The sequence below is a fragment of the Sturnira hondurensis genome, unplaced genomic scaffold (assembly GCF_014824575.4).
Source record: "Sturnira hondurensis isolate 20B ecotype Veracruz unplaced genomic scaffold, ASM1482457v3 Scaffold0001221, whole genome shotgun sequence".
In the NCBI taxonomy this organism is placed as follows: Eukaryota; Metazoa; Chordata; class Mammalia; order Chiroptera; family Phyllostomidae; genus Sturnira; species Sturnira hondurensis.
The window spans coordinates 33263-536592 of NW_028073852.1; the positions used below are offsets into that span (position 1 = coordinate 33263).

General features: G+C 56.6%; 18 protein-coding genes, 2 long non-coding RNA genes, 1 other non-coding gene and 1 pseudogene across 39 annotated transcripts; 9 read left to right on the forward strand and 13 right to left on the reverse strand.

Moving 5' to 3' along the window:
• Positions 1-559: 559 nt before the first annotated feature.
• Positions 560-18103, reverse strand: LOC118999182 (uncharacterized). The gene is made up of 3 exons (XR_005069064.1): positions 18015-18103; positions 6782-6786; positions 560-571 (listed from the first exon to the last, which is right to left on the reverse strand). It is a non-coding gene; the product is annotated as an uncharacterized LOC118999182 (long non-coding RNA).
• On the forward strand, positions 14655-27092 carry LOC118999156 (histone-lysine N-methyltransferase PRDM9-like). Of its 4 annotated transcripts, none has more exons than XM_037063557.1 (10): positions 14655-14749; positions 15439-15535; positions 15807-15930; positions 16543-16592; positions 18612-18768; positions 19373-19474; positions 19673-19944; positions 20355-20422; positions 21557-21750; positions 23675-27092. In XM_037063557.1, the coding sequence occupies exons 3-10, from the start codon at positions 15864-15866 to the stop codon at positions 25294-25296; spliced, it is 2532 nt and encodes an 843-aa protein (XP_036919452.1). In that variant the 5' UTR covers positions 14655-14749; positions 15439-15535; positions 15807-15863; the 3' UTR covers positions 25297-27092. The 4 variants fall into 4 exon arrangements, with proteins under 4 accessions (XP_036919452.1, XP_036919443.1, XP_036919468.1 ...); XM_037063548.1 differs by lacking the exon at positions 14655-14749 and adding an exon at positions 15066-15185; XM_037063573.1 differs by lacking the exon at positions 14655-14749 and adding an exon at positions 15074-15185 and having other exon boundaries at positions 16543-16649; positions 21557-21673; positions 23675-23912.
• A 14686-nt stretch (positions 27093-41778) lies between these two features.
• Positions 41779-51445, reverse strand: LOC119003110 (tryptase gamma-like). Its single transcript, XM_037069295.1, is given in 7 exon segments — positions 41779-42029; positions 48445-48772; positions 48774-48937; positions 49149-49178; positions 49181-49286; positions 49288-49371; positions 51416-51445. Coding segments are annotated over 7 exon segments (993 nt in total).
• Positions 51446-52160: 715 nt separating this feature from the next.
• On the reverse strand, positions 52161-55017 carry LOC119003115 (28S ribosomal protein S24, mitochondrial-like). The gene is made up of 4 exons (XM_037069307.1): positions 54996-55017; positions 54627-54772; positions 54411-54513; positions 52161-52746 (listed from the first exon to the last, which is right to left on the reverse strand). Exons 1-4 carry the CDS (start codon positions 55015-55017, stop codon positions 52463-52465), a joined length of 555 nt encoding a protein of 184 aa, XP_036925202.1. The 3' UTR covers positions 52161-52462.
• Positions 55018-56352: 1335 nt separating this feature from the next.
• On the forward strand, positions 56353-91794 carry LOC119003121 (tubulin-folding cofactor B-like; annotated as a pseudogene).
• Positions 91795-115192: 23398 nt separating this feature from the next.
• METRNL (meteorin like, glial cell differentiation regulator) lies at positions 115193-128287 on the reverse strand. Its single transcript, XM_037063580.1, has 4 exons — positions 127904-128287; positions 122929-123314; positions 116530-116589; positions 115193-115664 (listed from the first exon to the last, which is right to left on the reverse strand). The coding sequence occupies exons 1-4, from the start codon at positions 128074-128076 to the stop codon at positions 115351-115353; spliced, it is 933 nt and encodes a 310-aa protein (XP_036919475.1). The 5' UTR covers positions 128077-128287; the 3' UTR covers positions 115193-115350.
• Positions 128288-143375: 15088 nt separating this feature from the next.
• Positions 143376-177204, forward strand: QTGAL (queuosine-tRNA galactosyltransferase). 7 transcript variants are annotated; one of them, XM_037063627.1, is made up of 13 exons: positions 143376-143452; positions 144433-144549; positions 144633-144732; positions 148525-148589; positions 151054-151119; positions 157747-157842; positions 166535-166630; positions 167573-167697; positions 170900-171035; positions 171122-171190; positions 171557-171631; positions 172387-172497; positions 172651-177204. In XM_037063627.1, exons 1-12 carry the CDS (start codon positions 143438-143440, stop codon positions 172465-172467), a joined length of 1041 nt encoding a protein of 346 aa, XP_036919522.1. In that variant the 5' UTR covers positions 143376-143437; the 3' UTR covers positions 172468-172497; positions 172651-177204. The 7 variants fall into 7 exon arrangements, with proteins under 7 accessions (XP_036919522.1, XP_036919532.1, XP_036919541.1 ...); XM_037063637.1 differs by having other exon boundaries at positions 173570-177204; XM_037063664.1 differs by lacking the exon at positions 143376-143452 and adding an exon at positions 143517-143759.
• On the reverse strand, positions 174236-294973 carry TBCD (tubulin folding cofactor D). 2 transcript variants are annotated; one of them, XM_037063601.1, is made up of 39 exons: positions 294677-294972; positions 293182-293232; positions 291115-291212; positions 290098-290199; positions 287501-287644; positions 285486-285541; positions 279809-279941; positions 265647-265692; positions 263946-264078; positions 258177-258313; positions 256996-257056; positions 255798-255872; positions 253373-253467; positions 225345-225501; positions 215710-215767; positions 212300-212329; positions 211038-211123; positions 206585-206665; positions 204832-204905; positions 203462-203579; positions 201916-201976; positions 200739-200761; positions 195522-195553; positions 194770-194832; positions 193815-193891; positions 192357-192438; positions 190309-190427; positions 188833-188924; positions 188028-188168; positions 186523-186606; positions 185884-186051; positions 185663-185801; positions 183919-184040; positions 182257-182334; positions 180336-180425; positions 179980-180067; positions 179108-179217; positions 176861-176945; positions 174236-174465 (listed from the first exon to the last, which is right to left on the reverse strand). In XM_037063601.1, the coding sequence occupies exons 1-39, from the start codon at positions 294870-294872 to the stop codon at positions 174451-174453; spliced, it is 3600 nt and encodes a 1199-aa protein (XP_036919496.1). In that variant the 5' UTR covers positions 294873-294972; the 3' UTR covers positions 174236-174450. The 2 variants fall into 2 exon arrangements, with proteins under 2 accessions (XP_036919496.1, XP_036919486.1); XM_037063591.1 differs by lacking the exon at positions 174236-174465 and adding an exon at positions 174477-174628 and having other exon boundaries at positions 294677-294973.
• On the reverse strand, positions 238682-238788 carry LOC119003410 (U6 spliceosomal RNA). The gene has a single exon (XR_005069959.1). It is a non-coding gene; the product is annotated as a U6 spliceosomal RNA (small nuclear RNA).
• Positions 243397-251420, forward strand: ZNF750 (zinc finger protein 750). The gene is made up of 3 exons (XM_037063615.1): positions 243397-243647; positions 248473-250088; positions 250225-251420. The coding sequence occupies exons 2-3, from the start codon at positions 248647-248649 to the stop codon at positions 250919-250921; spliced, it is 2139 nt and encodes a 712-aa protein (XP_036919510.1). The 5' UTR covers positions 243397-243647; positions 248473-248646; the 3' UTR covers positions 250922-251420.
• Positions 294974-296490: 1517 nt separating the features above from the next.
• Positions 296491-308472, reverse strand: FN3K (fructosamine 3 kinase). The gene is made up of 6 exons (XM_037063695.1): positions 308183-308472; positions 305703-305854; positions 301920-302011; positions 301467-301549; positions 297992-298114; positions 296491-296966 (listed from the first exon to the last, which is right to left on the reverse strand). The coding sequence occupies exons 1-6, from the start codon at positions 308321-308323 to the stop codon at positions 296628-296630; spliced, it is 930 nt and encodes a 309-aa protein (XP_036919590.1). The 5' UTR covers positions 308324-308472; the 3' UTR covers positions 296491-296627.
• Positions 308473-312103: 3631 nt separating this feature from the next.
• On the reverse strand, positions 312104-320734 carry FN3KRP (fructosamine 3 kinase related protein). 3 transcript variants are annotated; one of them, XM_037063709.1, is made up of 6 exons: positions 320494-320734; positions 316320-316471; positions 315836-315927; positions 314802-314884; positions 313547-313669; positions 312104-313305 (listed from the first exon to the last, which is right to left on the reverse strand). In XM_037063709.1, exons 1-6 carry the CDS (start codon positions 320632-320634, stop codon positions 312967-312969), a joined length of 930 nt encoding a protein of 309 aa, XP_036919604.1. In that variant the 5' UTR covers positions 320635-320734; the 3' UTR covers positions 312104-312966. The 3 variants fall into 3 exon arrangements, with proteins under 3 accessions (XP_036919604.1, XP_036919625.1, XP_036919615.1); XM_037063730.1 differs by lacking the exon at positions 320494-320734 and adding an exon at positions 320171-320344; XM_037063720.1 differs by lacking the exon at positions 320494-320734 and adding an exon at positions 317438-318566.
• A 6729-nt stretch (positions 320735-327463) lies between these two features.
• RAB40B (RAB40B, member RAS oncogene family) lies at positions 327464-347458 on the forward strand. Its single transcript, XM_037063744.1, has 6 exons — positions 327464-327714; positions 342686-342746; positions 343992-344052; positions 344710-344787; positions 345546-345768; positions 347102-347458. The coding sequence occupies exons 1-6, from the start codon at positions 327552-327554 to the stop codon at positions 347371-347373; spliced, it is 858 nt and encodes a 285-aa protein (XP_036919639.1). The 5' UTR covers positions 327464-327551; the 3' UTR covers positions 347374-347458.
• A 4625-nt stretch (positions 347459-352083) lies between these two features.
• WDR45B (WD repeat domain 45B) lies at positions 352084-373957 on the forward strand. The gene is made up of 10 exons (XM_037063751.1): positions 352084-352292; positions 358187-358261; positions 363595-363696; positions 365687-365774; positions 366732-366826; positions 370238-370428; positions 370681-370766; positions 371638-371739; positions 372112-372233; positions 372638-373957. The coding sequence occupies exons 1-10, from the start codon at positions 352226-352228 to the stop codon at positions 372742-372744; spliced, it is 1035 nt and encodes a 344-aa protein (XP_036919646.1). The 5' UTR covers positions 352084-352225; the 3' UTR covers positions 372745-373957.
• A 10176-nt stretch (positions 373958-384133) lies between these two features.
• FOXK2 (forkhead box K2) lies at positions 384134-415172 on the reverse strand (the record flags this gene model as incomplete). Its single annotated transcript, XM_037069331.1, has 9 exons — positions 384134-385852; positions 387227-387409; positions 387519-387782; positions 388788-388963; positions 389811-390004; positions 391486-391632; positions 391952-392099; positions 394073-394267; positions 414772-415172. Coding segments are annotated over 9 exons (1905 nt in total), but the record flags the coding sequence as incomplete, so codon positions are not given.
• A 10025-nt stretch (positions 415173-425197) lies between these two features.
• Positions 425198-439903, reverse strand: NARF (nuclear prelamin A recognition factor). Its single transcript, XM_037063767.1, has 11 exons — positions 439545-439903; positions 438619-438699; positions 436763-436906; positions 434595-434727; positions 432568-432702; positions 430950-431068; positions 430578-430707; positions 429493-429556; positions 428505-428642; positions 428103-428260; positions 425198-426604 (listed from the first exon to the last, which is right to left on the reverse strand). Exons 1-11 carry the CDS (start codon positions 439569-439571, stop codon positions 426363-426365), a joined length of 1371 nt encoding a protein of 456 aa, XP_036919662.1. The 5' UTR covers positions 439572-439903; the 3' UTR covers positions 425198-426362.
• Positions 439904-445123: 5220 nt separating this feature from the next.
• Positions 445124-450606, forward strand: CYBC1 (cytochrome b-245 chaperone 1). Of its 4 annotated transcripts, none has more exons than XM_037063787.1 (7): positions 445124-445195; positions 445924-446048; positions 446831-446872; positions 447395-447468; positions 448087-448183; positions 449066-449210; positions 449530-450606. In XM_037063787.1, exons 2-7 carry the CDS (start codon positions 445964-445966, stop codon positions 449648-449650), a joined length of 564 nt encoding a protein of 187 aa, XP_036919682.1. In that variant the 5' UTR covers positions 445124-445195; positions 445924-445963; the 3' UTR covers positions 449651-450606. The 4 variants fall into 4 exon arrangements, with proteins under 4 accessions (XP_036919682.1, XP_036919690.1, XP_036919698.1 ...); XM_037063795.1 differs by lacking the exon at positions 445124-445195 and adding an exon at positions 445286-445637; XM_037063803.1 differs by lacking the exon at positions 445124-445195 and adding an exon at positions 445286-445577.
• A 121-nt stretch (positions 450607-450727) lies between these two features.
• HEXD (hexosaminidase D) lies at positions 450728-463536 on the reverse strand. Of its 4 annotated transcripts, XM_037063755.1 has the most exons (14): positions 463190-463536; positions 462849-462969; positions 462187-462328; positions 461431-461540; positions 459801-459888; positions 458802-458966; positions 455295-455478; positions 454514-454585; positions 453956-454151; positions 453236-453318; positions 452150-452228; positions 451946-452047; positions 451664-451753; positions 450728-451097 (listed from the first exon to the last, which is right to left on the reverse strand). In XM_037063755.1, the coding sequence occupies exons 3-14, from the start codon at positions 462268-462270 to the stop codon at positions 450890-450892; spliced, it is 1461 nt and encodes a 486-aa protein (XP_036919650.1). In that variant the 5' UTR covers positions 462271-462328; positions 462849-462969; positions 463190-463536; the 3' UTR covers positions 450728-450889. The 4 variants fall into 4 exon arrangements, with proteins under 4 accessions (XP_036919650.1, XP_036919651.1, XP_036919658.1 ...); XM_037063756.1 differs by lacking the exon at positions 454514-454585; XM_037063763.1 differs by lacking the exons at positions 461431-461540; positions 462849-462969; positions 463190-463536 and having other exon boundaries at positions 462187-462251.
• A 142-nt stretch (positions 463537-463678) lies between these two features.
• On the forward strand, positions 463679-473177 carry OGFOD3 (2-oxoglutarate and iron dependent oxygenase domain containing 3). The gene is made up of 9 exons (XM_037063775.1): positions 463679-463772; positions 465836-466053; positions 467295-467370; positions 467677-467719; positions 469591-469655; positions 469832-469888; positions 470989-471142; positions 471293-471416; positions 472903-473177. The coding sequence occupies exons 1-9, from the start codon at positions 463699-463701 to the stop codon at positions 473037-473039; spliced, it is 948 nt and encodes a 315-aa protein (XP_036919670.1). The 5' UTR covers positions 463679-463698; the 3' UTR covers positions 473040-473177.
• Positions 473178-478241: 5064 nt separating this feature from the next.
• UTS2R (urotensin 2 receptor) lies at positions 478242-479414 on the reverse strand. Its single transcript, XM_037069344.1, has one exon. It carries the CDS (start codon positions 479412-479414, stop codon positions 478242-478244), a length of 1173 nt encoding a protein of 390 aa, XP_036925239.1.
• A 2749-nt stretch (positions 479415-482163) lies between these two features.
• LOC118999372 (uncharacterized) lies at positions 482164-484278 on the forward strand. The gene is made up of 3 exons (XR_005069096.1): positions 482164-482408; positions 483312-483410; positions 484062-484278. It is a non-coding gene; the product is annotated as an uncharacterized LOC118999372 (long non-coding RNA).
• A 1657-nt stretch (positions 484279-485935) lies between these two features.
• TEX19 (testis expressed 19) lies at positions 485936-486987 on the reverse strand. Its single transcript, XM_037069355.1, has one exon. The coding sequence runs from the start codon at positions 486932-486934 to the stop codon at positions 485936-485938; it is 999 nt and encodes a 332-aa protein (XP_036925250.1). The 5' UTR covers positions 486935-486987.
• Positions 486988-503330: the final 16343 nt, after the last annotated feature.

Genomic DNA, 503330 nt, shown 5'->3' on the forward strand with positions numbered 1-503330 from the left:
TGGTCTGTCCTCAGTGAACATCTGGACTCGGCTCTGAACTGCAAATGCTCTGCCAGACCCATGGGGCACCTTTGTGGGAGAAGTCCTGGGGAAGACACTTCAAAAACCACTTCTGACACATTTCATTACCTACAGCGCCTTCTCCATCCACACTACCAATCTTTATGTTTGCATTCTAGTTGTGTTTTCACCTTTCTTGAAATGACAAAGCCTAATGTGCCAAAAGTGTTCCTTATGTTCATCCATCTTCAGTGTGAAAATGGCCCCCAAACCACAGTGGTTTCGATGAGTTTTTTCTTTCAATGCACGTTTGTATGACATCTGTCATGGTACAGTCTCACCCAACGCTTCTCAGTAAAGTTAGACGAGTTAGCGAACCAAAGTCACAGAATGGGAGGGGGCAGTGAGGGTGTTGGGAGCTAAACTGACTTTTGGGCCAACCTGGTATAAACGAAACTTCAACCAGAATCGCATCATTTACAGTATGTTTTTTGCTCAAGCAGCACTTAAGCTAGAATTCACTGGAAATGGGTGACTGGAAAGTTCTCTCACTTGGTACTTCTGAAATAGACTCCTACAGACCTTCCAAAATGAACCACCATGTGAGTTAAAAAATAATTTGATCTGAATGATGCTAAAGACACTACATACCAAAACTTGAGAACAAAACCTGTACATTTAAACACACAGGTTAGTCACAAAACCTCAAATTATACAAGAGTTGCACCCATTTTAGGAACAAAAAGAGTCAATGAAGCCAAGACACACTGGAGGGAACTTGTGTCTAGATGTGTCCAGAAGAGCACACACATGAAATGATAGTGATGTAATTTTATTTTATTCTGTTTTATTTTATTCTATTTCTGGATGGAGGATTTTGAATAAATTTTACTTTACCCTTGTTTAAGGAAGCTGCAACAGACAAAGCAAATTACAAACAATTTTCAAACACACTTAGAATTTGTGAAAACCTGACTCTATTATGCTACAAAGCCAGTACCAAAAAATGTGGCATAACACACGTTCATTGCTCCCTTTGCCCTTAATCTGCACACCACCCACAAGGTAACTGGACAGTGCAGACGCTTTGGAATGCACTTGTAAATACCACTACCGTCAAAAGCCATTCATATTCCACTACAATTAACCACTTTTCCTGCTCAACTGCACTAAGGTGTCATTCCCAAAAATGACCATAGGATGGCAGCAGAGACCGACATTTGGAACGCAGGTCCCACAAATGGCTTGGCTAAAAGGTTCTTTCACTTTTTACTCTGAGATTCGATGACAGGCACACTTTCCATTTTCCCTCAAGCACGGTGACCGCACAAGGTCATCATCATTTTGTTCCACTGCCTTCTGCCACCTTTCAGGTAATTTCACCATTCCATGGTCCCACAACTTTGTCATCTTTTGGAGTAGAGAGCTCTTCCAGGTGGCTTCTGCAATCTTCCAGGGAATGGAAATTTCTCTCCACTAAGGGAAATTCAGACAGACTGAAGTAATTGGCCATGCAAAGGTGCAAGGTCTGGTGAGCACTATGGGTGAATCAGGACCAGCCAGGCTGGACCTTTTTTCACTGGTCACAATAGAGAAACATGAATTCTCACCTTACCACGAAGCTTACGTGTGTTCTGCTGACAAATTCCACACTCGTTCCCTCAGGCGGTGCTTTCAGTTGGTCTGATGGGGAGCAGTGCTTGTTCCAAGTAACCTGCCGGCTTTCTACAAGGAACCCCTTCTGCAGGACCCCCTCAAGAACCACCACAAGGGCAACATCACCTCTCTCGGATGAAGACCACTCTTTGGAGGGGTCTTGTGTTGGTTCCTTTGCTGACCCTCAATCTCTCCCATTCCACATTATCTCACATACCAATGATTCATCACCCCTCACAATTTATTCTGGAAACAAAATGTTTTCCTTACATTTCGGTAGAGAACCTCATGTGGACATGCAGTCAAAATGGGTCCCCTCCTTGTACCCACCTAACTTCTGTGGAACCCAAATGTCAGGGTGACTAACCCAACTGTGCTGGTGCAAATGATTTTCAATGCTTGATTAGGATACTTTGAGTATGTTGCCTGTCTCCAGCGAGCCATACCACGGTCTGTGTTCAGTAAGCATCTGCCCTGGATGGCTCTCCACTGCAACTGGTCTGTCAGACCCGTGGGGCAACTACACACCAGAAATCTCCGGAATGAAACTTGAAAATACATTTGTGACACGTTCCATCACTCACAGCAATGTCTCCAAGCACACCACAAATCTTTCTTTGCCTTACAGTTGCTCTTGTACCTTTCTTGAAATGACAAAGCCTAAGGGACTGAAAATGTTGCTTCTGTTCTTCCATCTTCAGTGTGAGAATGGCCACACACACATTCTCCAGTTGTGATGAGATTTCATTAATGCAAGCTCGTATGACAGCTGTCACAATGGATTCTAACAAAATGGTTTAGAATGATGTAAAGGCAAGTATGTGAGACCAGAGCCAGGTGATGGGGTGGGGTATGGCGATGGGAGAGGGGGGCGCTGAACTGACATTTTTACCAGCCCCATTTAAGACAAGTTTCAACCAACATCACAGCTTCTAAATCTTATACAATATGTTTTTGCCCTCATAGCACTTAAGTAGCACTCACTGAGAATGGATGACTAGAAAGTCTGTTGTTTGGGACTTCTGAAATAAGCTGCCATTGGAATTACAAAGTAACTGGACTCGAGTGATGATAAAGATGCTCCGTAACCAAACTTGAGAAAGAAATCTTCACCCTTGAATGCACAGCTTAGAAACAGAAGCTGAAAATTCACATGTTTTGCACCCGTACCAGGAACCTAAAATAGTAGATGAAGTCCAGGGAAAGGGAAGGAAGGAACCTGCAGATATCTCTCAAAGGGTACATGCATACAACAATGGTGCTGGTAGTTTACTTTGCTCCTCTTGTATCTCCTGTAGTAGCATTATATATAAAACTTACCTCCACATTGTTTTAGGAAGCTGCAACAGACAAAGTAAATTACAAACGACTTTCAAGCACACTTGGCACTTGGAAAAACCTGCCTCTATTATGCTACAAAGCCACTTCCAAGAAACGTTCCATAAAGCATGCTTATTCCTCCCTTGGCATTACTCTGGAGACTAGTCACAAGGTAACTGTATAGTCCTGACATATAGATGTGTTCCACATGCACTTGTGAATACCACTACCACCAAAAGTCATTGATATCTCACTGGAATCAACCACTTTTCCTGCTGACCTAAACTAACATGTCATTCCCCAAAATGGCCACGAGATAGCAGCAAAGACCGCCACTTGGAACACATACTGTACTATGGGCTTGGCCACAAGGTTCCTTCAGGTTTTCCAGTAAGTTGCAAGGACAGGCACATTTTTTTTCATTGTCCTCAACAATATGAGTGGTCCACGGTCTCATCATTTACTTCCATTGTCCTCTGCTATCATTCAGCCCACTTCCCCATTCCATCTGCCCACAGCATGGTTATCTTTCTGAGCACAGAACTCTTCCAGGTGCCTTTTGCAGTCTTCCACGGACCGAAAATTTTTCTCCACTAAGAGAATTTAGGAAAGGATGCTGAAATACCTGGAAGTCGAAGGATACAACGTCCTATGAGTACTGTGGATGTATCAGGACTGCCTGGCCAGGCTGGAACTGTTTTCCCCTGTTCACCAAAGAGTAACGTGTTCTCTTGCCTTCTCCTAATGGACAATTGATTACACATCTTGTGCTGACAAATTCAGGACTCTTTCCCTGGGGCAGTGAGTTCCACTGGTCCAATGGGGAGCAGGACTTTGGAGGTAACCACCTGGTTTCCAGGGAGGAGCTCCTAGTACAGGACTCCCTAGTGATCCCACCATATCTACACCATCACCTTCTTTGGATGCAGACCTCACTTCAGAGTGGCTGCTGGTGGTTCCCTTCGTGTGCCCATCATCTCTCCGGTTCCACATCAGTGTCAAATATCAACAACTCATCCCCTGTCCACAATGTCTTGGAAATGCGTTTTACTCACATATCAGCAGACAATCTGATGTGGAAATGTGGTCAGGCAGGGATCCTTCCTCCTCCCCCCTTTACTTCTGTGAACCCAAACATCAAAACAATTAATGTAACCATACTGGTGGAAATGATTTACAATGCTTGCTTAGGGTTTTCTTAGTATGTCGTCTGTCTCCCACATGGCATAATGTGGTCTCTCCTCGATGAACATCTGGACTGGATGGGCATCGACTGTGTCTGGTCCATCTGATGTGTGGGGAACCCTCACACAAGAAATCTCCAATGAGAAACTTCGCAAACCACTTCTGACACGTTCAAGCCATCATACCACCTTCTCCTATGTGCCAGAAATCTGGTATTCCATTGAACTGGCATTTAACCCTCTTGATATGCCACAGTGTAATATACTGAAAATATTACTTCTATTCATCCATCTTCAATATGAAAATGGCCACACACCCAACACTTCTGATGAGTTTTTTTTAATGCATGCCGATAGGACATCTGTCATGATACAGTGTAACCAAAGGGTTTCAGATAAAGTTAACGACAAATACATAAACCAGAGTTCTCATGATGGGAGACTGAAGGCAGGGGTGGTAAGGGACTGAACTGACTTTTTGGCCATCCTGGGATAAAGCAGGCTTCAACCAGCATTGCACCATTGAAATCATATATAGTGTGTTTTTGCTGTCATAGCACTTAAGCTAGAATTCACTAAAAGTGGGTGACCAGAAAGTTCTGTTGTTTGGTATTCATGAAACAGACAACTAAATAATCTCCAAAATGAGCCACCATTTGAGATACAAAATAACTTCAACTGAAATATGCTGAACACACTACATGCCAAAACTTGAGAAAGAAATTTTCACCCAGAAATACATACACGTTAGAAACAGAAACTAGAAATGTACCAGTTTTTGCACCTATATGAAGAAACTGAAATAGTTGAAGACATCCAGACAGAAAAGAGAAAAAGAGCCCCAAGACATGTTCCTAGGGCCACATACACAAAACAATGACATTTCTATTTTATTTATGTATTTTAGTTTTCAAGCACGCCTGGAACTTGTCAAAGCCTGCTGCTGGTACACCACAAAGTCAGTTCCAAGAAATGTCACATAAAACACATTCACTGCTCCCTTTGCCTTTAATCTGAAAACCAGTCACAAGGTAATTGGACAGTGTTCATATTTAGGCGTTTTCTAATGGATTTGTAAATACCACTGCCATCAAAAGCCATTGATATTCCACTGGAATCAACCACTTTTCCTGCTGACCTGAACTGAGGTGTCATTCCTAAAAATCACCACGAGATGGCAGCAGAGACCGACATCGAACTACTGGGTTGGCAGAAAGGTTAGTTCACTTTTTACCATCAGGTGCCATGGCAGGCCTGCTTTTCATTTTCCCCCAGCAACGTGACTGAACAACGACTGGCCAACACAGTCACCACTTAGTTCCACTGCCCTCTGCCACTTTTCAGGCAACTTCACCATTCCATCTTCCCACAACATTGTTCTCTTTCAGAGCAGAGAACTCTTCCAGGTGCCTTCTGCAGTCTTCCAGGGAATGGAAATTTCTCTCCATTAAGACAAGGTTGGAAAGACTGAACTCAATGGCCTTGCACCTTCTGCGTCTTCTGCTGACAAATTCTGAACGCTTTCCCGTGGGTGGCTTTCAGTGGCTCTGATGGTAGTAAGCCGCTGGGTTTCTGCAAGGAGCTCCCACTGCAGAAACACCCTCGGACATCCACCACATACACAACATCACCTCCTTTGGATGAAGACCACCCTGTGGAGGGTCTGCTGGTGGTCCTTCCTTTCTTTCCCTCAACTCTCCCATTCCACATTATTCTACCATATCAACAGTTCATCCCCCTCATACTTGTCTTAGAAGCAGAATGTTTTCCTTAAGTTTTGGTGGAGAACCACTTCTGGAAATGCAGTCAAAAGGGGTCCCCCAGCACCCCATTTAACTGCTGTGGAACCCAACATGAATGCAATTAACATCACTGTGCTGGTGCAAATAATTCCTGATACTCAATTTTGATCCTTTGAGTATATAGCCTGTCTCCTGCATGCCATAACGTGGTCTGTCCTCAGTGAACATCTCCCCTCCGTGGCTCTCCACTGCACCTGGTCTAGTGACTCATGAGCCAACTGCACACAAGAAATCTCCAGCATGAAACTTCACAACCACTTCTGACACATTCCACCACTTACAGCAATGTCTCCACATACACCACAAACCTTTTGTTGCCCTGCAGTTGCGCTTGTACCTTTCTTGAGGTGACAAAGCCAAAGGGGCGAAAAAGGTTGCTTATATTCATGCATCTTCAGTAGGAAAAGGGCCACACACACATTTGCCACTTGTGATGAGGTTCTTTATCTTCCAAAAACTTTAAGGCACAAGAAGTAAGGTAAGAGGGTCAACAAGCTCTTGCTAGGAGTATTACTGTCTGAAGCTGTGCTGAAGCTCTTCCTAAACCCAGTTTGGCAACTACATCTCTCAGGAATAAATGAGAGGACAATCCTCAGTAATTTCCCAGTCTTCCTTTTCCTAACAGCCAGTTTAAAGTCAACGTGCCAAGTGCAAAATGTTGGTCCTCTTCATTACTGCCCATGAAACTTTACATAGAAGTTCTATATCAGCAAGCTACATTAGTACATTGCTCCACATTTCATTCAGATGATCATTCAGTTTTGAGAATAGTTGCTTCAGTTAAATTATTAAATCTTACTTAAGTAAATGGTTACAAACATGTACTTCCCACATTCACCTCCTATTAAATATCTGACTGTTTGCTTATGTGGTAGAGAAACAATCCTTCCTCCAACCTCAAGAATTTTGGGGCTGGTCTGATAATCCAAAAGGTATGACACAGATTACCAAATGGAAACGACTAAATTTGAGACATGCATAGGCATGAGAACCTCACTCATATGAAAGAGTCAGGAACCCCACATGCAGAAGAGCATCAGGGATAGAATGGAAACGTGTACACACAAAATGTACTGAGGCCATGATGGTGTGGGTGCCCTGGGGCTTCAAAGTGACCTTGCAAAAGGATAGGAGCAGATGCTGTGAAAAGGGTGCTATTCCCAAGATGTCCACAAGGTGGCGACAAAAGAACCTTTCCTGCTGGCCTCAACTCAGATGCGCACTAAATGGCTGTGTACAGCACAGTGTGAAAAAGGGTTCCACCCCCAGAGACCAGGGGTCCTGCCAAGTCAGCCCTGGGTCCTCTGACTGCTGGGACTATTATTACCTAAGAGAGGATGGAGCCTCATGACATGAGCTCTGGGTCCTCACCAGAGAATATAAGAGGTCCTGTCAGGTCACCCCTGGGTTTTATAAGCAAAGGGAAGGACCCCACCTGAGACCTGGGGGTGTAAGAGTCCTGTGACCTCAGGCCTGGGCCACTTGAGTGTGGAGAGGACCACACAAGAGACAGGAGTGTCCTGTTACTGCCCGCTTGTGTCCTGTGAGGGTTGAGAAAGGTCCCTCTCTGTGAAATGTAAGTGTCCTGACCCTTCACCTTTGAGCCTGGTGCCTGTGGGGAGGGGGTCTGATCTGAGAGAGCAGGGGGTCCTGTCAATTCAGCTCTGAGTCCTGGAAGCCTGAAGACAGCCCCCCTCCAAGAGTACAGGCTCTGCCACACCGGCCCTGTGATCGAGAGGTGCACAGAGGCCGTGGGTCCATGACTGCGGGAAACATCTCTGCCTGTGAGTGTGATGGGTCCAGTCCCATCGCCTGTGTGCTGTGGGTGTGACAACAGGGGCTTCTCAGAGAAAGCTGTGGGTCCTGTCACTTCAGTCCTGGGTCCGGGAATTGCAAGAAGAAGCCCCACCAGGGGGAGGAAGCTGTGGCTTCGAGTCAGCACTGGGACTGGGTGCTGACCTCTCCACCCCGACCCCCCTCCCATCCCTCACCAGGCAGCGTTCTGGTCACTCCTCCTCTTAAAGTTCTCGACTCTCTGGGACTCACATCACCCGCGGCCCCTCTGCTCTCCTTCCCGAGACCTTCGCTCCCGCTGACACCCCTCTGCCCAGGCTCCTCACCTGTCCTGCGGCCTCTGGGAGGGAAGAGAGGGGACGTGCAGGCGAGGGTGGACAGGCTGGGTCTGAGAAGGGCTCTGAGACCGGCCGGACCATCGGAACGATCAGGACCGCAGGGAGGCCGAGCCGTTCACTCGCTAAGTGCCTGTGAAGACGCATTTGCTGGTGTGAGGCCCAGGGACGGGCGTCTCGTGCATAATACGGGACACACACTGGTGAGAGGGACACCTGTGCCTTCGTGGAGCTCACTGTCCAGGCATGTGGTCGAGACACGGTGGAAGCGTCCAGGTTGAGCGGGTACCTGCCCAAGTACAGCAGGCAGAAGGGACCACACACCTGGGGAGACTGAGTCACGGTGGTGATGCGCTGCAGGCGTGCGAGGCTGACAGCTTTCTTGTCATCGCTCACACGTCACTCCTTAATAACTGTTCTGCCAGGTCACTAACAGTAAATATTTGCTTTGTACATTCCAAAGTTCACCATCTACAATCTCCCTTATCGAAAATGTGCAATTTGCCATATCCTGAGTTCCTCAGATAACCTTGAGGGGGCGACATTTCACTTCTGCTTTCCACAAGAACAGGGCTCCAAACCCTGAACTCACTTAAAAATAAAAATCTTGTTCCTCTTTTATTTCATCATTAATAAACATCAAAAAAATTTTTCTAACTTCTTACATTACCTCATTTCTTCATATTTTCTTTCAAACGTCCACTTTTATATAACTAAAGTAATACAATTGTATTATTGTGCTATAGCTTATTTACCTTGATGAATCATGAAAAGCAATGTAATGATTACAAATAATAGAATTTATTACAGTGAGGGAATAACAGAGAAATAAATACATTTATATATATATCAATAGCAACAAAACAGATACAATTCCTAACATTAACCTCAGCAAGAATATGCATGATCTGTGTGAAAAAATGTTAAAATGATGCCCAATGAAAGACACTTGAACAACCAGAAAGTAACATTGTGTTCTTTGATAAAAAACATAAGGATGTCAATTTCCCAAAGTTGCTTATAAATTTATTGTGATACAGTTTAAAATATCAAAAAGTTTTAAAAGTTTTAAAACTAAAACTCATGTTAAAATGAGGAGTGAAAAGAGATTTCTGAAAAAGCAAATTAATAAATACAACCTAGCCCAACCAAATATAACTATGTATTGTGTTATAAATCTACACTAATCTAAACAGTGGGATAATGGCCTTTGAATAGACAAATTAATTGGACAGAACACAAAGTTCAATAATAAATGGAAACTCAGAGGAAAATTTTCTATGACAAAGATCTCTCCTTAGATCTGTAGGAAAATATTTGTAATATAATAAAAGGTTTGGGAACAACTGAATAAGAAAAATATTGGCCCCCCCTACATTACATCGTCTGCCAAAATCAATTCTTTGACTGGTTTTAATAGCCACTCATAACTAACATAAAACACTGAGAGCTATCTAAAATATGCAAAAAGATCTAAAGTGAAAGAATGCGGAAAATGTAGGGAACTGTTTCTCATGTGTGGAAATGTAGCTCAGCACTCACGTGGAAAACCCCTGGGGAGCAAGTGGCATGCAGGACCATGCCCACAGAGGGGTTTTCCTGTGGGGAGTCAGGCCTGCATTGCACCTACACTGCTATGAGACTTTCTTTTGCTAAAACTCCCTCACCCTGAATTGAGGCAGCAAGTGCTTACTGCAACTTCCTAAAATCTGTGCTAAACTTCCCAAGTATGGAGTGTGACAGGTTCAACCACTTTTCCCCTTGGTCTGCAACATGCTTCTCTTTGAAGTAATTAGCAGCATTCTTTCCTTTGTTATCTGTAAAAGGTAGTTCCCTGCAGTGAACCTGCGCATAGTAAATGAGGACTACCCTCCATGTAATGTACCCAGAGAAGCAATAAAAGCTTCTCCAGACACAGACAGGCCTCTGGCCCTTTCACCCTCTCTCTCTCTCTCTCTCTCTCTCTCTCTCTCTCAGAGAGTGGCCATGCCACCCCTTCTTTTCCACAGGACTTCTGTTATCCGTGTGTATTTGTTCACTAGCAGCCACAACACACACAGATGCTGCTGGCCAGGATCCACATCAGGAAAATATGCTGTAAGAACATTAACCAAATGAAAATTATATAATGACCTAGTAGACTTAAAGATAAAAAAACACTACTACACATAAAAAGGAGTACTTCATTTCAGAAAGTTCAATGTACCAGTTAGTTCCAAATTTTGACTCACTTAATAACATAAACTCAAAATTATATAAAACAGAGCTATATGAAAAAATATACATAATAATAATCTTAATAGGTGATTCAACAAACCTCCCTCCATCATGCAGGTTCTGTTTCAGAAACAATGAAGCCAACAAAAAATAGTAAAAATATTTTTAAAATAACATGAGAAGCAAATTGCATTCAGTGTGCGTAAGTACTTCACTGCACCCCAGAACTGCAAACTACAGATGGTCTCCAAGCACCCTCAAAACTTTTTTAAACACTGACCATATAGTGATATAAAGCAAGGTCCATCCAATTGCAAAGGACTAAAATTTGTGCGTGTGTGTGTATTTCTTGCTCTCACTGCCATTAATCAAGAAATCAGTAACAACAGATAACTAGAAAATACTTATATTTACAAATTATGAAATATACTTCTAAATAACCACCCCAAATAAATCACAATTGGAATTAGAAAATAATTTGCATGGAATAATAGTAAAAATACTGCATATCAAGGCCAGATCACTCAGGTTCCAAAGATAATCAAAGCTTCAAGATCAGTGGCTTTTGCCCTAACTGGTGTACCTCAGTGGATTGAGCACAGGCTGGGAACCCAAGGGTTACCAGTTGATTTCCAGTCAGGGCCAGTTCCCCAGTGGGGTCCATGTGAGAGGCAACCACACATTCATGTTTCTTTCCCTCTCTTTCTCCCTCCCTTCCCCTCTCTCTAAAAATAAATAAATAAAATTTTCAAAAAAAATCAGTGGTTTTCAACCTAAGGTTGCCTTTGCCCTCAAGGGGACATTTGGCACATTGTATGTAGGCCTTTTAGGTTGTCATTAGGGGGGTTAAGGTGGAAGTTACTGTCATGCACTAAATAAAGATAATAATTGCTAATAAGCACTTATGATGTGAAGAAAAATCCCCCAGTCTCATAGCAATGAGAAACCCTACTCTCTATGGAGCAGGATGGAGAGTCCATTAGAATACGAACAGCATGTGACTTTGCACCCTAGATCTGAAATCACCCCTCTCTCTGGACAGGCAGCCTGGAGGCTGAGAGCTAAAGAACAACAACAAAAAATAAGTTAAAATGCCAGACACCTTGCAAAGACTGGGGAGGAATGTCCTTGGCTAAGAAGGCACCTGTGAAAGTTCAGAAGCCAAGGAAGATCTGACACCTTAAGAGACTGCACCACACTGTGATAAACCACAGCACTGAGGGTCACTGTCTCCTTGCATTGCCCATAAATCACTCTTCAATAATTATTTCTTAAAATTACTTTGAATCTGTAATCTTACTCTTTTACATTCTAGAATTCACCATCTAACATTCTCTACTTTGAAAATGTGGACCTTTGCCATATCGTGAGTTCCTCAGATAACCTATAAGGGGCACAATTTTACTTACAAAGTACTTCTGATTTCTAGAACACCATTGCTCTGGGTGCTGAACTTACCATTTACAATGCTAAGAATCATGTTACTATTTTATTTCATTATTAATGAACTTATAACTAACACATTTTTAACTCTTCATATCTTCATCTTTTATTCCAAGTTTTAACTATTCTTTTATAATTTATACAGCTAAACTAATGTAATTTTATTATTGTATGATATCTTATTTACCTTGACAACTCATAATATTGAGTTGTCAAAGTTATTATAAATAATACGTGTGGTAAATAACATGCAGAAATAAATTACTCTTTTGTATACACAAAAGATGATGTGCTCATAGAAAGTGATGATGTCCAGAAAGTCCAGATGATGTGCTCATAGAAAGTGATCCTAAGGAGCTGATCACTGACATTGGGACTTGTACCTTGAAACAGTCTTTTTGAAAAATCGACATTCACTGATATTCCACTAGAATCAATCACTTTTCCTTCAGACCTGCACTAAGATGTTATTCCCCAAAATTCCCACAAGATGGCAGCAGAGGTGCATGCTTGGGACACGTATTAGTGGTTTGGCCTTGGATTCAATACATAAATATAAAATTCATTGTTTTCATAATAAATGGTTTTCATCTCTCAAACAGTAACTGTGTAACACAGTATACTTTGTACTATGGAAATATTCCTGCTGGAATAGGGCTTTGGATGCATATCAGACACTTTGGGTGGTCAAGGTGCTATTCACATAAGGAAGGCAGCACGGGCCACTGGATGTAATGAGGGTGTGCAGAATTTTTGTTGAGTCACTTTTAAATGCATACACACAGAACCAACTACTTCTCATCCATTCTTTTATATACAAAAAATAATCATAGATAGATTTAAGTAAAGGAGAAAACAAATGACACAACATTCCAAATGATATGAAGGAAAAGCAAGTTTTCCCCTCCATGTTGCCCAGGCCCTGATCCGGTGAATAGTCCCTGTGTCTCCTCTCATCACGTCCTCTGCCTGGGTTTTTTTTAAACATAATTTGTTTTGCAGGATACTTTTCTCCCATAATAACATTATTTAGAAACTATTCTCTGTTAAAATCCATTAGAACCACATTAGGTTTTATTTCTTTAATGAAATATCATATATTCTCACCCATTTTTAATGTTCTATAATATTTCATAATGTGAGCAAACCATAATTTAACAAATGCTCTTCTACTGAAAACTTTAAAATTATATCTGTATTATATATGTTAGATAAAATATATTAAACATACTTCATTTCATATACAGGGAACCATAACTGGGGAAAATTTTAATGCTTTTCTTTCCATTGCATTTATTAATTTGAAAGAGAGTTAGTTGTTCAGCTTATGCATTCATTCATTGGTTGCTTTTTGTATGTACCCTGATTGGAGAATGAACTGACCACTTTGGCATATGGGCAGGACACTCTAACCATCAGAACTACCAGGTCAGGGCTACTAGGAGAAATTTTTGAAAAGTGAAATTTCTGGGTCAGAGGGTATGAGGATGTTGTTTCTGGATGGCTATTCTCAAAATGATCACTGGGAAGACTACACCAAAAGACCCTTCCCAGAGTTTTTCAGATCAAGGGCACTGCACCCGCTTGCTCATCAGCCTCAGAGATGTCAGGAGTCCTCTGGATCCTCATATGGGCCCCCCATTATGTACACCTTAAAAATATAGCAGTCAGTTATTCTACCAGCAGATAAGGGGTTTATTCAGAAACAGTAAAAAAAAAATGCAGTTTAGGACAAGCAACCTGTAGCAAAAGTCATTGGCAAGATTTATAAGTAAAAGAGAGGAATGTTATGTTACATAGAGAAAGGAGGAAGTTGGGAGGGATCATTTCAACAGAAAGTGCACTGGAGGAAATCATCAGGGTGACGATGGTTTCTCTCTGACTGAGTTGCTGGGGAGTCGGTCTCTCCTGGGAGCATACGATACATCTTCACATTGGGGCCTGTGACAATTTTTCCTGTAATTGACCCTGGGTGATGTTCTCTATCAGCTCCCCTACTGACCCCAACTCCACTTTAGTGAGGTTTCCCTGTGTGCAATTTCACAGTAATAATTAGTTGGCTTATTTGCAATCCATGGAAATCAAGTTATATTTACGTGCTCAAAACGAGGTAAGGACCAGAAACACTCTTCCTACTTTATCCCGTGAAAGCCAGTAGCAATGAAACAGACCCGGCTCTGCGGACCCCTGTACTCAAATTTGATGTTATTTTTATGCAAAATACTTGTAGGTTTTTCAGTATTTCTAAATGTATTTAGTTTTCCTTGGTTTTATCTCGTCTTCCTATTTCTGAAATGTTTTTACACCTGAGTTAAACACATCTATTGTTCATAACGCCACTTCTTTGAGAAATTCTCCCAGTGTTTTCCAGTATACACCTTATGTCGTTTGTTGTGTTTAAATATTTGAGCCCTCTGGGACTTATTTTGTGGCTATGAATTGCGTGGTCAGATTTTACTGACTTAAGTTTCCACGGAATGCAATACAGTCTCGACCGCGTCCTCACTGCTTATGCAGCTCTAGCTGACAGAGGGTTTGAAAAGGGGAGGCGGGGCACGGACGGGCCTAGAGGTACATTGGGGATCCCGACCACAGTCTGGTGGAACAAAGACACTTTGTCAGGCGGCGGAGGCCCACGTCCACCCTAAGGTCTGGCCCCGGTTCGGAGATCCCAGGGATGGACTCCCCGCCAGCTTCGGGACAACCAGCCTTGCAGCTGCAGGCTGCGAGATTGGCGCTCGGGAGACCCCGGGTAGCCAATCCCCGCGGGGTGGGGCGGGTCTTCCGCTGGCCAGTGCGGAACCAGGGGGCTCTGTCCCTCTGCCCCGCCCTTTCAGCGTCTTCTGATCGCCCATTGGCGGGTAGGGCCCCGAGATCCCAGCACTGATTGGCCGCTATCCAGGATGGAACCTCCCCACCAGGGCGGGGGAAACCCCGGAGCTCACAGAGGAGCTCCGCCGAGGTGGGGGGTGTCTCAGGGTCCCCAGGAGACTAATCGGTAAGCGGGGAGCCTTGCCGCGTGGAGCCCTTAGCCCGAGACCTTCAAGGGCCAGCCTGAGAGACCCCAATGCCCTCATCCCGAGGGGCCCCGAATCCCTTCAGCATCGAGGGGTCCGCGTGCGCCAACCCGGAGGACCCCCAGTGCTTAGACCCCAAAGAGCCTGAAGACCCCCGTTCCCCTCAGCTCGGGGCACCCTACGTGCAGCTCGCCCGGAAAGACCGAGTCTCCCCAAACTCAGAGACGCTAAATGCCGTCGTCCTGGAAACGGACTCCGTGTGGGGACCCGGAAGCCCCTCGACGAGAGGCCCCTCAGCGTCCTCAGCCCGGAAGCCGCGGGATCGAGTCCTCAGGGACCCCGAGCCTGTCGGCCCGAGAGACGGCGGTCGGCCGGGGACCGCGCCTGCGTCCCGTGCGGGCCTCCCCGGATCCCCGGGTGCGCCTCCGCGCCCTTCCCGGGACAAGCGTGTTTCCGATCGCCGCCGCCTCGGGCCGCCCGGACGATAGGGCCCCTCAGACGCCCGGGCCGAGGCTTGCGGAGCCTGCGCTGAAGCGGCCACCCAGGGAAGGGCGGGAACTAGGGCGCCCCCTGGGCGCGTTCTCAGGCCGGCGGCCCCTCCTCCCGGCGGCCTGGCGCCCCGCCAGCCCGGAGAAAGGCGTTCGGCCCTCAGCGCCTTCTCCTCCCACAGGCGCCTCGGACTCGGGGCCGGGACGCCATGAGCCCCGACGGGGGCGCCGCAGCCCAGCCCTGAGGGAGAAGCGGGGCGGGCGGGGCGGACGCGTCAGGTGAGCTGAGGGGCGGCGGGGAGCGTGGGGACAGACGCCCGGAGCGCTGGTGGGAGAGACGGACTCCGCGGGGCGGGGCCGGCCAGGGAAGTGCGACCCAGGGTGCGAGCGGGCCCCCGGACGGACGCCGCTCGGGGACCGAGACTCGACCGAGACGGGCTCGTGCTCGCGGCACGGGGACCCCCGAGGCCCCGCCCGCTCCCTGCACCCCGGGCCGGGCGCCGTCTCACTCGCATCACCGAGTCACCGGTGTCCCCACTCTCCTCTCCAGGCCGAAGACGCTTCGGAAGGCGCTTCCCGCTGCTTCTCCGGGGAGGAGTGGGCGGCGATGGGGGACCGGGGAAAGCGCCGGTCCCGGAACGCGCAGAGGAACCTCGAGGTGCGCCCCAGCCCAGGTAGCGTGGCGCAGGCGCTGGGCGGGAGCGGCCTGCCGAGCAGACAGGCTGCCTGGCTGTCCCTCCGCCTGCGGACCCCTCCTGCGTGGACACCCGTCAGGAGGCATCTGCCCCTTCGCTCAGAGCAGCGCTGGCGCGGAGGCGCTCCCATCCCATCACGGGGGCTTCCTGGAGCGCGTTCCTCCTCCAGGCTCCGTGCTTTCAGGACAGAGGTTGTGTCTCTCCCCAGGTCTCAGGGCTCCTCAGCCAGCTTTCCTGTGTCGCCGCAGGCAGGCCACTGAGCTCCAGGAGGAGCAGAGTCCTGAGGACTCTGACAAAGAATGGGCTCAGTAATTGTACAAGAACAAAGAAGTGAATAAGAAGTAACCAATTCAGCCCTGGTGGGTGTAGCTCAGTGGATTGAGTGCGGGCATGTGAACCAGAGGATCACAGTTCGATTCCCAGTCAGGGCACATGCCTGGGTTGCAGGCTGGTTCCCTGCAGGGGACACACAAGAGGCAACCATACATTGATATTTCTTTCCTTCTCTCCTTCCCTTCCCCTCTAAAGATAAATAAGTAAAATTTAAATAAAACAAAAAAACAACAACACTGATTTCTCATCGTCTTTCAGTGAAACCTTCTTGGGTGGCCTTCAGAAGGGAACAGAGTAAACATAAGAAGGTGAGTATTTCCCAAATCCTGTCGACAAGAAAATTTTCCTCATGGATAGAAATGCAGGTAAGAGTAGGAAAATGCAGAAAGGATCCTAGGAACTGCTGCCTTCCTTTCCTGGTCTCTTCAACACATTGTCTGATATTACCATCTTTTTTTAAAGGTTTTATTTATTGATGTTTTAGAGAGAGGGGAAAGGAGGGAGAAAGGGAGAGAAACATGTGCGAGACACACCTGTATGGGTTGCCACTCAGCCGCCCCCAAGAAGGGAACCTGAACCGCAATCCAGGCATGTGCCCTGACCGGGAATGGAACTGGTGACCTTTCACTCTGTAGGCCAGCACTCAATCCACTGAGCCCACCAGCCAGGGCTCATCATCATCTTAATAGTTAACAACTACAGCAACAACAGTAACTACCATTTGCTTCATTCTCACAATGTTTCAGACTTTAAGAATTCTATGTGAATAAACTCACTCAAACATTACAACAACCCGATGAGGTATGTACTATATAACTGTCTCCATTTACGATGAGGAAAGTGATCTTTCAGAGATATAGAAATGTTTGACTCTTTCAGAGATATAGAAATGTCTTAGATCACAGAATCAGTGGTAGTGCAATGTAACCCATATTTGCTTCTCTAAAACACTTACAAACTCATTAAAACTTTCAGAGTTTTGCCCTCACCACCATGACCAGTTGGTTGTCATGCTGCAAAGTGAAAGATCCCCGGTTTGACTCCTGGTCAGGGCGCGTGCCTGGGTGGTGGTCCAGTTTCCAGGTTGGGGGTCTGTGTGAAAGGTGAGTGGTCACTGTTTCTCTCTCTCTGTCTTTTTCCCTCCCTTCCCCCCTCTCAAGAAAATGAACAAAATCTTTTTTAAAAATTAGAAAAATAAACTTTCACAGCTTCTAAATTTTACATTGTCTTATCCATATGTCATTCCATGAATCATCTGACTGACTGTTTCAACCAAAGTTCTTCTCTGCTATGCTGAAGTGAGAAATGCACTAAGACCCTCTGAACGAGGAAAGTGTACGATGTATAGGCAGTTGGTACAGTGGGTGGTCCCAGATGAAGAAGAATGTAAAATGTCCAGGATCACAGCCTCCCACTCTAATCAAAAAAAGCATCTCCCACTCCTGAGGAGCTTCAGGTTCGATGATTGAGAAACAGCAAATAATAAAATGACTTAAGGACTTCATGTAGGTTACACACTCTTCTATCTGGAACTGATTTCAAATACTGTTTCTTGTAAGGTGAAGTAACAGCTTCTTTCTCTGAGTTCCAATGAGTTCACTCTTATCCTATTTAGAGTCATTTGTTCAACCCACCTCCCTCTGCATTGTGAGCTCTTTAAGAGGCTGGTCCATGCCTGAGACAGGCCCAGATAAGGGCCCCTGAGGGCCCCCAAATGTTTGCTGAATGACTTCACAATTACAAATTAAATTAGAAGATGATCAATGAATGCTGAAGGCAATTTCTGTGAGATGTGAAATATGGAGAGAGTTGAGGGGTAAATTGATAGCAGGACTGTAATCTTACATTCATACTGTATTACACAATTCACAGAACACTTTGGTGAGCATTATTTACTTGCACGTTCACTGTAACATTGAAAATTACCATGGTAGAAGTCATGAAACTGAAGACAACTATCTACTGATACAGCTTTATTCAAACAGAATTGGTGGGAACCAGCTAATCTAAGTACAAAATTCTTTCTAAGGTATTGCAAATTTGATCATCATTTTATTTATTGTCTAGATATGTTTCTGCCAACTATTTCTTTATTCTTTTCCCAATATCCTTCACTCAATGTTATAGAAACAGTTGAAAGAACAGAGCCGTAAGACACGGGTTCTAATCTTGGGTTCATTATCCACATCGGCTCTATCCCCTCTAGTATTCATACCCCCTATGTGTTTCCAAGGGTTGAAGTATCAAAGACATGCATGTAAAATGTATCATAAGCCTTAAAAAATTAAATACATGTTATCTTTTAATATGTGACTCTTCTATTGAAGGCAACATCCACGGTGCCATTAAGCAATGAAGACAGTTTGAAGGAATTATCAGGAATAGCAAATTTGATGACTGCAAGTGACTCAGAGCATGGACAGAAACCAGTGTCCCCTCCTGGAGAAGCATGTTCCTTTGGAAAGCACACTAGACAAAAATCAGGTAAGAAAAAATAATTTGGAAACTTTAGTTCTAAGTCATATAGAAGGCTGATATGTATGACCTAGGTATGTGAGATGGACTATGGATGGGCCTGGATTTAGGCTGGGCTAAGCTGAGAGTAAAGTTACCACTGGACCTTTGGGCAAATCCTACAAATTCTCTGAGCTCACGAATGCTAATGTATAAAGTGAAGATAAGGAAACATCACTCTTGTTGTTTGAAAACATTAAATCGATTTTAAAATAGGTGATACATGCAACTTGTCCAATACATCCATCTGTGATAATAGCAACCACGCTTTATTGGTGTTATGTGCCCAGGCCTTTACTCAATGTCTAGCTCATAATGTGCACTCCATAAATATTTTATGATTACAGGTTGGCAAATTAAACCTGGTAATGGGAAGGTCTAGAAACTAAAATTGAATCAGTCATTAGTTAGTGTGGAGTCTTCATCTTCTGAACCAATAGTTAACAGTAAAATACCAGAGTGTGCAAAAGAACAGGTGATCATTTGATGGGAGGAGATTGTGTGTTATCTGACAAAATGGGAACTAAAGCTCTAGAACCCACCAACCTCGCTCACCTGCTCTTCTCCAACTCAGAACTCAGGAGAAAGGAGATGGATGTGAAGATGTACAAACTACAAGGAAGAGAGGTTTGTGGGTACCAAGAGATCAATGAGCCCCAGGATGATGACTACCTTTGTAAGTGACCCACACTAAGAAGTATATTATGATACAATAGTTTCATCTAGTCCTTTGATCCCCAAATCGTTCCCTTCCTCTAGTGACCTAGAGTACAGGATTGAGTCTCAATGATGTCAGTGCCAGACTCCCTCTGAAGCTGTTTGTGTCCAGGAACATGCACTATACCTTTCCTAACCCTGTTGTTCTTGCCTCCAGATTGTGAGAAGTGTCAGAACTTCTTCATCGAAAGCTGTGCTGTGCATGGGTCCCCTACTTTTGTAAAGGACAGTGCAATGGACAAGGGGCATCCCCACCACTCAGCCCTCACCCTGCCCCCTGGGTTGAGAATCGGGCCATCTGGCATCCCTGAGGCTGGGCTTGGAGTGTGGAATGAAGCAGCTGATTTGCCCATGGGTCTGCACTTTGGCCCTTATGAAGGACACATCACAGAAGATGAAGAGGCAGCCAAGAGCAGATACTCCTGGCTGGTGAGAACTATTTACCTCTTCCCCTGTCCTCTGGCTTCCCACATTCCTTCTGAGGCCTGGAAGGACCTCACCTCTTATGTGCTAGACATGGAGGGGATGATGTGGTTAGCTCTGTGTACTGACTGGACTTCACATGAACACAGAGCTCCTGTTTAAGGATCAGAAGGTAAGGGGGAGCAAAGTGGTGCAGACCCGAAGGAGTGGCTTCTCCTTTGTGAGGCTCCTACTGTGATTGGACAGGTAGACTCGGATGTGTAGGTGATGAATAAAAAAGTATCATGTGGTCACAGCTGGCAGTTGAATCCCCATGTAGTTTGAATGAGCTTTGATGACTGTGGAGTAAAATAATTCTGAGTATTACCTTCTCACCAAAAAAATAAAAGGTCTTTAACGTCTTTTGTGAAACACAGATCGCCAAAGGGAGAAACTGCTATGAGTATGTGGATGGAAAGGACAGATCCTGGGCGAATTGGATGAGGTGAGGTCAGCAGGTCTCTGGGTGCCAGAGGGGACTCTCATCCCCCACAAGCCCATATATCTGTCCCTCTCATCATGCCTCCCTCAGTGGTCTCCCTTAATCCTTTTTTCCTTCTTTTTCTCCATACAGTGTTCTTTCATTTCAGGGGACTTTGAGGAAAAAAATATAGCATGTGTCCTCAAAATATAAAACTCTGCTAGACACCATCTGGGCACTGAAAAGGACCTTGAAGAGCCTAAATTCACCAGGGACACTGGATTACTTTAATTTATCAAATGAATATTAGTTAAGCACTTACTATATTCTAGTTACGGTGAAGGAATACATTATTTCAGATCACAAAACCCAGGTCCTTATGGAGGACCTCTCACAGACAGACATAAAAACAACTGCTTTTAGAAACTATAATTTTCAAGAAGTGCACAGTGTCAAGATAGCACAGACCAATGGTGGCCTAAACCTGTGAGGGCAGCAAACCATCCCATCCTCCCTTCTAATTAGAGCTGGGCTCTGACACCTGCAGAGGAACAGTCATGGGCCCCTTTCCTGAGAGGGACTGTCTTTTATCAGGGATAACAGTATGTGAATCAACTACTCTTGTTCTGTTTTATTCTAACAAGACAAAAAGACATTCAATTTAATTTTCTATAGTAACCTTGGGCAGGCAAGTGAATGGTACTCTAAGTACAGTGTAGGGGGGTTGGAGAAAGGCCTCTCAAGGGAAAACAGACGTGGGCTGAGTACTGGATAACTAGTGAGCTAATTCAGAAGCAGAGCCCTAGATCAAGCACCAGGTTCTGTGGTGTGAGACAACTTGATTTAGAGTTTGGAGAATCCGGAGATCACTGGATATTATGGCCAGTCAGGGTGGAGGTTAAGTCTAGAACTGGGTTTGAGAAAATGGTATTAGGCAGGATGAACACTGCAAGCAGGACTTGGAGGTAGGAATTCACACGACACGCTGGCAGACTCTCAGACACTTTACAGAAGGTTCCCCAACACCATTAAGGGCAGTGGGCAACACCAGAGCCTGAGGGCCTTAAGAATCAGTGAGGAAGGAGCTGGACATGTATGTAACAGGTACTGGGAACTCATCACCATGGTTTTCTTTCCCTCCATCTGCCTCAATCCCAGGTATGTGAACTGTGCCCGGGATGATGAAGAGCAGAACCTGGTGGCCTTTCAATATCACAGGCAGATTTTCTACCGAACCTGCCGGGTTGTCAGACCAGGCTGTGAGCTGCTGGTCTGGTGCGGGAACGAGTATGGCCAGGAGCTGGGCAGCAAGTGGGGCAGCAAGTGGAAGAGAGAGCTCGCAGCTGGGAGAGGTGGGCACCACTGTTCTTCAAACCAGAAAGAAAGAGAATTCTCCATAGAAATATTCATGACCCAACTCTTAAGTGGAGTAAAATCCACTCTAAAGTCAATAAAGTTTCAACTCAGATGCTTCAGAAATTTACACTGCATTCATATATGCCTTTGACTTTTAGACAAAATTTTATATTTTTCATTTTTAAAAAAATTCATGAACAAAATACATAACCGCATATAGTGCTGAAAGCCTTAAGGGCAAAACAAAAATTTTCAAGCACTAACCAGTTCTCTCACCAAGGCAGTTTTTCTGACACTTTTATAGCTGTTTCTTCTTAATTTTCCTCCATACTTCTAATAAAACATTTTTGTTTGTAGGCATTCATTATTTTTTAAAGATTTCGTCCTGGCTGGTGTAGCTCAGAGAATGGAGCGCCGGCCTGTGAGGGTCACCAGTTTGATACCCAGTTAGGGCATATGCCTGGATTTTGGGCCAGGTACCCAGCAGGGGGCATGTGAGAGGCAACCACTCATTAATGTTTCTTTGTCTCTCCTTTCCTCCCTTCCCCCTTTTCTGAAAATAAATACATAAATCAAATCTTTTAAAGCAAGATTTTATTTATTTTTACAGAGTAGAAAGGAGGGAGAAAGAAAAATCAATCTGCAAGGGAAACATTAATCGGTTGTCTGTGGCATCCCCCCAGGTGGCCCACAACCCTGTCATGTTCCCTGACTGGAATCAAACTTGAAACCTTTCAGTTTCCAGACCACACCCAACCCACCGAGCCACACCATTCAGGCAGGGCACATCCGTTCATCATTTCAAAGAATTATCATGTGAGATCCTATTCTGTGGCACACAGGATCCTGAGACCTGGAAATACAGACTAATGTGAGGATCAGAATCACTGCCCCTGAGGAGCTGACAGGTGAAGGAGGAAACCCAGGCACACGTGCTTGCATGTGCATAACACTCCACAGCAGTTAGTGCTTTGGAGAAAACTAATCCAGGACAAGTGCCTAGGGATCAGTGTGAGGGGAGGTGGGCTGTGCCAGGTGGTCCTGGAAGCGTTCTCTCAGGAGACAACATTTACAAAAATGCCTGCAGGCGGAGGGAGCAGCTAGTACAGGGAAGAAAAGAGGTGCAGAGTTGGATTGGCTGAGGGTCACTCGGGTCACATCAGCACAAAGGGTAAGAACAGAGATCAGACAGATGCTTAGCAGCCCAGAAATGCAGTGCCCATGACCCGAGCTGAGACACTGGGGACTTTCCTGAGTGAAAGTGTGCAGTTGTCACCTGTAGAGTTGTGTGTTCTCTGTTCTCATTATGCTTCATTAATTTTTAGAGAATAAACTCCAGTGGGGAATCCCCTCATATGACTTCATCTCCAAGTGAGAGCATGCTGGCCTGGCAAGAGAGGGACAGGAGTCAGGCGTGTAAGAAATGTGGATGAAATATTTTGAAACAGGTCTTCTTAGTGTATTTGAAATGGGCTAAAACTAAGTAAGATGAAGTATAAATATTTGGTGCGAGGCTTGAGGAAAGACATTTTATTTTACTATTCTGGAAAACTGAGAGGAGCAATTCCTAGTTGGGGCCTGTGGTTTTCCTCTTTAACATGACTTACAAGATACCTAAAGATGGGAAAGGTCACTGCAGCTCCATCCACACAGGGAGTGAAATGGCCTCTCGTGATCCTCAGAAGTTCCTAGTCTGGGCAATATTAGGAAAGACCCTTGATGTGCGCTTTCTGGATTTCTGAGGAAGATGCACTGTGTAAAAATAAACAGGAAATAGACAGCAAGTGGACACTGTGGGAGACAGAGCTTGCGTTGTCACCAGAGTGAGAAGGATTCATGGGACAGGTCTTACCAGGAGACAAGTTGTACGGCCCAGGCATTCTCATCAACATCTGCCCTGACCAAACCTTTCTCTTTCAGCGGAACCAAAGCCAGAGGTGCACCCATGTCCCTCCTGCTCTCTGGCCTTCTCCAGTCAGAAATTCCTCAGCCAACACGTGAAACTCAATCATCCCTCTCAGATTCTCCAGGGAACATCTGCAAGAAAACACCTCCAAGCAGAGGAACCCTGTCCAGAGGATCAGAATCAGCAGCAGCAACATACTAGTACGCACAGCTGGAATGATAAAGCTGAAGGTCAAGAGGTCAAAGAAAGGTCCAAACCTTTGCTTAAAAGGATCAGTCAGAGGAGAATCTCAAGACACTTTTTCCAACCTTCCAAAGAACAAATGAGGAGCTCTAATGAGCATGAGCAAATGATGGAGGAAGAGCCCCACAGAGGCCAGAGAGAGTGTCCAGGGGACACAGGCAAGTTCTTTGTGAAAGTAGGAATGTCAAGAATTGTAACGGTTGAGCATGGAGGGTGTTGGCAAGGCTTCACTGATAGGTCACATCTCATCAGACAGCAGAGGACACACTCACAGGAGAAGCCCTATGTTTGCAGGGAGTGCGGGAGAGGCTTTATACAGAAGTCGGTTCTCATCACACACCAGAGGACACACTCACAGGAGAAGCCCTATGTTTGCAGAGAGTGCGGGCGAGGCTTTACCTGGAAGTCAGTTCTCATCACACACCAGAGGACACACTCTGGTGAGAAACCCTATGTTTGCAGGGAGTGCGGGCGAGGCTTTACCTGGAAGTCAGTTCTCATCACACACCAGAAGACACACTCAGGGGAGAAGCCCTATGTTTGCAGGGAATGCGGGAGAGGCTTTACACGCAAGTCAGATCTCATCACACACCAGAGGACACATTCTGGGGAGAAGCCCTATGTTTGCAGAGAGTGCGGACGAGGCTTTACACAGAAGTCAGTTCTCATCACACACCAGAGGACACATTCTGGGGAGAAGCCCTATGTTTGCAGGGAGTGCGGGCGAGGCTTTACACAGAAGTCAGTTCTCATCACACACCAGAGGACACACTCAGGGGAGAAGCCCTATGTTTGCAGGGAGTGCGGGCGAAGCTTCACACACAAGTCATATCTCATCACACATCAGAGGACACACTCAGGGGAGAAGCCCTATGTCTGCAGGGAGTGCGGGCAAGGTTTTACCTGGAAGTCAGTTCTCATCACACACCAGAGGACGCACTCAGGGGAGAAGCCCTATGTTTGCAGGGAGTGTGGGCAAGGCTTTACATGCAGGTCAGGTCTTATCCGACATCAGAGGACACACTCTGGGGAGAAGCCCTATGTCTGCAGGGAGTGTAGGCGAGGCTTTACATGCAAGTCAGTTCTTATCACACACCAGAGGACACACTCTGGGGAGAAGCCCTATGTTTGCAAGGAATGTGGGCGAGGTTTTACACAGAAGGCAGTTCTCATCACACACCAGAGGACACATTCTGGGGAGAAGCCCTATGTCTGCAGGGAGTGCGGGCGAGGCTTTACCTGGAAGTCAGTTCTCATCAGACACCATAGGACACACTCTGGAGAGAAGCCCTATGATTGCAGGGAGTGTGGGCGAGGCTTTACACAGCAGTCAAATCTCATCAGACACCAGAGGACACACTCTGGGGAGAAGCCCTGTTTGCAGGTGGAGTGAGCGAGTCATTAGCATTAAGTCACCTATCAATAGCCATAGGATGTCCACAGCCCCTTACTCTCCCCAAGATTGTAATTAGTAGAGAAGTAACTGGTTAAACAAACCCTCCAGTTTCATGACAAGACATGAAATGGACAGTTACATGGTGATATGGGGATGTCAGCACCATGTTTATTTTTACCTATTCTAAAACATTTTGTCTCCATACGCATCCCTCATTTTCCCCATCACTGAAAGCAGAGGGTTCCTGAAGAGCCACAAAGAACTCATACTCTCAGCCACAGAAATTCAACTCCTGCAAATGTGTAAATATGAAATCAGTCTACTTTGGTTACTGCCCAGAAAGAGGGATTTGAGACAAACTCACCCGGAAAAGGAATACCCCAGACTCCTGGACAGGGGGCCTTTTCTCCTAATCAGCTCCCTACCCCTCCTTCCCTGGCTTCTCTTGGCTCTTCTAGTTTCCTACAACCTCTGGAGCCTCAGAGGTGTGAACAGCAGGGGGGAATGTATGCTTGGGCACAGACGTGAGCCACTCAGTCTGGGCACTTGATCTTCCTCACTCCTTGCTGCCTTTTCAGGGTTAGCATTTCCTGGTGTACAGCGTACAGATTTTCCACATCAGTCCATAGTGGGTGTGAGTCTCAGCTCTGTCTCCTCCAGCTGTGTGACCTAAGGCAAGATTCTCAACTTCTCTCTGCCTGCTTCCTAGTCTGTGCAATGGAAATGGGAACTCCAGCTTTTTGGTTTGACATTCAAAATTGAGTCAGCACACAGAATCTAGCAAGAGGATCCCTGAGATTACAAGCCCTACTGAACAACCTTCAGTGCCCATGTCTTCCCAGTCTTTAGTGCTGGACAAAGGAAGATTAGGACAGGGTAGGGGTCTGTAGCCAAATTCAGAATTTGAGCAGACACCACTGCTTTCTCCACATAGACTCAGCTGCCCTGAGAAGGAAGCATTAGGTTGGGGATGTGCCTCCCTCCAGATTACCACCCTCTCACTGAGCCTGGGCATCCTCAGAGCCTCCTCAGCACAGGCAGGTGCTACTGAGAGTGACCTGTGACACAAGACCCTCACCCACCCCTTGCTGAGAACTGACACTGAAACAGCATCTGCCTGCACTGGGGTGTTAGGCAGGATAGACGGTGAGCCAAGGCAGGGAAGACGAAGACCTGTGTCACCCACTAACTCAGCAGTCCTGAGCCTGGTCCAGTTCTATTGCCAGGTGTTCTAACATCACAAGAAACACCATGCCAACACGTTGAAATTCTAGGTATTGTTTCCGCCATCTGGGAAAGAAAGGGTTTCAAACTGTATTCATCCCAAGGCCTAGAAGATGGGAGAGTGTCCTCAGCACTCAAGGAAAGGACCCATAAAACAAATTTGGTTAATTGCTTTCCTCTGGCCACTATCTGTTTTATGAGAGGGTCCCTAGTGCTTACAGAAAGAGACCATTGGTGACTTTGGGTAACTGCCTCAACTTTAACTGTTTCCTGTCATGGATCTATTTTACAAGATGACCAACTCGGGTCTGAAGCAAGATAAGAATTCAGGCTAACGACCCCCACACATACCTGTGTTTGAGTAGTCTATCCCCTTGGAAGCTGGCACCACATTTACCCACCAATCAATATGTAAATTCTCTCCCCCGCCACCCCACCAACTATATAAGTCCTCAGGACAAAGGGCCTGGTGCTCTTGCCACCCAAGTTCTTGCCTTTCACCCCCATCTCAGCAAGACCTGTTCTCTTCCATGAGAGTGTATCACTAATAAACCCTGCTTGCACGCTAATACACTTGCTGATCTGTAATCCTTTACTGCGTCAGCAAGAACTGGGTTTCTCCTGTGACAAGTGCACCCAATCTGCATATGGCATTCATGAAGCCCACAACACAGCAGCTTCTGTCATGCACTCTCCTTGTACCTGGACCCCACAGAGTTTAATACACCGCTGACACCATCTCAAAATTATTACTTACTGTATCTTTGAACTTGTTTGTGAAGTCTGATGGAATAATAGACATGCACAATGTTGGTCACTCCTGGCCACCCATTCCCAGATAATGTCCACAATGGCCCAGGAGCACAAAATTCCTGTGGACCCAATGGGTAGGAGTCCAGCAAGACTCAAGGTGAGAACAGGGTTAACATCTACATCTGCATAAGCATAAGGAAGGGTGCCAACAGCTCCCAGAGGCCACACTTTTCTTAGAACCAGAGCCGAGTTCAATACACAGAGATATCAAACATTTAGTGACATCTAAATGTCATGCCCCATCATACCCTCTCCTGCATGAGGGAGACCTAAGCATGACCCACCCCATTCCTGCTGGAGTGGGTTCACCAAAGGGGGACACCCACCCCCATGACCTGGAAGGGTGATCCCCATGCTGCAGATCTAAAGGTCACCAGCTCAATTACTGACCCAGGCATGTGCCTGAGTTGAGGGCTCAGTCCCCAGTTGGGGGTGTATGAGATGCAACTAAAAGATGTTTCTCTGTCTCTTTCACATCCCCTCTCTAAAATCTTTTTTTCAAAAAGACACTTGAACAACAGGAAAGTAATAGTATGTTCTTGGAGAGAAAAATACATAATGATCTCAATTTCCCACAGTTACCTATAAATGTAATATAATCTAGATTAAAATATCAGCAAAAAAATTTTTATTCCTGCCCTGGCTGGTGTAGCTCAGTGGATTGAGCACAGGCCTGTGAAGCAAAGGGTTGCCGGTTCGATTCCCAGTCAGGGCACATGCCTGGGTTGCAGGCCAGGTCCCAGTATGGGACACATGAGAGGCAACCACACATTGATGTTTCTCTCCCACTCTTTCTCCTTCCTGTCCCCTCTCTCTAAAAATAAATAATAAATAAAAATTAAAGAAAAATTCATTCCTCACCTGAGGATGTGCTTATTGATTTCAGAGAGAAGGGAAGGGAAAGAGAGAAACATCAATGTGAAAGAGAAACATCAAAGGGTTGTCTCCCCACTGGGAACCAAATCTGCAACCTAGGCCTGTGCCCTGACTAGAGCTTGAACTACAACCTTTTGGTTTATGGAATTGTTATGGGAGAAACTCAGTTCTCTTTGCTGATGCAGTAAAGAATTACAGATCAAGCCCTGGCTGGTGTAGCTCAGTGGATTGAGCCTGGGCCTGCAAACCAGAGAATCGCTGTTCGATTCCCAGTCAGGGCACATGCCTGGGTTGCAGGGCAGTTCCCAGCAGGGGACACACAAGAGGCAACCATACATTGATATTTCTCTCCCTCTCTCCTCTTGCCCTCTAAAGATAAATAAATTTTAAAAATCTTTTAAAAAAAGAATTACAGATCAGCCACTCTATTAATGAGCAAGCAGGGTTGACTAGTGATAGGTTCTCATGGAATAGAATGGGCCTTGCCAAGATGGGGGTGAGAGGCATAGATTCCTGGCAGGGCAAGGTAAGGGTGGCAACAGGCAAGGACAAATGTGGCAGGAGCCTCAGGTCCTTGGTCTTGAGGAGTTAGGTAGTTGGCAAGATGGGGGTGAAGAAGTTACATATCAAATGGTGGGTAAAGGTGGTGCCAGCTTCCATAGGGGATGTGACTACCCAAACTTAGGTATGTGTGAGAGTCTGTTAGCCTGAATCCTTATCTCACCCCAGACCCCATTTGTTCCTCTTGTAAAAAAAATACGTGACAGAAGCCAGTTGAAGCTGGGGCAGTTACCCAAAATTATTTATGGGCTTTCTGTAAACATTAGGTACTCCCTTGTAAAACAGACGGTGACCAGAGGTAGGCAAGTAACCCAAGTTGTTTCGTGGGCTTCTTCTTTGGGCACTGTGGACACTCTCCCACCTACCAACCAGACTTTGGAATTTAAACATGGTTTAATTCAAGGCTTTCTTTCCCAGACAGTGGGAACAATTCATAGAATTACAATACATAGAATTCCCTCCTCCTGTGCTACCATGGTGTTTCTTGTGATGTTCCGAACACCTGGCACTATTATCAGATCATGCTCAGGATGGCCGAGTCAGTGGGAGAGACATGTCTCCATCCTCCTCCTTTCCCTGGTTTCCTATTTATCCTACCTAACAGGACAATGCTCCAGCAAACTGAGCCACATAGACCAGGGCTCAGCAAAAAATTTTAAAGTAAAACAAGCTCAATTTAAGTTTACCTGTTAAAATAAGGGAAAATTAAAAGGTGTATTGTATTATGAAACTACAGTAAGTAAAAGAGTGGAGTAATGCCCTGTGAATAGACAGATTGATGGAAAAGAATAGAAGGTCCATTAATACATGCAGATCCACATGGAAATTGTGTTTTGTTTACTTTAGTTTTTTAAGTGTATTGATTTATTTTTTTATTTGGAACATCTATCCTTTCCCTTTCACATGCTCCCAACTGGGGACCTGGCCCACAACCTGTCACAGGTGGGCACAGGTAAACAGGTTCTTGGTGATCACAGACAAAGAATTGAACTGAACACAGAGAGTTTATAGCAGGAAGAGAGAAAGCAGATTTATTAAGCGATAGTACACTCCACAGAACATGGGAGCGGGCTGACTCTGAACAGAGATTGATCTCAGGGGCTGGAGGGATTCTATTCTTAAAGGATTGATCTCAGGGGCTGGAGGGATTCTATTCTTAAAGGGTGATATTTCCTGGTGAGTTTTGGCAGGGTTTTGTTGCCCATGTACAAGTAGTTTTATTAATTTAAAGCTACTGCACATGTGGTCGCCCATGATTTTCCTTGTTGACCACCAGGGAAGGGGGTCCCACAATGCTATTTATTATAATGCTATTATAATGAAGCAGGGGTCATGTAGCATCTTCTGCACAGGTGCATTCATGATTCACCATGATTTCAGTGCTTTCCCAGAAAGCAGGAACAACTGGTCTTAGAACAGGGTCTCTGTCCTGTACCAATGTCCTTTATCCCTGGAGTCCCTCCAGAGTTTGTCTTCTGCCTCAAACCCAGGCATGTGCTCTGACTGGGAATGGAACTGGTGACCTTTTGGTTTGCAGGCAGACACCCAGCCCACGGGCCACACCAGTCAGAGAGCCATTGCCTGAGTCTTGAATGTGGCTTGATCATGCAAGTTTTGTCCCCCACTCTGGGGGGGGAAAAAAACCCTGTAGAGATATAAAAAACTCCACATGAGCCCTGGCTGGTGTAGATCAGTAGACTGAGCACAGACTTGTGAACTGAACAGTCATGGTTGGATTCCCACTCAGGGCTCATGGCTTGGTTGAGGGCCAGATTCTCAGTTTAGGGAATGTGAGAGGCAACAGATCGATGTATCTCTAACACACATCAACACATCGATGTTTCTGTCCCTCTCTTTCTCCCTCCCCTCCCCTCTCTTTAATAATAAATAAATAAAATCTTTTTAAAAATAAACTGAACATGAGCAGCAAAATTGGATCCAACATTTAGGGATGACCCACTGTACCCAACGTTTCCTTCTGATCTGCACCAAGGTGTTTTCCCAACGTGAACACCAGATGGCAGCAGAGAAGCACACTGGTACTATGAAGGAAGTTTCAACAAACTTCAAAGGATTGAAATTACATAGAGTAACATTTCTTGCTCTCATTACAGTTAATCTAGAATTCAGTAACAAAAGGTAACTGGAAAGTCCTTATATTTAGAAGTTATGGAACTCACTTCTAATTAACTTCTAATAAGTCGCTACTGCAGTGGGAAAATCATTTGAACTGAAAGGCACGACATACCAAAAGCTACAGGGAAATGGGCCACCTACAGTGCACACAGTAGGAAAGGACAGGAGCTGGCACTCCAACGGCTCTGAACACATACAAAGGGCCCCACATAGTGAGTCCAATTCAGAGAAAGTAGCAGGAAGGAAATGGGAGGGATAGACTTAAAGTGATAGCAGTTAATGTTCCTTGGGGTAGGATTTTCTATTAACTTCACTTTTCTGTGTAGTTTCAGTAAGATGCAACAAACAAAGCCATGTTCACTTTAGAGAAAAAGTACCAGAGAAAAACATGGAGTAGTTTTAGGGAATTATAAATAATGCTACATAGAATATATGTAAGGATTGAGTTATAATAATCTAGACTGTTGAGGGGACACCAGAAGCCCTTTTTTTACTCATCCAACTGGATCTCTTGAGAATCAGGGAAAAATTTCTAACTGCTTAGACCAAAATGGCTCCTTTCCTTACTTCTTCGTGTGCATTGCAGCAGTTCTGACAGAGGAAACTCCTAACCTTCTGGTCTCTAACAGTGATGTAAGCCTGGGCCTGCCATTTACAAGCTACATTTTGGACATGGAAGAAGCCTCCCAGGGTCTTTACTTTGTCGCATGTAACGTTTCTCATTTTTGGAGCTCACAACACTTACCCCTGAAGTACCTAGATTTCAGACTTGGCTTTGCCTCCTGAGAGCCTGTGAGGCTGGCCCTGGCAATGCTCACTGAACTGGGACCAAAAGTCGTGTGCTCCCAAAACCTGGAACATGGTCTATGTATTGTGCTCACAAGAAGTGGTCCCACAGCAATGGCTCACTTATGTGGAGACCTCACACTCATACCCCACAAAGAGTCTGAGAACCCTTTGCAGCTCCTCACAGAACCGGCTGCAGCTGCTCCATGCCCTCACTCACTTCAAACACCCCCAGCCCCCCCGCATCCACCCACCACTCACCTAATTTTCCATGGGCTGTCCTTACCCTGGACATTTCACTTCAACCTGACAGTTGGTTTGACACTAAGGGCAGGGTGAGTGTGGGCCCATACACAGGGTCCCTAACCCTAAACCTGACCCTGACCCTGCCCTTAACCCTAACCTACCATTTACACAATACTTTGGATGAAGACTGCCCTTTTGAGTGGCAGGTGGTGGTTCCATTCTTTTGCATCCCACCCCCATCTCTCCAGTTCCATGTTACTGTAAAGTATCAACTGTTCCTCCACCCTCACAATTTGTCTTGGAAATGTGTTCCTTATGTTTCCATAGAGAATCCCACATGGAAATGCTGTCAGGAATGGTGGTTGGTTTTTCCCCCCACATCACTGGTGTGGAACCCAAACACCAAAACGATGACCGTAACCATCCTGGTGCAAATGATTTTCAACAACTAATTTGGGTACTTTAAGTATGTGGCCTGTCTCCCACGTGGCCTCACATGGTCTGTCCTCAGGGAACATCTGGACTTGATGGTTCTGCACTGCACCTGATCTGTTCGCCCTGGGGCATCTCTGCGTGAGAAACCTCCCGCACAAAACGCTGCAAACCACTCCCTACACATTCGCTCTCTCACACCTTCTCGTACACACCCAAAATCTTTTCTTCTGTTTACTGGCATTTTCACCCTTCTTGAAACACCAAAGCCTAATGTACTAAAAATATTACTTATGCTCATCCACTTTCAATATGAAAATGGCCACACACAACAATTTTGATGAATTTTTCTTAACTCACACTGATATGACATTTGTCATGATACAGTCTAACAAAATGGTTTCGAATGAAGTTAGAGACAAGTATGTGAACCAGAGCCATGTGATGGAGGTGGGAAGATGGGGGATGAGGCGGAAGTGGTGGGGGCCAAACTAACTTTTTGGCCAACAGGGTATAAAGCAGGCTTCACCCAGCACTGCAGCATTGAGATCATGTAGAGTGTGTGTTTTGCTCTCATAGCACTTAAGCTGGAATTCACTGCATGTGGGTGACTGGAAAGTTCTGTTTTTTGGAACTTATGAAATAGACTCATAAATAACCTCCAAAATGAACCACCTGCCATTTGAGTTACAAAATAATTTGAGCTGAATGATTCTAAAAACACTACATACCAAAACTTCAGAAAGAAATCTGCACCCTTAAATGCACTTGTTAGAAACAGAAGTGGAAATGCACAAGTGTTTTTTACCCGCATGAGGAACCTAAAACAGTAAATGAAGTCCAGGCACAGTGGAGGACATGAGCCTGAAGACACGTCTGGAGGGGCACGTACATGAAATGACAGTGCTTTGTTTTTTTACCTCCAGGTGAAATTTTTTGAATAAATTTTACTTTTCTAATTGTTTAAGAAGCCTGCAACAGACAAAGCCAATTACAAACAATTTTCAAGCATACTTGGAACTATTAAAAACCTGACTTTATTATGCTACAAAGCCAGTTCCAACAAATGTCACATGAGACACACTTATTCCTCCCTTTGCCCTTAATCTGGAAAGCAATCACAAGGTACCCAGACAGTCCTTTCATTAAGATGTTTTCAAATGCAGTTGAAAATACCACTGCCATCAAAACTCACTGATATTCTACTGGAATCAACCACTTTCCCTGCTGACCTGCACTAAGGTGTCGTTCCCCAAAATGACCACTAGATAGCAGCAGAGAGGCACACTCAGAACACATATTGTACTATGGGCCTGGCCACCAGGTTCCTTTGTTTTTTTCTGTGAGATGCAATGGCGGGCTCATTTTTTATTTTCCCCAACAATGTGACTAAACAGCATATTCACCACTTTGTTCCACTGCCCTCTGCCATCTTTCAGGCTACTTCGCCATTCCATCTTCCCACAACATTTTATATTTTGGAGCAGAGAAACCTCCCAGGTGCCATTCCACAGAATGGAAATTTTTCTCCATTAAGATAATTGTGCAAAGGCTGAAATAAATGGCAATCCAAAGGGGCAGGGTGGGTGAGTGCTGTGGATGAACCAGCACAGCCAGGCTGCAACCATTTTCTCCTGGTCATCCCAGAGAAACGTGATTTCTCACCTTATCTTGTCTGAAGATTACGTGTCTTCTGCGGACACATTCAGGACTCTTTCCCTCAGGTGGTGCTTTCTTTTGCTCTGAGGCGGAGCACTACTTGCTGGAAGGAACCGCCTGGTTTCTGGTGAGGAGCTCCTACTGCAGAACTCCCTAATGACCCCACCATACACACAGCATCGCCTCCTGGGGATGCAGACCGCCCTTTGGAGTGGATGGTGGTGGTTCCCTCCGTGTTCCCACAATCTCTCCTGTTCCACATTAGTGTCAACTATAAACACTTCATTCTTCCTCCCCAGTTTGTCTTGGAATTGGTTTTCCTTACGTTTCAGTGGAGAATTGCAGTTGGAAATCTGTTCAAGAAGGTTTCCCCCTCCTCCCTGCTTAACTTCTGTAGAACCCAAACATCAAAGCAGTTAACATAACCATGCTAGTGCAAATGATTCTCAGTCCTATTGATTACAATACTTTGAGTATGTCACCTGCTCCTGCGTGCCACAATGTGGTCTGTTCTCAGTTAACGTCTAGACTGGATGGCTCTCCACTGCAACTTGGTCTGTGTGACCCAGGGGGCAGCTGCACAGGAGAAGTCGGCAGCATGAAACTTCGCAATCTGCTTCTGACATGTTCAGTCAGTCACAGCACCTTCTCCATACACACCACAAACCTTTTTTTGAATTTCAGTTGTGTTTTCACTTTTCTCAAAAATGACAAAACTTAATGTGCCAATAATGTTGCTATGCTCATCCACCTTCAATACAAAAATGGCCCCACAAATATTTACCAGTTCTGGTCAGTGTTTTTAATGAATGCTGATACAACAACTGCCACAATAAAGTAAAAAAAGGGGGGGGGGTTCAAATGCGGTTAAAGATAAGTCATGGGCCCTGGCTGGTGTAGCTCAGTGGACTGAGCACCAGACTGTGAAGCAAAAGGTCACTGGTTCAATTCCCAGTCAGGGCACATGCCTGGGTTGCAGGCCTGGTTCCCTAGTGCAGGGCACATGAAAGGCAATCACACACAGATGTTCCTCTTCGACTTTCTGCCTTCCCCTCTGTCAAAAAATAAATAAGATCTTTAAAGAAAAAGACAAGTCATGGTATCAACTGCAACCTCAACCCCTAATCCTAACCCTGAACCATGCCACGCACCAGACACTGGATTGGGTGTCCTGTCCCTGACTCCAGATGCCTGGCTCTGGACATCATAGCACAGAGAACAGTGTGTCCTCCTATTTAAACCTGTAAACCCTTGAAACATAAACATCGAATGTCTAAAAATATAAATCAGGTTTCTGTAAAATAAAACAACTTATATTAAATCAAGCAAATTAAATGATGCAATGATGATGCACATTAGACATGAAATGCCTGAGGCTGCTGCTGGCATGTCATGGCACACTCTTCCGAAGCAAAATTGATTGCAGTAAATGAGTAAATGTGGTGTCCTCCTGATTAAAAAGTTCTGGGTAGCAGGAGAACCTACTCGAACAGTGAGAAGACCACCCATGGAATTGAATAGTTGCACATTATACTTTCTATAAGGCTCTTGTTACCACAACAAAGAACTTTATAACTCATCAATGGAGACATATCTATATTTTTAAAGAACTTGAACAGTCCCTTGTAGAGACAGAAGATGTTTGTACAAGTGGAAAAAAATCTGAGGAGATGTTCAATGCCTGTATCACTGCACGATACCCTTCCTGGTCACTACAAATGCTATAATTGAGAAAGCAAAACTGAGAAATGTTTGTAATCACAAACAAAAATTAAAATGATTGATCATTTCTTTTCTAAATATAACATATTGCAGACCTTGTATACAATACTTTGGCATTTCCTCAAAAAATTACCCTACTGTGTTCAATAACTCCACTTAGAAACACATACCTGAGACATTGAAGAGAGATATTATAACAAACTTATACATGTTTACTCATAACAGCACCGTTAACAACAACCGAAAGGTAGAGAGTGTTCAAATGTGTACCCACAGGTAAATGAATACACAAAATTTCTTTTTTCTGTCACCGAAAAGGTACCGGACCCAAAGCAGTATTCCTCTGGCAAGGTCTCAGATGGGGAGATCCTTGACTTCGTGCAGTAAAAGTTTCACAACACTAAGCTAGGGCACTTTGCAAGTTTGTATATTACATGTAAGGACAGTGAGACAAAGAAAGGGCTTCAGAGAGAAGAGGGGAAATCACAGCAACAAGAGTGAGCACAGGCAGAGCTGCTTCTAGGGAAACAGAAAAGTTAGACACAAAGAAGGTCCTTGGAGACAGGATCAGGGGTTACCCCGGGACGAGCTGCCCACTGCTGCCCTGGCTGCAAGTCTCCTGGGACCTTTGGAGATAAGGAGAAACAAAGCAAAGATACAGAGCGAAGAAGAGAAGGAAAGGTGCATGTGTGCTCAACGAACAGTGTATGATGGGTCATTTTTTAAGGTTTTGCCTGTTTTCTAACATTGAGGACTTTAGAGAAAGTCTTAGAAGAGTCATTTTGCACAGAACACTCAGCTTTCCAGGGGTGCCCTTTGAGGTGCTGATGCAAAAAGCAAGCACACAGAGTGATCAGGGTCCTTCTCTGGTGAATTTCTCCTTCAGAAAAGTCACCAGAGAAGGGCTTCCCCTGTGTGGACTGAAACATGTAAAACATTTGCTCTCAAATGTCCTTGGTCAGGGAGGATAAGATCCTCAGATTTATTATTACCTGGCTGTAAATTGCTAGGCCTTATTTAGCTATGAAGCTCAGTTTTCCCATTTCACTACCAAGGAATTTTCATAGCTTTTTAACTAGCCTGCCTCAACTCCATAAACCTGGGGACTCACACTGGCACTGAATTTGTCAAAATGATCATCTATTGACAGACACCAGACAACAGAGCCAAACTCAGGATCCTGGACACAGACCTTTGACTCCAAAAACTAAACCCTGGAGTGAACCCAAACCAAAACCTGGACTCCAGGCCCAAAGCCCCAAGCCCAAAGCCGTGGGCTGTCACTTGAGCCAGACCATGAGGTTCAAAGGCCAAACACCAGATGCCAGGGACTGACATCGGACCCTTAATACCAGATCCCATACACCAAAACCTTCATCTGTACGTGGACCTCGCATGTGAACCCAGGACACTAAGCCACATCCTAAGAGGTGCAGGACTGCACACACACAAACGAATACATTTTGACTCTGAAGCACAGGCCCCAGACAGAGGACGCAGATCTCTAACCGGGATGTCATGGCCAGAATTTGGAGCTGGAGCCAGACACCAAGGACCTGTTGCCAGAGGCCACAGGCAGGAGCTGAACCGGATCCTCCCATTGTAAACAGCCCAGTGATTCAATAAGATAAAACTCATGTCTCTCCAAATGCAAACTTCAAAATTTTACCAAACCCAGCAGGAATAGGCCAAAACACAGAGTGAACAAAAATGACGCTAACCTTGGAGAACATACATCCATGATCTCTCAGCTGCAACAGGTTCAGGAGTTAGCACTGTCTCACCATTCATTCCACACTGCTGGCTTTTCCAAACTGTGAGGGATTTAAGATGGATTATTTTCCACAAACCTTGTCAGCTCTAACACCTGTGGGATAATAATCAAAATAACATAATCAGATCAATATAAGACATTCAGCATTTAATACGTGCATGAGCACAGATGAATACCAGAAAGGACAGGACACCGACACGGCCAGGACATGGACACAGGAAGGACACAGGGGCAGCTCACGTACTGACTCGGCTGAGGCATCAATGCAGACGGTGCAGAAATGTGGCTGGGACACGGGGGGAACCTGGACTTTGACAAAGATGGGACAGTGGCGCAGCGGGGACCTCAAGGCAGAGGGGACCTAGACACAATCACGATGTCGGTGAGGCTGGGACATGGATGCGGGAGGCACATGGATGCTGCCAGGATGTCGACACACACTGGGCGTTGGACCACAAAGATGTGGACACTGCTGAAACATGGACACAGGTCAAGCCCACAGGAGGCGCCCACTTACCTGGTGTAAAGACACTGCTGTTGCATGTGGGGGAGAGAAGGAAAAATGAACTACAGTTTGTTTATGTGAAAGTAATAACATCCACGAGTAAGTGCCATTCCATTCAACCTTCGCAGATCACTCACCACAGCTGGCAACCTCTCCTGCTGCCCTGAACAAAGGTGTCCTTCCCAAGGTGTCCTTGAGACGAGAAGACAGCCACACTCGGACGTTTTCCTGAGTGACCACAATGAGCCATAAGGCAAAATTAAACAAATTACAAAGAACTAAAATCACATAGAGTATAATTCTTACTCTCATTGTTGTGAGTGTATACATCAGGAACAAATGGTAATTAATAGGTCCTTACATTTTAAAGTTATGAAAAATGCTTCTAAACATACCATTGCAGTGCACACTCGTTGGTATTCCACTGGAATCAACCACTTTTCCTGTGGACCCTGCACTAACATGTCATTCCCCCAAGTTTCCACAAGATGGCAGCAAAGATGCACACTTGGAACATTTTTAAACCTGACCATATTTAACTACAGAGCAAGTTTCAATAAACTTTAACAGCTCGAAACTGTATACAGTATGTTTCTTTCTCTCATTGCAGTTGATCTGGAAACTAGTAACAAAAGGTAATTAGAAAGTTCTCATATGTGGAAGTCATGAAATACACTTCTAAATAATCCCCCAAATAAATCACCTTTAGAAAATACTTTGAACTGAATGATAATAAAAATGCTACATACCAAAACCGACAGCAGCAAACTGCACAGCCTTAAGTAGCGCATGCAGTAGGAAAAGAGAAACCCTGGAGATTCACAAGGCTTGCACCCATCTGAAGGGCCCGCTGTGCTAGAATCCAGAGAAAGCACATTAGAATAAAGGCAATGTTCACTCACCCATGCCTGAAGGGGTAGATACTTAGGACTAGAACAGTTTTTGCTGCTAGGAGTAGGATTTCACACCAATTTTATTTCTCAGTGTTGTCCCACCCAGGCTGCTCAAGGGCGCTGCTCTGGTCCACCCTCACCCAGCCCCTCTTTGATGAGAGCTGTGGAACTTCCTAGAACCTTCTAGAAGGCAGTGCCAGGCTACCCCTGCTTGTGAGCACATCCAGGCTGCAGGGGCGATGTCGACCAGTTGTCCTCTGACTTTCCGACTGAGAGAAAAGGGACAGAAAAGCTTTCCCGCTGGCGCAGCTCACGCCGGGCGGCCTCCCAGTGCCCACTAGGGGCCCGAGCAGGGGCACCTGGTACCTGCAGGACACTGGCCACAATGCGGTGTGTGTGTCATAAGTGAGGACGAGGTCACCCCTGCCCTGGGGCCTCCTTGAAGTCCACCCTGGAGACAGGCAGGGCCGGGCCAGGAAGGTCAGGGCGAGCCCTCAGCTGAAGGGCAGAACGGTGAAGCTGCCCCCATCTGCCACACCCACTCACCCCGGCGCAAGAAAGTGGGTTCTCTGCCCTTCGCTAGAAAGTTCACCCAAAATCAGGAATCTGCTCATGTTTCAGTCCCCTCAGCTTTGGCTGAACCAACAGCAGCTGCATCTAAAACATGTCTGCCTTCAGTCCTCTCTGAGACCTTTTAGACGTTCAGTGTCGCTATTACCACTCTGGTTTCCGGAAGTAGTTGTTACCAGGTTGCATTTAGTTAGGTCCAGCCTGACCATTCAGGCTACACAGGGGTTCGATAGTGGCTCAGCTGTGGGCTCAGCTGTGGGCTCAGGTGGGGGGTCAGGTGTGGACTCTGGTGCAGGCCATGCAGTGAGTCCCAGGCATGCCCCCCCCTTTACATCAGCAACATCGCCGGGCTTACGAATGATGTTAGCACGCTCCCCAGGGAAGGCAGCACGGGGGGGGGGGGGGGCAGGTCTGACCAGGAGCCTCTGAGCCTCGTCCCCATCCTGTGCAGAGTTACCCAACCCTGAGATTTGGGGACACAGAGGGTGGAACCTCCTTTTCTATGACCTGGATCCCCAGCCCCTCCCACCTGGAGAATCAAGCTCCTCTGCAGGAGAAACAAGAAAGAACTAGAGGAGCAAGTGCCACCAGGCAGCAGCCCCAGTGGCTGCATGGGACATTTGCCTTGGTGTCCCTCTGAGACCCTCGGGGACAGGTGCAGGTGCAGTGTCTGCAGACAGGAACCTGGGGTCATGCACACAGGGCTGTCCAAGGCCCCAGTGACAGTCCAGGGGGCCAGGCTCAGGAAGGTCATGTGTGTCATCTGTGGTCCCAGCTCTTCAGAGATGGGGGAGGGCCCCACAGCCAGGGTCTCTGGTTGACCAGATGTCTCATCTAGGGAGTCACTCTTTCTACAGGGACATGAGCTCCCAGAGACCACCAGACCTATAAGTGAACATAGGGCCGCAGGGTGGGGGGCAGGAGCACTGAGCTTATTGCCCACAAGTGGGGCAGCGGAGGCGCCGGTGCCATCTGTGTTCCCCAGCCCAATGGAGCTCCCAGCAGAAGCCACATGTGCTGACCCAGTGAAAGAAACTCGGTGGCATGTCCCTGCATTGAAACCTGGGGGGCGGGGTCTGCCTGCCGATGCACTCTGACCTGTGGCTGCATGTGGGCCACGGGCAACAACACAGCAGCTGGAGGCCAGGGACCGGAGGCTGATGGGCCCCAGGGCCGGGGCAGCTCTGAGGGGAACAGCGGTGTGTCCTGCCCCACCCCTCCCCACCGCAGGTGTCCCACCGGTTAAGGCTCATGGGAGGTACCCCCTCCCATGCCGGGTGCCTCAGCACAGTGGGCTAACTCTGGAAGGAAGGACTTGCCGTTTTGCTGTCGCCAAAGCCAGCTGTGACTCCTGGAGGGACTGTGTGCAGGGACAACTGCTGTCCCCAAGAAGGGAAGGGTGCAGTGAGCCCCAGGGAGGTTCAGGATGGGAGGAAGGTGCCCTGCTCCCAGCGCATTCCCGCCTCCCTACACGCTGGTCCGGAGCTTTCGGTTCGAGAGTTCAAGTCCAAAGGGAGGAAGCCGAGGGCTCTGCCAGCCACTGTGCAGCTGGCGTCTGTGTGTCCCAAGAGCCTGCCTTGCTGCCTCCCAGGAGCATAACCGATGCACTGTTTGCAGACCGTTGCTGCAGAAAACCCTCACAAAGCCACTGAAGTCAAGGTGGGTAGGTGCGCACTCGTTTTTTACAAAACCCCAACCTCGGAGGTTTCTTGGGATGAACCACAGAGAGAAGGCGTTCCTGCCTCTCAGGGAGCCAGCCGCGCACAGGAGACCCGCCGGGCTGCCCTCCCCTTTTAGGGATGCAGAGCGGAAGGACGCGCGTCCGCGGGGACCCAGCTGATGCCGAGCGCCAGGCACCAAACCCATAGAAAAGGGAGCGGCAGGAGCCACCTGGGCGCGCGCCCCGAGTCGCACCGCAGGACGCCACCCCCAGATTTGCTGAGAAGCGACTGAAAAGTAAGCTCTGTCCGAGTGGAATGTGGCTTTGCCGATGACTCCTCCCACGCAGACTCGTGATGAAAAGGCCCCGAGGTCGCCAGTCCACTTCGCACCTGCCTGCAGGTGTCTTCTCGCTGGGCCCCGCGGGCTCCCGGCCCCCCTTACCTGCTCTTTCTCGCCGCGGGGAGTCGGGGGCTGCGCCAGGAGCCGCTGGTCTCGGCTTTGTCTCCACTCGGTTTCAGTGAACCCGCTTCTCTCGGGAGGTTCCCGCCGAGACCCCGGCCACCGGCCCGGCCACCTCCGCCCGCGGCGTCCGCGCCCCTCTCACCCGGGTCTGCTTCCCTTTAACTCGCCGGCAGCGCCCACGCAGCACAGACAACGACGTGCGCGGACCTCAGTGCCTCGTGGGAAAGGGCGCGCCTGGGAGGGTCTGGCAGGAAGACAGAGGGGCCCACGAGCAGGTTCTCCTCGACCCTCTGAGGACCCCACTCCTCGCCGTCGTCCCGGCCCCCGGGCCCGCGCACCTGCTTCCGCAGCCGCACCGACTGGGCGTCCCGCAGCGCGCGGGGAACAGGCTCCGGGTCCCGGTTCGGTGCTGCCGGAGCGGGTTCCGGAACCTTCCTGTGCCTCCGGGCTGAGATTTCTCTCCCTACCCGGGAACCGCTAGCGCGCTCTTCCCGACCCGGGACCAGCAGGAACCGCGCCCTGCGCGCGCGCGCCCCGAAGGGCAGAGTGCCCGCACAGCACGGGGCTCAGGCCGCGGCAGACGGTGGGCACCGCCTTCATTCGGAGAACTCGGGGCCTCACGCTCCGGACAGTGGCCCGGGGTCCTCCGGTCGCCTCTTGCGAGAGCGCAGAGCGTGCGTCCCCACAGGCCTGGGGCCGGGCAGGTGGGCGCACTCGCGGGACCGCAGGGGTGGGGACCACTGCCCCAGGGCGCCCAACACGGTGTCACAGGGACAAGTTCTCGGCAAAGGGGCGGTGGCAGCGGCCCCTTTGTCACAGCCCGCTTTGGCCCCAGGTCCGTGCCCGGAGACCGCAGTGTCCCTATCCCGGAGCCCTTTCAGTGCCAGAGAGCGGACCAGACGTGAACTTCCCTCCACCTCACTTCACCACATTCTACCCAACGTGCCGCTGAGGGTCCGGCCAGGCCAGGCCACCGCCGAGCGCCCGGACTCCGGCAGTGACGCTCACATTTGCCCCCGAGCTCCACAGCCCACGTTCTCACTGACAGGCGCCCAGCTGTGGCCACTGAGCCCGCCCTGGGGTTGCGAAGCATGCGGTTTGGGGCTGGAGATCAGCTGCGGCTCCTCCGGGGTCTCCCCTCCTCTCCAGGTTTAGCTGCTCATTGGTTTGGGTTCTGCTTTGTAGATTCGGCAAAGCGGAGGAAGGCACATGGCTTTGCCCATGTCCGGGCCTCTCCAGAGAGTTCCCCGGAGACAAGGCTCTGTGCAGCAGCCAGGGACCGCTGTGCCCGACAGGTTCCACGGACAGCATTTCCAGGGCTGACCGCCCGGCCTGGATGGGTGCGCAGAAAGCCCAGGAGAACGAGCCGGGAGGGCACCGCACGCACAGCTCCTCCGGCACCACCCGGACTCCCGTCACTGTTCCTGACTCAGGGGATTCCGCTGACGAACACCCTGGGGAACCTGGAGGTTAATAGCCCCCAAAGCAGCTTGAGAATAGCAGTCGCTCATGAATACTTGCAAAGCCCTAGGCTGCTGGAGGTCACTTTGCCTGAGGACACAGAGCACACTGCTGTCAGCACCACAGATGGAGACGTCAGACCAGCCCTTGGCTGGGAGGGCACAGTCCTGCCTTCAGGGGACCGTGCAGAACCCCCGTGACAGCCACACCCTCCCTGCTCTGTCACGATCCCGGTGACACAAACACCCTGCACTGATGGCAGGAGCCAGCATGGCAGGAACACAGGCGCCCACCAGCCTGGTCCTCACTCTGTGTCACTGACCCTGTCCCCCTGGCAAAGCGGAGCCAGACTCAGACTCCAAGGCTGCGAGGCGCTTGGTGAGGAGGGGCAGGGAGAAGGCTGCGATGGGAGGCTGGCGGTCAGGGAGAGGTGAGCAGGACCCAGCCCCCAGGCTCCTCGTGGGGGTCGGCTCAGGGCGCCTGGAGGGCAGTGTGCAAAGTGCGATGAGCCGGAGGAAGACACAGGCTGCTCAGCCTCAGTCTCACTCATGTGCAGGAGCTGAGAACACAGGCCCACAGGGACAGAGAGGAGACAGGGGGTGGGGGGGGATGATCACAGGGACAGATGTGCAGTCACAGGTGGGTGACTTCTGCGTGGTGACTGTGGTTAACCACCCGGGGGCTCCCTGGAAGGTCACCAAGGGAGCAGATCTCACAAGCTGTCACCACAGAAACACTCAGGGCCCCCTGTGGCATCGTGTTTGCAGAACCTCTGCCCGTCAGATCGTCGTGTGGCCCACGGTGGCCCACACAGTGCAGCCTGTCAGTCCTGTCACTGCAAAGCTGGGACAGGAGAGGCAGGAGGGTCAGGGTCAGGGAAGGGGTGAGGGGAACAGAGTCTGGGGCCACGCCAGCCTGGGAGACCCTGTCCACCCTCCTACTCAGAGCTGCAGGCACTCGATTTCTGTTGTTTGCGTCTCCTGGTTGGTGGTGAATTGTGACAGTGGCCCCAGACACTGATACCCACACCACTGGTGCACTTGCCCGGACCCCCACGGGGAAGCCAGTTAAGTTCCCCGCGGTAGAAAGATGAGGAGAGAATTCAAATAATGTGGCTGCATAGGCTGAACAGAGACGTGACCTGGAGAGCGATGGAGGTGGCAGCGTCCCCTGTCCACCCAGAGAAGATGAGCAGGGCCAGAGCTGCTGGTGCAGGGTGTGCCAGCAGGTGGCCGAGCGGTCTGGACACTGAGATCAGCGCCCAGGTGGCCATGGTCCTGGGTCCTGATGCCCCTTGCCCGCTGGACTGTGCTCTGTGCCCAGGAAAGCCCGCCTGTCACACGTGAGCTGGCACGGCCCACAGTCCAGGGGCCGTGGGTCAGAGCGCATTTCAGGACGTCCACTAGCAGGGTGTCGTCCCTGGGCGCAGAGGGAAGGAGGGGCCAAAGATCAGAAGGACTTGGAGACACACAGCACCATCAACCCACTGGGCCAATAACATTTACGGGATGATTCACCCAAAATGGCAGAACACACACACTTTTGAAGACACAAGGAACATTTCCCAAGACTAAAAACATTTCAAAAAGACAGTGGGGATTGACTGTGGGAGTGGGGGTGGGGGGTCAGGGGACAGCAGCGGGGAGGGGGATTGGAACACCTGTAATAGAACAACAATTTTCTATAAAGATTTTATTTATTTTTAGACAGAGGGGAAGGGAAGGAGAAAGAGAGGGAGAGAAACATCAATGTGTGGTTGCCTCTCCCATGTGCCCTCTACTGGGGACCTGGCCAGCAACCCCAGGCATGTGCCCTGACTGGGAATCAAACTGGTGACCCTTTGGTTCACAAGCCAGTGCTCAATCCACTGAGCCGCACCAGCCAGGGCAGAACAACAATCTTTAAAAAAAGAGGGAAAGGTATTCAAATGGCCAATAAGCCCATGAAAGCATTCTGCCGTCAGGAGTCCCTGAGGAGATGCAGATTACGAGGTCACAGGCACGGTGACAAGGCCCGAGCAGCGCTGACGTGCAGGAGGGGTCAGGGACAAGAGCCCCTGAGGTCAGGGGCAGTGGCCCCGTGCAGTGTCTGACACAGAGTAACATCCGTGTGCTTATTCAATGGTGGTTTCAACTGCAGCCCAAGAAGAAACGAAACAGCTCGTTTGCTCCGTCTACGGTGGTGTCGCGGCTGCACAGGCCCCTTTCAACACTGAACAGCATTCGCAGAAGCAGAGCCTCACCCCACCAGGGCCGAGGAGGGAGGGACTGTGAACAGGAGGGACTAGGGTCACGTTAAAGCCCGAGAGGCCCAGTCTCAGCCTCAGGGATGAGCAGCGCTCCGGTGGGTTGAACCCCAGCCGTCTGAACAGTCGAAGGGGTTTCTGCTCCTTCCATCTGACCCCACGCCTCCGAAGACTGAGAGGAACGAACCACCGAGTCATCCTGTTCATGTAACATAACACAATATAATACAACGCAATATAACATAATACAACGTACCATAACAACTGCACAACATCAGTGTGAGAAGGTGCCGCACGTCGAGTGTGCAGACCCCACTTCGAAGTCTGTGCGGCACCGACAGGCTTCTCAGGGTCACGCTCTGTCTGTCCTGAGTTGTGTTAATGCAGCACTGCAGAACGTGAGGACACACACACCCTGAGTGACGACACCACGTTAACTGTGATCATCCGTGTTACATTTAAAGCTGTTCAGTAGCCCCAGCTGGTGTGGCTCGGTGGACTGAGCACCTGCCTGCGAACCAAAGGGTTGCTGGTTTAATTCCCAGTGAGGGCACATGCCTGGGTTGTGAGCCAAGTCCCCAGTAGGGGGCGCATGAGAGACAACCACACATGGATGTTTCTCTCCCTTTCTTCCTCCCTCCCTTCCCCTATGTCTAAAAATAAATAAATAAAATCTTTAAAAAGTAAAAATAAAATTTCTTCCCTTTAAAAAAAAAAGCTGTTAAGTAATAGCTCTGCTCCCGGCTTCATCCATTTTCATTCACCGATTGCCCAGAACAGCACATTGGACCCCTGGTCAGCACAAAAGTGACATCCTCAGGCAGCGAGGCAGCTGGAAGGACAGTGGGAATCCGCAGCCACCCATCGGCTGCAGAAAAGAAGTTCTGTCTTGCTTCCCGCCTTGTTTCAGAGGGACCCTTCCGGCCTCCCGCTGTGTTGCAGAAACACTCAGAGGAGCTCTGGAGCAGCTTCCGCCTGTGGTCGTCAGTCCCGGCACCACCGCGGGCAAAGGCCACTGATGGCGTTGGGCGCAGGGCCACCTCCGGTGACAGCGGCAGCAGGAAGGAAGGGTGCTCGGATGCCTCAGAAGACAAACAAACCAAACTTACACTCACCTCACACACACAAGTCTTCACGGATGCACAGAAATGACTGTCCCCATCTTTGACTCTTCATGTCATCACGTCTTTATTTTAGTCACATCAGCGAGATTCCACCAAAGAAGCAAACAAGATTGCCAGAGCTAGGACTTCCCATCAGGGTGGAGGCGTAAGTAAACACGCTTCGTCTCCTCGCACAATTACAGAAAAAAATTACAACCAGACCTCAAAATGAATAACACACAGAGCTGTCAGAAAATCGAGATGTATGGAAATCCAACAACCAAGGATCTGAAGAAGCTACATCCACCCGGGTCAGTAGGCGGGGCGGAGACACGGTGAGGTGAGGCGGAGGGGTGGTGGAATGGGAGGTCCCACATTCAAGTGTGGTGGATAAAAATTGGGAGGGACACAGCAGGATCGAAGGGTCCCAGCCCCAGGCCAGACCACACAGACCAGGGTTCCAGCGCCAGAAAGATAAATCCCTGTAACTTCTAGCTGTAAAACCCAGTGGGCGTTCAGGCAGCAGAAGAAACTGCCAATTTTTCAGAAGACTCCACTTAAAGGGACCTCACGGGCTTAGGACTCACACACACCCCCCCCCTCTGGCATTCAGCATCAGGGCTGGAAGACCTGACCACAAGTCACACACGGGAAGTGGGTGACGTGACTGCAAACAGGGCCAGTGCTGGGCAAACCTCCAGAATCCAAAGCGGCATTGTCTCCTCTCCAAGCCCTCCCCTCACGGAAGCCAGGAAGCAGCGAAGTGGGTTGCCCTGCCCTGGCGATAACCTAAGGCTCTTCCCCACACAAGTTACAGGTGCCTTTTCTACCCTGGTCCACACTAAGACAGGGAGTCAAAGCCGCTCCACCTAGTACTCAGATGCAAACACAGGGAGGCTGCCAAACAGAGAAGACAAAGAAATATGGCCCGAATGAAAGAATGGAACCAGATCCCAGAAAAATAATCAAATGAAACAGAGACAGCCGACCTATCAGATGCAGAGTTCAAAACCCTGGTGATCGAGATGCCCACAGAAGTCACCGAGTGCGGAAACAGCGTAAAGGAAGAAATGAAGGCCACATACAGCGAAATAGAGAAACATCTACAGGGAACCATCAGTGGAGGGGAGGAAGCCAGGATTCAAACCAATGATTTAGAACATCAGGAAGGAAAGAGCACTCAGCCAGAACACAGACCAGTGAATGGGTTTGGACCCCATCTGCCAGGCAGGAGGGGAGCAGATCAGTCAGGCCTGGTGGAAGGGCAGGACCAGAACACAGGTACACCCGGGGCAGAACCTTGGACAGCAGCAGCCAGCCATAGACGGACACCGGCCAGGAGGCAGGTCGCGTGGGTCAGCCAAAGCCAGAGAGAGCCAGGGCGCCAGCAGAGCCACCCTTCTGGGGGATCAGGTGGCGGCCCTGCCAGAAACTGGGTGCTGGTGTCAGAGAGGGGAGGACAAGTCAGGGAGGAACCCTGAAACGGCTGGTTTGGGGAGTCACCAAAACAGGTGGCATCTAAAACCCCACGTGGCTGAACTGCCTTTGATTCGAAAGCCTAAATTTTCTGCTGTTGAAGCAACAGGAGTCGCTGCGAACTAAGTCAGTGTCACTCACACCCTCATTTTCCTGATGTGACCAGGTGACAACTCAGGGGACCGCCTGTGCATGCAGAGGCCACCTCGGTGTGGTCCTGCCCCGCTGCCAGACCCTGCTGCCTCTGTGACGCCCCTGCCGGTCCAGACACACCCTGGAGCGACAGCAATGAGGGGGGTGCATGTGGGGGCTAGGACTGCCAGTGGTGGGGACAGAAGTGCTGGGCTCTGGCCCTTCCTCTCACTGGAGGGGAAACTGAGGCCCAGAGAGAGAAAGCACTGGCTTCCAGCTGTGAAATGCTGCCTGAGCTTTTCTCCCAATTCCGGATGCAGCTCCTGGGCCCCGGGCCCCAGGACAGATGGCCTTGACCCCACTCTCAGAATGCCAGGTCACCCCAATGCCTGCCCCGCCGCCCTCACCAGGTGTGGCTGTGGCCTGGCCCTCGACTCCCACCTGCAGCTTCTCCAGCTGGAAACGGGCCGTGATGGGAGCTGCCCGGGCCGTGATGGGAGCTGCCCGGGCACCGTGTGAGGACAGCTGCTCCGCGGGGCCTCCACCACTCCATTCCACCTCAACATCCACCCCGGGCACGACCCACAGTGGCCCCTGGGAGTGGCCCCTGTGCTCACTGTTCTCCCTCAGGAATCCGCAGCCAGTCACCCCGTGGGACTGAGACACTGGGGGTGGGCCTGCCATGAACTGGGGCAGGCAGCCAGGCCAGAGGAGGGAGCTGCAGACGATGGGAGGATGTCTGCAGCTTCATGAGAGCGATGCCGTTGGCCTCGGAGATGGGCGAGTAGCTCTCGTGAAGGATGATTTTCTCAACAAATCTCTCCTGGAGAGGCAGCTTCACTGGCTGGTTGCTGCCATACTGGATTTCCCTTGCCCCAAAAACCAATCTCTGGGCACGGGCTTTTCTGTGGGCACAGGGGGAGTCAGGCATTTCTCCCTGTGCACCAGCTGCAGATATGACCCTCAGAGCCTCCCCCGGGCAGGGGGCAGGGTCTGCACCCTCACAGTCTCGTCACTGCCAGGCCCAGAGCCCCAGGGACATTTGGCAGAGACCCCAGGAGAATGCCCTTGACCGGAGGCCTTCAGAAGAGCCCCCTCCACACACTCCCACACATACTTTTGAGCCCAAAGCAGTGAGCAGCGTGAGCACCCACTGGACGTTCAGCAAGGAGCCCCCACAGGCGTGGTACCACCAGCTGTCGTGGTTGGTGAAGACCTGCAGGATGACCACCCAGGGCCAGGCCCTGGTGTGCGGCAACTTGGCCTCTGATGACACACGGGCTACCTTGCAGGGCCTCCCTGAACGGCAGCCTCCAGGGGCCACTGAGGAGAGACTGAGGGCATGGACCAGACGGAGAGCAGGCACAGCCTGTCCTTGCTCCTCTGCTGACGGCAGGGATGTGGGGTTGGTAACGTGAGGGAGATCTGGGAATGTGAGCTGTGCATTGGGGCTGGGACAAAGCCACAGCCTCCAGGATGTGGGAAGGGTATGATGTCCACAGTCCTGTGGGTGTCATTACAGGTGGGGAAAGAGGGGCCACAGGCAGCTGAGGAGATGGTGTGGGCCTGAGAGGTGTGGGGACCCCTGGGCTGGGTGAGGCTAATGTGGAGTACAGGGTGTCCTGGTCTGAGGTCTTCAGAAACAGTCTTGAGGTGCAGGGTTGGCCCACACAGTGACAAAGAGAGAAAGACTACAGGCAGGTACAGGAGCCCTAGGTATAGGGAGGCAGTAGGGACGCAAAGGGAAGTCTAGGAAGAGGGGATGCGGACCCCTGAGGGTTGGCTCCCAGGAAGCCTGTGGGGGGAGGGGGACCGCAGCCCTGTAACTTTCCAGCAGACGGGAGTAGAACCCGGCAGTAGAACCCGTTGCTATTTCCTGGTGGCAGCTGAGAAACTTTCTGTTGTGAGCTACTCATGTTATTCCAAAGGTAAGCACTAGATGGCAGCAGTGAGTGACTTTCTGTGACGATGTCCTCACACCCTCGGGCAGTGTTCCCTGGCTACACACCATGCATGGGAGAGCTTCTACCAGTGGCGCAGCTTAGATGGCAGCAGGAGTGTATTTCCTGATGAACTTCACTGTGGTGTTACTTATAATATGCACACTAGATGGGAACAAAAAAGGGCTTTTCTCCATGACCTGCACTTGAGTGTTATTCCCAAGGTGAACACGAGATGGCAGCAGAGAAGCATTTTGGTGAGAACCAGCCAGGTGTTCCTTGCAAGGTGCACACTAGGTAAGAATCATTTTTCATGACTGGCACTCGGGTGTTATTCACTGGCTGCACACTAGGTGGCAGAACAGGGCTGACTCCTGGCTCCACCGCCCACCAGCGGTGCGGTTTCCAGCAAATTCATGGAAACTGAGTCTCCTCCTCAGCCAGAGGAGTAATTGCATCTCTCAGGGAGGATTCAGCGAGGTGGGGCGTTCAGCTTCTGCCCAACGTGTGGTCAGCCTCACTCTCCCTCCCTCTTCCCTTCTGTGTCCCTTCTTACCTTCTAAGGGCTGAATAAATCAAGAATTTAGCAAATAGTGTTGTTTCAGCAGAATGCCCTCTCCCACTGGTGTCCACACAGCCAAGCTCCCCGTGGGCACTCACTCCTGCACCGGCCTGGCTTCCTCCTCAGGGCAGCACTGACCACAGCCTCTCTCTGGTCCTCACACCCCTGCTCCTCTGCAAACTCAGGGTCCTGCCTCAGCTCAGGCCAGCACCACCCCCACCAGTCCTCTCAGGGCTCCCTCTGCTTCCTGTTCCCGGCTCGTCCAATCCAATCTCCAGACCGTGACCAGCTGATCTTTCAAAATTAGGGACCTGATCCCACCCCTTCCCACGTGTGAGACCTGCCAACAGCTTCCCCCACCCCAGCCTGGAGAGCTGTCTCCCTCCTCAGCACAGTGTTGAGACCCTCTCTCAGGCCCCACTTCCTTCCCCTGGTTTTGTTTCAGACCCCCCACCCCACTCCGTCCCCAGGAACCCCAGAGGTCAGCACCAGCCTCCCTGGTTGGGAGACCAGTCAGAGCTCTAACACACAGAGGCGCCCGCACTGTGACTGAGCTCCCGATGTGGGAAACTGAATAGAACACAGACTTTAGTCAATACTGATGCACCAATATTTTTATTAATTACAATTCTTTTCCAATAATAGAGAAGAGTCAAATAAGAAAAACCTACTGCCTCAAGCTGAAAAACTAGAGAAAATGGGTGATGCGCTATTAAAAATACACATTAATATGGTGCTCGTTCTCTCCATTTTCCGTGTTTTCTCCATTCTGTTCGCATTGTTTCTGTTTTCTGTGTTCTCTGTCCTCTCCTTGTTTCTCCTTTCTCTCTGTTTTCTCCAACTACATGAGTACTGGGACCTTGGCACACCACTTACCAGGATGGGACTACGCTTTTGTAATAGCATGTGCCGAAATAAGAATGCAAAAACTGTAGAATAGATATGACTCGGTGTGATTATAACAGGCAGGACAAGTGACCTGACAATTGTGGGACAAGTCAGGACTGGCCCAGAATCCCATGACATCACTCAGGGGCCAGGTCTCTGTGACAACTGCTACCTCCCCCAACCCTGGGTGTGCTTCCTTCAGAGAAAAGGGACTCACATGCTGTCGGTGGGACTGTGACTTAGAGCGAGTGGCCTGTGGCAAACAGGCTGGAGGTTCCTCAGAAACCACAACTACGTCCACCATGTGACCCAGCATGTCCTCCTCTTGGGGTTTCCCCTGGAAGAAGTGGAACCAGCACCGCAGACACACGTGCACACCCACAAGTTCGTGTCAGCATCATTCACAGTGGCCAGGACACGGGAGCAGCCCACCTGCCCATCAGTGGGTGGACTCACATGTGGTACCCGCACACAACAGAATGTCACTCAGCCACGATAAGGACGTCCCTCCACTCGGGGTATGAATAAACCGGAAGACATCATGGTAAAAGAAATGAGCCCAGCCCAGAACAACAGACACTGCACGATCCCACTTCCATGTGGCGCCAACAGCAGCTGACAGAGAAGCAGAGCAGAGTGCTGGTCACCAGGGCCAGGAGGAGGGGGAATGGGAGATGCTGGTCCAGGGTTCAAGCTTCGGTTATGCAAGACAATCGAGTACCTGAGACCCGGGTGAAAACCGTGTGACTATAGTTAACAACACTTTCCACAGCCTGAAAGCTGCTACGGCAGCGCATCGTAAGCGGCCCCTTCCTGGGACCCTGAGCACCCTCAGAGAAACCCTGTCTGAGTTCTTCTTCCTGAAGGGTAAATGCAGACGAGGGGCCAGACGACAGGGGCCGTCGAAGACTCAACAGCAGCTCTGAAAGTGAAGTCTGTGGACTCAGGGTTGTGCTTCCCCATTTCCACTCCCCCCCTCCCCCCCACGTTTCTGTGCTTTGCAGGCTGGAGCCTGATGCAAGAAAGATGAGTGTCCTAGATGTGCTTATACACAACCTTTGAGGGCACCGTCTGGAGGTGCACACGCACAGGACACTTGTAGAAGTGGGACAGCAGGGTCTCGCTGTAGCCCACGAGGAAGTAGAACTTGTGCGCAGGCAGCTGCCTCAGGACCAGAGCGCAGATCTCCACCTGGTTAGCCTGGCGCTTCAGGACGAGCTGGTCGGCCAGGCAGCCAGGGAAGGTGCCCAGCATACACTTTCGAAGGAAAACATCCTCCACTGTGCGCTCTGCAGCGTGGTCCTGCCCATCCAGGTTACCTGAACACAGAAAGGCACCACAGAATCGGCCAAAGCTGCAGAGGTAACACCCGACAACAGCACAGGGCACCCAATTACACCCTGACTCCGCCTCTTCCTTCTGTAAGTGGAATAAGCACAACTCTTTAAAGTTCAAAGAACGTCATTTCATCCGACTCCCCAAGTAGGTACTGTTGCTTTCTCCTTGTTTTACAAAGGGAAAGCATGAGGCCTTGGCCAGGACACAGAACTCAGATGACCACTCCTTCGCTCCCTTTCCCACTACTTTGCCTTGTCTGCCTTAGCACACTGGGCACCCTGCAGGCCGGAGACGTGGCTGCCGGCTCCTTTGAGGTTTGGGACGTGAGCTCTCTCACCAGGGCTGTGGCCTCACCCAGTGAATTCCCCGTGGGGACCCTGCACCCGCTGCACCTCTCATAGAGTTTCTGCTGGGCCTCCACACCCACCTCCAACCTCAGAACCAGACCCAGGGAAGGGCGAAGGGACAAGAACCTTTAAATAATCTCTCTACATAGGGGCACAGCAAACATCCAAGCTGCAAACCCCCATACTGAACAACTGTCAAACACCACTGATGATTAATTTACAGTAGTTCTGTTCCATAAATTCACTGTGAACAACGAGTGCGCAAACACTCAGCCACCGCGCCTGGGGAAACACAGGGTTGTCAGCCTTTGGTCACATTATTTTTGTCAACAGATCAATATGTAGCCTCGCCATACATGTTTTCACTTAAAGACCCCTTGTTCATTGCATAGGCGGGTTACCACTGCAGTCTCCCAACCGAACTACAACTCCTGCCTGGGGGCAGCCAACCCAACCTTCGAGTTTTCTCTGGAAAGCACGTCAGAGCCTCCTCGAGCTCAGGACCCTAGACGAGCAGGTCAGCATCCCTGGCCATTTTAAGGTAGTGGAGTCACCAACCAAACTGCAAAAACATGGCACTAAGAAACCTCGAGGACACACATTGATCATGGGAGACCCGAAACAAGAGAGCAGAGCCCAGCAAGAGACCTGACTTGGGGTGCTGAGCAGACAGTACAACAAACGGGTGATGTTTTACAGAACTGTGCACCAAGACCTATGTGATTTTGTTAACCAACGTCACCCCAGTAAACTCAAATTTTTTTTAAAGAATAAGTATTTTTAAAAAATAAGAGCACAGAGCCCTATTCAACCTCAGCTGGGAAGGTGCCTGTGTCTGAGAATGACCAAGAAAATATCAAGAGTAGGCACATTCACACACACAGATACAGAAAATTCTCTGCTTCCGCGGGAATCGCAGTGTTCACAGCGCACTGTCGCGTGTTTCCAAGACGATTTTGTGGGCTCTGGGCAACTTGGCCTCTCTGTCAATCAGAGGGGATGACAGCAAAGCACAAGCAACTTCCAAAGCACAAGCAACTTCCGTCTCGAATCACGCACGTAACTTCCAAGGAGGCTGAACGGGGTCCTTGCTCCCCGCGGAAAGAGCCAGCTCTGGATCCTCCAAACCCAGGCCAACACACCTGACCTGTCTGCCTGGTCACTTCTCTGCACCTGTGGAACTGAATTCGGACTCGGGCACCAACTACTGATGGGAATGAACCTCGGACACCAGATCCTGTAGTGTTCGGGTTGAACAGTCACAGCGGAAAACCTCCGGTGCAGCCTGGTCCCCTCACCTGTGCGCAGGGACAGCCAGCTCTTGCAATGGGCAATGTGGTGAGGCTCGTCGTAGGTCACCGGCTTTTCCCCTTTTCCCACTCGGACCCGGGCCGCCCGATTCTAGGAGCAAAGAGCGGCCATCGCGGGCCATCGCGCGTGCGGTCCGATCTAGGCGGCAAGATGTGCTCTCATCCGCATTCCCGGCCCCTCGTCCTTCGCCCCGGACAGCTCACCTTGGCGCACACAGCGGAGATGTGCTGGGCGCGCCAGGCACAGGGCAGCACACGGCTCCAGGAAAGCACCTGTGTGCGGACGGGAGAGCGTGACACAGAAACTGGGGCACCCACCCCCAACCCGCTGGGCCAGCGCTCGCCGCCCACTCACTCGTGGCCGGAGCCCCGGGCTGCACCAGGGCGCTGCCATCTTGGGCAGGGCGCAGCCCGTGACGTACCAGTGCGCTGCAGGGCAAAGGTCAGTGATAGGACGCAGCATCTGAAGAGCCCAACTCGAAGCCGGATTGGGGAAGGGCCTCGGGGCGGAGCCTCACGGCTGAGAGTGGGGCCGCGTAACCCGGGCAGCACCCGGGACCCTCGTTTCTGCACCTCTCGCTCCCCGCCCTGTCATCGTTGGCTTCGTAGTTCTGACCCGGAGATTGGAGGGTGCGGAGCATCCGTAGGGTGAAGTTTCTCCCTAAAACTCACACCGGTGTCCTGAGGACAACCTCAGCCTCCCCTAATCAGGGTGCTTGAGTTTCTTCAAGTTATTATTATTATTATTACAATGTGGATTATATTTATTGAAGCCCTCACAACACACAAACAAGGCCACAAAAACCCAACCAGGTGCCATTTTTGTAAAAAAAAATGTTTATGTACACACAATACAAAATATAGTATTTCAAAAATTAGTGGTTTATCTTTGGAAAGTATGATCATGTGTAATTTCTTTTGGTTTATCTGTATTTTCTATAATAAATGTGTATTTCTGAAAACTCGTTTGGCTTTTAAAACAATTTTTAATTTTTCAATTAGTTTACTTTCAGTAGTATTTCAAATAAGATTATTTACTTATTTTTTAAAGATTTTCTTTACTTTTAGAGACCGGGGAAGAAAGAGGAAACATCAATGTGTGGCTGCCTCTGGAGCGCCCCCAACTGGGGACCTGGCCCTCAACCTTGGCATGTGCCCTGACAGAATCACACTGGTAACCTTCTGGTTTGCAGGCAGGCACTCAAACTGAGCCACACCAGCCACAGATCCCTTTGCTTTTCTACCTTGGCCTTGTATTCACAGGCTTCTTCAAAAAAAGAAAAAGAAATCCATGGGACACATCCCCTCTAAGTCGTTCCATAATGGCAGTGATGAAGGTGCCCACTCAAAAGTACATTTTAATGGTGTTCTCTTTGGTATACACTCTGGTTTTCAAATCTGAAAAGAATAGAAAATACAGAAATATCCTTTTTGTGTAGGGATAAGGAAACTGCACTGAGGAAAAATAAACTTAATAAAATTAATGTGTATCAGAATAAACAGTCTTGTAATACAGGAAAGAGTCAGTGGGCTATAGATAAGCAAAGGCCAAAGTGGTAGGGCAGAGGATGGTCCAACAGGCAGTCACAAAGACACTGAGGGCAGGGAAAAATATGCTTTAACAATGTCAAAGTGGGCCCTGGCTGCTGTGGCTCAGTCGATTGAGCACCAGCCCCTGAACCGAAAGATCGCGGTTTGATTCCCAGTCAGGGCACATGCCTGGGTTGCAGGCCAGGTACCCCAGTAGGGGGCGTGTGGGAGGCAGCTGATTGATGTTTCACGCATTGATGGTTCTCTCCCTTTTTCTCCCTCCCTTCCTCTCTTTCTAAAAATTAATTAAATAAAATCTTTTTAAAGATGATGTAAAAATGTGACATTCAAGGACATTATATGATTAACCTAAAGATACAACAGTTATTAATGGGAGAGAATGGACAGGTAACTAGTCAAATACCAATAATGAAGGGGATGCACATCAATACCAGAAAATGTGCAACGGGAAATGGCAGTGACATCACATGAGAGAAGCTGCAACGGAAAGTAAAACCAGCGCCTGGAAAAGCACTGTAGAAATGAGTAGTATTTGAATAGGACCCATTCCGAACGCAGAATAGAACTTAAGGCGTTAAGGAGAACTCCCTGGCCATTTTAGAGGTTCCACTTCTACTAAACAGTTACCCCTAAATCGCACGTAGACTTATCCTTAATCTGGATGAGGCCTCTTGAGAGGCCTGAATGTAGTACTGTGAAAATCTTAAAGCACTAGCACTATCAGTTTATGAGGCATATAATCGGAGTCTCTCAACTCCCTGACCGGGTCCTCAAACAACAGAAAAGATAAGATGCAACACCGGGGAACGGGGTCGCGGGCTGCAAGCACAGCCCGCAACCCCGGCTCAGCTCGCACTCCCCCGAAACAGGGCCCCTCCACTTCGGCCCGGCCCCTCCCCGCGCCGGAGCCCGCTCCCCTCCAGGCTGCAGCTCGCGCCGCCTTTCCGCCCCGCACTGATCTCACGCGACCCCGGGTTACAGCCAGACCCTCCCCGCCCCGCGGTCCCCGGCGGTGAAATGGGAACGGTGCGTTCAGAGTTCAGGACCACAAACTGCGACTCCCAGGAAGCCTCGGGCCACTTCCGCTTCCGTCCTTAGCCACTTTTTTCCCCCAGAAGTCCCCGGGAAATCTCCGCAGCTGAGTACCCCTCCCCTTCCAGCGCCTTGCTGGACTCAGGGGGCGGGGTTGGAGGCGTCTTAGCCAATCGCGGCTACGCCCCGGAATCTCCACGGAAACCGCCGCCACCGCCTCCAGGGCATGCATCCCGCGGTCTGCGTGAAGCGTGCCTGAGCCCAGCGGTGCGCGGGAAAGAAAGGCATTGTAAGAGATTTACAGACGGCAGAGGTCTCTGTGGTCCTTTTTTAGATACTCCTACCGCAGTGAGGCCCTGACCGATGAGGGACTTCACTGCTGCGAGATGCAAGTCCCTCCCCAGCAGGTGCGCAGAGCCAGGGGCAGCAGGAAAGACCCACTTCCCTGTGGAAAAGGGTGTCGGTGTGTGGATCTCTACCTTGCACCGGTGTGGTGCGGGTCTGACACTCAGCCCCTTTGCAGAGCTGCTTCCGGCCCCCAGACACAGCAGTGCTGCAGCGCCGAAGTCCTTGTTAGTGAATGCATGGACCATTCATTAAGTGAACTTCAAGAGGAGATAGAAAAGGAGTTTGAATGGAGGAAAAGAGTGTCTTCCCAGAGGGCAGGCAGGGTTTCGTGTACAAAGATCTGATTCCTGAGGAAGCAGTTGGATGGCCTATGTGGCTGGGCAGGGGCAGGGGCCAAGAGCAGATTTGTCCAGTGCAGAGGGCTGAGTTCAGGACTTGGGAGTGGGACACAGACTCCCAAGGTTGAAGCTGGCCAGGTCTCCAGTCCCAGGTCCTGGCCGTCAACTCGTTTATTCATAGGTCGTGTAACTGAATACCGACCACATCCTAGTCATCAGCCCGTGTGCTGGGGATGCAGGAGGAAAGTGAGGCCCAGAGTCCGCGGACCTTTGCTTACTGCAGGAAGACAGATCATAGACAAGAAAATAAGATGTGGGCAAAGATGAGGGTGAAATGGGGGCCAGCCAAGCACATAACTGAGCAAAGAGCTTTCTAGCGGACCCCGTGTGCAGAGGCCCTGAGACTAGGGTGCACAGGGGGGGCCAGAGCTGGTGTATCAGGTGGACAATGAGGAGGGAAGGGCCAACAGGGGCCGTAGCATGCAGGCTTCTGAAGGACAGTGAATCCTCCGGATCTTATTACGAATAAGGTGAGCCAAGAGTGCAATCCTTTTGCCTGCTGGGTGGAGAACAAGCCTGGGCAGGTGGGAGGGTGTCAAGGGTGGCTGGAAGGCTTGGTGAAGTGGCTTCGACCAGTGGCAGACAGGGGTATGTGGCCAAGGTGTGGTGGGCTTAAATATTTTGTAAAAGTGGGCAGAGGATGGGGGTGGTGTTTTTGATGCTGAAGTTTTGGGCTGAGTGTCTCAGAGAACAAAGGAGCTGCTTACTGAGATGGGAAGTTTTCAGGAGAGGATGGAGGGCTGTGCCTGGAACATGACGTGTGAACGTTGCCTACGGACATCCTGGTGCTGAGTCTGCTGTGGGAGCAGCTGGAAGAGGAGCTCTGTGTGGGTTCAGCCCCAAGTGTGTGGGGGGGAGGACCCAAGGAGGTGAGCCTGGGGCACCCCCACATCCATAGGTGGGGCAGTAGGTGCCTCCAGCATAGACATCTGAGGAGGAGGCAGGAGAAGGCGGCCCTGGGACCACAGGAGGAAGTGTTGAAGGGCTTAGTGCTGGGACATTCAGCTCAAGGCACAGAGCTCCACCAGTCCTCCCTCCTCAGGTCTGCCCCTGCCCATACCCAGGTCCCTGCCGCCCACAGCTTCCCCAGCAGCACAGCCTGGGATCTCCTGTTTCCTTTCCCCTCCCTCTGCTCTCCCTGTCTGGCATTTTGGGTTTCTGCCTGCCTCCTGAGGTGTGCACACAGGACAAGCAGAAGAAAACTGGCCTGGTCCTAGGGACAGCCTTTCGTCTTTGCTTCTGGGTTTTGAGGCAGCTTATTGTTGGTGGGGTTTTTTGTTGTTGTTGTTTTTATTTTTGTTTTAGCTTTTATTTACTTTTAGAGAGAAGGGAAGGGAGGGGAGAGAAACATCATGGTGTGGTTGCCTCTCACACAGCCCCTACTAAGGATCTGGCCCGCAACCCAGGCATGTGCCCTGACTGGGAATCAAACCAGAAACCCTTTGGTTCATTGGCTGGTGCTCAATCCACTGATCCACACCAGCCAGGGCTGAGGCAGGGCTTTAAAGGCCATCCTCTGGGGGACTTTTCTCTGGAGAGGTGGAAAAGTTTCAGCTGTGGCCTCCAGGAAACCCCCCGACACACACCTCCCATCACCTGGCAGTTTCTGTCTGCAGGGACAGAGACAGCCAGGTGGGACTCATCCTCCTCCTGGAGCACTTCATCTCAGGCCTCCTGTGGAAAGATTCAAACATGGACAAATTATTTGTGTTGTTTGGATTTTTAAAATAAAGAATATAGATAAAGCAGAGTAAGCATCACCTTTAGAAACAGGCATATGAGAAGTAATGTGCACCACAATGCCACAAACCTAACCCACAGCTCTGCTCAGGGCCCCGGGCAGAGTGGGGCTCAGGCTGGAGTCTGCAGTGGGAGAGGAAGGGGAGGCCGATGGAGAACGCAATGAGACAGGTCCGAAGACAGCAGCTCACACCTCCCAAAACAGCAGAGCAGGGGCCAGTGACAGGGAGACAGAGAGAGTGAGAGACAGCAGCTGGGGAGCGGGGAAGATCAGAGCTGAGGCACAGGTGCGAGGACACACAGACCTTCCTGAGTCTTGGGGTTTCAGACGCAGGTCGGCCCCTGGCTTTGGATGCGTCCTTGACCTGCAGTTCATTACCTATGGGCCTCGTGAGGGCTGCCAAGACTCTGTCCCAGACTAAAGCTAGTTGGGCTCCTTGGAGCCCTCTTCTCAACTGGGCCTCTTCCTTGGTCTTCTGAGCCCTGTTTTGCAAAGAATTTCCCATTCTTCATACCTAACCAAGTTCCTCTTAGCAATTTTCCACTCCCAAACCAGTCTGTAGTCCCCACTCCTCCCCTCTGCAGTGGGAGTTGAATTCAGCCTCTCCCCACTATCGCCAGAGTCTTGAGCAATGCCTTTCCTGCACTTTCTAACCAGTGTCCTTAAGGTGAATTATTTCCTCTCAACGAGGGTTGTGAGGGACAGTGCCCACGAGTGCCCAGCCGTGCCTGGTGACGGCAGGGCTCAGGCCCCGCTGCGCTGCCGCTGTCACTGTGCTCCTCCCAGAGCCGGTGCCGCTTCACTCAGCGACACTGGGCTCCAGCCGTGAGCCTGGCCTACAGAGGACCACAGACACGAAAGAAAGGGCCGTCACCCGTGGACAGACACCCCTGGGCTCACAGTGGGCACAAGTCCGGGGCTGCAGCCAAGAGGCCTTTGCACAGCAGGCGTGTTTCTGATCCTCAGCAAGTGTGGACGTGATGCCTCTCAGGCCCGGTCTTGAGGGCCATGAAAAATTAAGTGGAGGGTCAGGTCTTCCAACTCTGGGATAGAAATCAGGAGTGCTAAGGCAGAACGCTGCTCTCCTACTGAGGCCTGCTCAGCACAGGCATCGTTAGGTCTTATTCAGAATGTCCCACATTGGTAATCCCAGGCACTGGCAGCCTGCACCACCACAGGCCACCCAAATCCATCTTGGGTCTGGGGAGCCCCTCAGGCCTGGCGTGGGTGCGTCCTGGGGCTCCACTAGGCCAGCAGGCGGTGCTGCAGGAATGTGGGAGACGGGGCCAGAGCTTTCCCTCGGGGAGACCCTGCTCTCCGCAGTCTCGCTGGCTGCCAAGTATGGGCTCAGAGCCAGGGCTCAGGCTACGCTGTGGGCCGCGTGTCTACGAGCGGAGCCCTGCACCTCCTCCCAGGGCCCTCTTTCTCAGCCCGAGGTTCCACTTAGGCAACTGGGTCGGCTGTGGATGTCTGTTTCTCGGAGGAGAGAGGTTGGGGCAGGGCAGGGCAGGGCAGGCATCAGGGTACGGGCAGTGCCACAGACAACCTGAGGGACCCTGTATCCCTGAGGGAACTGGGGGTTCCCTCCATTTCCTCCCCCTCCTGCATCTCAGGTTGGCCTGGGGCCCTTGATTCCCAGTCTATCCACCAGGCTGAGGGTGTATGCCCTACAAGGGGATGTGAATGTGTGTGTGCAACGTGAGTGTGTCTGTGAGTGTGTGCAACGTGGGCGAGAGTATATGGAAGGTTCTCTGTGCGTGAGCACAAGTGTGAGTGTGCCCGCGTGTGTTTGGGCTGTGGTGTGCCAGAGCAGAGCGTGCCTGTGTGACATCTGAGTGTGTACGTGCTTCCTGTGCCTGTCGGAGCCTGTGAGCTTCATGTCTTCCTCGATCTGTTTATGCAACTCCTATCAGATGTGTCTACCAGGTGATTCTCAGCCACCTCCCCTCCCTATAGGGAGCACCAGCATCGGCACAAAGATGTCCCAGCTGCTCGCATGACTTCTCACTCTAAGGCCCTTGGAGCCATCCCAGCTGACCCTGGAGGTGCCCCAGAGATGGGGGACCGATCTTTAAGGGGAGGTGCAGTGAAACCTGTCAACTCCCCTTTGATTCGGAAGCACCAGGAACTTTGCTCACATTCAGCAAGTTGCCTCCGTGTGGCGGTCACGAGGCTTCCTGGAGCCAGAGGGTGACTCAGCTCCAGAAAGCTCTGGGGTGCACCCCACCCATTTGTGGCCCCCAGAAGCCAACCACATTACGCCTCTGCCCACGCTGCAGGCATGCCTAGCCCAGCGCACAGGTTCTGTTCCCTGGCTGCCTCACCCAACCTCCTCAGGACCCCCACCACCCCTGCCATGGGGCCCCCAGCACCACAGCCACGGTGGACATGCATCCCATAAAGCAAGCCTTTGGAGAGAGCTCTCGTCACACCCCGAATGTTCTTCCCTTTGTGCATTAGCAAGTCAGCACAGAAACAGCCAGTGCCGTGAGGACTTCCCTGATGAAGATTCTGAACCTTCGATTACAAACTTTGGGGCAGCGATGGAGCTGCTCCCCGAGATTCACCCGTAGACTCGGCACACAGCAAGGGCTCAGCTTGGCATGGGCAGTCATGGGGAGATGGCAAGGGAAGGGAGGCATGTGGACAGGCTGGGTGCACAGCTAGGACCAGGCCCAGCTCTCTCTCATCTGATGCTCTCAGTCAGATTGTGAGGCTCCAAGCCCATCTGGCAGCACCAGGGCCAGGGGCCCGAGCTTCCAAGACCCAGCCACATGGGGTTGAAACTCAGGCCCCCTGAGTCCCCCTGAGCAGTGTGCTGGCCTCAGGGCAAGCCAGGAGCTGGGAGCTAAAAACCTGGGGGAGGATTTTACTGCTGATACCTGTGCTTAGTTGATGACCTTTGCCACTTAAATTTTCTAAGAAGAAAGCTGGACTTCCAGGTATTTGCCACATGGCGAAGTCGATGGCCAGACGGCAGCAGGGACAGGCAGAGCCGTGAGGAGTCGAGGCAGGATCTCACGATGTGCACACAGTTCCGTCTGTGAAGCTCCACGTGTGCTGACCTGGTATTCAGACCTGAGAAGAGCGAGGCCTTTGTTAATAAGCTCAAAATGCCCTGCAGAGCGGCTTGTGGCCAAGACAAGAGGCAAAGGAGGTCTGTGCGGGGGGGGGGGGGGGGGTGGGCNGGGGGGGGAGGGCTGGCCAGGAGCAGGTTCCAGCACCTGCACTGCCCTGCACCACCTAGCAGGGGTGGGGTGGGGGGTAGGCAATGTCTCTGCAGCTACCACCGATGCCCAGGGACCCCAGCACTGTCCAGACACCAACCAACCAAGGGACTGCCCCCCTTGGCCAAATCCTGTGTGGGCATCTCAAAGCTCTTCCTCACCCAGGGTCTCTGGCCTGGATCTGAGTGCATGGGCTGGGAGTGCCGCTGAAGATGACCTGTGCTCAGCAGTCAAGCCCAGAGCTCAGGTCATTCGAGATGTTTGGATTCAGAAACCCCAGGGAGGAGAGAAGGGGTCCAGGTGAGAAACTGAGCCCTCACATCCCCACTGGTGGAGGCGTCAGCAGCCTTGGTATGGGGAGAGCACTTCAAGGCACAAGGGGTGAGAGGCCAGGAACTTGGTCCTCATCTGGAGACAGGTCAGGGAGGGTCTGGTTTACTCAGGAGCAGCTGCTTGCTGAGGGTGCACTCAGCTTGCCCCCTCGCCCCGAGAACAGCCAGCCTGCAAGTGACCCTGGACTGCACAGAGTACAGGAAGTGGCCAGAGGTGGGAAGAGCCCCAGCATCGTCCCTCCCAGAGAGGCACAGCTGAGCCTCTGCATCCTGGGAGGTCTCTGAACCTTACTGCCCACTGGGTTCATGGCTGCCTGGCCCAGGGGAGGCAGCCAGACCCCCTAAGCCCAGCCGTGCAGCCCCTGGCACACAGAGCTTGTGGCTGCATGCACCCACTCATCCATGTGGCCAATAGCCTGCGAGTGCTGGGTGCCAGGCAAGGTGAGGGGGCTGGGGATGCAGAGGAGAACAGGAACCTTCCCTAGCCTCCTCACACGACACAGGTGCATGTGTGTCCATGTGCCTACCCATGGGTGTGTACAAGAGTGTGCGTGTATGAGAAAGGTGTGTGCTCATGGGTGCGTGAGCTCATGGGTGCGGGCATGTGTGTGCACATGTGCATGGGCATCTGTGGGCTCATCTGCAACTGTGATCTCTCGTGCTCGTGGCAAGGGAAGGGGCTGCCTCTTCTGCTGCTCCAGCTGCAGGCTGGCCTGGTGAACCAGGGCAGGCTCTTCTCCCTCCAGAGGCCTCTCCACAGCAGGGCAGGGCTGGGACCTCCTGGTCCCTTCAGCCATCACACCCTGCAGGTTGGGCACAGTGTCTGCAAGCTTTAAAAAAAATTGTTTATTTTTAGAAAAGGGAAGGGAGAAAGAGAGGGAGAGACACATCAGTGTCTGGGGACCTGGCCCGCAACCCAGGCATGTGCCCTGACTGGGAATGGAACCAGTGACCCTTTGGTTCTCAGGCTGGCACTCAATCCACTGAGGCACACCCAGGGCATGCATAGTCTGCAAGCTTTTAAGAACCTGTGGAAATGTAGGAACTGGAAGAAATCACTTTCATTGGCTACAAAATATGAAAACTGCTTTTGAGCTTCCGAGCTACTCTCTCCAGCAAACCCACAGATGTCTGTTTCAGAGATTTTGTGGGAAAACATGTTCCCAAATGTTCCTCCTCCCCAGCCAAGGTTTCCCTGGCCCCCTACCCCAGGAGGACACCACCATCCAGGAGGTGGAGCCCCGACTTGGGCAGGGCCAGGGCTGGCCCAGAAGTGTGAGGGACAAGCTGGGGCCCCACCCACCTCCAGGGCCAAGCCCTAAAGCCAAGGCCCCTCATGGAGGCCAAGCCCCACAGGGGATGCTCCAACCCCAGGAGCAGCGGTTGCTGCCCTGGGTTATGTGTCACCTTGGGGACCTTTGGTCAACTCCGAGCCTCACAGCAGCACTGACTCAGACTCACGAGGTGACGATCTGCCCCTGGGTGTGTGGCTCACTGGCTGGTGTTGGCAGCCCTTCCCTCCCCGCTATTGGTGAGAACCCGTGGCCAGTGACTACCACATGTCCTCAGGCTCATGGTGTGAAAACACTCAGCAAACCTCAGCCTCCAGAGTGACTTGAGGCCCCCGGTCCCCCCCTGCAGCCTGCACCAGAGCCAGAGCCTTTCTCTATGAAGCCAGCATGACCGCCCAAGGCCACGGTCATGGCTCTGAGGTCAGGAGAGGCACAGCTTCCTGACAGAGAACCGCAGCCGCTGCTGCCGATGTTGCAGAGGCTTTGAGGGCGGCACTGTCAGCCAGCGGGTGCCCTGGGCCTCCGGGGACAGTGCAGGACTGTTCAGTGCCTGTGTGAACCGCAGTGCCTGCTGTCTTGTTTGTCACCAGAAGCCTTGCTGTACCCAGGCCTTCGGGGCAATGCCCACTGCCTCCCTGCCATGTTGAAGGGCCGGGTGACCCACCAGGTTGACCAGCTGAAACCCCCCCAGCTGTGCTCTGTCCCAGAGAAAAAGTCCCTGGGCCAGGCAGACCAGGAACACACTTTCCCGGGCACGTGGGCCAGCCCCTGCTTTGGGGGAAAAGGTCTGAGCCAGCAAACGCACACCCAGCGAGCAGCTCCAGAGGCAGAGGGTTCGGCTGTGAGCACCGAGGCCCGAGGGCCCAGCCTGGCCTGAGCCCCGAGGAGGAGCCCGAGGACGCTGCCCCCACTTTCCTGTTGGTGGGATGAGCCTGGTCCCTGCGTTTCCTGTGGCAGCCACGACGTCATCACATCCGCTCGGAGAACTATTTTTAACTGATTTATGTATTTCTTATATGAGGAAGACATCAACTTCTGTTTTAGGTCGCCTTACAGGAAAGTGTTGTAACCATGCTCAGCTCAGCAACATTAATCTTGGCTCCAAAGTCCTGTAAAAATTAATGAAGTTGACAACGTGACTTTGGGCGCCACTAGTGCTGAAGAGGAGGAAACCCAGCAGTCAGCTCCTTCTGCGGAACCCCACACGCCCACTCCCAGGAAGCGCACACCGTTTCTTTACCTTCTTGCCGCAGGTTCCTGGGATCACGGTGGCTGCTGCCACCACCAAACACCAACCACATCAGGTGGTTCCTACTCCAGTCCTTCCCCATTTGGGACCGCAGGGTGGCCAGGGGACGGAGGGGCCAGCTGCTGCACCTATCCTTAAGGGGAGAGCCTCTTGAGGACAGTGTAGGTGGCCAGCACATCCCCTCCTCTCCAGGAAGGGGCCATGGCTCCTGCCCCTTGACTGAGCTCCAGACCCTTGATGTCTGACCCGGTCACACTCTGGGCACGGGTGGCCTCGGAGGGTCCTGATTCAGTCCCCACAGCTCACCAGTCCTGGCTGCCATTTGCCAGGCCTTGGCTTCTCCCATGTTTCTGAGCCTCCCCCCATGCCCGCTGACCCCAGTGAGCAGCTAGGATCCCAACAGTCGTCCTCAAGTAAGTGCCAGGCTAAGAGGAGCTGTTAAATGACAGCCCTGGCTGGTGTGGCTCAGTGGGTTGAGTGCCAGCCTGCAACCAAGGGGTCACCGGTTTGATTCTCAGTCAGGGCGCATGCCTGGGTTGTGGGCAGGGTGCCTCGTGCAGGGCATGCCAGAGGCAACCACACATTCATGTTTCTCTCCTTCTCTTTCTCTCTCCTGTCCCCTCTCCCTGGAAATGAATAAATAAAATCTTTTAAAAAAAGAAGACATGACCAAGGACGCAGCAGGAAAAAGAGGGGCTGTAAAGCCAGGAGCAGGGTCAGGGTCAGGGTTACGGGGGACAGCCCTGACACAGTACCAACAGACCCAGGCAAGGTGTGGGGCAGAAGGAAGGGGTCAGGCCAGACAGAGGGGACTTGTCAGGAGATGGAGCCTCCAGCTCCCAGAGCCCAGCCCCCAGGGGTGCTCGGCCAGCCTGTGGGGAAGATTCCTCTTTTTAGCATAGACGGGTATGACCTGCTGGCCTCTCGTGGGGGCAAGCTCCCTGGGCAGTCCCATCTCTGCCCCCGATCGGAGCTCCCTCCTCCACAGAGGTGCAGCTGGACCCCCACTGCCAACTTGGAGGGTGTCTCTGGGTTTGTCCCACCCAGCTGGGCACGACCTCCTGTGGCTGTTTCCTCCCCAAAAGCCCCAGAAGCCCCAGAAGCCTGGCAGGCCACTTCTGTCCTGAGGTCCCCGGGGTGGGGGTCGGTCTCACCCCAGCCCAGCCATCGGGAGGCGGTGGGGTTCCTTCCCCCTCCCAGCCCCAGCCCCAGCCCCATGCTCTCTTCTAAAGGAAGCAAGAGGACATGAGGGTCTCAGGGTCTGGGAATTGCTTGGAGGCTGGAGACTCCCAGGGCCTGACATGGGGTCCGTCAGACCCCCAGGCCCAGTGGAGCTCAGTTAGTCTGCACGAGAAGACGAGGAAACCGAGTCTCCGATCAGCTGAGCAATCGGCCAGCACCCAGCCCCTCAGGGCAGGGCCCGGACGCAGCCCAGGGAGCTCGGCTCCAGAGCCAATGCTCTGAGCTGGACACTGTAATTTGTGTGTCCTCTGGGGCCTTGGGAACTAGGGTTTGATGTGGAAAAACGGTTCCACTCCGTCTCACCCCATGCCCCAAACTAAACTCAGAGCGATTACAGGCAGAGGCATGATTATAAAAGCACAGAAGGAGGGACAAGAGCGGGTGTGTGCGCCTTGAGGCACGAGGGCCAGAGGCAGATCCGGAGCCTTAAAGGGAACCACCGACACCTTCGGCTGCGCCAACTTGGGGGGGCTTCTGTGTGCCGCCATCAGAAAGGGAAGGCGTTTGTCCCCACTCTGGACACAGGCTCTTCCAAGGTGGCCACGAGCACTGATATTCATGACGTGGAGAGCACCCCGCAAGTCAGTAAGAATAAAACCAGCGACCCCAGAGGAAGCGGCAAAGGAGACCAGAAAAACGTCACAGCACCTTACCGAGCCCAGCACAACATTCAGTCCCCATACTGATCACAGACTCGATGTTGATCACAGTCTCCATATTGATCGCAGCGCCTCTGCGGGAGGACCGTCCTGAAGCCCAGACTTTGGAAGGAGTGTGTGCCGGGGACAGCACAGCCCTGGAAACAGCCCCTTAGGCACCCAGCCCCGAGCTTTCACTTCTCAGGGGAGACTATGCCAGGGAGAGCTCAGACCCCTAAGGGTCACCCTGGCCAGGCCCCTGCAGGGGAGGCCAGTGGGTGGGCCTGGACTGGCATGCAGACCCAGTGTCTGTCTGTCCTGGCTCCCCACTGTGTTCTCCCTCCAGACTTCCCATGGCTGCCTGTCAGGCCACCGTGTCCCCCGGCCCCAGTGTCCTAGGCCTTCCTGGAAGGCTGCCCTCCACCCAGAAGCCCTGGCCAGGGCCTCTGCAGTGTCTGCTGTGTTCTCAGAAGGACCTGGAGGGGAAACAGAGGCCTGGAGACAATGACTCACTCAGGTCACACAGCTATGCCTGCCTGGCCATGGGGCCAGCGGACACTTGGGGGCCGGCTCAGGCCATTGGCTCAGCTGTGCTCTGCAGGAGGTCCCCGTCCCCTCGTACCCTGGTCTCTGAGGGGTCTCCACCACATGTCCCTGCAGGGCAGGGTGTCTCGTGGACAGCTCCGGTCCTTTTCTTGGGGACAACTCCAAGTCTTGGGGAGCCACAGGCCCTGCTGTGTGTGTCTCGTCAGAATGAATTGCGGTGACTGCCTTCCAGAGAGTTCCATCTCTAATTCATACTCGCTATCAGCCTGGGAAACGGTCTGTGCAGCAGAGCGCCCTGATGAGTGAGGGTGGCAGCTGGGCAGAGCTCCCGGCTCACGCGCCAGGAGTGGGGTCTGAGGAGGGACACGCTCCCTTCCCCAGGAAACGGGAATCGTTCCAGGTGCTTTCCCACCCCCTTGCAATGCAGGGCCCAGGGAGGGAGCAAGGCAGGCAGGGGCAGGGGGCTGCCGTGGGGGCTGAGGGTGCAGGGAGAGCACCCCCATCCTCCCTTTTTTACCTGAGAACCAGAAGCGTTGACCAACCAGAGAAGGACCCTCTGCCAGCAAAGGGTGGCGAGGATGAGTGCTCACTGGTGGCCGGATGGGGGGTGGCCCTGGGGGCACCCAGAACTGCCTCCGCTCCTGCTCTCTCTCCTCCCTCCAACTCCAACCTGGACCTCAGGACATTTCTGGAAGCCACCCCCTCCCACAGCCCTAGCCTGTCATCTGTCTCCTGGCTGCCCCCCCAGGGGGCAGCCACAGGGACACAGGGGACAGCTGGTCAGGTGGCATCTCTTCTGCTGTTTGCCTCCTTGGGCTCAGGGACCCGCCAACCCCCACACCTCATCCCCTGTGGCGCTGGGCCCGCGCGACCCCATCCCACTGCTCTGATGGGGACTGGCCTCCACTGCCCAGCTGGGTTCGAAAAGAACACACTGCAGGCTCTTTATCCACTTGTCTCAGAAGCTGACCCTGACCACCATGGGGCACCCCCAGTTAGTGGGCTGGGGACCTTCCCCTTGCACTCCCTCACCTGCCTGGGGCTGGGAAGTCAGGAGGGGACACCTTGGCTCATCCAGAGGAAGGCCCCCTCCTCCCCTGGGTGACTCGGGGTCCTGAGCCTCTGCTAAATGGCCGGGGGCGGGGCATCCCCATTCAGGCCACCTCACTCAGGTGTTCTCAGATGAGCCCCGGGGCTCCCCAAGTCTTTGGCCTGGCCTCAAACATGACTCTGGAATTTCAAGAACAAAATAATAATGTTTAGATTAACACGGGCCATAGCCCATTTCCCACCCCAAACCAAGATCTAGGGAGACCTCTCATGCTCACTAGGGCTGTGTCCGCAGAGTGACCACTACCTGCAGTCACGTCCAAAAGACACAGGCCCAGTTTCCTCCTGGGGCAGAGACTGCAGGGCCTGGGGTGAGTGAAGGGCCCACCTCCATCCAGGGAGTGAGGGGTAGGGTGCAGCAGGGGCCTCTGAGGACCCCAGGGCCCAGGTTCTACCCTGATGTTGTGTGGGCCCTCAGCCACGGGCACCTTCCTCCCTCAGGGCTCCAGGTGCACGGCCAGGCTCAGGCTGACCCTGCCCTTCCCTGCCCTATGAGGAGCCCTACCTGCAGCCTGGCCTAGCCCAGCCCAACCCAGCCAGGCCAGGGTGTGGCCTTCACTGGCCCAGGGGCCCATCAAAGTAGAACACACAGACATTCCAGCTGTGTCCAAAGCAGCTTGATCCCCTCCCCCAGCCCCAGCTCCCTGTCTCTGGAGAAATGTGCCCAGGCTGCAGCGGCTTGTCCAGGCCGGAGGAGCCTGGGGGCCTGAGCGTGTCATGGGAATGTCCTCCTTCAGGGGCTCTGCCCATGAGGCAGGGCTGACAGGGCGAGGGGGCCAGTCCTGGGCTGGTGGACACATCCCTGTGCAGGGACTGCGGGGCCAGGACAGGGCCCTAGGGCCAGGGAAGCACCCACGACTCCAAGACAGGCAGGAGGGGCAGGGTTTCAATCCCAGCAAACCTGCTCGTTCTCACAGGGAGTTCACAGTGTTAAGGTCAGTGATATCTCAGGATATTCGCACGTGTTGAAACAGGAAATGAAGTGTGTGAGAAAGAGCGTCCCCCACACAATCCTGGGGCAGCGGGCTCTTCCTGTGGCCTCAGCCCCACCTGCCCCCACACAGCCCAGGGAGGTCCCCTCCAACCCGTGTCCCGGGCTTTTCCTCTGAAGCGTTTGATTACATGCACTCCCCCACACATGCACACACATGCACACAGACAGGAGGCCTCAGCGCCTGGTGCCACTAGGTCCCTCCACAGGACAGGGGTTTAAGGAGAGTGGGCGGGAGGGCCATGCCCAGAAAGGCGGTATTCTGCGGCTGCTGGCTCACTGCCCACCCTGTGACCTCGCTCCTGAGGGCCCTGCAGAGAGATGTGCTTTGTGGGTGCCTTGCCAGGATAGGCTGGAGTCTGAGGAGGGGACGGGGAGCTCCCCCGGGCCAGAAACTCACCTACGGGCCATAACATCGGACATACAAAGTGACTTTGCTTTTGCTTTCCACAAAGGCAGATTCTGCACCAGAGATGCGGAGATACCTCCTTTCAGGCACAAGGCTGACTTCAGATGTTTATTGTAACCTAACGATGTGATTAAAGCCGCATGTCAATGTTTTCATACATCGGAGGGGCCACACACCCCCTCCCGCCCACCACAGCTGTTCTCAGGACCCTGGCCCAGTGAGGCCTCATTGCTTGGCGTGGGTGTGAAATAGGAAGTGAAGGGTCTCCTCGCTTCAGTTGCTGTGACTTCACTTCCCTGCCAGTGAACGGCCCCCTCCAGTGGAGGAGGGGCAGCAGGGCCCTTCTGGTGGTGCATTCTACATGGCTTGAGGGTCACGACCTCTGCGATGTTGACACATGGGAAACAGGCACCCATGTGAAGTGCTTGGACAGGGAGACCCTGATTCTGTGGGCAGACAATGGGGCCAGCAAAGAGGGAAGACAGCCCTGGGCAGCTGGTGGGGAGCTGGCCCGGGGGCAGCAACACAGGGTGCCTGGCAGCCCAGATGGGGGCTCAAGCAGATATAGGGTGAAGTGGACACGGGGGTGGGTGAGGCTCGAGGCCAGGCAGGTGCAGTACATCCTAGGACTAACGGTGTGTGTGTGTGTTTATGTCTCCTGTGCTGGACGGACGGGTGGATGGATGGAGAGATGGTAGATAAATACATGGACAGAGGTATAGAAATTGTGGGTGGCTAAGACAAATGGACAGACCGAAGGACAGATGGGTGGGTAGCAATGGCTGTGTGTGTGGTGTGTTAGCACTGCACAGGCTTGAAGAAGGCGGTGTCCACACTGGTGGAAACATGGGCTTTGAAACCCAGCCGAGCAGACGTCCAGTGTCAGGCCTCCCAGTCACCGACTCTGTGACTATGGACCCTCCTCCAGGCTCTGTTTTCCCCCTTCTAAAGTGAGCCACCCACGGGATGCACGTGTGTCTTCCTGTGAGGCTGTGGCCACGTGCTAAGGGTGTCTGTGAGCGTGCAAGGACCTGCCTGTGGCACAGTGAGGGGCCACGGCCTGCTCTCTGGCTTCTCGTCCTTGTCTGACTGCGGCCCAGGCACTATTCTGGGCCCTGGGACCCAACCATGGGAAACGAGCCTCTGCCCAGAGCAGTGCCTTCCAGCAAGAAGACAAACAGCAGTTGGACCAAAGAGCCACTTACAAGTGTAGGTGGGGAACCCGGGCCAGGGCAGGCACCGTCAGCAGGAGCCTGTGGCCTCAGTGAGAAGGGACTGACCTGAGAGGGAGGGTAGGGTGGGGGATCCAGGGGCCAGGCATCCCTCAAGCCCAGGCAGGGGCATCTCCCCAAGTGATCTGCACAACCAGCCTCAGGGCAGGACAGGTGGAGTGGAGCCCCTGGGGGAGCCCCCTGAATGCGTGTCTCCTCAGTTCCAGGGACTGGTCTCTGAGGAGCTGAGCCACACACCCCAATAGCAGGCAGGTGCAGACCTCAGTCAGGGCCAGCGTGGCGCCCCTGAGGCACAGTGTGAAATGTCCGTCACCAGGACTTTAAAAGCCAGTCGATGGCAATCTTCATGGGCTGTGACCACAGCCACTCCAACCTTATTTTCTGCGGGCACCAGCAGATGTTTAAAATTGGGGCAGAGCTTTCCCAAGTCGGGCCCCTGGAGTGGGTCCAGGGAGCTCTCACCCCGGCCTGCAGCTGCTCTGGGCGCATCTGGCCCAGCAGGAAGGTCTGAGCCACCCTCAGTGCCGTGGATGCGCTGCAGACAGCCCTCAGCCTCTCCAGTTTGTCTCACTTCAAACCATCCAGTGGGGTGGAAGAGTAGCTCTCCAACCAAGCTGTTGTGCAATGTGGTCCTGTTTGGGGCTCTGGGGGATGGGGGATGGCGCCCGGTCCTCCTCCACCTGCCCAGCACATTCAGCAAGTGACAAACAGACTCTTGTTTCCTATTGGCCTGAGAAGGCCAAGGCAAGAACTGGCTTGTTCCCTCGGCCCTGTCAGCGCTCTACCTGCCAAGGTCACGGCCCTGGGACTCCCCCCGACCTGGCTTCACCACCTGCTCCCTCAGCTAGGTCACTAGGAAGACAGTCCAGCCACCCTCACTTCCTTCTCGTCCCTCCTGGATCCTCTCCACACCGGCTACTGTTTCCCTGATGCCACCAAAAATGCTTCTGAGCTCTGCTTGCTCGCCCCAGGGGACAATGCTCAGCCCTCACCGTGAGGGCCAGCACCCCGCACCCCACCCCCATCCAGAGCTCTACCCCTCCTCAGGAAACGCCTTCTTCCTCTGGCAGCCCCGGGACACCCCCCCTCCCAGCCTGTCCTGCTTCGCTGACGGCTGTCCCTCCACATCACTGTCTCTTCGCTAGTTCTCTGTGTTGCCACATGGGTGTCTGTTTTCTGTTACTATGGCAACAAAGTCCCCCAATTTTATTACCTCTCAGTCTGAAGGTCACAAATCCCCGCCAAAGTGTCAACAAAGCTGCTGTCCTCTGGAGATTCTGGGGACGACTCGTGTCCAGTCAGTGACATTATCCCTTCCCTTCTGTCCATCTCCTGTAACTGACTGCACGGCCACCCCTCGAGATGTGCGGTTGTGCTGCAGCTACCTGGGCAATCGGGGCCACCTCCTGTTTGAAAGTTCTTAACCCACTCACATCGGCAAAGTGCCCTTTAGCCCATAAGGTGGCACATTTACAGCTTTGGGGGTGAAGATGTGGACCCCTTTATGAGCCATTAGTCTGTCGACTGCAGGCTGATCTCTGGCCTCCAAAGAAGCAAAACCCCCATATGTCAAATACAGTCACGCCACCCAGCATCTCCAGGAGCCTCAAACAGCATCAAGTGAAAAACAATCGCATCGAAATCTAGTCAATTCACAAGGCACTGACTTCCAGTCAAGATGGCGGCTTAGGTGACACAGCTCGCCTCCCTGCACAACCATGTCAAAATTCCCCTTACACGTCACTCTGAACCAGCAGAAACCAAGCTGAATGGAAGTCTGACGACTACGGATTTAAAGAAGTCACATCCATCCAGTCTGGTAGGAGCAGCACAGACGCAGAACGGGCTGGTCCCACGCGCATGTGTGGTGGCTAAAAATCCAAGAGGGATCTCTCGGGAGCAAAGAGTCCCAGTCCCACACTGGGCCCCCCAGCCCAGGGTACCAGGGTCAGGAAGCTAAGTCCCCATAACTTATAGCTGCAAAAACCCAGCAGGGATTGAGTCAGTGGAAGAAACTTCTGGAGTCCCATGCAGTTCCTCTTCAAGGACCCACACATGAACTTACTCAGATTCACGCCCTCTGAGCTGCAGCACTGGGGTTGCAGCTTGAAAGGCACCGGTGGCCTACAGGGAGGAACTGAAATGTCTGGCATCAGGGTGAGAGCTTGGGGACAGTTCTCTCCCAGACAGAGAGGCAGCAGAGGTGATTATCCCTCTTTGGAGCCCTCCCCCCACAGAGCCACAGTGCTGGCAGGTGGCGCCATATCTGAGACTCCATCAGCCTGGCTCACACTGTTCCCCCACCACCTTCCCCCACCACCTTCCCCCGCCCTGGAGACCAGCTGAGCCCGGCCGAGTCCCACTCAACTTAAGCTGCTGACAGTAGCTTCACAACTTCCTAAATCCTCTCAAATACGCAACAACTGACCTCAGTGAGCCCCCAGCTGCCCGACCTCTTGCTCAGTGGCCCTAGTCCCAGCACCAGGAGCAGCCGGCTTAGATTCACAGCTTGGCTTCACCTGAGCCTCTCCAAGCCCAGCACGAGTAGCAGCCGTCTCAGACTGCTTCACCACTCAGGCAGGGTGGCCCTGGGCAGAACACAGCTCGGGGCTGACCTTGGCCTGCGCCACCCGGGAACCCCAGAGTATGTGCACCCAGTGGACAGCTACAGACCAGGTCAGAGCACCACCACCCTCTCCCTGCACAGCTGATCTGTCATGGAGGGCAGAGGGTGGCGGTCAGTGGTCACAGTCAGTCCTTGCAGGTGATTGGCCTAGGTAAGTCCCTTCCATTGACCTGTCAACAGCAACCAAGTCTCAAGTACAAGAGGAAGGTGTAGTGTCAACTACAAAAGGGCACACCTTGAGTACCAACCTTGGGGGATAGAGGACGCTGTGTCACTGGACCCTACGGGACACCTACTACATTAAGCCACACAACCAAGACACTGAGTCAAAGCAGCTCTACTTAATACATAGGAAAAACACAGGGAGGCTGCCAAAATGAGGAAACAAAGACACATGTCCCAAATGAAAGAATAGATGAAAACTCCAGAACAAGAACTAAACAAAACGGAGATAAACGATCTATCAGTTGCAGAGCTCAAAACACTGGTTAGAAGGATGCTCATGAACTCAGTGAGGACCTCGACAGCATAAAAAAGGTCAGTAAGAAATGAAGGATGCACCAACTGAAATAAAGAACAATTTACAGGGAAACAACAGGAGAGTGGATGGAGCTGAGAACCAGATCCATGATTTGGAACATAAAGAAGCAAAAAACAATCAGTCACAGCAATAAAAAGAGAAAAGAAAAATGAGGGTAGTATAAGCAGCCTCTGGGACAACTTCAAGAGGTTCAAAATTCATATCATAGAGGTGACAGAAGAAGAGAAAGAGCAAGAAACGGGAAATCTACTTGAAAAAATTACGAAATCAAAGTTCCCTAATTTGAAGGAAATAGACATGCAAGTCCAGGAAGTACAGAGAGTCCCAAACAAGTTGGACTCAAAGAGGCCCACTCAAAGACACATTGTAATTAGAATGCCAAAGGTGAAAGATAAAGAGAGAATCTTAAACACAGCAAGAGAAAAGCAGATAGTTACTTACAGGGGAGTTCACATAAGACTGTCAGCTGATTTCTCAAAGGGACTTAGCAGGATAGAAGGGATTGGCAAGAAATATTCAAAGTCATGAAAAGCAGGGACCTACAGCCCAGATGGCTCTACCCAGCAAAGCTATCACTTAGAATCAAAGGGCAGATAAAGAGCTTCCCAGACAAGAAAAACCTAAAGGAATTCATCACCAACCCATTATTATATGAAATGGTAAAAGAATTTACTTGAGAGATGATCAAGACTATGAACAATAAAATGGCAATAAGTACATACCTGCCAACAATCAAATCTAAAAAGCAAACAAAGCAATCAAGAACAGAGACAGAATTGTGGATGTGAAGAACATTCTGATGGTTGCCAGATGGGAGGGGGTGTGGAGGAGAAAGGGTGAGGAGGTGAGGGGAGTAAGGAGTACAAATGGGTAGTTGCAGAATGGCCCTGGGCATGTCAAGTACAGCACAGGACATGGACCAGCCAAAGAACTCATGCACACGACCCATGGACATGAACAATGGTGGGGGGATGGCCCGAGGGAGTGGGGGGTGCTGGGTGGAGATGGGGCAAAGGGGGGAAAATCAGGACAACTGTGATAGAATAATCAATAAAATGTGTATAAAAATAAATCCAATCAATCCAAAGCCCCAAGTCTTGTCCTCTAAATAACCTAAATCACTAGGGTTGGGGGGAGCTCTGGGTCAGCCCTCCCTGGAGCACAACCACTGTCCACCTGTCAACATGGGGAACTCAAAAAGCAAGTTGTCTGCTTCCGGAACACAGTGCTGGGCAGGAACACACCTAGGACAGTACACACCCCACTCAGAAAGGGAGAAGGCAAAGAGGAAAAGAGAGTGTCCGAAGTGATTTCAGGCCACAGCTGGGCAAACAACAAGGGGCTGGAAGGCCGGAGTACGGGCCCAGGGTCGGGGGGCCATGAAGCCCTCGGGCTCGCAGCTCCCCCCTGGGGTCGTCCTTCCTCTCCCATCGGCCTGTTTCCTGCCTGTAGAATTTGGGGACATCCAAAGGTCTCCTTAGGTCTTTCGTCGCATCCTCTCTGCCCTTCTCAGTTTGGGCTGAAATCACGGTATCTGCTGACGTCACCTTCTCAAGGACTTTGTGGGTCTCTTGTGTGCGTCCCTGGGGTTCCTTCTGCTTGACCAGAGGCACAGCTACGACCCTCTGCCAGACAAGCCTGTTTGATGGTCGCCTCTGCGGAGACAGTGGAGGGGACCCGTGAGCCACAGCCTCACGTTTCCCAGGAGCCCTCTGTGTACCTGGATGCTCTTGACCTTTCGACCCTTCCAAGGAACCCACGCAGGTTGTCCAGCCACACGCTTGGCTTTCCTTTCAGAGCGCATGTGATGCATGCAGACATACACACACACTGCACACACACAATACTTGCACAAACCTGACAGCCCAAGCACACAGGACACTGCAGCCACAGCCGACCACACAATAGTACACAAGCCCACTCAGCGTCCTGCACACACTCTAACAAAGCATGCATGCACACTGCCTGCACCTCGGGCCCCCTGTTACACACTCCATGTGTGCTAGCATGTACTGCACACATGTGCACAGTGCACCATGAGCACGCTGCACCCTCGAAGCACACCTGCCATGCCATGCCATGTCCACGCACCCATGGGAGGCCCTGACTGTGCTCTGGGGTACCCCCTGCTTCCCTGCTCAGCTCAGAGCAGCCCCCCCGAGCAGGGTCTGAGGAGCGGCAGCTGAGATGGGAGGCATGGGCTGGACAGAGGAGGAATCGAAACAACCAAAACCAAGACATGCCCAGCCCAGGTGCTCCCCAAGCAGCAGCTGGAGCACAGGAGGAGCGGAGTGCAGGCGGTGCGCCCCAGCGGCCCAGACAGGGCAGTGTGACCACCAGCGCCTGCCGGGCACAGGCCCCGCCTCCAAGCTGCTGTGAGGAGCAGCTGAGGGGCCAGGAGAAGGGAGTCGGCTACTGGTAAATGTTTCTCCTTTTCTCCACTTTCTCCCCAGACCACAGTCCTTCTTCTCTGTGGAGAAGAACCGCAACTGCCCTTTGCTGAGACCCGTCGTGTGCCAGGCAAGGGCTGTCTCTGGGGACCTCCGCCTGGCGATCTCTGGGCTCCCAGCAGGGCCCCGTGCACGTCTGCGGTGGTCCCTCAGTCACCTGACAGGGTGGAGGGTCTGGGTGTCCCTGGCCAGAGGCACAGCTGCAGTGGGGGCTGGGCCTCCTGGCAACTGAGTGTGGGAGGGAACTGGACACGGGCTTCTGGGCGTGGAGACCCAGAGCAACGCGCATGCGGGGCCTTCCTCTTGCAAGGACACTTGTCATCGGATTCAGGGCCACCAGGCGATCCAGGATGATCTCATCTCAACACCCTTACTGACATCGGCAAAGACCCATTTTCCAAATGAGGTGTCATTCACGGGTTCTGGGAATGAGGACACGACGTGTTGGGGGACAGGACCCGCCCACTGCAGACAACGCAGTAAGTGTCCCACAGGAAGAAAGGGTGGAGAAGGCAGCCTCGGGCGTCGGCCCAGCTGCTGTGGGGCTGTTTCCAGAGCCAGCCAACTCCGCCACAGGGATATTTCGCCCTGGGCGACCCGTGCTCCTCCGACTGAGGCGGGGATGCTTCGCTGTGCTAGGGGTTCAGTCCACTCCCTGGGGTTGGGGGCCCAGGCCACAGCCTCCACAGGCTCCTTTGCTGCCCACACCCAGCTTCTGCCTTCAGATGTGTATTGACCAGGGACAACACGGGACCAGGGCCCCTCCACCCATCCACACAGACTGAGGACCAAGCCCTGAGCAGTATGTCTGTCATGGTCTCTCACAAAGCAGGCACTTTGCAGACACTTAGCCCTGGGGCACAAGGAGGGAGTGGCCTTCTGGGTCCCTTCCTGAGGACACAGAGGTGGCAGAACCGAGCTGGCCTCACCCCGAGCTCGGGCCCTCGCACCTTAGCACGCTGGCCCTGGAGAACCGAGGAGCAGAAGGACGGAGGCCGCCTGGAGGCCGGGTCTCTGGAAAAGCTGGTCTCGTGTTCACTTTGCCTGGATCGTTTAGCCAGTCCTGTGGCCAATGGCACTGTCAGTTCCCAGTTCTTCCCTCCACCCCCATCCCCCACCCCGGTGTCACGGTTCAGCCCTGTGACCTGCTGTGACAGTGGGGCGGGCTGAAGGGACACTGGGCAGCTTGGAGCAGTGGTTTCAGACGCAGGACGGGACCCGACCCCCCCAGAACACCCCCTGCAGCCTGAAGTGGCTTCTGTGACTAACACCACAAACTCGCGGGTAAGAAACAAGCATCTCCCGGGAAGCACTGCAAGTGGTGGGGCCGCTTGTCGGGCAGGGTTGCAGCGAGAGCTGACGCACGGCGAATTTGGTGCCAGAAGTGGTGTGTTGCCATCACAAAACCTAAGACCCATGTCCCGGCTGAGAGGCTGGGGGTGAAGGAACTTGCCGGGAGCTGGGAAATGGGTGTGAAAACAGTCCCTCGAACAGATTCCTGCAAAAACCTACAAAACAGGAAACACACCTACTGCCGTCTGGCTTTGGGCAGAGAGCCTTCCAAGCAAAACATCACCAGAATGGATTAGTGGTCGACCCGGCGTTTGATAAAGCACCTCAAGAAAAAAGATAAGCTCCGAGAAGAATGGGCAACGTCGAGAGGGGAGATGGAGAGCCCAGAAGTTCTAGCACTTACAAGACTGAAAACTGAGACTGTTTGTTCAGCCAGTAGCAAGTAAAACCGAGGACCCTTGAGAGTCCGTCTGCTCCGGACGGTGTTTCTGGAGGACTGCTGGCACGGCCAGGGCGCCGGGAGGCGGGAGACAGCTCCCTGGGCTTCGAGTGCTCCCAGGGTGGGTGCCCTGTGCTGCCTCGGGGTCCTGCCGCCGTGCGCTGTGTTTCCAGAGACTAGAGCAGCCCTGAGCAGCTGCTGTGTCTGTCATCCTGTTATGAAGGAAACACGCAGAGGGGAGGGGAGTGTGAGTTCACGCAGAGACAATGAACAGCCGTGTGCCAGCAGGAAGCGTGCCACGCAGGGAGCCGCATGCCGCAGGCACTGGCCTCTGCCCTGGGCTCACCCCCGGTGCTGTATTCTCTGCCAGCAGGGTTTTCATTGCAAACCCACCGTAGAGATGGTGCAGGTGGGGCAGGCGGGGGTAAGGAGACCTTCTCGGCTTCAGTCCCAGGACCTGCACATCTGCCTCACCTGCCCCACGACCTGGGCCCACCTGGGGAGGGAGGACCTTTGGAAAGTGTGGTCCCGCCTTTCGTCTGAGTGGCCTGCCAAAGAAAGTCAGGGATTTGGAGCCAGATCCGGTTCAAACCCTGACTCTGTCATGTCCCAGCTGTGTGGCCTGAGCCAGTCACCCCACCTCCCCAGTGTCAGCGTCCTTGTGTGCGAACCAGAGCCCCCGCCACGGCCAGGCTCCAAGCGCTGTGGATGCGGAGCGAGGAAGAGGGTCTGGGTCCTCCAGCGCCGGCCTGAGCAACGGCAGCTCTTGAGCGGCTGCCCTGGAGGCCACCCTGCTGGCAGCGGAGGACACGGATGAGAAGACAGGACCGCTGCTCGGTCCTGTGCCTGTGACGCTGGCTGGGGGTGTGCAGCTGTCTCTCAGCCGACGTCCTGGGCAGTCTGGACACGCAACCTCGGCGTGTTTGCAGCGACACACTGTGCCAGACGAAGAGCAGGCAGCTCAGAAACTAGCCAGTCCCTGGCTGCACCCAAAGATAAGGTGTGGCGGGGCTGGAGGGGAGGGGAAGGGGCCAAGGTGAGCTGCACCACCTGTGGGAAGAAACAGGATGCGTCTTCTGAGACTCACCGGTCACCGCGGAGCCGGCTGTCTCTTCCCCGGAAAACAGAGTTTTAAATCAGTCTGAGTGTCTGCAACGCAAATTTTCTATCGTTCACACTTCTCACAGCAAATCTGCGCCTCTGCATCTCAGAGCCAAAGCGACAGAAACTTCTGTTCAACTCCTCACAAGTTCAAGTCGAAACAGAGAGGGTTTAGAGCAGGGGCTCCAGACTCATTGTCACCAGGGGCCACATCAGCCTCGCAGTGGCCTTCGAAGGGCCGAACGTGACTTCAGGGCTGTGTAAACTGACTTCTCCCTGACGAGGGGCAGGGAGCACGGTGCTGCTGCCGGGTGGAAACAAGGTGGGAGGCCAGGGAAAACCAGGTGGAGGGACGGGTTCAGCCCACGGGCCTCGTGTCTGCCACCTGTGGTTTAGATTGGTCAGACTTTTCTTTTCCCGTGTTCTCTTCTCTAAATGGTGGATAAATACTGCGCCTCCACAGCCCGGCGACTTCGTTCAGGCTCACACCCACGGAGGGGTGTCAGGGTGCGGCATACACCCCACTCCCTCACCCCATGTGAACCTCCGTGCACAGGCCAGGTCCTGGGGCTCCAGCATGTCTTCCGGGCACACTGCAGGGAGTGGCCTGTGTGCCCTGAATGGCTGGGAACCCCTGTCCAGGAGGTCAGCTTGTCCAGCAGGGAGGGAGCGGCTCCACTGGCCAGGAGGCACGAAGCTCAGCCCTGTGAGGTGGGCACTCGGCATCTGGGCTGGGGCGTCTGGGCAAAGCCCCCGGCCCAATCTTCGGTGAGACATGGGGAAGTGAGGGTGTGTGACCAGGTGGAGGCCTCACATCCGCCAAGACAGATCAGGGCTCCCCGAGCCCCAGGGTGTGCCCTGCCCCAGAGGGCTCCCCCAGCGCACACATACGTCTCAGTGGAGGCCCCACAGAAAGCACAGCCCCAGCTGGGTGGCTCCACTGGTCGGGGTGTCATCCTGCGCAGAGCAGGTCCGTGTCCGATTCCCCAGTGGGGCACGCGCCTGGGTTGCGGGTTCCCTCACCTGTCGGGGATGTTCGGTAGGCAACCAAGTGATGTGTCTGCCTCATGTCAATGTTTCTCTGTTCCTTCCTCTCTCTCTCAAAATTAATAAAAAGCATTTTCTCAAGTGGGGATTTAAAAACAAGCAAAAAGAACCTGTCAGACTCAAGATGGCACAAAACTGAACCCACCTCCGTCCCCTTCATCCTGCCCCTCTGTGCCAGAGACTGAAGGTGGCCCCCAGCCTCTCCTCATCCCGGTGGGCCAGCCCCAGCCAGTCCTGACCCCTCCTCGCCTTTCCAGCGGTCTGTGTCTGGCCATATCCCGGGAGCCCCAGACCACACTCGGGTAACTCGCCCGCTCACCAGGGCCTGTCACCACTCTCTCTGTGCCAACACACAGTGGGCACCTGACCACTGTCACCACCTGGGGCGAGGCCAGGCCCACCAACGTGCTTCCCACCACCGCCCTTAGCCTCGCCGCACGGCTTCCTCTGCGAAGTCCAGCTCTGCCCTGCCCTGCATCACCATCTAGGGCCCGACTCCCCCGCCCCAGTCAGGGGATAAGCAGGGCAGCTCCCCGCCCCAGCACCGGATGGCCCTCCTTCCCTCCTTGTCCGTGGGTCTGAGAGCACCCTGAAGCAGTTGGCTGGCCTCTCTTCCTCTGCAGCACACACTCCCTGCCCCCTGCCCCTTTTCCGGCCCAAAGGCACCTGCTGGGACATGAGTGATGTTGGAGGCACTTGGCGAAGTGGGGCCGGCCCTGGTGACAAGCGCTCTGACACAGAGGCAGTGATGTGCCCCGTGTCCTCAAAACCCTGAGCCGTACTTAGGGGACCCGCCTCAGTGGTCACCATGGAGTTGCTTCCTGGGGACAGTAAACCTGTCCCTGCTCCTCGTCTGGGGCAGAAACAGACGTGGCCCCTGGGCCCTGTGACCTAGCAGTGTGGTGGAGCCTCCGTTCTCCAGCCCCTCTCTCACGCCGTCGCCATCTCTCAGTGCTCACCTACCTGAAACCCCTGGGGCAGCCACTGTGTCTGAGGACAGCCATCTGGCTGGCCAGCCCTTCACATGTTACCTCTTTACACCGTTCGCCCATTTCACGTGGGGTCCCTGCCTTTTTCTTATAGACAGGAAGGAATTTTCTATATGTCCCAGATATTAGTCCCTAGGTGGTTTTACGTGGTAAATACCTTAACTCAATCTGTTTTGGTCAGGTAATTTTGAGTCAACACGTCCACAAGTGTCCCATTTGGTCCCCGTGAGTAAACGAAGGCGGCATTGCCTACTTCACAGTGAAGAGCAGAGGTTCGGAGAGGCCGGGCACCTGCCCCGATGCCCCGGTGTCAGGAAGGGAGACAGGGTTCAGACTCGGGCTGCCCGAGGGCCTCGGCTCCGCCCCTCGCTACTGGACTCAGCGACACATGTGCCTCCCAAACCCTCGGCGGCGCCTGAAGCCCCAGGCCACACCAGCCACTTGGCGTGAGGTGTCTGTAGACATCGGTGCTGCTTGAATTCAAGGTATGGCCTTATAAAGGGGGCTGTTGTTTCCATTAAAAAGCCCAGAGGCTGAAAAAATCAGTGAAACCACGTTAAAATGTCCTGCCTGGTGTCATGTGACCACCGGACCAAGCGTCTCACTTTTCATTCTGACGGAGCAGCCTCAGTGACCTGCCCACCAGGCTGAGGCGGCCCTGAGTCTGCACCGGAGCCGGTCCCCCACAGCCCCCGGGGAGTGAGGCACCCCTCCCGGGCAGAAGGCCAGTGAGCCCAGGGGCCCCGACCAGGCGCTATGGCAGGGGCTGCACGTGTAAGCCGCTGGGAGCACCGTCTCTGCTTTGAAATGTTGCCCCCCACCCCACCCTCTCGCCCACAGCCCAGCCATCAAACGGGGCCCTGACCCCACACCTGGGGAGCAAGCCCCACCACAAGGTGGCCAGCGGTGTACGTGGGGGCGGGGGCTATGGACAGCTTTCCCAGGAGAAAGGGACATTCTGGACGAACCCAAGCGCCTGGGGCACCTGAGCCAGATGGAGCTGAGGCTGTGAGTGTGGACAGGGGCCCGTCTGGGCCTCAAAGCCAAAACCAGCCTCCCTGTCCTGTTTTCTCCAAAGGCTGGCTCTTGAAATCAGGGTCACCTCCCGGAAAGCAAATGTTTTCCACCACGTCGACAAAATGAAATAATGAGTCTGGCACTGGGGCTCCGGCTCTGAGAACGGATGGAGGGATGAGGCTGGAGAGCTCGTACAGACGGCGGAGCTAAGCCAGCACTGGGCGCCAGGCACAGCCAGCCTGCTGTTGTTTAAAAAAAAATGTAATAATAAAAAATGAAACTCCTTCCAAGGAGGAGAAGAGGTGCACCAGGAGAAAGTGGGGAAAACTCAGCCCCGTTGACCCTCCTCCATTTGGAGAAAAGTGAGAGAGGAGGGAACTGGGAGAGGGGGGTTGGCAGCCACGTGGCCATGGGCACTGCTGGATGGGACACGGGGTGGGGGTGGACACACCTCAGCCTCCACGCAGCCTGGGTCCCAGCCCGCACCCCAGCCGTCCCCAGAGAGGCCGAAGCCAGCAACAGCCATGGCCCTGAGACGGCGGCCCCCTTGGCTTTCGCTTCCATTGTGGCCCAGGCCCAGAAGCAGCCAATGCAATTGATAGAGGCAGCTTGTTGTGCGCCCAGAAGCGTGAGCACGGCATACCTGTCTGCTCACAGAATCCCACCAAAAGCTCCCCAAGGCATGGCCAGGTAGAGTGGGAACCCAAGGCCTGTACCCAAACCAGCTTGGACCTGCAGGCAGACTTGCTGGTCGGGGCCACAGGCCTGTGGTTAGAGTCCCCACCTGTGCAGCGGGTTCTACGGTGTCTCTAACAGCCCCACCTGCAGCGGTCGGGGGGACCAGCTCCCACATCAGATCTTGATGGGCACCGAAGTAGACAGCATCTGGCTTTCAGGGTCTCAGGGGCTGAGGGGTCCCTGCAGCTGCTAGACAGACACCAGAGCACCTGTCTGAAGAGAGCCCATGAACGGCACGGTCAGGTCCCTGCATAAAACAGACCCAACATCACCCCTGGAGAGCACCCTTGAACCCCTGCACCCAGAGCACAGAGAGGAACACTGGGGAAGAGGCACGGAGAGGGGGCCTGGAAACCCGGCCCCCTGCTGCACCCAGGCTCCCAGGGACCTCGGGCAGCTCCACCTTGCAGAAGCTGAACCCAGAGCTGCCCTGGGCTGAAGGGGACTATGCTGAAAAGTCGGTTTGTGAGGCCGCCCACCGTGGTTTCCTGAAGAAGAGACACCCCTTCTTCACCCTCAAGGAGACCCCACGCTGGGCAGGCATGCATCAGCTGTGCACAAGCCCCAACTCTTGGGAAAACTTGTCCCCATGCCTCCCTCACATTCATGACTCGGGCCAAACCCAGATTTCCTTGGCCGAAACCCTCCTCACCTCCACCAGCCTCCATGACAACCCACACGCCTCCCAGAAATGAAACCCTCGTGTTTCTGAGTCATTTACACTCAGTCAGCCAGGCCTGCCCTGGGAGACGCCTGCTGAGGGCCCTGCCAGCCCTGTTCAGCCTCTCCTCTCCGCAGCAGGAAGTTCCTGTTGGCTGAGAGGCATTCGGCCCACTTCTAGAAACATTCCTGCCGGAGCTGAGGTGACAAAGGTCCTATGCTTGATGGCCATGGGACCTCAGCGTCCAGGACACACCGTGGGGGTGGCCCACCAGGCATCGTGACACAGCCACCCTGTGCTTCTCTGTGGTCAAGTGTGAAGCGAACCTGGCATCTTTCCAAACATGTGTTGAGCAGCTGGGACTTACGGAAGGTCGTAGCCATGACCCTGAGAGCCCAGCACCACGACCCAGCAGGCACAAGGAATTCTGGGCAAACCACAGCCTCCACCACACCCGGAACTATGGCAAGCAGCTGAAACCCCAAGTCCCAAAGGATTAGGGTTAGGGTTAGGGTTGGGGGGCAGGACCCGCCCTCTCAGGCCTCGGGGGAACAGGATGCAGCTCGGCCCAGCCAGGGCCCTGAGCACGGGGACCAGGCAGGAGGTCCCCTCCCTACAAGAGGGGCTGCCTGTGGTGGCTTGAGGCCTTCCCCAGGGAGTGTGCAGCCCGGCACAGCCTCAGCCTCCTGGACTGCCTTCTCGGCAGACCACTTCCTCTTTGACAAAGTCCGCTGTGTCTTTACTTTGCTCAGAGTCTACACACCGGGCACCACTTTCAGAAGTATGCAAACTGTTATTATAAATAAACACCATGCATTAAAAAAGTGACCAAGTGGAAAACTGGCCAAGTCACTCCTGTGCCCAGCCCTGCAGAGCTGAACTGTGTGTGCCCACTGTCCATCCTGGGAGTGGGTCCCCTCAGCACCTGGGACAGGCAGGCATGTGGGCAGCCTTTCTGCAGGGCCCTGCAGCACCGTCCCCTGTGCCCACATCCAGGGCCCAGGACTGGGTCCTGCTCTCGACCCCTGACCTAGTGACCTGGAGAAGCCCCAGCCTCCTCATCTGTGCCCCCAGCATGGTGCCGGACACAAGGTCTATCCCCCACAGATGCCCCAGCACTGGGGACCTGAGGTGTCCTATGTCCCAGGGCTCAATCACAGAGCCCCAAAGGGAACGGCTTCTGTTTCTACTACAGAGTGCCCCATGTGGTGCCAGAGGTCTGGGTCGTGCTCTGCCACACCACACAAGCCTTTGTTCTCAAGAGCGGGGCCCTGGAAGAGGGGCCACACCGGCCGAGAGGACCGGGGGCCATGGGCCCCTCCAAGCAAGGCCTCTGGGGGTTCTTGCAGGCCTCAGAGGCAAGCCGGGCCCCACCATGGCCTCCAGAGTGATTTAGGAAAACCTGGACCTGTGAGCTCCTGCACTAGTTAGAAGAAATGGGGAGGTTCCGACTGCTGCCCCAGTGAGGTGGCCAGGCTGCTCCACGCCCACTGAGACCTGTCCACGGGCCTCAGGCCTGCTGGACACGGCCAGGGGTGCTGGCTCACGTCATCGCATTGGCCTCCACCCACCTCACCGAGTCATGCTGCTGCATGTGGTCCAGTCCTGAGGGCAGACACCTGGTTCAGAAGCAGCCAGAGTGACAGCCAGGGGCGACAGCAGGATCCCCCTCAGACATGAGCACAGGTGAGGTCAGGAGGGGTCAGAGGACAAACACAAAGGACAGAGAGGCACCGAGGAGCCACCAACACCACAAGACCAGCCCCGAGCTGTGCCGTGGATAAATTCTCCCCAGGTGTGGACCCCAGCCCTGGCCCCATGCAGAATCTGGTGGCTTCTGCAGAAGGGTTTTCATTGAAAGCTCTCCCCTCTTACCACAGCGTGGTAAGAGACATCCCTAACATTTTCCTATGAAATGCATGTGTCTGGATGTGGAAGGCAAGCGTGTGATCAAGTACCAGCCCCTCAGTGCACCCCTCTGGCTGACACTGTGCCAGTGCAGAAATGAAAGGAGTAGATGGCAGGAAGCCCAGTGGTCAGCACAGCTGGGGCAGGACAGTGAGGGCAGCAGACACCTAGGAGGTTCATAGAGAGACCTGCTCCAGGCAGAGGTGGGAGAGCCCCATGCACCCCAGTCCTCAGCCTTCACCACAAGACATCTGCACAGCCTGAGGCTGCCAAGACTCCCCGGGGACCCTCGCTCGGCAGACAAGAGGTCACAGCCCACGTGGCGCGGCCACGGAGGCATCCAGCCACAGCTGTGTCTTTCAGCACCGTCTCCCCGAGCACATCTGTGGAGCCAGCAGGGAGGGCTTCCAATGACCGGAGGAGGGCTGGCCGTTTGCAGAGTGCTGAGGGTTTTGAGGCTGCCAAGACAAACCCACGTGCGCGGTTACACAACCCACCCAGCCGGCGTGAAGTACCCTACCGCCCAGCCCTGGGGTAGGAAGGGGGTGCGCCTGGCCTTCCGCTACCCCGCCTGGGGGCAGGGCACGGTGGTCAGTTGCTGCTCTGGACCCTCTGGGGTGGGCGGGTCCTGTCCTTCTCTGGGTTTGGTGCAAGGACCCCAGGGCAGCCCCCATCCCCCCCCTGGCTCTCACCCAGAAGGGAGAGGCCCACGCTGATCGAAGGGAGCAGGACCCCTCCCCACCCCCCGGGGCTCCGGCTCTGAGGGCTTGGCTTCTGGTGCCTCAGCGCCCACTGCATTCTTTCCTCTGTTCTCTCCGCCAGCATTTCCTGAGCCTCTGGCCCAGCAGCCTCTGGACCTGGAGCAGAAGGAGTGGGGCGGCCACCGGCTCCCTGCCCTTCCCACCGGCGCCTGACAGGGCACAGCGGAGTCCCACCCAGGAGCCATAGTTGGGGGCCCACACGCGCACCTCAGCAGGGGCCTCGTCTTCTCAAGCCCGTGGCCCCCCAGCCTGGCCTGCCCTCCACCCCAGACTCTCAGTCTCAGGAGAGGGGGACCCTCGGCACAGCCTCAAGGACCCTCGGACCTCCTCCTAGAGGACCTCGGAGGGGGACAGGGAGGGGATGCCCAGAATGGGCCCAGCCACCCCTCCCCTCCTGGTCCAGCCCACTTCCGACACTCCCTTTTGATGGTGGCAAACCCTGTCCCCCCTCAGGTCCTGCCAGCATTACAAAGAAACTGATGTCACTTCGTTCAAAGCCAAAGAGCAAACACGTATCTCACACACATTAAATACTCAGCGTGTGGCAAAACCAAACAAGGCAGTCACTCCCTGAGGGTGCTTAGCACCCTGGGTGGGGGACCTGAACTGGGGCACCTGCTCCCAATGGGGTTCCCTGCTGGGGTGCAGGGTGCAGCTCGGGGCCTGGACCCACAGGAGGGCTGGGCACAGCTGTCAGCAGGAACTCCCAGCCACTTCCTAGGACCCTAGGAGCCCAGAGCCATCGAGGCGGAACCTCGACAAGGGGCGTCCACAAGGCGGATGGCGCCAACTTTTCCTCTTTCTCAGGACACAGGAAATGTGGGAGTAGGCAGAGGAGGGGCCCATGTGCACCATGCTGTCGCCACGGCCCACAGATGGGGGGACCCTGGCGGGACAAGTGAGAGCGGACTTATCGATCAGGGCTGGAGCAGCCATGTCCCCAGGTCGCACTGTCCCCAAAGACCACGGAGCCATCTCAGCCCATTTCCTTTGCCTTCCCCTCTGCTGGAGAGCGAAGGGAGAGCTCCCAGCATAGCTTCGCGTCACACATTTTGAGTGGACGTTATTAACTCACGACTTGCACACAGTGCAATGTGCAGGTGGCAGGGGCAGTTCTGTGCGTTCTGACAGGTGTGGACGCGGCTGGCGAGCGCCCAACCACACGCAGGTGCTGCCCGGCCCCCAGCTGGCACGCCCCCAGGGCCTCCGACAGGCGTTCTCTCCAGACTGCCCCAGCGCCTCCCCACCAGGAGGGCTGGGGCTCAGGGCCACACCCCTTCAGTGCCGTGTCTGCGGCTGCCACGGCAGAAGAGGCGCGGAGGGGCCGTGGCCACTGTGGGGTGCCCTCTGCTCCTGGCGGCAGACAGCGGTGCGGGAATCTGTGGGCAATAAACCCCCGGGCTTCCGCTTTCTGGGGGAGGCTTATCAAGAGGCCAAAGCACTTTCTCATGGACTCTGCCCCATTTCTGCCCAGAAAGTGGCGCCGCGCCCACCAGTGCAAGAGATAACGGGCGAAGCCTCCTTTGATAACTGGTGAGATGATTTTCTTCCTCTATTAGTCATTTGGATTCTCACAGTTCTGAACTACCCATGGATGACCTTGCCCTTTACCTCCTGGGGAAACACCAGGCTCCAGGGGAAGGTTCCTGGGAAGGAGGCTCTCTCTCCGGTGCTCCCTCCACAGCAAAGCGAGGCCACTGGGGCCTGGCCTACTGGTCCCCTGCTGCAGCCAGCCCAGGCGGGCCACGGCTTCTGGCATCCCACCCAGGCCTCTGATGGGCTCCCCAGCTTGAGGCTGAGGTACCAGGCTACCTAGCTGGTGTCCCAGGGCCCACCCACGGAGAACATTCTCACGTCAGACTTGGGCACAAGGCAGAGGCGCAACTTTGCCGGCTGCTGCGCTGGGGACCTCGCTGAGCTTCCCTCCCCCCCCCCCCCCCCCCTCTGTGAGCTGCTCAGCACCCGGAGGGAACTGCTGGGCGGTGGGCTGTCGAGAGCCGGAGGGGCCAGGCCTGGGCCGTGCACAGAGCTGCCGCTCGATCACAGAGCCTGCACGTTTGACAAGCAGACCCTGAGTCAGGATGTGGACGGAGAGAGGGAACGGGGAAAGCGGCCCCTGACCCTCGGGGAGCTGGCGGAGGTGCCCTGGCAGGGGCGGCACTGTGCCTCCGCCCACCCTGAAACCACGTGGATCTGGGCCGCTCGGCGGAGGGTTTCGCCCTCCCTCGGTCTCCCTTCCCTGTCCCTGAGCAGCAGGGCAACCCTGGGGCGGAGGCAACGTGGGCCCTGCACGCAGTGGTGCTTAATAAATGTCGGCACACCAGGCGGGGGCAGAGGGCGCTGGAGCTGGAATGGGAACTGGAACTGGGGTGGTGCCGCCCTAGGACTCCTCCCCACCCCTGCTGGGTCCTCTGTCCCGGGCAACAGAAGGGCCCGTGGGAAAGGGAGAGGCCACAGGGAGGGTGACCGGAGCTGTGGGTCCTGGGCACCAGGGTGGGGGTGAGGAGTGGTCACCGATAAGAGGGATGGTGAGGGTACCCTTGTCACACCTGCGGGACTGACTGAGCGCTCAGGTGTGGGGGCCTCCACCGGGCGGGGCGGGGCGTGGGGGCCTCAAGCGGGGGGGGGAGGAAAGGGCCCCTCCCGTCCATTTTACTGCACCCCCTGCCCCAACTCCCCTCATCTCCACCCCACAAAACTCTGTCACCAGACCCACAATCCATCTGTGCCCCCCACACAACCCCACTGGAAGGCGGGTTTCTAGTGGATGAGAGGCCCTAGCCCCGGAGACTTCCTGCCGCATAGTAGGTGCTCAGTAAACTCGGAGTGAGTGAGTGTGGAACAGACGGGTGGGGTGGGCACTGTCGGTCACCCGTGGCGCCCAGGGCGAGATGGAAGCCTGAACAGGGCGGAGCGGAAGCGCGGAGCAGTGAGCGGTGCCAGGGGGTTGGTTACGCTTGTTAAGAAGGGACAGCGGACCCCTATCCTAAACCGCACGCGAGAAGATTGCTTCCAGATGGTGAGCGCCTGTGTGTGAAAACTTGTGAAAGGGACAGCAGAGCGTCTGCAGCCCTCGCGCCGGGAAGGGTTTGCCGGGACACAAACGGGGAAATCGGGAGGGAAAGGCGGACGGATCCGAGCGGACTTCCAGGTCCGAGTGGTGACCTCGCCGCCGAGAAAGCGCAGGGCCGTGCCCAGGGCCCGAAGGACGGCCCCCAGAGGGGGTCGAAGCACCACAGAGGGTGCTCCAGCAGCTGGCTTCACTGCAGACCCGGGTAATCGCCCCGTGACAGGCCGCTTCGCCCGCCCCAGGAGCAAGGCCAGTAGGGGCTGGGTGGCGTGGGGGGGAGGGGGCTGCCCCACGGCCCTGGTCCCGGGCCGCACCGCCTCCCTCAACACGCCGCAGGTTGTTGGAATATTCTGTCTCTGCATATTTGGCAACATTTTAGGTAAACAGACAATTCTGTCCTCCTGATCAGGGAAAGATGAAAACGGGGGTCAGGCCTCACTCTCCAGATTTCAAGGACTGTATGTTGCTTTGCTTTTCCTTGATGCTGAGGACTATGTCTCAGTCACACTTTCATTCTCACTGCTAAGCAAACACTCGGAGGCACTAGAAAGAATGAAGAGGAAGTTCCCAAGGCCCTGAAGCCCGTACCTGGTGACTCTCGAGGGCTGTGGGCGAGTGGCAGGGCCGGGGCCAGTGAGGACGGGAAGGAGCGCTAGCTGGGCAGTCAGCTCCGGGCAGGGGTGCTCTCTAAAAGGGTTTCCAGGACACCGCAGAAGCTGTGCGGCGCCTGACTGGGCTGCGGGCCCCAGCAGGGCATGGCGAGACGGAGGTGACCGGGCTGTCTGCACCCACAGTGACCGCTTCCATCAGCAGCTCTCCTAACAGGGTTTGCTCTGACGAGCGGCACCGTCACAGCCTCACAACAGCCGAATTAAGTGCAAGTTGGAGCTGGGGCTGGGCGGCTCTGCGTCCTGCATGGAACTGGAGCTGTAAGGAGCCGGCGGGAGGTTCTGCTGCAACTGGGTCGGGAGGATGCGCCCCGGGGCTGTGCCCCGCAGGTAACGGCTGCCGCATCCGTGTCTCGGACCACAGCGGTGCTCGCCTTGCGGAGTGTGAGGCTGCGTCCAAGGTGGAGAAACACAGGCTCTCACAAGAAGCCTACGTACGACCAGAGGCAACACTCGGTGTGCACTCCTTCCTGAAGCATTACCAAGTTGGGCCATTACAACGAAGAGAAGCAGGCACAGCTAGAGGCTAAGACCACCCAGCCCCTCAGGGAGGAGCGGGAACAGGCCAGTGCCATCCCTGTGGGCAGCTGCTGTGAGGTGTGGGCACCCCGTGGTCCCCTCTCTGGGGCAGCGTCATGTATGGAGGACTCACAGATTTCAAACCTTGCCACTGGATTGGCGTCCACTATGATGAGCCACTAGGGAAAAACAATGGCAGGAATTGATAAAGAGAGACTCTTAAAGAAAAAGGGAATCTTAAAAGCAGCAAGAGGAAAGGAAAGACTTACCCCCAAAGGAGTGTCCATCAGACTGTCAGCTGATTTCTCAAAGGAAACCTCACAGACAAGAAGGGGCTGGGAAGAAGTATTCCAAGTCATGGAAGGCAAGGGCCTACATCCAAGACGACTCCATCCAGCAAAGCTTTCATTTAGAATGGAAGGGCAGATACAGTGCTTCCCAGTTAAGGTCAGGTTAAAGGAGTTCATCATCACCAAGCTGTTATTATATGAAACATTAAAGCGACTTATCTAAGAAAAAGAAAGTTACAGAACAGACTGGGGTGGGGGTGCTGAACGATATAGAAACCCCCCCTTTTCTCCAGGGGTTCCTCACACGAACTAGGTTCGCTTTGCCTGCCGCCAGAGGAAAGATGTCTCTCAATGCCAGAGATTGGTGAAAAGAATTATTTAAATAATTTAAAACTTAAATTATTTATTTAAAAGTTATACAGACTAAAGTTCTCTAGAATACTCACAAACGCACACAGTCCTTCCTTCTCCCGCTGCCCAGTCTCGGGTACCGCATCTCAGGAAAGAAGTAGAAGCCTGTGATTCACGCTCCCGGCACCATCCACGTGGCAACACGGAGCACTCCCAAAGCCGTGTGGTCCTGACTCTCACCCAAGCTGAGTGGTCCCCGAAAAGAGCCCAAATGGCTGCCGCGCCTGCCCTTAAATCCCAGCGCCAATCTTCCTCTGCAGCCCCATTGCCGGCTCCTCCCACAACTGGCCACAGCTGCCAGCGTTCTGGGCAGGTGTGGCCCTCTGCTGTGGAGCCGATCACCCCCAAGCTCTTCTGGACCCCAAGACAAATCCCTACTTGGGGCCCCCTCTTGGCTGCACCCTGTTATAAGAAGATCAAAAATATGAACAGTAAAATGACAGCAAATGAACCTACAAGAAAAGACAAACAGTGAAAACAAAAACTAAGCGAACAACTAGAACAGGAACAGAATCAGAGAAATGGACAACACAGGGAGGGATTTCAGTGGGGAGGGGGGAGGGAGGAATAGGGGGAAAGGTGCAGGGGAGAAAAAGCTTAATTAGCAGGCATAAAATAGATGGGGAGAGATAAGAATGGTGTAGGAAACAGAGAACTCAAAGATCTTATATGTACAACCCACAGACATGAACTAATTGGAGGAAGCTGGAGGGTGGGGGGTGCAGGGCAGAGGGGGGAAACGGGGGGAAATTGGGAAAACTGTAATAGCATAATCAATAAAATATACTTTAAAAAAGGTTTTCCAATGCACATGGTCTTCTACTAGAAAGGTTTCTTTATCGAAAAGATTTTATTTATTTATTTTTAGAGAGGGGGGAAGGGAGGGAGAAAGAGAGAGAAAGAAACATCCGTGTGTGGTTGCCTCTCACGTGGCCCCCACTGGGGACCTGGCCCGCAACCCAGGCATGTGCCCTGACTGGGAATCAAACTGGGGACCCTCTGGTTCACAGGCCAGCGCTCAATCCACTGAGCCGCACCAGCCAGGGCAGGTTTCTTATTTACATACTTAGTATTTAAAGGAAGAGCTTACAGGAACAGTTCTTGCATCTGACAGGAGCACAGCTATCTGAATCTCAGGTGAGACCCCCCCAGGGCCCCCAAGGCTGGACTCAGGCCTTAGCTTGGGCAGTGCCCAGGAGTTAACAACAGGTCTGGGCTAAGACAGCCCCCCCCCAACTGAAGATGAGTCAGCCCTGCCCTGAGGGGCGCCGGGCCTGTGTGGACTGGGGGCAGGGACCCCACTGTGAGTCGGGGTCTGGGGGCCTCTAACACAGGGGTGGATCTGAGCACCTGGACGGGTCCCACGTGGGCGGCCCCTGGGAGTTGGGGGTGCAGGCAGTGGAAACGCTGTTTTCCTTGAAAGGGCTGGAGGGTTAACTGGGGAGACGGTGAACCAGAGGAGCCTGGATTCCTCTTTGTAGACGGGGAGGGGACATACCTACCCCGCGGCACTATGTCCCACCCAGACAGACAAAACCTAGGGCTTCAGTCAGTGACTCCTGGTGGCTTGGGCCCCTTCTGCCCCTTAAACTCTGGATTCTGGCAGGACAGGGAGGGGGCTGCGGGCCCACCGGCACCCCAGGGCCGAGACACCTCCTGCACCCCCTCCCTCACTTCGGGGAGGAAAGCCAGACACAGCCAGCAAAGGGCACCCTCTGCGGTACAGAAGTGGGGGACCCCTGGCAGCTGGTGTGGAGAGCTGCCCGAGAGCAGAGGTGGGGATCAGGTCCTGCCAGACGCACCACTGAGACAGTGCCAGGCTAGGACTGTGGGACCCATGGGCACCCCAGGCAGGGACCTGACGGCCGCCTTCCAGCCTCGCCCAGGCTCTTGCTCTCGCTGCAAGGAGGGCTGAGGGGGCCAAACAGGCCGCTCGCCCCCCACCAGTGCCACTGAGCTCTCACAAGCCACACCTGCTACAGGTGAAGGGCAGTGACTTCATGGCCCCTCGCTCCCCCTGACACGCGGGCTGACAGGTCCCCCCCATGGCAGGCCTTCGAGTTCCCCAGAGGCCACCCTGCAGACGTCCCCCAGGCACCAGGGCCAGCTGCTCGCACACATAGTTTTGAAATGAAGTATTTAGTAACAAAGCATGTGCCCAGCAGGACACGGCAAAATCAAGGGCGTGAGGAGGGGCGCAGGGAAGAAGCGAGCCCCGACTCACCAGGCAGCGGTGAGGAAAAGGGAAGCGAGAAAGCGGTGCGGGGGGAGGGCATCCCAGCTCGGTGTTTCCAATCAGCCTTGGGTGGCGCCTTGGGCGTATGGTGGTAACGGTGAGCCCGGGCTGGACCAGAGCTGGCAAAGTAAACAGCCACTCGCTCGAAACATCACAAGTCTCTCGTTTTAGGTGTCAAGTGGGAAAAAGTGTTTTTTTAATTTTTTTAACCTCACCAAGGACAGTTTTTTTTGCATTGCTTTTAGAGACAGAGGAACATGGATGTGAGAGTGAGAAGTGAGGCAGGCACCCTGACCGGGAAACGAACCCACAGCTCTTTGGTCAGGGGACGACACTCCAACCCACTGAGCCACACCCGCCAGGGCTGAGAAGAGTGTTTGATAGTGTCTCCCACAGGAAGGCACTGGGGGACCAGAGGGCACAGCTCGACCCCCCCCCCCAGGTCCTGGTGAGTGAAGGGGAGGGGTCCCCGGGTGCAGCCCCGGGCTCTGGCCTCACCTGCTGGGTGAGCACATTCGGTGCTGGCTCCCTGCACCCTGCCTCCTAGCACACGCTCCGTGGTAGGAAGTGGAGCTGCCTGAGTTGGGGCTTTCCTTTCCAGATGGGGGTGTTCTCCCATTCGGCCGCCAGCTCTCGCCTGCCTCCCTCCCCACCTGCAGCTCCAGAACATGCGGCTCCCTTCCTGAGATGGGGGCAAGCCTGGGGGAGAAGGAGTTTCCTTGCTCTGACCCCTCCCTGTCTGAGCCCTGTGTGCCCCCAGCAGCCCCTCCCTGCTGCATACAGGGGGGTCTCCTCTTCAGTGACCTGCGGGAGCCTCAGCACCCTACACATGCCATGCAGATGGTTAGGTCAGACCTGGGGGGGGGGGAACCCAGCACCACAGCCCGGCTCCTTCTGCCTGGACCACCTCCAGCTCCCAACACCTCTGCCCCGTGCTGCCCCGACGGGGGCCCCTTGACCCAGCTTGGGCAAAGGAAGCACTGAAGACAAGGACAGAGTGTGTCCCTGTCCCCAGATCAGGAGAGGGACATGGGACTGGCTGAGCACGCGGGGCCCTGAGCCTCCTGCATTCCACGTCTGCACCCAAGAGAAGGGGGACAGGAGGGGGTGTGCCAGGCGGTGTCAGCCCCCAGGTCAGCCCTGACCTCACCCCTCTAGGACTCAGATTCCCAGCCCGATGTCGGGGTGGGGCACCATCGCCTCCAAGGTCAAGATCAGTTGCAGGAAGTCCCCAGAGTGTCCCCACCAAACGCTGCTGGTGGCTGTGTCCACAGTGGGGTGGGTGTTTGAACTTCATGCTGGTCTCTGCTCCCAAGTTCCCGACAATTTAAGGAATGTCTGAGGTCTGGGGTCAGAACATAAATAAGGCATCTTGGAATCAGAGCACAGGGACCTCCCCCTGAACTGCATCCCTGCGCCTGGGACTACGCGCCCGCTTGGTCTCTGGTCTCCTGGTCACACAGCCTCCAGCTCTCCCAAACTGGGGCTCCGGTCTCCAGCCCATGGGCTGGAGAGTCCCAGGAAAATGGCCTCGTTATTTTTCTCGTACTTTTCCTCGTCTGAGGCGTGCAGCGTGGGTGAGCAGCCTGACAGGGACCATCCCCGCCCTGGGGCTCGTCAGCAAGCTCCTTCCCTGCTTGCAGGGCCAGCGTCCATCCGTCCGTCCTGGGGGAACTCGATGGGCAGCCTCAGGGCCCGAGGAAGAAAGAGCCTGGGGTGAGGGTGGCCCTGAGGAGCCAGTGTGGAAAAGGCATGCGGGTCGGGGCGGAGGGAAGCGGCAGGTTTGTAGGAAGAAGGCGGGAATTATTCGAGATCGGAAGGTTCTGCCCATGGAAACAGAAGCTCCGACAGGACAGTGTGTGCACAGGGAGGCCACAGAGGAGGGGGGCGGGGCTGCGCAGGACCACCACACGGTGGGCTCGCCCCTTGTCAGTCACAGGAGAGAGCAAAGTCCAGGGGGCTTGTGCGGGGCGGGGGGGCGGGGGGCGCGGAGCCACCTGGGATCAGAGGCCGGGCAGGGCCGCCTGCTGCCTCCGCAGACGGTGGTGCTGGGCGGACATGCAGCACGTCCAGGCTGTCTCCCCAGCCCTGGACACGGAGGCCTGTGGAGCAGCGGTGTCCGCGCGCCCTTCTTGGGGCAGGGGGCCGGCTGTGCCTGCCTGTGTCCCGGGGCCACAAGTAGTCACCCCAGGCTCGCTCACTGTCCCACTGTGCTGGTCCCAACTCCAGCCCCTGAGGGGACCCTCCCCTCCCCCAGGGATCTGGGGCTTCTTTCACGCCCAGCGCTCTGCTGGGCAGCAGCGTCAGTCGCTCTGAGTTGCCACGGCAGGCAGCCAGTGGCCTTGGGACACCCAGTTAGGAGGCAGTGAGGTTGTCCCATCACATCAAAGGAGGGAGAAGGCGATTCCGGGACAAGCTTCCTGGGACCGCCCAGCACAAGGCACTGGGAGCCTTGTCATCCCCAGACGAAGGCCTCCCATTTCTCTGAGTCTGACTCAGACGTTCTTAGGGGCCAGGCGCCCAGGAGAGTGCCCTTGTCCAAGCGTAACCACACCGGCCCTCCAGTTTCCCTTTAACTCCCTGACACGTCCACCGCACAAATAACAGAAGGGGAAGTGAAAGTGGGGGACAGGCGCAGGGTGGGGCTTCCTGCCTGCCATCCCAGGCGCTGGGCAGGCCCTCCCCGCCCCCACCCTGGACGAGGGCCCACCCTGTCGTGCCCGAAACCAAACCCGCACCGATGGAGTCTCTGGGTCTTAAGCTTGACGTCTGTTCTTTTGAAGGAAACCGTTATCACTTGCTACCCCACGCAGCGTGGCACTTTGAATATGGTGGACACATCGCTGCCTAATAAGACAAAAAATAAGACAAAGACCAGTTACCTTATTAAATAAAGCAAGTTCCACTGGAGCTCGTGCTGAGGCCTCAGGTCCCTGCTGCCTCGTGTTTGGGAGACGCTCAGCACCTGTGAAACCAGGGGCAGGGGGGCCGGCCTCTGACTGCGTTTGCTGGGTGTGCACGCCACGGGAGTGACCACGTTCCCGGAGAGAGCCCACCTCACGCCTCACTCCGAGTGGTAGTGTGGCTCCGTCCAAGTCTGTGGCCCACGGGCTCTACTCTCACCTCGTCTGGACCTTGGTCCGTGACCCACAGACCCTATGGTTTCCCGTGATGGCTTTGGGCGGGTGGATGAGGGTGGCCTCTGTGGCCTCCCAGGCCCACTCTCCCTGGCCCTGGGTGAGTCCGCCACCCCCCCTCCCCGCCCCGCACTCTGTGGACACTCCACAGCCCCAACAGAATGCCTCGGGCTGTCTGCAGGCAGCAGTGGGGGGTCTGCCTGGGGACACCTCGAGGACAGGGTGCTGGGGCCACTGGGGGACGCGGGAGTTTGCAGGAACGCAGCCTTGCTCCGCCCCGTCTGCACCTGGGGCTTCGTCACCGCAGGCTGGGGCGGATGGCGAGGGTGCAGACACCACCTACCCTGCAGCTCCCTCCACACATGAGGCTCAGGTCCTCAGGAGGCAGAGATGCCCTTGTCTCTACGTCACTGACACAGCGAGGAAGCCGCTGACCACGACGAGATGGGGAAGGGGGGTAAGGAGACGCGGGGGGAGGGGGGCGGGGAACAAGGGAGAGAAAGAGGCACTTTGGAGAAGACAACAACTTCACCCTGGCAGGCCCTGGTGAGCAGGGGTGCCGGAGAACGGGGCAAGGCAGGGAGGGCCTCCCGGAGAGCTCCCGGGCCAGAGTCCTCGGTCTGTGACCCGCACACCTGTGAAAGGCAGCGGCCGTCAGTTTGCTTCACCGAGCAGCAGGACCAGGTCCCGAGGGAACATGATGCCACAGCGACCTGATCTGGAAAGTAAGTGAAGCACGTGTGTGACTCGTCCTAAACCAAAACGGGCTTCGGCGACTCGCGAGCCAGTCCGACATCCACATGTCCCTCGGTTCCCTTGCCCGGCCCCGGGGACCCTCGCCGGCAGTGCCCCACTCTGCCTGCTGGGTGGCCAGAGCTCAGCCAGGCAGTTGCTTCGTGGTAGCTCAGAGACAGCCACTCTGGGAGGCAGAGTGGACGGGAAGGTCTGGGACACAGTGACACCGAGCAGGGAATAAGCTTTCCCGCACGAGCTCCCATTTGCACAGAGCCCTGGAGCTGAGAGGCGGAGGTTAGTGAGGAAGGAGATGGTCTCGACGTCACCCTCGGGTCCCAGAGCGACCTGTGTGAACTCCGGTGGACACTGGTCGTTCCCCTTCCACAGGATGGTGCTCGTGTGCACCCCAGACACCCCGGCAGCTCTTGAGCTTGGAGCCCACAGACAGGTCGCTCAGGCGGGCTGTCTTCTGGCCATTCGGCCTCTCTGTCTGGGAGCAGCAGCAGCGGATGTGGGAAGGCTGCCGCAGCGGTGGGGGCGGGGCGCCAAGCCCCCCAACCCTCGGACAGGTGCCGACGAGACACAGGGACGCTCCAGCCTGGGGACGGGGACATGGCACCACCTGTATCCGGGGATACGCCAAGCCAGGCTCACAGGACAGAGTCCAGCCCAGAAGACACCCAGGCACACGCGGGGCCCTGGCGTGTGGTCACAGTGCTGCCCTGACTCAAGGTGGAAGGACAGACTTCTAATCCGGGACACTCAGACAGCTGAGAGCCACCGCCAAGTACGTCTCTCATCGGACACGGGCACAATTCTGAAAGGGTCAGAGGGCGACTATCACGGAGCAAACCCTGACAGTCACGAGAAAACAATAGGCGGAAATCCTTTATAACCTACACAATCCAGAAGCCATAGAAAGAGATACATATTTTTTACCTAAATTTTCTGCATGCCCAGAACAACTGCAGCACCAAGTAAAAGACGGACACATGCAGGCCATTCCCACCACGGACGAAGGGCTGGTCATCACGCACAGAGGCCTCACAGCCCGGAGGGCACGCAGCACACCCAGAAAAGCGGCACAGCTGGCCCTCGACGTGCGAGACCTTCCGATTCATTCGCAACAAGAGACACAAATGTCAAAACTGCCCCAAGAAACCCTTCTTCATAGATCCGATGAGCAAAACCCAGGAGGTGGACACCATGCTGGGGGCAGGACCGGGCGCCCCCCACGTGCCGCTGGGCGTCCGACAGGTGGAAAACATGCCTGCAGAGTGTGTGTGTTCGACGGCACCTGCTTCCTGCACGCACGGCGAGGAGGAAGCGGGTCAGGCCGGTCACGACAGGCACACACAGTGCAGCTCTGTGCAGGTGGGAAGAGGACACAGAGCTCTCTTTGGGCTGGTAGGAAAAGACCTGCAAGAAACAAGAGCAACTCAAAGAGAAATGTGCTCCCCTGGGTGTGGGCTGTGCGTGGTGAGCTCCTTCCCAGGAGGACAGGACGGGCAGGGGTGTGAGGGTGGCTCTTCGAGGGAGACCCGGCTTCTGTGAGGTCAGGCACCTGCCACGCAGGCAGGGTTCCGTGGAGTCAGGCTCTGCCCGGGGGCTCCGGACAGCTGAGTGGTCATCTGAGGTGCTAGCCACCCCATGCTACGGCCCAATTCCTCGGCAGTGACCCAGGTGCCGGAGCCCAGTGCGGGTGGGGAGTGTGAGGGGCCAGGGTCAGGAAGCTAGATGTGACCAGCTGAGCAATGCGCCCAGCACACAGGCCCGGGGTGCACAGGTCCGGAGAAGCCGCAGCCAGCAGCACAGGGACCTGCGGCCGCGTCCCACCTGCGGGGAGTGCCCCACGGCGGCCCTCTGGCTTCGGTCCAGAGCCAGGAACACTTTTGTGAAAGGGCAATTTCACATCTAAGAGGCTGCAGCCGGATGACTTCCTGGCAGATGGGTCCCCTGGGCCCTTGGTGCGTCACCGTAAATGCCTTTCCTGCCGCACCTCTGGGCTCTGGCAAGGCCGGGCCCTCGGAGACGGAGATTCACGAGCGTCCTGGGTGCCTCCAGGGGCATTAGCTAGAAATGTGCTGAGAGGATAAATTGCAACACAGCGAGATAAATGGGCTGCGTGTGCATTTTTTCACCACGTGCTCGGTGCCAGGCAGGCATCAGATTAAAGCAGAAATGTGCTGGCGTCAGCAGGAAACATCTGCTGGGGTGGCTGCCCAGGCCACCAGGAGGGACACGCCCGCACCGCACCCACAGACAAGGCTGCACTGTCCCCAAACCTGCCGCAGGTGGAGCCTGGCCCGGGGACAGCGGTGGCCCGTGCAGGTCCCGTCCCTCGGGCTGAGGCTGCTGCGGAAAGCTGCGTGTCTCTGGGAGTTTCGGGGGGCGGACATCCTCCCCGTTTAGTTCCTGCCAGCTCTGGTCAGGGCACCTCGCAGTGTGGGTGAACGTTCGGAGGGGGTGCCTCCGCCGAGGGACGCGCCCTGGGTGCTCTGGTCGACACCCGGGCATCTGTTTCCATGGGAGTAGCCTGTTTCTGGTTTTCAAATATTTACACCAGGCGGTTCATACACGCGGTCTGGTCCACCGCTGCACAGGGGTAGCCACTCTTTCAGGGGACAGGTTCCAACCTGGAACCCAGAAACCCAGCTCTTCGCTCTGACTGTCATGGGGCCAGGTGAGTGTCCTCCCACCCTTAGGTCCAGCTGAAGCTTTTTCACATGCCCCCCCCCCCCAGTTAAAAATAAAACAAGCAACTGTAACCATCACCACTGTCACCAGTTCTGAGGAACGAGGAGTAGGAAGCTTCCGGACAAAGGGCGCTGCCCTCTGAGAGGGTGCTCGGCCCCCTTCCCTGGCCCGGCCCTAGGGCCGTCCAGACCTGTGACCTCAGGGGGCTGAGGGGCCGCAGGGGAGCACTCGGAGCACCTCATGGTGCCGCGTCCTGTAGGAGGCCGCACACAACGTGTCGAGCGTGCCCAGCCTCTCCCAGGCAGGAATGTGGGCCACTGTGTCAATGGTCAGACACAAAGACACATTTGGCTCATATTTTTGAGTTCGTACAGTGAAGACACATGAACAACAAGACTCTGGCCACCTGCTGACTGGACATGTGGACACAGGAGTGGACACCCCTCGTCTTTTAAAGCTCCATCCAGGTCACGACTGGTCTCGTTTGACTAACATCCCCACCAAGCGAGGGCACCCAGGGGATGCCTCTTCTGATTCCCCGAAACTCTGAGCTGCGCGGCTTCAGCTCCTGATGGTGGGAAGAGCCCGGGCCCATCCCCGGTGCCTCCCAGCCAGCAGCTGCGCCCGGTGGGGGCAGGTCGCCTGCACTGGCCTCGGCGCCATGCTGTTCTTGGCTGCCACCCACCTGGGCCCCACTCCCCAGATCCTCTTCCTCTCCTGCCCCTCCCCCCACTGGCCTCTGTCTGTCTTCCTTGTCAAACGGCTCTGCTGAGAGAGAACTCACACGGTGCAGAGCCGCCTGTCAAGGAGCACGCTCACAGGCTGTGCGACCCAGGAAGGGACCCGATGTCACCAGCCCTCACAACCTCCAACATGCTGTCCAGCTCTGAAGAGGTCCCTTGCCCGGCCATCTCATGTAAATGGCACCGCACGGTACATGGCCTTTCGTGACTTCGTTTTCACTGAGAATGGCACACCCCGGGCTCACGGCTTGGCAGCCGGTGTCGGTGCTGCGCTCCTGGAGGCTGGCGGCCTCGTTCGGAGGACACTAACCGTCCCACCGTTTGGCAGTTGTGACTAAGGCCGCACACACCCCCTCCTGGCCAGACGGAGGCTTCGGGCAGCAGGGCTCCTGCTCCCACCTGGCCTTGGTTCCGCCCACACGAGGCCTGCGGCTGCCCAGGTGGCCACCCAGAATCAGCCCCAGGGGTGGCTGTGAGGCAGAGAGAGTGGGACAGGCCCCGTCCTGCCTGCGGCATGATGCCCAGTAGGCTCACCCCGGTGGAAGGGGGCACAGGGCTCCGAGGAAGGCCAGCTGACACCCACGTGGGGCCTGTGTGGGACCATCATTTGGAGGATGAACTCAGGCTGCCTTCCTACCAGTTCCCTCCTCATCAGCGTGGGAAGCCCCCTTCCAGGGTCCACTGAGTGCTGGGTCAGGGCTCCTGTGGTGTTCACCCTTCTCCGGCTGCTCTCAGGCTCCGCGCCTCCTTCCTTCACGTTGGGTCAACACCCTGTGGCTCCCGTCAGACTTCTCTGTGTTTGCAAATGGGGGCTGCCCATCAGCTGCCCAGGGACCCACCCAACCACCAGACCCCAACCGGGCTAGGACCATTGGCTCAGCTGGCGCCCACACCACACATTCATTCTCACCCACCTAAATTCACTTCTGACACAGGGAGCCTGAAGTCTCCGCCTCCGTGCCCTGCAGGCTCAGCTCCATGGCAACCCCAAGAAGGTCTCTCAGAGTAATGAAAACCCTGGGGCAGCCTCAGGAGTGCCAGCACCCTGGAGACGGCCTATGTCGCCCGGTGACCGCAGTGCCTGCAGAGCTCTGGCAGTGACGGCGGGAGGCTTGCCTCCTCCGGGAGCGTCCTGCTTGCCACCTCCTTTGGCCCAGAAGCTCGGAGCTGAGCCTCTCGCCCGGGGCTGCAGCTGCACGGCTTCTGGAGCAGCACCCCAGCCTCGGTCCAGCCCCCTGCACCCCGAGCACCCACTGGAGCTGTGTCCAGCCTCCCCCAAGTTCATCATTAAGCACAGGAGCCACACCAGGGCCTTTTCACCCTTGAACTTCTAGCTGGTTCCTAACAAAGCTTGTGACCCGGCAGGCTGCCTGTGCCATTGGGAAGAACCAACGTTCCAAAGCTGACGAGGGCTCCTCCACCACACTCACCCACTTTACTGCTTTTCATGTCGCCGCACAAAAGCAGAAATTGTTCCCACTACGCTCTGAACCTGCAAGCTCAGGAACACGGCTCTGACGCCTCCCACAGCCAGGGCCTCCCTGCAAGGGAGCCCCGGCCCCTGCCTGACCCCCCAAAAGAAAAGGTTCCCTCTGGGGTGCAGGGCAGCTGGGGCTGTCATGCCCCAAACAGTCCCTGGGTGGGAGGGTCAGAGCCAGGGGGAAGGGGCACAGGCCACCGTCACACCTCAACCCGGGGCTCGCTCCAGTGTCCAGTCACAAAGGGGAGGTGTCCAGCCCTCAGAGGCCTTGCGACTGGCCTCAGGCAACTCCGTAATCCATACACAAAATGAACTACTGTGACCATTTTTAAAGGGTACCATTCAGTAACATTTAGTCCACTCATAATACTGTACAACCGTCACTTCTGTCTTGTTTCAAAATATTGCCCTCACCCCCGGAAAGAAAGTTCGTACCATCCCAGGCGCTTCCCATCCCATGCTCCAGCCCAGGCAGGTGCCAACCTGCGTCCGCCCCGAGTAGCCCACTCCTTGCGCTTCCTCCCGATGGCATCACACGCGTGTGGTCTCCACCTCTGGCATGAGCGGGCACCCCTTCCTTTCCAGGGCCCAGCAGAGGCCCCGTGTGCAGAAGCACCACACCTCACTCACGGGAGCCGCAGGAGTCACCCCCGGGACGTGGGTGCAGCCCCCTGGCTCAGCTCCGGCAGGTGACCAGCCCGAAGAGGAGCGTCTACAGGGGCCCGGGGCTCCACAGCCAGCACGAGGGTCTGACCACTTGCCCCTGGGCCTGGACATTTAACCGATTTCAGTGTGGCCACCTCCCCTCTGCAAAGGCGCCTGACCCACCTCAAGGAAGGAGAGCCGGGGTCGCTCTCACGACTGGTGTCCTGGGGAGCGGGGCACATGGGGGGACAGCGACCAGACTCCGTCCTGGCTCAGCTCCTGGTCTGCTGGTGGGTAAATTGGCAGCAATTGCATGTTCATTCGTCTCTGCAGGAAGAAATCGGGGTGAATCTCCCTACAGCAAGCCCAGAAACACTAGCACCTTCGAGGGAAAGTGAGGCCCTTCTGGACAGGCCCGTGGCTTCCGAGTATGACTGTGTCCAATAGGCACACAGGGAGACACAGGGGCCGGGGGCAGCACCGGCCTCCCGGGAGCATGACACTCACGGGGCCGCACCTCTTCCTGGTGCCCAGCCAGGCGGTCGTGCTGGGGCCCCCAGAGGCTCCGGGTCTTGTGGGGTGAACGCGTGGCCTGCACCGGCCCCTCGGAGAAACGGGGGGCCCCTCCTCAGAGAGAATGAATGTCTGTCTGTTCGGCCTCGGCCAGCCTCTCCATCCGAGCCAGCCTCGGGCCCAGCGGGCGGCCTTGGCGGGGGCTGTGCTGCCCTCATGGGGGGGCTGCATCTGAAGTCGCCCTGATCCACATGAATAAGCTTTTCATGGTCCCCCCACGCTGGGCTCAGCCAGAATGTCACATGGTAATTAGCAGTAGGCCTGCTCTGTCCCTGGCGATATTATCATCAGACTTCTTGAGTTTCAAAGTGAGCAGCCGACAAGAAACAGTGGGCAGCCCGGCCTCCGAGACAGGCCGGGTGGGGCCTGAGAACCCCCGCGTGGAGCGGGCTGGGCTGAGGGTCAGCGGGGATGAGATGGCCAGTGATTGTCACCGGGGGGAGGGGGGTGGGGGGGGCTGGGGGTGGGGGGGCAGGACCCCGGGCCCTCATGTCCTTTCCGCAGACCAGGCTATGCTCCTCGATGCTGCCGCTGGGCTGGCCGGGAGCTGCTGTGGCAGCACCCTGCTGCCGTGACCCCTCCGGGCGCCTGTGAGCCAAGCAACCTCACCAGGGCAGGGACTGCACACCCTGGCCGGGCTGTTCGGGCACCCGTGTGAAGGAAGAACAGCAAGGGGTCCACTGGGCTTTGCTTGGGATTCCAGGGGAGACACCCCCAACCCTGGCTGCGCCCCAGGCAGCCGTGAGGTCACTCCTGGGCATGAACTCAGCCTGCACAGTCTGAGCCTTATGTCGCCCAGAACATAGTGAGTGTGACAGGGTCCTGGCTTTGAAAAGCCCGAAAACATGCCATTTGTGTGTGTGTGTGTGTGTGTGTGTGTGTGTGTGTGAGAGAGGGGGCAGCGGTCTGCACGGGAGATCGGACAGACCCTTGGGTCCGGCACAGCGGGCACTTCTATTTTCACAAGCGGAACAACAGTCGTTTCGAGATTTTAAAACACAAGCCCCTCAAAATCTGTTCTCCAGGCAGGTGAAAGGGGTTGCCCCCTGGCCCCGGGCGGCCATGCCACACATCCTGGGGACACAGCACTGCCACTGGGGCAGAGGGACACACCTGTTCATGCCCGCACATGTGTGCTCACATGCATGTGCCCGAACACGCACACACACCCACAGTGCCAGAGCCAGGTGGCAGCATCACGTGGGCACGGAGAGCGGACACGCCCCAAGGCGCTGCACAGGCTCCTCCGGGTGCCGTGGGCTCTGGAGTTTTCGGGGACCTTGGCCCTGGGGCCCCCCAGCCCCACCACACATTGTCCCTGGGTCTCCCCTGAAGCCCCTCCTGCTGGCCTTCGGTCCAGCTCCGTGGCACCGGTCAGTTCTCCTGTGGGCCGGACTTCGGGGACTTCTGCTTCTGTCCGGCTGCCGCCACTTCGGGTTCTGCCGGGTCGCACTCTTTCAGTGAGAAGAGTCTCTGGACAAGCGAAAGGAAGCGTGTGGACAAGCCGCCAAGAGCCCCTCCTCTCAGGAGTCAGGTCGGGGACCCTGCTCCTCCTGTCCCCAAGGTCACAGCACAACTCCGTGCCTTCCGTCATCTTGCCCGTCGGGCTGTCAGACTGCCGAGCACACAACCGAGGAGGAGGGGACCCCGAGGGACCCCTCACTCCATCATGTGGGTCTCGGACCCAAAGTGGACAAAGTGCCGATGTGCTCACTTATTTGTTGTGGGAAACGGAAACCTGGACTCGGGTTGGGGAGGCTGGAGAGACCCAGGCGACCTGGGTCGGAAGCTCCAGCTCCAAGTCCCGAGTCCAGGCTCCTTGTGGAAGGAAGTGATGTTTTACAGCAGGAAGTTAGGCCGCAGCAGAGCAGAAACCACGCGCCAGGCGCAGAGGGGTCACCACTGGGCGGAGGGCCCCGGGCACCAGGCAAACCACCGTCCTGGCAGGACCGTGGTTTAAGCTCTGACCCCTGAGATGACGAGCCCTCCCTTGCCCCACCCTGTTCCCAGGGCTCCCTTGCCTCTGCCTCTCCCGCGGCAGCACCACCTGCTCCCATCCTCTGTTCCACCCCTCAAGGCGAGCACCCGTCTCCCTCCTTCTCCTCTGAAACTTTCTAAGTAAAATTTTCCTTAGAGCTTGAGTTCCTTGGCCCTGAATTCTTCCAAGCCGAACTCAGGGACCACGGCTCCGCTGGGGACAGTGAGGAAGTTCTGGAGCAGACGGTGGTGGCAGCTCCACAACCCTGTGAGTGTGCTCAGTGCCACCGAATTGTGCGCCCAAACATGCTCACGGTGGGGATTTTACGTTCCGTGTTTTGCCACAATACAAAAACTGTGGCACAGACGTACCCCCAGTTGTGTGTGCGCACATGCACACACACACAGGAAACACGCCCAGAAACACGTGTCTCAGAAACACGGTTTGAACCATTCTGAAAGAAATTCGCAGGAAGGTCCAAGCGCCCTCTCTGGGTGGTGAGCTCATGCCACTTTCTGTGCCTGGCGCTGGGCTGTGGCTTCCGAGTTTTCTGAAAGGGGCAGGCGGCCCTCGCATGAGGAGGAGGCGCTGTGAAATGCACGTCCCTCGGCACGTCCGGCCACTCTGCCGGCCTCTCCTCCACACAATGGGGTCATTCAGCCCCTCTGCCCACAGCCGGCACACCAGGCACGGGTTCCGCCTCCACAAACCACGGGCTTGGCGCCGCCTCCCGGGCTCCAGTGCCCCCCACCCGGCCACACTCACCCCATGCCCACAGTCCTCCCCGCGGCCACCCACACCCACTGTCCTGGAGGGTGGTGGTGGGCACCTGCCGGCATCTCCCATCTCCTGCAGGCAGAGAGCTTGCTGACTGTGGCCCCTTGCTGTCCCCTCAGGTCCCAGTAAACAGAACTGGTGGTGTCCACAGGGCTCATCACGCGTTTTCCCCAAACGCATAATTATCTTTCTACGAGGCACATTTTTGGTGCGTTGCCATGCCTCCGTGCCAAGACCCCAGACTGTCTTCCTGCATTCCTGGGCCGTGACACCACCGTGCGTGGCCTGCTGTGCCTGACCAGATGTGTGCAGAGCTGCCCTCGGCGCCTGGCCTGGCTGGGGGCAGGCCAGACTCTGCAGGCGGCAATGGAGGCCCAAGGGCAAGGGGGGCTGCCCAAGTGCAGCACCCGCTGGAGGTCCTAGTGCATGACCTTGACACCCCCGCTCATGGCAGGACCCAGTCTGTGATGGTCATCGTCCCTGCAGCCCTGCATGACCGTCCTCTTTCCTGCTCTGAGAGGAGAGGCCCCATGAGGTCCTAGGGCAGCCGGCAGGACTGCAGAGAACGCCTCCTCCTGGCCTGGGGACAGTGGCCACCCAGGGGCTGGGCAAGGCGAGGCCAGCAGGTGAAAACTTGCTCCTCAGTCCGCTCTGGCCCGGAGACCATGGGCCTCTGGGCCAAGAGGCTGTTGGGACCGGGGAGGGGGGGGAGGGGCAATGACTTGACTCAATGAGCACATGAGGGGCCTGCAGGCCAGGAGAGCCCACCCAGGCCGTGGACATCATTTCAGGAGCCCTCAGGACAGCCCATCCCTGGGGTCTGGTGGCCTGAGGCCATTGTCCTGACCAGCCGAAGACGCTGGGAGAGGGGAGGCCTCTCTCCTGAAACTCACCGAGGCGGTCATCGCTCAGGACCCACCCCACCAAATCTGCGTCGCTGCTCCAGGTGCCAGATGAGAAGCCTGAGCTACAGCCACTGCTGTGTGGCCTTGGGCAGGTGGCTCGCCCTCTCTGAGCCATGGCATTTTCACTTCTGAAACGAGGTGACGCCAGTGCCAGTCTCATTGGGTGGATGTGCCACCCACAAAATGTGGGCCCCCTGTGTGCTGGGCACCAGGCAGTCCAGTCCTCATGGTGGAAAATCGGCTGCAGGATGAAGCTCGAGGGGCGGGAGGGCCTGTTTCACCAGCTGAGGTGGGGGGCTGCAGCCCTCTGGCCCCCACTTCCTGGGCTCTGCAGCCCTGGCCGGCAGCAGCTCCCACCCACCCTCCTTCCAAACCTCCAGCAGGGCCACTCGGGTCCCTGACAAAGCGAAAGGCTCCTGCTGGCCGGGGTGCGGACAGGGTGTGTCAGGCACAGCTCAGCAGCCAGGGTTGGCCTCCCTGCCATGACAATGGCTCGCTTCTTTCTTCTCAGTCTACTTTTCTGGCCTTTCCGACTTGACTTTCACAGCCTGTTTTCTGTGTTTGCTCCAGATTTTGAAGCGGCGTTGTTAAAGCCCCATCCCTTCTCCCCAGCAACCCCTGCTCTGGTCAGCCAGCCTGGAACCCCCCGTGCAGGCTCAGGCCACCCCAGCTCTGTGCAAGAGAGGCCACCACCCTCCCCGCCCACCTCTCCCTCTGCCAGAGGGCGTCTCCTACCCAGCGGAGCCCACCTGGAGCATGCCTCATTCTCCACGGGGCGCCGGAGGGGCAACAGGTGACAGCAAAGGAAGGGAACCAGAGCTGCTGAGAGGTTTCAGCCCACACGCCCCAGCCTCCCTGCTCCATGATCTGGGTGTCCCGTGTCAGCAGTCACTGGGACCTGAGTCTTCTACCTGGACACTCCGGGGGGCAGCCCCAAGGTGGGGCTGGAGGTCAGGGCACCTCCGTGTCTCAGCAGACCCTCACGCCGTCCATATGGGGACCAAGGGGACCTGCTCCCAGCAGGGTGCCTTCGACCTCCTCCTTTTTTGTGGACCCCGGCCACAGTGTCCCCGTCCCCACAGACTCAGGGCCTGGAAGGGGCTGACCGGCCCAGGGGCACAGAGTGTGGGTTGTCTGGCCGACCTCTGGAGGTCACTCCAGCTCTCAGCGAACAGGTCTCAGATGTATGAGCTTGGTCCCCAGCCCCAAGTAACCCTCTGGTCCCTGACCCTCTCCAACCCGATGAGCATGTGTGAGCATGTGTGAGCACAGGCATGTGTGCCTCTGTGAGCAAGGACACACAAGGTCATGCACATGTGAGTGTGCATGTGAGAACACATCACACACGTGCCCGTGTGTGCACACATGTGTGTGGTGTCGTGTGCGATGGCACATGTGCGTGTATGCACTTCCATTTCTCCCTCCCACCACTGCCGTCTCATACCCTCTCCAGCGTCTCCGACGTGAGCAACCGGCTGCCTCCACTGCTGCCTCATCTGAGTGGCTCTGGGCACTGTTCGCACCAGCTGCCCGTGTCCTCCAGAGCGCCGAGGCCACTCAGAGGTACAGGCCCTGCTTCACGGCATGGGGACCCCCATGACCATTGGGAAGTCACTCACTTATCGACAGGCGGTAGGCTGAACATCTCCACTCCTGCCTTTCATGGCAAAACTTAGCTGCGCCCAGTGACCTCTGACTTCCTTTCTGAAGAGAGCAGTGACTGCTGGCTCCGCCTTGCACGCTGACCACCCCCCTACCCCACCCCCCTGCCTGCAGGGCTCTGGTGTGAAGTCACTCAGGTGCTGACACGTTCTGGGGTGAAAACCTGCTGACTGACCACAAGCGTGAGCCCGACATCCCCTGACCCCATGGGGAGGCCCACACCATGACACACAGCCACTGGGCCCCCAAGCCCTGGGGGAGCCAGCTCAGGACAAGGGGACAGAAGCAGGGGCAGCTTCCTTCTCCCTGAGGGGCTGAGACAGAGGACACGGAGGCTCAGGGACGCAGCGGTGCTGCCGTGGACACCACACTCCCCTGGACGTCCCGTCTCCACAAGCTTAGTCCCTGAGGGTGTGGTGTGCTGGGGGGGGGGTCCCAACAGGGGTCTGCCCTCCAAAGTACTGCGGGCCATGGGGCCAGGCTGCAGTGAGGGCCCTCGCCCCCTCCTGGGTCCTGAGCACAGCTGATGGGGTGGGGGAGGGGCGGCCTCAGGGCAGGGAGGTGCCTTCCTTCCCCGAATGGGGGACTGAGGGCCTGAGGGGCCACTAGCAGGGGCCTGTTCCTGGAAAAGCCTCAGCAGCACATGGAGCGTGTTGACAGGTTGCCCCCATGGAGGGTAAGAAAACGCCGTATTTGCTGAGGGAAGTCCCAGGCGGTGGCCCAGAGTCCTCACTTCCTCCCTGCTAGGTACCTATCAGAGTCCTCACTTCCTGGTGTGGGGCCACTCCAGGGGCAAAGCCAGCTGAGACCACCCCTTGTGAGTGGGACCCTCAGGGAGTGCGGGCCAGCCCGGCCCCTGCCTTCACCCTCGCCGGCTGGTCTGAGCCAGGAGTGCAGGTGAGCAGCCTCCCCAGCAGACTGGGCGTGGCTGAAACACAGGGCGAGCGGGGCGCCTCCAGGAGACAGGCCAGGCCCTGGTGTCCGACCTTAGAGGAAAGGAGCTGGGTGGTGGGGGCCTGCGGATCTGGAGAGTCTTGGGGACAAGAGAGTGACAGGGAGAAGGCTCAGGGGTGCCTCGGCACATGCAGGACCGATGGGGCTGCCCACGAGGAAAAGGGTGCAGGGCACTGGGCATAGGGGGACCCACAGGTGGGCCTATGGGGGTCGCTGAGGCCGTTGGGCGCCACCCAATGGGTGGACGCCACAGGAGGGCCACCCCTGGCTGTCGGGATCCAGACGTGGACTCAGGACAGGTGCGCCTGCAGCTCCAGGAACCACACCTGGAAGCGCGCAGCCGCAGTGAGCTCCAAGGCAGCAGGTTACAGTGTAGCATTAGTCAGCAAAGAGGAAAAAAATACCTGAGAGAGGGGGAGGGGCGCAAGGAGGGACAGGGAGAGACAGAGACAAAGAGAGGTGGGGGAAAGGGCTCAGTTTCTCGGGAATCAGTGAGGAAACCGCGCCTGCCCTGTAGTCCCCCCTGTACGGATGAAGTACTGTTCCTAACTTCGAGATGCTGATGAAAGTTGTGAGCCTGTTTCTAAAAGTGCACGTAGACATAAAGAGCAGTTTACACACCTTAGGGGAACTCACTAGCACCCAGTGCCACCCGGGGACCCCACTGAGCTCCCTTGGCCCCAGGTAAGCAGGTACGTCCGTGTGTTTGTCTCCTGCAAACTTCTCGTGGCTGAAAGCAGCAGGTTATTGTGCGCAGCTCTCGAGGTCAGAGGTCTGACCTGGGTGTCACTGGCCGGAACCACAGTGTCGCAGGCTAGTTCCCTCTGGAGGTTCTGGGGAGAATCGGCTTCCTGCTGTTTCATCTCCTGGAGGCCCTGCGACCCTGGGCCCGGACCTTCCCACTGCCGGCACGGCCGCAGCCTCGGGCCAGGGGCCTCTCTTTCTCCCTGTCCTGCCTCCTGCTTCCATCTCTGAGGACCCCTGTGATGACATTAGGCCCCCAGACGACCCAGAATGGTCCCCCCACCCGTGAGCAACTGCCGTTGCTCTTTGCCATGTTCCGGGGTCAGGACGAGGGCGTCTTGGGGGCCATTACCCCATCCCTCTCTGTGGACACAGGACAGTGACAGATGGCAGAAGCAGACCACGTGCACAGAAACGTGGAAATGTGGAAATGTGGCCCACGGAGCAGGGGTCGCAACACACAGGCTATCAGCAGGAGACACGTGGGCTCAGGGGGCCGGGACTTTTCTTGGTGCTGACAGGAGGCAGCAGGCCAGAAGGGGTCCCATCCCCTCTCCCCTGGGCCTCCAAGGTGAGTCTGCTCCTCCCAGAAACCAGCCCAGAGCTGGGTCCTCAAGGCTCGAATTGCACCTCACCCGCCTGCCCGCTCCACCCCAGACCCACCCCTCCCCGCTGTGAGTCACCTCTGCGGTCCCCTGATGGCAGTCTGGCGCCCCTGGGGTCCTGGTGCTGGAGCTGGAGGGCGGCCCATGGACTTGAGTCGAAGGCCCGACCAGGCCCGCCCCCACCCCAGCTGCAAGGGCACTTGCCAGCCTGGCCAGGGTGTGGATGAGGGCTCTCACCTGGGGGCCAGCTCACTGCCAGAGGCCAGAGTGGCGGCACCCACATGCAGGCTTGAGGTTCTCCGGGGTCCCTGCTGGCCACAAAGTGGGTGCAGGCCCAGCCAGACCCCACCTGGAGCACATGCACCCACACCTGGAGCTTGTCCCTCCCCCACTCCTCCAAGCAGGTGCCGATGCCGGAAACAAGGCCCAAGTGGGAGAAGATGTCCCCTGGCTGGAGGCCACAGGGTCAGCCTGACCCCTCAGGCGGTCAGGCTGGGATAAAGGGTGTTGGGGGGTGGCCCTGCACATCGGGGTGCAGAGGCCTGAGCCCATGTAGCATCCAGAGCAGCAGGAGAGGCCAGGGCCAGGGTCCCTCCCCGTTTCTCTGGGTGCAGAACAGGGGAGAGGAAGAGAGAGCTCCCAGGCCCTCCCTCCTCCAGCCCAGCCGGGCCATTAAACAGAGGAGGGGCTGCCCAGGGGCCACAGACTTCGGGAACTCAGAAAGCACGCCTTTCCTGGTTTTGGCAGCATCGGACAGGCCCAAACCGGGGCTCTTCCCTCCACCGTGAGGGGTCTCCAGTGTCCCTGAGGCCAAGAGAATAAGGGTCCCTTCAAACTTTCCAAGCAGAGGGGTTTTGGGCTGGTGCAGGAGCCACGGCCCACTGGTGCCGTGTCCCGGAGCTGTGGTGAGCCGGGAAATGCGGGGATGCAGGGAGAGAGACCCCTCCCCATAGGTGTAGCAGGGAAGGAAAAGGGGAGGCCTGGGCTGGCTGCTCCCAGCAGGAGGGACGCAGGAGGCAGAGCGAGGTGGGGCCAGCAGGGTGACAGCAGCGAGGGGACGGGGTTCAGCTGGGCAACGGGGATGTGGAGCTCGCCAGCCAGGCCTCGCTCGGGGCTCCCACACGCCTCCCCTTCCACCTCCGGATGGAGCCACCAAAGGGTCAGTCCCAAACGGTGACTGGGCTGACCAGAACCAGGTCCACAGGCAGAGCCGCCGGTCAGCAAATCGACACTCTGGAGGCCCAAGAGCCTCGCCAGGTCCCTCAAGGCTCCAGGGTGTGGGGGCTGGGGTGCGCAGCAGCCTCAGGTGCCCAGGAAGCTCTGGGCTGGCAGGAGGCCATGGGTGTGGGGGCTCTGTGTTCCCTCAGAAACAGTTGCCCTGCCAGCCCCACCCTGTGCCCAGCAGCCCTGCACTGTGGGGGATACTGTGCGTGAAGCCCACAGGCCGGTGGGGAGTGAGGCTCCTGTGTGCCCGGGGCCCACCCACAGGGCTGGACCCTCGGTGCCGGGCCCCAGCCTCCCTGGCCTCCCCGGCCCAGGCAAAGGCAACGTGTCCTTCCCTGCTCCCTGCAGACTGTCTCCTTCGGAGTGAAGGCTGCAGCTCACCCGACAGAGGCCCCCACTCCTCGGGGCAGAGTCCGGGATCCCTGCCCCGAAGTCAGCAGGAACACCAGCCGAAACCGAAACCCACCATTCTGGTTCTGCAGCCTGTGCTGCCCTGCAGGCCTCCGGTGGCATCGGCGGGGCGGGGCCCACACAGAAAAGGCCTGAAAGCTGGTCGGCCCCCCGGCTGCGGTGGGTGGGGCACACCTGCTGCTATCACGCATGTCCTCAGCTGTTAGCCACAGGAGGACCTGTTCCTGTCACCAACCAGCTGCTTCAGGTCATCGCCCTGCTCCTCATGACGCAGGTGTCGAGCACCTGCTTCAGGTTGGGACCTGCAGCTCACAGTCTCACGCCAACACACACCTGAGCAGACATACTCCTGAGCCAAGCACACCTGAGCTGACACACACCCCTGAGCCAGGGCACACCTGTTGGTATGCTGCGACCTGGCACAGAGCTGCGTCAGCACACACTGCCTGCCTGTGGCCAGGCGGTGTGCCTGGGTCTTCAGTGAGGGCAGCGCGAGGCTCACAGACCACTGTGGGCCTCTCCCACATGGCCCTTCGGTCTCAGCAGCTGCAGAGAAATCACCCAACTCAAAGTGGAGGATGCTCAGGTCTTATTACTTGACACCCCAGTGGCCCTGTATCTACCCAGGCACAGGAAGTGGGGCTTTGCAGATGTGATGACACTGAGGTCACCGGGGTGGGCCTTTACCCAGTGGCCGGTACCCTTGCGAGAGGAGGGAAATTTAGACGCAGGACACAGAGGAAGACAGGCAGGCTCCACCCTAGAGCCTCCAGAGGGGGTGAGGGCCGCCCAGGCCACAGACAGTGTCTTGTGAAGCCCTCGGGCTGTGGTCATCTGTTCCCGAAGCTACAGGACACTGACTCACCACTGAGGACATGAGGTCACTGACCCTTCCCAGACTAGCCCTTGGGTGTTCAGACTTGCTGTGGCATTTGGGGGAAGTTGGGGGCAAAGGGCAGGACCTGCATTAAAAGGAAGGAGAAGGAGGCATCTGGCTGAGTGTGGGGGTGACAGGGCAGGGCCGTGAGGCTCCCGGGAGAAGCCCTATGTGGCGCCCAGCTCGGCCCCAGCAGGCGCGGGCCTGTGCTCCCTGGGAGGGGCAGCTGGCAGCCCAAAGGGCATGGCTGCAGAGCACGTTCTTTAAGTGAAAACAAAGTGAAAAGGACAAGTGCTTGGCTTCGTAAGTCTCCACCCTGGCACGGCTGTGGCGGTGTGTGACGCACCCCGCCAGCCAGGTGAGAACCCACCTGGAGTGGTGCCCCAGCTCTGCCCAAAGCCCGGGACTGGGGGCTAATGGGGGGGGTGGCGCATGCCAGACCCCCCTGAAACATCAGCCAAATGCCAGGACATCAGGTACTTCCAGAGAAGCAGCATGAAGTAGCACACAGGCACAGGAGTTCGTTTGCCATGGACATTTCTTTTTTAAAAAAAATATAATAACTTAGTTTGTATCTTACAGCGTTTCCAATCAGTGGGTCGGGGCTCCTCACTGGGACCTTGAGCATCAGACTCCGTGTGAACGCCAGGTGTCCACCCCAGTCCGGTCACCCTGCGGTCACTCCACGCCCATCTCGCAGGGGTTCAGCCCCCTCTCCTCGGCCTCCCTGTACATCCGCTGAAAGTCCTCCAGGCGCGGGGCACAGCCCAGCCGAGCCTCCCCAAAGTGCATGTGTCCCGTGAAGAGGAACTCGCCGCGCCCAGGCCTCACCCCACACTCCAGCAGCGTGGTGATGCGCCCCCGCCAGCCGCCCCCGGGCGCCGGGTGGAAGACCCTGCTCTTCTGCCGGTAGATCCGGCTCACGTGCAGGTGGATGGCCGACTGCTGCCGCTCGGGTGCGTGGGTGACGTCCCGGATGGCGCCGCGGACCACTGCAGAGGGAGGGAGAGAAGTCGGCGAGGCTGCAGGGATGCCTCCTGGACCAGCAGCATCTGCATTGGCAGTGAGCGGTGGCAGAGCAGAGGCAGACCCTGACTGCTGCGTCCTAGAAAGTGTGGTCAAAAAGCGCAATCCCCCGAGCGTGAGGCTGCCCCGAGCGTGTGGTGGTCCCCGCCACAATGCGGGGGACCCGCTTGTCCGAGGCAGAAGGTTTCCTGCCCAGGGCCGGCCACACGGGTGGGGAACAGAAGAAATGAAACGCACTCTGTGCATCAGCCTCTCAAGTCAGACCGAGAAAAGCAGCCACAGTCAAACACCAGATTTGTATCAGGATCGCAGACTCGGTGAGGCTGGGGGGTGGGAGGAGGTGACGGGGAGGGTGGGGCAGAGGCGCTTCAGCAGGGTCCCACCCCCAGGGGCCCCAAAGGAGCTGCATCCGGGGCTCCGGGCTCAGCAGCTCCAGCTCTGACGGCCGCCATCCTGTGCCCAAGCTGGGTCCCTGCCCTCAGCCCCGGCCCCGCCAGGGCCTGGAACACCCACTGCAGCACCAGCAGGGCACCCAGCGGAGGGCGAGGTTCTGAGGTGAGGCCTCCAGAGTGAGGACCTCCTGTGCCCAGTGGGGAAGCGCTCAGTGGTCACCTAAACAAACAGGAGTGCCCAGCCCTCTCCTGGCCGAGCGTCCAGGTCCTCCCCAGGGCTGCCATCGTGTGGGTGCGGCCCTGTGGCCCACGGAGGGGACACCACGCCCAGCGTCTCCACAGCCCCCTCCCTGCAGAGGTCAGTGCCAGCAGCGAAAGGTTCTCTGGGCCCACGTGGGGTGTGGGGTGCCCTCCCCAGGGCGGACCCGTGCACACTCACCGAAGTCGCTGGTGCAGACTGCCAAGAGTACCTCGGTGTCGCTGCAGGGCCGGCATGGAGCTGCGAGGAGAGAGCGCGGCAGCGGCATCAGGCTTCGCACTCACACATCACCTGCTCCCCAGGGTCCCACCTGCCCCTCCATCCCACAGGGGTCAAGGCTCTGCCTGGAGGGACCCACGAGGCTGCAACGCAAGGCACAGCGAAGGACGAGGGGCGTTCACCTGCTGCGGCCCTGGTGCCCTCCTAAGGTCCCTCCCGCAGACCCTGCCTGGTCTCCAAACTCCTTCCAGAGCTGCGGGTCAGAGTCCCCTTGAGACCCCCCACCTCAGTGGGGCTGGCTTCCTCCAGCCAAACAGGCCTCCCCAAGCCCTTCACCCTCCCGCCGCCTGGGGCATCAGGAGGGTGCTGAGGGGAAGGGAGTGGGGGACAGAGACCTGGGGCTCTGACGTCTCCCCCACAGGCCACGCGCCCCTTCACTTGGTGGTGGACTTGGGGGAATACAATCTATCCGTTGACTCTTCTGTTGAACATTTCAAGGCCTCTCCCTCTCGTACTTCAAGTTCACATGTTTTGGCTGGAACCCTTAGGAAGCCACAGAAACTTCACCTATGAAATCTCACTGGGACCCTTTCACATTCCAAAGGCCCCGGGATACCCTGGCCTCGGCACTCACTGGGCCTGGACAAAGCTAACCCTGTCGGCATGCTTGGCGGGCTGCCCTCGCTGCCCTCAAGCTGGGCTGAGCCTGAGGTCACCTGCCCAGGGGCTGCCAGACGCCCAGGGAGCCGCAGTGACTCAGGGACCTCAGGGGACCGGGCTGGGCACAGACAGGCCTGCAGGCCCAAGTTCCTGTGGACCTGTGGGGCCCGGCATGCAGCATCTCTGGGAAGCCTGGGGGTGGACGTGCATGTCCAGACTGATGGTGCACTGTCCTGCCCCCAGGCAGGGTGGATACGGGTCACCGTCCGGCTGTGCAAGGGGTGTCTCACCGGCTCACCCACCCCAGGCTCCTGTCGAGTTATCAGGAGAAGCAGCAGTCACAGATCAGGCCCAGCTGCTGGGTGTGTGGGGAGCCCGTCCAGCCCCCCTGCAGAGCAGGCGCCTCCCCACCCAGGTCAGACTCCCAGGCCCTCTGCCCACCTGTGGCCTCTGTTCGCACAGGTGGACCTCCAGGCTCAAGGCCACTCCTTAAAAAGACGGTGGCCAACTGGGGGCCCCCAGCCCTCTCTCCTGCTGGGCCTGTGGAGATGCCACACAGTGGGCATGGTGGCCAAGGGGCACTCAGCACTGCCGGCTCTGAGGCCTCGTGTGCCACCAACTTCACTCTGGCCATGAGCGTGGAATAGAGCAGAGGGGACCCCCTCGTCCTGGCCAGTACCCCCCTTCCTCCACCCTGGGCTCCCTCTGTGGGTGGGGGTGGCCTCAGCAGCTGTCCCCAGAAGAAGGCAGGTTGTGACCACAGCCCGCCTTTGGGCTCCTCTTGGGCTGGGTGTGCCATTGCCACACGCAGGTTGGGGGCAGGTGAGGGCACATGCTCTCCAGAAGCGTCTCTGGTTCCAGGCCAACTGAGATAAGCCAGGAGGCGCCACTCCCAAAAGCAGCCATGGGGGCCCAACAGGCCCAGGCCACATGCTGTGGTCAGACCCCAAGCCTGGACTCATGTGACCCAGCCTAGAGCTATGCCGTGTCCAGCGGTTGTGGGCCCCAGGACCTCAGCTGATGGCCGAGGACAGAGGTGGAGACCAGCCATCCTGGGCTCCCCCCACCCAGCTCACTCCCAGCCCCACTGTACTGGGCACAGGGACCCGGGCAGCCCCGGGGGACGGCAGTCAGGGGCCTGCAGAGTCTCCCACCAGAAGCCTCAACGAGCCAATACCCCTGACAGCTGAGCTCACAAAGCACCACCCCAGAGACTTCCCTCTATGACTCTGAGCTCCACAAAGCGCAGGTCACCTTTGCGGAAAACGCAGTCTGTGGACGCCAAGAGAAGCAGTCTGGAAACAATTACGAATCGAGTCGGGCTCGTAAAGGCTGTGGAATGTGCTGGTTTCTGACGCATCCAATCTCGTCTCCATACGGGGGAGATGGGGAGGGGGAGGCCAGTGGGCTGGTTGGAATTCTGACCCATGTCTCATGGAGAGGGGAGGGCCGGGGCGTGGACATCCCAGGGGGATGACTCTGGAATGTGCATGAAATGAGCTGAGCAAAGAAGAAAAGAACAGGCTCAGGGAGGCGGGCCAGGGGCCACCCAGGGACCCAGGTGAGGCCAGCAGGTGCCAGGGGGAGGCCATGGAGAGGGTGCTTCTGTCAGGATCTCCCCACCGGAGGGGTTTGCAGACAGACAGATGGACGCCGGTCCCCACTGCCTGCACACGGGCTGGGGAAGGCGCACAACTTCCAAAGAGAACAGCGTGCAGGAAGACGCCCAGCGGGTCAGCTGGCGACCAGTGGCACACGCAGCGTTTCAGCAAAGAGCAGAGAGAAACCAGAAAGCTGTGAATGTGGCGGAACGTGGCCGTGTCAGCTGAGACCGAGCTGGAGCCGCCTTCAATGGTCACGACGCCCGACGCACTCACCCAGACCTCCCGTCCCCAGATGACCCCACTGGGCCCTGTCCTGCTGCCCTCCCAACCTCTTCCTCGCCAGGAAAGCCACGCCCTTCCACCCCAAAACGGGTAAGGCAGAAAATAATCATACAATAATTACAGAGGCCAGAGAAGCCACCGGGGCAGGGAGCAAACGATCCTCGCAAGAAGAAAATTAGTTCTCTCTTCTTTGAACTCACCCCCCTCGACTGTCGAGGACGTCCGTGGGGGCCTCCACACCCACTGGGCCCCCCGAGGGATCGCCTGCCCCCCAGCTCACCAAACAGCGGGTTTTGAACACAACGGGAGGTGCAGCCCACCAGTCCTGTGGGACCCAGGCCGCCCACCTCCTCAGGAGCCCCTGGAGCCTGTGATGGGGACACTTCCTGTGCCTTCGTCAGCCCCGGGGGCTGCGTCCTCCTGCCCCTCCCACCCCCCAGCTCCAGCTGTAGGTCTGACATTGGCTGTCTGTCCACCACGCCTGCTCAGATGGCTGGGGGGAGGGTACATGCAGGGACACCAGGGCAGGGATGTGTCTGGGTGGGCGAGCCCCTGCCACGTGGCCCTCAAAGAGCGAAACAGCAGATGGGACTGCGGGGCCCACACAGGCCGCCCCGTGCGAACTGTGGACATGGGGTCTGCCTCTGTACCCCAGTGCCAGACGGAGCGACCTCCTGCCCTCCCTTGTAGGTTATCCCCACGAGTGCACCAGCCCACTGGGAGATGGGGACCCTGGGAGGATTGCCCCCAAACAGCCCGGCCGTGTTCCGGGCGTGACTGGAGCCTCGTCCATCACTGAGCTGCATCTGGCCGCTCCCGCCTCCCCCGTCCTGCTGGACTCTTCCAGCGCCACGGAAGGAGCTCCCGTGTTACTCCGGGGCGCTGGTGAGGCCCACGGGCTGCGGGGGCGCAGGCGGAAGGTCCACCCCTCCTGCTGCGTGGCAGCCAAAACCCAGTGCCCCCGGGCTGGGTCAACCCCTGCCGCCGCTGACCCTGCCGCCTGTGCCTGTCAAGGAGCTGCCTGCCTCTCCATCCTTGGCTATTGGTGCGTCTCGGTTTACCAAGGAGGCCGATTACACAACCCAAGTGGACATGAGGCCAACACGCCTGCTGTAAACATTCCCAGCGGCCAGGACTCTGGCCCACAGGGCTCCTGCTCTCAGGTCGGCACAAAGGAGCACTGTGACCCGCGGGTGGGGCAAGGCAGGCGCTCCCCTCCTGGTCCCCTCTGTGGGCTCCCGTGTCACTGAGACCTCGGAGGCAACAGCCAGGCCAGAGCAGAGCCCGGAGCCGTGCCGCCTGCTGAGGGCCCACCTGGCCCGGGGACACCACGGCTGCCAGATGGCCTGCGCTGACATTCCACATTTTGCACCCATTCCTCGGGCATTAAAGGCTTAGGGGCCTAGGCCCCGATGAAAGGCGCACACCCCAGGGAGCTGGGAGGTTCCAGCCTCCCGGATCCCTGCTGCTTCTCATCCCCTAGGGAGGGGCCGGGGGTGCTGGGCCCGGTTCTGGTCCCAGCTCCCAGCTCCCAGAGGCCTGGGTGCCTCTGAGTCCTCAGCCCAGGATCTGACCGTCACTGTCCCAGATCCCAGCCACCTGCAAATGGAGCCCTGGGGGCCTAGGTTTCAGCAGGCACCCAGGGCTAAGCAGGTCTGTATCAGGGGTAACAAGGGAACCTGGACACACCCCTCACAGACCTGGCCCCCCAGGTGGCTCGACATCCGGCCTCGGCCCGGGCGGGGGGCCGGGGGGGCAGTGGGCAGAGGCGGGTACTGGGCGGCACACGCCCTTCTCTCGGGCGCCCCCTCCTCCCTGCACCCCCACAGGGCCCCGGGCAGCCCAGCTGGACGGCCCTCCCTGGTGCACCCAGCGGCCCCGCCCCCAGGGAGGGGGAGAGAGCCTGAGCTCTGGCCTGGGCTTGGGGGGTGCCAGGCTGTGACCAGGGGCTCCGGTCGGGGCCACGGCAGCGCTCAGGGCTGCCGCGGTGACCCCGGCACCCGTGAGTCACGGGGTGAAGGTGGGACAATCCCTTGAAAGCAGCCGAGAGCATCTTTAAGGCCCATCGACATCAGTGGGGTCAGCGAGAGAGGCTCTAACGGGTCTCAGACCCGGCTCGAGGCAGCAACCTCGGCGTGGGTGACCCAGCTTTTCCCGGTTTTGCTTTCATTTCAAGTGTACCTACCCCCGGGGCTCCAGAGCGAGGCTGGGGTCCCCTCGGCAAACTCCCCCCCCCACCTCCTCACTGCGACCCAGTCAAAGGCGGTTCAGGTTTGCCTCAGGTCCTAGGCTTCACCGCGCTTCCCTCCCACCTGGGCAGTCAACACGGGGGGAGGGGCCCCAGCCCGACAGGGAAGATGGGTTTGAGCGAGAACCAAAGTGTTGAAAACCGATCTGAGCTGAGAACACAGCACAGTGAAGCATGGACTCACGGGCTGCAGGAGGCCCCACCTTCCAACCCCAGCAGGTCCGGTGTCCCCTCGTCAAAGCTGAAACGTGGAGACGACATGATTCCTGGGGACGGCCCAGCCCTCAAACCAGCTGTTTCCATCGGGCCGGGCAGACCTGTGAGGCCAGGTCATTACCCTGCTGGGGCCACGTCCCACCCCCCTGGGTGCACCCTATCCCTGGGGGGCGTTAACAGGGTCCCTGCAGGACCCCCACCTGACCATCCTCCCAGCTGGTCCTTGAGGGAACAGCCTTCCTGGAGCCGCTCCCAGGACGACCCAAGCTCACACCTCCACGCCGCACCCCCACCCCGCCCAGGGCATCTTGGTCCAGGCCCGCTTGGGAACTGACACAGATGGCACCCCCAGAGCCCTGGCCGCCCCACCCCGCACAGACACTGAGCCTCAGAGCAAGAGTGAGGCCGGGCAGGCGGAGGGAAGCCCTGGGCTGCTCAGGGCAGGAGGGGCAGGACCTGTCCTGGGCGACCGAGGAGCTCCAGCCCGCTCTCCGCCTGCGCACTCTCCGAGGCCAGCCCCACCTCCACCCAGGGCCCCACAAGGCTGCCCGCTTCCCTCCAAAGGAAAAGGAATGGAAGTCTAAAGCCATCGCGCCATCCTCACCTGTGCACACACACCCTGGCCTCCGAGAGACCACCCCAGGCCGCTCCCCCACGCTCCCAGATCGCCACAGCCCCTCCCCTGAGGGTCCAGCAGTGGGGGCTCCAGCTCCACCTGGGTGCCCACCACAGCCTCACTCTGGCATGTGGCTATAGCCTCCACTCCGAGGGTCCCCACGCACACCCACCCACCCGCAAAATGCCTCCAAAACGCGGGATTCAGGACACAGTGGGTTTGCACCTGGGATGTGGACCAGCCTCCGGCCCCACCCACAAGTCGGCGTTTGAGAGGCTGCAGCCAGTTGTGCAGCAGAAGAAACGCCAGGACAGCGTGAACGGTGCCAGCGCCCACTCCAAATCCGCCACAGCTCGTCGCGGAAGGTGAGCATGTCGGGGAGTGGGGCTCTGTCACGGCTCCGGCCTGCAGTCATTCTCAGGGACACTTGTTACCCTCTACAAGTAACGTACTCCTGGGAGACACGGGTTTACAAAGTCCAAACTTTCCAGAATGCTAACAATACCCTCACATCTGACACCACCTTCACCACACAGCTCACTGCACCCCCCCCCCCAGGGCCGTCTGCTGGCACCCCGGCAGCCCCCTCAGCAGCCACCCTGGGGAGTTTCACGGAGGCTGTGCTGGGGAGGTGGGCAGGAGAAAATCGGAGAAGTCTGGCAAGTGAGAAGGACCAGGGCTGCGGGACAGCCGCGGCCAGGGAGCCCACCCCCACACCCCAGGGCCCCACTCACCGGCCAGAGCGTGCAGGTCCGACCCGGCGTGCCGGCCGCTCAGCTCGTACAGGAAGCCGGTGGTCCTCCTGCTGATGTCCTGCTGCGGCGTGGCTTCCACGAACAGGCCGCCCTGCTCGGAGCCAAAGCAGCGCACTTGGCCCGGCCCGTGGTCCCCGTCCCGGAACAGCAGCTTCAGCGCTCCAGTTTTTTCCAAATAAATATTGGCCCCCGAGGAGTCCCTGAGGGGCTTGATGCACAGAGTCAGGTGCCGGGAGGGCGAGAAGGTGTTGGGCCGCAGGTTGACGCTGAGAGCCCCGGTTGGGTACATCCACTCCACCGCGCCCGCGGAGCAGCGCAGGTACACCTGCTCCACCTCCTTCCTGTGGGCCTCGTGCGTCAGCCCGCTGCGGAGGGAGACAGCGTCAGCATCCGCTGGGCCCCGCAGCACCAGCCGCTCCCAGGGAGGCAGCCAGGGCTGGCATCGGGTGCCCAGACCCTCCCCGCACCTGGACGCACAGCCTCTGCGGCCCCCCAGGCACCAACCCGAGTTCCCGATGATGGAGCAAGGGCTGCGAAACAGTGGAGGTCCCCACTGAGCATGAAGGACAGGAGCAGTCTCAGGGGACAGGGGGCATCAGGGACCCGCACGCATAAGTAACTCAGTAGCTCCTGAATCAGCAAGGAATGTAAGCGGTCCGGGGACCGGGAGCTGCCATTGAGTTTTCTCTCGGGGCCTCGGGGCCTGTATTTCCCTTGCAAACTCTGAGACCCTCCTATGATGAACATATTTTTTAAGTGAACTCAAATGTCACTGAGGATATGAAAGGAAAAGAAAGGTCCTCCCCAGGGGCCAGACACGAGAGGGAAAGTGCGGAGAAGCCAGAGCTGAGCAGACGCCTGGTGCTCCCAGTGGGAATTTCCAGAGAACCCAGTTCATCCCACTCCTAATAAACGCTAGACAGGAAAAGACAAGTGCACTGTACTCTCAGCGAGACAGGTCCTGAGTAAAATCATTACGTTGTGTTGTCAAGAAATTGAAACCACCGAAAACGCTGAAGTTTCTTGCCCCTACTCCGAATGTCCGTGTCAGCATCTGCTTGTGTGAACGGCTGCGTCACGGCCACCAAGCAGCCCCGGAACCTCCTTCGGCTGAGTGTTCGGTTACACCACAGGACACGGGGCTCTGATCAGATCTCAGACAGGTTCACCCGCATTCTTGGGATTTTTACGTGGAATAAACAAAGCCACACTCAGAGCCCCGGCCTGAGTGTGTTACCAGAGCCCTTTCCACGGAGGAGGAAACACATATGGTTTGCATTCACTGCTGGTGACTCATGCACTGGGCCCCCGAAAAACCTCACTTTTCCTACGACAGCCAGCTGCAGGCTGGGGCTGCACAGTCATCCTGCAGACCACATCAGACGGCGGCATCGAGGAGGTGAACCCTCTTCACCCCGCTCCCCGCCTCACATGCCCTGGGTCACAAGCAGCCAGCCCGGCCTCAGACGCCTACCAGGCCTGCACACACAGAGCAGACTTACAAATTACAGTCACATAAAACCCATACATACTCATCTGACACGTATGCGGGGATGGGCATAATTATAGTGTTGTGTGAAAAATTAGACTAAATGGTGAGTGGCTGCCACCGATGATTATAATCAGCTCTGCTCTATGTGGCCAACACAAACTCCATCCCAGTGTCCCTCCACTTCGGTCTTCAGCCCCCAGGGGCAGTTGGACACTTGCCCCACACCCAAGCACCAATCCTCAACTCTCTCTCCCACAAAAACCATTTTGTCCCAGGCTCCACCTCCCTGTCAGTGGGGCAAGGGCGTGAAGAACCTACACCAGAGGCTTCGGATGTCTCACTAAGTCCCTTAATATCAACAGTGGAGGGAGAAACAGGGAGGCCTGCTCTCCACCTACATCTCAGGCGGGGGCAAGGGAACCATGGTGGGGACAGGTGGCCACCCCACAGCTGCCCGGGGCAGGCAGACCTGAGTCTGGATGCTGCTGGCCACCAGCCTGCACCCACACCCATGTGCATCTCACGGGTGCCCCTGGCTGTGGCTGTGAATAAGAAAACGGAAAGAGAACTAGGGACAAAACGAAGGCTCCCATCACTCCACCCTTAACTAACGTCCTCACTGGACCACAGAGTGGGGTCTGCACCCACGGCCCAGCATGCGGGGCCCAGCATGCGGGGCTCTGCCCATCTTCCCAAAGCATCGAGAACACCAGGAATCCCCAAGGCGGTCGGCGTAGGGTGTTCACACCAACCGCAGTCGCAGGTGGCAAGCCAGACACCCTGCAGACAAACACCCACTCAGCCCACAGACCTCTCAGCCCAGGACCCACTCGCTGGCTCTTCGAATGAGGTCAAGGGCTCCGGGTGTGTCCGGTTCCTGCCAGGAACTAGAGCCACACAGCCCACCTCGAAGCCTTCAGCGTCACAGCCCACCTGGAAAAAAACCCTTCTGTTTACACAAAATGGCTGGAGGCGCAAAAACGCACCACGTCTGACCAGTCACTGCTGGTGGCACATTACCACGGTCACATGCCATGCCAGTGACTTGCTAACCAGGCCGAGAAAAAAGCAGGCGACTCTTTTCCACACTGATCTTAGCCAAGCGACGGGGGGACTGTTTCCTAATGTGATGAAGCTGCAGGACACGGAGAAAACTTACTCGGCCTTAGGGAATGAGAAGGCTGGTTGGACTGTGCATTATTGAAACTGGGTTCATGCATTTTTCTTGAACAAAAGAGTGGACAGGTGTCACTGCCCAGGAGGGCGCACCTGGGCAGCACCTTTGTGGAAGAGATGGGGACTCTCTGATGCGGTCAGTATGGGGGTAGCACAGGCGGCGCCACTCACCCCGGAGGCCAGGCCCGAGCCCTGAGTCGCCGGAGGGAAAGTAGGTCTCTGGTTCACTGAGCCAGGAAGAGCTTCAGGTGGAGCCCCAGGCAGAGGACAGAGCCCAGGTGTGCCGTACCTGCAGAGCCCGGCCCAGAGCAATGGACTCCCACACCTTTCTGCTCAGCGGCCCGGAAACTCCCGGAAACACACTTCAGCCTGTCAGCCTGATGGCCAGAGTCGTAAAGAGCAACTCCCCCCACCAGGGGGTCAGAACCCACCTCCCATCAGGCCGCACCACACAGGCTGCAGCCGCAGGCACACCGCCCCCGCCGCCCAGCGCCCGCCCAGCGCCCGCACTGCCCCCGCACTGCCTCGGCAGCAAGCAGCGCACTGATGGGGGGGCTCACACTCCAGGAATGCCGCCTGGCCAGCGCCTCTCCGCCCCCCGCTCCCCGCCCCGTGGCTCTGCAGCGGCTCATTCGGTGCCTTTGCGCTCCGCGGAGGAACTGGGGGAGTCAGGAACCGGGTACATTGGCAATGACGGGAGGGCAGCGTCCCTGTTTCTCCCCGCAGGTGAAAGGATGCGCCGGGGCGAGAAGTGGAAGGACCCTCTCCCCAGCACCCAGCAGCCCTCACTGGCGCTGCCTCGGGACTCAGAGCCCTCTGGGCGGGCGCAGGGTGTCTGCTCCCCCTCTGGAAACTCGGGCTCAGCGGGTAGGGCTGGGTCACTGCTTCTGATCTGCCGAAGCAGGACACCCCACGCCTCAGTTTGGCGGCGCACGGACTCATCAGCAGAGGCCGCGCAGCAGGAGGTTTAGTTGCTGGCACCGGGCGGGGGCGGCCCCAGTGGAAGGTGCCGGCGTCAGGGGCTCCCGCGCCAGCCCAGCTCGCGGCTGCCACCAGCTCTCTTCAGGCCAACCCTCCGCTCCGGTCCGCGCGGCCCCTCCCTCCCCGCTCTGCCGTGAGGGAGGGCACCGGCGCCAACCTCAGGGCCCTGGGACCTTCGCTCGAGGAGGGGTGGGCAGGGCGAGAAGGGAGCAGGGTAATCGCCAGTGTCCACGGAGAACCGGCCCGTAAACACCACGATGGCCAGCGGCTGCCCTGCTGACCGGGCGTCCAGCACCGGCACCGCTCCAGCCTTCGCAGAAACCCGCCTCCCTCGGAACAATCCCGGACAACCCTGCCCCCATCACGAGGTGTCTGCAGCCGGGTCTCCCCATCAGACACGGTCGGGGCTTGCCCGGGGACCCGGCCCCGGGGACACCAGGACCCAGGGCGGCCCAGTCCACGGCGCGTCCGGAGGAGATGCGCGTCTCCCACCGCAAACTCCCGAATCCGCAACTTCCGCGGCGCAGGACCGGCTTCGCTGACCACGAGCTGCCAGGGCGGCCGAAGGCGCCTTGGGGACGGCGGTTTCTCATCCCGAGTGGCTGTTCCCTCGGGCGCCCCGCCCGCGCACACTCTCTGCTTGTCACACTTCAGTTTTTAAAAAGGTCCTCGGCTGCCACAGCGGAGGGGCGTGAAGGGGGGTCACCCAGCGCGGCGCGCGCGCTGCCAAGGGCGGCCTGACCTTCACCGGGCGGGGGCAGGGGGCTCGGCCAGGTCCGTACTCGGCCCCTCGCACAGGTCCCCGCCCGCACAGACGTGGTAGGCGCTGCTGTCCGCGCCAGGGCCCCGCTCCGTCCGCCCAAGCTGCTGCCCCCTCCGGCAGACTCGGCCGCCCCTTCTCGCTCGTCCCGGAGCGCAGGCCCCGCTCCTCCCGGCCCGGGGGCGCGCACCTCCTCGCCGCGGGTAGGCGGCGGGCAAGGGCCGGGAGGGGCCAAAGGACCGATCCCAGCCCCCGGGGTCGGCGGCCGAGACTCTCCGGGACCCAAGTCGGGACAAGAGCTTCCGAGTGCGGGGCAAGCGGGCTGCCCAGCCGGGAGGGACCCGCAGCGCCGCAGGCGCGCCTCCCGCAGGCGTCCTCCGGGCCGGGGAACCGGGACGCCGCGGGCTCTTTTGTTCTAGCACCGGGGTTGGAGGCGGCGGGGGCGGCGCTCCGCCTGGACAGGGTACCCCGCGCCCCCGCACGCTCTGCGAGCGGGAAGGGGAGCAACGCGGACACTGGGCCAGGCTCCCGCCGCGCGGACTCACCTCCCCTTCCAGCTGCACAGGTCACTCGAGTACTGCGCGCCCGCGCCGCCCAGCAGCGCGGCCAGCAGCACGGCCAGCGGCAGCAGCGGCGGCGGCGGGCCGGGGCCCGGGGAGGGGGGCCGTGGCCACAGCCGCCCCGCGCACCCCCCGGCCGCCCGCGCCGCGCCCCGCATGCTCTGGCTCCCGCTCGGCGCCGGCTCCGCGCGCGCTCACTGAGCAGACTCGCGACCCGCACGGCCGGGCTCAGAGTCCAGGCGAGTCACGTCGCTCGCCCCCCGCGCAGCCGGCGCGGCCGCCCGCCCATAGCGGCCGCTGAAGCCGCCGCAGCCTCTGGAGCAGCTCGGAGGTCTGCGCCCGCCGCCGCCGCCTGAGCTCTGAAGTCGGCGAGTCAGCAGCCCGTGTCCCGGCTCAGCTGGGGGGCGGTGCCCGCCCGGCCGCTCCGCCCCGCCCCGCCGGCCGCCCAGCGCCGGAACCCCGCCCCTAGAGCCGCCGGGAGCTCCCCGCCCTGCGCGCGGCCCCGCGCGCCCGAGCGGGACGCGGCGGAGACCCCGGCGTGATGCGCCTCCGGGGCGCCCTGCGCGGGGGCGAGTGGTCCGGGGAGAGGGACCGGCTGGGGCGCCGCGCCGAGGAGGGGTCGCCCGGGATGGAAGAAGGGTCCGAGAGAGAAGGGCCAAGCTAGAAAGCGGAGGGAGAGACCGGAGGGCCCGGCGGCAAGGCGTCGGCGGCCTGTGCAGCGCGGGGGCGGGGGAGAAACCCGAGACCCCCGGACTGCGCAGACGCCCACCCAGCGCCCGGCCCGCGGCGATCGCACAGCGGCAGCCCCGCGGCCCCTTCTCGGAGAACAGAAGGGGCCGTGGCTATTTTATGCGACTCGTCTGAGCCCATCGAGGGTGTCCGCGGCACAAAACCCTCCGCAAAACTTGAGTGTACTTTGTGGAGGTTCAGACTCCATCCCGTTCTGGGCCCCGAGGGGCGGGGAGGCCCCGCTTGGCTGGAGATGCGGCGGACCCGCGGGAGCGTGGACTGGGGCTCCCACTGCGCAGGACTGCTCTGCGTTTGCTGGCCCCCGAGGCCACCGCTCCTGGGCGTCGCTGCCTGCTGGCTGCCCGACGCCCAGACTCATTGATCTAGTAGGGGCCCCAATTCCCACGGGATTCTTGGGGCGGGGAGTATGTCCTGGCCCCATCCTCCAGATCCGAGATTTTCGACCTTTCATTTCATGGCACACATAGGCTAATGACTGAAACTGCAGCACACCAAAATATATATATATTTGCAGATCTGATTTTAAAAAATGGTATCATGTTCATTCATTCACAGCGCACGACTACTGTTGTGTTGGCTGTTGTCAGTTTTTATTTGATGAGTCAAGTCGGTGCCCCTGACTCAGTAGCCAGGCATCGCACGTCTCAGAAACTCGTGGCACAGTGGCCCGGCCTGCACTCCAGGCCAGAGAACTCAGACTGTCTGCGGACATCGCCGTGTGTCTGTTCTGGAAGGACCCAAATGCCGTGCAGTGAGAGCCGTGTCCTTCGCCCAGTGGTCTCTGGGGCCACCATGTGCCTGACATCTAGTAGGGGGCAGTGGGGACAAGTGCCCCAGTCCCTTCTGGGAGGGCTGAGGCCAGGAAGTTGGGCGATCTGGGTGGGGCCTCGCTGGCGGTGACCAGGGTCTCTCTGGCCTGCAGGCACCCTACTGTGATCACAAGATCAGGTTCCTCTGCATCCTCCCAGTCTAGTGTAGGTCTAGCCTCTTCGCATTTCTATTCCAGCCAAGAAACACTTCAGGAGGAATCTCAAGTGGCCTGGAGGGTGGAGGTGCCTTCCTGCCCCCGCTGATTTGCAAAGTGCACCCTTGTCCTGTGGTTAGAGGTCTGGAGTCCGGTGCGGTGGGAGAGGCCTGAGTCTGCAGGGCCCCACACAGGGGCGCTGTGGCCAGGGGAGGGGCAACCCTCCAAGGTGAAGGATCTGCCTGGGGCGGCCCTGGAGCTGAGCAGGTCAACCCTTGCAAGCCAAAGCCGGGGATGGCACTGCCCAGTCCCACACGGTGCTGCCACCCTGAGACGCACGGCCAGCGCAGAGGCTGGGGCCTGCCGTACCTTCCCCACACCCCAGGGCTGCCGGGGCCAGGGGCAGAAGGACTTCAAGAAATGGGCAAAAGGGGACCTCCACCCTGAGGCTGGAACCCACAACCACCTCTGCCCTCGGGGCTGCAGTGCAGCTCTGCCCCCACAGCCATCTGCGCTGCCAGCAGCCCTCAGGCCCCAACGTCCCTGAGGCCAGTGACTTCACCAAAGGAAGAGACCGAATGCTACCAGCAACCCCGATGGTTCTCGAGGGTGCTTTGCTAAATAAAACAAGCACAGAAAGCACGTGAGTATAAAACAAGAAAAGGTAACAAACAAACAAAATGCACTGCAGACACAGAAAACAGAAGGGTCAGCAGAGGGGAAGTGGGAAAATTGGGTGAAGGGTCAATGTAAGGGGGGCGCCCCCAAAAGGAATTTCGTAAAAATTGTGTGTGTATTTATTCTTACATGTTCAAACTTCAGTCACTTTCGAAGTCCTCTCCATTCGATGCAGTACACCCTTTGAGACCTTTTGTCCACGCTCAAAACAGTTTTGGAACTCATTTATTTTGGTGCTTCTGCATTTTTTTTCACTTCTCACACGTCAGCAAAACGTTTCCCTTTAAGGACTTTTTTCATCAGGGAAACAAAAGAAAGTCTCTTGGGGTGAGATCCAGTGAACAGCGAGGGGAGAACACTGGAGTCATGCTGTTTTTGGTCAAAAAACTGCTGAACACTCAGCACAGTATGGGCAGGTGTGCTCATAAATCACCCATCAGGAAACGGGCAAAATTCACTCACAACGACGCCAGCTGGCACACTGATGCAGATGGGCTCCTAGAACACACTCAGCTCCTCGGGGGAAGCCTGGACTACAAGGGGCCCACCCTCCAGAAGAGAATTCTGGTGTTTTGCCACCCCCCCATATGGCAACAGAAGGAAACCAGACTGTGGGTGGTGAGTGACCAATAGATAGATATCAAGTTACAATGTTGCACACCTAAAATGTATACAGTGTTATTTGCCAACCTTACCTCAATAAATTGAAAAAACACCCAGAGACCACTGAACTGAAGGGGAGAGATTGTCCCTGGCGTGACCCAGAACTGCTTCCCATCCCAAACCACCAGTGCCGAGGTCCCTAAAGCTAGGACAGCAGAACAGTGTGTCACAACCCACAGAACGTGCCACACGAGAGGGGCCCTACAGCCTTTGATTACTAATGTATCAATATTGGCTCTGTGACCTGTAACAATGGGGACTCTGGGAGGGGGGAGAGGGAGAGTATATGGGAACTCTTGTGAGCTGCCCAGTTTTTCTGTAAACCCCAAAAGTAAGTTCATAAATTAAAAAATACAAGCTATGTTCTTGGAAGAACCCAGGAGGATCTTGGGAAAGGGCCTGGCCTTTCTCGGTCTGCCCTCCTCGGTGACACCCTGAGGGTCCCTGAAGCAGGAATTTCCAGACTTCCCTCCTCCTGACAAGCTGCCAGGCACAGGTGTGGCCATGTGGCAGAACTGGTTCCCCCAGCGTCACTCAGCCCCTGAGGAGGCTTGTGCTCCAGTCACACTGTGGGCCACCTCCGCACCTGCAGGGTGGGTGGCTGCCAGTCCCCTCCCGGCCCTGCAAAACCACCTGCAGAATGAGGTGGGCCAGGGCCGTCTCGGGCTGCGTAGCAACTACCGGCCTCACTTCATCCCCTAGGGCCTGGCCAGGAATAAGGAGACCCAAAGGGCCTCTGCCAGTTGGAGCGGAGGGCCCTCCCAGGCGGTTAGAGAAGCCGGGTGTGTTCGTCCACAGATGGCTGGGGAGACTCCCAGTGAGGAGACAGTGGGCCACCCTCTCTCTCACCTCACCCAGCAGCCAGGGGCCCACGAGCTGGGCGTGGCATCGAGCCTGGTGAGCACGTGGGGTGGCAGGCAGCTCTGGGTGCAGCTCAGCTTGTGAGGTAAGTAGCACAGCCACTTCCACAGCGTCCTTGCGCTTGTGGGTAGCAGGTGCCGTGAACAGAGCACAGGCCCCAGGGTGGTGAGCTGTGAGGTCTGTGCCCTCGGTTCCCGGAGGCAGCGCCCCACAGGGAAGCAGGCCCCCCACCTTGACAGAGCGCCTGGCCGGGAAGCAGAGCGGGTCTCCCCAGTGTGCCCTGCAGGGACCTGGGTGAGGACATTGGTCTGATGCCTCCTGGCCCTGCCCTGAGGGAGGGTGCCTTCAGGGGCCCATCCCAAGGCCTGCTTGCACACTCCAGCCCAGCCCTCCACACCTCCTGCAACGGGTCTTCCCAGGCCTGAGCGGAGGCCTGACCCCACCTGCTTCCCCAGGATGCCGGCGCCCCCTCCTGGGTGAGCCTGAGCTGCGGCGGGAAGACCCGGTAGACCTGGACTCAGCCAGACGAGCACACCACAGAGAACCCACCACACTGAACCACAGTACAAAACCGTGTGAAAATAAAATAAAATAAAATCACCCCCAAACCCCACCACATGCCCAGGGAGTACATGTTGCCCACAGGTCAGCGCCCCTCCTCCTCACCAGGTCCCCCCTCCCCCCCAAGGGCCCCCCCGGCCCCCAGCGTGCACGCCTCTGCCTCCTGTGCTGCACACAGCCCCTCACCACGGCTCTCCGAGCTGGGCTGGGAGTTTCCGGGGGCTGACGATGGGAAACCAAAGGCCCCGCTGCCAGGGGCAAGCCCCAGGGGCCCCGCTCCTCACCCTCACCCTCCGCCAGGCGCACGGCTCCTGGGACGTGGACACCATCGTGGCCCTGTCCGCACAGCACAAAGCCTCCCGGAAAGGCCAGGCCCCTCACTACCGTGAGGTCCACCTGGCACTTTCTCAGCTTAGCTCCAAATCGCCCAGAGTAAGCAACACAGCCCCCACTGGGGCTGAGCCCTGCTCTCAGGGACCCACCAGTGGCACCACAGCCCAGCAACAGAGCCCACCAGCCCCGGGCCCGCAGCCCCGGGGGCGCTGAGCTGGCCACCCCATTCACACTGCAGTTACCAGCCAGACCTGCTGGCGGCTGAAGCGGGGATGAGGGGCACCTGTCCAGTCCTGCCACGCACAGACACAGCAGCTGGTCAACTTTGTTTAGTCCAGGACTCTGGGTGTCCAGAGCAGAAACAGGACAAGGTCAGGTCTGGGCCCTCAGCTGAACAAGGTGTGAAATCCCTTCCCCACCCAGCTGAAGGGGAAGGCAGGCCCACTGAGGCTCTGAGCGCTGAGGGGCCCAGGCAGAGGGGCCCCAGGCTGCCCCAGCTCTCGCCTCCCAGATGCCAGGGAAAGTTCACACACCGTGGACAGGGTGAGGACGGAGTGGACAGTGCAGTCACTGCCCAGGGACAGCCCCAGCCGGGAGCCCCAGAGACGGGCCCTCCCTGGGTCAGCACGGCTGCGCCTCGGTGACTCAGTGACTCCGTGACTCCGTGACTCCGTGACTCAGCCCAGGTCGCAGGCAGAGGCAGCTGTGAAACACCTGGTCCAGAGCCTGTCAGTGTGGCCTCATCCCCTCCCAGGCAGTGAGCCTCCTGTCCCGCTGGCCCAGCCCTAGGGAGAGGCCACATCTGGCGGGGATGGGGGCAGGGCTGCCCCCTGCTGGAGGGCCTGCGAACAGGCCTGCAAGCCCTGGAGTGTGTGTGAGGGGGACACCCAGAGGCAGGGGAGAAGGCCAGAGCCCAATGCTGTGGCCCCTGGCCATCGTCCCCTTGCCCTGAAGCTTCCATTGGATGGAGGAATGGGCTTTGGGGCCTGAATGGGGAGCACTGGGCATCAGCTGCCCCGTGGGAACCCCCTGCTTCTGGGACTGTAAACCAACCCAGGTCCCAGAAGCCCCTGCAGGTGACAGGGACGTGTGGCCCGTGAGGACCGGCTCCTCAATCCAAAACCATTGCTGGGGTTTCTGATCTGTTCAGGTGGAGTCGCAAGTGTGAGAGTGGATGTGGAGGAAGGGTGTGGCACAGCCGCAGAGGAGCCAGCAGCAGACGGGCTCCCTGAGCAGCGTCCTGGGGGGTCCCCCAGGGTCCGGATGGGGGGTGGGTTGGAGGGCTGAGCTGTGCCCCGCAGGGGGCCCACAGTGGGCGGGTTGGGGGGCCCCAACCGCCTGGTTGGACGCGGAGGAAGGGACCAGGGGCTGAGGAACAGGGGCTGTCACTTCTGGGGGTGTCGCTGAAGCCCCACCCTCCACACTTCGAGGGTCCAAAGGGCGGCTCACCGACCCCTGAGAAATACCTTTGGGGGGGCCCTGTTTCAGGCCCCCCACAATGGCTCTCCTCCACAGGGCAAACCTCACAGCGGGGAAGCTGAACCGCACGCGGGCAGCAGACTCCCCGTGTGGCTGGGCTCCCAGACCCGGCGTTCCTGGGTCACCGCCCCCGGGCAGCTCCCAGACCTGTGGCAGTGGGTAGACCAGGACCCCCTGAGTGAAGAGGGGCCGAGCGCCCTGCAGGAAGGACCTGCGCACGACTGGGAACTCACACTGCTCTTCTTGCTCCCAGAAAAGCCCAGGACCTGTGGCGTTGCCAGGGCAACTCCTTGGGGGAAAAGGGAATAATCAGAACTCTGGGTGCCACTGGACGCTCTGAACTGCTGACCCCCAGAGACCCAGACACCCCGTGGCCCCCTGTCGGAGCAGGGGCTCATGGGGCCGGGTGGTCCGCAGTGCTCAGTGGAGGTTTAGCTCAGGCCCACTTCACAGGGGTTCCTCCAAGCTCATCTGTAGTTTCCCCCCATTCTGCAATGCTTGACTGTAGCAGACATGCTCGCTGGCAGAACCCCTGCCCTGTGGGCCGAGGGCTGGTGTGTCGGGGAAGGCCAGGCGGAGGACCCTGGAGCCGCCTCAACCCAGAATGCTGTGACCAAAGGCAGTGCTGCCTTCCTAGAGGGTGGCAGGGGCTTGGGGGCCACCAAGGGCCAGCATTGCAGGGAGACCCCACACCCCCTGGCTCACTTTCCTAGTGGCCTCTGCAGAAGAGAGCTGGGTCTCGGACGGGGCAGTGGGTCCTCATTAACTGGGTGGCAACTCCAGCTACAGCTGCAGGTGTGGTTCCCTCACTTGAGTGGACGAACGCACCACAGGCACCCGGCACATGGCTCTCGATCTGGACACTGCCCTTTTCTCACCAGGAGCAGTCTGCTGGGGGCTGGTGAGGCCAGAGAGGTGCCTTCGCCGACCTGCCTTGGGGGACGCCAGCTCCCAGCTGGAGTCACCGTCTAGTCCTAAGAGACCCGGATCACCGTCCCTTCCCCAGGACATCAGTCACACGGGCCCCTCACCACATGGTACGTCATGCTGAATGGAACTGCTGAATAGCAGCGTGACTCTCGTGGGCTCCCTGGTGGCCTTCACACGTCAGAGAAATATGTGCAATTAACATCTAGGGGCTTCCTACCTACGTGAAATTCCCGGGGCCCTAGGTGTGGACAGGTGAAGGAAGGCCCCTTGTCCTGGGCCTGGCCACAACCAGAAAGAGGTCTGAAGACTGGTGGCCGCCCCCAGTTTGAGGGTGATTCCTTCCTCTTTGGGTGTGCTACTCTGGGCTCCATACTCGGTGACCTTCAGAGGTGCGGGTGCTGAGTGGGGCCTGGAACAACGGAGGCTGGGCCGCGGGTCCCAGGTGCTCTCTGCCTTGTGGCCAGTCCATCCCACAGGCTCAATGCCGCTCGAAGTTCAGTGGCAGAGAAAGACCCTGTGTCCGCCTGACCACGGGCACGTCCTGAATGTCACCTGGGAAGCCCACCCTGCTCCGATCCAGCCATTCCTCACCTGTAAATGGACTTGATGGCCCGGGTGGCTCACACACAGGTTCTCCTTTTCCTTCCCCCACTCAGTCCTCCCCCCTCCACGCCCGACCTGCCACCCCCCCAACAGCAGTGGCTGCCGCCAGAAACTGCTGGTGCCTGTTCTACCGCAGAGAGGTGGTCACGCTCTGGGGGCCCGAGTCTGCTGCGTGTGCTTGTTGGGGTACCATCTGCCCGCCAGCCTTGGCGTGTGGCAGGAAAAATGAGGCAGAGAAGATCATGACTGAGCCTAGGACCTAACGAAAATGCTTTATTTACACCACACTTTTTAATCATAAAAGTAAGTATGCCACTGAAAACTTGTCAGCTGTCCCAGAGGTCCTGAGAGAAAAAGCAGAGGTTTCTGTGTGTCCCCCCTGGACTGCCCACAGTGGCCGTGCTCCCCAGGCTTCCGCTGGTGCTGCAGGTGCATTTGTGCACACAAGTGTGTACACACGTGCATGCTGGCGGTGTGCGTGTGTGTGTGTGCAGGCGAAGAGTCTGTGTGGGGTTCAGTAAACTGAGTCCAGAGCCTCCACGGGGGCTGTTTCATGTTCTATCCCGAAACTCTGCAGTCGCCCACAGGGACCTCGAGGCCTGCGCCAGTGCCTGTGGGGCAGGACCTGGACTTCAAGCCCAATTTTTAAAGAGCAGATCGCGGAGCTGGGAGCCAGCACCACCGCTTTCTTTTCTCTGTCCGGCACTTCACCCTCGGGGATGCAGCGCCAGCCCCGGCGCCAGCACGGGGTGCGGAGGAGAAAGGAGTTAAAGTCTGGTCGTGTCAACAGGAAGCCCTTTTGTTGGCATCTTTGAGTTCTGTCTGTTCTCACTTCTTTCAAGTCCAGCCGAGGGCGGGTGGAGCGGCTGCCATCTCCCTGGGTGACCAGCCTCTGAATGTCCAGTCTCCTTTCCTGGCGACCGCCCAGCCTGCCCACACTGCAGCCCCTCCTGACCCCTTCTAGGCTGTCTGGGGCCCTGGACCCTGGAGCCACAGGCCGGGCACGGGCAGGGCCCACTGAGCCTGTACCCAGTCCCCACTGCACCCCCCCCAAAGGGGGAGTCCAGCCGTTGTGCTCAGGCTGGGCTGACGGCCGGGCTGGGTGGCAGTGCCGGCTGCAGCTCCCGGGGCAGGTGTGTCTGGCTGGGCCTCGGGCCCCTGTGCACCCCCCCAACAACTGCACCCGGTCAGTGCTCGACAGGCTCTGAGTCCTCGAGGGGCTCCACCTCCAGCAGATGTTCACCTGAGGCCCCACGGTGATCGAAAGTGTCCTCAGGGAGGATGTGTGCTCAGCATCCCCTTGGCCATGGCTGTCTGCTCCTCACAGGGCCATGTGCGGCTCCCTTGCCTTCTGTGCACCATCTGTCTCCCTGGAGCAAGAACCCAGCCCCCAGACCCATTAGGGGCCTGACTTCCGGACTTGGAGGAGAGGTGACGATCGAGGCTGTGAGGGAAGGCCAGGGGGCCAGAGGGAGGTGGGCCTCATCCCAGCCCGCTCCTGGTCAGCGCCCTGGGCCAGAGCCAGGGTAGCTTTGCGGGAGGAAAAGCTGCACAGCCCACACCGTGTCCAGATCCTTCCGAGAAGGGGCCTGCCCGGCTTTCGGAGCAGCGGTGGGCAGCGGGCCGGGCTGGCTCACATCGGGGTTCCTAGCCCCGCCCACGCCCCGGGCGTACAGGGCCGCCCCTCAGGGCGAGCTCAGGAGCCCCCGAGGTCGGTGCACAGAGAGCCGCTCTCTCGCTCTGTTTTCCATGTTCCTGCTCACACGTGTGATTCCGTGGGTCCTACACACCTCAGGCCATTTCTAGAAAAGTCCCCATTTTAGGGAACTGTGAGCACGCTTTCCTTCTGAGAAAGGTGGCCCGGGGAGGACTGGGGAGGACTGCTGAGCTGGCCGGCAAAGCAGCAGCCACAGCCCTCCGGGCCAGGCCTCAGCTCTGCACTGCAGGGGAGGGGGTGCGCCCTCACAGGGCACTTTCCCTGAGTTAAACCCACGCAAGTTTCCTGTACTTCCAAAAACGTCCGATCCGGAAGCACTAAACCTCAAAGAGCAAAAACACCCACAACTCACCCCAGATGGCCCGTCTCCCAGCCACAGAGTGGGCAGTGACACCCACGCCCCTGGGCCCTGGGTGACCCTGGAGCTGCCCTGACCTACCCCGACCCCGTTCCCAGAAGGATGAAAGCCACGATTTTCTTAGCTGAGAGGCCTTTACCTTTGGCCTGTCTCTCTGAGAAGGAGTTTGAAGGGTGGGTCGGCCAGACATCCTGGGCAGCCAGACCAAACACAGCTGAGACCCCTGTCAGTGTGCGGTGAGGTGGGAGCTGTGAGCGAGCCCTGGCCCGGTCCTCGTGGGCGTCCCTGTCAGGAGTCGTGGCCACCGCCCACCACCCCCACTCCAACCTTTCTGTCAGGTTTCTCCGTCTCGGCAGCTGACAAGAAGCAAAGGCAACATCCCATGAGAGGGAACAGGTGAACATCCCGAAACTCGGCCACCCCTTTCCGGCAGCCCACGGGCGGGTTTGTGTCCCCCAACCCCTGCCATCACCTCCCTTCACGGCCAGGGAGCAGGCTCTTCGAGTTTCCCTCACTCCTGGCCGGAGAGCAAAGGGCCTGCCGGGGAGGGCCACACATGCAAATGCTTCGTGGTTCTGCGGTTCCAGCCCCACCGGCTCCGTGAAGGTCTCGTGCTGCTCCCTCTACTCTGCAGCCGCCAACTCGCAGCCAGGAACCCGAAACTCCCCGAGCACCGGCGTGGGGCTCATCACCAACGCCTCTCGTCTCGATGGGCAGACCCACGGTTTACAGATCTCCGCACACTTGCAGATCTTCGCGGCTCATCTGTGGCACGCATGGAGCTGACGAAGTCTCAAGGCCGGTGGTGCGACCTTGGGCTTTGCTGAACGGCTGCTCGGGCACAGACACAGCTGGCAGTGAGCCCCGGAGCTGCGGGGCGGGGCCAGGCCCGCCTTCCTTCCGAAGCCTGGGGGTGCCCAGGGCGGTGGGTTCTTCGTTCTGCCCGCGTGGTCCGTCATCCATGCAGCTGAGTCCTGTCAGCAGGCATGATGGGCAGGTGCGTCCTCCAGACACATGTTCTAACATACTTTTGTCTCAGAGTGTTTATTTTTTAAAAATTAAATGTAATTCTACTTGCCCAGGGTCATGTTTCTTTTCAAAGTATATTCAAGCTTTGAAATGAGAACAGAACGATGCCAGCTTCTCCCAGAGACAGCTGCAGGGCAGAGGGGTACGGGGCTAGTGGTGGGCGAGAGGCCAGCAGGGGTCCCTCTGACCAGCAGAAGGCCAGCTGCAACCTGGACGGGGGACCCCAGGAGGGAATAGTGTGAGCCCTGAGTAACCATTCTGCCCCAGAGAAGCCGGAATCCACACGCTCCGAGGAATCGCCCGGTGTTACGGACGGTCTGCAGCCCTAACGGGCAGGTAAAGGCTGGACATGGCAGGGGCCCTGGTCTGCAGCCACCCCCACGGGCCGTGGGACTGGACAGTGTCTGACTTCACTGATCTGATCGCCAAAAGCAACACATGACCCAAACCAGCAGGTGATTTCAGACAGCGTACACCTGGTGACTGGCAGCTTCCATGCTCACCGGGTGAAACTGAGCTAAAACGCACTTTGAACATTTTGAGATATTTTTATATTCTAAGGTCTCTAACAAGATCTATGTGTAGACACTCTTATTTCCCAGATTTGGTTCCAGGGGAAATTACCCTGGTTCTCTTTCTGTCTCTTTCCTGTTCTTTCTTTTGTTCCGAGCCCCTGGCCAGTGTTGCCACAGCTCTGGGCCTGGAGGCTGCTGGGTGGGCGTAAGCTGGCGGCGTCTGCTGCTGCCTTTCCCCAGGTGAACGAACGGGCACTGGGGGTTTGAGGTGCCAGGGTGAGGGGAGGAGGGCCTGTGAGCTGGCTCAGGTCAGTGTCCGTGTCCAGGTGGCAGGTGGGCAGCCGTCAGGCATGTGGGCAGGGCCCTGCCCCGAGGGGGGCTGGGGTGCCCTCCCGGCTGTGCAGGTTGGAGACCCTGCTCTACTCCAAGCTGACAAGGTGGCCGCCCCGCCCTCCCTGTGCTGACAGGAGGCATGAGGCTCCTGGGCCAGAGAGAAAGGAGTATATGGCTCACAGCAGCAGACAGAGGGTAAATGTGTGTGAGTGGAGTGGGGGTCCCCAAAGCCCTTTTCCAGAGGGACACTGTACTCCAAGGCTGCATGGCACGAGAGAATATGAGCTTCACAGAAGCTGGAAAGCAAAACAGCAACTCCTCCAGGAGGGCAATGTCGCCTTCTACTCAAGGCTGCTCACCTGACTATACAGGTAACCAGAGGCCAGGCCTTTGTGTTCCTTGTCGCTGGGGAAAGGGGCGAGAGATTCATGCAGGGCTGTCTTCCCAACAAAAACCAGTGTTCAGGTAGGCAGCTGGAAGCCACGTCCCCCGTCAGCGGGCCAGAGTCCTGTGGGCCTTCTGGGCCCGGGTGCCCTGTGAGCGGCGTCGTCACTGTGTATGGCTGGCTCTGGAGGCAGGAAGCCAGGCTCTGAGCTGACGGCTCCAACGGCTCCTCGCAGGCAGGGACAGCTGGCTTTTCCCTTCCTGTGTCCCCAAAATGCTCACTCTGCCCCATAAGAGGGGACCCATTGGGCAGGGACCCACTGCTGGCCCCAGCCCCAGGGTACACCCTGCTTCTGAGGTGGCCTGAGGTGGGCTCTTCACTAACACCTGGCCGGACCCCTGGGGAGCCCCCGGCTTTGACGGCGACATCGCAGCACTAGGGCCCTCCATGAGGCCTCATGAGAAGTGCTGCAGTCACCCCTAACACCGCCGGCACCCACTCTTCCTCCCACAGCGGCCAGACATGGACCCAGCGAGCCCTTTCCTCCACAGGTGACAGGTCCCGTGAATATTTAGGAGGAAGACGCCTCGCTGGCCTGCACATGCAGCTCCCACAGGCACCTGTCACCTACCTGTAAGTCACCCAGAACTTGGAGAGCAGTTGGCTTCATCACTCCACAGCTAACATGCTCATTGTGCAACGTGCCACGGGAGGGGATGTGTCAGCTCTCTCGTCTCTTGTCACTCCGGCCTCACGCTCGGCCCGACCCACCCTCTGGGTCCTGGTGCCAAAGCCACACAGTTCTAGGCAGGCCTCCCCTGGCCTACAGTTGGCTGCACATCCTGGGTTTGGGGACACCTGTGGGCCCTGCAGTTGCCACCTGGAAGTGCAGGGAAGCAAATGCCCCAAAGGGCCACCCCCAGGACAGGCGCAAAAGTAAACGCTCTTCTCCTTTACCTTTGGCAGGCAAGGCAGAAAGGTCTCCAGGGCTCTGGGGAGGTTAGGGCCCCAGCTCCAGTTGACCATGATGGGGACCCCCCAACAGAGCACTCTGGTGCTGGATCCTGTCCCTCCCTTCCCCCAGCTTCCTGGGAACAAAAGCCCTGATTGCACAGGCCTAGACTCAGGCTCTGCTTTCTGGACTAAGGGAGTGACTCCCACCAATCCACACCAAACATTTTCTCAACTGTTAATTAAATGCTTCCTGTGATGGGAACCTCATTACTTCCTTCAGCTGGTAGGATCCAGCTCTGGCTTCTCAAATCAACCCTATGAGTCTCAAGCAGCCTTTAAAAAACCAGAGAGACCTCTGTGCCTGTCACACAGACAGCTGGCTGCTCCCTTGTGAACAGATTATTATCGGGATGCTCTGGCCACCATGGGCAGCTGGTCTCCTACAGCCTGAGGGTGCTCTCCTCTGCCACAGTAGGTGGCTCTGGACCTCCCAGCAGTCCCTGCTGCCCGGGGAGGTCCCGCCCAAGCTCTCAGGGGCCCATCCCACCAGGAACCTGAGAGGGACGCTTGCTTGGAGGGCCCACGTGGCAGCTGTCAGGTGCACATCAGGCGGCTGTTAAAGCTCAGACCCCCTCCTTCGCTGACGCACTCAAGGCAAACTCGTTCTGACTCGGCCTGGTGTTCTCCAGCCACACCTTCACCTCCTGCACCAGCATCATAAGAGGCCTATGGAGCAGTTTTAAAATCCGGAGGCCCTGGCTGGTGGTACCAAGCCTTCTGAATACAGCCAGTATTCATGGAACATTCTGCATTAAAAAAAAATCTTAAATAACGAGAAATGTGACTCGGTGAACCAAAAGCAAGCAGTGGGAGTTTTACATAGCATTCCCTCGGGTGTTCTTGACTTTGTTCACCTTTTCATCCAGTCATGTCCTCCCTGCCCCTCCCCAGGGGGGTGTCGCTCCCTGTGGCCTGGGCCCTGCTGAGAACCTTCCTATCATGAAGGGAATGGTCTCACCCACACCCAGACCCAGCACTGTGTTTCTGAAGGGCCCTTTGGCACTTGCCATGTTTGCAAAATGCACATTCTAACCAAATTTTTATTAAGGAGAACACAGTGAAAAGCAAATTTCTCGCAGCAGAAGTACAGCAAGCCAGACGCCAGCAGCCAGGCCCAACTGCGACACCCGATGTGGGGTACCAGACACCCCCACCCCAGTCTCTTCTTCCCACTGATTACTGGGGCCCCAGCTCTTAAGCCACCCCACCTGTGTCCTGGCAGCTACAATGTGACTTCACCAAGTCATTTAAAATGAAGCTATTCCTGATACACCACCCGCTGGAGAACATTAGTCCTTGGAAAAGAACTCTCAGATAGTTTATGTCCCACTGTAGATTAAGGTTACATTTTTACTCGTCTGACCTGAGTTTTAGCTGGAAACAGAGTTTGCAAATAGTGATGCAGTTTAAGATAAAATTACACTCGAAGGGTTGCGTAAAACAGAAGTTTGGCTTTGTTGTAATCGTTAGCTTGTAGAATGATTTGCATTTAATCTTAGTTGGGAGCAGTAAAGGATTTGTCCTGGCAGCGATGGCCATGAACTTGCTCATCAGTTCAGATGAGTTGGGACAAACCCTGAGTGTGTGCCGGCACCACAGTGCTTGTCACAGCAGGTCCCATTGTCTCGCTCCCGTGGGCCCTGGCACTGGACCACCTGGCTCCCGCCCCAGAGCCCTGTCCGCAGCGGGAGGAGGGGGAGAGAAAGTTCCTGGCATGACGCCTCTGGGACCAATGGCAACCCCGGGGTACAGGGCAGCGGATGGGTCAGGGGTTCGGGTGCTTGCTGAGCAGGGAGGGAAGGGGTTTCAGCCACAAGCACTGAAACGTGGCTCAGGGCGCCCTCCCGGGTCCCACCTCCCCAGAACCTTTCCTGGGACAGTCAGGTCAAACAGTGCAGATGACGTGTCACTTGCGTCCTTTACACATACGACCTACTACAAAGGGTTACACGCCCCCCGCCCACGAAGGTTTGGATACTAAGTTGGAACCATCCACAGAGCGAGGCGCCTTCCCCACCACCCTCGTGCTTTCGTGACATTTTACGGAGGACTTCAGGGTCGATGAACTCCCTCACGTGAGGAAGGGAGGACTTCCGGGGGGCGAGAGCCCAGGAGTAGACAACGAGACACCGCGGTCCACTGGGCCAAAAGCCCAGGCCGCGACCGCCCCCCCCTCCCCCGGGCGCGGGGTCCCTAGTCCTCCTGCCGCTCTAGGCCGCGCCCCTCCAAGTCCCGCTCGGCCGCCAGATCGACGTCTGTCTGCGCCAATCAGAGGTGGGCCGACCTCGGGGCCCGCCCCCCGCGCACGCGCACGCCGTGGGCGGGGGCGTCCGGAAGAGCGCGACCATGGAGACCCAAGTGGTAGGTGGCCGGGCCGCGGGCCTCCGCCCCCTGCCCTGTCCCCGCCCGTCCAGCCCGTCCCGCCCGTTCCTTCTGCGTCCTTCTCCGTCCTGCCTCCGCTCTCTCGGCCTGCGTTCCCACCACTTCTGGGCTGGCCTGGGAGGGTCTCCGCCCAAAGCCTCCAGCACCGGCCTATCTGACCGAAACTCACGTCACGCTCTGTATCGTAGATCTTGAGTAGACGTGTTATTTTTCTTTTTCTTGAAAAAATAGTTCCAAAGTGAAGTAAATATGTCAGTGGACGGGACCGCCTTGTGGCTGCCACGCGGTGGGTCAGCCTCGGCGGAAAACGAGACAGGATTGGGTTTTCGCAGTTGTGTCTCTGAGCTCCCGCACGGAGGGCTTTTCGCGTGGCACCCGGACCCCGCGCGCGTGCGTCGGTGGGTGTCCGCGCCTCGCGCACGTGCGCAGCCCCGGCGCGGGGCCCTGTAGTGCCGGGTGCCCGCGCGACGGTGCCGTTCCTGGAGCCGGCGTTTCGTGGGCTGTCTGCTCGGTTGCCCTTCGGCGATTCTTGTTTCACCTGGGCTCGCGCCGAAAAGGGCGCGCCGGAGCCAGGGAGAGGGGCTCTCCGCAGGCGGTTCTCAAAGGGCTTCTTGGTCGCAGGGTCGGGGAACATGCCTGTCCCACCCAGGAAAGGACCAATCGGTTACGTTCACGACCGGGTGGGAAGTGTACAGATGCTCGTGGGAACCACAGCGATGGTGTTCGGACCAGTGGCCTCGAACTGGAAACAGTTCCGGTGCCTTTCAGATTTTTGTTTCCTTCTCAAAAGCATCCCAAAGACCAGCTGAGGGGAGTGTAACACATCCTAAAGGCTGCAGGGCTTCGTGCCCGCAGCTCTCCTTCGCAGAGCCGAGTCCGGCTGGGCGAGGCCAGGGCGCGAGGCGGGCGGCTCCGTGCGCCCCACGCCCCCGGCGTTGACTGGGTTCCTTGATTTCCAGTCGGTGATCCTCCCGGTGCACGACGCCGAGCCCTGGCTGGACGAGTGCCTGCGGTCGGTGCTGCAGCAGGACTTTGAGGGCCCCATGGAGCTCTCGGTGTTTAACGACGCCAGTAAGGTACAGGGGACCTTCCCGCCACTGACGCGCCCCCTGGCCGCTGGGGTACAGCTGCCCTGACTGGAGGCCCCTCTCGCTTTCAGGACAAGTCTATGGCGATCGTTGAAAAGTGGAAAGTGACGCTGGAAGGCTCCGGGATCCGTGTGGTCATTGGAGGGCACGACTCTCCTTCGCCCCGTGGAGGTCAGTTACTGTTCCTCCGTCATGGGGGTTTCTCACCTGGTTCCGCGCGGGTCAGATCCTGCCGAGGAGCCTCCCGAGCGAGGCTGCGGGGACCTCCTCGCAGACGTGCGCTTCTCAGCCATTGGGGCGCATTCTTTACTCAGCCCAGCTGAAAGCGTTGGGTGTCTTTATCTCTGGTGTAACTGAGTATTACTGCTCGACTCTACTTAAAATTTTTTTCTTGCGACGTTAGAAAAAAATTTGTCCAATTTCTTTAAAGATTTTATTTATATTTAGAGCGAGGGAGAAAGAGTGAAACATTCATGTGTGGATGAATTGCGCACCCCCTACTGGGGTCCTGGCCCACAACCGAAGCTTGTGTCCTGACTGGGAATCGAACCCTTGACCCTTTGGTTCGCAGGCTGGTGCCCAGTCCACTGAGCCACACCAGCCAGGGTACAATTTTATATGAATTTTAGAATCAGTTTTTTTCTGTTACTGCAAGAAGACCATTGGGATTTTGATAAGGCTTACACTGAATCTCTGGATCAACTTGGGAGTGTTGTCATTTAGTAATAGTAAGTCTCAGTTCATGAACACAGAATGTCTTTCCATTGACTTAGGTCTTCTTTAATTTCTTTCATCCATTTTTTTATGATTTAAAATTTTCCTATATCAGTTATTGTAAAACATCTATATTAAGTTGTTTCTGAAATGTATGTAAACAAATTGTGGTTTTTTAAAAAATGAGTATGAGTATTTTCTTTTTTTTTGTCAGTCGTCACTGGAGGACATTTTTTTCCTTGTCTTTAGAGAGAGAGGAAGGGAGAAAGAGTGGGGGAGAAGCATCCGTGTATGAGAGAAACATTGATTGGTTGCCTTTCATATGTGCCCCAACCAGAAACAGAACCTGCAACCCAGGTGGGTGGCCTGACCGGGAATTGAACCCACTTTCTATTTGTGGGATGACACTCCATTCACTGAGCCACACCAGCCAGTACATAGTATGAGTATTTCAGTGTATTCTTTAAGATGTATTGCATCTTCCGTAGTTGAATGAGAATACACTGAAGGCATTTTGATAACTGTTATGATTGCTTGTCTAATCTCCAATTGAAAGACAAGGCCGGGTAGCTCAGTTGATTAGAGCATCATCCCAGTACTCCAGGGTTGTGGGTTCAATTCCTGGTCAGGGCACATACAGGAATCAACAAATCTGGCCTAGCTGGTGTAGCTCAGTGGATTGAGCACAGGCCTGCGAACCAGATGATCACGGTTCGATTCCCAGTCAGGGCACATGTCTGGGTTGCAGGCCAGTTCCCGGCAGGGGCCAGTTCCCAGCAGGGGACTCACAAGAAGCAACCATACATTGATATTTCTTTCCTTCTCTGCTTTCCTTCCTCTCTAAAGACAAATAAATAAAATCTTAAAAAAAAAAGGAATCAACAAATCTGTCTTTCTCTCTCTCTTCCCCTCCCCACTCTCTCTCTGAAAAAAAATGGCCAATAAATAAAAACATGTTTTGCCTTTCATATAATACTTTTTATGGGTTACCTATAACTTGGGCTATATCACATTTGTATGTATTCTATCAAGAACAAAAAAAAAACCTGTTGTAATATTGAAGAAGAGTCATCCTGCTGTCATTTTAAAGTTGCACAAGGTGGATTCTGTATCACACAGTAATAAAATGGAGTTAATTTGATTATATCTGAAAGGACTACTTACCTATAATAATATGTTCTCAAATAGAAAATATATAACATAAATCCAGTGTCAATTTTCAGGAATGCGGGATTATTTTAATTGGATTCAGATTCATTTATTATTATTTCCAGTCATAATAGAGGAAAACATTTCTCAGTAATGCGGTCACTTGCTAAAATCAAAATAAAACACAATCCCACCCTCTTCTCTCCAGGAGTAAGGAATGTCGCTGCCGCACTGGCCTGAGTTTTTCTTGCTGCGACCATGACAACCGGCTCCCCTCACAAAGGGTCCGGCCTCCCCAAACATCAGGCCCTGGCACAAACATTTGACTTTCTTCAAGGCAATAATATTAAAGCAAATTCCTGGTCTTTGCCAAACAAGAAGATTCATTGTGGGAAACTTCTAGCTTCCTCAGTGAGTGATGTTTTCCTTCGTGGCCCAAATTCTTGGGTTTGATTTTTTTCCCTTCTAAAACCCAACTCTAGTGAGCAACTCTAAACAGAACTCCTGCTAATTTACATGTGCTTGAGGAAAGCCTCCTGCTCGCTTTCATTTTCCACGTGCTGTTCTTCTGCTCAGTTCCCACGAAGCCTTTTCCGGGGCTCGCCCTGCTCTCCAGCCAGGACAGAGATTTAGCCACAGCTGCCGATCCAACCCCAGGGTGGGAAGCCAGGCACCCTGCCTGTCTCGGGGCACTTTCTCCTCTGCCTCACTAACCCTGCAGTTTTTGGAAACCAGGAGCGCTCCACTGACCCGCTGAAGTGGGCCGAGCTCAAGGATTCACGCTTGAGATTCCCCCATGTGAAAACAGTGCCCTTCTGGGTCCACCTTCAATGGCCCTCACTCTCCTGCTGCAGGGTGCTGGGCTTCGGTGGTTCAGGGAGGGGCCGGCCTCTCCCGCTTTGGACAGGTGCTCTCGAGGGAGAGCCAGAGCACCTTGGGTGCGGCCTGGAGCAAACACTTAGCTAGTGTCTCCTGGGGCCTACACCCTCTTCTGGGTTGTCTTGGTTTTGAGCACCCGAGGGATTTGCTGTGTTAACTTTGCATGCACCCGTTTTTGCTTTGAGTGGCTTTTCTTGGTGGCACCACATCTGGAACTGTCTGGTTAACACAGTTCCGGTGTCAGCAACCTCTTCTCCAGGGAGAGTGGTCACTGTGCCCCTAGAAGTCCCCTCAGCCCCTTCCTCTGGGGCTAAATACCTCCTCCAGCCCTCCCTGCCCTCAGCACCCAGGCTCAGCCCGCTCAGTGTTAGCGGCTGCGCCCTCGGCTGGCCCTGTCTCCTCCGCCAGCGGCAGCCCAGGCGGCCGGGGCTCCCACACACCCTTCCCTTGGCGCACCCCTCAGAGCGTGTGCTCTGCGCCGGTTTCTCTCTGTTCAAACTCCAGCGGCCTCCAGTCCCTCCCTCTTCCCGGAGTGTCTTCTCTCGAGAAGCCCCGGTAGGTCACTTTTCCTGGTGCTTCCATGTGGCATTTAACCACAGGTAATCATTGACCTCTTTTCTCCTGCTCAGTTGTAATCTCTTTGAAGGCAAGGGTTTTTAAAGACAGTTAGTAAAATAAAATATCCAGCACCGTCTGGTGTGGCTCAGTTGGTTGGGGCCTGTGTGTGGCAGTGCAGTTGCTGGGTCGCAGGGCGCGCGCACGTCCAGGCAGAGACACGCCTGCAGTGACCCCACCTGCGGCAGGAAATACGCTCAGACAACTGCCAACCAAGTCCCGCGAGCTGGTGCCAACCAGCCGTACGTGTGCTGCCCCTGCCACTAGACGAGCCCGTCGTGACTTCTGTCAGCCGAGGCCTGCAGGGAAGCCTTCCTGTCAGGACCCTCTCAGGCACTCCGTTCAGGGGCATTTCCATTTTGTTTTTCACAACGTGTCCCCCGGGTCCAGCGCGCATTTCCTGTTTTAACGCGCTGGTGCTGGCGGGCCCTTCGTGGGTCAGCACTGGGCGTGGTGGGCCGCTGCACAGGGGCGTGGTCTTCTTCCCTTCATCCTCCGCGGCCGACCTGCGAAGGGCTTTCCTGTGGCGTGCGTCACACTAAGCTCTGTGAAAGAGAATACGTGGGAGATGGAATTATAACGTAGCTTTTCTTTCTTTTTAAACAGTTGGATATTCTAAAAACCAAGCAATAGCGCAGAGCTCAGGGTCTTACCTTTGCTTTTTGGATGCGGTAAGTAACTTATTGCTTTATTTTAAAGATATACATATACCGATATGTGGGTTATATAATTAAATGTGAGCTCAAATGATCTTACATTTTAGTGTGGGTCTTGAGAAATCATTTTTCTAATATATTATGATCAGACTTAAAAGTTAAAGTTGATAGGTGTTTGCCATTTAATTACCATAGCCCTGAATGAGTTCATTAAGTTTTGATAAACAGGATTACATGAAAGAGCAAAATTACATAGTAGAGAACCATATAAACAGAAATGAGGATAAAATAGGAAGATATTCTCAAATACAATTCTTAAAAGATTAAGCATTGTGTTAATTAAAAGATGAATAAGCTCGCCCTGGCATGTGTGGCTCAGTGGCTGGAGCATCGTCCCGGAACCAAAGGGCTGTGGGTTCAGTTCCTGGTCGGGGCGCAGATCCCGGTCTGGGTGCGTGCAGAGGCGACCAATCTTTCACGTCGATGTTTTTCTCTCTCCCTTCTTCTCTATCTCTAAAAAAGCAAATGAAAATGTCCACAGGTAAGGATAACAAATTAAAGGTTAATAGCTTTAAGAATAAATAATTTATGTAAGTTGGTAGGCAAACACAAAGAAAAATGGGTGGTGATAAATGGGAAAGGAGTAGGACTTCCCCAAAAGCAGATGTGCAAATGACAAACTGCAAAAAAAGAAACAAGTTGGTGTCATACTACTTTTAAAAACGAGATTAACGGAGTTTTTTAAATTGTAGGTAGTGTTTGGAGAGTGTGAGCTGGTCCTGGTGATGGCATCGCTATGCAGTGTGTACGAGAACTCTAAAAGTGCTTGTGCCCTGGGCCCCTAGGTCTCCCTTCCAGGTAGTGCAGAGTTTCTGAAAGACACTGCAGTGCTCTCTGCTGGGACGGGAAGTGGGAAACGAGGCCGTGTGCGGTAGTGGAGTGACAGTGAAGTCAGTTCTGGCAGATCTGTGTGAGGGAATCACTGTACCTTTTATTACAGAGTTTTAACAACATGACCAGTGACCGTGAGTAGTGAATGAAAAATCCATGCCTGTGCATGCCCTGGGCACTCAGTGACGGGTTTTCTCTGTGAGGACTTTAAAGCACACCTGAAGAACACCCGCCCGCACTCAGTCTTGCACTCAGAACTTGCCCCCAGGTCTCCTTCCCTGGGCCTGGGGTGCAGGGCTCCCGTGCTTCTGTACAGTTCTTGGGGGCCACCGTTTTCCTTCTGGAGGTCAGGCTGGCCCAGAGGTTCTGCTTGTGCTGAACCGATCCACACAGGAACCTTCTCTCCATCTCCTGTTGACGGCCTTGTCTTTGACCTCCTGCAGCCTGTGCGCAGGGTCTCCTGCGTGGGGAGGCTGGGGGAGATGAGGTGGTGTGCGGGCCGGCACTGCCTGCACACGGCCCTGCTCTAGAAAACGAAGCCCCAGCAGGGGCTGCAATTTCCTGTCTGGCTGCTTTGGTCTCTTTCATCTCCCCTCATTTTTTCTTAGGGTGAAACTCCTCAGATTTCTTGTACAGGGGACAGTCAGGCGTGTTCCATCGTCTCCTTTCAGACCCTGCTCTGGGGCCTGCTTCACACTCCCGTGGTCCGTCAGCACTTTCATACATGAAGACAGTTTTTGCTGCGAACAGGCCTGTGCAAGTGTTTGTGAGGGTGACGCTCTTGGTTCTACCAGGTGTGTGACTAGGGTCACATTGTGACTCTGTTTCATGTTGTGAGGAACTACCAGAATGTTTTCCAAAGTGGCTGCACCATCTTACATTCTCACCAACAATACGTGAAAGTTATTTGATATTTTTTGATATGTGGCATTTTAAAAACCTTGTAGATGGGAAGAAATTAATTTATCAATCTTGTATCCAGAAACCTTACTAAATTCACTTTATTATTACTGTTTTTCTATCCTCACCCAAGGGCATTTACATTTGCTGTTTTAGAGAGAGGGGGAAGGCAGAGAGAGAAACCTCCATGGGAGAGAAGCACTGATCGGGGGTTGGTTGCCTGCGCGCACCCAGACTGGGACCCGCCCTGGGACCCGGGACTGGTAGGCATCCGGCCCCGGGCACTAAATCCACTTTTAGTTCTAATATTTCTCTGTAGGTGCTCTTGAATTATTTATGTACACAAATACTTCTTCCCTCTTCCTAATCCTATTTCCTTTTTTTTTACTTAAGTCTCAGTAATTTGTTAAACAGAAGTTAGGAGTGTGGCCATTCTTGTCCCCTTCCCAATCTCAAAATAGAGAGCGGAACCCTTCCACCGCTGAGCGTGTGGTTTGGGGTGGGCTGCTCCGGTGCAGCCTCACTCCAGTTCGGGAGGCTCTGGGCCCGAAGCTGCAGATTAGCCAGCCCCGGCCGGGTCTGGCTGCTGGGCGGCGTCCGAAGTGCCTCTCTGGTCTGTTTCCCGTCTTGCCGTTCCTTTGTGTCTGTCTGATGCTTCCCGTGAGGTAACGTGGGCTCCTCCCTGCAGGACGATGTGATGATGCCGCCGAGAGTGAGGCTGCAGCTCGAGGCTGCCGTGCAGCACCCGGCAAGCGTAAGTGCTGACGCCCGGTTCTGGGTTTCCCTTCCTCTGACAACATGACCATCACAGCCTTTTACTTACTTACTTCTCTTGGTGTGAAGAGACCTGTCGGATACTGATGACACTTCATTTGGCTGTAAACCTACAAGAAATCCACACACAGACACTTAGGGTGCAAGTTCTCGCAGACAGTATTTATGACACTGTTTTCTAAGGGAAAGATGGAAGGTAGTGACAGGAACTATTCAGATGAGGGCACAGTTTTTACTGCTCACAGTCAGACAATTCATCGATTCTTAACTGCAAATATCTCGTCTGGTGTAGTCGGTGATTGGACAAAGAGTTTCCCTTGGCCTGTGAGCAGAAGGCCTCACCGTCTATAGACGCAGACTCTTGTGTGAGTGGCTCTCGGGAGATACAGGCTGAATCATAGCCGTGAACAAATCGACCGAGTAGTAGCAAATCCACTGTGACCCACTTGATCATCACAGCTTTCTAAATTCAGATTTGCCTCAGGGTGGGAAGAGCTGGGTCAGGGCAACACTGCCTGACCCAGGGGACCGTCTGTGGTGTGTACGTCTGCAGACACCCCAGGGAGTTTCCTGTGAAGGGGGGCATGCCTCTTGTTCTGGGCAGCACTCGTTGCTTTCAGACGGGCACAGAGGGTATCTTGGTCTGCTTCTGTTGTGTTCAGTCAATGTCTTAGAAGCTGTGCACCTTGGACCTGAGGACACAGGCTGAGAGCTGCAGTGTGTCCACTCCAGGCTTCAAGAAACCCCTCCTGTCACCCAGATGGCCTCAGTGGTGCTCTCCTCATCGTTAGAACAGCTTCCCAGGTGGCCCCAAGTCAGCTTCTCTAGGACCCAGCATCCTGGGCACTTGCTGAGGGCTACCTCCTCAGCAGCCGTGTGCACCCACCGCCCTGAGGGAGCCCTGTGTAGGGAGGCAGCCACACTCCCTCACAAGCTCCTTGCTGAGTCTGCTGATCCTCCCGATATGGGGTGTGTTTGACTCCCAGGGTCGACATGCCCTCCCCGGACCACGAAGGAATAGGCCCCTGAGCTCCAGGGTAGCAGGTCCCCAAGGGCCATCAGTGACCGGCCCGGTGCCCACTGTCCCAGCTGAACATTCTGCTCTGCCTTCAGGCTCTGTGGACACGCATGTTTCTTCACAGTCTAGGGCCACTGCTGTCACAGTTCGTGTCCTGTGGGCCTCGCTGGCACCCTTCTGCCTGCAGGCTGGACCCTGCCTGCGGGACACCAGTCCCGCCTCATCCCTCTGGATTGCCCGCGGTCTGCTGTCCCTGGAGAGTTCAGTGCCCCTGCTCCACACCTGGCCAGCCTTGTGTGCACCTGTGCTGCCAGGGACCCACCTTTGGAGTTCCCAGGAACAGGGATCCCATCTCCGTCATTTTTTGTCTCAGATAGAAGATGTGTATCCAGTCGGTGCTCGGGTGTTGGTTGTGTGCTCAGGAAACGGTTTCCAAGTGAAGATGATGTAAATGGGATAGGGGTGCAGAAGGAGGAAAGAACCAGCCCCGACACAGGGCTAGTGCCCCGAGAACCCGGGCTGGGGCTCCGGCCTCTCCACAGCAGCCCGTCCAGTGCCAGGTGCGGGTTTGTTGCTGCAGCAGGCAGCCCTGGGGTGGTGGAGAGGCAGCCATGCAATCTCTGTACTGCCACCGCTTCCTTGCAGGGCATCACAGGATGGAGTTGGCCGGCATGTGGCCCAGGATGGCCTCCCCCAGAATCAGTGGCCATGGACTCCAGCCACGTCTACAAAGCCTTCCCAGAGCACACAGATCAGCGTTTGAGTGACTGTCAACAGCAGCCTCTCCTCACTGAGGACATGAACCTCACCAGGACAGGGTGGAGGCTACTTGTGGCCAGCGAGCCCAGGCCAAAGCTGAGTCCAGAGTGCAGGAATGTGGGGGACTGCCAGCAGACCTGTCCCCAAGGCGTGGAAGCTGAGAGGGCATGAGAGGACTCTTCGTAGTAGCAGCAGGCACCCCAATGTAGCTCTGTGGCTCCCACCAGATTCTGAAAAAGCCGTGAGCCAGCAAAGCCTGAGAGCCACGGCGTGTGCACAGACAGACCCTGAGGCCCCACAGTCAGGCTCCTCCGATGATCCCCATCTGACGGTTTCCTTCCTTCCCGTCCCATTTGGGATGGGTGTCAGAGAATGTGCCTGTACACAGCGTTGGGACAGTTAGCTGCTTCTCCTGGGAGCCTCATGGGAACATTGTCCAGCTCTGGGCAGTAGGCCTGACCTTGAACCTGCAGGACCTCTGGTCTTTGGGCATCAGCGGATCCTCTGTAGAGGTCAGTAAACCGGCCTCCGGAGATGTGGACGGGGTTTTCTCAGTGACGTGGACGGAGAGAGGAGATGCACAAACAAGCCGTCCTGGTCGGGCTCCTCTGCTGGGAAGAGGAAGGGAGCAGGAAGACGTCCTGGGTGGACTCCTGCTCACAGGTCACATCTGCAGACTTGCAGCCATGTCTCTCCCTGGCCCTAACAGGTGTGACAGTGTCACAGGTGGCCAGAGCCCAGAGGAGCAACCCAGTGTCTCCGAAGTGTGAGTTGCATCTGACGGCCAAACTAACTGCCGAGCCAGTTGTCCTTGCTTTTGCCGGTCCCGCCACCGCATGAGCCTGGGCAGTACAGCTGTGCATGCAGGGCCGCGCCCCACCAGGAGGTCGGCGTGTGGCTGAGCAGTTGGGTGAGCCGTCCACATGAGGTGCCACGTCTTCGGGCACGGTGACTGCCGCCCGGCACTTTCCAAGCATTAAAATGTTCTCCACACTGGAACTGCTGAAGTGTCTGTTCCCAGTGTCCATGTTTTGGAGAGAGAGACACTTTCAGAGACGTTGTTTTCCACCTCTTTCACTTTCATACTGAGAAAAATTAAACACGATCGTCTCATTAACGAAGTTATTTTGGGCAGCTCCGCACACACAGGCTCGAACACACCACAGTATCTGGGGATACGTGAAGAATTTGGAGAAAAGGAAGCCTGTCAGTTCGTCATTAGCTTAATCAAAACTACCTTGTTTTGCGTTTTTATAAAGTCCTGGCATAAAGCTTTTCTGCTAACCTTCTGATCAGATTCCCATTCAAGAGCAGCCACCTCTTGCGAGTCCTCCAGGCCGGGCAGTGGTGTGGGTGTCCAGCAAAGACCAGGGACGGCTTCACAGTTGTGTCGGAACAAAGCAGCTTTAGAGAGCTCATTACCGTGGGGCTGGATTTTTTTAAAAATCATGACCTACAAAAATCTTAATTTGCAGTTGCTGGTTGGTGGTTTTGTGAATTATATCTCATGTATAGTTTGGAAAGAATGAAATGAATGGTAAGTGTATGCTTGCCCTGGGTCACTGTTTTTAAGCCCAGTTACAAGAAAACCATTTAATTGTAAAGGAAAGGCCCCTGGTGGCAGCCTCTATAAATGGCGCGGCTGCATGTTCTCTGCAGAACTTTGGGGCGTCTCTAGGCAGCTCCCACTTTGGCATTGTTCACCAGGTACTGAAACTCTCTGAGCGGAGACCAGCTGTGGGACAGGAGCTGGGGTGGAGGGGCACTTTCCCAAGGTGTGCAGCATCCTGGGTTGTTTCCAGCACAGGCTGATGGCTCCTCCTCCGCAGCCTTGCGCCAGATGGGCTTCATGTGGGACATCCCTGACATCAGCGAGTCCCCAGGGAGCTCTGTCTCCACAGCAGGTTTGGGAGCACCCTGCCAGGTGGCTCTGAGTTGAGGGGATGCAGGGTGGTGGCAGCAGGAACCTCCACCTTTGCAATGCCCAGGGCTGTGGGCGAGGTGGCACAGGCCACCTTCACTCAGCCTGCTTCTGAGCACTGGCCGCGCCCAGAGCCTGGCAAGCGCAGCGGCCTCTGCTCTAAAGCCTGAGGTCTGGTGTAGGGCTAAAAGGTTGGTGTGCGTTCCCCCACCCCGGTGCCGTCACCAAAGAGCACTGGCCGAGGCAGAGAGACAGGCCCCCCTGCGTGCGGCACAGGAAAAGCGCTTGGTGTGCACCGCAGGTGCCTCTGCAGGGAGAAGGGTCCGTGTGGTTTGCCTCTGGCTGTCCTGGGCTCCAGACCAGTGTGCCTTAAAGAAACTATCAGGGCGAATGAAACCCCCTCCACTCCTTCGTTTGTGGACCAGGCTCACGGTGACCAGCTCAGAGCTGTGGTTCAGAAGTGCCAGGTTCCCATGATCCCCACCTAACCCTGCCCCTCGATGGGACACCTGCCCAGCGTGGCTGCAGCCTTCATCAGCGGCAACGCTGAGTCTGCTCCCACCCAAAAGGAGCTTGTCTGCAGCTCACGCAGTCCGGCCGAGAGGAAGCTCTCGGAGGGGCTGGCCTGTTACCCCTGGGCAGCTGTGGGTGACACTGGTTCTGGGGCTCAGGGCCTTGGTTTTTGTTACGGAAGGTTGGCCCCTTTGCCTCGTGTTTGGGAATTCCTTTGAAATGAAGGGTTCCTACCTCACTGCTTTTGATCAACAATTTCCCTCAAAATCTTTTCATTTCAGCAACCAAATGCAAACCAGTTTGGACAAGGCTAGAAGGTCAATGCAACAGACAGAAATACGTCAGACAGGGTGTGGGGGAGACTTACACGGGGCAGGGCGAAGACCCCAGAGCTGCTCTGATTCACCGCGTTGTCAGCATGTGTTGTAGGGTGTGTCTGAGAGGCTCACAAGCAGAATTCAGCAATATGGGAAAACCACACACCTGTGGCCAGTGTGTCTGACCGCAATCAGAAAGCAGACAGAAAACGTGAAAGCCATTTCACCAAAGAGGATGGACAGATGGCAAATAATCCCATGGGAAGAGGGCTAACATCGCAGATTAAACCACAGCGAGGTATCAGCACACACCCGTCAGAAAGAAACATTAGGAAACACCATGACGCCGAATGCTGGTGAGGATTCTGTGGTATTGGGGTGGGGAGGCGGTGGACAGTGCAGCCACTCTGGAGGACAGTCTGGCACTTTCTTAAACCAAACATGCACTGACCGTGTGACCCAGCAGTCACACTCCTGGGCGTCCATCCCAGAGAAGCAAAGGCCCGTGTTCACTGGGAAACCTGAACGTGAACGCTTACAGCCGACTGATGGTACTTCCTGGTGGTGGGACTCAAAATTCACGGGATTTAATGATGTTCAGCCCCAAACTGGAAAAAATGCAGACATCCTGTAGCAGACAAAACAGACTGTGGTTTATCTGTAGTGTGGACTATTTTTCAGCCAAAAGAATAAACTATTGTTACAACAGCCTGGGCGAATCTCCAGAGAATTGTGGAGTAGGAAGAAACTCAGTTCCCAAAGGCTGCCTACAACATGATTTGTTCGTGCATCATTCTTGGAAAGACAGGGCTGCGGGTGAAAGAAGGGGTGGGCCTGGCTGTGGAAGGGCCACGGGGCCTTGTGGTGCTGGGACCTCAGTGTCCCGGAGCTCCTGGGTGGCCTCGTGCCGTAGTTTCACGATGAGAGAAACTGTGCAGGGCGCGCACGGATCTCTCTGTATTTTTTCTCACTACGTGTGAATCCACCAGTTTCTCAAAGTATAATTAAAAACTCAACAACAGAAACGGCAAGTGAGCAAAACTGTCTCAGACTCATGGGACAGCTGCATTAATACCTGCTGGTCGCTGTGTGTGTGTTCGTGGTGAGACTTCCGGTGCATTCTTAGTCGGGACACTCAGCTGGTGATGGAGGTTGTCTTACTCACCTCTCTGGTTTTCCTGACTGGTTCCTCGTTGGTCAGTGAGGTGACGACGGTGCAGTCATGTGATCCGCTGTTGGCGTCACGCCCACGGCAGGCTCTGTGAGATCCTCATGGGGGTTCTCTGGGCCCTGGGACCTCACTAAGGGGCAGACACCCCCCAGCTGCCTGCCCCCAGCCACAAAGGGGAGGAAGGCTCAGTTCTCTGCCTTTGTGGGGACCCCCGACAGCAGGGACAGCCCACTCCAGACCCACCTGAACCACCTCAGGGATGAGCATGCAGATCCCTCAGCAGTGCAGGAGGCCCTCCTAGATTTCCAGGTACCGTGGGGGACAGGTCAGGGTCAGTGGTGCGAGGCTGGTGTACGGAGGGGAGGGGGACGTGCGGACTGCTGGAGGCAGGGCCAGGCTTCCAGCACAGGGAGGGAGTTACGTAGCCGAGGGCTCCTCCAGGGGTGCTGAGTGCCCATCAGGTGGCCCGGAAGCCCCCAACGAGGGCGCCAGCCCCTGGGAAAGTGAGCTCTAAGCACTGCAGCTTTTGTTGATTTAGAGGTTCCTGCTTTCAGGTGAGAAATGGACCGGTCAGTTTTGCTGCCCCAGAGGTGCAGCGGTGACCTCATGTCTGCTCTGAGTTAAGGTTCAAGAAGAGCATTTGTGGAAGTAATTGGATGTTTGAAGTTGTATGTCAGTCACTTGAATGTGAATACGTTACGGGGAAGCGTCATCTGTGATGAGTAAGCCAAGAACAGCTCAGGGTCGTCCGGTGCAGGGTCATCAGCAGAGCCCTGCCTGCCTCCCCTCCTCCTCACTCGGGAAGCCCTCCCTAACCCAGCCCAGAGGCACCAGCTCATGCCAGGTGAGCGGCAGACGTGCAGGGCTGTGCTCACGGGAGCTCATGGTAACTTCCTTCCGTGTCACAGATCGTAGGTTGCCAAGTGAGGAGAGAGCCCCCCAACTCCACAGAACGGTACACGCGTTGGATCAACCAGCTGACGTCCGACCAGCTTCTGACACAGGTACTTGCTTCCCAGTCTGGGAGTTGTCCAAGGCCTCCCCAGAGAGCGTGCCTTCTTAATGCTGGGAGCCCCGATGTGGCTCATCCTTTCAGCACTGGTTTGCCCACCTCCAGGGTGCCTGCCAGGTGCTCCCCTGGGGAAGGACAGTGTTTCAGAGCAGCATGGCGGGGGGTGGGGGGCTCGCTGCAGCCAGGCTGGGCTCGGGAGGACGGTGCATCCTCTGGGAGGGGCTGTCTGCAGGCGGTCAGCCGCTGACCCTGAGCTGCAAGGAGTCGTGGCTGAAACCAAACTGGAAGCCACCTGCAAGGGGTAAGGGGTGGCCAGGACAGATGGCAGGAGCGGGGCAGACCCGCCACCCCAGCCAGGACGCAGCAGGTTCCAACACAGAGGTTCCCACACAGTGATTCCTGCGTTCCTGCCACATAAAGAAACGCTTTTTCCCAAACTGAATTTGGAGAACAGAAATCTCTGTGTAACCGAACGGTTTGTGTGGTGATTAGCACCTGAAGTCAGAGCAGCGTCTGTGGCTCAGACACTGAGCTCACTCAGCACACCGCCAGGCAGAGAAGGCCCCGAGTGTGCCAAGCCTGGGATGCACATTCCTGCCCTCCCACGTCACATGCTGGGCGCGGTCCAGATGACTGACCCCTTCCTGCTGGCTCCATGTTTGTCTGAGGCTTGGTCGCTGGGTTTTGCCTCCTAAAGCTGCATCACTGGCTTCCACATCCTGTCCACAGCACGCAGGCTCACACGCAGGCTCACATGCAGCGCGTTTGCGTCTGGGGGCACTTCTCATGTTTTGAGGTGAATGTCCCTTAATGGTCTTCTCGAGGGGAGAGCGGTTAAGGAGCAGGGAAGCTGGTGCATCTCCCCCACTCCTACAGTCTCAGGGCAGTGTGCTGGGTCAGCAGGGCTGTCACTCACCTCCCGTCACCTGCTGTAGGGCCTTCTGGTGGCAGCCCTGAGGGACAAAGGCAGCTTCCTGGGTCGGGCTGCTGCCGTCGGCAGCCGATAGGCTCTGGGAGTGCAAAGCTTAGCTCTCCAACAGTTACCTCCCTCTGTGAGTTCCAGGTGGCTTCCCAGCCTGGCACGCGGGGTGTGCAACCACCTCAGGTGGGTTAGCTGCACCATCTTCTCTGGGTCCTGGCGTTGCTTGTAGGACATACCTCGCGGCTCTGAACCATCAAACCTGCGTGGTCCAGACTAGAACACACTGCCAAGGGTTCTGGTGGTACACCGACCTGTTGGTAGGGTTTGTCCAGCCCCATGCCACGTGGAGAACAGGCACCCATACTTCCTGGTCCTTCCTCCATCCAGAGGTCAGCCTCGGGCTCATGGGCTGGGGATGGGCCTCCCACATGGAGACACTTTCTCAGGACATGCACTCAGGGGTTTTTTGTATGTTTTCCTGAACCAAGAATCAAAGCTGACTCAGCAGAGCTTCAGTGGGGTGCCCTGCCCAGAGGTCCCTGCTTTTAGGGGCTCGGACGCTGCTGGACGGGGAGGGGCAGGCTCCACTCTGCCGAGAGGCCGTGGATGGACACTTCGGTGCCCAGTCTGAGACCCGAGTAAGGGGTAGATCACCTGAGGGAGTGAAGCTGCTGGGCCGACCTCCTGACCTGCATTTGATTTTCAGGTGGAATGAGACTCACGCAGGAAGTGTGCGACTGCATCTAAATGCAGCAGACACGTTGTCAGCCAGAAGTTCAAGTTCTTTTTTTTGAAAAATATATTTTATTGATTATGCTATTACAGTTGTCCTATTCCCCCCTTCATTCCCCTCCACCCTGCACACCCCCTCCCCCACCATTCCCCCCTTTAGTTTATGACCACGTGTCACAAGTTTTTTTAATTTTATTTTAAAAACTGAGTATTTTTAATAGTAAAAATATGTGTTTATATCTCCCTTTTTAAGAAAGACATTTAATAACAATACTTGAGAAGACTGGATTTAACTGCCTGGTCCCTACCCCACTGTTGTCCACCTGGCACAGAGACATTAAGGCAAAGGTTCCTGGAGTGACACGTCCACTTGGCTGTGGGCTGCACATCCCAGTTAAGTACAGTCCACTCCTAGCTGCGTCAAGAGAAAGGCTTCTCCTTCAGAAAGGCTTCTCCTTCGTGTTCACCGAGCCATCCTGCATTCCGAAATAGTCTCTCTCAGCCATATTGATGAATAGACTGTGTCCACACCTGGGATCATTTTGATAGCTGTGTTAACTTCACTCCATTTCACAAGTTCTTTAGATTCTGTATTTCCCACATTACTCTTGCCCTCCCCCCTGTCTATTTTCTCCCACTGTCTATGCTACTTATTCTCTGTACCTTTTCCCCCCTCTCCTCCTCCCACTCCCCTGTTGCTAACCCTCCATGTGTTCTTCATTTCTATGGTTCCACTCCTGATCTAGCTGTCCTCTTGGTTTGCTTTTGTTTTAGGTGTGGTTGTTAATAACTGTGCGTTTGCTGTCCTTTCATTGTTCATAATTTTTATCTTCTTTTTCTTAGATAAGTCCCTTTAACATTTCATATAATAAGGGCTTGGTGATGATGAACTCCTTGAACTTGACCTTGTCTGAGAAGCACTTTATCTGTCCTTCCATTCTAAATGAAAGTTTTGCTGGATAAAGCAATCTTGGCTGTAGGTCTTTGGATTTCATGACTTGGAATACTTCTTTCCAGCCCCTTCTTGCCTGTAAGGTCTCTTTTGAGAAATCCGCTGACAGTCTGATGGGTACTCCTTTGTAGGTGACTGTTCCCTTATCTCTTGCTGCTTCTAGGATTCTCTCCTTCATTTCAATCTTGGCTAATGTAATTCTGATGTGCCTTGGTGTGTTCCTCCTTGGGTCCAACTTCTTTGGGACTCTCTGAGCTTCCTGGATTTCCTGGAAGTCTATTTCCTTTCCCAGACTGGGGAAGTTCTCCTTTATTATTTGTTCAAATAAGTTTTCCACTCGTGGCTGTTCCTCTTCCCCTTCTGGTACCCCTATAATTCGGATGTTGGAACATTTAAAGATGTCCTGGAGGTTCCTAAGCCTCTCCTCATTTTTTTGAATTTTCGTTTCTTCCTTCTTTTCTGGTTGGATGTTTCTTTCTTCCTTCTGGTCCACTCCCTTGATTTGAGTCCCAGTTTCCTTTCCATCACTATTGGTTTCCTGTGCATTTCCCTTCATTTCAATCAGTTTAGCCTTCATATGTTCCTCTAATCTGTGGCTAAAATCAACCAATTTTGTGAGCATCCTGATCATCAGTGTTTTGAACTGTGCATCTGAAAGGCTGGCTATTTCTTGGTCACTTAGAATTATAGGCTCTGAGGCTTTGAGCTGTTCTTGAGTCATAATGTTTGGTCTTTTCGCACCTGTTACGTATGAGGGGCGGAGCCTTAGGTGTTCACCAGGGTGGGGCGACCCAGTCGCTGGGTTGTGACACTGTATGTGGGGGTGGGGTCAGAGAGGGGAAAAATGGCGCTTTGCTCTGCTCCACTCTCTCTTAGATTTCTGTCTCCTCTGCAGCTTCCCACAAGCAAATTGGGCCCCTCTGGTGCTGGTTCCCGGGTGTGTGGGCCTGTGTACTCTCCAGGACCCTGTGGGTCTCTCCAGCGAACTCTCTGTTAGCCTGGGAGCCTCTCCCGGCCCCTCGACCCCTAAAGTCTTTCCAATTGGTGCTTTCAGGCTCTTAATTCCCGTTGCTGGGGCCCTAGCCTGAGCAGTCTGTCTCACTGTTCGCTCCTCCGCTTGGTTTATCTGCACGCGAATGTGTGACTGTGGTCAGCCAGCCGCCCTGCACCCTCACTGGGTCTGCCCGTTGCCACCCCACACCTGGGATCCACCAACCGCCACCACTTACGCTCCTGAAATACAAGTTCTAAGCCCAGGGCTAACTGGAAGCCTGAGCTGTTACACATCATTGAAACAATGAAGGTAGGACGCTCCTAAATGGTTTTCTTTAGCAAGTTAGGGGACCTTAAAGTCTGAAGTTTCTTAAAATAAATTGAAAGAAGAAATTGAGAAGCAACTTCAACTCTTACTGAAGTTGCTCCTCAACCACCACAGTTACAGAAACCCCCCCCACTGCCCCGAGGAGGCAAACTGCCACCAAGTGAGGCCTGTGTGTGGTCTCCACACCCTGCACCTGCGAGCGTGCGCGGAGCACCGTTTGGTGTGATGTTTGAACTGAGCAGATGCTGACCGTGCAGAGTTCCACCGGTGTGTGCGGTGACACTGCACCAACTCCAGGTGAATGCGGAGGGGACAGCGGTCTGCACGGAACAGCTGGGGCTGGGGCTGCCCTGAGAGCCCCTGTGATAGGCCTTCTGTGGGGAGCTATTCCCAAGGGAGCCGCATCTCCTGAGGTGAGGGAGGCAGCGAGGGAGAGGCTTCCCCTGGGGGTCCGGCTGGGCCCTGGGGACGCCAGTGCCCGGCTCTAGACTAAGACCGGAGGCAGATGGGAAGTACCCCCGCCTTCCCCCTCCTCTGCGCCCCCCTCTGGGGTCCATGCTTCCTGGAGTTGCCACCTGCTTATGCTGTCATGACTAACACAGCAGACACTTACTCCTTAGTCTGGAGGCTGGCAGTCCAAGGTCAAGGTGTCCACAGGGCTGGTTTCTCCTGAGGCCGCCTTCTGCCTGTGTCCTCATTCCCGGGGGCTCTTCCTCTTGTGAGGACACCAGTCCCAGGGCTCCCTTGGCCTTGCCTCCCTCCATGTAGTCCCACTGGAGGTTGGGGCTGCCGCGTGGGCTCCAGCCCACAGCTCTCCGATGCCCTCCTTGGCTCCTCCTCAGACCCCGGCGGTGTCTTGGCAGATGTCAGGGCAGGGTCCTGGGTACTCCGCTGGGTACTCTGCCGGTGGCGGCTGTCCTTCCCGGGCTCTGAGTGTGATTTTTCATCTCATCAGCACTGGTCACCCTGGTCCCGGACTGGCTGACAAAAGCGCTGGCCATGGTGATGGGTTTGGGGGTACCGTGCACTCCTTCCCTCTCGAGGAGGACCCCGGAGAGAGAAGGAGAGCTGGAGAGGACACCCTCGGGTGGAGGTGAGAGCTCAGCCCACCTTGTGGGGTCAGTAGCAGTGGCGATGGTGGGGGATTAGAGGCAGGCCAACCCCGGAAGGTCTCTCCTGCGTCCTGGCCCCAATGTCAAGGGCTACGGCCACACTGCTGTCTTGGTCCTGGCTGGGCCCTCCCAGCCTGTATGGAGCTGGTGCCGCAGGCCAGTCGCTGCCCCAGAGGCCCAGAGCCTTCCACCAGTAGTGGGACCTCTGTGCCCAGTGTTACTTCCGTGAAATGTGAGGCTTCAACCGCAAGACCCAGGGCCTGCAGGGCCGACTGCTCTGTGACACGCCCATCTGAAGACACGCAGCAGAACCAAGGTGACTCCTGGCCAGTTGAGAAGATGGGGGTGCCACACGCTGGAGGGACAGCCCCTCACCCTCAAGCCACCGGGCCCTGAGGCGCGGACAGAACTTCTCCGTGTGTATGAAGACATGAGATCTCACGTGTATCTCAGTGTGTCTTCCTGACACATTTGTCCTTCAAGCTCAGTGCTTTTCCCCTAACTCTGACCAGGCCGCATTTGTGAAACCTGAAACCTGGCGTGCTCTGCCAAGGGTCAGGCCACAGCACTCTTCCCCACCCCCTCTTGTGAAGGCAGTGGTGTGGGTCCCCACAAAGGCGCACCTGTTAGGGCGGGGGGCGCTCCCCAGCCTTCTCCGAGCCATCCCTGAGGAAGGAAGCCACTTGTGGCTGTGGCTGTTAAGTCCAGATGCTACATCAAAGTTTATTCTCGTTGCTATGTGGATGTTAAAATGTCAGAATACTGGAAACTTATCTGTCTAGATAGTCTTCCAACAAATTAGAATTTAGAAATAAGGATAAGAAGCCACAGAGCTCCAGGAATGAGTCACACAAACTGCTCTTGTTCTGAATCATATCACTTCCTGCGGAGGTACAGCTGTGGGGTCTACGAGTTTTTCTAATGCCAGGGCATCTCCTTTTTGCATAAAACCTGAGCTCATTTTAAATCTATAATCCTTACTTCCTTTTCCTTTTAAGTGCTGAAAGCATTTAAAAGTGTCTGTCCATACCCACCATCCTTCCTGGGCCTTTCTCGAGGACCAAGGACAATGGCTGCTCCTGGGGTCTGTTTCAGTTTATTCCGTATCTGAGCTGCCTTTGCACAGACTTTCCACGCTTAGGAGCTATGTACAACTCATGTTTGCCACGGGCACTTTCTGTTGGTGCAAAACAAGGAGGGTGCCCCACATGCCGGGCTCTGCAGTACAGCAGCCTAGGCCTGCCTCACGTGGGGAACCTTCTTCTGGGCAAAATTCTAAGAAACTGGGTTATCTGATTTCTCGGGGACACAAGTGGGGGGTGACAGCTGGAAAGAGGAAACAGAAGTCAATGAAATGGATTAGAAAATCCAGCATTGGTCTCGGGCTCTCGGGAGGGGAAGGGGTGGCAGCCTCGGTGAAGTGTGTGTTGGGGGCCACCGGGAAGCCCCGCTCCTTGTCCTACAGAAGTGAGCTGCAGGGTCAGCCTCAGGGCTCTGCCTGGGGCCTGGCAGTGCGGGTTTTGACACTGAACCTCTGACCGGGGCTCTCCCGTCCCTCCTCATGGCCCAGAGCGCCCTCTGCTGGGCTGCGCAGCACGGAGTCCACTTGCACCATCTGAGCAGCAGGTTCATTACCTGTAATTTACCTACATGCGTAAGAACATACAAAACCGAAGTGAAAGCATTTATGCCTCTTGGGCCTATTTCATTTGGGCTCCGAGAATTCTGAGTCTGTTGGAGGAGGCAGGCTCAGCAACTGAAGCAGTTTTCGTTGAAGGCGAAGTCCCCGCCTCACCAGTTAGGCCGGGGCTCCGCAGGTTGTTCTGCTGCCTGTTTTGTAAACAAAGTTGGATTGGCGCGCAGCCAGGGCTTTGGTGCCCACGGTGCCAGGCTTGCTCTGCACAGCGCCAGCAAAGCTGGGTGACAGAGGAGCAGTGGAGGCACCAGCCCCTGGCTGTGAGTACAGCAGGGTCTGCAGTCCGTAAGGTCCTTCCGTCTCCCAGCGGAAGTGGAGGCCTGGCGGTGCCTGGGGGGGGGGGGGGGGGCGCTGGGCACGAAGGCGTCTGCTCTCCCCAGTGCTGTCACACTAACCTTCACGTAGTAACTTCTGAGTGCTTCAGAGACGTGTCACTTGTGCACGGCTTCCTCTCTCTCACGAGGAAATAGGCCGGGCGAATGGGCTGTGGAGTTTAGTTCTACTTTCTTCCTCCCCCAGGGTGGCAACCAGTCGCCCTAAGCAGGGCCTCTCATGTAGGTGGCAGGGCCGGGGTGTCCCAATGCGTTCCAGGGGCCGCACCTGGAGAACCAGAGGTTGGGGTGGGGCAGGAATCGCGGCCCTACACTGGGCCTGGCCTAGTCCTCACTAGTGGGATGCTGGCCTTTGTCACCCCTGAGAACCTCGTGCCGTCACCTGGGACTTCTTCATGCGAGGGGCAGGGGGAGATAAAGGTATTTCCTAGGAAAACTCTCATCTCTGAGAGTTTGTGATCGTATAACCTCCTTCCCTCTCACCTGCAGTGCACCCACTTTAAAGAGAAACAAGCTGCTCAGCAAAGGCGCTTCTCTTTCTTCACCCACTGCACTTAAGTGGTTCTGCCCAGGTGCTGTCCTGGCCCCTGGTCTCTGACCTCTGGCCTTTGACCCGGCAGAAGCTGAGGCTCATCCAGAGCCCTGAGTAATGCAGGGTTGTGCAGCAGCAGCAGTCCCAGCAGAAGAGAAAACCATAGCAGGTGTGTGTTGTGTGAGCCATCTCCACGCGAGCCAGCCAGCCTTCCGCGTGGGGACACCCAGGTGCTCACAGAAGCGAAGCCCCGGGGTGAACACGCTGATCGTTAGAATGTGCTAGCGGACTGGGTTACTCGTTCCCACCCTGGCCTTCCCACGGAGAAGGACACTTCCCTGGGCGTCTGCTGTGTGTGTCGGGAACGGCCTGCGAGTTCCCTTTCGTGTCTGCGAGTTTGGGGAGCTGTGGTGTGAACACAGACTGTTTCACCGAGCATCAGGTGTCATCTAGTCTGGAGGTGACAGCCCGCCGGACTCTGGACACACACGGAGGTTGTCCCAACGGTGTTTCCTGCTGCTCTGTGCTGCTGAGGGGCTGGCCCCTCTGTGTGCCCGGCGACCCCTGAGCACCGACGCCGCCTTTTGGAGGAAGGAGACTTGACGAGCAATGAGCGCTGTTGAAAAGCAAGAACACAGAAAAGCTGGAAAGCAACCATCAGGACATCTGTCCTTGTTCTGACAGGACGGAAAAGTCACCCTAGTGTTGTGCTTCCTTTGCCTGTTTCACTTCTGTCCTTGTGCCCCTGTCGCCCTTGAGATAACGTAGGTGCTGGGTGTGTGTGCTGGAGCCCACGGTGGCTGCCTGGCCCGGCCGTGCCCAGGGCCTCGCTGTCAGTCCGCAGCCAGGGGGGCTCCTGCACCAGCAGCCTGTGAGCGTCAGCCCAGCAGGAGCTGGGGTGGGGCTGGCCTCGGCCATCGGAGGGGGAAGTGTCCATCTGGCGGTCAGGTCTCCTGAACCCTTGTATCTACAGGGAAGGGACATGCGAAGAACCTTGTCACTTTGTGATGGCACGCTGTGGGAAACTAATTGTAGGGTGCTTGTGACAAGCTGTTCTTAATCCTGCCAATGTCAATGGCTTCTAGGTTTTTACCTCCAACGGCCCAACCGTGATCATGCCCTCCTGGTTCTGCTCTCGAGCGTGGTTTTCACACGTGGGCCCGTTCGACGAGGGCGGGCAGGTAAGTGTGACTCCCCCGTAGAGCCCTCCTCTGGGGGTGGGGGGAGGGCCCGTCACTCCCGGAATGGGCCCTTCACCCTGCCCACTTGTAGGACTCAGGGCTTAGAAGTTACCGTGTGTGACGATCCCCCCACAGCACTCCTGCTGGGCTCTGCTGAGCATCCCAGAGCACAGCTGGGCTGGGGCATGTTTGTTTTGCCAAACACAGGGGATTTCTGTGTGGAAGCTGCAGGCGCCCTGGCCCAGGCCCCCAGTTACCTCATCCTGGGTGAGAAGCTGTTTGTGGGAGAGTTTGGGGTGTGGAGGATGGGGCGATTAGTGGGGGGGAGCAGCTTGTCTCCCCTTCCCCTGCCCCTGTGGGCAGCGGCCCCTGCATACTCCTGTCCAGACCTGGCAGGAGCTTGGGCCACACTGGCCTAGGAATGGAGACCTGGCTGCTGACCTGCTGACCAGTCCCTCTGCAGAGTGTCTGACTGAATGTTCCAACAGCTGACTAGCAAGCACACCTCACGCCCTGGCCCGTGTAGCCCCACTGGCCACAGTGTTGTCCTGTAGACCAAAAGGTTGAGGGTACAGACCCTGGTTGGGGTGTGTATGGGAGGCAACCGATCGGTGTCTCTCTCTCACATCAATGTTTCTTCCTCTCAGAGTGTAAACCTCAGGGTTGGTGAGTGTATTCCACCCCCGACCCACCCCACCCCAGCCTTAAACTGGCTTTGAGAGCACGGGGCCTGGTCTCCACGGTTGGAGGGGTGGACCAGGCCACCACCACCCTTCTCCAGTACCTCACAGAGCTGCGTGGCCACCGTTCCCCAGCTACGTTCATAGGGGTGTGTGGTTAGCAGGCTGTGACTGGGAGGGTGAAGGCTGGCCCAGGGGCTTGCGACCCGAGGCCTGAATGAGCAAACTCAGGCAACGCGGACCTGTTCTCCTCCCTGTGCAGGGTGTGCCCGAGGACCTGCTGTTCTTCTACGCCCACCTCCGAAAGGGCGGCGGGGTTGTCCGGGTGGACCAGAGCCTCCTCCTCTACCGCTACCACCCCAGCGCGGCCACACACTCTGTCCTCGAGTAAGCAGGGCCTGACCCGGGCGGGGCGGAGGGTGCTGTGGACTTCGAGGGGCCGGCTGAGGCCCAGGGTCCAGTGTGAGTTAACTCAGGATGGAGTTCGAGTGTAGGAAGTGACTTCAGGTGGGCGGGGGTGTCCGCTGCCACTCCAGCTGAGGGGACCGGGGCCAAGCCACACTCCTGCTCGGGGTGCTGTGGGGAGGCCAGCTCACACCCTCTCCCCCTTGTCTCCCTCGGGGCCTGAGCCGCTGCACCGGTGGGTGGGAGGCCAGCTGCTGGCACAGGGTGGGAGCGGCGTGGGGTGCGGTGGGTTGAGCAGAGGGAAGGTATCTTTACGCCTTTACTCTGAGCCGTGCGCTGTGTCTGAGTGCACAGGGATGTGTGCTACATTTTTCTCACAGTGACAAGTGTGTCCCTCACCCCCTCACCATCACACTGTGTTCACTTTGGGGACAGAAAGGAATGGTCTGTTGTCAGGGGACCCTCTCAACCTGAGGTCCTGGAGGCTGAGAGACTTGTCAAAGGTTGTGGCTTCTCCACTGGAGCCGCCTGCCCCAAGAAGGGGGTGCTGTCCCCACACTAAGGGGCACGGCATCCCTGTCACCACATCGGGGGAGGGAAGCAACTAGAGTCATGAAATGGGGGCCCCTCGACTCTGCTGTGTCCCCCAAAGACCCTGTAGAAAGCAAGCGCCTGGTGCTGACCACCCACTCGCCAGCCCATGGAGGGAGGACCAGGCCACAGGCCTCCTCGCCCCCTCCCGCCTGCATGCGGTGCGCGTCTTTGACATCGGGGCCCTTTTCCCTGACTTTGCAGCTTGAGGCTCTGCCACCCACAGGAGAGGTGACCTCATGCAGTTTCGGTGTGGGATTAAGGGCTCTGAGCGGAGTGGGAAGACCGCACAGAGTGATGAGCTTAATTAGAGCCTGGGGCTTGTCAGGAACCGACTTCCCTCACTCTCTCCCTAGCGTGCTCCACTTCTTTTCCTTCTTAAAAGAAGAATGGTCAGCACATGTATCATTCAGCGATTTTCACTGACACACTTCAGACACCAATAAACATAAAAGAAAGTCTATCAAAAAAAACCAGGACCCACCTGTCAACCTGCTCTCCCCAGGCTCCACTTCCTGCCAAGCTGCACAGCACAGGGCCCTGTTGCCCTTGGCCTGGCACTGACCACTGCCTCTGCACCTGTACTTGACTTTGGGTACTTTCTCATACACGATGGCATCTGGCTGCTGCGCTCTGACACGGCATCTTTGCTTAATTAACTGCAGCTGAGTTCACCCCGCGGGGGTTGCTGCGGCTGTCTTCTGCCGGCGCCTCACTCGCTGGTGCCACCTCTGTCCAAGCCCCCAGGCCTGCTGTTGCCTGTGGAGAGAGACACTGCCACTCCTCCTCAGGAAGTTCGGGAAACGCCCATCCGCAGGTCTGGGGAAACCTGTGTGCCGGCCCTGCACGGCCCAGCCCTGGGGCAAGGACACTGTCCTCCAGGAGGCAGAGAGGGGCATGAAGTGCAGTGCTAGCGTGTTCTCCCCGGCAATCAACAGTGAAGACACAGTGAGAATGGGGTCCTGGGAGGAAGTGCCCGCCACAGATGTGCTCTGTGTTGCAGTCTTACCGGCTCACGTGTGTGGCATGTTCAGACAGGAGACCCCTAAGACTTAGGAGACACAGAGGTCACTTACTACCTGCGTCCCTCTGAGCCCTGCTTTCCTTTCGCACTGAGACTCACCGCTGGGACCCGTGCCACAGGCCGTGTGGCACAAGTCAGACGTGTCCCCCCCAAAGGACCACTCTCGGGGCAGCCCCCCCATTCCTGCCCCACCTGCCGGCCTGCGCGTGCACCCCACGTCACCCTGCCCTGGGGCTTTAGGACAAGTCTGGTTGGCAGTTCAGAGGTGCAGTCTAGGCCATTTCCTCTAAGTGTCCACAGAAACGGCGGGGCACCCCGATGGCAGTTGCAGCCCACATGGGCCTCGAGGTGAAGAAAACTGGTTACAAAGAGAAGCAGTTTGCGTCTCAGAAAAGGCCAGACTCTGCACTGAGCAAAGGCCTTGTGTCTGCAGCCCCTCCTCCCTGCTCACCTGTGGGGGGAGGACGAGTGCCAGGCAAGCCCCTCCCTCGCTGGCAGGGACCCCAGGGCACCTCCACTGCTGCCCAGCCCAGCACCCTGACCCCGCAGACCCTGCTCTGCACCTCCCAGCCCCCAGCTGCCCTGCCCCCCCCCCCCCCCCCCCCCCCCCCCCCCCCCCCCCCCCCCCGGCTCCCTGCCTGAAAGAGGGAAGCGGTGGGAGGGACTCGAAAGCCGCCCGTCTCTTCCTTGCTCAGGATTTCATGGGTTTGCTAGGACTCACTTGTGTGAAGTTCATCTTTCTTAGAAACCTCTCTCATTTCCCTGGATGTTGGCAAAGCCGCACACACGGCAGCCAGGCCTGGGTAGCGTGTAATCGGCTTGGAGTGTATGCATCCTGTGTGTTTCTGAAATGCGGTGTCAAGCAACCAGGATTAGGGACTTAGCATCTTCAAGCACCAGTACCCCCCAACCTCAGCCGCCCAACAGCTGTGACGCATGCCAGTGTGAAGTGGGAGGTGGGCAGACAAGGCCGCGGGAGGCGCCCAACGCTTGTAACCTGAGAGAAGGGCAGGTCCTTGCCCAACTCCGCATGTTGCTAGAACACGCTAAACCGGGTCAGCTGAGTGTGCTGGTCTCCCGCCGTGGTTGGGGCTCTGGCAGTGGCAGACCCCATGGCCAGGCCTGGAGCTACAGTCTCCGTGTAGCGAAGGGCTGGAGAAGGGACCCTGCCTGGAGAAGACAACCCAGCCACCTGCGCCTCTTCCATGGAACTCGGCCTTGTGGGGGCTTGAAGGGCACGTCCAGGTCCCTCTGCTTGAGTTTACTGTGGCTGCAGGTGTCCAGTGATGGGGCGGCCACGTCTCCGGTGGGCTTCCTGAGTGTGTGACCACGGGAACAGTGGGTCCTAAGGTCCCGGAGGGTGGGCACAGCTGTGGGGTCCTGGCAGGTCATTCTGGGTTCACTTACTCAGCCAACAGCAGGTGAAGCTGAGTGCGCAAGGTGAGGAGGGGGAGTGTGGGGAGTGCGCATGCTGCCCCGAGGTGAACGTGGACCAAAGGGCCCTGCCAGGCTGGGCAGAGGGGTGGGGGAAGGAGGGCTGGGGCTGAGTTTACACCCGTCCCTCCATAGGACCACCATCTGGACCCACCGTGTCCACTTCCTGGAAGAACAGGCTCTGCCACACTGGGCGACCTTCACCATTTGGAATGCAGGCAGGCAGGGCCGTCGACTCTACCGCAGCCTCTCGGCAAGAGCGCAGCGCAAGGTGTGCCCCGTCCCTCCGCTGGCCCCATCCCACACCCCCACGTCCAGCATCACCAGCCCTGAGGCCAGCACCCTGTCTTCCCCCAGGTGGTTGCCTTCTGCGATGTGGACCAGAACAAGATCAAGAAGGGCTTTTACTGCTACGAAGACTCTCTCGTATGTGGGGTCCCGGGAGCCCCTGGTGGTGAGGGTTTGGCCATGCACACCACGCCAGGCTGGCCTCTAGGGGCTGCCCTGGGCTTTCTGAGTGGGTACTCTGGGAAAGGGCCAGACGGCCCCCAGGCCTGGCAGACACCGCCCCCAGGCTCCTGGGGTCTCTGAGGCCCCAGAGCCACCTGCATGCACCCAAGTCGTCCCACCAGATCTCCCTGTCACCCACCTTGGGGTGGTTCTGCAGTGGCTAGAAGGTGGCTGGGCTGGGGGTGGTGATGCTGGGTCCAGCCCTGCGCGTCCAGTTGAGCAATGTGGGGCACTGTGCGGGAGGGGCATGGAGCCCTGCCCTCAGCCTGCCTTGTCCCTCAGGAAAGGCCCAAGCCCCGGGTGCCCATCCTGCACTTCCGAGCAGCCCGGCCGCCCTTCATCATCTGCGTGAAGCTGGTGAGTGCTGGGCTGTGGCCACGGGGCACGAGGACCATGTGGCTGGGACCAGCCCTGGACCGTGAGGTGACAGACTGCTGCTCTGGGGGCCAGGAAGGTGGCAGCAGCCATGGTGCTCTCCCGAAACGGGCTGCATTTCTGTAAAACCACACAGGTTCTCTCTGGTCACAGGGGCACCGGGGCCCACATGGCTGTGCCTGCTTCTCAGCCCCAGGCTTCACGTCCGGGCCCCACAGCGAGAGGCCAGGGCCCCTTCTCGCTTGCCTCTGTGGCTGGGTTGTTGAAATCATTTTCTGAGACGTGCCACCACCAAGTGTCCCACATGACGACACCTATCAGTGGGCTCTGGGGTCATCTCAGGGACCTTGTAGGACCAGGTGTGACCTGGACAGTCTGCCTGCTGGGTGACGACCCCCTCTCTGCTGCAGGAGTGGGGACAGAGCAGGAGGAGGCCAGGATCCATCAGCCGCTGGTTGCTGAGTGGCCATTTCTGTCCCCAGGGCTGCTGCCCTCCTCAGAGGCACTGGACGGGCTGGGTGGAGATGTCTCACAGACCCATGCCTACCAGCGCCCATGGGATGTTGTGGCTGGCTGCCCGCAGTGTCCTGTCGGGCCCCTCCCCTCTGAGCAGAGCAGCAGCAATGCCGAGGAGACCACCTGATGCAGGGAACCCCAAACCTGGAGGGAGGCTCTGGGGGCCTCCAGTTGGGCCCAGGGGAGGTCCGGACTAGGCAGACCTGCTGCTCCTCCTGCAGGACCTGACAGGGGGTGAGTTTGAGGACAACCTGAGGTCACTGCACCTGCAGGAGGGCCGGGACTTCCTCCACTTCAGCTGACAGACCCGCAGCAGCCGTGGTGTCAAGCAGGTAACAAGGGCTAGAGGGCAGCCTGGGAAGGACGCCCCACGTGGGACCCGTTGGGGGGGGGATGTGGCAGCTGGTGCATGGCAGACCCTGCATGCGAGGGGCTGGCCCTTAACCCAGCAGGCGTGTGACCCACCCTCACCATGCACCTGACAGGTTGTGCACACACTGCACACGCACCTCAGACCGAGACATGGAACATGTCCTCTGCTACCTCATGACCCAGAAGACTGTGGGGTCACATACCGTGGATGGATGGATGTGAGGGCCTGTCCCAGGGACCACCAGGGGTGCAGCCACTGTGGTGGTTTCAGGAGGCATGTGGACGGAGACAAACCATCCATGAGAACAGCAGGAAATGGGCCGTCACCGACCAGGTCCCGTGTTCACCGCACCAGCCACAGTTCGTCACCTGCTCTGCTCTGGCCACAGCCTGAGTCGTGGGGCCCAGGGATTCCCACCAACCTGTCGCTCAGACTCAGGTGGCTCCAGAAACCACAGCTGCACAAGGAGTGCGTAGCCACCTCACCCTGCTGCTGAGCTCACACAGCAGGGCCCACTGCAGCCCGGTGTGAGCGCCTGGTGACCAGCGGGGCCTGAGGGTGAGCAGAGGCAGCTGGACGCTGTCCGCTGGCCAGCCAGATCAAATCCGTGTTCCGTGCATCACACAGTGAGACCAGCACTGGAGGACCCTCCCGTCTCCGCGATCTCTTGTGGGGGTTTCTGCTACACTAGAGATTCTACTCCTCAAAGGCCGTGTGCTTCGTTTTCTGCAGCCAAGGTCCAGATGCTGCTCAGCAGGCACCCCTCTCTCACCCCCCAATCTGCCATGTCTTGTACCCGGTGCACAGCAGGGGGGGACTGTGTGGCCACCTCGCACCAGCGTGGCCCAAGGCTGCTTATCCAGGACCCTCACCAAGTGGCCTCTGCCAGTCGGGGGGTCTCCAGCCAGTCCTCCATCTGAAATGGAAAACTCCCTACTTGAAAGGAGGGCCGCACACTGGGAGACTTGAATGGGTGCTGGTCTTCCCAGGTGCAGCCCTCACACAACTGGGATAAAGGCTTTCTCTTCCAGGGGTTCGCGGTGACTTGCCAACAGGTAAATGGGCAGGAGCACATGGACAGGAAACGCTCCCAGCCTATCCCGGGCTTGGCCCAGGCAGGAGAGCGCCAACCTGAGGGGCAGCAGTGAAGCCCCTGGTGAGGCCACACAGCAGGGCCCACTGCAGCCTCTGCTCCTGCCCAGGCACAGTCACAGCTCTGGGTTTTTGGCCCCAAGGATGGCACGCCGACATCTTTCCTTTGGAGGGGGGCAAGGGCTCCTGCATCCCGCACTCGCCTGTTCCCTCTCCATGACAACCTGAAGGACGCTGCCCACAGGCTGGCCCCAGCCCCTCAGAGTCCTCGGCACTCAAGCGGCAAACCCTTACACACATCAGCCCCACTGGCTTTTCGGACGCTCAGTGTGAGCTGGTGCTGGACGAGTTAGAAAGAGGGTGACTCTTCCAGAGTCACACACGTGAGCTGCAACACTTCCCAAATCACCCGAACCCTCGGTCCTGAGACGCTGCCCCGGGTCGCCCCCTCGAAGCAGAGGCCCGGAAGGCTGCCCCCAACGCCCATCTGCCAGTCGGGGTCTGGCACCTGCATCTCAGTTCCCATGCCCTGGCAGGCTGCCCCTCGCTCTGTCCCAAGGCAACCAGCCCCACCATTCACCCAGACAGACAGACAGACAGGTGTGGACTGCTAAGCACAGGATTTTATAAGATGTGGGTTTACGTTTAAGACAAAAGCACCAACAACCCAGGCCACCCGAGTGCAGAACGCATGTTATAAGAGTCCCTCAGCAAATGTACCAGCCGATGGCCAAGGCGCTGTGTCCAGGTTTTCTATGCTTGTCACATCTGGCGGCTCCTCCAACAGACGGGCGCATGGGCTCAGCTTCCAGGACTGGCCTCAGTGGGCAGCGGGCTACAGAGGGCATGGGACAGGGTCAGGCTGGTCAGCACTGTCTCCCTGCCACCTTCCTGCAGGGAACTGTATCTGTGCCATGTCCCCAGGGCCACGTGTTTGGCAGATAGGGAGGTTCCTGTACTGTCCTCCCTGACTTCACCCATCTGTGGGCAGAATTTTCCTAAGGAAAACGTAAATGCACGTTTTACGTTTACTTGGGAAGCTGATGTCGCCTCTGGCTTGTGCCCAAGGAACAGGAAGAGTCACATGTTCACCTGCCACCTGCACTCCTCACGGTGCTGCCTGAGGGCTGACCAGATCGGCACCTGCCCCGCTCGGCACCTGGAGTGGGTGTCTGTGGGGTACCCAGCTGACACCACTGCGGCACCAAGAGGGATGGTAAGGAAACGACACTCCAACAGGCCCAGGTGGCCCAGGAAGAGCCACAGGACAAGGCAGGGAGGGGCTGAGTGGAAAGCGGGCCCAGCCAGCCAGCTCTGAGACAGGTCCCAAAGGCAAGGGGTCCCAGAGTAAAAGCCCCACACCCAGCGCCGCCGCCCCTGCTTCAGACCACAGTGAGTCGGGAAGGGAGTTGTTGCTTCTGAAATGGAAATGCAGAGAGAAGAAACAATGGGAAAAGGAAGAGAACAGCCAGGAACTGCGGGACAACTGCACACAGACGTGCAACACCTCTGCTCCACAAGCCGCCATGGTCAGAGTGCTCAGTGTCACCGACATCAGTTCCCAGCAACCCCAGCCACGCTCCTGCCAGGTTCCACTGTGCACACTGACAAGTCAACTCAAGGCCACCTTGAAGAAAACAAAACTGGGGGGCGGAGACAGCCAAGTGCCGTGACCTAATGGATGCGAGACCTCAGACCCACCTGCATCCCTGGGACTGAAGGGCCTACACATCTGTCTGTAAGAAGGGCTGGTGCTGGCTCAGTGACAGACAAAGTCCATGGAGAACAGAGACTCCAAGGAGAGCCACGTACATGGGCCCTGACTTAGGACAATGGACAAGGTGATGTGGTCCGCCTGCTGACCTCTCCCTCACCACACGCAAAACCCAGCAACAGACAGGTCGTGAATCTGATGTCAATGGTGGAACAAAGCTTTCAGGAAAAAAAGCTGAGAGCTATAAACAAAACCTTGAAATAGATAAATGTACCTTCAACAGAATCCGTAAGACAAGATAAACAGGGAAGAGTGGTGGTGGAGTGGAAGGCATTAAACCCAAGGACCAGAGGACAGTACCCTACAAATACAGAATCAAAAGATGGGCAACCCAGAGGAAACACAGAAAGATCTGACCAGGTGAAGGAAGAATGTCCAAACAGCCAGCGACCACAGAGGTGCCCAGCCTCCCCCAAGGGAGGTGGAAGCTGAGCACACATGCTAACGAGCAGCACTCAGTCCAGGCACTGTCGCCCGCACTGCGTTGCTCAGGGACCCGCCCTCCATGCACAGGCAGGTTCCCCGGAGCTCCCACTGCATGTTAGACGGGAAGGCCTGGGTGCTGGTGACGGGTGTGGGGGGACTGCGCACCACCCGGGGTGTGACCAGCACCAATGCCAGCAGGGCCATTCTTCCTCGTCCTCTGAGAAGCTCAGGCACCGCTGCTCCAGAGCTTGGGCCCCGACCCAAGACCAGGGGGCATCCAGCAAGGACAGGGACGAGGGAGGGGAGTGGCCCCATCCCAGTGGCCCCACTGCAGCTCCTGTGGGGCTGATGGGCAGACAAGCCCTGCGCCTCTGGCAAGTGCACATGGGAATCAGAAACCCATCCATGGCCACAGAGAACCTGCAGGGACAGCTCGAGGGCCCGAGACGCACGCAGGGAACTGCAGTGGTGGCACACGCACCACAGACATGGACATTGGTGGCTTCAGTGGACAGACCCACAGGCCCCAGAGACCCTGTGGGGTGACGGAGCTCCCAGGCTGGAGCATGCCAGATAGGTGGCGAGGGGGCCAACACGGAGGAACCAGAGCGGGCTCAAGGAGGCCTCCGCCACATGGGCCTCCAGGGTCCATGCCGGCTCCTTGGGGGCCAGAGAGGCCAGATGGTCACCCACCCAGCAGAGGGCCCGACCTGGGTGCAGATGCGCCACCCTAGACGTGCCCCTTGTGGGAGGGGGACTGGGAGGCAGGGCACCTGGAGCACAAAACCCCTTCCTCCCGGCACTCAGCACCTGCTGTGTGGCACAGCGTGTCAACGCTGCTTGGAGAAGGGGCTGACCAGGGGGCTGGTCATGCGGTGCTCCACCCCCCGCAGTCCCACAGGTTGGGTGGGCCCAGGATGCTCCAGACTGCAGCTCAGCACCACAGATGGGTGGAGCCGTCTGTAGGCCTGGCACGGAGAGGGCCCCCGGTGTCCCTGGCGCAGCCTGAGGGGGCTGTGCAGTTAGTTACCTTGGGGACCAGCTGAGGCCTGGGTACTCCGAGGAGGTCACACAGGTGGTTCCGCTGGGCTCTCACTAGGTGCAGCTCCTCGTCCCTGGGAGGAGAGGGCAGGGCAGCTTCAGCCACAAGGAAGGCTGCTGGCTTGGCGTCGAGCCTGACAGGAACCTTAAACTCTCAGTAAACTCCCTGTGGGGTGCAGACACCCCAAGGTACCTCAGACAAGTAGATCAGGGGAGGACCCCCACCCCAGAACCTGCACCCTGGCCCCTCATTCTGGCTCTGCTCCTGAACCCTTTTCTGGGAAAACTGCTGGAGGACACAGCCCGGGTTCGACTGGGAACAGAAGGGAAGGGGGTGCCTGGTGGGGGAGCGGGGGAGGGGCAGGGGGGCCCCAAACATTATCCCTGGGCTTTTCTAAAGTTCTGTTTGATTTTGCCCTGGCTGGTGTGGCTCAGTGGATTGAGCACGGGCCTGTGAAGCAGAGGGTTGCCGGTTCGATTCCCAGTCAGGGCGCATGTCTGGGTTGCGGGCCGGGTCCCCAGTGGGGGCCACGTGAGGGGCAACCACACACTGACGTTTCTCTCTCTTTCTCCCTCATTTCCCTTCGTTCTAAAAATAAATAAAATATTTTCAAGTTCTGTTTGATTTTAAAAGCTGTTCATTACTTTCACTAAAAGTAAAAGTCAAATCTAGCAACCACAGAGAAATACGAGGGGAGCTCCTTTTTAAGTAGAAAGGGACTAAGGCGCAGGGAATGAGCCCCACTCGGCCCGAGGAGGACGGAGGGAGGGGCGGGAGCAGCAGGAGGAGCCAGGGACCCTTCCACCGCCGGTGAGTTCAGGCCACTTGGCTCTTCACTGTCCTTTTCAAGGTGAGTAAGGGTTTTTATCAAAAACCCTTGGGTGACAGCACAGAAGGGGGTGTCACCCATGCGGGAGATGCTGCCCTCTCCAAGGATGCTGAAGACGGACCCCAAGTATGGGGCTGGTCCCAGCTGCTCACAGAGCAGAGCTCCTGAAACCACATTCCTTGTCTGGAATAGTCACTGGGGGGCACAAAGGCGTTCATGAGACTGTCTCCCTAGAAAGCTCAGACCTCACGGAAGCATCACTGTTCAGAGAGAGACACGTGTGGACATACTACATGAGTCTGTAGGCAGAATGCACTGACCCCCTCGAGCCCGGCATGGGCAGTTGGGGTCCAGCACCGAGACTTTGGCCACCAGGGCCCAAGCAGACTGCCACTGGACCTCTGCAAGCTTTGTGCCACCTCCAAAATGGGGGTGAGGACAGGGGTGCGTGCGTGCGTGTCAGTGCATGGACATGTGAGGGTACACAGGCCAGTGTGTGCGGTGCCTGGAACACGCCGAGTATCGCCTGCGCGCCTGCTGCTCCCGGTGGTCCTCAGTGCTGCCCGCCCCAACCTGCGCTTCCAGACCACACCTTTCCGGCTTCCGGACACCACCCATGCCTCCCCTTCCTGCAGCACTCTCCCACATCTGACACTCTCCCGCGTGTCACTCCCGGAACCACCAAGACTCAAGAAGCAACAGAGAGTGCGCCTACAGTGAACTTCAAGACCTATGGGCAGCTCCTCGTCCTGCTGTGTCAGGGAGGCAACTGGGTGTCCAGGGAGGGAGTGAAAGGAACCCTGTTTCCTATTTCCTCCATCCTTTCCGATTTAACACGTCCATATGTGGCCATTCCTACCGACTGGGCAAAGGCCTACAGGCCCTCCTTGGAGGCGAGTGGGCACGGCAGCCCCCGTGGCAGCCACGCAGCATGGGTACACACACGTGTTCCCACACCACACACTCCATCGCGCTTCTGACACTGAGGCTCAGGCAGGGCACCAGCCCCCATCGGCACCCTGAGACCACTTGGTGATTAGTTCATGAAAAAGTCTACAGAAAAATAAAACCTTAGCCCACCTCTTTACTTACAAAAAATTGCCCTGGAAAGAAAAGTCACTTCATTTTGAAAACCTTCTCCTTGGACCCCAGGAGGCACGGCGTCTGCTCCCCTGGGGTGCGAGGGAGAGAGCCGGAGGACAAGCAGGCAGGAACAGACCCCCCCATCGCCCTGTCCCCTCATATAACCACGAGCCAAGGCCATCAGGGGCCGGGAGCCTCACCTCTCCTGTTCCCTTCAGAGGGTTTGGGGGAGAGACCATGGGGACAGGAAGGGAGGGAGTCCCCATTCACTGTGATGTGCACTGGGACGATGCATCCTGGAGAGCAGAGGGGCCCATACTCACCAGGCGGTGCCACTGAGCACAGCCATGACCTCATCCAGAACATCTGTGCCCACAGTGTCCCCATAGGTGAGCAACATCTCGTACATCTGGCTCGCGGTGGTCTTGCGAATCTGCAGAGGACACAGCACACTGGGAGAGGAGCCAAGACACACAAAGCAGAGGTGACAGGGCCCTGGAGTCCGACCGAAACCTGAAAGACATGCTGACCTCTGACCCTAACTCAGGGGATCTGGCCACGCCCATTTGTCCCCGAGACAGGAGAGGCCACCTGGTTCCTTGGCAATCCTGCCAAGCAGCCTATCAAGACGCAGCCAGATGCCTGCCAACAGGCTGGGCCACACAGCTCTTACTGAAAAACCTCATGGGGGAGGCCCCTGACTGCGCACACGATCCCTCACCAGCTGCTCAGGTGGCCTGAGAAGCGGCATTTATGAGGGATGTGGCTGCGTGGTGAGGCACCCATACGAGAGTGGCACGTCTGCATAACCTGAAGAGCATCTCTTCAGCCAAAGGGAAGCGTTTCTAGGAAGCCTGACCCTGTGGCAGGCAGTTCTGGGTGAAGGTGTCGCTCAGGTGTGGGGCTGTACAGGACCCTCTGCTGAGACCCCCGCCCAGGGCCCCCAGGGGCAGACACACCTCCTGCTCTCCCCCAGGAGGACACGGAGAGCCGCCCTGCAGGTGCTGCTCCCAAGACCCGCGTGTCCACGCAGCAGGACCCCCCTGCCACACCTCACCACGTCTGAAGAGGCAGAGACGGCCGGGCCCCCGCCCACACCCAGATGGACCCCGCAGCTGCTGCCCCAGCACCGGCATCCAGAACCCCGCCGACGAGCTGCCACGGGGAGACCCGGCGCAGGCGGCCACACACTCACCACAGGGAACGGGTGGCAGAGCAGGAGCAGCAGCTGCAGCAGCACCTTCCCCCTCACGCCGCCGGGGAACCGCACCATCCCGCAGAACCTGCAGGGCCGGTGACACCGGTGACGTGGTGACGCCAGTGCGCACGGGAGGGTGCCCAAAGCCACGGCTACCCCCAGCACAGCCTCCAGACCCCTCGCCCTCCTGCCCAGACCTCAGGCCAAGGCCATGTGTGGGCAGAGCTGGGGATGCCGCAACGGCTTCACTCCCGTTCTCAAGACTTCGCACGGGCTCGGGACCGCAGACTCTGCCTCTCGCAGCCTCACCCCTGCCCCCAGCCCGCCGGCGCCAGCAGTGGCGTGGGACTCACACCGCGACGCTGGACCGCAGTTTCTGGACGTCCTTGGACTTGCGGATTTCCGCCTTACAAAGCGCAAGCAGCTTCACGCAGAAGGGGTGGCTGCAAGGGAAGCGCAGGGCGTGGTGTCATGCTACGCGGCCATCGAGGGACGTCCTGAGGGCCGTGTCCCTGAGGGACGCCAGGTCACCTTACCTGGATCCTGCACAGGCACACCTGTGCCAGACACCCACCCACCCACCCACACCCGTGGCCCCTCGACAGGAGGGCAGGCCTGTGGCTGGCAAAACCGACACACAAAGGAAACTAAACTGAAAATGTGCATGGTCTGCACCCATGGAGTCCCTGGAACTGTCCAGGGAGAGGGAAGGCACTGAAAGTTAGACTTCGACAAGGCGAGCGTGAAGAAAGCAGCAGAGCGGGTGATCCCAAAGAAGCCCGAGAGAAAGGCGGGGAGGTGGCAATCACGTCACTGATCCCGTAGGACAAGAGGAGGAAGAGGCACGTGGAGCACCAAGACATGCAGCTCAATCTAAGACCAACTGACGAGACGAGATGGGCCAGTGGAGAGGGGACGCCGACAGGTTTTCCCCAGAACTGCCTGCTGCTGACGAGACACACCGACACCAGACACGTGGGCACTTGTCACGAAAAAAACGGGGAAGAGTCACTGCGCACAGCTCAAAGTCAAGGGCTGGGGCCGCCACATTAATTCAAGACCAAACTGTGTCACTGGAAATGAAAAGGCTCGTCTTACTACTAAGACTTGACCTTAAATGTGAATATACCAAAATGTAAAGCCAAAAATACACAAAGCAAAAATTGACAAAATGACAGGAAAACTACAAGAGCTACATTCATAATGGAAAATGTTTTCTCTTGCCATTTTATTTTGAAAATTTCAAACCGAAAACACATTAAGATCTTAGCACAATCAGAAAGGAAGCTACCCCACAACCAGCAGGGAGATCTGTGAACGCCGGGAGGGCCGACCTCAGAGCCAGGCACGCATCCGAGGCCCCCGCAGACGTGGAGAAACAAGCACTAGATCCCCCCACCCCAATGACCCAAAACAACTAAAGATCAAACATTTACAGGACAGTGGCTGCAAAGGACACTGACCACTGAGGTGTAGGAAGTAAAGGACAGAATCTGCAACAGCCCGGCTCCCTGCCTGCTCGGAGGGATGTGGAGGAGAACCGTCCGGAACCCACGCCTTCCGGGGTCTGCAGTTGGCTTCTGTGCAGCCTCCGGGGGGCGGGGGGCTTCCCAGGACCCTCTGACAACGTGTGTGCCAAGACCACCCCGATGGATGACAGGAAGCCCCAGCCACTCAGCGATGGCCACTGCCAGCCAGGACACAAGGCGGGGAGCAGACCACAGAAGGGGCAGGAGACTGACGCTGCTCAGGGCCCACCTGACAATTTCAAAACTCCTTCCAAGTCACAGAAACGCGTCAACACGAGACCCAGGCCACGGGCCAAACCCAGCAGCTCTGAGATCAGACGAATCATCAGCGGAGCAGCCAGAAACCATGGCCCCGATGCAATGGGCCCCCCACTGAGACCCACCCAGGACAGAGCCACAGACAAGGAGGGGACAGAGGGGCTGTGATGGGTCCTCGTAGTGGGGCAGCTGCGGAGCCCTGAACACAGCAGAGGACGGAGGTGCCTCCCACCCAGTGCCACCCTGCTCTGCCCACTGTCACCACCTCAGGCCCCCGTGACCTGCTCCCCCAGCCACCCAGTGCCGGCCTCACGGGGGGCAGGGGGCAGGGCACTGACAAGGCACATGAAGACTGACCGCATGATGGCAGACACACTGAAAACTGCTCCTAGAGTTCTGGCCTCTGGGCCCGCCGTGGTTCCTGTGAGGGGGGACTGGGGGCCCGAGCCGAGGAGCAGTGCCGCAGGGAACGAAAGGGAGTACTCACTCCTCCTCCACGGTGAGGGTGTCAAAGCAGCCGTGGGCCAGCACCTGATCCAGCATCCTGAGCAGGGGCACTGACACCCTGAGGGGAGGGAACGTGCCATGAGACCTCAGGTGCCGAACCACGGGAGGGAGGGAGTGCGGAGGGTGGGAAACTCAGCACAAACCAGGCCAACCCTGTGCCAAGGCACCACCCGCCCGCCCACCCAGCCCAGACCTCGGGAGAGAGTCCTGTCGAAACAGTAAGCCCAGTTGGAACTTCAGGTGGAAATGGGGAGGAGCCGGGTTTCCCCGCCCCGTGGAGAGAACGGAGAAGAGAGCTAACGTGGCTCAGCCTCACAAGTCACGGATGAAAAAGAAAAAGTAGAAAAGGGGGTGACTGACTTCACAAGCGTGAGGGGCCCGCGGGAGAGACACCAGCCCCCAGCAGTCGCCCCCAGAGGACAGAGCCGACTGGGCGTGCCACGCCCTCAGCAGGGAGGGAGGCGTGCGTGAACGCCATGACGCATCACTCACAGCCCTCAGCTCGGCGCCGGCGGGAAGAGAGCCCATGGGTGACGGGGCAGGGGCGGGGGGTGGGGCATTGGGAACAAGCAGGTGTTATCAGCAGGGATGCAAATGGCACAGTCACTTTGGACAACAGTTGGCGGTTTTCAAAAAAGTTTAGCATTTGCCAACCACATGACCCAGCCAATGCAGCCCTGGGCCTGTGACCAGGAGAGGAGGACAGAGATGGCCACAGAGGGCCTCTGCGTGGACGCTCACCGCAGTTTCATCCGTCATAGCCTCAACTGGCAACACCAGCTGAGCGCCTGTCCCAGGCAAACAGAGAAACCAGCTGTAACAGAGTGCACATGGCTCAGCCAGCAGAGGGTCACTGAGAGAGTTGCTGGACCCGAGGAGCCGGACACGAGACGGGTGCAGAGTTTGAGAGTCCACCTGAAACTCGGGAGAGTGCCGGCCACACAGGCGTGAGGGACAGCACTGGTGATCCCCCTGGGGCAGGGGCGTAAAAGGGGTCGTGGGAAGTCTCAGGGTGTCGATGCACTGTCTCTGAACTGTGGTGATGGTTTTGAGGACTCTGACACAAGCCAAAATTGCACGTTTTACGTGAATTTCATCAGAGCTCATTCACACTCACCCAGGGCTGTTAGAAAAAGAGTAAAGGCCACGGGCTGGGCTCCTGCTCGTTGAGAGCTGTGTCCGTGCTGCCCACACACAGGACAGGCTGCTGAGGGCCCTCAGGGGGAACCTGCAGCCGCACGACTGCGACGGCCCTGGGACTAGCGAGAACTAAGTCCACCAACAACCCTCTCGCAAGACTGAGCTCAGAGCCCCCAGAGAACACCCCACCCCCGTGGGAAAGCAGTTAGCAAAGCGTTTAGAAAAAAGCTCTACTTGTTGCTGTGACGCTGCAGTCCCAGCTAGGGGAGGACGTGGGCCGAGGGCCTACCTGGGGGGGCCCCAGTGCGTTGCACTGCCATCTTTACTTCTGACACGTCCAAAAATCCTCATCCCACCAGCCCTCAGTGCAGGCTGCAAGGGGCCCCAGAGAGGTGACAGGGTGGCCCGGAGGTGCCGTGCCTGGCTGCGTCTATGACCCTCACCTCTGCTGGCCCCACCCTGCCCTCAAAACCTGGGCATCTGGGAAATGGCACCTGCTCACCTGTAGTTCAGAAGGTTGTCCTCGAAGACCTGCAGGAGGGCCTCACCAAAGCTCTCCAAGGCCCGCGGGGCGTTCTGGATGCCCCTCATGTGCGCAAACAGGCTCTGTGTGGAGTGCCTGACCTGCAACACAGGACGGTCTCCTCGCACCGAGACGAGACCAGCTGCTCCCCCACTGCCCACCTGCAGCAGCGACAGACAAACTCAGCGTGTGCTGCAGCAGAGGAGACGGAAGCACAGGGAAGGACCGGGCCAACGCCCGGCCAGGGCCGCAGACACAGTGCAAGTGCCTGAGAGAGAACACTCCCCTGGAGGCAGCAGCACAGCCCACACCCGTACACACTGTCACTCCGCACCCAGATCGGCCCCTAAGCCGTCGGTGGCAGACGGTCATGGGTCTCCACAGAAAGCAGGTCCTGGTGTCACAAGTGGCTGGTCCCTCTGAAACCTTTACACTGCAAACCCAAAGGCAGCCCCTGAGGCACCACTGGGCTCAGAGACCCTCCCCACCAGCACTACACTCACTCAAGAGCCAGGCCTGGACCCCAAGGGTGGGGAGGGGGCAACCCCATGCAGAGCAAACCCCCCGGGGGGCAGCAAGATGGGGCCGCAGAGTGCTGCCCTGCAGGGTGCCCTGCTCTTGGGGATTGAGTGCAGCTGGTGGCCACAGGCTTCCCCTCGCCTTCCCCTCAGTTTTCCAAACCAAGAGGGCGAGTCCGGAGGGAAGAGAACAGAAGTAGGAAGCGAATGAGACCCGGCCCAGACCGCACAGAACGCAGGAGTGGGGAATGGCACGTGTAGACTTAAAAAAAAAAAAGACTCGCTATTCCCAAGATGAACCCGCGCCGAAAAGGCATGAGGAACAAGATTTCAGAATGAAAGCAAAGACCAATAAAGAAAATACACGTACACCCCCGCCCAAAACAGAAGTCTCACGGAGAGTCGAACAGCAAACTCCAGGAAGCTGGACAGAAGGACGTGCAGGACCCGGAGAACAAGAGCGAACGGCAGAGTGGGTGACACGAGCGGGCAGAATGGACCGATGGACAGACGGATGGGCAGACAGATGTGCATGTGGGGGTGGGGACCGGAGCAAGGCTGTCCCCAAAGTGCCCGAACCCTGAACCCACGGATTCAGAGGGCAATGAACTGCCCCCGGTCCGTCGTGGACCCAGTGCCTGTTCCAAACTACAGTGGGGGCGGCCTGTGCCACGTTGTCAAAGGAAGCGCAGGGACGCACATGCGCACCGAAACAAGGGCGGGGCGGCAAGGGCTGCTGTCGTTCAGACGTCCATCAGGGTTATGGAGCTCCGAGGCCATGGGGACGCGACCCCAGAGAATGGAAACGCGGCACGCAGGAAGTACGCAACCCGGAAACCAGGTACAAAGTGGCGCGCGCCAGGGCCGTGCGCAATGTCCGCGCATGCGCGGTGTGTGTGCCGTGCGTAATACCTGTGCTATGTACAGTGCAGCGGCAGCGGAACAAGACCGCAGAGCTCCCAGGAAGCTGAACTGTGTGTAGCAACCGGTCACCACCGAGGCTCTGGCCCAACTAGCCCTCCTCCCAGGTGCCGGCACTCCGGGCCACCCTGGGGATCCACCCGGAGGAAGCAGCTGCCCGGGTGACGAGCTTCCCCAGAAGACCCAGCAGGGAAAGGGATAGCGCAGCCCCCGGAGCGCACGTCCCAACCCCTGGCCCACGCCCAGACAACGGCACCCCCATCCCAGGACAGACGCGCCCTCACCGTAGACTCTGTGAGACCGCCCACGGACACCGCCAGGCCCAGCAGCACGTGGTAGCGGTAGGTGGGCAGCCCGAGCAGCCGGGTGATACGCGGGAAGGCCTGGGATGGTGCCACCCAGTTGACAGAGGCCATGTCAGACCTGCAACACAAGCACAAGCTCAGGTTCCTGGCGCCCCTTCCCACCAGGCGGGCAGGCGGGCAGGCGGGCAGAACCCCAGTACCTGGGAAACAGCTTTTCCAACTCCCCACGGTGCGGCACATGGGGGACGGTGGGGCCGGCTGGTCCCGCAGCATGCAGCAGCGTCATGAACACACGCGCGGCGTGTGCTCGAAAGTGGTCGATCTTCTCGCTCGCCTGCTGGGCCAGGCAGCACATGACCTGCTGGCAGCTGTCAACCAAGATCCCAGCGTTAGCGCAGCTCCAGCCAGAGTCACCTGCGGAGCACGCGGCTGGGCCCTAGGGCAGCTGATAGCCTCTCAGATGCCTTAGCACAAGGTCTCAGGTAGAAGCAGTGAGCACACACAGGGCTGAGAGGGGACAGGAGGCGGTGATGGGGGACAGGGGCAGAGGAAACAGAGGACTGGGTGAGGAGGGGAACGCAGGGAGGAGGGAAGCTTGAGCTTAGAGAGGGGCACAAAGGTCCCTGCAACTGAGCTGCCCAAGGGTGGCCCCATGTCCTGGGAGCAGACAGAGGGGGACAGCCAGGACCCCAGCTGGAGCAGGCACTGGGGCACAAGGGCTCGAATCTGAAAAGTGGCCCCTCCCTAAGCCTCACCTAGGAATAGCTGTCCTCAGCAGGCCTGAGCCCTGACGGAGGAGGATGCCTGGGCATGAGCTGTGGGGTGGGGAGGAAACTCACATGGGAGCCTCAATCAGCTCTGGCTGGTCCCTCCCCAGGAGAAGCGTCAGGTCCATCAGACTGGTCATAGCAGCCTCTCGGACCCTGCAGGGGGAGATGGCGTGAGCACAGGCTTCCCGGCAGCTGCGCCCTCAGCCCGGGGGGTTTCAGGGACTGCACAGGCAGCCAGCGGCCTGGCCTGCCCTCTAGGAGTGTTTGAACCCACGAAAGGTCCGTCTGGTCCGTCAAGGGTGTGACCTGCACATAGCCAGGTCCCAGCTCACTGTCACCACTGCTCTTGTAGCAGCCGCACCGATTTCCCCGAGAACTGCGAAACGCAAAACATGCCCACACTAGGAAGCTCTCTCCCAGCAGAAAAACTCTGAGGGCTTTCTGGCTTTGCCTGTTTCTGCTGCCCAGCAGGTGTCCAGACCAGGAAGGCTCTGTCCACTATGAAGCTCCCAGGCAAGGAAAGAACAAGCTCTGAGACAATTTGAAGAGCTAAGCCCACACTGTGACTGGCCTAACTCTTGAGTGAAAGAAGCAGTTTAAACTTGGGACTCAAATTTACTCAACCCGAATAGGACACAGCTGTGCCGCAAGGATCACAGACACAACGGGCTAGTGTCTCCAGGGCCAGCAGGTCCCACAGGCCTGGGGCACCCACCCTCCCTCCAAGCAGTGAACGCTGCCCATCAGGAAGACAGCCTGTGCTGTTCCAACTGGAGAGGGCGGTGCTGGCATGGGCCTCAGCGGTGGGAGGCCTGGCGAGTGTGGCACTGAGTGCAGGCACGGGGTGCTCAGAGGTGCGGGGCAGACTCGGGCCAGGGAGTGGCTGACAGGAGCGGGAGGGATCCAGACACCAGGGTGTGGCCACCAACCAGTCCTCCTGCTCAGGACAGGGACTGCAGGGGTGTCAGGCAGCAGGCAGAGGGCTCCCCCGGGAGCCCCTACCCCTGTGGGCACAGCACTCCCAGGGAAAGGCTGCCCACACCCCCCGGGCCCTGCCAGCTCCTGACCGGCTGAGCACAGGGTGGCCGGCAGCTGGGCACACGGCAACCTGCCCAGGCAGTCGGCCTGGCATAAGGAGACCTACCACCTGCTCAAAGGAAATTACATGACCCAGAGCCTCTACGCTTTTGAACAGCTTCAGAACTCAGTTAAAGATCAAATGTTTACAAACAAAGACCAAGTGCCAATGTGGTAAGACGCGACCACAGAAATCAACCCACAGGTCACAGATGTTAGAGCGCGTGGGCGGGGTCTTTCAAAATCAACCACGAGGAAGGTGCTGACAAAGAAAAAGAAAATGGTGGAAAAGTAATGAAAAAGAGACGAGACTTTCTACAATCAGAATCTCTGAAAAAGGACCGCAGACCAACCACCACCGAGACGAAGAATTCACAGGAGACCCTGCACAGGTGCAGCAGGCCTGGCCTCTGGAGCTGCCGGGACCCCGGAAGGGGGACCCCCAGGGGGGACCCACCGTCCTTCTGTCGGAGCTGTGAGGGGCCGCCCCGCCTTACCACGCGCCCACATCCCCACGGCTGTCAGTGGTGTAGTCGCGCAGGCAGGCCAGCAGCGTGTGGTAGATCTGGGTGACGTTCCCGCGGCACACCACCTCGTCCGGGGCCCCTTCTGCTCTCACGCCGACAGTCTGGCAAACCCTGAAATCAGACGTGTGAAGGAGCTCGTGTCTGCCGGGGAGTCCTGTCTGACCTCCCGTGTTCGTGCTGTTCCGACCCGACGTGTCCCTCCTCGTAGGACACACTCAGAACAGACCAGCAACTCAGAGGGAGGCTCGGAAACCCAGAGCTCGCCTCGCCGGTGCCACGCTGTCCTCCGGAATCCCACTTCCCTGTGTCTGCAGCTTGAAGGCACACGGGGAGGCCCTGTGCTGGGCCCTCCTGGCTCTTCACCTGGGCAGAAGGGGACGGCTCCACACAGCCGGGCCTCCAGCGTGGGTGGGACAGGACAGCACGCCGGGCGTGTGTGAGTCTGTGAGTGAGGCCCAGAGACTCTGCATGCGTCCTGTCCTGCCCTTGGCAGTTGGCAGCCTTTGAAGGGCTGCAGTTTCCTAAAGCGAAGAAGTGCTTACACCACAGGCTTAATGTTCCCTATGACGACGACAAAACTGTCAGTGAGCCTCTGAGTTGGGACTGTTCTCTATCAACCCTCTGAAAAGAAACTAGGAAGTGAAAAGTAATCTTTGCTTCTAAGCAGATGTGTCACCTGAGACCAAACTTCTCATGCCAGCCATGGGCACCCCCAAGCATGGGGATGGTGGCATCTGGGAGCAGTGCCTCGGGGAGGAGAGCAGGTGGGACTCACTTGGCGATGGCCTTCAAGGCATCCCGCCTGGACTCTGCAAAGCTCACGTTCTCCGGGGAAATGTGGGTGACGGCTCCTAACCCCGCTAGAACCTGAAAAGCAACCACCAGTCACCCACAGACCAGCGGCTGCGGGACAGGTGTACTTTCCACGCAGGCGGGGGACTTGGCCCTGGGGGCTGTGCTGCTGTGTCTGCCACAGGGGTCGCCTCCAGCCCTCCCACTGTAGGGGCCCTGCCCTGTTCTGTCCCATTGCCTACAGCCAGCACCTATGACAAATGCATCAGCTCCTGTAACTTGATCTGTGACTGCTTGAAAGGACAGTTCAGTCCTAAGTCTGGTGTATCAACTGGGTTAGCCTCGGGGTGTGGTGTGGTGGACCCCAAGGCACACTGGGCAGGGGAAGACGACAAGTGAGGGACGTGCCCGGGCAGTGGCGGTGTGGGTGTCTGGGAGGTGGTCAGCAGGATGCTCTGACTGGGGGGAAAGGGGACACAGGAGCTTGGTGACCGAGGCCAGCAGGGTCTGGCAGGACATGCCTGACCAGTGGCAATGGGTACCCTCTCTTGCAGGGAGCTCAGGACCAAGTCAGGGCGCCCATGCAGAGCTCGCAGCACACGTTTCAGGGTGACCCCGAGGAGGCCAGTCAAGAGGAGAAAGGGAGGTGGGGAGGAGCACACTGGCGTCCATTCCTGCCTGTGTGCAGCCTGGGATACAGGCGACAGAGCAGGAGATGTGAACCCGGTTCACGGTGAGGCTGGAAGAAGCCTCTGGCATCCCTGACCTTTGCTCTCAGCAAGGGTGGGTGGCACAGGAAACATCTTCAGTCCTTCCCCGTCACAGACAGCGAGGACAGATGGCTGTAGGCAAAGCTCCGCACCCCGAGGGACCGTCTCCAGGGGGCTCTGCCATCTGAATGCACGTTCGGCCTCAGGACAGGCGTCTCTGCCTGGACCAGAGGTCTGCCTTCCTCTGTCCCGAGCCACCACCACCTTGAAGGTGAGGCACCTCACAAGCACCATTCTGACCAGTCACGTCCTTCCGAGGCCAGTGGAGACCTCCCCGTAGCCCGTGAGAAGCAGGGACTGCCTCAGGCTAGCCTGCTTCCAGGGAGGAGCTCCCAGGGTGGAAAGGGCAGCTGGGGCAAGGACTCTGAACCACTCCCAGCGCCCTTTGACTTTGGCCATGGGCAGGGCCAGCACTTGGAAATGATGCAAGCGCAGTTTCTACACCAAAGAATGGCTTCCCCTCCTAACAACTGGAGTTCGGCTTTCACAGAGAGTGTGAGAACCCCTGTCGCCCTTCTCACAGCCCCAGGGGCTGGTGTTCAGGGGCTCCTTCCCAACCACGCACACAGAGGGGGGTTTACTGACGGGTCACCCCCGCCCACCCCTCGTGTGCGTGGCCTCACATAGGCAACCCAGGCCTGCCCACGGCACCCCACACGGATGCCCCTTCCGAGCCCGCACAGCCTCACCTGCTGGAGCCTGCCTCGCAGAAGGAAGCTGGGCAGGGCCCCCAAGGCCAGCGAGAAGCCGCAGCGCGTCATCTCCTCCGGGCTCTGCAGCTCGGCGAGACACTGCTCTACCAGGCCCTCTGCAGAGAAGCGACAAGATGACCCACTGCTGTCCCTGCCTGCCTTCCACACTCTTCCTGAGCATTCCAGAGACAGAATCGATCAGTGTCCAAAGAAAGGAGGAACCGCTGCAGGCTTCAAAAGCAGATGTGTTTTCAAAGTGGTAAGAATCAAAATGGATTTAAGGAAAGGATTGTTATTAGGTGGCTTCAAGGTGTCGTAAGCAATGGCAACAAATGTTTTCACTCTGGAAATAAGTCCAATAGGGTTTCATGAACAACAGACACAGCCACGGCTCTCACCGTCTGTTCACCAGGAATACAAATGCCTACCAGGCAGACACCGCCTTGCTCAGCAAGGGGAGCAGACCCAGTGCCACACCAGACCCAGCAGGGCGCAGGGTCGGGCTGAGAGTGGGCAGTGGGGAGCCCATGCCTCCCAAGATGGGAAAAGCTGTCATCAGAACTGGACAAAGGGTCAAAGGGAGAAATGGGAAAGGTCCCTGACGTTCAGGGCACAGCAAAGGGCTTGAGGCAGGCAGTGAGTGGCCAGACCTGCTCTGTACACAGGCAGCTTGAGGGACAGGGCGGCGGGACCCGTGCTCTGCCCCACCCGCTGTGGTCAGAGATGGCGGCTGTTCTGGAACGTCTCCACACAAATCTCCACACTGTGTCCCGTGTGTCCTCGCCCATCTGGACAGAACTCGGCGCGACCAGGGCCCCAGTTGTACGAACGCTACACTGACCCTCCCCTCCTCCTTGCACATCACTGCTCCTGTCCCCACTCAGAGCCCTGTGACACCGCACCCTTTTCTAGGCAAGCACTGAAACGTGGCCTTATCCCTATCTTTAAAAATAGACTGCAAAATAGCGTGACTATCTCTTTAAGTAAAATACCTGTGCAAAGGGATATAGGAAAATACTCCTTTGGAAAATCTGTCAGAATATCGAGTTATGGAATGTTGTCCTGTCTTTGGAAACGATCAGAAAGTCTGTTGCATACGTGACTTTACACACTCATGACCGCCTGAAATGCCACACGTGTGGGAGGGGACCGATGCCTGTTCTCTAAGTTACAGGAAGGAACGCCACAGGCGACAGAGAACGGCTACAGAGCTTTCTGATGTGCAGATAACCCTTGTGGAGGGGGCCCGGCAAAGGGCATCATGCGGAGGCTTCTGGAAACACCCGATGCTGGCTGTGCAGTGCAGCAGCACGCTCACTGTCCTGTGAGGAGGAAAGAGCCCACAGGGCACATGAAAATTCTAAAAACAAGTTCAACCAGGAAGAATAAAAGCGATGATGTAACCCGGGCTGAACACCAAGCGTGAAGCGGGCGGTCCTGGGGCAGCAGAGGCAGACAGTTCTGAGCTGACAACCCAAGACACAAGTGCCAGGAAGACGCCACCACACAATGCACGTGACGGTGCTGAAGACCGAACAGTGGAGACGAAGGAAGACAATGGACAGACAGGAAGAGGACCAAATACAAGGGGGAAACAGGTCTACTTGAAGACATGTGAGGCACTGCCCACTCCATGTACCCGGGCCCTCCAGAGCACAGGCAGGAGAGAGTTCACTTAAAAATGCAGCTTCAGCCAACGCTGCTGAAGGAAGGGACTCCGCACATTCCATGGCAGCGCTGTGTCCTGGGAAAGCCAAGATCGAGGCAGGGCCAGGGGAAGCCGCTTGTTCCGAGGGGAACAGACGCTGCTCTGTGCTGCTGCACCAACCTGTGGGTCGGAGCGTGGGCCAGCAGGGCGGGGGCGGGGGGTGGACACCGGGTCCCTGGGCCGAGCCCCTAGATCGGAANCAACCTGTGGGTCGGAGCGTGGGCCAGCAGGGCGGGGGCGGGGGGTGGACACCGGGTCCCTGGGCCGAGCCCCTTGCCCCTCGCAGTCCCCCCTGCCCCCAGAGGATGTGAGGGTCGTCAGCCCAGCAGCCACTCACCGGGCCCAGCGCAGTCTGCCTCTCCGGGTCCCTCTGTGTAGTACTCGCTGCAGAGGGCAGCCAGGGCTGACACAGCCGCTTCCTGAAACAACGTGGGGCGTGAGCGGCCCCGCAGCCTCCCGAGCCCCCCAGGGGCAGCCCCCCAGGGGCAGCCGGGCTGTTCTGCAGTCAGGCCAGCGGCTCAGTGTGGGAAAAAACTAAGCTGCATCACTCCTTCCAGCACGTCTGCTTGTTGTCGTCCGTCAGGTAGTTATAACTTACCATTCTTGCAAATACTAATAAACTGAGTACAACACTTCATTTTTCTTCTATGCCATGCAAATTTTATGTCTTACAATGTAAACAGTTAATAATAAAATGGTATTTTTCTTTCCTAGCACAGGTCGTGAAAGAAAATGTACATGTAACACACCCAGACAGGATGTAGGCAAGGACCCTGGGCAGGCTGTATGGGGGAGTTGGGGGCCCAGTGGCCCCAGTAACAGGAAGCCCAGCAGAGCCACACAAGCAGGACGGAGGATGGGAGGAGACAGGGACTTAGGGAAACCTGCCATGATCACAGAGCCAAGAGCAAACGCTGCGTTCATGAGCCGTCTCCACTTTCCAGATGAGGAGCAGCCAGAGAGGCTTGGGGCCAGGCAGGAGGGCCGTGGGCACACGGAGGGGCCTCAGCTCGGGCATCACGCCCGGAGGCCACCTGCACCCATGCCTACAGCCGACAGCACCAGTACCAGGGCTGGTATGAACCAATCGTGGGCATCTTCTGAAAAGGAAAATCTGTGGCAACGGTCCTGATGCCCTCACACTCGGCCAAGAAAACTGTACTTAAAGTCTACACGAGGACAAAATTACTTTTAAAAAAAGTATGTTGAAGAAGCCTCCTGCTGACCCAGCAGAGATGCTGAGATGCCCAGGAGGCAGAGACTTCCACTCTCGTCTCTCCGTCCTCAGCCTCAGAGCTGAGTCCCTGAGTGCCCCGGCTCTGCTGTCCCCATCACCTGTCCCCACTGTGCCCCCACACATGCTTTCCAGAAACGACCCACCCCACAGGAGGAGCACGGTGGGACTCCAGCTGCAGCTTGGTCACCTGCGTGTAACATCACACACACAGCGTGTAACATCACACACGCAGCGTGTAACATCACACACGCAGCGTGTAACATCACACACGCAGCTTCCAACCCCGAGAGCCCCCGATGCAAGAGGAAGCAGACTTCGGGGTGTGAGGCTCGGGAGAGCACAACACCGGAAAGAGCAGTCTAAAAGCTTCACGTGTCCCAGTCCCCCGTCACCGAGTCACTTTTCCTGGTTATAGATTACATGCCATCTGGAAGGCCAAGTACAGTGACGGTCCTGATCACATGGGTGTGACCCATATGCAGTCTTTGAAACAAATACTAAAAAAATAACGTCACTTTCAATACAACACAGCAAGTGGAAAAATCTTGCCTACCACACCTTGATCTGTTGTCTAGAGTGACTTGAAATATGGTGGAGATGCCTCAAAGTGTCCTTTATCAGCCACTGCCAACCATCTGTCGGAGAAACAGAACCCTTTACCAGATAACTGGTGAGACTATTAGATGAAATGAAAGTCAACAACAAACAGTCTTCTGCCTCTTAAATCAAAGTAGGTGGTCAACACTGAGGTGAGTCTGGAGAAAACTGGAACCCTCTCCAGGCTGTACAAACTCCGAGGACTGCGGGCTCAAGACACAATGGGAGCCCTGGCTGGTGTGGCTCAGTGGACTGAGCGCTGGCCTGCGAACCAAAAGGTCGCCAGTTCAATCCCCAATCTAGGTAGGGCACATGCCTGGGTTGTGGGCTAGATCCCCGGTAGGGGGTGTACGAGAGGCAACCACACACTGATGTTTCTCTTCCTGTCTTTCTCCCTTCCCCTCTCTAAAACTAAAATTTTTAAAAAATCTTTTTTAAAAAAGGAAAACTTTTTGCTCTTGAATGACATCTGCAAGCTTCAAGTGGTCTTTTCCTGTGCCTGTCCCTCAACCCCCAAATCCCCATCGATAAAAACCCAAACATCCAACTCAGTGAGATCCCACACTTGGCAGTGAGGCTGAATCTACAGTTTTCTGAGGCTGCAGCGCACACAGCGCGGTGCAGGCGCAGCCCGTCCCCACTGGCTGTGGCTGGTGTGTGTGTGTGTGTCCCGGACAGGCTGGGCTGCACAGGGCCTGTCCACTGCACACAGGAGCAGCCTCTCACCTCAGCACCAGGGGTTGGGTGGCAGATGCCTGTCACTGACAACAGGTTCTTGTGGCCACTTAAAGACCAGGCATCCCAATGTCATGAAACTTTATCATCCATCCAATGAAAAAAAAGGTTCATTTTTACTCCTCAGTTTGCGGAAGCTCTGGAAGAAAATGCACGTCAGTCACTGAAGAGAAGCACTTACCAAGCACGGCATCACCTCTGAAGGGCATTCTGGAATGGGACAGCTTTTCTATGAGGACACACACTAGGAAAAAAGAAGATAAAGGCAACCTCGCTTCTCCCGAAGCAGCCGCTGCGGCGCCCACCTTGCTGAGCCCGCGTCTTGCACCTCAGGGTGGGGACGGGGTGGCCACCCCCACCATCAGGCAGGGAGTTGTCCTTGCCGATCGCTCCCACCCTGGCGCTGGGGGCGCGTCTGCCATATCAGGACCTGCGAGCCCCACCTCGCCCACTCTCCTCCCTGGGTGGGAGGCTCACCTGGCCCCGAGCCTGGCACCTGTGAAAGCCTACCAGACAAGGGGAGGAGACCTGGGTTTTCTAGGTTTAGCTGAAAAGGCGTCAGGAAATCTATATCCTTGCATGTTGGCCTCGTGTGAGTCCCTTGCAAATACTTAAAAATAATCTGAGAAACTATTCTTTGCTCTACGGTTAAAGTAAATGTTGGTGAAGAGGCCAAGGCAGCCGTGTCCCACTCTTCTGTGATACACAGGAGTCCCTGCCCACCCCCACCTCCCGGCGGCCACCGGCCCCGCAGCCGCACACATACAGCAAAGCCCACAGGAGCCGGAAACCAGGGCCTCCAGGGAACGTGGGGCATGACGGAGAAGCGCTGCCACCCGCGGGTGCAAAGGCCCAGCTGGCCAGTGCTAAGAGTGACATCACCTCCCCTCCCCAACGGGCCCACCAGCCACAGCCTCAGTTGCTCTGACCTACCTGCTTGTCTCATGAGCTCTCCTCCCAGACCCCTGAAATTGAACAAAAACATCCAGAGTTAAAATCCCTTATATGTAAAACAACCAGAAAGGTCCTCGCCAAGTAACTTCGGGCTCCAAAAGTTAAGGTGTCGATGAACAGCATGAGTCACTGCAAGGAGGAGACACCTTTGAGGGCAGGCGCTCGTGAGGTCTTCAGGACACGCCAGCGACTGCGCAGTGTCTGCTAGAACATGCTGTTCACTGCTTCACACAAAAGCCTTACTCATCAACCAGGACTTCTGTGAATTCCATCCTCTTGAAGTCAGGCAAGACCCACTCTGAAAAGGGCGACTCTCCTTTTTTCAGTTCCAGCAGACACTCGATATTATTTTATAGTGGTTTCACTTACAGAAAACTACCTTTTCACAGGAAGAAGTGAGGAACTGTCCTGCAGCCATCCTCCCCCAGCTGCCTGCGCCCTCCCCGGTGCCACCGTGACTTTCGGCTCTCACTGCGCAGCTCGGTCCTCACTGGTGTGACTCACACCAGACGGTCACACAGAGCCAGTGCCAATCAGAGTCCAACCTGTACTTAAAAACTGAGGGAATTTAAAACGCCAGGAGGTCCTATCATCTAGCCCGAGGGAGCACCCACTTACGCGCCGTCGGTGGGCAACACCGTTTTGCTTGCTCTCACAATTACACCTGATTAACATCTGGTGCTGATAGCAGGAAATTGGTGAACATGACTATAAGAAACAGTAAGACAAGAAATCAATTTCTGAGACCTTGGCTCCTGATTCAGATAAAGTAACAGAATCCAGATTTGCCTCCTGCCTGAAACAATTAGAAAACTAGAGGAAACAAAGTTTCAGACACTGGAAACCGAGGACCGCGCCAGGCGCAGAGCTGGGCATGCAGGAAGCCCCAGGGAGGGCCGTCCTGCTGAGCCGAGGAGGCCAGGCCGGGCCGGGGCAGCAAGAGCAGCACGGAGACCGCGCCAGGGCTCTGCAGGGGGTCTCCTCGAGCTGGGGCAGATCATGAGCTGCACAAGCGAGACAAAGAGCTACCTGAACCCGAGAGGAAAACTCCTGGGAGGAGGCGGCGGGACACTTCCAGGAACCATATGGGCTGGGAAGGGCCTGGTGGCACACGAGCATCGGCAGGGCCCGCAGCCAGGACTGGCTGGTAGTTGGTGAGCTTGTCCTGGACCTGCTACAGGCTTCGAAAGGGCCAACTGATCCCGACCGACACAGTGCCCACCAACAGCAGCACCACCACGGTCAAGAGAAACGGAACAAAACCCAGTTCCAGTGAGGAAGGCCTCACAAAGCTTGGCATCCAACTAAGACTCACCAGGCAACTGCAAGAAAAATGATGGACACACGCAGATCCACAACCGCCCGACCAGCAAAGCGAGCACATGAGGTCGGTAACGCGGCTTTAGACTCTCCGCACGTCCCAGAAGGGAAGGGAAACACAGGCACCAGGAGGGGACACTGCAGGTGTATAGGAGACAAGTGCAACTTCAACACACACACACCCCACCCCCCACCCCCCGGGAAGCAGAACTGCACTGAATGCGACGGAAGTGGGAGAAAAACCCAAATAACACCCAGGGGAGCGGCAAGCAAATCTTGCCACCGAGAAACTCTCCAGGACTGAGGGCGTCATGTCACCGTGGAGGAGCTGCTGCAAAGAGGCACCTGTGGGCAGGGGACGGCACGGGCAAGGCAGGGGACGACAGCCATGCTGCTGGGTGACGACGCCCAGAGAAAGGAAGGAGCCAGGGGCCTGCCGGGACACGCTAGAAGAGGGAGCCAAGGAGAGGGGGCAGTGGTTCCTTCCCCACAAATTCCAGGTGACAAGTGTAGAAAGGAGGAGGAGCTCTGGCCTCTGAATGACCAATGGTCAAGGCAAGGAGACAGGTGTTGGAAATCGGGGTCGCGCGCATCTCGAAGCCAACCCACTCCCCAGTTCACTCACTGTGGGGGGTGCACCTGGCTCTGCCCCCTGACCACGTGGAGCCCACCCCTGAACCCAGGACTCAGATTCAGCACTACCCCTGCGGGGGAACCGCGCTGGCAGGCCTGCTCTGGGGGCAGCACAAGTGGCCACAGCAGCCAGGCCACAGGTTCGCCAGAGCCGGCCCTGGGGAGCGACCCAGAAGAGCCAGAACGCGAGACATGACTGAAGACAACTGCCCTGGACTCCGACCGAGAGGGCGTCATGAGAAAGGAGAAGGGCGAGGGCCGAACACCACCCAACACCGCACAGGAGCTACAGCCGCTGCCAGCTCCGCGGTGAAGGCTACAGAGGAAACAACGCAGGCACCCGAGTTCACACCTACTCTCCACGGGCAGTACCCACACCTCGGTGAGGAGGATAATGGTGCGTGGTTGGTGACCCGGGATGAGATCCCTGCTCCGCAGTAATGCATTCTCTCCAGCTCTGCAGAGGGAACAGAGGCCCACGACGTACTTTCCACAAAGAAAATCAAGTAATACGCCAACAGGGAGACACACTGGAAGAAATCAAGCGAATGCTCAAAATGCTAGTAACTGCTGAAGCTCGGCAAGGACCTGAGGGCACTTGCACTGTGGTCTCCGGCCGGGTCTCCCTGGAGGTGGTCACACACTCACCTTTCTACGCCGACCTCACTGACGGGTGTTATTCCCTATTTATCCTTGAGACCCATCACCCAGACAGAAAACTCACAAAGAGCCGACGTGCACTGAGTGTCTGTAAGGTGCCCTCAGACGCCTCTGCTTCCCAGGGAAGCTGCGGACCACGCTCGGGGGCATCTGTACCACGGCTCGCTGGTCTAGTGCGTTCAAGCCCTTTCACCACAAAGAAACATGGCTTTTACCAAGGGAAGTGAGTGACTTCTTTCCTGGTAGAACGGGGGAAAGGCTGGCAGTGTCCAAAGGCCTGGAGTGACCCGCCAAGCAACCCGACCCAGCGCCCTCCCCTGGGTGCAACAGCCGCAGCACAGGCCCCCCTCTCAGCCCCCAGGGAATGCCTGGACCCAGCCCAGGCCCCTCTGCACCAGGAGGCAGAGCCACACCCCCTCCCAGCCACAGAGGTCCTGCTTGGGCCCCATCAGGCTTCACCAGCTTCTCCGGGTGAGCAGTCCACTCACACACACATGGGGGGCAACCACTGTATGTCGCTCTGGAGACGTTGTACTGCAGGACACACAGACCTTGCCCCCACCCCACTGAAGGACAGCTACCAGACAACACCACGACAGAGCCCGTGACCTTGGGCACATCTGGCCATCACCAAGCAGAGACACAGGGTCTCAGACCCAACCGTGTCCCAGAGGTGCTGGCAGGGTGCTGGCGAGCGCTGCCCAAGCCTGCACACAGGGCAGTCTGCGAGGGGGCGGGTCTGGTCGTGAGTGGCACACAGGCGGCCCCTGAAATCTCACTGCTGACAGGCTGGTCCAGGACAGGGTCTAAGACAGGCTCTGCCTCGGAGAAGGGTCACGTCAGGCACATGCGCCCCCCTGGGGTCCGCTGAGCAGCATGCCGCTCCGAGGGAGGCTCCAGTGCGGGCACAGGACGGGTCTGCAGGTGCGCCGACACGCTCCGGGGAGGTCACGGACTCGGACCGGACGTGACTGCACAGAGTGTCCTGGACACAGAAATTCCTGACTGACAGCGGGTCCTGGCAGGCGGTCACGTCCTCGGCCTGCAGATTCCTCGACAAAGGTCAGTCTTTGCCTCCGGGGAGCCTGCTGTGGTCTCCCTCATCTGAGATGATGGATCTTGGACACTGGTCTCCCTCCCGGTGCATCTGAGGCAACGCACCTTGGAAACCTCCACACAGTGTCCTCTCCAGGCCCCTGAGGAGACCACGGAGCCCCTCGCTGTCCTCTCGGGGCCTCTGCCAGCTCCACACACAGTCACTGTCGTCAGCCGCCCGCACGGGTCCGTGTAGAAGTCTCTCCGCTGCACTCTCCACCCAGCCCCAGCGTTTCCCCGCGGTGCTTCCGCCCCTTGATCGACGATCCGTGGATTTCCCATGACCCTCCTTAGGTTGCCTCCGCGACCCCAAGGCATGAAATAAGCTGTAAAACGGTTCTTTTCCAGGGCACTTTGTCAGTCTGTGGAGAGTGTGCTTCCCAGCAGCTGTCGTCAGTTTGGCTGACGACAAATAAACTCACAACAACTCTCTGCAGGCCCCTGCGTCTCCAAGTGGACGCAGCTCCAGCAGAGCCCTGGTCCCTGCAAAGGCCCCGATCTCAGGAAAGCTGGAGGCGGGATGAGGCTAAGTTCATGACCCTGCTGTTATGTTAAAAAACCACCAGGAAAAATGAAAAGGCAGACCACCGACAGGAAGAACATTCTGGTGCACACTAAGTCTACGGAGCTCACCTGCAGAACGTATCAGACAGTGACGGCCCAGCAAACAGGCAGGTCAGGAGACCTGCCAACAAGCAGCAGTCAGAACCATCCTTTCTTGGGACAGGGCCGCTGCGGCGAAGGCCACTGGCCCCAGGGAAGGCCCACCAGCAGGTCGGCTCCCCCCTGGGGGGTGGCCCTGATGAGAGCGAGGGGCAGGAAACGTCGCCCTTTCTCAGTCTGAGAAGCAGAGCGGAGCCACGTGACCTGGCCTGTCACTCTTGGGTGCTCGCCCCAAAAGGAAACCACTCTTCCGCGCCAAGGCCCATGTCAGAGTTCACAGCAGCTCTCCCCCAAATGTCCACCCCCAGAGACCAGATGGACATACTGCCACACACCACCACACAGCAGTATGGGGGACACCCCCCCACACAACCGCAGGTCTCAGACATGATGCTCAGAGAGAGACCGACCCAAAGCCTACAGAACGATCCCACCTACGTGAGACTCGGAAACGACCGTGCTCCACGGCCGAAGAGCCGACCACGGGCAGCGAGGCCGAAGGGGTGTATCAGGAGGACGCGCCTGCCTTGCCGGATGGAGCTGCAGCCCCTCGAGCCTCTGCGGGGGACCCCACCGTCTCCACACTCCATCCAGGCGGCACTGCTGTGCTCCGGGTGAACCTCCACACGCTCGGCTGACCGACAGGGCAGAACCCTCACTTCCTTATGAGAAGCAACCGTGACCCCCAGTCCAATAAAAGGATGGAGAACAGACACTGCAGGACAGCGGACCGGGCGGCATTCGGCGCTGGCAGGGGCGAGCGGGCGAGCAGCGCGCCTGCTCGGTGAAACGCCAGCCTGAGCACTCTGGGTTGGGGGAGCTCACCTGTACAGCTGACGGGCACAGAGCTGAAAACAGAAGAAACAGGAAGTTATTGCCTTGCAGAAGTTACTTGGATTTCTAAAATAGGTAAGTGACGTCAGTGAGAAAACAGGACCCGGTGACTGTGTCCCAAGCTGGGCGGCCTCAAGGACAGGGCCCACCTCACTCTGCGAGCACCTCACTGAGTCCTCACGACAGCCTCACCCGAAGGGGAATCTCAGGCACTGGAGGCAGGTCTAACCAGGGTGCTGGTGACGCTTTTTCTACTAAGGAACTCAGAAGCCTCTCGTGCCCTCATCGCCGCAGCCCGGAACCCCCAGGAAGTGGGCTGTGGGCTCCCACACTGCACAGAGAAGGGCAGCCGCAGCCACAGGGCCACGGCGTCTGAAACTCTGCACTGCCTCCCAGCACCACTGGTCCCCGTGCCGTCCCAGCATCCTGGCACCTGGAGGTAACAGGCCAGACTCCACTGCAAAGTGAGAGCAAGCAGAGACTCATGGCCCAGCCAGGGTTACAGAGCAGGGTCAGACACACACAGATGGGAGTCTGCGGTCAAATGTGCACCATTATATAAAGAATAAAGTCAGCCCTGGCTGGTGTAGCTCAGTGGATTGAGCACAGGCCTGTGAACCAGAGGATCGTGGTTCAATTCCCAGTCGGGGCACATGCCTGGATTGCAGGCCAGTTCCCAGCAGTGGACACATGGGAGGCAACCATACATTGATGTTTCTCTCCCTCTCTCCTTCCCCTCTAAAGATAAATAAATAAAATCTTTTAAAAAAAGAATAAAAAGTCAATCTGGGACAACAAGCAGTGAAGCCATTTAAGGCCTGTCGCAAGTCTGGTGTCCGTAATACAGAGGCTCGTCCCTCACGGGGTCCAGTCCCTCTGAGCAGCTGAAACAGAAAACAGCCCTCCTCCCCAGAGCGGTGAGCACACAGACCCTGGACACCCACCACAAAGGCACAGCCAGGGACCCCGGGCCTGGCTGCACCAGCCCCACTGAGGGCTGGACGCTCTGCCCAGTGGCCACTGGCCACTTGAGAAGAGATGCTCTCCCTTCCACATAAACCCCACACGGCTGGTCTAGGGAGAGCAAGGACCGCCCCCCAGTCAACTGAGCCCACGCCGCCCATGGCCCCAGGGCTGCAGGGGTCGGGAGAGTCGAGGACGCACAGACCTGCTGGTGGATCTGCTTCAGGCCCTCCACCGCCGTCTCATCCAGGTAGTCGGTGACGGGCCTGCAGGAGTGCAAGCCCAGCATGTAAGACCCGAGCACCATGGGAGCGAGGACTCAGCAAGACCTGTCCTTGTTCAGGTGCTTCCCGCTCCCGCAAACTCCTGCGGAAGGTCCTCCTCTGAAGCAGGACCCACTCTGAGGAGGGGCCAGAGACCGAATGGGTAAATCTGGGACCCATGGGCAGGTGACAAGAGGAACAGTCCCTTTAGGGGACAAGGAGCAGCAGGCTCCCAACAGCTGGTGTGACCCTCGGAAGAGAGACTCGACCGGCTGTGGCTGAGGCCAGGCCCTGTGACAGGCAGGAGCTTGAGAGGCAGGCCCTTGACTGGGGCCTGGAACGCCAGTTCCAGGAGGGTTCCCCCCATCCCTCCCATCACGGGTAAGGGTCACTGTGCCAGAACCCTGCAACCAGGGGGTTACTGCTGGACCCTGGCTGTCTTCCAGAGGTGGGATTTGGGGGCCTGCAGGTGGAGCACAGCAGGTGACTGACCCCAGCAGAAACCTGGGCACATCTCCAGGACCCTCCTGGCAGACGGCTCCTCCCTCGGCACAGCCGGTGCTGGGGAGCAGGCGTCCTGCTGTGTGGGGGGGACCACCAACCCTCCCAGTGGACTCAGCCCCTCCTTATCACGCTGCCCCGGGGAATCACCTACTGACAGCAACGCAAATTAAAGTTTTTCTTGAACTGCAATTTAAGCAGCGGGTGACACTTTCCCGCTGTCCCTTGGGTGGGGCTTTTACTACAGAGGACAGGCAGTGGGCAAGAGAGGTAAGAGGACAAAGTGGAGCCTCCCCAACACCCTCGCGTGTGGGCCTGCTCACAGGCCCCGTGGCCACCTCCCTGCCCAGGCCTGCTCCCCACGGAGAAGGTTCTTAGAGGCAACTGGAAAGTCTACACTCTGGAGTTTTAAATCAGTACAAGGACAAAGGACACCGAGCACACGAGCTTCTCAGCGCCATCTCATCTCTGGAAATTGCTCCTTGCTCCTATAACCTCACTCACACCTCAGGACGCATGTGCTGACCTGGACACAGCCACAGGCCACATCCAGTGCAAAGGACACTGCGTGTCCCCCAAGGCCAAGGCCAACCCCCCACCCACAAAAAAAGAGTGACGCGCCGAGGGCTCGACGGTGGCTGGCATCATGGCGCCCCAGCAGACTCGCAGTCAGGAGCTGCGTGTTCGACCGTGTGCTACTGCACACTCAGGAGCCCACGGCAGAGTGCAGGCGTCACTGTGACGTGTGCAGGACCCCCTTTACTGTGGCACCTGCTACATAGCCATCCACGCATTCAGGGCCCTCATGGCCGACAGTGGCCCCATCTGGCCACATGCTCACGGACACCCCGAGGGAGAGGCATGTGGTCCATCAAAGGCCACAACTCACCAGAGGAGAGAGGACCAGTGACAAAGGCCATGGAATAAACTGTGGAGACTCTGGGGGTCAAGCTCTTTGGTTCAGTGGGAGGGTAAGGCGTCTCCTACCTGTCCTGCCGCACGGCCAGCGCGCACAGGCTGTGAGTGACTTCGGCGCAGGCGAGCACAGCCCCATGCCTCGTATGCAGGTCCGGGCTCCGTGTCATTGACAGCAGGCGTGGGAAAACTGCGAGGACAGGAGAGGAGATGTCCCAGGAGTGCACTCAGGACAATCTGGGAGGCTCAATGACTCGGGACCCAAAGGGAGAAACGCACCCAGGACTGAACCTGATGTCGCCAGCAGGCCCGTGTCCCTGGAACCCAGGCAAGTGCAGAGGAAGCTGACTAAGCTGCAGGACCCCCATCACATACGGCGCCACTGCGTCCCACAGCTGCTCAGAGCCGAGCCTGCCTCAGCCTCCTGTACTGTGGGACCTGAGGTGGTCGCAGGACCCACACAGCAGGCAGAGAAGGCGGGCGAGGCGCCACGTCCACCTGGGGACACCACAGCCCCGGAGCCTCAGCTTCCCTAAACACACAAGTGCAGCCCCGTGGAGGCCATGAAAGTGGACAGCGTCCGAGCCAAGAGAGCCCCCGCCCAGGCACGCCTGGGCGGCGGCTGCAGCGCCAGTGTTTGAGCCCCAGGGAGCCCTCACCCTGGGGCCCTGGGCGCTCCTGGGCTCGGGAGACAGGACCACGCTGAGCCCTCCTTTCAGGCGGCAAAGCTTATCGACTCCAGTGAGAAAGCGCCAGATCCTTGACACCATGGAGCTCAAAGGGCCCTCAAACCACTCTGGACCCCAGCGTGCCACTCGCGCAGGTGAGTAAAATCGGAAACTGCAAGGCAGGAGCTGTGGTCCGAGCACTGGCTGCTCTAATGAACTCCTGTGGGAACAGGTACAATTCCCAGCACGTGTGTGGTTCCCGTGCTGAGATCAGATGCTCATTTCTTCCCAGGGGACAGATGGGACGAGAGGGTGCTTCCCGTGACGACAGTGCAGTGTGGTCACTGTGGACGTGGACACGCCACCGGGGGCAGGACACAGGAAGGCACCCCCAGACGCTGCAGGCTGCCTGCCCCCAAGGCTGTGTGCCCCCCAGTGCCCCAGGAAGCAGCTCACATTTTAGGTTATCGCCTGGTGAGTTACTTCAGTTTGTTTTTTAAGTACGCATGGCATACACAACTCCATCCACTCCCTGCTGAGACCGGCACCCACACAGGGCGCAGCACGGAGCTCCCGGTGGGCGCGTGCCACGGCCCTCACAGCGTGGGTCCTGGGAGAGACCGTGGCAACTGGTCTGTACTCTGTCCCCAACTATTGGAAGAAGAAAAGCACGATTTTCCGCTCCCCCAGGCCTTGAAACCTGCAGGGCAGGCTGTGCCTGTCTGTGGTGCACACGTGTGTGTGTGTGGCCCACAGGACGGCTGTAGCACTCACCTTGAGTGGCGCCGTACTCGGGTGCCCGCTGGACCAGGTTGCAGAGCGCCTTCGCCGACAGCTCTCTGATGACCCTGGTGGGGAGGGGACAGGAGACTGAATCCCTCCATTTTGATGACTCTGGCTTTATTCAGCTCACAAAGAGAGACAGCCCACATGAGTCAGCTGGGCGCTGAGTTGAAACCCCTACTGAAAGTGACCGCACAAACACGTAAGAGCCCCGGGCCGTAACGAGTGAGGAAGAAAGGTTTTACCCAAGAAAGCACCTAACCACGTGCCCATCTCGGGACACAGCCGCTGCTGCCGCAGTGCTGGCTGCCATGGCAGCTCCATCTCGCTCCCCCAAGGCACTCGGAGGGTAGGAGCGCTGGGCGGAGCCATGAGAGGGCCTGAAACTGTGAACTCTCCAAAGAAAGTGGGGACAGAGCTTCGGGACCTTAGATTTGGCCACGATTTCTTGGCTTCGACACCAAAAGCACACACGACAAACGTACCATTAGATAAGCTGAAAACAGACAAGTTGGATTACATTAAAATTTTAAACTTCCAGTTGTATCGAATGACACAATCAACAGAGTGAGAGGCAGCGTGTGGAACAGGAGAGAACATCTGCGGATCGTATCAGTCCTCACCAGATGTCTAGAACAGAGAGAGAACCCCTACAACCCACCCACAAACAAAGACCTGCGTTTAAAAATGGGCAAACACCTGAGAAGACGATTCTCCAAAGATGCCGCACAGATGCTGACAGGCGCACGGAAGCCGCTCAGCATCTGCGACCACCAGGTAAACACAAACCAAACCACAGTCAGACACCCCGCCCACTCGTGGGGACCACACCGAACCCTCTGCGCACTGCTGGGGGGAATGGAAACGGTGCAGCCACCACAGAACACAGTACGCTCCTGGAGGTCCCACAACAACCAGAACTACAGTCAGCCCGTGGCTGCAGCGGCTCTGCTCCCAGGCGCGCACCCCGCGGCACTGGGCGCAGGCAGGGCAGCGCCTGGACCCCGTGTCCTCAGGCAGGAGTCGCAACAGCTGAGAGACAAAAGCCACTCAAGTGGCTGTCAGCAAATGAATGGATTAAAAAATGTGGTTAGTGCAGCCGTGAAACATTCCTCAGCCTCACAAGGGGGGCTTCTGACCCACATTACAACACGGATGGACCTTGAGGACACCGTACATGCCGAAACCAGCCAGACACAAAAGGACAGACACGCGTGTGGTTCCGGATGAGGGCCCGGGAGGAGGCGGACTCACAGACACGGACCGGGGGCCGGGGGCCAGGAGGGCTGGCTTAACAGGGACAGAGTTTCAGTTTGTAAGATGCAAACTGAAAGTTCTGCAGACTGTACATAACAAGGCGAGTGTACTTAACACTACTGAACTGTACACTAAAGATGATATACTACGTGCATTTTACCATAATAAAAATGTTTTTACTTATGTTTACCTTGATACATAAATTACCTGGGGTGAAGGTGTCTCAGCAGCAGAGCTCACCCTTTAAAAAGCAGCCGAAGACAGTAGACTGATACCCCTTAGAAACACTCACCGATGCTGATAAAGGGGCACCCGAAAGTGTCTGTAAAGGGTTCTGCAAGGATCGGGTCCCTGTGAAACTCCCAAACCTAATGTGACATTGTGTGTCAGCTCTACTTTAATAGAAATAATACAAGTAAATATAACACAGTTAAGAAAAGATTTCTGTAAGGTTCCCCGTGACATAAACACAGAAACGTGCACTTACCCGTCCCAATGGCTGATCTTCACAGTCAGCAGGTGGTCTATCATCGGCCGTGTGTACTCAGGAAAGCCGGCAATGAACATGCTGGGAAGACAGGACCCAGAGAGGGTGAGCATGCGGGGGAGCACGCGGGGGAGCACGCGGGGGAGCCGGACGCTCCCACCTTGCTTGTGCAAAATGGTGCCTCCACTCAAACAGTTTCCTACCAAGTTGAATACAGCGACGTCCCCTTGTAAGCAACCATTCAAGGAAATGATGAGAACAACTAGACACAAAAACGTTTCCTGCACATAGTTTGTACGAGCAAAGACCGGAGAAGCTGGTGGCCAGGAGGGACAGTCCAAGGACATGGACTGCTCAGGACGCGGGTGGAGCTGCTGCGCATGGCGCACAGGTGTCCTGCGGAGCAGGACAACACAGGGACAGCGGCACGTCACCATCCGACGGTGCTTGGCTGACCAGCACCCCAGCTGTTCTAACCCTGCAAGTGAGGCCCCCATCCATCGAGGAAGGAGGCCAGCGCAGCTACACGTGTGAAAGGACCAAATCTCTAGAAGAGACAAGAAGCCAGAGACGGGGGGACTCCTGGCCTGCAGCCCAGGGGCTGAAAGGCGAGGTGACACAGACTCGGCCTCCGAGGACATTCTTGCACCTTCTGAGACGTTCACCACGCACGTGCATCACCTCTCCCCACAAAAATCACTCTCACACTTCATGCCTCTCAATCAGCCGATCGCTAACGCACAATGTCTGAACCTGCCATGTCCCCCCCACAGCCCTCTGTGGGCTGGTCACCACGTGTGTGCCAGGCAGCAGGAAGACAAAGGGAAATATGATTTCCTGTGGATCCTATAGGCACACATGTGTGCGTGTACACAGGAGGTACGCAGGTGGCAGGTGGGCATGCTTGTGCTGCAGGGTATGAGATTGGGGCGCTTCTGCTCTGGACGCACAAGAGAGGAAAGAAGAGGCTTCAGCTTGAACGACTCAGAAGGAAACAGAAAAACCAGGACAGGGGACGAGCTGTCCAAAACAGAGCTGGGCCTTGACCACCTGGCCCCACATCAGCCCAGGGCCCCAGGAGCCACCCACCAGAGAGACCCACCCCAGGCCAGTGTCCAGGAGCCAGCAGGGCTCCAGAAACTGGCAGAACCGCCTCCAGCCTCACGGGAAGAATGGACGGAGGCCTGCACCTGAGTGCTGGTCCGAGCTCGGGTGCCCGCTGGCGGCTGCCCTCAGAGACACAGCCCGCTGAGCCACCGGCCTGGGTGGCACCCAGCACTTGATGAGCCCTCAGCGCCTGCCTGGGGCCAAGTGCCAACCCAGGGGTGAGCGGCAGAGGGTGGCGGGCGAGGGTGAGGAGCCTGAGGGACAGCAGGCTGGCATGTGACAGGAGCGAGATGCCGCCAACCAGCACTGCACACGGCAACAGGAGGGAGGCATCAGCGGCAGGCTCTCCACGTGTCCAGGACGAGCAGAGAAGCAGGACAAGGAGTGCTGGAAGGCGACTAGGGACACAGAAGCGACAGAAACAGGTCGCCCGCCAGATGCTGGGAATGGGGAGGAGAAGCAAAGCTGAGCTGACTACACCATGTGCTGTTCACCGAGTGGGGTTTGGAGGGGACAGTCCAGGCTGCGTCCTGGGTGGGGGAAGCTCAGGGGATGGGAGTGTGCAGAGTGCTGGAGAGCGAGTGGCCAGAAAGCAGGGTGACGACACGCCGCAGGTTAGGAGGCTGCTCGGGACTCCAGTGTCAGGAACCTCGGGACAAGCCAAGAGGGTGCTAGCAACGCAGGTCCTGTCACGCCCGGCACAGTAGACCGGCAGTGGGGTGCACAGACGGAATGACTGACACGCAGGACACAGCGAGGTGAGGACGTGAGGGGCAGCTGGGGGGCCAACAGCGCTCCGGGCCCCCACTCGCAGGTGTTCTAGAAAAGGTGAATCCGGAACTGTGGGCTCGGAGGAGCCAAGGGCTGGTTCTGGAGACCTCTGGGGCGACGGAGCAGTTCCCACACTGACGGTGGCCATGGCTACACATCGGCCAAAATCATGTTTTAAACGAGTGAATTTTACTACAGGTAAATTATATATAATAAAACAGGTGTGCAGAAATAAAGCTGATGCTTTTTAAGAAGATCTTGTCTTAGGAACACAGAGCACACTGAACAAGCCACAGACTGGGAAGGCATCTACAGACCAGGAATCTGATCAAGCCCCGCATTCAGAATCCACAAGGGACCCTCCGATTCCCAGCAAGAAGCAAGCCACTCATCAGTGAACAAGCAGGCAACGGTTCCGTCAGACGAGCCCAGGAAAACACGCTCACGGTCATCAGTCATTGGGAAGGCCCATCAGTGCCCTCCTCCCGCACATCCGCTGAAATAGCTAAATTAGGAAGATGGACCCCAGCTTCGGAGTGGGGGGAGAGCTCACCTTGGCCTGAGGGCTTTGTATTTGGAAAACCATTTGGCAGTTTTTTAAAGTGAGGACCAAGCCATTCCACTCCTGAGCATTGAACCCAGTGAAGTGAGGGCTCGTCCGTAGATGGGCACGTGGTGTCCTGCAGCTGCGTGGGGACTGCTCCACCCAGATGACGCGCTCAGCAGGCAAGGGAAGGAAAGCCCTAGTGCACAAAGCAGGTCAGACCCAGGGGGGTCCCCTTGCTGAGTGGGAGGAGCCAGAGGCAAAGGGAGGTGTGGCCACTGCCTGCTCCATTCTAGTCACTTCAGGTCACGGTGGCCTGGAGCAAGGAGGCGGGAACCTTGGTGGCGGTGGTGACAGAGGGAAGCACATACTGCACACGTGTGGTTTCCTGTGTCAGTAGCACTTAAGGAAGCCGTTGACATAAAACTACAGGTGGGACAACTGCTCCCCCACCCCAGGCCCAGGCGCTTCCAATTGGCACAACTCGGCTCTGCAGAACCGTCTGCTCGTGGACGTCGCCGCCACTCAGCTGTGCCACGAGCCCCTCACACAGAGGGCACACGGCTGAGTGCCTGAGCTTCCTGAACCCACAGGCATTTCCCCCCACAGGCACCCCTGCTGCAAGTGGCCCAGGGTACTCCAACCCTCAGCTCCCAAGACCCTCCCACCTCTGGTCGGCACCCACTCAATGCCGGAGGACCCGCCTCTCCCACCCCTTCACTGTATCCTTGCTTCTAGCCACCAAAACACACCCACTGTCATAGGCTCAAAGGGCAGGCCTGAACATCGAGCCACACTCCATGTCCTGAGGACAGTCCAGACTCCCCGCTCTGGCTCAGAGGCCCCTGAACCCGCTGTCCGCCCACACCAGGCTCCCTCTGCTGCACATCTTCTTCCCTCCACCATGGTCCAGGCTGGCACAAAACTGGGCATCTGCCCTGCCATGGCCAAGGGCACAGACCCTGGTTCCCGTGACCAGTGGACCTGGTCCTCACACACTGCCCTCGTCCACAGGAAGCGAGCCCCACGTAAGTCTAAGAGCTCAGCAACAGTAACAGCATGCTGAGCTGACACCATGCTTCCTCCATGGAACTCGGGGGAACACCTTCCCTCGTGGCAGATTCACCACACGTTGTGTTCAGATGTCAACGGAAGAAAACAGAGCAGACACAGGGAAACCACTGAAGACAGACAGCCATGAAGGTCAGAGAGAGGCGGGAAGGATGCCAAAAGCAAGTCCTTGTGGGAAAGGGGCTGGATGCAGCATTTTTAAGGAAGCAACTGTGTCCATGCGGGGCCCGCACAGCAGGACGCCAGTGCCTGCACAGGGAGGCCAGTGGCTTTTAAAACGCATCCGCACGCTTCTCCCAACCAAGGCAAACACATCATGCCGTAAAACTGACACTTCGCTCTTCGTGCAGCAGCAGGTGCACCGAGCCATGGGAGCCAGGTCCCAAATCCCGGCCACCAAGTAAAACCTTGGCGGAACTTCTGCAAACTGCACTCGGGATGCTACACGTTTGTCCCTGGACCTGGTCCCTCACACATTGCTTCCTCACCGACCTTGTGAACAACCTGGACACACCTTCAACCGAGAAAGCCCTGCTTACTCGTACAGAAAAAGAGGCACAGTCACTCCCAACTCACGCTTTCTCTTGGAGAGACCCAGCCCACGTGCGGGCAGTCAGTCTCACGGGACACGGAGCCCCCCCCCAGCCCAGGAAACGGCACCGACGCAACACGACAGCTCGGACGAGAGCACGTCCGTCAGGGGCTCCTGAGGCTCCGAACAGCTCCTCACCAGGCGGGCCCGCTCTCTGCCATAGGGGATCCAGCCACCGCACCCCGGCAGGCCCGCTGCTGTCCCTGAGGCTCCACGCGGCTTTGATAACAGTTTACAACTCCACCTCAACTTTCACACATAAATTACACCTATTCAACCTTCCAGGATGAAGAAAAATGGCAGAAACTGACTTTAAACATCTAAATCAAAGAGGATGTTGTATTTTGTGACGAATGTTAAAAACTTACCTTATAACCAGGAAACAGTTAGATCTGTTACCAACAGCAAAATAGTCAGCTGTGGTCAAAATATCAATTCCGTGAGGGAAGGTCCCCTAGGGATAAAGATCGGGAAACAGTGAGGGCGGAGCGACTGAGCAGAGGCACCCGGGCTTCCAAGCCAAGCCCTCCCACTGAGCACCCACCCCGGCTGCAGACAGCACTACAAATATTTGAACCACTTAAAAACGTTTAACGTTTTTCAAACAAATCAGACATTTCTCCTTTACAATTTGTAGGTGCCTTTCCTCTAACCACACACCGCAGAAAGCCATCGGATTCCAGCAGAGTTAAAGCAAGGGGCCGGTTCAGTCAGCCTGCGCCCGTCTGGGTGGAGGGGCCCCAGCCCACCTGCCCTTGGGGGTCCTGGGAAGCCTGGACAGGAGCCCACAGCCCTGTGAGAACGAGCAACCAGGGCTGGACAGTGACACCCAGGAGCAGACTCATAAATGGGGAGATGGAGGGGCCCCCCATGACCCTCACCCAGCCCCAAAGTGTGTGTGTCATTACCACTCTGGCTCTCACACCTGAAACCAAATGAGTTTACTGAAAAGACTTAAGTGACAAACTTTCAACCCCCAGCGAAAGCCATGGCCACAGACCACAGGAGGGAGACAACAGGCCCAGCCAGCTTGTCACAGGGACGCGACAAGCAGTGGCAGAGACTCCATTACTGAGGGTGACAAGTGCTCAGACAGCCAGCTCCTGGTCAAAGTGACGATGAGGAGCTGAGGTTAAGACTGGATATTCCAGGTCGTGACAAGGAGTTCAGGGAACCTGTTACTATAGACACTCTCACAAACAGGGTCTGGTTCACCAGCTAAGCCAACGTGCCTCAGGCAGAGGCCATCGTCCATCCCAGGGGAGGCTGTGTCCGGGCCGCTCCCACTTACCCCCGAGAGAGTCCCCGTGGCCCCTCTCCCTCCAGGCAGCACTCAGCCCCTCCCAGCACCCCTGCCTGCCCTCCGCTGCATTAGGCACGGATTCCAAACGTGTGTGTAAGGCCGCTCCCGCACTTGGGTTTCCCGTGAAACACTAGTAACTGCTTAGAGCGCATGTCAGCCCTCCCCGGAGTCACGCCATGCGTGAGCCTGTGACCAGAACCAGGCCAGGTGTCAGTTTAATCCAGGTCAATGGGGCGCCCACACACAGTGCCTCGGGAGGACACTCAGTGCATCTGCCTCTGGACCCACAGGACACCGTGGGAACGGAGGTTTCCGAAGCAGCCATACCTGTCTTCCCACACTCTCCTGGAAAGCAGCCTAGGACAGAGGAACAGACAGCAGTTGGTCAGTGTTGGTCAGACAGCAGAGCCTGTACGTGGCTGGACACAGTAGAAATTCATAACAAACAACCCACGGCTGCATTGTTTCCATAAAAGTCCTCACTGGTGGCCCATCAGAGCCCCCAGGGTGGTTTGTCATTCTGTCTTTATGCCCCTAAGACCACAACTTAACGTTTCAAGTTTCTAAAGCCAGCCCATCCTGAGAAGTGTCCCATAGTGGCTCATGTCACAGCTGGATTTAAGGTCTAGACACAGAAACGGGACAGAGACACACCAACTGGTTGGACAAAAGCCCAACAGCCAGATCTAGTGCTGAAAGAAAGGGTCAGAAGGCTCAGGGGAAGAGACCCCAAGGCCCTGGGAGGGGTGCCCGCCCTGGCAGGTGACCTTGGGAACCGTCGCCCTGTGAGCAGGGTGGCCCAGCACACAGAGAGCGTGGGAATGTGAGCCCAGAATGAAAGGCAAGAGCATGACTGTGTCGGGGAGGCCCCTTCGCAAAGTTTCACTGCCAGCAACTCAAACCCATGTTGCAACGGGCTTCACACACGTGTGTCTCTGCACCTTTCACAGTTTTAACTTTGCATCTGCTAGGTAAGCAAGGGCACACTTAAATGTTCAATGGAGAGACTTTCCCAATTACTTTAGAAAATTATGATTTTAACCTGAAAAAGGTGATTCATGTTGATTTATTCTATCTCTTCCCCAAGGTTCCTATTACTGCTTCCCATAAAAATATCTAACAGTCCTGGCTGGTGTCGCTCAGTGGACTGAGTGCCGGCCTGCAAACCAAAGGGTCACCAGTTCGATTCCCAGTCAGGGCACATGCCTGGGTTGTGGGCCAGGTCCCCAGTGGGGGCCACGTGAGAGGCACCCGCACACTGATGTTCCTCTCCCTCTCTTTCTCCCTCCCTTCCCCTCTCTCTAAAAATAAATAAAATCTTTTTTAAAAGTCTAACGTCACAGTGAACAGAAGAAAGTCTGAAAGGTGACATTTCAGCAGACTTAACTAGAGGCTCTCCCTGTGTTGCAGAGGCCCACAGTTACTGTCTACAGGTGTCAGTCGGGACAGAACTCCTCTGGGACTCACCGCACTGTCTAGACACGGGAGACAAGGGGGAGAGTGCAGGAACCCAGAAGAGGTGCTGAGCTTTCCTGGCAAATTTTCTCTTGAAATAGGGAAGGAGTGAAGGACCTGAGGCCAGTATGACCCACGTCTGCAGTGGAAGGACGCAGGGCAGGAGGGTGTCGGAGGCTGCAGACCACCACAGGGCACTCACACGTGAGCCCCGACTGCAGAGGCCAGGGCGGCCCCCACGCCATCCCGGTGCAGAGGGTGCGGCCATAGAGCCCACTCCTGGCCCCGCATTCACCCCTGACAAACACCCGCCCTCCACCAGCAGGGGCGGCTGTGGAGGGAATGGAGGGCCAGGGGCACACGAGCTGCCACGGACACCAGGCAGAGGACAGGCCAGGAGCCAGCCAGGAAGCCCTCGTGGGGACGTGTGACAGAACACAGAACCAGAAGCAGCGTGCGGGCTCCTCTGACCTCACAGAGCTGCACTCAGCAGCTTCGACGGGAGGAAAAACTAGAAAAGCTGAATGACCTCTAGCAAGTAAAGAAATTAAATAATTTAAAATCTTTCCAAAGAAACAGAAAACGAAACAGTCGACATGGGTTCCCTGGGGATTCCTGCATTCAGAGCGGAACCGAAACGCCCTCTGCGTGTGTGTGGTGCACACCCATGTTTTGTGCACGTCGGACACAGGACTGTGCTGCCCGTACTCACACCCACGTGGAACGCACATCCGTATCTGTCCCTCAAAGTTCAAGCAAAAGCTACGCACTTTACACAGCAAAACATGGTAATACCAATTGTTAAAGCCTCTTCCCCCAAACAGAGAAGGAAACACGCCTATTCCTTCCCTGGGCCCAGGTTACCCTAGTTCCAAATGCAGACAAAAATGCCACCCAGTGACACCACCGACTCCACCAAAGATTCTCAAGAAAACTTCCACAGAGCGAGCCCGGCAGCATGTGGAAAGGGCTTATCACACCACGACTAGTGGGCTGCGCCCCAGGAACGCAAGGCTGGTTTAGTGTCTGAAGAGCAATGCAATCCCCATGGCGATGGTAAAGGACAAACCACACGGCCGGGTCCAACTCCAACACCCGGCAAAGACTCCCTCGACCTGCTCAAGGGGGTTTACAGAACACCTACAGCTGCCATCACACCTGACAGTGGAAGACTGAGCACCTTCGCCAAGCAAAAGGTGCTGCCCCATCCGTGACAACTCACACGGGCGCCTCTCCGGAGCTGGCCAGCCCACTGCCTCCAACCTGTGCCCCCCCCAACCTACACCAGGTCTCCCACAGCCTCCCAGCCACTCCGGCCAGGGGCTCCACCCTCACCTCCAAGCCTGAAGGCCCTGAGCTTGGCCCTGGCACTAATAACCCCAAACGTGTGCCCTGTCAGCATGGCCTGAGGGCGTGGGGACGCCCCCAGCACCACGGCGAAGGAGGTGGGACGCCCTGTGCTCTGCCCTCAACTGCCACTTCTCTTCCCGCCTCTGACTGAGCACACAGGGCTCCTCTTCCAACCGTGCCCACCGTCACAGCCTCGGGACCACCTCTACAAATGTCCTTGTCTGTTCCTTTCTTTAAACCCTCACAAAGGTGCACAAAACATGAACGGGCAGCCCACCGTGTGACCAGAGCTGATAGTTTGCAGAGTTCCCTCCATGCAGAGACCTCATTCTCGTCTGTCCCACAAACTGCCCCCACACCTCTGCCTGAGCCCCAGGCCCAGGGAGGCACGGCTACTTTGTTCACTCTCCGTACCACCAGAACCTCCAAAACATAGGTCCACTCCTCCCCTGGCACCTAAAAACCTGCATTCAGCTTCCAAATCTGAGAGCAGAGAGCCCTGAGCAAGACCCTCTGCGCTTGCCCAGTGGTCCTGCTGGGGCTCCACCACTTTTAAGAGGGGAAACTTGCCCCCGGGTGAGGCAGGGCAGCTCTGTCCTCCCCAGCTGGGGCCTTTGATCCAACTGCCTGGGACCCTCTCCATCCCCCCGTCCAACCACCTGCAGAACGATCCATGCCACACTAAACGAACCCCCGCACAGTCCTACTTCGGATACCACCTGAGTCTCAAGGTAAATCCCCCCAGGTCACAGCACCTCAGATAGCCTCTCAGTTGGCCCTCCCCTCCCACCAGTCATCTGGTCTGATGGCCAGGCAGGGCCCCTCACCCTGACCACAGAATGGGAACCATGGACAAGGCTGCCCATGCCAGCACCCCAAGTGGCACAGGCCAGACCCCACACCCGCAGGAGAAGGAACCAGAGGGGACTTACCGAGGCAGCCCGCCTGCAGTTCACATTCCGGTCGAACACGGTGGCGATGACCAGTGCACTGTGGGGTTGGGGAAAAGGAGCAATTAACACAAAGTATGCAGAGAACACAGGCCCCGTGGCGCTGACTAGAAACCGCAGTCTCTCACTTGCTTGGTCACCACTGCTGCAAAAAAACGTATGCACACCTGACCACAAGCCAAGCCCTAGGGAGGGGGCAGCGGTTCAAGCTGGGGGGCAGCGAGGGCAGCAGGGCTCCCAGAGAATGAGCCCTGAAGACACAGGGGGAGGGGCACAGGGGAACACACAGGGAAGGCACAGGCTCAGAGGACAGGACAGGGCTCACCCAACTCTGCCCTCCTCAGGTTGTGATGTGACTGTCACGGATGAACCAGGGCTGACCAGACTTTGGCAACAAGAAAAATCGAAGGATTCGGGGTAGGCATGCAAAGTGTAGTTTCTGAGTAAGACCTGAAAATTTCTATCTTCTATCAGCCCACAGGGAAAGTGCTTTTAAAAGCTATTTTAGACACATAGGGATCCCCCCAAGGGGGTACTGCCTGCAGGCCAGCTGGGCCTCCCACCCCCGACTCCCATTTCTGCACGGCACCTCTCCCCCAACTCCCTGGGATGCTCCTCTGGCGTGTGCACGCATTTCCAGCCCCGGCAGCAGCTTCCTGAATGGGAGCTACCCCTGCCGCCTGTGTGCGCGCCCCACAGGTGTCCAGGCAAGCCCCTGGGATCTGCGGCCTATCCTGATACCTGGGAAGGAGACTAAGGCTACGGATGCAGTTAGGTTTGCTAATCAGCTGACCTTCTGATGGGGCCTCTCCTGCAGGCCTGTGTCCTCAGAGGTCCCGAGAAACCACAGGAGGCAGGACAGGGAGAAACAGAGGCACCTGGCCCGAGGCTGCAGCTGTGCAGGCAGTGGGAAGGTCCAGGCCCAGGGTCGTAGGGCCTCCAGGAGATGAAACAGCAGGAAGCTGATTCTCCCCAGAACCTCCAGAGGGAATTTAGCCTGCGACATTGTGGTTCCAGGGCCAGTGACACCCAGGTAAGACCTCTGACCTCTCCTGAGGTTTGTTTTTGCTTTTTTGCTAAAGTGCAAGAAGCTAGAATCAAGTCTGTGTGTTGTGTGTTTCCATCTATAAGAGAGTCTAGAAGTGGCAAGACCACAGAACCAAAGGCAGAAGGTCATGGTCATGGTCATGGCCAGGGACAGAGACAGGGACAGGGACAGGGCCGCCTAACTGGGAAGGGCGGAGGGAAGAGACCAAAGTGAGGAGACTGTCTGTCTATACCTGTGGTCTGGAACCCAGCTTTAAATATCTGACAAAATTCAAAGACCTACACATGACAAGAATAGGTTTTTCTGTATGCAAGTTAAACAGAATATCAGAACATGAGGACCAGGAGGCCCAAGTGGGCCCAAGAGACTGAGGGGCACAGAGGCAGGGGGCCACCCCAGAGCAGGAGGGTGGGGGTGAAGGCCAAAGTGGGCAGGAGGCCAGACAACTAGGGGCAGGGCAGGGCAGGGCAGGGCAGGGCTGGACTCGAGGGTCCATGCAGACGCATGGCCTTCCAGGGTGGGCGTGCACCCAGATGCAGGAGTGGAGCCCCATCTCAGATTGGAAGTGCCGTTCTCCAATGAAAGGAACACAGACTCCTGGAAATGGCCAATTCCAGGGATGAGCAAGGGGAAATAGGAGCCTGGAGTGAGGGCCATGCTGGAAAGCAAGTACTCAGAAAATGGGAGGCGTGGGTCCTGCTGAGAAGACATAGCCACCGCCCTCGAACAGCCCCGACAGCCAACTCAGTGAACAGCAACGTCTGTTGGAAGCCCCAAGAACCCAAGGGGCGCCCACGCGTCCACACTGACGACAACGCCAGATGAGTGGGGAGGGGACACCACTTCCTTGCGGGAGGACTCAGAGAGTAACAGTAACCACTGCGGCATCTGCCCGGGCAACACCACCGATGGGCACAAAAATGGGTGAAGTTTACAGAGAAACAGCACAGTTACGTAGTGTCAGTGTGTCGACCTAGAACTTCCCTTACTTATAAAGGAAGCAATACAGTGACTCCACAGACCCCCTCACTTGGACGAAAGCCCAGGTGGGCCTGAGTAGGCACACAGCCGAGGGCCAGCTGCGGTTCAGCCAACAGTGACGCAGCCTGTCCTCGGTTTCGCAACAGGAGGTGCTGACAACAGGGGAGGCTGGTGAAGGGCTTATGAGAAGCTTTTCTGCTATTTTTACAACTGTGCTTTCAGTCTGAAGTTAGCTCAAAATGAGAAATTGTTTTGAAAAGAGAACACCTGAAGATCTTAAAAAATCCAGCACTGGCACCTTGGGTCCTTTCTGTTATCGCTCCTTTCACCGGTTGAAGCTGATAGCAGGAGGATTTCAATTTTAAGACTAAGTGACTTTTAAACTTGACTTCACAATGGCTATGAATGAAACTTCAGAAACCATCAAGCTGAGCAAGACATATATTAGAGATCTTTCGATAACTAAAGCTTATTTTTCATAAAGATTTTATTGACTTATTTTTAGAGAGAGTAGAAGGCAGAAAGAGAGAGAGAGAAACATCAATGTGTGGCTGCCTTTCACACGCCCCCTACTGGGGACCTGGCCTGAAACCCAGACGTGTGCCCTGACTGGGAATCGAACCAGCGACCCTTGGTTCAAAGGCTGGTGCTTAATCCACTGAGGTACACCAGCCAGGGCTTAAACTTATACAACTACCATTCTTAACAAAATATTTGGTATTTTCATCTAAATATAGTTTCAATTAATGGAACTGTACTGTACATTTACATGTTAATAAGACCTTTTAAAAATATTTTATTTATTTATTTTTAGAGAGGAGAAGGGAGGGAGGAAGAGAGAGAAAAACATCAGTGCACAAGAGAGATGTCGATCAGTTAGTTGCCCCTCACACACCCGCGCTGGGGATCCGGCCCTGAGAGCTTCTTTCTTTCCATCCCCAAGATCTAGGCATTCTAGGAAAAGGCACTGACCAAGCATTTCTGCCTTCCTTTAACATCTGACACAAGAAAACTGTGGACTTATATTTTGAATGACCCTGGGTGTACCTAATACAGAAAAGTTCATATTTTACACTACCTTAAAATTCCCTGTTTGTCTTAACCAACCATTTTTAAGTTATGGAACACTGATTGAAGACGAGACCAGAACCAATGTAAGGAAGAAACACACCACGGCCTGCCGCCCGCCAGCCCTGGAAGGGGCTCAAAGGCTCTGGACAACGGAGACGGGCAGCAGGCCCCTCAGCGCCCCCGGCCCCACCCCCCCCACCCCCCCGTCTGTGGGCTCGCAGTGCTGCCCACCACACCTTCCCCGGTGCAGCCCCGCACACCGAGGCGAGGCGAGGTCGCAGTTCGGGGTACTGCCAGCCCCTGCCCAGCACCGTGGAGTGGCCGGGTCATCAGGTGAGCCCATGCTGGGGACAGAAGACGCTCAGTGTCAAGCTTTTCAGTTTACGTTGCAATTGAACCGAAACAATGACAGGCTGTCCTGAAGGTTCTTTGTCGTTCTGTCGCGCGTCTGTGTTCCTGCAGGCCCTTCTCTAAACGCACAACTGGCTACCTGGAGAAAGGTCTTCTTCATCTTCCTCTCTCTCACACTCCGCGCTTACCTGCGGTCCCCTCTCAGTATCCACAACACATCCCCCAACCTCAGGCTGCTGGCCAGGCCCCGAAGCTTCTGCCCCTTACTGGCCCCAGAGCAGGGACAGAAGAGACTCCCTCCCGGGAGCCCCTCAGGCACTCATCCCTGAAGCATGTGGAACAGAAACAACTGCAGCTGCGGTTGCAGTTGGGGGTGAACAGTGAGGACACAGGAAGCCGACCTGCTCAGGCCAAAGGGGATGCCGGGCACAGACGGGCTCACCAGGAAAGCTTTCACATTCACAAGTAGATGGCTTAAAATGGTTACTACTTTATCCCTATTTCGGCAAACTTCAGAGAACAGCAGGACAAACTATACCACTTTAAAAACAGCTTTTAACCAAGTTTGGACTCTTAAGTTAATTCAACAAATCAATTTGTGTATATACCTGTGAATGTAACAGGTTTTTAATACTGTTTTCATTCGGACTAAATTTAGAAAACTACTCTAACTAATTTCACTCTGAGAAACAAATCTGGCGGATCTACAAATACTAGTGAGTTTGAAATAAGCACAGGTACGATGGCCTTGGTTCAGTGTGAGTCGGGAAGCACCCCCAGGCCCCGCTCCACGCACCACCACCCCCCGAAGTTCTTAGCAGGAGGGGCCACGCATGAGTCACACGCGCGGCTCACGTTCCGGAGGGGATGTGCAGAGCAGATGACAGCCCACGGCATGTGTCTGCCGGGGTGGGGGCGTGTCCCCGGCGTCTTCTCCTGCTTGCTTTCGCTGTGGGAGTGCAGGCGCTGCCTCACCAGCATTTCCCAACACGGCCGGCCAGTCTGTGTCACACAGAAAGGGCCTCTTCCTCCTCCCAGTCGGGGGAAGCCACGTGCCTCGACCTGCCCAGGCTCCTGGTTTTTATTAACAGGCAGAGCAGGGAGCACATCACATCCCGAAGTCCACCTACATTAGTTTATATGGTGTTTTATACCAACAAAAAGCAAATACACTGTTGCTTGTTATCTTAGGTGACAGTAACCCTACCATTTCAAAGTCCATCCACACGGTCTGGAAGCTGCAGACTGCACTGTTTACCGAGTTGAAGGGTCAGGCCTGTCCGTGGCCAAGGCCTCCTCTCCTTTCAACTCAGAAGAATAAAGGCTCCAACAAGACTTTTCAAGGCACTTAAGTCACAGTGGAGCCAGAATGAAGGCCGAGAGGAGATCTGCCAGACGGTGGGGGGACATTTGCGTCTGTAATCAGCACTTAACGTTTCCTGAAAAGCAAGAGGGTCGTCTCCCTTCTGGAAGCAGCCCTGTAGAAGGTCGGAATAAGAACGAGACGTAGCTCTGAGCAACACATGCCATTTCCTGATTTTTCGGGACGAGCTTGCCCTGGAGGAAGAGATGTGGGAGCCAGTCCCCAGGCGCTGGCCTGCTGCTGCGGGCAAGCAGGGCGCTGCCCTGCTGGGGAGGGGCCTGCAGGCGGATCTCAACGGCCTCGACTTACAAAAGAGTTTCAGGTGAGGAAATCGTGGAAGGTGCCAACCCACAGGCTTGCAGGGGCCCGGCTTTCCTTCTCTTCTTGCAGCTGGCCTTCTGACTGTGGGGGGCGGGAGTGTCCTCGGGAAGCACAACCATTCTGTGCCTTTCCAACTCTGTGTTTCACTGACCTTGAATCCCACTTGGCTTTTCAGAAAGCCCTGTTTACTTTCCACAGAAAAAATGATTCCCTCTCTCACTGTGTGTATAATCTTAGGAGATACAAGCTTTCAAAACCTGCCAACACTAATTCAAAGCAATCAAATCTTCCTGAAAACTTTCTTTTTGGTATTATAAAAGAGTCACCTCACACCCCCAGACAGGTTCCTCCAAGCGTCTGAGAAGGTGGGCGGCTGAGCCCCGTGCCCGTCCGCACAGATGTGCCAAGGCAGCACACACAGCCCGACCCCGGCCCTCTCAGCATGTGGAGGCCTCAGCTCTGGGGGCCCTGACGCCCAGCCCCTCGGCTGAGTTACCGCCACAGGGCTCTTTTCATCAGATGTTCAGATCTCACTGAGAGAATTACATTTTGATCTCCAGTGTCAACTTTTGCAAGATCCACTGAAGAATTTGTGAAAGTATAAAGGTATCAGCCTTTTATCAGGTGGCAGGATTAATGGGCTTAAAAGCTGACAATTAAAATGTGGTCACTTATTACAAACAGAAGGAGGCCGATCTTGAAGGACACACCCCAACCGATACTCCTGGGCCAGCAGCGTCCCCCAGGCTCTCAGTGACTCACCTCCCAGCCACCCTCCCCACCCACCCCAGCCTGCAGCCTGGACAGACCAGGAAGGCCAACAACCCTGGCTCCCAGAACCTGCCAAACTGGACGGGAAAGCCTGCCGGGCCCAGGCGTGGCTACAAAGGGCACCTGTGATCTGATCCTGGGATGGGCCCAGGGAAGGGGCTAGAGCTCGCGCCCCGTCGGGCAGAAACTCCACGAGGCCGCTAGCTCCAGCGTTAATTAGGAGAAATTGGGAAGGCTGCTGAGCAGGAGTCTGGGTGCCCTGCCAGCGGGTGGTTTCCGAGTGGGACGCTGCTGGGTGAGTGCGTGAGCGACGCCTGGGGCATGCCCAGAAAGTCGAGGAAAAGTAACCTCCCCTGCGATCAAAGGGCCCAAGTACAACCACATGAGTTTCTGCTGAGAACGCTGGCCGCCATCAGGGCAAGTGTCCCTGGTCCCTCATGTTTGGTCAAGTTCTTAAAATGAGTCCCAGCTCCTGAGGGAGGTGACTGCCCCCAACGACCCCCTCCTATCCTCCTGTCACCATCCAGACATGGTGGCAGGGGTCCTGCTGGCTCACTACCCTCTGGACCCCCACAAGACGGGCTTGACTCCACCCTCTCAGCTGCAGCCAATCTCAAGTCCCTTTCACTGACATGAACAGAGAGACCAAGGCCAGGGACCCACTCAACCCAGGCTCTGGGCTCTTCACTGCCTGGTCCAACCACATGTCATGCCCAGAAAGCTAGGCGCATGGCAGCTCAGTAGGCCCTAACTCCGTCCTTCCTCTTCTGAGTAGCAGAGGGGGACCCTGGAGCACAGTGTGCCTGTACCCTCCAGCCCCGACGAGAACTCAGTGCTGGTGTGCTGGGACGCACACTCTGGGGAAAGAAGCTCCGTGTCAGACCCAGGTGGCTCGGCAGTGGCCCAGCCAGGTCGCTGTGCTGGCCTTGCCCAGGCATGTGTCAAAGGTCCACGGGCGCAGACCCGCCCACCCTGGAACCCACAGAACTGAGCCAGTGACGTCAACCGCACCCACATCACGCTCAGGCTCAACACAGCAACTCTCCCACAGGCTGACACTTCACTCTATGAAGGCGCTAACGCCATTAGCATGGCAACAAGTCCTAGAAACTGCAGACAGCAGGAATCTCTGGCTTGTGGCTCTGAGAGCCTATGTTCCAAAAGCCAGAGGGCCCTGGGGAGAAGACAGCCAGCCTCTGTCTGTTCCACAGGCCCGAGAAGAGCGTGAGGGCTGGGACCGCTGGCCAGCATCACTGCTCTCCACATCGTGAGGGACATGTGTCCCTGCAGTGCAGAGGCTCAGGAGCTTCCGTCCCAAACAAAAGCAGGTGTGTGATGGCTGCTTGCCCTGTGCGGGCACTGGCGCTGTCTCAGGGGAGCGGGGGCTGTGTGGGCCACATGACACCCAGGCGGGCAGGTGCAGACTCCACTGCCCGATTCCTCGGGCGCTTGGAGGATCCATCTGTGGAGGTTTGGTGACTCTTCGTTTCACAACAGAAAGTTTTCAGGTAAATTTGTTTTGAATCAGTATTGGCGGGCTTTGAAAGCCTCTATTTCCTAAGATTTTATCACGTTCCAATTTCCTCCGCCAACCCTCAGCCTTCCGCCTTGCTGCTCCAAGAGTCCTCGGAGAGAGGGGAAGCACAGATACCTGCCAAGGTGGCCGCTCTGACCGATGTCAAATTGGAACAGCACTGCCAGGATTCCTGCCCCTTGAAGTGGGAGCGGCCCCACAGGAGACAGACACCTTGTGGAGGCCGAGGACACACAGCAGTGCTTCGGCGTCTCACTCAGCACCTGTCAGCTGCCACTTGTAGGCAGGTGTCATCAGGGTTGTAGCGCCACCAGGGTGCCCACCTACCCAATGACACTGGACACAGGGTCTGCGACGGCTGAAGCACCAAGCACTAAGGAAGCAGTTGCTTCTGCTGTTACAGAAGCCACTTCCAGGTGAGCAGCAGGAAGAGCCTTGCCTGAAGCCATGGGAAATAGCAAACCTCCTGTTCTCCCAGGGTCGGGACACTGAGCTGCTGGCAGGGGAGCCACGACCGGGGGGCTGGTGAGGGGAGAGTGACGGGGAGAGGCTGACTGTTACCCAGGACCATGGTCCCCTAAGCCCTCAGCCTTGTCTCACTGCCCTTCTCCAGCAGAGGAGGAGAGAGGAGGAGTCAGATACTTTTATGACTTCCTGGAAGCACTCTGAGCTCCTTCAGCTCTATCAACGTCCCCAGGCTGTTCTGCAGACTTGGCTTTGATGTAAGTCAAGATTGAGAGACACAGGCCAGAGGCACTTCCTGGGCAGTAGACAGACCTGTGGCTCCCCTCCTGACCCCAGAAGTGGTGAGAACAGAATGACTTCCAGTCCCCAAGACCTGGGACCCACAGCAGAGAAGCTGAAGGGCTGCAGACCCCAGGGACTTCCTTGGCACAGCCTTTCACCCAAGGGCCACACCGGCGCACCTGGCTGGGGGCACGAGGAGCTGGGACTTCCAGGACGGGCAGGCCCCTGTGGATGGTTTAGGACTGCAGGGTCCAGGACCAACACAGAGGCTGCCACCGTGGGGCAGCCCCCCTCGGGCTATTTAATAAACAATGAGAAATAGAGGCCCAACCTTGTCCAAGTCCAAAAATACTGCAACAAATCAGATAAGTTAACAAAATCAGATAATTTTTAAGTTAACAAAAATTAACTTAAAGCCCTGGCTGGCGTAGCTCAGTGGATTGAGCACGGGCCTGCGAACCAGACGATCGCGGTTCGATTCCCAGTCAGGGCACATGCCTGGGTTGCAAGCCGGTTCCTTGCAGGCTAACTACCAGCAGGGGATGCACAAAAGGCAACCATACATTGATGTTTCTCTCCCTCTCTCCTTCCCCTCTAAAAATAAATAAATAAAAAATCTTAAAAAAAAATTTAACTTAAAAATTTCCTATGCTGGGGACACATTTGTTTTATATTTTTCTGATACAAAAAACCAGCAGATGGTAAAAGTGGGGCAGGACGGCAGGGGCACCTGGACACCTTGGGGGCTCAGCTGGGGACACACTGACAAGCCAAGGCTACAGCTGCCCCAGTGTCTGATGGGACCACCAGCCTGCTGGTTTCAGTTCTTTCTCCAAGAAACCACAGAAAATACTTATTCCTGACTTGCAAAGCTGCTCTGAAGGCTGAGATTCATTCCAAGTGTGTTGATGATGAAGCTCCCAGTCAATGCAATGACTGTTCAAGTGCTGGTCCATAAACATTAGAAAATTAAGGCAGGACAAAACCCAGCTCCTGCACAGCAGTGGCTGCCAACTGAGGGCCTCCTACGCAAGTGCTCCCGGGGCCCCTTCCAAAGGGAGGGCTGGCAGCCGAGCATCCAAAGCTTCTCTCTCTGTGAAACACAGACACCCAGAAGCCCCCTCACCTGATGAGCTGTCACCGCCGGCTGCTCCCACGCCCCCCACACCATGCCCCTCCCCCAACGAGCCCCTCCCTCCTCTGCACAGCTCTGGGCAGAGCCGCCTGCCCATGAGAAAGGAGCCTGAGCCGCTGCTGGGTCACAGACCACCTGCCGAGGGCGTGGTGCCGGCGCAGGAGCACTACTGCACCACGGTGGGGGGCTCCTCACGCCGGCTGCTGCACACATGCGCCACGGGGAGGGCACCAACCGTCGACAGGCGACGGCAGAGGCAGATCGGATCGACCGCCATGACTCGAACAGGCTGTACCTGGAAATCTTGGCCACGAAGGGCTTCAGCTCCTGAGGCTCGTAGGCACGTGCGAAGGCCCAGCACACATAGCAGGCGGCATCCCGGACGTTGGCACCTACACTGCAGGCACCGCGCTTCTCCTCGTAGGTCAGCGCCTTCAGGATCACAGCAACCACTGGACAGAAGAGACGGAGACGGAATGAGACCACGCAGGCAGCACAGCTGGTTTTAAAGAAACAGCTGGGGCACCTCAGTACCAAGCAGAGGCAGGTACAGCCAGCCGCCAGGCATCAAGGTCATCCTGTGAAAGTTGTGACCTTGTCAGAAAAACACATGGAAGGCAAACAGAAGTCCACAAATCAGGTAAAAAAGTTCGTTTACAGTTGCCCCAAATACACAAAGGTGCAAGTTCCTACAAAAGGGCCACCAGAGGTGTGTTGCCAGATCCAGGAGACTAAGGAACGCAGGCACCCCAGGCCACAAGGACAGGGTCCAAGAGCGTTGGTAGCAGGAGAAGGGCCAGCGACACCACTGGACAACAGTCCTGGAGTCCTGTGATCAAGGAGGCCGGGCATCAAGGTCGATGCATCATCTAGTCTGAGCCCAAAGCGGGTACCTGATGCGTGACCCAGGGAGGAGAGGAGAACCCAACACACAGGGGTCTGGACTCTGCTCCCAGGGTGTCCGCCACCCTGGGGGTTTTCAGAACTGACAACTGAAACAGTGACAAAACTGACCCAGGGTGACTTCCACGCTTCTCCATTAACCTCAGGGACAATCTACATATGTTTATAGTTATCTGAAATACCTGTAACATTTATGGTAACTTGAAATACATAACGGATTATCCTGCTTCCATTTTAAAATCTCTAATTGATTAATATTACATAAGTGATTTTTGATATAAAGATATGATAGAATTTTAAGACATGTGGTATGGGTATTTGAATGTTTAAAAGAGCTGAGATTTGCCCTGGCTGGTGTAGCTCAGTGGATTGAGCGCGGGCCTGGGAACCACACGATTGCGGTTCGATTCCCAGTCAGGGCACGTGCCTGGGTTGCGGGCCAGTTCCCAGCAGGGGACTCACCAGAGGCAACCATACATTGATGTTTCTCTCCTTCTCTCCTTCCATTCCCCTCTAAAGATAAATAAATAAAACCTTTTTAAAAAATAAAAAAATAAAAGAGCTGAGATTTTACCATTTTATGTTAATTTCTTAGATTCATGTATGTCAATGACCTGGAAGGTCATGCTTTATATATATCACATTCATGCATATGGCTTAAAAAGTACAAGAAAATGTAATTAATTGTGTACCTCAAACAATTTTCCAAGCCTTTTAAAATAATTATAATTTAAAAATGTAATAGAAAAAGCTTAACTTAAAAACTAAAGACAATGGCCCTGGCTGGGGTGGCTCTGTGGGTCAGGTATCAGCCCCCGAACCTAAAGGTCGCCAGTTCAATTCCAGGTCAGGACACATGCCTGGGTTGCAGACCAGGTTCCTGGTCTCACACATCAATGTTTCTCTCCCTCTCCCTCCCTCTCTTCTCCTCTAAAAAAATAAATAAGTAAGTAAGTAAATCTCTAAAAACAAGTGAAGCTTACAATTAAGACTCACGAAGCACATGTAAACGCCAACCCAAACAAGAGGGCGCTGCCTTGAGCTGTGGTGGATCACGTAGTTCCATCTACTCGGTGACTTTTAAATGACTGTCTCTACTTGAACCACATCACATCTGTAGTGCTCACAACTGGTTCTGCAGTTGTTTTACCTGGAACGACTCCTCATTTTCTGGTGGTGTCCACACTCACTTTCTGCGCTAACAGGGGAGCCCACTCCTGGCCTGACACACGTCAAAACTAATCGGCTGTGGCACCTTCAGGAGGGAAGTGCAGCATATGCGGCCTGTCCGCCCCCAGATCTTGAACGCAGCCACCCAGAGAGCTCTGGGTGGGACCATTCAGCAATTCGATAGCCGGAGGGAAATCTGGGTGCTATCAGCTGAGTCCCAATTTATCGGCCCACAGGACAAAATCAATTTCAAAACAGACAACTAGGAGTAACAGTGGTCAGCACCTCGACATCTCCTTCAGGCAGACACCCCACCCAGCTACTACACTCAGAGAGGCTTGGTGTCACCCGGGAGAAGCCCACTTCCGTGGGCTCTTCCGTGGGGTCAGAGCTCCCACCCCTCCTCACCTGCTTACCAACTCCTGAGGTCACTGAGCTGCTGACCCCCAGAGCCTGAGTTTGGGGAGCCCAAGTTTCTGACCCCAAATCATACTGAGATGGCTTCCTGTAGTATCATTTTTGTTGGCTAGGAAGGCTGATGAGCAATGGAGAAAAGGACAAAAACTGCTGACTTGTATTCCACTAATGGGCAATGGCCTCAACACTTACAGAGGCCCTTTGCTTCATTTGATTGGCATTTATTTTCAGGAAAATCAGCTGCCTAGTGAGTTGAACCTTCGGTCCATCTGGCCCACTTCTCAGCCTCAAACTATGGCAACAAGTCAGCCGTGAGAGGGCCGGGGGCTGCACACTGGCACCAGGCTCCCCCCGACTGGGGCTGCTTTTTGGCGCCCTCCCCAACCTGGCCTCCTGGGCCTCCCTGCTGGTCCCACCCACAGGCTGGGCAGAGCCCCCCTCACCTGCCTTGCAGCTCAGTTCGCAGTGCAGCCACCACAACTCTACCCTGCCATCCTGCTCAGAGACCTCGGACGGATGACCCCTCCATAACACCCACCACACACGGCGTGGCTGACCCTTAAGTACGGGGGAAGCAGGGCGACCAGCAACTGCCAAGCCCGGAGAGTGACAGTAGGAACAGTCCCCTTGTGCGTCCCTAGAAAGGAGTTTAATTTGCCGAAAGACAGACAGCTGAGAAGACGACAGATTTCTTTAAGGAGAAAATGAAAAATGAGCCTACCGGCTCCAATTCATCCCAGAAAGACAAGCCTGGGAGGTGAAGGATGGGGTTGCGCCTGTGTCTGCTGCCCCTGCCCCTCCCTCCCTGGGGCACAGGGACACCCTGGGCTTCCAGCTCTGACACCCAGGCCCCCAAGGACAACAGGAGGCAGCACACAGAGCAGAAACAGTCTTTGTCCCACACTCTCGTAAAAAGTCACTATCAAAGAAAAAATTCAAAAACAACTCTTTCCAGATTCAACAGGTTTAAAATAAGGAAAATCTTCAATTGCTTTAGACAAAGGACAAAAACCTTTTTCGTGGTTCCAATTACACACTGAGTGCATGTCAAATACATAACATTCCCCAGAGGGCTTCCTTCTGGCAACCCAGAGCACTGTAATTTAAATACCCTCCTCTCCAGACAGCAGGTCATTTGTCTACCAACTGCCTAAGGACACAGCAGCCTCCAGGTGAGCAAAGAGACTTAACCCTCACTGGGCCAGGCCCCACCCAGGGTTCGCAGGGTGTGCACCCAGGGGGCAGGAGAAACCCAGACATTCTCTGCGGGTGTACCGATAACCTGTCCATAAAACATCATCACACGGCCGACACATCACGTCTTGATAAGTCATAAATTACACTAATTTAAAAAACAAATTCCTCACTTAAGGCATTCGTAGCACTGGGTGTATCTCCCAGACCTCACAGGGCGACTCTCCCAGGATGCACTGGGCACATCTACTATGATGCATAAAGGGGTGACATGTCCCAGGATGCACTGGGGAGGGTACACTGAGGTGACATCTCCTTGGATGCATAAAGCCCACGGTCTCCCAGGAGCCCTGAGCCAATGCAGCACACAAACCCACAGGCCGCCAAGCCCAGATGGCACCAGGAAAGCCCCAGTTACCTGGAAGTGGGTGTGGCCATCACCACAGAACTTCTGTTTAGGCCACGAGTGCAAATAGCCATCATACCTTCCTCAAAAATGCAGTCCAACTTGCTTGGAAAAAAGCCAGTGTTGAAACTGCTAGGGGACAAGAGGAAATGATGGACATAACATCTGATTCCATAGACATCTGGTGCTCGAATCCCATAGGACACTTCTGAGAAACTGTCCTGAAGGCCCTCTGCACACAGGGTGCAATCTGTGAGCTCACCCTGGAGGCTGCTCGGGACCCCAGCCCGCCAACCCTGGGGGACCCTGGCCAGGTCGTGGCCACCACCCTGTACTGCTGGGGTGGGCCCTGGCCGATGCCTCCTGTCTATGCAGGTACTGCCTATGGCTGGGCTGGGCCAGGAGACCCACCCTGCGCTGCCCACCAGGCCACAGCGGACGGCCAAGGCTTGTTAGTCCAAAGACCAGGCCGGGAGCTCCCCCACAGGTGCCCAAAGACGAGGGACACCCCCAGCACATGAGGCACACTGTACAGGTTTGGGGGACACTGCCACTATCACAACACACATCACCACACACCCTCCCATGAGGGATGCAAGCCCAGGAGAGAGGGGAGTCACTGTCAGGAGCCGCGGGCCCATCTAGGGGGGACCTTCTGAAATGAACACAAAGCACCACAGAGGCAAGAGCAAGAAGGGCTGTGCTCTGCGTGATCACGGCCTGGCCCCAGGGTGTGGAGGGCCAGTCCCAGCACACCACGGGCCCAGGGCCAGAGTCGCAGCTGAGCCTGACCATCCCCTGGGAGCCACGAGGGGGAAGGGCAGTGCCAAAAGCAAAGAAAGCCCCTGCCCCTCCCAAAGCCGAAGTCAAAGCCAAGGAAAGAAGGCAGTGCTGAAAGGCACCCCCCAAAAAGAAGCTCCGCACATCACCCACCTTCCAAAGGCGAAAGACGCCGCCGCCCCACAGGCTGCCTAAACATCCTTCGAGCAGCATCCCAGGAGAAAGAAGCTGACCACTCTGCCACCACCACGCTCTCCCCACCACCAGGGCAGCCACAAAACAAACAGAAGACAACACACCGAGCCCCTCGTGGAGGCCGAGGCCAACGCAGCCCAGAGGGAACAGGCTGTGAAGGAGCTGTAGGGCCCTGTACGACCCTGCCGTGGCCAAAGCCCAGCCCTGATCGGGCCTGGCAGAGAGAGGCAGCATATGCCCGACTGGCTCCCACGATGGTGCTTTGGATGCTGCCAAGAAAACTGGGGTCGTCGGCACTGGGTGCAGCCAGCTAACTATGAGTATGGAGATCTCTGCAGCCCTGGCCTGTGCAGCTCGGGGCCTGGGGGTTGTCCCACAAGTCAAAGGTGGCAGGTTCGATTCCCGATCTGGGCACCTGCCTGGGTTGCAGGTTTAGTCCCTGGTCAGGGTACATATGGGAGGCAACCGAATGATGTTTCTCGCCCTCCCCTTCTCCCTCCTTTCCCCTCTCTCTAGAATCAACAAGCATGTCCTCAAAGAAAAAAAGAAAAAAAGCCAGTGAAATCCAACAAATCCACTGACTGCTCCCAGTAGCTGGAGACTCTGGTTAAACACAAGGTAATGGATAACCACAAGCAGAGGCCAGGGCTGCCTCCGAGCTCTCCAGGACGCTGCAGGACAAAGGGGTGTGGAGCAGCTGCCCCACGCCATCCAACTGCATCTGGAATCACTCCTCAAGAACGTGGGGGTCATGTTCTCAGAGTGAATCTTTCAAAATCACTTGTCTGAAAGCAGCAAACTCCTCTGTCTCCCAGCCCTCTGACCGCCTGTCTGTCCCGCTGAAAACACTGCGGAGACCAGTCTGACTCTGGGACTGGCCACTGTGCCATTCGGCATCTGTCCCAGGGGGCTGAAGACTGGTGTCCACACAAATGCTCACACTGGCTCCATTCAAAGCAGCCCAAGAGCCAAAACTGTGCAGACATTCTTCTGGGGGGCAATGTCTGAACCCACCAGCACAACGCTGCCTCGGACACCACCCACAGGACAGGAGCGGACCAGCGGGGCACAGCGGCTGAGGGGTGCCTGGGGTCGGAACCACTGCAGTGTGATCTCGGCGCGCTGCGTGACTGCGACACTGCTGAACTGACAGACGGAGGGAAACAAGCAACGGGGCAGGTGCAGGGAGTGGGGGGCACATCGGGTGTGTGGTGATGCTGCACGGGGCTCAGAGAGCCAACGGGACACCCGGCAAACGTACAGCTGCCAGTGCCTCTGCCTACACTACAGCCGTGTGTGTGTGTGTGTGTGTGTGTGTGTGTGTGTGTGACAACCACACCCCACTTGCAATAACACTAAAACACATAAAATTTCGAAGCTTAAGAAGAAATGCCTAGAAACTCTGAAGAGAAGGAGACATGCTGCTCAGGATGACACAGCGCCTTCTACGCAGGTGACCGATGGCAGAGTAGGTGTGTGGAGGGTGTGGGGGGGGGCGAGCGCAAGGACAAGTGGTCAGGAAGCTGATGAAGCAGGAAAAGAAATCAGGCCAAACCCTGAAAGTCCCGACACAGAGGCAGCACAGTGGGGCTTGGGGCAATGCTGGGTCGCAGCCACGTGGCACAAGGAGCCAGAGCAGGGCCTGGGACTGGCCCACTCTGCCATCCGGGGGAGGGGCCCCTGCTGCCCGAGCTGAGCCCACTGCCCGTGCCATACCTGGCTCACCACAGTCCCCTCACTGGCTGTGTCCCACCAGCGTGCCCCACAAGACACACAGGACATACACTCAGGATTCGCTAATGAACACAATTCACCAAAGAAACCCAAGCAATTAAAGACCCTGAAATGTTTCTAAAACGAAACTATTAAGTGGTTGGGGGGAAAAAACAAGTAGGTTGGTCTGTGTACAACTGGGACACATTTCCAGGGAGCAGAGGAAAACCAGAGGACCCGGCTGACAGACGGCACTGCAGCGTTTCCCGCATCAGGAGACGGGCACAGAGCAAATAAGCAAGACGAGTGTAGAGGACGTGCAAAGAGCTCACACACGTGAAAAATGGTGACCACTCCCAACAGAAGGGGAGGTAGAGGTGCAGCGAGTGGGAACAGGCACTTCCCACAGGCAGATGTGGGAAGTGAGGCGGCGGGAACTGCTCCTGAGGGGTCTGGGGCAGAGCCCAATGTTTGACGGCAACCCTTGCACTTGCATTGATGCCGTGGGCAGTGGCGATGACCTTGCATCCTGCCCACAGGCCTGACCCTAAAGTAGCTGCTGGGCACTTGCCCCGGAACAGATAGTGCAGGCATGGGGGTCGGTGCCCAGGCCATTCGCTGTGGAACCGGGGGAGCGGCGAGCCAGTGCTGAGGGCCACAGGAGCCAAAGCACCTCCTCACCGCAGCGCAGGGACCGTCCAGAGTGGGCAGCTGCTGCTCCCTGCCAGTCGGGTCCCTCCAGCGTGGCAAGCACCTCACCCCACAGAGGACGCCTCTCAGCTCCAGCTGGCAACAAGCTGCTGCTCAGGAGTGGACACAAGGTCCTGAGCACAGGCAGGCCGTATGCTCCCTCGAGACCAGCTGTCCATCTCCAGGACCCACCCTGCCCCACAGCCACTTCCCAGCAGCCCTGAGCCTGAGACGGGAAGGAAATGCCCCCACTGCGCGACCCTGAGAGGGTCCCTCCCCGTCTCACCTGCAGCACCTACGATCTGCAGGGTCCAGAGTCTGGAGGGGTCGGGCCCTCTCCCCAGGGACACGGGGCCACTGGGACCAGCCTGGATCGCCTGCAGCTGCCCACCCTCCCCCCCCACCCCGTGCAGCCTAAGGAGGGCAGGGCACATCTCACATTTTCACAACATTCTGCAGAGGGCCAGCCCTCGAAAATGAGCCACAAAGAGTAAGAGAAGCATGACACCTGCTCTCAGGTTATTAAAAATAAACAAAAACCAGGAAAGAGGCGTATTCTTTATCATGAAAAGATCATTTAAAATATCTTGAAAGGCAAATGTGACTGTTGAGAAGGTGCTTCTGCTGCTGTGTGTGCCTCCATGGGCCTGGACACCCACGTGTCAACTCGTGCAAGCTGTGTCCAAGTCACAAATGTCACTTGGGTCCGGTCTGAGGACAACAAACCAGCCCAGCGCAGAAGGGCAGGTGGGCTGAATCAGGCCTGCAGCCTGGTGACCAAGCAGCCCGCCCGCAGGTGCCGCGTCCTGGACCCCACGGGCAGCTCTCCTCGGCATCCTCGCATGCTGTCTCCTGAGAGCTGGGTGCCCCCACCGGGGGTTCAGCCCTGCTGTGTCCACAGAATCACTAGAGGGAGGGTGAAGTGCACCTGCCCTGGGAGACGTCAGCAGGATGCCAACCCTGGGTGAGGACCAGCCAGGGCAACGCCGCTGGTTCGTGGCCAGCAGACCACATGGCAGGTCTCGCATTGTGGCCCGGACTGTGTCTCTTGAGGAACTGAGAAGTGAGACCCCTCAGGGAGAACGGGGAGGGCACAAGACGGCTCTCACCCTCCCCCCGAGAACGCCCCATGGGAGGAGCAGTGACAGGGCCCAGTGCCCGCTCCAGGTGCAGAACTGCTCCCGAGAGCAGGTCTGCAGGGCTGGTCCAGGGTCGAGGACTGAGGCAGCGGACCTCGGCAGACACACGCTCCTGGGTTTAGCCCTGAGGACCTCACACTTCACACCCGAGCTGCACTGCCTGTGGCTCACGCCCTGGTCATCCTGCTGCCCCTACCTACCCACCCACCTCGGGTGGTGGGAAGCCCTGCCCACTCTTCCCAGACCCTCAGGGTCCTGCTCTGGAAATAGGACCCGAACAGGCTGTGCGCAGAGAGCTGAGCACACCTGCTGCCCTTAAAGTAAAATAGTTTGCTCAGAAATAATCCTCAAACGGAAAATGTGACCTTCGACCCAGATGCTCCCCTTTCGGTTTTTTCAAAACTGAAAATCCAGCTTCCGGACATTTTCCCTCAGATCTCATCATCCCACTGCTGGCAAGTCTCCTGTCGGGAGGAAGTGGCAGGTGGACCTGCGACCTGCTTCCAGGAAGAAGGAGCAGGAGGCCCCAAATTTTGCCCACCAGACACAGCACCCACGGAACTGCAGCACACTCTTCCACTGGGTCCCAGCTGTGCCTGCGCAGCTGTCACCTCACCAACAGTGGTGACAATGGCACCACAGCACCTAGGGTGCTGCCCCCCAAAGCAGCGCTCCCCTCGCAGGGTCTCGGCTCATTAGACTCAAATGAGACCATGCCCACAGCGCCCACCCAGGGGGCAGCTGGCCCGTGAAAACTCCCAGGCACGACCCCTCCGTGGGAGTTTGCCCACCCCACCACATCGCCAGCACCACGTCCAGGTAACCAGCTTTGAGGACACGCCCACCACATGTGCCAGAGCCCAGGGCAGCCCACACGATGGAACCAAGGAACAGAGGGGTAAGACCTGACCCTCCCACCCCCTCGAAGGGGAAAACCGACCGGTGTTCACGGAAGCCCCACAGCAGCTGACAGCTGTTCCAGCCCCCAGTCCCTTCAACATCAGCAGCTCCTCCTGGCTCGCAGCCGTCACGCAGGGGTGCTGGCTTCCCAACAAGGCAGCCCTGCCTGAGCCCATGTCTATTAGTTCTAAGTTACCATTCTTTGCAAATTAAATGCTCCCATGACCCCTCCAGGACCCTCCTGTCTGTGAGAGGTGGCAGAGGCTGTCTCTCTGCTGATCCCACGAGTAGACCACACAGGGACCAGTGCTGTCTGCCCTGCAGCTTGCCAAAGGCCGGTGGAGGGGGAGGGAACTGAGTGCGGCAGGAGGGCACCCGCCCTGCTCTGCTGGGCACAGGCCGCTGGTGCAGGAGCCACCCACAGCTGATGACAGGGCAGCCTCAGCACAACAACTTGAAAGAAGCGAAAACAAGCATTCAGGAGAATTAAAGGCTTAACCAGGAAGTTAGGGACCGGTTCTGCCACTGACTCATGGCCTTGGATTCTGGCCCCAGTGCCCAGACCTCCACTGGCCCCGAGAGGGCCTGCACGCAGCTTCAGAACTGGCAGGCCCAGAGGACAGTCCTGCTCAAGACCCTGCCTCGCCGGGCGGGGCGTCTCGGTCCTGGCCTATAGCAGTACGAGGCCCACGGAAGGGCACTGCCCGAGATCAGAGGGTCAGCCCAAGGAGCACAACCACGCAAGTGGCAGGCCTCCTGTGTTTGGTGATGACAAGCCTGTGCCCGTGTTTTTTGCCCAGTTACCACCCCTGCCAACGAGTGTCCCCCTGGTCCCTGAAGACGGGCCATGGACAGGTGGGTGAGGGTGCACACTCTCGTCTGATCACAGACAGCTGGTCACGCCACACGGCCTGGCAGTCAAGCCTTGGCCTCCTCTCCCCTCGGTCCAGAAAACAGCAAGCCCCCCCTACTACAGCCTTGCTGTGTCCCCAGGGGAACTCAACCCCACTCCATCCTCACTCTAGTCCTCCGATCAACCCCACATCCCTGCAGACTCTGGTTTCTATGATTCCCATCACATTTGTCCCTTGCACCCACCTCGGGGCTTAAGCTTGGTTCTTCGTGGCCCCCAAACAACAGAGGGGATGGTGAGCCTGGTCCTAACACGGTGCCCTGCCTGTGGCACAAGAAATCAAAGCCTCTGTCTCTTCATGGCATGGGGTCTCTTCTCAGGAGCCCACCGCAAGCCCTTTCCAGTGAACAGGTGCTCACTGAGTGACCCCTGCCACCGCGGCTTTCACAAGACGAGAGTGCAGCGGCCCCCCAGCCCCTGGAGGGGGCGCGGGGAGGGGGGCCTCTGTGTACACAGCACCTCCACATGGGCGGCAGGAAAACAGGCACAAAGAGACCACGGCCACCCCACCGGGCACGGGAAGCCCCAGCCCCCACTGGCCCCCGTCCACAGGGCACACCCAGCCAACCAGCTAGCTGGTCCTCAGGGCAGAGTCACTAAGAGGAACGCTCCTGCAGGTTCTCAGCAAACCTGCAATTCAAGTGCAATAACATCCCAGAGGCCTTACCTGTAGAACTCCCCAGTCAAGTCAGCCAACCCTCAACAAATTTTACCCCCCTGTGGGCACGCTGCAGGCGGGACAGACAGTAACACAGTTGGGAAAGTGCAGAAATTAGTTTAGTCGGTAAAGGGTTTCTTCCAGGTAGCAAGATTCTCGTTAAAAGAGTCACAAAAAGATCTGCCATTAAAACAGCAGATAACATAAATGTTATCAAAGTGGCTAAAATAAGAGTAAGTTAGGTGGGCAGACACTACTTTCTGAGCACACTGTGTGGAATTAACACAGCCACATCACTATGTCCAAAATCTTAGCTTTGACCCGAACTGTGAATTTCACCTCTTACAAATAATGCAGATGAACCCTGGCTGGCGTGGCTCAGTGGAATGAGCACCAGCCTGGTCACCGGTTCCATTCCCAGTGCGGGCACAAGCCTGGGTTGCGGGCCAGGTCCCCAGTGGTGGGCGTGTGGGAGGCAGCCACACACTGATGTTTCTCTCCCCCTCTTTCTCCCTCCCTTCCCCATCTCTAAAGCTAAATAAATAAAAGAAAAACCTACCAAAGAAACTCAATTCGAATTAGGTATCAAATACTTAAAAGAATTAGATACCCTTTGAAAACCCACCTAATGCAAGGGCATATATATACACACACACACACACATACATACACACACACACTCCCACCCCCCTCAAAATTACACACATAAAAAAAGAACTAAACGGAAGAATTACTAGAAATGACAATACAGAGATACTGTATCAAGAGAATTAAAAGGCAGCTCACATAATGGGAGGAAATATTTCTAAATCCTGTGTCTGATAAGGATCTAGAATCCAGAATATATGTAGAAAACAAAAAGTAACAAGTGCCTGGCAGGTGAGAGGACAGAACCCTGGCGGCTGCTGGCCCCTGTGGAGACAGGGCAGCACTCCTCACAACGGTATGGTGACCCAGGGACCCAAGCAGTCCCACTCTAGGACACAGGCCCAAGACAGAAAAACAAGTGTTCCAGCCAAAAGCTGTGGAATGTTCCTAGCAGTTCTATTCAGTGGCCAGAATGTGGAACAAGGTAACCGCCCAGCACCTGGTGAGTGGGGGAGAAAAGTGGTCACCCAGAGCGATGGTTACTCGGTCGTGAACAGCCATGAAGTTCAGACACTGCTCAGCCAGGGGACCAGACACGGAACGGCCACACATTCTGCGAATGACGCTGTATGGCCTCACTCACCTGAGAAGTCCAGAAGCGAATGCAGCTGAGGCTGAAGTGTTTACTCTGAAACGGTCAGCACTTAGTTTTATGAAGTGAATTTTACCTCAACTAAAACGACGCTGGAAATGACTTTTGAGCAAGCACCTCTGCCCTCCCCACGCTGCAGCGACAGTGTTGGAGGGGCACCCAGCGTGGGGACCCAGAACCCGGGCAGGACCAGGACGAGAGCCCGGGGAGGTCCCCCAGGTGCATGCTGGTGCATGTCGAGGGGTGTCAGGGGCCGAGAGCGGTGGAGGGTGTCCACACAGGGTGTGCCCGGGCGGGCGGCATCAGAGAAAGTAAAAATAAAAAAAACACCTGACTCAAACGAAAAGGAGCTCAGATAGTTGGCCTTTCAAGTAATAGTCTTATAAAACTCAACACGAAGTGTTAATGAAAGATGAAACGAAACACAGGCCACAAATAAGACTACAGAAATGACCAGGCAATTTCAGATGTCTGTTTGGACGCACACAGCACACACACTGCAGTGGACATGCACCTCATGTATGTGACATGCATGTAGCCAATGGAATCCCAGGCACATCTGGCTCTGACAGAGGTGAGACCCAGTAGGTCAGGGAACCTGGTGAAACAAGAGCTGAAAGGCCTTGTTTCAGGGAGAGGGAGAGACGGAACCACGAAGAACAGTGGGGCGGCACGAGGCTCACAAAGGCCTGGTCGGGTTCCCAGAAGGAGAAACAGAAACGGAAAACACGCCCAAGAACTGATGGCTGAGAATCTCCCAGAAACAAGGGAAGAGGCAAGTCAGATGGAAACAACGGCACCCTCAGCCCCACAGAGGGAAGGCCCTACCAGCGGCCAAACCAGAGGGGCAGCAGCCACGGCAAACACAGCACAGGCGCCTGCCTAGGACAGGCTCGCAAGGACACCTCGGACCACCGACGGAGGCGGTGGCACTAACACGCCTTTACCGGAGGGACTTCTGCGGGACCCAAAGCCAAGTTGCCCCGGAGGTCAAGTCTGAGGCGGGAAAAGCAGCAGGGACAGGAGAAGTCCCACACGCCTGCAGACCCCGTGCCTCCAGAACAGTGGCGTCGGGTTCACCTCGAAGACAGACCAAAAAGCCCGACACTCCCAGCACTTCAGGAGAGAAGCGATCAGGTCCAGGATGCAACATAGGTCAAGAAATTAAACATTTGTGATACAAATCTGAAGATTATCATTAAAGAAGAAAAACAATATATAATTTCTAAGCTAGCAGAGCAGAAAGATACAGAATGGAATGGGGAAGAAAGGCTGCAAGAGAAACCACAATTTTTAAAGAGCAAGAAAGACATTTTTTTTATGGAACGCTTCATGAATTTGCATGCCATCCTTGCGCAGGGGCCGTGCTAATCTTCTCTGTATCGTTCCAATTTTAGTCTATGTGCTGCCGAAGCGAGCACAGAAAGACAGATGTTTTTAGGTGAAGGAAAAGCAGCCCGAGAGAGCAGACCGGAACCTCAGTGCCCGCGCCCAGAGTGGGTGCTCACAGACTGAACCCACCGGGCGGAAGTCAACGGGCGGGTCTGCACTACACGTCGGGAGCGTGGGGACGTGGGAAGGACGGCAGAAAGAGACGAGGAAATCCTGAGGAAATGCCAGCAGGGGAACGCTGGGGGAGCCACACTCCTGCCAGGGGAGACCCCGGGACACAAGGCAGCGGCGGCATGACCGTGACCTCCGGCGCCTCGGCGAAGTTCACTCCGTGCCAACCGCGGCTCTGAGCTCAGGACACGTGCTTGTCCCCCGCCAGGTCTGTGCCCACGAGAAAAGAAAACACAGAGACCTGCGCACGACTGTTCACAGCAGCACCACCCACAAGGGCCAGAGGCCAGAACCACGCAACTGTGGGCAAACGAGACATGGTCCTCCTGCGGGCTGGGGGCTAAATGGCGTTCCCTGAATTCATGTTGGGGTCCTGCTCTCCAGGGCCTCACATGGGACTGCATTTAGAGACGGGCCTTTAAAGAGATAATCCAGGTAAAATGAGGTCATGAGGAGTGGCCCTTTTCCAATGTGACAGGTGCCCTTACAAGAGGAGGGGGCTGGGACAGGCGCACAGACCAAGGGGCAGCCATGGGAGGACACAGGAAGAAGGTGGCCATCTGCCAGCCAAGGGGACAGGCCTTCACAGCAGTGACCCCACCAGCGACCCCACCAGCACCCTGATCTCGGACCTGCAGCTTCCAGACTGAGAAAGCACCTTTCTGCCGTGTAAGACCCCGCCCCGCACTTGTCTGTCTGTTCCTGTCTACCGCGTGTTGGCGGGCTTTCCACTGGTGGTGGCGCCTGTAGCAGGAGGAGAGAAAAAGAGATATCAATTTGTGTTAGATTTCCTTGTTCAACTGAGCCAAGTGACTCCCGTGCCTGGCTGTGACTGTATCTAGTGATCGGCCTATAAAAGAAGTTCAGTGGGGGGAGGACAGAGGCGGGGCCTGCTCTGGAAAAGCAGGGAGCCTGGGGGGCAGGGCTGAGCAGGGATGCCTCACTGTGGGTGGGGACAGGAGGGGAGGGCAGGGAAACTGGGAACCCTGAAAATCTGGCCCATGTGCCAACCTGAATCACTTTCCCAACCTCAGACAAAGCACGGTCTCAAGTTTCACTGGAGACTCAGAAGCTGCACGGATCACACTGTGGGGGCCGCGGGGGGCAGGGACCCTGTCAGGACCCGACCGCACTGCTGCCCCTAGACCAAGTCCCTGCGTCCCCCAGACCGCGAGGAACCCACTGTCCCTGCTCCTTCTCTGTGGCTCCCCAGAGGAGCTGGGCCGTGTGCCAGGCACACACACCCTGCACCTGCCCCCACAAAGCCCCCCAGACAGCCTGGCAGGAAAAGGGCAGCAGCTCCCTTACCGCCACCCCCCAAATAAAGCAGCCCCACTTCCACAAAGGTTGGGATGGTAGCATTCTCAAAAAAACGAGCAAGTGAGAACTCAGCCATGTTTGACGCAGCTCAGACTCCGGGACCAAGGGAAGCCCTCCCCTCCCTTGCGGCCCAGCCGTTGGACCCTTTGATACAGTAACAGTCCACTGGTAGCCTGAGGGTTCTGCTGAAGTGAGAAGCCAAGTGCCCTGCCCAAGGCAGACAAGCTCCCCCACTTCCCAACACCCACGGCTGAAGAAAGTACCCGGCTCCCGCGTTGCTGGCCCAGCCCAGCCAGGCTGGTGGTCCCCAGCGTCACTGACGCTCCGGGACAGAGTCTGGTCCTCAGTCCGGAGGAAGATGCCTGAGAAGCCACAGCAGAGCTCAGTACCGCAGGGAAGACCCTCCAGTTCTCCGAAACCCAGGCCGAGAGGGGGGAACTATGGAAACAATGGAATCCCACCCACAGATAGGACACTGACTAGGAGGGCAAAGGGCCACGACGTATGCCACAGGGGCCAGTCAGCAGCAGGACCCAGAAGACAAGAAGGGCCCAGGGCCCTCTCAGAGCCATGTCTCCAGGAGCCTGGACACGCATGCCAGTCGGAAACCCCCGAGAGACAGCCTTCACCGAAGGGCGCAGGTTGCTGAGGCACAGCACGCTGCAGCGGGGGAGTCCCGCTGGATTCAGAACAGGAGCCGGGGGGTGGGGAGGCCAGTGGCAAGGAGGAGGGGGGCTCCTGCAGGAGACACCACCAGAGTGCAGGGGGGCGGGGGGCTCACTCTCCACTCTGTCCTCCCTGCAAAGGCAGGCTTGTGGACCACTGTTTTCGTGTGCAAGAGTGCACGTGCAGGCGCACACATACACAGAGGTGAGCTGCCCTGCCCTCCAGGGGCCTGGGCCTACAGTAGGGACCCCATGGTCTCACACCCCCACGTACCAGGGAGCAGCGTCAGGCCTGCATCTGGCGGCACCAGTCGGAGCCCCATCAAGTGTCGCGCGACCCCTGAGGGCACAGTTCGTGTCTGGGGGGCCTTGTGCCGGGAGGTGCCCCTAGGCCTGAGATCTACCCCTGGGGCTGGGCCACCAGGATGGGACCTCATGGAGAGGGTGCTGACCTCAAGAGCTGTCATCCCAGCAGCCTCTAACAACAACCAAAGTTAGAGAAACTGACGTGATGCCTCTGAATTTTCTCCTTCCCTCGGAAGGTAGCACCCTGAAAAGAGGGTGAACAAGTATAATGAGAACTGGCTTGTTTCCTTGTGAGGCAGAATGGAAGTGACCAGTCTCCTGTAAGGGCCCTGCTGTGATCAGGCCACTCCCACCACTCCATCCACACCAGCACAGGGTCCCAAGGGAAACCCACTCAAAGGCACCCATCTCCCTACAGGCAGGAAGGCTCAGGCCACCAAGGAACCACCCCACCGCCCCAAGTCACAGAGCCGCGAACAGAAGACCCCAAGCTTCAGTCAGGCAGCCTGACCACTGAGCATGGGCACGAGGGCAGAACGGAGGAGGTGGGGGCAGTGGCAGAGACAGTGGACGGAAGGAAGAGAAGCTGCCAGAGGTCATGAGGCAAAGGCTCACGCAGAGCAGCCTGACCTTCGAAGCAGGAGAGCAGAGACCCTGGCTGGGCACACACAGCACCCGCACGGCGGGTGCCAAGCCATGGCAACAAGCTGACGTGCAGCCGGCCCTACAGCGCCACCCTCCTCACACCCAGACCCATCGCAGCCCCACGGGCAGGAGCCCCACCGAGCTTTGAGCACGTCGTCCCTGGGCCACCTCACAAGGCGGCATTCCCTGCCCCCAGGCAGCCTGGTGCTGCCTGCACCTGTCCCCTTCGCCCTGGGTCACTCTCTCAGTGCTGCTGGCCTGTGCACACCAGGCCCACACAGTGGTGTTCCGAGGGGCTGCTGCAACCAGGTGGAAGGAGGAGGCAGAGGGCTCGGCGCAGCCGCACAGCCTCCAACTATGAGGTGGCCGTCACCCTCCCCTCGAACTCGGCCACAGTAAGTATGGCCTAGCCTTCCTGAGGATTGGAAGCTCGGCCTGGGCCCCCAGAGTTCTCAGCCCAGTGAGAGAGACCACCCTCTAGGGGAGGCCTCTGAACTAAAACTAGACAGGGAGGGCAGGGCAGCCAGTTCGCCGGCTGGCCACTCCAGGACACAAGACAGGTGAGTGGAGTCACCCTGGGCCCCCAGACCAGCACACCTGCAGCTCCAGAGGCCTCGCCAGGCAGAGGCAAGGGGGACAGTGGGACCTGCTGCTTTTCGTGACATGACTTTCAGAACCATTTTTTACTCAGTAAATTACATGATGTCAAATATGAACAAAATTAACTAAGAACATTTTAAAGAATTCTGCACAATGGTAAAGCCAGATCAAGTCTTAAGCCTTAAATTTTTAAATAAACAAAGGAAAAGCCCAACAAAATTCAGGACGTGGCCTGGGAAGCCCGATCCCATGCCATGGGGCCTGACCCAGCTCCCACGCCGCCTCTCCCCTCCCCACACGGGGCACCCTGTTCCAGCCACACCAACAATGAGGACACAGCCACAGACTGGAGAGCAAGCAGTCTAAGCAGGGAGAGGGACAAGCAGGGTCAGAGTCTAAGTGTCTTAGTTACTTTTTAAGGAAAGAAAAGGTCAGAGGGGTGCGGAGCTGATTCCCAGGGCAGCTGCCGTCCCGCCCGGCTGTGGGCTTCAGCGCAGTGCTGGTCCTGGGCGTGCGCTGGCAGGTCCCCGAGGCGAGGCGAGGCCCGCAGAGGCTGCCTCCCTGCCTCCCAGCCCTCAAGGGGGAGGAAGGACGAAGACTGCCAGGCACAGGGCCCAGGGCACAGGGCAACAGCTCCCAGCTCCTTCAGCTCCAGGATGACATGTGGGGAGACACGCTACAGGCAGAGTCGCGGCTTTGACTGGCGGCTCCCAGCTGCCAACACGCACCGGAGCTGGGCGCAGAGGTCTCCCACACTGTCTCTATTACAACATCGCAGACTTACTGGAGCCTGACCTGCACTGTATTCACCTCTGTCCTTATGGGGGACACATCGGAACCCTCTGGCCTGAACACCGGGCCGGCACTAACATGGCACTCACGAGCCAGAGCAGGGAGCTTCCGGGAGGTGCACTGTGGTGCTTGCCTTGGCCCATGGGTGACGCTGCTCTGAGGCAGCTCAGTGGTGCAAACACGTGGGAGCCAACACATGAATCGTAGCTGCGGGCAGGAGGAATATCAGGTGCATCTCTAGGCCCCGAGGGCTCAACTCCTCCACTTAAACCCCTCCCACCGGGGCGGCCGCTCAGTCTCACAGAGCAGCCGGCTCAGACAGTCCTGCTCCTGGGCACTGTCCGCCGCCCGCCGCCCGCTGCCTGCCGCTCCTGCACTGCCTGCCTCCGGTGAGTACCTGCCATTTCTTCTCAAATTCACCTTTTCTTCCAAAACAACTCTCAGCTGGGTCCTGAAAGATCTGCCTCAGTGAATCGGCTGCTGCCCTGCTGTCTCTAAGGACTACTCAGGACCCAGCAGGTGCATCACTGCAGAGCAGACCTCGATTACAAAACTCTTAACAAGGCTACGCTTTGTTCTCAGCCTGTGAAGAAGCTAACCTAGAAATTAAGTCCTCATTTCTACTATAAAACCCATAAAGTTTAAAACAAAAGTCAAATTTTTATTATTGCTTATCTGTTGCTCACCTTAAAAATAAACTATGGTAAGTTTCAACATAAAAGGTCATATATATACTTGTATGTGATTACACCATTGCTGGTTTTAATTTACAGTTTCTTTAATTTTAGAGCCTTTTAAAGTTTTAAAGTTTAAAATAAATACTGTTCTAGCATGAGTTTCAAAAAAAAAGCTTAACTGAAGAAGATCCTTGTATATAGAAAAGGAGGGTTTTTTCCTCTTTATAAAGTTTTTCATAAATCTGTATAAAAACAACTACTGCCCAAATTAATAGCCAAGTTTGAGCCGAGACAGACCTCACTTAAGCAAAGTCTGTCTATGTTTGCTGTCATAGTTTTTATTTTGCATGAACAAAGTCCTTTCAATGCTTTGAACTGGTTTGGCTTGGGTTTGGGTTTTGTGGGGACAAACGCTGAGCTCCGGGGCTGCAGTGACAGCCCACTGGACGTTAAAACCGGGCATCTACAGTCCAGAGCTCTGTCTGTAAGGGGGGGGCCGCAGCCAAAACTAGTCAGAGCTCTGCTTGCTCCCTGGGCCCGTCCTCCCAAGCCCGTCAGGGAGCTGCCTCTCCCCCCAGGTCACGGTTGTCCCTAAGGTTGCCCTGTATTTTAAAGAACCAAAAGTCTGGGAGGGAGTGGCGCTTAATCACTGGAAAAGCTCAATTGGAGTAAAACTCACAAATCTTGTTCTTGCGACACCCCAGTGGGTAGGCGACAATGGTGTGTCCCTGAGTTACGCAACAACGCCACCTCACAATATTGTAATTATAGCATGCCCTTCACAGCGTCCCGCCTGACGAGGCCCTCGGCCAGACAGCTGGACTTGCCGAAAGGAGTCCTGCAGCCCGAGTCCGGCCCACGGGCGCACGCGCAGGACAGGCGCAGCGCCTTGCCCCAGAGCTCAGCTGTAGTGACCACTGGTGTGTCCTACCCAAGTTCCAAAAGGGCCTCCTCCTGTCATCTGTTTTTCAGAGCTCAGGCTCCTTAGACACTCTGCATCTGCCGGCCACTCACTGTCATGCTAACCGTGAGCAGCCAAGCTAACTGTCCAGACTGAGGGGCATCAGAAGGACAGGGTAATTTGGTGTACCTAGCCCTGCTCTCATGGAAAGGGGGAGCCAGACACAGCCCTGCCCCTGGCTCTGCCCACAGGCAAAAAAGCCAATTGACTTAGCTTAAGCAGATGTTTAAAATGCTTGAAAAGTCACAAAAAAAGCACACTTTTAAATGAAGTAGGAAGACCTGTGTGAGGGCTCCTGGTCCATGTCCTCTGCCCCAGTGTGGACAGGGGCACCAGGTACTTTATCTGAAAGGCTCTTCTGTCCCGTGAGGGTGGGTCTGTGCGCAGGGCACTCACACTGGCTCCTCTCTGAGTCAGGGCAGGCAGCCTTGGGCGTGCAGGAGGGTCAAAAACACTGTCACGTAAATCTTTCAGGAATGGCAAACACCCGAATTTGCACAGATGCCGAGCCAAAGCCAAGTCCCAGGGTCTCATTTTACTAACCTCTCACTGCACAGCTTTCCAGCACCGTGTTAACCAGACACATGCATCCCCAAAAAAGGGCTCAAGGACCCCTCTGAAGTCCCACAGGAAAAACTCCCCGGGAATGCAGACCCACCTGCTACAAACAGTTAAAGCTACGGACTGTACTGTTTGGGCAACAATGCCCTTTGGGGGGAAGATCTGACCCCAGTTTTAGTTCCGGCACCCTGTAAACCTCACTGGGCAGGAGGACTCACAGACACACAACACTCTACAGGCCGTCCAAGAACCTCACGGCCACCTCGGCCGTGCTCCCTGCTATAGAATCAGCAACTGTGCAGCCAAGAGAGGTCAGTTTCCCGAGTCAACGCCATGACTTCGCCTGTGACTCCAGGGTGGCCCTCAACTCCCACCACACTGGCCCGGGGCTGTCCCGAGGGCTTGTTTACTGTCCTGTGGGCCAACTTCAGACAACAGAAACTCTAGACACAACTGATTAAAAAGTACACATTAAGAGAGAGGCAATTACCTCCCAGAGTATCCTTTTGGGTACTACTCTGATTAACTTACACGCAACTTGCCTCCTGTAACCCTGTGAGAAACCTTAACCGATGCGGGTTTGTTCACATTTCTGCCTAAAAGCACCAGCTATGTTAAAAGAGACTGCTTCTAACCCTGACACGCTTTTCTTAAGTCCAGAGGGGATTTTCCTCTCGGCTGAGCACTCATTTCCGGGCTGGAGGGGTGGACCCGAGCAGAATCCCGATACTGGGACTCTGGGCTCACACCTGATCGAGGTTTTGCAACTGTCACCTTGGGAAGAAGCTGCTCGCAGCGAGTGATGAAATCACCCGCTTTCAGGTCTCTGCCGTGACACATCCTCCGCAGCCCTGGGAAGCTGCCTCGCAGAGGTTCTCACGCCTCCAGAACCAGAGTGCAGGGAGACGTGCCGGCACAGGCCCTGCTGACTTATCTGGCTGGCCCGGCGGGCCGCACGGAAATTGTGCTTTTATCACCCAGAGCGTATCTGCCCCCCAAGGTATGAACTGAACACTTGGGAAGAGTCACTGCGCATTTTTCCTACAATAAGCAGGGAAATTAGAAAGACACAAAGCTATGATTACAAGCGTAATTTGCTTGGCTTGGACCCGGCCTGGCAGCTCCTGCGGCCGCACGCGCTGGGAGGAGGGGAGGGGCAGCCTACAGAGCCCGCTGATGAATGTCCCAGGAGGCGAGGCCCAGGGACCCCTCTCCCCACTGTGGAGCAGCCAGAAACATGCTTTGTCACCCACAACGTGGGCTGCAGTCCCCAGCTCTGCAGAAACCCTCAGAAAGTTTAGGCATCAGCAAGGCTTCTCCCACCCAGACAGCCTCAGTGAGCAGACAGACAGACAGGCTCTGAAAGAACTGGGGGACGAAACAGTGCCATAGAGGCGCCTGTCAGTGGGAGACTGGTTCTTTGTATTTTTAAGAAATACGAATAGGTGAGCAGAGAAACCAGTTTTCTGAGAACAAAATCAGATGGCTTTCTCACAATGTACGGTGGCCGAGTGACAATTAGAGCTCCACACCTCCCACCCCCCGCCCCCACACAGGGCCCAGGACCTCGCCCCTCCTGTGTGGGACCCGAGGGGAGAGGCAGCCGTGGCAACCAGGAACCCCTTGCTCTGTGAAGGCAAGTCCCTCAGGTTTCCCACATGCAGGTCTGTCTCCCCACCCTGTAGAGAAGGTGATGCTTTGTACATAAAATCTAATCACACCTACTAAAGTCTTAAAGCAAAAATGCAGCTGAAAAGTTCTGTTAAGTCGTTTTCTTTGTTTTTTAAGCTCCTTGAAAATATGTCAAAGCTAAAGACCTTCTCCTTTTCACATTTTTATGCTGGGCCTTGACTCCTCACACCTCCGGGCAGCCTCCCCCACCCCTGCGTTTCTCTTGGACTCAGCAACTCCAGGTGCTGGTCCTCCCAGCTGTGTGCTCAACTGCTGTGCCTGGAGGCCCAGAGCCCTGGGGTGTGCACAGCAGCCTCAAAAGGCAGCCAGGGCTGAGACCTGCTGTCACGCCTAGGACTGGTGGGTAGGGAAAGGAACCTGAAGGTCAGCCACACCAGCAGCCCCTGCTGGGACCCAGGGCCCTGGGGGAGGGACAGGCGCAGGAGGCCCTGCCTGCTCAGGTCAAGGGCCTGAGTGGGCGTGGCTTAAGACCAGGTGGCCCAAGGCCTCCTTGCTGAAGGGCAGAGGCTGGGATGGGCTCCCACCACAATCCCACCAGGCACCCCCAGTTGCCTTTCCCTTGAGTATAAGGGTGGCAATGCTCCTGCCACTTGGAGGTAAGACCAGGAAAGAAAGCAGGTGCCCAGCGACGCTCATGCATGAATCCCTAGGAAGGTGGTAGAAACAGAAACTCTCGGGCCCCACAGGCTCTCCCTGACAGCACCGCAGCACAGCACCCGCGAGTGTGCGGGGCCCACTTCCACCTGCACTGAGAAGGTGCGGCTGCGCTGGCAGCCCTGCAGACTGGAGCCTCGGGGGGGGGGGGGGGTGATACCTGCACACAGAATACAACGAGATTCAACAGGGCAGCTCCGTCAAGGGGCATTTCCTGCATGTTACAGTGACCACCTGCTGCTCCCAGTGAACACTCGCGTACAGGTACGGCCCCTTAGCACAGTCAGACCGCGTCGTAGCACGACTTGGACCAGGAACTCTGTGCAGGTGGGCAGGACTGGTCCCCAGTCACTCAGCCGCCTCAGTTCACGGCCTCCCAGCATCTGACACCTCAGGTCACAAGAGAAAGGTTCCCAAAACTCAAATCATGACAGGTATTCTTAGAATTGACCCCAAACACACACACACACACCAGTCCTCTCTGCCCCCAGGCAGCACAGGTCTGTTCTGGGAGGGGCAGCTGGCCCGACTGCACCCTGGGGGCTGGCTGTATCCCTTTCTCTCCAGGCACCTCTGCTCTGACCCCCCAGCGATCGAGGTGAAGACAGGCTTTCCCTGCTGGCCCTCCAGCCAGTGTCCTGTGACTAAGGCTCTGCTCTCCCGTTGCAGCCCCAGGCCTGCAGATGAGCAGCACTCCCAAGGCGGGACTGGCACGCAACGAGCTGGCTGCAGATAAGGCGGCAGGAAGGAAGCAGGGAAGCAGCAACACTCCACGTGTGGACTGAGCAGGAGCCGCCGTGAGCGGGCCACGGGGAGACCAGAGCCCCGGCCAGAGAGAAGAAAATGAGTCTCCTCAAAGAGCGGAAACCCAAGAAGCCTCACTACATCCCGAGGCCTCCGGGGAAGCCCTTCAAGTACAAGTGCTTCCAGTGTCCCTTCACCTGCAATGAGAAGTCTCATCTCTTTAACCACATGAAGTACGGTCTCTGTAAAAACTCCATCACTCTAGTGTCGGAGCAAGACCGCGTCCCCAAGTGCTCCAAATCTAACTCTCTAGACCCTAAGCACGTGCACCCACCGGACTCTGCGGTAAAGCCCACGTGCTCCAAGTCTGCCACCAACAGGCTCCCCCACCTGGACGCCAAGCTCCCACTCGGCCTTGCTAAGGACGATGCCAAGGAAAACGTGGGACTGCAGCTACATGGGCCCCACAAGGGCACCGGGCAGAAGCCTACTCCCCACAAGGAAGCCGCACGCCTGGGACCGGCCCCAGAAGCCACCCTGGGCACCCAGCCAGCCCTGGAAGGTGTCGTGCGGCCGTCGGCCTTTGTTCCCGTCGGAGAACACAGACTCAAGGGGCCAGAGCACACTGAGGCTCCCGAGCCACTAGCCCTGCCCAGCCCCACCGCCAAGGCCACCACCTTCCACACCAAGTCTGCATTCCACGCCCCTGCCTACCCATGGAAAGCTGGCTCGCCTTTCCTCCCGCCCGAGTTCCCACATAAAATCCCACCCACAAAGGGGTTTGGTGCCCTTTCCCCTTACGTGCACCCTACAATCCCCGAGTACCCACCTCACTTTTACACAGAGCATGGACTGGCCACCATCTACTCACCCTACCGACTAGCTGGGAATTCGCCGGAGTGTGACTCCCCCCTGCTGACAGTCTATGGGGCCCAGGACCAGAGGCATTTCCTGCCTCACCCAGGGCCAATGCCTAAGCACTTGAACCCATCTCCCCCGACATACGACCATTACAGGCTCTTCCAGCAGTACCACCCCAATCTGCCAATTCCTTACGGATTTTACAGACCAGAGTCTGCATTTTCCTCCTATGGTCTCAGACTCCCACTTGTCACCAGTATTTCACAAGATCAGAGCTCTCACCTACTGGAAGAAGCTGCCCTGGCCTACCGGGCCTCAAGTCCGTCCAAGTTAAACCCTTCCGACTCCCATAAAAAACACGCAGAGTTTGACAAAGAGAGTCTGACTCCCGAAGCTGAAGACCCTCCCAAAGACAGGCAGAGGGACACAGAAGGGACCAAGATGAGCCCTCGCGCAGGCAGCGCAGCCACTGGCTCCCCAGGAAGGCCGAGTCCCACCAACTTCACACAGACAAGCCAGCCATGTGCCGGACTGGGCAGCCCCTCGGACAAGCCCACCTTCAGCACCTTGGGAAGGCTCCAGCAACCCGAACAGAGCCTCACCGCCTTCAAGCCCATCGTGAAAAGCACAGAGCACCCACATTCCCAAGCTCTGGAAAACAGAAACAACTCCCCCAAAAGGTAAGAACATCTCCTATTTTCAAAACCCCCAAAGTCATGTCCTGGGTTGTGCTCATTTAGCTACTGGCTCAAGGAGCGTCGCACAGCAGCTTTCCTAAGCAGGGTGCCTACTAAGCCTTTTCTTTGCCTCTTCCAGCCCCGAAGTGGTGAGCACCGGCGCTCCGGCCCAGGCAGGAAGCACCTGTGACAGCATGCCGTCCAGCCCAGAGGGTGGTTCCAGGACAGCCCCACTGAACCTCTCCAAGAAGCTGGAGACCAAGCCGGCAGCCACTCACAGCCCCGTGTACAAAGACTTCGCAGAGCCTCAGGACGTGCCTCTCAACCTCTCCGTGAAGGACCCCTGCAATGCCCTGACGCCGAGGCCCTGCCTCCAGAGCCCGCCACGAGAACCAGAACCCGCTCCTGCTTCTCAGAAGGCCGAGCCAGAAGGTTCTGGAGACGGGCCAGACCACACTGGGACGAACCAGAACGGCCCTAGTGATGAGGTTCTAGTGACCAGGCCCACTGGGAAGGCCCAGGACGCACAAGCGGCGGACAACAGTGACGAGCAGAAGCAGACAGCGGCCGTGGCCCTCTGCCAACTGGCAGCCTACAGCCCAGGCCCTGTCCGGGTGGGCGATGGGGAACCCGCGGCCCAGGAGCCCACCTGCCAACGCGAGTCGCCCGCGCTCAGTGCCTCAGCAAGCCAAGAGTCCCCGAGTGACCTCAGACCCAAAGCGCAGAAGAGAACAAGCCCACGGGATGCAGGGAGGCCCCAGCAGGGAGCTAAGAAGGCAAAGCTGAGCGACACAGCCAGAGTGCTCACTCTCCGGAAGAGGACTCGGATGTCTTAGTGTGCCGGCTCCCCCGGCCGAGAGCCCCAGAGGCTGAGGACTCCAAGCCGCTCTGAAGGCACAGAGCGGCAGCCCTGCAGCAGCGCCTTCGTGTTTTTAGTCTGGTCGATCTTTACAAGGCAGTTTTCTCTTCTCAAAAAAAAAAAAAACCCACACAGAAAGCAAGCTGCAATTCAGTTCACTTTCTGTCAATACCAAGCACGAATGTTGTAAGATCCTTCCACTGGGGCTGTAAGAACTTTTAAATGACTCACAAGACCGACAAGTTAGACCCTGGCTTTTAATTTACTTTTGTGAAATACCAAACGGAACAGGTAAAGCTAAAAGGTAACTTTCAGGTGTAAGCCACCTCATGGAAAACCTTTTCAAAATACTTTTCTTATAAATATCTTAGCATGAGAACATACTGTTCTAACTGTATTACTAAATCGACTAAGCTCTGAAGTACCTGGAAATGCCAGAAAAAACACTTGCAGTGCTAACATTCAAGTGCTATATGCAAAAACATTGTGATCTGTTACGACTGAATAACACACATCGAACAAGAGGCTATTTATCCAAATAATTTATTCCAATAGGGGAAGCGCACTGACGGTGAAGCTGTTATCACTAGATTCTATTCCGTACAACATTACAATGGGTTTTCTGCTCATTCAGCCTCATTTCCCTCTCCCTAAAATGATGTTTGAACTGCTAATTTTCTAATAAAGTCATAGATGAAATTTAAGGGTACACAAAATGAAGACAAACACGAACTGTATAATACTTTAGTGTATTTTGCCATAATAAACTTAAAATGGAAAAAGAGACAAGAGCTGAGACAGCAATTAAAACAAACTGAGAAAAAGAATGTGTGCATGTGTGTGCATGTGTGAAGGTGTGGGTGCACATGCAGGCCAGTGGTCACTGAGCTTGGGCATGGGCGCCACCCTGGGGCTCCCTGCAGACTCTCCAAAGGGCCCTCAGGCCTCAGAGGAGGTTCCAGAGCCGCAGCTGCCTAAAACTGCTCTGGCCTGAATTGCAGGCTCCCCTCCCCTCTCTCTGCACAACAGCCCTTTCTCCCACTTGCCACCCGGACTGCCTGGGGTGTCAACAAAGGGCCCCTGGCAAAGCCAGTGGTGCTGAGGGTGGGAATCAGCCCAGTGTCTGGGAGCAAGTCCTCAACCAGGCAGGTGGCCGTCACCCATTAACGTGGGTCCAGTCATGTCAGAGGACGAACAAGGCTAAAGCAGCCAACCACCTGCGTGTGGAACAAGGCTTGTGGGCCAGCACTAAAAAGTAAAGTTTTTTTAAATAAAAATACAACAGAATGTCGATGCAGAATCTCGCCTCGACCTACATATAAGCACTACTCACCAAAGGACGGCCTAAAACCCATCTCGTTCAGAGCTGCAGTCCAGGATAATGGTATTGGCTGTTGTTTTGATCAACTTTGTGCTAACAATGTAAATTCTTTAAAACATAATTTGGAAAAACTTAGCACCTTGCAGCCACGGGAAACGTAACGGCCTGGAGCCGCAGCGGTGTGAGTGCAGGGGCAGCCCCCGCGCAGTGCGCAGCGGCTTGTGGAACGCCAGGGCAGGCAGAGCGGACAGGGTGTGGAGGCAGCACGCCCCCGCCCCCCTCTGTGTGCTCCTTCCATCTGAAAGCGTGCGAGACGGTCTCATTTCAAAGTGACTGTGCTCAACAGGTCACATGGTCTGCAGCACATTCACTGACATGGAACCACTGGTATCAGCTCTGAGGGAGGCAGAGCTCGTCAAAACACTCTTGGGCATCCACAAGGTCACTGTTACAAAGAGCCCTAAAGCATCGAGAACAACCACACACCACCAGCTTCAAACATGGCTGTCGAGGTTCAACCCCAGAGGCACACAGGGCTCTTCTGTTTCTGACTCCAACATGGTTGACAAAGGAGGGCACCTCCGCTCTCTCGCAACTCAACACTCTGCAGGAAGCAAAACCACACATCACAGGCCGAGGTCCAGACTCAGGGCCCACAGCCTCTCCCTGCAGACAAGCTCCTGCCCACTACTCGACACACGCCTGGCTCCCACTGGACCACGACATCCCTCCTGGTGATAAACACGGCTGCAGTGCATGCACTCACAATGGCCCAGAGCACCCCCATGACAGTGAACACTGTCAAGATCAACACTGGGGACAAGATCATCTCAGGCGTCACAGAGGCTCGTGCCCCCCAAATCCAGGCATGCAGAGCAGCTGGGTGTTAAAACTGTACGGTAGGGAGAAGCAGCAATGAGGAGCTGAGAAAGGCCCACGGGAGGAGGAAGGCTGAGGCTGATCCAGCACATCCTCTCTTGCAAACACAACGTCAGTCAGTGAGGGAGCAGACAGGGTGTGGTGCACGCAGGCCACGTGGGGGGACGGGGAAACACCACACTCACAGCAGTCCTGACCAAGCAAAGCCAGCATGCAGCAGGTACTCACCGTCTGGGAGTCGCAGAGGGAGCAGCAGGCCTCTCCTGCCCAGCTCTGCCAGCGCCAAGCACCCACCATGCCAGGCGTCATCTGTCTCCTGGAAACTGAGAACACAAAGGGCGCCTGAGACCCCAGCATTTCCTCCAAGGCCCAGCTCGCCCAAGTTCCATCCCTGCACCTTAACCAAAACCCATCCGTCCGTGGGCTTTTAAAACATCCGCAGGCTCAGGAAACAACACCCCAGTCTAAGTGGAGAGCAGTGCCCTGCTCCCCCTCCTCTGCAGAGGCCCCGTGGTGAGTCGGGTCCTGGTGAACCCACCACAGCAGGTGCTCCAGCGACTGGGCACCAGCCACTCCCTCCACCCCCCAAGAGACGTCGGTGCCTGCAGCACAGGTCTCCAGGCCTGACCAGGGCCGACACTGCCGCTGGTGAGCAGACCGGTGGGGATGACGGACAGTGGCACCACACTCAGGAGATGGGGCAGGGGGAGGGGGGTGGCAGTGCCTCTCGGAGACGCAGGCAGTCCTGCAGCACAGGGCCTGGCCCGGGAACAGCAGGCAGTACGGTCAGTCCTGGGAGCAGGCGCAGCTGTAGTTAGCGGAGCAGATGTCCTGTTTCTGACCCCTCTCAGAAAAGGCTGGCAGCTGACATGTCCCAGGAGGACACAAAAGTAGGGACCAGAATGGAACGGCTGCTGTGCCCAGTCCCTGCCACCCAGCTAGCGCCTCCACGTTTCGAAAAGCCCTGGTCTGTGGTTAACCCCTGGTTGTGCCACGTCTCACGCCCGCCGTGCGCAGGGGCCACCAGGAAGACGCTGCATCGTGGGTGCACGCAGGCTGCTGTCCAGGGACAGAAGCAGGAAGGCCTTCCCACCCCACGGAGCTTAGCTGCAGAACCGGAGCCCATCCAAAGGGTGCCATGAAGGCCAAGAGCACTTCAGGTTAAACTCACAAGGGCAAGAGAAACTGGACTACATCTGCTGGGCTGGAGAAAGGCCACACACCACACCAGAGACAGGTCTTTTGAAAGAAAAGGTGGTCAACACTGTGGGGAGAGGCTTCAGGAGGGAGTGCAGTGGGTGAAGGGGAGGGAGGGGCTGTGCAAGGAAAGGGGGAGTTCCATTCACAGGAGCTGGGAGAGAAAGAACAGAATGGAGGAAAGGAGAAAGAGGCGGAGGCAGACAGCCGTCCTGCAGAAGAGGCTGGACCTCAGAGCTCTGCCCTCTCCCCAGAGCAGGACACGTTCACCATGGCCACACCACTGGCCACCCCTCGGCGGCCACCTCTGCACCCAGCTGGGCCCCGGCACTAAGCACGCCCATCTCCGTGCCACCAGAAAGGAACTCCAGGAAGGTGCCCTCCAACAAGCCGGCAGAACTTCCAGGGAGAGGGGAGAGCCCACACTGGCTCGTCCCGCGACCGTGGCACCTCACAGCCCGCCAAGAACTGTATGTGTCTGCAGGAAGTGAGATGTCTCCACAGGAAGACAGACTGGCCACGCGCATACCGTGATTCTGAAAGAGATGACCCACATTTGACATATTGTTTCCTGCACTCCTTGAATTGTCACCGAGCAGGCTCGAGGCAAAGTGCAAGAAGAAACCTGCTCTGGAGCAGCATGGGCTCTGCGGGATGCTCAGGGGCTGCCCCAGCGACACCAAGCACCGAGAGTGCTGACGGCACACTTTCCACAGGCAGAGATCCGACAAGGAAAGCCACGAGCTAATGAGGGCAGCATGCAGCCAGTGACCAGCACATAGCATCCACTCTCCAAACACCTGCTTCCAAAACCAGGAGAGACACCTGCACAGGTGAGGGGCCCCAGAAGAGCTGCTTACTGTGCCTGCCACGGACGCATGAACACGCTCACCTGGGAGCACTGTGCCGCCCAGGCTCTGCTCTGCCTGGCCCTGCAGGCCCCCCGCTCACAGCCCAACCTCGCCGCCTGCACACGGTGGCCCATACCTGCATCACAGGTAGGCCATCGGCCCCCAGAATGCTCTAAAAGGCTGGGAGAGAGACAACACAGCCACTACCATGTCTGGCTGTTTGAAGTTAATTCTGGTAAAGTTAAATAAAACTTACAATTTAGACCGCAGGGATATTAGCCTCTTTTTAAGTCTCAAGAGCCACAGGTGGCTCGTGCCTGCCCTGGAGACAGATCCAGAACATTCCATCATCACAGACTACACCCGGGGATAGTGCCGACCACAGGCTCTAAGAAGGCACGTGTGCGCGTGCGTTCATGACTGGTTTTCTTTCTCCTTGACGTTTTAAAATGTGATGGGATCTAAGTTGATAAACATATCAGAAGTAACTAGAGTCCTACGATTCACTTCAAAAGGAAAAAAACACTCCAGGACTCTGACGAGAAGCTCAATTTAACAAAACGTGACAGGATGCAAGACAAAAGCCATGGCTCCCCACCACATACCTGAAACAGTCCAGCACCGACCCCACCACGTCGTCCGCCAGCTCCTGGGGAAGCCTTCCAGCCACCCGGCCAATTCTGGAAGAGAAAGGTGGTACGTACATCAGCACTGCCAGCCCACGGTGGGAGCTGCATGCTAGACCAGGAGCCATCCTGAGCAATGCCCCTCCCTCTAGCGAAGGGGACGCAGAGGCCGACCCAGAGCCAGCCAGCACCCACTGCCCTGTACCGAAGGCCCCCCCCGCCAGGGTGCTCCATGAGCTCTGTGGGCTCCTGAGGACGGATGCAAAGCCGGTGGGTGTGCGGCACCCGCTGAGGGTCACACACCCAGTCCCTTCGGACACATCCACCTGACAGAGACCCCACTTCCACACCAGATGCAAACTGCAGGCTCCCATCAGGCCACCTGATGTGGGACTGGCACCCCACAGGAGCCCCTGCCAGCCTGGGTCCTGGCCCAGGTGCTCCAGGAAGGCCCCTGGCTCTCAGCCCATAGCACCCCAACCAGACATGACTCTGGACTCACAGGTTGCCCTGTGCCCCCTGCATAGTCCAAGCCCCAGCACCTCCACCCCATTTTCCTTCTCTGCACAACAGAGGGTGCACTGACGTCATCAACCTCCACTCTGTGCTTTGTCCTCCTGTATCCCCACCCACACGGGAGACTCTGACTGTCCTGAGGCAGCCTGGCCCTGCAGGGCAGGTGCCTGTTCCGTAGGCCAGCCCCTCGGGCACAACAGAGAGTGATGGTCAGCACCTCTCTTAAGAGTAGGTGCTCTTAGTTCTGCCCATTCCAGACAGAACAGCAATAAAAGAAGAGGCCTCGAGTGAACATCAGTGATTATTTTACATTTAGGACACACGGCCCTGCCTGGTGTGGCTCAGCTGGTCAGAGCATCATCCGGAAACGCCAAGGGTGTGGGTCTGATGCCCAGTCAGGGCACATACAAGAATCAACGAAAAAATGCATCAGTGAGTAAAACAACAAACTGATGTTTCTTTCTCTCTCTTTCTCTTTCCCTCTCCCCCCTTCAAAAAAAAGTCCATAAAAACGAAGTAAGTTAGGACACGAGTTCTCAAGTATAAGTCAGACGGGTCTGCAGCTCTTGGATCCCACAGGCAGACTGAGTGAGTCAGCGCTCAGCACACCCGTGGGGACCTCCGACCCCGGGCCCACGCTCGGTGAGTCGGGAGCACCTACCCTTTGGCCGCAGACCACCGCACAACCGTGTCCTTGTCCTTCAGTCCGATCAGCAGCTGCTCTGCAGGAAGACAGGAAGGCAGGTCTGTGAGCTCTGGAGTCGCTGCCTCACCCCCAGCCTCTCCACTGCACTTCACTGAGAGCGCACCTCGAGGAGACGGTGTGGGGGAGCTTAACGCCCATCACGAGAAGAGTATTCCCGTCTCGGCTTCGACAGAAGGCCACCTGAAGCCCACAGCTGCCACTGCTCCTAGGCAGCAGATCCGCCCACCAGAGGAGCACAGGCAGAAAGCCCAGGGAGGCCAGAGTCCACAGCAACCTCAGCCGGGTGGGACAGACTCCCCAGAAAACAAAAGAGAAGCCACACATGGACAGGGTCCTGGGCACAGACCAGACTTTAGGAAAAGCCACACAAAGGGCCAAAGAAAGTTGGAGCAGTGACGCAGGCCTTACGGTCAAAGCCCCACGAGCCCAGTGGGTGGAAGGCTTGATGGAGGGCCCCAGGCTGCCTGGGAGGGACTGAGTAGAGGGACAGGGGCCTGGGCAGGTGAACAAGTGCCTTGTGCCAGGCGGCTTCAGGCCTGGTGGGTGGGGACAGCCAGTGTGGACAACCCTCTGGAAAAGCCTTCTGTGAAGGGGTGGAGGCAACAAGACACTGTCCTTCACCACAGGCGCCTGGACAGTGAGTGCCGGAGGGTGAGCCCACAGTTGGGAGCAGGAGATCCCAACCAGAAGTCAGTGGAGGCTCACAGAGACCGGCCCTGCGGGTGGGGCCTGGTCCGAGGGGCGGGGGTGGGGAGCAGGCTCTGCTGACCACTCTGCCCCTGTGCGTGGCAGGAGTCGCCAGCCACCTCGCGAGAGAAGGCGGGAGGAGGGCTCTGTGGGATGCATGTGGGCAGCAGGGACTCAGGGTGAGGCCTGGGGGAAGGACCCTGGGGAGCCTGAGGTGCACAGACAGCGAAGTGGAAACAGAGGGCCAACAGCCACAGGCATGGATGTTCTCACTGGGACAGGGCTGGACTGCAGGCTGGTGGACAGTGAGGAAGGTCAGGTGATGCCGGCACAGGTGGGAAGGTGGTGGTGCCACAAACGGAACAACGCCAGGGCCTCCTGGAGCAAGTGGGGCCAGCGCCTCATCTCTCACCCACCCAAACCGCCTCTCAGGGCTCTGGGCCACACACCTGTCACGAGCTCCACCTCCTCGGGAACGTCGTAGCCCTCCTCACTGTCAGGGGCCTCTGTGTGCACCTGGGGCTCCCTCTGACTCTGGGTGCAGACTTGGAGGTTAGCAGCCAAGGAGCGGCAGCCACGCTGGTACCTACAGGGATCACACGTGCCCTCAGACTCACTGTCACAGCTCAGAGTCCAGGCAACGATCTTGACTGATGTTGACCACAGAGTGTCAGCTGGAACCTCACCCTGTGGAGCCTCCATGTGTTTACAGAGACACGGTGGGGCGAAAACAGTCTTCACTGTCGCAGCCAGGACTGCCAGGACAAGACATCGACCTGACCCGACCTCAGCTACAGAACACCGACCAGAACCCCTCGCCCGCCGGCACACCTTCAGGGTGGCACTCAAGCGGCCCTCTGCTGCCCTCCACTGCCCCATCCTCCCCTGTCCCCACTCACAGCTGGCAGGGGCTCCCACAGGGTCTGCCCCACCTGGTGGAGGCACCGCCTCTGGCCAGCACACGCCTGGGCTGGATGAGTCAGCACAGCTCCTGACCCTCTTGCTGACTGGATTTCCTTACCTGTAAAACCATGCCCTACACAGGGGGCTGCGACAAGGATGGACCAGGGCTTTCCTTCTGGAAGGCAATAGGCATGCACAGAGCTGCACAGTGAATGCCTGAGATCACCTCCAGAACTCAGGACCTGACACCAGCCCCCTCTCTGACAGTGGCCCTAAGGACAGGCCTGGGAGAGAAACTCGGGGAGGAGTCCTGAGAACAACAGCCTACAGGGATGCAGGCCTCCCTTCTGGAGGGCAGCAGCTGGTCCACACTCCTGAAGTCCTAAGAAAGCCCCAACCAGAGGCCCAGCAAAGCCATACCCAGGTTCCTGGCCCACAAGAACAGTAGCATCAGAAATGCTCTGTTTTGCCCTGGCTGGCATGGCTCAGTAGACTGAGTGAGTGCCGACCTGTGAACCAAAGGGTCACTAGTTCAATTCCCAGTCAAGGTACATGCCTGGGTTGCAGGCCACGTCCCCAGCTCAGGGAGCAAGTGGTTAATGTATGTCTCTCACACCAATGTTTCTCTCCCTCTTTTTCTCTCTCTCTCCCCCTCTCTAAAAGTAAATAAATAAAACCTTTAAAATAAAATCACTAAGAAAATGCACTGCTTTAAACTGCTGAATCTTGGGGAATACTGTGGGCCACATGGCTGCGACGCTGTGATTTGTAGTAAGTACGCAGAGTGGGGGGGAAGTAAGATTACTGTTGTGAGTATGTGGGACAGTTTATTCTTGTTTTCTTACTTATTACTGTATTATTTTCCATAGGAACAACTGTAAACCTACTTTTGCCCCACCCGGGGTACTGGGTCTTGGCCCATTTTTGGATTATGTTGCCTTCTGTTATGTTAATGAGGTGATTCTGGAAAGTCCCAGAGAAAGACTGGCAGGTTGCCAGGAGAACCAACCGAGTATCTAGATGGTTGAGAGGGGCTGGAGGCTGACTCAACCCCCAGGGAGCAAGGGTATAATCAATCTCGTCTGGTAGGGAAGCCTCCACAAAACAGGCAAGGAGAGGGCTCAGACAGCTTCCAGGCCAGGAACTAAAGGGAGTGTTGGGAGGGCGACATCAGGGGAAGCCTGGAGGCTCCGCCCCTTCCCACATCTGCCGGGCATCCTTTCGCCAGCCTGTGCCTGAGTTCAGTCCTTCCACAGGGAGCTGGTGACTGGTGAGTTCTGAGAGCCACTCTAGGAGGGCTGCAGGGACCTCTGATCGGAAGTGCAGAGCCAACTGGACCTGTTGGCTCTGAAGAGGGTGGGGCAGTCCCACGGGACCGAGCCCTCAGCTTGAGGGATCTGACACTCTCCCCAGGTAGACGGTGTCAGAACTGAGTTAAACTGTTGCGCAGCCAGCTGGTGTCACAGAATCACGTGGTGTGGAGGGAGAGCACACAGCGGAGGTGGTGTCAGAATCAAAGCAGCAGCAGGTCACTAAGGAGGGGGAGCAGTGCCAGCCACCCCAGGACAGCTGTCCAGGCCCCAGAGCAGCCAGCACAGCACCTCCCGACTGACAGGCACGCACCGAACGGCTGTCACCGCCTGGCCTCCAACGAGCACATGCAGACCGCTGCCAGGAAGAGCTGTGTTCAGACACCACAGAGCAGGTGAACTACGAAGATGACCAACTTCAGGCTGCCGTCAGACTCACCTTTGACCATGCACAACTACTATTCCCGGCTAAGACAGAGCCAACGGCTCAGGAGCACAAAATGCCAACCAAGGCAGGGCTGCAATCCCTCAGAGCAGGGAGCCCCCAGGTGCACCCCACCTTCCTCTGCTTTCTTCTAAAATAAAGCCAACACCCTTGCTGTGGTGGCTCAGTGGATAGACACTGGCCTGTGAACCAAAGGGTCGCCAGTTCAATTCCCAGTAGGGCACATGCCGGGGTTGCAGGCCAGGTTGGGCCCCCAGTAGGGGACATGTGAGGGGCAACCACACATTAATGTTTCTCTCCCTCTCTTTCTCCCTCACTTCCCCTCTCTCCAGAAATAAGTAAATAAAATCTTTAAGAAGATAACATGCACTTGTAAGTGCACAGAACATTTCTAGAAGGGTCTCAAGAAACGAGTGGCAGTGCCGGGCGCCAGGGAGGCGAAGAAGGGAGTCGGAGTGAGACTCAGTGCAGCTCTCCGCGCGGCTTCGACTTCGCACTACGCATTACCAACGCAACACTGATCGTTCTCCCTGGTAGCTTGGGAGAAAACTAGAAACTCATTTTTTGGGAGAAAACTAGAAACTCATTTTTTAAAAAATACGACCACACCCAGCAGCAGTAAGGCTAAACCGAGAGAAGAGGCAGAGCAAAACCATTGACATCAGCATGAGGAGGCACCATGGAGTGGTCTGCAGTGTTCTGGCGTCCACTAGAAACACAGGGTCGAGCGCACAAGCACCGCCCTCACCTTGCAAGCACGGCCTCATTCCGAACAGTGAGTGTGACACCTCCGTGGGCTGGAGGAGGGGCTGCAATGCCTTTTCAGACTATAAGTTATTCCTTGGAGACTGACCACACCTGCCCTAATTGAAGACCACTCTTCATAGCGAGAGAGGTTACTGGGGGCACTTGTGTGAGCAGCGTGAAGGCAGGAAGAATGGCTGAGCACTTCTGATACAGCAGGTGACAGTTTTAAGAATGCTGTACCTGTGAATTCATCCATCTGTCCACTCATCCCATTAACAGCGCAACAGAAAACCAGGCAGAGCTCACCGAGAAGGGAACAGAAACGTCTGTAACTTACGAGAAGATGCTCAAGTTCACTGCATAAGAGCAAAGCACTGTCACTGTTGATGCTGGTGAAGGTCAAACGCTTGGGTGTGTGTGCAGTGGAGAGACTGAGAGAGACCCCTCAGCTCAGTCACTGTCATTAGACAGAAGCAGTAACGTAGTCGATACCTAATTAATTCTTCATGAATTTTTTGATAACTAGAAAAAAAATTAAAGAAAGCCAAGCAGTGTTGCCAAGTGGATGGAAACATCCATGACTACTGCGATGGCTAATACATGGGAACAGAGGAGAAAAGGAGGGTGCTGAGGAGCACCGCTGGTACTCTGCACAAAACCTCGCTGGAGCCTCAGGCAACGCTACGATGTGCGAATGCAGGGCTGGCCCCAGCACCCTCAGCACTCGAGAGGCTCCGTGACGCTGGGGAGCCACCAGGACGTGCACCTGGCAAGAGGGGAAAGGGGACGAGGCAGCCCCCCAGGGTGAGGAGCACACTACGGGCAGAAGGGCTGTGCTCCGGGAGGAAAGCTCCGAGGAAACCCCACCCTGCGAGGCAGCGGGAGACCAGACTGGAGGGAGCGGCACCAGGGAGCTACTGCCCCGCCAGACTGGCTTTGCCCCTCCAGGAAGACAACCAAGAGAAAAATAGTGAGACAACAGACATAAACCCAACCATATTAATAATTACAGTGCATGGCCCTGGCTGGTGTGGTTCAGTGGATTGAGCGTGGGCCTGACAACCACACTCAAGGGTGGCTGGGTTGATTTGATTCCCAAAGGGTTGCAGGTTTGATTCCTAGTCGGGGCACATGCCTGGGTTGTGGGCCAGGTTCCCAGTGAGGGGCGCGTGAAAGGCAACCACTCATCGATGTTTCTTCTCTCCCTCTCTTTTTCCTTCCTTTTCCCTCTCTCTAAAAATAAATAAATAAATAAAATCTAAAAATATATTAAAAATAAAAAATAATTAAAGTGCATGAAGCCCTGGCTGGTGTAGCTCGGTGGATTGAGCGTGGGCCTGAGAACCAGACGATCGAGGTTCGATTCCCAGTCAGGGCACATGCCTGGGTTGCAGACCAGTTCCTGGCAGGGGCCAGTTCCCAGCAGGGGACGCATGAGAAGCAACCATACATTGATGTTTCTCTTCCTCTCTCCTTCCCTTCCCCTCTAAAGATAATTAAATAAAATATTTTTAAATAAATAAAGTACATGAAAATATAGGCAAAACAAAATAAAGCGATGCTAAGTGATTTTTATTCCCACATAAATGTTCGGTATTTGTACTGGTTAATTTTATGTGTCAACTTGACTGAGTCCCAGAGTCCCAGACATCCCAGAGTCTGGTGCAGCGTCATCCTGGCTGGGTGTGTGAGGATGGTTTGGAAGGAAATAGACTGAGTGAAGCGGACTGCCCTCCACCGTGTGGGTGGGCCTCACCCGATCCGCTGAAGGCCGGGAAGAGCTCACACAGGCTGACCCTCCCCGAGTCAGAGGGAGTTCCACCTGCCCTCAGCGTCGAGCTGAAATGCTGGCTCCTCCTGGTGTCGGCCCGCCAGCCTCCAGACCGAGGCCACACCATCAGCCATCAGCCATCAGCCTCCAGCCTCCAGCCTCCAGCTCCGGGGGACTTGCCGGCCTCCACAGTCCCAGGAGCCTGTTCTTCACAAGTCCCTTCACACACACTGCATTGGCTCTTCTTCTCTGGAGAACCCTGATTCGCTACTGAGCATCCATTTTCTAGGACATTTTAGACACTAACCACTAACACTGTCTCAGAAACAGCTTCTTAGAGAAAAGCTACATGCAGAACTCCCCAACGGCATTTCAGCCAAACATCACTAGGACACAGGCCACGTCTCAGGAACCTACTATATATAATTAGAGCCAAAGACTGAGCTGAACTTGTCAAATGATTCCTCCCAAACCACACAGAAAACACTTGGAATAAAACTGAAGACTGTTAAAAACACGTTACTCCAAGCAAAGTAGAAAAGCCTATTCCAAGGGGAGTAACTAACTCAAAAGCAATCGGTTAAGCCCAGCAAGCCACCCCTAACCGTTTCCAGGGAACCTTGGGATGCGGACATGTCATGGATCACAGCAGAGCTTCCCAGGCCAGCCTCAGCTACCCTGCCTCCGCGTGTCCCAGAAAACGCAAAAGCAAGCTTTTCTCAGCGTCACTGCAGCATCAGTTACACTGACCAAAAGACGTAGGGCCAGGAAAAAAGAGGGGGGGGGTGTGCGGGCCAGTTCCCAGCAGGGGACCCATGAGAGGCAACCAGACATTGATGGTTCCCTCCCTCTCTCCTTCCCTTCCCCTCTAAAGATCAATAAATAAAATTTATTTTTAAAAAGTTCGAGAAAAAATGAAAGAAGACCTCCATCAGTCCATCTACTTCAGCACACCCACCAAAAACAGGAAGCAGGGTGGCCACGACGTCAGCCTCACCAACAGACGCACAGGTGGCACGCAGTCACGCCTCGGTCTACCCACCTCCACTTGGCCACCCTGGGTTTCAAGAAGGTCAGGCCCAGCCGCTGCACGAGCTTCACCCCAAGTTTCCGGAGCAGGGTGTGGCTGCTGTCAGGGAGCCCGCAGCGGTCCAGGCTCCCGAGCACGGTGGCAGCTGCGAACGACAGCACGTGCACGCGGTTCAGTGCAAGGGTGTTACGCCCCCACCCCCAAAGTGCAGCACACGTGTCCAGTGCCTATGACATTAAAACCACGGACAACCCCACTGGCCCCCGAAAGCAGCGATGTCTCAACTCACACCGAACCCCCCCAGCCACTTCGTGAAGACCCTCTGTCCCAGGCCCTCCACACCAAGCAAGTGCTCCCTGCTCAACTCTGCCCCAGGAGCAGCAGCCGAGGCTGGGAGGCAGAGCAGCCCCAGCGGGAGGGAGAGGCGAGTTCCCGAAAAGAGAACAGCCTGTGCTACAGACACACGGGCTCTGGGGTCTTCACACTGTCTGCTGCTTCTGTGCAAGGGAGCCCGGCTCGGGCACGGCAGGTAATAGGGGCGAGCAGCAGGGCTGAGGCTGCCTGCCAGGAGCCTCCCCAGGCAGGGAAACGCTGCTGCGCCGTTCGAGGAGACAAGGTGGGCGTCAGGGGGAGCGGAGGCCAGGACAGCCGAGTGGGAAGGCATTCCACGTGAGAGACAACAAGGACAGCAGGGCTTCCAAACAAGGGGAAACAGCACCTGGGCGACGCCCTGAAAGGCCCAGTGCACAGTGACCGAACGCACTCGAAGCACACTCGCACTCTGTGCACGAGCCCACCAAGGACACATGTGAAGATACTGGACGATTACTGCTCGTTTTCTCGGGTGTGCGGGTGTCAAGGATGTCTCTAAAAAGAGTCCCCATCTGTGAGAGGCGCACAGACACAGAGAAGTGCAGGTGTCAGGTGGGTGAGGAGAAGCCCATGAACTAAAATCCGAAGCCTGGGACAGAAACCTGGGGGCTCTCTGCACCATCGTTCTCGCTGCCTTTAAACGTGCTACAAGCACGTTTTCCCTAATGAATACAGACCCTACTGTGCCATGACCAGTGCGGCTCAGTGGGCTGGGAGTCACTCCGCAAAGCAAAGGGTCCCCAGTTCGATTCCCAGTCAGGGCACATGCCTGGGTGGTGAGTTCCACCATTAATCGGGGTGTGTACAAGAGGCAGCCGATCAATGTTTTTCTCCCTCTCTTTCGCCCTCCCTTCCCCTCTCTCTAAAAGTAAGTAAAGAAAATCTCTAACAAAGTAACTTTAAAAATACAAAACAGACTCCACTGTTCAAATCTGATTCACGTATCTTCCGAAACACAGAAACGCCTCTGGGTCCAGGGGCGAACCTCTCTGCACCAAGAATCACTGTTCTGGTTTCTGCAAAGTGAGGTTCAATCTAAGAGAACGGCTGGAGGCAGAAGGCCTGGCAGCCACAGCCCTGACTGGGACCCCAGGAAGTGGGCCGGGACTCCAGACTGCACCTGCGTCACCAAGTTCCCAAAACCCAGACCTCCCACACAGAGCCCGAAAAGTCACAAAGTATTAAAACCCACGCACACAGAAAGCAAAAGCTGCAGAGCTGTGACTGTGCCCGAGCAGAGCAGGTGACACACCGCTGCACCGGGGGCAACACTGCAGAGACGCACTGAGACGCACTCGAACTCGCACCACAAACACTCCCCCCCCAACAGACGGGGCTTACCATAGGGCAAACAGTCTTCACGTTTTCCATGTTTAAATATTTGTGCCTTAAAAGAAAAAAAAAGTTCCATTAAAATGTTGCAGATTCATTTATGTATTTAAAACAAATTACCAAAATAATTCTTTGCACCTTCCAGAATCCTTCTTCTGAACACTCACCACTGAACAAGAGAACAGTTTCTGTACATGAAATAGGAAGGAATTACAGAGGCTGGAGAAGCAGCCATCGAAAAGGGCATCATAACTAGGGGTGCGGTCCCTGATGGGGGACCCTGATGGGGGGCTTCCTCGAGGACATGTGCCCACACTGAAGTTGAGGGCACTAGCCTCTCGGAAGTTTCCTTCAATCACCTGTGCGTGAAGGAAGCTGTCCAAGGATACAAGCTGCAGGTCAGAGTGTCTCAGGCGAAGGTGGGACCCAAAGGCTTGTTCCTGGAGCCTGAGGCTTTGTCCACACTCAGCGGACAAAGGAGAACAGCCCTCCTGCTGCTAGAACACCTCGGCCTCCCCTTGAGCTGCAGACAGGTCCCACCTAGCAGTGCTGGTCACCTGGGGCCAGGGACAGACGTCCACAGGGGTCCTAGCATGACATCTCCAGCTCAGCTAGAACCAGGGCCACCTCCAAACTCAGACCTTGCAACCCCCTAAATTCTCAACCTGAAATTTCACTCCCCACTTGAGCATGGAAGACAAACGGGACGACTCACACAAGCATCCAAGCCCTTGAGACACGGAACCCTGAAGCTGAGACTCCTGAGACACAGCCAATCAAGTTCTTTCCCTTCAAAAAGTCTTAAACTAACAAGGTGGGAACTCCTCCTGCTCCGTGCCACCCGAACACTCGTGGCCCTTCTGTGCAGGACTCCCCGTCCCGACGGTCAGTGAGCAGCTCACCTGAGGGGAACAGGACTTCCCTAATGCCCTGGTCAACAGCATCTCTGTGGAGACTCCCCGCCCGACCAGCCCTGGGCCCACAGGGCTCAGGCCTCAGGCCAGTGCTGTCGCCACACACAAAGCACTGCAGCGTCTCTCAGAAACGCTCCCCCAGCTCCACGGCCTGGCCCCCCACACACACACACACACACGCGTGCGCAGCCTCATCTCGTCAGCTCCCTTCCCGGGCCTGGACCACTTTGCAGAAAATCTGGCAGAGTCCTGGCAGACGTCACCGCCCCCCCTTCCCGCTGCTACATCCGCACCACCAACTCTACCTCAAAACCCGGCACCACCAAGATGGACCACTGCATGCTGCGGTTCTCAGCGACCCATACACCACAAACACAGAAGGACCCACCCCCACCGTGTGCTGGGTGCCAATCAAAGGCAGGACAGGAAGGACCCCGGGTGCCCACGGGCCAAACCCGCAACACCCACTTCGTGACTTGGTGAACCCTTTGGGTCATGGCAAGGGGGAGTCACCTGGGTCCCCAAGCGTCTCTTCCCAGCAGATCTTTAAAGATCTTTATTTTTTTTTAGATTTTATTTATTTATCTTTTAGAGGGGAAGGAGATGGAGAGAAACATCAATGTATGGTTGCCTTTCATGGGTCCCCTGCTGGGAGTTGGCCTGCAGGGAACAGACCTGCAACCCAGGCATGTGCCCTGGCTGGGAATCGAACCGCAATCCTCTGGTTCGCAGGCCTGTGCTCAATCCACTGAGCTACGCCAGCCAGGGCTAAAGATCTTTAAAGAGTTAGAGAGCCGACTCAGCTGGATGAGCCTGGCCAGGAGGGAAACCACCCAGGGGAAAGGCCCAGGGCCCTACAGGAACGTCTGGACTGCACGAGTCACGGTCCCTATGTGAGACAGATGTGCAGGACCCTGGCTGGTGGGAGTGTCAGGGCAGAATCAGCACACAGCTCCTCACGAGGACTCTGGACTGCAGAGCCACAGATGAAGGCCCACGACGGGCAACGCTGTTCACTGTTGACTCTGGAGGCTGCGAACCCACGACTCTTGATCAACTTGGGGCAAAGGCATCCTGTACCTCGCAGTAGAAAACCCTCCGCACACACGGACTCCCAACCTCGGGTTGAGAACCACAGCTGACACTTGAACTGATGCTCAAAATCAACATGTAAGTGGACCCACACAGTTCAAACTCACATGGTTCAAGGACCAAGTGGCATCACAAAGACAAAGCCTAAGCCTTGAAAAAGGGTCCAGAACAGCACAGAGTCCAGGTGCAGGTGCAGCTGGCCCAGGGTACAGGGAGAGCAAAGCAGCAGGTGGGATTGGGAGACCCCCTCGGAGAAGGGAGAGGCAGAGGAAAAGGAGGTCTGGTCAGGCCAAGAAACTGACGCTGGGAACGGGCAGAAGGGCATTACGAGCCAAGTGGGCACATGGGGCTGGTGAACAGACCGGGGGGAGGGCGGTGAAGTGCTGACAAGAAGAGGGGAGGTCCTCGACCCCTATCTACTGAATCTGCTGAGCGCTGAGCGGACACCGGGGAAACCCTGGGCCACTCGGCCTTACAGCCACCTCCTGGAACCAGGCAGGGAGCTGCCTTCTCTGAACCTCCGTCCCCCGCATGCACAATGGGCCAATGACAGCACCTGGCCCTCTGAGCCACTTTAAGAACAAAATGCAANGGGGGGGGGGGGGGGTCCCCGAGGGCGGTGAAGTGCTGACAAGAGGGGAGGTCCTCGACCCCTATCTACTGAATCTGCTGAGCGCTGAGCGGACACCAGGGAAACCCTGGGCCACTCAGCCTTACAGCCACCTCCTGGAACCAGGCAGGGAGCTGCCTTCTCTGAACCTCCGTCCCCCGCATGCACAATGGGCCAATGACAGCACCTGGCCCTCTGAGCCACTTTAAGAACAAAATGCAAATGAATGTCAGTCAAATGCATCCACCAAAGAGATCAGAAATGTTTTCCACCAAGTAAATATGGATTCCTGTTGCTTGTCCAAGAAACTATTTTAAGCATGCCTCCCTAGGTGTAATTTATGTGAAATACAACAATCACAGTTAATTTACCCCATATAAATTCAAACGTGTGCGGTCTTTAGAGACACGTCGGACAAACGCTCACTGAACAAAAACACTGGGTCCCTTCCTGCCAGAAAGCACCAAAACACTGCCTAAAACTCCAGGGGTGGGCAGTCTACATAATGTATAACAGAGCCCGTGTAACACGCAGAGACACCCGGCCATGCCGGGGGAGGGGCTGAAACAGGCGTCAGCGCAGGACAGCTCTCACAGGAGGACACACGGGCAGGCGGAGAGGAGGCAGGACTCAAACGAGACCAAAACACGGATCCACAGGTCTCGGGGGAGCAGGCAGGAGCTGTCAGGCAGGCGCCCCAGGTCTGTGTGGAAAAGGCATCAATTCGGGGTGACTGTGGCCCTGGCCCAGCCCAGGCCAGCCCAGCTGACACTGGTGCCCCGAATTCACGACAAACGGAGCCTCCTCCTACCCTCATGTGTGCGGTCTGGGCAAGTCACAGGGCCACCCTCTGTGACTCGTCAGGGACGAGTCTCTGACAATCCGCCACCCAAAGCCAGGGTCAGTGGGGTTCTGCTCGCCAACCCCAGGCACAGACTTCCAGCTGCTGTACCAACAGAGCCAGGGAACGACACTGTGACTTCAGGGCCCAGGCCACCTGCTCCACAGACACTGCCCCTGGGACACCCCCTGGGAGCCCAGCCCTGCCGATGGTCCCCTGTGCCTTCCTTGGCCCAGGCCCCTGGCATCGGGGGCAGAGACAAACTGCCCCTGGTCCCTTCCCTGTGGACCCTCAGAATCCACACAAACAATGGGTCTGTTTTAAGCCACAAGCTTGGGGTGGGTTGCTATGCGACAGATAATGAACTCCCTACTTAGAAACCATGGAGGAACTAAAATTTCAGGTTGTAGGCAAGGGGGTGACTACCTAATCCCAGGTACAGTGACATGTATCTAGTGCCTAACTGGGTAGAGTGACAGTGGCAGTAGAGCGGAGGGTCCGCAGAAGGAGCTGAAACCAACAACCAGGCTTGTGCAGGTGAGAGGACCAGACGGCCTGGAGGAAGGTGTGCGCGCAGCTACCTGCTGCTGCTGCGCCCGCTGGGCACACTCACTAAACAAGGGCCTTAGTGCTCTGAAATGCAAAAACGCTCCCACCGGGAGCGATCTTTATCTGCCAAATTCCCGACAGGAATAGACCAGAGGGCAGAAGGGGTAAAAAAGGAGGAGCAAAAATACATTAGAAGGAGGGCTTTGGTTTTGTTTGTGGGTGTTTCTCACCTAAAAACAGAGCCACTGTCACTGCCCTTCACACCGGAGTGCAGGGAGGGCAGGAAGTCTGAGCACTGGGAGGCAGCCCTGACCAGACAGAGGCCCGCCGGCCGGACAGCCTGGAGCACGCCCCACAGCACGGGAGCAGGAGACACAAGCCAAGCTGGGAAGGAGGCGTGCCCACCGTGCAGCTGAGAGATGCCGGCCCTGCACTGTTTAGAAACCAGCACAGCACAAGGAGCAGCAACACGAGTTCCTCAGTGGCCATTCTAAACACAACGCCCCCCCCCCCACCCGACTTCATTCCTACCCTCCCGAGTTGTCTTTCTCAACCCGCAAACGTGCTTCCCCTCCCCAGGCATCCTTGCCCGGCCATGAACCACGCTGTCAGGGACCCAGGAGCAGGTCCACCCAGCTACCAAGCAGAAGAGGCTAGTCCGAGGGTCCCTGGAGCACCACCAAACCAAGGCCAAAAAAAGCAGCTCCATCCCAGGCCTGGGGAAAAAAGACCCCCACAGCACAGGAGCCGACAGCACTCGTGAGTTCTCCTGCAAGGTGGGCCCCTTGCTGCCCTGTCCTTGGTCCCTCGGGAAGACAGACATCTGGACCCGCTGACAGGACAGAGCTCGGGCAGAGCAGGCTGCCCTGTTCTGTGCTCCTGAGTCTCGTCCTGAGGTTGAGCAGCGGTGCTGTGCCCAGTCTGGACACACAAAGAGGAGGACACAGGCAGGAAGGACCTGAGCACCAAAGCAACCCACTCCAGGCCAGACACCACCTCGAGCCAGGCCCTCAGCCCTCACCTGTGGAAAGAGCCCACGCAGGGTCCCACCTTCTGCAGAGGGCAGCAGGCTGAACAGGGCCTAACGTCCTTGAAGCACATTACACAGGAGCACCCAACATTCCCCCAGAAGGTCCCTCTGGGCCACGCCAGGGGAGAGCTCTCTCACTGCTGAGGTACCTGGGCTCTGCTGGCTGGAATGTGAACAGGAAGGGGATCGAGGGCCCTGCCACCTGCCCAGGACTGACGCCAGGTAGATGCACGGCCACACGGAACCCACCTGTCCTGAAGGCAGTGCCCAGGCTGGACTCCAGGGCCAGGCCCCAGACAGGAGCCCCAGAGACGCTCCAGAGGGGGCAAGCCAGCCAGAGCCAGCCCCTCCAGCCCTTTCTCTTCTCCCCGGAATAAGCCTGGTGTGGTTTCTCAGCACTGCGTACATCAAGCAGGAGAAAGGAACTTCAAACTGCGGAAAGTTAACTGAAAACATGTTTTCTTTTTCAAGGTTTTATTTTTAGAGAGGGAAAGGGAGAAAGACAGGTAGAGAAACATCGATGTGTGAGAGAAACATTGATGGGTTGCCTCTCAGCCCACAATCCAGGCATGTGCCCTGACCAGGAATCGAACTAGGAACCCTTTGGTTCCTGTGGCACTGAATCCACTGAGCCACACCAGCCAGGGCTAAAAACACGTTTTCAATAGCTGGGGTAAATGGCTGATTAGAATCAGCAAGGACCCAGCATGAAGAAAACACAATTTTTGATAAAATAAATTTGTGTTGTTATTTTTAAAATATACTTTATTGATTATGCTATTACAGTTGTCCTAATTTTTTCCCTTTTGCCCCCTCCACCCAATGCCCCCCTTCCCACCAGCATTCCCCCCACCTTAGGTTCATGTCCATGGGTCATGCACGTAGGTTCTCTGGCTTCCCCATTTCCCACACTATTCTTAATCTCCCCATCTATTTTGCACCTACCATTTATGCTTCTTATTCCCTGTATCTCTTCCCCCATTTTCCTCCACTCCACCACTGATAACCCTCCAAATGATCTCCGTACCCATGATTCTGTTCCTATCCTAGTGGTTTGCTTACTTTGTGTTTAAAATTTGGTTGTTGACACTTGTGAATTTGTTGCCATTTTAAAGTTCAAAGGTTTGATCTTTTTCTTAAATAAGTCCCTTTAATGTTTCACATAATAAGGGCTTGGTGACAATGAACTCCTTAAGCTTGACCTTGTCTGGAAAGTACTTTATCTGCCCTTCCATTCTAAATGAAGCTTTGCTGGATAGTGTCATCTTGGATGTAGGCCCTTGCCTTCCATGACTTGGAATACTTCTTCCCAGCCCCTTCTTGCCCGTAAGGTCTCCTTTGAGAAATCAGCTGCTAGTCTTATGGGAACTCCTTTGTAGGTAACTCTGCTTTTAAGATTCTGTCTTTATCTTTAACCCCTGGCATTTTATTATGACATATCTTGGTGTGGTCCTCTTTGGGTCCAACTTGTTTGGGACTCTCTACTTCCTGGACTTGTATGCCTATTTCCTTCACCAGATTAGGGAGGTTTTCTTCCATTATTTTTTTAATGAGTTTTAATTTCTTCCTCTTCTTCTGGCACCCCTATGACTTGGACGTCGGTACATTCGGAGATGTCTCAGAGGGTTCTTATACTACCCTCATTTTTCAAAATCTTCTTCTTCTTGCTGTTCTGCTTGAATGATTATTTCTTCCTTATGTTTCAAAGCATTGATTTGAATCCCGGCTTCCTACCCTCCACCGATGGTTCCCTGTAGATGTTTCTTTATTTCGCTGTGTGTGACCTTCATTTCTTGCTCTACATTGTTTCCACACTCAGTGAGTTCTTTGAGCATCCTGATCACCGGTGTTTTGAACTCTGCATCTGATAGGTTGTCTGTCTCCATTTCATTTAGCTCTTTTTCTGGAGTTCTGCTCTGTTCTTTCATTTAGGCCATGTTTGACTCCTCAGTCTGGAGCCTCCCTGTGTATTTCTATGTACTAGGTGGAGCTGCTTCGACTCCCTTAGTAGTGTGGGCTGTGGTAGAAAAGGCACCTGTAAATTCTGTGGGTTGGAGCCTTAGGTTATCGCCAAGGCAGGGCAACCCACTTCACCACTTCCTGGCTTCCAGGGGTCTGCCCAGAACTGGCCCTGTTCGCAGTCACGCCACTTTCTCCCTGTGTGCCCTGGTGGTGAATCCCAGAGTGGGTGGGTTGGTGTACGTTTTAAGTCCGTGCGGGACCTTTAAGGGGAGCCTCCTGAAAACCCAGCAGCTTCTTCGGCCGCCCCGATCCCCACTGGTTTCTGCAGCCAGAGTTGGGGAGACTTATCTCCCCAACACTGGAGCCCTGGGCTGTGCAGTCTGGCCTGGGATCACTCGCTCCCAAGGTGTCCCTCCCAATTTTTATCCAACACACATGAATGTGGGGTCATTCTTTCCACCGCTGACAGTTCTGAGTGTTATTTGTTCTGAGATCCAGTTGTAATTCTTTCTATGGAGGCGAAACGTGTCTACCTATGCCTCCATCTCGACCAGAAGTCAATTTGTGTCAGATAAATTATAAAGAATTTTAAGGATACAAATGTGTAAACAAAATTAACTTCATAAAGAAATGGTTAAATAAACAAGATAACCACATCTAGCTTTTTCCTAACCTTCGAAGGAAAGGTAACTGCCAACCGAAGCTCTCGCACCGGAGAGCAGGCGATACGCCACCCAGCCGGAGTGTCTGTCCTGCCTGAGACGAGCCCAGACAAGACTGATGCCTGTGGCTTCCCGTCTTCATTTCCAGGCACAACTTTTACGTCATTTATCTATCTGTTCATAACGATGTGCTCTACTGTCTTATTCACCTGGCTCTTCCACATTTTTTTATGGATTGATTTGAGGGAGAGAGAAAGAGGAAGAGACAGAGAGAAACGCCTACCTGTTGTTCCACTCGTTCATGCACTCATTGGTTGCTTCTTCATTGTGCCCTGAACAGGGACTGAACCCACCACCTTGGTGTATCCAGACAACAGCCCAACCCACTGAGCACCCAGCCAGGACTCAAATGTCCTGAATAGCCCACATGGTAACCACAACACAGCAGTGAGAGGCACTGAGACATTCTTGTTTTGAATGACCATCCCCAATTCCTAGGCTTCTCTGTGGGCAGGGAAGGGCACAGTCTGGCTGAATCCAGTGGGGGGGATCTCCCTCCCACCTCTCGCTGTTGTGCAGAAACAAAACAACAGGAGACACTGGGAGGAAGGGGAGGAAGAGCAGGCACACCTGGCCCAAGACTAGATGGGCACAGAGCTGAGCCACCGACGGGCTCGACAGCAAGGAACTGCCTGCCTGTGAACCACCACCAAGTGCCTGGGCCCGAGCCCTACCCCTTCCTACCTGCACCTCACTGCCCACCCTGCTCCCGGAGGCAGTACAGAGCCCGGAACCCTGGGCCCACAAGGGTGGGGCTAGGGGGCCAGCACGACTCCTCTCCCCTTGGCCTGACTGCCCAGGGCACAGCACCACCGGGGCTGTCTGCTCTGGCTCCAGGTCCCTCCAACACCCAGTTCCCCAGAGTGGCACCACTGAGGGAGACAAGCACGGCTACAGCCGAGGAATCAAACAGCTGGGTCCAGCTCCCGTCTGGAGGGAGTGCTGCTTTAGCCCAAGGACCCTGGGACCGGGGAAACGGGCCACCCGGGGGGCAGGCAGGTGAGTACCAAATCAGCAAAGGATGGCCAGAGTACCCTCTGCTCAGCCCAGCCAGCACCAAGCACCTTCGTTTGTTACAGGGTCGCAGGGAGGAGAAGCAACAGACAACACACAACCCTGGACATCTAGGGTGTGACACGGAGAGATGCACAGGACTGGGGAGAAACCAGGAACTGAAGGCCACAGGTGAATTGGGAGAAACGTCAGCCGCCCCCAGAAAGAGCCGGAGGTAACACCTGTGTCAGAGGGAAGGGCGAGGTCAGCAGGAACCAAGAATGCAGCCGCAGGTGGTGGGAGCTACAGGGAGACCCCAGGGCCTGCAGAGGCGGCCACGGGCCAGGAACAAGGGCACTGGCCACAAGACTTGCGGCTCCCGGCCGGCTCCTGGCCGGCTCCACACCGACAGGTGCACAGCCCCGTGTGTTCCCCAACTGGAGAGGTGAGGACAGCCTGTGACCCATGAGGCTCCTCGTCCTCCAAGCGTGGGCCCGGCCAGGCTGGCAGCAAGCACACACCTGTTCAACAGGATGCGGGGCCTCGTCGCCCAGCAGGTGCACAAACCTGGCCTGCCAGTGAATTAAAGGCGTGCCCCACACACACAGGTTTCGACAAGACTCCTGCCACCCCCATGCTACCTGCCCCACGTAAAATGCTGAGTTACATGAAATTAAAATAGTGTCAGAGTTGGCTGCTCAGCATCTTCCTCTAATCCCACAGGGAAACTGAGGTACCTCGTTCCACTCGAATTCTGCAAGAGCACAGGGCGGTCACCAAGTGCCACTCTGAAGACAAACACACTCGATGGTTCTCACCACCTTCTCCTTCATTCACCCAGAACCCCGCCCCAGGCCGGCCCTGACTAAGAAGCCCTATTTGGCCACACTGAACCTCAAAGAAAACCAATGGGTGCTATTCTCCAAGGAATCCTAACAGAAAAGTGACCATCCCTGGTCGGGTTGCTCAGTGGGTCCGAGCGTCATCCCGACACACCAGGGTTGTGAGTTTCAATCCCAGTCAGGGCACACACAAGAATCAACCAGTGAAACCTATGAGGACATAAATAAGCGGACGACACATCAACGTTTCTTTCCCTCTCTCTTTCGCCCCCCTTCTGTCTAAAATCAATAAAAAAATTTAAATTAAAAAAAGAAATCAAAGCCGACATGAGAACTGTTTTGGATAATCAGGCGGCTTCCTTTCATCTTCAAAGAGCACAGAACACACTAATTAGCCGTCACACCACCCTCTGAGGAAAGAGGCTTGTTATTTCCCCTCTGCAGACGGGTGTGGAGCGCGGCCCTCACCTCCGCCTGGGGTCACCGGAGTTGCCACAGCAGCCCCAGCTCGGGACTGGCCCACTCAATCAGCCTCCCTGAGGCAGCCAGGTGCCCAGGGCAGAGGCACCTCCAAACACTGGGGCAGCCTCTCCCACCCGGGCCGAGGGGCTGGTGCTGCCCCTCGCAGAGCTCAGGGGGTGGGGGGCCTGCAGGGCAGGCAGCCTGTTGCATACCTGGCTTTACATGTGGCTGTTTGCAACTGTTCCCCTTTAACAAGATGGCAGCACTTCCACCCAGACGGACCCACCCGCTTCAGCAGTGAGCCTTCCCGCCCACCTCCCAGTCCCCACGGAAGGCAGCCAGACTCTCCCAGCAGCAGTGCGAGACAGCAGCACCACCACGAGGTGAGCAGGGCTCCAGAGAGCCCAGGGACAGCCATTCTCGACTGCGTTTGCTCTCCTTCCTCGAACTGCCTCGACGGGCATTAATCCTCATGCCGAGTGGGACTAACCCAAAGGGTGCTTGACAGAGCCAGAGCAAAGGGGCCTTCCAGGGCAGTGAGGTTGCCAGACACTTGTTTCCCTCCCACAGGAGTTAAAAATCATCGCTGCAAGAGGCATATGCTTCAAGGGAAATAAAAATCAACTCCTAGTTTCGATGGTACTTGTTATGAGTTCACCTGTTTCGCCCTAACCCACACTAATGAACAGGTGGATGAAAACGAAGCCAAGTGCATCAAAGGGAACAGCTGAAACCCTAAAGCACCAGCACAACACGCCTGCAAGTTTCATCATGCTCGCAGACGCCCAGGCTCTGCTGTTCAGGTCTGACGAGCTCATGGTGAAACCGCAACGTCACCGGGAGAGCTCAGCGCTTCCTCCTGCCCAGGCGGTGGCACAGCCACGAGACCCAACTGCCCCTTCAAGTAAAGAAAAGGAAGCATCACTCCAGAAAGACCTGAGGCTTTGCAGAGGGCACGTTGCTGCCCTGCAGGCAGCTGCTGCCCACAAGTCCCGGGCGTCCACTTCCCAGGGACCCCAGCCCCAGGTCCGGCCGCAACTCAGGCTGCTGAGCTACAGCCCACACACGCCCAGCGCCCTGCGGGAGAGGGATGCACCGTCCTCATCCTTTGCCCACACCGGGCAGGGGCAGAGGGCCAGGCTTCTTTAAGCCTTAAGGAAACCTTTTTATTCCTCAGGAGAAATTGGAAAAAGAGCTTCCCTTGCTCCTAAGTGCAAAGCTCAGAGACGTCCAAACCAAGAGCACGCCCCACCACGGGCTGGTCAGCGCACAAGGGCAGACGCCGCCCCTGCCTGCAGCTGGCAGCTGTTTAATGCATGTGATGGCCCTCTGGGAAGGGGAAAAAAAGAAAATGTGCAACACTCTTAAGACAGCAGCCAGATGATCAAAAATGTGAGGAAAAGAAACTTGTTGGCAAAGCAGCTGTAAAACTGGACAGAGTGGCCCCAGGAGCTTCTCGAGCTGAAGAATATGCCTCAAGGGAAATAAAAATCAACTCATAGCCCTGGCCCAGCAGTTCAGAGGTTCAGAACGTCACCCGGATGTGCCAAGGTTGTAGGTTCAATCCCCAGCATCAGGACACAGACAAGACCCAACCAATGAGTGAGTGCATGAATGAGCAGGACAACAAATCAGCATTTCTCCTCTGAAACAATCAATAGTACAAAAATAAAAAGCATCTCCTCCTTTTCATGGTACTTATTACTTGTTCAGCTGGTTCGCCTAACCCATACTGCTGATCATGTGGATAAAAATAAAACCAGAGCCTAGGGTAACGAGGAAGCCATCAGGGCATCTCACGGCAGCGAGAGCACACATGCCCCACTGCCCAGCACAGGGCACCTGCCTCCTGGACACAGCCACACAACTGGCTCCAGTTGGCTCAAAGGCGCTACCCCCGCAGAAGCAGCGTCACGCTCAGGCGGGACTCACTGTCTCCCCTGAAGGCCACAGTGGACGGACAGGCTCCAGCTACATTCTGTCAGACCTTCCATTGTTTCTCCATGACCTAAGACTTCTCCACGTGACTCATGGCAAAAAATCAGGAGTCCACTTATACCAAAACCTTCAAATAAACCATCTCAACCCCATCCAGAATTACCTAAACATAAATGCATTGCCCCGGGACCCACACCACGACAGCTCGGGGGCACACGCTGTGACCTGCACAGCCCTGCACTCTGCACTGGGCAGCCTCCCAAAGAGCCTCACCCTGATCGACTTCCATCATGGCAATTAGCCACACACCCCAGGGAGTCCTAAGCACCACCCAGGTCCAGCCAGAATGAGAGCCACCCGAAGGCACAGGGTGGGCACCCACATGTGTGGGCACCCCACCGTCGGCAATACAGCAGATACGCAGGCAGACAGTGTTTACGGACCCCATAAACGAGGATACCTAAATTGTTAAATGTACTTCGAACGCTGCTGCTGCTGCTGCTGCTGCCCAAGAGAAGTGCGTATTCGTGCTCAAACAAAAATTAACGCAAGGGGGTCTGGGGCAACGTCGCCTGCAGTAGTCATGACACCCGTGAAGGGACCGTTATGTGGGCATAAACGGGAACAAAGACTGACACGGGCTACAGCATGCGTGAGCCAAAATGCCACCCTCCACGAGAGAGGCCAGGCCCAGAGGACACCCCTTAGGATTCCACATGTGTGAGACGTCAGAAAGGCAAGTCCAAGCTGGAGTGAGGGAACCGGGACTGACGGCAGACAGGTATGGAGCTTCCTTCAGAGGTGATGAGAACATTCCGGAATTAGAGAGCAGTCATGGCTGCACAGCCGTGTGCACATATAAAATACGTGCACTAACGTACACAACGGTTTCTTTAAACATGTATAGAATGGAAAAAAGAATAAAAAACATTACTTCAATGGGAATCCTGGAAATGTTTTACTTTTCTAGGTTTCCATTTTTAAAAAGATTTTGCTTACTTTATTTTTAGACTGAGGGAAAGGGAAGAAGAAAGAGGGAGAGAAACATTAATGTGCCGTTGCCTCTCACACGCCCCCTACTGGGCACCTGGCCCACAACCCAGGCATGTGCCCTGCCTGGGAATCGAACTGGCGACCCTTTGGTTCGCAGGCTGGTGCTCAGTCCATTGAGCCACACCAGGCAGGGCCCTACGTTTCCTTTTCTAAATGTCTCATATATTCTCATCACTTGAAAAGGAATCCCTCCTGAAGACAACAGTAGCAGGAATGAAGAGGGACAGACACACAGGTCTCCAGGAGAAAGCCAGGCAGGCAGCTCCCGCCTGAACCTTGGGGAGAAGGGTTTCCCTCGGGGCCTGCAGCTGGCCCTCAGTGCCCCACCTCCCACACCCCCTTCCCACTGCCCTGGGTTATCACACCATCGCTCCATTTCCCACTGGCCCTCCCAGCCTCCTACACCACCTCATCAGAACCTGCAGCAGCCAATGAGAGCAGGCAGGCAACGCCCAAGAACACAACATCACACTGAGTCACGGGCCCAAACCCCTCGGTTAGCTACAGCCCACAGCGCCTCGCTCTCCTGAAAGGGGGCCATGGGCCTCTACAGCCTCCCAGATGAGGAACAGTGACAGCTCCCCACTGCAATCAAGCAGCAGCGGGCAGGAGCAGGAGGTCTGCGGGGGCTGGGTGCCCTCCAGGGGGGTAGACTGGCCCACAAGCCCCCCCGCACAGACAGCCGGCCCTTTCCGTGGAGCCTAAACTAGAAAAGGCAAGGCCACAGGTGAGCAAAGCAGGACAGCCAGGACAGGTGAGGTGTCAGGTCTGTGTTTAACCCAGCATCAGACACCCCAACCTGAGAACCCGCCCGATTTCATCAGAGCCTGCTCCAGTAATCACACTCCCCACCACAGGCAAGCAGGAGGAAGCCAGAGAAGGACCCGCGCTGCCTGCCACAGGGCCAGCTCTGCGGGCACCGCTGCCCCCTGGTGGCAACAGGCAGGCCGGCTCAGCTCCTTCCCACAGGAGCAGAGAGCCTCGGGCAGCCCTAGGTCCAGTCCAAAGCAGTGGAAGCGACACTTGGCTCTCTGTCCTGTCAGGGCTGGACACCTTCCTGAATTCCAACTATTTCAGAATGGAGTCAACAGGACTTGCCCCACTGCTGGGACAGCTGGGCACACTGACCGCTGACAACTGCCCTCCCCCAGGGCCATGTTTACCAGGGCCTGCAGCATCCCATCCATGGCGATGACCCCCTCAATGGTCTGGAAGGAGGCTCGCGCCAGAGTGCACAGGCTCCAGTCCAGGAAACCCGCCATCACCTTCTGCTTGACATCAGGTCGCGTTACAAACCTGCCAAAGAAAACACAGGCAGGTGACAGGTCAACCCGGGCCCAACCGAGGAGAACTCGTCCCACCCGCCGACCACGTCCTGGCCCTGGTCCTCACGGGCACAGGTCGCGGACAGACACCTGACAACACTGCTGACCTAAGGAACAAAGGCACTGCCCAGACTGTAGTCCCGGGACAATTCCCGGCCATGACCTCCGAAGCCACACGCAGACCACACACACACACCCTCCTCTTCGCTGGGACCCCCCTCATCGTGAGGCCCCACTCACCACAGGACCACCTTCACCGGCCCCCACGGCTGCCCAGGAGCCCTACCAATGCCCCCTCCTCAGCCCTCCTTCCTCCCCAGCCCCTACCTCTCCCCCTGGGTCTGCTGTGGGTGCCCTTCCCCAGGCAGAGCTCCGGCAGCTCCACGACCCCACATGCCAGGCCTGTGCTCAGTGCCGCACATGTGCCCCCAAAGCTCAGACTGGGAGTACTGGCTCTGGTCCAGCCGCTCAGACACCTGGTCTGGGCCTGCAGCCACCCTCCAGCCCCCACACCAAAGTCAGGCCCTTTCTTCCCGTCTGCCCCCACGCCAATCCCCAGCTCTCCAATTTCATGCCTGGGGCTGGGCCCCTGACCCCTGGGGGAGCTCGCACTCTGGGGGAAGACACAGGAAACAAGCAAACTGACACAAAGCAAGCAACCGAAGAAGGGGAAGGTAGCAGGCAGCACAGGGTCAACCTCCCAAGGGGACGTGTGACCAGAGAATAGCAGGAGGAGGGCCCCCAAGCTCTGGTGAACAGTGAGGATCTCACACTCCGCTCAGCAGCCCCCCAGAACACTGAGGGAGGGTCAGCCCTAAACCTAATCCTTCTTTCAAGACATGTTGACGTCTTTTTTCTCCTCCTCCTCAGGTGGTAAAGTGCCACAGTCTCCCCCTCAGCACCCTGGGGAACCTCCTGCCCTGCCCCACAGGCCCCTGCCCACAGGACAGCCACAGCCCGTGCCCAAGGCAACCGCTCAGCCTGTGATTACGGAACTGCAGTAAAGAGGGGAGTCTCTCCCTCAGAGACAAGGAGCCCAGCAAAGGCTCCAGGACTGTCTTCCTGTTCCCCCGCCAGAGTGCATACCTGGAGATCGCCAGTCACCAAGGATTTTTATAGAACGTCAGGATGCCAGTGACAAAGGCAAACTCACATGCTCGCTGCAAAATGTTGTGTCTCACTGGCCTGGAAGGGCACCCAGGATTCTCCCTCACAGTCTGCATCTCCAGGTGCCTGTCCATCTGCATGGGTGTTACACAGACCCAGCCACACGTCCTCAATGGCCCTGCTTAAAATCCCATGATCGCAGGGGCACAGGATGAGGGCCACATGCACAGCAACCTGCTCCGAGGCCTGACCTCCACCCTGGCCCCCAGGCTGGAGACCACAGGACAGTGTGTACAGGCCCAGAGACCACAGGAGTGCTATGCCCTGGACAGAAGAGGGGCCAGAGCTGACAGACTGGTCACAGCACCTGACACTCAGGGCCGCCTGCCCCTCCAGAGGATCCTGCACATCCTACTGCCACCGTGACCTTCGCCTGACCATGACACCTGTGCCTCTGCACCACAGCACCTGGCCAGGAGCTCAACCTTCCATGTGCTCATGTCCGGGAACAATCTCACAAGGTGAGTTTCCACATTCAGGTGAAAATTAAGGCTCCTCTGAAAGAGTTAAGTAAATTACTTTATATTTTTCTCACTAAAAAAATAACACATTTACAGGAGAGGTCCAAAGATACAGATGAGCAGAAAAGGAAACACTCTCTCCCACCCAGAGGAAAGGGGGCCCTTGCACACAACCTGCGACCTCTGAACCTTCACCTCCCCGCTCTGAGGGGACCTCGCATCTCAGGCCCCACAGCTCAGTCACCACGTGCAGGAAGTTCAGAGAGCAGCCCCCTGAGCACGGCCAGAACAAGCAGCCAAGCCCAGAGGCACAGCAAGGCCCGCACAGAACGCGCAGGGCACAGCCGGCTACTCCGGGTGCGCGTCAGTGCTGTGAGCACACACAGAACTCCGTACCTGGTCTCGGAGGGAAACAGCGCAGGGGAGGCAACAAACCCTATTCTGCTGAGAACTCGCTGTGTCTGTAAGAGTGTCACAAATGAATGGAGAAGCTAAACACTCACAGAACGGTGCTGGAACAGTTAACTGCCTGTGAGGTGGGAAGACCTATTGTATAACCCCACACCAAGAGAAGTTCCAAATAGGCTAAAAGTTGTATATTAGACAACCAAAAGGTAGAGAAATGTCAAGGACTATTTGTAAAACCTCTTAATAGGATAAGACTAAGCTTAAAAATAAAAATAACTAAGTACATAAAAGGGAAAAAACTGTTTTGACATTAAAATTTTAGTCCAAAGAAGAAAGTAAAAGGCCACCAACCACCTGGGAGACACAACCCACCCCACCAATGCAAGAAGCTGGAGCCGGTGGAGAAAAAAACACACCAAGAAACCCACAGATGCTAGAATTCAGGTCACAAGGGGCTATTTAGCGCCAAAGACAAGACAAAGTGTTAAAATCTCACTAGCTACTGGGACCCAACACCAGTCGTCTGCTCAACTGCGACATGAAGTCAGGAAGCAGGAGAGCGTGCTGTGCATGGTCAACGCGAGACCAGCTGAAAGAGGCAGAACAACCTGAATGTGTGCGTTGTGTACAGGGCTTTTTATAATTCTCTAGGCTCCAAAGTTTTCCACTCTTACATGGAGCACAGCCTGCTTTTATAATGACACAAAAACATCTGCTTTTAACACTGACGTGACCAATCAGAGTAAAGGCAAGTTATTCCATTGAAGAGTTTCTAGAACGGAACACTCAACACTAAAATACCAGAAAACAAGCAGAGGACAAAAGCCACATGTGACCCACCCTGCACACCTATGACCTTATTACAACAACCCACCAAAAAAAGACTGAGAAGCACGCAGGCCAGCACCCACCTGGCGCGTGCTATGAGGTGGGAGAACCGAGGCCAGCCCTGAGCCTGGTCCGTGAACACTCTGCCCTTCCGCTGCCAGAGCACCAGGGTGGCCACAAGGGCAGGAGCTGTTCAAAGCCCCGAGAACCAGCCACACGGAGCACTTGCTCGCACCGACCACCAGAGGGCGAGTCCTGCCGGCGGCTCGGCCTGTCCTCACACAGCACCTGAGTCTCTAGCTGTCTGCCACCTTTCCCAGAGCCCACCAAGGACGAAATGAAGGCTTAGGGTTTCACCTCCTCTGGCCAGGGCTTGAAGCTCCACAAAGCCTGGCTCAGCACAAGTCGATCAAACCCTCTGTGTCGCTGGTAATGAACAAACATTTTTCATTCATAAGGTCACACGCACCTTACAGGTACATAAGGGGAAGAGTTTGGGACTCTCAACTTGCTTGGCCTTTCCAGTAATTTCATTTAAAACCCTGAAATGCTCGTTCCACTCCAAGGAACTCATCCCTAAGAATCAACCGGAATAGGGCAGTTTTATGTAGGCTGTTCATGATGGGATTAATCTTACTAACCGACAGGAGGCTAGAGAGACCCGTTCACTGGGTAAGCAAGCACGTGGGAAGAAGCTGAGGGAGCCCCAGGGCTGTCGGACCTGGGAGGGACGTGCGCCCACACACATCAGCAGGACTCAGGACAAAGACAGCCACATCTCGAGGATGAAAGTACATGCAAGTTTCTTTTGTACTTTCCTTTAGTTTCCTAAACACACGTGATTCCTTTTACAATCATCAAGACACCCACGCACGTCTCAGTCTCTGTCCCAACCAGGAGAGGCCTGTCTGGCAGGCGTCCCGAGCAGCCCCCGCTGTCCCACCTCAACCCACAGTCGGCTTCTCCCCACGCCTCCTGGGGTTCAGCAAGTGCCCTCACACGTCCCTCACCAATGCCCAAGCGCCCTGCAAGGTAAGGGTCTCCCATCCCACTTTGGGCAAGGCCATGGCCAGACACCGAAGCAGGAGGTGGCCCCCCATGAGGTGTGGCCCCCCATGAGGTGTGGCCCATTTCCCAATCAGAACATCCGCAAGTTTTTCGAGCCAATTTCCAACTTTCGTGAATGTAGAGGGAACCCCCAAATGCCAGGTCTTCTGATTTACTCTACACACATTTTAAACCACACGCCACACAAAGGACTCACTTAGAAGACCGCTTCCTGCCATTCTCATACTTCGGGACACAAGCTTACACAGCCTCTGCACGTGCCTTTGGCCCACCGCCGGCCCCACCCGGCTCCTCAGACAGGACCACCCTTGCCTGTGTGAGGCACGGCCCACTGTTCAGTTAGCACAGAACACACGGGGGTTTTCACCCCGAGCCACAGCGACCCAACCACAGCTCACGATGAGCACACACCACAGTGTGAACTGCTCTCTGGGGGGGGACCCAAAACCTGGAATTTATTTATAAAACACTGTGTATTTATCTTTAAAGATTTCACTTATTTTTAGAAAGAGGGAAGGGAGGGAGAAAGAGAGGGAGAGAAACATCGATGTGTGAAGAGAAACATCAATGTGTGGTTGCCTCTCGTGTGCCCCAGACTGGGGACCTGGCCTGCAACCCAGGCACGTGCCCTGACCAGGATTCGAATCAGTGATCTCTGGGTCCACAGGCCGACACTCAATCTACTGTGCCGCACCAGTCAGGGCTGTGTTTATTCTTACATGTTTAAACTTCAGTCACTGCAAAGCACTCTCCTTTTGATGCAATACACCTATCGAGACGCTTTCCCACCGCTCAAAACATTTTGCTGAACGTGTCAATTTTGACGCCTTTTAGTGCTTCTGCCATTTTTCGTTTCACCTCTTCCACATCAGCAAAATAGTTCCCTCTGAGGACTTCTTTCATCGAGGAAACAAAAGAAAGTCTCTCAGGGTGAAATCAGGTGAATAGGGAGGGGAGAACACGGGAGTCATGCCGTTTTTGGTCAAACACTGCTGAACACGCAACATGGTGTGGGCAGGTGCTCTTGTCAATCACCCATCATGAAACAGGCAAACACGCCGAGTCTTCAAAAAAATTCACTAAAACCAAATGCAGCCTCTCACAGCAATGCCGGCTGATACACTGATCCAGACGGGGGAAGTCTGTCCTACACGGAGCCCCCCTCCAGAAGATAACTCTGGTGGGGTTTTTTGGGTCCTCCCTCATAAGTGACATTCAAAAGCTCATGTAACTGCCACCACCCTAAAAGGTGTAACTGCTACACCTATTCCAAATCCGCCCTCCACTCAGCTGATGGGCTTGTCAGATGGGCTTGTCAGATGGCCTCCCTGAGCCCCCAGCCCAGTGTCAGGGGACCTGTGAGCCCCTAGCTGTCATGGTCAGTGGTCACCGGAGGCTCCGAGATCCCCACACCCTAACCAAGCTGGTGCTCCCTCAAAGAACGGGGCAGGACTCAGGTCGGGAAACACTCCCCAACCCGGCATCCTCTCCTGCAGACAACAGACGCTCGGGGACACACCCGCTCAGAACTCGCCAGTCACTCACGGACCAGCATGGCCACAAGAGGCCAAGTCGGCACTTACTTGGACACAAGAACGGCAGCTGCGTCTCGGGCCTTGTCGCTGACAACCAGGTAGGACTACGAGAGAGGACAAGAACAGGGTGAGTCTCAGGGGCTCACCCCCCACACAGCACCTTCCCGAAGACCCCAGCTGGAGACGCTACAGGCAGAGGCAACACGCCAAAGCCGCATGAACTGCTAGACTGGAACCAGCGGCAGCCGTGGCCACATGCCATGCTCACCCTCAGTGAAGTGCCACACAGTGAATGGCACCCTCCAACACGCGTGACAAAGCAGAAGACAAGTGAACCCGTGTCACCCAACCACACTGATCACAGAGTGTCCGTGGAGCGCACCTGGGCCGTCGCACTTCAGATCAGAACGGTCGGCAGGCCCCGCTCAAAGCGGGGTCTGGGTCTAACAAAAACGACTAGCTTTTCTTAGGAGGCCCACCTTGAGAGGTTCCCAAGTCTCATCTCAACTAACTTGTTCTGAAAGAGTACCCTTGAGAACTTTTCTCTGGGGCAGGCTTTCTGGAGAACGACTGCAGACAGAGTCCCAAGTCATTAGAAGTGCGCCGCCCTCCCCCAGCAACCCCGCGTGGGAGAGAGGCGCCCACAGGGTCGGGCGTGCTGATGCTCCTCGCCACACCGCTGACAGACACCCCTAGAGCAAGACGTCCATCTGTGAGAGCGCAGTTGAAAACCTGAGGAGCGTGGAGCACCCTCTCCTGTGAAGACTGGGAGGGAGAACTCTGACATAAGACTTTCAGCGTGGGTTGCCAAGGGCCACAGACGGCAGGACGGCAGAGGCCTGTTCATGTGAGCAGGGGGGAGCATGGTAGAAAGCACACGTTGGGAGCAGAACTACCTGGGTCGGAGTCTAGATCACCACTTCTGAGAAAATGAACCAGCTGAGTTACTCTTGTGCCTACTGTCCCCTCAGCAAGTGAGGGCTGCAGCCGACTCCCAGAGGAGGGCGGCATGCGTCACCACTGTGAGGCAGTCAGCACAGTGTCCACACACAGCAGGCACACATGAGGCGGGGCAGGTGGGGTTGAAGGCGCCCTGGTCCTGCCTACGGGCCCCCGAGCCCCGGGTAACCCTCCTGTGTGGGCCAGACGGTCACTTGCTTCTAACCATGAGAATGTGGGGGGCAGGCAGAGATATGGAAGAAGCTGCCATGTCGGGGGGCCCACGTGGTAAGGAACAGCCAGCAAGGAACTGAGGCCCCCAGTGCAACAACCTCGGGAACTTGGAAGCAGATCCTGCTGGGAACCTGGAGGGCTCACTGACTGGGATGATAAGGGTGTTCAACTGCTCAAATTTAGGCAGCTTTTTAAGCAGCAACAGATAACCAAATAATCTACATCTATTCACATTACTTACATCAGAAGTTTGGAAACTATACATAAGCGTTGTCTCCTGGCACTGGAATTTGAGAGATTTTATTATCTTTGTTGCTTCTCTATTTTTCAGTTTTCCTACAGTGATCATGTATTATCTATGTAATACTAAAATTTAAATTAAAAATGGCACTGGCTGGTGTGGCTCCGTGGATTGAGTGCCAGCCTGCGAACCAAAGGGTTGCCGGTTCAATTCCCAGTCAGGGCACATGCCTGGTTTGTGGGCCAGGTCCCCAGTTGGGAGCGTGCAAGAGGCAGCTACACATTGATGTTTCTCTCCCTCTCTTTCTTCCTCCCGTCCCCTCTCTCTGAAAATAAATAAAATCTTTTAAGAAACGGACCTCTATTTTCTCTCACCAATGCCCCTGAAACCTCTTATGTCATTATGCTTAGATCATTTGCAGTATCTATTACAAAGAAATGAGGTTTGCTAAAGTAATTCATCCTGACCCCCACATAAATTAACACAATTTCAAAATAAGTTATGAAATAAAAGCTTACCTCACTGAAAAACAATTACCAGCAGTTGAAGAAACACAGAAGTGTCGAGAGTGTAGCTGATGAACTGCAGGAGGGCACGAGCACAGCAGAGAACACGCCCTCCTGGCAGTCGTCAGCACAGCCGCACTCACCTGTGCTATTTGGAGAATACGGTCCATGATGGACATTCGCATCTGCCCAGGTTGACAGAGGTTCCCATCGAGGCGTGAAAAATCGAAAGGGATCAGGCATATCACGGAGAGCCACAACAGAAGCATGTAGCGGGTCTCCCATGTCTAAGAAGTTAAAGCAAAGGAAAACGATTCCTGAATAAAGGGCAGAGGTGACCCACACACCCTACTCACAGTCCCAATGCCCGCCACAGGCCCTCCCAACACCATCAACCGCAGGGCGAGGGTCAGGGGGCAGATCATCGTTAGTAACACACCCCCGTCACGAGGACTTGGCTACCTCCGGAGACCCAAGACACTGCAAAGAGAACAAATAACCCTAACCACCAGCCTCGCGGCTTGTCTCCGCCGGCACCCGGCAGCATGCAATCGGCCTTTTGAGAAAGTGGAAAGCAGACAATAAGGTAAGAACAGAAGACTTGAGAAGAAGAAAAATGCAACTCCGATCAAAGTCAAATGCCTTAGTTTCAGCAGTAAGACAGGGCCCCGCTCTGGCCCTCAAGTCCCTGCGGGGGCACAAGAGGCAGAGGCGGCAAGCGGGAAAGGCCCTCCGTGCCTTCCCCTGCAAACAGGCAGACTGTGAGCCACGCTGCAGGCACAAACTACAGGCTCTCCCGAAGGCCGGGCTCTGGGAACTTGTTCCCCAGCTGGCAAGGGTGACCAGGCTCGTGCTGAATGCCTGCTTTCCTTCTGACCAGCCCCTGGTCACAGAACCCTGGGGTATGTCTCCGTGACCTTTCATGGGGGACATGTCACATGTGTTGTCACAACTCGGTGCTGGGGAAGTACAAGTGCTCAGTGTGACCCAACCGGAAGTCTCTGGGAGCTTGCTGTTGGTGTCCCCAGACCTCACCTGTGTGCCTTTTCCCTTTGCCAATGTTGCTGTAATAAATCCCAGCCATACAGCACAACTACTGGGCTGGCCAAAAAGTTCATTTGGCTTTTTTCCATGCAATGGCTTTAGTTGTCCGTAACTTCATTCAACACAATTCTGTTAAACTGTAGTGTGACAGCTGTAATGTCAGTGTGCATTAAAAAACTTACCAAAATCGGTGAATTTTTGTGCAGCCATTTTAATATTGAAGATGGAAGAAAATATGCAACATTTTCAGCAGATTGTACTTTATTATTTCAAGAAAGGTAAAATGCAACTGAAACACAAAAAAAGCTTTGTGCGGTGTTATGGAAGGTGCTGCGACTGATCAAAAGTGTCAAAAGTGGTTTGGGAGATTCTGTGCTGGAGGTTTCTTGCTGGACGATGCTCCACAGTCGGGTGGACCAGTTGACGTTGACAGAGATCAAATCAAGACATTAATTGAGAACAATCAACATTACACCACACGGGAGACAGCCAATATGCTAAAAATGTCCAAGTCAATAAAGTTATCAGTGAACATCAAAAACGTGTCTTCTATTTCATGGAAAAGACTAAACGGACTTTTGACCAATGCAATATGTGCCAACTCCTATGAGTAGACCTAGGAAATCGCACGTGGGAGTGGTCTTGGTGACCCCCAATGTAGTTAATTTTAATTTTTCAATTACAGTTTACTTCCAATACTATTTTGAATCAGCTTCAGGTGTGCAGGATTGCGGTTAGACAACCATACTTCACAAAGCGATTCCCCACTATCTGTGGTTGGCACAACACACAGTCACCCCTGTACCCCCTGCACTGCACCTCACAGCCCCGTGACAACTCTGTAAGCATAATCTGTGCTTCTTTCTCCCAGTCCAGGGGTGTCAAACTCATTTTCACCGGGGGCCACATCAGCCTCACAGCTGCCTTTAAATGGCCAAATGTAGAGCTCCTTGCCCCCAGTTAAAGAGAAGTTACATTTATACAGTCCTAAAATTACACTGGGCCATTTAAAGGCAGCTGTGAGGCTGATGCGGCACCTGGTGAAAGTGAGTTTGACACTCCTGTCCCAGTCCCTCAAGCCCCGTACCCTCTGGCAACCACCAGTTCCCTCTGCGTCTATGACTGTGTTTGGATTTTGTTTGCTCACTTACCTTGTTCTTGAGATTCCACATATAAGCAAAGTTACACAGTATTTGTCTTGCCCTGACTTATCTCACTAGGGAAAATACCCTTCAACACAGTTGTATTTCAAGTTAAAGAAAACTGGACGGTGATATAGTTATCACCGTGTGCTGTATAGGCATTTTTACAATCATTTTTTTTAAATAGGGAAAGGGAGAGAAACATCGATCAGTTGCCTCTCACACGCCCCTAACCGAGAACCTGGCCCGCAACCCAGGCCTGTGCCCTGACTGGGAATCAAACAGGCAACCCTGTGGTTCGCAGGCCGATGTTCAACCCACTGAGCCACACCAACCAGGGCCATATTTTTTTTATTAAGGCATTGTTTTAAAAGAAAGTTTAAACATGTAAAAGTAAGAAAGCCAAAGAATAAAAGAAATGAGAGTGACACAAAATAGCCTAACAAGATGAAACCGAAAAAAAACAGGCAGACGGCGGAGCCAGAGCAGGAGCGGAGCAGACAGGAAGAACGGGAGGGAAAGGGCTGGGAATGGAGGGCACGAGGGACACTCACCTCATGGTCTTTAGGGTTCTGGTTGGTAACCATATCTAGAACCGGACTCACATCAGCTACTTCATGAGGAAATAAGCGAAGAAATGTTTTATATCCTCGAACCTACCAAATAAAAAAAGGCACTGAACTGTCACGTAATTAGAAAATACAGAAAGGAGCAAAATTACTTTTCCTCATCGAAAGTCACCACCTGTGCCACCCGATGATCAAAGACAATTACACCGCGTCACAGTGACACAACTCAGAAGAGTGAACAATACGAAAGCTGTCTTTGTTGCTTCAGTCACTTCCCACACACGTGATCAGTCCCCACCTAACACACCTCCTCCAAGGCTCACCAGAAACACGTCACGAAGACGTTTTGCTTCAACCTTGTTTGTATGACTGTGCTCTGATCAGTACGAAGACTAAGTCCCAGAGGACCTCAAAGGTCCCAGGTGCACGAAGACTCCCGTAAAATGCAGCAACACCACACCTTCAGGAGGGACCCTACTGCCACGCGTGACCCCCCAGAACCACAAACCCACCCCGAGATGGCTGAGTCGCCCCTTCATTCAAAACCACCATCAGTAAGTGCAGGCCAGCACAGGGGGCCTCTCTTGAGAGCCTGGGAAAATGGAGACCAATAGGCCCCACCCCAGACAACAAGGTCCCCAGGACATTCATCTCAACATTCAAGTTTGAGGAGCACTTGCATTTCCACCAACTTTGTCTGCTTTTCCTCTGTAAAGAACTTTGCTGAATTAGTCATCTAGTTCTGTCTCTCTCCCTTTCTACTTAGGCGGTACTTTCTCTGTGCAGATGCAAAATCCTCAATACCTTGGACACTGTTGCAGCTGAAGGAACCCCTGGGTCACTAATATCGGATCCCAAAAATATAGTAAAAAGAAATAATAAAACTCATGACTTATGGGTCCAAACCACCTTTCCCAAGAAATAACACTGTGAAAGGCAACTTCTGGAACAAGTGTATTAAGAAAGTGTTCTGTCAACCATGAAATACCAGGTAGGTGTTACCTTGGTGATGATGTAAAGAAATTTAAAAGCCAGGTGTACGAGGTCAGCTGGAGATGTCTTATCTTGCACTATGTCCATCAACATATTCATCATCCACTCTAGAGAAAGAGATATATAAAACATTTGCTATAAAATTAAACATCTCTCTGACATTAAAACAAAGTGCCAAAAGAAAAAGGGGTTAATTTAGACAAGTTACAGAGCTGCAAAATCAAGCAAAAACTGAAAACTAAAAGGAGAAATACACAAATCTACAACTACAGCTGAAAATGTCTATGCTCCTCTCGGGATCTGACAAAACAAGTGAAAAGAAAGTCGAAGGATACAAAACCACATGATCATCAAGAGGCACAGAAAACACATTTGGCAAAATTCAGTACCATTGTGTGATCAAAACCTTCAACTAAGTAGGAACACATCTCAACAGAGCAAGGCCACACAGCACCAGCCCACACCCACCACCACCCTCAACGCCAAGAAGCAGAAAGCCTTTCCTCTAGGACCAGGCACAGAGGCCACAGCCAGCCGTCTCCATGGCGAGGCCACGGCGCGGTGCTGAAGGCCCAGCCACGTCCAACAGCAAGAGGGAAACGGCATCCAGATTGAAAAGGAAGCAGCAAAATGCTCATTCTCTGCAGGTAACATACTGCATAGAAGCCTACAGACTCCACAAAAAGTATCAGAGCAAGTGACCTCGGTAAAGATGCAGGATGCAGAATCAAGAGAGCTCTCAGAAAGTAAAAACAACTGGCAACACAAATTCAGAAACAGCTTCCACGTGCAAAACAGATCACACAGCAGAACTGTGAGGGAAAGAGCTGTCAGGGACACAGAGGGTCACTCCTGCAAAATTCAGCATCCAGTTCCCAGGTGTACCAGAAAGAGCAGACAGAGACATGACCAAACACACTCCAGAAGCAAAGCTCCTTGTGCTGACAGATACAAGTCTTCAGTCTAAAACTGCCTGGTGCAAGGAAAGATGGCCTGAAACAGGGCATACCCTCGTGAAACATCAGGTTCTGGAAACTTTTAGGGGGAAAATGACTCCTGAAACAGAAACTCAGACCTGGGGCCTGGGCATCACTGGGTGCAGGTCCCATCTCACCAGCCAGGCTACCAAACAAGGACTACCCTGCCTGAGACAGAAGAGAGCTCAGAAAGCTCACCTTCTACTAACCCTGTTGGGTACCTGAACACCATGCCCAGCACCCGCCCACTTTGAGAAGGTACACGTGTGCATGACAGAGCTAACCCTTGGCACCTACACATTCACACCGTTACTCCTCAACAGCCATGGGGGGCGGGCAGTACTGACAACCCCGGTTCTCAGGCCCTAGCAGCAGAGTGGTCTGGCTCTTGGCTCACATGCCCATCCTCTGCCCCACCCTGCCTTTCAATTCAAATTACTACTGCTTCCTTCCTCCTTCCCAAGTTCACCACCAGAAGCATATATTACTTTTTACAGGGGAAAAAACTGCTATCAGTATGAAATAGGTTAAAAATACATGAAAAGAGGGAAGATACCAAAAGATCATTCTCCCACAGTAAAGTTAAGAAAACACACCCTGACTAGTGTGGCTCCATTCGTTGGACATCGTGAAAACCAAAAGGCCACCAGTTCAATTCCGGGTCCAGAACATGCCTGGGTTGCAGGTTCAGTCCCGGTCGGGGCACATGCAAGGGGCAACTCAAGATTCTCTCCCCACCACCCTCCCTTCCCCTTCCTAAAAACAAGTAAACAAGACCCCACAGTTACAGAAAGCCAAGCTGCACTCCCAGGAGGACCTGACTCCGATGTTGTGAGGACTAAGTAGCGACCCACCCAAAGCACTCGCTCCTGTGCAAAAAACGCACCGGAGGCAGTCAGGGTAAAGCAGACGCGGCGAGGAAGGTGTGCTCTTTCACAGCAGCAGAAGAAGGCAGCTCCGAGGCACTGCCCACACCGTCAAAGGACGCATGGGGCTCACGGCCCTGCTGACCGGACCCAGGCACTTTGTGCTGACACCAAGCCACTTGGGACCACCTGTAGCTGAGTGACCAGAATCGGTCATCAGCCCCTTTTCTTACCAAGGTGTGGGTCCAACAGGTGAGGCTGCTCCTGGTACTTGTCCATTATTGCTGAAAAGAAAAACGTGAAAATTAACATGACTGAGGCCAATGTGCACAGGAGCCCAGAAACACTGGAGTTTCCCTCCTTGACTTCCAGGGCAGCTTCCCACAGCCCTGGGCCCAGCCTGGTGCTGCGGGCTTGCCGGGCACACCTTCCTCTCAAGTCCCCTTCCGCCCCCTCAGAACCCTTCCTCCTCCCTCCTTCCCTTTCAGGTTCACTGCCCATCTCAGGTCCCCCCCTTCCTTAAACACAGGCGCCCCCCCACTTTAGCTCCCTACCACCACACCCCAGCAACACGCCCTCTGGGCCAGACCTCCAGAACCCAGCAGCTGCAGCCACCACCCCTTCACACATGGCCACCTCCCGGGAGCGGGAACTCGGGCTCCCCAGGCCCTTGGATACTCACTCGCCCACTCTCCACGCAGTTCTGTGCACGAACCAGTGGACAGGCTGAGTAAAGCTCACCCACGGACAGACACAGAAACGGAGTCAAGGCCGTGGTGCAACCAGCCCGAGGGGCAGAGCCAGGAGCCCACCCAGGGACCCACTACTCGGGTCCAAGACTTATCCACTCCACCCGCCATGGCACCTCTGGGGAACTGGGGGAGCTCGGAAAGCTGTTACATACACCAGCCCACAGACGACAAGTTTTAGCTAAAAAGGTCCGCAAACACGGTTTCACCTGAGTGACTACACTATATTCACAGGAGCGCCACGCCCCACTCGACACTCCCGGTGACAGCGCAGGGTCAGCTGCGTCCCTGACACGGCGAGGACACACCCCCCTCCAGCAGCTTCTCCTGGACCAGGAGCTGGCCCGCGGGTCCGGCATGAAACCCCAACAGTCGGAGGGAGAGACACCGGACAGGAGCCCACGGACCGGCGACACCGTCCCTGCTCCAGCGCTGACCCCGACGCAGCCTCAGACCAGCACCGCCCTTCCGGCGCCACCGCTCCCCGACCCCGCGTGAGCTCCCGAGTGCGGCCACCGCCCCGGACAGGCGCAGACAACTCCGCGGGTGTCCCCGCCTCGCTCTGCCGGCAGCGGCGGGAATCCTCCTTCCTTGCTTGCTTGCTTCCCCGACCTCAGGCCAAGGAGTGGGGCTGCACGTCCAGGGCCCGACCCTTCTGCCGGCCGGCACGCGGCTCCGTAAGCCCGCGCGGGAGACTGTCAGCGGGCGGGGCTTTGTCAGGCACCGGCTTTCGCCACCGCTCCTGCTCCCCGCTCCCTGCCCCAGGGCCCCGCGCGGTCCGAGGACCCGAGCTCGCCGTGGCAGCGCCGCGAGGAGGCAGGTCCCGGGCCCACGCGGCCACCCTCCGCCCTGGGCGCGGTCGCCCGGGCACCACAGCGGCTCCCAGGCAGGCGGTCACACGGGAAAGGAAGTGGATCCAGCCCAGGGCGCACCCCGGGCAGCGCCAGGGCCCCCTGCCCGCCCCCGGGACCGCACGCACCGCGGAACCGCTGCAGGACGCCCTCCCGGGCCGCGCGGTCCCCGAGCACCGCCTGCAAGCTGCCCAGCAGCGCGCGTGCCTCTGCGCTGTCGCCGAAAGCCTCGAGGGCGCCGCCGTGGGCCAGGACCCCGTCTTCCGGCTCGTCCTCCAGCCCATCCTCCGACGCGCCCGCGGGCGGCTCCTCGCTCAGACCCATCCTCGGCACCGGGACGCGAGATGCTGGACGCTAGTGACCGCCGAGGCGCCTGAGGGAGCAGCAGACGCAGACCTCGCCCAGCGACCTCTGACCTCACGCGCGGGGCCCGCTACGGCGCGCGCCGGCCGTCAAAATAGGGCGCGCGGAGGCGGAGCCCGGCTCGGGCAGGGAGGGGCGGGGCCTGGGAGAGCCGAGCCCAGAGGGCGTGGAGCTGGGGCTAGGAAACGCGTAGAGTCCCGCGGAGTCGGTAATCTAGGCCAGGGGGCGAGTTCGGAGTCGAAACAGTCCAGGTCCCGTGGTGGGGGTGGACTCAGGAAAGTGGTGGGCCCGTGGTGGGGGCGGAGTTAGGGGCGTCTGGGCTCGTGGGTCGGGGCGGTAGGGTTTGAGCTCCTAGGGATGTTGGTCCTGGGGCCGTGGCTAGGATGCAGCCCACGCTAGGGTTTGGAGGAGACTTCAGGCCTGGGCTCATCTGCTCCCTTATGCCCTCTCCCGTGCGGCCCTCAGCACCCATCCATCGTCACCGCAGGTCCTGCAGCTGCCCTGGCCACTTCTGCGCACGCGAGCTCTAGCTATGGTCTTCTGCAGACGTGGCTTCTGCCCACAGTGGCCGTTTGTGTTTGAGATGGTCAAATGTCTACAAGGAAGCGTTTGGGGTGGAACTCTTTCTGTAAAGCCTTCAATAGGCTCATATGTCTCCATTGGGGATGAATTTCACTAGACAACCACACTTCACAGAAAAGAGAAATTTGAACGATCCTACCGCTGGGAGTTAATGGGTAATTTTTGGGAGGAGTGGCAATCACGTGGCCTCCTGACCTTAGAGCCGCACAAGTAGGACCCGGGATCCCCAGCCACGATGTCCCAGAAATTGCCAGGTACTGCCTGTCCTCAGACAGCCTGACATCCCAGCCACCCTGTACACCACAGATATCCTGGCTGTGGGGGCACACCCCAGTGCCCAGTGCTCCTCTCTTTCTGCTGTCCCCCTACTTTTTAGCCAGCAGAAAACACACCAGCTGAAAAATGGAGAGGAGAGGGGCTGGGCAGGGGCTGCAGCCCAAACAGAAGAGCCACAACATCCGGGCCCTTCTTTGCATCTGTCCCACCTCAAGGGTGGACTTGGAGACCCACCCATGCCCAGAGGTGCGTAAGAAGTGGGGCAGCCCTGGCTGGTGTGGCTCACTGGATTCAGTGCGGGCTACGAACCAAAGGGTCGCAGATCAATTCCCAGTCGGGGCACAGGCCTGGGTTGCGGCCGGGTCCCCAGTGGAGGCCATGTGAGAGGCAACCACACATTGATGTTTCTCTCCCTCTCTCTTTCCCTTCCCCTCCCTCTAAAAATTTTTTTAAAAAAAGAAAAAATATTTTAAAAAAGAAGTGGGGCACAATTCGTGGTTCCCCCACTCTACCTGAGCTAAAACAGGAGCCCCATGTCCACAGGGGTGGAACACCATCTTCACATAAGCAAACCCCAAATCTGTGTGAATTTCTATACAAGTATCATGAAAATATCCAAACTTCAAATATCCCCCAGACTACGTAATAGGTCCATTGGGGACCTTTCAGGTGGTCTGGGCACCCTGTAAACACCCACGTGCATGGAGGATGGAGCCGCAGGTGAATGTCAGGCATAGCAGTTCCATCCCTAAAGCCCCCACTGGCTTTATTAGTTAGCCCCCGCAGCTGGCCCTGCTGTTGCTTCCCCCAGATGTTTGCTGAGGAGGTGGACAGGTGGGGAGAGACGCACACAGGTTACTACTTGAGAAGCTTCCTCATGGTGCTCAGAGATGGACTCCTGTATTCCCGCCCAAAGTGGTTCCAGTGGTTCAGGTAGTTAAAGAGCTGGTAAAGCAGCAGCCGCTGTTCAAACCCCGGAGCCTTGGGGACCTTCCGATGGTAGGCAGTGAAGAAGGCCCTGGGAAAGCCACCAAACATCAAGGCGATTGCCAATTCAAACTCAGAATGGCCATAGAAGGAAGCTGGGTCATAAACAATGGGCCCGGAGTCGTCCTCAGCCACATTTCCTGCCCAGAGGTCCCCGTGAAGAAGGGCGGGGACAATCTCCATGCCACAAAAGAGATCCGGGATCTTCACCTAAGGAAATGATTATTGGACACTAGTTAGACACTAGTGATCATGGGACTATCAGCCAGTCTCCTCATCCCATACAGGGAACTAAGGCAAAGACGACCTCATGTTTGTTCCGGGTCCAAGCGAGCCCAGAGATCAGGACCCTCCAGCCCCAGGGAGCATAACTCTGTCTTAACACTGACCACAGACTCGGGCCCAGAAGGTCTACAACACTAATGATTTCCATACAGTGCTGGGTATCAGAGGTGACTTTTTAAAAATATTTTATTTATTTATCTTTAGAGGGGAAGGGAGAGAGAGAGCGAGAGAAATATCAATGTATGGTTGCCTCTCGTGTGCTCCCTGCCAGGAACTGCATCCCCTGCCTGGGGCTAGCCTGCAACCCAGGCACGTGTCCTGATTGGGAATCGAACCGAGATCCTCTGCTTCGCAGGCCCATGCTCAGTCTATTGAGCTACACCAGCCAGGGCCAGAGGTGATGGTTTTAATGTCCTGTGCCTGCCTTAGCTAACTTTCTCCACTTGTCTTTTATTTCACAGCACCTGTATCTGCACCTCTTTTGTTACTTCGCTGAAGCGTTAATAAACACTGCTTCAATGCCTGCTCACCCTAGATGGATAGGCAAACTGCATTTTTAACACTTTGTCGTTTTGAAACCAGGCCCTCAGGCATCTGCTGCCCCATCTGCTCTAAGAGGTGAAACGTCCATGCTTTTGCAGAAACGGAAGAACAGGGTAAAAGTGGCCAGGAAAGTAATAGTAAATGCCAGCGTTTATGACCCAAGTACCTGTGTTTCACATGAGCAAAGTCTGAGGTTTAAGAACCTGGTGACACTCAGGAGACAAGTGTGTCCTGAAGTCCCACCCCTCCGAGTTCCCCCATCAGGTCAGTGGTCAGGCACCAAGAGCCCTCGGCTTGACCAGCTCCGCTCCAGGGCTCAGTGGCCCCAACTCCAGAGGGCCCCACATCAATGTGGCGGGCTCCCAAAAGGACAGCCCGTCTCTCAAGAGGATGACTGCCATGCCCACCTGCAGCTGCGACCAGAGTTCTCGTGCCTCTCGGTCAGCATAGTCCTTCTCGATGAGGTCCAGCTGTGCCTGGAGCCGGTGCCGGGAGAAGAAGGTCACCCAGTCGTCCTGCCACTCGTTCACCTAGGCAGCAAGGGAAAAGTGGCTGATGCTGTGGCTGGCGGTCACGGGACCGCTCCACACAGAATCTGCCTAAATCTGGGATCGACTGCTGAAAGAACACAGCAAATATGACAGCTAGCCCACTTATAGCGGATATAAGGTGGAATCATTCAATATACACAGGTAATCCAAAAGAGAGAAAAGTCCTGAATGGTGTAGCTCAGTGGATTGAGCACCCGCCTGCAAACCAAAGGGTCGCTGGTTCAATTCCCAGTCAGGGCACACGCCTAGGTTGCGGGCCAGGTCCCCAGTTAGGGCCAGGTGAGAGGCAACCACACTTGATATTTATTTCCGTCCCTTCCTCTCTCTAAAAGTAAATAAATAAAAAACGAAAGAGAGAAGATAAAGGGGAAAAGGGGAACGAAGAACAGACAGGACAAATTAAAAAAACACACACAGCAAGATAACAGATCCAACCTAAGCATGTGAATGAGCACATTAAATGTGAACGGTCTAGACAGCCTAGTTCAATGACAGGCACGGGCAGGCTGGACAAACTGAAGCAAGACCCAAGTTTTCACATGCACAAGCAGGGCAAGGTTGAAAGGACAGCCAAGGTGGGCCATGCTGACACTAGACAGAGGGAGCTGGGGTGGCTCTGTCACCATCAGACACAGTAGATTTCTGCGAAGAACATCACCAAGTACGGGAAGGAAAGTCATTCACAGCAAAGGAGGCAACTGATGAAGAGGACAAAATAACCCCAAATGTTTAAGCTCCTCTCATGTGGCAAAAAGCACATGAAGAGATGCTCCAGATCAGCCGTTCTCGGGGAGAACGGCTTCAGTGAGGCACCACGTCCCCCTGGCTGCAACCGCTGCAGCCTTAAAAACAGAAACCACCAAGTGCTATGAGGACGTGGAGGGGCTGGAACTCACACACAGCTGGTAGACACGCAGGTGGCACAACGCTTTGAAAATGTCTTGGCAGTTTCTGAAAAAGTCAAATGTGAACCTGCCTCACGATCCAGGGATTTCCCTCTCAGGTATTTACTTACCCAAAACAGATGGAAGCGTTTGTCCCCACAAACTCTCATTTGCAAAGGTTCGTAGCAGCTTTCTTTGTGAAAGCAAAACCTGGAAACAGCCCAGCTGCCCACCGACAGGTGAACAGATAAAGCAGACTGAGGTGCCTGCACGCAGACTTCAGACACATGCGGAAACATGGGTGAAGACAAAGGGATTCTGCTGAGTAAAAGAGGCCGGACAAAGGGCCTTCACTGTACGATTCCATTCGCACTGAACTCCACACAACGCAAACTTGTCTGTGGTGACGGAAAGCAGCTCAGTGGTGGCCCGCAGTAGGGAAGGTCGGGGGGAGCGAGAACCAAAGGACACTTTTGGGGTGACAGAGGAACTCACCATCCCGACTGTGGGGAGAGGTTCCAAGGTCGAAACTCACCACATTGCATACTTTAAATCGGTGTAGTTCCCTTTGTGTCAATTACACCTTAATAGTTTTTTTGTTTTTAAGATGCGGAGCTGATCTTACGCATAGTGTTCCTTTGTGAAACTCCGTAGAGGCGGAGCTTCTCAGGGTCGGAGACACTCCCTGTGCTGGGTGCCCTGGTCACTTAGCCCCTGGGTTCACGCCCTTGGTGCTGCGTGCACCTCGAGGGCAGGTAGGGAGGCCCCACTCCAAACAGCCCGAGGGCCACAGGGTGGCCTTCCCTGGGTCCCTGCAGGCCTGTCCAGGCCCCAGTGTCCAAAGCTCTGTCTTCCTCCTGGATGACCAGGTCATACAGGTACAAGCTGGGTATTGGGAGCTGGAGGCCAGCACTGGCCAGCCCAGTCCCTTCACCTGGACCGAGGGGCCATGATCCTCTCACACACCGGAAGCCATGACCTTCCCCAGAGCTACCAAAGGCAGGGCCACCTGGGAGTGCAGTTGGTGGAGGGACCTCCCTTCACCTTGACAGAGGCACAGGGTAGTGTGGGCAGCCAGGCTGTGGGGCAAATCCGGGAGCCTCCACTGACTAGCCACACGACCTCAGGGTCGTTGCTTGGTTTCTCTGCATTTCAGCTTCCTCATCCACCCACTTGGTCGGGAGGACCCACCTTATCAGGTTGCTGCAGCAATGGGGCAGGGTGAGCCGGATAAAGCACCTAGAAGGGTGCTTGGGGCACAGCATGTCCATCACACAACTGAGCCACTGGTCCCACTGGGACTCAGCACATCCGTCCTCTGACAAGCCTTCTGCCACCGCTCAGGGTCACCCCACCAATCACTGTAGTGCCCCAAGGAGCAGGAAGCCTCCTGGAACTCGGGGCCGGTCCTTGGGCCATGTTGGCACAGCACAAGGAGGCAGCCCAGGGTGTCCTCCCATCCCTCGCCCCTCCCTGGCCGCACTGCACTGGCCCGAGTTGGCTTGTTGATCTGGAATCTGAAGGGCCACTCAAGAGCCGCCTGTGCCCCTGACGGACCAGCCCTTCTCACCTGCTTCACACCTGTGTGTGACTTCTCTCCTTGGCTCTTGAAAAGCCACTGTGCGAGGCTGGCATCTGAAGCAGGACAATGAGCCCCATTCAGCCCCACTTGCTGGGGACTGTACGACTGTGCTGGTCACCAGCTCCAGGCAGGTGCGCCCGCCCCCCCAGGAGGTGGCTTCTGCAGAGATTTAGGGGGTCCTAGCAAGCCCCACATGTGAGGCCTGCTCCTGGGCTGGGATCCCTAAGTCTGCCTCAGACTGGCCATGGTGACCTCAGCCTGGACCACTGGCCGCCGCCCACACTGCAGAGAGACACAAAGGGCTGGCCCTTGGGCGATGGCGCATCCATGAAATGTCCAGAACGAGAAATCGAGAAGGAGAGAGAGACTCGGGGTTGCCAGGGTTTGGGGCGAGGGGAATGGGAGGCACGTCTCCTGGAAGTGGGTGGTGCTGGTCGCACAGCATCCTGAATTCACTAGAAACCACTGGGTTGGACCTTTTAAAGCAGCGCTGGGGCCACGTGGGTTACACTTTAACAGCGTCGCTGCATCACTGATTTCTCAAAGGCCTCAGGAGAGGGACTGAGGGACCAGGACTTATCCCCTGACCCCACGTGCTGCTTCTGTCCTCCACCCAGCCCCCCCTTCATCATGTGCCTCCCTGAAATAGGGCCCTGGAGCCTGCCACTCCCATTGCTTGGAACGCTCCTCCGCCTGCCCCACAGCTTCCCACCCCCAAGCTCAGCCCCCATCCCAGAAATCCGGTGGTCAGTCTTTCTGGTGGCCAGGGACTGGCAGACTGCCACACACAAGGGGTGGGGTGCCCAGCATGAGGGTGCTGGGAATGGCCACCCGCTCGGCAGGCACAGGCTAACCCGGCACTCACCTGCGGGATGAAGCCGCAGCACGTCACGGTGTGGAAGCCGAACCTGCTCACGTGCTGGGGCTCAGTGCCCTCCGCCTTCCGACCTACCAACAGGAAGAGACGTTGCCTTTCTCTCAAATGCCAGGCCCGGCCCCGCATCAGGACAGGCCTGGCCGCCCTGCTGGAAGGCCGGTGGTCTGGGGGCCCACCGCCCAGGCTGGCAATTAAGCAGCACATGAGTCAGCCAGGGCACCTGGCCTCCGCACCCTAGACAGCAGGGCTGGGTATAAAAGGGGTCAGGGGCCCACTCTACTTGCTCATCAGCTCCATCAGAACTTCTCAACAACCTCATTTTCGCACTGAGCATAGAGGGAGATGACGTGCGATCCAACCTGTTACTGAAACGTCACCCTGAGCGCCAGTCCAGGGTGGGTGCACCTGGGCCAAGGATGCACGGAGGTGATCTGGACTCACCCACTGTGTTCTCCTCCTCCCTCAACTTGTCCCTGAGCTTCTGGTTGTGAAGGTGCAAATCGGCCACCTGGTCTCCAAGTTTCGATGCCTGACTGAAGAAAGAAGAAATGAAGCCCATTAAAGTAAGAAACATCAACAACCAGCTAGCATGTTCCACACATGGAAATATTTTAAATACCTCAAAAACTACTCTCCATGCTATAAAAAGTGGAAAACGAGCGGCAGGTGGTGACCCTTTCCAGAAAATAGTGTCCAGTCCCCATGAGGTGGGAAGCAGGTGGGTGTCAACAGAAACCACAGGAAGTACTGAGGATTATGGGACAAATGCTCAAAAAGTAATGTTAAGTTAAAAACCATATCCCAACTTCCGGCCAAGATGGAGGCGTAGGTGGAAACACTACCTCCTCGCACAACCAAATTTAAGGACAACAAAGATTTAGAAAGAAAAACACGACCAGGACAGACCGAAAATTGAACTGTACCACAGTCCGACAACAATGAACCGTTCAGCCAGAACCATTCATCCAGACCGATAAGAGGAGCAGACTTGGTGGCCAGCAGAGAGGGGTCCCGACAGGAAAAGGCAGTGTTTGGTGACCAGGCGAGGGGAGAAAACCAGCAAACCCAGTGAGACACACAAGGCGGCTGGCTGACCCCGGACACACATTCACACACCAATAAGCCAGGCAAAAAATGGGCAGTGAGACAGACCGTGCAACGCAGGGCCCCAGCGTCGGGAAATAAAGCCTAAAAGCACTGATTGAAAAAACTTTCAGGGGTCGAGGTGCCAGGAGAGACTCCCAGCCTCACAAGAGAGTTCGTGGGAGAGACCCACGGGTCCTAGAACATACACAGGCCCACACACCCGGGAACCAGCACCAGAAGAGCCCAATTTGCTTGTGGGAAGCAGCAGAGGGGACCGAAATCCAAAAGAGAGTGGAGCGAGGATCATTGCTCCCTCTCTGACCCCGCCCCCCCCCCACAGCATCACAATCCAGTGACTCGGTTGCCCCGCCCTGATGAACATCTAAGGCTCTGCCCCTCATATGTAACAAGTGCAACCTGACCAAAAATGGCTCAATCAGAAAAACAGATCAAAGCCCCAGGGCGAATACTTTTAAGCAATCAAGAGATGGCCAACCTCTCAGATGCACAGTCCACAGCACTGGTGATCAGGATGCTCCCAGAACTGGTTGATTTTAGTCTCAAATTAGATGAAAAAGTGAAGGCTACACTAAGTAAAGTGAAGAAAAATACACAAGGAACCAATAGTGAGGGAAAGGAAACTGGGACTCAAATCAATCAAGGGAGTGGACCAGAAGGAAGAAAGAAACAACCAAACAGAAAAGAAGGAAGAAACAAGAATTCAGAAAAATGAGGAGAGGCTTAGGAACCTCCAGGACATCTTTAAACGTTCCAACATCCGAATTATAGGGGCACCAGAAGGGGAAAAGAAAAGGCAACAAGTGGAAAGCTTATTTGAACAAACAGTAAAGGAGAACTTCCCCAATCAAGCAAAGGAAATAGACTTCCAGGAAATCCAGGAAGCTCAGAGAGTCCCAAAGAAGGTGGACCCAAGAAGGAACACACCGAGGCACATCATAATTACATTAGCCAAGATTAAAAAGAAGGAGAGAGTCCTAGAAGCAGCAAGAGATAAGGGGATAATCATCTACAAAGGAGTTCCCATCAGACTGTCAGCTGATTTCTCAAAAGAGACCTTATAGTCTACAGCCATACCACCCTGAACGCGCCCGATCTCATCAAAAGAGACCTTATAGGCAAGAAGGGGCTGGAAAGAAGTATTCTGAGTCATGAAATGAAAGGACCTACATCCAAGATGACTCTATCCAGCAAAGCTTTCATTTAGAATGGAAGGGCAGATGAAGCGCTTCTCAGATGAGGTCAAGTTCAAGGAGTTCATCATCACCAAGCCCTTATTATATGAAATATTAAAGGGACTTATCTAAGAAAAAGAATATAAAAGATATGAACAGTGAAAGGACAGCAAACTCACACTTATTAGCAACCACACCTAAAACAAAAGCAAACTAAGAGGACAGCTAGATCAGGAGTGGAACCATAGAAATGAAGATCAGATGGAGGGTTAGCAACAGGGGAGTGGGAGGAGGAGAAGGGGGGAGAAGGTACAGAGAAGTAGTAGCATAGACGGTGGGGAGAAAATAGACAGGGGGAGGGCAAGAGTAATGTGGGAAATGTAGAAGCTAAAGAACTAATGCCACACGGACATGAACTAAAGGCAGGCAATGTGTGTGGAGGGACTTGTGCAGGGGAATGAAGGGGGGGAAATGGGACAACTGTAATGGCATAATCAATAAAATATATTTTAAAAAACCATATCCCAGTTTTTGTAAAACAGACATAAGTCACATATAAGAAAAAGACCAGACCGGGGAGGGGGCAGCCTGAGAGGGTAAAAGGGGGTCAGCCACAAGGGGACAAAAGGGGAAGGACCGGACTTCCGGCAGTGAGCACACAGTGGAGTGGACGGCAATGCCGCATAACGTGAGTGGCTGGTGGCTGGTGCCTGCTGGTGGAATCATGGGCGGCTCTATGGAGTCTTTACGTGAGTTTGTATTTTCTACCTTTCTTTTCTGACGGTGAGTATATACACTTTTAATAACTTTTTAAAAGGCCTCAGATATTACTAGACCAGGCCTCACTCTATAGCACGGGCAGGGGACGGCTCCGACGCAGGTCTCTGACACAGCCTCACTGGCGCCACGCCAACCTCACCCAACCCACCCTCCTCCACAGAGCGAGAGCTCCCGTTACCATCAGGAGAGCCGGTGGGACCATGCCACGTCCTCTTCCAACCATGTTGTCTGACAAGGTCCGGGCACGGAGGACTCGGGTTCAAGGAATTCGTCTCCATGGAAGAGAACGTGGCATCCAAAATGGGTGAACATTTGGCTGTTTTATTTTAATTATTTTACTCTTGCTACTGAATATAGGCATTTACTGTACTTACTTATTCTTGTGAAAATGACCCAAGAGGAAGTGACAGTTCAGGGGAAAACATCAGTATTCCCCACGGAACTGCCTGAAAGGATGGAAAAATCCCCTCTAGTGAAATAGCCCCTGAATGTCTAAAAGTTATTGGAATAACAGCCCCTCCTTTACTTTGAATAAGAATATATATCAATTAGAATTAGACAAAGAAACAGGAGAAGCTGGTTAGCTATTACAAACTGAGCACGTAGAAACAATTACCAAGGAGTTAGAGTCCATAGTACATAAAGAAACATTTTAAACAGAAAGATAGATAGCTAAGTCAGACATCACAAAGGCTTATAATGAATTTCCTAAACTCTGCTTAGTCTAGCGTAGCTTTTGCCCCATGACAAATTCTGAGAAACTTTAATAAACAATATGACATTCAAACTCTGTACATAGAGCTATTTCAAATTGTCTGATTAGTGGTTCTCCTGGTCAAAACAACTTTTGTTCAATATAACTGAATCTATGGGAACTTTCATACTTTTCCTGGTTACCTTGTATTGATTTTTTCTGCTTAACTGATCATGCTATGCACCTGTGAATGTTAATCACTACCAAAAATGAAAATATAAAACCCTGCTTGTACTTGCAATAAATGAAACAGAGCTTCACTGTCCTTTGAGGCGTGTTGTCCTGTTACCCATTGCCGACGCCTTACCCACCTTTCAGGAATCCCTGGACCCTGCTGCGGCCAGACCACGGCAGGACCACTGCCTCTGGCAGCCGGACTGAGTTACACAGGCAGCTCCCACTCTCTCTCACCTGTTCAAGCCCTTCATCTTCAGGTACTCCATCACGAAGGCAGCTCCACCCCCAGGCAGGTCGATGATCTTGATGGGCCGTGGTGCCCGCACCAGGCCGGTGCTCCGGAGGGCCTCCAGGCTTGCCACCTCCCCTGCAAACATCTGCCGGGCCTGCATCCAGAGCACGGCCATGAGCTTCCACTCCGAGAGGCCTCTGCAGCCCAGGAGTGGCTCAAAGCCCTGGACGGAAGCCACCGCGAGGGGTCACAAGCACCCAGAACCCTCAGTTACTAAAAACTGGCTGGGGAGCAAGGCATCAGCCCCTCAGAAGTAGGTGCAATGTGGCCCCCTTACGGAGGGAGGGGCTACCAGGGAGAGGCGGAGCAGCGGCTTGGGACCGCAGGACGAAGACTGCCCTGTAGGAGGCACCGGCTCAGAGAGAGACGGGAGGAACCTGCACAGGCCACAGGGCAGGTTCCAGCAGGGACGGGGGCCACAGGGTGTTGCGGGATGCCATGGGGTGTCGGGGGTGCTGGGGGGTGTCAGGGCAATGCCTCGGAGTGTGGGTTGAGTGGAGGATGTTCGGCCCACCCCCTCACTGCCTGGCGCAATCCCAGGAAAGGGAAGAGGGCCTAGGGTGGCTTGGGGTGGCATGCAGCAGTGACCAGGGCAAGGGGGGTCAGGGTTGGGAGGTCAGCTGGGGCTGGCCTTGGGTCCAGGGCTCCACAGAGACCAATACCCAGCAGGGCCAGGGGCTGGGAAGGAGCCATGCACCCCACTCTGGAAAAAGGTAGGCCACCCCACAAAGTTGAAGAACTCTCACCGTAGGTACACTCTGACTCAGTTAAAAATGTGCTTATTGCTCTGGCTGGGGTGGCCCAGTGGACTGAGTACCAGCCTCCAAACCTTTAAAGGGTCGCCGGTTCAATTCCTAGTCAGGGCACACGCCTGAGTTGCAGGCCAGGTCCCCAGTAGGAGGCATGTGAGAGGCAACCACACATGGATGTTTCTCTCCCTCTCTTTCTCCTTCCCTTCCCCTCTCTTAAAATAAATAAATTTTTTTAAATTGAGTTGGGCAATTATATATTTATTTATCTTTAGAGGGGAAGGGAAGGAGAGAAGTATCAATGTATGGTTGCCTCTGGTGAGTCCCCCACTGGGAACAGGCCCACAACCCAGGCATGTGCCCTGACTGGGAATCGAACCGTGATCGTGTGGTTCGCAGGCCCATGCTCAATAACAAATACAAATTTTTTTAAATGTGTTTATTATTGTGGTGTGTGAGCAACTCTGGCTGTAGAATCAAACCTCACGGGTGAGACCAGAGCATCTACGTCCACACAGCAAAAGAATCCATTCTTTAATTCAAAATGCCAGCATGGAAAACCAGGCAAGGTGTCCTCTGAGCAGCAGCCCCCTCGCCTGGAGTCCTGCAGAGCAGTGACCAGCACCCCAAGTGCTACACTTGTCACCTGCTCTCCTAGATTCATTGAGCCCCCTAGTACGTGCTGGCATCAAGGGTTTCAAGCATAAATGGTGAGGCCCCAGCCTGGCAAAGCTTCCAGGGTCCAGCTGTGAAGGTCCCAGAGCCAGCCTGAACCCCGAACCCCAAATCGCCTTCCCATGAATGGGGCTTCTCCTTCGGAGGGATTCCTTCTGAAGTCAGACTCCTCAACAGTTCCTGGGCCCACAGAGCAGGGATGCTGGGCCAGTCCCCATCCCAGTCCCTCCCAGATCTGGACAGTGCTGTGGGGCCCTGGGGCGGTCTGTCTGGGTCCCCTCCAGCCCACAGCCAGCACCCCCCCACTGCCAGACCCCAAAGGGGCCAGGCCTGCTCTCAGGGTCTGGGTGCCCCTACTGTGGCCAACTCTCTCCACTTGTAAAGTGCTGTATTCTCCTACATACAAGTATTTCACAAAAACAGCGCAAGCAGGAGATGGAACCAGGTGCAAACACCCGCAGGGCCTGTGAGTAGAGGGAATTGGGGGAGCCTGACCCTTGGGATCCCTGGGGGTCCTAGCGGCCTTTCAGCCTTTTCACACCAGCTGATGGGGGGGGGTGGCGCGGGGGGCGGGGGGGCGGGCAGGAGCTGCTGAAACCCGAGCCTGGACCTGGGGCCAGAGAGTGGCAGAAGCAGTCCAGGACTCCGAGCCTCACCTCCTGTAGAAATCAAATCAAACAACCGAAAACTCGCTCACGCAGGTGAAAGGTCGGGAGTTACTAATCCTGCAGCAGCGGATGAAACCCCAGGACCCCGCAGGAAATGCTGGCGCCCTGCTCGCCCGCAGAGCTCCGCTCCAAGGCCACAGGCCGAGCCGGGGGCAGTGACGCTAGGCCTGACCCAGGAAGGGGCCACCCTCGGCCTGTGCCCCGCGTCCTCTGCCCCACCCCCCTCCCCGCGCCCCGGCCCACTTTGTCCACCCCCTCCCCCGCTTCCTACCCTTCCCCTCTTTCCACCCTCTGTGCACCCCAACCTCTTCCCCCTCTCCGGTACCCCACCTGCGCCCTGCGGTTGACCTTGACAAACACGGGCCCCGCGTCAGTGTCATAGGCGCGCCCCTCGCTGATGTAGCCCCCACCCGGGCTTGCGAAGGCGCGCAGGGTCGCGGTGCGCAGCTCGGCGCGCAGCAGCTGCTCCATGGGGGCAGGGGACACACGAAACTCGGGGACTGGGGTGGTGGGGGGCGCGGCCAGGGGACGCGAGGAGGGACCGGGGATGGCGCCGACTGCCCAGCCTGATGTGAGCTCGCCACTGCCCAGGCCGCTGTCCGCGGGGGAGGGAACGGGTGCGCAAGCCAGCAGTATCTGAGCACCCACTGGGGTGTCTGCCTCCCAGGCCCCGCCTCCTGGCTCCTCCTCTCCAGGGGGAGGAGGGAGAAGGAGGAGGAGGGGGGAGGAAAAGGAGGGGAAGGCTCCTCATGGGGCACAGAAGTGGGGCACTCCCCATGTGTCTGCGTAGTCAGTGTGCTTGGGTAGTGGGGTGGAGTGCACACCCCCCCCTGGGGGCCGCAGGGCCCGACCTCCCCACACGGAGACTTCATGAGCCCACACAGGACTTGGACCCCTCCCCATCAGCGGGACCGAGGACACGGCCCAGGGAAGACCTGCCCTGGGCTGCAGGCCATCCCCCTGGCTAGGTCTCGCACTGACCAGACCAGGTGGCGGGGCGGGGGTGGTCTCACGTTCGTGCTGCCACGCCCAGGCTCTGCTCGAGGACACCCACCGCTGGCTTGAGTTGGATCCTCAGGGTGCCCGGTGCCCACAGCCTCAGAGGCAGCTCTGGGGCTCCTGATACCACCAGGCCGACCCCACCCTGCCAACGGGACTCCTGATTACAGAGGCCGCCGCCCTGGGAACTCTCCACGCGCGCGCGCACCCTTGTGCACAGAGGCAGGCACACGCCGATGCACATGCGTGCTTGAGGTGGGCGCAGGTGGGAGGGGAGACGGTGCGGCCACCTGCAGGGAGGGCCCTCCATGTCCCCGTCCTCCCAGCTGGTCTCTTGATAAAGTCCACCCTTCCAGTGCACCCAGCGCTCCTGAGGGTGAAGCTGAGGGTGCTTCCAGGCGGCGCTCCCACACTGGCCGGCGGACCGCAGCTGCACAGCAGCGCCCCCGCGAGGCCGGCACAGCGGCCTGCACCCAGCATGGGGCGGACGCAGCCCCCCACGGTCCGCGGGACCTCGGCTTTTTGTATTCGGGGCACCACCGGGCTACGGAGCTCCCCGTCGGTGTCTCAGCCGTCGGTGTCACAAGCCTAGAGAACCCTCAGGCCTCGCCCTCGTCTGGTCAGAGGCCGGCATGGTTCCTGAAGGGCTTAGGCACAAAGGGAAGTGAATAAATACGACAGAAGGACGGGTCTCTGTGACGCCCGTGAACTGAAGAGAAGGACCCCTGGGTCCGCTGCACGCGGCCCCCTGAAGGGCGCTCTCGGGCGGACAGCCGGGACAGTGTGCAGTGCGCTGACCCTGACCTTGGGGGTCAAGTGCAATGGCGCCCTCTGGTTAAGGTGGAAAAGCCCCCGTTCCAAGGGCCATGGGGAGTGAACCTCGGTTAGCTGAAGACGCAGGTCTGTGGAAAGGCTGCTACCCTGACAGCAGCAGATATCAAGGTGGATTTTTTTAAGATTTTATGTTTACAGAGAGGAGAAGGGAGGGAGACGAAGAGGGAGAGAAACACTGATCAGTCACCTCTCCCACACGGGGGCGGGGGCAGGGGGGACCCGGGGGCAGAGGGGACCTGGCCCACAACCCAGGTGTATGCCCTGACTGCAAATGGAACTCGTGACCTTTCCACTTGTGAGGCGACGCTCAACCCTCTGAGCCACGTGGGTCAGGGCAGACAGCGAGGTGTTTTGATACAATAGTCCCATTTTCTGTAAGAAAAAAGTACAATTGTCCCAGCGATGAGACCCCGGGGGGCAGCGGCCATCTCCCTGCAATGCTAACGGCCGCCCGAAGGGCAGGGACCTATCCTGGCTCGTCCCAGACCAGCCGGCCCACAGGAGCCGAATCTCCCCATCCATCCAGACTCAGGCAGGCTGCTCTGCACGGACAGGGGGTCACCCTCTGTCAGGACACCATCCCACAACTGTCCCCCGAAATTATTTCCCTAAATCAAAACCTCATCGCCTGCCCCCCTGCCCCCACTTGTCCCAGGTCAGCCAGGCCAGGAACCCAGAAAACAGAAGCTCACCCCTAGGGGCCACGTGCCTGCGGGGGCTTTGATTCAGGGAGAGCAGCTCTGGGTGGGTCCTTAGGGACCTTTGGCTCAGGTTTATGAACGTAAAATTAGGTGCAAAAGTGTTTTAGAATGAGCCATGGCAACAAACTGTGAAGTTTGAAAAGCTGACAGACATGGCACCATCACAGAGACCATTGTCAGAGACCCTCCTGACCCAGGCACGGGTGCTGCCATGGGTCTCCCTGAAAGACCAGTGTTCTTGGTGACAGTCCGGGGAAGCTCGGGCCTAGGCTCCCTCCTGGTAGCCTGTGCTGCCTCTGCACGAAGTCGGGGCCAAGGAGGCCACCGGGAAGCAGAACCAGCCATTCCCTGCACCCGGCCCAGCACCCGTGAGAAGTCTCTGGGGATGGGGCCTGGGGCGTTCTTCTAGTCTGACCACCCAGTGGCCTGTCACTTCCTGGGGCCACCAGACACCAGGGGAGGCTGCCTCCCGTCTCAGACTCACTGAACCCAGAAGGGCCTGCCTGGGACTCAGCCCCGCAGGGAGCCGGAAGTCATCCCTTCCTCTTACCACTGACTCTAGGTTCCCAGAACGCCAGCCTGGGCACCTGCCTACTCAGCAGCTGCCACGCACTTTGCAGGAGCATGAAATAAAGACACTCCAAGATCTGCCGTCAGAACAAATACAAGTTCCATGCAGCGTCTGCCCACTGACCTGTCTGCTCCTACTTGACCAACCATGGAAAGGAAGGGCAGCCCGAGGATGCACCCCCAAAACTGTCCCAGCCGACAAGCAGGTTCCCATCAGCAGTGCCACAGTATGCGTGTCGTCACAATGAAGCTTGCGGCGCCCTTTCCCTCAGAGACAGGTGTCAGTTTTTCCCCAGCCTCAGAAAAAATAAGCTAAAACCTTGGCCCATGGCAGTCTAGAGGTTATTAGGTGTGCAAGTCCCACCACCACAGGCTCTTAAAAGTCACAGTCTGCCCTGGCTGGCATAGCTCAGTAAATTGAGTACAGGCTGCAAACCAAAGGGTCGCTGGTTCGATTCCCAGTCAGGGCACATGCCTGGGTTGTGGGCCAGGTCCCCAGTGGGGGCCACATGAGAGGCAACCACACATTGATATTTCTCTTCCCTTCTTTCTCCCTCCCTTCCCCTTTCTAAGAATAAATAAATAAAATCTTTTAAAAAAAGTCACAGTCTGGCCCTGGCTGGGCACTCAGTGGGTGAGAGCCTACCAAAAGGCCAAGGATGTAAGTTCTGTTCCTGGTCAGGGCACTTACAGGAATCAACCAATGAACGCATCTGTAAGTAGAACAACAAATCTTTCTCTCATTTTCCTTCCTCCCCAAAATTAAAAAAAAAAGTCGGTCCTCCTTCCCTTCCCACAAAAACCAGACCTCTGAAGCACTGTTCTGCTTCTGAATCACACTGAGGGGCCCTGCCTGTCACAGGAACAAAAAGGCAGGTGAGAGAAAAGGAAGAACCCACCCTCCAATCCACCGCAGGCAGACCAAGGGTGCCCTAACACTGGGTGCTGCCCCCTTGACCCCAGACCTCGCTGGGGCCACAGATGGGCTTCTTCCCAAAATGTGATTTGACAGGTGCTTTTGAACTCCCTTCACTGCGCTGGGAACAGCAGCTGAACTGCATCCGGGTCAAAGGTTACAAGGTCCTCGGGCTACGCCTGCCCTTATTTTGAAGCCATTCTCTTATATAACAAAGTCGAGGGGAAATCACTCTTTTAACAAACAATTTATTATAATGATACAAAGGTTTCTTGGCCAACAGCTGGAAAAACACTGAACAATTCAAAGGCAGAAAACAGTCTCTGGCATCACCGAAACCACTGAAAGCTTGTGCAAGGGGATTCAGCAGCATCGAGGCTCTTCGTGCACGTTTCTCGCCCTGCAAGGCTGAGGGAGGGGAGGCAGCTCAGCGCTGGCTGTACCTGATGCAAAGGAATGGCAGACAAGACGGGGGCTGGGGGGCAACTCAGTGGCTCCTAAATGTCCTGAGGACACCCTGAGGCTGGCAGTTTGGTCACTCCCAAAGTCACTTTCAGGCTGCTCAGCCTGCGCTGGTCCAGAGCTCTCACAGAAAGCACAGGGAATGTGTCAGTGCTGGGACTGGTCATATCAGATGCTCCTAGAAGGTAGTTTTGCGCCTAAGCCCACACCTTAGCCATTGAGCAGCTTCATCCGGAACTTCAGAGTTGTTCCTGGAAACGAGGAGGGGCTGGCGGCAGGTGCCTTCAGCAGCAGTGCACGGGGCACCAGCCCCTTCCCTTCTCTACGTTTGGGGCAGCTGTGGGGCTCGATGTGGCCCACGCCACAGGTCCCTCTGCTCACAGCATATTGCTAGTGTGGCTTCTCCAGCTATGAAGACTAACAAAATGCACATCTTTAGGATGACCTTTCTACTGAGATGCTATGTACTTCCCAAGGCTTGCAAAGTTGGTCTGAAGCTGCCCCAGGTGTGTGTAGAGGACTGTGGAGGAGCAAGAGGGGCTGGCCTCAGGCACCAGGCTAGGATCTGGTGCACCTGAACTTGAGGCCCCAGCAAACTCCTCGAACCGGCCTCCTTGCAGAGGAGGGCAAGCTCACTTGATGAGATTCCTCATGATGTTGAGGGAGGACCCTCTATACCCTGACCCGAAATGATTCCAGTGGTTCAAATAGTGGAAGAGCTGATACAACTTCTGCCGCTTCTCAAATCCAGGGGTCTTGGGGATCTTGTTGTGGTAGGCCGAGTAGAAGGAGCTACTGAAGCCCCCGAACATACCAGTTATTGCCAGCTCATACTCTGAGTGGCCGTAGAAGGAAGCTGGGTCAAAAATGACCGGCCCTGAGGAATCCTCTGCTACGTTTCCTCCCCAGAGGTCTCCGTGGAGCAGGGCTGGGACAACGTCCAGACCGAGGAACAGGTCAGGGATCTTCAACTGCAGGAAGGAAATGCAGCCTCAGCCAAGTGAGCAGTGCACACAGGAGGGATGCGGGTGCTCTTCCGAGTGTGGTCCTGCACACCCGAGCACAGCATGGCACACACAGGGACATCCTCCTGGCCGGCTCCGCCCGCCTCCTACCTGCACCCACACCCACAGTGGCTGTGCCTGCCTTGGCATCACTCCTGCTGGGGCTGCAGGGTGTGGGGGGCACAGGGAGCAGCGGGGCTCCACTCACCTGCAGAGCAGACCAGAGCTCGAGGGCCTCTCTGTCGCCAGAGCCCTTCTCCACCATGTCCATCTGGGGCTGAATGCGCTGCTGGGCATAGAATGTGACCCAGTCTCTCTGCCAGTCATTCACCTGCACAGGCAGCAGCCAAGGAGAAAGCAGAGTCAGAGGGACATGCCAAAGCTCAAAGGGGTGCCCCAAAGTGGGAAGGCTCGTCGTGAGAGGCACCATCGCAGTGACGGGGGTGGAAGGGGTGGGAGCCGACAGGACAGCACGGGGCCTCGTGGACCTGGGGGGACCCCCCAGGGCAGAGCAACAGGGTCAGCTCAGAGGGCTCTAGGATGCTCTCCTTCCACCTCTGCTCACACAGGAGCAGAGGCCAGAGCTGGCGGGCCTTCTCTGACCTGTGGCTCACCTCCGTCCACCCACCTGACCACAGAGGACCCCTCTTCGGCTCCTCCCAAGCACTACCCCCTCCGGAGCGATAATGTGGGATGTCATGTGGAGCCCTGTTCCAAAAGACCAGTGAGGGGACGTCTCTGCCATAGGTGCTGGCCACCCAGGAGGGAAGCAAGACAGGTACACAGAAGAGCAGAGGGATACGGGGGCAGTGTATGACTCCGAGTGACAGAGACCGTGCAAACACGTGCACTCTCGCAGAAATGCACGAACTCACCCAACCAGAAAGGTGCGGGAGGGCCAGAACGGAGCAGAACCAGCTGAAACGCCCCCGGGGAAGCACGGAGCAGGAGGCGTCGCCTCAGCCACTGGCCAGGCCACCGACAACTCCGCAACATTTCAGACTCTGAAGCATGTCTGCTGCCCGCCCTGCCCCCCAGGAAACCACCGAAAGCCTTCTCCAGGACTCAGCAGCCCTCTCCCGAGAAGCCACCACCCCAGCCACCTGCATTTGCTGGGAGGCAAGAACCCCCCCTACCTCCAGCTGAAATTCCCAGGGGAGCCAACTGTAAAATCATAAAACTGAAAGTTTCGATCCCTTTTTGTTATGTGAACTTTGAGAGCGTACTATTTAAAATAAACCATTTTTAAATTTCTCATTTTTGCCCACCCTGACAGCTGGCGTTCCTAATCCACTGGCCTCTCCATCTCTCTGAGCTCACGCAGCCTGTGGGGGGCGAAAAGCAGCAGAAAAAGACGGGGAGCTGAGACTCACTAAATTTCACCCAAAGGGAGGAGGTGCGCTTCCCCAGCTGTTTCTGAAACTGTAACCGGGAAACAGAGGCGGAGCACAGACGTGGCTCACCTGGGGGAGGTATCCGCAGCACGTCACCACGTCAAACCCAAACTGGTCCACGAAAGGCCGGTCCGCCTGCCCACCTCCTCTGCCTTGAGAGCCAAAGGGAAACAAGGTGAGCGACTCGCCGCCTTGCTCCCTCGGGCCCTGCTCTCAGAGCTCTGAGCACCGTAAGACCTGAGGTCAGCATGCCCTTCCCCTCCTGGTGCCCCACCAGAGACAAACCAGGGCCCTGGCCTCCACAGGCCCTCAGGGCCCGAGACTGGAGCCTGCTCGTCACCCTTAACCATCAAGGACACCCAGGACTTTCCAGGAGAGACACCCAGAGGACGCCCAGCACGGAATGGTTTGCAGGGGCCAGCTTGGCACCCGCCACTGGTGAGAGACACACTGCTCTGCTTCGAAACGGCCTCCTCCTCTGCAGCTCCCCAGACTCACAGCCAACCCTGACCAGCGCCTGTGGTTGGGGAGGCAGAGAACAGGCTGACGGACCGACCTGTCTGTCTCCCACACGGCCTCTGACAGGACAGGAGTCTGACGGGTCTGTTTACCTAGCATGGTGGATTCTCAGCCACCCAGTACCCTGCTGAGCAGAGGCACAACACAGGCCACGTGTGGACTGCCACACGTGGATTCCCGAACGTCGGAGGGTAGAAGTGCTGGAAGACACCCTCAGTGCTGCCAGCACTGCGGTCACTGTGAGCCTCACCTAAGACTTGTCTTAGGAGAAAGGGCGCTGCACAGAAGGCAGGGCAACTCCGGTGGACCTCCTTCTACGGAGCGAGTGAAGGAACCATGACATGATGGGGCTGGGTCCAGGGACCGTCTCCCGTCTTCCCAGCACACCTGTGCTACGGCACACTAACCCCACTCACTGCGTTCACCGCGCCCTAAGCATGCATCTTGGGGTTCACGTTCCCTTCCCGAGGCATCAACACAGGTCTGACCACCCCCAGATGGCTGGGGCACAACCCCACCCAGACACCCATAAGATCCGAATGTCCTCCTCTGGGCAGTCCCTCCTGGACCACCCAAGGTCTTACCCACGGTGCCAGCCTCCTTCTGCAGCGTCTCTCCAAGCTTCTTGTTCTGGAGGTGCATATCTGCCAGCTGGGCTCCAAGCTTTGCGGCATGACTGTGAAACCCAAAGGTAGCGACTAAGTACCCACGCACAGATGCAGATCTACATCCATCTGAAAGGGCTCAGGCCACGAAAAGCAGGTCAAACGTTCTGAGGACATAAAGTCTGTTTGGCGACAAAGCAAAGGGAAGAGGCCCTCATCACCCGATGGTCTTTCCCAGCCTCATCGCAGCCAAGGCTTTTGTCAGCACCTCACCTTGAGAGACTCCTGTTTGCTTCTGGCTCGCAGGGTACATGCTACTCGTTCTGCAGAACCCACAATGCGCAGGGCTGTGGGTTCCTTGTATCCCAGCCCTCAAAATCAGACCCCAAACGCATGCTCCAGGTATGAAGGAGCCACTCACAAGAGAAACAAAGCCAACCAGAGGGGAAGGGCCAGGACATACCTGCCCAGAGACTTCATGTCCACATGCTCCATCACCAGCATGCTGCCACCTCCCGGGGCGTCGAGAACCTTGAGAGGTCTGGGCACTTTCACTGTGTGTGTTTCCAGGATGGCAGTTAAACTTGCCATCTCACCTTCAAACATTCTTTTAGCCTGGGGCGGGGGGGGGGGGTGACGGAGGCGGGGAAAGAGGAGAGGGCATGGTCACTTCTGGGAAGGTCCCATGGGGACACGCTTTCTCAGGCACTGCGACACTAGAGCAAGGCGGCCCTGAGTGCAGAGCGGACAGGCGCGTCTTCAGCTCTGCACTCAGGGATAAGGACAGCGCTTCCCAGCACTGGGCCCCGTTTCTGTGCTGTCGTTGAACCCCAATTCTCTCCGGAGGGAGGAAGGTAGGCAGCTACTACCACTGCACTGAATGCCAGGTGCAGAGCTGGGCTGCTCACGGGCCATCCTCAGAGTACAACCACAGGCCCCACTCACACTGGACTTACCCTGTTTCTAGCAAGACACTGAGTTGTGTTCCAGGGATAGCAAAACAGAACTATGTGACACACTGAAATATGCTCAGAGGAGAGATTTTTGACCTTCAATACTCGGAAACAACAGGCTCACTCCCTGGTCCCTAACCCTTCAAATTTCACCCAAAGCCACAATCAAGGAGACAAGAGTCGCATCTTGTCTCCTTGTCAGCTGACTTTGCAACAAAACCTTTTCTCTCCTCAAAAGCCAATGTCATAGCACTGGCTTCTATGCACACTGGACAGTGTCCATGCTTGCTGACCACCATCTGGCTCCTCAAGTGCAGATGGCCCCGTGTGCATAAGCCAGGAACCCGAGTGGACCACCAGTTCTATGACATCTCTTACCTAGCGCTGAAAACCATATCAACTCGAACCCCATGGCCATTGCAGTCCACAAGTCCTTGTGCCCTGGACTGCAGGACCCACCCTCCCCACCTGGCTCCCTGCTCACCACACCGTGGTCATCCTTACAGAAGGCCAGTGCCCCCAGGGAACATACCCTGCCCGTGGCTCCCACAGGCTGACCCTGCCCACTCCCCACCCTCACCCCCAGGCCCCAGCCCAGGCTCCACCCCTCACACTTATACACACACACCCCGTGCTCCTGGATTACAGCCTTCTTTTAGTTTCTCAAAGATCCGCTGCTTCCTCCAGGCTTGAAGCCTTCATACACCATGCCCCCTCTGCTTGGGGCACAGCCCCAGCTTTGACCAAGTCGGCACCTTTCCGTCATGCTTCAGACCTCAACTCATGCCAGGCTGATTTCTGAGAAATCTTCCCTAACTTCCCAGACTGAACAACCTCTCCCTCTTCTGGTACCGTGTGAGTGAAACTGCTACAGAGGTAGGCAGACGCGGTGCAGCGCCCAACTCAGGAGCATCCAGCTCCAATTCTCACACGGCCGGCAGGTCCGCGTGTCTGCAGCACAGAGACCGGACGTCCTGCCCGGGCCCCTCTTCTGCCCGGCCACTGCCGTCCCCACCCTGCAGACTGGTTCTGTCTGCTGTGTCGTTCTACACACAGAGGCAAGTGCTCTGGCTTCTTCTTCCTGCCGCATTTGCTACTTGGGCATATCAGCAGTCCAGAGGCATTCCCACTGCCGTACAGAGCTCTGCTATGAGAATATTCTGGAGCGTGTTCATCCAGTCTGCTGTTGACGAACAGGTGGGCCTCCGTTTGGGGCTACTATGAACAAGGACATTCTTCTACACGTTCTCATAGTTACTAATTCTGTGACCCTGAGCAAATTCCTTAAGCTCTTGTGTCTCAGTTTCCTCATCTGTAAAACAGAGTTATAATAGTAACAATATCATGGGCTTGCTGCCATGGCTAACGAAGTTAGCAGCTAACACATAATCTATTCCAAACACTTTATAAATATCATTATTATACTACCTTCAAGAGCCACAGTCACTGAGGAGAAAGAGCTGTGTCTTAAGGAGGACTTTCAGAGCATTCTCTTCAGAGATAAAGAAAAAACCCTGGATGCCAGCTGTGTTTTGTAGCAGAGGTCTGGTTTTGAAGAGTAAAGGGGTAGAATTTTTTTTTTCAAACTCAGGGAGAGGTTTAGGAGGATCTGTGAGCCCAGGCTCCACACAGAAATACCGACTGCTACATGGTCCTAGGTGTCTAACCAACCCTAAGAACACCGCTACTCTCACCCTGGCTGGTGTGGCTCAGGGGGTTGAGCACCAGCCTGCGAAGCAAAGAGTCGCTGGTTCAATTCCCAGTCAGGGCACATGCCCGGGTTGCGGGCCAGGTCCCCAGTAGGGGACACATGGGAGGCAACGGCACACCGATGTTTTTCTCCCTCTTTCTCCCTTCCCTTCTAAGAGTAGATATATAAAATTAAGAAAACACTGCTACTCTAGAGCTGAACCCAGGTAAAAGGAAACATCAGCTGGGACCAGTGCTACAAAATTCCATTAAGGGAGGAGTACAGAGAAAACCGATGACAGGTATGCAAAAGGCTGATAAGAATAATCAAGCCCTGGCCAGTAGCTCAGTTGATGAGAGTGTCATCCAGATGCACCAATGTTGTGGGTTCAATCCCTGGTCAGATCACATGCAAGAATCAGCCAGTGAGTGCGCAAATAAGTGAAACAACAAATGGATGTTTCTCTCCACCCACACTACCCCCCCATCTCTCTAAAATTCTAACAAATCTTTTTAAAAGAATGCTCAAGAGGTAAAAGAACTTGGACAAGGTCGATTTGAGCAGGAGTGAGAAGGGTAGCCAAGATGTCTGGAAGAAGACGGTTTCACCTTCTCAGAGGCCCCCACTGAGTCCCCTTTTCCTCACAAGCGGCAGCGGCTGTGCGCCCACAGCATTTGCGCAGGACTTGGTTGGTGCCCAAGCTGGGCGCGGGCTCGTTGGGAACCATCTGCTAAAACGCCTTATCACTAGATAAGGAAGAATGAGCAAAGTGCCAAGAAAGCGGACTCTGACGACCAAACAAAAAGTAAGAACCTGAAGGAATAGCAGCAGAACAACGTTTAAAGACCTCACTAAGTGGTTTCATCTTCGCGGACAGAAAATGTAATCGATGCCACGTTTTGAACAAATGCCAGTGGAGGTGGAAATGCAGTCATGAGAAGGACGATGCGGCCCAGGAGGAAGAACACCAGGGAAGCCAGCCCCACCGTAGAAAATAAGTTAGAAGGCCGCCTGCTGCCTGAGCCCTGCTGGGGGCACAGCCGTGTGAAAGGGCAGCTCCACCCGCGGCGAACAGTGGGCCAGTTCGCACTGAGGGGTGCAGGGCGGGGGCTCCAAGAGGGGAAGGCGGGCCTTGAGAGCACAGCAGCATCGCAGAGACGGACCCCGCGCGGGACGGGACTGCGCTCGGATGTCTAGGAAAGGACGGCAGCACTGCCATGGGGCGCAGGGCACGCCCCACTCCCAGAGCCAGGCTGGGCCTCCAGCCGCCGGGGACCGGGGCGACTGGGGCCCGCTCTCCCCTGCGAGGCCCTTGGAAATGCAGTGGGACCCGCAATAAACTAAATGCTTATCACCCTCCCCCAAAATTCCCGTGTGGAAACCCAGCCCCACGACATGGTGTTGGGGGTAATGCGGTCACGCCAGGATCAGCGCCCTAGTTCCTGCCCGCAGCGCGGACTGGCTCCCCCGACCGCCCGGCGCCCGGGCTTCCAGATGCCGGCCCCGAGAGAAGGGCGCCTGGCGGGCCCAGGCCACCGGTCCGTGCTGCGGTCGGGCAGCCCAAACAGCCCTAGGCAGCGGCTACTCGGAAACGGCTCCGACGCCTGCAGGTTCACACAAACCCCAGGCCATGGAACTGCTGCTCCCGCCTTTGATCAAAACCCGCCCAACCTGGGCACTCGCTCCCAGCAGCGGCCTCGACGATCCCGAAGACACAGCAACGGCCTTCGCCTGGAGCACAGGCACCGCAAGGCTCGCTGCGCACGGCCGCAGGTCGGACCAGCTCCCCGGGGCCGAGCGGCCGCAGGGGGCTGCGCCTGCGGCGCCCAGCTCACGACGACCACGCGCGGCCGCGGGCGGAGACGGCGCCGGCCGCCCGAGCCCCAGAGCAGGGTCGGGCCCTCAAGCTCCCACCGCGGACCCAGGACCGTCGCCCAGCGGCCCCGCCCCCCACGCTCAGCCCTCTCGCCCTCCCGACTCCCCGCGGCCCTGACCTCCGACTTGGCGTTCACTTTCACAAACACTCGCCCTTTGTCCGTGTCGTAACTCTGGCCCTGGCTAATGCACCCGCCCCCTGAGTGGCCCGTGGCCTTGACGGAGCTGCAGCCCAACTCCCGCCTCAGCAGCTCCTCCATGCTCCCGGCACCGCGACCACAGACCCTCCTCCAGAGACGCCTGGACGCCGGGCGACAGCGCGGAGACCCCCGGGATTGGGAGAGGCGCGTTGACGTCGTGTGGGGGCGGGGCCTGGTTGACGCTCGGGGGTTGGGAGAGGCGCGCTTACGTCATGTGGGGCGTGGCCAGTGGGCGCTCCAGGGATTGAGTGAGTGGCGAGAAGAGTCGGAGGCCCGAAGGCCTTGACCAGATGTGCACTTTGCCTTACCTACACCCTTGTCTTCTCTGACCCTAGTCTTGCTCTTCTTTTCCCCCTCCTGCCATTGTCCCCTCGTTTAACCTTAAGCTCGAGGTCAGATGGTGACACCTCCGGGCTTTCCCTGACCTGGACAATTCTGCAACACCCTTATGGGTGGCATCTCATCTTTCTCTCTCTCTTTTTTTTTGTGTGTGTGCATGATTACACAATCAGCCTCTGTTTTCCCAGCTAGACTTTAGTGATTTGAGGGCAGAATAAAGTCTGCTTTGCTCCCTCTATCAGTTAGGGTCCTCCAGAGATACCAAACCAACAGGGTGTGTATACAAATCAAGTGATTTATTTACTTACTTTTTAAAATTTTTATTTATTTATCTTTAGAGGGGAAGAGAAGGAGAGAAATATCAATGTATGGTTGCCTCTCGTGAGTCCCCTGCTGGGAACTGGCCTGCAACCTAGGCATCGATTCCTGACTGGGAATCGAACCACTATCACGTGGTTCGCAGGCCAGCACTCAATCCACTGAGCTACACCAGCCAGGGCAAGTGATTTATTTAAGGAATCAGCTCACACACAACTGTGGAGGTGCAAGACCAAAACCTGAAGGGTAGACCAGCAGCTGGAGACGCAGGGGAGATCTGCTGGCAGAATTTACTCTCCCTTATGGGGGGGTCAGCATTTCTTCTACTTGGGCCTTGCTAAGCAGACAAGGCCCTACCCACACTGTAGAGAGTATTGGCTTTACCCCAAACCCACCGATTTAAATGCTAGTCTCATTCAACACATACCTTCACAAAATCAGCCAGAATAATGTTTGGCCCAATACCTGGACACAGTGCCCCACGCTCGCCATTGTTTCACAACGCTTAGTGCATGTCCCTGTAAATCTGGGACCTGACAGGGCTACACTCCCAACAAAAAGGTGAATTGCAAGAGAGTCTGAATATGAACCATCTCAGAGTCTGCTTTTGCGTGGTCGTGCAGCCTAAATTCATATCACTTGATTATCCAGGACATGCATGATTTTAATTAAAGCAAATAGGGAACGCAGCTGTCCCAGGACTGGGAGGCAGACACAAAACTTCCCCTGATCTTCCTCCTGGATACCACAAAAGGCCCTTGAATTATTTTCCAAGGACAATCAGCATCACACAGTCAAAACCAAGCAAATGCTGCCCAGGCCGATGTGGCTCAGTGGATTGAGTGCCAGCCTGTGAACTGAAAGTCTGTCAGTTGGATTCCCAGTCAGGGCACATGCCTACATTTTGAGTCAGACCCTCAGTTAGGAGTGTGTGAAAGGCAATCAATTAATAATGTATCTATTGCACATCGATATTTTTCTCCTACTCTTCTGTACTCACTTCCCCTCCCCCTAAAAGTAAATTAAATAAATAAACAAACAAACAAATAAAATAAGCTGAATCCTTAAAAAGGTGACTCAGCGGATCTATAAAGAAACAAAAAAAAAAACTTTCAGAAATTAAAAACATAATAAATTTTAAAAGCCAAATGGACGGATTTAGCAGATTAGACACAAATGAGAGAGGAACTGGAAGATGTCAGAGAAATCATGCAGAATGTGGCAGAGACTAAAAAGGAAAATACAGATGAGATTGAGAGACGTGGAAAATAGTGAGGAGTCCTAGTGGACATTTAACTGGTGTACCAGAGAAGAAGGGCAGAGGCTATAGTTTAAAAGAAAATAGCTGAGAATTTGCTAGAACTGATGAAATGCACCAATCCTCAGACTTAGGGTCTGCTCCCAAATAACAAGCTGGACAAATTAAAAGGAATTCACACCCAGACAAATAAAAGTGAAAGTGCACAACACCCCCCCCCAAAAAAAAACAAAAAACCAAGAAACCTCTACTGTAGCCAGCAAAAGTCAGATTATTTTGAAAAGATTGACCTCTGGTGTACCAACACTAATAGTGCTCACGGAGAATATATTTTGAAGAATGAAAATGAAATAAAGACATTTTTTTCAGACTGAATACCATTTGCTTTTATTTCTAGTGGTGTTGTTCTCAAGCAGCAGACCCTAAAGGACATTTTCATCCGAAAGGAAAGTGGTCACAGGTTGCAAAGCCAAAGTGCAAAGCAAGCCGTGCATGTGTGAGAAAACTCAGTGACGCTGATTCCACACGACGTAAGATTCACGTTTGGTTTTTAGAAAGAATGTTTTAACAATTATTTTTGTGTTTTAATTTAAAGGGGTAAATTGTGACAAGGCCTTTGTGTTGTTAAAGAGAAAAAAAGTCTGATAAATGGAATATGCATTTCGTAATTTCTAAGGTAAGTGCTAAAAATAGGAAAGCTCATTTACAACTTTCCTTTTAGTAGAAGGAAAAATCAGTCCCAAAGAGGAGGAAAAATAAAAATAACAAATAAGGATGGGCCAGGTGGTACAAACAGAGCATACATCTGAGAAGGTAGGGGCTGCAGGCCAGGGCGGGAGGGAGGTCAGAAGGATCCCCCACCGCCTCCCGCAGGCCCAGCTCGTTGTGGGCGGGCCTCCTACCCAGCATTGAGAACTAGCCCTCCACTTGACTTCAAGAGCTACCACATTGGCTCAACATTTATTCTTATCGGAAGTCTCTCTCCTTGACCACAGAGCAGGGTTTACAGTTCCCCAAACACCGAGTTTGAGTGTAGGAGCTTCGAGGGTGCGGGCACCGGACAGCTGGGGCCAGGTCTCCGCTGAGGCTAGAACCCTAGCTCTCCCTTCCACCTTCTCCACTCGGGCCGGCCTGGTGTGAACTGTCCTGAGTGATAGAGACGGACAGTTGTCCGTCGGGGCTGAGGAGGCACAGCGTAGCAGCAGCAGGCTGCCGGGAGGTGGCCGGAGACAGAGACAAGCCTTGGACATTTGACACACCTAGGCCTGGAGGCTCCGGTAGGGGGCGGAGCTGAGTCAAGGAACGGGGCGGGGCCGGGCCGGGCAGAGCCTTTGGGCCGGTGGGCTTGGGCAGAGCAGGTGGGCACTGGGTGAAGCATCTGGTGGGCGGGGCTTGGGTCAGGCCAGACAGAGCGGTGGGAGGGGCGAAACCTTTATTATTAGGATTTCGTGCAGCTCTCGTACTTTCTGGAGCATCCGTGATGTTACAGCTTTGCTTAAAATAGTTTTTCTTTCTTTGTCAGAAGAACAACTGGCACCTTGGCTGTGAATTCTTGGTGAGTCATCAGCAAATATAAACCAGCGTGAAAGTCTGACCAGCTGTTAGTTCCTATTTACTTCTTGACAGCAAGGGAGAGAAATAAGAAGAGTTAATTGGTGTGTGCAAGCGCCAGGGGCTTTGGAGAAAATATGGTCGGTCCCGTTTTAGTCCTTCAGTCTATTTTTATCTGAGCACCAGAGAAACTCAAGAAATGCTTTTTCATAGTCAAATGGAACACAAACTTTGCATTATGTAAAGAGATCCCTTGCATATCACCAGAGATGGCAGACATTCCTTTTCTCCCCACCTTTCATAGTAGGTGCTCCAACTGGGCTGTAGACCAGAGGCCACAGAAACCAGCTGCCGTGCGCACTCGGAACCAACCTGCAAACAGTTAAGCAGTTACTGTGCAACCCAGCAATTCCACCCCTACGTATATATTGTCTATGCCCAGAAAATAAAAATATGTCCACACAGACACTTGTACACCGATGTTCATAACAGCCCAAAGGTGGAAACAGCCCAAATGTCCTTCTACAGATGAATGATAAACAAAGTGGGTTCTGTACATATAATGAAATATTTGTACATGTAATGGGTTCTGTACACATACTGAAATACATATGATGAAATATTACCTTCCTTTAGAAAGAAGGTAATTCTGAGATGTTAAAACACATAAATATTGACATGTTAACTGAAATGAGCCAGGCACAAAAGGATAAATACTGTATGATTTCATACAGAGTGCCTAGAGCAGTCAAATTCAGAGACAAGAAGAAGAACGGAGAAAGCCAGAGGCTGGGGAGAGGAGGTGGGGTGTTCATAGTGCTTAATGGAGATAGAGTTTCAGCCTGGTGAAGATGACAAAGTTATGGAGATGGGTGGTTGCACAACAATGTGAATGTGTTTAATGCCACTGAATTATACAATTAAAATGGGGAAAATGGTAAATCGTATGTTATGTATATTTTACCACAATTTAAAAAGGAAAACAAGACAAAACTGAGCCTGTGATGCTGTGCTGACCGTCACCCACAGTGGAAGCCACTGGCAGGACCTCTGGCCATCATGTTTTCCCTGAGTCCTCCTTTGTTGGAGTAGCAGCAGGAATGACAGTCCCCACCTCTCGGCAACAGGGGAAGGGAGGGAGGAAGAAAGGGAGAGAAACAGCAATGTGTGGTTGCCTCTTATGTTCCCCTAACTGAGGACCTGGCCCATAACCCAGACATGTGCCCGACTGGGAATCAAACTAGTGACCCTTTGGTTCACAGGCCAGTGCTCAATCCACTGAGCCACACCAGTGGGGCATCTGGAGACATTTTAATGGTCACAAGGAGCTGGAGGGATGCTCCTGGCAGCTCATAGATAGGGGTCAGGGACGCTGTTCAGCATCAGGTGATGCACAGAACAGCCCTGTGACAGAGAATGCTCTGCCCCAGAGGTCAAGAGGCCTATGGCACTGTGGCATGGCAGCCTGCGCTGACGAAGACAGGTCTCTTCTCTGAAGGAGTGGCCCTGGTAGGGGCTTTTCATAGTCATATGTGTTTGTGGAGTTTGCACAAGTCATATGTCTACCCATGAATGGCTAAGAGCACCACGGCTTTCGGTTGTGATATCTGTCTTATTCCCTGTTCCTCGTGCCAGGGGGTAGTAGAGCGTTTGGGGAATCTGCGACTCAGGTTGGAGTTGGTCTTCACGGGAAATGCTTATGTTGTTCCCAGTCCCTTCTGGGTCCAGGGAGTCCCCACCGGTTCTGAACTGGCTTCAGGAATTCCACCACCACCATGTGAAACCAGGGAAATAGAGGATGCACGCCCAGGAGCCGTGGCTCTGGAGGATGGAGGAGAAACACGTCTTGCAGACCCAAGAAATAACTCTCATCACCACGGGGCTAAGACTCTGGGGGACTTGGCTTCCTTTGGCTCCTGGAGAGCGGGACACTCCTGTCCATCGGGAGTACTTGCTAAGCAGCATCCGGTAACAGACACTGAACGTCTCAACTCAGGTGCCTCAGGCCTTAGCAGAAAGCCTGGGCTCGTAGAGCACACATCTGTTGGCTCATCTCAAACCACCAAACCTCTTCTGAGGACCCGATATCCTTTGTTGTGATGGAGTCTGGTGGTTAGACACAACAGGGCAGGACAAAGATCTCTCTTCTCCTCATGCAGTTATCACAACACGCCGACCACAGGTTACGAAGACAAAAAGTTAAAATAGACATTGCAGACTCAGTTGTTGCCTTAGGTGTGTGGGTGACAGCCTCTACTGCAGGCACCAGGGGCTCTATGTCTGGGGACAGCAGTGGGGCACTCTGGGGTGGGAAGACCTCTGTCCCTGATGGATCCCTTGCAACCACAGGGCGGGGAAACCCAAATATGTCCTCCACATTCCCCCCCACCTCCGTGAGGTCCCCAGCAAGACTGAGCCCAGGTGTCGAAGGCAGTCTCAATAGTCCTGAAAATGTAAGTAGCTGCAGATGTTTCCAACATATAGCAAGGGAGCTGTGAGTCCCGATGGGGCACAGCCCTCTGTGGGTGTTCTGATCTCACCCACCCCATGTTCCCGTGGGATTGAGGTCTTCCCACACTCGTCATCCTCCCATGGAGCTGATGAATCACAACCAGGAGCAGGTAAAATAAAACGGTTCATACATGTCACAATTCTCAAAGCAAATTATTCTTTTATTTTTTAATCAAATGATTCTTGTTGTATTTTGATCCAATAGGGAAGGAAAATGTGATGATACGGAAGAGAAACTGGGCGTTCGCGCGAGAGATTAGATCCCCGGAGCTGAAGGCGGTCTGGGGACTAGGGGCTGCGGAGACCAGGAGGGAAGCGGGAGGCTGTAGAGTCCGCGTCTTGTCCTCGCCCCCAACACTTGTGTCAACACGTGAACGGACGCACACAGACGCGGACACACGAGCACGTGCACACATACACAGGCGCACGAGAACACACAGGCACACACACCCACGGACTCTGATTGGCTCTGGGACAAGGACGAGGCTCTGGAGCAGCCGTGGGGAAACACCGCCAGCTTATCCCCGACCGGGAACCCTGGCGCCAGGCCACCGGTCCCCGGCGTCCAGGCCACGCGTCAGAGTATGTAACCTGCCCACCGCGCCCGGCGCCAGCCCCACGCGGCGAGTAAACGCCCGGCCCCGCCCTCTGCTCGTCCAGCCCCGTATTGGATACGGGAGAGATGTCCCCGCCCGCTGTCAACTCTGGCTCCGCCCAACTCTGTCTCTAGACGCCCCCGTAGCCCCGCCTCCCATACAGCACAGGCTACGGCGGGGGTGGGCGTCTCTCTGGAGGCGGAGACGACAGCAAGATAGACAGGCAAGATAGCCAATGAAAGTGCGCAGCCGCCTTAGCAACTGCGGCCAGCCAATGGCGCGGTGGGGCGGGGCTGCATGCTGTCAGGTGGCGGGGGCACCGAGCTGCCGCTTTCCTCGGACTGCGGGTTTGTGCGGCGCCTGGGTGCCCGGCCGCCGCCTCTACGCCGTCCCGCGGGCCGGGCATGGGCGCCGGCGCCGGCACCATGAGTGTCCTGGGCAGTCCCGTCCGCGCCTACGACTTTCTGCTCAAATTCCTGCTGGTGGGCGACAGCGACGTGGGCAAGGGCGAGATCCTGGCGAGTCTGCAGGACGGCGCGGCCGAGTCCCCGTACGGCCACCCGGCGGGTGAGCGCGGGGCCGGGGAGGAGCCGGGCTGGGGCCCGGGAGGAGGAGCGCAGCTGGGTGCCGGGAGTGTGGGACACAAGGCCGGCTGGTCTCTGACTCGATCAGGCCCACACTACTAGGGTGGCTCCGGTTGCACTCCTGTTCCACGCATTGGGGTCGCAGACAGCTAGTGGAGGGGGGGGTGGCTTGGGGACGACGCAGGGGCACGTCTTCCATCCCTTCGCAACGCTTTGCATGTCGGAGGGAGTGAGCGGCTGGCCAGGTCGCCGGGTCCTCCCGACCTGGGGATGACTTAGAGGAGGTGAGCAGGGGGACAACTCAGCCAGAGGTTAGGGATGGGGCCCTACAGGGAGGCCCACGTGCGCGCGATGCGTTTGGAAAGAATGCGTGGGGTGCGGAGAGACGGCGGGAGTGGCTCCAAGCGTGGGATCCGAGCACAGGCTCCCAGGTGGCGGCTCTGCGCGTGGGTCGCTTGGAAGAGGAGGGAGAGAAGATGAAAGAGGCCTAATCTGGAGACTTTTCAGGGGTTCCTGGTGTCCTTGCCCAGGTGGATAGGCCTGGCAGGGCAAGGAACCAAAGGACCCCCCAGAGTGTGGCCTGAGCTTGAGGAAATGCAGGAGAGTGGGTTCCAGGTGGAAGGGAGGCTGGAGCACCCAAAGCTGGAGGGGCAAGGGGAGAACCCCAAGGTGTGAGGTTTGACAGTCGCAGCCCCAAGAGGGGGTGGACGTTACAAGGGAAAGAAGGAGAGGAGAGGGAAGCGCCTTGGGCATGGACTTGGGCCAGGAGGGGGAGAAGAGGCCACCTGGTGATCTCATGTGGATTCTGACAGATGCTAGAATGGCATCGTCCGAGATGATGCTATCAGCCACGCAAGGCTTTCCAAATTTTTAAAACATTTTATCCATCGACTTATTGATATTAAAGAGAAGGGAAGAAAGGGAGGAAGGGAAAGAGAGAAACATCGATGTGAGAGACAAACATGGATTGGTTGCCCCTCCTACGTGCCCTGTCAGGGGACTGAGCCCGCATCCCAGGCATGTGCCCAGGTGGGGAATCCAATCTGCAACCTTTCAGTTTACAGGACGATGCCCAACCAACTGAGCCATACCAGTTTGGGCCTCTTTTAAAATTCAAAGTAGTTAGAGTGGTACAGTTAAACGTTTGCATTAGCCCTCACTGCCCAGCGATTCCACTACTAAGAACATATCTGAAGAATCCCGAAACACTAGTGCAAAAGAATATATGCACCCCATGTTCAGTGCAGCGTTATTTACCATCACCAAGATCTGGAAGCAGCCCGAATGCTTGTCAGCAGACGGGTGGGTGAGACAGCCTTGGCGCATGTGCACAATGAGACCGTGCTCAGCGGCGAAAAGGGGAATCTTGCCCTCTGCCCCAGCGCAGATGGACCTGGAGAGTGTGCTAAGAAAAATAAGCCAGTCAGAGAAAGACAAACACCATGTAATTTCACTTATATGTGGAATCTAACGAACAAAATAGAGTAACAAACAAAATAGAGACAGAATTATAAATACATGTAACAGACTGCCAGCTGTCAGAGGGGAGAGGCTGGGAACTGAGTAAAAATGGTAAAGGGAATAAGGGGAAAAAAACACACAGACACAGACAATTTTATGGTGATGGGCAGAGGGGAAGAGGGTGGGGGGAGGTGAAAGGGGGCAAAGAGGGGATAAATGGTGACAGGAAGAGACTTTACTTTGGGCGGCGAATGCACCATGCAGCGTGCAGATGATGTCATAGAATAGTACACTTCAAACCCATGTGCCTTTGTTAACCAATGGCACCACAATAAATTCGGTGAAAGTTTTAAAAAGCAGTCTTGCATTAGTCACATCGCCCGGGCTCAACAGTAGCATCTGGTTAGCGACAGCACAGAGCGGGGCAGAGTTCCCGACAGAGCAGCCCTGGAGTTTGAGCTGCAGGAAGGCAGAGGCTGTTGGCTGCACAGCTGGGTCCTCAGGGCCGAGGCGACAGGGAGAGCCACAGTGGAGGAGAAGAAATGAAACATTCAACAGGCAAAGCGCAGTGCTCTTCAAACTGCGCGGGTTTGGGGAGAACAAGCTGCGGAATGCTCTGCGAGCCACGGTGGGTGAGTGAAGGGGACGGAACCTCTGTAAAACTCCTGCTCAGTTTGCACCAGCACTTGGCTAAGGGTCTGTTGCATCACTTCCTTTTTGTTGGGTAACAAACCCAGGGTTTCCCAAAGCAATGTCTTTTTCTAGAGTAAATGTTTTCTTCTAAAGTTTTTTTCCTTGGCACAGAGGGAGGATTTAGACTAAAAGACACTTTCCACAAAAGTTTTCATTGTCAACTTGGCTTGAGATGCTGCAGAAAAAAACTGATGTCATAGATGTGCCCCTCGTGGGTCTTTGATTTACTGAAAGACTTTTCTAGGGTTAAGGAGTGAACTTACGGGCTCTAGCTGTTTGGCTCAGTTGGTTACTGCACTCTCCTGATACACCAGGGTTGCAGGTTCAATCCCTGGTCAGGGCACATGCAAGAATCAATCAATAAATGCATAAGTAAGTGGGGCAAAAAAAAATCAATGTTTCTCTCTCTCTCTCTCTCTAATTTCAATAACATAAATAAGAGATTATGAAAAATTGTAAGAAGTTGGAATCTTGGTTTTTTAAGACGTGTTTCACGTTGACACTGTGGGTGCTTCTGCTGTTGAAAGGCCAGGGCATTGGCAGCTTCCATCTCTGTTCTCCTCCACCCGAGTTTCATAGCCTGGGCTGTTGTTCTCACACTTCCCAGGCTTGTGTCACCCACTGGTGGTGTAGCTGCCACGGCCGTAACTGCTCGCCATTTCAGGACTCGGGGCTCACCACTGGTCCTGTTCGCCATGCTGTGGCAGTCAGTTCTTTATCCTGCTGTCCCTCTAATTAGCTAGACTTCATTTTCCACCATTTTTCAGGATGGGCTCCTATTTCCTGAACACTTTCGTGTTTGAGAACATCTAGCCCATTGTCTTTCTCTTTGAACGGTATCTTGGTTGGGTATGCTATTCTTAGGTTATATGTATTTTTTTCCCTCAACACTTTGTAGCTATTGCCCCGCACTACAACTGGATGTGCTGTGATGAAGGCTGAGATCGGCGAGTTTTTCCCCCATGTAGGTGATTTGCCTTTTCTTCTGCATTTGGGAAGAATTCTTTCTTTTTGCTTCATACTCCATCAGTTTAACCAGATCACATTTCAGAGCTGAATGGTTGGCATTGAACCTCTCGTATGCTCTGCCCTATCTGAATTCACAGAATCCTTTTTTAGTTTCAGAGAAATTTATTATAATTTTTTAATCCTCACCCAAGGACATTTTCCACTGTTTTTTTGGAGAATGGAAGGGAGGGAGAAACATCTGTGTGAGAGAGAAGCATCAGTTGGTTGCCTCCCAGACCAGGAATCACACACACCCAGACAGGGATCAAAGCTGCACATTTTTGATTACAGGATGACACTCCAACCACTGGAGCCACAAAGGCTATGGCCCGGGAAAATTTGTTTGAATGTCCTGCTGTTACATTTGTTGGTGTTTCTACTTCAAGGACACCCGTTACATTAGTTTCCTCTTGCTGCTGGGTAACTTGCCACAAACTTGGTGGCTAAAAACAGCGTAACTTTATTATCTTACAATCTGGGGCTCAGAGATCAATGCAGCCTCACAGAGCTAAAATCACTGCCGCGTGGGCAGGGCTGAGTTCCTTCGGAGGTGCTGGGGGGTCTGTTTCCTTTCCCTTTCTAGTTGCTGGAATCCGTCATGGCTCGTGGCCTTTGCTGCCCAGCAGTGGCCTGGGGAGTCCTTCTCACTTCTCGTCACTGTGGCACCGACTCTGCTTCTGTCCTGTCTTTTACAAACCCTCGTGGTGACGTGGGGCCCACTTTGACAACCCGGGGTATCTCCCTACTATAAGGTCAGCTAATTAGCAAACCGTGTATTCTCTCTGCAACCTTCATGCCCCTTTGCCATGTAAGCTAATGTGTTCACAAAGCCTGGGGATCAGGACTTGGGTATCTCCGGAGGATGGGGGGCATTATTGTACCTGCTGCACCAGTTACTCTTGTGTTGGGTCGTTTTTGTTTGCCTTCCATGTCCATTCACTTCTCTCCAGTTGCTGCTTTGGTCTGTTTGTCTTTCTCCTCTTCATTTCTGTGATTATCTCAAAACTTTCCTATTTCTTGGTAATTTTGATTTTAGTGAGATGTCTCTGGTTCTAATACATTATGTTAGTTCAGCAATAATGTTGCTTTGGACTCCAATTTCTTCCTGACTTTTACAATTTTACTTTTTTTCAATGAAAAAATCTCTTAAATATTTCAATAAAAACTCTTCTTTGAACACTTACTTTACTAATTTGACGTTTTTATTAAGTAGTTGTGAGAGGGGACCAAGATGGAGGCATAGGCAGAAACACTTCTTTGCACAACCAGAAGAAGGAAAACAACCAATTTAAAAACAAAGGACAACCAGAACTGCCAGAAAAACATTTGCGCGGAAGTCCAACAACCAAGGAATTGAAGAAGCATTTGGTAGGAGGGGTGGAGAGGATGCTGCAAGGCGGGCTGGAGGACCGCACACACCATCCCACATCCACGCAGACAAGCCTGGGGGAAAGCAGGATGGGAAACCCAGGGCTTCCGCACCAGAAACTTAAGACTCGAAACCAGTTAGAGGAAAAACCTGTGGGGATTGTGGCCACGGGAGACACTCCCAGCCTCGCAGGAGAGTGTGTTGGAGAGACCCATCGAGTCCCAAACTGAGCACCAACACACCTGCCTGCGAACTAGCCCCTAATGGGCACACACTGCTTATGGGAAGCGAGGGGAGTGGAGGAATGTGGGAGGAGAACAGAGCAGGTGGCACTGTTCCCTCTCAGATCCCTCCCCGGCGGACAGCACCACGACGCAGCAAAGACCGTTGCCTGCCCCCGTGCACACCGAAGGCTCAGCCCCCTACGTGGAACAGATGCTCAGAGACGGAGCAGGAGGGCTCAGCTGAAAGAACAGATCAAAGATCCAGAAGAAGGGCGAAGTGACGAGGAGATAGGCAACCAATCAAATGCAGAGTTCCAAACACGGGTAATCAGGATGCTCACAGAATTGGTTGAGCTCCGTTGCAAGATGAAGGAAGAAATGAAGGTTATACAAAGTGAAATGAAGGAAAACATACAGAGAACCAACAGTAGTGGGAAGGAAACCAGCACTCAAATCAATGGTTTGCAGCAAGAGGAAAAAATAAGCATCCAGCCAGAAGAGAATGAAGAAACAAGAATGCAAAAAAAAAAAAAAAATGAGGAGAGGCTTAGGAACCTGCGGGACAACTTTAAAAGTTCCAACATCCAGATCATAGGAAGAAAAAGAGCAAGAAATTGAAGACTTACTCGAACAAATAATGAAGGAAAATTTCCCCGATATGGTGAAGGAAATAGATTTCCAGGAAATCCAGGAAGCTCAGAGAGTCCCAAAGAAATTGGACCTAAGGAAGTACACACCAAGGCACATCATAATTGAATTAGCCAAGATTAAAGATACAGAGAGAATCTTAAAAGCAGCAAGAGAAAAGGAGACAGTAGTTACCTACAAAGGAGTTCCCATAAGACTATCAGCTGATTTCTCAGAAGGAAACTTGCAGGCAAGAAGGGGCTGGAAAGAAGTATTTGAAGTCATGAAAGGCAAGTACCTACATCCAAGATGACTCCATCCAGCAAAGCTTTCATTTAGAATGGAAGGGCAGATACAATGCTTCCCAGATAAGTTCAGGTTACAGGAGTTCGCCATCACCGAGCCCTTATTATATGAAATGTTAAAGGGACTTCTCTAAGAAAAAGAAGACGATAAAAACCATGAATGGTAAAATGATATCAAACTCACAACTATCCACAATCACACCTGAAAAAACAAAAACTAAGCGAACAACTAGAACAGGAACAGAATCACAGAAATGGAGATCACAGGGAGGATTTTCAGTTGGGAGAGAGAAGGGGACAATGCAGGAGGACGGTACAGGGAATAGGAAGCAGAACAGGCAGGTCCAAAATGGACAGGGAGAGGTGAGGGACAGGACACAGAGGAGCCAGAGAACATGTGTGCGGCCCATGGACGTGAACTTGGGCCGGGGAGCGCTCGAGGGTGTGGGGGCCGGCACAGGGAGGAGGGAGATAAAGGGGAGGAAAACACTGGGACATCGGTAATAGCATAATCAATAAAATATACTTTAAAGGGGCAAAACAAACTGCAGTTCTATTGCACAAGTAATTGGGATGAACTTCCTTCTGTTCCTTGCTGGAGTTTCCTTCTGAGATGGGTTCTCTGCCGCCTTCCCTTCCTTCACAGCGTTCTGTGGCAGTGTGAGGCACATGCAGAGAAGTGTGCAAGTGGTCACCGCACAGCTCAGTGAGCTCTCACACACACGTGCAACCAGCACCCGGATTAGGAAGCAGAACACCGGAGCCCCGCGCTCTCCCAGGCCCCCAGGAGCCCCTCAGCAGAACGGTGGGCCTGGCTGCGCATGCTCTGTGTGTTCTGTGTGGGAGCGGAATTGTACCGCGTGGGCTCTTCGGTGGCCGCCCCTCTGACCCCAGCACGTGTGACAGCCCCCTTCGTCTCACGGAGTGTGATCTGCCCGTGGGCATCTACCACGGTCTACTCACCCATCCCGCTCGGGCCGGGCTGTCCGGTGGCGCCCAGGCTCTGCTGTGGACATTCCTGCTACACGCCTTTGGGTGTCCATGGGGCGCGCCCTCAGAACGGGCCTGAACCTCGAATGGCGGAGCGTTCAATGCGCCTACGTGTGCCTGTGTCCGTCGTCAGTAGGTCCTCCCAGGCACCTGGCAGCTCCACCTTCCCCGGCGGCGGCGTCTGGCTGCGGGCTGCGCACTTCCCCACGGACGCTTGACGTGCCCCGTTTCCTCTGCGTTCCGACCGCTTGGGAAAGTGTGTAGTTGAATCTGCAGTTCTCTGATGACTAATGAGGCTGCACGGCTTTTCATACGTGTATCTGGATTTCCTCTTTGGTAAAATGTTAAAGTCTTTTGCCCATTGTTCCCATTAGGTTGAAATTTTTTCAGTGGTTAGTGGGAGTGTTTTAAAAATGTATTCTGGCTGTGAGTCCTTTGTCAGAATTATGTATTGTGGATACCTACTCCCACCTGTGTTGCCTTTTTACTCCTGTAATAATATTTTGGGGTGACCATGAGCCCCTAATGTCAACGTTATCCAAATGACCACCGTTTCCTGGTTCGGACAGGGGTCCTGAGACGGGGTCTTGGCGGCTCTTGGACCATGGAGACGATGAAGGAACCCTCGAAAAGCCCTAGTTCTACCTTTGGTGCTGGTGGCTGCCTTCTAGCTGGGATGACATCTGAGGCTGCGGTCAGGACACATTCTTTTCCAACTGGACGTCCAGTCCGGGAGGCCCCCTTTCCCTGCACTGCACTCTCGCATCGGTCACGGCCCGGCCACCACCCTGCCCTAGTCTGGCTCTGGCCGTCGGCCCGCTGCCTTCCCCACCCTGTGCAGAAACCACGATGCGTGTTCTCCTCAGCGGGTGGGGCGGCCCGGCACACTGTGCAGCTGTGCTGTCCCCGCGTCTTGCTCGAGCTCCGCCTGACTGCTCTCTGCTCACACACCGTCCGCTGAGGCCCGGCTTCTCCATCCGGCACCCGCACCCACAGCCAGAGGGCCAGAGGGCGAGAGCCTGGGTTCTGGGCCTGTCCTGAGGGGCCCACTGCCCTGCCGGTGGAGGGGGCAGGCCTTCCATTCCCACCCTGACACCTCACACTTCTGGTCCTGTCCGGGTCCCCACTGGCCCCGGAGCCTCACTCTGTCTCCCCTCAGAGTCAGGGCCACAGCGGGGCCGCCTGTCTGCTCATCCTCTTTCCACACGGCTCATTTCTTTGAGGATGGGAGAGGGGAATAGATTAAACTGACACTCAGTGCTACCACGTCTCGCCTCCCAGTTGTTTTCCCCAGCAGGAGACTGTTTTCTCTCACTACTTTCTTCTGGCTCTTTCTCCAACTTCCTTTCCCAGCCGGAAAAATCCCACCTTTCTTTCTCAGTTTCATTTTTGCTAAGAGCTAATAATAGTACCTTCCACTTGCTGAGGGCGCAGGAGAATCATCTCATGAGACAGGTTACGTTAATAGGCCCAGAGAGGGTGAGCAACTCCCTCAAGATCACACAGTGTGTGTGTAAGAGCCGAGTGGGACGTGGCGGCTGGCTGTGGGCCCCACTCTTGATCACACCCGCTGTGGCCCATCGCTCCGGAAAAGGCTCGGGCAGGTGGCTTTTCTTCCCACTGGGAGCAGCATCGAAACACCTTTCCTGAAAGTGACCCCAGGGTCAGGGTTTTCTTCTTCCTTTGACAAACACCCCCCCAGGAGACACTGCCGCTCCATCCAACGCTGCAGGCGGGGCAGTGCGCTTGCCAGTGTGACAGTTTCCCTGACAACCACTGGAGACTTCAGGCAGGGCTCTTCATCCAGTCGGCCCAGAGCCGCATCGCGCCTCACCCTCTGCTCTGCAGTGTGATGCCCTCTGCCCCCCACGGTACCACGTGTGAACACAGGTGTGTTGGGGTTGCTCTTGTTCTATCCTCACCCAAGTGCATGTTTACTGATTTTGGAGAGGAGGAAGGAAGAGGGGAGAGAGCGAGAGCAAGAGAGAGAGAGAGAGAAACGTCGACTTGTTGTTCTACTTCTTCATGCATTTGTCGGTCGGTTCTTGTTTGTGTCCTGACCTTGGTGCATCAGAACGACGCTCTGACCAGCTTTGCTACTTGGCTAGGGCTTTAAAATTAAGTCATAAATGGTTCTATGTAACAGAAAATAATAAAATTGCATTAGTGTCAGATTTTCTCTCTAACAGCTGATCTCTCCTCTCTGTCCGTCCTGAGGGGTTTCCTCTCTGCAACGGGAGTGGCCCTCTAGTCTGACCTCTGACCCCTGCAGTCCCTAACCCAGGGCCAACCTGAGTGCAGGGCATGGGCAGGGAGGGGCTAGGAACTGCTGTGTGGGTTGTCTTTCCCAGTGTCTTTTCCTCCTTCTTTTTAGTTGGATGTGATGACGCGTAGTTCACGCAGGGAAACCCAGCCCTTTCTGAGACTGACCCAGGCTGGGGTAACCACCACCGCAGTCAGGACGGGGACAACCCCAGCGACACAGGCGCTCCTGGCCCTTCGTGGACGGCTGTCCCCGGGCAGCAGCGGCCGACACCCTGGCTGCATGGCTCTGTCACTCTGTCCTTGGAGGATAGGGTGGGGGTGGTGTCCCAGTCTGGCCTCCCATGCAGCATGCCGTGCCCTCTCGGATGTCCAGTGTCCTGAGACCACACTTACTTCAGATAAAATAGGGTCCCTGGTGTCGTGCAGGCGAAGGGAGGAGATGGTGCGAGGCCAGGTGACGCCAGAGCTCCAGGCCGTTGGTCCTGAACTGCCTCCTGGAACTCTGACAGGCGACCCAGTTTGCAGTGGGGCTCTGGGACAAATGTGACTGTGATGAGTGATGAGAGCCTCGCTGTGGTTCCTTTCATCCCCTGACACATCCCATCGTCTGAGCTTCTGCTCCAGAGAGGTGAGGAGTCAGCGAAGCGTCAGCCGGGGCGGGCGCTGCCCGGAGACAGGTGCCCGGGAGCACCAGGCTCGGAGAGGCGGCTGAAAAAGACCCAGTTCTGCTGTCAGTCCAGCAGGCGGATGGACTGACAACCAAGTGGGCACAGCAGAGAAGTGGAGGCAGAGTCCCCAGGCCCACGGTGCACCGGGCAGCCCGTGCCTGCACCGGGCAGAGGGTGCTGATCACACCAAGAAGTGCACACATGCAGGTCGCAGGGGCCACCCCTGTGGCGTGGCGGAGTGTGGAGGTGCTTTCCCGGCAGCGAGGCCGGGACCCCAGCTGTCCACCGGCTGTCTGCAGTGGGGTGCGGGTGAGCAGTGCAGTGGCAGGCAGTACCTCCACAGTCTTGTCGAAAGGCCCAGTCTGGTCCCAGAACATTCTCCTCGCCCCGCCCCTGGGCACTGCCAGGCTTCCATCTGATATTTTAATTCAACAGAAGACACATTTCCCAAAAGTCAGGTTCTCAAAGAGGAGTATGTGTGTCAATGGCGTTTAACCAGTATTTACACCGTAAGCAAATCCTCGTAGGTGACGGAGTGCGAGATGCCTGCTGCCTCACTGAAATAGAATCAAGCAGGTGGTGGGGGACTTGAAATAGAAGACTAAATTATTTATTCTTCTTGCGGAGCTAAAAGTGTAGAGACTGGCTCAGCACTTTTTTTTAAAGAAGGCTAAATAATATCTCTTCTCGTCTTCTATTCTGACTCAGACGTGCGACAGGTCTTGTTCTGGAAGTCCTGAATGTTTTTACTTTATTTCTGGTGGACAGAGCTCTTGGGGCATGAGCTGAGGGCCGGGAATGTGAATGTCCCTGACACTGACCTTGCTGCTGTCAAACAGGTTAGTTGCTCATGAACCGAAATGGAACACGTGAGTCAGAAGAGGAAATAATAAACAGAAGAAAATATGGCGGAGAATAAAAGAGATTCTCTTTTACGAGAAAAAAGAGATTCTTCTCACAGTGCGACTTCGAACCTGAACACGAAGGGAACGACTAGGGAGTTTTCCAGCGGCAGGTGCCGAGGGTCCGTCTCCTGGGGCCCAGAGGTCAGGGGTAGGGTGGGGTTCAGGCTGAGCTGAGGCTGCTGGTGGGGGGGGGGGGGACAAGGCCGAGTGTTTGAGGCAAGTGTGTTCTGCCAGGCGGCAGGGGAAACTGAGGCACAGGGAGCCTGAGGCAGCGGCTGGTCGTCAGCACTGGGATTGGATCCCGGGCACACAGAGCTTCTCCTGGTGGTGCCTTCCCAGTCCTGGGGGGCCTGTGGGCGACCCCAGCCAGTTCAGTGCATCTCTGGCCCCACCACTCCCACCTGGTGAGAACGACCTGCGCGTCCAGTGGGGGGCAGTGTCTCTTCACGCTTCACCCTCCCGCTCTCCCGCCTGCCCTGCCGGGTTGGTCCCAAATTCTCAGGTGCAGAAATCCAGGTCTCTGGGCCTGGGCCACAGAGCTGACCAGAAGGGCGTGGAAAAAGGCCTCCAGTCACAGCCCTAAAGGCAGCTGACGCAGTGGCCACCACCAGGCCCCCGTCAGTCCACACCCCACGCGGCTCCTGGAAAGTGCCCCTCGGTCCCTGGGCCAGAGGCATCCGCTGAAGGGCAGGCCCTCACACGGTGGTTCTAGGGAATGACCCCCTTCAGGAGTCACCGGGTTCGCTCTGAGTGATGACGGTTAATGATTAAGTCATTATTGCCGGTCGGATCATCGTTTAAATGCTTGCTCGCGGCCGGTGAGGCTCTGAAATGTGGAGGCCATTGTGCCTGGCTCTGGGAAGACGCGTGAGTGCATCTTCTGCAGCACTGATGCATCAGGCCCTCCGTCCCGTCCTGCAGCCACCGTGTTCCCCGGGGGTTCCTGTCAGACGGGGCGTGTTCGGTGCAGACAGAAGGCCAGTCCGAAGGGCACAGCACAGAGGCGCTCGCTGCCGCCTGGAGCCCGCCGGCCGGGAGCAGGTCTGCTGTCGGGCACGCTGAGGCACAGGTGCCTGACAGCGGGGGCTCTCTCTGCATTGTTCTTTCGCCCCAAACCCGCTCTGTCTGTGCCTTCCAAGAGGAAAAGCCAGCTTGTGTTCAAAGGATCCAGCATCAGTTTGAGTCCCGGCTGGTGTGGTGTGACTCTGGGGACTGAGCACCCGCCTCTGAACCGGAAGATCGCCAGTTCGATTCCCGACCAGGGCACAGACCTGAGTTTCGCGCCAGGTCCACCAGCTGGGGGGTGTGAGAGGGAACCAGTCGGTGCATCTCTCCCTCTCTTTCTCCCTCCCTCCCCCCTCTCTAAAAGTAAATAAATAACATCACTGTTTAAAAAGCCATCTTTAAAAGGGAAAATCAGTTTGAGATCTGACTTCTCAGCGGGAACAAGGCAGACCTTGACGAGACTGCTTTCGGTTCTGAAGGAAAGCTATTTTCTGCCTCGGTTCTGTGCCCATCCGAACTCAGTGAAGAGTGAGGGCAGATGGAAGACAATCAGACATGCAAAGTCCCAAACACTCTCTCCCATTCACCCTTCTAGAGAGACAAAAGGAGGAATCAATCAAGAGGGGGAGAGCTGGGGTGCAGGTGAAACAGGAGGGGAGGGCCCAGGGCACCAAGCTCCGGAGCAGAGGGAAGCAGGCGGACGCTCTGCACAGGAGCCCACAGATGCTGGAGGTGCCGAGAGGAGACTTGGATAACGGGGCGATGGCAGGGCGAACTGGCGGTACCTGCAGAGGAAACCGAGCAGATGAGCAGGTGCCAGAGCAAAAGGTTCCCGGTGAAGGAAGAACGAACACAGTCCGCGCGGGACTCGCTGTGGATAGTTTACTCGGTCAAAGGGAGGTTGAACATGGACGTAGCCACATTGCAACAGAGTTACACTCTGTGCATGAAAGAGGGAGAGAGACAGACACAGAGAGGGGGGCCGGCGGTGTGTCGGCGAGGCAGAATGACATCTTCCCCTTCACGGGAGGCCGCCCGAGGCCGAACACTGAGCAGCCAGGACACGGGGGCAGGCGTGGGGCGCACGCTCTGCCGATACAGGCAGCAGAACCGCCCAGCGAAGCCTGAGCTGGGGAACCACAGGGGCAGCTGCCGCTCTCCACACCCAGCCTCGGCACGATGGGACATTGGGGGCCGTGCATGTCCACGACTTTGACAAAAAGAAAAATGAAATGTAGTCTTAAAAACTCACAGGGTACTGCAAAAGACCATTAGGAGAAATTTTAAAGAACTGTTCGGAGCTAAACCGTAATAAGTTCCCGAGGGCACTTTCTGAATCAGGGAAGCCCACCCAGCACAGAACAGAACTGGAGCCTCAGCAGCACTGAGGGGGGCCCCTCTCACTGACTGCGAACAGGCCCGTCACCCCCAGATTCAAAACCAGAGTCCTAAGTGTCTTTGTTGCTTCATGGAAATGGAGAAAAAGCTAAATGTTTCCCAAAATAACTTTGAAGTTGTTAGAATATCTACCGTGATTTTTTCAGACTATAAGACACACCCTCTTTTACCACACTTTTTGCTTCAAAATCCCCCCGCCCCATTGTCCTCCTCTAAAACCTGGGTGCGTCTGGGGTCCGCACCATAAGCTGCACCTAAGTTTTAGAGGAGGAAAATAGGAAAAAGATTTTTGAAGCAAAAAATATACTAAAAGAGGGCATCTTATCGTCCGAAAATACGGTGTCTTCTAGCAACTTCCAACGTAATTGACTACCTGGAGAGTTAACGTTCCACGTATTAGCTGTGTGTATGGATGCATTGTGTTCGTGCGTTATTTGCGGCCACACATTCTACTGACTGTGTGCGCGTGTGTCCCCTGCCACCCACACCCAGGCCGGCCGACCACTGGGGAAAGGGCCGTTGGCGCTTGAAGTGAGTGCAGTGGGATCTTAAAGGGGAGGGGAGGTCTCGGTGGCCAGCGGCTCCAAGGAGCCATTTCGCAGGGCGGAAGCCTCAACTTCAGGCCCTGCAAAAGCCTGAACTGGCCTAAACTTCCTGCAGAATCTATGCCCTAAACAGCCGGGCGACGAGCCCTAGAACGTGAGGCGAAATCTGCTGTTGCCCCACCAGGCTCACTGTTTCGCCCTCAACCCGCCTTCAAGACAGCAGGCTTCCTGAATGTGACACTTTTTCTTGTGGCTTTTTTAGGGGGGGTAGTCTAACTTTCTAGACTTTTCCAGGGAACAGGCGGCAAGCACTTGGAAGCAACACTGTCTTCCTTGCCGAATACGGGAGCAGCCTTTTGCCCCCCCAGGCCCCTCCCCGTGCAGGGGCCTCTCTCTTTCCCTCCTGTCTGCCTCCACCAGCACTTGCTCTCCAGGTTTACAATTCCCAATTCAGCCACACTCGTGCAAGCATTCAAAGTCGGGGCACGGCCCAGAGTGTCTTCCAGGCCCGGCTCCTCGGGGACAAAGCGCTCTGAGGGCCACACTCGGCTAAGTCTGTCGGGGAAAGCAATTCCAGCACACGGAGCCTCGTTCGTGGCTGGGAACTTGGGGTCCGGGCAGGTGTTATGTCTGTTTGGGGAAGGGCTCCCCTTTCCGGCTTTGGGCCAGCATCTGTGGGAACACTGACTCCCCGTGGGGCTTCCCTGCCCTCCGGTTACCGAGTGCCGGTTACCCCCACGGGCCTCGACCCACCCTGGAACACGGGACAGGGTTCTCGGAGGCAGACATTGGTTTCTGGTCGAATGGGGAGAAGTATTTCTCCTTCAAAAGAATGATTATTGCTTTTTCCCTGATCTAGAAGAAATCCATGCTCACTGAGGAAAACTTGAAAATAGAGAAAGGCTATTAAAAAATAAAACAAAACCTACCCAAACCCCGCACCCCAGAGGTTTCTAGTGCTGGCTTGGGTCTGGTCCTCAGGCATCTGTGCGTGTGCAAACACAGGCACACCCACGTCTGTCTCGCACAGTTGACAGGACGTTCCCATCAGATCTCCCGTTCCACCTATTTCACTTCCTGCGCTCAGTGTGACACTTTGTGGGGAGCCGTCGCCCTGTCTCAGCCCCTCCCAGGGGCGCAGTCCCCCAGAGGGCGGAGGAGGGCGGAGGAGGGTCAGCAGTGACAAGAGGCCCGAGGCGGGGCTGCCTGCAGGCTGCAGAACAGTCCGTGGGGCTGAAGGCAAGTCTGAGCCGCCGGCTCCTGCTGGACCCATCAGGCAGGGCCCGTCAGGGGCCAGACGCTGGCCTGGAGGCCTCTGCTGATAACAGAGGACAGGAGGGTGGGGACCAGTGAGCTGGGGGGGCGAGCAACCTGGGGAGCCCCTCCTTCAGGGTCCAGCCTCACCCCCTCCTCACCTGGTAAACTGTGTGTCTGCAGGGTGGGGGACACTCACTCTGCTGCCCGGCTGCATTGAAGCCCCCCCTCCCACAGGCATCGACTACAAGACCACCACCATCCTGCTGGACGGGCGGCGGGTGAAGCTGCAGCTTTGGTGAGTCAGGGCCCCGCCCCAGCCCTGAGCCGCCCAACCTCGGAGCCCGGCCTGCGGAAGGTCCTCTCTCCCTCCTGGCCTGGCCTGAAGGGGCGGGCTGTCCTGTGGTCGGGCTTTGGCCCTGGCCCAGAACCCATCCAGACCGGGCTCTCGGCATCCAACTCTGTGTCTCATCTGGGCAGTCCATCTTGGTAAATGCCTCCACGGCCCCAGTGGCTTCAGCCAGATCTTGGGGTCCTCCTGGGTACCCACGTGGGATGCACCCCCAGCGGCGCAGAGAGCAGGTCTGGCACGGGGGGCCAGGTCAGTTGTGCAGAGACATCCGGGCTGGCAGGACAGCACTCCCCTTTCACGGCAGCCCCACAGGCCCCAGGGCAAAGCTGTTCATGCGTCTCCACGGTTGCGCTCCTTGCCCACGGCCTTCTAGCAGCTTCCACCTGTGGGCAAGGCCTGAGCTCGTGAGGTTCTGCTCAGGCTCCTCCGAGTCCCAGGTCCTGCTCTCCTGAGTCTTGGAGGGGAACAGGTCACCCACAAGGGAGGGGGAGAAAACAGCACATGCGTCCTCATGTATGCTGTCATATGCAAGGACACGCCTGGCACACAGGGCACTTCCTGTCCTGAGGAGTCTCCCGTGGAAATGGGTGTGTTAATTGCACACACAGATCTGTGTCCATGCTGCCCTGAGAAGAAAGCCGGCCAGGGCGTCCACTGGTCCCGAGAGCACTGAGCGCCACTGCTCCTTGTCTGGATTTCTGCTTCTTGGAGCTCCGCTCTGCCTCTCCGGAGCCCGGCGCCCCTGAGTCAGTCCATCGTGTGGACGCGCGCAGGGCCGTGTGTGGGGGCTCGCCGAGATTCCTCAGAGTTTATGGACGTCGAGGGACCCTGCCAAATCCTTCAGCCTACCCCTCCCTCCATGTGGACTGACGTCCATTGCCACACGGCTCTATCTTACATTCCACACAATGTTAGAAACTTACGTCAGATTTATTTAAGTGTCAGAGTGTCAGTGTTGAAACCTACCACATTTTTTTCTAGTTTAACTTCCACAATGACACTTAGACAAGAGAAGGAGCCCAGAAAGACATCCTGATGTCCAGGTCACCCCCAGGGGACCATGTGGCCGTTGCGTTGGGGTCCGGATGTTCGGTGGCACGGCCGCTGACAGACAGTGTCCCGGGCTCATCAGCCCCGCTGCCAGGAAGAGGCAGCAACGTCTTACCCGCCTCCACCGCCTTTCCCTTCCAGGGACACGTCCGGGCAGGGGAGGTTCTGCACCATATTCCGCTCCTACTCGCGGGGCGCACAGGTAACACCCCTGAGCGGGAGCTCCCACTGCCATCGGGTGCTCTCGAGTGGACGGGGGAAAGGTGGCTGAGCCCTGTGCGTGAACTGAGCTGAGTCTGATAGCGGGCTGTGAAGGGCTGGACGCTCATGGCCTTGGCTGGCTCCAGCGCTGTGTGCGCACATGTGCGTGCATGCATGCCTGTCTCTGTGTGCCGCACTCGTGAAGTGTGAGTGTGCACACATGCATGTTTGTGTGTGTCCACACATGTGTTCATGCCTGTGTATAGCCATGTGCCTGGGTTGGCACACACATGTGTGCGCATGTGCGCATGGGCCACGGTGGCCCATGATCCTGTGTGTGTCTGTGCGTGTGCACCCAAACACCCCATCCAGGTGGGTGGGCTCTGCTCCTCCTGAGCTGCTGACCCTGACGTCCCCCGGGCTCTGTGTCCCTGGAGCAGCTCGTGGACGTGGGTATTGCGTTCTAGCCCCCCGCTCACTTTGACATGGGCGGGCTTATCCATGAGCTTATGAAATAATGGAAATAACCACGGGGCTGCCACGCTCGGGGGACGGAGGTCTGTGTTAGAAGTGCGGTCTCAGCTGTGAGTCTGCTGCTGGGCAGGGGCCCAGAACGGCGCTGGCCTGTGCTGTGCAGCCACCTGGCGCCTCTCCCCAGGGCGTGATCCTGGTCTACGACATCGCGAACCGCTGGTCCTTCGACGGCATCGCCCGCTGGATTAAGGAGATTGATGAGGTGCGGCCCGGCGCACGGGAGCCCCCTCAGCGTGGGCTGGAGGGTGTTGGGCCAGGGCAGGTGGGCCTGGGCACGAGCCTTTAACAACAGGGAGGGCGGGGCTGCAGTCAGCACGGCATCGGCCCCGGTGCGTGCGGGGGACCGCCCAGCCAGGCTGTCAGGGCCCCTGGATGTGGTCTGGAGCTTCAGTCTGCCCTGCCGTGGTCAGGTGGGTGGGCGGATGGCAACCAGGCTGCTGGCTGCAGGCACCCTGACCAGCGCAACAGCCAGTGGGGGCGTGGAGTGGCTGGGACCAAACCCACTGCGCCAGTTTCCCACGGCCGCTGGGACAAATCACCATAAACCAGGCGGCGTCAACAACACATTTATTTTCTCACATTGTCTGGGCCCCAAGTCCAAAATCAAGGCGTCGGCAGGACCGCCACCCCCTCCCAAAGTTCTGGAGGAGGGTCCTTCCTGTCTCCTCTGGCTGCCGGCGGCTGCCGACCACTCTCGGCGCCCTGAGAATGCAGACACGTCGCTGTCTCTGCCTCTGTGGTCACTCCTTCTCTGTGTCCTCTTCTCGCGAGGACACCAGTGGCTGCTCTGTGGCTCCCCCCAGCTACATCCATAAAGATCCTACTTGTAAACAAGGACACATCCTGAAGTTTTGGGTCCGTGTGAGTTTGGGGGCATGCCATCCTCCCTACACGCCCTCGGTGCCGATGACAAAAGCTCACACAAGTGACCCTCTTCCTTGCCTTTCTCTCGACCTTCAGCACGCTCCTGGTGTTCCTAAAATCCTGGTGGGGAACCGCCTGCACCTGGCCTTCAAGCGGCAGGTGCCCACGGAGCAGGCCCAGGCCTACGCGGAGCGCCTAGGCGTGACCTTCTTCGAGGTCAGCCCTCTGTGCAACTTCAACATCACCGAGTCCTTCACGGAGCTGGCCAGGATCGTGCTGCTGCGGCATGGGATGGACCGGCTCTGGCGGCCGAGCAAGGGTAGGTTCCAGGTGGCCCCGCGGTATCCGTTCGCAAGGAGTTCCCGTGTTCCCTTCGGGGAAATCGCACGCACAGCTTGGTCGTGCGTCCAGGAGAGGCTTCCAAATCCGCACACGGCAGAGGGAAGGTGTTCACAGCCAGGTGGCTGCTGGCATTCATGAGGAGTCAGGACCCTGAGCCTGTACAGACGGGTCCAAGGGCAGCACACATGAGGTGCTTGGTGGCCGAGAGACCCCCATGCCCTCAGCTGCAGGGAGAGCTCACCTCCTTAGGAATGACTCCCTTTCCACTCGCTCTGTTTGCAGAGAGAGGAACAGGAGAAACAGAAATACGCAGGATATTATTACTAGAATGTAGCCAGCAGTTGGAACATAATATCCAAATGCCTCAGTGTTGAAGTGTGGAGACCTATCTTCAGATGCCGCTGTTTCCCTCTGAGTAACTTGTCGGCGTTTTCCTTTTAAAAGACAAAGATGATGAAATGTATATTCATTGACTTGGCAGCGCAATGCTGATTGAGCAACAGTCTTCTTCTAAGTCAGGCCCCCTCCCCAGGCCCCCTCCCACCGGGCAGGACAGTCCTCGGTGCCCGGGGTGTTGAACACCACCCCTGGGGCCCTGCTCTCGGTAGTGAAATCCACAGTGTGTCCAGATGCTGCCAGATGTCCAGGGATTCACAGTCACCCCCAGCTGAGAACGACTCTCTGAAGAATTAAAAAATGAGCCAAATCCCGGGTCGTGTTTCTTCCGCGAGTCCTTCAAGGGTCGGAAGTTGTTGTGACCACAGAGGGGTGCGCTGCCGTTTCTGCCCCCTCCTCAGCAGGCCCCTGGGAACCCTCGCCTCGTGTGGGCGGGAACCTGGCTCACACCGTGAATGGTATAGCTGAGATAGAAATGGCGGCATTTGCTTCCGCGCGTATTCTCAAACCCACCTGCACAAAGCTGACGACACGGTGATCGTCGTCACCTGTGCAGTTGAGACGGAGACCTCCTTCGAAGCTGTAGCCTGTGGTCTCTGACCCCCAGTCACGATCCTGTGAGTCCTGAGGTGACTTCCCACGACACCCCTCTCCCTCCAGGTCTGCTCATCTCTGAGACCGGTGGGGAGGGGCGTGGGCTCTCGGATTTGGGGGTAAACTGAGTTTAATGCGATGAGACCTCTCAAGCCCTCCCAGGGGCTGCTCATGGGTGCGTGGGGAGTGGCAGCCCTGGTTCCCCGGGCCCACACGCCCCAGAGCCCCAGGAAAGGTGGGCGGGCAGGTGGGCGGGCAGGTGCCCTGCGGTGGCTGTCAGAGATGGTAGAAGCTCAGCCTGTTTTCTCTTCTCTCCCAAGTGCTGAGCCTGCAGGACTTGTGCTGCCGTGCGGTGGTGTCCTGCACGCCTGTGCACCTGGTGGACAAGCTCCCACTCCCCATGGCCCTGAGAAGCCACCTGAAGTCCTTCTCCATGGCCAATGGCCTGAACGCCAGGATGATGCATGGCCGCTCCTACTCCGTCACCGCCGGCGCCGTGCACAAGAGGAACGGCCTTCGCAGAGGCAAGACCACCCGGCCGCCCCAGAGCCCACCCAAGCGCTGCACCAGAAACAGCTGCAAAGTCTCCTAAGGAAGGCTCAGGAGAGGCGCCTGCCGGACCCTCTAGGGGAGGCTGCACCGGGGCTGGGAGGCCATCCCAGATCCGAGAGGTGCCGGCCCACCCAGCACGGTGACCGCGCTGCTCTAGGCAGCGAACGCCCGGCCCGTGGTTTGCCCCCGGCGTTTCCACGTGGGTGTGCATGAAGCTGTTGTGTTAGTCGTGTGTTTACGATGGGAGCGTCGGCGCTCTGAGTGTTACCCATCCCACGATTGCGGTGCAACTTTTCCCTTAAGATAACTGCTTTCATGAGAATGGTGATGTACGTGTGCTGAAGGCCAAGCCAGGGGACTCTGACAGCAATGCCAGGGGAAACAGAGTTGATGCCAGGAGTGGGGGCCTTTTCACGGCCCCCCTTTCAACGTCCAGCCCTAATCTACACACGCTGCCCACGCACAGCACTGTACAAAAAAAGGGGTTTGATAAAGCTTTTTGCTATGTTATTTACTACGTTTTGGGATTAATAAGTGATTTATATGCATATTTTTCTGTAAATCTACATTGTTTTGTATAAAATATCCCACAAGTTATGAAGCTAAGAAAAGAAAATGCCAAAGATACCTCTGGTTCCAGCAAACCGAGCCAGGTCGGTGGCCACGGGTTGGGGGGGGTGCCGGCTGTCCAGGCAGCCCGTTCCGGGAGGAGGCACCGCTTGGCGCTGGAGTGTGTGCCTGTTTCCTGGTGGAGTCGCTGGCTGGTTCCTTCTGACTTTGCGTGTCTGACAGCCCTTCCCTTCATCCCCTTCCTCTTCTGTCCCCGGCGCCCCCACGGGAGTGCTAGTCGGCAGCACTGGGACTGGCTTCATTCCCGAACTGTGTCATCTACTGGAAAAGGTTCCTTTCCTGAGAAGAAATGTGGAGGCAGACAATGGGGAGTACGGTTAACCCTTGGGCAACACAGGGTTAGGGGTGCCGGCCTCCTGCGCAGTCGAAAACCCACGTATAACCGCAGCCGGCCTGGCACACATGTGGATCCCCCACCACGGGGGGGGGCCATGAGCAATGCAGTGGGACCCACACTGGTCCATGGGACACAGCGCATGACTGGTGCCACTGGAGCCCACCTTGTCAAAGGGCTGCCTTGTGCTGAGGACGAAGGTCTGGAAAACTCGGACCGGCGCCCTGCAGCTCCCCCCCCCACGCTCCCACATGGTGACAGCCACGCCCCCAACAGAGAGGTCCTTATCTGTGACGGCAAGTGAAAGAACCCTGTAGGGTCTCTCGCGCCTGGTGTACCCGTTTGCTGTCTCGGTGGCGGCTGGAGGTTAGAAGGAAGGATTCAAAAAATAACTTGAGATGAGAAAATGCCCAGATGTCCTCAGTTTCTGTTAATAATTTATAGATTTTTAGAAATTTAAGGGACCCTAGAATGAGAAGCAACACCTTTATTCAGAGAGGGAGGGACAATGAACACGGCCACCGATGGCCACGGAAGGCCTGAAGCCAGACAGGACAGGGGCAAACGTCCGCAGGGGAGCAGGCGAGTGGACATCAGGGTACGGTGCCTCTCGGGGAGCTGCTGGCCCATAAGGACACCCTGCTGGGGCCGTGCCACCCTTCTGTGCTGGGCAGTGAGTGGAGAGAGAGAAGGGCTGACCCATCGACCACGAACGCTGGGGAGGCGGGTGGGGCATCTCTCTCCCATTAGCAACCAGGAGAGACAGGGCAAGGTCCAGGCGGAGGGAGCTCACCCACAGCACGACTTCCACCCACAGCACGTCTTCCCCCTTCGAAGAGCCCGTGTCTAAGAGCCGCAGGGCAGTGAAGGTGTGGAGCCCGCAGACAGTGGCAGCTCCCGGGGATGGTCCCCTGGCTGCAAGGTTGAACTGGGCTAAACAGCGTTCTCTTCCCCCTTCCTTTCCTTTTTGTTTTCTTGTTTTTTTAAGATTTTTAATTTAATCATCTTTAGAGGGGAAGGGAGGGAGAGAAATATCAATGTGTGGTTGCCTCCTGTGAGTCCCCCACTGGGAACTGGCCCGCAACCCAGGCTCGCAGGCCGGGGCTCAATCCACTGAGCCACACCAGGCAGGGCTCCTTTTTGTTTTCTTAATTGAAGGTGACCCAGGATGACCCCTGGTGTCCTAGAAGGACTATAATGAAGTTCCCGTGGCCTCTGTGACAGGCAATCTCACAGAGCACACCGGCTGCCCAGAGGCCCCAGTCTTCTGCAGACAAGGCCACCTGGGGTCACCAGGAGCTGGAAGAGGTGGGAGGGAACCCCCTCCACCCTGGCAACTCTGGGTGGAGCAAGGCCCTGCTCACGCCTAGATTTCGAACGCTGGCCTCCAGAATTGGGAGAGGACACATTTAGGACACTAATAGGACAAGGATGTAGGTTACACCAAACTGGAGAAAGTGCCGCGGCAGATCAAAGTGGCATTTGTGGGGAATAAAGACAACACGCCCTAACACAGAATGTGCTGAGTAGAAGCATGCTTTTTTTGGTGGCACATACGCAGAAAATATCATTCAAATGTAAGCTGAGCCCTGAAGCAAATCGCTCTTCAACCTTGTCCTTTGTCACTTTGCCCCACGGCCCTCGCTGCCAGCAGAGCACAGGCCATAGCGTCCCAGGTGTTTGTGATCCTTTTTTCCAGCGTCGAGATTCCAAATACAGGCAGTTCTGTCCTCCACGGCCTCGTGACAATTACTGCAGTGCTGGGTGACTTCCCGGACTGAGCGCTTGGCGCTTCGAGGAACCATCTCAGCAAACATTGAATCTGGGGAAATGTCAGTCACAGGCTGGATGAGGTTTGTTTTCCCAAAAAGACAGAGCTCGAGAGATGTTTCCCTTCGCAGGGGAACAACTTTGTCAAAGTGAAACCTGTATAATCTTGTGAGCCAGGGTCACCCCAATAACGTCAATAAAAAGGGGAAAGTGGGAGAAAAAGGAATGTAAGGAGGAACAGACGCTGCGGGTGGTGGGGAACTGAGGAGAGCCCTTGGGCCGGGAGCGTGGGCGGGACCCAGGTCACTCAGTTCCTGGGGCCTCCCCTCCCCCGGCCCTGTTCTCAGGACGCAGAACTATCAAGGAGCACTAGCCAAACAGTAACTTGGATGAGGCAGCCGCGCAGCGGGGCGCTCCGCCGTGCGGTGGGCAGGTGGGCACCTCTGGCAGCTTCTCTGCTCAGCAGGCAGGTGGCTTACCCTGTTCCCTGCCCTGGTGAGGCTCAGGCGCCTGGGGAAGCTGTGTCCCCCGCTGCCCCTGCCTCCCTCCTCACTTAGGACCCTCCTTCCCACAAGCGTAATCTCAATCTCGGGTTGGGGTCTGGGCCCTCTTTCTTTAGATCCTTGGATTCTCATTTACCTGCTTATCTCCTAAAAAGAGGCTGGTTCCTGCCCATCAAAGTTTTGGCTTTTACAATCATACTACCATCCTTTCCCTACCTCCCTGTAGAACTCAAGAGCAGAATACGGCTTCTTTGGCTCTACTTTCTCATGGCAGTGATGGAGCCTGCCTGGACCTGAAGACCTCTGAGTCTTAGTGGAGAGGAAGTCTGAGGCCAAAAGGAAGAGCTCCAAAGCCCCCCTGCCCCACAGCAGCTGCTGTTGCTCCAGCCTCAGAGGTGCCATGAGAGACCACTAGGGCCAGCTGACTGACTCACTGCAATGAGGGAGACTTCCCACCTGCAAGCCTGCGAGAAATCTCTGTGTGGGGGGGAGGTGGCAGCTTCACAGGAGGGTGCTGGGAAGGCTGGGAAGGCTGGGCCTGGGAAGGCTGTGTGAGGTGACTGGGGACTTGGCTGTGTGGGTGGAGTGTCCTGGCTTATGCTACAGACACTCCCTTGGCCTTGCACAAAACACCTTTTGTCCTCATTGTCTTTGAACTCTTTTTTTTTTTAAGAATAGAGGGTGTTTTTTTTAGATTTTTAAAATTTTTTTTATTTCTTTATCTTTAGAGAGGAAGGGAAGGAGAGAAGGAGAGAAATGTCAATGTATGGTTGCCTCTGTGAGTCCCATTTTGGGAACTGGCCTGCAACCCAGGCATGTGCTCTGACTGGGAATCGAACCACGATTGTTTGGTTCGAAGGCCCGGAGCCCAATCCACTGAGCTACACCAGCCAGGGCGTCTTTTAACTCTTTAAGTACCCCATAATATACACAGACGTCTCACGGAGTACCCCTGTGTCTAGGGGAGACCCCAGGCTCACAGGGCCCCTAGGCGAGTCTGGGAGCCTAATTTCTCTGACCTGCATTGCTAAAGCAAGAGATGGTGTTTTTTCTCCTACAAAAAGAAAGTTGGGTTTGAATACGTAAATATGTAATGCCATACTAACACACTGGCTCAAACCCTAGCGTGCCCTCCAGAGGGGAGAATGGGCCGTTGGCTCCCAGGAATGGGAGTCAGGTGAGTCACGTTTTCCGTCTTTTTCCAGAAGACGGGGTTACGATGAGGCGTGTGATTTCCGGGGGGCTCCGGGCCCTGCCTGCTGGGGAGGGCCAGGGGCACGGCCGCCGCTTCGAATCGCCCCCTCCCTCGCTCCCCTCGGCTCCTCGCAACGGCTGCCCACAAGGACTCCTCTCACCTGGCAGGTGTACCCCTTCCACCCAGGCCCCGCCCCTCTGCCCAGGCTCCTCCCCACACACGTGACGCTCTCCGCGCCCCCTCCCCTCTCTCGCCTGCCGGGTGGACGCCTTCGGCGCTCGGCAGCTCCTTTGCTGAGCGCACGCAAGCACGCACGCACGCACGCACGCACGCACTCACGCAGCACGTCCGCCTCTCGCTTCCTGCCGCGGCGGCCTCGGTGGCTGCTTGACGGGACCCGCGCCCGGCCTCCAAGAGCGGTATGCGGCGCTGACGAGCAGAGACCCTCCGCGGCGGCGCCATGAATCTCCTGCCGTGCAACCCGCACGGCAACGGGCTGCTCTACGCCGGCTTCAACCAGGACCACGGTGAGCGCGCCCGGCCCCGTCCCCGTCCCCGGAGCCCCCGGCCGGCGGGCCTCTGCTCCCCGAGTCCCACACTCGCCCGGGCCGCCCCGGGGTCTGCCTGGCCTGGCTCCGCGCCCCGCCCTTACGCCGCCGCTCCCACTCCCAACGGGCCGCGGCGGATCCCTCCCTCCGGGCCTTTCGCGACCCTCGGGGCGGCGGCTGCTGCCTGTCCGGCCGCCCCCTCCCGGCCGCGCTCTGCTCAGAGCCCCTGCTTAGGGCTGCCCGCGCAAGTCTAGCCGGACCCCGCTCTGGGCCGCGGGGTCGGCCTTCCGGGCCCGCGGACTCCCACTTGGATTCGACCGTAATCGGATTCTTAACATTGCACGTCTTCGGGTCTTCCTCGAAACTCGTTTCCCCCCCCCCCCCGCGCTCGTAGGGAACTTTACCAAATTAGCTGCATTTTGTTAAAAACCGCTTCTCTTTCTAGCCAGCTGCTTACTCCCACTTTTTTTTTTAACTTCTACGAGAGTTTGTTTGAGCCAGGCCGACAGCAGACGCCTTGGGGAAGATCTCAGATTCCCCGGAGCGCAGTTGTTTGGCGGCCGCCCGAACGTTCGCGGACAGGGCTTCGAACCACGACCCAGACCCGGGCCCCCGGCTGGGATCGAGCCGCCACCTGGCGGTCGCGGGAAGACACTCCTGCCCACGGAGCTGCGCGGGCCCCGGGGCCCCTCCTTACGCTTTATATTGAGCATTCTCGAGAGCCCAGTTGGGTGTATTTTTGTTGGTTTTAATCGGAGAATGTCACTGAAGGAACACCTTCTCCCAGGGTGTTTGTTTGTTTGTTTGTTTTAGAAGTTGACAGTTGAGTGCCCGGAAGGAAAATCGTATTTTTTTCCTCGCATTTTGATTTAAACTGCTCTGGCGAGGCCCGCAGGGCCAGGGCTCCGGAGTCGCGTCTCCGCTGCGGACCGACTGGGCTTCACCTCGGGAAGACAAAGGCTGGCAGCTGCNACTGAAGGAACACCTTCTCCCAGGGTGTTTGTTTGTTTGTTTGTTTTAGAAGTTGACAGTTGAGTGCCCGGAAGGAAAATCGTATTTTTTTTCCTCGCATTTTGATTTAAACTGCTCTGGCGAGGCCCGCAGGGCCAGGGCTCCGGAGTCGCGTCTCCGCTGCGGACCGACTGGGCTTCACCTCGGGAAGACAAAGGCTGGCAGCTGCCCTTCTGGGAGAAGGCGCTCTTCCGGGCTGGCTTCGGCAGCTTCGTTTTGGGGAGAATCAGAGCAGACGCTGCAGGACGGCGCAGTGATTGTTTGGCGCTTGAGCTGCGCCTGTGTCGGTGGAGATCTTGCGGGCTTCGGGGACCAACGAGCTGGGGGCGGAGGTGTGCAAGTTGCGAGATCGAAGCAGGTTCACTCCTGGCCCTTGGGCTCCCGGAGGAGGCCGTGATCAGACAGACGGTGGAAAGCGGGAGGGGATGAGGGAGAAGGTGATAGCAAGTGCGTTTGGGTTCAGATGTTGGACATTGGGCAGTAATTTGTGGCTGAACGTTTTGGGCTTAGATAACCAGGAGAAGACCAGTGGGTTTTTAAATAAGTTTTTATAATAATTGAGAACTCGATAGGTTAACGGTGATATAACAACTCCTTAATAAGCATGCCTTCAATGAGAAGAGGGGTCTGGCTGACCGCAAGGGGCGCATAAGTAACTAGGAAAACACTCAGGCCCTGACCGTGCCGCTCAGTGGCTGGGGTGTCGTCCTTGCAAACCAGAAGGACCGTGGGTTCAATCCCTGGTCAGAGCACCTGCCTGAGTTGCAGGTTTAGTCCCAGTTGGGATGTGTACCCGAGGCAGCCCATCAATACTTCTCTGTCTCTCCCTCTTTCTCCTTTCCCTTTCCCCTCTCTCTATAATCAATGAAAGCAAAAAATTAAAAAACACTCAAAAGCAAAAAGCTTAGTGACTTGCAGATATTTAATGCAAGAAAATCATTCTTATATATCTACCTGCCTGCCTGAACGCCAAAGGAGGAATTCTTGTATTAAGTTTCAGTGTAATAATTGTGAATCAAGTGATGCTAATGACTGAAGAAACCAGTGAAGTTTATATTTTTATAATATCTTATTCAAGACCTTAAAAGACTTTAACAATACAGCTTTGGCTTTTAAATAGGCATTTTTTTAAAGATTTTATTTATTTTTCCCTAGAGGGGAAGGGAAGGAGAGAGGGAGAGAAACATCAATGTATGGTTGCCTATGGTGTGTCCCCTATCGGAAACTGGCCTGCAACCCAGGCATGTGCCCCGACTGGGAATCGAACTGTGATCGTCTAGTTCACAGGCCCGTGCTCAATCCACTGAGCCACACCAGCCAGGGCTTAAATAGGCATGTTTCGATTGAAAAAGTCTTTTGTAAAACTGGCTCATTTCGTTGTAAGAAGTTATAAGTAAAGCTCACAGTGGTTTTTTTTTTTTAAAGAATTTATTTATTTATCTTTAGAGGGGAAGGGAAGGAGAGAAATATCAATGTATGGTTGCCTCTCATGAGTCCCCTGCTGGGAACTGGCCTGCAACCCAGGCATGTGTCCTGACTGGGAATCGAACCGCGATTGTGTGGTTCGCAGGCCCGTGTTCAATCCACTGAGCTACACCATCCAGGGCAGACTGTCTCACACAGTGTTTTTGAAAAACACAAGAAATGTGGTTTTATACTTAAGCTTAAGGTTACCCTTAGGTTACTTCCTTATAATTTTCTGCCACGTGATTGCTTTTTTTACATTTTATATTTACTTACACTGATTTTTCATTTTTCTTTTTTGACTTTTCATTTTTACTCCATGTTTTTAATACTCATTACAATTTTAGGCTTAGAAATAATTTTATTTATGTATTTATTTATTTATTTTGAGAGAAGGGAGAGGAGGGAGAAAGATAGGGAGAGAAACATCCATGTGTGGGTGCCTCTCACATGCCCCCTACTGGGGACCTAGCCCAAAACCCAGGCATGTGCCCTGACTGAGAATCGAACTGGTGACCCTTAGATTTGCAAGCCAGTGCTCAGTCCACTGAACCACCCCAGCCAGGACAATTTTTAAAAGGGCATTTGCTCATGATTTTAAATTATTTAAGGTTTTGACTGGTCTTTTCCCAGAGGCAACCTTGGCTGTGGCGTCAGGACCCTAAGAGTTGGTGGGTGCGGTCTGGTGCCTAGCTGCCTGCACTTGTGTCTGCACCGTCCTGGCACTGGCCTGTGCGCCTGGGACTGAGCCCTGAGGCCACACACTGACTCTGGGCTGTTTTGCTGTAGTTCTCCCCTGTGCGTGCGGGGGTGCCCTGCGTGGACTGCAGGTCCTCCGGGTAGGGAAGAGCGCCCTCTGTGGTTCCCATGTCCTCTGCTCCTGCAAGGCCAGCTGCCCAGGGGTGTGCACAGCCGCCGGCTGTTGGGCTCAGTGTTTTTCTGGAAACTGTTTTGTTAAAATAGCAAGGAGGTGAAGGTGAATGCCACGTTTCATATAATAACCAAGTAAAATCAGTTAATAAAAAAAAAGACAGCAAACACGATGCCTAGCCTCCTCAGAAAGTGGTTTCCAGCCTTTCCGTGTCTGTGGTGCCTTCCTTTCCGCTTTGTGTCGCTGTCCACCGCACTTGCAGAAGAGTGTGGATCGTCCAAGTGTCCAGCTGGGGACACTCTCCAGACTGAATTCACCTCCCAGAGTGCAGGCTGAGACACCGGACACACTGGCTACCTGGGCTCCTTCCGCTCACTGTGACTTCCAGCGGCTCAGAGTGGTTTTGCCGCCAAGCGTACTTTGTTTCTGCGTCTGCCTTTTTTATTTGGCACCGTGTTTGTGAGACCCCCCTTACTGTTGAGTGTAGTCGTGGGTTGTTCTTGGTGTGTAGTGTCTCTCCACGTGACTGTATCGCTACCACTCACTCCGAAGCCTGTGGGCACTGGGGTCGGTTCCAGTCTGTGGCTACTCTGAGTGTCCCAGTGCACTGCGCGGTCCTGATACGTGTCCTTTGGGGAGCAGGTGTCGTCATTCCTGCAGGAGACAGTGCCGCCAGTGTCCTGGGGTGGCTGTGCGGTCCACCTCCCGTGTCAGGCTGAGCCCCCTGGCTCCACACCCGGTTTCCCCCTCAGGCTCGGTGTTGACCCTGACGGTGGCAAGTGTGCCGTGGCCTGTGTTGGGGTATGTTTGAAGGCATTTTGGCATTCCCCTGGCTCTTTATGTTTGCTGACAATTTGGATGTTCTCTGTTGTGAAACATCCAGCTCCTTTGCTCATTTTTCTCTTGGGTCGTCTGCCTTTTCCTTCTGGGTTTGTAGCAGTTGTTTGTGTGTTTTACACAAGTCTTGTAAGAAATGTGTGTGTTCTGGAAGGCAGATAAGATAGATGCCGGCCTAAAACTTGGGGGAGCTGTAACAATTGTGGGAGGTGGGAAAAGATTTGACTCCTGTCTCTGTATTTTCCAGGAGTGAAGCTCTGCTCTCTGTCCAGATGATGGGTTTCAGTAACACAAAGCAGGAGTTGTAACTCTGGGTGCGTTAAGAGATAATAAGTAACAAGGGCTTCTGAGTGAGTCTCCGATTCCAGGAGCCGCAGTGTTTACTGCACAGCGTGGGCCACAGGTCACTGTCCTTGTCCTTGAATCGCATGTGCTGCAGGTTGATAAGTAACTTGCACAAAAAGCCGTGAGCATGAGTTCCACTTTTGGAAGGGTGGCAGCCAGCATGGGGTGACGCGGTGCCAGAGCTGGGAGCCAGTAGATGAGCGTGGGAGAGGCCCCAGCGCTGCCACCAGCTGTGCGTTGCTGGGAGGCTCTGTGTGGCCTCACGAGCAAGAGTCGGAGGCTTGGTTTCCCCTCCAGCCACAAGCTTTGTGTGGACCAGCAGCTGGGCGTGGTGTTTAAGATTAGTGGGGTTTGGGGTCCCACTTGCAGCAAACAAAGTACAGGTTACAGGATTGTCTTGAAACTGAGGTGTTTTCTTGAGTTCCTTGTGGTGCTTTTTAAAAGTGTTTCCCTAATTTTTATTTACTTTTAGAGAGGGGAAGGGAGGGAGAAAGAAGGGGAGAAAACATCAGTGTGTGGTTGCCTCTTGCACGCCCCCTACTGGGGACCTGGCCTGCAACCCAGGCATGTGCCCTGACTGGGAATCAGACCAGGGAATCAGACCAGCAACTTTTCAGTTGGCAGGCCAGCACTCAGTCCACTGACCCACACCAGCCAGGGCACAGTGCTTTTAATTGGTAACCTGGTGTGTGATTTGGAGATGGTGTCCCAGGTCACTCCTGGTGACCACAGCAGGGATTTAAGGAGTTGGGATCCTTCGCAGGTGGGAGTGAGGTCACGGGAGTCCTCACACCCGCCTTCTGGAATTCCGACCGCGCTGTGGCAGCCCTTTGCTCCCTTCCCAGCCTGCTCTGTTCGCCCTGCTGGGACGCTCCTGCTGGGACGCTCCTGCAGGAGACGTGCACTCCCCTATTTGGTGTTTCCTCTCTGTGACTTGGTCCCTGACACGGTGCTCGGAGGTATTTGGAACTAGAGCCTGTGGTGAGTGTTAGAGACAGGTGTCGACGGAAACGCACAGGGGCCCATGCAGGTCCACAGTGAGCTCCTCTCACTGGAATGAAGTGCCTGAAGTGGAGCCTCGCCCACGGGAGCCCCCAGGAGGGCCCTGCCATGAGAGGCGGAAGTGAGCGACTCCCGGGGCTCCTTCCCATGGCAGATGGCAAACCACACTGCCGTGCTGGGACAGGAGGGTGGTGTGGCGTGCAGACCGTGTCTGTGTGCTCTGGGCATCTGCAGGCGCTCTCAGGAGAGGCCACGTTCTCTGGACCCACTGCTTTGCCACTCCAGGCCTGGGGTCCTGAGTGGAGACCCCAGCGAGCTGATTAATGTGTCTCTTTCACTTCAGGGTGCTTTGCATGTGGGATGGAAAATGGATTCCGAGTCTATAACACCGATCCACTGAAAGAAAAGGAGAAACAAGGTAAGACGTAACCTCTCCTCTTTGCCAGCCCTCAGAGTCTGAGCTCTGTCCTGCCGGTGGAGGCAGGGGGGCCGCTGGTTGGAGAAGTAAACGGGGCTCGTGGTCGTCTGTCCCCGTGGACAGAGCTGTGCTCCCCCTTCCCTTGCACCCCTGCAGGCTCCAGGCACCTCCCCAGCAAACCCCACTGTGAAGTGTCTGTCTCCTCGGGGGGGGGGGGGGGGGGGGACGAGGAGGGTGGGCCCGGGCGGTGTTCACTCTCCCGGCGGCTGTGCAGTGGCGGGGAGCTCAGACGGCGGGTTTAACCCAGCAGTTGGGACTCCTCGCCTCGGGGAGCGGCCAGCGCTGTAGCAATGGTATCTGTGGCCCTAAGGTTGTTTTCAAGGAGTACAAGCTGGAATCAGGAGTTGCGTTAGTAAAATAAAATGATGGTGGTCATTTTTTCACTTGACAGGAAAAAAATGTTAAGTTTGCCAGTAGAATTTGTTCAGTTTGGGTTTTTTTCTCGTATATATTTTTCTGAAGCTTTTAGTGTTTCCTAGTCCTGCCGGGAGAATCCGGCACTGCCCGTGGAGGGACCAGTCTCAGATAAACTGTAGAAAGCGACAAACACCTCTTTCTTCCTGCAGTTGTAGTCTTGTTTTTTAGCCAGTGTACGAGTTATATGTTCTGATGCTGGAAATCCCTCTTCTGTAACAGGAGGTCACTGCAGTCTGGTGCCCCACTGAACAGCCCCTTCCACTTTACAGGTGCCACCCCCCACCGGTGGCTCTCGGCTGTTTCCGTCTCACGGCACACGGAGACTCGTTGCTCAGATTCTGCGGTGCACAGAGCACAGGGCTGGCACCAGTAACACCCCTTTTTATTACCAGTTTGTACACATGTGATTGTGTAACATGCCCTATCACACTCAGGCACACCACATGACATTGCAGGTGAAATGTTCAAATTAGAACTATGAATTATTACACCCGTATTATTTCTCCACCAACCACATTCTAGCAGGAGTTCTGCCAGACCCGGTATGTATTTCTTGCCTACCTGACAAAAAGTAAATACGATTTTGATTTCATTCACACCAGACAGCTGTTGTTGTGTCATCGGCTGTTACCATGTTTTTATTCGACAGTCTAAGGGAAGAGAGAGCAGTGCCCCGACTTCGAAGTCGAGCATTGCACGTTTCAAAAGTTCTTGGGCACAGCGGCTGACAGTCTTTTGAGGCTGACCTCAAAGGTTTTCAGGGTTGGTTTGTTTTTTGATAGTGGAACCTCTTTGTCAAATGAAGTCTGTACAGCGCTCCTGAGTGAACCACTCAGTGGTGCTGTACATGTGGGCGTGCGATTTGTCAGCTGAGCTCCGGCTCCCGTGCACTCGAAGACGAAGATGACATGCAGCCTGGCAGTGAAAGCCCGGACTTGAGACCCGCACTGCTTAGATCCCGATCTTGGCTTCGGGGCAAGTTTTTCACCTTCTCTTGGCCTCAGCTTCTTTACGTAAGATGAGGTAACCAGCCTCCCAAGGTTAGTGCAGATGAATGAGTTGGAAGATGAGCAGTGGGGTCACAGTCAGTTTGCTAAAGGTGGGCTGGGAGACTGCAGGTAACCGCCCACTGTCTGCTGTTTGTTCTGTTTTGGTTACATAGTGAGTTAAGACAACTCTGCTTTGTACAGACAGGTAGTTACAAGTTATTTTGATATTTTGTACTTAAATTCTGGAAACTTAGGAGTTACAGAGGTAGTTACTGGCAGCATATTAAGTTTGCCGTAAATCCAGAGTCCTTGCACAGGTCAGTTAGAGGTTGGTCAGTGTTGTGCTGTAGCGTGAACTCAGCTTGTGAGTTTGGCGCTGAGTTTCTCGACGGTGCACTTTCCATGGTGCACATCCACCTGCATGCACTTGCAGCTCAGCCTGCGTGACGTTCTGGCTGCTTAGCTCAATAGTAGAAAACAGGAGAAGACGTGACCTCGCTCCTTTTTTGTCTTGGAGGTTTGCTCGCCTAAACAGGGAGGCACGGTGCCTATGTCACAACGGTCGTTCCCAGGTCTGGGCCTTGTCATCTTAGGTGTGGCTATGGCTCCGAGTCAGGAGACCGACTAGCCGTGAGCAGAGGGCCTCTTCCCAGTTAGGCTGCTGCAGCAGGGACAGTGCCCCCCCACCTCCCGCCAGGGTGCTGTAGGTGCACACTCACGCAGCTGTCTTGAGTGGCGCTGCCCCCCTCCAGGAAGGCCCGGCACCCCTGGGAGAACCGCGTGGAGCTGCATGGTGCAGCCTGTCTGGAGTCCTAGTGATGCTGGGGGCCACAGTGTAGGCTTGGGTTCAGACTCACCACACATGTAGGCATGCACAACAAAGAAGGTTTCCCAGGCATAAGGGGAACAAATCAGGATGTGTTGGATAAAACGTTACATTCAGTAAGTACAGAACTGTAAAGAGGACGTGGAAGTGTCGGCGCCACCCTCACCTGGAAACAGCTCTGCCGTGTGGCGGAGGGGACTAGGGCTTGCGTGGCTTGTGCTCACTGAGCTTGAAGACAGGCGCAGAGGCTCTGAGTGTTCCCGTCTTCACGCCACCTACCTTCCCCTTCGTGGGACCTCACACGTGTGATGTGGGCGCCCCTGTGTGGGGAAGTGGAGGGAGCAGGGACTAAAGGGGGTCTCACGTGACCGAGGTGGAGGTGAGCCCCCAGGGTGGTAGTCAGGCATCTTCTGGCCTTGGGGGCCGCACCAGGGGCTGGGGATCCACGGCTGAACAGGGTGGGCAGGATCCTTGCTGAGCCACACCAGGCGCCCGGAAGCAAGAGGCGGCCTCTTCGTGCACAACTCCCAGCATGGCCTGCGCCTGGCTAACAGTGCGCTGGGGGCCGGCCCACAGCCCACACTCCTCATCACATCCAACGTCGTAGGGCCACGTGGGCGTCCTGCCCCACGTGGTCACACCAGCACTTTGGGGTGAGGGGCTAGAGATAAAGGGAAGCCTGTGCGGTGGAGGGGAGTGAGCTGATTGCTGGGGCGTGGGGAAGCACTCGGGGTTTGTCCTTTTGTCACTGTCTGGTTTCACTGGGCACAGTGTCCGCGAGCTTCATCCGTGTTGTGCCGTTTTCCAGAAAGTTCTCCCTTTCTGAGGCTGCACGAAATTCCGTTCTGTGGAGAGACGGTGTTTCGTTCCACCCTCCGCAGACATGGGCTGCTTCTCCCTTGTGGCCGTTGGGAGTGATGCTGTATGAACGTGGGTGTGAGATGGTCCCTTCGACCTTTCACTTCTTTTGAAAATTGTGCTAAGAAGTGGGATTGCTGGGTTTGTCAGGTCCTGCTTTTCAATTTTCAAGTAGATTTTTTCAAGAGAGAAGCGCCAGTTTGCTGTTCCCTTTACTCATGCCTTTACCGGTCGCGCCCTGACCAGGGATCCAGCTCGCAGCTTCCGTGGATAGGGATGGTGCCCGAACTAGCTGAGCAACCCGGCCAGGGCCCTGTTTTTAATCTTCAAAAACTTTTTAAAGATATGTTTATTTATTTTAGGAAGAGAAGAAGGGTGAGAGAAAGGTTCCCTCCTGTACGTGCCCCGACCAGGAATTGAACCCGTAGCCTTCTGGTGTGCGGGGTGGCAGTCCGACCAGCCGGGCCCATTTTCAGCTTTCCGACTCACTGTACTGTGGGCGGGAGCAGCTGTGCCACCAGTGCGCAGGCCTCCTGCCTCTCCACGCCTTTGTCCACACCCGCGATTTTCTGCCTCGGACGTGGCCCCCTAGTGGCTGTGAGGTGTGAGGCGTCTCCTGGTGGCTGGCCTGCCTTTCTCCGATGCACAGTGTTGTGGGGCCCCTTCTCTCGTGTGTGTGGACATATTTGTCATCTTTGGGGAAGTGTCTGCCCAGGTCCTGGGCCCATTTTTCCGTCGGGCTGTTTGGTGTCTGTTATTGGAGGGTCGCAGGAGTTCTGTTTACGTTCTGCGCATTCGCCGTGTCAGGCAGGCCCACGGGCTACAGATGTCTGTCTCCTCCCTCCCGGTGGCTTTCTCACCTTGTTGAGCAAGTCCTTTGAGGCACAGAGGGTTTGAAGTGTACTGTCATCCCACTCGTCTCTTTTGGCTTGTGTTGCCTGTGCTTTTGAGTCCGTTCAGGAAAGCATCGCCACATCCAGTGTCACGATGGTTTCGTCTGCGCTTCCTCCAGGGTTTGTAGCTGTGTGGCATAGCACACATTTCGGCCTTTATCCCGTTTTCAGTTAGTTTTCACACACGGTGTTAAGTTCAGGGCCCAACTTCATGCTTTGCGTGTGGACCTCTGGATTTCCCGGCGGCCTCTGTCGAACACAGTATCTTTTCCCTGGTGGTGGGGGTCTGCTCCCGTTGACTAGCAGGTTATCAGACGCGCTGCTGAGCTCTGGCCTCTGCCAGTCTGTTAGCCAAGGCCCGGTGTTAACTGGCAGACAGTCTTCCTGTGGCTGGGGCGTGGGGACCAGGGCTGTGGTCGCAGCGCTGTGGCCATGTCCTGCGCTACGGGGCGAAGCAGCCGGAGTTTCCAGGCCTGAAGCCATACACCCGGCGGAGGGGGGGCCACTGTACTCGTGTGGAATCGGATCAGGGCCACATCCTGTTCGAGCCGGAATTACTCTGAGGGAGCCTGTGTTGGAGGGCTGTTAAATTGCTTGAAAGGAAAACTGTTTCCATTAGGGATAACGTGGGATATTTAGTCCTAGGGTTTCTACTCGGCCTTGGGGTTTAAGTTGTTCATGGAGCAACCTGATGAGGTTTGGAATCATCTTGTGCAGCTACGACCACACAGGAGGAAGTCGGTTCTTGGGCCAACTGATGACGTCTAGAAGCTGGCTCCTCCCTGGCCCTCGGCTGTGCTCCGCCTGTCCCAAGGACTCGAGGCTGGGGAGATGGAGCGGGCCCCGCTGGGGCTCCTCACGGGGGCTCGTGTCCTCAGAGAATCTGCTGGCATTTATTTCCCTCGGACTCACTCATGCACGCGCACCTTTGAGCACTGCCAGCTTCAGGGGAAGACGTGGTCAAATTGTTTACAAAAGTCGTTTTTTGCATTAAACCATTTGGCTTGCTTTCTTTGCCTACAGACTTTGCTACACCTTAAAACGGGAATGTAGGCCGTAGGGTGCTGCGTGCTCGGCGCCCACACAGGGAACCGATGGCGGGTGCTGGGACGGTCTGGAGCCCCGAGCTGACCCGTCCTCCTGGCCTGTCACCTCTCACTCCTGACGGCAGTTGGATGCCGTGAGCTGCTGAGTACAAGTCCAGTGCCAATTGTTATGTTTCACCTCTTTTTCTCTCCTTTTTAAAAATTGTGAAGTGTGCATACTAACTTCTTCTTCATATCATTTCAGAGTTTCTGGAAGGAGGAGTCGGCCATGTCGAAATGTTATTCCGATGCAACTATTTAGCGTTAGTTGGTGGTGGGAAAAAACCAAAATACCCTCCCAACAAAGGTAAGGTCGCCGTGTGCTTCATAGTTGCATCTCACCTGTGCTCGTGTCGTGGAGTTGGTGGCACATCCTTGTGTCTGGGGCCCTTCGATCTCCCTCTGGTCCTGTGAAGTGTGAAGGACTGGCCCCTGAGGAAGAAGTGTCCAGAAAGAGTGCCTGGTCTCTGGTGCTCCTGTGCCTCGGGACCCTGTTTTGTTCTGGGCGCTCTGCTGTGGGCCGCCTTCGTGAAGGTCATAAGTTTATTTTAAAGCAGGGTGGGGGCCTGGCTGGTGTAGCTCAGTGGATTGAGCACGGGCCTGTGAACCACACGATCGCAGTTTGATTCCCAGTCAGGGCACACGCCTGGGTTGCAGGCCAGTTTCCGGCAGGGGCCAGTTCTCTGCAGGGGATGCACAAGAAGCAACCATACATTGATGTTTCCTTCCCCTCCCCTCTAAAGATTAATAAATAAATAAATAAATAAAAAATAAAAATAAAAAAATAAAGCAGGGTGGGGGGAGGTTGTTTTTCCTGCAGAGAGCCACTGACTCAGAGATGGGAATGCATTCGCCATGGAACATGATAACCAACGTGGCTCTAGGTGTGAGGGTATTGCTTTGGGGGGAGGGCGTGGTTAAAGACATTGCTGTGTAGAGGGTCGGCCTCTTTCGAAGTAAGGGAGGGCCCTGGCCATGTAGCTCAGTGCACTGAGTGCCAACCTGTGAACCTAAGGTCATCAGTTCACTTCCTAGTCAGGGCACACGCCTGGGTTGCAGGCCAGGTCCCCAGTGGGGGCATGCGAGAGGCCACCACACACTGATGTTTCTCTCTCCCCCCCACCTCCATCTCTAAAAATAAACAAATAAATCTTTAAAAATAAAGTAAGGGAAACTCAGAAAAGTTTGGGGCCGCATTAAAGACAGTGCGTTTACGGTGTTTGGCACTTGGCAGTGAGGCGGCCCTGAGGCCTTGAGGGTTTTTCCTGCGATCCAGGCAGTGTGTCTGGTGCCTCCTCTTCGGGGAGCGAGAATTCGCGCCGCTGCCTCGGGGCCTCCCTCTAGTTTCCAGGCATTTCTGAAAACGGAGGTGAACTCCGGTCCTGCGGGCTCTGTCTGCTGTGCGCCTGCCTGCCCTTGTTTGGGGTAGTGACTTCTTGGTGGCCGCAGCACCGGAGGGAGCCTCCTTCTGAGTCACGGACCAGAGCAGAGGTGCCTTGGCCCGGATGGGCGCGGGCCCCCCCTGTTGGCAGGTTGGAGCAGGAAAACCAAATGAATTCTCTGCTTCGTTTTTGTGTGGCCGTGCATTTGCATTGACCTCTTCAGTGGTGAATAAGCCTTATGGCATATTGAATAGCAAGTTTGGCAGTTCTTGGAGGCTGCTGTTAAAGTCTCTCATCTGGAGTGTTGGGTCACTCAGTCCGTCCTGGCAAAAATCACACCTGAACTAGGCCTTGGGGCTCAAGTTGGCCTTGGTGTTGGGACCGTTGGGGGTCCTCCCCCCCTGAAGCCCTGCACAGGTGGCTCAGCGAGTAGAGAAAAGAAGCACACTGCACCCCCTGCGCATTTCCCTAGCCCTGCTCGTCAGCACTGGCCACCTCAGAGACTGCCTGTGCGCCACCTCAGCACGTCCCAGTGAAGCCCTGCAGTGTGGCGGGGGTGGGGGCAGGGCGAGCATATCTGAGCTTGGGCGGAGGAGGACGACCAGGTGCGAAGTCCCGGCCCTGGCTCCAGGCGTCCACCTTCACGGTGGGGCTGGCCCAGGCTCTAGCGCATTCACTCGGGTCAGTGACAGGCCGGAGCTTTCTGGCCGGTCACGTGGAGCCAAAGCACAAGGGCTGGGGAGAAGGTCACCTGAGCACCAGGCAAGGGCTGCTAGAGCAGAGAAGACTGCACATGTGAGTGTGTGAGTGTGTGCAGCGAGTGTGAGAGTGCTGAGTGGGAGGGCCAGGCGACGGGGCGGGACGCCTGTGCAGGGCCACCGGCCCTGTGCTCACGCGGTCTGTCTGGTGTCGCAGTGATGATCTGGGACGACCTGAAGAAGAAGACTGTCATTGAGATAGAGTTCTCCACGGAGGTCAAGGCAGTCAAGTTGCGGCGAGACAGGTAGGCGGGGAACCTAGTTCGGGGAGTGGAAGGGCCACTGTCTCTAGAGGTGCCACCGTGCTTATGTCGCAGGAAGTGCTTGGGAAGGTGGCGTGTGGACACGTGACGGCTCTAGTTTGTGATGAAAGGACAGAGGCCCATTTGAATCGCTGCAGGGAAGGCACTGGGCTTGCTTGGCTTCCGAGGGTGACTGAATGGCCAGGGTCGCTGGGCCGGGCACTGCCCCCAGGAGCTCTCAGTCTCAAGAGAGGTGTCCGCACTCAGCAGGTGCAGACGAGGACACAGGTTTTGAGCCATGCTGCCCCCAAAGCTGCCCGCATGCCTGTCTTCAGCGTGGCGGTGAAGGGGGTTTGGAGACCCTTGGCGGGGAGGTGTCATGACAGCGAGTTCCTTTCTCAGCCTCCAGAGGGTTTGGGAGGACAGTGAAGGTTTCCTACTAGGCAGCAGGCAGGGCAGCACCTGAGCTGGATAGACTCTGGTAAGCTTCACGCATCACACTCAGCTGTGGAGGACAAAGGCACTGGCCAAGGTCATCCCCTCGTTCTTAGGTTGGCCACTTCCAGTGATGGCAGTACGTAGGGACCCTTAGTAGTGCCAGGACTGGAGCCCCGTCCGGGTCCCCACCCCCAGCACCTCTGAGTCACGCAGACGTGTCTAGAGGCCCTCAGAAATGCTTTTCTGCCCCGGGTCCCATGAGGTTCTTGCAGCAGAGGGCCTGTTGGTGATGATACCCCTTCACATCTCAGCAAGGGCGGGAGCCCCCTCGGCCCGCGCCCCAGGCAGCTCCTGGGGCCTTGCTGCGAAGGCCTGTCCTGCTAGGGCCCGGACCTGAGCGAGGTTGGTCCCTCGGCTGTGGTGGTAGGAGTTTCTAGGGTTCGGAATGACAGGAACACGTACGACAAAATGCTTGAGTTTTGCTTTTAGGGATAAGAGTGCTGACTGTGCTTTTCCTTCCAGAGTCGTGGTGGTTTTGGACTCCATGATTAAGGTGTTCACGTTCACACACAACCCCCACCAGCTGCATGTCTTCGAAACCTGCTACAACCCCAAAGGTGAGACAGTCAGAGCAGGCCCGGCCATCTGCTGGCCAGTCTGAGGGTCTCGCTGTGGGGTGGTCCTGAGGTGCCCAGGCACTCCAGGTCCCCAGCTCTCCCCCTCCCCCCGCCCCTCAGTGGCCCTTCCCCCCACTTGCTCATCCTTCTGTTCCCAAAGGCCACCTCTGGACAGTGGCTCTCAGACCTCCGCGGCCTGGGCGTCCTGGGGCTCTCGAGGGCCTTCAAGGTTGGCTGCCAGCCCTGCTGGGCCCTGGGGCCTGAGCATCTCTCTCCTGTTTCCCCAAAGGGGGAGTGCTCATGGTGAACCTCATTCATTACTCCTGCTATCAGCTTACTTTCCTTCCAGAACTTACGTTTTCTCCAAGCTTTCCTGAGATGTAATTTACTCATTTTGAACGTATCACTTGAAAAACTGTAGCAGTTGTTGAAGGTTGTGTCACGACCACCACAGTGAGGGCAGAGCGGCCCCGTCTCCCATGAGTGTCCTCCAGCGGCGAGGGCCTGCCCCTTGCTGTGGCCTCTCCGGCTGTGGCCTCTCCAGCTGTGGCCTCTCCGGCTGTGGTCGGCGTCTTTCTCTGAGTTTAATGTTTCTTGGGTTCTTCCGTGTGTAGTGTTGTTTTGTTCCTTTTTGTTGCTGAGTGACGGGAGGGGAGGGGTAGGCCAGTCGTTGGTCCACACGAGTTTTCTCAGCCATCACGATCAGCAGCTCCTGTGGACGCTGACACTCAGGCCTCTGTGTGGGTAGAGTCCGAGTTTCTCCTGAGCAGTGCCACGGGGGAGGGCTGCTGCGTCCCGCTGGGAGCACTAACCGCGTCGTCCAGAGCGTCTGCCTCGTGCTGCAGTCCCCTCAGTGATGCGTGCAGTTCCGGTTGCCAGCCCGTGGCGTCACCCGTCTTGCACCTACAGACGCTGTTGCAGGGGTGGCCACGGTGCCCCTCACACACACGTCCACGGTGTCACTGCCGTCTGTGTGTTGTCATGGTGAAGTAGCTTCACGTCTTTTGCCCGATTTAAAATTGTTATCTTACTACTGAGGTCTAAGAGTTCTTTATGTGTTCTGGTTAAGAAGTCAGACTGGGGTCTCTTTTTAAAAAAAAAAAAATATTTTATTGATTATACCATTACAGTTGTTCTATTCCCCCCCCCCTTCATTCCCCTCCACCTGCACACTCCCTCCCCCACCATTCTCCCCCCCTTAGTTTATAACCACGTGTCTCAAGTTCTTTAGATTCTATATTTCCCCCACTATTCTCGCCGTCCCCCCTATCTATTTTCTACCTACTGTCTATGCTATTTTCTGTACCTTCTCCCCCCTTCTCCTCCTCCCACTCCCCTGTTGCTAACCCTCCATGTGTTCTTCATTTCTATGGTTCCACTCCTGATCTAGCTGTCCTCTAGGTTTGCTCTTGTTTTAGGTGTGGTTGTTAATAACTGTGAGTTTGCTGTCCTTTCACTGTTCATATTTTTCATCTTCTTTTTCTTAGATAAGTCCCTTTAGCATTTCATATAATAAGGGCTTGGTGATGATGAACTCCTTGAACTTGACCTTATCTGAGAAGCACTTTATCTGTCCTTCCATTCTAAATGAAAGTTTTGCTGGATAAAGCAATCTTGGCTGTAGGTCTTTGGATTTCATGACTTGGAATACTTCTTTCCAGCCCCTTCTTGCCTGTAAGGTCTCTTTTGAGAAATCCGCTGACAGTCTGATGGGTACTCCTTTGTAGGTGACTGTCCCCTTATCCCTTGCTGCTTCTAGGATTCTCTCCTTCATTTTAGTCTTGGCTAATGTAATTATGATGTGCCTTGGTGTGTTCCTTCTTGGGTCCAACTTCTTTGGCACTCTCTGAGCTTCCTGGATTTCCTGGAAGTCTATTTCCTTTGCCAGACTGGGGAAGTTCTCCTTTATTATTTGTTCAAATACGTTTTCCACTCGTGGCTGTTTCTTTCCCCCTTCTGGTACCCCTATAATCCGGATGTTGGAACGTTTAAAGATGTCCTGGAGGTTCCTAAGCCTCTCCTCATTTTTTTGAATTCTCATTTCTTCATTCCTTTCTGGTGGGATGTTTTGTTCTTCCTTCTGGTCCATTCCATTGATTTGAGTCCCAGTTTCCTTTCCATCGCTATTGGTTTCCTGTGTATCTCCCTTCATTTCAATTAGTTTAGCTTTCATATGTTTCTCTAATTTGTGACTATAATCCACCAGTTCTGTTAGCATCCTGATAAACAGTGTCTTGAATTGTGCTTCTGAGAGGTTGGCAATTTCTCGGTCGCTTAGAGTTATCAGCTCTGGGACTTTGAGTTCTTCTTGCGCCACCTTTTGGGCTGTTCGTGTCTGTTCCGTAGTAGGATCGGAGCCCTAGGTGTTCACCAGAGCAGGGCAACTCAGTCGCTGGGTTGTGACGCTGTACGTGGGGGCGGGGTCAACAAGGAGCAATGACGTCCCGGCTGCCTCCTCCCGCACGACAGCTGCCACCGTCACCCACGCGTTTCGTCCCACTGCACGTGAGTGCGCCACCACCGTCAGCCCTCGCCCCCTGGGGCCTGCGTGGTCCGTGCGCAAATGTGCGACTGTGGTCAGTCTGCTCCGCACCCTGACTGGGTCCGGGCTGCCCGCGCGCCCAGGTCTGAGGATCTGTCCTGCCCGACCCTGCTCCACTGCTGGCTCCGCCCCTCTTACCGTCCGGTTGAATGGTTAGTGGTTGTCGGACTTCCGTAAAATTCGATTTTCTGTTCTTTGGCTGTGTCTTTGTTCTCCAAACCTTTGTTGTGTTCAGACTTGGTTGTGGGAGAAGGCGCAGGGTTTCCACCTATGCCTCCATCCTGGCGGAGTCTCTGGGGTCTCTTGATTCCCTCCCAGTGGTCTGTGTGTCTGTCCTTATGCCTGCACGAAGCTGCCTTGGTTTCTGGAGCTTTAAACTGTTTCCAGCAATGAGGTAACATAAGTCCTCCGATCTTGTTCCTATTTTACAAAACATTTTTGGCTCTTGTAGGATTTTTGCCTTTACTTTAGCATCAGCTTGTTTATTTCTTCAAAAAAAAGCCTGCTGAGGGAGACTTTGTGAGTGGTTGGGGTGGGCGGCGGAGGGGCGGGGCGAGTGCAGCCCAGCTCCGCACCCCCCTGCGTGTGTGGGTTCTACCGCTCTGTGTCCTCAGGGCACCATAGAGAGGCACTGGGTGAAGTGACCGTTCAGAAAGTGTGTCTGGTTATGAGTCGGCCTCGTGGGAGGTGGCTGTGCTTGGCCCCGTGACACCCTTTTTGGCATTCTGACAGAAGGGGGGACCCACGAGGAATTCGGACTCTGTTCCTCGGGAACCGGTGACTGGGGCACGGGTTGGACAAGGCTCTGTCTGTGGGAGAGCAGAGGCCTTGAGGACGGCCCTGAGTCCCTGACGGTTTCCTCTGTCTAGGCCTGTGTGTCCTGTGCCCAAACAGCAACAACTCCCTGCTGGCCTTCCCGGGCGCGCACACCGGCCACGTGCAGCTCGTGGACCTGGCCAGCACCGAGAAGCCGCCTGTGGACATTCCTGCCCACGAGGGCGTCCTGAGCTGCATTGCCCTCAACCTGCAGGGGACAAGAATTGCAACCGCGTCTGAAAAAGTGAGCGCATCCCCCTGCCCTCCCGGAGGCCATGTGCTTCCTGTAGCCCCCCAACCCCCACACCGTGGGCGCCACAGGAAACCAGTCATATGTGGCCCGTCCGGCAGCCCCTCGCCCTGGGCGGTGGAGCTGGGTTTTGGGTGCCCTGGGGGAAGGCTGTGTGGGCGCGTGGGTTTGTGAATGTCAGTCACTGAAAAACTGACTGCAACGCTGTGAATCTGTGATAATGAAACACTTCACTGTTTTTCAAAGGGGACCCTTATCAGAATATTTGATACTTCATCAGGGCATTTAATCCAGGAGCTGCGAAGAGGGTCTCAAGCAGCGAACATTTATTGGTAAGGAGGACCAGCATCTCACCCCAGAGGAGGCCGCTGCTGCGGGCTGACGCCTTGAGTGGGGCCTGTGTGTCGGGAGGGCCGGCCAGGGCCCCCACCCCCGGGCAGGAGGCGGCCTGCTCTTGGGGGGGTCGAGCTTCAGTTCATTTTTTTATCACTGATTTTAACATCTATTATGGGGGTATGCACAGTACCCCCGTAGAAAGAACATTATGACTGTGAACCCATCCCTCTGCTTGAGTGTTGATCGGCATTGCCTTCCTCCCTCCTCACGTCCCCTCCAGCCCACGTTCTGTGCTGAGGCCTGGTTGGCCCAGCGGTCACTGCTGGAGCCTTCGCTGAGGGACTGAGCTGCTTTCCGGGTGTGTGCGGCACAGGAGGGACGGACCCTGCCTGGGTCGGGCTTCCTTCTTGGCACCTGTGGCTCCGTAGTTGCCGAGCAGCATTTGGGTCTGTGTGTAAAAAACGTGACTTGAGTGTGAAGTCAAGGAGTGTGCCTGCGGGCCGTGGCCCAGCGGGTCTGCTCCCCGGGCTCCGCCAGTGGAGCCCGTGCCTTCCCAGCCCCACAGAGGCACCCGGGGGCGGGGCATTCAGAGAGGCGGAGCTTCTCTCACCCCAGCAGTCTGCACGTGGACTGGCATGTGGAGGCCGCAGGGAGCCCTTGCCTGGCCCCAGAATCCATGCCCCCGGGGAGGGGCCTGCTGCGAGCCCTGGCTCCACGGGGAGCACTGCGGGGGTGTCGAAGGGGCAACCCCTACCTGGCTGTCGGGAACCAGGAAGGCCAGGCTGGCGGGTGGCAGCTCGGTGTCGGGGCTGGGGCTGGGCTCCTCCACTCCCGCACGGAGCCCGAGCGTGTCTGGTTTCCCCGCAGCATCAACTTCAATCAGGACGCATCCCTCATCTGTGTGTCCAGTGACCACGGCACAGTGCACATTTTTGCCGCGGAAGACCCAAAGCGGAACAAACAGTCTAGGTAGGTTTCCCAGCACGCAAGGGACTGACTGTTGCTTCAGCGTAGGGTCTTCTTCGGAGTTTCAGCCTTTGAAACCAGAGCAGTCTGACACCAAAACTGCGGCATCATGACACCCCCCCCCCTTCGTGCCTTCAGAAGCGTCCGCCGAGGGTCCAGGCTTGGTCCTGAACTGCGGCGTCTCTGTTCCCTGTGTTCAGAAAATCAATTACTGACACGCCACGGAAACCCGTGCCTCCTCTGCAGCCGAAGGGCTCTTACGCAGTGTTTGTAATGACTTAGATTTTCATGTGGAAATAGAGTTTGAGCAAGGCTGAGACTGTGTTGGACAGAGCTGTGTCTTTAACGTGGTGACTTCTTTTCCTGTCCCCATAGTTTGGCATCAGCCAGTTTCCTTCCGAAATACTTCAGTTCCAAGTGGAGCTTTTCCAAGTTTCAGGTGCCCTCGGGCTCTCCGTGCATCTGTGCCTTCGGAACAGAGCCAAATGCCGTCATTGGTGAGTGGCTCCTCTGGATGCAGCTGGGTCCCCTGCCCGCACTGGTCGGTGCTGACCCGGCTCGCTGGCCCCTTCTTGCCTCCTGGGGTCACCATGCCGCCTCCTCGGGGCTGCACAGCCGAGCGGGAGGTTAGCAGCTCCCCACCCTCTGGGGTTTTCCAGGGAATCCTGGGGGCAGGTCCGTTGGTTTGTTTTTTGTATCGCCAACTACTCTCCCAGAGTAGTTGGGACTCTTGGCCACATATGTGCTCAGCGAGGAAGGGGAACCCCTGGCTTTCCACAAATCCACGCACACGTTAGCTGCTCAGGGCCCTGCTAGGCCACTGGTCATTGGGCTGCACAGAGCCTTTTGCTTTGAACTTCATGGGGAGAAACATGAGTAAAATGGCCTTTTTTTGTCGCAGCAATTTGTGCAGACGGCAGCTACTACAAGTTCCTGTTCAACCCCAAGGGGGAGTGCATCCGAGATGTCTACGCACAGTTCCTAGAGATGACCGATGACAAGCTGTGACTCTGCACCTGCAGAGCAGTCAGCACCCACTGCTGAGTGCCCCCAAAGTGCTGAGTGCGCCCAGACGCCTGGGGCTGGTGCCGGCACCCTGGGGCCTTGTGGGTGATGGACTGGAGGGACTGCCTGGGGACCTTGGCCCTGAAGCCATGTGCGGTTGTCTGTTTTCCTCAGCGAGGCTTCGCGTTTCCAGTATTAAAGGGAGAATCACCGTCGAGGCACCATGGACACTCAAGTGGCTCTGAGCAGCCCGAGCCGGAGTAACAGTGACGGCGGCTGACTGACCCCTGCTCCCTGCACCCGGACTCCACACAGACCGAGGGCCTGGGCGGGTGCGAGGTGGACACACCCAAGTTTGTTTTGGGAACAGATTCCATTATTTTCACTGAGTCCGTGATGGGGAAGTGAGCAGATGTGTAGATGTTAGTTCTCACGCTACAGCCAGATTTTCAGAGTAGCAATACCAGCAGCAGCCTTAGGAGAGGGGAGAGGCGCTGTCTCCTGTCTGAACCTGAGGCAGAGCCGCAGCTGGTTGGAGAGCACAGGTGGGCCACTCCCTCGGGAGTCCTCGGCCTGCTGTGCCCCGCGAGGGCCAGTGTCCTGTCTCCTGGGGTGGCCGTGGGCATTGAGGCCCACGCCAGGCCCACCCGCAGGCAGCGCACGTGAGCCTTGCCTGGGTCCCTGGGGAAGCTGCTGGTGGTACTGAGGCTCCCTGTTATGTTCAGGGAGCAGAGTCATGCACAGACTTTAAAAATCAGTCACAAGACAGTGTCACCTGATGTGGAGAACATGAAGGGACAGGTTCGGTGTCCCAACAGAGCAGGGTGGGACCCCGCACCTGTCTCCACCTCCCTGTCTCCCAGCACTGCCGTCCCGAGGGCGAGCAGCCCCCACCGTTCTTAACACGCAGTCGCTGAAGTAGGTTGTGGGCTCCCCATCGTCAGCGCTACTTGAGGTCTGTTTTTGATTTTCTTAATTCCCTTTGAAGAAGCCTAGTTCACGGTTTTCAGTTCACGTTGTGAACATTTAGAACCTGCTGCAGCAAGTTGTCCGTTTTGCCTGTTCTTTTCCTGTCATGTAATCAACTAACTGTATGTGGGTTTCAATGTCAAGTATGCATGTTCTTTCATGTGTATTTCATCATGCAGTTTAATTTTGCACACTTGTTTTTAATGTTTCTTTTAAATAAAAGTGACTAATTTTGTTGTACTCCGTACCCCTCAAGGGAAAAGAATTGTGTTACAACTCTGAGCCCCTGGTGTTGGAGTTGGCGCACCAGTCAAGTCATGGGCGCGCCGCTGTGGGGCTGCTGGGTGGGGTGGGTGGAAGCCAGGGCCATGGGACACCCGGCTGCGCTGCCTGAGGGCAGCCGGCCTTTGAGCCCCCACTTGGGGCAGAGTTCGGTGCGTGGCTGTTTGTATTGGCTGTCACGGTGGGCGAGCCTGGACTCGTCTACCTGTTACTAAAGCCAGCCAGCAGGGCTGGCTGTCCCCGCGCTCGCGGCCTAGCAGGCGGGCCTCCAAAGACAGGGTTTGGTGGGAAAGGAGAGTCTGATGGCAGCTTTCTGCCTGACGTGCCTGGGTGACAGTGAGGAGGAAGGAAGGGGATGACATCAACAGTTTGTCGTTACAACTACTTGCTGGTGCGAGATCGGAAAGCAGCAAAAACCTGTTCCCTGTAAGACACCCCAACAAAAATCACCGTCACTCAGCCAGTTCAAGGTCACGCCAGGAACCACTTCAACCACCCAAAGTACCGAGAAAGTGGGGGTCTCAGTGGGTCTCCAGTCGCAGCCCAGCTCCAGGCGCCTTTTCGGAGTTCGTCCTCCCAGGGGACGATGCACAGGCCACCTGCGGGGTCTGTGTGGGGGGACTACCAACTGCCACTGTGCCGCGTGCCATTTCAAAAGCCCTCTCCCAGAATCCAGTGCTCGAGGGTGTCCAGTGCCCGGGGGTGGCGGGGGCCAGGGTCGCACACAGGTTTGCTTTTCCCGCGCCGCTGCGCGCCAGCGGAGCCGCCTCCAGTCACGCATGCGCGTCGCAAGCCCCGCCCCCAGGAGCTCCAGTCACGTGCCCTCAGCTGCCCCGCCCGCTGTGGGTCCCGCTCCCTCGCGGACACCGGGGCCCGACTGGTTAGGGGCGCAGGCGAGTCCTTCACGTCCGTACAATCACCAGTTTATGCTTTTCCGAGCGCACCGCCACCTGGACAAACGTCCGGAGGGCGCGCGAGGGTCTCTGCGCGTGGGGAACCCCGGCCAGGGGTGGGGGCGGCTGCCGCTCAGCCGGGACGAGGACAGAGCCTGGGGGCGCCCTCCTGCGGCGACCGCCCCCACGGCGCTGACGGGGACAGGCCGCCTTCACCGTGGGCGTGTTAGGGGTGGGGGTGGGGCGGCAGGCACGACGAGGACCCGGCAGCGGCCGGGGCACCGACGGGGCGGGTCCGGGCGCGCGAGCGGGGCTCCGGGGAGCCCGGGGGCGGGGGATCTTCCGTCTCCCGCGGGGTTACCAGGGTCTCACGGGACCAAGGCCGAGCCCCTGGACACAGGAAGCGACCCCGAGAGCCACCGCAAGGAGCCAGCTCGGCCCCGTGGCGACCCTCTCCGCGGTCCTCGCCCCGCAGAGCCGCCCCTGGCCCGGTGCCCGCGCCGCTGCTCTCCGCGCCCCTTGCTGTCGGTGGAGCGGCCCGTTTGGGACACTTCAGCCGCAGAGCAGAATCCTGCGCAGCGACCTCGCGTGCCTGGCTTCCTCCCCTGAGCGCGTGTCTGCAGCTGTCGCCCACGCCGTCCACGCCGCTCTGTGTCCTTAGCCCCGGGCCTCTCGTCCTGCTGCCCCAAACCAGCTCAGCCCCGCACCGGCACACGCGCGTACGTGCGGATCACCCGAAGGGGAAGAGGTCGTTTGAGCTTTTTAATGCCTTTAAAATTCACAGACTCTTTCCAGGGAGCGCACAGTTTTAGGAGTGTTGTCAGATGAAGGGCGCTCCCAGCCCCGCTCAACCGCTGACCCTCCGCCCGCCAGGTCGGACATCCGGTGCCACTGTGACCGCGTCCCACGCAGGGCTGCTCGGCACAATAGAAAGTTCTTCCTTCCCAGTTCTGGAGGCTGGAAGTGGCACCCAGGGTTGGCAGGGTTGGTCCCTTCCAGGCATGGACGAGTCTGTCCCAGGCCTCTCGCCCCCTGCGGGTGGGACCAGTGTCCTCTTCCGTGGGCCCAGAGCCCACGCTAATGGCTTTGTCTTAACCCAAGCACAACTGCGAAGACCATGTTTCCCAATGAGGTCACACCCACAGGCACCAGGGGGAGGACGGTCCGTGCAGCCCGGCTGGGCGGGGAGGACAGAGCCTTCTGAGGCTGGGTGCCACAGCGCAGTGAGGCTCCGACAGCCGCCTGTGCTGCTGGGTCAGCAGCCGCCCAGCGCCCAGACCTCCCGGACTGTCCGTTCCTCCAGTCACGGAAGGGCAGCTGGCATGTTTCTAGATTCCGGAAATGACGATTTTTAAAAAGGCTCCACATTTGGAGATGCCGGTGATCACAGGTTTGTTTTGGATAAAGTATCCCGAGTGGGGTTGCCGAGTGGTTTAGTCGGCACAAGCTGCCGAGGCTTCCCAGGTGCCTGCGGCCCACACGTCCTCGGGGCACAAGGCAGGGGTCCCATCAGCAGCTCCCCTTCTGTGTTTGGTCACATTTGCTAGTGGTATCTAGCCCTTTAGTTTCCTTTGTTTTTATTCAGGAAACACATAACATACACTGAGCCATCGTAACGTGGCATGTGGGTGGGCACGTTGGCAATGCTGGGCAGCTACAACCTATCTCTAGTTTTAAAGCCTCCTCACACCCCCCAAAATACCTCATAGTTATTAAGAAATTACTCCCCATTTCCTCCCATCTCCTCATCTCCCGGTAACCACTCATCTGCTTTCTGTCTCTGGATTGGCCTGTTCTAAGGTGTGTACATTGTTTTTAGACAGTTCTTTTTAGCACTTAATAGACTACAGTACAATGTAAGTGTAACCACATCAACATTACAACTACAGAACAACCATCACGCAGAACCGGCAGAAACCAAACTGAATGGGAGTCTGACGACCGCGGAATTAAAGGAACCACACCTATCCAGACTGGTAGGAGGGACGCAGATGTGGAACAGGCTGGTCCCACACCCAAGTGCAGTGGATAAAAATTCGGGAGGAAATGTCCACCTAAGACGGAGGCATAGGTAGACACACTGTGACTCCTCAACAAACCAAAAGAAGGGCAACAACAAAGTTTTAAAAAACAACCACAACTGCCCGAAGATCCAGCTGTATGGAAGTCGGACAACCAAAGAGTTAAAGAAGAAACACTCACCCAGACTGGAGGGAGGGGCGGAGAAGACTCATGGCGAGGCAGCAGCTGGTGGAGCAGGTGGTCTGACATTCACGTGCAGACAAACTGGGAGGAACAGCTGGAGAGCGAGACAAAGGCACAACCCAGGGTTCCGGCTCAAGGAAATAAAACCTCACAACCTCTGGCAGTAAAAACCTGTGGGGATTGAGGCAGCGGGAGAAAGTCCCAGCCTCACAGGAGAGTCCACTGGAGAGATGCACAGGGTCCTAGAACGTACACAAGCCACCCGCCCGGAAACAGTGCTGCAAGGGCCCAGTTTGCTTGTGGGGGGGCGGAGAAAGTGACACAAAGGTGGCTGAGAGCTGAGCAAGTGGCACTGTTCCCCCTCGGACCCTCCCCCACATACAGCACCCCGATGCAGCAAAGAGGGTTGTCCCGCCCTGGGGGTACCTAAGGCTATGCCCCTTACTAGGTAACAAGCGCACCACAGAGGCAAAAAAGTGCCCCAAATGAAAGAACAGATCGAAGCTACAGAAAAAATACAAATAAGTGATGAAGAGACAGCCAACCTATCAGACGCACAGTTTAAAACACTGGTAATCAGGATGCTCACAGAATTGGCTGGGTATGGTCGCAAAATACAGGAAAGAGTGAAGGCTATGAAAAGTGAAATAAAGGAAAATGTACAGGGAACCCACAGTGATGGGAAGGAAACCAGGACTCAAATCAACAGTTTGAACCAGAAGAAAGAAAGAAACATTTAACCAGAACAGAATGAAGAAAGAATTTTTTTAAAATGAGGAGAGGCTTAGGAACCTACGGGACAACTTTAAACGTTCCAACATCTGAATTATAGGGGTGCCAGAAGGGGAAGAGGAAGAGCAAGAAGTTGAAAACATAATGCAGGAGAACTCCCCCAATCTGGCAAAGGAAATAGACTTTGAGGAAGTCCAGGAAGCTCAGTCCCAAAGGAGTTGGACCCCAGGAAGCACATACCAGGGCACATCATCATTCCATTACCCAAGATTAAAGATGAGGAGAGAATCCTAAAAGCAGCAAAAGAAAAGGAGGCAGTTACCTACAAAGGAGTTCCCATCAGACTGTCAGCCGATTTCTCAAAAGAAACTGTACAGGCGGCGAGAAGGGGCTGGGAAGAAGTATTCCAAGTCATGGAAGGCAAGGACCTACATCCAAGATGACTCCATCCAGCAAAGCTTTCATTTAGAATGGAAGGGCAGATAAAGTGCTTCCCAGACAAGGTCAAGTTAAAGGAGTTCATCATCACCAAGCCTTTATTATACGAAACGTTAAAGAGACTTATTTAAGAAATAGGTCAAAACTATGAACAGGAAAATTTCAACAACCAAACCTAGAAAAAAAAACAAACAAAAACCTAAGGAAACAACTAGAACAGAATCACAGCAATGGAGATCACATGGAGGGTTATCAGCGGGGAGGCAAAGAGGGACAATGAGGGAAAAGGTACAGGGAATACAAAATAGGGGGAGGTTAAGACTAGTATAGGAAATGGAGCCCTGGCTGATGTAGCTCAGTGGATTAAGTGCGGGCCTGAAAACCAAAGGCTCGCAGTTCGATTCCCAGTTGGGAAATATGCCTAGGTTGCAGGCCAGTTCCCAGCAGGGGACACACAATGTATTGTGTGTCCCCAACAGAGACAACCATACATTGATATTTCTCTCCCTCTCTCCTTCCCTTTCCCTCTAAAGATAAATTAAAAATGTATTTTTTAAAAAAAATTTAAAAAGTATAGGACATGGAGAAGCCAAAGAACTTACATGTACGACCTACGGACATGAACTGAGTGGGGGGAATGGTAGTGGGAGGGAGGTTCAGGGTGGAGGGGAGTAAAGGGGGGCAAATGGGACAACTATAGTAGCACAATCCATAAAATATATATATTTAAAAAGGACACAGGGACAAAGCCAAAAGGGGTAGTGGGTTCAGGATGGACGGTGAGTGTGGGTCAGGTGGGGAGTGTGGAGGGGCAAACAGGGGAACAACTGCAATGAACAATTACAAGACAACTGGAGGACTGTCTCAGAGGTCCCAGCCCACAACAGGCCCCGCGGCTCAGGGTACCAGTGGCAGGGAGATAAGTCCCCACAACTTCTGGGTGCGAAATCCGGCGGACATTCAGTACAAAAACTGCCGGAGCCCCAAGCAGTCCCTCTAAAACACGGAGGCAAACAGTCTGGCCTCCACCTGGTTTTATCCGGCCCCGCACCTTGTTTCTACCCAGCGGCAGCGCTGAGCTCCTTGCCCCTAGGTAAGGAGCAGTTACATTTATACTGTCCCAAAGTCACATTCAACCCTTTGAAGGCAACCGTGAGGCTGATGTGACCGCTGGTGAAAACGAGTTTGACGCCCCTGCTCTAAAAGAACAAACACATGAACTTACTCAGACTCACGCCCTCTGAGCTCCAGCACCGGGGCAGCAGCTTGAAAGGCACCAGCAGCATTTGAGGAGGAACTGAAGTGTCTGGCACCAAGGCCGGAGCTGGGCGACAGCTGTCTCCCAGGCAGGCAGGCAGGCAGGCTGGCAGGCAGAGCCGGAGCCGGCAGGCGGCTGCGGTCCCTGAGACTCCATCTACCTGGCTAACGCAGTTTCCCTCGCCGTGGAGATCCCCCGAGGCTGAGTCCCACCCAGCTTACAGCTGGTAACAGTAGCTTTCCCATAGAAGGATGGGTAGGCTCCTGCCTCACAGTTTCCTACATCTCACCAACAAGCAGCAGCTGGCCTCAGCGAGCCCCAGGCCCGGCGCCAGCAGCAGCCTGGGTTCACAGCTTGGCTTCACCTGGGCGTCTCCAAACCCAGCACGAGGAACAGCCACCTGACTGCTTTGCCGCTCAGGTAGGGTGGCCCCAGGGCAGAACACGGGTGGGGGCTGACCTTGGCCTGCACCACCCAGGGAACCCCAGGGCCTGTGCACCCAGTGGACAGCTGCAGACCACGTCAGAGCACCACCACCCGCCTGCACACAGCTGAGCCTCCACAGAGGGCAGAGGGTGCTGGTCGGTGGTCACAGCCAGTCCCTGCAGCTGACTGGCCTGGGTAAGTCCCTCCCATTGGTAAAAAAAACCCGTTTCTGTGGTCAAAGGTGTACAGCTGGACATTGTCTCCTCTGAGTCCACTCTGTTTGTGGTCCGCTGGTCTCTGTGCACCTTTAAGTTCACCTTTCACCAAAGTTGGGGTGTTTTCGACCATTATGTCTTTGTAAACTTATTTTTAAACCAGTGCCTTTCTCCTTCTGCGGGGAATCCATCAACACAGGCATTCGATCTTTTTCTATTGTCTCAAAGGCCCTAAGGCTTGGTTTGTTTCCATTCCTGAACGTCTTTCTGTTTGCTCAATGAAGTTTTCATTTCAGAGGTTTTTAACTTCTCTAACTTCTGGTTCATTCCAGGAGCCTTTGCCTCGTGGAGGGTTGTTGCAATGGTCAGAGCAAACGGAAGCGCAGGTGTGCTTCTCATTATTCCAGCGCATGCTGACTTTCATGTCCTTGGAGACTGTGTATTGGGAGAAGGAGTCCTATTAGAACCTAGAAAATGTTGACTTCTTAAAGCAGGTAGATGGTCTGGCTGGGATTCGACTGCAGGGCAGTGGTTCTGGCATCTTCCCCAGCCTGTGCACTGCTTTGTGCCCACGTGGGTGCCCTCCGCCAGCGGCCGTCCGGGTGTGGCCCCAGGCGGGTGTGCCCAGCCCTAGGGGAGCGTTCTCCGACTCTGCATCTGCTGTGACCTGCCCCACATTTCCCATCTCCCAGGGTCCCCTCTTCCTCACCCTGTGACGGAGTCCAGCGTGGGACCACAGTGGTGCGAGAAAGGACTCTGTGCACCTCGGGTACAGCTGCCTCTCTCTGATTCCTCCTCTCAGGGAAGGCCGCTCTCGGAGGCCTGGGTCCCAGCTCCCAGGCGCACAGCTGCGTGACCCCAGGGTCTGCCACGGGGCCACTCCCGGAACTCTGGCCGGAATGGGTGGGGGAGGGCACTTTCTCGGGCCCATTCCTGATGTGCAGTTCTGACACGGGGGCTGTCCCGAAGCTTCTGCCCGTCACACAGCAGGAAACAGAACCCAGAGGCAGTCACCGTGTTGCTGCTGCCGCCACTTCTTAGAAAATCCTCACCTGAAGACACGCTTATTGATATGAGAGACAGGAAGGGGCAGAGAGACAGAAACACCGATTGGTTGCCTCCCCTCTGTGCCCTGACTGGAGACGAATTCACAATCGACCATCTGGTTACGGTACAAGGCAACACCCAACCAAGCAAGTCACACTGACCAGGGCTGGCGGCTCACTTCTAGACCTTGCCCTGAGCTGTCTGCTGCTGTCATTCTTGGGCACTGAGACAGGGGCTTTACCGGTATTGGTGGCAGTTGGCTGTGACCCCAGGGGGTGGCACTTGCTTGCACCACAGGAGCCTCTGAGGCCATTTCTGAAATCAGGATATTAGTACAGGGTCAGTCACCTCCCCAGAGCCTCCAAGGCCCCTGTGAAAACCTGGCTTTCACACTGCTGTGGACATGAGCCCGGAGGGGAGCAGTGGCCGGCACGTCCACCCAGCGTGCGTGGAGGTCACTGCAGAGCCCCGGGGAGTGCTGGACGGCGGCAGCAGCTCAAGCCCTCGGGCCGGAGGGTCCTCCCCGCCTGCCCCGGCGTCCAGAACGGACCACGTGGTGACTGCAGGGTGCCTGGACGTGCCGACGGGACGGTCCCCTGACAGGGACTCGCTGAACTGCTTTGTCTGAAGGGAGGCCTCCTCCCCGCCACGCCCTTTGTGTGGGTGAAGGTGGGGACCCTGTGGGACAGGAGCCATCTGTTTCTTCAACAAGGTGAACCTAGCGAGGTTACCAGAGTAGCATCTCCTGAGAGAAGGGGAGGTTAACATCATACTGCACTTCATTAAAAAAAATTTTAATTGATTTTAGAGAGGGGAAGAGGGAGAAACATTGATCTGTTGTTCCATTTATTTATTAATTCATTGGCTGATTCTTTTTTTTTTTTTAAAGATTTTATTTATTTTTTAGAGAGAGGGGAAGGGAGGGAGAAAGAGAGGGAGAAAACATCAGTATGTGGTTGCTTCTCATGTGCCCCCCAGCAGGGACCTGGCCCACAACCCAGGCGTGTGCCCTGACTGGGAAGTGAACCAGCGACCCTCTGGCTCGCAGACCGGCGCTCAGTCCACTGAGCCACACCACCCAGGGCAGTTGGTTGATTCGTGTATGCATCCTGACTACGGACTGAACCCACAACCTTGGTGCACCAGGAGGACACTCATCCGACTGAGCAACCCGACCAGGGCAAGACCATAATGCACCTTAAAGCACCGATTAACACGACACGATTAATTCGACACGGAGACCGCCTGGCAAACGCCATGGTGAATGCTTTCGTCGGGAGAAACAGCCTCTGGACACGCTGAGCAGTTGTTTCTGCTACCCAACTGTCTCTGAACTCTGTCCTTAGTTGCTCAACTTTAGCTTCCTTCACTCAGCTCCCCAAGAGGAACTTCATGCGACATTTTCCGAGCCGCCTTCCTGCGCACACCCTGGGACTGGTGCTGGGCCGCGCTCTCCAGCCTCCCACGACAGACTCGGACGGCAGCCGCCGTGTGGACTTTCTGTAGTGGCCGGCTGGCCAGCGTCCCAGGCTGGGCACCGCGTGGCCATGTGCCTCCTTAGGCTAACACGATTTCCGGGCGTTCGCAGGGATCTTGATTCACGGCTGTGACTCCAGCTGGACCCCTGCCTCCCTCCCATGCAAACCCCCCGGCGCCACTGCTCCGCACAGGCGCGCAGAGCCCCAAGCCTGTGCGAGCCTGGGGAGGAAGCGCCTGCTGAAGCTGCCCAACGGCAGACACGATGTGCTCCACCCAAAGCAGTGCACACATTTTCCTGGACTTCAGGAAGCTGGCACTTCTAGAATTTCGAATCTGCACACAGATCACCACTATACTTCCTGGACTAAGCATTAGGACCGGAAGACTGTCACTTACCTCCAGTGTCACGCAGCAGGGAAATCCCGAGTCCCGATGCGGCCCCACTCACGGCGCCTGCCTGCTCTGTCCTCGAGGACACGCGAGGGCGGCGCACTGGAGGCGCTCACCGTGCCCCAAGGCCTCAACCGCACAGAGGGAGCTCGGTCCCCACTGCAGACGCCTGGGAATGCTCCACACCGCACGGGTCACAAGTCTCCCGTTTGTGGTTTCGTTTGGTTCGAGGCGAAGCTGCAGAAATGAAGTTCCTAGTCCCTCAGAAACTTCCTAAAATAAGACATGCAGGATCTGCCGGTGCACAGCTGCCCCATCAGCCGAGGCCTCCAGCAGGGCAGCTGGGAAGCAGCTTGGTGGCTCCTGGTGTGCTAAGGGCTCTTGGGAATCAGAACTAAACTGGAAAAAAAAACCTGCTGGGGCCACTGGTGTGGCTCAGTGGGTTGAGTGCAGGCCTGCAAACCAAAGGGTCACAGGTTCGATTCCCAGTCAGGGCACACGCCTGGGTTGAGGGCCAGATCACCAGTAGGGGGCGTGGGAGAGGCAACCACATATGATAGCTCTCTAATTCATGTGTTTCCCGGCCTTCCCTTTAATGCCCTTAAATCGCTACATGCTGATCAAGGCGCCACGCGAGTGCGGGAGCAGGAGGAAAGCATACTCTGGCCCCTGAAACAGCCCACCCTCACCACCTGGCAGCAAACACTCCTCTCCCTGCAATCTGAGGACCACGCACTCACCTAGCACCCAGCCCAAGCCCCTCCAGCCCCTGACGGTGTACATTTTGGGCTGAAATGATCACTCGACGGGACGGGCTGACACCGGGAAAGGCTGCGAGTCTTCCCGGCTGGCGGCTGGCACGGGGCCCCTCGGAGCAGTGACCTCACCCCACACGCAGGGCGCGGGCAGTCAGCGTCGCTTTGCCAATCGCCAACCCCGGGAACAAAGCAGCTATGGTGCAGCGCCCGGGAGGCGGGACTATTGCCCGGGAGCCCCGCCCACGCTTGCGTCTGTCACACACGCGGGCTCACGCACTTGATGGTTCCATTTTATTTTTGAAATGGTCGAGTTATAAATCCAGCTGCTGTGCAGTGACTCCACAGCTCTCAACGCGCATCGTCTGCAGTGACATAGCGACAGCCCCGCACTTCGGGTCAACACACAACACTTAGAACAGATTCAGCATATTTGGTCTTCAGGTAAATAATAAATGTTTAAAGTTGCCTAAATATACCATTCTGAGCCGTTTCATCCCACCAGGAAAATACAGGGTTTTTTCCTCTCTTTAAAAAAAAATTAAATACCAAAATAACTACATTTAAATAAATAATGTTACGGTGATGACATTTAAAATTTCACAATAAGGCCAAAGCCCTCGTTCTTTTTGCACGGCTGCTCTGCCCAGACCCGGGTCGCTCCGGGAGGGCGAGTGGTTTTCTCCTGGAGGACCTGCGCCGTGGCCGTGGGGGCGCCCCCCCGTCTCCTTCTCTCTCGCTGTCACTGTGTGTGGGAGGGAAGTCGGCCTCAGCGGTGGGTTCAGTCCCAACAGGTTAAGGGGAATGTGCTGTTACAAATCAGGAAACCACCCGGATGTCCCCAGCGCGCGACCCCAGGGCCTTCGCCGCCCAGCCCCCATACGCCCGCAGTTCCGCACGGGCCCCTGCAGCTGCTCCTGGGCGAGCGTGGCCGCCGGGCAGACAGCTGGTTGGACCAGGCCGAGTGGTGACAGCACCTAAAATAGCAAATGTGCCACCGAGCGGCCTGAGACACCTGTTTGGAAGGGTGTGTGATCACAGACCGAACTGGTTCCCCAGACGAAGCAGGAATAGTTCCGTCATTTTAAACACACAACACTCAGGAGACTCGCTTTACTGAGAGTGGAAAATGGACCAGGGACCAGGCCAACACAGAGAACAAACAACAGAAAGGAGAGAGAGACACAGTTAAGTGCAGCCCGCGAGTCCGGCCCGCCCACGTGGAGCTGTCAATTCATCCGGCAGCTGTCATCACGTGGCTCCTGCCCAACTCCAGCCAGACAAGCGGATCCTTCCTCAGGCTGGAAGCAGCCAGGACTACGTGGCTTCCCTTCCCCCACGAGATCTGCACCACGGGCCAGTGAGTCCAAACCTCCCGAGGGGAGCTGGAGTGCTCTGAAATGTCGCAGACCCCGTCATTTCGTAAAGAAAGAAAGTACTCAAAATACTCTAATTCCACATGAACAACAAAATACTGTCTCGCCTGCCAGCCCCTCGGGTCCTTGGGCGGAGGGGCAGCCCCTGCGCGCCCCCTAGAGGAGGGCCCGCCCGGGCCCGCTCGCACCAGGCGCCCTCCTCACTCGGAAGGACGGAAAGTCTTGCTCGGAGTTAAAAGACGCGCTGGGCGGGGCACTGCCAGAACCAGGCCGCGTGGTTTTCGAGTTCAGGGGTGACTTCCGTCTGCAGGAGTCGTAAGGCCACCTGGGTTTTGTTTGCAGCGCTGACGTCAGGTCCAACCGCAGGGCCCTCCGCCCCCAGAGCGGCAGGAGCAGTGTCTCCTTTTGGCACCAGAGTTGACGGGAGAGCAGGCGAGCCCTCCCGGCCGCTAGTTCTGGAGGCCCTTCTCCCTCACGGTTGCTGGGGGCGTGTCCACACTCAGGGCGATGACGATGCTCTCCCCGTCCTCGGTCTTGACCCGCTTCAGCTCCGGCTGCTCCGAGGGGTCGCCGTTCTGGCGCTTTGTGGGCAGGGAGGCGGACGCGGAGGCGTGCGTCGCCAGCATGTGCAGAGGGCTGGCCGCTGCTGCAGAGAGACCGTGAGTCAGACCCTGGAGACCCCCGCTGCGCCCGGAGGCCCAGCTTCTCCCTGTGGCCCACCCTGCTCCACGGCGCGTCCACTCTGCGGGTCAGCTCTACCCACAGCTGCTGTCTTTATGTCACTTCAAAGAGGTGACTCCCATCAAGGAGGCACACCCCCCAGGGCCGGGGAGGGCCCCACGAAGCTCCCCCAGGAGAAAGACGAGCCTGCACAGGACGACCACTGACAACTGCACCTTCCTCCGGGACACCCCTGCTCCTCCACGACAGCCTGGGGCCAAGTCCCAGCAGGGCCCGCCGGGGCTGCGAGGCCAGAGCGCACTGGGTTTTCCAGGGAGCAGGGCACTCCCGATGACCCAACTGCCACCCAACAGCCCGCAGGGAAACGGACACAAACGTCCCCGACCACGTCGGGGCAGAGGACATGGAACCTCACTCTAACGGCTCCTCACCACGGCAAGCGGGGTGTGTGCATCAGGAGCTCAAGGAACAGAGGGGAGGCCCACGGTCACCTCAGCACAGGGCAGCGCTGATGACTCGGCCCTTTCGAGATGGAACTTCGCAGCCGAGCAGGTGCCGGAGGACAGGGCCTGGGCTCCCCAAAGCCCGTGGACAACGCCCCACGGCTGACACCAGCCTCAGCAGGGCGAGCCTGGGTGTCCCCCCAAGACCGGGGCACCGGCCGCTCCTGCTGCAGCCACACTGCGTGTTCCCACCGGCGCAGGCCGACAGGAAGGGGGGGCGGGGGGGGCATGTCTCCTGGCAGGTGACATGTCATCACGCACAGCAGCTCCTACCACCCGCCCGGGAACACCGCCCAGCAGACACCGCTCCCGGCGACAGACCAGCGCAGAGGTCGCCGGGCCTCGGATCCAAACACGAGTCTGCTGCGCTGCCAGGCAGCGGGCAGCTCAGGAAGGAAACCAAGAGAACAGCCCCATCGTGGGAAACACCAAGCACCTGCGCCTCACATCTAAGAGCGCACTCCCTCGGTCTCTCTGGTCTGCTCCACTCGTCTGCGTCAGGGCGCTGGGGTGGCGCTGCCCGTGCACACACAGGGCCACCCCTCCCACGCCAGGCCCTCCCGGGGGCCCCACCCAGGGAGCACTGCCCAAGCTGCACCCCCCACTCGAACCCCAGGTTTCTTCCTGGCCACAGCCAAGTGACTTACAGAAAGCGGGAGCCCCACTCTCCAGGTTTTCGCAAACACCCTCTTGTCCGACAGCCCTTCACGGGGACCCCAAGAGCTGATACCCACCAGCGTGTCCTGGGTGTCCTCAGACAAAACTTGTAACTGCCGGGACCCAAACCCTCAACGTGCCCCGGAACCAACGGGCAGAGGCCGCCCTCCCCTGCTCACCACTGCCGCCCTGGCCATGAGTGGCAGGGACCGGCACCGCGTGCGTCCCGTTCTGCGTGACCGTCTGGATCGGCAGCGGGTGCTGGCCCAGGGGCGCGTGCTGCACAATGGCGACCGTCTGCACCGGGCCGCCCTGCGCTGCCTGGACGACCCGGCTCACGGCAGGGACAGGCTCCACTCTCACTGAAACACAGAGCAAGAAGCTGAGGGGCCCCACCAGCTCAGGGGGCCCCACCTGGGCTGGCGAGCTGCCCCCGCCCACAGGGTGCCCCAGTGGGGAGGCCTGGCTCACCTTTCACCTCCCGGTGATCCCCGTTCTCCTGCGGCTCTGCCTTCGGGGGGGCCAGCACGGCGGCCTGCGCGACCACAGCCTGTCCGGTGACACTGGTGACAGACATGGCCGGGATCTGGTGGACGACGTGCACTGTCTGCACCACGGGCGGCTGCGAGGTCGGGGCGGGTGCAGGGGCGGCAACTGTGTAGGTCACGGGCTTGATGGTTGGGGGCAGCTGCCGCTGCACGGCGATGAGCACGGGCTGACTGGACAGCGGGGAGCCTGCGGGGCCACAGGGCAGCAGTGAGGCCGCTGTCCTGGGTCCCGCCACACCTGACCCGTCCCCTGGGCCCATCGCAAGGACAGACAGGCAGGGATTGAACGGGACCGCTCGGTCTGCACCGGTCACGTGTCTCCTAATAGCTCCCCCATCGTCCCCTCTCTTAGGAAGGGACACAGATATGGGGGTGGGGGGAAGCTGCCCACTGGGCCTGGCGAGGCCCTGCTTCCCTGGGGCTCAGGCCATCACCTCCAGCAGGGGCCAGGGGACTGGGACACTGAGGACGGAGGGTGGCAGGCTTGCCCACAGGCCCTGCTCTGCGGTTCGGGCCGCAGCCCCCACACAGCCAGGCTCCCATCCCGCCAACCAGCTGGGAACCCAAGTGCCGTCAGTTTGACATGCTTCGCGCACTCTGTTTTTCAACTCCCAGGGCACACGGTCTTCACTTGCACTGGTGTTACAATGTTCACCGGTCATTAAGTCAACGTTTTTTGCTGCTAATCAATGTACAGTTTATTATTTCTTTGGGGGGAGATTGATTCCAATTTTTTAAAGAAGATTTTATTAATTTATGCTTAGAGAGAAGAAGGGAGGAAGAGAGGGAGAGGAACGTCAGTGTGTGGGTGCCTCTCATGCGCCCTGCACTGGGGACCTGGCCCGCAACCCGGGCCTGTGCCCCGACCGGGAATCGAACTGGCAACTCGGATTCAGAGGCCAGTGCTCAATCCACTGAGCCACACCAGCCAGGGCCCTTTTCATAGGCTTTCAAATGATGACGCAACTAAGAAGCAGGTTAATTCGAAATCATCTCAGGTACCCACACGGCGTCACACACAGGAACGTGGTTTTTTTTAAACCACAGTGCTTTAGTTTCTCGGAGCTGGGAGAACCACACTCTGCCCCTGTGCACCACGCATGAGGTATGAGGCACAGAGCAACCGAAGCCTCTTCCATTTCCTCCCACCGGGCCACCAGCCCTCCCGCCAGGCCTGCCCGCAATGCCTCACCTGGTGCACTCTGGGCCGACCGCGCCTCCTGGATGACAGCCAGCTTGGGCTGCGCGGTACCGGGCTCCGGCTCCAGGGGCGCCGGCGAGCCTTCCCGGGACAGGCTCTCGGGGGTCTGGGCACCACTGGAGTGAGCGGACAGCACGCCAGCATGGTTTGGAGAGGCCGGGGCACTTCTGTGTTGCCAAAAAGAAGACGGGTTTGTAAAGGAGGAGCTCCGAAAGCCGCCTCATCTCGGCTTAACAAGTGCACTTTGTCTGCTGCCCACCACCTGCGTCCCCACGGCTTCAGTGTCTCCATGACACCAGGAGGGAGGTGGACATCCAGTGACAGGCATGGCTGTGTCAGCGCCCCGCACCCAGGGGCGAGGTGGCGGGAGTGGGCAATGTGCATGCCGGTGGTTCACACTTCCATTGACTTCGGTTTAAGAAAATCATTTCTTTATGTTCAGAGAGAGGAGAAGGGAGGGAGGACAGGGAGAGAAACGATGACTGGCTGCCTCTCTCACCCCCACTGGGGATGGGCCCTGTAACCCAGGCCTGTGCCCTGAGTGTGTACCAAACCGGTGACCCTTTGGTTTGCAGGCCAGAGCTCAACCCACTGAGCCACCCCGGCCAGGATTATTTTTTAATTTAGAAACAGTATCCATTAATGAAGCTAAAAATGTATGATTTTGAAATCAGGCCATTAACCTTGAACAGACCAATCCGAGTTGAAGCAGTTGCAAGGCTGTGTTAGGGAGGGTTCAGGGCAGAGGGAAAGAAGGACACGGCTCCGCGGGCCGGCGCGGCCGTGAGCCCAGCGAGGCAACCACTGCAGGAGGAGACAGTCTGAGCAGACATCGCAAACCGCCTGGCCTGTTCCCGACGCCGGCACAGCAGCAGCAGGGACACTGTCTGCCCCCTCCCGTCTCCACAGTCACTCTCGGTGCGTCTGCCAAGGCCCTCCCCTCCCGGAGGAAGTGGACTGACACACGGGGGTGGACTCGCTGACCGCTACTCACTCGAGGCCTCTTTTCCTTACCTGGATGACAGCGGCCCCAGGGGGGTCCGGAAGCAGGGCACCCCGCGTGGCCGCCGCTTCCTGAAGGCCTGCTCCACCAGCTTGCTCTCCGACGCCGGGTCCACCCTCCAGAAGGAGCCCTTGCCCGGCTCCTCCTGGGAACGCGGCACTTTGATGAAGTAGCGGTTCAGAGAGAGGTTGTGGCGGATTGAGTTCTACGAAACAAACACACGGAGAGTTCGTCTGCTTCTTCACTGAGGAGTCAAGATGCACTTTGTCTGGGTGCCTTGCAGGGGCGCCCCCAGCAGGAGGGGCAGAGGCTATGCCACAGGAAAGAAGCTACTTCCGGGGGGTACAATGTCAGTTTCCACCGTTTGTCCAGGCAGAAAAAGAAACGTCACTACAGTTACCTGGCCTTTCGCGCCATCCCCCCTGTTTAGGGGCACAGCCAACCCTTTAAAGTACTTTTTGGAGCAGGGAACTCTAGCTATTCAGAACAAACTAGTCCAGGACTGAGTTTCTAGCAAAGCAGCAAAGGAGAAAACAAGCCCAAGGCCGAGCAGCACTCATCACACCTCCCTGTGACGGCTGTGTGAAGCATTCTCAGGGCGTGTTTCTCCTGAGCTGCCAAGGCCTTGGGGGCGCGCAGTGGCCGTCCCCCTTGACTCTTGCCCCCTCCTTTCTATGAGGAGCTGGGGCAGGTTCCTGTGGCCCCCGAGGCTGCAGCCAGCCTGACCCAGTGCCCCAAAAGGACGGGAAAAACTGGTCGAGTCCTGCATTCAGTTCGTGCTTCGTGTAGTCACATTAATGTTCACATTTGAAACTAATAAAGTCAAAGAAAAACTCTGTATTACCCAATCGTTTCGGAACTCCCCAACTGCCCTTCCACTACAATGCCAGCCAGGACCTGACTTCCGAATGGCCGGGGCGGCTCAGCAGCCCGGGGCCGCGGAGCAGCCTGGAGGTCCCCGAAGGCCACGCACCAGGCGGTTCCCTGGGGACATGCAGGGGGCCGTGCGTGGTGCGGTCCGGACGTATGCTGTGAGCACTGTGGTGTCTCAGCAGGCACGGGGACCGCAGGGTCGCGTCATCACGGGATGTGGCTGAGGCACAGCCAGTACCTTCCATCAGCTGCTCCAGAAAACCAAGTCCGCTGCAGTCGGAGGCGGGGACCCCCCGCCTGCCCTGCTGCCCTCAGGCCTCTTCAGGTTTGGAGGAAAAGGCAGGTCCCCAGACTGTGGGCTGAGGACAGCAAAGCCAGGTGGGGATAGGCCACCGGCTTCTCTCTGAGAACAAGACCGTCCTTCTGGCTGTCAGGAGCAGGGTAGGGGTCCCACTTTCTTCTGACCACTCTGTGGGAACCTGGCCACCCAGGTGGGCCCGCAGGAGTGACCAGCAAGCCCAGGTGCAGAGCACCACGTGCCCATCCCTGTAGGGCTGGGTGGGGCAGGTGCTGTCGTGCCACTCTGTCACCCTCCCCGTGACCACTGCGAAGGACGCCCTCAGGCCAGGGCGCAGCCATGTGGTCAGGGAGAGCGGGGACAACGGCCCCCCACCCGTGCCGTCCCCTCTCCGCAGACAGGACCCTCACCGGTCTCGCTCGGCACCTCTGCCGCTGCGCCCGACCCTCCTCCCCGCTGCCCACCAGCACGTGCGGGGCAGCCGCAGGGCCGGCGACACGCCGGCCCGTGCTCACCTGCCAGCCCTTGTCGGCGGTCCGATAGTAGGGGTAGTTCCTCGTGATGTGCGTGTAGATGCCGTTCAGGGTGAGCTGCTTGTCGGGGGCCGTGGCGATGGCCTGCACGATGAGCTGTGCGTACGAGTAGGGCGGCTTCGAGTCGTCCTGCACACGAGAACTCCCACTGAACATGCTGGGATGCGGGGCCTTGTGCTTTTAGGGGACCCTGTGCTTGTGTGCGTGTGTGTGCGTGTGTTCAGACGTGTGCACATGTGCCGCTGTCAGCCTTTTCAACACAGTACCTGGGACCCCACAAGAAACAGGAGCCACCCTGTCCTCGTGGTCCATGCAGTGCGTGGGTGCCGGCCCTGTGCCCGCTGGGACCCCCTCACACCCCTGGCCCTGCTGGGGGGGTCACTGGACGCACAGGCCACATGGTGGCTCCGCCCCCCCCCCCCCCCCCGCCCGGGCTGCAGGACGTTACCTTTGGGCTGTCTCCGCCCGAAGCTTCCTTTTCATTTTCTGGCTGCGAGTTGTCAGCCATTAAACTGAGGTCCGATGGCATCACACGGCCCATTTTGTACCCTGAAGACCCTGCTCCCCGGGGGCTGGACGGGCAGGAGTTTGCAGCGCTGTGAACGAGAAGAGACCGTCCCATCAGCCCGTGGTGGCCCAGAGACACGTGGGGCCAGGACTCTGCTCCCACATGCGTTATCGCCCATGGTTGTGACAGACTCTGGGGGAGGTAGTGCCCCCCTCCCCCCCCCCGTTGCACCAGAGGGGAAACGGAGGCGCAAACTGAAACATCCGGACGTTTCCAGGATGGGCCGAGGACAGAGCCCCTGGGGAGCGGAGGACGGTCCCGACAGCCTGCAGCGGGGAGGGCGCCCAGAGCGTGGAGCGGGGGGAGGCGGCACCGGGGCCACAGGAGCAGGGACCCGGCGTCACCCACATGTTCTTTCATGAGGTTCTTTCAGGAATGCTGCCTCCTAACCTCCGTGGGGACTCAGGGCCAAGTTCACCTGTGACAGTTTGCTTCTCCGAAGAGACACACTGCACAGAGAAGGGGCCATGGAGTGGAGGGACGCCAAGAGAAGGGCTTCAACCAGTGCTGTGACCCAGTAAGTCACAGAAAAGCACACGCGGTCAGACCTGTCTGTGTTTGGGGGGAAAGACAAGCACGGCGAATGTACAGGAAAGTCTGAGAGATGCCCAAGAAACCACAGCTACCTCCAAAAACTGAACCAGGACGGCGTGAACGGGTGCAGGGGCAGGAGCACCAGGTGCGGCCAGCCCACCCCTGCAGCCCCCGGACTCCACGCCACAAGGGTGCACACCCATGTGCCTGCCCACCTAGGACACACGTGTCAGAGCCCGGGGGCCGATGACATGTAGTAGGTGTGACTGTGGGGAAGATGAGGGGCCCGATGGCCGGCTGATGATGGGTCTGGGAAAAGCGGGGCCCCCATAGCTGTCCTCCTGTTCTACTTGCACCCCCAGCTCGGGCACGGGCTGGCCAACGCTGGCAGCGGCGCAGCAATCCAGGCGGAGGAAGGGAAGAGCAAGGAAAACAGGCTGGAGACAGGCCGAGGCCGAGAGAGGCTGGCCAGCTCCGGGGCCAGCTCCGCCCTAAGGCTGCCAAGCACCGGCCTCCCTTGAGCTCCGCTCATCTCTGCCGCGTCCACTGGGGCTGGGGCTGGGGTTCCCGGTCCCCAGTACTGGACAAAACCGACCTGCTGCTCCCTCTGTGGTCCCTTCGCCCACGCCCAGGGAGGGGCTGGGGCTGCATGCCCAGTGCAGCGGCCCTCCGGCTAACCAGGCAGGGCCTTTCCAGAGGCCCGCAGCTTCAAGTGCCCGGCTGCGGGTGTTCCCTCTGAGGTGGGGCCCTCACGAGCCCCCCGCACGCAGGGCCCCACACAGAGACCAGAGGAGCCCTTCCCTGCCCCCACCAGGCTTTGGGGACAAGCAGGGGCGTGCACTTCGCCCCCGAGTCCAGCGTCACTCACAGGTGTGGCGCCCAAATACCTGTTCCACTCTCCCGAGACACATAACCCGCAGGGCCCCCCTGCCTGAGCCCCACCCCGAGAGCGCAACAGGACCGACGGCCACAGGGGACAACTGATGGCTCCAGAACATTCGCCTGCAGGGGCAGGTGGTGGCTCTGACCGGAGCCTCACTGTCCTGTGAGCCCAGCAGGACCCAAGCACTGCGCGAGGCCTTCCCAGGGCCCATGGGGACAGCGTGCCCGACGCTGCCATCCCCCACTTTCCAAGGGGGGCCCATTCTTTCTGACGGTTGTCGCTTCACTGGGATCCATGGGTGCAGCTCGTCAGTCCAAGAACAAGTCGACAGAATCAACACAAAGTTGTAGCAAACGAAAACCCCAGACTTCAGACAGACAGACAGACAGACCATATGCCCCTGTAACGCACATGCAAGCAACAACAGCCCTCAAGTGGGACGGGGACCCCCGGGAACCTTGGTCACAGCACAGGGACTGAGAGCCAGTGGTGTTCAGGAAGGAAACGGCATCTGAGCACCCCAGGCCTCCCCCTCCCCTCATCTGCCAGCCCTGGGGAGGGCGTTCAGCGACCCAGAGCCGCACCTGATGGTCCCCGTGGGGGAGGGGAGGGGGCTGAGGAGGTGGGCCATGGAGTCTGGGATGCTGACGGTCAGGGGCGAGACGTGCGCAGGCTTCCCTGGGGACGCAGGCGCCTCCGGTGGCTCCCTCTTCTCGCTGGAGCTGGACAGCGCCGTGAACGTGATCTTGATGTTGGTGCTCGGGAACCGGAACGTGCACCTGGAACGGAGCAGCCACTGTCAGTGCCTGTCAGCGCACGGGAGGGCAGGGGCCCTGTCCCCAGACACGGAGCCACGGAAGCCTCATCCGCTGTGGGGCGGTGCCCAGAGGCCCCTCCAAACGCCTTCCCATGTGGGGGGGGGCGACGAATGGGGCCACAGCCCTGGCTGCAGAAGCACTGCCGAGACCGGCCGGGCAGGGAGAAGAGCAGGAGGCCCAGCGAGGCTCGCACGCCACTGGCCTCCCAAAACGCATGTGTGACTCTGTCGCGGGGCTCCCAGCAGACTCAGGACAATCCAGACACGGTGACAGCCCACTACCCCCTCAAAGCGAACACACGCGTCACTGGGTCGTCAAGCAGAAACAGAGTCCTGCAGCTTGTCTTATTTCGGAAGGAAAAGTCGTTCCTATTCCTTCAAGAAAACACCAGCTTTCTCACTGTGCAGACAAGAACCAGTCATGTTAAACCGCAAGGGACAAGGGTTACGATTTAACGTTCTGCTTCACCTTGAACACAGCTGCCTCGCTGTGACTCAAATAAAAAAGTAAGAAAAGAAGGAAACGCAAGCCAAACGCCTTCAAAGAATAAAGGTTAAAAATAGCTCCACAGACTCCTGGTCTCAGAGTCTGGGCGCTGCACCAGCTACAAGCGCCTGATTTGGGGACTATTTATAGACAGCAGAACGACCAGGACCGGCCGATGGCACTCGGCCAGCCCTGCTCACCACCCTGGCCTACTTGGGCACTCACCAAAGGAGGGTACCTCCCATGTCCCTGCCATCGTCAAGGTGACACGCACCCACATTCCAGGATGCCCCTCGTAGCATTTGGGCACTGGCTGCTGCCCTCCCTGGCAGTCCCTGCCTCAGGTCCCTCAAGGTCAGTCCTCTGTAGCAGGGTCCCCAGCCTCTGGGCCCAGGAGGAACCAGACCACGCAGCAGGAGGGGAGCTAGAATCACCCCCAAACCACCACCTCACCAACCTGTGAAAAAGCTGTCTTCCACGAACCCCGTCTCTGGTGCCACAAAGGTTAGGGACCGCTGCCCTGGAGCCTCGGAGGCCAGAGCAGGACTGAGAAGCCACTGGCCCTACACCTCTCCAGCTCTTACCTGGGGCTTCTCCTCACACTAGGGCCAGACTGCAGCCTCTCCCCCAACGCCCCAGGCCCCACCAAGACTCCAGCCTCTACACTCTCGCTCCACCTGGGCGTGACTTCAGTTCAGCCCTCCCCCCATTTCCCACACACGGGACCCCATGTCCCACGGCCCCCGCACCCCCTTCAGAGCGTGACCGAGCCTTCCTCCCACAGACCAGGGACCCTGGGCCCAGGAGCATTCCGAGCTGGTGCTGGGGTTTCCAGCCACACGCATGATCAGCAGCTTCCCAAGTGGCAGCCCCGTGCCCCCAAGCTCTTCTTGGGCTTGGGTGGGAACTGTGTTTGTGTCCCTTGCCCCTGCTTGCTGCCCTGCATGCTGCGGGGGTGGTGGGGGTGGCGGTGGCGGCACCGGAGCGGCTGCGCTTCCTGGGATGCTCTGCGCCCCAGCGCCTCTGCTGGAGCTTTGTCACACGGGACCTGCTGGACTGAGGAAGACTCCCACAAGGTGTTGGTCACCCCTCAGGCCCCTCCCCCGAGATCACTTCCCACCACACCCAGAGCCCTTGGGCTGCCCTGCCGAGGGCAGCAAGCAGACATGAGCCCTGAGTAACAGCAGGTGCCCCAGAGAGGATCGCTCCTCTGAGGTGGGGTGGTCACACGCCACCAAGGCAGGCTCTGAGACACAACTGCCCAGACTGAACTAAAAGCCACCGTCCCCAGAGGCGGCGCCCAGGCCCCTCCCTCCTCTTGCTAACGCAGCAGGCAGGAGCCTCCCTCGCTGTTGACCGCACACCTGACTGCGCAGTCACACAGGGCCCACGGTGAACAGCACGCCGTCCGGAAATGGCGAGCGAGGGACAGGCGCGGGTGCAGGCACAACGCTGACATCTCTAGAACGAGGTTTGGACGCGCCTCTTCAAATGCAGGGACACACACAGCAGCCTGCGAACGGCCCCACAGGTCCTCTGGAAGCCCACAGGGGTGGCTCACTGGCACGTGGGAAGATGCTGCACACCACGAGTCCACCAAAATGCAGCCCAAGACCACGCCAGGCACCTCGCTCGCTCGCTCACTCTGCAGGCTGGAGGGTGCCGGGGTGGCACTGGGGGAGCAAGCCTGTCGCCCCAACCTGGGCATCTGGCCACACGCCCTCACGCTCACTGGTGCTCGCAGGTGCCTGGGTCACCTGAGTCCCGCCTGGAAACTGCCGGGTGTGCAGCTCCCGGAGAGCGGGCCCAGCAGCAGGGGCGCATCGGCACAGAACACACTACTCAACGAGGGACACAGCCCGACTCGTGCTTCCCCTCCACTCATGGGTCACCTCGAGGTCTTCCTGGGGTGCACACCCACTCTGCAGACTAACGTACACGAAAAAACCTCGCTTTGGTTTTGTTTTACCTATAAACCCAGGGGAAATAGTACCTAGGATTGTGGGCACTTGTGCAGTATCATGGAGATGTAACGTGTGAGTTTCAGGTGCACACATAACGCTCTAACACACACACGCAGTGCAAAGCAGCCCCCGCAGCAGGCTCTCATGTGCGGAGAGAACATCCAAGGGCAGGCTCTGAGCAACGTCCGAACCCGCTGGTGCTGACGGGAGTGGCTGTGCCATGGCCAGACCCACAGAACTGGCTCATCTTATAACTGAGGTCCGTGCGCTTTGACCACACCCCCTTGCCCGCCCAGGGCTGCGCTATCCTTAAAAATCCTCACCACGGACGTGTCCATGGGTTTTAGAGAGAGACAAGCAAGCACATCGATGTGGGAGAGAAATTTTGATCAGTCACCTCCCCTACCCACCCCAAACTGGGATCAAACCCGCAGCCTAGGAATTTCTACGTGCCCTGACTAGAAATCGAACTCGCCACCTTTTGGTTCATGGGAGGAGGGCCACCCCAGTGGGCCACCGGGCCAGGGCAGGACTGCGCTCTTTAAACCATGAGCAAGGCTGCCAGTTCCGCGGCAGTGAGAGCAATCGCTGCGCTGACTTCCGATGTAGGAAAGGTGCGCTGTTACCTACATCTGACCCTGGGAAAGGCTCTCCATCCCTCCCCACGGTCCTTGATGAGAACAGTCACTTCCACGTCGCGGGCGAGAAAGTCGCGGGCGAGAAAGTCGCGGGCGAGAAAGTCGCGGGCGAGAAAACAAAAGCGTAGCCCAGGAAGAGGGGTGGGGCCTCTTGGACGGGTGGTGCTGCGAGGGGAAGTGCCGGGAAGCTGCAGGACCGTCCTCCCTCTGTAGATAGGGCCAGCGAGCGTGAGAAAAGACCCCCCACATCCTTAGTTGTGGTGGACACAGGTCAGAACCCGCAAGAGAGGGCGCCCGCACGCCGAGGCCCAGGGCGCACCGCAGGAGTGGGTGTGGCCACGTCCCCAGAGCGAGGGCCCATGCCCCCCCCACTGCGCAGTCCCTGCATGGGTTTCCCTGGAAACGCCCTCCTCGCCAGACACCCCCGAAGCACTTGACAGCAGTGTGCGTCCCAACCACCCCTAATAAAACCGCCCACAGCCCATGGACGGCAGAACGTCGGTTTTTCACACTCACACTGCTGACCACGTGGGACCGCGGGAGCAGCAACAGAACGGGGCTCCACACCCAAGTACAAAAATGCTGGCTGACCCCCAAACACCCCTGAAATCCATTCTGTGGGTTCCATGTAAGAGGGGAAACCCCAACAAACCAGCACTATCTTCCTGAGGGCGAGCCCTTTGTGATTCAGGCTTCCCCTAGGATCTGAGTGTTCTAGGGACCCATCTGCATCGGTGCACCAGCTGGTGGTGTTGTGAGAGGCTGTGTTCCCTTTCAGTGAAGTTTTTGTTTTGAGGACTCAGAGCATTTGCCCATTTCCTGATGGGTGATTTACCAGCACACCTGCCCACACCGTGCTGAGTGTTCAGCAGTGTTTGACCAAAAATGGCATGACCCCGTGCCTCACCCTCCCTATTCACCCGATCTCGCCCTCAGTGGCTTTTTGTTCCCCCAGATGATAAAGTCCTCAAAGGGAAACATTTTGCTAATGGGGGAGAGATGAAACAAAAAATGGCAGAAGCACTAAAATCCATCAAAATCAATGAGTTCAAAAACTGTTTTGAGCAGTGGAAAAAATTTCTCGATGGGTGTATTTGCATCAGATGGACAACACTTTGGTGCTGAAGTTTGAGTGAAGGTAACTGAAGTTTAAATGTGCAAGTATTTATTCTCGCATCACGCACCAAGTTCAAAGCAAGCAAAGCCACTGGCAGTCTGGGATTCAGGACAGTGCTTCTGCAGCTGGGAGGCTGCTGATGTGCACGGTGTCCTGAGCAGGGACAGATCACCACCGTGGGTTCTCCTTAAGCTTTAAATTTCGTATCTGGGCGTTTTTCTGTGTGTAGACAATACTAAAAACAATAAGAAAAGCAACTGTGAGGAATGATAAGACTGGAGACCCAGTGACAAAATGACCCCGAAAGTCCAGGTGGGAAACTGCTGAGTCAGGAGCAATGGGGGGAAGGGGGGGAGGGCAGACGGAGAACTTTTGAGTGGGAGGGTCCCGGCTGGTCAGCGACTGAGCCCGAGGCAGCACAGCAGACGAGGAGGACAGCAGGCTGTGCGCCCGAGACCCTTCTCTTCCCTATCGCCATGTGATAGGCCTTCAGGGGGTCTGCATGCCTCCAACAGTCTGCAACCCCTTGTCCACAATTTCCGAAAAGCACACAGCTCCAGAAACCCTGACCTGAAATCAGGCGGCTGCCAGTCCTGACCTGAACTGAGCAGGAGCTAATTATAGGCTTTAATTATCCCACTTAGGAGTGTTCGCGTGTTCTGTGACAGCAACCCTCATGTGCTGGGTGACAGGGCGCTGGGCATGCGCATGGCACCACTTCCCCAACCTGAGACCCTGCACTGCCAGCCCCCTGGCCTCCGGGGACTTGAGCGTGTCACCTGCTGCTTGCTCAGCTCAGCGAGGTGCCCCTTCCCTAAGAATTTCTCCAGAAACACTCTTTAGTTTACAGGGAAATCAGACGGCTCACTTCAAAAATAACAAACCTGCTAGGCCACTGGCCAGAGTAGAACATCAATGATTATTTTTGTTGTCAACAGGCAATTAATGTGCACCGCATACACATTTAAAGCCATGGGAGAAGAAAACAACAAGGCTCCCCCTGCCCGAAGCTCCCCACCGCCCAGAGCAGCCCAACTCCAGGGGTGCCTGCCCCCAGCCCCCCACCCGGCGCCTCTATGTGGGCAACGCCCCAGGAGGCAACCCCAAGAACCCGGACGAGAAACGCCCCATCTACACATTCTACACACAACAAGCTCTTCCCCTTCGGGTTACCAGCCTTCCTGGTAACCAGACTGCCACTCTGGACATAGCCGACCCCGCAGGGTGGGGGGCCTCCCTGAACGGCCCAACCCAGTGCTGTGTTTTTAAAGGACGTCTCTTCGGGAAGTCTGCCATCTGTGACAACAGGAACGGTCTGGAGGACGCTCTGCTCTGTGACGTCCGTCAGAAACCACGGGGAGGCTACTGTGGGGGCTCCACGAGAGCAGCCAGACCCCTGGAGGCAGGAGCAGAGGGTGGTGGCCAGGGCTGGGCAGTCAGTGTTCCGTGGGGGCCGAGCGTCAGTTACAAGGAGAGCTCGGAAGTGGCGGTGGTGCTGTGACGGCTGCAAAACAGCGTGGACGTGCTGGACGCCACTGACCCGCATACCTGGACGTGGTAAAGATGGCCCTGGACGCTGTGGCTGCCCAGCGGACTGGGCACCTTCCACAGCGGAAAGGTTACCAGTCTGATTCCTGGTCAGGGCACAGACCTGGGTTGGTAGCCTGTCCCCCGCTGGGGGCGCACAAGAAGCAACGGATCATGTTTCTTTCTCCCTTCCTGTCTCTCTAAAAGTAAATAAATAAAATCTTTTAAAAGCAGTAAATGGTAGATATTATGTTACATTTTACAATAAACATTTTTTTAATTTAAAGAGCACTTACAATTGTGCCTGGAACACAGGTCAGCACTCGACAAGTCTCAGTTACTGTTTTTTCTTCCTTTTTAAAGGCGTTTTGTCAAAAAAAAGAAGACAGGCCAGGATGGGAAAAAACATTTGCAGAAGATGCACCTGATAAAGGACTGTTATCGAAGACATACAAAAAAGACTTAAAACTCAAGAAGAAAACAAACAACCTGACTTGAAAATGAGCAAAAGATCTGAACAGATACCTCACCAAAAGAGACACACAGATGTTGAGTGGGTCCAGCATCTGTGTGTTGGAAGGACACTCGGGTCCAGCCAGCAGCGAAAAGCAAAGGAAACGAAAAGAGCCAGAACCAGAGCTGTGCACTCGAGCACCTTGATGGCGTCTGAAAGGCAGGCAGGCGCCAGGGTGTCAGCCCCCACCGCCCCTGCTCCTCCTGCTGACTCGGACGCTGCCCTTGACACTTCAGTGTCGTCTGGGGTTACCTCAGTCCCGAGGTGGATTATGGAGTTTAAATACCAAAAAGGATGCGACAAATTTGTGCAAATAAAAAAACCTGTTTTTGTTTGGCTTGCAGGTTTTCCCATCCTCCAAAAAAACAAAACAAAAAACACTTCATTTATTTATTTTTAGAGAGGCGAAGGGAGGGAGAAAGAGGAAGAGAAACATCAATTGGATACCTCTCACCGGCCCCAACCAGGGACCTGGCCTGCAACCCAGGCCTGTGCCCTGACCTGGAATGGAACCTGCGACCTTGCAGTTTGTGGGACACCACCCAACCCACTGAGCCACACCACTCAGGGCCATCCTCTGATTAATGGCTTTTTCTTGACCTCAAATAGGGCTTAGTGTTTAAAAAAACAGCCGGGGAAGCTAGACGTAGGTTTGAACCTCAGCTCTACCATTTCCAAGCCTAAACTCTCAACTACGACAGGGAGAAGCATCAATTCGGTGGAATTTGCAGAGCAAATGGGAGCAGGAGCCTGGCCAGCCAGTGGTCAGTGCACCTAACCCGGCCGCAGGGAAGAACCTCGGCCACCTCGGAGCAGGCGCCACCACAGAGCACCCGTGAGGACTCAGATTCGACACGATTTCTCATTTTACGTTACAGTGAACACCCTTCCTAAGACATCAGGTACTGGGAGGTGCTTCTTTAACAAAATCACTGTTATTTATGGTCTTGGCTTTTTCTGGAGGCATGTCAGAGAAAATGCAATCCACACCGCACACAGCACAAGACCACTGAAGAATCAACCTCACACTTCCTGGTGCAAAGTGCAGACCCTGCAGCTCAGGCAGGACAGCCAAACGGACGCACCGGGAAGCCCCGCACCCAGCACCCCGCTGGTCCACACTTTGGGAACTCAGAAGTGCTTTCACACTGCACCTCCCTTTCCGAAAATGGGAAGATAAATGCGGTTTAACTCAAATGCTGTCACATCACTAAACCCAGGGAAAAGAACTGAAATTCCATATTCAGTAAAGAATGAAAGGTAAGAGCTGTACTTTTCTCCCAAAGAGCTGGTCACTGGGAGTGACTTCAGCAAGGTGGTCAGTGGGGCCGTGGGCTCCCAGCACCGCCCGCCCTCCCCAGCACACGCCCGGACAAGGAGCAGCTGCTGGCAGAACCGACTTGTGAAAACTCTGCAAAGCGACAGGAGTGTGTGACCACCAGGTGCTGAGCTGGGAAAGGGGCACTGCGAGGGGGGAGGGGAGCTGCAGGTCTTGGTGCTGGGGCAGAACACTCGGTCTTGGGTGGGCACAGCCAGGGCTGCCACCATGACAGTCTCCCTGGCCGTGGGGGTGGAGCCTGACTTGCAGGTGGCCTCGTCCATCTCTCTCACCTGTCTGGGGGATACCCAGGGGGCTGGCACAGACACTCCTCTGCCTTTCACCTTGCTCAGCATTCAGGCAAAAAGCTCGCAACAGCCGTGGCTGGTGCAGTTCAGTGGATTGAGTGCAGGCCTGCGAACCAAACCACCGCAGCTCAATTCCCAGCACATGCCTGGGTGGCAGGCCAGTTCCCAGCAGGGGACGCATGAGAGGCAACCATACATTGATATTTCTCTCCCTCTCTCCTTCCCTTCCCCTCTAAAGACAAATAAATTTAAAGAATATTTTAAAAAATCAAAATAAAAAGCTCAGAACACTGCAAGTCCATCGATAGCCCTCACAGTCTGCAGCCCCAAACATGCAGGGCACTCACGGCCTAAGGCAAAGGCTGTGGAGAGTCTCCCAGAGAACTCAGGACAATCCACAGTCAGAGCACGTCCTGGGAGAGGGCCGGGGAATTCGGGAAGCCATACACACGCCCAGGGCAAGATCCAGCCTCACAAGGAGAAAACCCTGGGCTGACCCCCAGGCACAGAGGCCGCCTGCAAAGCCTCAGAGAGGGGCGAGCCCCCGGTGCTCCAGGAGCTCTCGGTGGAACACCAGCTGAACCCAAGCCATGACAGGACTTCAGAGGTCATGAGGTCAAATCTGACGGGTGCCCCGGGTGGGACCATTACGGAGTGGGAACGTCACCGGTGAAAAGGGCCCCTGCAGCCTCCAACAGACAAAACCAACAAACCCCGGGGAGGAGGAAGAATCCGATTTCCAGAGCTGTCAACAGTTTTCAACAACAAGAAAATCACAAGCACAAACAGGACAGCACGACTCAGTCAGGGAAGCGCGACAACCACAGAGAAACCGTCTCTGAGGGCGAGACTTGGGACCGCAGGGCAACAGCGGGATGTGCTCAGACGGCAAGGGGAACCACGGAGAACTAAGGAGAGCAGGAAAACGGTGTGGACAGATCAGGAACGTGGACAGACAGACTGTAGAAAAGAGGGAAACGGGAATCCTGGAGCCGAAGAGCACGCAGACTGAAGCGAGAACTCCGCCAGAGGGCCCAGGTCCAGCAGCAGGCGGAGGGCAGCGGCCCGGGAGCAGGAGGCGGGAGGGGTGGGAAGGGGGAGGAGTGAAGAAGAGCCGACGGAGGCGGAAGGGCTCCAGGGACATCGACATGCAGACCAACCCACACAACATCACGGAATCCCAACACATGAACAGAGAGAGGGGCGGAAAGAACATCTGCAAAAACCAGTGGCTGAAAATTTCCCAAATGAAAGACAGGAACTTACAAATCTCCGAAGCTCAGCAAACTTCCAGCAGGATACAGTCAAAGCACTCACATCAAGACGCATGAATCAAAAACCATCAGAGACAAAGAGAACTTCCAAGTCACTCCTCACACACAAGGACTCGCTCAAGGGGGTGGCTGGCGGATTCTTCCTCAGAAACTACAGGGTCCGGGAGACAGTGGGGTGACTTTAAATTCAAGGACTACATGAAAACACTCCCAACCAAAAACTACACTGAGAAACCTGTCCTTCGAAATTGAGGGGGAAACTCAGACATCTCTCAATAAACAAAAGTTGAGAGAGTTCATTGCCATCAGACTTGCTCCGCAAGGCAAGCGACAGGGAACCCTCCCGGTCGAAAGGGAAGGTCAGCACACAGTCGCTCAGAGCCTGTGCACGCAGGCGCACAGACCCCCAGCGAAGGTGAGCGCGCGAAAAAGCGCACGCACACAAAGAGGTGATCTGGGACAGCAACGGGGGCCGGGCGGGGGCGGCATGTCTAAGGGCAGAGTTCTGTGTTTCTGAAGTTCGTATCATCTCAAAGTAAACAGTTTTACACTTAGGACGTTAAATACAATTCCCATGGTAAACATAAAGAAAATATCTTAAAGTATATACGCAAGGGGAAATAACAAGAGAATCAAAAGTGTTCACACACACACACACACACACACCAATTAAACATAAAAAAGGCACCAGGGAGGAAAGAAGAGACAGAAAAGCCGTAAGGCAAAAAGAAAAGAGCAAAATGGCAAACGTCCTTTCTTAACAGTAATCACCCTAAGTGTAATGGGTTAAACTCTCAATAAAAATGCTTCAAGACAAGAAATTTGACTTTCCTCTTCAAGGAAAGAAGACAGGCCTCTGCCCGGCAACTCCGTGTCAGGCGGAGGTGACCCCCAACAGCCCTCGAAGCCCACGAGCAGCCCTGCATGTGCAGAAGATAGCCCCTCGGTTAAGGACGAAAAGAGGTGGTCGCCCAGAGCTCCTGCGGCCTCCCCAAAGGCCAGGCAGCGCTGGGACGCTGCCCCAAGGTCCGTGAGTGCCCGGTTCCTGCACTGCCCACACTCAGCCCACCCACAGCACGTCCTCCATGGAGAGGACCACACAGAAGGCACGACAAGCAACCTCTGGGGGGCTTGCACATGAAGCCCTGGGACACCCACAGAACACGAGGGTACCAGGACGCACCTCCTGCCTCCTGGACGCCAGGCGCTGAGAGACAATGAAAACCAGCCTTTCCCCCGTCGGGCTCCCCCTCGGCCTACAGGCACTCACTGACTCACAAAGGCTTGCTTGGTCAGCGCCCGGAGCTGCTCAGCGGCCATGCCAGGTGCAGTCCCAGGGACCTGAGTTGCCTGACAGCTCTAACCAAGGCTCACGATACTGCACTTCGAGCTTCGACAAGCAATGCGTGAGCACAGAAGCCACTCACTTTGCAAGTAACAGTCATCTGTTAATTATGATTCCCAAAATACTAAAATCATCTTTAAAAAGTTATTCACAAAAGCAAAGCCCTTCTCTCTAGAAGTACACCAAAAAAGAAACCCTAAAGCGTGCACGCCTGGTTACTGGGAACTCCCAGAAGTTACAAAGAGCTAGATAGTGCCCTGATCGGTGTGGCTCAGTGGGTTGAGCACCGTCCTGCAAATCGAGAGGTTGCAGGTTCCACTCCCGGTCAGAGCCCGTGCCTGGGTTGCAGATCTGGTCCCAGTGGGGCGCCTGCCGAAGGACAACAATCAGAGCTGCTCTTCCACATCGATCAATGTTCCTCTCACTCTCTCTCTGCCTCCCTTACTCTCCCCAGAATCAATAGGAGAAAAAAAAATTTTTAAAGAACTAGGTATTTTTTAGAACTGTGACTAACATAAATCTGCATCAAGAAAATGCATACTCTGAAAAACTACTTTTAAGAGAAAACAAAACATCAACAAAATGTAGCTCATTATTGAGGGAGGAGCTGTTTTTTACTGATGGTTTGGTGACGTTCTGTAAGAGGAGACCGGAAGGGGAGTCAATGTAAACCCACCAATCACTGGTGTGAACTCAGGACGCAGAGGTTAGAGTTGGGCCACCCTGTGGGGGACAAGGACGTGCTCAGCCTGGGCTGCCCCAGGAGAGTCTCCCAGACCTCTGCGCAGTCCTTGGCCAGAGGAGCCGGCAGGCACCTGCCCTGCAGCCCAGACTGCGCGCGCAAGCTCCGGGGGGCATCAGGGACAAGCAGCGCTAAGGGAAGCGGCCGGGTGCTCTGCCCCGCTCCTGGACAGGTCCACAGAGGTTGCCACACGGCGGGGACAGCAGTGACCAGGATGCTGCTACATTTCTACTCGACTACAGGAAGTGCCGTCCCATGCCCCTAGGCCTCCCCCACTCTCCCTCCATCATCAGTCATAGTAACTTCTAAAAACAAGTAACAAAAACAAGAGCCCCCTGGGGATAGTACCAATACAAACAAACAAACATAAAGTGGGGGGAATTACAGAATCACTGTGAATTTAGTTTTATCTATAACTTGTTTCCTTTGGTGCAACGCCCACCAAACTCGACCTCGAAGCCAGCATGGAATGGACATCAGAGCCTTAGCAAGCACCTAGCAGTCCTCGGGGCCAGAGGGCCACGGGCCACAGTCCCAGTACCTGTGCACCCTGAGGACAACCCAGCGCAGCCCACAGAACTCTTGGGTCCCACAGTCCAGGAAAGAGCGGCATTCAGCCACGTGCACGGGCACGTCCAGGAGACCAGGCAAAGTGGGAACAGAAAACTCAAAGGGCAACCAGAACGGACAGCACATTTAAACTGCATCTTCCCCCATCTAAACCAAACAGCCGCAAAACTTGACATGCATAACCCTAACATCCTCCAACAGTTCAGAAATGGGGAAAACACGGTTGTTTTAAAGCATCACCTTTGTACTCAAAATGCTGTAATATTCTGAAAATACGCCCCTGCCAAAGAAAACAAAAAACGAAAGGCACTCAGTCTCCAATGCACTCCCCTACTGGGTATTCCATTCCCCACCTGGCCGGGCCGAAAGGACCGAGCAGCAGGGCGGCAGGATCCCTGTGGAAACGCACCGTGAGCAGCCCCACCATTGTGCAGGCGTCTCGGAGGCACGCACGCACACCTGGGTGGCCTGGCCATCTCCCCAGGCCAGAGGGTGCAGCCTCCTGCTCCCCGGCCACAGACCTACAGAACCCGTCCCCGCAGGGAACACTGCCAGCAGCGTCTGCATAGCGGGAGGCACTGGTGTGCAGGAGCGCAGCTCAGCAGAAAAGAGGCAGAGTGAGAAAGAGGCATGTGAGAGAGAGTGGCCCACCGATTGCCACCGCTGGGGCTTCAGGGCGGGAAGAGGCTCTGGGGGAGCCAGGAGCGCGCAGAGGGCTGGCCTGGGACGCTCCCACAGGCTTTGCAAACGCTGGACACCTGAGCTACACCAACTTGTTAAACATTTTTCTTGGTTCAGCAAATTTACCTATTCTAGTGTAACATTTTCACTTTATAAACTTTTAATTTTAAATGTTTCAATTATTTTGTAACAGCAATTAGTTTAAAATACANCCCACCATTGTGCAGGCGTCTTGGAGGCACGCACGCACACCTGGGTGGCCTGGCCATCTCCCCAGGCCAGAGGGTGCAGCCTCCTGCTCCCTGGCCACAGACCTACAGAACCCGTCCCCGCAGGGAACACTGCCGGCAGCGTCTGCATAGCGGGAGGCACTGGTGTGCAGGAGCGCAGCTCAGCAGAGAAGAGGCAGAGTGAGAACGAGGCATGTGAGAGAGAGTGGCCCACCGATTGCCACCGCTGGGGCTTCAGGGCGGGAAGAGGCTCTGGGGGAGCCAGGAGCGCGCAGAGGGCTGGCCTGGGACGCTCCCACAGGCTTTGCAAACGCTGGACACCTGAGCTACACCAACTTGTTAAACATTTTTCTTGGTTCAGCAAATTTACCTATTCTAGTGTAACATTTTCACTTTATAAACTTTTAATTTTAAACGTTTCAATTATTTTGTAACAGCAATTAGTTTAAAATACACACTGTACAGCTGCACAAAAATATTTTCTTTCTTTAAAACCTTATTGTCTACGTTTTTTTTCCGCTAGAGTTTTTTTAACTCTTTAACTGCTGTTGTGCTGGCCTTGGCAGCCCTGGTGCTGCCGAGTTCTGGTTGGACACTTGAGACACACACATACACACACCAGCCCAGGCTGACCCAGGGTCAGGGTCACTGACAGCCCTGTCTTCCTCCTCCGCACCTTCTCCCACTGGGAGGCAGCCGGGGACAGGAACAGCAGAGAGCTGCCACCTCCTGTGACACCTCCTGGAATGGCCCCTAAAGGACCAGCCTGGGGCTGCTCCTGGGAGTCACTTTCTCCAATGGCAGTGCAAGCCGCTGACATGCTGACGGCCCTGGGCTGGCCCTGTGCCCGCAGAGTTCCCACGTGCAGCCTGCAGAGCTGCCCTGAACAGGGCTGCCCATCCGGAAAGCCCCGGAAACTAGCACGGAGGTGGCCTCCACACAGATGAGTGCCCTTTCAGGTGCCCCTTTCAGAACAGGGAGGTTCCATACACGCTGAACACTGGCTCTGGCAAGTCACTTCCCACACCCGCAGCGCACCCAGAGAGGGCAGCAATTCCGGCATCGCTGATGGGCCCAGCCTTCTCCGTCAGCGCCACGGACACACTCTCGGCCCCGGCCGTGGCCACCCGGTGCTGAGAGGGGCAGCTTCTGCACCTGGTCTTCACCCCACATCGCCAGCAGTCTCCCCATGTCCCCCACATGGCCCTTCTCTAACTTTTGTTGGCCCTGCAGCTGCAGTGACACAGACCCTCCTGGGGCTCTGAGACCGCAGCTCACGAGGAGCAGGGCGCTGAGTGGCCCACGTGCCTGTCATTGAGTCCCCCCTCGCATTCCAGGCTGTACTCACTCAGTGCGGCCTCTTCCTGGGAACACTGGCTATGGGTTCTGTACTCTCAGAAGCCACAACGAACCAGACTACGTCAGATTAAACCCAACACTAGTGAACATGCCATCAGGAGAAATATGGCGAACACGGGACACAGGGCCTCCGTGACGCGTGAGACCGTCTCACAGCAGTTTCTGGCCCCAGTGGAGACGCTGTAAAAGAGCGGTGGGAGCACGGCGTGTCAACCTGTAAGGTGGTAAGAGGCGCCTACCATCCGCAGGTACTCTGCCACCCGAACCTGCACACACGGCGCGGCCCTGCTCCCGCTGGCCCCCAGACGCCCAGCAGCAGGCTGCCCCCTCGCAGCCACGGCCCCACTGCCGTCTCCCAGAACCACCTGGCACCTGCTGCGCGTGTCTGCTGCTGACTGAACTGTGATGTGGCACGTGCCTGCCCCGGTGGCCCTCCTGTCACGCTCCCTCACAGCACCAGGGAAACCGAGGCCACAGCGTGCCCGGCCTGCCCCACCACAGGGGCTCGGTGTCCCCTTCCCCCACAAACCACACGTGTACTCAGCAACCTCACCAGCCCAATGGAGCCAATGGCTGCCCGAGAGTCGCAGCCTGTCTCTCCAGAGCTGCGGGGGGGGGGGGGGGGGGGGGCCNGGGGCCCGGCAGACCTTTCCACCTCAGGCCCCACGTGAGGACCTGCCACGGAGCTGAAACCAGGGGGCGCTCTGCTCTGGTGGCTTCACAGTCTCAATCAGGGCCCACAGTCAAGCTAAGCGCAATGTGCAACTGCCGTCAGCCACTGTGCAACCCCTGCTGACCCCGGGGCTCGGCCGTCCAGGTCACGGTGCCTCCCCGACGCGTCCTCAGATGTCGCCGAGTGTCGGGAAGAGACACGGGGAGGAGAGAGGGTGCCCGGGGAAAGTCCCTGGTGAACATCGGCAAGAGCTGCATCCCTCCCGCATCAACCTTACAGCAAACCTGCCACGGTGGTGCCTCCCACTGGGTGAGACGCACGAGCGCCCCGTCTCAAATGACAAGCTGCAGCGAGAGCCCATGTCCACCATCCCTGCGGGCCCTGAGCGGTGCTCCTTCCCTGCTCCCTCCAGAGGGGCCCAGACAGGAGACCGAACCCATGCTGCAGAAGAGGCGTCAAACTGGCCTTCACTGGGGGCCACGGCAGCCTTGCGGTTGCCTTCAAAGGGCCGAATGTCATCTTAGGGCCATGTAAATGTAACTTCTCCTTAACGAGCTCAGTGCTGCCACCGGGTAGGAACAAGGTGTGGGGACAGACAAAACCAGGTGGAGGGCCAGGTTCGGCGGCGCTGTAGAAACTGACGCAGGCCGGAGAAGGTGCTCCCAACAGCCCACGACCCCACCCTGGGGTAACAGCAACACCTCGCCCCAGGAGGCCACCCGTTTCCAACCACACCAAGGGCGCCCTGCGCCGCTAGCGAGCCCGGTGTGTCGGGCTCAGCAGCAAATTCAGAAAACCCTCGTCAGACCGGGGACCCGACGTGCAGGAGCGGAATCACTGCGCTGTCACCAGGACAACGTGAACTGCTCCAAAACCCAGGCCCTGAAGAAAATAAGGACACGCAAAAACGGCAAACAGACAGACACTACCCAAAACCATACATGCTTTCATTAAAAGCTTCGCCCTGGCTGGCGTAGCTCAGTGGATTGAGCGCGGGCCTGTGAACCAGATGATCGCGGTTCAATTCCGAGTCAGGGCACAGGTCTGGGTTGCAGGCTATTTCGCAGCAGGGAATGCGTGAGAGGCACCCACACATTGATATTTCTCTTCTTCCCTTCCCCTCTAAAGATCAATAAATAAAATGTTTTTTTAAAGCCTCCTTATTTTAGAAACCCTTTTCTTCATTTTTCAGAAAAACCCAACAAGCCTTCCTCCTCAGCAAAGAGCCCCGCAGTTCACAGGGAAAAAATGTGCCCGCCCACCCTGGCCGCCGCAGCCCCGCCCCGGACACGCCCACCTCGCGGGCGGGGCGGGGCTCGGGGCGGGGCTCGGGGCGGGGCCTGCAGGTGCGTTAGGGGCCCGGAACCGAGCGGGAGCCGCATCTGACTGGAACCCGGTCACTAGGCCATCAGCTCGGGAGACCGTCCCCACAACAGTAATGTCCTAGATCAGCGGTCAGCAGGCAAGCGACCATGGCCCGGTGCCCTCCCCGGGGGCACGAACACGCGCCGGAGCCGGTCCCTCCGGGGAGGCCCAACCCGGAGAAAGCTGAGCGGGAAGACGATCTGGGGCCCGCAGGGGAGCCCAGCTCCCCGTCTTCACTGCCCCGCAAAAAGGCACCTTGGCCGGAGTTTCAAAAGTCTGTGTGCTTCGTTCCATTCAACCAAAAAGCCGTTTAAGAGACAAAAACAAGACGCGCCAGCTGCCACGTTCCACACACAAGCGACAGCGCCCACGAGCCCGAGCCCTCCCATCAGACCCGGCCCGTGTCCTCCCCGGTAGCAGCACTCGCGGGGGGGGGGGGGGGGGGGGGGNGGCCGCGGGGGGGGGGGGGGGGGGGGGGGCTGGAGCCCTGGGCCACCCAGGCGGACCCCTCCACACCCGCCTTCATGCCCAGGTCCTGGCGGGGAGCAGCGCCTCTCCCAGCTGAGGGAGCTTCGAACTTCGCTCAGGGCAGATCCACCCGCGCGTGCACGTGGAGCTTTCAGCGCGTCCCAGAGGGCAGCCCGCGGGCCATTTCCAGCCTCACATCACATGTCTGTCACAGTGGACCCTTGGGAGCCCCCCACGCCAGGACACTGGGATGGACAAACACCCAATGCCTGGACGGCATCAGCAGGTGCTGACCCTGTCCCACAGCGTCAGACAGCTAGCTGCCGGAGTGCTGCTGCGACCAGGGCACGTGCCCCTGGGTGAGCTAAGCAGCAGGGCGGGTGTTTGGGCCCCAGTCTGCCTGGCCCCTCCTCGCCGCCTTGGAGACAGCCCCATGGCACAGGAGACCCCTGTGGGTGGCAAGTCCACTATGTAGGCTTGTTTTCAAAATGTGTTAGAGACCCAAAATATGTCACATCTACACCGCTTAAACTACTCACTGAGCAAACGTGAAAATGACCAAACTTAGTTTTGCCCTGGACGAGCCAGTGAACACTTGGCGACGAAGGGGGCTGCTCACGGAGTCACTGTAACCTAGTGAAGTGACAATCGTGCTAGAACACTGCGCCATGCCCCCCAGTGTCTACAAATCAGTGATAAAAAGCCCATCCACTGGCCGAGCGAACGCATACTGCAGCTTTCCCAGAACGACGCGTGGCACTCGGCACCAGCCCGTCGCCCCTGCTCAGGCCCAAGGGTGACCACCCTGGGCCCCGACCCACAGCTCTGCTGACAAGCTGGTCAGTCTCAGCAGCCCCACAGCCCTGGGACAGGGAGTCGTGCCACAGGTGCAGAGAACAAGCTGCTAGCTCTGCTGAAACAGAATAGGAGGGGGAGCAGAGCGTAAAGAAATTCTTTTAGGTGAAAGAAAAAAGAAAAAGAAAAACACCAGGCCCCACTGGGGGCCCTGCCCAGGTCTTCAAACAAGACACCCCATTTGACCTTCCTCTACTGGGAACTCGGTCCTCCCTCACACCGTGTCTGTGTCCCCTCCTTGGCCCCCTGGGCCCCGGCCGCACCCCCCCCCCCATGGTTCTTTCAGCCACTTCACCCTGGTAATGATGATCCACAGGGTTTCCCCTCCTTCCAACCCTAATGTCACCTCCACCCTCCTCACCACCCCACCCCCACGCGGCTCCTTTCTCATCCCCCGAGCCTCCTGGTGCGTGCACTGCTGCCCGTGCCTCCCGGGGAGGCGGCTGGCTTCCTCGGTTCTGCCTGTCCCCATTTTGGGGCCGATCCAGCCTCTGAGCATTCCTTGGTTGGAGCCGCCACAGGAAAGCTCCAGAAGCCCCTGCCCACGGCCTCTGTCCAGCCCCTGCCCGAGAGGATGCTGTCTCTCACCCAACGAGAAAGCCTTCCCACGCGCCACCACCTACTGCACCTGCAAGTTCCGACACGCCACACAAGCCAGGCAGCAGCAGGTCACTTGGCCTCTGAACAGCCCCCCCAAACACATGCAGCAGCCATTCTGTATGTTCAGCGTCCAGGGCAATAGTGAGTCTGACCTGATCCACTCATGTCTGGCTATCGGATCTCGCAAAGACCTCGTTGACCAAAGCTATTGTCGAGTCCACTGGGCATTTCAAAGCAGAAACAACTGTTAATGAATTGCTTATTTTTATTTATAAATTATGCTTTGTTTGCTACCATGGCAACAAAAGCAACAACAAACCCAGGCATTTGTCCCCAACCAATCCTTACTGCTCCCCCAGGCTCCAGACCAGGAGGGCCCTGTCCTCAGAGAGAACGTCCTCCATCCTGTCATCAAGCGCGTGAAAGTAACCCCCCCAGGTCCACATGAACCTCATACCCCACAATTCGCCCCAATGTCCCTTCCAGCCCCAATTCCAGCTCCTCCAGTGCCAGCTGCCAGCCCAGACCTGCCTGCAAGGCCACGGTCACCTGCGGGGTGGCCCAGGGCTCTCCCACTGAGCCCGCAGCACAGAGGCCCCATTCCCAACACCTCCTGCGCCTCCAGCCAGTGCAGATGCTCCTGGGCAGAAAAAGCGGCATTTCTGTGCACTCAGCCTTGCATACTTGGCCCAAAATCAAGGATTTGTGGAAATCACTTGTTTTCTGGAAAAGTGCTGGCCCTGACACCCCCCCCCCACACGCACATGCCTGCACACGCTGCGGCCCACACTGGGCATGGAGCCCACCAAGCACCATGGAGCAGGTGCTGTGTCCAGGCCCCACCAGACCATTTGAAATACTTGTGACGGCAACTACAGGGCCATGTCCCCATCTTTCTCTACTGCCCCCACACTAGCACATTTAGTGTTTTAATAAATGACGAGCTGGCCCTGACCAGTGGGGCTCAGTGGGCTGGGGGTCCTCCCGAAGCTAAAGGCCTCGGGTTGGGTTCCTGGCTGGGGCAAGAACAGGAGGCAACAGACTGATGTTTCACATCAAGGAGTCTCTCCCTCCCACCCCCTCCCTCTACAAGTGACCTCTTCAAAAACAAGTGAGAGCCACACTTTAACCCTAAACTGCCCCTGCACTTTTCTAAATGCTCTGTAGTGAGTTTTTAAAGCTAACCAAACAATGCAAATTCACCTTAACACAGAATTGGAACAAAACCCTTAGCGGGCCGTCCTTCCCTACGGTGACTGCCTGCCGGGCGCCCGTGGGAAACAAGTAGGGCTCCCGCTTCTGGCGCGGCCTGCAGCACACGTGCTTTTACACTCGCAGACTCCCATCTTCTCTTTAGGGCAAGAGGACATGCATCATAAAACTGAGTTTAACCTCAAGAAAAAGAGTTCCAACTTTGTCTTGGTTAGTGCCAGTTGTCTTCCCAGTTTGATCCACTGGCCTGCATGGCACCACCCAACACCGAAAGCTTCAGAAAGTGGCTACACATCGGGGCGCTGCCCAGTTCCAGGCCTGCTCCCCTGTGTTCCAGCCCCGAAGTCTCTGAAGTCCCTGAAGTCCCCTCCCCACCCTCCCCACCCTGCGCCCCAGAAGCCAAACTGTCGCCATGTCCAGCACATGCACACACACGACTTCGGCTGAACAGGAATGAAAATTTTCTTTAAAACCCTCATAGTAAAGATACAGCACCGTCTGCAGGGACATCGCCAGCATCCTGGGTGGGGAGCCCCTTGGGCGCTTGGACACCCCAGAGCAGGCCGACCCACGAGGCCTGAGGACAGCTCCTGGCCGCACTGAGCTAACGTGCTCGACCGCCCGACCCTAACGACTGAACCACCGCCAGACTTTTTAAAAGTTCTGTTAAAGTAGCCAGTCCTCCCAAGATTTTGAGGTTCATCACGCTTGAAGAATTTTTCACTTCTAGGGAGAAATCACTTTTACTCCCTGTAGCTCAAACACCCCACCCGCTGCTCACTCACGGAGGAAAACCCGCGGGATGGACGGACGCGCCGATCTCATCCACGCGCCGGCGCCGCACCAGCCCTGGGAGCGTCCGGTCCGGGCCTCCGCCTGCACGCCGGCAGGAGACAAAAACGTGCGCGAACGCCCAGGACGAGCAGAGGAGCCGGAAGCCCTGGACCCGCGCGCGTGGCCCCCAGGCCCCCAGCCCCGGGAGGCCCCATCCGGGACGGGAGCCGGGCGGACAAGGCCGGGGTGGTGCAACGCGATGCGACCAGGTAATGGTTGTGGGTCGGGCCGCAAGTCAGCGGACGCTGCCGGGGGCAGGGGTGCAGGTCCCGGGTGTGGGTAGGACGGATGGGATCGAGGGTCGGGGTCCTGGCCTGGACCCCCCTCTTGCAGACAGGACCGAGGCCCGAGTCGCAGGTCGGAGTCCGGTCCCGGCCCCACTCACACGCGCGGCAGCTGCAGCGGCGGCGCCCCGCGCCTCTGGAACACGCCGTCCACGAACACGCCGTTCTTGCCGAGGCAGCGCAGGTAGAAGTCGCCGCCGGAGTCGGGCCCGGGCTGCGCCGAGGGCTCCGGGGTCGCCCCGCCATGGCCGCCGCCCGGGGGCGTGAAGATCTCCAGGTGGCGTCGCGAGATGAAGCTCGAGTGGCCCATGCTCACGTCCACCGAACCCTGCGACGAGTTGCGGCCGATGGTCACCGAGCGCTTCTTCATCAGGTACTCGAACTCGCGGCCCTCGAGGCGCGCCACGGCCCAGCCGCCCGGCGGGGACCCGCCGCCGGCCCCGCCGCCGCCGCCGGCCCCGCCGCCCGCGGGAGGCCCGNGATAGGTGGACGCGGCCGTCCGTCAGCGGCCCGGCGCCGCTCGAGCGCGCCGCGCGTGTCCCGCCCCTCGCCGCCGCTCGTCGCTCGCCGGCCGGCGGCCTCGATGGGCCTGTGCGGGCCGGCCCTTCCGCCGCCGCCGCCACGGAGCTGAGGCCCAGCGAGGCCGCCGGCCGGCGAGCGACGAGCGGCGGCGAGGGGCGGGACACGCGCGGCGCGCTCGAGCGGCGCCGGGCCGCTGACGGACGGCCGCGTCCACCTATCGGGGCGACGCACAGCAGTGGGGCTACCGCGGCCCGCTAATGGGGAGGCGCGCCGGCCCGGCGCCCGCACGTCTGGCCGCGACGCGCGACGCAGGCGCGGCTCCGGCGGCCCGGAAATCCCGGCGCGGAATGAAGCTGGCTGCGGAGCCACCGAGCAGCTCGCGGCCCGGCGGGGCGGCGGCGGATCAAGGTCGCCACAGGCGGCGGGACCGGGGCACCTGCTCTCAGGCTGGCGGCTCCGCCTTCGAGTCCGCCGAGCCCGCGGAGCCCGCAGACGCCCGCGGGCTGCCGCGCGCTGGGCCTCTGCTGTCACCGTAGAGCCTCAAGCAGCGGGGAAGAGATTTCGTGAACCATCCAGCACCGACAGATTCCACGTTGTCACTTTTCATCCCAGTTAAGACCATTAGCAGACGCCCTGGACATCGAGAATGTCGAGGTCTGGATGTTTTGTAATCAGTGAAAACCCTGTATACGCGCGTGGGCGCCTTGGCCACGCTCCGGACCGCAACGCAGCACGCACGGCAGGTCGGGCGCCCTTCTTGCACAACGGGGACCTTCCGTGCACAACGCACGCTCCTTAAGGAGCGGTGCCGGTACAGGATCAGGGACACCCTTCGGCGTCTGAAACAGGGACGATGGAGCAGAGGGAATGTCAGTCCCAGGAAAAGCAGCGTGAGCGCCAGGTGCGTCTGTGCAAAATCTGAACCACGGTAAATCGCACCTCTCGGCCTCTGCTAGAGGAGGCAAGTGGGCCCTGAGTCCCCGCAAGACCAAGAGGAGCTCGTCCCTATCAACAAGGCTAGCTGTCCTCGCGGTGCTCCACTGTTTGCCGATTAATCATGAAGAACAATTAGAACAGAAAGATATAGTGTAAGTGCGGAAGGAGGGCAGTGTGAGTGGAAGGACGTGCAAGGTAGCTGGGCTTAACCTGAGCAGGAGAGTAAACATTCCTGGCAAGTATGAACAGAGGCCCAAGACAGACCCAGCTAGGGAGGCCTGTCCGTGTTTTGTTTTTGTTTTTTAATTCGTTTTTGTATGTAAAAATTCCTTCTAAAGAAAATGGAAATTAATGGGTCCCTCTACTATAACATTTGTCTGTTTTATTTGCTATGAATGTGTTGGCAGTTGTACTACAAATCCCTATGAGATCAAACTGCTTTGAACCATAGTACAGCAGAATGTCCTAGACAGAAAAAAATACAATAATTTCATCAAATACTCATTTGTATGTGGGAGAGGTATTAGGTGGTGCTGAGACAGGTGTGGAAGTGACAAGTGGGGAAACCTGTGGTTTAAAAACAATATCCAACCCTGACCGGTGTGGCTCGGTGGGCTGGCATCGTCCGGCAAAGCTGGAGATGACAGGCTCACTCCATCGATACTTCTCCCTTTCTTTCTACCTGCTTTCCCCCTCTCTAAAAATAAATAAATAAAATAAAATCTTTCAAAAATACAAAAAACAACAACACACAGTTGATCGAAAGCAAGAGCATAGGGTTCAGCATAACAAATGTTTCCAAGTCACTGTTGACAAAGGGACTGTGGACTGTGCTGTCCCAGGCACCTGCCTCCCGGTGCTCTGTGCCCCTGCTTCGGCCTGAGTGCTCACTGCCCAGGACACGCACCACTCCGCCGGGCTGCCAGCAGCTTCGGTGAGATAAGCATGTCGACCTTCGGAGCACGTGTTGTCTGCCTTTCACAGACCTACAGGAGGCCCCTGGAAATGGTCACCGACTCTGGACCGGTTTCATCAACACAGAGTGACTGCCACCGGCAGGGCACCCGGGCCTGAAGACATGAAGAGGGTGAGCTTGTGGCACTGCACTCTCGTACCTCAGACATAGCCCTCCTGCAGACGCAGACGCCTGGATAGCCAGATGGGCGGCGCCAGGCCCCATGCAGGTAGAGGTGGCCAGCACCTCATGGTTCGTAGAAGCAGAGGAGGCACCGAGGGCCAGGACAGTCAGAGAGGCTGCAGAGCAGAGGCAGGGCTTGCATTCCGCCTCCCGTTCATGCTGCGTCCTCAGCAAGTGTCCGCTGTGTGCCAGGCACAGCCATGAGTAAACTGGGCAGCCACACCTCATTGGTGTGGAGTCGCCCTGTGTGAAGGGAGACCAACAGGAAGCCAGCCCGTGGCCTGTGGTCACTGAGGGAAAAACAGCCCCAGCAGAGGCTCAGGATGGAGGGAGGTGCGTTAGGGCCCTTCCCTCCAGGAGGCTGCAGACAGATGGGTAGAAGAGACCCCAGACCCGAGCGTCACGAAGGTGGGCTGTTTCCTCCAGGCCATGAGCACTGCGCATCTGGTACATTCTGGACATGTGCAGGACCAGAGTGGGCAGTCTGATCCAGGTGCCCGCCTCGGGGGCTTGACTGGCTGGAGGACCCAGAGCACGTGTGGGAATAAACAGGCAGCTGCAAGGTGGGGTGATGGACCAGACACGGAGGAAGGCCAGCAGAGGAGGAGGCACAGCGACACCTGGGCCAACAGCAAGGACACTGGCCCTGAGGCAGGAGGTGCTCATCCCGAGTGCCCGAGGGGAGGGGGAGCCTCCCGTGAGTGAGGGGGAGAAGGCAGGGGGAGGCCCATGAGTGAGGACAGGGCAGCACCGGACAGGCCGAGGTCCCCAGAGCTTGCTGCATGCCCCCCTCTCTGTGTTTACTGAAATGGGAATCCGCTGGTCAGTACAAGCAAGGAGTAACACCATCTGATTTAACTTTTTAAGAGAAGAACCTGTTGGCTGTAGAGGACAAAACGGAAAAGAGCGCAACCCTTTGTGTTGCTTGTAACCACTTAGGCTTCAGAAAGGGTGGCTGGACCCACCATCCTCAAAGCATTTTGCATAAGTACCCAATAAACTAGTTTTATGAACGCTTGTAAGCCCCACCCTCTGTAAGATAATAGCAAAAGTTTCCACCATGTTTAAATTGTTGCAATGGATAAAATTTCCCAAACATTATAAATATTGACTTTTAAAATAAAACCATGACATCACTTCTTAAATGTATCCACTGCAGCCACTGGGATTTGAAACCCACTGCCATATGTCTTATAAACATACAATCTCATGGTTAGCAGCCAGGAGTCCCATTAAATCCTTTTCCCCTAAACTCATTTCTATTCAAATTCCCCCAGATTTTCTTCTAAATACAGTATCATGCTTGGACTTTTTAAATTTATTTTTAGAGACAGGGGAAGGGAATGATAGAGAGAGGGAGCGATACATCAATCGGTTGCCTCTTGCTCTCCCCAAGGGGGGACCTGGCCTGCAACCCAGGCATGTGCCCTGACCAGGAATCAAACCAATGACCTTTCAGTTCACAGGCTAGCACTCAGTCCACTGAGCCACACGGCCAGGGCTATGCTTGAACATAATTTATTGATGACTCTATTATTTATCCCTGGAGAGAGGGAGAGAGAGATTTAATTTGCACTTTCCTGTGAACATAAGTCTCATGTTAAAAACATTTCCCTTCCATTGAATTAGCATTACGACTACTATTAACATATAATTGATCAAGGCAATATAAATATGTGCGAGTTTTGATTGAGACTAAAACACTGAATTATACTGGAGATTTATCTCTCAGTGTCTGGGGCTTTGTATTTTCCCTGCTGGCAGTTAGTCCCTATATCCAGTGATGAGGCAGGTGCAAGGTCAATATTTTCTCTATTCTTTCCTAAATGCAAACACGTAGGTAATCAGAACTAGAAGTTTTATGACAGCGACCCGACCCCGATGGTTGACCTCTCTGGTGTCAGGTGTCACGGGAGAGCTGTGTCAGACGGCAGAGGTCTCTCACACAGGGACACACTGGGGCCAAGGGAAGGTCCTGGCGCAACCCAGGCAACCGGCTGAGAGACCAGAAGGCCACACCCCAGGGGTGAGGGCTGCACACCAGAAGTAGAGAGAAAACCGAACTGCAGAGATGAAAAACTCTGAATCCGCCGATTGCCAGACAGGATACAGCTGAAGACATCCCTACAGTGGACATCCCAGCTGAGAGAGGGGCTGTCCCTCCAAGGCCGGCCGGGTGGGGGCGTTCACGGGGACCACCAGCCGCACAGCCACCACCTGTCCCACAGAAGTGTTTCTCAGAGCATGCGCCGTGAAGGCCACACCCCTGCGGCAGCCACACTCGAGGTCGTGTCTTTGTAGCCAGCGTCTCAGATCGAGTCTCGGCGTATCTGAAGGGCCATGTCCAGACAAAGTCTGGAAGTTTCTGGAGAAATACCACTGGATTCGGTAATGACACGGCACCAGGGCCTGGGAAAAAAGTGTGTTTTAGTGACAACGTTCCTTCACACACTCGCCAGTAGGCCAGTGCCTGAGCTGTGTGGTTGTGTTCTCTCCCGGCCACTGCACAGAGACCCCTTTCAAGTGCATTTGAGTTGCACTTGTGTTTGCCTGGACGTCGCACTGTGCACACCTTTTTTTTTAATGAATGATTACACCACAATTCAAACATTACTGATAGGAAATATCTTACTGGAAGAAAAGAAGATGGAAAGAAGATGACTGGTAGAAACTTCAAAATATCAAAAGTAGATCAGAAAGGAACTAAAACCAGTTGTGGTCAAAATAATGAAGGAAATGAATCGTGACTGCAAAGAAAATATGGCCTAAGAAAATAACACAGAGGTGGGATAGACTAAGAGAGTCAGGACCCTCCTAAACAGGAAGCAAGAAAGCAGAAGGAAAAGCAAAGCAGAAGGAAGACGGTGGGACCGCAGGACGCACCAGCGAGGCCGGGCCCTGGGCTTTGACGTCTGTGGACGTCCTCAACCACTGAGGCTTCACCATGTCCGTTCCCCTGGGTGACAGCCTCCGCAACAGTCTTTAGCGAAAAATTCATTAGTTCAAAATTGTGGTCCCAGGCTACAGAAGAATCTATGAGAACACAGAATGGGCTCATGGGATGCTTCTCAAAACATTTTGGAAAAAAAAAAATTTTAACAGGGAAACTGCCAGATGAGGCTGATCAGCCTAGTCCAAGAGTAAAGGTCGCCTGTGCTGTTTTGCTTGTGTTCAGTTTCCAACAAGACAGATGTCACTCACGGCAGACAGACAGACATTCTGATCAGTATCTTTAGGACCCTGGCAAGTCGTGAAGCCACCACGGAGCATGTGACATGGCCACCTGGACACAAACATGCCATGAACACACACCAGCTCCTGTGCAAAGGGCGACGCAGTGAGGGGAGGGGGGATTGAGTCGCAGGCACAGAGAGTGGCTCCTGGGTTCCCTGGAACTGCCCCGAAAGGCTGCTGTCGACCGTGGGGGAAGCTCGGAGGCCACGATGGCCAGAGGATCAGGCCTCGGGTCTGAAACCCTTTAGCTCTTCCAGGAGGGGTTTGGCCAACCCTGATAGTAGTTCTAAAAGATTGCCAAGCTGCCCGACTTTTCTGAAGTATCAGTACAAATCAAAATTTGACCAGCCCTGCAAAGACTGAATTATTTCCCTGTTCACGTTATAAAAAGTTCTACCAAGCCGTTGCCATACCAAAGTCTGCATCCCAAAAATCAGGAAAAAGGGTGTCAGAGGTGTGCCTGGCAGTCGATGAGTGAGATATTTTATTTTCTATTTTTTCAAAGATTTTACTTATTTATTTTTAGAGGGGAAGGGAAGGAGAGGAGAGAAATATCTACGATGATTGCCTCTCATGAGTCCCCTGCTGGGAACTGTCCCGCAGCCTAGGCATGTGCCCTGACTGGGAATCGAACCACCATCCTTTGGGTCGCAGGCCCAGGCACAATCCACTGAGCTACACCAGCCAGGACTTTTTTTTTTTTTTTTGAAATATTTTAATAGTACTGTGTGGCCTTGATTTGCTCGGTAGAATTCGTTATTACTTTTCCTAGTCTAATGAACATTCGCCTTCGTATCTAATTCTGTATTTTCTCTTAGAAAGTGGGCTCCAAGCCACACGAGCCTGAGGCCCCTGACCCCTGAGCCGCGGACAGTGGGCGTTGGGCTGGGGGTGGGGGTCGCAGGACCCAACACGGAGAGGACATTGGAGCCCCGGCTCCTGGGCATCTGGGCACCCGGACCGCACCTGGGGAGGGCGGGGCAGGCGAGAGCCCAGCGGGTATGTGGCCCTTCCTAAGTCTGGGTGTAAACCTGCAAGGCCCATGGTCCGCGGGCACCTGCAGGCCGCCCCACCCCCAAACCTTGACCCGGACCCCGTCCTTCCCGGGGAACACGCCCACTTGCCTTCCGCGCCGCACTTGTAGCTGCGCACGCGCTGAAGTGCGCGCTCCCCTCCTGCGAGGGGACAGGGTGGCCGCTCACCGAGGCCCGGATAGAGACGGACGCGGGAGCACGTGACCGTGGACCCCCGGCTGGCGCCAGCACGTGTAGATCCGCGCACTCGGTCTTGAGAGGGGGGCGAAGGCCCTTGCGCCTCATCCCAGCGCCCATCGCACCGCCCGCTTTATTCACGGGCGCACGGGGTGGGGGTGGGGGGCGTTGTGCCTCCGGCCCCAGCCGAAGCGCGGGGGTGCCGGGGGCTAAAACGGCCCCTGTCTGCGGGTCTGACAGGGCCTGGAGCTGAGAGTCTCGGGGCGCCTCCTCCCACCCTTGGCAGCGGCTGTGCGAAGCGGGAGGAAGGCTGTTCGCTCCTCGCCGACGCCTCTCGGCCCGTCCTGGGGAGCAGGCTGCGGCTGGCCTTCCCGGGGCCGCGGCCTCCGAGGGTGAGGGCCTGGGAGGAGACGCAGCTTCCCCGGCAGAGGCCCGAGGCCTGCTGCCATGCTGGACACGCGGCTCGCGCTTCGGCCCGTGGCGCGGGTGCGTTCGCGGAGCTGATTGTGGGTCATGAAGATGGCAAATGAGGCTGGCCTCGCGGGCTGCCCGCAGAGAGAGGATCGGTGGGGCCACCAGCCCTGGTTCCTGGTGCCCCCTCCCCGCAACCAGAATTGGGGTTCACTGTTAGCTACGGAAACGGGTAAGCAGGAGTCGCAGCCAGGGCTGCCGTGGTGGGAAACCGAGTCTGTGTGGTTCAGCCTGGGCCCAGCCCCCTTCCCTGGGCCCAGAGCCACTCCGCCCCATTCCGTCCGAGGGCTAAGCCCGCATCCCGGGCGCAGCTGGAGAGAGGGTTCGTCCGGCCTCTGTCGGCTTCTTTGTGCTTGAGTGATCCTTCTCGCGCTGGAGACTTGTGATGTGCTTGCACACGGGACGTGAATCTCAAGTTCTGGCCGCTGTGAGGTGTGCGTCATACGCCTCACTGGCCAGGCTCTTTGACACGGATTGTCCAGCCTGATCGTCCAGTCTGCTTTTATCCTGTCCCCCTCACTGGGGCACGAGTGAAATGTGCTGATCCCACGGCTCCCACTGCCTTCTCGCCTGGGTAGAGCTGCGTGAGTGTGCCTGGGCTCACCAGGCTCAGACAGCATCCTTTGCCCCTGTGGGGGGAGTCTGGCCCACAGTACAGCCCGGGGTGCATTTCAGGGGTCTTACTGCCCATGGCAACCGCAGGTCTGTCTGGAAATTGAGCCACCGGCTGCCCATCACGCCCTGGTGGGCGTGTCACTAAGACCAGAGGAGTCCCTGCCAGCTGGCTGTGCCCAGGCCTCCGCTCCAGGTCCACCCTCACTCTCTCCTCCCCTCCACACCCTTGACGGCTGTGCACCTGGGGTCAGAGTTGTCTCTGGGGGTCGCCCTGTGTGTCCCGTTTGCCCTCCAGACCCAACCTCTACCTTTCTCTTCCCTGAAACCTACGGGAAGCCGGAGGGCAGAAGGGCTGAGCGGCCGCCTGCAGTGGAGGCACCAGCAAGGAGCGGAGCGGCGGAGGGGAGGGGACGGGCTGTCCTCAGCAGCGTCCTGCCCGGCCAGGGTCCCCCGCAGCACTGTGGCCGGCCCCAGCCCCCCTTGGTGCCCACACCACCAGCTTCGGACGCCAGGCACTGGCGCCGGTGCCTGGTCCAGGGTCCAAGCACTGCGGGGCCCTGACCGCTCCGTGCTCCGGCCCTGCTGGTGAACGCAGCTCCTTCCGTTCCTTGCGGTCGCGTCCTCTGAGTGTCCGGGCTGGTCCTGACAGCCAGACCCCGACAGCCAGACCCCGGGAAGTTTCCGTCTGCTTCTCCCTCCTGGTGCGTCTGTTGGCGTGAGGGAGGCGGACCCTGCTGTCTGCAGCCGCAGGTTCCAGGGACGCTGTGTGCACGAACAGGCGCCACAGGGACTCGAAACATTGTCTTCCTCAAAGGATTTATGTCCAGAATGTCCTTGGGGAAACAGTTTCCACCGTTTTGAAAGTGCCGTTTTTCACGTTAAAAACCTGAAACACATGGTTTCTTAACACTTAGAGTGTGAAGCAGTTTTGTTCAGAAGCAGCCCCTGTGGGAGCACGCCGACCCAGGGCCCCACCCAGGCTGCACACCGGGCAGGGCGCCCGGCCTGTCGCGTCCGTCCGAGTTGGGCCCCACACGCGCCCAGCGGGGCGACACGCAGCTGTGCTGGGCGTGCTGGACCCTAACCCACAGGCCGGGCACCTGACCATCCTCTGCTGCAAAACCACCGCTTTCGGCCCCTCCCATCCCTGTCCCCATCCCTGTTAAAACGTGTGGTTTACACTCACTGATCCCATGGTGTAATGGTTAGCACTCTGAATCCAGTGACCTGTGTGCCTTCTGCCCCCTGACCCCCACCCCGCCCCACTTCACAGTGAGATGCTAGAGCTTGAATTTTAAGCAGTCTCACCCAGACACAATCAGTGACGTCCCCTTTGGTCTTTCCCCCTTTTGTTTCTTCACTGTGTCCCCTTCTCTCCCCTTGGTCCCCTCCCTCCTTCACTGCAGCCAGGGCCTGGCAGTGACCTGAACAGCGGAGGCTCTGTGGTGGCGGTCTGAGCTCAGGCCTCAGCAGGACACACATCTGTGACTCTCATCCTCACGGGGACCATGCATGTGAGAACCCCTGTCGCTGGGCACACCCCCAGCATGTTAGCAGTTTCCGGATCTTTGTTCTTTAATGTTCATTTTCTCCTTCCTTGGTTTACAGATGCACTTTGCATTTTGATTTAAAAATAAGACTTCAGTCCTGGTACCTGTTCTCCTTGCCCTCAACACACACAGCCCATCCTTACTGCAAAGTCCAGGGCCCAGCCTGTCTGAGCGACCCTGTGCCCCTGCTGCCTCTCCCTGGAAGCAGAACCAGTGCCATGTATCGGGGCGGAGTGTAACCAGCAAGGCTGGGCCCGAGGTGAGGGGCCCACATTAGGTGGCTGGGTGAGCTGCCAGCCTGGGCGGCAGTGCCCTCACCTGACCTGGACGTACCGTGGGCTGTCACTGCAGGGTGTGTCCAGAAGCCCGTACTGCTTAGCTGTGGGCCAACGCCAGGTGAGGCCTGGCAACACCGTCATAGGCAGTGCCCTGTTCCGTGGCCTGGGCCCGCATCAGACTGGTGTGCGGGCTGTGGACAGGCTCCCCTCCCTCCACCGGGCTGAGGAGGAAGGACAGACATCTGAACTGGCCCCAGCCCTCAGGCCAGGCAGAACCAGAACTGGGAAGTCCAGGCTCTGGTGGGCCCAAGATGCCCTGGACCGGGCCATGGCCCGAGGGTGTTCCAGCAGGACCAGGACTCGGACTTGGACACCAGTGTTCCTGTTGAGGAGCTGCTGGGCGGGGCCTGGATTCGGACTCGCTCCCGCCACCCACTGCTCACCGGCCACTCTCCGTGGCGTCCCGGACAGCACAGGGAGAGGGCGTGACACCGGCACCATGGGGCCCAGAGCCCCCGCCGGCCTTGGCTGGGAGAGCAGTACCCACTCAGGCAACTCCCCACACGCAGACGCCTTTGACGTGTTTATTCCATCATCAGGTGCCACAAAGGATGGCGCCCCACTGCAGGGGGACTGAGAGCAAACAAGACGCAGTTTCACACAACACCCCAGATCGACCCAGACGGGGCCGCAGGTGCAGTAGCAGAATAATGAGGGGGACCTAACAGGCTGAGGGGCCGAGAAGACCATCATCCTCATGTTAGCCAAATCCAAGTGCACTGAGAAACCAACCTCAGGCCGGCCCTGACCCCTCACATGCCGGGGGTCAGGGTTCAGTGAGTGGTCGCTAGCCCTTTCAGTCTACTGGTTTGTGGGTGAACTTCCCCTCTTCCTGTTCATTGAAGGCGAGCCCCGTGAGCAGACACACAGGGCAGGGCGTGCATTGGTGGAGCGCAGAGGGCCAGGCTCGCTGTGTGAGGGGTGGACGTGGAGGCCACTGCCTCACCAGCCACAGGTTGGATGGGACAGCCTTCCCCTGCCTGACCCCACCCTGGCGGGGGCTGAGCCAGGTGGCTCCTCCCCACTCTGGCTCCCCACCAGAACGCTGGTGTGACACCTGTCATCTTTGATGGGCCTCCCCCACGAGGGTGCATTCAGCTCAGACCCCAAATGTAGAAGGGCATGTGAGAGGCCTTGTCCCGTCCCCCGCACCCACTGACCGCACGACAGGACCTGGTGCAGAAGGAACGCGGCTGCCACTGAAGCTCCACTCAAGAAAAGCGGGAAATCCATATTGCGTGTGAGCCTTCTGATCCCAGGACGTGGCAGTTTATTCCCACTGTGGCCAAAGTCGGGGTCCTAACAGGCGACCCCACACCCCACCTGCTGCATCCTCCTTTCCATGTCCGATCTGAGGCACCTGAACCAGAACAGGGTCTTAGCTCTTCGCAGGACACTTCTGTTTTTTTTTAAACCTAAAGACAGTGGTCTGTCTCCGTTCTTGTTCTTTGGGATTTTTTCCATCTTAGGATGAAAGGATGCGTGAATTGGGGCAATCCTCTCAAGATACATATCCCAGTTGCACAGATGGTGGGACAGCGCCCCACAGAGTGCGGGAGCCGTCCACGCACAGGAAGCAGGGGATTCTGGAAACCAAAGCGATGAGAGAGAAGCTGAGCTGCTTCAGGCATCTGACACCCCTTCCCCAGCGGCCTGCAGGCCCAGGCTGCTGCGCCTTCACCACTTGATGTCCCGGCTGCTGGCGGGCTGCCCGGGGCCCTGGTAGGCCGTGTGCAGGGCCTCCTGGACCCTGGGGGAGTCAGCCCCGCCCAGCCACTCCTGGTACAGCTCCTGCACGTGGGCACTGCTCTCCGGGGGCCGCACGGGGATGGCAGCGTAGATGCCTTCCATCTGCCGCAACAGTGCCCTGTCTGCACGCCCGTCCTCCGCCTGGGCTTGGCCCCTGCCGCTTAAACACCCTGAAAGACAGAGGCAAGGGGCTCACTCCCTGCTCTGGTCCTAGAGCAAAGGTGGTCCTGGGGCAGGCGAGGAGCAGCAATGGGGGGCAGCATCCTGAAGCCAAAGCCTTAAGGTGGGCCCTGGACACGTGTCCCCAAGGCCTCAGAAACCCTGGTCACAGGCTCACAGCCCGGTGCCTTCCAATTCTTCCCTGGTCACCTGACCCACATGTGTGTTCACCTAAATCGAGATAACCTGCTAACCTTTTAGAACAGGGCTGTGCATGCAGATCTGGATTTCCAGTTTCCCTTGAAGCTTATCAGCACCAGGGGGAGCACAGACACTGTTCCTGAGCAGCCCCGTCCTGGTGTCTGCAGAGTGCACGTGCGCTGCTCCCCACCTGGGCTGCACCCAGGGCCCCACACCCTGAGTACGACACACGCCTCCTACGTGTCAGAGCTGCACTCTCAAACGTGGTGGGTGATGTTTCGGTTTACAGGACACAAATTCATTTAAAAGAGTTTGGAGCAAACTTCTGCCCTGGCCAAGCCTCCCTCCCCTGCCCCTTATCTGAGAGAACCCTGCTCGCCCAGCATGGGGGCTGCTTCTCTCTCCTCAGAGGCCCAGCCCCCAGCTGAAGCTCTAACTACAGGGCGCAGGTGAGCACAGCCCAGCCGCATCCCGAACGGCATGCAGGTACTGGATGTTCCCCCTGGAGGCCCTGCGTGGATCACTCACTCCATTTCTCCAGCTGCCACCTCATCCTCACTTCCTGTCCACTTCTACACTCAAGCTGTGCTCTGGGTCCCTGGAGCAAAGCTGCCAAGGCTGCTGGGTGCCCCAAAGCCGGTGCTCACTTCTCTGCGCTCAGCGTCCTTCACTAGCCCCCACCCCCCACGAATGCTTGTGGCTCCTCCACCCCATCCCGTGTCTCCCGTCTGCACCATCCACCAGGGCCTCCTCTCCTCCAGCTCGCGTCACAGCTGCAACTGCCCACCTAGTGTTTCCAGCTGAGCACCCACGGGTGCCCTCACTCAGAACAGCAGACACCCCCAACCCTCCTCCGAGTAGGCTCCGTCAACACCAGGGGCCTGGACCACCAGTGGCCACAGGCTCCCCTCCGCCCCGACACCCACGCCGACCCCACCAGTGAGTCCTTTCTAGGGACCCCACCCCAGCCCTTCCTGTTGGCCTCCATGTCTCCTGTGGCTGGGGGTACCCTAGGGCCAGTCCCAGCCCCCGTGTTCCTTGACTCTCTCCCCACCAGCCCCTGGAGCCAAGCTGGCCCTCCCCAAGTGCTACCAGGCAGATTCTTCCCTAGGACCCTGGAACCCAGGGGGTTTCCAAGGTGACATCTGGGTGCTCTTTCCTCACAGGGTGGGTGTGCGGGAACGGGAGGGACAGTCGTGTCGCAACCACCTGGACAATGTCTGTGTTCCCTCGAAGCCCTCGAAGCTGAGCGAGGCTCAGGGTGGGCATGGAGGGGCCCTCTTCCCCGGGGACTGGAGGGGGCCCTACCCCCAGCGCAGGCGAGGACCTCCACAAAGTGGAATGGGAGCCTGCCCTTCTTCAGCTTCAGGACCACATTCTGGAGGTTCCGAAAGCCGTACGCAGCAGCAAAGCGCAGCAGAACCTCCCCGCTCTTCTCCAGGGTGACCTCCTGGAGGTCCTTATTCCTGCAAAGTGAACAGAGGGGGTTGCTCTGCCGTGTCCTCCTCCGGCAGCAGGGAGGCCCTTCCAGTCCACGTCTGGGAGTCAGCACAATGGAAAGTCTGCATGTAACACACAAAAGCCCTCTCGGTCTCGACTGGGGTGGACTCTGTGAGCAGAACAGCCCAGCCCCCAGCACACACGTGCACACACGTGCCCCGAGACCGCGCTGACCACACTCACACACAGGCGCAGAGTGTCCCCACGCACCTGAGGGTGCGGTAGGTGACCTCCCCCACGTCCTCATCGAACAGCTCCTTGGCCGCGTGCCTGAAGACGTGCGCCAGGTGCCCGTCGGAGCTGGCACTGGCGTGGCGCCTCACCTCCTCCTCCTTCCGGTCCCCAAACCTCAACAGGCAGAGAGAAGCGACAAGAATTAAACTGGACTTCCACAGTTTTGACCCCAGGTGGCCCTAGGAAAAAAAGTGAACTCTGCAGGTGAAATGAGGCCTGTGCCCATCTGCACCTGCATGGATCAGGCCGCTGCTAAGGCCGAGACTCCTCTCCCCCGCATGAGTGTCAGGGCGCCGCACAGAACCAACGACCGGGGGGCGAGCACTGGGACTTGGAAGCTGACTCAAGAGCAGGCCTGTCGGAGCCCCAGCCGGGACAAGGCTGCATGGTCAGCCTGGTTCAAGTGCCGGCCATGGCCACGGGCACTGGAGTTGCTTCCACTCTGTGAACCTCAGCCCAGCCTCCAACACACAGGCCGCACACAGTCCTGGGGTGCGCTCCACACAGTGCCCAGGGCACAGGACATGGCAGGAGTGCCTGTCATCGGTTAAGGTCACCACTGACCACAGAAGCCCAGCCTGCTGCTCTAGGTATAAAGGGCCCCAGGAACCTGCTCTTTCCCCAGCGGCAACTGCCCTGGCACAGGTGCAGCTGAGGCCGGGCAGTAACAGGCACAGCTGGGAAGGGGAGAGCACTGAGGCACAACAGACCGCAGAGATGATTCCCAAGTCAGGCCCGGGCGACAGGGGTCCCACACCAGGGTCCACGTTTGACTCTGGAGCCAGAAGGATGGCCGAGGGTCCGAGTGGGGCCCCGTGGCACATGGGCAGGGGCACCCCACTCCGCCCCAGCACAGCACGTGCGTGACCTCACTGTAAAGCAGGGAGGCGCTGAGACCAGTGGCCACCAGAAACCACACGGGAGGCCCCGCCCACAAGAGGGCCCTCCCTCCACCACCACTTACAGAGTGTCCACGGCAGCATCTTCCGTGGAGAGATCACTTTGCTCCATTATCTGAATGACTTCCCCTGCAGACAAACAAGAGGCATCAGGCCCCAGTGGAAGGCCCCACGTCCCCCCGAGCTGCTTCCAGCGCCATCTTCTCGCCCACAAGAAAAGGACACCCTAAGGTAAGGTGACCTTGGATGTTGTCTGTCTCACAGGTAGCGAAGTGACACCAACAGAATGAAAAAGGCTAATACTGTGTTTCTGCTCCTGAAGTACGAGATGGGTGCAAACATCATCTCTGCAAACAATCTGCGGCTCTGCCTCCCACATCTGGGATGGCCTCGTGTGGGCAGGACCACCGACCACACACTGGCTCCGTCACGGGACGTGCTGTCCCCCAGGACAGGCTGGCTGAAAACCAGTCCCACCTGTGGACACCCCTCCACACGAGGGCTCCTGAGAGCAGACCGTGACAGACAGGCTCCAGATCGGGGCCTGTGACACCAGGGGTGCACCAGCAGGTGACAGAGCACACCTGCTTCTGCTCTCGGGAGAGACGCGATGGAACACGCTTCCCATGCAAGCACAGTCTCGGGGAAGCAGGGGAGCAGGTGGCAGCGGCCCCTCCCACCCCAGGGCCCCCCAGGAGCCTGCGCAGGGGCAGCCTTTCCAGGGGTGTCCATGGGCTAGAGTTCCAGGCAGGGGACCCACAGAGGGAGCCTCTGCCCCTGAAGGCTGCTCCCGACTCAAGCTGCCCCTCGGCAGGCGCAGCACTCTGTGAACGGCTCTGAAGATCCGCGTCCACCTGGTGTAGCGCCCTGCAGAAGCAGCAGCGACGCCCCTGGAGCACCGGCGTTTCCCACTTTTCAGGAGGAGGAAGTTTCACCTGTGCCCCCGGGGAAGGTGTGGCTGCAGAACTCTCCCAGGGCAAGTGTGACTGCCCCGCACTGCCCGAGCTCTCGCCCTCGGTCCCCGGCCACGCACCAGGAGCTGGCAGCAGGAGCGCTGCCCTCTTCACGGTCCTGGGGTCCTGTCGGTGACCTCAGAGGGTGACTGGCTGGAGGCCCCCACAGTGCTCACCCGGCCCCACCCACCTCTCACCTGAGGTTAACACGCAGTCAGCACCCCGGGAACCATGCGAAGCTGTGGGAACATCTTCTCGAAGGGCCTCCAATTTCTTGTCATAGCATGGGGCCACAATGACATGGTAGATCTTGTCTGGGGACAGGTTCTGTGGAGACAGCAAACTCTACCCAGGGCGGGGGCGAAGAGCACACCCACCTGCCACCCGGCCTGGCTGCCTTCTCGGTGCCCAGCTGCTCTGGGCTGAGTCCTGTCTTCCACAGACCAGTTCTTGCCCCACCTCCCGCCCAGCATCGGCTCCAGGCCCACCCCTGTGCCTCCCTCACTCGCCTCAGCCCCCAGGGAATCCATACGCAGACCTGTGCTGCCCGGGGAAAGAGGTCGGCTTACCTGCCGTCTGGCGAAGTAGTCCTTCACCAGCGAGCCCATGACCTGCTGAGGAGACTTGGCGGTGCACAGGTGGGGTGTGACGGGGTGGCCCAGCACCCGCTCCGCATAGCGCACCCAGCCTGGGGAGAGACCAGGCCTCCTCGCACCTGTCCTCCTCCCGGCCACACGCCAGGGATTCTGAGCTTCCCAGACCCTGCTCCACCACGGGTAAAGCTGACACCTCTCCTTCGAACCTCACCAGAACTGTGTGACAGAACTGTCCCTGAGGCTGCCATCTCCCAGCAGCTAGGGACACAGGGCCCCAGGGGCCTGTGCCTGAGACTGGAGGGCTGGGCCAGAGGACAGAGCGGAAGAAAACAACTGGTACCCCCAAAGAGAAGACACTTGGAGCAGCTACAAAGCAGCCCTCAGGCTGCCCGTATGCAGTGCCGCCACACCAGCCGCAAAGTCGTTCTCGCAGAAAGGGCACGCAGCCACAGCTCGATGGGAGCTGACGGCCACAAAGCCAGAGTGGATGGCTCTTGCCGCACCCCCTGGGGGGACACAGAGTGATCAGCCAACCACATAGCCAGCTGAGGAGCCACAGCTTGCCCCCTTCACCAGGGCCCGACCAGGGAGGGGAAGCACCACATGACCCTGCTGACCCTGTAGACAGGCCCAGGGGATGCAGAAGCATCGCTTAGGAGTTACTTTTCCAAAACAAACCAGACACCAGAAACCAGCCCCATCTGCACCTGAGCACATCCTGCCAGGCCTGGCCTGGTCCACCCACGTGGCCTCCGGGACAGATGGTGGGTTTCCTCTTCTCGGTTTTATAGGTGGGTGGGAATTATTTCAAACTCCAAGTACCACACTGTCAACATTCTTTGTTAGTAAAGCATAACCCTCACGACTAATGAGTGGCATGTGAAATGGTAGAGAACTCAGAGCCACGGTGGCGGGAAGGAGGGTAAACTAAGAATAGACACGTGAACAAAAGCACAACACGCGCGTCGTCCACCACCAGCCAGGCCAGTGCCAGCGGCTTTCCTGGGTGCTCACCGAGCGGGTGGGGCTCAAACCGAGTTCTCCTTACGCGCCATCGGCCCCACAGCACCTCCTCCCTTCTTCCCTCTGGCACCATCTCCAAACGTTTCACTGTGCAAACCTTCCTTCGCCAGCGTTAAAAAGCCTGTGACAAACCGTCTCTCTGCCTCACATGCCGGACTCCACACTGACTTCAGTTTAAGTCTGGTCTCAAAAGGGGTCCCGATGAGACCTCAGTACCAGTGTAAAGACACTTTTTATTCTGTAAGTGTTATGTAAGCTGGCAAAGGGTGGATGAGTATTGGCCATGTTATCTGTCATTATTTGGATGTCTGAAATATGTCATACTTTTAAGAGAAAACAGATCCACTTTTCTTAATACATATGTTCCTCTCAGGAACTCTAGAAACAGGGAAAAATGAAGATAAGATGTTTACAGTCAGCTGTCAGGAACCCCCACCCCCTCACGCCCCTGCCAGCACGAGTGTGTCGGCAGACAAAAATGGTGCGTCAGGCCAGACGAGTCCCCCCTGGTCCTGGGGCCACTGACCTACGACCTCACCCGCCGCCCACACCGGCCCTGGGCGCTCACCGGGACAGGCAGAGGTCAGCATGGGCAGCGTGGGCTCCTCCTCGCTGTGCTGGTGGTACCGGCGCACGAACTCCTTCTGGCTCTCCTGGATGCTGAGATCCACAGCCACCGCCATGTCGAAGACATAGTGCACCCCTGCAGGGCAGCGAGCTCAGCTGCGCAGTGGTGGCCCTTCCCCTGGCCGGGACACCCCCTGCAGACCCTCCTCCCCAACTGGCTCCAGGCCCCACCCAGGGACCACGGGAGGGCAGGGCTGGGCACTGCACTTTTTAAACAATAGCACACATTTCAGTGACAAAATACCCACAATCTCTCTTCTGCTTCTTGCTTTTCTCTCTAAATCTATATTTACATATGCACCTCCATATGTAAATTAACGGAACATTAAAAGGTACTCGCAGCATTCTCCCCCAACTCACTGTACAAACCAAACTGCAGTCAGTAACAGTCCTTGACATCTTTAAAATGAGTAAATTGGCTGAGCACATCTTTACGAAGATCTTAATTTTATGTTGTTTTCATTATTTTTCTTTATAAATTTTTTTAAAAGATTTTATTTATTTATTTTTAGAGGAGAAGGGAAGGAGAGAAGGAGAGAAACATCAATGTATGGTTGCCTCTTGTAAGTCTCCTGCCGGGAACTGGTCTGCAACCCAGGCATGTGCCCTGACTGGGAATCAAACCGTGATCCTGTGGTTCGCAGGCCCGCGCTCAATCCACTGAGCCACACCAGCCAGGATATTTCTTTATAAATTTTAATACTGGTAACTAAACTTGAGATAAAAATCATTTATTTTATTATAATTACTGAAAACGCATTAAGCAATTAACATTAATATCTACAGCCAGTCTGAATCTTAAAAGCAGCCACCCTGGCTAGTGTGGCTCAGGGGACCGAGTGCCGGCCTGTGAACCGAGGGGTCGCGGGTTCAATTTCCCATCAGGGTGCAGGCCTGGGTTGTGGGCCAGGTCTCCAGTTGAGGGTGTGCCAGAGGCAACTGATCGATGTTTCTCTCTCTCCCTTCCCCTCTCTAAAAGTAAAATCTTAAAAAAATAATAAATCTTAAGAGGAGCCAGTTATCTTTAAAAAGAAACACAAATACACTGAGTGTCGTCTTAAAGAGTCTCCTTTAGAAATCACCCTCGCTGTGGACACGGTCTCATCACTGAGGCTCCCACATAATACCTTTCACTGGGGGGCCGAGTGGCACCCAGTGACCCGTGGCGGGACTACGCTGGCCGCAGGCTGTACGGGGCAGAGGCAAGAGGGCGTGGGGCCTCCCCCTGGTGGCGCTGCACACCCAGAACCTGCTCTGCGCCAAGAAGCAGCGAGGCTAGCAGGAGGGTCCCCTCCATGTTTATGCTACATGTCACCCGACTTTACCATTAGTCCCCGTGTAATTACGTCTTGGGGAACAGTAAGAACTGCTATCTGGCAAATGGCCCAGGTTCTCCTCTCCCGTGCCTGCCTCTCGCTGGCCATGCCGGAGGACAGGACGCTCCAGGCCCCTGAAGCCCCACTGGGAGCAGGGGCAGTGCCAGCCTGGCGTCAGCGGACAACGCAGGAGCGCTCTGCCTCGGCGGGGCCAGCGTTGCCCTGTGCTCACTCACATCTGAGTCCCTGCTGTGTTCCCAGGTGGCTGCCTCTCGCCTGTCACACAGAGGGAGCCCATGCCCCCCCGCTCTGCTCTTTAGGGGTTCCAGAGAAATGGGACGCCAGCCACTGCAGTGTCACTCTGCACCCCATGAACACCTCCGTGGCCCCCATGAGCCAGGGCAACACGACGCTGACTGCCAAGTGTGGGACCTCCCAGGTGTCCCCCAGCCACCCCGTCTGAAGATGGTCCCTTGCCGCTCCCAGAGGGGCCAGCCTGGCAGTAACACAGCAAGGGGGTGAGCGACACCACCCACCAGGGGTCAGAGGCAGGTCCTCCCCTCCCTGTCCTGCACCCTTGAGAAGTGAACCCCAGATCTCAGTGGGAAGTTACAAGTGCGGGGACTCACAACGGTACCCAAAGGCGCCTCACCCAGACTTTTGAGGAAGCCGCAGAGTCTTCTGGATGCATCAGTGACGCTCAGACCGAGTTTAGCAGCGAAATAAGGCAGAGACTGAGGGCACACCGAAACTGCCAGCACCTTGTGCTTTGAGGTATCACATTTCTAGGAGAAACAGAGCAGAACGTCACCTGTGCGTCGATTTCACAAGGAGTGACAGGGAGACACCTCAGCGAGAAACCCAGAGCAGACAGGATGAATAAATGAGTGGTCTGCACAAAGACTAGTAAAGGAGAAAAGAAGAAAAGTTACAATGAAAATATGGGACACCCCAAGACATTTAGCTAATTTTAAGAGAAGTATCATATAGATAAATGCAAGTATCTGGAGAAAAATGATTTTAAAGACCAACAAATTGCAATATTGGCCCAGAAGCAACTGGAACGACTCAATGACGGTAAAAACACACACACATGCTGAAGTGGCGCCCAGAGGCCTGTCCCCCAGGCTGGTCAGTGGCTACTTTTAAGGAGCCAGGCTGGAGCTTCCTGTCCCTCTGCCCAGTGCCCTGCCTGGGGCATCTCCGGGGCTCACACTTCATTCTCACTCAAATGTCACCTCTTCTGAGGAGGGAGCCACCCTGTGACCAGCAGGGGATTGGCCTGAGCCTAGAGCCCAGCAGAGCAGGGAGGTGGAAACTGCTGTCTCTGACGGCGCCCTGAGTGGCTGACTCAATGCACCCCAGGTCCTCCCCAAGTTCTAAGCTTTCAGTTTCAGATGCTCAGCCATTTCCATGTACTTATGCCAGTTTCAGCTGCGTGTCCATGAACTGCATTTGAAATGCAGACTGACATGGGTAACCACTAGATGCTTCTACAAACACCTATTTAATAGTAAACAAGAGGTTAGTGCCATTTATCACCACTGTTGTTTTGAGGTGAAGTTAAAGAACCTAGACAACATAATTAGCCCTGGCTGGTGTAGCTCAGTGGATTGAGCACGGGCCTGCGAACCACAGGATCGCGGTTCGATTCCCAGTCAGGGCACATGCCTGGGTTGCAGGCCAGTTCCCAGCAGGGGACGCATGAGAGGCAATTATACATTGCTATTTCTCTCCTTCCCTTCCCCTCTAAAGATAAATAAATAAAATCTTAAAAAAAAAAAGAACCTAGACAACATAATTAGAAAAAGAGGTATGAGAGGTACGTGGGTTGGAAGAGATGAAATTCATTCATTGTAGCCAATAAACAGAAAAGCTAAGACAATCCAGAAGACTAGGAGAGTATTACGTCTGCAAAACAGCCACACACAAAGCAGACTTGGAAATCGCTTTCTGACACACCAGCAGTGAGTGACTTAACAGAGTGTCAGAGTGAACCGTGTAACCGACCAACGATGGAGCCCCACTCGCTCAGAAACAAATCACAGATGTGGGGAGTGGGGGGCCTGACACAAACACCCGTGCTGAAGGCTGCAGCCCTTCACGGAAGGTCAGGCGCAGCACAAGCAAGAGGCGGCGCACTCATGGGTGACGAGGCTCCAGGAGGCAGAACATAGCCCCCCAGACAGACCGTGGATCGATGGGGCTCCAGTCTGAGCACCGCCCCCGGATGGCACCCAGGGCTCCCAGCGCCTGCACAGTAGGGCAGGGGATGCTCCCTGTGACTGAGGAGGGATGGGGGCAAACTGGGGCAGGCCTTTCAGTGCACTAGCCCTAGTCTCTCCTTGCTTTCCCTCTCCCCTGTCTTCCTGGCAGGAAGGCCATCACTGGAAGCACAGTGATGCCACGGTAGCTCGTGTACAGCAGGCTGCAGGGACTTGCCCCAGCCTGACGAGCCCCTTGGGACACAACCCTGACCTCTGAGAACACCCTGGAGGGAAAACAGCATCAGCTCCGCCACCAAAGATCCGGTGACCAGGTCACGCTACTGCTGCACAACCTTGCATGGCAGAGGCCTCCCCCAAGCCCAGGAAGCCTGGTCAGTGGTCCCAGCCATTGCCCGTCAGTGAGGGAGCGTGACACTGGGCCATGTGATGTCGTTCTGGTGGGTAGGGGCTCTGGAGAGGGTTGACTGCAGCAGGAAACACGGAGCCAGGGCCCAGCTGCATGTACCACGTCCCAGCAGAGGCTTCCGTGTCCCCCCTTGACTTCCACCTGTCTCCTCCAGGCCAGGCTGCCAGGTGTGCCGGGACGCCATACCTTGTTAAGGTTCAGAACGCGGAAGAACTCCCTGGCGTTCTGCTGGGAAACTTGGACTCCTTCCTCTGTGGTCACACAGCTGTCACATGCCAGGCAGTCACTCAGAAATATCTTGGCATCAGCCAACTTATGGAACTCTCCCTTCTAGGAAAGAAAGACGCTGTTTTGGCCGGTTCTTTAGCACGTGGCTCCCAGGGGGAGAGCAGCACAGGCCCAGTGCATGACACGGACACCGAACACCTGAGACACCGCCGGGCTGGGCCTGGCGCTCCAGGGGCTGGAAGACACAGCCACAGTAATAGACACCAGCGAGTCTCACAGATGACAAGGCCAGCACTGTCATGTGGCAGGAGGAAAGCAGCACTCCTGTGTCCTGGGAGCTGACGTGGACCCTCTCCTCCCTACGGCCCCTCCTCTGCTGCCTCTGGGGGCTCCTGAGCCCAGCCCGGAGAGTTCACTCAGTCGGTGGCATCCAGGGGAGCTCTGAACCAACACAGCTCACTGCCGTCTCTGGCACTCTGAGTGTACCAGGTCCCTCAGGCCAAACTCACTAATAGTGACTCCGCTCACCCGGATGCCCAGGCTACAAACCCTGACATCCACCCTCAGCCCCTTGCATCTTGTCCACGGTGGGCCCCCCCAGGCTCTACTGCCCTGTCTCCCACATGGCGTCCTCTGCCGCTCCCCTGCCCCAGCAGCTGAAGTTGTCCTCGGCCACCTGTCCGACAACACACAGCCAACCTCAGGGGCTCCCACCACCCTCCGCAGATCACTTCTGTCCACTCCTTCTCTGGGCCTGGTGGGCTTATGCCCCACCCCTACACGCCCCTTAGCTCTCACCACCCCAGGGCCCACTCCAGTCTCCCTTCCCTGGTGGGCTCGACCTAACGGGGCGTCCACGCACTGAGCTGGCAGGGCTCCTGCCTGGACCGAGTGCACACGTTATCTCGCCGTCACCACAGCCAGGGGAGGGGATGTAACCCAACTCCCTGTGTCACGATAAGGACACTGGGGCTCTCAGGTTAGACGTCTGTCCTAGGTGACGCTCACAGCCAGAGGGTGGTGTGAGAAGCCTGGGCCCAGAGCTTGGGGCTCAGGTGGCAGTGCCTGCTCTCTTCTGCCCGAGCACCTGTCTCCCCCTGGCGTGTGCGAGGTTGGTATGTGGATGGAAAGCAGGGCAGCGTGGGTGCAAGAGGGACCAGGCCAGCACCTGTCAGACTAAACATGCCATCAGGACTCTGAACTACAGAGACACCCGCCCTTGCTTCTCAGTGCAGCCAATCCCCGCTCATGAGCTGCTGCTGGGCTCTGAGGACAGAGCACCCTGGCCTCCCCGCAGTGCACTGCGGAAAGCGAAGCGGGGCTTCCCTGGAGGCGATACTGCGGGCAGACACAGAGCCAGCTCACCAGGGGCTCGAGAAGCTACCCCTGCCAGCGGACCAGCGAGGGTTCAAAACCCCCAGCGCTGAGTCAGCAGAGAGACCATCAGAAAACGCACTTACAGACCCAGTGGTACTGCTTGAGCCCTCATGTCTTGCTTTTCCTTAGAGCAGGTGTCAAACTCATGTGGGGGGGGGGGGCGGCCACAAGAGTCTCACGGTTGCCTTCAAAGGGCTGAATGTAATTTCAACTCCTTCACAGTTAAGCAGAAGTGACATTTATACAGTCCTAAAATTATTTTGGCCCTTTGAAGGCCACCACGAGGCTCATGTGGCCCCCGGTGAACATGAGTTTGACATCCTGCCTTACAGCAGAGAGCAGCGCAGTGACAGGAGCCCCGCCCCCCCCCCCTCCCCGGAGAAAACTAGCGGCTGCTGGTCCCTCCCGGCCGATAAGAAATGGAAAAGCCTACTTGCCTCTCCACGGTCCTGGGCCGGACTTGGAGCGCCGACTGAGGCATTCTCGGGGTCATCGGTTTTCGTTTTTTTACTACATTCCTTGAAAAGGCAAAGGCACGGGTGAAGAAAGTTGGACCTGCACACTCTACGCTCGGTTCACCTCCGGAGCAGAAACCTGCTCTCAGGAAAGAGCGGCACCTGCACAGGTGGACACGCCCACCGCACCCCGCGGCGCGGGCAGGGGACCCTGGAAGCCGCGGGCCTCCCACCCCCAGGGGAGTCCGTGCCCAGGGACTGGACGCAGGTGCTCGGAGGACACGGTGAACCGGGAGGCCCTGTCCCGCTCTGGAGAGCCGTTTCCTGTGCGATGTTAGGTTAGAAAAGAAGAGCACCTGATGGAATAACGCGTATGAAGTGATTCGATTTTGGAAATACAACCCCCCCACCCCCACCCCGCGCAGTCACTCGCGTCCTCAGCCCAGACTCCGGAGCGGAGGCCGCCAGGCCACCTGGCGACGCAGGCGGTGGGAGGACCGCGCGCCGGCACCATCCCGTCGCCCGACCACCCCGGTACGGGAAAGTTAAAACCCCCGGAAACACTGCACCCAAACACCGACTGTTCTCCCCCAGAACGGGCTGCGCTCCGACTGCCCGCGGGGCAGCGGTCGGTCGGCTTCTCGGCGGGTTTCGGTTTCCAACCATGGGGAAGGCCGGGGCTGCGCGCGGAGAACCAGCGCCGAGCACGCGCCGCGAGGTCCCGGGAAAGGCGCCCTGACAGCGGCGCAGCGCCGGCCGCGGGGTCCGTCCCACCGACCCCACAAGGCGCGCACCACGTCGGACCCCGCGCCGTCCCAGGCGGCGAAGGGACGCTGTCAGCGAGCAGCCCCGAGCCCTGACCCCGACCGCTGACCCGGACCCTGGCCGCACGGACGGGCGGGGCCCACCTTCCGCGTGCAGTGCTCACACTTCATCTGGAGCAGGGCAGGGCAGGCAGGGCCGGCGCGCGTGACCTGAGGGAAGCACCGGGAAACGCGGTCACCTGTCGCCGGCCGCCCGCCGCCCTTTGTTGCTGTCGCCCCCGGTGCGGTCCCACCCCGCCGCTCCGCGCGGCCAATGAGAGCGCTGGGGCCGGGCCTCACAGCCAATCGGAGCGCGCGGGGGCGGAGCGCGGCCCGACCCGTCTGGACGCCGCGGAGGCGCCGAGCGAGCGGCCGACAGTCCGGAGAAGGCGAGCTGGCCTCGTTCCGGGGAGCACGGGACCGTCAGCTCGGCGCCGGATGCGCACCGGTCTTCGGGCGCATGCCCGGCCGAGACTGCGCAGCCCTGGCGGGGAGGGGCGGAGGTGCGGCTCCGGCCTGCCGCCATTGCCGCCCCGAGGCGCCGCACGTAGGACTGGCGAGGCTGCAGTGCGCACGCGCGGTGGGACCCGGGCGCACGCGGTCCGCGGGAGCTCGAGGTGTGAAGTGGCGGCTGCCCGCGCGGTCGGGCCCCTGCGTCTTACCAGGCGACTTGACCCTTACGCTTTGCAGGGAATATTGTTTCTCCAAGTCATGGTACCACGTGAAGGGCTAAATGGAAATGTTGAACTTTGTTCGATAAAGTTTCTTAAGTCCAGTGCCTATCATACCGCACAATCAGAAACGAGAACTTGCCGGGAGAATTCAGAGGAGAGGAAGAACAACAGCAAGTTGTGGGTGTCTGCCCCGCACCAGCAACCCCCAGGAATCCCAGAATCTCGCTCAAGCTGTTCCAGGACCCAGAAACCTCCCTAGGGTTTTGAAAAGTTTCCTCGTTAACTTTTTTTACTTAGAGAACTTCGGTTCATACGGCCTTTTATAAGTGCATTAGTTGAACTGAGGTCTTAACCGGCTGTCAGATTGATGTTCTACATTGCTCAAATCCATGTCAGCACCTCAGAAAGCATCTTCCATTTTCAGCATGAGTAAATGGATAATTTTAGAGTCATTTGTGTATATTTTGCTGATGTTTTAAAAACAAACAGCACCATTATCGTGTGGAAAAAGGACATTACAATCACTTAATTTCATTGAAAATGTAGTTAATGTATAGAGTTCTCCAATTATCTCATTCCTCTTTAGTTTAAATTGGGATCTAAATAAGGTCCAGTATGTCCTGATCGTCTATATTACAATTGGTTTGTGTGTTTCTCAAGTCACCTTCAAAAAAAAAAGACCCAACTTTTTGTGCCCTGAGCAATGTGGCTCAGTGAGTTGAGCATTGTCCTGAAAAGTGAAAGGTTGCTGAGGGTTCAATTTCCCATCTGGACACCTGCCTGGGTTTTGGGTTCCATCCCTTGTGGGGGCACTTACAAGAGGTATCCAATCGATGTTTCCCTCCCTGTTTCTCCCTCTCTTCCTGTCTCTCTAAAATAGATCAATAACATCTTAAAAAAAAAAAACATTTTTGCGCTGAAATAACTTGAGGCTCACTTACAGTTGTTGGTGTTTTTTGTTTTGTTTTAATGTGTAGTTTCCATCTGAGAAATCAGGTTGTTCACCTGTAGGGTTTCTCCTAGGTGCTGGCTGCATCCCGGTAGGATCCTTTTCTTACCTTCGTCCTCTGAATTTCCAGTAAAGGGTAATTACAACATTCTAGTGGTTTGATCACAGGTTAAATTTTTTTGGCAGAGAATATTTTATAGATGTGTAATTTCATCAGGATGTTCTACTGTTTTTTTTTTTTTAGTGTTAATTACCAGCTACTGATGAGCTTACCTAGATTCATCAATCCACCCATCCACTCTCCATTAAGATGGTGTTTTAATCCTACCATTTGTCTTATTTTTTTAAAGGTTTTAGTCCTGGCTGGCATGGCTCAGTGGATGGAGTGCCAGCTTGTGAACCAGAGTCGTCGGTTCGATTCCCAGTCAGGGCACATACCTGGGTTGTAGGCCAGATCCCCAGTAGGGGGCGTGCAAGAGGCAACCACACATTAATGTTTCTGTCCCTCTCTTTCTCCCTCCCTAAGGATTTTATTTATTTATTTTTAGAGATAGGGGAAGAAAAGGAGAAAGATGTAGAGAAACACCTTGTGCAAGAGATACATCCATTGGTTGCCTCTCTCATGACCCCACCTGGGGACCTCACCCACAACCCAGACTTGCGCACTGAGAATTGAACCAGAGATCTTTCAGTTCCCAGGCCAGCGTTCAATCCACTGAGCCACACCAGCCAGAGCCATTTCTTGTCTCAATGGAGGGAATGCTTTTATAATAACAAACTCTTCTCACCTACTATTTACTCTTGTACATTTTACAGGATAAATGGGCAGGATAAATGCTTGATTTTACAGGCAGGATAAATGCTTGATTCTTTTCTTTCATTGACTGTCAAAAAATCAGAGTTTGTTTCTCAGCATCCTCCAAAAGTGAACCAAGAATTTAAAAATATATCACGATGAATTGTGGATTTAAACATATGACTACTTTCAATTCACTTGAACTATTCTTACTCATGTTCAGACAGTTTGTCTTTTTTTGGCAATGAGAATCTTTTCAGTTAGGTTCTGAAGTTCGGACGAGATGCTAATTAGTCTCTGCTTTTGATAGAATTCCTTGTTCATTTTTGCTTAAATCGGCCTTTTGTATGAGAAGCCTGGTTCCTTTAGTAGGAAGTGGTATTGGAAACCACAGAATGGGCATTCGAAGCAATGGGCACCTTGCACATCGCTACCGGATGGGTCATTGTTTCTAGGACTTTCCAGTGGATAGCATTAGAAGACATGTATTTTTAAAGATAAAATATGAATTCCCGCTGATACTTCTCATCCGACCCCAGGGGTACAGGGCTCACATACATGAACCTCATGGATCTTGACTGTGGCTCCTTTCTCTCAGGCTCAAAGTTCAGGTTCCCGCCGGCTCCTCCTTAAAACACTCAGCTGCATTTTCCCATCACATGCACAGAAGGTACCGGACTGACAGTGCTAACAAACCCAGTGTCCGTTGCCAAAATACCACAGTCTATGTGTGTCAATATATGCATTTATTTGCATCTGTAACCTTTTTTAAAAAGACTGTATTACTTATTTTTAGAGAGAGGGGAAGGGAGGGAGAAAGAAAAAGAGAGGAACATCAGTGTGTGGTTGCCTCTCATGTGGCCCCCCACTGTGGATCTGGCCTGCAACTCAGGCATGTGGCCTGACCGGGAATCAAACCGGCGAACTTTTGGTTCCCAGGCCAGTACTCAGTCCACTAAGTCACACCAGCCAGGGTTGTAACCTCCTTTCTAACTATGGGATATTTACACACTTTACCCCACCTTACTCTTTTCACTCAACAATACCGTATATGCTGGAGAGTTCTCCACACTAACACAGGTATCCCTCACTCCCTTTTCCAACAGATGCATAGTGCTCCGTCAAGTGGATGGATGTATTTAACAGGGGCCAATCAGAAGAGAGAAAGTACACAGTACTTTGAGCAGAGAGGGCTTAATACAATGAATTACTAACTAGGGAGTGGAGCAAGGAGGCCAATATGAAGTAAATCAGTATAAAGAATGTACAAATGGCAAGAAACAGGCAACCCCTGCCCCCAGGCTGTGAAGGAGCCCCCAGTGAGGAGCCCACTGCACCCCAGGGCCAACCGAGGACGGGACTTTGCTGGAGAACAGCTGCGGCTCCCTGGACAGCAGAGGGACCACCTGGCCCTGCCCCGGTGGGACTCACTGGAAAACCTCCTGGCGGGCTGCTGGGAAAGCTTTTTCGCAGGTGTCTCACAGGAGGCCCTTCGCACAAAACTACATAAGAGGGTCCCAGGGGACACTGGGAGCTGCTGTCCAGTACGCAGTGCGAGGGCTGGACGCTGGAGAAGCCCGGTGAGCTGAAGGAGCCTGTGGACCCAGCACAGGCACACCAGAACCAGGAAAAGGTCCTACCCGGTAGTCCAGCGCCCTCTACTGACCAAGATGAACATCGCGCCTGAGAGCACAGGAAAATCTCCGGCTCAGATTCACTTTCACAGGGCAGGCAGTGAAGTTTGAATTTAGAACTGAGCTATCGTTGATAATTGGCACCATATTTTACTCACTCGGTCCCCTACTCTTGGAGATTGTATTCATTTCCAGCCTTTTGCCGATACCAGTCTTCAGCAAGAGTTTCATCAAGTCAGATTATCATTTGTTCACTCATTTAATATTTATAGAATGCCAGTGCAGGCTTCCTTTTTAAATGGTTTACAATCTAGTAGGAAAGGTGGGGTGCAAAGGTACAATTTACAGGGTATCAACTCAGTTCTACCTAATCCAGAGAAATAAAATCACTTCTAGCTGCAGCAAGCAGGAGGGGCTTAAGGAGGGGGCTTGTTAGCAAGTCATGGACCCTGAAGACAATGATGGGTCTTAACGGAGGGCAGTTTCAAGAAGAGGCGATGTGCGCCGAGGCACCAGCTGTTGTTCAGGGAACCTCGATGTTCAGGCAGAGCCCAGTTTTTTTGTTGTTTTTTAAAGATTTTATTTATTTATCTTTAGAGGGGAAGGGGAGGAGAAAAATAGCAATGTGTGGTTGCCTCTCATGCGACCTCTGCTAGGAACTGGCCTGCAACCCAGGCATGTGCCCTGACTGAGAATCGATCCGCGATCCTCTAGTGCGCAGGCCCGCGCTCAATCCACTGAGCTACACCAGCCAAGGCCAGAGCACAGTTTTGCTGCCGCTTGGGGCAGAGGTTCTCAGAGTGGTTCCTGGACTAGAAGCATCCGCAACCCGTTACATTCCAGGCCCCACCGGGGTCTGGGAACAGGATCCAGCAGCGCTCCGAAAAGCCCACTGGTGATGCCGGTGCGTGGTTAGGTTTGGGAACCACGGGCAGAGTATCTGAAGACGACTGGTAAAGAAATGTCTCCAAAATTTGTACCGTGTGCCCATGTTGGTAAAACTTCTATGTTTGTATGTTTCTTTATAGGCAGTATTACGCATGGTTGTATTAACCTATGTAAGTTATAAAACAAAACTAAATATTAAAAGGCAAAAATAAACAGGACTATAAACTCTTGCGTTCTTCCGCACCTGGGAGACCACCGAGTTAGGCAAGGGTTTCATCCGGATGCAAATAGGCAAGTTCTTACATTTTTTACTATAAAATTTCATGCGTATGTTGTTAGATTAACTTTAGGTTCTTTTTATTTTCCTCTTTTTAAACGGCTTTCTGAGACGTAAATGACAGTCGTTCTCAGGCCAGAGCCGGGCCTCCGCGGCCGCCACTGCGCAAACCCCCGCTATCCGCTCGCATCCCCTGCCTGGCTCCGCTTCTCTGCCCCGACGCCAGGACGGTTCCGGGATGTCGGGGTGGTTCAGTGGGAGGTGCGCAGTCAGCGCTGTCGTGGTCCATTACCTTCCTCAGTTCCACCAAAGTCCCGCCGTTTAGAGGCTGCACCGCCATCTCGCAAAGGTAATCTGCAGCAACCACCTTCTACTTCCTGATGAATGAGGGCCCCACCCAACCCCGGAAGTAACGCTGCCCGCCCCGCCCCACGGGCCCGGAAGTTGGCGCGGCTCCGCCCCCAGCCCCGGAAGTCAGCCGCCGGAGCCGCGGCCTCACGTCCCGCTCTGCGCCCCCGCCCACCAGTCGGCGTTTTCGGTAGGCGCGGGGCCATGGGTGGCGCGGGGCGGGCGGCGGGGCTTGCGGGCTCCACTCTCCTGGGCGCGGGCTCGGGAGGCGTCCGGGGGCTGCAGGAGTCAGGCCGCCCGCGGCTCCCCTCGCGCAGCGGGCGACCTCGCTGCGCGGGCAGTGACGAGCGCAGATGCAGTGATCCTGGGCGAACAGCACCCGCGGTTTCAGGGATTTGATTCGACCTGGCAGGCTCGGTCGTCTGCAGGGGCCCTTCTCCCTCCCGCAGCCGAGGAGGCTGCACGGCTGGCTTCTTCCGTCCGCGCCAGAGCGGACTCAGACCACGAGACAGGCTGTTCCGTTTTTTGGCGGGGACCCGCACAGGGACGTCAGGGCGTTCTGCTAGGTCCCGGTGGGGTCCCAGGAGCTTGAAGGTGGCTGGGGGCTAAAGTTTCCGGGTTAGATAGAGCAGGTGAGGATCAAATGCCGGTTGATGGTTTTTGAGTTAGTGCAGGGCGAGCAGCTCAGTGCAGTCAGTATAATTGAGCAGAGAAGGGCCATCTTTCCAGAGGAAACGGGTCCCTGGGGCATAGGGTGATATGAAGAACCAGAAAGACGGTGGTCATCGGAGGCCGACGGGTTCCCCAGCCCGTGCACGCCTTGCTGGCGGGCCAGCCGGGCCCCCTGCCCTGGGGAGCTGGCACCTGCCTGGGCAGTGGCCGCTGAGCTCCAGCTGTCCGTGTGTCTGCCCTTCCCAGCCCTGTCTCCTGTTGAGAGTGGTGCCCGCACGGCCCCGGGATGTACATGCAGGTGGAGAGGCGCAGCAGCTCCTGCCTCCATCTGAAGAGGTCTCCGGGCATCCGGTCCTGGTCCCTGCTGGTCGGTAAGGGTCTGCATATTGACCCCCAACTGAAAAACCTAACTTTGAAAAAGGATGAGAGTGAAAACTTAAGTTTTCCATCCTTTGATTTACTTCTCCAAGCTATAGAACTGTTTTATTTCTTTGTATTCTTCTGGGTTCTATGCTCTGTCCATGCTGTTACTCTTGTGCCTGTCTGGCCTTTTCCACCACTGAACAGGTTAGTTAACGCTGCGTGCTCTCCTGAGTGCCCCGCGCTCCCCCTTTACTTGCTTTTGCACACCTGACCGCAGGTCTGATTTATGTCTCGGGCCCGCGTGAGGGGCGATGGGTGTTCCTTTCTTCCTCTTAAGTGGTGGAGGCTGCCCTGGCTTCCGTCCCTGCACCTGTGGGGCAGCTGCGCCTGCGACTGGATCGTAGGTGTGAGGAGGTGCCTCCGTGCCCTCCACAGGCTGTCTCTGGTCCTTCTCTTGTGACCCCGCATGTGGCCTCCTCCCTGTGTCTCCTCCGGCATCGTGTTGTGATTCCTTACGACGTCTTGTCTTCGTTCCGCACCATGAACCTACTACTGGGGTCAAACCCACACTGGGCTCCTCCGTGTGGTTCCCAGTCAGCTCTGGATCTGCATGTGGATGGACATGTCCGGTGTACAGACTGTGCTTCTGAACAAAGTTCCCCCGGGCCTGAGCCTGGGGGTCTTCTCTCCCTTGCCCCCCCCCCCCCCATCGCTGGCAGTGGGAAGGGGAAGGAGGCGGGCACACAGCTGGTGGTGGCCCAACACCAAGGCGCCTGCTTTCTCTCTGCAGGAATCTTGTCCATCGGCCTGGCTGCTGCCTACTACAGTGGAGGTGAGTGCAGCGCCTGCTCCCAGTAGCTTTCTCAGCTCTTCGGAAAGGAGAGAAAAGGAGAGCCCATCATCTCCATCCCCCAAGGCGTGGCCTTTGGGAGCGCAGGTCCCTCTGGCTCCTAATGGTTCACAGGCGGCCCCACCCCTGTGTGCCATGTATTCTCCCTCATACTCACATCCCCTGCATCCTGCACCTCACTTGTATCCCGGGCATTTTCCTGTGCTGAAAATAATTGTCCCCCACTACTAAGTTTGTAAAAGAAAATATTCTTCGGGAAGGTCCTCTCTTGCATCTGCTTAAGGTTCTGTTGAAGGAGGAGCTGCACTTTTAGCAGCTCCCTGTAAGCCTCCCCCCCACCTCCCCATCCCCACCACTAACTATGCTGGGAACCACCTGTGTTGAGTGACACCTAAGGGGACAGTGAGGGCAGAGCTGATGGCAGGCAGGGCCCCCAGATGCCACTCCTGGAGCCTTGGTCCTCTGCTGCTGCCCTCACCTGGCGTGTCCTGTGTTTGTCCGCAGACAGCCTGGGCTGGAAGCTCTTCTACGTCACGGGCTGCCTGTTCGTGGCCGTGCAGAACCTGGAGGACTGGGAGGTGAGGCCACCCGGGCCCCCGCTCCCTGCAGTGGGGACCAGGCCAGACGCCACACTCCGAGGCATCAGTGCAGCAGTTCCCAGCGTCAGGGCTCAGCCCCTGGGAGTTGCCTGTCACTACTCCTGGGCCAGGGAACCTTCCGGAGCCACTTTCCTCCTAGAGGCTTGTCATGACGGTTTTTACCCAAATTCTTTCCTTCCCAGAGTTCCCATAGCACAGAGTGAAGTGAGGGGCGAGTGCACTCCTCTGGGCGCTTGGTGACTGCCCCCTCCCTGTTCCTCTTCCTGGTCCCCTGAGCTGCCTGGCCCGGGCTGTTTTCTGACCTTTGACTCCCACTGCCCCCCCCCCCCCCTCGCTGGATGACTTTGTCCCTGTGCTTTTGCTTGGGAAGAGGAAAGAGGCCCCTGGGCCACTCACGTGCCAGGAGCCTGGGTCAGGCTGCAGCTTGGCTTTGGCGGAGCAGCACCTGGGGGTCGGGTTGGGGGTGCTGCCTGGTAGGGCAAGGAAGAGGTCTGCTGTGGTGAGGGCAGGCAAGTCGGGGAGCCCGGGCCCCTCCCTGGGGGTCTGCGTCCGGTCAGCTTGTGCACTGAGGCCAGCAGCCTGTGGCCGGTTTTCTAGGAGGCCATCTTTGACAAGGGCACCGGGAAGGTTGTGCTGAAGACATTCAGCTTGTACAAGAAGCTGCTCACTCTCTTCAGGGCAGGCCACGACCAAGGTGAGGCATAGAGGATGCCAGGGCACAGGCTCCTCCTGGCTGGACTGAGGGTTGAGTGGTGGCTGGGACGGGCCCAGGGCCTGGAAACAGGGTTGTGTCCCACCTCTTGGATGGACATGGAAGCACCCCTAGACGGGTCTTGGCCNGCCCAGGCCCCTCCGTGGGGGTCTGCGTCCGGTCAGCTTGTGCACTGAGGCCAGCAGCCTGTGACCACCTTGTGGCCGGTTTTCTAGGAGGCCATCTTTGACAAGGGCACCGGGAAGGTTGTGCTGAAGACATTCAGCTTGTACAAGAAGCTGCTCACTCTCTTCAGGGCAGGCCATGACCAAGGTGAGGCATAGAGGATGCCAGGGCACAGGCTCCTCCTGGCTGGACTGAGGGTTGAGTGGTGGCTGGGACGGGCCCAGGGCCTGGAAACAGGGTTGTGTCCCACCTCTTGGATGGACATGGAAGCACCCCTAGACGGGTCTTGGCCTGAAGCATGTTGCCAGGCCTCCCTGAGTCGTTGACCGGCCACGGGGACCAGGATGGCATTTTCAGCAGTTGGGGAGCAGCAGCAGCAGGAACGGCTCCACCTCTGCAGGGTGGTCGTGAGAGGACAGCAGGCCTTTCCAGGCCACGGTGGGTCCGCTGGACGTTCCTTCTCACCCAGACTGGCCGCCACCCAGCAGATGCATGACCATGCACTGCGGTCACTGACCTGTGACATCCAAGGTCGGGGTCTTGGCTGTCTTCTGAGGTCCAGCCTGTGACACAGTGACCAATGCTTTCTGCTTCATGGCAAGTGTGACAGGGTCCTCTGCAGAGTAGCCCTGTGACTGTGCTCAGCACACGGGTGTGGGGGACACTGCCCTGAGCTGCCCCGCCCTGTGCCCACTGCAGTGGTGGTCCTGCTGCATGACATCCAGGACGTGAACGTGGAAGAGGAGAAGGTGCGGTACTTCGGGCGGGGCTTCGTGGTGGTGCTGCGCTCGGCCACAGGCTTCTCTCACCCCCTCACCCAGAGTGCTGTCATGGGCCACCGCAGGTGAGCCTTGGGACAGGGGCAGGGTGGCAAGGGCTGCCCGCCAGAGCCCCTCACCCATCAGGTGGCCCTTGCAACAATAGCGGGGCACAGGGGGAAAGGAACCATGGGGGAGGCCTGCCACCACTGCTAGGGGATGTCATGGGTCCCCATGGGGACAGGGCTGGGCTGGGGTCAGGTGAGAGCGAGGACCAAATCAGAAGGGCCTGCTGGGGAGCACTGGGGGCGGCAGAGGTGCGGGGTGAGACAGGTGTGGTCTTTCTGGCTGCACCTCTATCATGGTAACCGGCTCTTCTTCCCTCCCCGCGCCCGTCTGGCCCAGTGACGTGGAAGCCATTGCCAAGCTCATCACTGCCTTCCTGGAGCTGCACCGCCTTGAGAGCCCTGGGGAGCTGTCTCAGAGCAGCGACAGTGAGGCCGACGGCCCCGGGGGCCAGAGCTGACCCCACAGAGCCCCTGGGCTCGGTCCTGACGCCACCTTGGCGGGCCTGACAGGCCACCGGCTAGTCTTCCTTCTCGTCACCCAGCTGTGTCCCTGGCAGCCCCAGTGTGGGACCCTTGGCCACTCCTGCAGCTCTCTGAGCAGAGCCATGGCTAGACCATCTCTGTGGCTCCATGGTGCCCGGGAGAGCATGGGCCCAGGTGGGCAGCGTGGAGAGTGAGTGGACAGACACGCCCCACAGCCCACCAGCACTGTGGGGCTGTGAACTCCAAGAGGGGAAGGCTCCCCAGGGTGCCGTTGGGCAGGTGAGCGTGGGGCCAGTGGCTGGGTCAGGCTGTGGACATGGAGGCTGGCACATAGTCCCCAGGAACCCCAGCATTATCTTCTGGCCCCCCACACCACATCCCCTGGGCAGACTTCCTCAGTGGTCAGAAGTGAGGTCCCACCCATGGGTTGCAGGGGCCCACATGGCCTCCCCAACAGAGACTCTTCCCTCAAGATGGCTCATCTCAGAACCAACCAGGATGCACTGGGCTGTCACGGGCAGGGACCCTCAGCCCTGGCAAGGCCACTCCAGGAGAGAAGGGTTCCTTCCAGCTTTGCCCAGCATTTAAAGCCAGGACTTCCTCCCCGGAAGTCAGGCCCCAGCTTCTCTCGAACCCTGGGTCCTGTTCACGCAGGATATGGGCTGCACCTACCTAACGGGGCCCCAAGAGCACCTCAGAGTGTGGTCGACTGGGCACAGCCTGCAGCACCCTGGGGTTACCCCCAGCCAGGCCAAGGTGGCCTGGATGTCAGGAAAGACGGCAGCTTCCAGCCACCCTCTCCCTTCTCAGCAGGGCCCAGCCAGCCCGCTCTGTTTGGGAACATGGTCATTTAGACCTACAGAGGTTAGGTTTTCAAGCACTTAAATCTGAGATGCTTTTTTTCTAAAATAAAGTAAAATGTTGTAACTGGCTTGCCTCTGGTACATTCCTGCCAAGGCTGTGAGGTGTCCCCACCCTCCATGGGGGCCAGTGTGGGGAGGCCTGGCTCAGCCAGGGCCCAGTGAGGTCAGTCATGCTCCCAGTAGGACAGCTTCCACCCCTACTTTCCATTTTATTTCACAAGAATTAAAGTTCATGCCAGTCAGTGAACAGGTCTGCGTTTCCTTCCGTGTCTTCTGCTTCCCTCTCCCCGGTGACAGCCCTGTGCAGGGGGCACTGCCTGCCTGGTGTCAGGTTAGGCACAATGGGACCCCTCAAGGGTCCTGGCCGGTGTCAGAGCTGGGGCTGGCCAGCGAGGCCTGGGGGCCTGCAGCCTCGCCAAGGTCCTGCAGCAGTGCCTGCAGCCGCCCCAAGCTGGGCCGCACATTCTCCTCCAGCCACTCGTCCACGGCGTCCTCGTGGAAGACACGGTGCAGGGCGGCCTCCAGCTCCCGTACAAGAGCACTCCACCTGGCCAGGAGACTGCGGGCCCCAGACAGCAGTGGGCCCTGGTGAGGACCCTGGGCAGCAGCGTGGTCCTGTATCTTGGTTTGCTTACCCGCCCATAAAATGGGCCTGTCGGCAGTGTGGGGAGCCGAAGGCTGACCATCATGTTTTAATGTCTGAACCTGAGACGTGATTTTTGACCAGCTGGCGGGGCTGCCAGCACCTGCACCTGTCAATGGTGCACAATACCCCGCACCCAGTGGGGCACCCGCACTGGCCTCAGAACAGCTGGGAGCAGAGAGTGCCCCGGGGAGAGCTGGCTGGCAGGCCCTGTCTCCCCCAGTGCTGGGAGGACTTAAGCTCATGGTGTGCTGGGCCCAGGACTGGCCCCAGGTGGTCTGGACCCTGCCCAGGTAATTCTCGTCACCCCCTTTTTAGGCTAGGAACACCATGAGCTCCCTAACATTTAGGGGCACAGCCAATTCAGCGAGGCTGAGTCACCTGTGATAGCTAGAAAGCCTGTCATAGGCGATGGCCACAGCTGCCACCATGTGGCACAGGACACAGCTCCAGGGGTGGGTGCTGTGCAAGGGGTGAATTACCTTAGCACCTGGGGCTGGATGTGCTGGACCATAACCGGGTGGATGAGCTTCCGCCTGCGATGGTAGGGGCTGAACCAGCCCGTCACATACCTGCGGACAAACCCACACACACAGGTGGGCCCCAGGGAAGGGCAAGGCAGCCTTGGGTGGTTTTAAACAACGTCTCTGAAACACTTCAGCAGTCCGGCAGAGATTTTCTAATCGTTTTCTCCCTGGAGAGTGTTGGTGCGGGGCGGCGGGGGGGGGGGGGGGGGGGNGGGGGGGGGGGCGGCCCTCGCTCACCTGTCTTTCTGCAGCATCTCGTCCACAGAGCCGCGCAGGTGGAGGCCAACCTGCGTGACGAGGGCCAGGATGTCGCTGCCAGGGAAGGAGCCGGCCCCCTCACTGCACAGAGAACCCAGGCACTGAGACCGGCAGAGCAGGATCGGGAGGCAGGGCCGGGGGCCAAAACCGGGATGGGCGTCGGGGCTGGGGGCAGGAGGTCACCTCGCAAAACCGGTCATTTCCAGGCTCGGGACTCCGAGAAGACTCTCCACTCTTGCTCTGGCTTCTTCGGCAAAGCCCCCTGAAACCAGCCGGAGACGGGGGCTTAGGGGGCCTCTGCAGGAGCTGGCAAGGCCCGGGCCCCTTGGCTGTGGGTGGCAGTGGACCAGGGGGACTGCTGGCCAGGCCAGCCAGGCATGTGCCAACCCCAAGGAGACCCTGCTGCTTCTTACGAAACATGTGAAAATGTGTTTGTTAAATTAAAAATTAGAGAAGAGAACTAAGACCTGCATTGCCGGCAGGACCACGGCCCAGAGACCAATGGGCTGATGCACGGGGGTTGCCATCGGACCTTCCAGCCTCCCCACAGGGGTCCTGGACTCCGGGGGCAATAGAAACGAACCAGTGAGGCAGGGGTGCTGTGTGCACAGACCTCCCAGTCAGTGTGGGTGACAGCGCCTGCCTAGATGGCCCTGGCGCCAGGCTCAGCCAGCACCACACGTGCTCTGCAGTCCCTAACGAGGTCCCTCCTTCCATCTTGCTGGCACAGCCTGGGCCTCTGGATGGTTGTTTGCTGCCGGCCCCAACCCCCTGTGTCCCCAGACATGTTTCTGTGCCAACATGTGTCCTCGTGCCAACCCCCTCCAAGGTGTCATGGTGCAAATGCACACGCTCTGTGACCAGCCCTCCCTGTCGACAGGCTGCTCCGGGGGCTGCCCTGGACCCGTCCCCAGGTTCCCAGGGGGGCACTGGAGGTAGGCAGCAAAGGCAGCGCCTCGTTCCTCATCCGCGCTGAGATGGATTCCTTTCCAGGGCTCACTGTGTCTAGGGGGCATGCTCCCTAACTTCCCAGCCTGTCTTGGGTTTAGGCTTGAAAACCTGGGCTGGCAGCGGGTGGGGGTAACTGAGCCTCAGAGGGCGTGTCGTCCCCCCACCCTGAACTGCTGAGGAACCGCAGTCCACCCAGAGGGCGTGGGCCCTGGGTGGACTGCTGCCCCGCCCCCCCCCCCCCCCCCCCCCCCCCCCCCCGGCGCGCCCCCCCCCCCCCCCCCCCTCCAACCAGCCTCCTGGGAGAGCAGGGCGCCATACCACGTAGCAGCGACTGCAGGCAGGCGGCTAGGGACGGGATCCCCACGGGCAGCAGCTCGCAGAGCACGGAGAAGTGGTCATACCTGAGTCCACGGGGGAAGTGCTCAGCTCCTGCCCCTCCACCCCAGCCCATGCACCCCAGGGCAGGCCTCCCAGCTTTTGCAAAGCAGGCTGCTGGCCCTCAGCACCCTGGTGTGCCAGCCCCACCCACACAGCCCTGCCTGGCCCACTGCTTTGTGGTCACCACTCCCAGGATTCTGCTAGCAAGGGCGGAGCTCCCCTCGAAGGCCCTGCCTCCAGCTGCCCTTGGTGCTGGGGCCACCTGGCCTCCCCTTCCCCCGGATGCTAGGGTAGGACTGCAACCAGGACTCGGCCAGGACAGGGGTCAGTTCCTAGCTCAAATTTCCAAGTGGTATGAAATCCCAAAGAGCCACCATCTGTCCCGGTTCCCACTGTGCAGGGGCCCCATGCAGTGGTCTTGTGGAGACTGCAGACATGCACGTGGACCAGAGAGTCCACGGGGGCCCTGACATGGAGAATGTGGGGGCAACTAACAGGGTGTGAGGGGCCCACACACCTCCCACGCTGTCCCCAGAGCACCCTCCCTAGCCTTCCTGCCAACGAGAAAGGTCGCAGGCCCAGGCTTCGAGCCGTGGAGGGCGATGTAACCCAGCCATGGGAGCTGCTTCCCCTCCCAGGACGGGGGCTGGGTGGCCTCACCTCTGCCAGCCAGTCAGGACGATGCCCTGTAGCAGGTCCGCCGGCCCACAGGCCGCCACCTGCAGCCACTGCATATTGTTCCGGACGTGGTGCTCGACGGGTGGCAGGGTCTGGTGTGGCCCCGTGGCACCCTTGAAGGCACTGGCGGCCCAGAGCCGGGGGAAACCACACTTCTGGTACTTTTCCACAAGGAGCACTGAGCAAGAGAGCAACAGGTGTGACTGGGCCCTGAGGCAGCTGCGGCCACCAACCAAGCCTGCACCGGGGGGCCCGACTCCACGCTGTGCAGACAGAAACCACGGCAGCCCACACCCACTAGGCCCCGATGGTGCCCATCTCGGGGAGGGCAGGCCCCCGCCGCTCACAAGTGGCCCCCGTTCACATGCCCACTAGGACAGGCCGTTCCGTGAGGGCCTGACCACAGGACATGGGCTGGGGGACCTGGGCAGTGAACCAGAGGCAAGTCACAGGTTCCAATGGGCTGGGAGACAGAGGCCTTGCATCCCCCCCGCTGGGCCATCAGGGTGACAGGGTCTCCTCTGGCAACGCGGTACTGACCCTTGCCACGGACATCCAGGTCGGCCCCGTAGTCCCAGAGCACCGGCTCCACCAGCTGCGGCAGCCCTGACGCTGGGGGCAGAGAGGGGCCGTGAGCACTGAGCCCGCCAGGGACGGCCCTCTGCCCCCGTTCCCACATAAAAAGGAACACAGGCCCTCTTTCCCAGGGCAGATTCCACACCGTGCTACTCTCACTTCCAGGAAGCCACCAGCCAGGACAAAGACCAGACTCCCAGAGTTCTGGCCCAGCCAGGGGTCCAGAGATCCCCGCACAGGTGGGCCGCTCTGTTTGCCCACTGCCAGTGGCCCTAGGCCCAGGTGCCGGGAACACGCTGCTAAGTGGACTGAATTGTAACAAATGCTAACAAAACCCAAGTGGCCACGTGTGGGTACTGGTCTGGGCGGGGAGGACTGGGGTACCAGACCCCAGCTCTGCCAGAGCCGGGGTAACCATCCCAACCTCCTGGCTCATCCAAAAGACCCAGGCAGGGTGAGCCTGGGGACTGGAGAGGCTGCTGCTACCCTCGCTGGAGCCTCAGCCAGGGCCCCTGGAGGCCTCATTGCCACCCCTGATTCAGATCCATCCTGCCACACCCCTGCAAGGTTCTCACCGCCTTTCAGGGGAATGGCATGCTGTGTGAGGGAGTTTAAGCAGCAATTCTACAAGGACTGGCTGTCTGCGGCCTTTTCACTCACTCCCCCACTCAGCAGACGGGGCTCAGTCACAGCTCTGCCCCTTTCCCCGGCACCAGGAAGCCTCCCTGCAGACAGGCAGGCTGACCTGACAGCTGGTCCTCGGGGATGTCCCGTAGCATGTCGTCCCACACCAGAGGCGTCATGTCGGGACGTCGGGCCCGCGTGAGGCTGGCCACAGCCCGCATGTGGGACAGACACAGGGTGGCTATGGAGTTCTGTGCCTGCTGCAGCCACTGTCTGGATGCCTCGCCCTCCCCGAGGTGACAGACCTGGATGGAGGAGACAGGACACGGTCACCTTGGGACACGCTCACCTTGGGACACGCTCAGGAGCAACCAGGAGCGCAGGCTGTGGTTGCGGATCCCCCAGGGGCAGCAGCAGGTGAGGAGCCAGTGGCAAACTGGGACCCTGCCTTCCCCACCGAGACCCAAACTCCCCCACCGAGAGTCCCTTTCTCAACAGCTCTAGAGGGAAATAACCCTGATGTCCCCCAGCAGGACGCCCAGCAGCCCACATCCCCCCACGCACCAGTGTCACTCAGCCACCTGCTCGGGACAGCACCCGGCGCAGAGGGCCACACACTAGAACTCCATTTGGGAATGTCCAGAACCGGCAAACCTACAAACACGAAGGGGTGGCCAGGCGGGGGATGGGGCCGACTGCTTGAGGGGTGTGGTGTTCCCCTCCCAGGGAGGGAAGGTCCCACAGATGCCGGTTACAGTCACACAGCATCATAAATGTATCAGGTCGGGACTTCCAGAAAAGATGGAGGCATAGGTAGAAACACTGCCTCCTCACACAACCAAGTTTAAAGACAACAAAGTTTTAGTAACAAAAACGCAACGAAAACACAGAAAATTGAGCCACACGGAAGTCTGACAACAACGAATCATTCAGCCAGACCGGTAAGAGGGGCGGAGCCAGCAGCTGGCGAGCGGGGTTGTACAGGAAAACTTGGCCAGACAGACCAAGGTACACAGGCGGCTGTTGGCAGATCCCAGGCGTGGGGTTTCGAGGGGCAGACCAGTAAGGGCAAAAGGCTGCAGGCTGACCGAGGTCACACGTTTGAGGGCAGATAAACCAGGCGAAGGAGCGAGCAGTGAGACAGATGCACAGGCCCCAGCGGTGGGAAGCAGCCGAGGGGACTGCCATTGCCCCTCTCTGACCCCGCCCCCACATACAGCGTCACAGCCCAGAGACTCTGAGTTGCCCTGCCCTGGTGAACACCTAGGGCTCCGCCCCTCATACGTAACAGGCACGACTAGACCAAAAATGTATGGCTCAAACGGAAGAACAAATCAAAGTCCCAGAGCCAATACTTTAAAGTGACCAAGAGATAGCCAACCTATCAGATGCACAGTTCAAAACACTGGTGATCAGGATGCTCACAGAACTCATTGATTTTGGTGGCAAATTCCATGAAAAAATGAAGGCTACACTAAGTGAAACGAAGCAAAATGCACAGAGAACCAATAGTGATGGGAAGAAAACTGGGACACAAGTCAATGGAGTAGACCAGAAGGAAGAAACAAGAATTCAAAAAAATGAGGAGATGCTTAGGAACCTCCAGGACATCTTTAAACGTCCCAACATCCGAATTATAGGGGTACCAGAAGGGGAAAGAAACAGCCACGAGTGGAAAACTTATTTAAACAAATAATACAGGAGAACTTCCCCAGTCTGGCAAAGGAAATAGGCTTCCAGGAAATCCAGGAAGCTCAGAGAGTCCCAAAGAAGTTGGACCCAAGAAGGAACACACCAAGGCACATCAGAATTACATTAGCCAAGATTAAAGTGAAGGAGAGAATCCTAGAAGCAGCAAGAGATAAGGGGACAGTCGCCTACAAAGGAGTTCCCATCAGACTGTCAGTGGATTTCTCAAAAGAGACCTTACAGGCAAGAAGGGGCTGGAAAGAAGTATTCCAAGTCATGAAAGGCAAGGACCTACATCCAAGACTGCTCTATCCAGCAAAGCTTTCATTTAGAATGGAAGGACAGATAAAGCGCTTCTCAGATAAGGTCAAATTCAAGGAGTTCATCATCACCGAGCCCTTATACGAAATGTTAAAAGGACTTATCTAAGAAAAAGAAGATAAAAAATATGAACAGCGAAAGGACAGCAAACTCACAGTTATTAACAACCACACCTAAAACAAAAGCAAACTAAGAGGACAGCTAGATCAGGAGCAGAACCATAGAAATGGAGATCACATGCAGGGTTAGCAACAGGAGAGTGGGAGGAGGAGAAGGGGGGAAAAGGTACAGAGAATAAGTAGCATAGACAGTGGGAGAAAATAGACAGGGGGAGGGCAAGAATAGTATGGGAACCACAGAATCTAAAGAACTTGTGACACATGGACATGAACGAAAGGGGGGGGGAATGGTGGGGGAGGGGTGTGCAGGGTGGAGGGGAATGAAGGGGGGAAATGGAACAACTGTAATGGCATAATCGATGAAATATTTTTAAAAATGTTATCAGGTCGGCCCAAAAGTCCGTTTAGTTTTTTCCATGAACCAAGACATGTTTTCACGTTCGCCGGCGACGTCACTGATCAGGATACTTTGAGCACAGCGGCTGCCTCCCACACGGTGCAACACGGACTGTGCTCGATCCCGTCGCGATCTGACTGCTGCGGACTTCCGCTGGTCTGCCCGCCCGTGCAGCGTCGTCCGGCGAGAGACCTCCAGCACGAAACTTCACACACCACTTTTGTCGGGTTCGATCAGTCACAGCACCTTCTCCACACACAGCACAAATCTTTATTTTACGTCTCAGCTGCGCTTTTACTTTTCTTGAAATAATAAAGCACAATGTGCCAAGAATGCTGCATATTTTCTTCCCCCTTCAATATGAAAATGGCTACACAAAGCACCCTGATTTTGACCACGCTTTTTCTCATGCACGCTCACACAACACCTGTCGCAGGACAGTGTGACCACGCTGTTCAGGACAAGGTTAAGGACAGCTAAGCGCTGCCAGCGTCATCGTGTGGAAAAGCCAGATGAACTGCTTCGCCGACCTAATACTTAAAGGCACCGACTCACATACTTTAAAATGGTTAGAATGGTAGATTTTAGGTTGCATTATACTACCAAAAAGAGGGTTTCCTTTGAAGAAAAGGATCAGTTCTGGAGCTAAAATGTGGGCAAAGCCCCTGACATACTCAGCACCCGCTGGGAGCGCCCCAGTTTCTCAGGAAACAGTGAAGCAGAAAGCACAAGGCGGTGGGAGGGTGAGGGAGAGGGCACGGCACCACCCCCATATAACCACCTTTCCCCACCAGTGCTCTGTGGCCCCAAAGTGGTATTTCCCAAAACTGCCTTTCTTCAATCGGATGAATCGGATAAAGCAGCCAGCTCGAACTTGCACTCACTGCCAGCCCCGGGAGCATAAAGCCCCCTGGACTGGGGGCACACAGGTTAGCACTGCAGTTTCGGGCCCAGCCCTCCCTCATCGGACGGCCTCTGCCTTCAGCACATGGGCCATTTTTCTGTTTCAGAGAAGCAGCCACGAGGTGGAAGCAGCCACGGGGTGAAGGGAGGACACACGGCTGTGGACGCGGCCGGTGTGAGACGCGACACAGGCACCCACCTCGTCACAGCCGATGTGGAACCACCGGGCCCCGGCGTGCAGCTCCAAGACCTGGCCGACCATGGCTGCGACCAGCGCCAGGGACTCGGCCTCGTGCGGGTTCAGGGTGTTGGGGAAAAGTGCCACTTCCCGCAGGTGAGCGAACGCCTGGTGCTTCAGCACGAACTATGGAGAGAGAGCAGGAGGGAGCTTGGGGGCCTGGGGAGGGGGCTCCGGCCAGAGGCCCTGCAGCAAAGGAGGGCTCAGGTGGGAACCCGAGGCCAGGCTCCTGCCCCCAGCCCTGCGCCAACCCCCTGTAGAGGCCACGTCCCAGCCCAGCCTCTCCGAATGGGCTGAGTGGGAACTGAACAGACAGGCCCCCTTCACATGCAGAATCACAGGCTGGGCGAACTTCTTGCTCCAGGTACACACCAGGTCGGGGAATCGCCCCCCAAACAAGAGCCAGACAGAACCATTTGTCAAGAACAACCTTTGGGAGTGCCCAGAGGCAGAAAGTGGTAAGAGCCCTGAGAGTAGAGCCATGAGAGGGACCTGGGACAGTGGGGGCGGGTCCCAGGACAGAATCCTGGCACCCGGCTCCGGACCTCGAGGACACAGGGAGGCTGTCGGTCAGCAGCTCTCACAGGTGCATCTGTCAGAGGGCAGCACGGAGCCCACCTGCCTCTCATCGCTTCCCACGGTCATAGACTGGGAAATGGTCTGAGGGTCCTGGGGGAGCATGGGAGCGTCCTTCCCACATGAAGCAAGGGAGCAACACAAAGAAAAGAGAAAGCGTGTCCCCTCTTCTTGCTGCTGCTCAGTCACACTTTAATGAGCACAGTTAGGAAGCAGATAGCCAGAGCCCCGGCTCAGAGGCGGCACCATCCCCAGCTCTCCCTCCCCCTGGGGCAGAGGGGGCCTGACCCACTGCTCCCGGCTTTCCAGCTGTTCGCAGGGGCTTCCGAGAGCCTGTCCCTGCAGTGCTGAGCTGCTCCCTGCCACGCCGCCGAACCCCCTTACCTCCATGTGCCCGAACGTCTGCACCAGGGGGATGACCTCTAGCTCACTCTGTGCAGCCAGCTGCAGGATCTCCTTGACTTCTGAAGGGCTGCAGAGACCAAGTCACCTGAGAGGGTCACGCCAGCTCCTGGCCACCCTTCCCCGCACCTCCGGGTCAGGTGCCAGCGCAGTCCTAGCTCTGAGAAGCTCAACAGGGACTGTGAGCATGTCCGACGCCCCCGCCCTAAAAGTTGTGGAAGTGATACTGCACAGCCTCCAGGAGCAGCTTTTACCAGCTGCTCCCACCCAGACTACAGGGCACTGAGGTTCTTTCCCCAGAAACCGCCCCGCAAATCACGCCGGAAAGCAGGGGAGGCAGGCTGCCACGCAGCAGCAACCGAAGGACAGTGCCTGCATTTAAAATGATTCAGAAACGCGCTTCGGCGCCCCCAAGTGGTATTGCTGGAACACAGCCACACCCAGTCCATCATTCACCTGCCACCTGGGGCTGCTTCTGCCCTACAGAGTGGGGACTGAAGCCAGGCAGGCCCAGCCTAAAGTGGTCACCGTCCGGGCTTTAGAGAGAAAGCAGGTGATTTCCTCAAGAGAGGAAACAAAGGTCCCTCCCAGTGGAGGGCCAACCCCCCCCCACCACCATGGGGGAGGCCTCCTGAGGCCACAGGTGTGAGCTTGGCTGACAGTCCCTCCACCAGAGTTCTGCCTATGAACCCACCTCAACAGAAAGTGACTTCCAGTTTCTCTATGTGCCTAAACCATCTCTTAGGTTAATCAGCTCTAAAAATGTACTGACTATGTGAAGTTCTCCCTTGGCCCTAAATATACCTTTTTCACTTAAAAACACAAATCAACAAAGCAAATCCTCTGTAGGAAGAACAGGGGAGCGTGAAGCAAAGGGAAGCCCTGGGTGACCTCACCACAGAGCAACACTCTGACCACCCCTCCCAAGGCTCGCCCATAGGGCTGGGCCCCCACATGCTGGGGGGCTCTAACACACACCCCTGACACCCCCAAAGGCCTGGCTCTTTGCTGCCCACCAGCAGGACATCTGCTGTTTCTTGCCCTCATGACCACCAGAGTGTCACAGATTTTTAAAAAGGGTTCACCAATCTGGTAGCAAAAATGGTACTTCATTGTCATTCTAATTTCTTCTATGACTATCATGTTTATTGTCCTTTGCCCATGCTTCTTAGGGCTGTTTGCTCCTGGTTTACATGGATGCTGTAATCTCGAACCCAGCAGGGCACAATCAGGACCACCATATCCCACGTCACAGACTCTGAACCTCTCCCTCGAGGCTCCGCTTTCCTAGAAAGATCCACGGAGGCCTCAAGGGGAGCCCCCCTTCCCCTGTTTGGCACCTGCCGAAGGTTCCCTCGGCACTACACACCTGCCAACCACGAGGACACAGCTTCCCCTCTACTGGGAATGTGTTTTACTTTATTTTTATCTTTTAATTAATTAATTATTTATTTATTTATTTAGCATTTTACTTTAATTAGAGACATGCGCTTATAAAGACAGACAGGTTGTCCAACCACGTGAAGTCCTCGCCTGCCCCACCCGTGTCCCCAGGTGGCCGCCCCCCCCCACTGTCCTCTCTGCATGTGGCCACCCTCCTGGGGCAAGGTACCTGTAAGCGTGCGGGGCCCGCAGCAGCCGCAGGTGGCCCTCGTAGGGAAACATGTCCTCATACTCGATGAGGAGGCCGTCTGCACCCAGGGCACGGAACAGAGGGAAAACCTGGCAGCAGAGGGGGTGGCGAGGAGTGACCGTGTGAAGGACAAACATGCAGCACAGGTCCCTCCCGCCTCACGCACATGGACCCCACGTGCGTCCTCCCTGTGACCTTGTACCAGGAATGTGTACTTTGTGTTACGTCAAACTGAACACAGTAACATCTTCACCTGGCACCTCGGAGGGGGGACCACACACCCTAGAGCAGCCGTCTCTGAACAGCAGCTGACTAGTGGCTGAGCTAGGATGGAAGGGCTGAGCGAGCAGGGCCCACCGGCTGCAGGGTCACAGAACGCAGCTCGTCCAGCCGAGATGCGGTACAGAGGAGCCTCTTTGAGCATGGGAACGGGGTGGGGGTGGGACAGGGCTCTGGGCGGGGGTGCATGCCTGGCAGCAACCAGAGAACAGAGGTGCTGGCCACTTCATGGGCTTCCTCCTCCAGCTTCCACCATTACTCCGTCTTTATTTCAAAAGATATGAATTCCTGTCCTCAAGGATATGGAGACCATGTCCTGTCTACTATACACAGAGCTGGACCCCCTCCAGTTGGGTGTCATGGCTGGGTTCTAAGCACACATTTCTATAAGACTCTGTTCATAACTTGGATGCCTGAACCCAAAGTGGTTCCCTCAAGGTAAAAGGGAGCTCCTACCTCCGAGAAGTATGACACCTTAGGCGGGGCTCCTTTAAGGTCCAGGTGAACAAATCGCATCTTAAACAGTGAGGAGCCTGACATCTCGCTATCTTTTTTGTGAAGATACACAATAAAAATCTTTTGTCTGGGGCACTTCTTCCTGGTAGAGAAAGTCAGACTTACTAGTGGGCAGAGGCTTCTGATTTCTGTTTCAGTTCTGTTTTTCTTTTTTTTTTCCAGGGAGAGGGGAAGGGAGGGACAAAGAGAGGGAGAGAAACATCAATGTCTGGTTGCCTCTCGTACGCCCCCTACTGGGGACCTGGTCTGTAACCCAGGCATGTGCCCAAATGGGGAATCGAACTGGTGACCCCTTGGTTCACAGGCCATCACACAATCCACTGAGCCACATCAGCCAGTGCTCAATGACTGAATTCTTGAGGCAACCACCTAAATTACTGGGGGGGGCAGGTTTTTTTATAAAAAAGTATCGTGAAAATCCGCAATGCTTTTAAAGCTGAATTGTTTTAAATTCATACAAACGAAATCTGTTTTTTCAGGGAATAAATGTAAAAGTGACATTTTTGAGCTCAAACCCACACTGGTCGTGTGTGCGCCTCACATTCAGATAGAAACCCTGTTCCTCCTGAGACAATGGGGTGCAAAGAGCAGAAACATCTCACCTGCGAAAGACACATCAGAGTCCCTGGCAACGGAAGCCCCTGCCAGTCCGCGAAGGTACAGAAGTCAGTGCCATCCGGTTAGGAGAGCCAGTTCCCTTGCTTTGATTCCCTCCTGCAAGGTCTATAGAAATGAGGTCTCTGAGACCTGGGTCACCTCTCACTATTCTTTACCGGACTACAGGTAGCTATGCACTTATGGCTAGTTCCGCTGCTTCCGGACAGGTGACCCCAGGCCCTGAGGGGTCTGCAATGGCCCCAGTTTCAGAACAATGGGACAGAACTCTTAGTCCAGTGGATCCCAGAAGGTTTTCCACCCCCGCCCCCATCAGTAAATTACTAACCCTTGAGACATAATCTTCATGAATGACCCTCACTGTTAACTTGGCTCATTCAGAATCATAGGTCTCTTGATACGGCTACTTAATTCTCCCTCCTTTCTCACCGCATGGAAGCTGCACGGAAAGCAGAGGGCCTTCGAACACGCCACTAAGCACAGAGATGCTCTCGGGTGTGGCCCGGACCCCGGGGAGGTGGCGCGCGGAGGCGCCGGGAGGACACACGGTGGAGTGAGGACGCGCTTCAGACTTGGGGTCGGAGCTCGACCCGTTCCCAGTGGGGTGGAGGAGCGGAGAACCGCGGCCCGGTGTGCAGCGGGGTGAGCTGCGGATGCGCACCCAGGTGCACCGCGCTCGGCCTGCGATTGCTCGAGTCTGGCCACGCTCCCCGGAGTCGACGGCCGAGCGAGTCGTTCCGCGTCTCCGGCCGAGCCAGCCTCGCGCTACCTCTCGCGAAGCTCGTCTAGGTTCCTGCGGCTCCCGCGTTCGGCCCGGCTCTGCGGCGAGCTGGCCGGATGGCGCCTCAGCGGAGAGGAGCGCCCAAGGCGCCCGAGGGCAGCGGGGCGGCCGAGCGCAGGCGACCGAGCAGGTGAAGGGCTGCGCCGGAGAGCGCGGGCTCTGGGACCGCGGGCCGGAGCACGGGCGTGGCCTGGACGCTGGGTGCTGTGCGGGGATCCGCCCACGGCGGGGGCGTGGCCATGTGGTGGGCGGGCTGTCGTGTGGGTGCGGTCTGCTCAGAGATGGGGCGTGGCCCGGTTGGGACGGGGAGTCTGTGGGTGGGGCCTGCAGAATCCCGTCCCCGCCGGTGCCCTCTAGTCGGGTAGCCTGCTCCGACTCAGAGCTTCTGGCTGAGGCTGGGAGTCGCGGGGTGGAAGAGGGGCTCTATGCCCCAAACCTTCCCTGATTTTCCTACCCGGTGTGTCCAGAGGGCTCTATGCCGGGCCTTCTCAGCGGCCCCACCCTCTGGTCCCTGTGAGCTTTCCTGAGGGCTGTGCACGGGAGGGATCCTAGGTAAATGGCCAGAGGAATGGGTGCGACCATCTATCTAATCACGTTGCCTTCACGAGGATTCTCCCTAAAGCTCTTGGAGCCAGGGCGCGTTTTAATCACCCTGGGACGAGTCACCGTCTGGTGGTGCCTGCCCTATGGGCGAAGGACCTTGCTCCAAGGCCTGAAAAAGCAGCTTTCTTGTTTCAGTAGCTTACCCCAAACAAGGGTGCTCATTTTGAGGAGACTCCGAGGGAGTGTCGTGTGCAAATCTGGCTGGAGAGGCTGCTTCTTCACTCTCGTCTCCCTGTACACCTCCTGCTCCACGCTGTCCCTTTTTGTCTCAGCAGCCAGGCTGCCCTGGGAATGTGTGGCCCACAGTCCTGCCCCTACAAGTCAGGCCTTCAGCCGCCTGCTGCAGCACTCTCCCCGCCCGATCTGAATTCTTGGGGCAGAGAAACGATGGGCTCGCTGGAGTCAGGGGTCCGCCCCAGCTTAATTAGTCAGTGGGGACTGGGTGGCCAGTCTTTGTGGGCTGGGCCAACCCCCCAGGCAGCTACAACCGCCGTTTAAAGTGACCGTGTGCTCACCCAGGGTGGTCTGACTGAGCTGTGCCCAGCTTGGGGTTTGTTTCATTGGAATTATCAATGTAGCAGTGTAAGGCGTGAGAGACCAAAGTAGAAGGCAGGTGTCCTGCTTTCCAGGAGTTAGTTCTGTACTGGAAGAAGCCAGCTACCCCTACCGCCACGGAGGGATGCCCTGGTCTTTGTTCTCACTTTCTGCCCATTCATCAAGCTCTGCAGCTGCCAAATCTTTCCCAGACAGCAGAGCACACAGCTGCTCAGTTACACGTGTGTGCAAACACACGTGCATGCACACAGACATATGTACATGCAGATATGTACTGCAGAAACACACACGGACACCTTCGCCACTTCCACTCGGGCAGTGTGAGCCCTCCAGGGACCCTGGGCTGTGCAGAACATGTCCTGCCCTGGCTGGTGTGGGCCAGGGGATCAAGTGCCAGCCTGCGTGGGAACCAAAGGGTCGAGGTTTCAATTCCTAGTCAGGGCACATGCCTGGGTTGTGGGCCAGGTCACCAGTAGGGGGCGTGTGAGAGACAACCACACACTGATGTTTCTCTCCCTCTCTTTCTCCCTCCCTTTCTCTCTAAAAATAAATAAATAAAGTCTTTAAAAAAAGAGAAAGAAAGTGCTTTGCTTGCAGGTCATCTCCGTTTTGTTTGTTTTCTCTTTCCGACCAGCCTGCAGTCTAGTTAAGTGGATTTGAATCACACCTAACTTGGTTCAGGTTGTGTGTGTGCCTGCATGTGCTCACCAGGCGGGGCACACGTGTGAGAGGGGCAGTCCTTTCCAGGTGCAGGCAACGTGAACCGTGCCACAGACTCTGGTAGGACTCCCGAAACAGGTCGTTCGTTGGCGGCTCTTCTGTTGCCTGTGAGGGGCACGCGAGCCCCACCTGGTCCATGGAGGGGCACGTTTGCCACTGTGTCCTCCCCACCAGGCAGGTGCCTCTGGATTGATTGACAGTAGCTCTGGCAATGGTGGGTGCAAGGACAGGCCAAGGCTGCAACCAGCTGTTGACGCAGACCCCCATTTCAGCCCACACAGGTGCACGTGGTGACTGGCTGTTTTCTGTTCTCAGCATGAAGAGTGCCCGGGCCTCGCAGGAGGTGTGGAGCAAGTGGCTGAGAGCCGCCGTCCTGGGGACCTGTGCCATTCTTGCCGCGCTCCTGCTCTGGGGCAGTCTAGGGGGCGAGGACAGCATCACTGAGGTCCTGGCTCACCGTGGCGAGGTTCTGTCTGGCCTGTTCATCGAAGTGCCCTGCTCAGAGGACTATAACAGCCACCGGAGGTTCGAAGGTGTGCAGTGCCGTGGTCGCCCAGGAGAGGGCAGCGAGTCAACGTGAAATATAGTGCCCCTAAAATGCATGTCTTTTGCTGCAGTGGGGCTCAGGTTCAAAGTGGGGGTGGGGTGGCAGACAACCTTCCCCTGATCCCAGGTTTGTTAGCCCACACCTGGGCCTGGAAGTGCAGGTGTTTCGCTGAGGTGTCCCTCACTGTGGGCACTGTCTAATGGAGGGGACAGTTTGCCTGGATGGACGTAACAGAATTGGAAAGGGAGGGATCAACCTGAAAAAGCACTGGCTTTGGAGAGTCTTAGAGCGTCATCACCACAGAAAATACTGCAATGAGGAACATCACTCTCGGAGGCCCTTCTCCGGCGTGGGTGCGTGTACCGTCCTGGAGCTCACTCCCTGAAAGGGGGGTCAGAGGGCATGCTTGGTGGTCCCGATGAGGTGGAGCCTTGTGCCTGGAGAAGCCCAGCGCTTCAGCACCTTGGAGAGCGCACAGGCGATGGCCTAGGCCACTTGGGTGGTCCCCTGGACTTTCCAGCATGTTCCCTGCTCCCCGGGGTGCTGTCTCAATTTGAGAAACCTAGCCTGAGTGACCGGGTTTTACAGGCAGAATTCAGTTTATTTTTCATTTAGAGCAATGCTTTCTTTGAACTTGAACCAAGAAGTTTGCCATGTCCTGGGGCCGTCTGGTGTGGGGAGCCAGCCCGCACTTCCTGCCAGACCCCTCTGAGGCCCTCCCGGTCCCGATGCTGGCCCCCCAGCCTTCCCCACAGCCTCCTCTGTCTGAGCAGCCCCCGGGCCCAGGGCAGAGGAGGGAGGCTTTGGCACCCGCCATCAGCACCAGCTGCAGGGCCCTGGGGTGGGAGGACAGTGGCTGCCATCACAGGCACAGCTGTGGTCTGGCAGGATGGCACTTACAGACACTTAGCCTGCCCTGCGTGGAGTTCCAGGTGCTTCCCAGGCAGTAACTTGGAGCCAGCCACCAGAAACACAGCTGCCCAGCGAGAGGACGTGTCCTGCATGGGATGCGCTCCCACTTCAAAGTCATCCTTGCTCCTCTGAAATTCACATCTACCTGCATGCCCCACATTTTATTTGCCAAATCTGGTCCCCACCCCAGATCCTGTGCAAGGCAAGGTCCCATCCCACAAACTCCTGTCGCCCCCGCGGAGGACCACCCATAGGCTCTGTGTTCAGGATTCGTCGTGCCCGACCGGCCTCTCACCCTGGCTCCTCTCTCTGCAGGCTGCTCCCCGACCAGGTGTGGCCGGGGCATCAGCGACACCGTCATCACCAGGGATGAGGCCCGGCGGATTCGAAGGTACAACAGTGCAGTTCCGAGCTTCTGTCTCGAATGAGCCAGACCATGGGGCCGGGGGGCGGGGGGGGGGTGTGTGGCAAGCAGAGCGTTACTGCTAAAAAGATGATTTGTAGGGTCTTAGAATGTCACACTGTGTCCTGTGCTGTCGGCAAGACGGTGACATGCTGGAAGTTGAGTCTTGTGGCCTAACGCTGTGCTTGTGTCATAGACGTCAGTCTGTCAGCGTCGCCTTCATCATGGGGTTTGCCTGGGTTTGTTGTCCCTGAGACTGCCAACCATTCTGACTTAGAACCGCCCTTCCCACAGCATCGCGGAGAAGGGGCTCGCCCTGGGAGGATCCGGCGGAGGGGTGAGTCCGGTGCGGTTCCTGCTTCCGCTTCCTCATCGCGCCTTTGACCTCGGAGCGGAAGGAGGAGGGGAGGACACACAGGGCTCTTGGGCACCCCCACCACCCACAGGACAGGTGCTGGGTCCCGGGGAACTGCCCACAGCTGCTCAGTGGGCGCCTCACAGCCTCACAGCCACCAGCTGCAGGTCACACCTGCGTTTCTGAAGGCTCTCCGGGGCTGGGGACCCAGGCCGAGGCTGACAGCGGGTGTCAGCAGCAGGGCCCAGACAGCCCTGGAAACGGAGGGACTCTGGGAGATGGGGACAATGTGCCAGTGCAGCCGGAGGTCCCCAGACCCCAGCGGGAACTGTGGGGGCTGTGACCCACCCAGGGCTGTGGATGGACTTCATTTGGGAGAAAGGGTTTTACAGGTGTTGATAAGTTAAGGGTCTCAAGATGAGATCATCCTGGATTATCTGATTGGAGCCCAAACTCCACTGACAAATCTCTTCATCCCAGGAAGGCAGGGGAGGCTCGCCACAGGAGAAGCTGTGGGGTGGCAGAGGCGGCACAGGCGCCGTGGAGCCTCTGCAGGGATTGTGGCCCCGTGGCCCCTTGATCCGGAGCTCTGTGTCCCGGGCGGGAGGACGGCTGCCTGTTGTGGAAATGCCCTGGTGTGTGGCAGTTAGTTACATCAGGGACTGAGAAGGGGCCCCCGCAGCCCCCGGGCGTGCCCTCCTGCCAGCGAGGCATCCTCTGGGCTCTGGTTGCCGTCTGGAGGTCGTGTGTGGTTTTCTGAACGTGGACCTCTGCCTAGCATGTCGATCCACGGCAAGATTCCTTCTCAGCGTGATTTGGTGATTCCCGAATTGCATTCACCACGTGAACCTGAACCAATGTACATGTTTAAACTCTCAGGAAGGTTCCTTTCACAGACTTTGCTGGAAATGCCCAGACCGTTCTGTGATTTTCTGCCTGCCTGTTCTGCGGTCTTTCCTCTTGAGTTCTGAACCTTAAGCTGCCCCTTTTGTTTCAGTTGGGTTGGTTCAGGGAGAACTTTTACGGAAAACCTGTTCGTGCAGACTCTTCGCTCCGTGTTCACTCGGGAAGTGGTCTTGTAGTGGATTAACTTTGTTTGATGCCTGTAAGCTCAGTTAACATTTTTAAAGCCGAGATTCTGTCCACGGACCCCGAGCTGGTCGCTGCAGCAGTGAAGAAAGGAGAAAGGTGCAGCCGCTCCCCGGGGGCGGCCCCAGCCCTGCGGGAGGTGGGGAAGGACCCGCAGCAGCCGGAGGTAGACAGCGGAGGTAGACAGCGCTCTGGGGATTCATTCGAGTTAGGGCCCCGCAGCTCCGCTCCTCGGCATCTCTGTCAGGGGGCGGAAGAGTCTGTCCCCACAAACGTGCCGCCTGCAGGTGAATGACGCCTCGAGGCACCCAAACTGTGGAGGCTCCCGGCACTCGGCACTCGGGAGAAGGGGCAGCGACGCGTGGGCCACGGGGCGAAGCACAGGGCGGCTGTGCTGGGCACAAGGAGGCAAAGCGCAGTGAGGGAAGGGTTCGCTGACCTAAAGCATTGCAAAGGAGCAGGAAGCACCTCCGTGCCTGGAGGAAGGGGTCCCCAAGGGGTGCTAGGAAAGGTGGGGGTGACGGCTGTGTCTACTGTGCCAATGGCACAGTGGGTGCAGGTGCGGGAGCCTCGAGGTTTCCAGGGAAGACACGGTCTGCCCGTCAGGCTGCGGGAAGGCCCCGCCATGAGCCCCGGGCTGGCCTGCTGGAGCTCTGTCTCCCTGCCCCAGGGGGTGCTGGGACCTGTCTTGGCCCCTGGAGTTTTGGGCCCTGGCCGCTACCGCCACACAGCCCTCAGCCTGGCTCCGCAAATGTCTTTTGCAGGCGTCCATCTTGGACCTGCACTCAGGCGCCCTGTCTGCTGGGAAGCACTTTGTGAACCTGTACAGGTGAGGCCTCCGGCAGGGCGGGGCATGGCCAGGTGGGGCACAGCCATGTGGGGCATGGCCAGGTGAGGACCCGGAGGCCTGGCCCTTCTCAGAGGTTTTCAGGGCATCACCTGGAGGGAAGACTGAATTTAAAGGAAAAATTAATGACATGCTTATTTGTTAATGCTGTTTCGCAGATACTTTGGGGATAAAATAGAAAACGTCTTCTCAGAAGAGGACTTCCAGCTGTACCGGTGCGGAGGGGCCGGGAGGCCAGTGCGGGTGGGGAGGGCTGGGGCTGTTTCCGGCAGGCGGCGCAAGGACAGGGACACAGCGCCCGCCTCCTCTGCCCTCTCACAGGCAGGGCCCATTCTTACACACAAACGGGAATGGTGACGAGTGACCCCACGCACCAACACGGCTCCCTGGTTTCCATGGAGGCTGTAGGTGTCCCAAGAGCCAGAGTGTCTGACCCCATGTACAACTCCTGAGGGGCGGCAGGGTCCCAGCAGCAGGCCACGCACTGGCAGTTTGGGGGGCCCCCACCCTGGTCACTGTGACTGGCTGTGCTACCAGCCTCATCAGCCGATTCGTTCACGTACTTGATTGTTCGGCAGGACGTGTGTGGCTGGGAGGTAAACAGAGACTGGGAGCATTGAGCCAACGAAGTAAATGGCGTCCCTCACAGGAAGGTGGTTGGTTGGGGCTGGTAGGAGGCGTTGGATGCGCACGCACGTCACCCCCGTGCAAGGCAGGGGCGTTTGAGTGTCATCACCGCTGGTTCAGCACACGTTCTGTGACCGCCACTCCCTGCAGCAAGACCAACATCCTCCTTGCTGAGCCACACCCGAGGGGTCTCGGGAGGTGCCTCATGTGGCCCGTTAGGGCCCTCGTCTGGGTGGCAGTTCCCTGCAGCTGCTGGCTCATGTGTCAGGGGTCACCTGGTGGCTTGGGTCAGTTGTCACGCACCGGCTGTGCCCTCCGGACACGGTTTGAGGACCTCGGCACACGACGGCACGTGTGTGGCGTGGAGCCCAGCCCCCAGAGTGCCCGGCATCACCCCCGGCCCAGGCCTCTCTGCACTGCTCAGGATGAGTGGGCAGTGCCCCAAGGGCCGCTCACCTGCCACTGCTCTGTCCGTCCCCGGGGCAGGGCCCCAGTGGGCCCCGTGCTGTTTCCTTTCTGTGGGGGCTGCTCACGCATGTAACGCCCTGGGATGTGGTGTGGGATGTCATGCATGTGCCCACCTTCTGTCCTCTGGCAGCCCATGTAGCCCCGTGTGGGCACGGGGGGCCCACGGGGTGTCCTCCCCGCGGAGGCTGCAGGACTCCGGTGGCACGCGTGTCCTCTGCAGGGACGTGCGGCAGAAGGTCCAGCTGGCCGTGGCCCAGGCGTTCGGCATCAGTGCATCCGCGCTGCACCTGACAAAGCCCACGTTCTTCTCCCGCATCAATAGCACAGCGGCCCGCACGGCCCACGACGAATACTGGCACGCACACGTGGACAAGGTGGGCCTCGAGGGGCCCTGGGCAGAGCCAGACGGTGGGCACCACCCTGGTGCCTCTGAGGCGGACGGGGTGCAAGAGGCCTCGCGCGTCACACCCAGCAGACGCGGGGCTCTGAGCTCCAGGCCTGACAGCCCCCCGTTCTGCCCCCAGGTGACGTACGGCTCCTTCGACTATACCTCGCTGCTGTACCTCTCCGACTACCTGGAGGACTTCGGCGGGGGGCGCTTTGTGTTCATGGAGGAGGGTGCCAACAAGACGGTCGAGCCCAGAGCTGGTAGGACATGCAGGTAGCCCTAGGGTGGGCGTTGCTCAGACGCAGCGCCTGCAGGTCCGAGACCTAGAGGCAGAGGCAGGCGTGTCCCGCAGCTCTGCTGGCCCTGCAGAGTGGTTCCCAGAGCCCGCCCCTGCCGGGGGTGCACCTGGCACCTGCACCCCACACTGCGCTCCTGCCCTGACCCTCCGCAGCGAGGCCCAGCAGCTCCAGATGAGGAGACGCTCCCAGCCTGGGAGTGTCGGTAAAGGACTGAGCTCCGGGACCTGCCTCCCCTCCCTGGCAGTTGGGGCCACAGTGCTGCCCTGGGAGAAGGAAAGCCAGCCCTGTGGCAGGGAGGGCATGGTGTCCCGGGTGGCCTCCTGAGGGGCATTTTAAGCCCAGTAAATACTTGTGTAGAACCTTGTGTACAATGAAAGGCCCCGCCGTAGAGACGATGCAGGGGGGCTCCCGGTGGACAGGAGGTCTCGCACAGAGCCGGGGACCAGGGGCCACCCTCTCCTAGACTGTGCAGGGTGCAGGCAACCCAGGCCTGCTGGGTTCGTGCCCCCAGAGTATCGTTTTTTCGTCATCACCTGAGGACATGCCCATTGACTTTTTAGAGAGAGGGGAAGGGAAGGAGAGAGAGAGGGAGAGAAACAGCAGTGGTTGCCTTTCCTGCGCATCCATCCAGGGGAACGAACCCACAGCCTTCCAGCTTGTGTGACAATGCCCAACCCACTGAGCCGCACCAGCCAGGGCGCCCCCACCAGGGTATCTTTGCTTCAAGTTGACATCTTGTGGGTTCCAAGAATTTAATGGACCAAGAGCCAGAGAAGTGTCCCATGCTGAGACTGGATGTCACCTGTGTGCTTTCAGGGGGCGTCCGGGGGCCCTTGGCACCAAAGAGGAGGAAGACATGGGGGGGGCTCCGAGCTGAGATGCCTTCATGGTCATGGAGTTGCCAAGCTGAGCCGGCTTCAGGGACGTGGGTGGTGGTCCGGTGGCCGCCCACTGGAGAACGGGAAGCCAGGAAGCCCCTCTTTCTGAGTGCTGGGCGTTTTGCAGTGACGGAGCTGGCACGGCTGTGTGTGCCTTCCGAGTCTGTGTGCCCCACACAGGTGGCTTCCTCTCTTCCTCTGCGGGCAGGTCCCTGAGCTGACCTGGGTCGCCACGCAGAGGGGCTGCACCCCGGCTGCCGTATTTCCGCCTGGTTCTGAGAGGCCGGCCTGGAGAGAACCCAGGCCCTGTTGGGGACCCCCCTACCCACGTCCACCCCCCCCACCTCCGGCCCACAACAAGCTCCTGTGCCCCACTGGCCCTGGGGTGCCCACTTCCTGCCTGAAGGGCCTGCCTGCCACTCTCCAGACGTCTGGGGTGCCACCACTTCAGCAGCCCCCGAGTGGGCGGATCTCTCCCTGTCACTTGGTGGGTGGTGTCAGTTTCCCGGGAACATGGTTCTGAGGGCCACACACCAGTGGGTCGTTCTCTCTGCTCTCTCCTTGCCCAGGCCGGGTGTCCTTCTTCACCTCGGGGTCCGAGAACCTGCACCGCGTGGAGAAGGTGCGCTGGGGCACCCGCTACGCCATCACCATCGCCTTCACCTGCAACCCCGACCAGGGCATCGCAGACCCTGCCTTCACGTAGCCGGAAGGCTGCAGCCCTGCCCTACCACAGCCCTGCTCCACCCAGCCAGGTGCCTTCGGTGCCACCTGGGTTTAGATTGCCTGGCGTTTCAACCACTTCCTCTGTGAGTAAAATAAGAGAGCCGACAGCCCCCCACGAGCGCCTGCATTTGCTCTCTGGCTCTGTGGACAGACCCCATGCCCCGGGAGGGTCCCATGCCCCAAGTGGAAGTCCGTCTGTGAGCAGAGTCGTCTGCCCTCGACGGTGCCCCGACTCCGGGAGCAGCACCCGCAGCCACGTGCGGCTGGAGCTCCAGGCCGACGGGGACTGAGGACCGAGGTGGGAGTCCTGCCTGATGTCCAGGCCCCTTCCACCCTCAGGGGGCCAGGCTGTGCTCCGCTCCGTGCTGAAAGGCCACAGGGGACAGCGAGGCTCATTCCCACACTGACTGCGCTCGGGGACAAAGCAGTGGGACGGGTGAAACAGAAACGGCAGGTGGAGGCCACGCTGGGAAACACCGAGGAGCCTGCAGTTGAACCTCAGCCCCGAGGCCCCTGGTGGTGGCCATGGGGGCATGCGGGGGGGTGCCGATCCCGCCCCACTCAGGGCTTGAAAGCCAACACTCAAGTTCTTACCTCCATCTCCAGTTTCTGAAATAGAAAATACGGGGCCCATCGCCAGGCCTGAACTCACTTCACCCAGGAATGGGCCCTGCAGCCTCCTGGCAGCCCCTCCCTGCCCTGTGCACCCTGGGGGCCAGCAGGAAGGGAGGACTCGATGGCCAGGGGACCAGGACGGACACCTGGTCTCTGTCCCCCGCAGGTCTCGAGAGCCCCCGACCCTCCTCGTCTCAGCCAGCACCTTTCAGACTGAGCAGACCCCAAGAGTGTGGCCAGTGGGGCTCCGGGATGGGGGCCACACCTGCCCCAGCACAGGGCACCGCTCCCAGCGCACAGCGGGAGGGCCCTGCACACGCTGGACTGGGTAGGGTGGGGAGGCATCAGGGGCTTGGGACAGTGCCGCGGTCACAAAGCCTGGCTGGTGCCGAGCAGGAGCTCCACATCCCTGCCTCCATCCCTGGTCACCCGGACCTGGGGGCATCCATCCAGCTCCTCCCAGGCCCCTCAGTAAAGACAGAACTAGGAAGGGGGCTGGGGACGGGCCTCATCCCTGGGAAGGTCCAGCCAGCTGCGAGGGGAGAGGATGGAGAGGACGATGCCCCCGGGCTCCGCTCACCCAGGTGGGCTCTGGACCCAGGCTGCATCCCGAGGACACAGTGGACCTGTGTTTGTACCTGCTGCCCCTCCCCAGTTCCCGTGTCCTGCCCAGGCCCTCCCTGCCTGCCCCACGCAGCCGAGAGCCCCCCCCACCTGTGGGCCCTGGCGGGGGGAGCCAGCAGGGCTTGTGGGTTGAGGGTAGAATGTTGGGGGCCAAGGGCAGAAGTTGAGGTGCCCCCTCCTCCCCCCTTGGGCCCCGGAGGATCTCGGCAGTGCCAACGCCCGGGCGTCCTGCTCGCTGACACACAGTTTCTGGGTGAAGCATGGGCTCTGGACTTTCAATCACACTGAGGCGGCCTGAGGCCACAGGGGCAGAGGGCGGCCCCACCCACTGGCCTGGGCAGCCCCTCGAGTCCTGCGCCCACAACTCTTGGGATAGGCACTGACTGAAAGACGGCCTGGGGGCATGCCCACTAAGGGGGCCTCCTGGGGGACCAGTGGGTGGAGGGGGGCTGGAGCAGGCCACCAGCCCATGGGCACTCAGCCGGCCTGGAAAAGGCCTCCGTCCAGAGCTGCTGGCTGGGCGCCCTCAGCAGCTGGGCTTCCTGCTTGGAGCACCTCAGTCTGGAGTTCCAATGGAAAAGGCCACCCTGCGCCAGGCCCCAGGTTCTCGGGGTGGTAGTTTGTGGGTGTACGGGCCCCCGCTAGACTCTGGCCACCACCCCCATCATGGGATGGGGGCTCCCACCTTCTGCCAGCCAAGCTCCCGGCCACCGTCAGCTGGCCCTCCAGGTAACAAGCCTGTCAGCTGGGTGTATACAGGTGTGAAACTGAGGAAGAGCTCAGGTCTTTGCCACTCAGCTGGGCTCCCCTTCCCCCAGGCAGGGGCACCTCTCCATCCACAGGCACTGGCACCATCCTCACCACGACCAGCTGCACTGCCCCCACCCCCCGGGGGAGGACAGACTCCAAAGGCAGAGAGCCCCCCCGGGACAGGCGGGCACAGGCGTCGGCTGGCTGTGAGCTCCCCGGACAGTGAGGAGTGAAGGGAGCCCATGGGTGTGCTTCCTTGCCAGTAAATAACAGACACAAAGGGCAGCAGCCAGGCGAGCTGCTGAGGGCAGATGTCCCGCCTCCCCACTGGTGCAGGGTCTGAGCAATGAGTGGGGCTCCTCCTCCCCCCCCTGCCCCCACGGCCAGGTGCCTGGACTGGGCAAGGCCGCTCTCCTGGGGCCAGCAGTGCCCAGCACAATCCGGGGGCCCTGCACACCCCCACTGCCCCGAGTGACCAGCAGTCAAACCCAGCAAGACAGACGGGCCAGCCTGTCCTGGAAAGCCTATCGCCCACCCCCAGGCTCCCATCCCGGATGTCTACATGCCGCCTCCTGGGAAGCAAACCTTGGCTGTGAATCCCCCTTCCCGGTTGTACCTCGCCCTCCTCCACCCCTCTTCCATCCCCTCCACCCCCTTAGGAAGAAGAAGACAAAACAGGAAAGGGCGGACCCCTGGCTGGCGTAGCTCAGTGGATTGAGCACAGGCCTGAGAACCAGAGGATCACGGTTCGATTCCCAGTCAGGGCACATGCCTGGGTTGCAGGCCAGTTCCCTGCAGGCCAACTCCCAGCAGGGGATGCACGAAAGGCAACCATACATTGATGTCTCTCTCCTTCTCTCCTTCCCCTCTAAAGATAAATAAATAAATAAAATTTAAAAGAAAAAAAAACAGGAAAGGGCAGCAGGTCCCCAGCTCCAGGACACAGTCTGTTCCCTCATCCCCAACCAGATGGGGACAGGGTGGGATGGGGTGGGGGGAGTGCCCCAGGCCTGGCACTCGGCCCCTCCCCAGGTGCAGCTGGGACAGCCCACCCGTGGGACTCCTCTGCTGCCCAGGGCCTCCCAGAGGAGCTCCACGCCCCATCCCAGCAAAGCTGCCCCCAGTCACCCGCCTTCTGGGGAGCCATGGACAGAAGTCCAGATTCACAAAACGTCCCATCTGTGCACAGTCAGCATCTCTGAGACTCCCCCGTACCTTCCATGAGGTGTACGTACTGGTGTCCAGAGTGGCCTCACTCCTGATCGGCAGGGACCAGACCCTCATGTCCACCTGCAGGTGGCGGACAGCAGCCCACCCCTGGCAGTGCTGCTCGGCCGCGGAATGGGGGGCAGCCCTGTGCGCTCTGCAACAGGGTCTGAGAATCAGACGCAAAAGGCAGCAGGCTCGGGGCTCCCGTTCGCCAGAGGTGCACCAGCAGCAACACCCTCAAGGTGAACCGGGGCGTCCACTGTGGGGGCATCCTCGTCAGGTGCCTCTGGAGCGGCAGGGCCCCATCGGGACGCACGGAGCCTGTGGCCCAGGTGTGGTGGGCAGCCTGGCCGCCAGTTCCCCGGCACCTTTGGGTCCCTGTCCTTGTGATGTGGGACAGTATCGTTATTTCCAAGCATCTCTGTCAGACCTGTGTGCACACTCACACTCATGCACACTTTCATGGGCGCACACTTGTCTGTGTCCATAAAACTTGGGGTTAGAGTGCACAGGGTCACACCGTGCCCCCCCATGTACCAGCACCCTCAGATCTGCCCCGTTAGGGGCCTTCCGAATGACACCTCTGTGACCCTCAGGGCACGTCCTAGTTCACCGAATGTGCCAGGGTGTCTCCGATGTTTATGATGCCGAAACGAGCACCGTCGACGTGAGTCTCTATTCACCTCTGACTTTCTGGTTTAGGACAAAATCCTAGACGTGGGCGTGCTGGCCCCCGTCAGAACCCGCCTCTCGACAGGTGGCGCCAATCGTGTGCTGAGGGTGTCTGGGCTTCGAGTATCTCTTCCCACATCGGAATTTCACATGACCGGGGTCATCGAGCGTCTGGGTCTTTTCCGTGAGCGTTCTGGATGGACTCTGGGTCACACTTTCCGAATCCTTTCCAATCCTTCCATTAGAACGACGTTCGTTCTCTTATGATTTTGTGACTCGCATGCACACATACAACTGCATCCGGATTTTACTTGGCCACGTGTTCCCCTGGCAGTGGACACCTGTCCCGGGCTGGACGCCTGGTTCCAGATGGCTTCCTCTCTGAGCCCGGGTGCCCCTGTGGGTGGCCACAACCTGGGGGACATCGAGCACCTCAGAGGAAGCCACATGGGCCCCTGTTTCTCAGGCTTCCTGCCCACGGTTGTCATTGCTGTTCTCGGTGACCCGCCCTCAAGCAGCGGTGGACGAGGCACACCCTCGGGGAGGGAGTGGCCAGGGGTGGGCTGTCCTGGGGCAGGGCCCAGCAGCTCGGGTGCCTGGGAGGCCCAGCTCAACACTGTACACAGAGGCACGAGATGAAGCCACAAGTCTGGGCAGGAGACGTGAGCTGCACATGGGAGGGTTCCAGCTCCCACGGAGCCCTGTCCCTTCCAGAACTGTGGTTCTGTGAGCCGTCTTCCCGCCCTGGAGACCGCGCCCCCTTCCGGAGCACACTGGGGTGGTGGCCGCTGCTTCACCCCCCCCCCCCCCCCCCCCCCCCCCCCCCCCCCCCCGTCCCAGGCCCCACATCGGGCCCACAACACCAGCCCCTCATGTCAGGACGGCCGGTCCAGCTGCCAGCAAAGGCCTCAAAGGGAGACGTGTGCCTGATTGACAGGCTGCTCCTTGCCTGCCTTGCTGTGAGCCCTCCCCCCCTCGACGGCCCACACCCCCCCACCCCGCTGAGGCAGGACAGAGGCCACAGAGCTTAGCGTTTATTGTCGCAGAGCCAGGAGGGACAGGAGAGGTGCCACAGGGGCCACACAGTAGCCAGGAGGGCCGGGTCCCAGGTAGGTGGCTGTGTGCCACCGCAGGGCAGGGCTGGCACTGACCGGACATCACTCGGCATGGCTGGGCCAGCGGGGGACAGGGGCGGTTCTGGGCTGACTGCTGCAGTGAGTGATGGGGAAAGGAGGGCAGGGGGCTTTCAGGAAGAGGATGGAGGAAGGGAGGCTGTCCGCAGGGCCGGGAGGTGTTTCCCACAGGACTCCGGCTACGGCCATCCCACCCCAGGGCCCAGCCGGAGACCAGGATGCTCAGCGGAGGACACCCCTGGGGCCTCCTGGGACAGGCTGATGGGCTTGGTGGCCTGTGGGCTGCTGAAGGACAGTGAGCGGCCCGAGGTGCGCTGGGAGCAGGCAGGGCGCAGCAGGAGGGCTCGGCCGCCTGTGGGCCCACGGGCGCTCCTGCGGCGGGGCGAGCGCCGGCGGAGGTCGCGGTAGTTCTGGGTGAGCAGTGTGTAGAGGAAGGGGTTGACGCAGCTGTTGCCGTAGGTGAGGCAGGTGGTCAGGTAGTTGATGATGCGGGAGAGGCGGGGTGTGAGCAGCTGGGCCCCCCGGAACTGGGCCAGCAGCTGCCATAGCCAGAAGGGCAGGAAGCAGGCCCAGAAGAACAGCACAGTGCCCAGGACGAGGCGCAGCACCCTGGGGTTGGGCAGCCGCCGCGTCTGCGCGAAGGAGGCCCGCCGTGACAGCCAGTAGGCCCGGGCCAGGCGCAGGTAGAGCAGCCCGATGGCCACTCCGGGCCCGACGATGCAGGTCCCAAAGAGCAGCGTTAGGTAGGCGCGGTGGGCACTCTGGCCCCAGGCGGGCAGGCAGAGGCTCTTGTGGCCCCTGGGGACCAGCCGGATGGCCAGCATCATGGGCAGCGCCAGCAGCAGCGCCAGCAGCCACATGGCCAGCGCCAGGCCCTTGCGGTAACCCTTGGAGCGCCGCGCGGTGGCCAGCGGCCTCAGCACCGCGGCGCAGCGCTCTTGGCCCATGACGGTCAACGTGAAGACGCTGGCGTGCATGGTCAGGAAGTCCAGGCTGAAGAGCACCCGGCAGCCTGCGTCCCCGAAGTGCCACTCCCTGGTGACGTACGTGGTCACCACGAAGGGGATGCTGAGCAGGTAGAGCAGGTCGGCCAGCGCCAGGCTGACGATGTAGATGTGCAGCGAGGCCACGGCGCGCAGGAAGCGGCAGGTGACCACCAGCACGTAGGCGTTGCCCGCCACACCCAGCACGCCCATGGCCAGGAGCACCGCCCCGATGGTGCCCGTGGCCACCAGGTCCTCTGGCGCGCCGGGCTCCGCGGGGCTGGCCCGGGAGCCGTTCAGTGACACATTGGCGCCACGGGGGGGCTCGGGCTGGGGGAAGCTGCTTGCAGGCTCTGGGCTCGGGGCCATCTGTGCCGCCTCACGCGGGGCTTGGGGCCGGGCGTGCTGCTGGGGGCATCTGTGGGCGATGGGCTCACGCTGCAGGAGAAGAGGCCCATCAGGGTGCAGGACCTTGTCAGACAACATGGTTGGCAGAGGACATGGCAGCACCCCACCGGCACGAGGGCGTGGTTCCCATGGGGCGGGGCCTGCGGAGGGACGGGGCTCAGCCCAGAGACCCTCTGTTCAGAGCTCTGCCTTCTTTCCAGGCTCTTCATGAAGACCGGGGAGCCACCCGGACCAGTTGCCCCCAGGAGCGCCCCCACCCTGGGCCTCCATGCAAGTGGAGGGGCCTCTGGGGCAGACTGGGCTTTCCTGAGAAGCATAGCCTGGCCGGGCAGCCAGGGGAAGTGGTGGGCAGAGCTGGGAGCTGGAGCCTGGAGCTCTGCCCAGGCCTCCGTTTCTCACCTGCGAGAGTGGGCCTCCCTTACCTACAGCCCTTTCTACATGTTTCTCCTGCACATTTTAAAAATACGCTTGGCTCACATGGCAAAAGTAGACTCTGCTGACTCCAAGAGTTCAAAAGGGAAAGCCCTGTAATGTCCAGGTGTCCATCTCACGCTGGACACAAAAGTGACTCGGACCGTGGGCCTGCACGGGGCTGAGTCAGTCATCTGCCGAGCTTCTGGACAAATAGGAGGACACCCGCGTGACCCTGGGGAGGCAGAGACCCCTCCAAACGCACAAAGAACTCACACAATGAAGGAGAAGACCAGCGGCCTCCCCTGAGGGAGCAAAAGTGTGAACGGGGGCCTGGGAGAAGGCCAAAGAACCTGTTGCCAAGGTACATGGAAAACTGCAGATCAGTAACAATGAACTCACGGGGGGCGGGAAGAAGATTTGAACAGCATCTTCTCAAAAGAGGACGTCAAGAGGCCGAGAAGCAAATGAAAAGATGCTCAAAAAAGATCAAAGCCGCTGGGCACTCAGGGGTGGCACTCAGGCAGACCCCGTGGGGACGGAGGCTCAGATGGTGCCCTGCTGGCGGGGATGTGCGTCAGCCGTGTCTGCGGGCCCGCCTCCCGCCGGAGCTCCACCCGAGGTTCCTCCCAACAGTACAGGCACACTTTCCCCGAGACAGCGAGCCCTCACAGCAGGTTTCCTCCGGGCAGCCAGGCCCTGGCAGCCGCCTCACGCCCATCGACAGGACGTGGGCCAGCTCCTGTTCTGTGACCCCGTCCTAGAAACGCTCCCCGCAGAGAAGACATGGCGTCCACTGGCGAGGGCGACACCCACACGAGTGTCCCACACAGGCAACCAGCCGGAAGAGGACACGCTGGGATTCCATTTACATGGAGTTCAGGGAAGGCAATCAGCCCCGGGGACCCGGGGTGTCCACTGGGAGGGGCACCAGAGAGCCCCCTGGGGGTGGGAACGGCTGTGTCCCAAATGGGTGGGGGGCACTTGGAGCACAGGCGTAAGGACTCGAGGGGTCGCACGCTCAAGATCGCTACCTCCTCCACTGTGATTATCTCCAGGTGAAAAAAGACCTAAAACCTGGGAATCCCAAACCAAGGAGAAGGCCCTGGACAGCCCACAGCACCCCCACCCGGGGTGATGCGGGCTCCAGGCCTCTTCCCCCATATGTCCAGGGCTGATGCTGAGGAAAAGCTGGGGAGTGTCCTGCCTGGTGGCAGCACCTGAGCCCCCCAGCAGAAGGGGACTCAGGCCGTCCCAGGCGCCCAGCCACAGCCCCAGGCCCCTGACACAGGGTCCGAGGGGACCCCTCCTACCTGTTGGGTGCCAGAGTCCTCTGCCGCAGGGCTGGGCAGGAGCTGGGCTTTGCTCCTGCTTGGCACCCCGAACTGGTACCCCAGAGGGTGGCCCTGTGTCTCACCTCAGTCACTGCACAGCAGGTCAAGCTTTCACCGTCACACGTCCCCGAACACTCTGTTGCAGGCGGGTGAGGTACCCGGGATGCCAAATGGAAGGGACTCCCCCTGCTAGTCCTGCCTGGGCATCCGAGCTCCGGATCCTGGTCACCACCACCCGCCCAGCCGCCAGCTGGGAATGCGCCCTGGCCCCGTTCCCGCGCCGGATATTAATAACCAGGACGGGGGTGCCAGGAGAGGGGGCCTGGAGGAGGGGGCCCTGGGGGGTGCTGAGGTGCGCGCCAGGGACAGGGGGCACAGGATAGAGGGGGAGGCGGTGCTGGAGGGCAGGAGGGGGTGGGAGGAGGGGTTTGGGGGTGCGGGGGAGGCACTGGAGGAATGAGAGGGGTGCAGGGCGCAGGGACGGCGCCAGGTCTTGGGCAGAAGGAGCCCCAGGCTGTGGCCAAGAGCAGCAGGTTGGGCCCCAGGGGCGTCTGAGTAGCTCTCACCCCGGGTGAGATCGGCAGCGTGGTAGGGTGAAGTCACCCCCAGCTGGGCCGCCTCTCTGGAAGGGGTCTCTGCTTTTAGCCTCCACACCCCTGCACCCCCAGGCCCAGTCTCACACTGGACCCAGCCCACCCCACCCAGTGGCGTTAATGACACTGGCAATGCTGTGCCCCTTTCCAAATGTTCCATCCCTCCAAGCAGAACTGCCCTGCTACAGCCAACTCCCCATCCCCCACCCTCAGCCCCTGGGGCCATTGTCCTCCCCACCCCTACACATCTGGCTCCTCCAGGGCCCTCGCCAGAGGGAGGCCCACAGGACCTGTCCCGTGTGGCTGCAGGCGCCTGGCTCTGCCTCCTGAGGCTGGACGCCCACGGTTTGCCCCCTCACCCCCCCACCCCCCCCCGTGGACCCTGGGTTGCCTCCACCCTTTGGCGCTGTGAGTGGGGCTGCTGTTGTTTCAGAACTCCCTGTTTCTTTCATGCATCATACTCTGATCCTCCATCCTTTCCAGGGAGCCCAGGGCTCCTCACTGAGAGACGAACCCCCAGCCCGGCAGCTCTTGGCCTGGGAGTTTCCGTGTCACCCGTGGAAGCAGTTGGACACATGGACTCACAGACAGCTCTCATCCTCTCCCTCCGTGGGCAGGTGATTCAGGCCGATGGGCAGCTCATCTGCTGCCCCTGGTCCAGACACCCCATGGCCCAGGACATGCCCTGGTCACTAGGGAAACCTGTAGAAACACAGCCCCGGGTCACCAAACAGCCCCCAGGGCCACGGATCAGGACATATGGATGACGAAAGACCAAGCACAGCACCCACCAGTAGCAGAGCGGGGGGGGGGGGGTCTGCTCCTCACCCTTCTAGAACAGTCTTGGTCCCCATCTTCAGGTCATGAGGCCTTACAGAGACTCAGGGCACGCGGCCACGCGGCCACACGGCCACACGGCCACACGACCTTCCCTCCTTTGGCACCGGGGCAGGGGTAGGTTGGGCAGCCCCTATAGACAGAAGGAGGGGGAGGGGCGGGGTTACCTGCAGAGGAGGCTGCAGGGGCCCAGGACAGGAAGGAGGGTGGAGTGAAGGGACAGGGAGGGAGCTCAAGGCGGGAAGGTGCAGAGAGGACATTCCCTGGATCCCTGGTGGGGTGGGCCCTCCTCCCCAAGCCTGGACCTGGGAGGACCTGCGTGTCCACAGGGTGTGGGCTCCATCCTCTGCCCAGAGCTGGGGTGTGATGGGGCCAGGGCTCCTGCTGGGAGCTGTGGCTTCCCTGCCAGGCTGTGGGGTCCTGGCCCCTAAAACCTACTACTGTGCTCTGAGCTAAAGGACCTCTGCTGGCCTGTGAGTCCATTCATGGACCATTAAATCATAAATTGATCATAAGGCCCCCACTTCACACAAATGAAACTTTAGGTTTTGCTCTGCGCATTGTGGGTCCAGTATGTTTTGGAAAAATAATTTTTCTGCAAAACTCATTTCCAATTGTATTACTAAATTCTGTGGGAAATGAAGTTCCACAGACAGAATCTGGCTTCGTGTTTTTCTTTCCAGATGCTCATCAGCCTGACCACAGACTCATCAAAAAGGCAGGTCCTGTCACTGCCCACCACCCCCTTCACCCCCTCTCACCCCAGAAAGTGTCTGGGGAAGGTAGAAGAGAGGGAGCAGGACTGGGGTGGGGAACGCACGGGCCAACATGCGCCCCCAGCCCCATGGAGCCCAGGCCGGTGGGCCCAGAGGGCCTCTGAGCAAAGACTGTCCGCTGGAGGAGGCAGCTTCAGGCAGAAACTGCCGGCAGGGCCCAGTCATCCAGAGAGGCCGCCCGGGCCCTGCCGGGCTGGGCTCCCTGCACTGCCCTGGGCTGCCCAGGAGGGGTTCCCGGTGGGCGCACACTCACCCGGCACCGCCCCTCAGGGCCCCCGGCAGACGGTGGCTAAGGGCGCTTGTCCAGCACACACTCCCCTCCGTGCCGCTGCAAATGGCACTCTTGCTTTTGATTTCAGAAATGACGCTTTCCCAGTCCTGGTCCCGCCCTCCCCTCCCCCACCCACCCCGCCCTGGAGGGACAGGGATGCCAATCGCCCTGGTCAGCAGGCACCCAGGCCTCCATCCGGGGTGGTCCTGCTTGTGGGCAGAGGGCCACTGACATCTGAGCAGCACGAGTGACCAAGCAACCCCCGGGCTCGAGCTGCCCGGGACTGGCAGACTCAGTGGGGGTCAGAGATCAGAGTGCCTCATGACTGCAAGTGCCCACCCTGGGTCTGCTGAAGTGCAAGGCCACACAGCACTGTCCTTTCTCAGAACAGACCCTGTGGGCACCTAAGGGACCAGTGGCCTCCCTGCCTCCTTGAAGGGCCCTCGGGGCTGAACATGGCTGCCTCCTCCAGTCCCAGTGTGGCCCCTCAGGCTGGGTGATCTGCAGGAAAGGTCTCTGAATCAGGGCCCAAGAGACCTTACAGTAGAAAAGGCTGAAATAATGAATAAATGGACTGTTGAACCAGGAGGGTCAGAGAGAGGAGGGAATGAAGGAAAGACCTTGTTTGGGAGGAAGTGGGGCTTGTTTGAGAGAGGGTGGGGCATGTTTGTGAGGAGGCGGGGCTTTGTCTGGGAGGGGGCGGGCCTTGTCTGGGAAGAGGGGCATGCACACTCCAAGGCACCAAGTGCTCAAAGAACTACCAGGGCTTGTTTGGGCCAGTGGCTGCATTAATGCCCTTTCTCCATCTACTTACCACAGGAAGACTGAATGATTTAGGACCTGCAGACTCACTTCTGAAAGGTACAGTGATCTCAAAAACCAGTAAACGGGCCTTCCTGCTCCTGTTAATACCTGCTGCAGCAGTGAAACTCCAGGGAGTGGACACTGGGAAGGACGTGGCCCACCCTTGAATCACTGGAAGCCAGAGACCACCACTGCCGACCTGTGGAAACCTCCAGGTTGGTCATGTACAAGCAGCTGCCAATTACGAACTTCTTCCCCGCCCACAGCACCCGGTGACCAGCCCTTGCTGCTTCTCCCATCAGTCTGCGGAGCCCCGGGGCTGCTGACAGTAATGAGTACGCCTGTTTTTGTGAATGTTACTGGGATCCTTTACACGTGGGTTAGCCTGTAGATTTTAAATCTCAGTTATATATTTTCATCATTGTTCAAAATATGGTTCTTCTGCCTTGGCTGGTGTGGCTCAGTGGATTGAGTTTCAGCCTACGAACTAAAGGGTCGCCAGTTCAATTCCCAGTCAGGGCACATGCCTGGGTTGTGGGCCAGGACCCCAGTGGGGGGCAGCAACCACACATTGCTGTTTCTCTCCCTCTCTAAAAATAAATACTCTTTAAAGAGAAAAAACAGCCACAGTTCTTTAAGCCTGTTTTTGTTGTTTATAAATAACGAGAGAAACACCTGTGAAACAAACTCTCATCTCCCTGTCCTAGGGCACAGGCAGCAAACACAAGGCCCGCAGGCTGAATCCAGCCCGGAAACCTCCTCTCACCCGGCTGCAGTGCCAAGCTCTCGCTTACCAGTTAAGCAGTATTTACGTTTATAAAACCCTAAAATTATTTCGGCCCTTTGAAGGCAACCGAGAGGCTCCTGTGGCCGTCAGTGAAAATGCACGGGACACCCCTGTCCTGGGGGTTTTGAACCCCAGTAATGGGGGCACCATCCAGACACAGACCAGAAAGCCAGTCAACTAGGACTAAGTGAGTACAGGTCGGAGGCTTCGATGCAAAACACTTGCTTTATTTAAATAAAAACATACAAAGAAACAATAGCTAAGTGCCCAAAACGCATAAAATACCAAACATCTGAAACCCAATGCAGACCAGAGCCCCCCTCTGCCTGGCAAGACGCCAGCGTGCCTCTGGGGATTGTGCGGTGCCCACAAGGCACCTCTCGCCGGGGCGAGTGCACAGCTTTCTGTCTCGCTCCCCACCCCACAGCCTGCACAAAAACACCCACGCAGCAGTCACGCTGCCAACTCCGTGACGATCCACAGTATGAAACCCTGTCCCCAGCTAAGGACATTTGTGCTGCTTCCTGCCGAGAGCCTGTTTCAGGCCCGAAGCCACTCCCCCACCGCAGGCCAGAGTCCCAGTCCCCTGACAGCAGCTCCCCTGGCTGCGGGGAAGGGGCGGCCTCCCGGTTGGCCTCAGGCCTCCTGGGGAACTTGGACGCTGGTCCCTCACTTCCAGGCCTTGGGTGGAGGAGCTGGAAATAGGGCAGCTGCTTCAGGGCCGGGGCTCTCCCCAGTCCCAGTGATGCTGGGACCCTGTCCTTGGGCGGAGAACTCGGGCCCGGAGGCTGAGTTGCTCTCCTCTGCCTCCCCCTTGTTCCAGGGAGAGTAAGAGAGGATGCTGAACCCCCTCCTAAGCAGGGCTGTGTCTGCAGGGACCAGCTCGGCACCACACCCTGTCGTGGAGGCTTCCAGAATGCTCAGCTTCCACTGGTTCAGGTCCTGCCCCTGGGGTGCATCTTGCAGCCTCACTGCACACAGGTCATCAGGCTCCAGCAGCACATTCCAGCCCTGGCCTGGGGTCCTCAGGGCCCAGAGTGCTGTCATGTTCCGCAGGTAGGTGGCATCGGAGTCATCCACCATGGACATGACCTGCATGCCCAGTAACCAGGCCTCAGCCTCAGCAGGGTCCACCGCGCGGGTGGTGCCCAGCTCCAACAGCATGGGCTCCCCGGGGGGCAGGACCTCTTTGAGAAGCGCCTGCCACAGAAGATAAGGGCTCGGCCAGTGGCAACACGCCGGAACGCCCCCGAATCGCCAGGGGAGGCCCTGGGTCCAGTCGGCATCCTCGGGACCCAGGCCCAGGGGTGCTGCGTCCTGAGGGGTCAGCTCCGTGGGCACAAAGTACTGGTCCAGGCCCCCCTCTGCAGACCCGTCAGGGGATGATGTGGGGCTGTCCGAGCTCCAGTCCACAGATGCCTCCAGTGCAGGCTGACCTAGGGCCTGCCCCCAGCCGGGCCCCTCCACGGGGTTCTCTAGGAACTCAGGGTCCCAGTCCTCATCTTCCCAGTCCTCTGACTCCAGCGACTCTTTAAAGCTCAGGAAGACGAACTTGAAGCACATGAAGCAAATCCTCAGCTGGTCCCCGTGCTGGAGCTGATAGCGCCAAGACGCGTACAGGTGGGACACGCCCTCCCTGCCGGGCCGCGCACTGACCGGCGGGCACATGGCCGTGACGACGTCGCCTCCCGTCCGGGTGCACGGGTGGAGAGCGGGGGCGGGACTTGCCAGAGACTTCCTCGGGATCTGACCCGCCTGTGCCCAAGCGCCAGAGCGACGCTCCAGAGCAAGAAGGTCTCCTGTGGGGGCCTTGGCTGGGGACAAACTGGGTCCCAATCTCACAGGGACCTGCAAAGGTGGGGAAGAATGCACTTCTGGAAATTTCCTCAACGATGCAATCGCTCTCTTCTCCGGGTAGCTGCAAAGAAAAAGCGTGTGAGGCTAGACAGGCCAGGCCTGGCAGGTGGGAGAGGTCGGGTGGCAAGCGGGGGCGCAGAGGCGCGGGCTCCAGACCCCGGCCCTCTGGGGGGGTACCTCTGCTCCGGACAGTTGTGCTGCGCCTGGGAGCCACACGGCCCCTGCCCCACCCGCCGTCCCCCACACCCCCTGCTGGTCCCCCAGAGACCCCACACCAGCCAGCCTCCCCTGGGAGGGAAGGCTGGTTTCCCCTGGTGAAACCAGGTAAAACCTGCTGGATGGAACCTGGCAGAACCTTGGCACAACCTCGCAGACCCGGCCAACCCCCACCTGAACTCAACCCTAGGCCACACTGAGCAGTCCGGCGGTTTACACCCCAGCTCCCGCCAGTCCCGGGGTCCGGGACTCTCTCCGCAGCCAGCGGGGTTCTCACCCTGCCACCACCTGCTTCCAACCAGCGTCCCAGGAAAGGAAGGGAAGACCACCCGCCCGCAAATATAAAGGGCCATTTCCCATGGTGCTCTGGGCTCATTTGCATATCTCCCATGAGCCTCTGCCCGCAGGAAGTGAAACTGCTGAGTCATTCTCTTCCCGCCCAGAAGAGCCACGTGCCCGCGCTGCCAGCCGTTGAGGACTAGCCTGTGCCCCTCATGCACCCCCGGGCGGATCCCGCCTTCGTGTTAGTCCCTCCGAGGGCCGAGGAATCTGCTCGCAGAGTCCTTTCCACCAGGAGGTGTCAATGTCTGTGCGTGAGCGGCCGCCCCCTGGCCTTTGCCGTTCGTGGGTCTCCTGGGCGACCTGACCTGTCTGGGTCTTGTCCTTCTATGGCATAGATTCCTTCTTGTTGTCTCAAAAAAAGGTTTTGTGCATTTTAGAAACAGATCCATAGCCAATTATGCACAGCATGCACGTTTTCCCTTTTTGTTGTTCACCTTTTCACTTTAAAATACTCATTAAAACAATACTCATTAAAAGTAAAATAGACTTTTATTTTTTTCTTTATTTATTTTTAAGGAAGAGAGACATTGATTTGTCTTCCTACTCCTTGATGCTTTCATGGGTTGCTTTCAAACCACCCTGTAACCAACTGAGCCCCACCCCCAGGGCGAAAAAACAGACTTAACTTTCAAAGCAGTTTTGGGTTCACAGCCAAATTGAGCAGACGGCACCGGAGGGTTCCCACAGACCCCTTGCTGCACAGACGCCCAGCTGCCCTCGCCATCTGCAGCAGCAGAATGGCGCGTTTGTAACAGTCAGTGAACGCACATGGACACATTGTCACACTCGGATGTTTGTGGAGGGGTGCTCTGCCAACTTTGAGGTTTTCTTCCTGTTGCTCCCTGTGTAGCTGTAGACTGGGGGTTTCCCTGGGAAGGGCGAGTTCAGGATCCCCCAGGAATCCGCCTTGAATGGAACTGCTTCCCCTCCCCTTCTTGTAGGCCCCTCCCTGAACTCATTTAATCTTAATCACCTCCTAAAATCCTATTCCTGATAAACCACATTGGGGATTGTGGCTTCAATATAGGAATTTTGGAGGTACACAATTTGGCCCTTTGCATTTTTATGTGAAATGCAGTTTATTTTTTTAAAAATTTTATTTATTTATCTTTAGAGGGGAAGGAGAGAGGGAGAGAAACATCAATGTATGGTTGCCTTTCCTGCGTCCCCTGCTGGGAGTTGGCCTGCAGGGAACCAGCCTGCAACCCAGGCCTGTGCCCTGACTGGGAATCGAACCGCGATTGTGTGGTTCTCAGGCCTGTGCTCTGAAATGCAGTTTAAATGGATGTACTAATTAGTGCATGTACTAATGATACATGAATGTGGAGAGATGGCTTTTGCAGCAATCTGCCAAATTAATCAGGCAATTCAATCCTTCTTTCCAACTTTAGACAGGTGTATCTAACTGCCCAGCAACCTCCCCCAGGTGTCTGACCAGCATCGAAGGAGGAACGGGTTTGTCTCTGGGCTCCTGGGCAGCCAGGCCCGCAGGAAGCAGGTACCAACCCACCGAGACAAATACCTGGCAATGAAGGTCCTCGGTGAGTGGTTCCCAAATTTTGCTGCTCGTTAAAGTTTCTGGGGGGGCTTTGAAGACTCCCAATGCCCACGTTGTAGTACATGGCAGGCGCACCTAAGGCACCCCCCCCCCGCCCCCGTCTGCCCACTTTTCCCATGACTGGAAGTGGAGCCTGCTGGCTCCAACGATGGTGGTGAAGGTGGTGGATGTCACAGTTTTGATGAGGTCACATCCTGTGCCAAAGTGCTGTCCCTTCAGCAATGATAGCGGCATACATTTCCCTAAGACCCCCTAGCTGGCTCTTGCTCTTTCCTGCTGGCCTTGAGGAGGGAAACCACAGCCATACAGGGAAGGGTGGCAGGGACTGTGGGTGACCTACAGGACCTGAACGTGCATGCAGCGGACGGCCAGTCAAGCTGAGGCCACGAGCCCCACGGCCACTAGGAAGTGAATTCTGCCAGCGAGAGCACAGCTGACTGATAGCTGAGTTGCAGCTGTGAGACCCTGCATGGAGGGCCCAGCCACGGTGTGACCCAGCTCCTAACCCAAGGGAACTGAGACAATAAATTGTGTATTGCTTTAAGCCACTAAGTGTGGTATTTTGTCACACGGCAGCAGAGGCCTGACATCCACCCCGTGCCAGTTATGTTGGAATTCTCACAGGGGCCCCAAGCATCCCTGTCTTTTTCTATCTCCTCATCTACCAGGGCACCAGGCAGTTCGAGGACCGGTGCGCAGACCACTGGTGAGGTTAGAAGTTTCCCTTGATCCCTCCTCCCTGCCCTGGTGACCCTGGTCTCAGGCTAATCGCTGCCTAAGCCAGTCTCCACAGGGACTCCTTGATAGCCATAACCCACCCAGCCAGCCAGCCACACAACCCCGTGACTCAGCCATCCCACCATGACCTGCCACAGACTGATCCTGCCTCATGCTCCTAACCCATTTGGCCCTCGTGAGGCTAAAGTCATGCCCTGGAGGTCAACAGTACCCAGAACCCAGCACCCAGACCTGCCTGGTCCCCAAACTCCCACTGGCACAGGACACAAGAGCTGTCACAGTGGGGAACGGTTAGGAAGGAGCCACAAAGAGTACGTGGACGAGCAGGGGCGAGGCCGAGAGGTCGGGGAAGACCAGGACGACTGCCCCAGTCAGGCCTGCAGATCCTCACAGGGTGGGGCATGAGTGCCACCTACGACCCGAGAGAGGAAAGAATCCCAAGCGCTGTGCTGCGGCCTGGAGCTGGAAGTGACGGCTGTCTTGGTCTGACCCACGAGGCCTCGCCCGCTCCCTCAGCTCAGAGCACATTCCAGACACGTCTGTGGGTCAGACACATTCCTGCCTCTCTGTTGGCTTGGTGACTTTGTCCTCGGGACCACGGCCAGGCATGGCTGACCCTCTGTGTTCCTGGGCACAGCCTCTGCACCCCCTGGATGGCGAGCCAGCTTGGCTTGTGTTTCCCGCAGGCGCAGCTGGAATGCGAGCACAGCGCGGCCAGTCGTGCCCAGAGAAACCGCCTGACCCTGACGCCTTCAACCCACACGGGTGGGTCTGTGGGCAGGTGACCCAGTTGGAACTCAGCCCGAAAAGAAAGAAACCTGTTTAGGACTTCCGCCAAGATGGAGGCATAGGTGGAAACCCTGCGCCTTCTCCCACAACCAAGTTTGAATACAACAAAGGTTTAGAGAACAAAGACACAGCCAAAGAATAGAAAATTGAATTATACGGAAGTCCAACAACAACAAACCCTTCAACTGGGATCGGTAAGAGGGGCGGAGCCAGCAGCGGAGCAGGGTCGGGCAGGAAAGATCCCCGACCTAGGTGCGCAGGCAGCCTGGACCCAGTCAGGGTTCGGGACAGACTGACCTCGGTCGCACATTCGCACACAGTGAGACGGACCACGAAGGCCCCAGGGGGTGAACCCAGTGGTGGAGGGCTGACAGCGGTGGCACATTTGTGTGCAGTGGGACGAAACGCGCAGGCCCCGGTGATGATGACAGCTGCGGCGGCAGCGGCAGGAGGCGGCAGACAAGATTGCCATTGCTCCTCGTTGACCCCGCCCCCACATACAGCATCACAACCCAGCAACTGAGTTGCCCTGCTCTGGTGAACACCTAGGGCTCCGATCCTGCTACGTAACAGGCACGAACAGCCCAAAAGATGGCTCAAGAAGAACTCAAAGCCCCAGAGCCAATAACTCTAAGCCACCAAGAAATAGCCAGCCTCTCAGATGCACAGTTCAAGACACTGGTCATCAGGATGCTCACAGAACTGGTTGATTACAGTCACAAATTAGAGGAACATATGAAGGCTAAACTAATTGAAATGAAGGGAGATGTTCAGGAAACCAATAGCGATGGAAAGGAAACTGGGACTCAAATCAATGGAATGGACCAGAAGGAAGAACAAAACATCCAACCAGAAAAGAATGAAGAAACAAGAATTCAAAAAATTGAGGAGAGGCTTAGGAACCTCCAGGACATCTTTAAACGTTCCAACATCCAAATTATAGGGGTACCAGAAGGGGGAAAGAAACAGCCATGAGTGGAAAACTTATTTGAACAAATAATAAAGGAGAACTTCCCCAGTCTGGGAAAGGAAATAGACTTCCAGGAAATCCAGGAAGCTCAGAGAGTCCCAAAGAAGTTGGACCCAAGAAGGAACACACCAAGGCACATCAGAATTACATTAGCCAAGATTAAAATGAAGGAGAGAATCCTAGAAGCAGCAAGAGATAAGGGAACAGTCACCTACAAAGGAGTACCCATCAGACTGTCAGCTGATTTCTCAAAAGAGACCTTACAGGCAAGAAGGGGCTGGAAAGAAGTATTCCAAGTCATGAAATCCAAAGACCTACATCCAAGATTGCTCTATCCAGCAAAGCTTTCATTTAGAATGGAAGGACAGATAAAGTGCTTCTCAGATAAGGTCAAGTTCAAGGAGTTCATCATCACCAAGCCCTTATTATATGAAATGCTAAAGGGACTTATCTAAGAAAAAGAAGATGAAAAATATGAACAGTGAAAGGACAGCAAACTCACAGTTATTAACAACCACACCTAAAACAAAAGCAAAGCAAGAGGACAGCTAGATCAGGAGTGGAGCCACAGAAATGGAGATCACATGGAGGGTTAGCAACAGGGGAGTGGGAGGAGGAGAGAGGGGGGAGAAGGTACAGAAAATAGCATAGACAGTAGGTAAAACATAGATAGGGGGAGGGCAAGAATAGTGGGGGAAATATAGAATCTAAAGAACTTGAGACACGTGGTTATAAACTAAGGTGGGGAGAATGGTGGGGGAGGGGGTGTGCCAAGTGGAGGGGAATGAAGGGGGGGAATAGAACAACTGTAATGGTATAATCAGTAAAATATGTATATTTTAAAAAAAGAAAGAAACCTGTTTAGATAATCAAGTGGCCACCCAAGTAGAACCTTCTACAAAACTGCTCTGACATGACTAGGAAAGGAGCCGGTGTGTTCACCCTCAGTCAGGTGTTTTAAAGGCACATTAGCGTGGTGGCACTTCACCAGAGTGCGTTTCCTCCTGACAAGTTCCACGGAAGGACGGATGTGCCCGCTTGCAGGGTGGCATCCGTGGAGCCACAAACCAGACGGCCAGGGTCCGTCCCTTCACAGTCCGAGAGCGCCGGGGAGGGCAGAGCCAGACCTGCCCCACCCCTCCCCGTGGGCCCCCGGGTCTCCTGACCTTCCGGCATTTCTAAGCCAAGGTCGTGTCTCNCCCCCCCCCCCCCCCCCCCCCGCAGGCCCCGTAGAAGCAGCTCGAGCCTGTTTCTGGTCCCTGGTCATGGGAATCGCGCCTTTCTCTGTGGCTGCCAGCTCAGGTCTGCTGGGGGCGGCCCTGCCCAGCACCGGACCCTTTGTCCCTGAGGAGCCCAGGGCTGGAGCGTGTGCCCCCAGACGTGCCCAACGGGGTCTCCCCAGTCCCCCGGCTTTGTTCTGAGGCCCAAACCCTGCTAGACCAGTAGCTCAGGATCCCCAGGGCAGGCCCAGGCCCGGGTTACTACCTTCCACCCTCCTGGTGGCTCAGCGCACTCCCAGGGGGGGTCTTGTCGCTCTGAGGGTCACTGAGGTGGGAGGTCATTGAGAGGGGCTGCTCGGACAGCCACAGGCTGGGTGACCCACCACCTGCCCCCGCACCATATGCTCACCTCACTTCAAGGCTGGATGGCCTGCCCTCTGGCCTGCGTCCCTGCCACCTTCGCCAGGAAGCACCTGGTCAGCCTCAAGGTCAGCCAGGTGAGGACTATTGTGGAGACACCCAGGCTGCACTGTGATGTGGACCCAGTGTCACGGAGCAGGGATGGAGGCTGTGGGACCAGCCCAGGATGCTTGCTGTTTAGGGGCAGAGAGGTGCAACCAGGATGTCTCTATCCCGATTCTCGCATCCTCCAGGGCCTCACAGAGAGGCAGGACCGTGGGAAGAGCTGGAAGGGTGACCAAGAGGCGTCCGAGGCCAAGGGCAGGCCTGTCCAGGCCTTAAGGAAGGTGCAGGGTGGCCGGGGCTTCGAGGGCCAGGAAGAGAGGCCTGCGGCTCAGCCTGTGCCTGCCAGGGCACATTGGTCCCACAGCAGGCACAGACTCCCGCTTTCTCAAAGGATACACAGAGGACAGGGTGTCCAGGGGCCACCTTTCTAGAGGTCACAGCCCCACAGGAGGACCCCCGGAGGTAGAAGGGTGTTCGTGACTCTTTCCGGTGGGGTTGTCTTGCAGTCATTCCACAGTGGAAAACAGACAGCTTCAACTCCCAGTCGGGGCACGTGCCTGGGTTGCCAGCCAGGTCCCCAGTAGGGGGTGTGTGAGAGGCAGCCACACACTGATGTTTCTCTCCCTCTCTTCCTTCCTTCCCCTCTCTCTAGAAATAAATAAATGAAATATTTAAAAAATAAAATAAAAAGGACACTTAAGCAAAAAGCACTTTAAAAACACACCCCTGAAGCCCTGGCTGGCGTAGCTCAGTGGATTGAGCGCGGGCCTGCGGCGGTTCGATTCCCAATCAGGGCACATGCCTGGGTTGCAGGCCGGTTCCTTGCAGGCTAACTACCAGCAGGGGACGCACAAAAGGCAACCATACATTGATGTTTCTCTCCCTCTCTCCTTCCCCTCTAAAGATATATAAATAAATAAAATCTTAAAAAAAAAAACAAAAACAAAACACACCCCTGAAGCCCTCCAAGAAGGGCAGACAGACAATTGGGGGAGATGAGACTGACAGGGAGCACGTCTGCCTTGCAGCTGATGGCTTCTTTAAAACACAGAAGTCTGACAAGCTTGCGGCGGGAACACAAGCAACCCCAGGAAACGAGTGAAGGGTTCACAGAGCCTGGCGGGGTGGCCAAAGGAGGCCGCGGTAAGGAACAGCCGGAGCCTGTCCTACCGTCAAAAATGAAGGAAACAGAGCTGCTCTGTCTTTCGGGAGTGCACAGAGGCAGAAAAAGCCAAGGGGGTGGTGGGGAGGCAGTGGGCGGGCTGGAGGAGCACGTGGTGGGCGCAGGTTCTCGGGAGCTGTTGGATTAGGCTGGAGGTACCTGTGTGCCGTGCTCAATGAAACCCAGGCACGCAGCTGTGGGCACAGGAATGTGGGGTCTGGGCACTTCCCGCACAGCCTGGTCACCACAGGCCTGCGCCAAGCTGGCGCGCATACCATGTGGAGACCAGCACAGCAGAGGCCCAGGGCACCGTGCAAACTGAGTGAGAAGAGCTGTCCCTGTGTCCGTCTGCTCCCCCTGGTCCATCCCTGGGGAGGGCGTCCTGGCTCCGGCCAGCCCTGGGCCATGGACACACACTGCACCAAGGTCTGCCCTTGCCCTGCCTAGGAGTGTGGCCCCAGACCCAGGGTCCCTGCAGGCTGAGCGTCCAGGTGGAGGACAGGAGGTGTGGGGTTTGCATTTTACGTTCTTGAAACTCTCTACCTGTCTCAAAGTAGGTGTTTCTTTAAGAAGGCGGATATAGCTGTTTTCTTTCCATGGTGAGGTTGTGCAGGGCAAGGTGGACCTCCCTGTCCCATGGCCCTGAAGCCCCCAGATCAGCTGGCCTGTGTACCCTGCCAGGGCTGAACCTGTGAGGGAAGGGTCCCCAGCACAGTGGCCTTCAGTGAGGCCAGGGTCAGGGGTCTGTCAAGCCCAGGGGTGGTGGAGTCAGGATGGGAGGGTGGGGCAGTGGCTGAGCAGGGCCACCCACCTGGTCAGACCCTCAGGGGATTTGGAGCAGCAGCACTCGTGTGTCCGGGATGCCCGGCTGAGTCACCCCTGCTGGGGTCACTACCCAGCTCAGCCCAGAGCCCCCTGAGACCCAGACTGGTCACCCCGTTCAGAGTTCGCTCCGGCCCCAGCCCTTCTGCCTTGTCAGCCCTGGCCGGGTGAGAGCAGTGTCCCGATGAACTGAGGTTGTGTGCAGCCCCGGTCGGGGCACATGTAAGAATCAGCCAGTGAAAGCATGAACACGTGGAACAGCCAGTTGACGTTTCTCTCTTTCTCTCTCATATCAGTAAATTAAAAGCATTGTTTTAAAGAGTCAGAAACAGTAAACGGCCTGGCTGGTGTAGCTCAGTGGATTGAGCACGGGCCTACGAACCACACGATCGCAGTTCGATTCCCAGCCAGGGCACATGCCTGGGTTGCAGGCCAGTTCCCAGTAGGGGACGCACGAGAGGCAACCATACATTGATATTTCTCTCCCTCTCTCCTTCCCTTCTAAAGATAAATAAATAAAATTTTTTAAAAAAAGAAACAGTAAATGAAAACCGAAGGGTCCTAACAATACAGCCTTCTGGGAAACGCAAAACTTCCGACTAAAAGACCGGTGGTCACCAGGGGCTGGGGAGGGATGAGCTGACCAAACACAGAGGCCATCCGGGGCAGGAAAACTCCGCGGGGTGCCTCGGTGGTGGGCAGACGTCCTGTGCTTGTCCAGACCCACCAAGCGTACACCCCAGGAGTGACGGCAGTGCCCACGGCGGACGTGAGCCGATGGTGAGCAGCCAGTCTCAGCTCTGCATGCGACAGGCAGCGAGCCCGCGAGCCTAAGGTGTTTGCCCCAGGAGAACCTCGTGAGGTGGAGCCTTCTGGGGTTTCCTGACAAGACAGAAGTCGGTGTTTTGTTTTCGGTTTTTTTTAAGATTTTATTTATCTTTAGAGAGGAAGGGAAGGAGAGAAATGTCAATGTATGGTTGCCTCTCGTGTGTCCCCTGCTGGGAACTGGCCTGCAACCCAGGCATGTGCCCTGACTGGGAATCGAACTGCGATCGTGTGGTTCGCAGGCCCGGGCTCAATCCACTGAGCTACACCAAGAAGTCTGTGTTTTTTAATCGAAGGGTCAACAAATTGGTGTGGCAAGCAGTTTTCAAGTATTTCCCCTTTAATTAATTAATTAATTAATTATATTGTATTTTTTATCACTACTTACCCCCATACTCTCGTCCACCGCCTTGAATACTTTTAAAGCGCTCGCAATGAATGTCACCCCTACCAGCTGTGACACTGTTTCTCAGGAAGTGGAAGCCGCGGCCGGCCGAGGGTCACACTCTGGAGTTCCGTAGGCAGCCGCTGGCTGCTGCTAGGATCGTATCTGGCCAGTGGGCCAAACGTCGGTGCGGGATTCTGCAGTAGAGCCCTTGCCCAGCATCGTGACCCAGGGGGAGATGTGGGAGGGCAGGGGTGGGGCATCCAGGTGGCCTGGGGGCATGTCAGGCCTGGTCCCCCGCTGTGGCTAAGCATCTCTATCGCTCGCCCCTTCCAGGCAGAAGGAAGCTGTGCCCTGGCGGCTTTCCTCCTGCCTCCACCCCCCCCCACCCGCCCCGTCCTCCTTCCACCTCTGCCCTTGCTTCCACACCACCCCTGTGCCCTGGCCGAGGGGCTCCCGCTGCTGAGTCTCCCATCACCCTGCTATTGGCAGACGGCATTCGGGGCCTTCCGGAGCCTCCCTGGTCTCCTGGAGACTGACTGGCCACCGGCTGTGGGCCTTCCTGCCCGGAGGTCATCCCTTGGCCTGGGGCTCCCACCGTTCCCCAACCCTCACCCCCAGCACCTTCTGGCCCCTTGTGCTCAAGCTGTTGGCTTCACTGGTCATTCAGTCTTCACAAGGCCACTGGGCCCCACCAGCCCCTTTTACAAAACACCAGGCCTGAGCCACCAGGGCTCTGTCCTCACCCAGATGGTGGCTCTGTCAGGAGAGACCCGCCCCTGCAGAAGTGGGGTTGCAGCCGGTCTGTGGGCCCAGCTGGACCGAGTATTTCAGGGGCTGCTTGTCCCCAGTCCTGACGAATGAGGCCCCAGTGGTGCGGAGGGGGCTCCATTTCAACCTAAGACCCACAACCAGGGTGCTGTCCCTGCATTTGACAAATGGGACGCAGGGACCCCGAAGGCCAGCGGCGTCACCAGACTAAAGAGGCCCAATTGTCTGCATCCTCCAACACCCGAGGAGATGTGGACAGGAGTTGGCAGCAAAGAAGGTGAAAGTTCATTTCCGGAAAGGGCACCAGGCCCACAGGCACCAGCGAGGGAGTCTAAGCCCTGGCTCTTCCAGGGCGTCGGGGGTGGGGGGGTGGGGGGTGGATCACATGGACAAGAGTCAGGGTCCTGGCCTGTGCTAACCGGTGGGTGCTCTGTGTATCTGGTTCCCTACCCCACCCCTGCCTGGAGCTAAAACCCCCCTGAGGCCTGGATGCCCTCTCCAGTTTGACTGAAGCTCTGCCCCTGGGGTCAACAGACCCGAGACTTTTTGTTCCTGAGATTGTTTCACGTGCACCAGGGCCTTGGGGTCCAGAAGGCTCACGATTAAAGGGCTGGACCCTCAGGGAGAGGGAGGTGGGTGAGTCGGTGCTGGGTAAGGCTGGCCTGGGCCGGAGGGTGAGAAAGGGACGGAGGTCACGCTGCTTCTGCTCAGGAAATGCATCTTCTGCGCAGTGGGAGTGGGCTGCGAATGGCCCGCCATTCCCACACTGGGCCTCAGGCCCCGCACCCCAGGGCCCCGCACCCCAGGGCCCGCAGTGGGTTTGGGAGCAGCACCCTCACCTGTCTGTGCTCTCAGCTCAGTGCAGCCCTGAGGCTTCCCAATCAAGGGCAAAGCCTGTCTGCAGCCCCTGGGGAAGGTACCAGGAAGTGGGGGGCTCTGAGTGAGATGGGGCCCCCCAGGACCCCAGGGGTCTTTGCAGAGTGTCAAGGAGGACCTGCAGCCTGTCTCATAAGCTTCTAGGGGGCCTGGGAACATCCCCAGAGGCCTGTGTCCTTGGTGACCCTGGGGGGATCCCGCCCAGCCCCTAAGCCCTGGCAGGTTGATGCCTTTGTTGGGGGGGGGGCAGGTTACTGTTTGTCTGCTGGTCCTCCACGGCAGCAGGGAGGCCATATCCTACCTCTCCTGGGGGTGCTCTTGCCTCTGTGAAGACGATCCGCCCTGGGACACTGTTTTCTCAGTCCCGAGACACCGTGTCCCTGGAGCTGGGCCCCCACTGGGGGGATGGAACCTACCCTAGCGGCTCAGGCACTCAGCAGGTGCTGGGCACCTGCCTTGAGCCTGGTGTTCAGCTGCCCCCGAAAAGTCAGGCCAGGAGTGAGGTCCCTGTCTGGTGGGTGACCCAGGAGAAAGGGCCCCTCCCAGGGGGGTCCCAAACCCCGTGGGTGGTTCCAGCAGGCGGAGTGGGGCTGTTGCAATGGCAGCCACACTGAGGATGGCCTGAGGGACAGGGGGCCACAGCTGCCACCTCGTCTCTGTCTTGGGTGTGAGGCCAGTCTTGTGGTCTCTGGAAAGTGGGTCTCTGTGGGGAGCAGCAGGGCATTCGGGGCAACCCCGCGTTCTCCCCAGGCGTGGTGCATGTCGAGAAGATGCAGGCTCTGCTCGGCCCCAGACAGAGACGGCCATGACCCCAGAGACTTCTACCTGCTGTGTCCCCGCTGCACGCACACCTTCCACTGAGTGGGTCTCTCTGCACCGGGCCTGGAGGGAGGCCCAGCTCGTCACACGCTACAGGTGGGGTCTCCCGAGAATACCCTCAGCCTGTCCTTCCACCTCCTTCGCCCCCACCTTCCCTGCCAAGGGGCGGCTACCTGCGGCTCTGGGCTGGAGAGCAGGGTCAGTCCCAGAAGCCAGCTGTGTTCCTGTGATCTCCGATCAGGAGGTGCCGGGGTCACTGATGACCCTTGCTTTGTCCCCATCAGCATCCTCAGGAAGGACATCTGGTCCTCGTCGCCGAGGTGGGACAGGTGGCCCTGGTAACCTGGTGAGTCACAGCACGTCACACGTGGCCACCTAGGGTCACGCTGGTCCCCTCAGCTCCGGTGCCAGGACCCCAAGGTCCACTGCCACCTGCCGTGCCTCCTCGCCTCACCCATTTATCTTCGGGGGCCCCTGTTGCCCCCGGCTCCCACACTAGAAAGCTGGGGCCACCGCCTCCCTCTCCGCCCAGACGGCCTCCTCTGAGCTGGGACCGGCCCCTGCAACACTCCTGCTCCCTGGTTGGGCTGAGCCCTGACGGCCACCTAGTCTGCCCTGTGACCCTGCCGCCGGGGGTCCTGGCCCAACGCCTCTCTGCCAGCAGTCCAGTCCAGTCCTGGCTCATCTCTGCCCAGCATCCTGGCAACACCCATCTCAGTTGGCGGCCCTCCCATTGACCCCAGGACCCCTTGCCAGGCAGAGCCAGCCACTCCTTGGGGAGCCAGGAGAAGGGTGCAGACAAGGGAGGGACCCTGAGAGACCCACGGCATATTCTGCCTTCTTCCACCACCACCCCCTCCGTCTGCTGGAATCCTGGGCAGCCCCATTCCTGCCCTTGGGTGACAAACTCTCCAACAGGGTCCCAGCACCTCCCCTCGTGCAGTTCGGTGGCTGAGTGCCGGAGCTGGGTCCTGAACCGGGTCACTCAGCCCCCTGTGGGAGACCTGGGGCCCTTACCCATCCAGGTCTGCACAGCAGCTGCCCAGCCACGTGCAGTCCTTCAAGGTGGTGCAGCCCTTGGGCTCTCAGGAGGCGGCCTGCCCTCTGGCGGCAGCACCAGGCAAGGGGAGCCCGGCCAGCGATTCCTGTCTCCATACACCAGGCCTGGGAGGGAGTGCCAAGTCCATGAGGTCCAGCCCCTTGTTGACCGATGGGGAAACGGAAGCCCAGAGCAGGCAGGGGCTTTGACAAGAGATGGCGCCCCTTCCCAGCCTCGAGGTGACTTCCCTGTGGGCTAGACAAGGGTCATGGACCAATGACCTGGAGAAATAAGCGTCCCCACAACGTTCCAGGATAGTTTGAGAGGTCCGGGGTTTGGGAACTTTAAAAACCAACCCGAGAGGCTGGGATCGTTGGGACCAGCAGGGCACACGCCCCAAAGTCAGTGGTGTGGGCTGCTGGAGGAAACAGAGGGCAAGGAGCCAATTTTTTAAAACGGAGAGAGAGCTCCTGGAATCAGTAAGAATGAGAAACCTGAGCAGGCAGGTCTCAAACAGGGAGGAAATGAGAAAGCCAGGCAGGAAGAAACACAGGTACAGGCCTTGGAGGCGGTTCTCCATTGGCACGCGTAGGCAGCCTGCTCACTCTTCCCCCCCAGGGTGGAGACCACCCTGGATGAGGCTTCAGACAGTTGGTGGTCACTCAAACGCACCTGAGACAAATACAAAGAGGCTTTGTATGTTTTCGTATCAAAATTTTAATGAGGAATTTATTTTTCTCTTATATTTACTTGTTTACTGGTAATCTGAATTAAAAACTAAAAAACAAAAGGGACTGTTTTGTTTGCTGGCACGTAGAGGTGAGGGGCAGAGTCGTCCATAGGAGCCACCTTGCCTGGGCCCTGAAGGGACTCCTGGGGACACTGCTGTGGCTGGCACTCCTGTCCAGCCCCAGGGGTGACCCTGTGAGGGATGGGGAGGCCTGGGGCCCAGGAGGGTGGCACCGTTCTCAAGGAGGGTGGCCAGCTGGCCTTTGCTGCAACTCTGGGTAAACAGTCCAGGTTTCGAGTCTAACATTATCTCTTCCATCGCTCAGCTCACCCCGCCTGAGCCGTATTGCCACTCCCAGCCCATGACTTCCTGGTAGCTGCTGACCCAGGCTTACTAATGCAGGTGTCAGGATGTTTCATGGGAACCTGCTTGTCAAATACCCGTGATGACTCAGCCCACAGTGGAAATACAGGAAAAGAAGCCCTCCTGGGGCAGGAGACCCACATTCCAGCACAGGAGGTGGTTCCTGGGAGGCCTCAGACCCAGCCAAGCCTGCCCCCCACACACACAGCCTGCCCCTCATACACGCCCATCCCCCCACAGCCTGCCCCACCCCACCCACCCCACCCCCTGCACAGAAATACACACTGTGCGCTTCTTCCCCACATAAAGCTGGGCTGGGTACCCGCTCCCCTTCCCAGCCCTGCGGGATTCACCCTGCAGCCTCACCCCTCCCAGCTGGCTCAGGCCAATGCCTGCTCCCACCCTCCCGGCACCCCTACTTTCTCTCTCCTGTGCTCTTAGAGAGAAGGGACCTGGAGGGTCAGATCCCCAGCACCCAGTACTGCATTGGGCGCTGAGGGCAGTCCTCGCCAGCACACAAAATAGTCCCTTTTATTTTTTAGTTTTTAATTCAGATTACCAATACACAAGTAAATATAAGAGAAAGATAAATTCATTAAAATTTTGATATGAAAACATACAAAGCCTCTTTGTATTCGTCTCGGGTGCGTTTGAAGCACAGACATCCGAAGAGGTCAGAGCGCCATCCAGGGTCTTCTCCGTCACAGATGGGCCCCAGGCTGATCGGTCGTACTGAAGGACTAGCGGATGGGGTTTGCTTCGTAACCCTGGAGTCTGGGACGTGTGCCTGGGACCTGGCCGTGGGAGGTAGAGTCCTCCCCGTCACAGCCCGGGCTACGCTGTCCCTTCCTTGGATTTCTGGTCCTCTGTGGGTTTTCTCTGCGGGTCCCGAGGACCGTGGCACTTCGGGCCCTTCCCTCCCTGCCCCCCTCCACCCCCCACCCCGGGAACCGCAGCGCCAGCCTCAACATCAGCGCTGCATCACCTCTAGGGGGCGCCGTCGTCCTTCTGTTTCCCTTTCGTTTTGCGTCATTGTGGGCAAACTTGGGGATCTTCGATGAGTAATGGGGAAGGTGATCCTGGGATCACCTGGGATGATGAAGTAGGAAACATCTCGGGACAGAGGGAAATGGGACGCGCCGGTGGGACGCTGTGACCGCGAGCCGGGCCACGTTTAGGCTGCTTTAAAAACACAAGTAACTGCTCTCCGACTTCGGATGACCCGAAGGACAGAAGACGTGAAATGCCACCCTTAAAGTTAGAACTGCCCATCGGGTGGACGCTAAGAAACGCGTCCGAAACCCACCTGGCGCGGCATCCTGCAGCTGATGAGGGTCCCGACGACCCCCGAGAGTTGTCTGGTTGGGGCGGGACGGGGCAGTCAAGCTCAGAGCCCGACAGCCACAAACCCACTCGAGTCACATGACCAATTCTGAGCAATCACAGTACAGCAAGCCGCGGCCTCAGCGATTGGTTCAAGGATGAGCATGTGATTCGAACTGGCCAATCAGGACTCAGGAATGTCTACTCAAGGCAGAGTTCTGGGAAACAAGGGTGAGTCGGCGGTGAGAGGTTTGGGTTTTCGGTGGGCCTCTAGTTGGGACGCCGGGACACCGCACGGCGGAGACTTACAGTCCCAGCGCACCCGGCCTTCCGGGAGACTTCAAATGGTTTCCCGAACAGGCTCGCGGTGGTCGGAGATTGTCCTGCTTCTCCGAGGGATGCGTGGGAACTCGAACCCGAGGCCTGAGCCGGGTCCCTGCGCCCCGAGCAGCAGGGGCACGTATGAGTCTGGGCCTTCCTTTTCCCACAGGACCGCTGCACAGTCGCACGGTCGCTGGTCCTTTGCCCTTACGACGTGACAACGCTACGCCCTTCTGTCCTTGGGAGGAGCGCAGGGGTTGTGAGTTTAAACACAGGTGTTCGTTGAGGTGCAGTGCCCAAAATTCGTTTACAGAAGAGCATAGCGAGGCATGTGCGAGGCAATGGCTTCGTGTATTCAAGAGTCGTGCAACTATGCCCACACTAAATTTACAACAGTTTTTTTCATCACCCGGGAAAGGAATCCTGTACTCACCAGCCATTCCTCTCCATCCCTTCTGCCCAGCCCTGGGCAA

What these genes read in the sequence shown, in the direction of transcription:
- LOC118999156 (XM_037063557.1), top strand. Translation starts at nt 15,864, where the DNA reads ATGGGGGACCGGGGAAAGCGCCGGTCCCGGAACGCGCAGAGGAACCTC. An exon ending in GCACACTAGACAAAAATCAG is followed by an intron (nt 18,769 to 19,372) that starts GTAAGAAAAAAT and finishes TCTCCAACTCAG; the next exon opens with AACTCAGGAGAAAGGAGATG. An exon ending in AGAGCTCGCAGCTGGGAGAG is followed by an intron (nt 21,751 to 23,674) that starts GTGGGCACCACT and finishes TTTCTCTTTCAG; the next exon opens with CGGAACCAAAGCCAGAGGTG.
- LOC119003115 (XM_037069307.1), bottom strand. Translation starts at nt 55,017, where the DNA reads ATGACAGGGCGGGGAGCGAGAG. An exon ending in TCTCCGCTGTGTGCGCCAAG is followed by an intron (nt 54,514 to 54,626) that starts GTGAGCTGTCCG and finishes CTTTGCTCCTAG; the next exon opens with AATCGGGCGGCCCGGGTCCG. An exon ending in CTGGCTGTCCCTGCGCACAG is followed by an intron (nt 52,747 to 54,410) that starts GTGAGGGGACCA and finishes TTCTGTGTTCAG; the next exon opens with GTAACCTGGATGGGCAGGAC.
- METRNL (XM_037063580.1), bottom strand. Translation starts at nt 128,076, where the DNA reads ATGCGGGGCGCGGCGCGGGCGGCCGGGGGGTGCGCGGGGCGGCTGTGG. An exon ending in GGACCTGCACGCTCTGGCCG is followed by an intron (nt 116,590 to 122,928) that starts GTGAGTGGGGCC and finishes CTCTCCTCGCAG; the next exon opens with CTCCATGCCGGCCCTGCAGC. An exon ending in AGTCTGCACCAGCGACTTCG is followed by an intron (nt 115,665 to 116,529) that starts GTGAGTGTGCAC and finishes CTCCCTCTGCAG; the next exon opens with TGGTCCGCGGCGCCATCCGG.
- QTGAL (XM_037063627.1), top strand. An exon ending in CCGTGCAGCACCCGGCAAGC is followed by an intron (nt 151,120 to 157,746) that starts GTAAGTGCTGAC and finishes TCCGTGTCACAG; the next exon opens with ATCGTAGGTTGCCAAGTGAG. An exon ending in CCGACCAGCTTCTGACACAG is followed by an intron (nt 157,843 to 166,534) that starts GTACTTGCTTCC and finishes AATGGCTTCTAG; the next exon opens with GTTTTTACCTCCAACGGCCC.
- ZNF750 (XM_037063615.1), top strand. Translation starts at nt 248,647, where the DNA reads ATGAGTCTCCTCAAAGAGCGGAAACCCAAGAAGCCTCACTACATCCCG. An exon ending in AGAAACAACTCCCCCAAAAG is followed by an intron (nt 250,089 to 250,224) that starts GTAAGAACATCT and finishes TGCCTCTTCCAG; the next exon opens with CCCCGAAGTGGTGAGCACCG.
- TBCD (XM_037063591.1), bottom strand. Translation starts at nt 294,872, where the DNA reads ATGGGTCTGAGCGAGGAGCCGCCCGCGGGCGCGTCGGAGGATGGGCTG. An exon ending in GGAGGTGGAGCTCGTGACAG is followed by an intron (nt 257,057 to 258,176) that starts GTGTGTGGCCCA and finishes GTCTTCCTGCAG; the next exon opens with AGCAGCTGCTGATCGGACTG. An exon ending in TTCGTGGCCAAGATTTCCAG is followed by an intron (nt 215,768 to 225,344) that starts GTACAGCCTGTT and finishes CCAACCCCACAG; the next exon opens with TGCACTGGTCATCGCCACCG.
- FN3K (XM_037063695.1), bottom strand. Translation starts at nt 308,323, where the DNA reads ATGGAGCAGCTGCTGCGCGCCGAGCTGCGCACCGCGACCCTGCGCGCC. An exon ending in AGGTCAACCGCAGGGCGCAG is followed by an intron (nt 305,855 to 308,182) that starts GTGGGGTACCGG and finishes CTCTGGATGCAG; the next exon opens with GCCCGGCAGATGTTTGCAGG. An exon ending in GGAGGAGGAGAACACAGTGG is followed by an intron (nt 301,550 to 301,919) that starts GTGAGTCCAGAT and finishes TCCTGTTGGTAG; the next exon opens with GTCGGAAGGCGGAGGGCACT.
- FN3KRP (XM_037063709.1), bottom strand. Translation starts at nt 320,634, where the DNA reads ATGGAGGAGCTGCTGAGGCGGGAGTTGGGCTGCAGCTCCGTCAAGGCC. An exon ending in AAGTGAACGCCAAGTCGGAG is followed by an intron (nt 316,472 to 320,493) that starts GTCAGGGCCGCG and finishes CCCCCGCCCCAG; the next exon opens with GCTAAAAGAATGTTTGAAGG. An exon ending in AGCTCTGGTCTGCTCTGCAG is followed by an intron (nt 313,306 to 313,546) that starts GTGAGTGGAGCC and finishes TCCTTCCTGCAG; the next exon opens with TTGAAGATCCCTGACCTGTT.
- RAB40B (XM_037063744.1), top strand. Translation starts at nt 327,552, where the DNA reads ATGGGCGCCGGCGCCGGCACCATGAGTGTCCTGGGCAGTCCCGTCCGC. An exon ending in CGGGTGAAGCTGCAGCTTTG is followed by an intron (nt 342,747 to 343,991) that starts GTGAGTCAGGGC and finishes TTTCCCTTCCAG; the next exon opens with GGACACGTCCGGGCAGGGGA. An exon ending in GGATTAAGGAGATTGATGAG is followed by an intron (nt 344,788 to 345,545) that starts GTGCGGCCCGGC and finishes CTCGACCTTCAG; the next exon opens with CACGCTCCTGGTGTTCCTAA.
- WDR45B (XM_037063751.1), top strand. Translation starts at nt 352,226, where the DNA reads ATGAATCTCCTGCCGTGCAACCCGCACGGCAACGGGCTGCTCTACGCC. An exon ending in GAAAGAAAAGGAGAAACAAG is followed by an intron (nt 358,262 to 363,594) that starts GTAAGACGTAAC and finishes ATATCATTTCAG; the next exon opens with AGTTTCTGGAAGGAGGAGTC. An exon ending in AAGCGGAACAAACAGTCTAG is followed by an intron (nt 371,740 to 372,111) that starts GTAGGTTTCCCA and finishes CTGTCCCCATAG; the next exon opens with TTTGGCATCAGCCAGTTTCC.
- NARF (XM_037063767.1), bottom strand. Translation starts at nt 439,571, where the DNA reads ATGAAGTGTGAGCACTGCACGCGGAAG. An exon ending in CGGCTTCCTCAAAAGTCTGG is followed by an intron (nt 432,703 to 434,594) that starts GTGAGGCGCCTT and finishes GCTGCCCTGCAG; the next exon opens with GGGTGCACTATGTCTTCGAC. An exon ending in GCTGACCTCTGCCTGTCCCG is followed by an intron (nt 431,069 to 432,567) that starts GTGAGCGCCCAG and finishes GTCTCTCCCCAG; the next exon opens with GCTGGGTGCGCTATGCGGAG.
- CYBC1 (XM_037063787.1), top strand. Translation starts at nt 445,964, where the DNA reads ATGTACATGCAGGTGGAGAGGCGCAGCAGCTCCTGCCTCCATCTGAAG. An exon ending in TGCTGCCTACTACAGTGGAG is followed by an intron (nt 446,873 to 447,394) that starts GTGAGTGCAGCG and finishes GTTTGTCCGCAG; the next exon opens with ACAGCCTGGGCTGGAAGCTC. An exon ending in GCTGTCATGGGCCACCGCAG is followed by an intron (nt 449,211 to 449,529) that starts GTGAGCCTTGGG and finishes CGTCTGGCCCAG; the next exon opens with TGACGTGGAAGCCATTGCCA.
- HEXD (XM_037063755.1), bottom strand. Translation starts at nt 462,270, where the DNA reads ATGTCAGGCTCCTCACTGTTTAAGATGCGATTTGTTCACCTGGACCTT. An exon ending in TCCACATCGGCTGTGACGAG is followed by an intron (nt 455,479 to 458,801) that starts GTGGGTGCCTGT and finishes TCCTCCATCCAG; the next exon opens with GTCTGTCACCTCGGGGAGGG. An exon ending in GTCCTGACTGGCTGGCAGAG is followed by an intron (nt 453,319 to 453,955) that starts GTGAGGCCACCC and finishes CCGTGGACTCAG; the next exon opens with GTATGACCACTTCTCCGTGC.
- OGFOD3 (XM_037063775.1), top strand. Translation starts at nt 463,699, where the DNA reads ATGGCGCCTCAGCGGAGAGGAGCGCCCAAGGCGCCCGAGGGCAGCGGG. An exon ending in CAGCCACCGGAGGTTCGAAG is followed by an intron (nt 466,054 to 467,294) that starts GTGTGCAGTGCC and finishes CTCTCTCTGCAG; the next exon opens with GCTGCTCCCCGACCAGGTGT. An exon ending in TGGGAGGATCCGGCGGAGGG is followed by an intron (nt 467,720 to 469,590) that starts GTGAGTCCGGTG and finishes TGTCTTTTGCAG; the next exon opens with GCGTCCATCTTGGACCTGCA.
- UTS2R (XM_037069344.1), bottom strand. Translation starts at nt 479,414, where the DNA reads ATGGCCCCGAGCCCAGAGCCTGCAAGCAGCTTCCCCCAGCCCGAGCCC.
- TEX19 (XM_037069355.1), bottom strand. Translation starts at nt 486,934, where the DNA reads ATGTGCCCGCCGGTCAGTGCGCGGCCCGGCAGGGAGGGCGTGTCCCAC.